This window comes from Aplidium turbinatum, chromosome 1 (assembly GCF_918807975.1).
Source record: "Aplidium turbinatum chromosome 1, kaAplTurb1.1, whole genome shotgun sequence".
Classification (NCBI taxonomy): domain Eukaryota; kingdom Metazoa; phylum Chordata; class Ascidiacea; order Aplousobranchia; family Polyclinidae; genus Aplidium; species Aplidium turbinatum.
Genome location: NC_137472.1, coordinates 24045328 through 24622043, shown reverse-complemented (window position 1 = coordinate 24622043; position 576716 = coordinate 24045328). Strand labels below are relative to the sequence as shown.

The following is a 576716-nucleotide window of genomic DNA, read 5'->3' as shown; positions in this document are numbered from 1 at the left end:
CGATGTTATGGCAGTGAGCACTGCGGCACCATACTGGTGCACAGTACTCTGCTAAAGAGTAGACAAGGGCTAAGGCTGCTATACGCAAAGTGTCAGCCCTCGCCCCCCAGCTAGAGCCTGCCAGGCGCTTCAGTAGTGCAGCGCTGGATGTCAGTTTCTTGCGCAGTGACACCAAATGGTGGCAGTATGTGAGCGATCTGTCCAGTGTCACCCCAAGATACCTTGGTTCGGGGCAGAAGGACAGAGATTTTCCTTTGTTCTGGACGTGTAGCTCACAATCAGCTTCCCGATTGTGGAGGTGGAAAACTGCTGCCACACCTTTAGTTTCGCTAAGTTTCAGTCGCCAGTTCTGGAGATAAGCTGAGAGAGTTTTTATATTCTGGCTTAAGGTGTCTTCTAGGTTTTCCCACGACTTTGTGGAGTGGAGAATTGCCAGGTCGTCCGCATAAGCGCATTTTGCGGAGACTGTAGGCAGGTCGTGGGTGTAGATGTTGAAAAGAAGTGGAGCCAGGACCGATCCCTGTGGGACGCCGTTTTTCAGGTGTCTCAGCTGCTTCGCTGTGAGCTACCGGTGGTGAGGGTAAAGCTTCGATTCCTGACAAGTTCCATAATCATATGAACCATATGTCGGTCAGGAAGCAGGCGAAGCAGCTTGCAAGTAAGGCCGCGATGCCATACGGTGTCATAGGCAGCTGTGAGATCTAGAAAGACAGCGCCGGCCTTCTTTTTTGCCTCAAAGCAATTCTCGATGTCTTGGGTTAAGAGTGTGACCCGATCTGCGGTGCATTTTCCGCGCCGAAACGCAGCTTGCTCTTTTGGAAGGAGCGGGTCAATGATTGGGTTGACACGGGCATAGATCAGTCTTTTGAGGATCTTGAATGGAACGCAGAGGAGGGATATCGGACAATAACTCCTTGGGTACTCTGGTGGCTTGTGAGGCTTAGGGATCGCAACTACTAAAGCTCTTCTCCAGATTTTTGGGATTGTGAGGTGATGCAGCCGCAGGCAGGAAGAGAGAAATTTACGTAACCAGGACTTTAGGGCATGGCCAGCATGGAGCACAAGCTCAGGGCAGATCTTATCCGGCCCTGGAGATTTGTGTGGTTTCCATAGACCAGGGGTTCTTAAACTTTTTTTAAGGCGGACCCCTTAAAACAAAAATTTAGTTGGCTTGGACCCCCTTTGTGGCAATAAAATAAAATTGAATTGGGAACAAAATTTATGTTTTATTAAATTTAAAAAATAGCTAATGCAGATTGTTTTTCAATATCTTCGATTTAATTTCATTAATGTGAAGGAAGCTGCTGTTTGTCTTCAACAAGAACATGAAATTGTGGCTTTGCCTTTGATAGGACAACAGCAACACGCATGTCATCCTTTGCATCCAACCGGTTTCGACTCTTTGTTTTGATAGTTACTAAGGATGAAAATCCTGACACATAAATATGTGGTTGCAAAAAGGATTATAGCAGCCATCCCAGCAAACATTGTACCTCGGCCCAACGTAGTGTGACAGTTGGTAAAATAGTGCTCCTCCGTTGACCCAACGTATCTTGCACCGTTTGTCGCAGTTGGGCCAACTTATTTTAAAATCTTTGGGCCAACGTAAAAAATTGGAGGGGTTACCGTAGTTCTCCCACAAATAATGACGTTGACCCAATGTTCTGTACAACTGCACACCAACATTGGCAAGAACGACTTCCTCATTCTAACTTTTATTGCATTTTCATTGTCCCATTACAATTGTAAAAGGAATACCATGAAGCAAACTTAAACAATTCTTCGAAGGTATCTTCAATTAAAATATTTCAAAAGTTGGCAAAACTACACTACCCTCAGCCAACCCGAACAACCGTCAGCCAACGTTGGGCCAAGGCAAAATGTTCACTGGGATGGCTCTCTTTACCAAAAGAGGATATGCTTGCATCAATGAACTCCAAAATTCGCCAATACTTTTCGAATTGAAAGACAATTTTAATGAATAACGTAATAAACGTACGTAACAAAAAAACAGTAGGCTACAATGCGATAACAATTATCAGGAAACGCCAAACTAGAAATCATCAGCGTTGTTTGAACTTAATCTCTTTTCTGTTAAAAAATGTATTCCATTTTTGAAATTATACATTAAGATTTCCATTGGGTCATCATGGACCCCCTAAAACTAGTCCGCGTACCCCTTGGGGGTCCATGGACCCCAGTTTAAGAACTCCTGCCCTAGACAGAGGGCGGTGGTGAATTCTTCTGGAATGAAGTCTTCAGAGTTTGTTTCTTCTTGAGATGTTCCCACTCGCCACAGGGCAGATTCTTCCTTGGCAACAAGGCGGGATGCCTTGGTCCTTTGTCTTGTAGACCTCGTTCTGCACTAGCTGGAAAGTGATGGCATTAGCAAAAACGGGGCACCGACGAGGGGAGTTTGCTTAGCGCCAACTGAGGTTGTTGATGATGCTCCATGCTTTGCGGCTTGAGTGTGAGAAGTCGATGGTTTGGACAGCTTCGTTCCATCGCTCAATTTTTTTTGTGTCTAGCCACTCAAGTACTCTGGTGGCGGCGGTGTTAGAAGCAGCACCACTTGTGGCGCCTAGGTATGAGCGATAGAGAGCTTCACACTCAGAGTCCCAGTGTAGAATCCACTTGAAGATTTGCCCCTTTTTTGACACTTCGTATTGCTTTCTGCTGCCGCTACTAAAGCATAACAATCTCTGGCGTGCAGATTCTGTTGAATCTCTTTTTGTGTAAGCTACCCTAGCGTGAGGGCGTGCTAAAGTTCACTGCATGGCCTGCTCGACTCCCAGCGTGGCTTCTCTCTTAAAAGGTTTGTGCTAACTATGTTCATTTATTTTGCATCACTTGACCTTAATGTTTAAAATATCAAATATATCAGATAAAACAGATTCATTCATAGCTTGTCACGCCAGTGTGGGAGCCAGGTAAGAGCATTGTTGGTGATGTTTTTGAGGTCGTTGTCATCACATGAAGGGCTAAGGGGGCAGTTGGTGAGGATGTGCTTCATCGTCTGATTGTCTAGGCCGCAGTCACACGTAGGGTCAGGAGTCATCTTCCATAGGAAAAGGTTGCTTTTATTTCTCCCGACTCCGCAGCGGGCTCTATTTAGGCAGCACCACTCTCTTCTCTCAAGGGTGGGAGTTTGTTGAAGACTTTCGGAAGGACTTGGGATAGCAAGATGTTGTGTCCTATCGGGCTCAGAGGTCCACATTTCTAATCTTGCAGCTGCCGCGCTTGTGTGTTCCAATGGGCCGACTTTGATGAAGCTCTTGCGTGACTTGAGTCTTGTTGGAATACGTTTGTGTTCATAGAGAGGGTGGCGTTGGTCGGATATTTGTTTTACTCTTTCCTTTTTTGTAACGACTTCTCTTCGGATATGAGGTAGAGCTATGGTTGCTAAGTTATAGAGGTCGGAGATTGGTGTTGGACTTGAGTATGAGGCGTTCGTATACTTTCATGAGGATGCATAAAAGTGATATTGGTCTATAATTTTTTAGGGAAGAGAGATCTTTTTGGGATTTCAAAAGAGCTACTACTTTTGCTTTTCTCCAGATTTTTGGGATTGTTGCACTGGCCAGACAATTGTTGAAGAATTTTAAGAGCCAGGATTTAACTTTCGTACCAAAATGGAGGATCTGTTCAGTAGTGATTCCATCTAGGCCAGTTGCTTTACCACTTTTCAAGTGTTTGAAGGCTACCTGGAGGTCTGCTGGTGTGAAACGTTGATCGTTGGTTTCCCCTTCTAGTAAACTATCGTTTTTGTGCCTGGTGGGTTTGTGGTATTGGTGCTTGGTTTTGGTCTTTTCATTAAGGAGCAGTTGGTGGGCGACTTGGTTTGGTGTGACTGCTGCGAGGTTATTTTGCAGTTGGTTATCAGAATTTAATTTTTTTATGGTAGCCCATGCTTTCTTGCTATTATGGCGAAGGTCAGTTGACTCTATCATTTCTCTCCAGCGCGCTTTTCTTTCTTCATCGAGTTTGTTGAGGACTGTTTCGCCAAGACGCAGAGCTTCTTGGCTGAAAGGATCCTGGTTGTATTGGTTCAGGTATTCTTCATACACTTCTTTGCTTTCAGTTGTGAGACCAGGTATGTATTCTTTGCGGCTTCCTCTTGGTATTGTCTGTTTTGAGACCTTCCAAACCAGTTTTTAAAAAACAGCCTATGATTGGGATGTGGGTGGTATATTGTCGATTTCTGCGTCTAATAATTGTGTAAAGTTGTCCCAGTCAGCTTTGCGGAAATTGAACCGTGGCAGTGGTTTGGAGATTCGGGACTGAATTACTGGGTTTATGTTGATGCATACGGGGAGGTGTTGGGACTTGGGTACGGGTTCGAGAATTGTTCTTTTAAAAGAGTTGATGTATTTTGAGCTAACAAAAGCAAGGTCGGGATTATAGCCTTTCTTCCAATGGGCACTGTGGAAGGTTGATTTGTCTTTTGGCGAGTAGAACAAGGAGAGATTATTGTTGGAGGCCCACAGTTCGACCAGTTCTCCATCTTTATTGCTGCTGCTGTATCCCCAGGCAATGTTGTGGCTGTTAAAGTCCCCTATTATGAGGCACGGTTTGCTGTTGTCGATCCAGATGTTATTTGGCCAGGAAAAAGATTCTGTTGGGGGTTTATATATCGAGAAGATTTCCAGTGAGTTAGTTTTTATGTGCAAAATTTCTAAAGCACCCGTTGTTAGGTTGGCCGATCCGAGTATCGCTGATTTCTCTCTGCAGAATATGGCACTACCATGGGTTCGGCTGGGAGATTGAATGGCTAAGTACATTCCTGGGATGCTCGGAGGGATTTTTTCTCTGTGTGTTTCTTGCAAGCACAGGATGTCTGGTTGTAAGTTAGCAATAAAAACTGCTTTTGTGGCTGACAAACCTTCCGTATTGAAGCTAATTATTTTCATTGTAGGGCCGAGGGTCTATCCTTTTACCACCCTAAATGTTTGCTCTCTCCGGCAGTAACTGGAGTGTGGTGTTGAGAATAGTCTCCGGTAAAGGATTAACGGGGATCGCCACGTGAAGGCTCTCAACATGATCCCCATAAAACAGATAAACCAGATTAAACAGACTTAAAGCATTTGGACCATTGAATTAAGCTCTGAACATTGACTTGCAATTGCAAGTAATCTGTGGCATATGAAACTCTGGATTGGAGTTGCCATTTTTCCCCTCTTTTTTTCTTCTGAGCTAGCCTGGGTTGTTTTTTTTGTTAGCTCAGCTATTTGTAGTATTTGGGTGGGTTGGGCCTGCTTTATCATAACTTGGGATCATTTATTTTGGCACTCACATGTGCTATTGTCGGCTATCCCACAAAGTACATTTCCTTTTATTATTTGTATAGTGACTGTCTGCATTTTTAGTGTTATTTGTTAGTGCTTTATTCATTAAATAGAATCACGTTGATATTGGTGTCAACATCATTTTTAAACAAGGTAGCCTAATTATTTGGTAAACTAACTCTAGTTCATTGTCTGAACTCTTGTGTGTAGTTAGTGTTACGTCGTATTTGTCCGCATCCCTTTCTATGTGTCACCAGCTAAATTTGGATTCCTTAAATGGCAACCCCTGTTGTCTTACCTCGAGGTATGCTTGTTACGTCATAATTGCATTTGAGTTCGTTGCTACGTTTCGTTGTTCTTTGAGTTTTGTCCAGTGCATAATAAAAGATCAGTTTAGCGCAGGCTTGCCAGATTGGCCCTTTTTAGAGATAGTTGGCCCCAAAAAAAATTGTTTGGCCCTTTGTTTTCAATATTTGGCTGTTTTTGGAAGCAGTTGGCACATACTATCAAACTAGCTATTTAAACAAATGTCTTTCGGAAATTGAGACTGAAAAATGTTATTACGATTTTTTAGACAGTGTTTAGCTGACAATGTTTATGCCAATGCCCAAGATTCGAGTGAAAACACTGTAAAAGATGAAGATTTGGAATTGTTCTAGTGGAATCAGTGGTGCCATGGCTTGTGTTTTAGCACAAGATCTTGTGTTTTTAATTTTGATCTTGTGTTCTAGTGCTTTCCGATCGATTTTTGTCTAAATCTTGTGTTAGAAGAAGCTGACAATGTTTATGCCAATGCCCAAGATTCGAGTGAAAACACTGTAAAAGATGAAGATTTGGAATTGTTCTAGTGGAATCAGTGGTGCCATGGCTTGTGTTTTAGCACAAGATCTTGTGTTTTTAATTTTGATCTTGTGTTCTAGTGCTTTCCGATCGATTTTTGTCTAAATCTTGTGTTTTTTAATCAAAGTTAAATTAACCGTTGCAGTTGCTACCATGGTTTGAGTTTGGTAGAGAATTAAGGGCTGGCACTAAAAGGTTTTGGTAACTAGGTTTCTGGTACCGTAGGCTACTTAGGCATATTGACCAATTTTACACATTGAGTTATCAAGCCTGACAAGATTAGCTAAAAATTTGATCTGAAGGGAGTACGATATGTGCTCGTCGCCAGACTCAGAGGTTGTGTTGCTAGATAACAAGAGCAGCGAAAAGAGTACCGTACATCAGCGTCAAATAATGACAATCGTCAATCATTCACCAAATCCCAAAACAAAAAAAGTGGTATAAACAGCATTTTAATCGTCAATGGTTGAATGATTCTGATTTTAAAAGTTCGATACAAGAAGACAAAACTGATCGATATGTCGCCTTTTGTAAGATTTGTGATATTAAATTAAGAACCACAAATTGAAAGAGAACAGTGATTTAGTAAGCATGTATCTTCTATAAACTGTTGAATTCAGAGTACCATAATGTTATTCTTCAAATTGGCACGAAATGGGTCGCAATGGTTCAATTTTGCAATCTTGTGCTTTTGTATCCAAATCTTGTGCTTTTTTTTCTTAAATGTTGTGCTTTTTCCGAATTTGCTGTGGCAGCATTGAGTGGAATGTAGACTGTGTTGTTATAATGTTGTAACGTTATTGACGTTGTTAACGTTATTATGGTTTATTAGCAACGTTTTAACATTATTGAACAATTTGGCTCTTTTTTACGCAGTTTGGCCCTTTTTTCGACATTGTTTGGCTCTTTTTCTCAAAAGCTGTCTGACAACCCTGGTTAGCGTTTACTTAATTACTTTACAGCAAGCTAGTTGGTTAGAAAACTACTTAACTTTACAGCAACTAGTTAGCGACTGGTAGTTAATTCGAGCTATTAGCGGTGCTGCTGTTTTTTAGTTGAATCAGAATAAGCGTTACTGCGTTAACGTACTGTAAAATGTTGAAGTCTGCAACAAATTCATCTGTCGTTGGCCTATGTGACCTAATTAGTAATCATCACAGTTCACGGTAAGCTTAATATCCTACTGCAACCTTTACTGATAGGCTATGTGATTTTAGAGCCGATGACAGTGGCGTACGCAGGATTTTCTCAAAGGGGGGGGGGGGGGCATTAACAGTAGCAAGAAATTTTGAAAGGGGGGGTTTTGACGACAGGCGGGCGAAGCCCGACCGCGTTTTCGTCCAAGACGACACCCAGCGGCGGGGGGTCTGGAGGGCCTCCCCCAGAAAATTTTGAAAAATTACTTTGAATTTGGTGCATTCTGAGAGCATTTTCAACAAAAATGTGAGTATGAATATTCCTGTAAAATGGTGCTGTCAGGTGGCATAGCAAAAGGATAAGATCATGTTTTCTTCGGCATTTTTCGGAAATAAAGCTAAGTCTCTATGTTTTCTTGTTGCTAATTCTTGGCTGAGATGTTTGAATGTTTGGTATTGGCAAAACTCGATCTTTTAATGCAGTTTTGTTTAAAATTAGGCAAGTTTTTTTTAGACTGAAAGCATCATTCCCAAGCATAAAGAGACTGAAAGCATCATTCTCAATATCGTGACGTCACACGCGTGCCAAAGGGGGGTTTTAACCCCCAACCCCCCCCCCCCTGGCTACGCCACTGGCCATTGATATCCCAGTATGGTTTTAGTTTAGACTTTATCCACTTCTTTCTTTCTGTAATAGGCTTATAGAACACTATGCTATATTGGCATACCTGGGGTGGGGTAGGTGGATTTGGCCATGTATTTCGTATTGGCTTAGTCTATAGAATAACATTGATAATTGCTTTGACAGTGCAATCCAAAACATATTAAATGCCTTAATCTATCCTTAACTATCAAAACATTTTAAGGAGGGGGGCCATGGCCCAATGCCCCCCTGCGTACGCAAGTGGCCGATAACGTAGTGTAGGCCTAATGACAACCTTGGATCAAGTATGAGCTCACCTATGTGAATTTAATAGCCTACTATTTTACTGTTTATATGTTCAGTTTCGATCTACAACGGTAGAATTTCAATTGTTGGGTTTCTGTCTGTGCTGTTCCGTGCGCCACAAAATAGTCGATAGAATCCATTATAATTTGTTATCTGTAATTCCGCATTAGACCTAATTCATAAGTTTTGTGTGTTAATCGTTGTTGTTGCTGTGTTGTCACAGAAACCTTCTTCTTCACTGCACCTTCTGCTTGTTCGTCGCTGTCGTCTCGTCGACCGTTGAATACAATTACTGTCACTCTGTGTGCGTGTTTGTACGTTACATAGAAGCGTTTAGACTATTGTGGACAGTCCTCGGAGTCGCAGCACTCAAGTTCCGAAGGTTTGCCGTAAGCCTAATTGTTCTTACGTTTACTTATGATGAGCGTCTAAGGCAGTAGTCCACTCGAGGATGCGTCAGCAGCCAAGAAAGCTGAGTTCGGTGGGGCCACAAAAATTTTGCAGCCGTCTTAACTGCATGGAGAGCAGCTAATGCTTCATCCTAGTACTAAGTTAGAGGTATTCCGCTCCTACTGTTCCGAAGTGAACCGAAAATATCAGGAAGTTGTCAATCTAATTGGAGATGATAGGGAAACCGAAGGCTCCCTAATGGAAAAAAATAAGGTCGAGTTTGACACTCGTTGCAAGGAGTGGTTGGAAAGGAAAACCAACTTGCCGGCGCCATCTATGTCCTGCAAAAAGTCTAGTTCCTCACATCGTTCTGTGAGCCTACGCTCTGGAAGCACCCGCTCGGGAGCAAGCTCAAGGCAACGTGAAGTACTGATCCAACTGAAGTTGGCTCAGCGGGAAAGGCTTCATATTCAAGAAGAAGCTCGGATAGAAGCAGAGAGAAAGAAAGAAGAAGCAGAGAGGAAGAAAGAAAAAGCAGAGAGGAGGAAAGAAGAAGCTCGGATAGAAGCTGAGAGGAAGAGCAGACAAGCTGACCACAAAATTGAAATGTTACAATTGGAATTGCAATCTCGGGCAGAGGCGATGAGTGACGCGGATTCATCTTACGTTACTGTCGATGAAACTGGATTCACGTCACCTCGTCTACCAAACAGCAAGGCGAATGTTTCCCCCCGTTTGACAAAGAGACCCTCTGTGCAATTTCAAGAGACATCTTCTCCTGTCCTTTCATCTTCTTATGCCGTTCATGATGCTAAAGCTAACAAGCTTAATTCTACGGTCCCTGCAGCACACTGGACTCCTGAAATAAATATTAGTTCGCCAAGTTTGGGTTGGCAACCGAAAACAACTAAACGTGACTCGTATGGATCCGATTTCCAACCTGTGTCCCATGTCGGTGAACAACCAGGGTGCTCCTATCAGCAGCCCCAACTATCAAGTAGACATTTCTCTTATAGTGACGAACGTTTCTTACCACGACCAGAAATACTTTCATTTAAGGGTGACCCCTTAACTTACCAATATTTTGTTCGGATGTTTGACACACAAATCGTCCCGCTGGTACATAACGATCAAAGGAAGTTGGTCTACTTGTTGCAACACTGTCATAGTGACGTAAAGCGTTCGATAGAACATCTTGTGAGGAAACCCGATGGCTATGAGCTGGCAAGGAAGAAGTTGTACCTGGAGTATGGCCAGCCTCATATCATCGCAAATGCAGCAGAGCATAAACTGAAGAGGATGCCAAAGGTTGGGCATAACGATCCTCAAGGCTTAAAGGATCTAGCCAATGCCATGGAAGTGTGTCTCTCAACCCTGGATGACATTAATGAGTTTGCTGGACTAAACTCTCTGAACACAATGATGGTAATGATTGAGAAGTTGCCATTCCGTATGCAAGAGGCATGGGCAGAGAGATCGGTTATGGTTCTGCACAACACAAGCCGTGAAGCAGGATTCAGAGATCTTGCAGAATTTGTTGGCATGCGAGCAGAGATCCAGAAATCCCTGTACGGAAGTAGGATTCATAAGGCAAAGGAAACTCCCCAGACCCTGGCAAAGAAACCCAGTCGGAAGGATCGAGTCTCAGCATTTAACACGGACGATCCTCCGCTCAAAGGTGTATCAAAGTCATCTTTCAGTAATGTTTGTCTATGTGTAAACGCAAGTCGCACAAGCTTGTTGATTGTGGCGAGTTTAAAAATATGATGTACAAACATCGTAGATAACTGGTTTACGATGCACACTTATGTTATAAGTGCCTGACTAGCACAAAGCATCAAACTCGCGACTATAAAGTTGACAGCACATGTACCATTGAAGGGTGCAAGGGACGTTTCCACCATACTTTGCTTCACAATCCTAATTCATCTCAGCCAGGCAGTGATGAAGAACAAAGGGGAGTTCTTTCTTGTTCAGTGACGGAACCGTGGCCGCAAGATAAAGACGTGGGTGTCTGCAAAGCCTTCCTGTGCATTGTGCCAGTAAAGGTTAGATACAATGGCAATGAAGTTTTGACTTACGCGTTCCTCGATCAAGGTTCTACAGCAACCTTTTGCTCTAACAGATTGATAGACGTTTTGAATATCACTGGGGATAAAAGAGAGATCTCACTACAGACTCTTTCTAACACGTCTAAAATATATGATGGAATATCTGTAAGCTTGTCTGTGTCTTCCCTAGATGACAGACGAAAGTTTGAGCTGTCTGGAGTCCTGTCAATTGATGAAATTCCTACTGCTCCAAATGCCATTTCGAGTCAAGAGGAACTGTCTGGATTACCCCACCTAGGTGATCTGGAATTTCCCTGTGTGAAGGGTGGAAGTGTGACTCTGTTGATCGGTGTCGACAACCCAGAAGTGTTTTGCATTCAGCGTTCACGGAAGGGATCACGCGATCAGCCAATCGCTATAAAAACCCCGTTGGGTTGTTCCTTGCTGGGCCTATCTCTGTGACCAACTTCCCCTTCTTCTTATCAAGTTAACTTTGCTCAATCAAGAGACATTACCATCGAGCAACAAATCGAGTGTTTATGGAAAACGGACTTTGGTGATGAAAAATCAATACTTGACATGACCAACTCACGTGAGGATAGAATGCCATATGACATGATGACGAAATCAGTCAAGCAGATTGATGGAAAATATCAACTCCCATTACCTTGGAGACCCTGTTCCTTGACTCTACCAGATAACCGCCAGATGGCGCATCGTCGTTTACTTTGCCTGCGAAGACGCTTGACAAGAGAGGAGCAGCTGTGTAAAAAATATGTTGAGGTAATGGAAACTTATCTTTCGAAGGGATATGCGCGAGAGATTCCAACAGAGGAATTCAAAACAGTAAATACCGCATGGTATCTGCCGCACCACCCGGTTTTACACCCTCGGAAGCCTGACAAGTTACGAGTGGTGTTCGATTGCGCTGCAAAACATCATGGCATTTCACTTAATGACGCCTTAATGCAAAGTCCTGACCTAGTGAACAATCTTATGGGTGTGTTAATGCGTTTTTGGAAGGAAAAAATCGCCTTGGTTGCTGATATCGAGGCCATGTTCCATCAAATTAAGGTGGAGCCTCGAGACAGCGATGCACTACGATTCCTCTGGTGGCCTGGAGGAGATATGGACAAACAACCGGTCCCACACCAAATGTTGGTTTACTTGTTCGGAGCAACATCCTCCCCAAGCTGTGCTGGATTCTGTTTGAGACAGGCGGTGCAGGACTTTGGGAGCCTCCTTTGTCCAGGCATTCCAGAAATTGTCAAAAACAACTTCTATGTTGATGACTGTTTAGTCTCTGTGAGCTCTCGGGAAGAAGGAATACGAGTGATGTCACAATTCACTCAGCTGTTGAGCTAAGGTAGCTTTCACTTAACCAAGTGGCTGTCGAATGACAAAGGTGTTTTGGAATCGATACCCGAAAATGAACTTTCTAAGTGTTTAAGGAACCACACCTTTAATGAGGATAGTATTAACGAACACATATTGGATGTCTATTGGACCGTGTTCACCGATGAGTTTGGGTTTAACGTGTCTCTTTCTGAGAGACCCCTGACCCGCAGAGGTATTTTGTCTGCGACGAGCTCGATATATGACCCCCTGGGGTTTGTTGTTCCAGTGACCTTGAAATTAAAGTTGTTGTTGCAAGATTTGTGCAAGCAAGGTCTCGGTTGGGATGACCCAATTTCAGCGTCTGAAGTGGACACTTGGAATGAATGGATAAATCAGCTGCGCCAGCTTCACGATATACGTCTGCCTCGCTGTTTCAAACCTCCCCACTTTGGCGTGGTAACGGAATATGAACTTCACTATTTTGCTGACGCTTCGTCTGTGGCATATGGAGCTATGTCTTACCTCCGTCTCGTTGATGATGAAGGACGGATTCACTGTGCATTTCTGATGGGAAAGTCCCGCTTAGCCCCTCTCAAAACAGTTTCCATTCCAAGGCTCGAACTCACTGCTGCTGTGATGGCCGTGAGGTTAGATAAAATAGTGAAAAAAGAATTGAACCTTCCCAATTGCACGTCAAGGTTTTGGACAGACTTGAGTGCTGTCTTACAGCGTGTTTTTAATGCAAGGAAAAGATTTCCTAGATTTGTTGCCAATCGATTGTCCACAATTGAACGAAATATAGACCTTTCGAAGTGGAGACATGTGCCTTCAAAGTTAAACCCTGCCGATCGTGCGTCCCGTGGCACGAATGCGAATACGCTTAGCTTCAGCTTCTGGTTGTCTGGCCCAACGTTTTTGTGGGAAGCCGAAGAAAAATGGCCAGAGTCTCCAATAAAGCTACCTTATCTTCCAGCAGAGTTTGCGCCCGTCAAGAAACAACGAGTTTACGTGAGTGCCGCTTCAAAGACTTCCTGTTCTACTGACCGATTGATTCAACGATATTCCAAGCTGATACGCTTGAAGAAAGCAACAGCATGGTTGATGCGCTACAAAGAGTTTCTCATGATGAAAACTCGACCCTCGTTTTGCCAAGCTCCGCTTTGCCGGTCGCAACTTTCCAAAAGGTACCATGAAAAATTCCCCTTCGAAGTTTGTTTGGTAATTGCAGAAGAAAAAAGAGCAATAGCACTGGTGGGAATCAAACCCACATCGATGAAATGACTATCTGCATCACCACCCTAACCCTCTGCGCCATGTCAGCCGATGGAAAACCGATGATTTAATTTAGCTATTATTTGCGTTTTTCTTTTGTTGCTCAAAGGGGATTTTTTAATGGTACCTTTTGGAAAGTTGCTACCCGGTCTCCTATCACCGTCCGCGAGTTGAAGCTTGCTGAAGTGGAACTGATTAAATATGTGCAAAGAAGTCGCTTTGGACAGGTGCTAAGGGTATTATCTGCAGGTGCAATGCTAACTAAAAAGACATTCTCACGATCCATGGTTAAATTAAACCCTATATTGGTTGATGGAGTCATTCGGGTTGGCGGCCGTTTGGAGCGAGCACTAATCGAAGAAGATGCCAAGCACCCGATTGTGTTACCCTTTGACTCTCACCTTACAGATCTTGTAATTATAAGTCACCATGCTCAAGTGGGCCATTCTGGCATGACCCATACATGGGCATCTCTTCGACAAACGTACTGGATTCTGAAGGGAGGCGTTGCTGTTAAAAATTGCTTGCTCTGTAAAAGGAATGCACAAGTTGGCAAACTATTTATGGCTGATTTGCCATCTGGAAGACTCCAACCGGATAAGCCTCCGTTTTCTCATGTCGGTGTCGACTATTTTGGATCCTTTATGGTGAAGCAAGGCCGCAATTCACTCAAACGCTATGGCTGCGTATTTACGTGTATGTCAATAAGAGCTATCCACATTGAAATTACCCAGACCATGTCTACCGACTCGTTTATTGATGCCTTCCGACGATTCATCGGTCGTCGAGGTCTCCCAACCGACATTTATAGCGACCACCGATCTAATTTTGTCGGTGCTGAAAGAATATTGCGTGAGTCCTTGCAACTGTGGAACCAACAGAAGAGTAATGAGTATCCGTGCCAACAAAATGTGACCTGGCATTGGAATCCGCCAACCGGCTCTCACTTCGGTGGAGCATGGGAGCGCATGATCCGTTCCATTCGAAGGATCCTAACTGCTCTGATGAAGGAGCAAACCGTTTCAGATGAAGCTCTCGTTACTTTGATGGTCGAAGTGGAGTCAATCATAAATTCGCGACCCATCATTCCCATCACCTTTGACCCACAAGATGATGTGCCGTTGTCTCCCAATCACCTATTGCTGTTGAGAGAAGCACCAAACCTGCCCCCTGGACTGTTTGATAGAAAAGACTGTTATGTTCGACGCCGCTGGGCCCAGGTGCAATACCTAGCCAATCAATTTGGTTGCGCTGGACCCGTGAGTTCCTCCCATTCATCATTCAGAGACAGAAGTGGTTTCAAAGAGAAAAGAACTTTGAAAAAGACGATGTTGTCCTCCTCGTCGACAAATCCCAACCTCGTTCAAAGTGGCTGTTGGGGCGAGTGGTTGACACATACCCGGACAATAAAGGAACTGTACGTACAGTTTCGGTCAAAACTCGATACAATGTGGTCAAGAGACCAATTTCGAAACTGTGTTTGATTTTGAAAACTGCTAAATGCAGAACAAATGGACTGATTACCTGTCGCCGGGTTAAAAGGTATTGATCAGCGTGTATACATGAACTATTGAACGAACTTCTGTTGGCTAATAAAGCCAACAACAAACATTTCTGGTAGAGAATAGTGAAAACACACTACCTGCTCCAAAAATTTGTCTTTTAATTGTGATAAGTAACTGCATTTTGCAATCTTTTGTTCGTAAGGGTCCTCTTGAAGGCTGATTGAATTGTGAAACATATCGTTCCAAAGACGACTTGGTTTGATCGTATGTTTCAGACAATTGTTCACCAGCAGATCAAACGTCATGTAAAACCGTTCAGGTCTACTGAATCTTAGCGTATTACGTATAGACCGAGAGCCTACGACAGAAGATTTCACCCCATAAGGTACAAAAGGTTTGACCCCTTGAAGTTACTGGGGTCAACCATGTCACTCACAAAAAGTATGGAAGATTGACCGCACCGGGTGGATCTGGACCCTAGAGCCCAGTGGCGGCTCGTGGTATTTATAGCAGGGGGTGCTGCAACCGGAGGTAGCCTATACGTGAAAGAGCGAGCGCCAAAGGCGCGATGCCAAGGGGTCTAGGGACATGACCCCCATAGATTTTACCTTATTTTAGTGGTATTTCATGAATTCTGAGGCTATTTGAGCAATTAATTTCCTGATGTTCATCAAGTTTAAATAGGCTGTTTTAGCATGTGACCTTTGGCCTTAACTTATTATCGTAAGTTAACAATGAACCTAGGTTACATTTAATTTATAAAAAATCAACCAGGTTTGGTGACCACAAAAATTTATTGGTAGAGCTTTTCTTAAATTTAATTTAACAACACTAATGAAAACCTAGTCTAAGCTTTATCTTTTTGTGGAGAAAGCAAAGCACATTAGTCTAACCATGTAACAGCATCAGTCGCAGCCACCTAATATCGTGCTTGAAAACAACAGTATTTGCAACAGTAGCTAGCCTGACCACGTGACCAGCAACTGCAAAATTTGCAGTTCGAAATTGTGGGATTTGAAGCAACCTGAGCCAAAATATGACGTCACAATTTCTCTTTGTTCTTCTTTTATAAGATCGCAACTGCAGGGCTTGCAGTTCAGAGCTGCCAAATACAAAACTTAAAAAATCATCATATTTTTTAAGAACCAGAAATTATGAAACTTCTAGTCGGTAGGATCTATAGAGAACACGAGAAAAAACGTGAAATTAATAAAAAAAATAAAATACTGAAATATGCAGGGGGTGCTGCAGTTTTGCAGTTTCTATGGACGAGCCGCCACTGCTAGAGCCCCCTAAAAAGCCTAAAAAGGGGGTTAATTTCACCCCATAAGGTACATGGACCAAACTTGGTGAAAACGAAGTTCTATGTCAGGACATCACAAAAATATCAAATCTAACAATATTTTCGAGTGGAAAGATGATGTAAGACACCCCCGAAAGTGACCCCCCAGGGGGTTAATTTCACCCCGTAAGGTACATGGACCAAAGTTGGTCAAAACGAAGTCTTATGTCAGGACATCACAAAAATATCAAATCTAACAATATTTTCGGGTGGAAAGGTGATGTAAAATGCCTTCAAAGTGACTTCCCTTAATGTGACCCCCTCGGAAGGTTTATTTTACCCCATAAAGTACATGGACCAAACTTGGTCAAAATGAAGCCTTATGTCAGGACAGCACAAAAATATCAAATCTAACAATATTTTCGGGTGGAAAGGTGATGTAAGATGACTTCAAAGTGACTTCCCTTAATGTGACCCCCTCGGAAGGTGTATTTCACCCCATAAGGTACATGGACCAAACTTGGTCAAAACGAAGTCTTATGTCAAGACATCACAAAAATATCAAATCTAACAATAGTTTTGGGAGGAAAGATGATGTAAGGCTCTCTCAAAGTGACCTCCCAGGGGGTAAATTGCACCCCATAAGGTAGGCTACATGGACTAAAGTAGGTTAAATCGAGGTCTTATTTCACGGCATAACAAAAATATCAAATCTAACAACATTTTCGGGTGGAAAGGTGATGTAAGATGACTTCAAAGTGACTTCCCTTAATGTGACCCCTTCGGAAGGTGTATTTCACCCCATAAAGTACATGGACCAAACTTGGTCAAAACGAAGTATTATGTCAGGACATCACAAAAATATCAAATCTAACAATAGTTTTGGGAGGAAAGATGATGTAAGACTCCCCCAAAGTGACCCCGCCAGGGGATTAATTGCACCCCATAAGGTAGGCTACATGGACTAAAGTAGGTTAAATCGAAGTCTTATTTCACGGCATAACAAATATATCAAATCTAACAATATTTTCGGATGGAAAGGTGATGTAAGATGTCATCAAAGTAACCCTCAGAGGGTTTATTTCACCATAGAGTACATGGACCAAACGTGGTCAAAACGAAGTCTTATAGGACACCACAAAATATCAAATCTAACAATACTCTCAGTTGGGAAGATGATAAAAGACCTACCCAAAAGTGAATCTCCTCCTACAGTTTAATTTACTTTATCCCTTACTCGAACCAACCTTGGTGTAACGGAAGTGCTATGCCAGGACAGTACGAATGGATTAAATTTAAAAATATTTTTATATAGGTTTTGGTGAAATACATTCACAAGCTGTTCCATATGATGCATGAAATGGAACTATAGCCTACTTTACAAAAAGTTTTGTATAAATCATATTAAGTCAATCGAAAAAAGGCAACAGGACATGACAATACATGGCTTTGTAACACCAAAAACAGAAAGTACATAAGAAGCATATAGGCTACAGTAGCCAGAAAATTGATCCAAGATCTTGATACGACCACTAAATGTTGACTTAATCGAACAACTGACTATCCAAATCAAAACGTTTCAAAATGAATCATTTGGAACGTTAATTCAGGCAGTAATGAACATTTTCCAGCTGCTACAATAAATAACCCAATAAACCCAATGTAGTAAATTTTGTTTTATGCCATTTGCTTCATGTCTCCAATCAGTTACTGTAACTGTTCATTCATAAACAGAGATTGTTTGTGTAAATGTAAGCGATCGTTTCTTTATTCTTCATTGTCACTGCTGTCGCTTTCACTTTCTTTGTCTTATTCTTCAGATTCATACAATTCTCCTGTTATATACAGAGAAATAAAGACTGTACGAAACATTTGCTATCATGCACTACAGATATGCATAACATACAATAGTAATTTTATTATCTTTTACAGACGTCTATTTTTCTTCGAATAATGCAACATTGCAACTTACTATTAACTGGAAAAAGTTCAACATTTATTAGTTATTTAGTGCACCCAGGCATTTTTCTCAAGATATCAGAAACTATTGGCCTGATTTGTCACATTTTGCAGATTTTGATTACAGCTACTGCTAGTGCTTGACTGACATTTTTTGAGATGTTTTTACTTTTTGCGGTTTCCTAATGACATAAAACTTTTTTGTTGCCTTGGGGAAGCAGTAGCAAATGAGAAAAACTAAGTTGAAAAACGCTAAATCAGACTGTTATTGATAATTAACAGTCTGACTAAAATCTTCGAAATCAAATTTTCTTTGTTTTTCAACATGTGAAGATGTTAAAACCTATCGTGTCATCTGGGGAAAAGAGTAAAGAAAGCGTAAAAATCTAATTTTTAGAAAAATTTATTTAAACGTTTGCCCAAAGTTAGAAAAACCTGGAAATTTCTGCAAAATGTGACAAATCAGGCCGTATCTTTAGATGGCCATGCAGGTTCCTAAAACGAAACTTTACAGCCAGTTATTGGCTAATGTTTGCAGAAAGAAAGTAAATGACAGATAGAACAGGAGAAAGTTTTATATTTATAAAGGGTAACCCAAGCGACATCCAATGTTGTTTACCTTCTTCTTGACTTTCCTGGATGAGATCAGATTCCACGCAGAGACATCTAAAGATGTAGGTGAAGCTTTATCTTCAAACCACATCACTTTATAACAACCCCCTTCTTCTTTCCAGCCATACTCTAGCAGCGATGTTGCTGCTTCTTCACTTCTAGTTGAAGATAACCACCGTCTTGTGATGAGATGTGTGCGCCTTGTCTTCTGGAGAAGTACTCGTGAACAAAGTGGTAACTACTATCTACAGTAGCTTCTGTATGCATGATATCCTTTCATTTTCTTTTTTGGGTTTGTAGCTGTCTAAAAACATTTGTAAACGGACTTCGTTGACATATTTAATTTTCTTGTTTTTGTACATGTTACACACAAAGTTCTCTATTGCAATGATAGTGTCTTCACAAATTTCTTTGTCTTGTCCGAGTTGGCTGAAAGCTGCCTGCGCTTCGTGGTTTCCTTGGAGTAAGTTCAGCGGCCGCACTTTTCCTTTCCTGCTAAATGACGAGGTGGTATCAGAACATGTAAAGGCATGATAGCCTATGGATTGCTTTGCAAGCCAGCTTCTATCCATATCTTTAATGAAGGATCAAAAGTTTCATAGCAACCTAGGCCAATTACAAGACAGTCAGTGTCAGACGTGCGGATAACCACATTGGTTGGGGCTGGTACATCGCAGACAGCTTGCTTTATTTCTGTATATAACAGGAGAATTGTATGAATCTGAAGAATAAGACGAAGAAAGTGAAAGCGACAGCAGTGACAATGAAGAATAAAGAAACGACCGCTTACATTTACACAAACAATCTCTGTTTATGAATGAACAGTTACAATAACTGATTGGAGACATGAAGCAAATGGCATAAAACAAAAATTTACTACATTGGGTTTATTGGGTTATTTATTGTAGCAGCTGGAAAATGTTCATTACTGCCTGAATTAACGTTCCAAATGATTCATTTTGAAACGTTTTGATTTGGATAGTCAGTTGTTCGATTAAGTCAACATTTAGTGGTCGTATTAAGATCTTGGATCAATTTTCTGGCTACTGTAGCCTATATGCTTCTTATGTACTTTCTGTTTTTGGTGTTACAAAGCCATGTATTGTCATGTCCTGTTGCCTTTTTTCGATTGACTGAATATGATTTATACAAAAATTTTTGTAAAGTAGGCTATAGTTCCATTTCATGCATCATGGGACAGCTTGTGAATGTATTTCACCAAAACCTATATAAAAATATTTTTAAATTTAATCCATTCGTACTGTCCTTGCATAGCACTTTCGTTACACCAAGGTTGGTTCGAGTAAGGGATGAAGTAAATTAAACTATAGGAGGAGATTCACTTTTGGGTAGGTCTTTTATCATCTACCCAACTGAGAGTATTGTTAGATTTGATATTTTGTGGTGTCCTATAAGACTTCGTTTTGACCACGTTTGGTCCATGTACTCTATGGTGAAATAAACCCTCTGAGGATTACTTTGATGACATTTTACATCACCTTTCCACCCGAAAATATTGTTAGATTTGATATTTTTGTTATGCCGTGAAATAAGACTTCGATTTAACCTACTTTAGTCCATGTAGCCTACCTTATGGGGTGCAATTAATCCCCTGGCGGGGTCACTTTGGGGGAGTCTTACATCATCTTTCCTCCCAAAACTATTGTTAGATTTGATATTTTTGTGATGTCCTGACATAAGACTTCATTTTGACCAAGTTTGGTCCATGTACTTTATGGGGTAAAATAAACCTTCCGAGGGGGTCACATTAAGGGAAGTCACTTTGAAGTCATCTTACATCACCTTTCCACCCGAAAATATTGTTAGATTTGATATTTTTGTGATGTCCTGACATAAGACTTCGTTTTGACCAAGTTTGGTCCATGTACCTTATGGGGTGAAATTAACCCCCTGGGAGGTCACTTTCGGGGAGGTCTTACATCACCTTTCCACTCGAAAATATTGTTAGATTTGATATTTTTGTGATGTCCTGACATAGAACTTCGTTTTCACCAAGTTTGGTCCATGTACCTTATGGGGTGAAATTAACCCCCTTTTTGGGCTTTTTAGGGGGCTCTAGGGTCCAGATCCACCCGGTGCGGTCAATCTTCCATACTTTTTGTGAGTGACATGGTTGACCCCAGTAACTTCAAGGGGTCAAACCTTTTGTACCTTATGGGGTGAAATCTTCTGTCGTAGGCTCCCAGACTAGTAATGGAATATTTCTAAAAAATTAGCAGATTGCAAGACCTGTAAAACATTGCAGCTGCAGCTTAACATTACATCATCGTTAAATCTTTAATTACTTGAACAGGTGTGAGCCAAACTTGAACAGGTGTAAGCCAAACTTGAACAGGTGCTTAAATAGCTTAGACTATCATTGCTTATCATTATTACGTCACAGTAGCTGCCTACGTGCGTTTGAGATATTGCAATGTATTCTCGTCATTTTTAAAATTGTTGCCTGAAGAGTGGTCGAATATTTGGCTGTTTGCTTTGTGCTTGCCAGCTGGACGAAATTTCCGTCTTTATCCAAGTAATTTGCTGTAGTGACAAGTTTAGTGGTGTATCGCGTTGCATCCCAATTTCGACAGCCAGTGGGCTATTTTTTACAGAAATACAATTCTCGAATAGACGTTTTCGGAGGAGTGTTTCTTTTCGGTCATTGCATGCAGACGAACGGATCCGGGAACTTTATGTTACAATTTTCCCACGAAGAGATTCTGGTTTAACGCTGTGACCATAAATAATAAAGACAGTACTCTAGCTGGTGTTTGTACGGAAGCACAGGCAAGAAAAATAATAAAGATGATTTGTTGCTGGTCGGTAGTCTACAGAAGCACGATAATAAAGACGAAGTTGTTGGTTGGTAGTCTACAGAAGCACAATAATAAAGACGTTTCTTCTCAGTTGGTACTAAAGAACTTTAAGCTGAAAATTAAAGACGTTTCTTTGTTGGTTATCAAGAAAAACAACATTGACATTCATTGGCAAGATACAAGATTAAAGACAATCGATCTGTGCTTGAAGATTCAAGTGGACAAATCCAAGCAAGTTTTGTGGAACTTTAGAACTTCATATATATACCCCTACAACTACGGTTTTGTGCATTTAAATTCTTTTTGTATTTTTACAATCTTTGCAGTTAAGTTTTTTATAACTTAATATTTTGTGTGTTTGTGTAACTTAATTTTTCAATTGTTAATTTTAGCCCCAACATTTAATATGTCTACACTCGGTGGCGACAGGGACTCGACCTCCATCGACTCGACTGAGATTAAACCTGATGATGTTCTTTGCGGTCGAGGGAGGGGGGGGGGCATTTTGGGGAAGGTCCCAGTAACGATGAGGCTAAGTCAGTCCGAGAGACCCGGCATCTTACAAGGGATATTTTAACTCAAATTGGGGAACTTTCTGTAGCCCTAGGTTCTTTGAGTGATAAGCAGGAACTGTTAATTTTTCTATCTAACTTATCTACTTTAGAAGAGGAATTACGGCATTTCCATGCACTTTTGAGTAAAATTTATAACTCTGCAATTTTGGCAGAACTTCGTGATAGGGTAGATCCTGAATTTAACTCATTAAAAGATAACTTCGAACAAAAAGTAAGTGAGTTCTCAGGTATGTTGGATGCTGACATACATCCTGATGATAGCACCTCAAATGTAAGCACTAGGATGTCTAGGACTTCGTCTCGGATTGTTGCACAAATTAACTTACAGCTAAGACAAGAAGAGCTCCAGATATAAGCCGAAGCGAGAGCTACTGAGGCCGCCGCGAAAGCTGAGGCCATACGAGCTGAGACTGCCGCGAGAGCTGAGGTCGAAGCGAGAGCTGCTGAGGCCGAAGCGAGAGCTGCTGAGTTTGCACTCAAAGACGCTCAGTTGAGGGTTGAACTACGTAAGGAGGTAGCTTTAGCTGAATATCGTTCAGAGTTGGGCTCCCGGCGTAGCTCTAAGAAGGGACCTTCTAGGTACTCCAGAAGTGAACATCAATCGCGGTTAAATTTACATAACCTTTTCCAGACCCCTGTTCAATCTGTAAGTGGACCAGCACAATCCACATGTTTTCAAGCTGTTTCAGGAGGTCTCGGGGCCGCAGCTAAGGATCTTCCGAAGGATCTAAAGCCAAGGCCAGCGAATTTTAGCCGAACTCCTCCCCCAGAGCGTACAGGTCACGGGGCCGCTATTAGAAGTAATGTTTTGCTCCCTTTACAGTTTTCTGCGCCGCTAGTTTTTGATCGCCCAGCTACACGTAATTTGAGTGGTTGCGAGAGGCGTTTCGCGTCTACTGATTTTAACGTTTGTGAGGAGCGTAATCGGGCTGTGCATGTGACTGAGCCCCTTCAGTCCCTTAAGGCAGGGGTCCGCAAATACTTTTTGGTACGACCCAAAAAGCAATCGTTTGAAGTCTTCGCGACCCAAACGTTTCGGAAGCATATAATTTTGCGCAAAACAGTTTGCAAATTAATATCAATTCCAATACGGTCGTCCCCACTTATTAAGGCCACATTGGGACCGGACGATTTTGGCTGCGGGAGACAATTTTCTACCACTCCTATACCTTCAGTAATTCCGGAATGGACCAAATTGGGCTTAATAAGCGGGTGGACCTATTAACCGTGCGCTTCGACGTCGTGCAAGCCTCTGGGGCCGAGGGTCTACTCTATCCTTTTACCAGCCCAGACTCAAGATGTTCCAGGGCTACACTGGAAGGCTATTAGAGAGCAGCCAGTATTTAGTTTCATCATCCATGACACAGACCTTCCACTCCGTTAGGTGGCTTGAAGATGGTACAGTTATTGATGATGTGGTCTGCAGTCTGTTCCTCGGCACCACATTCACAGGAGGAGGAAGAGGCCAATTCCCCAATGGCGCATGGTTGACCGGAAAAGCCCGACGCCCGTACGAAGACGGTTGAGGCGCACCCATGCTTGTCTTTGTAGAATCAGACCGATGGGGCATGTGTCGGCGTTGGGGATGAACGAATGAAGTCCGGTGGTACTTGACTTCCTTTCAGAATTCCATTTATAGTCCGCCCAAGTAGCCGCAGAGATGAAGTTCATCTGCTGCGTTGATCAGAAGTTGAGCGGCTGGCACGAATGGTTGTCTTGACTTCAGTCGACTGGGGTGCTGGTTTGGGGAAGCAGAGATCTTGTGGTGGAGAACATGGTTAGGCTTTAGTGCCCGTCGGCTAAGAAACAGAGTGACTTCTTCGCGACGAAGCTCAGTGGGTTGGATGCCAGCAAGAATGGCAAAATTATCCAATGGTGTGGGACGCAGGCATCCGGTAACTGTGCGCAGGGCGCTGTTTATAGCAGTACCGATGTTATTGCAGTGTGCACTGCAGCACCAAACAGGTGCACAGTACTCTGCTGAAGAATAGACAAGGGCTAAGGCTGCTATACGCAAAGTGTCAGCCCTCGCCCCCCAGCTGTGGCCTGCCAGGCGCTTGAGTAGTGCAGCGTGGGATGTCATTTTCTTGCGCAGTGACACCAAATGGTGGCGGTATGTGTACGATCTGTCTAGTGTCACTCCAAGATATTCTGGTTCGGGGCAGAAGGTCAGAGGTTTTCCATTGTTCTGAACATGTAGCTCACGATCAGCTTCCCGATTGTATAGGTGGAAAGCTGCCGCCAAAGTTTTGTTTTCGCTAAGTTTCAGTCGCCAGTTCTGGAGATAAGCTGAGAGAGTTTTCATGCCCTGGCTCAAGCTGTCTTCCAGGCTATATATAGCCTACAACCGTGGGCTTAACCACTGTACTACAATCGAAAGTATAAATTTTCTTGTAGCCTACCAAATTGTACGAAACTCAGCACTTCAAAGACTATATGATTGTATTTATTTTTGCCATACAAGTTATATTTATGATAATTTTAAACCGTTTTGCGACCCACTGTGAATGGTCTCGCGACCCAAATTTGGGTCGCAACCCAGTATTTGCGGACCCCTGCCTTAAGGGATATAGCTTGTCTTCTCCCGCTAAATCGAGTTCTCAACAACAGGATTGCTTTTTTTAATACCAAAATAGTAGGACGTTTTTCGATAAGGCAACCTTGATTGGTTACGATGGTAATAATATGCCATTTATCTTCTTTAAAAATCGTATTACGGCCTTGGTGGCAGCCTCGCCCTTTAAAGGAACTCGTTTGACTTTGTTACAAGCAGCTTGCGTTAGAACAGCTGTTAAACGATTGCTAATTTGGTTTCCGACACTCCTGGCTTGTCAGAGGAAGACAGGATAGAAATGTCGTTAGATCGCTTGTCCCAACGTTTTGGAGTTCGTGGAGGTCTTTTCGCCGAACCGGAAATTAGAAAGTATCGCTATGGTAGCAAATTGACTTCGATCTTTTCCAGTGATTTGAAAGAGTTTATAGATGAATTTTAGATGAATTTATGATGAATTTATCGGCAGCCGTGGCCGAGTGGTTAGCGAGTTGGGCTCGCAGTCGAGAGCCTGCATGTTCGACTCCAGCCACTCGCACTTGCTGTTGTTTCTCTGGGCAAGAAACTTTACGATAATTGCCTCTACCTAGTGATCGATTTCAAGTAATGGGTAGTACCAAATTTAAGTCATAACTCATAAGTAAAGTAGACAACCGGAAACAGACATTGCTGTCGGCTGCAGCGTGGGTCAGGTGTACGTCGGAAGGCGTACACCGATGCATAGCGCTCAAATCCGCTTTCCCGCAATGCAGGATAAAGATAAACAAACAAAAAAAAAATTGTCGCAGTGTCTGCTTTACGCGCAAGCTTATGGTCAGCGCGATAAATTGGAAGGACGTTTTGTTTTGGATTTGGCTAAGCGACTCCCGTTTGACGCTAAGCAGCGTTATCTTGACTTTTTGGGTGATCAGTATGGTGGCACTAATAAGCCTACTTTTCAGAGTTTGTTTGATTTTGTAGTGCGGAAGGAAACGCGTAAGTCGACTGATTTTAGCATTATGCTAATGGACGATTCTGGTGACTCGCAGCATTTTAAGAAGTTTGGCAAAGGAAAATTGCCTTCATGTCCGGTTAGGCAGACGTCGGTAAAACCCTATGATATTGTGATTTCAGGGAGTTCACAGTACTCGACTGCTGTTGGCGCACCGCGCGGTGGTGTGGCCAGACGTAGACATGCCGGCATGTTTTTATTGTTCGTCACGTGGTCAAGTTGAATATCATTTTTTTGTCTAATTGTAAAGATTTTTTGCGCTTGACACCTAAAGATCGGAGAGATGTTATTGTGAAAGCTGGAAAATGCTTGAATTGTTTGCGCCAGCGTATGGTTAGGGACTGAAATCATGCAAACAACTGTCGTCAATGTGGGCCTAACAACGATAGGAAACACTTTTTTCTCTGCATGATTTTTATGTGACGTCACGTGATTCTCTGGATTCGATCTGCAAAGATGATGCTGGTGCCAGAGGACCTGTGCGTAATGTTAAGATTGGAAATGTTAAAGCAGCCTTTAACCGCGTTACTGCTGCTCGTGTTTTGAATCCAATGACTGGCAAATCGAAGTTGGTGTATTGTCAGCATGATCCTGGTTTGCAGTTGACATTTGTTTCGAGTGATTTGGTGTGTGAACTTGGCGTTAAACCGTATGATAAAGCGTTGTTTAAAATGGATACCCTGGCTGGTCAGAAACCTACTTGTGCTAACCTTGTTAAACTCAACATCCAGTCGTTAGAGACGGATGAACTGTTTTGTGATATAACTTCAGTGGTTAACCCAGCTTGGGCTGACGATGTTAAAACTTTACCGCATAAGCAGGATTTAAGTGGTTTCCGTCATTTTCATGAAGTGAATATGTTTTATTTGATAGATTGTAGCACTGTAGATGTACTGATTGGCAACGACAACGCTTAATTGATGTGGGATAAAGAAAAGCGTGTTGGTGAGAATCGTAGTGAACCACATGCTTTGCTCACTCCTCTCGGTTGGTTGGCTTGTGGTGGTAAGTCACCCTTAGATGAAAGCGTTGCTAATGTGTGCAGAGTGCGGACGTCTTCAGAGTCGGATGTCATCTCTGGCTTTCAGCGTAAAAGCTGTTGACCCAAGATATCGAGGACTGCTTTGAGGCAAAAAAGAAGGCCGGGGCTGTCTTTCATCTCTGGCTTTCAGCGTAAGAGCTGGGGGGGAAGAATAGTCACCTTCACGCTGTCCCCCCTATAAGTAGCACCATAAAAAATGCGAAACGAAGACTGTCAAAACCGAACCTCGACCCGGAACGCTCAGCACAGGACCCCACAAGAACCGCTCTTTTCAGAGCGCGTCAGTTCCACTGTCGACAAGTACCGTCGTCACACCATCTTACAGCTGAACGCTGAGGGCATCACATCCAGCAAGATTGATGTGATCGAGCAGCTCGCTCATAAGGAACGAGCTCTTGTCATCCTCCTCCAGGAGACCCACTGCACTTCTGCAGACAAGCTAGTAATTCCACACTACTCACTAGCTGGGTTTACCCTAGGGACGGTACATTACGGGACGCGCAACTCCGTTGTTCCTTCAACATTAGAAGGGTCAATTGCCAATTTGACATTTTTTTTACGCTTTACTGCTGGCTTGCTTTCAACTAAAAACCTTAAATTACTTTAAAACCAACTTCACTCTTCTTATATAACCCATAAAAAGTAAAATATTTTGTAAATTACAAAAAAACGTAACCCTTCTAGTGTTGCGGATAAGCCAAAAGCGGATGAAGTTTCGCATCCCTATGATCTACAATCCCTAGTTTACCCAAAGCAGGAAGCATGGCCTTGCCACGTTTGTCCATGAGAGCTTAAACTGGACGCTTGCAAACTCCTCCGCCAATGAGGAAATAGAATGGGTTTGTGTGAGCATTGAAAATTACAACATCATCAATGTATACAAGCCACCATCCTCACACCTGTACCCATCATCTATACCCACATTCCCCTCACCCAGTATCTATGCTGGTGACTTTAACTGCCAGCACACCGACTGGGGTTACAAGTACATCAACATCGACGGAGAATGCCTGGCTGCTTGGGCTGCAAATAACAACCTCGCCCTCCTTTACAATCCAAAAAATCCAGCCAGCTTCTGGTCCGGACGCTGGGGAACGGGCACAAACCCTGACCTGGCCTTTGCAAGCATGGATACAGGCAGCTCTCTTCCTGACAGACGTGTGCTAGAGAAGTTCCCACGTTCCCAACACCGACCTTCGCTTATCACTGCCCCTAAGCTTGTCTCTCCCATCCCAAATGCCCCAGTGAAGCGATGGAACTTCAAAAAGGCCAATTGAAATCGCTACAGCCTCATAACCAATCAAACCGCGGCGGAACTACCCTCACCTTCTACCGCCAACGTGGATGAGGCTTACCAAGACTTCTGCCGTGCTATCAAATCCGCAGCTAAACAAGCTATCCCTCGCGGCCGCCGAAAGAACTACACGCCGTGCTGGGATTCAGAGTGCGAAACTTTATACCGCTCTTATATTCGTGCCTCACCAGGTGCTGCCTCTATCTCAGCCGCAACAAGACTGCTTGATCGGCTGGACTCACGGAGGCTAGAGCGATGGAAAAACACCGTCAACACTATCGACTTTACACACTCTAGCCGGATAGCATGGAGTACTGTCAACAACCTTACCGGCCGTTCAGCACGCTCTTCCCGCCAATGCCCCGTTACTGCCAATAACATCGCATCAGAACTAGTGAAAAACGGGACGTACAAAATAGGCGACCGCAAGTTCTCCAAACTTGTAAAGAGGGAAACGTCTGATCTCTGGAAAATCCCAACACCAGACGAGGAAAGCATTTCTGGTGAATTTACGTCCGATGAGTTCACCGCTGCTCTACAATCAACTAAGACCCGTAAGGCCCCTGGTCCCGATAACATCTGCCCCGAACTTGTACTCCATGCTGGCACCGCCATGAAGTCTTGGCTGCGCAAATTCCTGTCTTCCTGCTTATGCCAACTCAAAATCCCCAAAATTTGGAGACGAGCCAAAGTAATCGCGATCCCTAAGCCTCATAAGCCACAAGAGGATCCGAAGAGCTATCGACCTATATCTCTTCTCTGTATCCCTTTTAAAATCTTCGAACGTCTTATCTACACTAGAGTCGAACCAATTATAGACCCACTCTTGCCCCGGGAACAAGCTGGTTTTCGGGGTGGAAGATCTACTGTAGACCAAGTCACTCTCATGACTCAAGACATCGAAGACTGCTTTGAGGCTAAGAAGAAGGCTGGTGCTGTGTTCCTTGACCTCACAGCGCATACGACACCGTATGGCACCAAGGCCTCACCTGCAAACTCCTCCGCTTGCTCCCGGACAGGCACATGGTCCGCATGATCATGGAGCTCGTTTACAACAGAAGCTTTACCCTCACCACCGGAAGTGGTAAACCAAGCAGGTTACGACACCTTAAGAATGGTGTCTCTCAGGGATCTGTCATGGCCCCCCCTTCTGTTTAACATCTACATCCACGACTTGCCAATCACGGTATCCGCAAAGTACGCCTACGCCGATGATTTGGCCATTTTACACTTGTCGAATCAATGGGATACATTAGAAGAGATTCAAAACCAGGACATGTCGACACTTTCGGCATACCTCCAGAGATGGAGACCGAAGCTCAACGAAACCAAAACAGTGACGACAGCCTTCCACTTAAACAACCGGGAAGCAAAACGTGAACTCAAGATCAACACCGATGGAAAAACCGTGCCCTTCTGCCCAAACTCTAAATATCTAGGGGTAGTCCTGGACAGGTCGCTCACTTACCGTCAACATTTGGAGTCACTACGCAAAAAGATCTCAACACGCACAGCTTTGCTAAGGCGTCTGGCCGGCTCAGGCTGGGGAGCCGGAGTCGATACCCTGCGCATTGCCACCATCGCGGTAGTTCACGCTCCAGCAGAATACTGTGCACCTGTCTGGAGCCGCAGTGCCCACTGCCATCAAATCGACACTGCCATAAACGACGCCTTGCGTATGGTGACAGGATGCCTGCAACCTACACCATCGGAAAATCTCTCTGTCCTTGCAGGCATCCAACCAGCTGAGCTTCGTCGCGAAGAAGCCATCCTGTCTCTTTCTCGTCGCGCTACGAACCCCAACCACTTGCTCTACTCAAGTCTCTATGAGTCTGTGAAAGAGAAACCTCAGCGACTGAAATCGAGACACCCATTTGTACGTGCCGCACAACTCCTGATGAAAACCGCTGAAGACCAATCCATCAGTGCGGCTACCTGGGCGGACAACCAATGGAGCTCAGAGTGGAAGAAGAACTCCTCAAGACTCCAAAGTTTCATCTCCGACACCAGCAACCACCCAACCGGAATGCATTGGCCAAGGAAGGCCTGGGTGCGGCTCAACCGCCTGCATACTGGCGTCGGACTATTCCACTCCAACATGCACAAATGGGGGATGGCTCCATCCGCGATTTGTGAGTGTGGCAAGGAGGAACAAACCGTAGACCACACCATTTGTAATTGCGCCATCTACCATGCGCCAAATGGTGTGCGTGGTCTGCGTGAACTGGATGACAAATCAATTGAATGGCTGCTCGACACCTGCCCAAACATCTAGACCGCGTCGCTGCCACTGCCCAAGGATGGAAAAAAGCAGAGCCCCTCGACCCTTGGAGTGGCGAAGAAAGTTCAAACGAAGAAGAAGAAGAAGAAGCGTAAGAGCTGTTGACCCAAGACATCGAGGACTGCTTTGAGACAAAAAGAAGGCCGGCGCTGTCTTTCTAGATCTCACAGCTGCCTACGATACTGTATGGCATCGCGGCCTTACTTACAAGCTGCTTCGCCTGCTTTCTGACCGACATATGGTCCATATGGTTATGGAACTTGTCAGGAATCGAAGCTTCACCCTCACCACCAGCAATCCACGGCGAAGCAGACTGAGACGCCAGAAAAACGGCGTCCCACAGGGATCGGTCCTGGCTCCACTTCTTTTCAACATCTACACCCACGACCTGCCAACCACGGTCTCCGCAAAGTACGCTTATGCGGACGATTTGGCAATTCTCCACTCCACAAAGTCGTGGGAAAATCTAAAAGACACCTTGAGCCAGGACATGCAAACCATTTCAGCTTATCTCCAGAACTGGCGACTGAAACTCAGCGAAACCAAAACTGTGGCAGCTTTCCATCTACACATTCGGGAAGCTGATCGTGAGCTACATGTCCACAACAACGGAAAACCTCTGTTCTTCTGCCCCGAACCAAGGTATCTTGGGGTGATACTAGACAGATCGCTCACATACCGCCACCATTTGGTGTCACTGCGCAAGAAACTGACATCCCGCGCTGCACTACTGAAGCGCCTAGCAGGCTCTAGCTGGGGGGCGAGGGCTGACACTTTGCGAATAGCAGCCTTAGCCCTTGTCTACTCTTCTGCAGAGTACTGTGCACCTGTCTGGTGCCGCAGTGCTCACTGCCACGACATCGACACTGCTATAAACAGCGCCCTGCGCACAGTGACCAGATGCCTGCGTCCCACACCATTGGACAATCTCCCCATTCTCGCTGGCATCCAACCTGCTGAGCTTCGTCGCGAAGAAGCCACTCTGTCCCTCGGTTGACGGGCACTGGAGCCTAACCATCTTCTCCACCGCAAGATCTCTGCCTTCCCAAATGGGCACCCCCGCCGACTGAAATCAAGACACCCATTCGTGCCAGCCGCTCGGCTTTTAATCAACAAAGCTGATGAACAAGACATCTCTGCGGCTACTTGGGCGGACTATAAATGGAATTCTGAATGGAGGTCAAGCACCACCAGACTCCATTCATTCATCCCCGACGCCGACACACACCCCATCGGCCTGACACTACAGAGACAGGCATGGGTGCGCCTCAACCGTCTCCGTACGGGAGTCGGGCTTTTCCGCTCAACCATGCACCAATGGGAAATGGCTTTTTCCTCCTCCTGTGAATGTGGTGCCGAGGAACAGACCGCAGACCACATCATGACTGTACCATCTTCAAGCCATCTAACGGAGTGGAAGGTCTGCGCGTCATGGATGATGAAACTAAAGACTGGCTGCTATCTAGCAGCCTTCCAGTGTAGTCCGGGAACATCGTGAATCTGGGGTGGTAAAATAATAGACCCTCGGCCCCAGAAGCTCAAACGACGACGACGAGCATAAAATTTAGTCTCGTGATATGGAAATAGAAGACCTGAACAAAGTCATTCAGGATTTGACCTTGCAAAATGAAACCTGTGAATTGTCTCGCAATGACAGTTTGGCTAGAGAACTCGTTGAACCGAATATTGAATTGAAAGTTGGTCGATTTGAGATAGCCTACCTGTACCGTTGAAGGAAGATATTGATTTACCTAACAATTTTGTGTTGGCGTCAGATTGAGCTGCTGCTTTAAAGAAGAAGGCTTTAAAACAACCTGAACTTCGTGATTTCCTTACCGACACCATGAAGTATCTTAAATCAAATGGCTATATTGAGCGTGCTGGTGAAGCAGAAAATGTAAATGGATTTGAGTGGTATTTACCATACTTTGTGACGTCACAATTAAAAAGCGTATTGTTTACGATGGCAAGTCTGAATTTCGAGGAACTTGTGTTAATGATGTAATGTTTTCGGGTCATGACTTGTTAAACCCTCTGGTAGATGTCTTGGGCAAGATTTCGGCTTGGTAGATTTGGTTTCGTGGCCGATATGACCAAGTACTTTTTTCACATTTTGCACACTTCAATACGCAAGCCCAATTTTATTGAACTGCTTACGTACACAGGCAGTGCCGTTCGGATCGTGAACGAACGCCCTTTGGTACCTTTGAGTGACCACCCTAGGGATTTTACTGTCATCACCCCTGCCTCACTTTTGACCCCATACTTAGACCCATACTGTGATGTTGGGCAATCACATCACGTGACCAATTAAGAAGGGATTATTGGTTCAATTTGTCACTTTCTCAGCAGTTTTGGAGCAAATGGATCGATTTTTACTTGCCAGGGCTTCAGGGCCGGAAAAAATGGTTAAAAATGGCCGAGAATTTGGAGCCTGGTCAACTTGTAGTGGTGGGTTCTCTCCAAGACATTGGTAAACCTGGGAAGTATCAACTTGGGAGGGTGCATGAGGTAGTTCCACAAATTAGGAAAGGGAAGCCTGTGGTTCGTAGAGCTAAAGTTGCCGTTTGCAACTATGACGAGAGTACGGGGAAAGTGAAAGTAGACTACGTGTTGAGGGATATTTCGTGCCTCGCCCCCATAAAGAACACTTAAGTGTTAGGGTTTGAACCTGGTTCTGTCTGCGGTGGTCGACCCTTGTCTGAGCCCAGAACAGTCGGGTATTATCGCAACCATCGTATATAGCGTCGTTTTAGTGTGTACCTATGGTAGCCTACCAATTTCATGTATCATCACGTATTATTCTTATTGCTGTTCATTCTTTGCATGCCCTTTGTATTTGCGTATTAATTTAAACGTGAGTAATTCAAACAATTTGTGTATTGTGTGTTTTTATTCATTGGCTCACAATTGTCCTTAAATTCTTTTTTAGTTAAGCCATGTTATACTGTCATAACTAGGGGTCGCTATGTTACAGACAATTGTTCACCAGATCAAACGTCATGTAAAACCGTTCAGGTCTACTAAATCTTAGCGTATTACGTAATGGAATATTTCTAAAAAATGAGCAGATTGCAAGACCTGTAAAACATTGCAGCTGCAGCATAACATTACATCATCATTACATCTTTAATTACTTGAACAGGTGTAAGCCAAACTTGAACAGGTGCTTGAACAACTTATCATTGCTTATCATTACTACGTCACAGTAGCTGCCTACGTGCGCTTGAGATATTGCAATGTATTCTCATCATTTTTAAAATTGTAGCTTGAAGAGTGGTTGAATATTTGGCTGTTTGCTTAGTGCTTGCCATCTGGACAAAACTTCTGTCTTTATCCAAGTAATTTGCTGTAGTGACAAGTTTAGTGGTGTATCGCGTTGCATCTCAATTTCGACAGCCAGTGGGCTATTTTTTACAGAAATACAATTCTCGAATAGACGATTTCGGAGGAGTGTTTCTTTTCGGTCATTGCATGCAGACGAACGGATCCGGGAACTTTATGTTACTATTTTCCCACGAAGAGATTGTGGTATACCGCTGTGACCAGGGTGTTACGTCGTATTTGTCCGCATTCCTTTCTGTGTGTCACCAGCTAAATTTGGATTCCTTAAATGGCAACCCATGCTGTCTTACCTCGAGGTGTAATTGTTACGTCATAATTGCATTTGAGTTCGTTGCTACGTTTCGTTGTTCTTTGAGTTTTGTCCAGTGCATGTAAAGATCAGTTTAGCGTTTACTTTACAGCAAACTAGTTTGTTAGCAAACTACTTAACTTTACAGCAACTAGTTAGCGACTGGTAGTTAATTCGAGCTATTAACGGCGCTGCTGTTTTTTAGTTGAATCAGAATAAGCGTTACTGCGTTAACGTACTGTATTGTTGAAGTCTGCAGCAAATTCATCTGTCGTTGGCCTATGTGGCCTAATCAGTAATCATCACAGTTCACGGTAAGCTTAATATCCTACTGCAACCTTTACTGATAGGCTATGTGATTTTAGTGCCGATGACGTAGTGTAGGCCTAATGACAACCTTGGATCAAGTATGAGCTCATCTATGTGAATTTAATAGCCTACTATTTTACTGTTTACATGTTCAGTTTCGATCTACAACGGTAGAATTTCAATTGTTGGGTTTCTGTCTGTGCTGTTCCGTGCGCCACAAAATAGTCGGTAAGAATCCATTATAATTTGTCATCTGTAATTCCGCATTAGGCCTAATTCGTAAGTTTTGTGTGTTAATCGTTGTTGTTGCTGTGTTGTCACAGAAACCTTCTTCTTCTCTGCACCTTCTGCTTGTTCGTCGCTTTCGTCTCGTCGACCGTTGAATACAATTACTGTCACTCTGTGTGCGTGTTCGTACGTTACAGTTAGTTTAATTGGCTAGTCTTTGGAAATTTAGTTTGCTGCCTTCGCTACTGTTGCCTAACTCTGGTTCATTGGCTGAACCATTTTGGTGTAGTTAGTCACAATAGTTGGGTATTTGATTGTTTTTGGTATGTATGTTGACTTGTGATTAAGTCGCCTTGGTAAACACAGTTGGTGTTTATAGACTTATTCTGGTGTATTGGTTGCACTGTTAGTGTAAAACTTAATTGCCTCACCTTTAAGTACATTTGGGTTGTTTTGTTCAAGTACCGGTAGTTGTGATAACTTGGCATCTGTCCTTAAGTAAATTTTCATCAATTTTGTTATTGCAATATATGTAAGTATGCGTACTCGAAAAAGTATAGGGACAAATATTAGACAAAATGTAGCTAGTGAGGGCTACCAGGCAGGTAGACTTTACAGCCCTGAATATATGTAAGTATGCGTACTCGAAAAAGTATAGGGACAAATATTAGACAAAATGTAGCTAGTGAAGAGGGCTACCAGGCAGAAAAGCTGCACAGCTTAAGTAAGACACGGCAGTCTCATTTGGGTCTTCTCACTAGAATAGAAAGAGATGTCTTGGGTGCCTTAGCTGATGGGATCGGTGTGGATCAAATGAAACAATTTCAAAGTGAGTACAATAAAGCGTGCCAGTCATGTATAGGGGCATGTTCGCAATACATGCTTGCAATCCCTGTCAAGCAAGAATACCTTGTTGAATTGGAAGATGTTCGCCAGCGATGGGTTGAAGTACAGAAGCGCAAAGATAAAATGAATGCCCGCTTTTCTGGACAAACTAGTCCTAAAATGCCACGCTCGTCAAGTAATACCCAAACCTTCAGCCAGTTTGTATCTTCTGTAACACCAGCCACTATTGGACAAGTTGTGCTACCTGAAATGGCATCTGTTAAACAAAACATACGTGAAAGGGCAATTCGTGTAGCTAGGGAGGCTGCATACCACTATAATAAGCAAATAGAAGAGGAGAGGTCTGGGTTGTCGCCTTCAGTACAGGTCGGAAATGTACCCCCTCGGCCACCGCCACCTTCTCAGTCCAGCGATCACTTTCGGAATAGTGAACAGGGTGAGACAGGCAGTCATTATGTAACATACGATAAAGTAGGCCCTTCAGAGTCGTCGCTAAATAGGACCAGAGTAGAACAACGTAGACCTGGCCGTTTGTCTCCCTCCGGCTATACTATGGAACGTTCTCCAGTGGACCCTGTTCGCTTCATTCCGCCTGCCTTCAATTCAGTTCCTTCTGTTGGAATCAGATCAACTCAAGGCGAAAATTGGACGTCCATTTTTCAAGACAGAAGACCTCATGAGCCTGACATCAATGGACTTGTTGACGCATTGTATACCATGGCTACTTCCATAAATCGGAACCAAACTAGCATGGAACCATTTGGTGGTGCCCCTGAAGACTGTCGGCGTTTCATCGGCATTTTGAAGCATACATCATTCGGGGAGTTGTCGATGCAGCGACGAAACTAGACAAGTTAATTTCTTTCTGTGTTGGTGAAGCAAGAGAAAGCATTGCAGACTGCATTCTCAGCTCTTCTCCAGATTTGGGCTACCTGGAAGCAAGGCGAATTTTGGAAAGCTCTTATGGTCAAATGCACAGCATTGTAAGTGCCTATACTAGAAAGTTAACTGAAGGAGCTCCTATCAAACCTAATGATGCAGAGAGTATAGTTAGGCTAGCTAGAGACATGCGTAGCTGTGACGTGCCTGCAGCGATTATCTTAATGCAGGTTTAGACACGACACAAGTTATTGACTCCATATTTGGTCGACTGCCTAACTATATGCAAGACAAGTTTGCATCTTCTGTCAGTCATCAATTGGAAAGAGGACAAGCTGTGACCTTTTCTCAACTCTCTCAGTTTGTTCAGAGTGAAAATAAAGTAGGGCCCAGGCCCACGAGGCTCACGTGGTTCCTCCATCCCTGCCAATAGGTAGGAGTTCCTTCCAAATACCCACCGTATTTGGAAGGAACTCCTAGCAGAACAGTTCAAAGATGGAACATGTATTTAAGAAAAATACTAAAATAATACGATTTTTGCATAATTGACACCTCTCCAATATGTTCCTTCCAAATGCCAACCTATTGGTGCACATCCCTGGAAAGGTAATTTAATACTGAATCCGTTGCAAAATTTAAGTGGTAGGCTACGTATTGCAGATTATAATTTTATTCGAAGATTTTTGGAGAAGTGTCAATTATGCAAAAATCGTCTTATTTAATTGTTTTTTATAAATATATCCTCCATCTTTGAACCGTTCTGCTGAGAGTTCCTTCCACATGCCCTCTTATTGGTGCACATCCTTGGAAAGGTAATTTAATACTGAATCCGATGCATGCAACATTTAAGTAGCACGTGTTGCGGATTGTAGTTTTTTTTGAAAATTTTTGGAGAGGTGTCAACAATGCAAAAATTGCATTATTTTTTTGAATATCATAAATATATCCTCCATCTTTGAACCGTTCTGCTAGGAGTTCCTATAATAATAATAATAATAATCAAGCTTTTATTTGCGCCCATTGCAATAACATACAGTACACTGCGATCACAGATGCGATACAACAGACGACAGGAAGCAGCAAAGTGACATATAGTCTTCGAGTCAGCTGCTTCCCTTATTTTGGCTTGCCTTTAAGTGTCTTTCGCCGAGACACAGCCGCGTGCTCTGGAGCGGTGTCGAACCCACGTCCTTTCGAACGTCGCGCAGACGTTCTCACCACTCGGCTACGCAGCTACGGCTACGCTTCCAAATGTCCACCTATTATTGCGCATCCTTGGAAATTTAATTTAACCTTTTGCTCTTTAACCTTTTTTTGGAAGTTAACTGCTCAGGGGGGGGGCCGTTTTTGGATCAAATTCAATCAGCTGTTACGTGTTATTCGCTGGTGCTATTTCAACAGAAATTGCACTGGTGTGAAAACAAATCATTTGTCTATAAGTTTGAAAAGTCATTATTTTAAAATTTCATATGTTAAACTTGATATTTCAATTTTTGCAAAAGTACCCAAAAACGACAATTTTGATTTATCTTGCCGCTATGTAATTACCGTGCTAATCCGACTTCATGCAAAGTTTTGAATAACAAAGAGCTCGATCAACCGCACGAAGTGTGTGTGCCGAATCATTGCATTGATAAAGATTTACGACTTGCGAGCAAATCTTATTGTAGGCTACTCATTGATTCTAAAATAGCTACAATCAGAGTAATATTGTTACACGAATTTGAAAAAAACAAAACTGCGTTTGTTGTTTTACATTTTTTTCCTAAACTAATGCATTCCGAAACTCATGGCTAGCTTCTAGTTCTATGGAACCAAACTTCTCATAAGTAACACCTTAGCCTGCTTAAATAGCTGTTTACATCTTCGTTTATGTATTTTAGGTCTACAATTGAGTTTGTAGTATGAATATTTTTGTAGAAAGAAGACAATTGAACAAGTTGTTGAAATTATCTGAAATATCTAAGTTCAAATTAAAACAATGAAAACTATTAATACTACAAAAAGTGCTCTATTTATTTTTGATTCTATTTGAATAAGACCTTCTGATGATCCGTTAGGTGAAACAATTTGTAAAGGCTTCAAATAGTAATAACTATATTTGATTTAAGTTCAAATTAGGTGCTTTTGAGATTGTGGAATTGTGTCAAGTCGCATCACAAATATCATGCAGGCTACATCATAAGTCATTTCGCTTACGGGTGTTTATAAACATAACTCATAAATTACATCCACAAAACATACAGCATTTACATCAACAAAGCTAAGTTCGAAGCTCACTTTTCATTGAAGATTGTGTCAATCAATTTGAAAATACAGTTTTAGTCCGCCAGCGTCGAAACAATGCAACAGCGAATTGAGGAACATTCGTAAACAAAGGAAATGTGAAATAACCCACAGTTAGCAAATCTACATAAATTTAACGTTTACAAATGTTGAATCAATGTAAAGAGACTGGATTGCTGACTGGATCTTTATTGTTTGAAGCACAAAAAATACGCGTCAAGGCGGCAACATCAGCAAGGCAGCGATTATGTTTCTGGCCAAAAAAAAATTAACTTTTGACTTCAAAGATAAAAATGATTATAACGAAGCCCCGTAACGAAGCTTCAAAGTTTGTCGTAAAAAAATATTGCAGAGATACAATAAACATAGGCTAATAATTTTGTGCTAGATTGTGAGAAGACTTCCTAGATTCTTCCAAACATTTGCATGATTGCAAATTATTTTCTATAACTTTATATTGCCAAAAAATGGCTTCTTTGTTAAAACAACGTGGCTACAATTCTATAAAAAATTCTTAGGCCTACTGCATTGAAGTAATGAAATGTTTTTTTGTGATTTTTTTCATGACGTTTTACAACATCCGAGAAGTAAAAAATAATAATGATGAATTATTTTATAAAACCGTGGTTTGCAAGCGATTCACAAAAAATTGTTGGGGGAAAATTTACTATTAGACGTAAAACGTTTGTAAAAGAAAATTGTCGGTTTACGTATTTACAATGTTTATTGCGCTGTTATCGAATTATAAACTGCCTGTATTGTCTACCCTTGTGGTTGCCGGCCAGCTTAGAACAGCATGCATACTACGCGTTTATAGTATGTGCATCGTGTTATGATTCTCGAAAATTTCTCACAAGGTCTTTATTTTTATCGTGATATTTTTGTGCCTTTTCTGTCCTAAACTTGAAGTCATTGTGCTGCACAATCCACATCAGTTTTTAGACTCAGTCTTCATTGAAAATCTTTTGCGTGGTGCATTATTTCAAGTAGTGTCTTCCCCTAAGCTGTTACACAAACCGCCCAGAGCCAGGTTGATTATTATGTATCTTTCCGTTGAGAGCCCGTTATTGTATGTGGTGGAATTATTAGATGTCTGAATAAATTCTTGCCAAAGTCGTGCAAATTCTGCTTTCGGGATCTTTGCCGTTATTTACGGTATTTTTTGTTGATAAGTTTAGGCAGCATTCTTCCAAGATAAATGAAGACATCGGTATTGTTCGTCACTTAGATTTAGTTTTCTCAGCATTGTTTATTCATTCTTTGATCCACTAGTTTGCCCCACTTTTGGTATAATCGGATCGTTTATAAATGGCAGGTCTTCACAATAGCCGGCCTCTTATACATTGGCGCAACGTATTCAGATGTTGAATCAATGATCAAAAAAGCTGATTTGTTGTTTGTCTTATGTGACACCTAACTTTATGCCTCGTCTACATTACAAAATACTTTGCAATGTAGATGAGGCATTATCATCTTTATTTTACGCTCTTTGGAACAACACACAGTGAAACAAAAATGCAGGACATAACAACAAGTAGGCGACATAAAGCAGTTTTGTTTTTGTTTGTCGTATCCAGGCTTACACCTGGTGGTTGAAGATTTAGATTAAGTGGACGTGAAGGCAAGGAAGCCAATCTTCGTGTCCACCTTCAGGCATGCCTTTAAGTGTCCTGCCACAGACACAGCCGCATGCTCTTGAGCGGTGTCGAACCGGCGCCCTTTCGATTGCCGTTTCAGTGTTCTCACCACTCGGCTATGCAGCCGAGTGGTGAGCAGTGAAGGCAGTGAAGCAGTGAAAGCAGTGAAGGGACGCCATCGAGTTAGCTGCTTCGTGTAAATGGAGCCTATCTCATAATTTTTAGTGTATCTCACAATTACTGTTTGCAAAAACGCTATTTCTCCGACTTCTCCCAAAAGCATTTGCAGTGATACATTTCCTCAATTGCAAGTTTTGTCAATGAGAGCAATTCCATGGAACGTTTATTTCGAAAACAGGTTTTTCGTGCCTTTACCTAAGAGAAGATTTCTTATTGTAACGTTTTTTATTCGTCAATGAATACTATCTGCTTGAAACAACTGTTTTGAATAGTTTGTGGCCTACATAGTACATAGCCTACTATTTTGATCATGGATTGCTATTCTTCCTTGTAGAGCTGATAACGCAAAAAACGTTTGCTATTATTGTTTCTAATTAACAGCTTTGTGATCACTGGCTTTTCTTTTGTAGCATAAGAAATAACGCGCTTTGTATTATTGAATTCAAACCAAACAAAGGAAAACAAGAGGATGTTTCTCTTTGCTCGCGCATATCGATGCACAAAGCAATTATGAGCTTTTGGCTTGCTATCGCAATGTAATCCATTTTACGCTTCGCAGGAAGTTAGCTAGAAATAGCAAAAATTTATCAAAATCTTGAATTTACAAGAAAACTACACAACTTTTAGCATCAAAGTTAATATCATCAGATCCGCCTGGCAATTTTAGGAAAAGTCAAGAAAAACAAAGTGCATGGCGTTACTGTGCTTCAAATAATCAAATGAAATATGAGGGGGGGCAATCTGGCCTCCCCTTGAGGAGCAAAGAGTTAATACTGAATCTGATGCATGTAAATTTAAGTGACACGTGTTGCGGATTATAGTTTTATTCGAAGATTTATTGGAGAGGTGTCAATTATGCAAAAATCGTTTTATTTTCTTAAATATTGTAAATATATCTTCCAATTTTGAACCGTTCTGCTGGGAACTCCTTCCAAATGTCTACTTATAGGTGCACATGCCTGGTAAGTAATTCAATACTGAATCCGATGCATGTAAAATTTAAGTGGCACGTGTTGCGGATTATAGTTTTATTTAAGATTTGTCGAAAGTAGGTTAGGTCGCATTTTATGCCTCGCACTCTTCCACGGATGACTTTTTAGGCGGAGAGAAGGAAAATTATTCTGCCAGAATGACGGGGGTCGTGACGGTGGTGTATAAACATTGGCTCGTGAAAAACACGTGAAATTCTGGGGGAACTCGTGTAATACTGGGGTACGTTTTTTTTACACCTCTTTAACACGTGATTAACACGAGATTTTTTACACATGTCATCAATTGCAATAATGCTTTATATCATATTTGAAGTAAGTTTTTCAACTCTAGAATATCAATTGATACGTTTTATGTTAATATCTTTGAAAAATTTCTGCAGTTGCATATTCACTTGTTTCTGCATACTCACGTGTTTTTAACGTGTTATACACGTGTTTTTTACACGCCAGTACCAAGTTTGTTTCATCTTGTTTTTCTCGTTTAAAATAATTTTTCAACTCTAGTAGGCTATTTGATACGTATTATGTTAATATCTTTAAAAAATTTCTCCAATTGCATACTCATTTTTTTCTGCATACTCACGTGTTTTTAACGTGTTATACACGTGTTTTTTACACGCCAGTACCAAGTTTGTTTCATCTTGTTTTTCTCGTTTAAAATAATTTTTCTACTCTAGTAGGCTATTTGATATGTTTTATGTTAATACTTTTAAAAAATTTCTCCAATTGCGTATCCATTTTTTTCTGCATACTTACGTGTTTTTAACGTGTTATACACGTGTTTTTTACACGCCAGTACCAAGTTTGTTTCATCTTGTTTTTCTCGTTTAAAATAATTTTTCAACTCTAGTAGGCTTTTTGATACGTTTTATGTTAATATGTTTAAAAAAATTCTCCAATTGCGTATTCATTTTTGCTGCATACTCACGTGTTTTTAACGTGTTATACACGTGTTTTTTACACGCCAGTAGCAAGTTCGTTTCATCTTGTTTTTCTCGTTTAAAGTAATTTTTAAACTCTAGTAGGCTATTTCCTATTTGATGCGTTTTATGTTAATATCTTTAAAAAATCTCTGCAGTTGCATATTCACTTTTTTTTGTATACTCACGTGTTTTTAACGTGTTATACACGTGTTTTTACACGCCAGTACCAAGTTTTTTTTATCTTGTTTTTCTTGTTTAAAGTAATATTTCAACTCTAGTAGGCTATTTGATGTGTTTTATGTTAATATCTTTAAAAAAATTTGGCAGTTGCATATTCACTTTTTTTGTATACTCACGTGTTTTTATCGTGTTATACACGTGTTTTTTACACGCCAGAAGCAGGTTTGTTTCATGTTGTTTTTCTCGTTTAAAGTAATTTTTCAACTCTAGTAGGGTATTTGATGCGTTTTATGTTAATATCTTTAAAAAATCTCTGCAGTTGCATATTCACTTTTTTTTGTATACTCACGTGTTTTTAACGTGTTATACACGTGTTTTTACATGCCAGTACCAAGTTTTTTTTATCTTGTTTTTCTCGTTTAAAGTAATATTTCAACTCTAGTAGGCTATTTGATGTGTTTTATGTTAATATCTTAAAAAAAATTCGGCAGTTGCATATTCACTTTTTTTGTATACTCACGTGTTTTTAACGTGTTATACACGTGTTTTTTTCACGCTAGTAGCAAGTTTGTTTCATCTTGTTTCTCTCGTTTAAAATAAATTTTCAACTCTAGTAGGCTATTTGTTGTGTTTTATATTAATATCTTTACAATAGGAATTGTGCAACTCAAGAATACAGTATTATGTAATTTTCATTAAAACCGAATTTCTCCCCTTTATTTTTCGTAAACCTTATATCGCGGTTACCAGCGGTCACCTGATTAAATATCCCTGTGAGTCTGTGACATAAAAAAATGGCACAGAATTTCACTAAGTATTTGCTTATCAGCTTAGGAGAGGACTTTTTAGAGTGACTGTTAAGTAGGCTACTAGGTTTGTGTTAATTAATCTTCCATTTATATTTAGAAATCATTAACTGATTTAAATCTACCGAAAAGCGCCTGAAGATAAAAGGTTCAATCTTTCTTTTTACCAAAAGATTGTGCACGAATCGCGATGAACATACCGAAATGGTGCAGTGCTGTTCAAAAAGGTAGCGAAAAGCTGTGCCTGTTTTTTGTCATCTATCGAAGTATGGTACCTACCTACAGGCTACAGGGCTTGCTGTAGAGTGTAGACAGTGCATTTATTTCTATTGTATGAATAGTTTTACTCGATTGGCCTATCATTTAATGTGCAGTCTTGAGAAACAACACTGATTGAAAATGCTTTACTGTCTGTGTTAAGTAAGTCCAGTCTATTTTGTGCTTCTGTGGATTAAATATATGAAGACTATGACTGAGAGCATTTTCAGTCGTAGACTTTATATCAAGAGGTGAAGTTGATCTTGTCCTAGAGAAATGGATATTTCATGATAATGATGTTTTGGAATGTTATTGGCCTGAGCTTCCGGTTACAAGGTTCGCCAGTTATGCCTACAAAATTCAGATGTCAATCCAAATTGGAAAAAGTATCATGTACGAATTATGTACAAAACAGGTAAACATTAATATTAATTTATACTACCCATTAAGTTATAATACATACGGCACCTAAATAAAAGTTGGAAACAATCAGAGGTAGGGTTTTGCCAGTAGAGTACCCAATGGCCGGCTATATTATACATATATATATAATTATGGTGACTTAAGAGTTAAGAGTTGGAATTCACTGGCCTTATGATTTTCTCTTACTAATTTACATTGCCAAGTGTCAAGGTTGTTTCATTCAACAATCAACATGTACCTATATGTATATAATATGTTTTCCAATATATGGAGTTTTGTGCAACAAAATTTATGTTTGCTCTGTTGTTTCTGTTGCAGCACAGCTGCTTGTCTTAATTAGCTGTCAATTTTTTGATATGTAATTTCCATTTAACCGCTTTAGCAGGTTGTTAGGTATTATTCCATATGCAATACGCATGAGATCTTATTCTTCAGTGTATCGTTTTTACTAAGCTTGATCACTGTTATGGGAAGATGACATGTTAACATTTTGCAACACATAATTTGGCTAAAGCACTGATAAAGTTACAACATGCTGAAAATACTTCGAGACCAGCATGTGCCCCAGTTGGAGCGCGATACATTGGACAGTCCAGAATAACATAGTCGTCAGTTTGTTTTTGTGTGCGACACCTGTAGGTGTAGAGTGAGCCAAGCATATCACTAAATATATTTTGTTTAAGCAAGGGAAGCAATAAGGCTGGCGGGGGGTTAGAGCGTGCCAAAAGCACGCATATTTTAGGGGAGTCCGGGGCAGGGTTGAGAAAAACCCGTTTTTTTTTAAAAAAGCCCAACCCGCCCGGGTTTTTTTAAAAAAACCCGGGTTTTTTTTGGGTTTTATTGGGTTTTTTTTAAAAAAGATGCAAAAAAAGGTAGATTCATGCTTATTTCACCTCAAAACTACTTTTTACGAGTGAAGTGCCTTTCACTCACAGTACATGCTTGCATAACTCAATAAAATAATGCACTAGGGCTGTTGTTGCTTGAATGTTGCATCATCCATTAGTTTCAAGATCAAGTTGGATGTTGCATCATCCACTGATTTCTATACCAAGTTGATGCTACTGTGGTAGAAATCACGTTATTGCATCATTTGTTTAGATTTGAAGGCAAGGAGCATTTATGCCATCATGTTTAAATATTTTTTATCATTTATATATGTATTATATATAGTAATGGATGAGCAATTGAACGATTGCGTGGCCAATTAGGCAAATGCTCTGAAACAGCCATGCGTTAGAATCCAGAATCTGTAATTGGTAAATAGCCTCCTAAATTGCATTTCACATCATATATACAGACTACAGTAGAGTAGTACTTTCACCAATTTAACTATAAGGCCTTCTTGCATAAATGAGTTTTAGTGTAGTATACACAAAGTGACATTACTTGATTTTTGTGTACTGTGCAATATCCACTGCGTTTTCAGTTTATTCTTGGAAATTACTTCACAATCACATCCTTAAGTCCTAATTTAAAGTTTGTTGTAAGTACCTTGTAGTGTTTTTGTAAATTTTTTAAATTTTCCAATAAAAACTGGACAAATATGATGCTCTGGGTTTTTTTATGGGTTTTTTTGGGTTTTTTTAAGTGGGTTTTATTAAAAAAACCCACCCGGGTTTTTTTGGGTCGGGTAAAATACCAACAACCCTGGTCCGGGGGCATGCTCCCCCGTAAAAAATTTGCAAAATTACACTCAAATTATGCATTATAGCGCTTTCTGGAAACACTTTCAGGGTAATAATTGTATGAAATTTGTAGGCAGATAAACAGCTATTAACTTATTAAAGGTAGCTGTTACACACGAATGGGCAAAAACTGCAGCTAAAATTAGAGAACACAAAAAACTCAGCTACACAAAAACCCAACAGAGTAAGCGATTCTGAAATTGCTTCCACAGATTAGTTTAAAGAAGCGTAAATCGCATCAACTTTGCGCGATTTACGATTTGCAAAATTTATTGGTGTCTTTCTGTGTGTCTAAAACAAATCCTGGGGGTGTTAATAGCCAGATGTCTTGGAAAACGATTTAAATTTATACAAATTATATTATATTTTCAACAAAGGGTTCAACTTCGGAATCCAAACTTTGAAAATTTGGGGGGCATGGCCCCTTTTGCCCCCCTGGCTACGCTTATGCAGTAATGATGACAAACGAAAGAAACGTCCCAGTACAGTGCCGGTCTTAGGGTATTTCGGGCCCTGTGCGGAATATGCTTTGCGGGCCCCAATGACAATGATCCAATTCAGTAGCGTAGCTAGGTATTTTGAAAGGGGAGGAGGGGTGGTTTGACGGTCGACGGGCGAAGCCTGGCAGCGTAATTGCCGAAGGCGACACCCAGCGGCGGGGATCTGGGAGTCCTCCCCCAGAAAACTTTGAAAAATTACGTTGAATTTGGGGCATTCTTTGAGCATGTTCAACAACAATTTGGGTATGAATATTACTGTAAAAAGGTGTGTAATTTCCATTTAACCGCTTTAGCAGATTGTTATTATTCCATATGCAATATGCATGAGATCTTATTCTCCAGTGTATTGTTTTTCCTAATCTTGATCACTGTTATCGGAAGATGACCTGTTAATATTTTGCAACAGATGATTTGGCCAAAGCACTGATAAAGTTACAACATGCTGAAAATACTTCTGATTTGGCTTCAACAGCAGCTAGTGAAGAAGAAGTAAATGATAGTAGACAACCTAAATCGAAAAGAAGAAAGCGGTATAACAATGCATTCATTTTTCCCTGATATTTGTTCATTTCATTTTGATTTTAACTGCTCAAAACTAATTTTACCCTTTCTTAACTTAATTATCATACATGGGTGCATGCCAGTACTTCGCATTATAGTAACTTATTGCATTGAAGTCACAGTTACACTAACGTGGCAGTTGTATATAACGTTTTTGTAACATTGTTGTATAAATTGTATCTAATGTAAGTACATTTTGGCTTGTTACATTGTACCTGACAACACCGTGATGCAAATATAAGCTAATCCTTTAAGATACCGTACACCCAGGATGCATTTCTACGTTTATTGCATGATGATTGGTTGTATATATGCAAAATATGTTGATGTTGACGAGATATCAGTAGGTAATGTACCAACAAGCAAGGGCAAGCATGACATCTAGCTGAAGTAACTGTTTTCAAATTATAAATGCAGGAATTGCCGGTTGTCTATGAGGATTGCATATACAGATGAAAGCGACTCCCGGAGTCAGAAAATATCATTACTGTAAGTAAACAAATACTTTAATCACTTATTAATTATGCTAATCCCAAAATTTGACGATTTTTAGGTGTTGTTTTTTAGGGAAATTGAGCGGTTTCTAAAAGTAATATGATTTTAAAAAAATATTGCAATCTCATTTTTAAGGTTAATAGCACGGATTAAGGTGTTCAATCAGAACTTTTCGAACGTTGCCTAAATATGCTGTCGTTATCCAGGATTTTGAGACCAGCATGTGCCCTAGTTAGAACGCGATAGATTGGACAGTCCTGAATAACATAGTTGTCAGTTTGTTTTCGTGTGCGACACTTGAGGGTGTAGAGGGAGCCAAGCATATCACTAAATATATTTTGTTAATGTTCACTCTGACGGTCACTAAATCTTCCATAGGTTTCTACTCCTGTACGAGCAGCTGAGGTTGCTACAAACTTGCAGCAACTGCCACAAGTTCCGGAATTTCCACAATCTTCCTCTGTGAGGGCACCACAGCAATCAAGTCCAGAGCGCGAACAATCAGTCCTTGATTTTCACTTGGATGACAATCAGTTGAATGTTGCAATCGACACTACGCCTGAAGTGACCAAGAACATATCTTGTGACGAATTTGTTGCGCTGCAAAGTGAAGGTTTGCACCTGGTTAAATTAAAATCTTGAAACTTGTTCGATTAACTTCGCTCAACAATTGCTCAGCTGCATCGGTGTGATGATATAGTTTTAGCTATAATTCTTCACTTCGTTTATTTATGTTTACTCTCTTTTTTATCCTTCGTAACTCCCATCTTTACTCACAAGCAGCGGGGAATTTGAAAATTCAGTTTCTCGAATTTTGGAAGATTTGTTGAGTCTCTCACGTGAGCGCCCCTACAAGAGCATTGTTCTTAATTGGCAGTATTATTTACCACTCCCTTTTCTTGTTTGGCAGCTGCTTAAATCACAACTGCCCTAGCCTGGGAGCTATTCTTTTTGTATTGTCAAAGCAAAGCGCCTTTGCTAACACCAAATCATGTTAAAGCAACTATTTATTTTTCACACAGTTCGACGAATTCGAATTGCTCAACTGGAAATTATGGGAATTTTAATTCTGTCAACGAATAATTGGATATAATAATGACAAACGAAAGAAGCGCCCCAGCTCAACAAATAGAGGAACCCCCTTCGGACATTCCATCTTTTCCCATCCAACAGCCTGGAGGATTTTGATCAGCTTGAACACAACCTGGGAAACAGCACTGTTCAAAATAAACTGGTAATTTTTTTTTTACTGTTAACATGGCTGTGCAATCGGTATCACAACTCCGATTCTCCTCATAGAATAGACATTAGGATGTTTCATTTTTTCACGATTTTTGAAATCAAAAATGCTTGGGGTCTAATCAGATCGGATTTTGGCCACAAACAACCGATCCAAAATATTTTTTCAATCGGACGACTTTTAGAGGGTGCGCGGCCCCCCCAAAGTTTGAAAATTTGAAGCATGGGAAAATTTGCAGGAAATATGCGATATCTCGGTAACGGAAAGTGATAGGAAGACGTGTAAGGTGTCAACTTGTGCGGAATGGCCAACTTCCTATCTGCGTTTAATACATTTTGCTACCCTATCTGCAACGAAAAAAAAGTTAATTGCAAAAAACTGTTTTTTTCATATTTTCGATGTTTCGTTCTACAGAAGCAAAACCCTTGGAACCAGTAACTACAGTGATTACAAGTTATAGAGAGCAACAAACATGTGCTATGGCATAGGGTACAAGTGTGCATCGAATGTTACACAACAATGGACTTCCTTTCACGATTGGCTTAGAACAGTGGTCTCCAACCTTTTTAAGAAGCGACCCCAATTTAAGCGAAAACGAAATCAGCATTTCCATGCGACCCCATTTTGTTTTCCAATACGAAGAAAAATGTTTCAAGTAATGCTGAAATTAAATAATACGAGTGAGTATGCACAATTACAGAGAAATGTGGCTACAATGAAGTATTCCAAATGATTGTTAAGAAGTTTTAATTAATACATGAACTCAATTTCACGAACACAAAATTGTCAATTTGTTTCAACATTTAATTTGCACTGTTGATGCGATGGTTTCAATTTGGTCAAGAACGTCGTTGGACATATCTTCAATCCTACGTTTTACTGATGCTGCTGATAGTGAAATTGAATTCAAGAGATTGCAATTTACGTTCAAAAAATTCAGATGGTTTATCCATTCAGGCAGCCTGGATGATTTTGTTTCTAAATGACGTTTAAGTTTATTTTTCTTCATTCTTCACTTTAGTTTGCAATTAGAATCAGTAATACAAAGTTTTAAAAAAGTCTCGTCATATGACCTTTTTCTGGTATTTTTTGCTGCCATTTTTGTACAATATTTATCTGTACTTACTAGTTACAAATAACCATTACTAGCTGCAAAGCAAACCGTAAGCAGCCGGTGAAATGTCTGCACACTACACCTGCATAAATAACCATTCGCTCGCTCTGGAGTCACCATGATAATAAATACTAGTTAATCTAAACTAGCATCGTGAATGCTTTTGCTTGTCCTACTTGTCGCAACTATTCTGTTTTTGATTATTGCATCACAATCGTGTAATTGTGACACGAGGTAGCAAGCTGTAGGCTACTCCAAAACACAAAGGATGTAAACTACTGTAGAACAAAAAACTATCAGTCTTTTTTTTTCGGTAATGAATTAAATATGGTGAGTTTTGGCGACCCCAGGAAAAGTTAAGGCGACCCCACTTGGGGTCGCGACCCACAGGTTGGACACCACTGGCTTAGAATACCGTCATCTCCTATCGCACAGTGTCTCTCACATGTAAACGTTTCAGCATAAGCTACCAACACAGAGTAATTAAACAAAACAGTTGACATTGACGTGGCTGTGCAAATCAAGAGTCATACACCATGTGAACGCGAAGAAAATCATAAATTCAACAGTATGTACAATACTTGCGGACTAGAGGTACTCAAACGCAGGAACAGGGATCCCCCAGTCATGACCAGTGAAAGCAAAACAAATAAGCAACATCATGTAGAACGAAAATTCGGGCATGTTACCCAAGAATAAAAATTACTGCCGGCATGTAACATTTAATGATTATTCTTCAGCATTGCTTAAATGCACCACATGCACCAATAATCGCATTAAAGACAGCTTCACTATTAACAGAAATTTCCTTGAGAAAAGACTTTACTCCGATAACTCTTTCCATAGTTTTTTTCTTTGCTCGATCATGCGTTTGAACCAAAAACACATAACGATCTATACCATTCACATTTCGATCATCATAATGAAGCTGCAGGAAATCGGAAGCAGAGATGTCATCATCACATTTTTCTAAACACAGCTTTCTTGTTTTCTCCCTACATCTATACATGGTAGTCGGTGAGGCAGCAATATCGTCACCAGCACATGCAAGCAACTGGTCAGATTGTTGGCGAGTAGAAGTGTTTCGCCGGTCAGCTAACATACAGCTTAAAGAACTTACGGCAATTTTTCGTTTTTTTTGTGTACATCTTGCCACCTGTTACTGCTGTCTTGGCGAAATCAGGATCAAGAATTAAGCCTCGTGTCTCATCTTCCGAAGACTCACTGCTGGAAACGGTTATATCAGGTGTAATCATATCTGCAGATCTTCGCCTTAGCCTCTCCTGTGCTACCAGGCTGGAAGTTTCTGAGCTGGTTGAATAAGAGCAAGATGGTTCATCTTCACTTGGTAACTTTTGCTGGTAAGAACTCCAATGACTCAATCTATTTTTTTACCCTTAAAGTAAAAGATCTGTCGCGAGATGCAGTAATAAACATCTTTCTAGCAGAACTTTGATCTTGCAAAAACTCAACCTCCTCTTCTGGGATACGGTGCATCCATTGACAGCTACAAGAAAGTCTGCCGTTGTAAAACTTCACCTGTGATGAAATGGCACATTTACACTTGCAGATATCAAACAGCTCATGGAATATACCTTCTGTCGCTCCCGTCTGTGGCTGTTTTCTTTTCTTGATTGCCTTAAATTTGTTTATGAGCAGTTTTAACCTGGTCTCAACTCGAATGATGCTTATCACCGGAAGGCTGGCACTAACCCAAACATGAACTATATCATTTATCAACTGTCCCTTGACATCAGCAAAACATGGAGGCTTCTTAAAGAACTTGGGATTTGTTTCACTGCATTGCTTGCATAAAAAAATGTAGTGGTGAAGAACGCTTGTGTTTGTGGGTAGTACATTCCCTGGCAGCTTTTCAAATTTCTGCAATGTCTCACTGGCGTCAAGTCTTGTTTCTGGCATAATAGCAATTGAACTAACTACTTCTGGGTACAAATAGCCAATACTTAAATCTTAACACCTGCAATGACAATCCATGGTAAATTATACCAGCAGATGGCGAATGACATCGACTCAATCTGCAACGGGAGCTTCTCAAAACAACCCTATACATTATAACTAACAAATCTTCTTACTACAAACTCGAACAAGAATGTAGTTCTGAAAACTTAAAAAGCACAGTATAATATTCTACAAGTCGTCCACCTGCATTGTTAGATCAAAGTGCATTTAACAAAACCTTTTGTTCGTAAAAAATGTCATTTGTCATCACTGCAGTTACTGGAAGGGTTTTGCTTCTGTAGAACTGGGAAGAAAACATCGAAAATATGAAAAAAACAGTTTTTCGCAATTAACTTTTTTTCCGTTGCAGATAGGGTAGTAAAATGTATTAAGCGCAGATAGGAAGTTGGCCATTCCGAACAAGTTGACACCTTGCCCGTCTTCCTATCTCCTTCCGTTACCGAGATATCGCATACTTCCTGCAAATTTTCCCACGCTTCAAATTTTCAAACTTTGGGGGGGTCGCGCACCCTCTAAAAGTCGTCCGATCGAAAAAATATTTTGGATCGGTTGTATGTGACCAAAATCCGATCTGATTAGACCCCAAGCATTTTCAATTTCAAAAATCGTGAAAAAATGAAACATCCTAATAGACATACAAGAAATACTGGTTATTTTCACTCTCTTTAAAACAGTTTTGCAATGTCGTACTGCTGCAAATTTCTTGAAAGTTTCAACCAGCATTGATTGCAGCAAAACAACGATTCATTGATTTGCAGCAAAACAACAAAATATACATTTCCCAAAGTTTTTGACACTCTGACAATGGATAATTTTAAAATTCCTCGCAATGTAGAGCATTCCTCAATGTTATATAGGGGTCGGAGTCAGTGCAATTTTTAAAACTCCGACTCCTTTGGCTAAACAATAAACATTGTTACGGCTCTGACTCCACGGCCCTGACTGTTAACAATGAAATTTAACAGCTTGCAGTATGAGTGCGCTCTACTTTTATTCTATGGAATATAACCGTGAAGTCTAAATTTTATATGATAAATGTTGTTTTGCAGATTTCTTATTTGAGTCGGTATTTTTCGACGGACTACAAAAAGAGCGTAAAGCAGCTTCTTTCTGGAGTATTTACGGATAAGCTTATGACGAAGTTTAATTGGATGGGTCAACGCGGTTCCAAGCGCTCAATTAAAGATTGCAAACTTATTTTTGTAATTTATGGTATGTAGCCTAAACTTTAGATTTTGCACGTATACCCTGCTTAATGAACGTATGTTGCAATCTATTTTTAATATATTTGATCCGTGAAGAATTCTGTATATCTATTGCTAGCCTATTGCTTTTGTGACTAAGCACTAACTCTTTTTTGCTTACAGCATCAGTTCGAACATACAGTTACACAAAAGACACAACCATGGGCGATGTTAAAGCTGTTGTGCAAGAATTCCTCAAATCAGCTGAAAAGAGAATAAGAAGACAGTCAGTTGCAAGGACATCTTCATCCAGCACGGTTCGCCCAACTGATGATGTGTGAAACAGCTGTACTGTCTTCAGTTATATCTGTGTTTTTTGGCATGTGTGATTTTGGTACCAAATAAATTGCCATATTAAACACGGGTTTGATGTGTAAAACACGGGTTTAGAAGTCGTGTAAAACACGGGTTAGAAGTCGTGTAAAAACACGGGTTGCGTTTGTGCAAACACCCGTGTAAAACACGGGTTTAGAAGTCGTGTAAAACACGGGTTAGATGCCGTGTAAAACACGGTTTAGAAGTCGTGTAAAACACGGGTTAGATGCCGTGTAAAACACGAGTTTAGAAGTCGTGTAAAACACGGGTTAGAAGTCGTGTAAAACACGGGTTTAGAAGTCGTGTAAAACACGGGTTAGATGCCGTGTAAAACACGGGTTTAGAAGTCGTGAAAAACACGGGTTGCGTTTGTGCAAACACCCGTGTAATACACGGGTGCACATCACGGGTTTTACACGAGAAACTGGGGTAAAAAAACACGTATCTTTCTCGTGTTTTTCACGAGCCAATGTTTATGGGGTAGGGACTACGGTGGTGGGGCCAGTATCACGAGATTGACACCCCTGGAAAGGAAATTTAATTCTGAACACGATTCAAAAATAAAATTCCGAAAATTATTTCGGGAAAGTATGTTCATAAATGCTTAATTAAAGGTGTGTTAAAACGTCAAAATCTTAATTTATTTTTAAATACATAAGATATTTACCTCATTTTGAAATCATTATGCTTCCGTTTCCTTCATCTGCCGCATCACGAGATTGACACCTCTGGAAAGGAAATTTAATTTTGAACACGATTCAAAAAGAAAATTATTTCGGGAAAGTATTTTTATAGACCTTTTTGTGATGATTACTTTTCTTGCCTATATAGGCCTATAGCAGTCACAATTTACGAATTTATGTTTTACTTTTCGTAATTGCACTTGCTTTATCTTTGACAAGTCGAGTTTCTTAATTAAATTTCTGTGTTCACTGTTCATTTTCCTATGGAAAAAATATAACATTTACTCAGTGTTGTACGCGTCATTGAAATATATTGACGGCGTCAGCGTCAGCGCGAATTGCCTAAAAACTTGACGGCGTAAAGTACTGCGTAAGCTCTTAAAGAAATTGACGGCGTCAGCGCTAATTTCTAGCGCTATTTTTTGCCAGCGTTTTATAAAACGGAAATATCTCAACCAAGTTTAGGCTAACAATAGCTATAAATAAAGAGCAGGTAGGCCTCTTATGTTTTGAGACTGTATTGTAATTAGCTGTTTAGCTTATTAGTAGGGCCATTTATATTTTGACCTAAAAAAAAATTTTTTTGACTTTATTTTTATCAAATTTTGACCTAACGAAATTGCTTATTTATAGAGGGCACAGTTCTTTCTTGAATTGATACCACTTACCAAAACATAATATTTTGTCGATTTCAGAGCCAAACGTAATATTTAGTCGAAAAGTCAAGGTGTTTTATGGATTATAAAAAGTTCGTTGTGTTTTATAGCGTTAGGAAAATCTCCACAAATCTAACTTTTGCTGAAGACAGAAGACGATTTAGCTTGCTTAGGCATTTTTGTATTACAGAATGTCAGTAGGCTATTCCTGAAGAGGGAGTGTTTTATAAAAAGTATTTAAATACATAACAATGAATAAACAATGGACAATTTGCGATAAAAGTTACTGCTGATCCGTGGTCATTGTGACATATTTCCTGCTTTTATGAGTTAATATGGTTTAATTGTGTCGCAGTTTCTGATTTGCAATGCTTCCACAAGGATTTTGACAAAAATTGCTCTCTAGAAACACAGACTTAAATTTGTTAAAAGCCATAATTTGACAAATTTCGACTTTATTATCAATTTTGACTATATTTTGACCTATAAACTTCTTAGAAACAGTCCCTTTAGGTGCTGAAAACAACTTTATTCTTTGATTTGTGGATAAACGAGGTGCTAAAAAAATTTTGACTTTATTGACTTTTGCGGGCCCTGCTTATTAGTTATTTCTTTGCAGAAAAACACAAGCCTTTCAAAACGTTTGTCTGACAATCTGCTGCGTTTGGGACGCATATTGTCCTTTCCAAGTGAAAACATGCGTTCCACAGCAGCGCTGGTTGGTATTGGTGTGTTGTATTTCAAAAACAAGTGGAAAACGTTTTCTTTAGGCTACTCGGAAAGGTATCACTGTTCCAAGCGTGCTGTGATAGTTTAGCATGTAGGCTATAAATCTTTTAACGAGGTCCACTGCACCAATATCGCTCTTTTCAGGGGCATAGAGCTCTTGAAATAAGGTATCTTCAACGTCCGCGATGCCAGTCATGGATTTTTCGCTTTCTGTCTCTGATCCCTCGTTCTCAATACATAGGTGATCACCATTTGGCGAACTTCTTCCGCGTGTATTCCAGGGAGCCATTCCAACCAACGCAAAAGCCGGTAATTCGGATGAGTCGCGTTGGCCAGAATACACTGTGAAACTCTTATTGTGTAACGAGATTTTCCATGAAACAAAAATGACGCATAGCGCTTGACGCTTAAAATCGGCAAAATAGTTGACGGCGCTATCACTTCCGTCAACTGAAAAATAAATTGACGGCGCTAGCCTCAGCGTCAACAAAAAGTTGACGCCGTCAAATGACGCCGTCAAATTGACGGCGTCAACGTACAACACTGCATTTACTTTGATGTGATAACGAGAAGTGATTTTATCAACTTCCGAGTGTTGCTGCTTTCATCGCATTGTAACCGAGCAATTTTTTACGGATCATTTTTTTAGGCAGATCGCGCAAAATTATTCTGCCAGAATGCTGATGGTGTCATTCTGGCAGGATAATTTTGTGCGATCCGCCTAAAAAAATGATCAGTGAAAAATTGCCCGGTTAACAATACGATGAAAGCAGCAACAATCGGAAGCTGATAAAATATTATATTTTTTCCATTGGAAAATGAACAATGAACACAGAAATTGAAATAAAAAAAAACTCGACTTGTCAAAGAGTGCAATTGCGAAAAGTAAGACATAAAATCGTATATTAAGACTGCTATATGTGATTTGGCAAGAAAAGCAAGCATCACAAAAACGTCTATAAAAATACTTTCCGAAATATTTTTCGGAATTTCGGAACCAAAACCAATCTTCTAAAACCTCAACCACGTCAACAAAGGGCTTTCCCTCAAGAGATTATTGATTCTGTGTTGAAGTTCTATGAAGATGATGAATTTAGTAGGCCTAGGTCAAAAGAGGGTCAAAAGGATAAAGTGTGTGTGGGCAAAAAATGCTATCAACAAAAACGATTGGTTTTGGTGACACTAAATGAGTTGTATCAGGAGTTTAAAAAGAGACAACCAGATATGAAGATTAGTCTGTCAAAATTTTGCACATTAAGGCCAAAATGGTGCGTTTTGGCAGGAGCTTTCGGAACCCATTCAGTTTGTGTTTGTCTAATTCATGAGAATCCTAAGTTACTGATAGAGACGGGAAACTTGGCAGAATCTTACAGACTTGCTTTCTTTAATGGTCTGTGATATTACCTAAAGAGAATGCATGTTTTGCAAGTGTGTCCAATGTCCATCTTCAAAAGTTTTGAGAAGCCACCTTAACTCGCTGTTTGAGGATCATGATGAACACATCACTTTTAAACAGTGGACGACAGTTGATAGAGCAGAAATTGTTACCATGATCACGAGTGTTTCAGATTTTATAGAAACCTTGATTGAGAAGCTAGTCTAACTTTTTCCACATAGTTATGTGTCCAAAGCACAATCAAATTCCAGAAAAGAAAATTTGCAAGAAGGTGAAGTTTTGATTGCAATGGACTTTTCAGAAAATTATTCCTCTCATGTGCAAAATGAAATCCTGGGCTTTCACTGGACACACGCCCAAGCAACTGTGCATCCAGTACTTTGCTATTACAAAACACCGACTCCGACATGGTTGAACACTTATCCCTTTGCTTTCTATCAGACATAGCCTACTGGTTCATGACGTGCAAATGGTGTATTACATTCAAATTGCAAAGTTTAAACGTCTTGTCCAATTTATCTGGTCGTGCTATGGCTGGTACTGGTTTTTAGCACCGTGCCAAGTCAATGCACCAACAACCGACTTGCGCTTTATTGAAGTGTTACACCAATACAAAGAAGAAGACAAGCTGGTAGCGCGCAAGTATTTCATGCTACACACATGGTACTTGTCTGGGGAACTTGCTCCCTTTGCCCTTTTCAGCACCAAAACACTGCCAGCTGAGAAAGCAGCAATGGCAAGAGCAATAGCCCAGCTAGAAATTTCACGTGTATTACACGTAGATTCTACGTACCTTGGGTCGTGTATTATACGTTAATTTTCACGTATAATACACGCATATGTGTCGACACTATTTCACGTGTATTACACGTATATTTGGTGGTGGATTTTACGTGTTTTACGCCCGCATTACACCTAATTTCCTCGTATCTGACAACACTAATACACGTGTTTTCCACGTATATTTGGTGGTGGATTTTACGTGTTTTACACCCGCATTACACCTAATTTCCTCGTATCTGACACGTAGATTCGACGTTCCTTGGGTCGTGTATTATACGTTAATTTTCACGTATAATACACGCATATGTGTCGACACTATTTCACGTGTATTACACGTATATTTGGTGGTGGATTTTACGTGTTTTACACCCGCATTACACCTAATTTCCTCGTATCTGACACGTAGATTCTACGTTCCTTGGGTCGTGTATTATACGTTAATTTTCACGTATAATACACGTATAAGTGTCGACACTATTTCACGTGTATTACACGTATATTTGGTGGTGGATACGTGTTTTACACCCGCGTTACACCTAATTTCCTCGTATCTGACACGTAGATTCTACGTTCCTTGGGTCGTGTATTATAGGTTAATTTTCACGTATAATACACGTATATGTGTCGACACTATTTCACGTATATTTGGTGGTGGATTTTACGTGTTTTTACACCCACATTCTACCTGATTTCCGCGTACCGTATCTGAAATCAATAATTTAATACATTTGTACTTATTTAACACATTTGTATAACGCATATTGTTATAAGAGGCTACTGTCCAATTGTGACCCTTCTAGCACTCATTCGGAGAGTTAATGCTTGTTTTGAACTTTATTTGGTAATTACAGAAGAAAAAGAGCAATAGCAGTGGTGGGAATCGAACCCGCGTCAATGAAATGACTACTTTCTAGCCCTAACCTTAACCCCTAAGCCAACCAGCTGACAAAAAATCCATCACTTAATTTGCTTTCTATCATCTTCTTTTCGCCATTTTTACGTCACTTAAACCGGAGCTTATGATTGGTTGGCGGTTTCATTCTAGTCATTTTTAGTGGCAGAATTTCGACGTGTTAAAGTGGCTACCGTACCAAACCTTAGTAAGTAATTGTTTAATATCAGTAAGCGAGACCACTTAAATTTACACTAAGAACTATCGTTAAAAGATCACATTAATTTGCGACTAAAAAATGTCATGAAGTTTCCTTTTTACATAACGTAATAAAACAAAAACACAGCATAATCTAACTTATATCCTAAAAAATGCGGAGGAGCGTGGTTGACACCAATCCACTTGAGTGGAGAATTCTTTCTGTTTATACCGTCCTTGGGAGGTAGTTTTACCTAACACAGATTAAAAATTGCCCAAATGAACGAAAGAACTTCAACACGTTTAATATACGTGGAAAACACGTGTTACTTTTCAACAGATGGAAACGTGCAATACACGTGGAAACAACATATAATCAACATACAAAAAATTCCGGTAAAACATCCTTCTGCTCGGGTAAACATTTTTTTCTCTTTTGTATGCCCTCTTCTGGGTGTGATTTTACCTTATATACCTTAAAAATTAGTCAAATAATCATAGGATTTTGAACACGTGTAATGTACGTGGAAAACACGTGTTATTTTTGCAAGAGTTATATTCACAAAATAATCCCTAATAAAACTTCTAGAATCATATTTACACACTAGTCATACTAAATGATAGCTAAAATAACTTATGTCTCTAAAAAAATGTTTTTTAAACAAGTGAATTTTTGTTGGTGTACACAAACTCCTTAATAACACCTGAATTCTACCTAAGATACCATATTACCTAAAATCAACCAAAAATCAACGTGTAATATACGTAGCTTTCTAGCTGGGAGGCTACTAAAGAAAATGAAAAGTTTCAGACAGCCATTAGAAAGATTTGTAGAAGGTTTTGGAAAACCAAGGTTGATTCTAGTGTTGCCAGCCACCAACTTGGCTGATCTAATCAATGAAGATTCCTGGTTCCTTTTTGCACTAAAGCTTGGCCATTGTACAAGTTTCATGGACGAAGATGTTCTTCAGTGAGACACCTGTCCTTCATATGCAACTTGCTCCACAGTTGTAAGGCAGGATGCAGCTGAACGGGGCGTCATGCTTGGATGCGACTATCTTTCATCGGCAAAGTGTGAACAGAGATTCCAAACTGTTCTGCAGACTGTTGAAGGCATCTATCGGCAGTGTCCGAATTTACGGAAGAAGGAAATGAACAACAATGTTCAATGGATATACTGCATATTTAGTTGAGCAGGAAACTGTGCCTTTTCCAACTGTGTTATTTCCAGTGTTGTACGCGTCAATGAAATAAATTGACGGCGTCAGCGCGAATTGCCTAAAATCTTTACGGCGTAAAGTACTGCGTAAGCTCTTGAAGAATTTGACGGCGTAAGCGTCAGCGCTAATTTCTAGCGCTATTTTAGCCAGGGTCTCACAAAACGGAAATATTGCAACCAAGTTTAGGCGAACAATGGCTATAAATAAAGAGCAGGATTTATGTTTTGAGACTGTATTGTAATTAGCTGCTTAGCTTATTAGTTATTTACTTGTAGAAACACAAGCATTTCAAAACGTTTGTCTGACAATCTGCTGCGTTTGGGACGCATAATGTCCTTTCCAAGTGAAAACATGCGTTTCACAATAGCGCTGAATGGTATTGGTGTGTTGTAATTCAAGAACAGGTCTTGAAAACGTTTACTCGGAAAGGGATCACTGTTCCAAGCGTGCTGTGATGGTTTAGCATATATAAATCTTTTAACGAGGTCCACTGCACCAACATCGCTGTTTTCAAGGGTATAGAATAGAGCTCTTGAAATAATGCATCTTCAACCTCCGCGATGACATTCATTGATTTTCCTCTTTCTCTCTTTGATCCCTCGTTTTCGATACTACTCATGATATGAGTGATCACCATTTGGCAAACTTCTTCCGCTTGTATATTCCAGGTAGCCATTCCAACCAACGTGAAAGCTGGTAATTCGGATGAGTCGCCATGGCCAGAATACATCGTGAAACGCTGATTGTGAAACGAGATTTTCCAAGAAAACAAAAAATGACGCATAGCGCTTGACGCTTAAAATCGGCCAAATAGTTGACGGCGCTATCACTTCCGTCAACTAAAAAATAAATTAACGGCGCTAGCTTCAGCGTCAACAAAAAGTTGACGCCGTCAAATTGACGGCGTCAACGTACAACACTGGTTACTTCAATTCGGAAATTTTGCAAATTTGGCAAAACAATGTGCATTTATTGGTGTTATGTGACCAAAACAGTGAATGTTAAAGTTTAGATAAAGTTCAGCGAATATTTTTTGCAATAAAATGATTAAAAGGTGTTCAGTTTAGAGAGAAAAACCCTAAAATGAATGATGTTAGATGTCCGCCCCAATAGCTCAATTGGTTAGCGCATCACTTTTGGAACGAAGAAGCTTCAAGATCAAGCGGCGCTGGTTTGACTCTCGGGGTGTGCGCTTGAGCAACGCACGTTAAGGACTGGTCACAGCGGTAAACCATAATCTCTTCGTGGGAAAATTTTAACATAAAGTTCCCGGGTCCGTTCGTCTGTATATAATGACCGAAGAAACACACATTTGAACTTCTTTTCAAACAGTGTATTTCTGTAAAAATTAGCCCGCGGCTACCGAAAACGAGGGGGTGCAACGCCGTACACCACTTAAACTTGTCACTACAAACCAGACTAATTGGATAAAAGACGGAGAATTTGTCCAGCTAGCAAGCACCAAATAAACCAGTTAAATGTGCGACCGACTTCCAACAAACAACTTCAAGAATGAATCAGAAAAATTTGTGATAACTCAAAGGCACGTCAGCAGTTAGTGTGACGCAATAATGAAAGACAATTATGAAGTCATTCAAACATTTGTTCCAGAGGCTGATGCAATATTCCATGTTTAAACAGGTTTCAAACTGAAATAGGTTTAAACAGGTTTGACACAAGTCTATGAACGATGGTGCAATTTTGGCACATTTTGTAGCAACTTCCATGACGTAATATTTAGTAGACTTGAACGGTTTTTATATGACGTTTGTTAGGTAAACAATTGTCTGGAACATAGCGGCCCCTAGTTATGACAGTCTGTCATGGCATAACTAAAAAAGAATTGACGACAATTGTGAGCCAATGAATAAAAACACATGATACACAAATTGTTTGAATCACTCACGTTTAAGTTAATACGTAAATACAAAGGGCATGCAAAGAATGAACAGCAATACGAATAATACACGACGATACATGAAATGGGTACCATAGGTACACGCTAAAATGACGCTATGTACAATGGTTGCGATAATAACCGACTGTTCTGGGCTCAGACAAGTATCGGCCACCGCAGACAAAACCAGGCTCAAACCCTAACACTTAGGTGTTCTTTACGGGGGCGAGGCACGAAATATCCCTCAACACGTAGTCTACTTTCACTTTCCCCGTACTCTCATCATAGTTGCAGACGGCAACTTTAGCTCTACGAACTACAGGCTTTCCTTTCCTAATTTGTGGGACCACCTCATGCACCCTCCCAAGTTGATACTTCCCACGTTTACTAATGTCTTGGAGAGAACCCACCACTACAAGTTGACCAGGCTCCAAATTCTCGGCCATTTTTAGCCATTTTTTCCGGCCCTGAAGCTCTGGCAAGTAAAAATCGATCCATTTACTCCAAAACTGCTGAGAAAGTGACAAATTGAACCGATAATCCCTTCTTAGTTGGTCACGATCATGTGGTTTCCCAACATCACAGTATGGGTTTAAGTATGGGGTCAAAAGTGAGGCAGGGGTGATGACAGTAAAATCCCTAGGGTCGTCACTCAAAGGAACCAAAGGGCGTTCGTTCACGATCCGAACGGCACTGCCTGTGTACGTAAGCAAAAGCAGTTCAATAAAATTGGGCTTACGTATTGAAGAGTCTAAAATGTGAAAAAAGTACTTGGTCATATCAGCCACGAAACCAAATCCACTAAGCCGAAATCTGGCCAAGAGATCTGCCAGAGGGTTTAACAAATCAGGACACGAAAACATTACATCATAAACACAAGTTCCTCGAAATTCAGACTTGCCATCGTAAACAATGCGCTTTTTTAATTGTGACGTCACAAAGTATGGTAAATACCACTCAAATCCCTTGACATTTCCTGCTTCACCAGTACGCTCAATATAGCCATTTGATTTAAGATCTTTCATGGTGTCAGTAAGGAAATCACGAAGTTCAGGTTGTTTTAAAGCCTTCTTCCTTAAAGCAGCAGCTCAATCTGACGCCAACACAAAATTGTTAGGTAAATCAATATCTTCCTTCAACGGTACAGGTAGGCTATCTCAAATCGACCATCTTTCAACTCAATATTCGGTTCGACAAGTTCTCTAGCCAAAATGTCATTGCGAGACAATTCACAGGTTTCATTTTGCAAAGTCAAATCCTGAATGACTTTATTCAGGTCTGCTATTTCCATATCGCGAAACTCAATTTTACGCTGAAAGCCAGAGATGACATCCGACTCTGAAGACGTCTGCACTCTGCACACTTTAGCAACGCTTTCATCTAAGGGTGACTTACCACCACAAGCCAACCAACCGAGAGGAGTGAGTAAAGCATGCGGTTCACTACGATTCTCACCAACACGTTCTTCTTTTGCCCACATCAAATAAGCGTTGTCGTTTCCAATCAGTACATCTACAGTACTACAATCATTCAAATGAAACATATTCACGTCATGAAAATGACGGAAACCACTTAAATCCTGCTTATGTGGTAAAGTCTTAACATCGTCAGCCCAAGCTGGGCCACCGAAGTTATATCACAAAACAGTTCATTCGTCTCTAACGACTGAATGTTGAGTTTAACAAGTTCAGCACAAGTAGGTTTCTGACCAGCCAGAGTATCCATTTTAAACGACGCTTTGTCATACGGTCTAACGTTAAGTTCGCACACCAAATCACTCGAAACAAAAGTCAACTGCGAAACAGGATCATGCTGACAATACACCAACTTCGATTTGCCAGTCATTGGATTCAAAACACGAGCAGCAGTAATGCGGTTAAAGGCTGCTTTAACATTTCCAATCTTAACATTACGCACAGGAACTCTGGCACCAGCATCATCTTTGCCAATCGAATCCAGAGAATCATGTGACGTCACATAAAAATCATGCAGAAGAAAATAGTGTTTCCTATCGTTGTTAGGCCCACATTGACGACAGTTGTTTGCATGATTACAGTCCCTAACCATATGCTGGCGCAAACAATTCAAACATTTTCCAGCTTTCACAATAACATCTCTCCGATCTTTAGGTGTCAAACGCAAAAAATCTTTACAATTAGACAAAAAAATGATATTCAACTTGACCACGTGACGAACAATAAAAACATGCCGGTATGTCACTACGTCTGGCCACACCACCGCGCGGTGCGCCAACAGCAGTCGAGTACTGCGAACTCCCTGAAATCACATTATCATGGGGTTTTACCGACGTCTGCCTAACCGAACAAGAAGGCAATTTTCCTTTGCCAAACTTTTTAAAATGCTGCGACTCACCAGAATCGCCCATTAGCATAATGCTAAAATCAGTCGACTTGCGCGTTTTCTCCCGTACTACAAATTCAAACAAACTCTGAAAAGTAGGCTCATCAGTACCACCATACTGATCACCTAAAAAGTCAAGATAACGCTGCTTAGCGTCAAACGGGAGTCGCTTAGCCAAATCCAAAACAAAACGTCCTTCCAATTTGTCACGCTGACCATAAGCTTGCGCGTAAAGCAGACACTGCGACAATTCATCTTTAAACTCTTTCAGATCACTGGAAGAGATCGAAGTCAATTTGCTACCATAGCGATACTTTCTAATTTCCGGTTCGGCGAAAAGACCTCCACGAACCCCAAAACGCTGGGACAAGCGAGCTAACGACATTTCTATCCGGTTTTCCTCTGACAAGCCAGGAGTGTCAGAAACCAAATTAGCAATCTTTTGTGCAGCTGTTCTAACACAAGCTGCTTGTAACAAAGTTAAACGAGTTCCTTTAAAGGGTGAAGCTGCCATTAAGGCCGCAACACGATTTTTAAAGAAAATAAATGGCATATTATTACCATCGTAACCAATCAAGGCCGCCTTATCGAAAAACGTCCTACTATTTTGGTATTCAAAAAAGCAATCCTGTTGTTGAGAACTCGATTTAGCGGGAGAAGACAAGCTATATCCCTTAAGGGGCTGATGGGGCTCAGTCACATGCACAGCCCGATCAAGATCCTCACAAACGTTAAAATCAGGAGACGCGTTACGCCTCTCACAATCACCCAAATTACGTGTAGCTGGGCGATCAAAAACTAACGGCGCAGAAAACTGTGAAGGGGGCAAAACATTACTGCTAATGGCGGCCCCGTGACCTGCATGCTCTGGGGGAGGAGTTCGGCTATAATTCGCAGGCCTTGGCCCTACAGCCTTCGGAAGACCCTTAGCCGCGGCCCCAAGACCTCCTGAAACGGCTGGAACACGTGTGGATTGCACTGGTCCACTTACAGATTGAACAGGCGTCTGGAAAAGGTTATGTAAATTAAACTGTGATTGATGTTCACTTCTGGAATGCCTAGAAGATCCCTTCTTAGAGCTACGCCGGGAGCCCACCTCTGATCGATATTCAGTTAAAGCTACCTCCTTACGTTGTTCAGCCCTCAACTGTGCGTCTTTGAATGCGAACTCAGCAGCTCTCGTTTCGGCTTTCGCGGCAGCCTCAGTTCGTACGGCCTCAGCTCTGGCGGCGGCCTCAGCAGCTCTCGCTTCGGCCTCAGCTCTCGCAGCAGCCTCAGCTCGTATGGCCTCAGCTCTCGCGGCAGCCTCAGCTCGTATGGCCTCCGCTCTCATGGCAGCCTCAGCAGCTCTCGCTTCGGCTTCGGCTTGTATCTGGAGCTCTTCTCGTTTCAGCTGTAGGTTAATTTGTGCAACTATCCGAGACGAACTCGTAGACATCCTAGTGCTTACATTTGAGGCGCTATCCTCAGGATGTATGTCAGCATCCAACATATCTGAGAACTCACTTACTTTTTGTTCAAAGTTATTTTTTAACGAGTTAAATTCGGAGATCTACCCTATCATGAAGTTCTGCCAAGATTGCAGAATTAAAAATTTTAGTCAAAAGAGCATGGAAATGCCGTAAATCCTCTTCCAAAGTAGAGAACTTAGATCTAAAAATTAACAGTTCCTGCTTATCACTCAAAGAACCTAGGGCTACAAAAAGTTCCCAATTTGAGTCAAAATATCCCTTCTAAGATGCCGGGCCTCTCGAACTGACTTAGCCTCATCGTTACTGGGTCCCTCCCCAGAATGGCCTGCCCGACCGCAAAGAACATCATCAAGCTTAAACTCAGTCGAGTCGACGGCGGCCGAGTCCCTGTCGCCACCGAGTGTAGACATATTAAATATTTGGGGCTAAATTTAACAATTAAAAAATTAAGTTACACAAACACACAAAATTAAGTTATAAAAAACTTAACTGCAAAAACCGTAAAATACAAAAAGAATTTAAATGCACGATACCGTAGCTGTACGGGTATATGAAGTCCAAAAGTCCACAAAACTTGCTTGGATTCGTCCACTTGAATCTCCAAGCACAGATCGATTGTCTTTAATCTTTTATCTTGCCAATGAATGTCAAAGTTATTTTTCTTCAGTACCAAACTGAGAAGAAATGTCTTCACTTTTCATTGCTTCTGTAAGAGGGTAGACTACCAACCAGCAAAATCTTCTTTTATTATTTCTTGTACTTCTAAGTAGTTCTTCTGCACTAGCTGACAACAAACACGTCTTTTATTATTTATGTCTTGCCTGTGCTTCCGTACAAACACTAGCCAGAGAATCGTCTTTATTTTTTATGCTTAAAGTGCTTCTTGGCCTACCAGCTAACAATCCACGTCTTTTATTATTTATGGTCACAGCGGTAAACCATAATCTCTTCGTGGGAAAATTTTAACATAAAGTTCCCGGATCCGTTCGTCTGTATATAATGACCGAAGAAACACACACTTGAACTTCTTTTCAAACAGTGTATTTCTGTAAAAATTAGCCCGCGGCTACCGAAAACGAGGGGGTGCAACGCCGTACACCACTTAAACTTGTCACTACAAACCAGACTAATTGAATAAAAGACGGAGAATTTGTCCAGCTAGCAAGCACCAAATAAACCAGTTAAATGTGCGACCGACTTCCAACAAACTACTTCAAGAATGAATCAGAAAAATTTGTGATAACTCAAAGGCACGTCAGCAGTTAGTGTGACGCAATAATGAAAGACAATTATGAAGTCATTCAAACATTTGTTCCAGAGGCTGATGCAATATTTCATGTTTAAACAGGTTTCAAACTGAAACAGGTTTAAACAGGTTTAAACAGGTTTGACACAAGTCTATGAACGATGGTGCAATTTTGGCACATTTTCTAGCAACTTCCATGACGTAATATTTAGTAGACTTGAACGGTTTTTATATGACGTTTGTTAGGTAAACAATTGTCTGGAAGAAGGACTGCTCTCCATTCAGCGGCATCTAATAGATGGAATAGTTCCCCGGCAACAAGACTTCAACAATCGGAAACTTCACTCTGTCAATCTCGGTGACCGGGCCTGCGTCAGTGATTCAAAGCCTCTACAAGTAGGCTATGCGAAACTGCCAGGATTTAGCTCTGCAAGAAGCTTTCTCAGTCCGAGGATAAAAATTCAATCAATCAATCAATCATGTATCGCTTTTGGACTAACGGTACATATGTGTACTACAGACATGCCATCTGAAACTTGGCTTTACGCATTTTTCGCTCGACGTCTATATGTCAAAAATTCATTTTCCTAAAGTTCCTTCCAAATGCCCACCTATTGGTGCATACCCCTGGAAAGGTAATTCAATACTGAATCCGATGCATGTAAAATGTAAGTGGCATGTGCAGGCCCGGATTTAGGGGGGGCAGAGGGGGCAGTTGCCCCGGGCCCCCCGACTTTTGAAGGGCCCCCCTAGGTGGAAAAAATGTGATGTTGTGTTATTTTTTTCCTTTTGGCCTTTAAAGTTTCTGCAAAATGCTGTGCAGTAGCCTACTGGACTGATGCTGCTGTAGACGTAGAGATGGTTTTTCGCGCCGCAGGCGCGAAAAATTTTTTTGCACGGGGCCCCCCGATCTAAAAGTGCCCCGGGCCCCCCATCAGCTAAATCCGGCCCTGGGCATGTGTTGCGGATAGTTTTATTTGAGATTTGTCGAAAGTAGCTCAGGTCGCATTATATATTTCGCACCACCGTCATTCTGGCAGAATAATTTTTCTGTTTTCCGCCTAAAAAAGTTATCCGTGAATAAGTGCGAGGCATGAAATGCGACCAGACATACATTCGAAAAATCTTAAATAAAACTATAATCCACAACACGTGCCACTTAAATTTTACATGCATCGGATTCAGTATTAAATTACCTTTCCAGGGATGTGCACCAATAGGTGCGCGTTTGGAAGGAACTCCTAGCAGAACGCTTCAAAGATGGAGGATGTATTTACAACATACATTAAAATAATACGATTTTTGCATAATTGACACCTTTTCAAACATCTCCGAATAAAACTGTAATCCGCAATACGTGCCTCTTAAATTTTACATGCATCGGATTCAGTATTAAATTACCTTTATAGGGATGTGCACCAATAGGATGGCATTTGGAAGCAACTCCCAGCAGAACGCTTCAAAGATGGAGGATATATTTACGATAAGCATTAAAATAATAAGATTTTTGCAGAATCGACACCTCTTCAAACATCTTCGAATAAAACTATAATCCGCAATATGTGCTATTTAAATTTTACATGCATCGGATTCAGTATTAAATTACCTTTATAGGGATGTGCACCAATAGAATGGCATTACAAGGAACTCCCAGCAGAACGCTTTAAAGATGGAGGATATATTTACGATAAACATTAAAATAATAAGATTTTTGCAAAATTGACACCTCTTCAAACATCTTCGAATAAAATTATAATCCGCAATACGTGCCACTTAAATTTTACATGCATCGGATTCAGTATTAAATTACCTTTATAGGGATGTGCACCAATAGGATGGCATTTGGAAGGAACTCCCAGCAGAACGCTTTAAAGATGGAGGATATATTTACGATAAACATTAAAATAATAAGATTTTTGCAGAATTTACACCTCTTCAAATATCTTCGAATAAAACTATAATCCGCAATACGTGCCACTTAAATTTTACATGCATCGGATTCAGTATTAAATTAGCTTTATAGGGATGTGCATCAATAGAATGGCATTTGGAAGGAACTCCTAGCAGAACGCTTCAAAGATGGAGGATATATTTACGATAAACATTAAAATAATAAGATTTTTGCAGAATCGACACCTCTTCAAACATCTCCGAATAAAACTATAATCCGCAATACGTGCCACTTAAATTTTACATGCATCGGATTCAGTATTAAATTACCTTTCCAGGGATGTGCACCATTAGGTGCGCGTTTGGAAGGAACTCCCAGCAGAACGCTTCAAAGATGGAGGATGTATTTACAATATACATTAAAATAATACGATTTTTGCAGAATCGACACCTCTTCAAACATCTCCGAATAAAATTATAATCCGCAATATGTGCTACTTAAATTTTACATGCATCGGATTCAGTATTAAATTATTTTTCCAGGGATGTGCACCAATAGGATGGCATTTGGAAGGACCTCCCGGCAGAACGCTTCAAAGATGGAGGATATATTTAAGATAAACATTAAAATAATACGATTTTTGCATAATTGACACCTCTTCAAACATCTTCGAATAAAACTATAATCCGCAATATGTGCCACTTAAATTTTACATGCATCGGATTCAGTATTAAATTACCTTTATAGGGATGTGCACCAATAGGATGGCATTTGGAAGGAACTCCCAGCAGAACGCTTTAAAGATGGAGGATATATTTACGATAAACAATAAAATAATAAGATTTTTGCAGTATTATCACCTCTTCAAACATCTTCGAATAAAACTGTAATCCGCAATACGTGCCACTTAAATTTTACATGCATCGGATTCAGTATTAAATTACCTTTATAGGGATGTGCACCAATAGGATGGCATTTGGAAGGAACTCCCAGCAGAACGCTTCAAAGATGGAGGATATATTTACGATGAACATTAAAATAATAAGATTTTTGCAAAATTGACACCTCTTCAAACATCTTCGAATAAAACTATAATCCGCAATACGTGCCACTTAAATTTTACATGCATCGGATTTAGTATTAAATTACCTTTCCAGGGATGTGCACCAATAGGATGGCATTCAGAAGGAACTCCCAGCAGAATGCTTCAAAATGCTGGAGGATATATTTATGATAAACATTAAAATAATAAGATTTTTGCAGAATCGACACCTCTTCAAACATCTTTAAATAAAACTATAATCCGCAATACGTGCCGCTTAAATTTTACATGCATCGGATTCAGTATTAAATTACCTTTCCAGGGATGTGCACCAATAGGATGGCATTTGGAAGGAACTCCCAGCAGAACGCTTTAAAAATGGAGGATATATTTACGATAAACATTAAAATAATAAGATTTTTGCAGAATTGACACCTCTTCAAACATCTTCGAATAGAACTATTATCGGTGTAATGTGCAAGGTTTTCCTACCGCGCCATTGAGGCAACCTCATGCGGTCGCTAGGTTTTTTGTTAAGGCAGGACCTATCGCCAGTAGCCATATTCTACCTGCCTGTAGTGAATCTGACAGAACAATGACGACAACCATAGATATGTGACAATTAATTTTGTCTGGATTTACATTAAACTTGATGTTGGCGAGGTTGTATGTAAGTGTAGTTTCTACTAATGATCAAGTTTCTTAATGATCAAGATCAAGTTTGTTTGTAGGCGAGCATTTATTGATTTTTCTGCTAGCGAATTCAACAACTGCTTTTGCTATTTTGCTGTAATTGAAAAAGACTTAGCTTATTGCTATTTACTTCTTTCTGTGTGAACCCTGATGAGGTTCAAGTTCATTGAGCTTCGCTAGGCACTTCAACATAGACCATTAGGCTACTCTGTGCAATTGAGAAAAAACATCAAGAAATGCTTAGAAAACATGATGTAAATGCAATTGTAAAGCTGAGTAAACGAGACATTTCTCCAGCATTGTAGCCTATGGCAAAATTGTTCCTACTTTAGCATAATTATGTGGAGCGATCATTTTCCTTTTTGAAATCAATGCTATATCCAAACATAAATTTTGCAGACGCAAACATTGCACAGTATATGTATAGGTCCAATAAATGAAATTGCATTTCAGTGCTTGTTAATTAGATGCATTAGAGTTAGACATTTGAATTCTTCTTGAGATTTTGAAGTGAAATAACGTAAATGTTTGGGTTCAATATGTTATTGTTCACAGTAGGCTAGGCCTACATGTGAAAACTTGTAAGTTATGCGAGTTGTTAATTATGAAAATTAGCATAAACTTGATGCTTAACAACTAAAGTCATATATTGTCATATATCTCAAAAAATAAATTCATATCTTTTGATTTTTTAGATCATAAAAAAACTTGCTCTAGTGATGACCTTTTCAAAATTTAGTTATTTTCAAATTTGATGCACCATTAATGCATTTTTTAAGCGCCGATTAAGCTAGCCGTCCAACTAGATCAGTGTATCCCAACCTTTTAAGGCTTACGGTACCTTTCAGAAGAAAAAAATATTTTATGGCACCCCATGGCAGACCCACGAAGTTTCACCTTGAATGCAGCAGGTTGTTGAAACAAACCTTAACCGTATAGCATCTCTGATTGACTTTTAGCTATAATGCAGTGTGGAGAAAAGTCGACAAGTTCGCTTGTTGCGCATGTCCTTGAAAAAGGCAATTTAACAATACAGTAACAACTTCAACAATCAACATATTTATCGTAACTCTTTAGTTTTACTTGGAAATTAAATGCTACTGTACTTTGAAACAATATTTTTATCAAATAATAATAATAAGTAAAGTTTATTTATTTCGAAGTCAGTGTGAAACTTATTATATTGGTTTTCTCTTAGCAGACAAAATAGGCAAAAAGATTTCCATGCACAGCATTCACCTGCTAAACTACAATCGACAATTAGCGCAACTTGTACAAACATTGCATGTGACATCACAAGCCACAACAATACAAGGGAGCCACAGATTTGTGATCACGACAACAATACAAGATTTGTGACCACGAAACATCATACACAGTATGATGAAAAATCGCCCTTGATTAAAAATGTAACAAAAGCAAATGTGCTTTTAAATTCTTATCAGCAACAACGATTCTAGCTAATTAATTATGTGAAAACAGATAAAAATGAACATGAGAAACACACCCCAGAGTAGGCTATTGTAAATGGCACCCAGGTTGAGAACCACTAAATTAGACAATGGAGAATTAGTTGGAGCGAAGTTTTTTTGTAGATTAGTATAGGCTAATGATAATAGCGGGTTAAGTTTGGTGCAAAAATAGTAATTCTCGAAATAAGTTGGTTAATCAGCACAATTGCTAAATTGGTGAATAATAACATACTGCTGTTAGGCTACATGGAACCCTTATTGTTTAAAAGTTGAGTACATAGGCTAGGTCTACCTCTTAAAAGTTTCAATTTGCATAGTCTAACAACCAAAGTATAGGCTACTTAGAACGTGTAAATGTTGATAAACAAGTTAGCCGATCTAAAATGCAGAACTACTGTAAGTCTGTGACGTCGATAAAGACACAAATAATAATTAGACATGTTGACGTAACATGGTGACTACAGAAATTGAGAGCAGAAGACAATGCTTTCAGATTAGTTCACTGAATTATCATTGACATCAGTTTAATGCAAAAAAAGTAAATGTTTTTAACTCATGTGTCACAAATAGTCTCCTCACCACTCTTGTTTGAAATTTCTATAAATGTGTTTGTGTCTATTCACGTTTTGTATCGTTTACGCTTTTAGTTTGTACGTAAAAATGCATGTATCCGCAATCTTGTATTGTTTTTACCATGTCATTGTATGAAATGGATCGAACTAATTTGTCATCAAATTTCCAAACCGCATTGTATTTTTCGATGCAATAGCAGATATAATGGCCATTCTCCTTTTCATCACCTAAATGTGCAATGACACTTACGAGTTTATAGTTATATTCAAGCCCGTGTGCATCTTCAAGAGTTAAATTTTTGTCTGCTTTGACTTGTCTTTTGGATTTCCGCAGGCCAGTATTTCTAGCTAAGCACAAAACTAGAGCTTTGGGTAAATGTAAAAATTTCGTATTTGTGGTATGAATCACCATTTTGCAATTATTACAAAGTGAAAGTTCTTTACTATTGAGAAACGTTTTAATAAAAAATTATTCTCCTGAATAGAATCATACATTGGTAACATCAGTAAGACTTCTTTTCTTCTTTTCTCATCAAGCCTACTTTTTGTGCCACAAGAATTACACTGATGAAATGTGACGTATTTCGATATCGATGTCACGTCACAGTGCTTCAATAACAATGGTAATGATGACTCGGCAAAAAACTCTGCTGGATCATGTTGACGTCCCAACGGAAATTTATTTTTAATATCATTCAAAGCATTTTTAATTTGTTTTTCCTCTACTGTCGCATTACCAACAAGATTACGTAATAACAGAAACATATTTTTGTCCAGTGTTTCAATATGTTTGTCGTTTTCATAATGCAACATTGGAACATCACATGCTGCTATTACACATTTAAGTGCTTGCAATACAGATTAAACCAGCAAGAGTTTCCTACGTTCATCAAGCCCAGTGGTAAATTGGCATTAGATTTGAATGCATTTATTAAATCAGAATGAACATTTATAGCATTTGAAACAATATAATAAATCATCCAATGTCGATAAGATGTGAAAAAATTAAGATCCATTTTTGAATGTTGAGATTTCAGATTACTGTCGCTGCAAAAAATATCAGCAGTTTTACAAACTGCCACCCCACAAGTATTACTGTCCGGTTGCATCACGATATGTTTAGAACTTACACTGTAACTCCCTGTGTATAACCGATTATTTACCAAGAAATCTACTAGGAAATCTGCACCATCATGTACAAACTTTGAAAAAGCTGTACTCATTTCTTTATTCGAAGAATCGTAACAATGTATGAATATATTTTGGGTGGAAAAGTGCAACAAACGAAAGTGGCCATTGCACAAGAAAGGAAGGAGAACGACCGGTAGCAATTTTTCCTCAGCTTTTGTCATCGCTGTTTTGAAAAATTTCACGGACTTTATAGGGGATTTTTGCAAAATCTTCCCTGTGGAGTCGCAATCTAAAACCCCTATGGCGTTTCGGTTTCTTGGTTCACTGGCTTTTAGTAAAAAGTAGGCGTCTACGAGACGTTTGCTTAACCAACCAACTGCAGAAGAATTATCGTAATGCTTGGCAAGTTCGTTCGTAATTTTACTGCAAGGATTGTTACTTGCTGTGAGTAAATCTAGCCAAGATACTTCGTGGTTTTCATCGATTACAACGGCGGTATCCGACAAACAGTTACGATTTATTGCCAAACCGTTCCATACCCAAGTTGAAAATTCAGCCATATATTCAAAATCTTTGGCTGTTGCTGTCCAAAAGTCACGAATCTTTGCATAATTGCACTTCGAGTGGGAAAAAGCAGTCGCATTGCCCATAGAAACGGTGGGTGCGGACTCGCTAATAGCATTGACATATCGAATATGTTTTTTAGATTCATTTGGGAGTTCCTTCCAAATGCCATCCTATTGGTGCACATCCCTGAAAAGATAATTTAATACTGAATCCGATGCATGTAAAATTTAAGTGGCACGTATTGCGGATTATAGTTTTATTCGAAGATGTTTGAAGAGGTGTCAATTCTGCAAAAATCGTATTATTTTAATGTTTATCGTAAATATATCCTCCAGCATCTTTGAAGCGTTCTGCTGGGAGTTCCTTCCAAATGCCATCCTATTGGTGCACATCCCTGGAAAGGTAATTTAATACTGAATCCGATGCATGTGAAATTTAAGAGGCACATATTGCGGATTACAGTTTTATTCGGAGATGTTTGAAAAGGTGTCAATTATGCAAAAATCGTATTTTTTTAATGTTTATCGTAAATACATCCTCCATCTTTGAAGCGTTCTGCTAGGAGTTCCTTCCAAACGCGCACCTATTGGTGCACATCCCTGAAAAGGTAATTTAATACTGAATCCGATGCATGTAAATTTTAAGAGGCACGTATTGCGGATTACAGTTTTATTCGAAGATGTTTGAAGAGGTGTCAATTTTGCAAAAATCTTATTATTTTAATGTTTATCGAAAATATATCCTCCATCTTTGAAGCGTTCTGCTAGGAGTTCCTTCCAAATGCCATCCTATTGGTGCACATCCTTGGAAAGGTAATTTAATACTGAATCCGATGCATGTAAAATTTAAGTGGCACGTATTGCGGATTATGGTTTTATTCGAAGATATTTGAAGAGGTGTCGATTCTGCAAAAATCTTATTATTTTAATGTTTATCGTAAATATATCCTCCGTCTTTGAAGCGTTCTGCTGGGAGTTCCTTCCAAATGCCATCCTATTGGTGCACATCTCTGAAAAGGTAATTTAATACTAAATCCGATGCATGTAAAATTTAAGTGGCACGTATTGCGGATTACAGTTTTAATCGAAGATGTTTGAAGAGGTGTCGATTCTGCAAAAATCTTATTATTTTAATGTTTATCGTAAATATATCCTCCATCTTTGAAGCGTTCTGCTGGGAGTTCTTTCCAAATGCCATCCTATTGGTGCACATCCCTGGAAAGGTAATTTAATACTGAATCCGATGCATGTAAAATTTAAGTGGCACGTATTGCGAATTATAGTTTTATTCGAAGATGTTTGAAGAGGTGTAAATTCTGCAAAAATCTTATTATTTTAATGTTTATCGTAAATATATCCTCCAGCATTTTGAAGCATTCTGCTGGGAGTTCCTTCCAAATGCCATCCTATTGGTGCGCATCCCTGGAAAGGTAATTTAATACTGAATCCGATGCATGTAAAATTTAAGTGGCACGTATTGCGGATTATAGTTTTATTTGAAGATGTTTGAAGAGTTGTCAATTCCGCAAAAATCTTATTATTTTAATGTTTATCGAAAATATATCCTCCGTCTTTGAAGCGTTCTGCTGGGAGTTCCTTCCAAATGCCATCCTATTGGTGCACATCCCTGGAAAGGTAATTTAATACTGAATCCGATGCATGTAAAATTTAAGTGGCACGTATTGCGGATTATAGTTTTATTCGAAGATGTTTGAAGAGGTGTCGATTCTGCAAAAATCGTATTATTTTAATGTTTATCGTAAATATATCCTCCATCTTTGAAGCGTTCTGCTGGGAGTTCCTTCCAAATGCCATCCTATTGGTGCACATCCCTATAAAGGTAATTTAATACTGAATCCGATGCATGTAAAATTTAAGTGGCACGTATTGCGGATTATAGTTTTATTCGAAGATGTTTGAAGAGGTGTCAATTATGCAAAAATCTTATTATTTTAATGTTTATCGTAAATATATCCTCCATCTTTGAAGCGTTCTGCTTGGAGTTCCTTCCAAATGCCATCCTATTGGTGCACATCCCTGGAAATGTAATTTAATACTGAATCCGATGCATGTAAAATTTAAGTGGCACGTATTGCGGATTATAGTTTTATTCGAAGATGTTTGAAGAGGTGTCAATTCTGCAAAAATCTTATTATTTTAATGTTTATCGTAAATATATCCTCCATCTTTGAAGCGTTCTGCTGGGAGTTCCTTCCAAATGCCATCCTATTGGTGCACATCCCTGGAAAGGTAATTTAATACTGAATCTGATGCATGTAAAATTTAAGTGGCACGTATTGCGGATTATAGTTTTATTTGGAGATGTTTGAAGAGGTGTTGATTCTGCAAAAATCTTATTATTTTAATGTTTTTCGTAAATATATCCTCCATCTTTGAAGCGTTCTGCTAGGAGTTCCTTCCAAATGCCATCCTACTGGTGCACATCCCTGGAAAGATAATTTAATACTAAATCCGATGCATGTAAAATTTAAGTGGCACGTATTGCGGATTATAGTTTTATTCGGAGATGTTTGAAGAGGTGTCAACTCTGCAAAAATCTTATTATTTTAATGTTTATCGTAAATATATCCTCCATCTTTGAAGCGTTCTGCTGAGAGTTCCTTTCAAATGCCATCTTATTGGTGCACATCCCTGGAAAGGTAATTTAATACTGAATTTAATGCATGTAAAATTTAAGTGGCACATGTTGTGGATTATAGTTTTATTTAAGATTTTTCGAACTTATGTCATGTCGCATTTTGTGCCTCGCACTTATTCACGGATAACTTTTTTAGGCGGAAAGCGGAAAAATTATTCTGCCAGAATGACGGTGGTATATTTCGCACTTATTCACGGATGACTTTTTAGGCGGAAAGCGGAAAAATTATTCTGCCAGAATGATGTGGTCAGAATGACGGTGGTAGAATGACGGTGGTCAGAACTCAGAAATAGAATGAAGGCGCTGAAAAACTTACTCTTAACTACAATGGTCGATATAGGCCTGTCAGCACATGGCAAAACCTTGAAAGGTTTAAAACGTGCCTGAATAGTAAATCATGTAGTAGGCTATATGTTTGTAGTTAATACGGCCAAAAAACAAAGAGAAGCATACATGTAGTAATAAATGACAGCTTAATGAAAAGTGTTGTGGATTGCATTTGCCTGTTCCAATATTGATGTGGATGAGCAGTCATCTGCTAACTGTGATATAATAATGATAAATCAATCAAGTTTATTTCAGTATATAGCCTAGTTTCACATTCTGGTATGATACATTTGACTAGAACCACCAACCATTGTCGGCTGCAAGGCTGAGTAGTGAGAACCCTTGAACGGCCATCAAAAGGGCGCCAGTTCGATACCGCTCAAGAGCATGTGGCTGTGTCTTTGGCAGGTCACTTAAAGGCATGCCTGAAGGTGGACGCAAAGAGTGGCTTCCTTGCTTTCCCGTCCACTTAATCTACATCTTCAACCACCGGGTGTAAGCCTGGATACGACAAACCACAAACAAAACAGGAACATGACAGTTGGCTACTGATAAATAGTCGCCAACTATGATTTACTGCAATAAAAAGTAAACATAATACTGAAAAGTTTAGGTGTTGATTAGGACCCAACAAGATAAATAGTACGCGCAATTTACGAATGACGTCTTCCTTGTTCTATTTTTTCTCTCGATCTTTTCAGTTTGTTTGTTTGTGGAAACTCCGATCAACCCTAACCCTTTTAAAATGTTTGCAGAAACTGCGATCAGCGACTTCGGCAAACCCTTAGGATCATTACCGGAAATTTTAAAATGTTTGCGGAAACTGCGTAAAAACGGAAACTGCGATCAGCGATGTTCTATTTTTTTCTTTTGATCTTTTCAGCTTGTTTGTTTGCGGATGCCGCTAACGGATACTCCGATACCTTAACCTTTTTAAAATGTTTGCGGAAACTACGATCAGCGACATCGGCTTTTTTACAAATTTTTCTCTTAATCTTTTTAAGGTACAAACTGACGATACTAATTGTTCATGGTACAAATTAGGTTGCACCCAATGTTGTATGTCTTAGCCTCCATTCATGGGGGGGTAGCGAATAGCGGGTGCAACCTAGTTCGTACCCTGAACACTTCGGACCCTCAGTTTGTACCCTGAAAAGATCGAGAGAAAAAATTAAAAAAAGTTGAAGTCGCTGATCGCAGTTTAATAGCACAAAGCCGAAGTCGCTGATCGGAGTTTCCACAAACAAACTCGAGGGTTAGGGTTAACGGAAAACGCGGTTAGCGGAAACTGCGGAAAAAATATTTGCAGAAACTGCGATCAGCGAGAGTTAGAGAGCATAGATTACTCGATGGTTAGAATTATGGTTGGATGCAACCTAGTTCGTACCATGAACAGTTCGTACAGTCAGTTCGTACCCTGAAAAGATCGAGAAAAAAAACTTATGGTTATAGAGTTAGGGTTAGCGGAAACTGCAATCAGCGACTTCCGCTTTTTTAAATTTTTTCTCTCGATCTTTTCAGGGTACGAACTGAGGGTCCGAACTGTTCAGGGTACGAACTACGGTAGGTTGCATCCGCGAATAGCAATTTCAGCCATTTTCAGAGCCCTATAACTTTTATTGTAATTGTGGTGGAAGACTAAAAATTGCTGTGCTAGTTCATTATAAACTACGTAACAAACAACATCTCTTGATGCATAAGTGTTAGGTGGGTCATCAAAATCCTGTTTTTTTGCCCCGTATAAGTGATTTTTTTAATTTTCAAATGCTTCTACCACCCAAATCAATCAAAATATTTCTCTAAAACCTAATTATTTGTAATATTTGGAAACTTTTCTTCTGCCAACTTGAATTTGGGAGTTGTGGTGCCATTAACAGAGATCTTATGGGAGTCTGAAAACCCTATCAGGCAGAAATGGCCCTTTTTTACCCCTATGTTTAGAGTCCCAAATGATCGTGTGGGCATTTTATGTTCATGCTGAAATTTATACCAGGCAAACACATACCAGAGGTCGATCTTAACTTTTTTTTCACTAGCCCACTGGACTAGTTGCTCCCCGTTTTCACTAGCCCGCACGATTTTTCACTAGTCCGACCAGTTTACTGACTTTTCACTTGTCTGAATGACGAATTAAGATAAGTTTTTGGCTTAGACTGAAACTAACTAAAGTAAAGGCTTTCAGATTTCAGTACGCACAAGAGAGCAACAATACGCACAAAAACACATTTTCGTACACAGACGCAAACAATGCAATTTTAAAACATAAAAAATAAATGTGGCATGCGGTGTAGGGTGCGGCTGATGCCCCGTAAAATTTAAAACTGGATTGTAGCAATCCTAACTTTTTTTTGGAAGTGAGGCTTGGTCTACAAAGCTTAAATATGAAGTTTCAGCAAAATTGAATAAGGTCTAGGGGGTCCAGATTGCAATCAAACTTTTATAGGATTATCGATTTTCCCAAATTTCAATTTTTACATTAAATTGGTTGATTCATGTTTTTAAGTGATTTTTATATGTTCATTGTTAATGTGATACCAGCTAATTTTTGTAAATTATTGCATATTATAGTTTTTATGCTGTGAACAACAGCAGCTTAGGTTTCACTTAGAACCAGTATGTCAATTTAGGGGTAATTTTGCATACTTCGTGCAATGAAATTTCTGAAAAGTTTGCAGAATTATGGCAACCTTTCTAAGTTTAGGCAAAATCTGTGAAGCATACTTTGCAAAAAATTTCAAAAATGGTGTCTTCGGATTGCAAATTCTTTGAATGAATACCCTGTTCAGAACAAACCATAACTGACACTAGAAAATCAGTGTTTTATACTTTTAATGCCATTTACCACAGCGCTGTGTAGGCTTTAACCATAATAAATTTAATATAAGCACTCCTTTGTTGCTTTTGAGTTAAAATTTAGATATTACGAAGTGACATTCTAGCATTTGTGTTTCAGTACTCTTTCTATGATACATTATATACTCTTTCTATGATACATAATTGCATATCATTTCACCACAGGTTTTCACCTTAAAAAGAATTACTTCCCCCACATGGTGCCTACACACAGCCTAAAGTAAGGGGCGACCTATATCTTCTTGAAGTTGTATTCAAGCACCAGTTTTAATGCCCTGCATTACAGCTTGCTGTGTCAAAAACAAGAGATGTAACAAAATTTTTGCAATGCCAATCTTCAAGCAACTGCATAATAACTTTGGACACAAGTGCTCCAGTTGTTTCTGTTAAATGGGTTGGAATTATTGGAACACCCAACAATTTAATGCCACTGATGCCAGATATCAAAACTCGGAGCCTTTCATCTTGCTTTTACTTGCTGGTTACAGTCTCCAGAAGTTTTCCATCCCAATGTAAAGCACCAACAGCAGGTGGTGACCACACAGAGAGAATTTTTTTTGAAATATGTTGTGCTGTTTCAAGTCTGTATCTGTGTGACTGAGATGGACGGAGATTTAGCTTCAAAGCATCTCCAGAACAGGCTTGAACCATAGAATGGAGAGTAAGAGATAAGGCAGTTGTGTAATAGGGTGGAGTGAAAAAAATTTTTTTTTGAATTTTAAAAAGTGGTCTTGATATTTGGCCCCAATTATCAAATGAAATACTTCTATCATGATTTTGGGTTCTTGCACCCTCTAGTGGCCGTGCAATTTCACCAAACGAGCTGAAAATAGCTAATTTTGCCATATCTTGATAACCGCTTATACTAGAAAGCTAGTTTTTGGCTTAAATGCTGCAGAAGTAACATGTTTCTATCTTAAGTCCATAGAACTTTGTCTTAAAAATGCACAGAAAAAAAGTTACAAGCAAATTATTGATTTTTTAAAGCAAAATCAAGTATTGATGCAGTGGGTGCGGTGTCAAAAGTCTATAATGATTGATCTTATGACTATAAAACAAACCCCATCAATTAGAACTACTTTTAAAAACTTACTCAAACAAATAAAATCCCCTTCTAGTGTAAATACACTTGATCTTAGCAATCAAAGAATCAATAAAACAGTCTAATTTCAAAATGGACTTCGGGAAACCCACTATTTAATGGCTGATTCACACTGTCGCAGTTCGGCTTCGATATGGAAGAATATAGTTTTGTTTTATAAATTCATAAATAAACTAAATTCATTGTGTGCACAATTGCATATCTAATTTGTATTTCAAGTGTCATATATATCGGAGTCAAAGCACTTAATGTGAATCAGTCCTTCACATTCTTGCCGACATGCTGCTGTAGGGTTTGTATCACACAACTCCATATTGAAAACACAAAAATTTCAAAGGTAGTTTCAGTATCTCACAGTATTAGTCTGCACAAACATTAAAATCGTGTTTGGTATTGAAGAATTTCATCGGCTTTCGGGACTTCAGTTTTTGTCTGATGAGGCCATCTCTACGTTTGAATCCAGATACATGAGCAGATGCTTTAGCTTCTTATTCTTCACCACTTTCACATGTCTTTCCACTGCCTGATTGTGGCAAGGATGATTGAGCCTTAATGGTGATTTTCTCAGATTTTCTAGCTCGAGGTCTGACAAGTTCTTGATTGCTGGCGGCTGTTTGATATCTTTGAGGTTTAAGTTGACAATTTGGTGGAAAGATTTAGCCTTGATGTTGATAACTGGAATTTGGAACAATCTGATGTTGGTGTCAATGTTGCTGTTTTGAGGTTTAGGTTCATTTACATATCCACCTTCAAAGTTTTCAATTGGAATGTGGTATTGTGCGTTTGATTTACGCATAGCTGTGATCTTGTTTACTGCAAGTCTTCGGAGGCCTTCATCCTTATCCCCAAGCATTCCCAGCAAAACATTTTGTGGGTGTGCAAAATACGCATTTCTTTGTAACACAGATAGTGCAATGGTGCGAATTCGTGTATTTGGCAGCTTTGTGACACGGAAAACAATATTGAAGAAATTCTTAGCACCATCAACAATGGAATTGTGCATTTTGATTTCAAACCACGATGGAAAATACACCTCCATACAAAATTGTGCAAGATATTTCAGATTGCTTGATGGCTCACTCTGTCCCACATAGAACCTCAATATTCGACATGCAAGAGTCAACCATCTTGAATGAACAATCGGCCCAACCTCTAAATATTGAAGATCTAGTTCAACTACACCTATCAAAACAGCTGTGCACATTTGGTAGGCATACTTTTGATCTGTGCTCAAGTCTTCAACAACACACTGAGGTAGTTCTGGAAAGTGAGGGTTTGGGATGCTTTTGAATTTAGCAACTGGCCATTCAGAAACACAACCATCTAGTTTTGAACCGATTGGACCACTAAAACTATCTGGGCTTCTTGTAGTGCCATCTAAATCTGTGAAAACATGTCGTAAAGGAAGCTCATTAGCATGAAGCAAGCAGATAGCCCATTGAAGTGGTCTTTGTAGCAGTTCTTCCATTGCACGAATGCAGCCATTGAATCGCCCTATCATTGATGCTGTACCATCTGATCCCACAACAGCTAAGTTTGTGCAGAGTTCGGTGTTGGAAATGAACTCAAATATTTCTTTTGCCAAAACACGACCTTTTCCATTGGGAGGGGACAAGTGAGTGAGGTAATATTCTCCGGGTTCTCCTACTAAAACAAAATGTTCCTCCAGCTCTGTTGTCATATAGCTTTTACCAGTGGGTGCTTTAACCATAATTAAAGTGGCATCTTTTCTTCCATCGAAGTAGAGTCCATTTACAAGCTTCAAGTTTTCTGCTTCTGTTTCTTGTATTTCTTTTCTGCACCGTTCTCTCTCTCTTCGTAACTTGCTACGATCTACCACAAATGAATCATTTTTTTCGTTGATCATTCCAACATCTTGCAAAACACAAGTTGCAACAGCAGCTCCTGCACGGTCCGATAGATTATACCTTTCACAAACTCTTGCCAAGTTGGTCCACTTTACACGATTTTGGTTTGATGATTGAGATTCTTTTGTAAAAATTGAAGTATTACCAGAAGATGTTGATTGCATGGACTCTGAATCGCTTGAACTGCAATTGAATTGCTCAATAAAAGTGCTGGCACCTGTGTTAGAAACATCACGATGTTGGATTGATCTTGACTGCCTCCCAAATCTTTCATCAGCTGACGAAAGTGGCACAACTTCACCCAAACATTTTCCTATGCGTTCTGTTTTTTGATCTTCATAAAATGCATAATCATCTGGTGCCATCCTTAAGCCATATTGACTTTCCAATTGCTTTCTTTGTTTTTCATCGCAGCAAAAGATGTTAAAAAGCTTATCAACATCTTGCAAGAAAGTGGTTTCCAGTTCTTTATAACGATCTGATGTTTTAGATTTTTTAGGATACCGAGTTAAATCACTAAATTTTAACATCAGTTGATTGACTTTTTGTGCAATACTCAACTCATGAATGGAAAATACATTGCACCAAACTAGAGATGTACCGATACCAATATTTTGGCTGATACCGATCCCGATATCACTTTTTTAGGCCGATACCGATACTGATACCGATATTTTGGCCGATACTTTGATGTTACAAAAAGAAGCAATTTTGGTGTTTGCAAGGAATTATATCAAATGCTAAGTTTTACCTTATTTGCATAAAACTATTAAAAAAAGCTTTGAATTGGCATAATTTATTAAAGATTCAAGAATCCAATCTCAACCGCATTGTTGTGTCATAATAGTAGGTTTTAGTAATGAAAGGCCACCGTAATTGATGATTGGAGTATAAGGAAAGAAACATTACTTCATAATTGGGGTTTCTGAAAAATTAATAAAGTGTTTGCGCAAACTCTCTAAATAGGCTATCATAATTAATAATAAGATGTAAAATGTAAACCAAGTGATTTGTGTAGTCGCACAAAAAACTATTCGACAAGTAATGTGCAACCTAAGGGCGCTTGTCGTTTGGTTGAAAAGCTTTTGCCAGGCTAAGACTACCCAGGTAGCAAAAATGCACAATTCTGCATCGCTCCCACCTCGCCAAATGCTCAAAAAACCCGTGCAACTCGGCTGCCCCCAGCAAGCCGGCTCCACCAGTCAGCGATTCAACTTCCACCCTTAGCCGCAATAAACTCACCAAGCCAAAACAATGTCACGGCAGAATAAGTAGGCCCAAAAAGAAAGCAATGGGACCACAAATTCTCACCAAACCAATCAAAATGGTCTTGTTGCGCCCAAGATGACAACCTCATTGCGAAGAAAGGAGCGTCCCCCCCCCCCCCCGGCCACCAGCACAAGGCTGAGCACTCACCAGCACAGTGAGCTGTCGCGACCCGCCAACCACAACGGTGCAGCTTCCACACTAGCCATTTCAATTCTTGCTACAAAACGGCTGCCGAGAAACATATAGTTGATTGGATGGGCTAAATGGCTAGCGTGGAAGCTACACCGTTATGGCCAGAGAATCGCAACAGCCCGCCGCACCAGTGAGCGCCCAGCCCCGTGCCGACAGCAGGGAAGGACACTCCCCCCCCCCACAATGAGGCCGCCATCCCAGGCGCAACAAGACTACTTATTGATTAGTTCAGTGAGGATTTGCAGTCCCACCGCCCCACCCCGAGCCCACCTACTCCGCCACAACATTGTTCAAGCCTGGTGAGTTCACCACAACGAAAGGCGGAAACCAAATCACAAACCGACAGAACCAGCCCACCAAAAAACAACCAAGCCACACGGGTCCCTGAAACGTCCAGCAACGCAAAAACGATGCAAAACTACACATCCGCCACCTGGGTAGTCTTGGCCTGGTTTTATCCTCTGCTGAGAGTAAGAAAAAAAAACACAAATGATAAATATTGGAGAAATTGAGTCTCCTTCACAACTTAAGAATCGAACAACGCAAAACTGCTGAAACAAAACGTTTTGTTTGAGTGAAAGAATCACTGTAAGCAAACAATGCCAAAAGGTGCGCGCATGATGGGACTGCATGATGGGAATCATGGGACTGTGAGGTATCAAAAATTTGAACAGGTTGTTATTTTTCTACTTCAATGTGACGTTAGTTACTACTTTAAAAAGTCTATATCTTTGCTTCCGCAGCAAACGCCTTTTTTTACATGTTTAGTATCGGCCACAGTATCGGCCAAATTTTGCCGATACCGATACTCAAAAAATGGCCGATATCACCGATGCCGATACCGATATATCGGTACATCTCTACACCAAACCCATCTATCATGTAGCTCCTTTGCAACTATTCGAGCCGTTTCCAACTTTCTAAAGTGATCAAAGTTGAGCATACGTTCAATCACTTGTTATTTAGTTGGGAGTAATCCAGAAGGAAAACTATCAACACTTTGAAAACTTTCTCCACCGTGCAACTTTTTGCAAGCAACACCAGACTTGGATCTTTTTCTTGTTAGCATAATGTTTCAGCTAATTAAATTAACCAGCTCAATTACTTGTATATACATATTATGTTAAACTACATATCTGCAATAAGTCAAACACACAGTTATAATATTACTTCTTAGAGTAGGCCACTATTAACTGATTCACTTTTGAACGATCTATCCTTTGTTGTAGAGTTAAACAAGAAGATACCTTCTTATCCACCAAGTTTATGGTGATGCAACATTACCAAAGCTGATATTCATTGGATGATGCAATATAATGAAAGTTTAATCGTTCTCTCTACAAAGCAAAATGTTGCTAGGTTGATATAAAAGTCAATGTATATGTAATAACATATTGTAACATGCATTAATACCTACAAATTAGCGTTGCAAACTTGGTAATACCAATCAACACTTTTAATGACGGTCTAAAAATCAATAATTTGCTTGTAACTTTTTTTCTGTACATTTTTAAGACAAAGTTCTATGGAAATAAGATACAAACATGTTACTTCTGCAGCATTTAAGCCAAAAACTAGCTTTCTAGTATAAGCGGTTATCGAGATATGGCAAAATTAGCTATGTTCAGCTCGTTTGGTGAAATTGCACGGCCACTAGAGGGTGCAAGAACCCAAAATCATGATAAAAGTATTTCATTTGATATTTGGGGCCAAATATCAAGACCACTTTTTGAAATTCAAAAAAAAATTTTTTTCACTCCACCCTATTGTGTAATGCTGTTTCTGATTGCTGCAGAGACTATCCTGGAGATTTCATTATGTCATGAAGAATGAACATGGCTGTTCCTGTTTTTGATCTTCTTTCATTAGAGCGTTTTCCCTCTATCTCACAAATCATTGAAGATGTGCAATTGTGCATGGCTCATTGTCCACGTCATCCTTAGCTTCTAAATCAATAGCATTATTTATGCCATTAACCCGGGTCTCCTCCTTTGCTACTCGTCTATCTTGCTGTTGTCGCCTGGTAGTGATCTTTTTAACTTTTGCTTCTAACACTTCATCTTTTCCAGCCATACTTGCTTCCCAGTTGCCTTGTATACTGATAAGGAATAGCATGTCTTCTTCATTGCTATTTTTTTTCATTACATTGCGTGGCCAGAAAGGAAAGGTTTCGCTAAGCTTTTTCTGAAATACCTGTATATTTTTTAGTTGTTTGCCTTTGTCTCTCTTAATCTTCATTTGAAATTTTTGCTTGTAAAAAGAAATTATATTTTCTGACATTTTTTGCTTTGCAACTGTAGAAATGTTAGCTCACAAGTAAAACGTAAAAACTTTCTCAACTGTACTGTAATTACTTGCCTTCCTGATAAAATTGTTTGAATTAATTTGAAAATCACTTGCTTGTAGGTTGGTAACTTGCTACATTTGATACCTTGATCTACTTTTGTGGTAACCGTAGAGAGTAGAACATAACGAGGGTCATGTTGTGCATGAGAAAACATAGCCTAGCAAACTTTTTTTCGATTAAATAGCCTACCAACTGAGTACAAACTACACGTATTGATTCTGGACTGCATTTTGCAATTGATAAATACGATTCTATGAATGTTTCACCTAGTTTCACCACATAGCATACTAAATGTCTAAGGTAATTCACCATTCCTAAGTTGTCACAATTAAAATGGTTAGGAGCCTTGTCTTGATATTGGAGAAGTGCTCTGTAACGACTCCTTACATTTAACCTTATTCTGAACCTGGGAACAATGCCTTAGAAATGATCTGCACTTACTAGACTGAAACTGGTGGTATTTGACTGAGCTAAACAGTGGTAAATCATTTTGAAGGTATTATGACATCACATAGGCATGTTTTCACTTTTAGCGATTCTCAAGGTAAAGCTGACAAGTAGTGACCAGGAAGATTTCAGTCACTCACATTTAATAAAAGTTGTGTATTGTACTGGTTAGGCTAACACACACACTATGTTGTTCTACTGCTTAATACTTGCATTCTCCAGCAATTACATCAAGCATATTTTGCAATAGGTTGTCACATTACTTCTCAAAATAGTGTTTGGCTGTCTGCTTGCAAAACCTTACTTGTTAAAAAATAGTATTTATATGGAACATAGTAATAGCAGACTGTGTGAAACATTGCAACTGTGGAGCCTAGATGAACTTAAATACAGAATTTAGCATGATAAATGGACTATGTAGCACTTTAAAACTACCCGATTATGGAAATTAAGTACCAAATTTCTCAATTTTCAATTCAAATCTGGACCCCCTAAACATTTATAGATTGGTCTTAAACTTCATAAATATTGTTTTTGTACCAAGTGTCACCTATAAAAAAAAGTTAGGGTGTTTTGCTTCAGGTCGGGGCATCAGCCGCACCCTAATGCGGTGTGTGCTTAATATTTATTTATTTTGTAATATTACATTGTGTGCATCTGTACTACGTGATGACACATCACTCGCCAGGGTGGTACAATATATAATATTCGTTCACTGTCAAAAGAAGTGGACTATTGGATGGATTGCGTTTGGTTAGGCCTCTATCGTCAGACCTGTCTGGCTTGTTAGGTTAGCATAACTCTTTAGGTCACGGAGGCACACTAGCTCTTCAACTACAACAAGGTAGCAATCCAAAGAGAGAAAAAAACGAAAAAAGTAGTCACGTGCTCAGTTGACCGACTTTGCAGCCTTCTTCATGCAATTTCGCCTCTGGCAAGCAAATTTTTGCAGTATTTCAGACTTCAGAGTGACGTCGCCAATCGCCATTTTGTAAACCAAAACTTTTCACCAGCAAATATTTTCACTAGCCAATTGGACTAGTACTGCAACATTTCTACTAGTCCGCGCAAATTTTTACTAGCCATTGGCTAGCGGACTAGCGTTAAGATCGAACCCTGCATACATTTATTCTTTCATTTCATGAAATAAAATCTTTGAGTATCAAACTCATTCACTATAAATTTTATGTTTTTAACATGTAACATTTTGGTCATTTTTGGCAAATAATCTCAAGTCCTTAATGAAGGTAAGAGAAAATTCAATAATGATTTATCATAAAAACAGTGAAAATAAGTAGGTACTATGCTTAGTGATCATAAACATTGGAATGCTGACATTGTTGACCATTAATTTATTGGAATGGCCCGTTTCGGCTAGTCCGATTCGGCTAGTCCGATTTGGCTAGTCCGATTCGGCTAGTCCGATTCGGCTGGTCCGATTCGGCTGGTCTAGATTCGGCTAGTTCCCTATTCGGGTACAGTCTTTCTCGGCTAGTTCCCTATTTGCCAAATTTTTGAAAATCCAACCATAATACTTTTGTGATTACAACAAAATCCTTCCGTAAATCTAACTAACCGAAAAAGACTGCAGCCGAATCGGACTAGCCGAATCGGACCAGCCAAATCGGACCAGCCGAATCGGACTAGCCGAATAGTAGCAGACCCTAATTTATGTTCAAAATGATGCTTTCACCTCTTCTCACCCATGAAAATGTACCCACCTGCAATCAATAAGCTATTATGTAGAGATAAAATTGTAGGAAAATGGTTTATCCGTTTTCAAAAAATGAATTGTTTTCCGTTTGCACTATAATTCTGCATTATGTAAAATGCTTCGGAATGGCCCGTTTTGGTTAGTCCAATTCGGCTAGTTCCCTATTTGCCAATTTTTTTGAAAATCTAACCATAATCCTTCTGTCATCATCATCATAATGCATCGTCGGTTTGTTCCCCACTAGTGGGGGTGGCCGATTGTTTGTGCGCAGCAATTGTTTTAATCTCTTTTCTCCATTTCACCCTGTCCCTTGCATCTTCCTCCTTCAGTCCGACTTTTTAAAATTCATCCTTCACTTGTTGTTTCCACGTTTCTGTAATTTGTTTCTGTTTCTGTAATCCGACAAAATCCTTCTGTAAATCTAACAAACCAGCCATAAAAGACTGCAGCCAAATCGGACTAGCCGAATCGGACCAGCCGAATTGGACTAGCCGAATAGTAGCAGACCCAAAATGCTTAGCTCAAATCAATATTCCAATTGTGCGGTTGTGGGTACACCACTCTCACCAGGCAGTGAACAATGCTTAGGGATCTGTAGATGGGTCCATTTAGGAGTATTTTTTAGGTAGATTTCCAATTTGGCAAAATTTTCTATTCACCTGATTTTGTATTGTTTTTAAGATATTTATGAATTTTAATTTGTCATACTTGATACAATGTTACAGGCTACAGCACAAAATGAAAGGGAATGCATGATCCATCTTTGTGACTCACTCTTGTTACCTCATCTAAAACAGTTTATCCCGAATATGCACAAAGTAATCTATTTTAGCGATGGTGCAGCTTCACAGTATAAAAATTATAAGAACTTCACCAACCTGTGCTATCACAAACATGACTTTGGTATTTCGGCTAAATGGCACTTTTTTGCCACTTTGCATGGGAAAAGCCCATGTGACTGAATTGGAGGCTCTGTCAAGCGTCTTACAGCACGTGCAAGTCTTCAGGCCCCCAATGCAAACTATATTTTGACTCCATTACAGATGTTTGAAGGGCAATAAAAAACATCAAAAACATTCAGTTATTCTTCATTAGTACAGACAATGTTAAAGCAGACTGATAATCAACACGAGAAATCAAATTGACTAATATTCTGACATTTCAAAAATTTTAAAATACTATCACAGATGCTTCCACAATTCCTACAGCTGACAGCGATCACAACCTATTGGTTGCCAAGTTTAGACTCAGACTACAAAAAGTTAAGAAACTTAAAAAGAAACAAAAAATTGATTGGAACTTATGCAAGGATATTAGCCTAAGAAATGAATATCAACAAAAATTCGAAAATGAAATGATCAGCTCAAAAATCAACAACAAAAACGTAACATCAACAGAGGAAGACTTCAACGTGATTAAACATTCTCTAATCAAAGCAGCTGAAATTTTTCCTACGGTTGAAGCCTCAAAGCATAAGAACTGGATGAAACCCGAAATTTTAGATATGATCAAAGAGAGAAGACAATATAAGAACAAGAATGACTTAGAATATAAACGCTTAAACAACAAAATAAAGAAGGCTTGCAATGAATCAAAAGAAGACTTTCTCAATAACGAATGTGCTACTATTGAAAAAATCTACAATTTCACACCAGGTGAAGCACACCAAAAGATTAAAGCAATAACAAGAAAATTCCAATCAGTACACAAATCTGGGTGTTTAAAGTCTAAACCAGGTGAAATACTTTTGGAAGAAGACAAGATCCTTAACAGATAGAAAGAATACATTGAAGAGTTATATGGGGACCCAGAAAGAACAATAAAACCGTTTAAATTCTCTGAGCCACTTTCAGGACCAACCATCTTTAAAAGTGAAATAACATTTGCTTTAAGTAAAACAAAAACAAACAAAGCATTAGGCCCAGACGAAATAAGCACCGAAATGATAAAAGTACTAGATGACATTGGCCTTGACGTACTCCACGCACTCTTCAACAAAATATATGACACCGGTGAAATTCCAACTGATATGACAAAATCTATTTTCATTACAATCCCGAAGAAACCAGGCACAAGAGAATGCGAAGAACATCGCACAATTAGTCTGATGTCCCATATTATTAAACTGCTGCTGAGAGTCATCATGAACAGAGTTAGAAACAAATTACACCCAGAAATAAACGAATGCCAATATGGGTTTATGCCTGATAAAGGAACAAGGAATGCGGTCTTCATTCTGAAAAACCTCGCTCAAAGATCAATCGAAATGCAAAAAGACCTGTACTTGTGCTTTATCAATTATAAAAAAGCTTTTGATAGAGTTCAACACAATGAAATGTTATGCATGCTCGACAGAATTGGAATAGACGACAAAGATCTAAGAATCATTCAAAATTTATATTACGAACAATCAGCTGCTATCAGGACAAATGATGACTGCAGTGACTACAGGCCCATTCAGAAAGGAGTAAGACAAGGTTGTGTGCTATCACTTGACCTTTTCTCATTATACAGCAAAATAATTTTAAGACATATTGAAGATGAAAGAGGTATTAGTATTGGAGGAAACAACATTAACCACATACAATATGCTGACGACACCGTTTTGATAGCCGACTCGGACATAAAACTGCAGAACATATTAGATATTGTGTGTACGAAAAGCAAGATATTTGGCATGGAATTAAATAAAAAGAAAACAGAAACAATGGTCATAACAAAGAAAAAAGCAACCGAAACTCCTATTTGTAATTTATCAGTTAATGGAACAATTCTTAAACAGGTCCAAAAATTCAAATACCTCGGTACTATGGTGAATTGGGATGCAAGAGACGAAACAGAGTTCAACATAAGAACAGCCCAAGCAAAAGCAAGCTTCCGACAAATGAAACCAATTCTTTGCAATAAAAATATCTCTTTCAAAACAAGATATAGAGTTTTAAAATGCTATATGAATATTTATCCTGTTTTTCATTACAACTCTGAAACCTGGAATATTTCAACAAAAATGGCAGAAAAGTTTAATGCTTTTGAAATGTGGTGCTTCCGTAGAATGCAACGCATTTCATGGCTGGCAAAGAAAACAAATAAAAAAATTTTACACCAAGTGAACCAAACCAGAATTCTGTTAAAAAGTATAAAAACCAGACAATATAAATTTCTCGGCCATGTAATAAGAAAGCAAAAACTGGAGCATCTCTCTTTAACTGGTAAAATTTTTGGAAAGCGGGCACCTGGCAGACAAAGACAAACACATCTGGAACAATTTAACGACAAAACAGAAATAATCATCCATGCAACATAATTAGGAACATTTGGTCTAATTATTCATATCAGGCCGTCGATGCCTGGTTCAGGCAAGGCAATTGAAGAAGAAGAAGAATGTAAAAAAAAATAAAGAAGAGTATCGTCGTTGTCGTGTGAGCCTCTGGGGCTGAGGGTCTATCCTTTTACCACCCCAGATTCACGATGTTCCCGGACTACACTGGAAGGCTACTAGAGAGCAGTCAGTCTTTGGTTTCATCATCCATGACGCGCAGAGTTTTCACTCTGTTAGGTGGCTTGAAGATGGAGCAGTCATTGATGATGTGGTCTGCGGTCTGTTCCTCGGCACCACATTCGCAGAAGGAAGAGGCCATTTCCCATTGGTGCATGGTTGAGAAGAGTATGAATTGGAGATGTTATGCCCCGACAAATACTATTAGGGGAACACGTTCACACCATTGCTTTATTCCAATTTCCATCAATATCAGGCCTCGAAATTCGTTTTTGTTGACGGCGGACAAACGTGTCCGGTCTGAACAGCTATCTCGGCGGACAAATTAAGTCCCACGGCAGACACACGAGTTTTAGCGTTGATCGTCATGCTTAATCAGTTTATCTTGATAATTCTTCGCCATTTGAAAAGACCAACGACGTGCGCTTGAAGAGTCAAAGCGCCGTGTGGCTGCTTAATATGCCGCATATCTGATTAACTTCCACCGAACGAGGTCGAGTAGCTTCTTGCGTCACAATGCTCTGGGCTCGAGTCGGAAAAATTCTACACTAACGCTACTATTTTCTGCTGTGCAAAGTTTCCCTAGGATTTTTTCTTTAGGTTTATTTTTGCGTGTTGTGTGAGCGAAAGTGAATAATTTTCCCTGGACCTTCTTTCTTACTGTAATACCAAAACTTAACAAATTTTGCTGCATCTTGCTGTAATAGCCTACTTGTATAATCTAATTTTGTAACCAACCTTGCCTTATCAATATTACTCGGAGATCAAAGCCAGACATTGTGACATAAGACTTGAACTAAGTTGCGCGTGATTGCTGTAGACAAACCGTACTCCCATCGATTCTTAGCGAAGAATTCACCTTTGTTACGCTGATTCAATGTCATCAATCGTTGAAGCAACGTAAAAATCGAAAGTTTTCCTGCTTGCATGAAAGCTAAGGTTATCATACAGTATTTTCATTTTCTAGATGTGTGCTAGAATGTGCGGGAAATTATATTCTCGCAACAATTGTTATGCTATGCAATGACGATTTGTATCGCTAGTTCCTGCGTTATTTCTCGGCGGACAAATATGACCGATCTAGATGGTACTTCCCGCGGACATCACATGCTGTGACGGCGGACATGTCCGCTGTGAATTTCAAGGCCTGAATATAGTACGAATAAAAAGAATGTCACATAATTCAATATTCACTGACATCAGTGCAGAACAAATCTGTGATGCAAAACATTTGGATATGAAGAACGCTTGTTTTCAGATCAATCAAAAATCTCAACTCTGTTCCAACCAGGTATATACATTGCCTGTATCTATGATGATTGGTTCATTGGAACTATTATTGAACGTTCAGATAAACATGGTGATGTTTTCGTAAAATTCATGAAGCGTGTAAACAACATTTTGATGTGGCTGCCAGACCAAAGACAAATGCCTTGTTGGGTGACATTCCAACATATAATTTGTTGTGTTGGTGTACCAGAAACCTACAGACACAGTGCTCGAAAATACAAACTTAACCAAAAAGATTATGAAAATGTTCTGACACTACTTCCACAGTTTCTTAGACAATAGATGATATTCAAACTCAACTGAGCTGATTTGAGCTATGCATTTTACATAATGCAGAATTATAGTGCAACTGCAAACTGAAAACAATTTAATTTTTGAACACAACTTGATCATTTTCCTACAATTTTATCTCCACATAATAGCTTATTGATTGCAGGTGGGTACATTTTCATGGGTGAGAAGAGGTGAAAGCATCATTCCGCTGTGAGACTTAATTTGTCCGCCGAGATACCTGCTTAGACCAGACATGTTTGTCCGCCGTCAACAAAAACGAATTTCGAGGCCTGGTAATATTTATGTCTGCGACTAAGACTATTTAAACATCTTTTTTATCAGTTTTTCTTTAATTATCACGTATTACTAGTAACACCACATATCTTGTTGCCTGACAAAAATGTCATGGTAGTCTTTATCACACATTTTGCTGGATGCAAACTAGTTCGTACTCTGAACTGTTCGTACCCTCACTTCGAACCCTGAAAAGATCAAGAAAAAAATTAACAAAAAGCCGAAGTCGCTGATCGCAGTTTCTGCAAATATTTTAAAATTTTTGCTCTAAAAAGATTGAGAGAAAAAATAGCACAAAGCCGAACTCGCTGATTGCAGTTTCCGCAAATAAACAAAAACTCTCAGGATCATTACCGGAAATTTTAAAATGTTTGCGGAAACTCTGATCTCAACCCTAACCCTTTTAAAATGTTTGCGGAAACTGTGATTAGCGACTTCGGCAAACTCTTAGGATCATTACGGAAATTTTAAAATGTTTGCGGAAACTGCGGGAAAACGGAAACTGCGATCAGCGACTTAGGCTTTGTTCTATTTTTTCTCTCGATCATGGATCTCTATCTTTTCAGTTTGTTTGTGCATGTTTGTGCAAGTGCATAAGTCAGACATAAATACAAACTTGCATAGACGTTGACAACTAAAGCAGGCCTCGAAATTCGTTTTTGTTGACGGCGGACAAACGTGTCCGGTCTGAGCAGCTATCTCGGCGGACAAATTAAGTCTTACGGCGGACACACCAGTTTTAACGTCGATCGTCATACTTAATCACTTTATCTTGATAAGTCTTCGCCATTTGAGAACCATAGTTACGGTTTAGGCTTTTTAAAATTTCAGCGAAGTCACTCTAAAAGGCTTTCATCATACCAACGAGGTGCGCTTGAAAAGTCAAAGCGCCGTGTAGCTGCTAAATATGATGATGATGATAATATGATGATTGTTAAAATTTTGAATTTTATGGACTTTGTGTCTGATGCAAATAAATAATAAAACAATAATACGTCACATAACCGATTAACTTCCACCTCCGAGGTCGTATGGCTTCTTGCGTCACAATGCTCTAGGCACGAGTCGGCAAACTTCTACACTAACGCTATTTTCTACTGTGCGAAGCTTCACTAGGCTTTTTTCTTTAGGTTTATTTTTGCGTGTCATGTGAGCGAAAGTGACGAAAAGAGTAAACAAAACATTAGAAACAGCGCAATTACATTTTGATCTCTCCGTGATGCGGTCGCCTCTCCAAAATAGTATCAGTATTCCACGAGATCACGACAGGCTCGGGGCTATAATCAGCGCAGTCAGGGCCGTCCAGGCATATGCGCATGAGAGCTTCAATAGTATCGATCTTCAAAAACGTGCGCCAATCTCCACGCGATCATTGCTTGTCGTTAAGATACGTAATACCGAGATCTACTCCGTGTCTTCTCTCCAGACTGGCTAATTGAGGGAAAAGCGTAAATGCGGGCTCTTGTTTAACGATAAAATGTGCGATTTCAAACAACCTCTTAATTTTGATTATTTTTGTTGTCACTCATATTGTCGAGGGCCTTGGTGATCGGAAATTGATGGCTTGGAGTATTGTCGGCCAGATATGTTGAAGCTGCAGCCATATGAGGTAACGATGTGTTGTGATCTTTGACAGAGCTAATCCTTACATTCGTTGTTCCTTTAATATATGCGTCTATCACCACTAAATTTCCTAGTAGTAGGTTGATTGCCCTTATTCTCACTTTCAGAATTTTTTCTGGGTCTTTTCTTTCTTACTGTAATACCAAAACTTAAGTTTTGCTGCATCTTGCTGTAGTAACCTACTTGTATTATCTAACTTTGTGACCAACATTGCCTTATCAATATTACTCGGAGATCAAAGCCAAACATTGTGACATAAGACTTGAACTAAGTTGGGCGTGATTAGTGTGGAAGTAGCGGTCGGTACTCCCATCGATTCTTAGCGAAGAATTCACCCTTGTTACGCTGATTCAATGTCATCAATCGTAGAAGCAACGTAAAAATCGAAAGTTTTCCTGCTTGAATGGAAGCTAAGGGATACAGATACAGTATTAACTTTTTCTAGATGCGCGCTGAGAATGCGATAATTTCGCATTCCCAGCGCAAATTATATTCTTGCAACAGTTGCTCGTGCTATAAATGACGATTTACATCGCTAGTTCCTGCGTTATTTCTCGGCGGACAAATATGACCGATCTAGAGGGTACTTCCCGCGGACATCACATGCTGTGACGGCGGACATGTCCGCCGTGAATTTCGAGGCCTGTAAAGGTAGCCTACTTCGGGTATTTTATCTATAATATAAAAGAAACTTGTGAATAGCACGAAACGTGTGTGGCAAAATGTTTGATGCCATACGTTAGAACTACAATCAAAGCATTTTCCCGTAGTGTTCAAAATGTTCTGGAAGAGAACTCCCTTCCATAAAAATAGCGGCTTTTTTCATCTGTATTTCTGAACATCTGGTCGGAAACTAGGCTGTTTTCTAGATGTGAAAAACTTTCGCAACAAGTATCCAACAGAGTCATTTTAACAGAGCAATATTGTTAATTGGCTCAAACGGCAAAATACAAACTGGCATAGACGTTGACAACTAAAAGTAACCTAAGTTATTTCATCTATAAAAGAAACCCGTTGTGTCGAATAGCACAAAACGTGTGTGGCGAAATGTTTGATGCCAGGCGTTAGAACTTCGATCAAAGCATTCTCTCGCAGTGTTCAAAATGGGTCTGCTACTATTCGGTGAGTCCAATTCGGTGAGTTCCTAACCTCTAACCCCTAACCCTAAAACGGCAATAATAATTAGACTACGGTACCTGATTATTTAAAAAAAAAATTGAAAAAATCCCCCGTTAAGGGATCGGACTCACCGAAACGGGCCATTCCGGTACAAAATGGTGGCACAGACGCCTTGAGAATTTCTTGCGTGAAGCGTCGCTTTTAGGCCTTGCCTTGAAGTGGGTCTGCTACTATTCGGTGAGTCCGATTCGGTGAGTCCGATTCGGTGAGTCCGATTCGGTGAGTCTGATTCGGTGAGTTCCTAACCTCTAACCCCTAACCCTAACTCCAAACCCCTAACCCTAAAACGGCAATGATAATTAGGCTACGGTACCCGATATTTAAAAAAAAAAATTGAAAAAATCCCCCGTTAAGGGATCGGACTCACCGAATCAGACTCACCGAATCGGACTCACCGAAACGGGCCATTCCGCCTTGAAGTACCTGGCGGAAGAAATTGACGTAAGTCGGCATTCTTATGATGCTCCCACCCCCCGATTGTTTCTCGACCTGACTTGACGTCCTCTCTCAGTTTTTTTTTTCCGTAAGGCACGGCGTTTCTCGAATAGGGACGGCGCGTGTCGAGCGACGTGATCACTGAAAAAGGCAAAAATCGCAGCCCTGCTTACAATAATCTATGGCAGGGGTGTGCAACCTTTATTACAGGAAGGCCAGGTATAAATAACTGGGTGAAACCGTGGGCCGCATGCTTATTTAACATATGATTTCTAGTAGTTGCACAAAAAGGTAGTTTTTTGTTAGTAAAAAAATTCAATCAGCTTTGTTGTATAAAGGTACAAATGTAAGTACATGTACCATAAAACGCCGTCGTAGCGATGAATTTGGACTGGAACACGTGGGTGAGCGGCTGAGCGCACTACCATCCTCCTCATCAAATGGTCATCGCTTGGCCTGGTAACCCTGGGCATAGGCGCCGACTTTTATTTTTGCACGGGGTGGCGGATAGCACAATATGGTAACCTAAAAACTTTTAAACTGCATGTTTTTGTTTGATTTTTACTAAGCGTGTTTCGTAGATGCAATTGTCTTTTCACACCTGATTTGTAGCTCGATAATTTACAAAGCAACTTTAAAACAAAGCACAGGAGGTATGTTGTGAATTTTATTGTTATGTTGCTGCTCTGATCTGACACTTAACATTTGGACAGAACTGACAGAAGGCTCTATCTTTGCATCTATCGTATTCTAGCCACGGGAGTTCGCTCTCCCACGATTTTTGATAGCTTCTCCCTTCAACAGCGATTACCCTGCTCATGCTCGGTTCATCCACCTCCATGATCGTGCTACCGCCTTTTGGCAGTGGCACACTTTCATTTCGTTCAGGCGTTTGGTCACTTTCATGCTGGCTGAAATCCTGACTAGACGCAACAAAAAATGACTCAATGGAGGGCTGCAATTTTGAACGCTTTTTCGGTGGCATCTTTAAGCTGAATAAAACTGGAATGTCGGCGAAAACTTGTACTGGAAGACTTTTCGTAATTTTTTTTATGATGTAACAAGCCACTCCTATGTCAGACCAATAAATTCCCGCCTCACAGTTTGTCACGCATTGACACGCAATATTACTGCATGAAGTAGATAACAAAGTAGAAAATTAAAGCATGAAGTAGATGACAGTGCACTCCAATTGAAATCGGAAAATAATTCAAAATGCAAAATCTTGAGTAATTGAAAAAGGTTGCTTTTATTATTGGGAATTGACAGGGGGTGTAGCTTTCCTCGAATATAATCATGTAAGAATCGAATAGATTTGCAGAACGTTAAAACTGCTACTTTACTAAGTGCACCTTTTAAATAAAACTGAAAAAGTTTCAAAAATTGCATTTTTTTAATAAAATTTGAAAATAGATATTCATTTAGGGCAGGGGTTCCCAACCTTTCTACGATCTCGTAACACTTGGACGTTCTGTACTGCCAAGCGTACCACCTCTTGCAGAACAACTAATTTGATCGAATCATATTTTATTCAGGAGAATAATATTGGCGTACTAAAATAACACTAAAGCACCACAACTAAATTTAATAAGGTTTTTATTTACTGTCCACCAATTGGTCGATACCCGGTGTAAATTTGCCAACAGCGCAACGAAAGTCATTTCCAGGCGCATCTAGTCGGTTTCGATTTTTTGACTTGATGTTGATCATGACTGAAAATCCCTGCTTGCATTCCACGTGGAAGGGATAATCAGTAGCTGTGGAACAGCATGGGAAGCTAGTGTTGAATATGAAGAGGCCATACTAAGCCAGAAGTTTATTGGAGAACATTCCTTGTAACTGTTACCAGTGGCGCGGGAACTATTTTTCTCTAGGGGGGGCTAAAGCTGCCATTAGTGTTGTGAGCTTCTGGGGGGCTTCGTCCCCCAGACCCCCCTTACGCAGAGGTGGGCAGTAGCGCGCTACTTTTGCAGCGGCGCTACTTTTTTCGTAAAAGTAGCGGTAGCGGCGCTACTTTTTAGTTGGAGTAGCGGCTGCAGTAGCGGCGCTATTTTTATTCCAAAGTAGCGGTAGCGGGAGAGGCGCTACTTTTTTTCAGTCGCACTCCCGCTACCGCTACTTTTTAATTTAAATTGAAAAAAATGCTTGTTTTTTTTTTTGCGATACTGGCGTGGTAAAGCAGCTATATAATCGGCTTGGTTGCAAAGTTTCGGTCTTTTCTAGCTGACGTCAACTTCTTCGGCGAATATCTCCGTGTGATGAAGGCTATCTGCCAGGCTTTAGACATTCTCCAGGGCGAGTCCAAGGCATATTACGGAGTTTTGCTTCCAACCATCACAATTTGCGGGCAAAAGTTGACCGAGATCAGTGATCTTGTGACCTGTGAGGAGTTGAAAGTGAAAGTCCTTGCAGGGGTGAAGAAACGATTCAACAAGTGCTTCAACAACATGAAATGCGTTGTGGCATCATGTCTTTATCTCTCCTTCAAGACGTCGTGGCTACAATTTCTGCACTACGTTTCCACGAATGATGCTGACGCACTGCGAGAAAAAGTCAAGACAGATGTAATTCGACTGTTGCCGGAGACATCAAGCCAGGTTGATACCGAGAAGAGTGACACCAACACCAGTCATGACTCCGAGGATGTATTTTTTGGAGTGTTTGCGCCATCCCGTGAAACGTCAGTGCAGAAGGAAGCAACAATTGTGGACGCTTTTTTTTCGGACAAGAGCAAGTCCTTGAGCTTTTCGAATATCGAGTTAAAACATCTGTTCATTAAATACAACACTCCCATTCCTTTCAGTGCTGCAGTGGAAAGACTTTTCTCTAATGGAAAAGATGTGCTTAAGCGAAAGCGGGCAGGACTTAGTGACTCTCATTTTGAAATGCTCGTGTTTTTGAAAGATACGTAACAATAAATTTCCCTTAGAATGTGTTTTCTATAACAACTTTAAAATGACAGCGTAAACGATTGACACCGGTAACATTTGTTTTCAAGGTCATTTTTGCGTCACTAGGGACTTGAGTGTTTCCTAATGTTATTTTAGACAAAAGTAGCGGAAGAAGTAGCGGTAGCGCGCGCTACTTTGGCCCGAGTAGCGGTAGCGGGTAGCGCGCTACTTTTGTAAATTGGTAGCGGGTAGCGGTAGCGCGCGCTACTTTTGTAAATTGGTAGCGGGTAGCGGTAGCGCGCGCTACTTTGGCCCAAGTAGCAGTAGCGGGTAGCGCGCTACTTTAAAAGTAGCGGGTGCCCACCTCTGCCCTTACGTAGGAGGACGTTTAAAACTGGGAGCAACTTTTCTAGGTCCCTCCTGAGTCCTGTGTGTAAAACGACGCCAAAAACACACACATTGTACGTTGTAAAAAACGAATAACGGCAACAACAAAGCAGCTGTTCAGGAAATTAAAAAGAAAACGAACAAATTAGAAAGTGATGCGAAAACGACAGTTTGTGGAAATGAGTTCTCACACTCTTCCGAAGATTGCTTTTCGCTCAGGTTTTTTTCTATTTGAACTGTGTCATGAGCTTTTTGACATCGACAGTATTCAAAATGTTTTGGTGGACATACATCAACGCAAGATGAGTAAGTCTGTATTGTGTCATTGAGCTTCTCAACCACGTTTTCAGGCGTCTTAGAGCAGAAAAAGAACTTTCTGATGATGCAGCTGAAACCGGGAGGCAAAGGCAGAGCTCTACGAATTTTCACGTTTCTTTGAAAAGATCTAGTGTTCGAGGGTTTAGTTGCGATAGTATCTCAGCAACCTTTTGAACGGAGTTTGCGGTTTTTCCACTTATAGGCTACAGCATCGCTGAGCAAGGTATAAGTTCCGTTTTTAGGCGATCTTTTCTGATGGCATCGGTTAAGCTGATGTCTGCATCAGATCCTTCCTCACCATTTGCACAGCTCAGAAGGGCCTTTTCTCTGTTGGCTGCTGTAAGCAGATCCACCTGGTCGAATCTTCGATCAAGCTCAGCTTGAACCAAATCAAGGGCTTCGATGTATTGCCGTTTCCACGCTCCTTCTCCCGCAGATGACAAAGCATCCGATTCCTCTGTGTTTCAAAATTTTGCTGGAGTTTTGCTAACTCGGAGATCCTTTGGCGTCTTTAGGTTATTGGCAGACGCTGGGACGTTCACTGCTTCCACAAGCTTGGAAACGAATTCATCTTTTCTGAGATTTTTGATCCGTTCGCGGAAAATGGTGATGGATCCAAAGCTGAAGGAGCGGAGATCTTGTTTTGGAGTTGTCTAGCGACGGCTTCTGCAGGCTGAAAAACTTCACCTCTGCAGGTAATCGCAAAATAAAGCCGCATTGTGTGTGCTTATTTTACCAAGCTGAATAGGCTATCTTTGCACGTGCGTCTCCTTCCATTGCACTAGCTTCTGTCATGTCGGTCAGACATTGCAACAGGGTAGGGTAGCACTTAACAACACGAGTGAGGGCAGAAGCACGATCGCACCAACGAGTATGACACAAACCCAGCAAATTGCAGGAAACTTCATCGGAACTAAAAAGTGACATAAACAAAGATTTAGGCTACGTTTAGACGATTCACGAATTACAACTGCAACACCTTGAACAAAGTTTAAGGCCTCCGCAATAAGCTTCACCTCCTTTACAACGTCTTGCAAAATCAAATCGAGAGCATGATTACTGCAGTGAATGTATAACGATCCAGGGCATAATGCTTTAAGTTTGGCCCGCACTCCGTTATAACAACCAGATCTCTTGCTGTTCTATGCTGTAAGCGTAAAGTGAATATTGCAGAATGATGTCCAATAAATGATGGAACGCCGTGTTAGTAGGGAGGGTGGCTAGTACCGCTACTGCGAGGTAGGCTATATAGCTCCTTGTGATTGACGACTCTTTATTGCGAATGATGAGCGCGATCACACGTAGGCCTAATAGGAACTCGATTCATCGTAGCAATTATTGCTCGAATAATTTTCTGAGAATATGTTATGTACCTTAAATTATCAGATTTTTCTAGGGGGGGCTGAAGCAATTATCCAAAATTCCAGGGGGGGCTGAATTAGCTCTAGGGGGGGCTGAAGCCCCTTGAGCACCCCTACTTTCCGCGCCCTTGACTGTTACTGAACATTTTATTCTGATCTATTTTTAGCTTACAACTAGCTTTGTTCAACGCTATTTGTAGCTTAAGCTATAAAACAGTATATGATATCTATCAAGAGCAATCATTTGACATAATTAGCGCCCACTGTCCCACAGAGTTGTAGGCCTACCACTTTTCAAAGCAACTGAGCTCCTTATTGACAATTGACATGACCTGTATTTTGAAGATCGTAATGATACGAAACAACAATAATAGTTACGTAACAATAAGAATAGCTTCGGGAAAATTTTTTTGCAAACAAAATCAGATAAACAAAATATAAAGTTGTTTATCCACGTTTTTGTGAAAAAAAAAACGGAAGCTACCCGCGTACTACCTGAAACTTGGGAGCAAGTCTTTTAGGCGCTGACAGTTAGGCACTGGTCTAATAGGCACGCACACTGTGGCGTCTGGATATTTAGGTGCGGAGCACTGTAGCGCCCGGTCATTTAAGTGCTATTCCTAGTAAAGTCTGTAGATTGTATCAGCTTGGCAGCTTGCCAGAAAATTATATCATGGCTTTCGTGAGTGAAGCTGCTTAAACCGGCCAGGGATATCTAGATATCCCTGAAACCGGCAATGCTTTTCACACAAAATGTTATATTGAACAGAAAAATATATTGTTGTTTTATTGATTTATTATTGTTTTATTTGTTGTTAGTCCAAGTTTGCGTTGGTGAAAGCTTTCATCATCATCGGCCATACCTGAATAAGAGTCGGCTACCGTGAGTCTCCACAACGATCGATTGGTCCATACTTCTAATTAGGTTTTCAAAATTTTGGTTTGTCCATGTTGAAAGATTTTTGAAGATTTCCAAACGTTCCGGTGCCTCTGACCAGGAAATCGCCCCATCATTGCCGAGTGTTCAATTCCGTGTTTGCGGTAGACATGCCCGATAAATGTCATTTGCCTTTTTTTAATAGTTGTGATGAGGACGCCAGGGGTGCACCCAGAGCGTCTCCACACTTCTTCGTTAGTGATTTTATCCATCCAGAAAGCTTTATCAATTATAAATTATTCAAGCTTCCGAACATTATTGAGTTCAGTTTTAGTTAACTCTTTCGCGACCACGGACGTATACACACGCCTTGAGATTTTGCCATGATTACCAAGGAAGTATCCCTACGTCCAAGGTTAAAGGTAGCCTATTTCAAGCAAAAAAAAAATGTAAATGATGGCAGATCCATAGTCTTTGCCTGTCCTTTTTTGGCTAATTCAAAAAAATATTTTGGCGGTGCAGTTATCAGATGAGGACTTCTTAAAGATGGGGACGCAGTGGATTTTTTTTCTTTCACTCATTGGAATTGGCAGTCAAAACTGACTAGGCAACCCCTTACTTTGGAATTTCTCGATCAAAAAGACTGTAGGCTAAATTACGTAAACTTTTCGCTTAAAATTATAATATAACGTTTTGTGTGAAAAAGCATTGCCGGTTTCGGAAAAAGCATTCAAAAAAATAACATTTTGTGTGAAAAACCATTGCCGGTTTAAGCAACTTCACTCACTGAAGCCATGACCAACAACTCACACGCATTAACAAAACAATATATTTTCCTGTTCAATATAATATTTTGTGTGAAAAGCATTGCCCGACGCCCCTCCCTGCCAAGCTGATACAATCTACAGACTTCACTCGGAATAGCACTTAAATGACCGGGCGCCACAGTGCTCCGCACCTAAATATCCAGACGCCACAGTGTGCGCGCCTATTAGACCAGCGCCTAACTGTCAGCGCCTAAAAGACGTGGACCCTGAAACTTCGCGTACCATTAGTGGTACGCGTACTACAGGTTGGGAACCCCTGATTTAGGGGGTGGAGCTATCAATCATCGAGATAATTTTATTTCCAAGTATTTTATAGATGTCATAATTTATAGCGATATTATAAGCAATTTATAATTTTTCAAAAAGATTTTTGAGGAAGGCAATGGAAAGATCGTATTTTATTGATTAATAAATCCCATTGTAAACCTAACAAATGTAACAATGACTTATGACAAGTAACAAATAAAACGATCGCAACAACAACAAAGAAAAAACTCATAGCCACGTGTTGCATAATCTTCACGTAGCTTGCTTGATGTTACATGAGTATCATGCTTGTGACAAAAACAATCATTTTCTTCGCAATACTATATTGGTTCACCTCTTGCTTTAAAGGCATATTCAATGAAATTTTCAAACTGGAATTAAGCATTAAAATGCGTAACCTGAACACTCAAGAATACATTTTTAAAAAAATTACCGAAAAAATATTGTTTTCAAGGGCGCTGGCAAGGCCCAAAGTCCAGAGTTTCATTTATTTTCATTTTTTTCAAAAATGACCAAAACGTGCAAACACTGCTCGAGAATACGTCATAAAGGCCAGCAATAACAAAAGCCACGTTACCAATCTGATGTTTTGAGCAAACTGTCTGCTGTTTTGATGTTAAAATGTGCTGTTTTGATGTAAATACATACATAGCCTACAGTCAAATCGCCCGCAGTAACAATTATTGCGTGATCGGTTGATTGCTAGCCTTTATGACGTAGACTGCACAGTCGCACGCTTCATTGCTCAGGCTCAATTTCATTTTGAAAGCTCTGACAAAAGCACGCCCACAATGGTGGTCAGACCGCAATGGGGCAAAATTTTATTGAAAATCGTTTTATGGTAGCATGTTAAACACAAAGAACGTGGAAAATCGCCAAGTCAGGTTTTTCCTTTAGTACCCCTTTAATGATCAAAAAATGATTTAAACGTCCGTTCAAATTACATTTATTTGCGGTAAGTAATGCAACCTAAACATGGTGGCTGCCACCCCGCCACAGCCGTGGCCACCCCGTAAGTCGGCGCCAGTGACCCTGGGTATACCACACTCTTTCAAGTTTACTAAACTTCCAAATTTTTTAAATTTAACTATTGCCTGATGAACTGCTGTCTTGCTGAACTTTAGTCTTTCGGATATTTTTCTTTCTGAGTTGCACTGCAGAAAATAGTTGCAGCAGTGTAAAAGTTTTCCGACTCCTGCCCAGAGCATTGTGACGCAAGAAGCCACACGATGCATAAAAGCGACCAATGCATAAACTTTCTTGGACTGGTTTGTTGTTTAATAACTTTGTTGGTAACAAGTTTTTCGTAATTGATATATATCGGTATCGGCCTAAAACTTTCATAAATATCGGTATTGGCCTGAAAAAGTGATATCGGTCGAGCTCTATATATAACTCATGCCAGCATAGATTTATTGGAATGGCCCGTTTCGGTGAGTGCGATTCGGTGAGTCCGATCCCTTAACGGGGGATTTTTTCAATTTTTATTTTTAATTATTGGGTACTGTAGCCTAATTATCATTGCCGTTTTAGGGTTCGGGGTTAGGGGTTAGAGGTTAGTAACTCACCGAATCAGACTCACCGAATCAGACTCACCGAATAGTAGCAGACCCTAGATTTATAGCTAGAAGTTTATTAAGCAGAGTATGATTTAGAGGCCTTAAAACTCGTATTTTTTCCCGGCAGCCATCGTGGCCTACCAAGAGCTTCTCGGCGGCCAAATCTGCGTGCTTGGAGGCCAAAATACAAATAACGATAGCACAAGTAAATAGAATTAAACTTGCTACAGTGTTAAAATGATCACTTGGCGTTGTTGAAGTCTAGACGACATCCTGCAATAGAATCGTTGTACCACGCAAAAACTGCTTTATCGGGATTGTCACTGTCGTATGCTATTGCGGGACTAAATTGTTGCAACTTCTCTCAGCTCAGTAGATTGTTTCAACTGCATAGCCTACCGCCTTCATAAAACCTGACTATTTATTCCGTTATGATGCTGTTTTTTTTTCGCTGAGACTTTTCGGTCATTTGTTCAAAATGACTTGAAAAAGTTTGGTCATTTTTTTTGATGAAAACATTTTCTTTCAAGTAGCTGATACCAACCAAAATTTGCACTTCCTGACTAGCTACAACATTAAGTTTCGCTGAGAAACGCTGTCGTGTTTTATCTGAGAAAAGTTAGAACAGACAAACGTTTCTTCAACGTTCATCAGCGAAACTCAACCTTGCAACACCCGGCCGCAGACATCTTTTATTGCACCGATTTGACTATATTTTTTTCCATCATTTTGCTAAAAAAATCGGTCAATGACCGAAAGAAATACCCCGTTATGATGTTACCATTGGGGGTGTGAAGTCACTAACCCACAGCGGGAACATTTCTTAACTATGAAGACACGTGTTTTCCCCTCCCATTTCAACTTTAGAACTTAGTTCTCTTTTTTAACAACGATTCAATGTCTGACAACATTGAATGTCCGACAACATTGAATCGATATAAAAACGACAATATTGCCAGCCAATGTAAACTAGCGCTTCGGATTAACACTTTGTTAAAATAAACAACGGGAATTTCAAACAAGACTTACAGCGCTGGTGATCGCAGCTGGATATATTCCATTTACATAGCAAATGTTCCCGCGCAATACAAGAGTGGTGATTATGACGGCGACGCGCTGACCTAATTCTGCGTCACTCTTTGATACTACATATTTTCGACATTTAATTCACGATCATTCTAATGCGAAATTAAATAATTGGCTAGAAGAAACCGGCGGCCAGACTTGGCCGACTGAGGAGGTAGCACCAGCGGTCATTCAAGCACTACTTAGCGGCCATGGCCGTGATGGTCGCTGGCTGCTTTTAGGCTTGATTTAACTTAATAGTGTTTTGTAAAGCAGCTGCTGTCAGTGTATCGTAAATAACTATTTTCTTACAGCAGAAATGGATTTAAGTTTTATATTTTCAAACTGTCTCTGGTGTATTTGCATGTAGAATAAGCAGTCATTGGGCACATACATAGCAAGCATAAAGTGTTGGTTCCATTAGACCATATGGATGAGGGAAAAGTAAACATGCCAGATCAGATTGCACCAATCATCCCTCAAGTGAGTCCAGCTTCAAATGTGGATGAGCAAACAGAGAAGATGGAAACTGACGATGGGCCTGTTGTCAATGATGCAAATATGCTAAATGGAGATGTTTCTGAAGTTGATGACATCAAATCTGATGAAATGGATGGTGATGATGAGTTCGGATTTTATCGATCTGAGGCAACTTTCAGTTTTACTGTTGAAAACATGCACAAGCTATCAGAATCTACAACTAGTCCACCTACTTTTATTAGAGGATTGCCTTGGAGAATTTTGGTCATGCCAAGGATGGCTCATGATCGAGCTGGTATCAAAAGCCTTGGTTATTTTCTTCAGTGCAATGCTGAAAATGAAACAACTTCATGGTCTTGTCATGGTGCTGCTGAGCTTCGTATTCTACCTGCTAAGGAGGGAGTGGAGTTGTTGGAAAAAAAGATTGATCACACATTTTATTGTAAGGAAAATGATTGGGGTTTCAGCACATTTTTACCTTGGAGTGAAGTAATTAGCCCTGATAAAGGCTATATTACTGCGGACAAAAAAATGACTTTTCAGGTTCATGTTTTTGCTGATGCCCCACATGGCTTGGCATGGGATAGCCGAAAACTCACAGGTTACATTGGATTGAAGAATCAAGGGGCAACTTGTTACATGAACAGTTTGTTACAAACTCTTTTCTTTACCAACAAGTTGCGCAAAGCTGTTTATATGATGCCAACAGAAACTGATGATTCAATGAAAAGTGTATCTCTGGCTTTGCAACGAGTATTTTATGAACTTCAGTATAGTGATAAGCCAGTTGGGACAAAAAAGTTAACAAAGTCCTTTGGTTGGGAAACTCTCGATTCTTTCATGCAGCATGATGTACAAGAGCTTTGTCGCGTACTTCTTGATAATGTTGAGTTCAAAATGAAAGGCACATGTGTTGAAGGAACTATACCTGAGCTTCTGGAGGGAAAATTTAAGTCCTATGTGAAGTGTAAAAATGTTGATTATATTTCAAGTCGAGAAGAGTCGTTTTTTGATATTCAGCTCATTGTAAAGGGCAATAAAAATGTTATGGAGTCATTCAGGAATTATGTGAAACCTGATACCTTGGATGGGGACAATAAATTTGATGCTGGTGACTTTGGCATGCAAGAAGCAGAAAAAGGAATTATCTTTAAACATTTTCCTCCAGTGCTGCATCTTCAATTGCTGCGCTTTCAATACGATCCTGTCACAGATATGTATGTGAAAACAAATGATCGCTATGAGTTTCCTGAGACCTTACACCTTGATGAGTTTTTGGAACAATCTGATGAAAATGATTCTGCAGTCTACGTGCTTCATGCTATTCTTGTCCACAGGTAAAAGTGATTATACACAAACTAAATGGATTAATCATATATATATATATTATAAGCCTACCATATTTTCCAGACATTTTGATACGATAATCCGATTCAAGATAAAAGGATTATCATGAATGGGCATTATTGTTAAGAATGTGTAATTTAGGGTGGTTCAAAAAAAGTGAAATTTTGAAATTTTAAAGCCTCACCCTTTCAAAAATTTCCATTTACTACACAAATACCTTGTATAAAATATTTTTGAAAAATAGTAATGTTTAGGGGTAGCTCAAGGCTTTTGAAATTTGGGGTAGGGTGATTCATAAATTGAAATTTTTTTTAATTCAATGGGGCACTCTCTTGTATCGTGTCAATACCTGAAAAAATAATCCTGTCAAATTTTTAGGGCAATCGAAAGCATTTTTAAGGTTGCTACCGACTTTAAAAGCTGCATATAATGCACAAAAGGGTCATTCCATATCAACTCAACGTCAACGGGGTGTGCAAGCTCGACCCTCTTAGATTTTCTTGAAATTAACACTAAAGTTTCATATTGATGTATTGTATAATGAACACAAAAAAAATTTCAGCTCATTATCTCAAGACGTTTAGACCTTAAAGCCCTTCAAAGTCACCAAGGTCCCTCAAAATGGGTTCGCAGGTACATTTTCCTCCATGTTTGGGTCTTCATAACTTTTAATCTAAAGCATTTACAAAGCTGAAATTTGGTATTCTGATTAGGAAGCAGCCCTAGTTTTCATATCTACCACCAAAATTGCTAATTTCAAATTAGTTTTAGATATAGAACCATTCAAAAATTGAAATTTTTTACATTTGAAATTTTTTATCAATTTTTGATGTCCGCTATCTCCCAAACCATCTTTATACCCTCCAAACTTCAATAATTTCACATTTGTTTAGTTTCAGTCTCATGGGGGTTAATTACCAACTAGTATAGATTAATGATACGCGAAATGGAGTTTTGTGACTATTGGTTTGATGAAGGGCTGTAATTTCTAAACGTCTTGAGATAATGAGCTGAAATTTTTTTTGTGTTCATTATACATCAATATGAAACTTTAGTGTGAATTTCAAGAAAATCTAAGAGGGTCGAGCTTGCACACCCCGTTGACGTTGAGTTGATATGGAATGACCCATTTGTGTATTATGTGCAGCTTTCAAAGTCGGTAGCAACCTTAAAAATGCTTTCAATTAGTCTAAAAATTTAACAGGATTATTTTTTCAGGTATTGACACGATACAAGAGGGTGCCCCATTGAATTAAAAAAAATTTCAATTTATGAATCACCCTATTTGGGGATATATATTTGACGAAATGGGTCAAACTATAAATAGATGTTTTTCGTAAACCCTTAAAGCAAACATATATACATCTAGTGAATAAAAAAATAACAGTTAACCTCTCAAGTACATGTAGCTCCACACAGAGTAAAATTTACATGCCTTTTGACTCTTTTTTATTTCTTTAAAAGTATTATTGACCCAAAAAGAATGTCTAAAAATATACTGTCTTTTTAGACATTCTTTTTGGGTCAATAATACTTTTAAAGAAATAAAAAAGAGTCAAAAGGCATGTAAATTTTACTCTGTGTGGAGCTACATGTACTTGAGAGGTTAACTGTTATTTTTTTATTCACTTGTTGATTCATTTATATCAGTGTGTATCCTCTGGGGATCCTTCTCTTGTATCATGGGCCAATCCTATAGATGTTTGCTGGTACACCCCTTCATTTTCTTTGAATATATACATTAGGGTGGCCAAAAAAAATGGAAATTTTTTATTTTTGTTTGCACACCCTCTCATTTGAGGAGGATTCTTAAAAAAATGACACTGTGAAAATTTGAAGTGAATCCGACAAGAAGAAGTGCTCTCCCACCGACCTCAAAGTTTGCTTTCTTTGGCATAATTCGTCAAAATTCCTTGAATATGTGACGTAATTCTTTTTTGACTTATCTACATTGCAGTTGCAGCATTTTTGTGTAAACCATTGTTTTACTCTGAATTTATGATATAATAAGTGTTTCCACATGCAGAAAAACAGAAATAATACACAAAATAGATCACATTAACAAGCGTTTGGTATGAAATAAAATGCACTAAACTTTAGCTAAAACCGCATAAAAGTACGTTCACCAGCCACGATCGCAACGCTTCAGGTGACAACACATTGCCCAGAAATTGCAAAAGAAATGTTTGTAAAGAGTCAAGCCATTGGTTGACTTTATTGCACTTGTTGGAAGCAGCTTTCTGTGGTGCTTGACCACTTGCTAGAGGAGCTGGCGCTGTTGTTCATTTTTTGTATGGACTTCATTGAAGTCAGTAGCTAATTTGACTGCCCGCTCTGCACAATCATTGACGGCTTTGAGATGACGCCAAACTTTGCATGCTTCTTTATAATCATCACGATCACGCCATGTGTCAACAGAAGCAGTGACTCGAAAAGGTTAAGTGAACGCTGTGTTACAAACTGTGCCAAAGAGAGACGTTAAAACTTGACAATTTTGTTTGGGGCAACACGACGAACATCTTCGGGAAATGGGTCTTTCTTAAGAGCATTAACGATTGCCTTCTTTTCATCATCTGTGTTATTATCACTGAATAAAGGCAGTGCAGCAAGATCCTCACTGATGTACCACAAGCGCAACCTCAACTTTTTTCTGCCACTTGAGAAATTGCATTGTCAACCTCTTTATAATCCTCTGTGAGCTGTAACATTGCTAGGTCATTTGTAGGGGCAGATATTGATGGTGCTGCAAACCAAAAAGTGGCATAGATGGTAGTAGTTAATATTACTTCATCTACAACTGTACTGCATGCAAGTGGCAGTGTAATCTTATTGACCTTCATCTCGTAGTAGACGGCGAAGAACCACACCCCATACAGGCAGCTGGCATGGCCCTCAAGAGAGTCAACAAATGGACACCCACTCTCTAGTGTTGACTCCCTTGAGGGGCTATGTCAGCTGCCTGTATGGGGTGTGGTTCTACGAGATGAAGATCAATAAGGTTACACTGCCACTTGCTTGCAGTACAGTTCTTGTGAGTGAAAGCTAATATCGCTACCACTGCAAAGACTCACGTTGTTACCAAACTAAAACGCATCCATCAAGAGCATATAGGAGAATCAAAGCACAATGGGAGGCGAAATTCAGCTTCCCAGCTGACCTCAGAAGCTGACTTCACCCAGAGCTTAAGTGCATTATTTGATATTGCACATGCTAACTGGGAATGCCGCATAACAATACCAAAAGACTGCCAGTTTCTGATAGACCAAGGTGGTGCATGACAGATACTGATGACAACAGAGGACCCAATGCATCGCAAAGCAGCTGCAAAGTATAGAAAGCGCAAAGATGATGAACAGAGACGCAACAGAAATCGCATTGATCCAGTACCATCAAGTGATGCTGCTTTCTCATCTGAAAATAATTAGCAGATGATGAAGATTCTTCCAGTGACCCACTGTTTGCACCGTAAATCCAAATAACACCAAAACAAAAGAAAACCCAGTAGGAGCAGCCATTACCAAAACGCTGCATTATCGATAATCCACTGTTTAATGCAGCACTGAACAGAACTATAACATCAAGTCGTCAAGCAATGATGATCGTCACTCCTGCTCTTGCTGCAGCTGGAATTGATATATATAAATGAATTGACAATGTCACATTCCTCTGTCATGAATGCTCGAAACACCTCATGTGAAAGCCTGGCAGCTGCAGTGCTGCAAAAATTTAAACTAACAGCTACAGTTCCACTTGTTCATTTTCATGGTAAACATTTGACTAATGCCAATGGCACAAAGTCCGAATCTTTGGCCATTGTAGTTTCTGGTATGCATGTTGAGATACCGCTTGGCATTCCGAAGCTGCCTATTGGAACGGGATCACCAATGGGCCAAAAAGTAGTGGAATTCATACACGAGTTGGAGCAGAGCACTTAGCTGCACTTTGTTTTGACACGACATCAAGCAATACGGGAATCCACACTGGAGCTATCACTGTCATGCAGCAGGCATTTAATCGAAGGCTGCTATTTCTTGCATGCCATGATCTCAAAGTCGTCAATGATTGTGCAGAGCGGGCACTGGGCAGTCAAATTAGCTACTGACTTCAATGAAGTCCTTACGGAAAATGAACAACAGCGCCAGCTCCTCTATCAGGTGATCGAGCACCACAGAAAGCTGCTTCCAACAAGTGCAAGTAAAAGCCAACATGCCAACAGCTCCATTAAATAAAATCAATGGCTTGACTCTTTACAAACATTTCTTTTGCTTTTTCTGGGCAATGTGTTGTCACCTGAAGCGTTGCGATCGTGACTGGTGAACGTACTTTTATACGGTTTTCGCTAAAGTTCAGTGCATTTAATTTCATACCAAACGCTTGTTAATGTGATCTATTTTGTGCATTATTTATGTTTTTCTGCATGTGGAAACACTTATTATATCATAAATTCAGAGTAAAACAATGGTTAACACAAAAATGCTGCAACTGCAATGTAGATAAGTCAAAAAAGAATTACGTCACATATTCAAGGAATTTTGATGAATTATGCCAAAGAAAGCAAATTTAGAGGTCGGTGGGAGAGCACTTCCTCTTGTCGGATTCACTTCAAATTTTCACAGTGTCATTTTTTCATGAATCCTCCTCAAATGAGAGGGTGTGCAAACAAAAATAAAAAATTTCCATTTTTTTTGGCCACCCTAATATACATCTGTTTGGGTTCATTTTCATCAGGTTGGAGAGTAGGCTAGTGTAACTTGGTAAAGTCAAACAATGGTAAATATGTACTTTTGGAATATTGCAATTTTAAATTTTTTACAAAATGAGTACAAAAACACTTATATAATGTGAAATTTTATACATTCTTGTAAACAGTTAGTAGGCTATTAGAGAAATAAAACAAATTAACTTCAGCGGGTTTAACATGATGTATTACATACACAAATATAACATAATTGAAAATAAATTCTAACGTTTTCGACACGTACATGTGTCCTCATCTGGAATTACATATCTGCAATATACATACTGTTAAACCTGCTGAAGTTATTTTGTTTTATTTCTCTATGGTTCAATAAAGCAAACGCTCTACCAAAGCTTATCATTTAGTGGTAGCTGAAACACTTTGAAATTTTAGTAAAATCTGGAATTGTTGCGATTGATGTATGTGATACACAGCACAATGCACATACAAAGTCAAGTGCCAAACAATTGATAGCCATGAACCGTTAAGACTTTCCTAGTGAGTGTCTTTTTTGTTGCTATCAGGCAAAGCTTTTCTGTGTTCGTGCACAACTGCACAACCTGTAACAGATACTGTAAGTTGTTCCTCATCACTTTTTACTATGCCACTGAACTCCTGAATTAGAGCTACTCCTTGTTCTGCAAATCTGCGTGGTTGTTGACAATTTTCATGGTCTGCAGCCCTGCACAATGTCACGCACTGCTTGAAAATCTTCTCTCGCACTTTCCATGTCTCTGGATCTGCTTTGAGAAAAACCATCAGGAAGGTTCATTCTCTCAAAAACCATTTGGAATCTTTGTGTGATAAAGTCGTCCAAATAACTTCCTTGATTTTTTTCTAGATTTAAATGAATTTGCTTCAAAGGATGTATGTCCCTCAATATCCAATGTGACAACCTTTTTTCATTTCACTGCTGCAGGCACGTTCTTGTCAAACAAGGCCAGTCCAATCAACTCTTCTGATAAATACCACAGGTGGCCAACGAGCTTTACTGCTGCTGCTTTAGAAATGGCTGGGTTTATGTGTTTGTATAGTACCAGGGACTGCAAGAGCAGGAGGTCATTGTTGGAGGCACTGGCTGCGAGAGGCGGGGTGGCCCGTTTCGGCTAGTCCGATTCGGCTAGTCCAATTCGGCTAGTCCGATTCGGCTAGTTCCCTATTCGGCTACAGTCCGATTCGGCCAGTCCGATTCGGCCAGTCCGATTCGGCTAGTTCCATATTCGGCTACAGTTTTGAATTGTATTTTGTATTTTATTCCACAATATCGTTTGTTTTGCATTCCGTCAAAGAAAAATAAATTGAAATGAAATTTAGTGCAAAATGTTTGAACTATTAAATTGAAATGTTTGCTCACATAAAATCGACATGTATCCTACGTCACCGTCTGTATGCAAACCAAAACTAAAATCGGAAATTTCAACAGCACAGTTTGAATTTTTACATTAAAAATGATAACAGAGAGATGTATGTCCGATTCTTCTGTTTATAGAGAATTTTGTATTTTATTCCACAATATCGCTTCTTTTGCCTTCTTGCATTTTATCCAGTGTTTACCTTTGAGTACCTTCCCAGACGGCAAAGTCAGTCATTTTTACATTGATTCAACGTCTGCAGATTCAACGTCTGCAGACGTTGAATCAATGTAAAAATGACGAATTTTGTTGTCTGGGTTCGTTCGAAATAAGTGTTTTACATCAAAATAACATTTTTCATGATTAACAATAGAGGTTAATGAGATAAAGTCTCAGCAAAAACGTGTCAACGAAAAAAAGACAGTTGCCAAATAGCGTTTGACATAAAAGATGAAGTTTAAACCTAAGTGGCAGTTTAGAATAAACCTGGGTTTCGGCGTTACATGACCTGGAATTTTAGTTTTGGTCTCAATCACATCATCATGATTCGGAGTAAGATCTTAGTTAGATGATTCACAAGGCTAATTGTTCTGTGGAGTGAGCATTCTGTTGCTACGGTTTTATTTGGTAAAGTTATGAATATGGAACGTACCATATCACTACAGATGTTTTCGGTGTCATAAATATGATTTAAGATTTCAGTGGTTAGGTCTAAACCCCACTCATCTAAAGCTTCGATAATTTCACCTATAAAAGAAACGATATTGTGGAATAAAATACAACATTCTCTAAATCAACAGAAGGTGTCGTTGGATTTGGAATTTTGTAATAGTTGAGGATTCTAATATATTCTAAGTTTGCATACAGATGGTGACGTAGGATACATGTCGATTTTGTGTGAGCAAACATTTCAATGTAATAGTTCAAACATTTTGCACTAAATTTCATTTCAATTTATTTTTCTTTGTCGGAATGCAAAACAAACGATATTGTGGAATAAAATACAATTCAAAACTGTAGCCGAATAGGGAACTAGCCGAATCGGACTGGCCGAATCGGACTGTAGCCGAATAGGGAACTAGCCGAATCGGACTAGCCGAATTGGACTAGCCGAATCGGACTAGCTGAATAGTAGCAGACCCTGCGAGAGGAGCTGTTATCCAGGCTTAGAGTTAAACCCGAATGGTAAAGACGGTAATATCTCATAATCGGTTTTTGTTCTTTGGTTGTCAGTTTAAACTGGCTTCTGAACAGCCACACCTTTAATTATAGATGACTTTTGGCATCCAACTGGCATGGGTCCTGGGGCCATGAAATTAACTTTGTTGGCAGGAACTCCACCAAGAAAGATCAGACAATTTCAACATTTCTGGGTAATCATATCTTGGGTGCTTTTCGGCTAGCTGACTCTCAATAAAACTCAGGATATTATCCTTGACGTCAGAAAGGAATTCACTGACATATTCTATTATTCATCCATGGATGCATCTTCAAAGTTTTCTAGATCTAGAAATTCCCAATGAGCCTGGAATCGTTTGAAAACTATGACCTCTGGTCCAGAAGAGGATCCCATGCAGGGTTGCAGGCCATGAACACTGCTGAAATCACAATTTCCATAATGTGGTGATGACACGTGGAGATGGGCAATTCAGAATAATTCATTATTCCAGAACTATGCCGGAATACTAAATCGAATCCAGAATACCGAATCCTATTAACTTCTAGGCTCCAGCAACGCAAAAAGTAAAACATTTCATGCAATGTTTATTTGCAAATTTAGACACAAAAGCAACACAATCAAAGTAGATGTTTATTGTAGTGCAACACATCAAGGGCTATGGCATTCCAAATGATTGCCAGACAAACGAGAGCCGTGTTGCCAGATGCTGGAAGCTGCTTGACACCAAAAAGTAACTAAAATGTAACCAGCTATTTAAAACACCCTAAATAAATCGATTTCGCCTAAAATACACATGGCTTTTAAGACATAAGACCTTAGTTAAGATATTGCCATCACGCATACGCAAACCTTGCAAAACGTTTTCTATACAAGCAGGGATTATTTACTAAAAAGGTAAAAAAAATTGAAAAAACGTTTTTGAAAAAATTGAGTGGGGAAAATTTCACCAAAAAGTTGTCTAGTTTCAAGGTCAAAAAGCTTGGCACCAAAGACCTCTAAATTTCACCAGAATTTTTTAATTTGGCATCCTGCTTTCCCATCTGGCAACGCTGAACAGGAGCGCAGCTTAGTTGAGCTGTCAAGCCCGCACTGGAAAAGCATCGCTCGGAAGAAACTGATTGACAAGTATGCTGAGATATTTCAGAGCCAACTCCTTTAGCAGGAACATCTGCTCAATGTTGTTAACTTGTTACGCCACCAGTCAAACTATCGCAGAGTCCCATACGCACTTGAATTGAAAAAAAGCATTGCATTATTGTGCATGTGTACAAAGCGTGAAGAAAATTGCACGCTTGGTTTCTTTGATTGCTCATGCGGGCGAGTGACTTAGGATGCATGCGCCGTGCGCGCACAACCATGTGCAAAACGTTTTTGAAACTGCGCATGGTGTCAGTGCAAAGAAAAAGAGAGTAAACCACACTTTTTTCAGTTCACTGTCTCAAGCTGACAGCTTGCACAAGACTTATGCATATTTTTTAAAAACCGAATCTTATTTCCTGGTTTTATTGCCATTTTGGATTCGGATAGTTTAAGATCCGAATCCTTCTTGATTCGGTATTCTGAATTGCCCATCTCTAATGACACGCAAGAAACAGAAGATCTGTACCAAGTTCTTGTTCAATTAGAACACATGCTCTCCCAAGTCTACCTGTGTTAACACTTATGTCAAAACGCAATGCTTGAACACTCTCATCCCCATTCCTTTAAGGCATGGATCATGATATCTGTTTGAGTGTTTGTGCTATTTTGCGAATTTGTTTTAATTTTGATTGCTTGCTATAAAACAGTGAACAGATGTATGTTTGCTTTAAGGGTGTACGAAATACATCTATTTATAGTTTGACCCATTTCATCACATACCCCCAAATTTCGAAGCCTTGAGCTACCCCTAAACATTAATATTTTTCAAAAATATTTTGCACAAGGTGTTTTTGTAGTAAATGGTAACTTTTGAAAGGGTGAGACTTTAAAATTTCAAAATTTTACTTTTTTTGAACCACGCTAAATTGTGTATAATATGCTAATTCGATTGCAATAGGCATTACAACTGTGTGGAGCAATCCCATAACTGTTTACTATTCTAGTTAAACTTAATAGAATTTAATAATGCTGTGTTACACAACTTGGTGAATTGTCAGCAATTGTCTCAGAGCATGTTAAAGTATTTTCTCTCCAGTTGCACAATCAGGCTTCCTTTCACTTTCATTTCTAATGTGCTATTTATCGCTCTAGTTGCTGCGTGGATGTGCCATTGTGCCTCTTGTTGAGTGTGATCATTCTTTTTGTCTATTCTTTCGTCTCAATGAAGTCCACCTTAGCAAAGGTTGGATCTTTGCAGTGCTCACAAAATGCACAGGCCTTGCCAACCTGCAAACTGGAGGCCGATTTAGTTTTGATTTTCAACTGTATGCTAGAGTTAATTTATATCATATCTCTTTAAAATCATACCGTAGTTTTGAGAATCCAAAAGTGTGATAATTGAATTTAAAATCACTGCAAACATTAATATTAACTTAAAAAATGACAAATTATTATCTATTACCTGTACTCCTGTAGTGTCAGACGCTTTTTGGATTTCCATTACAAGTGCCAAAATCTACAATTCTATATAGTCCATTAACTGAACAATACATGCTATTAGGCCTACCACTACAAAAAGTGCTCAATGCTAAGCAGAGCGAATTTCATGAAATTTAGTTACTACTCATTGAAAAACATGCAAAATTAATTAGTAAATCGATAATATATACTTAAAAGGGGTCTGCTACTCCGATTTGACTAGTCCGATTCGGCGAGTTCCCTATTCGGCGAGTGCCCTATTCGGCGAGTTTTTAAAATTTTTGAAAGGAAATTATCGGGTACAGTGGCCTAATTATAATTGCCGTTTTTACATAGTTTTAACGTCGCTAAACGTTGAAATTGTGCAGAAAGGAATAAAAATAAAATGTTTGAACTATTAAATTAAAATTCGTCATGTCAGTTCAGTTGTTTTTATTTCTGACCATCATATGAAAAACAATACACGTCAACATAGCAAAGGTGTAAAAAAGGTAGAAGCGACAAAACGCGAACGTTACAACGTGCTTGTGATCGAAGTAAGTTATTGAGTTGAAAAAAACATACGCGCCGACTTCAGGGGGGGCCGGCGCCCCCCGTAAATTTATGGTTGAGGGGCAACAAAAATGGTGATGACAAGTGGTGTTTCAAATATAAAACACTTCGCGAAGGAGATTTAGATAATTTAAACGGACTTAAAGAATGCCGAAAGCAAGAAAAGGCTACGTTGCTCTTGCCCGCAAAACAGCAGCTGATCGCATGGCTATCTCATACGGTATGGAAATTTCAAAGTAGATGGTAGAGTACTGCTGGAATAGTCACGTAACTATTCACTGCAATATTAAGTAAACCAGCTAAATTAGACGCGCTATTTTCAATGAGGTCTTCCCGCTGTGAGATCAATTATGCTTCAACAGAACGCATTGTTTTTGCAATGTGTGAGAATTAAATTGAAAACCGAAAAAAGAAAATGTGTTTAATGATCTTGGTCGCAGATATTGCCTGCATAAACGACGTCTCTTACCGCTATTGTCACCTAGCTAACCTGACATCATTGTTTTATGCGGCCGCTAAGGTTTGACATCGACTTTAACGATCATGGAATGTTACGTAATAATAAGAACGATTATATCCTACACGCAAAAATAAAAAAATGGACTCCTCTATCTGTTTTGTCTCGTGAGCTTTGCATATTGCTCAACAAGTGCATAAAGTTTAGAATTGACAAGAAATCATTGAATTTGAAAATTAAATTTGAATCACTGCAAATAAACGTATTCAAAACTTTCACTTAAGCCGACGCGATTTCACAATCCGTAATCTACGTCGACAATGATTTTTAGTGCGTTCATTTTGAAAATTGCTGAGCTGGAGACAAAAGCTTGTCCCGTGTTAGTTGAACTTGTCTTTTTGAGGTGAAAATCACTTGCGAACATCTCGACCTTTACTCGAGTATAGCCTACTGTATTCAATAAAAGACTATAAAGACTTTCGATAAAAAACAGAAGAGAAAACACTTCGCCGTTGTCAACGCTTTGAAAGTAAGTAATTAGCGAAACGAGGTTAATAAAACTGATACCGGGTTTTCACTCTGCTTGAGATCTTGATTTTTTGCGTTTTTTTTTCGATAACTTCACTGTCTTGATCGTTGTTGTTCACTCGCACGAAAAGGAAATGAATCGGCTTGTTTTCCAACAGTTCCAATTATGAGCTAACAATATCAAAATTTTTACGACTAGGCGTACTGCATGCGTAAAACTAATCCTTTCAAGCAGCGCTTCTAATAAATTCGGTTTGCGACCTATTTGTTAATATAAACACGACACTAAGCTTAATCAAAGACTATTTTAATTGAGTAAATAGCGCTATGGTTATGACGTTATCACCTTTCTCGCCCCCCAAGGTTTTTTGAAAAGTCGGCGCCTATGGAAAGAAATTTGGCACGGTCGCAACACCTTCAGAAAAATTTAAGATATGAAGGGAAAATAAAACAAAGAAAATGTTACAAAAAAAAATAAAATAAATATAATATGTCTGTAAGTTAGCACTTTTGAATAGTTAAAATGATTAGTTTGGATCAACAAATGTGTGGCCTACAGCTTGGATTTAAAAGAAATTATCGGGTACCGTAGCCCGGTTGGGTCTGCTACTATTCGGCTAGTCCGATTCGGCTGATCCGATTCGGCTAGTCCGATTCGGCTATTACCCTTTTCGGCTACAGCCCGATTCGGCTAGTCCGATTTGGCTGATCCGATTCGGCTAGTTCCCTATTGGGCTACAGTCTTTATCTGTTAGTTCCCTATTCGGCAATTTTTTGAAAATCCAACGATAATCCTTCTGTAATCCAACATCGTTTCTTTTGCATTCCGACAAAGAAAAACAAATTGAAATGAAATTTAGCGAAAAATGTTTGAACTATTAAATTGAACTGTTTGCTCACATAAAATAGACAACGTCTTCTGTTTATTTAGAGAATGTTGTAATATCGCTTCTTTTATAGTTGAAATCATCGAAGCTTTAGATGAGTGGGGTTTAGACCTAACCATTGAGATCTTAAAACTAAAAAGCGAATTAAATTTATTTTTGAACTATCAATGTTTGCTCAGATAAAATTGACATGTATCATGCGTCGCCGTCTGCATGCAAACTTAGAATATATTAGAATCCTCGACTATTACAAAATTCTAAATCCAACGACACTTTCTGTTTATTTACTGTAGAGAATTTTGTATTTTGATCTCGAAGCTTTAGATGAGTGGAGTTTAGACCTAACCACTGAGATCATAAATCATATTTATGACACCGGTTACATCCCTAGTGATATGGTACGTTCCATATTCATAACTTTACCAAAGAAAACCGGAGCAACAGAATGGTCACTCCACAGAACAATTAGCCTTGTGAATTACGTAACAAACAGGTTACTCCAAATCATGTTGATGAGATTGAGACCAAAACTACAATCGGAAATTTCAACAGCACAGTTTTTATTTGTTCCAGACAAAGGGACCACAAAAGGAATTTTTACATTAAAAATGATAACAGAGAAATGTATGTCCGGTTCTTCTGTTTATTTAGAGAATTTTGTATTTTAATTCGACAATATGGTATCTTTTGCATTCTTGCATTTTATCCAGTGTTTACCTTTGAGTGCCTTCCCAGACGGCAAAATCTGTCATTTTTACATTCATTCAACGTCTGCAGACGTTGAATCAATGTAAAAATGACGAGTTTTGATGTCTGGGTTCGTTCAAAATATGTGTTTTACATGAAAACAACAGTTTTCATGATTACCAATAGGGGTTAATGAGATAAAGTCTCAGCGAAAACGTGTCAACGAAAAAAAGACAGTTGCCAAATAACGTTTGCAATAAAAGATGAAGTTAAAACCTAAGTGGCAGTTTAGAGTAAACCTGGGTTTTGGCGTTACATGACCTGAAATTCCTTTGGTTAGTTCCTTCGTTAGACTCTCAGTTGATGTTACTTGATCATGGCAGAGGAATCGATTAGTACGCAGCGCAAAGGTGAGGTTTTTCTACATGATGGCTACATGTTTCAACTAGCTCAATATAGTCCAGACGGGCTTAAGAAATACTGGCGTTGTTCCCGACGTGATGAGAAATGCAAGGCTCGCATCAACACTTGTGTGGCAACAAATCAGGTAATAATGTGTGTTATGATGACTATATTTTGATCATTTGAGAAAATGTGCCAAGAAATGTCAAGTAGTTGAATTGTAATAATTGCAACCGTTGTTCACCTGCATTGACGTTGGACCTGGGAATGCACCACGGACTGCCCTACCCTAATAATAACAACTGCTTTGATAGTGACGTTGTGCTATTACTTATTACTAGGGCCATTTTTTTACCTAAAAAATTGAAAAATATGACTTTATTTTTTGAAATATGATAATATATGACTTTGTTTTAAGCATCAAATTTATGCTAATCTCTAATTAATAACTCGTATGTAAGTTTTTACATGTATTTTGAACAATAACACACTCGAACAACTAACAAAACACTTCTATTTCACTTGAAAATCACTACAAAAATTCAAATGTCTAATGCATCCACTGGCGCCGACTTGCGGGGTGGCCAGCCACGCCACCCCATAACCTCTATGGCATGATGGCAGCCACCCCGTTTAGGTTACATTACTTACTGCAAATAAATGTAATTTGAACGGACGTTTAAATCTTTTTTTGATTATTGGTTTTCGCTTCAAGTCAACGTAAAGCAAGAGGTGAACCAATACAGTATTGCGAAGAAAATGATTGTTTTTGTCACAAGCATGATACTTGCGTAACATCAAGCAAGCTACGTGAAGATTACGCAACACGTGGCTACGATTTGTTTCCTTGTTGTTGGTATCGTTTTATTTGTTACTTTTCATAAGTCATTGTTACATTTGTTAGGTTTACAATGGGATTTATTAATCAATAAAATACGATCTTTCCATTGCCTCTCCCAAAAATCTTTTTTGAAAAATTTTAAACTGCTTAATATCGCTATAAATTATGACAGCTATAAAATACTCGGAAATAAAATTAGCTCCACCCCCTAAATGAATATCTATTTTCAAATTAAAAAAATGCAATTTTCGAATGCTTAGTAAAAATCAAACAAAAACATGCAGTTTGAAAGTTTATAGGTTGCCATATTGTGCTATCTGCCACCCCGTGCAAAAATAAAAGTCGGCGCCTATGTGTAGGCCTACCTACCAAACCAGCTACTTAGTAGTACGAGTCAAAGCTCTGTACTCGAAAAGTACCCTTGACTTCTCAAAACTGCATTTTTGGAGTTACGACGGTTCAGCTTATTAGCGACGTAGTGGCCTACTGCAAGTGTTTATAATGTTCAGAGACTGGATTGTGTGTTGCAAAATAATGTGTCAAGATGATGTCACAATGCAAATTAACATCAAACAGCAAGCGCTATTACTAGGCTACAGAAAGTAATAAAAATGTTGCTTCCAATGCTAAGTGAGACTCAGCGTGAGAACTCTCATTGCCTCCCTTCCACAAATTATTATCAAAGTTCAATGTCTACAGGAGCTGTTTGAACTGCATTTACAAAGTTACTCCGGCTCAATCTTTGTATTTTGAAGTAAAAATGAAGTCATATTTTATGATCTAAAACAGAAAATATAACTTTTTATGACTTTATAACTTCTTAAATAGACACCGTAGAAACGTCGTTGTTTCACTGTTATCGGTTTGACAACTTTCTGCATTACCAAAAAAATATGACTTTAATGACTTTTACTGGCCCTACTTATTTCACAGGTAGTGAACACTGGCAAGAATCAGCATTTTTAGAAATGAAGACGATGTTCGATCAAGCTCAAACTTTCAGGAATGTCGTTTTATGATTATTCGCAAGAAAGAAAGTTTGTAGCAATGAAATCGGAGAAAAAGTCCGTTTCGACCCACCCTACTTGTTATGTACCGTATTGATTGTATTGACTTGTTAAACTAGGGATTGGAATTTTGTAATAGTTGAGGATTCGAATATATTCTAAGTTTGCATACAGACGGTGACGCAGGATACATGTCAAGTTTATGTGAGCAACATTGTAATTTAATAGTCCAAAAATAAATTCAATTCGCTTTTTATGTTTCGCTAAATTTAAATTCAATTTATTTTTCTTTGTCGGAATGCAAAAGAAACGATTGATGATGATTATGTGTCTCATCTGATACAGACGTTGGCGATCATGGTCTTCCAATCTTTTCTGTCATTTGCCATTCGTATAAAATCGTTCGTTTTAACTGTTGTGTTTGTGGCCCATTGATTCAATCTGTTTAAATAAGTTAATCTTTGACGGCCACTGCTTCTTTTTCCCATCCCAAATCTCCCTGTCTGTAAATATGACCTACAAATTGCATCTGGCGCCTTCTAACTGTTCTTATTATCATATCGTTACTTATTGTCTAGCATTCACATCCGTAGGTTAGAATTGATATTACATATGCTTTCAAAAGTTTAATTTTGGTCTTTGTTGTCATGTTGCGATTCCTGAAGACTATGCTCATTTTACTGAAAGTATCCTTTGCTATAGCGATTCTCTTTTTAATTTCAGTGTCACTTTGCCATCGCAAGTTATAGTGTACCCAAGATATTTCAATTTATCAACTTGTTTCACACCATTGAGTGCAACACACCATTGAATGTATGGTTGCAATTTGGATAAGTTTTCATTTTTGATACGGTCATACATTCTGTGTTTGAATTTAACTCTTACCCATTCGTGTACTGTTATTGACAGCACAATTTAATAAGTCCTGTAGATCGTTTGCAGATTCTGCTATCAGGACTGTATCATCATTCATCAGCGTATCTCAAGCTTGTTACATTTTGTACCCCAACCTTTACTCCATTCATATGTTCGATGTCTCTCAAAATCATCTCACTGTAAGCGTTGATAAGATCTGGAGATCGGACACATCTCTCTGTTATCATTTTTAATGTAAAAATTCCTTTTGTGGTCCCTTTGTCTGGAACAAATAAAAATTGTGCTGTTGAAATTTCCGATTGTAGTTTTGGTCTCAATCGCATCAACATGATTTGGAGTAAGCTGTTTGTTACGTAATTCACAAGGCTAATTGTTCTGTGGAGTGAGCATTCTGTTGCTCCGATTTGGTTTGGTAAAGTTATGAATATGGAACGTACCATATCACTAGGGATGTAACCGGTGTCATAAATATGATTTATGATCTCAGTGGTTAGGTCTAAACTCCACTCATCTAAAGCTTCGAGATCAAAATACAAAATTCTCTACAGTAAATAAACAGAAAGCGTCGTTGGATTTAGAATTTTGTAATAGTTGAGGATTCTAATATATTCTAAGTTTGCATGCAGACGGCGACGCATGATACATGTCAATTTCATCTGAGCAAACAGTAATAGTTCAAAAATAAATTTAATTCGCTTTTTAGTTTTAAGATCTCAATGGTTAGGTCAAAACCCCACTCATCTAAAGCTTCGATAATTTCAACTGTAAAAGAAATTTAATTATTCAAACATTTTTCGCTAAATTTGTCGGAATGCAAAAGAAACGATGTTGGATTTTGTTGGATTACAGAAGGATTATCGTTGGATTTTCAAAATATTGCCGAATAGGGAACTAACCGCTAAAGACTGTAGCCCAATAGGGAACTAGCCGAATCGGATCAGCCAAATCGGACTAGCCGAATCGGGCTGTAGCCGAAAAGGGTAATAGCCGAATCGGACTAGCCGAATCGGATCAGCCGAATCGGACTAGCCGAAACGGGCCATTCCGAGCCCAGTTATCCCAACCAGCAAAAATGTCCGTTTTTACATCGTTTTAACGTCGCTAAATGTTGAAATCGTGTAGAAAAGAGAACTTGCTGACTAGGATACGTTGAAGCTGAGAAACATTCACAGACGCCCTTCGAATTGTTCCAAGAACCCATTTAGCATAACATTTCATTTGTACATTGATTCAACGTCTGAATACATTATCTTAAAAATGCAACGTATCGTAGGGCTTCTGTGAATGTTTCTCAGTTTCAACGTATCCTAGTCAGCAAAGTTCTCTTTTCTACAGGATTTCAACGTTTAGCGACGTTAAAACGATAGGCCACACATTTGGTTAGCCTTTTCATTCTGTTACTACAATGGGTTCTCATTTGTTGATCCAAACTAATCATTTTAACTATTCAAAAGTACTAACTTATACACATAAGCATGATTTTTTTTGTAACATTTTCTTTGTTTTATTTTCCCTTCATATCTTAAATTTTTCTGAAGGTGTTGCGACCGTGCCAAATTTCTTTCAACTCAATAACTTACTTCGGTCACAAGCACGTTTTAACGTTCGCGTTTTGTCGCTTCTACCTTTTTCTACACCTTTGCTATGTCGACGTGTATTGTTTTTGATATGATGGTCACAAATAAAAACAACTGAACTGACATGACGAATTTTAATGTAATAGTTCAAACATTTTATTTTTATTCCTTTCTGCACGATTTCAACGTTTAGCGACGTTAAAACTATGTAAAAACGGCAATTATAATTAGGCTACGGTACCCGATAATTTCCTTTTAAAAATTTCAAAAACTCGCCGAATAGGGCACTCGCCGAAAAAGGCTCTCGCCGAATAGGGAACTCGCCGAATCGGACTAGTCGAATCGGACTCGTCGAATCGGACTCGCTGAAACGGGCCATTCCGACTTAAAAGGTATTGTCCCAGCCACTGGCGCCGACTTACGGGTTACGGGGTGGCCGTAACCGCTGTGGCGGGGTGGCAGCCACTCCGTTTAGGTTACATTACTTACTGCAAATAAATGTAATTTGAACGGACGTTTAAATCTTTTTTTGATCATTGGTTTTCGCTTCAAGTCAACGTAAAGCAAGAGGTGAACCAATACAGTATTGCGAAGAAAATGATTGTTTTTGTCACAAGCATGATACTCGCGTAACATCAAGCAAGCTACGTGAAGATTACGCAACACGTGGCTAGGAGTTTTTTCCTTGTTGTTGCGATCGTTTTATTTGTTACTTTTCATAAGTCATTGTTACATTTGTTAGGTTTACAATGGGATTTATTAATCAATAAAATACGATCTTTCCATTGCCTCCCTCAAAAATCTTTTTTGAAAATTTTTAAACTGCTCATAATATCGGAATAAATTATGCCAGCTATAAAATACTTGGAAATAAAATTATCTCGATGATTGATAGCTCCACCACCTAAATGAATATCTATTTTCAAATTTCATTAAAAAAATGCAATTTTCGAAACTTTTTGAGTTTTATTTAAAAAGTGCACTTAGTAAAGTAGCAGTTTTAACTTTCTGCAAATTTACACGTTTACATGATTCTATTCGAGGAAAGCTACACCCCCTGCCAATTCCCAATAATAAAAGCAACCTTTTTCAATTACTCAACATTTTGCATTTTGAATTATTTTCCGATTTCAATTGGAGTGTACTGTCATCGACTTCATGCTTTAAATTTCTACTTTGTGATCTACTTTATGCAGTAATATTGCGTCACCGTGTCAATGCGTGACAAATTGTGAGGCGGGAATTTATTGGTCTGACATAGGAGTTGTTACATCATAGAAAAAATTACGAAAAGTTGTCCAGTAAAAGTTTTCGCCGACATTCCAGTTTTATTCAGCTTTAAGATGCCACCGAAAGAGCGTTCAAAATTGAAGCCCTCCATTGAGTCATTTTTATTGCGTCTAGTCAGGATTTCAGCCAGCATGAAAGTGACCAACCGCCTGAACGAAACAAAAGTGTGCCACTGCCAAAAGGTGTTAGCACAATCAGGGAGGTGGAAGAACCGAGCACGAGCAGGATAATCGCTGTTGAAGGAAGAAGCTATCAAAAATCGTGGGAGAGCGAATTCCCGTGGCTAGAATACAATAGATGCAAAGATAGAGCATTCTGTCCGATTTGCAACTATGTGGCAACTGCTTGATCTATTTGCAAGCAATCAAACAATTTCATTAATGCTTCCAACCGTGGTCTGCATTGTAAGAATATACGTATCGCTGCCTTCCACCACCTGCTGGGCGATCGTTTAGTGCACTCAGGTTTCAGGCGCATAAAAACCTACTTGCGCTCTACCAACACGCAACAGCGATTGAACCACGTCCTAATTTTAAATGTTTGTCAAGCTGAAGCTTCACGGTTACAACTTGACCAGTTGATTAACAGTTGGATTGATAGAGCTGCTGTTCACAAAAATACTTTTGCCAAATGTTAAGTGTCAGAGCAGCAACGTGACAATGAAATTCACGACATACCTCCTGTGCTTTGTTTTAAAGTTGCTTTGTAAATTATCGAGCTACAAATCAGGTGTGAAAAGACAATTGCATCTACGAAACACGCTTAGTAAAAATCAAACAAAAACATGCAGTTTGAAAGTTTTTAGATTGCCATATTGAGCATTTTTAGATTGACATCCGCCACCCCGTGCAAAAATAAAAGTTGGGGCCTATGCAATCCTGCAGTTCAATTGCCCTCTTGATTTGTGGTTGTGCTGATGTTGAATTTGCGTTGTTTCTTTGGTCTTCGTGATGTGGCCTGTCTGCGAGCTTGGGATGGGCAATTCAGAATACCGAATCTAGAAGGATTCGGATCCTGAACTATACGAATCCAAAATGGCAATAAAACCGGGTAATAAGATTCGGTTTTAAAGATATGCATGTCTTGTGCAAGCTGTCAGCTTGAGACAGTGAACTGAAAAAAGTGTGGTTTACTCTCATTTTTCTTTGCACTGACCCCATTTACAGTTTCAAAAACGTTTTGCACGTGGTTGTGCGTGCACGGCGCATGCATCCCTACGTCACTCGTCCGCATGAGCAATCAAAGAAACTAAGCGCGCAATTTTCTTCACGCTTTGTACACATGCACAATTGTGCAATGCTTTTTTTCAATTCACGCGCGTATGCGACTCTGCGATAGTTTGACTGGTGGCCTAACAAGTTAACAACATTGAGCAGATGTCCCTGCTAAAGGAGTTGGTTCTGAAATAACTCAGCATACTTGTCAATCAGCTTCTTTCGAGCGATGCTTTTCCAGTGCGGGCTTGACAGCTCAACTAAGCTGCGCTCCTGTTCAGCGTTGCTAGATGGGAAAGTAGGATGCCAAATTAAAAAATTCTGATGAAATTTAGAGGTCTTTGGTGCCAAGCTTTTTGACCTTGGAACCAGACAACTTTTTGGTGAAATTTTCCCCACTCAATTTTTTCAAAAACGTTTTTTCAATTTTTTAAACTTTTTAGCGAATAATCCCTGCTCATATAGAAAACGTTTTGCAAGAGGTTTGCATATGCGTGATAGCAGTGTCTCATGTCATAAAAACCATGTGTATTTTAGGCGAAATCGATTTATTTAGGGTGTTTTAAATAGCTGGTTACATTTTAGTTACTTTTTGGTGTCAAGCAGCTTCCAGCATCTGGCAACACGGCTCTCGTTTGTCTGGCAGTCATTTGGAATGCCATAGCCCTTGATGTGTTGCACTCGTAGGCCACGGTTGCACTATAATAAACATCTACTTTGATTGTGTTGCTTTTGTGTCTAAATTTGCAAATAAACATTGCATGAAATTTTTTACTTTTTGCGTTGCTGGAGCCTAGAAGTTAATAGGATTCGGTATTCTGGATTCGATTTAGTATTCCGGAATAATTCTGGAATAGTGAATTATTCTGAATTGCCCATCCCTACTGCGAGCCCAGACGTTTCACAATCTCTGTAGATATCCGTACTTAGTAATGGACCAATTATACTTAGTAATGGTGTAACGCTTAAACAGGGCTAACTTCAATTTATCATAGTTCATTGCATCTTCTTGCCGGCTGCATAGCCGAGTGGTGAGAACCCTGGAACGGCAATCGAAAGGGCGCCGGTTCGACACCGCTCAAGAGCATGCGGCTGTGTCTTTGGCAGGACACTTTAAGGCATGCCTGAAGGTGGACACAAAGATTAGCTTCCTTGCCTTCTCGTCCACTTAATCGAAATCTTCAACCACCAGGTGTAAGCCTGGATACGACAAACTTGTGAAAGTCTTGAGTAGGCTATACCTGTAAGGCAGTGTTTCCCAACCTCTTTCAAGTCGTACCCAAATAAATGTAGCTATTATAGCACATCACCCTTAATATTTCACTTCGTAAAGGAACTTAACCATTATGCTAATAGTTATATTGTTCATTACATTTCAATAAGTTTTTAGAAATAATCACTGCAAGAAAAATATCGTTTTTAGTGTGTTCTAGCACATTTCCGCAGGAAAACCATGGAACTGGCAATTCTGGTAACTAACCTAGCGGAGTATAATATGCCACAAAAGTGCAAAATGCATTGCGACGTCACAAACGAAAAACAAAAACCTTTGCAGCCTTTTGTATGAGTTGTCACTGGTGGCAACCATTGTTTGTTACTGCAGCTTGCACTTCAGGTGAAAAAATAGTTGCAGTGATCACTTGTAGCGGAGAACAACATTTATTGCTTTGCGTGATGGTAAATTACTCGCAGGTTGAGAGCCACTGCTCTTTGCTCTAGGGCTGGGTCTGCTACTATTCGGTGAGTCCGATTCGGTGAGTATGATTCGGTGAGAGCCTTTTTGGTGAGAGCCCTACTCGGTGATTTTTTTTTCAATTTTTTTTTTGAAAATTATCAGGTACCGTCTCAAGCCTAATTATCATTGCCATATTTACATCGTTTTAACGTCGCTAAACGTTAAAATAAGACCCTAATCCTTAACCCTTAACCCCAACCCTACCCATTCACCCCTAACCCTAACTCCCTACCCCTTAACTCCTATCCATAATTAGGCTACAGTACCCAATAATTAAACGGGCCATTCCGCCAGGGCTATACCTGTTAATAACATGCTTAACTGAGTTCTGAGTAGGGTAGGGATTTCGGGATCAAATTTGAAATCCCGGGATCCCAGGATTTTACAAACTTGCTACAAGCTACACAAACCACATTTATTTATGGTAATACAGACGCAAAAACATGAGTGCGTCGAGAGTATTATTGTTAAGACGATATTTAATTTTGCCTGCAAAATATCGAAGAGCTGAAAATGCATGTTCAGCCTCAACAGATGTTGGCTTAATACTTTTCAATGCTCATATAATTTTTTTCAGGTTTTCTGGCGTTTTTTGCTTGCTTCATATAGCAGCATTTCTTGTTGCAATACTCGAGCGCCGACATCACTGTTTTGTGCTTCTTTACTTTCATCTTCTGCTACAAAAGCATGCAGCTCTTGGGCTAAAGTCCTTTCAGTTTCATGGCTACTATCTTCTGCAATGGCATCTTCGTGCTGGTCAGTAGGGCCTCGATCCAATTCAACAGTTGGGCTTGGGAACAATCTTTGAACAGCGTTCGTGGTCAGGGCAGCGATTTTATGACATTTTATTTCATGACCAAGCTGATCCTACGGTTGATCAATGTAGGAAGGTTTCTTGAGGTACCGTACCCAAAAAGGTGAACTAGTTCAAAATTGCGACGCTCGTTGATTCGAAACCTATAGCTTTTTTTCAAGTCCTTGCTAATTTTCGAATTTAGTTATTAGTCCCTTTGTACTCGACGCTGAAGCTTTCAAAAGGGTTTGACACAACTTACATTTTGCTTTTTGAGTATATTTACAATGCAAAAAGTTTTGCCGCATCTTGGATTTTCTCTTTAAACTTACATCTTCAAACTTCGCCATTCTGAGCTAAATTTTAATTTTTCCTTTGCAAAAAGCTAGTGCAGAATTAGCAGAAACTGTACTGACATCACAATGGCACAACCGTCTTTGTAACGCTACGATACCCGGGTCTGCTACTATTCGGTGAGTCCGATTCGGTGAGTCCAATTTGGTGAGTTCCTAACCTCTAACCCTAAAACGGCAATGATAATTAGGCTACGGTACCCAATAATTAAAAAACAAATTGAAAAAATCCCCCGTTAAGGGATCGGACTCACCGAAACAGGCCATTCCGACGATACCCAGTAGCACTAATGGTACGACTGAAGCGATTGCGTACTGCGTAGTTCATTGTTTTGCCATAGTTGGTATTATTATCACACTAATGTGGAGTGTTCAAGACAACCAGCTGATATTGTAAAGCTGCTTTAAACCAAAATAATATAAGTGTCAAGTGATATGGTGCTACATCAACATTCGTAGATGTTTTCTGGAAATCCCGAAATTTTAATAAAATTAATCCTGGGATCGGGATCAGAAAAATGGGTTAAAATCCCGGGATTGGGATTTCCCCAGGTCCCAACCCTAGTTTTGAGTAGCCCACATCGGCTTCTCCAATTTAAATAGCTGTCTACCACATATACTCGAGTATAGGTCGGGTATGCCCATACGTTCAAGGTAAAACGGTTAAAAGTATTAATGGTGGCTGAAACATTTTTTGCATGGGAGTTCGTTTTACCTTGAATGTATGGACAGTAGATTGGTCCTTATTTGAGGGTAAGTTTTTTTTTTCAATAGTTTCAGGCCTGACCATGCCAAAATGTTCTCTTCGGCTTAAAAACACTCTGTGTAAAATATGAAAAAAAAATATGTAGATGTACCGTAGCCCAGAGCTGTTGAAATTTGGAATTAATAGCAAAAAATGTGTATGTACTAGATGTCAAAGAAATTGAGAACAAGTGTTTTTTTACATCATTCCATGATTGTATAGCAGTCATCAGTCCATGCTATATGTGCTAATGATGAAAGCATACAGCATGGGACCAAAATTAGTGAGTGAACCATCATTAGTAGTAGTAGTAGTCCAGTTTTATCCGGTGATGTCTCGTTACCGAGGGTGGCCGGGTTCACCTCCAAATGCCGCAATCGCCTTCACATCCTGCTTCCACATCGATCTGTCTAACGCGTCCTTTTTTGTTAAGCCCACCTTGCTGCTTTCTTCCTCAACTTGCCTTTTCCACGTTTTCTTGGGTCTTCCTTGTTTTCTACGACCCTCCACTCGCAACTCCAGCGCTCTTCTCAAAACATTATCTTCATCCCTTTTCAAAACATGCCCATACCACTTTACTCCATTCGCTTTCGCTAACTTATCAACATTTTCATTCAACCCAAGCAAGTTCATAAGTTCTTCAGTATTCCTTTTGTCTATCAGCTTCACACCACACATTGCTCTCACCATAGGCGCCGACTTTTATTTTTGCACGGGGTGGCAGATAGCACAATATAGTAACCTAAAAACTTTCAAACTGGATGTTTTTGTTTGATTTTTACTAAGGCTACATTTACATGACGTTTCACTGCGCCCGAAATGAAAGATGTTCGTTTGGCGGACGCGTAATCTGTTTACACGCGGCGACCGAAACTGGATTCATGGCGGTCTGGATTTCACATCGGCAGTTTCGACAGAAATGAACTTTCTTTTGACTATTTGTAAGAGAATTTTGCTTCAATTGGATCTCGATAATAGTTCATCGTCAAGTGATCTTTTGTTTCCATGAAATTTTCAACATTTGCCTGTATGTCCAGAGCTTGAAGGTAGGCGAAGGCCAGCATCGATCCGTTTCTCCATTTTTTGTGACAATGTCCAAGTTTCAGAATTGTATAAACGAGTTGACCAGATATAGCATTTTAATATCCTTTGACGAATTGATAAATTTGAACTTGATTGATGAAACATTTTTTATTTTTCCAAATATATATAGTTCTTGCAATTTTTATCTGCTCTTGAATTTCATGGTCATCAACCATTTTCAGTTATTAAATGTCCATGATAGAAAAAAGATTTTAGTTTCTGTGTATTTTTATTGTCAATTATAATTTGGAGTGTCTGGTGATTTTGAGATTATCAATGATTTGGTGTTTTTAGCTTAAATTTCCATATAAAATTCTTTACCAATTGAGATAACGTTGTCCAATGTTTCTTGAAGATCTTCTTGCGATTCAGCAAACAGAACAGTATCACCACCAAAGCGGAAATTTGTTATGTTCAAACCACCAACTTTTATCCCTTTCATACTGTCATCAATGTGTGTTTCCATGATCTGCACCAAAAAAATCGTTTTTGGAAACCGGTGTTATCCAAACAGGGATTGCAATAAAATTAAGAACCGAAAGTGGCTGAGAATAGTGCACCAGTAGTCCATTAACTCATGTGTCAATAAGCCTTGAGTGATTTTTAACAGAAAGTTGATAGTTGTCAATTTAAAAAAACTTTGGTGATGCACCAGAGGCAACATTTTGTTCAGAGTTAGAATGTTCTTTCTACACATATAATTGTTAAAGCTAGATCAGCGATTTCCAACGTTTTTTCACTCACGGACCAGTGTTGATATGCAGCTAGCCTCACAGACCGGTAATAGGAAAAACTAAGTTTGACATCAAGGCTTACTTCATCAATGTAATTTTTAATGACGGTTTAACACACTTTTTGCTGCCAGTCGCCTGCTGGTTTAGTCTTTCAGAAGCACCAACTCCATTTTCTTTCTCGTAAAATGTATAAATAACCACTATGTAGCCAACACATCAGATCACTGGGATTGTTTGTTGGCAGTCATATCAGGGTTCGATCGTAGCGGTGGTCCGTTAGCCCATGTCTAGTGAAAATTTGCGCTGACTAGTGGAAATGTTGCAGTACCGGTACTTGTCCGATTGGCTAGTGAAAATATTTGCCGATGAAAAGTTTTGGTTTACAAAATGGCGATTGGCGACGTCACTCTGAAATACTGCAAAAATTTGCTTGCCAGAGCCGAAATTGCACGAAGAAGGCTGTAAAGTCGGTCAACTGAGCACGTGATTACTTTTTTCTCGCATTTTTGCTAGACACGACACATGGTAGTAGTGAGCACGCCAGCACGGAGAAGCCAGCATCCCAGCAAGCAGCAGTTATAAATTACCGTTTTTGTTGTTGATATATCGTGATCAAATGCTGATTCAACGTTACTACAAAGTTACTACTACAAATTGTATGCTGATTCTGATTTTGACATATCTTCTGATTCCGACAGCGAAGAGGAACTTGTTGTCACTGTGTAATATTAATCGGAATGGCCCGTTTCGGTAAGTCCCGATTCGGTGAATCCGATCCCTTAACGGAGGATCTTTTCAATTTTTTAAAAATTATTGGGTATTGTAGCCTAATTATCATTGCCGTTTTAGGGTTAGAAGTTAGGAACTCACCGAATCGGACTCACCGAATAGTAGCAGACCCAATATTAATACGTCCCCAAGCTTGAACATTTTTACAAACAATAATTTATTTGACTTTTAATTTCGTTTTTTTCCCTCTTTGGATTGCTGCCTTGTCGTAGTTGAAGAGCTCATGTGCCTCCGTGACCTAGAAGGTGTTTTTGTACGTATTGTTGCTCTCTTGTGCGTACTGAAATCGTGCGGGCTAGTGAAAACGGGGAGCAACTAGTCCGGTGGGATAGTGAAAAAAAAAGTTAAGATCGACCCCTGCATATCCAGGGTCTGCTACTATTCGGCGAGTCCGATTCGGCGAGTCCGATTCGACTAGTCCGATTCGGCGAGTTCCATATTCGGCGAGAGCCCTTTTCGGCGAGTGCCCTATTCGGCGAGTTTTTGAAATTTTTGAAAGAAAATTATCGGGTACCGTAGCCTAATTATAATTGCCGTTTTTACATCGTTTTAACGTCGCTAAACGTTGAAATCGTGCAGAAAGGAATAAAAAGAAAATGTTTGAACTATTAAATTAAAATTCGTCATGTCAGTTCAGTTGTTTTTATTTCTGACCATCATATGAAAAACAATACACGTCAACATAGCAAAGGTAGAAGCGACAAAACGCGAACGTTAAAACGTGCTTGAATTCGTCATGTCAGTTCAGTTGTTTTTCTTTCTGATCATGATATTTGTGTTTGTTTGTTTTTCATATCTTTACCCTGCATTGTGGGAAAGCGGACTTGAGCGCTATGCATCGGTGTACGCCTTCCGACGTACACCTGACCCACGCTGCAGCCGACGGCAATGACTGTTTCCGGTTGTCTACTCTACTTATGACTTAAATTTGGTACTACCCATTACTCGAAATCGATCACTGGGTAGAGGCAATTATCGTAAAGTTTCTTGCCCAGAGAAACAACAGCAAGTGCGGGTGGCTGGAGTCGAACATGCAGGCTCTCGACTGCGAGCCCAACGCTGCTAACCACTCGGCCACTGCTGCCGACTATATATCAAAAACAATACACGTCAACATAGCAAAGGTGTAGAAAAAGGTAGAAGCGACAAAACGCGAACGTTAAAACGTGCTTGTGACCGAAGTAAGTTATGGAGTTGAAAGAAATTTGGCACGGTCGCAACACTTTCAGAAAAATTTAAGATATGAAGGAAAAATAAAACAAAGAAAATGTTACAAAAAATAAAATAAAATAGATCATGTTTATGTCTATAAGTTAGTACTTTTGAATAGTTAAAATGATTAGTTTGGACCAACAAATGTGTGGCCTACAGCTTGGATTGAAAGGAAATTATCGGGTAGGCTACCGTAGCCTAGTTATCCCGACCAGCAAAAACTTGTTCCAAGAACACAGTTCGTTTTTACATTGTAGTAACAGAATGAAAAGGCTAAACAAATGTGTGGCCTATCGTGTTAACGTCGCTAAACGTTGAAATCGTGTAGAAAAGGGAGCTTTTGCTGACTAGGATACTTTGAAACTGAGAAACATTCACTGAAGCCCTACAATTTGTTCCAAGAAGCCATTTAGCATAACATTTCATTTGTACATTGATTCAACGTCTGAATACATTATCTTAAAAATGCAACGTATCGTAGGGCTTCTGTGAATGTTTCTCAGTTTCAACGTATCCTAGTCAGCAAAAGCACCCTTTTCTACACGATTTCAATGTTTAGCGACGTTAAAACGATAGGCCACACATTTGGTTAGCCTTTTCATTCTATTACTACAATGTAAAAATAAACTGTTAGGCTAACTGGGTTCTTAGAACAAATTATTGCTGATCGGGATAACTAGGCTACGGTAGCCTACCCCTACCCGATAATTTCCTTTCAATCTAAGCTGTAGGAGTGTAGGTCACACATTTGTTAATGCAAACTAATCATTTTAACCATAGGCGCCGAAGCCGTGGGGGCCAGGCACCCACGCATATTTCCGCGTGGGTGCACCTTTTTATGCGGCATTGATACATAAAACAATAGATGAACTAGCGATCGGCAGCAGGAAAACATTTTTAAATGCAAACCGCAACAGCTTCGCAGTAAATAATCACTAGAACGAGTAGCGATGCTACAATCCCACCCCAGACAAAAAAATCTGTCATTTTTACGTTGATTTAACGTCTGCAGACGTTGAATCAATGTAAAAATGACTGATTTTGCTGCCTGTGACATTGCAAAAATCTACCATTTTGCGTCGATTCAATGTCATCAGATGTTGAATGCACCCAAAAACAACATAATTTGCTACGTTGACGCAGCGTGCGTTTAACTTAATGCGCTTGCAAACAGCCTCGCTGTCGCTTTCGAAAGTCGAAACCTCTGCAGAGAATTGTCGCGGCAGTGAATCGGTTGCTGTGAAAATGAACTTGAAGTCTCGGCCCGAGGTTACCACTAACCAACGTAACAAGGGCTGGCAGTGGCGTAGCCAAGGGGGGGTTTTGGGGGTTACAACCCCCCCCCCCCCCCTTTGGCACGCGTGTGACGTCACGATATTGAGAATGATGCTTTCAGTCTAAAAAAATTGCCTAATTTTAAACAAAACTGCATTAAAAGAGCGAGTTTTTCCAATACCAAAAATTCAAACATCTCAGCCAGGAATTAGCAACAAGAAAACGTAGAGACTTAACTTTATTTCCGAAAAATGCCGAAGAAAACATGATCTTATCCTTTTGCTATGCCACCGGGCAGCACCATTTTACAGGAATATTCATACCCACATTTTTGTTGAAAATGTTCTCAGAATGCACCAAATTCAAATTAATTTTTCAAAATTTTCTGGGGGACGCCCCCCCGCTGCTGGGTCGTCAAAACCCCCCCTTTCAAAATTCTTTGCTACGCTACTGAGGGCTGGTACAAACCGCACTGCCCACAGTCGCACAAGCGGCATAATCAACACAACAACGGACTCGCGCAAACTGCATGGCGCTCACACGTACGTTGCCATAGAAACCCGATCAAAGGCGGGGAATATGCGCATCTTTTGTTTCATCTGCAACACGAAAACGGGCGTATTACAGCGAATTGAAACTTGAAAGCTGGTCAGCCATAAGTTGCGATATTGTAGTGAAAAGGGAGCAATGTCAAGTCGAAAACTTAATCAAACGTCTCTCTGTAACTATTTTTCAAGGGCTGTTTACGGATGTCAGCAACTTTTAAATTTATTAAAGGTGATGTGCTGTTGAATTGATGTAAACATGAATGATTTTGCTTTCAACAGGTATATTTTCAAGCATATGATCAAATTAGTATTTTCATTCCATTTACAGTATACCTTTTAGTAAACCTTTTCGTCTCTTGTTTCATGCTAATAAATCTAGTTCGTTGCTAAACTTTATGTTGCGCTTAGCTTAAAGAGTCGCAGTCCATCAACCGCTAGCCAACGCAGAAGCATAGCATGTGTTTTGGTCGAGCTTTGTTTATAATAATTAACGGTAGGTCGAACGTAGCGATAACTCCGAGTGTGGCAATAAAAGCAATCCTAGTGTGACGACATAATTACGTCATCCATCTGCATGATATTTCGCTGAATTTACGTTGCTGCTGATGAAACACGCTTTCGCCCCCACGGCCAAAAAAATAGTTAGGCGCCTATGATTTTAACTATTCAAAAGTACTAACTTATAGACATAAACATTATTTTTTTTTGTAACATTATCTTTGTTTTATTTTTCCTTCATATCTTAAATTTTTCTGAAGGTGATGCAACCTTGCCAAATTTCTTTCAACTTAATAACTTACTTCGGTCACAAGCACTTTTAACGTTCGCGTTTTGTCGCTTCTACCTTTTTCTACACCTTTGCTATGTTGACGTGAATTGTTTTTGATATCATGATCAGAAAGAAAAACAACTGAACTGACATGACGAATTCAAGCACGTTTTAACGTTCGCGTTTTGTCGCTTCTACCTTTGCTATGTTGACGTGTATTGTTTTTCATATGATGGTCAGATATAAAAATAACTGAACTGACATGACGAATTCAAGCACGTTTTAACGTTCGCGTTTTGTCGCCTCTACCTTTGCTATGTTGACGTGTATTGTTTTTGATATGATGGTCAAAAATAAAAATAACTCACAATGACGAATTTTAATTTAACAGTTTAAACATTTTCTTTTTATTCCTTTCTGCACGATTTCAACGTTAAAACGATGTAAAAACGGCAATTGCAATTAGGCTGCGGTACTCGATAATTTCCTTTTAAAAATTTCAAAAACTCGCCGAATAGGGCACTCGCCCAAAAAAGGCTCTCGCCGAATAGGGAATTCGCCGAATCGGACTAGTCGAATCGGACTCGCCGAAACGGGCCATTCCGGCATATCCAGGCTTACCCTTGGTGATTGAAGATTCAGATTACCCTCTGGCAACAAGATGAGCCAATGCCAGTGATGTCAGACACGGAGACACTTAAGATGCTGATTACAGGGTGTGGACAAAGTCCTTGGACTTAAATTATATTTTATTGTACGATGTCCTTAAATAGATTTAGTGAGTGTTTGATGGTGCATATTAATAGTATCAAATGTTATCTTTCAGAATGTGTCATCAGTTTATCATAATTTAGCTTTATTTTCAAGTATGAGTGATAAACGTGCAGCTATCATTGAGCTTCATCGAGCAGGCAAGACCAATTCAGAGATAATAAAGCTTCTTGAAGCACCGAAATCAACAGTTTATCACACTGTTAGCAGGCTAAAGAACTGAACAGTGCCAAAGATTGCCCTCGAAGTGGGAGACCATGAATTTCTCATTCCCCAAAGGTCATTAATGCGGTTCGAGCCAGAATCCGCTGCAATCCCAAGAGATTCAGGAGGAAAATGGCTCGTGAAATGGATGTGAATGAAAAGACGATTAGGAAGATCGTTAAAACCGATCTGAAGTTGTCCCCCCCATCAAAACGCAAACTTGCCAACACCTCACACTCACAGACCTCCATAAAAAAGAGACTCGCTCGAGCTAAAATTCATCTGAACAAAATGAGTTCAGTTACGGACACAGGAGAAATTATTTTCTCAGATGAAAAATTGTTCAATGTTGAAGCAATGTGTAACCGACAAAATGATCGTATCCTTGCTAAGTCTTCTGCTGACATTCCTGACTCCATGAAAAAAGTTTTCATGCGCCAGAAACCGTCTTCTATGATGGTGTGGGCCGCTGTCTCCAAAACCTGGAAGTCTCCTCTCATTTTTGTGCAACAAGGCGCTAAAGTTAACACCAATTCGTACATTGAGATAAGTTTGACTCCTGCTCTGGCAAAGGCTAAGAAACACTTCAAAAGGAAGCCATTCACATTCCAACAAGATGGTGCGCCATCCCACACGTCCAAGAAAACCCAGGAATGGTGCCAGAACCATTTTCCTCATTTCTGGAGCAAGGAAGTTCGGCCGCCCTCATCACCAGACCTGAATCCAATGGACTTCTGTATTTGGTCCATTTTGGAGGCAGGTGCCTGTGCTTCATCCCATGACTCAGTTGAGGCATTGAAGTGCTCTCTCAAAAAAGCATGGGGCAAGATACTCCAAGAAACCCTATGTAAAGCGGTAGGGAGTTTCAGAAGTAGACTTGAGCGTGTTATTCAGGCCAGAGAGGGACATATTGAATAAAACTTTGTACGATTGTTAGTTACTGGCTTGGCAATACACCTTTAAAATATATTGCGATTTTATTCACTATTTACAGAAATATTACACTTTAAAGCAGTCCAAGGACTTTGTCCGCACCCTGTAAGTACAATCTGCTTTTCAACTTTGTTTTAGTTGCTGTCATTGCAGAAAAAACAGCTATAGGCTACATAGATAGAAAGTTGGGAAAGGTGTTGTTGTTTTCTTCATTTAAAATGGGGTTTGTCTTTTTAAGTAAAGTGCTTTGTTTCGAGATGTCACGTTTTTTTTCTATTTTTTTCTTCACATGTTTGAGCTAGGTGGTAGTTTAGTGTTTGGTGTGACTTGAAGCTGGTTGGGCTGTAATATGTTTCTCAACAGTCTCTCCATGACTGCATAAGATCAAAATGATCTGATGTTGTCAAGAAAAAGGGTGCCCAGGGCTAGGCCTCTATGCTCGTTTATTTTTCCAGTGACCAACTATGGCCTACCAGAGCTTCTTCCCAGCGGACAAATTCTCATGCTTGGCAGCCAAAACAAAAAATCAGTCAAAAAATTATGTTTTTAAAAATCGATTAGTTGCAGTAGTTTTAGTGGCTTCATTGACTTGTTAGCGAGTTTAGGCTTATCTCCACAAATCACACACCTTAAGGGGACACCTCTAATGAAATCCCAATATCAGGGTTCCCACGCAGTCGGGAAAGTAGGGAAAAAGTAGGGAATTTGAAAACCCGTTTTCCAGACCGGGAAAAGGTCGGGAATTTTGTGAAACCTCCCTCGTGGTATTGAAAAAGTATGGAAAATCTTGATGACTAAATTGTAGATAAAAACTTCGATATCGGTGATATCGGCCATTGTTTGAGTATCGGTATTGGCAAAATTTGGCCGATACTAAACATGTAAAAAAGGCGCTTGCTGCGGATTTTCTACAGAAGCAAAGATACAATTTTTTTAAAGTAGTAACTAACGTCACATTGATGTAGAAAAATAACAACCTGTTAAATTTTTGATATCTCACACTCCCATGACTTCTTGCGCGCGCATTTTGGCTTTGGTTACTTGCATTGATTCTTTCACTCAAACAAAACGTTTTGTTTCAGCAGTTTTGCGTTGTTTGATTCTTAAGTTGTGAAGGAGACTCAATTTCTCCAATATTTATCATTTGTGTTTCTTTTTTACTCTCAGCAGAGTATAAAACTTGTAAAAGTTTTTCTTCCATACGACGTCATGAATGAAATTATATCTCAAATCGGCGTAATGACGTGACATCACCTAAATCCCATTGCTTTCATTTTGAGTGATCATACTGACTTTCAATTTATTCCTACAAGACATTATGATTACGTAATGAAAAAATATATGATAACTAAGGATGGAAGACATTACGTCAGTCATGTCTTTTCAATTCAAAATGAATTTTAAAAGTTATCTTTCGTTCATACTCGTAATCCTCCTTCAAAGCGGTATTACAAAGAACAATGTTGTGGCGCAACATGCAGCTTTTCAATGAAGTTCGGTAACTGTTTTTTTCTTGTTCATCTGCGCTTTAAATACCGGTCATTTTCCGTTGTTCATCCACTAAGCAGTTTAGGTGAACTGTGGTTAGCCTACTTGCAACAGGAGTTATACTGTACAAACAGTGGCGTAGCGTAACCATGGCATGACTTATTTAATTGTGGGGCACTCCAGAAGCAGAAATATTTAACTTGACATGGAAATTTAGCCTCGGGAGATTTTTGTTCTGTAGCCTAACATTCAAAATTTTACTTATTACCGTATATACTCGAGTGTAGTTCGAGATTTTCGCAAGTTGTTTTCACCTCAAAAAGCCAGGTTTGACTTATACACGGGACAAGCTGTTCCCAGCTCGGCAGCCTTCAAAATTAACGCATTTTTTCTGCGGCAAAATTATTGCGACCTAGATTACTGAGTGTGAAACAGCGTCGGCTGAAGTAAAAGTTTTGAATACGTTTATTTGCCGTGATTCAAACTTTAGTTTCAAATTTAATGATTTTTGTCAATTCTAAACTGCATCGTATACACTTGTTGAGCAATACGCAAAGCTCACGAGACAAAAGAGCTGATTTAAGCAATCAATTTTTTTTTTTTTTTTGCGAGTATAATCGTTCTTATTACGTAACATTCCATGATCGTTGAAGTCGATTAGCGGCCGCATATAACAATGATGTCAGGTTGGCTAGGTGATAATAGCGGTAAGAGACATCGTTAATGCAGGCAATATCTGTGACCAAGACCACAACACCTCAGTCCTCAATCACGGTGGCTTTTCATGTAAAACCTACTAGGCTATTATGACACAACAACAAAGACAATATCATTCATAAATCTTATTTACTGTACAATGTCTTTGTGATTCAGTGTTCAGAATCACAAAGACAGTGTTCTACTGTTCAGTGTTCTTTTCACTTACTTCATTTTGTCAGTAGTGTGATTTTTAATTGCTTTGGTTTGGCTTATGGCAGGTTGCCATGTCCGATGGAATGAGGCTTTGAATTGCAATTTTAGTATAAATGTGACAGTTTATCCAAACTGATTTCAGTTCGGGTCTTTTGAAGAAAAAGAGTTTTTTTTTCAAACAGGAATCTTCTACTGTACATTATTATTATTTTTCATACTGTGCATGATCGTGTGTGGAAATAATACAGCACAGAAATTTTCATTGATTAAGCACTGTTAATGCGCAATTTAGATCAAAATCAAGTCGGAAATTTTTTTAATTTAGTATTGAAAAAGTAGGGAATTTTTAGAACTTAGTATTATAAAAGTAGGGAATTTGTTTATAAAAAATGTGTGGGAACCCTGCAATATTCGCTGATGGCTGAGAAGCTTGCCTCAGATAAGCTAACTATTGCGGGAACCCCCACCTACCATATATTTCTGAAAAGGGCATGAAAAGACGCATCTGAATATACAAGTCTCATGAAATAAAAGTTTAATTTGATGCAATGAGCTTCCTTTAAACACAGACAATATTTCAATAATTATTTTTTGTTATGCTAATGCAAAATGCTGTTTCTCACTACCAGCACCATATAGCAACAAGAAATGTTATGAAGTGCTAGATCTACCTTCTATGCAAATACCTATGAGAGCTTTTTTCTCTAAAATGTCACTTTCCCAAAAAAAATTTTTTTTTGAAAGTTACTTGTGTGCGAAAATATTTATATACATTTTTTTCAATAAAATAGTCAAGAAATAAAATTAAAAAAAACTCTCATAGTCAGATGCAATATCATTGTACCAGGATAAAGTCCAATTTTTAGCCAATTCGAACAAGAAATAAACAAATGAGTTAACATTTACTGCAAAAATTGTCATTAAGAGTAAAACGCATTTAAAGTTATCGTTTGCAAATACAAGGCAATCAAGCCAAAATACAAAAATACTGTTTACTACTGCCTTTGAAATACTACGATACAGGAAATTTGTAACTGCTGAAGCATGACCAAAACAACAGCTACAAATACCACAAATAAATAAAACCAGAAAGGGCTTTTCTGTTGCTACTACAGACGAAATCGGTTAATAGTATATTGCTTAAACGTATCAATCTTTATTTGAATCAAAACCTGAAATCCCAAACCAAACCAAATCCAATCTAATGTTAAGTAAAAACATGGGTTAAGTGTATACCGCTTAAAGGAATAAGTCGGATAAAAGCATCAGGATTTGCTTCTCGTTTGCATACCGTACTTCATTCATTTAATCGTATAAAATTGTACCCGTTAGCGAAAGGAGAATGTCTATTTTTTGATTCGCATAATTGTCTGCAATATTCAAAGGCAAAATGAGGCAAAGGTGAGACAGAAGCATGCGATCAAAACAAAGACAAGTGTCTGCATTCCCAGGCCATAATCTTATGTGCTAGACATCGCTCTACAAAGAACCAATTTTCGCACAGCTGGGCTTCATTAAAACAGAAGAGCACACAAAAGGAATAATCACACTTCCCAATAAAGAAGTTTAAATGCTTTGATGTCACCCGTCGGCGACTGGCCTTCTAAGGAATGGACGCAGACAAATTATTTCGGCTTGAGAGGGAAGTGTTGGAAAGTATGTTCAAAAGTTTATACAAGAAAACTTTAAAGAATTTTTTTTAAATTGCTGAAAAAAAGTAGCCTACTGTTGTGAAATGCGGTGCATAACTTCATTTGTGCAGTTTCGTTCAGTTGAAGAACATTGCAAATTAATTATTTTACCAAACAGCGCAAAAGACTTGAAAAAAAAACCTTTGCGATTCAAGCCGTGTTTTTCTACCATACCACTATTTTCGTAGGCCACGTTCCATACTCATAACTACACAGCTGGTGCAGAGCTAAAAATAGCACGCTTAAATCAAAAAACATTAACGTCAAAGTTCACGTTGTGACGTCACAAAGATCGGTGAGATTAAAAGAAGTCCGATTGCCGCAGTTTGCAGAAAAATGCTTTGATTGTACATGCTCTCCCAGTCAGCAAAGCTGGTATTTTTTACATTGTTTCAATGTCGGCAGACAATGACCATTAACAATGAACCTTTTTTTTAGTAAATTGGTTAAACGAATCAATCGTATAATCGTATCAAAACGTCTGGCAAATAGGTGATTCGATTAACCGATTTCGTCTGTATTAGTATTTTTAGCATATATTTTCAGCATATAATATCATCGTTCTAGCATATTTTAGACTGTTGGGTCGCGTGATAGCTCCACTAGTTCTAAAATTTAACAGGGAAAGAATTGGAATTGTGGAGAAACTTCCATAATATACAGTATTCAGAATCCTGATGAAATTCTCTATCTTTTCAGTCCAAAATATAATTTTCTTCAAAAAATTTTGTTTTTAATTAGCGGTGCTCCCTTAAGATTGGGGCATAGGCCTACTGTGATTGATCACCATTACAGCAACGACACTAAATTTTAGATAAGATTCAACATATTTCCGATAGAAGGTCGGAAAATTCTTTACTTCAACTTCATCAACCTTGTAAGGAATTTCGAATAAGAAACAAACGTGCTGTGAGAAACAACGTGCTGAAAGTTAAAAATACTTAAAACTTGGCACACCCAATATTTTGGTACATGGAGCTTCCAGTCTTTGGTAATATCTTCTTTAAATACAATCTGTGGTTATACCTATAGTTGTTCCTTGTTGGTATACAACTTGTCAAGCAGAGAAGCGGTGACCAGGCACACTTAAGAAGGTGCTTGATGGCAATGCTTTTACCAGAACAGCGCCTAAAACGCCTAGTGTCACAGTATAAAGCATCACCTAAATCATGATAAAGCTCACACGCGGTGTTCACCTTTTCTTGTACATGACTATTGACTATCACTTCAAGAAACATTGTAATTTTCCATTTCAATCATTCTTTTATACAATTTGTAATTACTGTTATTATTTATGACTTGTTGATATATCTTTGAAAATTGCATCTTATATATATTGTAAATTGCATCTTAGTTGAAATAATGTTATAATGAACTGCTATATAACCATATCTTTAATTTTTTCACTCATTTTTGAAACTTTAGCGGAGATAATCATGGAGGACATTACGTGTCATACCTAAATCCAGAAGGTGATGGGAAATGGTTTAAGTTCGATGATGATGTTGTGTCTCGCTGTTCCAAGAAAGAAGCTTTTATGGGGAGTTTTGGTGGTGTAGGCGATGATTCATTTGCTGTTAGAAGTTCAACAAATGCGTAAGATCTTTTTTGTTCTACTGTTAACAAATATCAGGTTTGCAATAAGAAGGACATTTTTTAATCTATTCTAGAATAATTATACCAAATCCAGATTATCAGATTTGTTATATTCACATTTAAGATTTTTAATATAGAGCCTAACCGACCTATACATTTAGTAGAAAGCAACTGTTTTTGAGAGCATTTCAACGGAAAATGTTTTTTCCTTGTATCGAATATGGTTCATAAATTCGCAACGACATGAGCACAACCATCCATTTTTTATTGAACTGCTGTTCGTACTTAGGTCAATTGCTTTTTATGTGGCTTATATGTTTAGAGCTTCGGTAGAGAGTTTGTCTTGTTGAAGCATAGGCATACGAAGCCGGGCAACGTTATCAAGTTTAACATATATTCAAGTTTATTATATTTACAGAAACACAAAACTACGCAACAAATTAAATATCGAACGTTTTCGACATCACAAGATGTCCTCTTCGGGAATAACATATATACAATTTTTTAATTAAATGTTTAGTATTAAATGTGTCTGAAGTACAAGTTGCGTGTGCAATGGGAATGTTAGCATACCTTGTAAGAAATATCTGAATTTTTTGCAATAATTGCATTAAATATTAGGTAGCCTATCCATTAGACAAACCCAACAAAAGATGAAGACAATTGCTACGATTTAATAAAGGGTTCACTCATAATCTTCCAGGAGAACCTCTAACTATGCCACAATGTTAGCCGCTAAAACAAGATCGATCATCTTAAAATCGTTATTGATATAGTGGATAGTTATGCCAAGAAATGAGTGAAAGCACAATAATGTGCATAATATACTGCAGATAAATGCAGAGCTATTTTCTTATGTAACAAGAAATGTTTATTTATTTACGAAACATACCTATGTATGATGTGAATTGTTTTTTTTTTTTTAATTAATTTTGTGACCAAATTGTGCTTAGATTCACGTTTTTGTATGTTTAAGCAAAACATAAACAGAGCATTTTTCTTCCATTAAGTGGTCCACCTGGCAAAACATTGCAACACCCAGTTTGAGAACCACTGCGCTAGGTCACAATTTGTGGTTATTGACAATTATTTAGCTGTTGGTAATAAAGTTTTTATCTTATATCATCAATTTTCCGATCCTTTAAATTTATACATTTTTGTTCTATATTTCTAGCGATTGTGCAACGCCTCAATATTTGTATCAAAACCTGATGCGAATTCGTTTATCAGATTTTTGAAGTTTTGGTTCCACTAAGCTAATTCGTCTTTAGTCATCAACAATGGTGTCAACAATTGGTCAGCAACAAAGGAAAGATTGATGACATAGTTTATTGGGATATCAACATTAAACAGTCAATTAAATGGTGGAATAGTTTTAGTTGTGAGTAGGGATGGGCAAAATAGAATACCGAATATAGAATAACCGGTTGTAGAGTCTAACCGGTTTCAAAATGCATATGAAATCGGATAATTGAAACCGCTTTAACGATCTACTTCGTACTAGTCCGTTTGATCGCAACGAATTTGCTGCAGCGAAAGTAGAATTGTGCGATAGAATTTATCGATTCAGTGCGATGCGGCGTAGGAAAAACGCACGAGTTTCATTGTTTGCATTAAAGAGATCTTTCTTGTCAAGTGCTTTGTAGTCCTCACAGTCTTGCGGAAGTGTGGGCGTGTGGCACGAAACAGCTTAATCCGCTTCAGGATTTTTCTCTATTCCGGTACCACATACCTAAGTTGTTTCTGGTAGAATACAAGGGTCGACTTGCCTTCGCTGAGCCACCCAACATCGTGAGCTCCCACTCTCGTATGCAGGGCAACGTCGACCACAGGGTGTGCGAATTAGCGACCCTCCCCGCAGAAGTACGTACGGGTAGTTCGGCTTTACTGTACTACCGCAGAGCAAGGGGGAGGCAACTTTTTTTTAGGGGGGGCCAAAAAAATTTAAATGGGCAAAATTATTATAATTATAGCTGTTGCTCGAAAATGTTGGGATTTTGCCAGGGGGGCACAATTTTTTTGGGGGGGCGAGGCCCCCGGTTGGCTACAGGCCTGTACTACCGGTATGCCCGTACTGTAACATGGACGACTTGTTGAGCAGTGGGATTGAAGATGCTGCTTGCAGTAGTGAAGATGAATCAGCAAATTTGGCTTCCCCTGCTTCAAAAATAGATAGGCCTACCTATCTCACGTTGTTGAAAGCATCCACTACATCTCTTCAAAACGCCCTTGTTTGATGGAAACAAAACAAAAACCAATTTTATTGTTTCTATCAGTTAGTTTTAAAATATTTTTGTGTACCTGCTACATCTGCTTCTTCAGAGAGATGTTTTTCAAGTGCAGGTTTAACTGCCACCAACTTGAGATCTCGTTTGACTGGTGAAAATTTAGAAAGCCTAAATTTGTTACACTGCGATAAGCAATTTTTGTGATGTTCATTGTTTTTGTAAAGTCATAAAAAGCATTAAAATGTGTCGATGGTAAAAACGGTCAATTATTCTAGAATAGATATCTGTATTCATAGGCGTCGATTTTTTCTTAGAAGAGAGGAATTCTGGGTGGGCGAGAGTTTTCAAACAGATTTCATTGAATGTGTATGTTTGCAAATTCGCAATGGTTCGGTCTTCGAAATGAGCATATTTTTACTTCGGCAAAAACTTTGCCGAGGCCAAACGGCAAAATTTGAAATTGCCTCGGCAATTACTGTGAATATTTAGTAGGAAAAGATTGTACTAAAACATGTAAAACGAGAAGCGAAAAATGTACTAGAGTGGTCTATTACGAATGCATTGTTTGATTTGTTGTGATGTAATAATACCAAAAGTAGTGATAAAGCGAGCAGCGCCATACGCACGCTGTTACGGTAATTCACGTAAAAAAACTCACGGAAAGGGGAAAGTAAGTTAATTTTGGGTTGATTCAACGTTCGAGTCAGCACAAATCGATTTAATTTTTCCGGCGGGTCATATTGCGTAACAACAATGCCCAATAAGAAATTTAGGTTTGTTTTACATTAATTCGACATCTAGCGACGTTGATTTATAAAATAATGTTAATTGCTCAACCAGGTAGGCTACAGGTAACATATTAATAGCTCCCTGCGAGAAGATCGCCTCGATTTATGTAAGCTTATATTTATAAGCCAACATAATTTCGGCACAATTGGGACACTGCGAGCAACACAAAGTCTGTTTGATGAACTAGTCAGAATCGGTATCATCAGATGCCGTATCTGCTGAACGAGATAACGGAAAGCGCGGCGCAACAAGGAGTAGATGCTTACAATAATTTCACGTCTACTGGAGTTAAATCAATGCAAATAGGGTGATATTTTGATAAAAGATTCTCCCAGCTGGGCACGTGCCTAAGCGCCGGCGAAGTAGGAAGTAATCCAAATAAAACATCCAGCAATAGTAAGATTGAATCAACATCCTAGTCTGGTGTAGTCTGAGAAAATTAGTTTTTTTCTTGTAATCTTGTGGTCCTTACAATCACCTCGGCAATTGCCGACGCTAATTTCGAAAAGTGTGGTTAGTCTTTCTCACAAAGACTGCGTTTAGCGTCGCTGCAGCAATTAAGCTTTAATAGGTTGGATGTTTTCGTTCTTGCATCTTGCGATCTTAAGAGCGCTGCTAAACTAAACAAACTTCTTTTATGTTTTCCTTTGCGACCTAAAAAGCGCGTGACTCGACCTGTTATCTTTATAGTGGCGCCTTCGGATTTGCCGCATTTTGATTTGTAAAAGCGATTGTTTTAGTACGTCTTTACTTTAGTTTGTATCGGTTATTTTATTGTCATGTTCATTATGATGTCATATTTACATTCCCTTTCGCTGACCGGGAACTGAAGTTTCATTGTGACGTAACAAAAGTGAGGCCATTCGGAGAAAAGATCAAATTGCGGACGCAAATTCGGAGAAAAAATCAAACGTGGCTTTCTCTCACCAGGAATTGCTAGCTGCGGCAGTTGCCGTAGCAACAACAATGCAGTGAGTACTGCATTTTTTTCCACGCAGCATTGTTGCGGAATTGCTTTGTTCTGTCGGATACCTAGCGAGAGACGTAGCCTAAAACAAGAGGTTGCGCTGCAGTTGGTTGGATAGTCCAGCGTTTAAGAAAAACGGAAATAATTGTAACGAACACTTCATAAGTGTCATGAAAACAGGGTGGGCGAAACATATTTTGCCCACCCTGGTTTCACGGCAGGGTGGGCGTCGCCCACCCTGCCCACCCTATTTCGACGCCTATGTCTGTATTCTATATTCGGTTTCAGTATTCTAGAATATTCTAGATTAGCTAATTATTCTATTTTGCCCATCCCTAGTTGTGAGATTATTAATGAAATCCTTGATGGACTAAACACATGGTTCACCACTTTCAGCATGTAAAGAAATCGAACTCTGAACAGAAAACATCATACGCGCCGATTTCCGGGGGGGCCGGGGCTGCGCCCCTTGTAAAATTGTGGTTGAGGGGCAACAAAAATGGTAATTACAAGTGGTGTTTCAAAGATAAAACACTTTACGAAAAAGATTTAGATCATTTAAACGGACTTAAAGAATGCTGAAAGCGTAAAACAGCCTACGTTGCTCTTGCCCGCAAAACAGCAGCTGATTGCATGGCTTTCTCAATTCTCATACAGTATGGAAATTTCAAAGTAGATGGTAGAGTAACTTACGCTGCTGGAATAGTCACGTAATAGGGTGGAGTGAAAATTTTTTTTTTTTCAAATCAAAAAATCAGATTAACCAAAAGTGGCATATGGACCTAAAACCAACTTCTGAGAAGGTTTTGGGTTTGTGCCACCTACACCCAGGTGGCCCATAATTTTTAAAGGTCATCCGAGGGTCAAATTTCATGAAAATCTCATAACTTGAAAACCGGTTAAGCTAGAAAGTTGGTTTTTGGCTTAAAATTTGCAGAAGGTCCATGTTTATATATGCTCTAAGGCAACTTTTGTCTCTATTTTAACTACATAAGCTGATAATAATAAAAAACGACGTTTTAGTTTGAAAGCTATATAACGTGAAGTAGTGAAAATGCTATATTTGAACTATTTGCACCAATAGTTATGTGTTGAGGCATAATAGGTACAAACTGACTAAGTACTGCTAAAAATACTTTCTAAGTAGTTAGTACAAAGGATATGCAAGCAACAATCATGGATATATGACAAAAAACTCAATCCCAAAAATAAGTAGCAAAGACTCGTATGCAATAATGTTACTATGCTATTTGACATTCAGTTTCAAAATTTACATCTGTACTTTCCATGAAATTTATAAGAAACTACTTACAATCAGGGTCGCATTATAAAAATTATCATGTGGTGAAAAAATATTGAAAACCTTCAACCTGAAAACATCAGGACTATCAAAGTCAGAAAAAATATATTTCGACTCTGATCCATTGCAAATTTGGGCAAAGCTGACTGGGCTTTGGTAAAGACCCTTGCCAACCTTAATCCACCACTGTTTGCAATGAGTGTTACAGAAACCATGACATCAACTCATATATAATTACACGTACCCAATAGCAATACACAGCCAGGGGCTACGAGAGTCGGGCAACTTTCCCCCCTAGCATAACATTGTAAAGGAAAAACGAGTAGTTTTTCGTTTTTTCCACGTTTGAGGGGGGCCCATTTTTGCCACTAAAATGATAGTGTACCAACTTAAAATAAACAAATTTTTGAATGAAATAGGCAGTTCCAAGTATTTTTCGATCATAGTATTATGTAACTTCAAATGTATCGCATCAAGAACGAATCATTCTCCTATTAAGGTAGGCAATGTTAAACTGCTTCAAGACGTAAAATTTGATAATGTTAAGCCTACTCATTTCTGCATCATCAATTTTCTATTGTTTTAACTTGAAAACTGGTGCTGCTGCATTTGGCTAAGCATGTAGCCTACTATTTTTGCTTGACCAACGGAACCTTGACTTCAAAAACTGCGTTGGCCAGGCGTAAGTCCGCCCTGTTAGCTCAGTGGTTACTCGCCCGGCTCAAGATCCCGCAGCGCTGGTTTGACTCTGGGGGTCATATCATTTTTGAAGTAATTGATCTACTGAAGCTTGTAATGTAGAATTGTAATCCACAAAATGCAGGGAAGCATGGATTTGAAACTGCTCAAGTAGGCTTTTTGATTGAGGCAGCTTAATATGAGTCACCACAACAGAATTGAACAATAAAATAGTTCATTTATTCTTGAACAATAAAGTAGCCTGCCGTGGGACTACGCATATTGATTGTGAGAAATGCTATTTATATCATCTGGGTAATGATTTTGGGTTGCATCAGTGTAATTGGAGTGTTTAGAAATAATGTTATGTCAGCCATGTCCAGTTGTTTGGTTAATCAACTGCAAAAACATATGCTTCACCCTAAAATAGTTCATAAAACTATGTTTATATGATGTTTCATTGCACCTGAAATCAAATTGTTCCAGTTTGTCTGCCAGACAGGCAATCTATTTTTATGCAATAATCGATGCGAGATTGGTGGTAGTCTGGATTTCATGTCTGTAATCATAGGCGCCAACTTTTCAAAAAACCTTGAGGAGTGAGAAAGGGGATGACGTCATAACCATAACGCTATTTTACTCAATTAAAGTAGTCTTTGATTAAGCTTAGTGTCTTGTTTATAGGTTACTGGTACATCTAGGTTGCAAACCGAATTTATTAGAACCGCTGCTTGAAACGATTAGTTTTACGCATGCAGTACGCCTAGTCGTAAAATTTTTGATATTGTTAGCTCATAATTGGAACAGTTGGAAAACAAGCCGATTCATTTCCTTTTCGTGCGAGTGAATAAAAACGATCAAGACAGTGAAGTTATCGAAATAAAACGGAAAAGATTATGATTTCAAGCAGATTCGTAACCGCTACCGATATCATTTTTATTAACCTTGTTTCGCTTGTTTTGCTAATTACTTACCTTCAAAGCGCTAACAACGTGAAGTGTTTTCTCTTCTGTTTTTTATCGAAAGTTTTTATAGTCTATTATCGAATACCGTATATACCCGAGTATAGGTCGAGATGCGTGCAAGTGATTTTCACCTCAAACAAACAGGTTCGACTTATACACGGGACAAGCTGTTGTCTCCAGCTCGGCAGTTTTCAAAATGAACGCATTTTTACTGCTGCAAAATCGTTGCAGACGTAGATTACGGAGTTTGAAATGGCGTCGGCCGAAGTAAAAGTTTTGAATATGCTTATTTGCAGTGATTCGAACTTAATTTTCAAATTGAATGATTTCTTGTCAATTCTAAACTTTATGCACTTGTTGAGCAATATGCAAAGCTCACGAGACAAAACAGCGGAAAGAGCTGTTTTAAGAGATCAATTTTTTTATTTTTGCAAGTAGGATAACTCGTTGAAGTCGATGTCAAACCTTAGCGGCCGCATAAAATAATGATGTCAGGTTAACTGAGTGATAAAAGCGGTAAGAGACGTCGTTATTGCAGGCAATATCTGCGACCAAGACCATTAAACATATTTTCTTTTATTGGCTTTTGATTTAATTCTCATACATTGCGAACAAAACAATGCGTTCTGTTGAATCATAATTGATCTCACAGCGGGAAAACCTTGTTGAAAATAGTTTAGCTGGTTTACTTAATATTGCAGTGAATAGTTACGTGACTATTCCAGTGCTCAGCGTAAGTTACTCTACCTTCTACTTTGAAATTTCCATACGCATGAGAAAGCCATGCGATCAGCTGCTATTTTGCGGACAAGAGCAACGTAGGTTATTTTTCGCTTTCGCCTTTCTTCAAGTCCGTTTAAATGATCTAAATCTCATTTGCAAAGTGTTTTATCTTTGAAACACCACTTGCAATAACCATTTTTGTTGCCCCTCAACCATAAGTTTACGTGGGGGGCCACCCCCCCCCCCCCCGAAAGTCGGCGTGCATGTCTGTAATTTCAACAGAAATGAAACTGAAATCAAGGGGTAGCAGGTGATTTAAACACACCACAATGAGTTCCTAGCAATGAGATTAGCCCTAGTAGTTTGCTGTTTGTTAGAATGGCCTGTTTATTTGCAGTGTGGTAGGAAAGAGAATTTGAGCATTACATCAGTGCGATAGCTTTGTATTTGTGAAGTCATGATGATAGGCATTTTCAACTGGGACTAGCCCAGAATGTTGGATGTTTAGACTGAGCGCAATAAGTTGAAAAGACTTGTTGCCAATGTCATCCCTAATCATTTGAGAGCTTGGTGTACTAGTGGAGAGCAAATAATCAGTCAATAAATTAAGCTAGTCCATTCTTGAAGAACACGAGTAAGCTTGCTCTGAACTTGTAATGTTATTGACCGAAAAGATAATTGAAAATACTTGTGCTATTTCAGTAGTGATAACTCTTTGGAATGGCTGGTTTTATTGTAGAGTTTATGTTTTGTTTGTAGAAAACTATAGTATATATTAGAATTCCAAGAGATTGATTTTCAATTAAATACCACCATTTGTTTGTACAGTAGGCTATTAATTTATCGTGCAGCACTCTACATCAGAGAGAAATAAAGGAATATACACTAGGTAAGTGGGTGTTGTACATGTGACCTTGACTGTGTTTACAACAGCCTTGAGTTTATATGTAGGCCTACCTTGTCTTTATTTACAGCAGCTCGTTTGATTTCTTTTTCTCCACAAAAAAATGCACAACTACAGTCCACAACAAACACAAATGGCAAATTATAACTACACTAATCATCAGTAAAAAATATACCGTAGCCTATATTTAAGTGGGTGGTAGGCTTGAGTGAAGAGTAATTTAGTTTTTTCATCAAAACCTCAACTACGTTTTGCCCAAGATGAGCTGATACAAACTCAGGCCTCGAAATTTGTTTTTGTTGACGGCGGACAAACGTGTCCGGTAGGGTGGTCCCGAAAACCGAATTTTAGAAAATGCAATGTGACACTACCCAAAACATCTCCAAATGACCAAAAATGGACCCTGTAAAAATTTCAGAGAAATTGAACTTTGTTTAGAGGTGCCAGATTTACCTTGAAAATTCAGGTTTTTTTCCCTAGGGCCTAGGCGAACATATGGGAAGCAACAGTCTGTAAAACCATACTTGAGTTGACGCACTGAAGTTGTAATTATCCAACTATTAATACAGTTGTAGACAATGTCCTCTTTTAAACTGGGTTAATCCCTTTTATCAGCATGATGTTTGCCGGTTTCTTAAATAAAGGGTGCCGGTTCGACACCGCTCAAGAGCATGCGGCTGTGTCTGTGGCGGGACACTTAAAAGGCATGCCTGAAGGTGGACACGAAGATTGGCTTCCTTGCATTCCCGTCCACTTAATCTAAATCTTCAACCACCGGGTGTAAGCCTGGATACGACAAACAAAACAAGCATGATGTTGTTCCATTTCACTGACCACCATTACTTGGCTGCCATATTGATAGTCTTAACAGTAGATAAAATTATGTCACACCAGCTACTAAAGCTTTGTCTGCAGTTGAGCAGATATTCTAGATTCAGTCACATTTTAGTTTTTAGAATTTAAAAAAGACCGAGGTTCATGTAGATGATTGGTTGTCCTTTATAAATTATTATAGTTAAAGTTAATGGTATAGAGCAGAGGTCACCAACCTTTTTTACATGCGGGCCACTTTGGCACTAAGGAGAGCTGTGGCGGGCCGCACTAATAGAATTTTAGGTAGGTTGACTCTTATGCTAGAAAAGAACGCATTTCGTACCCAGTATCCAGCGTTACATGTTGTTCATATTTATGTTACAATACCGCAGCAACAAAATTAATCGAACAACGCTACTGCTAGGCCAAGCTTCTTTTACAACACGTTTGACTATTTTATAAATGCCTGATAAACGAGGCCACTTGTTTTGCGCATTTATAGCATGTGGAATATTTATAGCATGTAGCATATAGAATGTGGAAAGTGGGTACATGCAAGATGTGCTAATTTCAGAGAGAGCCGCAACAAGATTGGCGAAGTGTTTTGTTTGTGGGAAATGCAGTAAAGGAAGGAATGAAGTGGAAGGCCATGATGATGAGTTCTGCCATGGCATCGAAACAGTGACAGACTTCTGTTATCTGGGTGATCGGATAAATAGAAGTGGTGGATGTGAAGCAGCGGTAACAACAAGGGCAAGATTGGGCTGGGCAAAGTTCAGGGAATGTGGGGAAATGTTGCATGGTAGAAAATTTTCACTAAGGATGAAAGGAAAAGTATATCGGAGCTGTGTGCGGCCTGCAATGCTATATGGTAGCGAGACATGGGTATTGAGAGAGAGTGAACTGGCAATCCTGAGAAGAACGGAAAGGTCAATGGGGAGAGCAATGTGTGGGGTGAAAACGAGAAGGGAAAAAAGGACTGAAGAATTGTTGGATATGCTAGAGATGAGAGAGACCATAGACCAACTGGCAAGGGCAAATGGAGTAAGATGGTATGGACATGTGATAAGAAGGGAGGAAGGAAGTTTTCTTAGAAAGGCACTAGATCTAAAGGTGGATGGGAAGAGGAAACGCGGTCGTCCAAAAAGAACGTGGAAACAACAAGTGAAGGATGAATTTTAAAAAGTCGGACTGAAGGAGGAAGATGCAAGGGACAGGGTGAAATGGAGAAAAGGGGTTAAAACAATTGCTGCGCAGAAACAATCGGCCACCCCCACTATTGGGGAACAAACCGACGATGGACTATGATGATGATGATGATAGCGAGGCCAGCGGTTTCATCAGAATATTCATCGCCCAGCAAGAGTGGTGTTGTCACTTCGCTTCACTAAAGATATTTTGCAATTAACAGCTGCAGTAACCAAGAAAATGCTTGACACATCGCAGTACAGGCAACAATAGTGACCTGCTAATATATCAGCAAAAAATAGGCTCCAATAACAGGAAAAAAAACCAGGCACCATGAAACAAACGCTTGTGGAAATCACCGAAAAATCGTAATTCATGAACAGTCTTTCTTCTAAAAAAGCAATGAGTTGGTTGTTCATCCTTTTTGTGAGAGTCTATAAAACCGTCTTTCTTTCATTATAGACAGCTGTCACTTGCGGTGCTCGTCAGCGTGGCAAGAATTTGTTGATTAACAACATTTTGCAGTACTTGCTTCGGCAGTAAGGTGAAGGTAAAGGTGGTCCCATACTTGATTCAAGTGTCGGGTATGAGAAGATAAGGTTCTCATTGTACTAAGCCTTCGGCACTAAGGAGAGTAGGGTGGCCAGTTCCTTTCTCTCGGCCGCCTTTACTTCAGCAACTACGTCCACCCAATTTATTACACCCTGGGTAGAGGTGAGCGGTGTTTTTCAACAACCAGCATAAGCGGGGAGTCGAACTATATTGCGTGATTGGAAAGCCAACGCCTTATCCGTTGCGCCATCCCACCGCTTCGGCAGTACATATACTAAAATTGGAACGATACAGAGAAGATTAGCATGGTCTCTGCGCAAGGATGACACGTAAAATCGTTCCATATTTCTTTTAAAAAAAAACATTTTGCAGTAGGCTACTAAGCTAGATATTTTCATAGTACAATCAAAAAAAGTCTTTAAATGTATATATAATATTTTGCCAATTTATTATAAATTGAGTTGGCACACCTACCTATTTTGCTAACAAAAACTTGCATAAAGAGAACACTGCTCGTGAATCACAATAACGGTGAAACGCACACTAGTGTTTACTTGACATTTGCAAACTTAAAATAAGCAACCCTATGCTCACAGACATTTTCGAAATTCGAAAACAGACATTTTAATCAACCACTGGGACAGTGCGGCTGGACATCACATTGGAACTGGGTTTTTTTTTTCGGTCATTTATCGGTCATTGACCGATTTTTTAGCAAAATGTCCGAAAAAAATATAGTCAATTCGGTCAAAATGTCCAAAAAATATATAGTCAAGTTGAGTTTCGCTGATGAACGTTGAAGAAAGTTTTCTCAGATAAAACACGACAACGTTTCTCAGCGAAACTTAATGTTGTAGCTCATAGGCGCCTAACTATTTTTTTGGCCGTGGGGGCGAAAGCGTGTTTCATCTGCAGCAATGTAAATTCAGCAAAATGTCACGCAGATGGATGACATAATTATGTCGTCACACTACGATTGCTTTTATTGCCACACTCGGAGTTATCGCTACGTTCGACCTACCGTTAATTATTATAACAAAACTCGACCACTTCGGTTAAGCAAACACATGTCATGCGTCTGCGTAAACTAGCAGTTTAGCAACGAATTAGATTTATTACCATGAAACAAGAGACGAAAAGGTTTACTAAAAAGTAAAAGGTATACTGTAAATAGAATGACAATGTCTTGAAAATGGAATGCAAATACTAACTTGATTATATGCTTGAAAATGTACCTGTTGAAAGTAAAATCATTCACGTTTACATCAATTCAACAGCACGTCACCTTGAATAAATTTAGAAGTTGCTCACATCCGTAAACAGCTCTTGAAAAATAGTTACGGAGACGTTTGATTATAGCTCCCTTTTCACTACAATATCGCAACTTATGACTGACCTGCTTTCAACTTTATGACTGACCTGTTTTCGCGTTGCAGATGAAACAAAAGATGCGCATATTCCCCCCTTTGATCAGGTTTCTATGGCAACGGTCGTGTGTGCGTCATGCAGTTTGCGCGAGTTCGTTGTTGCGTTGATTATTCCGCATGTGCGCAATGCGGTTTGTACCAGCCCTTGTTGCGTTGGTTGGTGTTCAGTGTTCACGTCGTGCCGAGACTGCAAGTTCATTTTCACAGCGAGCGGTTTACTGCCACGACAATTCACTGCAGAGGTTTCGACTTTCAAAAGCGACATCGAGTCTGTTTGCAAGCACATAAAGCTAAACGCACGCTCCGTCTACGTAGCAAATTATGTTGTTTTTGGGTGCATTCAACATCTGATGACATTGAATCGACACAAAATGGTAGATTTTTGCTATGTTGCAGGCAGCAAAATCAGTCATTTTTACATTGATTCAACGTCTGCAGACGTTAAATCAATGTAAAAATGACAGATTTTGTCTGGTGTGGAATTGTAGCATCGCTACTCGTTCTAGTGATCATTTATCGCAAAGCTGTTGCGGTTTGCATTCAAAAAATGTTGTCCTGCTGCCGATCGCTAGTTCATCTATTGTTTTATGTATCAATACCGCATAAAAAGTCGGCGCCTATGTTGTAGCTAGTCAGGAAGTGCAAATTTTGGTTTGTATCAGCTACTTGAAAGGAAATATTTTCCTCAGAAAAAATGACCGAAATAAATAAAAAATGACCGAATTTTTTCAAGTCATTTCGGACAAATGACCGAAAAGTGTCAGCGAAAAAAAAAACCCAGCATTGGAATAACTTTAAGCAACCCCCACCTAGAACTACAATCTGATTGGTCGGTCGGTGGAATCGCATGCAAAGCGAAAATATGCTTGACGGAAAGTATTTTTTGCTTTCGTGCTTTTTAACTCCTCAAGAAAAGTATGTTTGGTTATACTTGTATGCTGATACTTTCCGCGGGTCGCAGCGATACAGCGTGGCGGGCCGCATGCGGCCCGCGGGCCTCCAGTTGGTGACCCCTGGTATAGAGCTTTACTCAAGTTAAACTACAGATATAAACATATTTTTGAAGCGCTCCTTAAAAATAATCCTGACTGCTATTTTCTATTGCAAAGAGAAGATCATACACTGAGTAATAATAATGACAACAAGAGCAAAGACTGACAGTGACATACCTGGCATAGGTCAGCCAATTGTAAATTGTATTGGAAACAAGTTACCATCAAAACAAGAAGCTTTGCAGCTTTTTTTCAATTATCACAATTCAGAAAAGAAAACCGTGAAGGAAAGTATGTCTATCCATTGTGATAAAGTGTGTTATGGACCTCTAGCTGAAGGCAGCTATTCCAACTTCAACAGATTGTTATGCCGAAAAGAAAGTTGAAAAGTTATTTCAGCACTGGAAATCTTTGCAAAAGGGGTTCAACATAGGCGCCGACTTTTCAAAAAACCTTGGGGGGCGAGAAAGGTGATGACGTCATAACCATAACGCTATTTTACTTAATTAAAATAGTCTTTGATTAAGCTTAGTGTCTTGCTTATATTGGCACCTAGGTCGCAAACCGAATTTATTAGAACCGCTGCTTGAAACGATTAGTTTTACGCATGCAGTACGCCTAGTCGTAATAATTTTGATATTGTTAGCTCATAATTGGAACAGTTGGAAAACAAGCCAATTCATTTCCCATTCGTGCGAGTGAATAACAACGATCAAGACAGTGAAGTTATCGAAATAAAACGCAAAAAATCATGATTTCAAGCAGAGTGAAAACCCGCCATCAGTTTTATTAGCTTCATTTCGCTCGTTTTGTTAATTACTTACCTTCAAAGCGTTAACAACGGCGAAGTGTTTTCTCTTCTGTTTTTTATCAAAAGTCTTTATAGTCTTTTATCGAATACTGTATAATACGTTAATTTGTAGTGATTCAAACTTAATTTTCCAATTTAATGATTTCTTGTCAATTCTAAACTTTATGCACTTGTTGAGCAATATGCAAAGCTCACGAGACAAAACAGCGGAAAGAGCTGCTTTAAGAGATCAGTTTTTTTAATTTTTGAGTGTAGGATATAATCGTTCTTATTACGTAACATTCCATGATCGTTGAAGTTGGTGTAAAACCTTAACGGCTGCATAAAACAATGATGTCAGGTTGGCTTGGTGATAATAGCGGTAAGAGACGTCGTTAATGCAAGCAATATCTGCCACCTTTTCATTTATCGGTTTTCGATTTAATTCTCACACATTGCGAACAAAACAATGCGTTCTGTTGAGTCATAATTGATCTCACAGCTGGAAGACCTCGTTGAAAATAGCGCGTCTAATTTAGCTGGTTTACTTAATATTGCCGTGAATAGTTACGTGCCTATTCCAGCAGCATAAGTTACTCTACCATCTATTTTGAAATTTCCACACCGTATGACTCTATGAGAAAGCCATGCGATCAACTGCTGTTGTGCGGGCAAGAGCAACGTAGGCTATTTTTCGCTTTCGGCATTCTTTAAGTCTGTTTAAATGATCAAAATCTCTTTCGCGAAGGGTTTTATCTTTGAAACACCACTTGTAATAACCATTTTTGTTGCCCCTCAACCATGAATTTACGGGGGGCCGGCGCCCCCGTAAGTCGGCGCGTATGGGGTTCAAAGCAAGATCAAAACTGCAAATTGAAAAAGAGAAGCAATATGAAGATGATATTTAAAGACTTTTTGACATTGCTCAAAAAGATGCTCTCACTAAGGGTAAATGAGTATGAGCAGCATGATGCAGGTTTATCGCAAGAAGCCATGAAAACATTTTCGAGGCACTTGTGGTATATAAGTGAAGAACTTGTGGGCCTGGCATTTTTTGATGATGCTGTTTCTGTTACTCTAAAAAAAAGCCATGGTTTCCGCGTTAACTCATCAAAGCAGTACACTTTCAAAGCGTCTTTCCCGAGTACCAGATGATATTTCATCAAAAGATCTGTCGCACTTTGTCACATCAAACATATCGGAGCTGTGTGCGGCCTGCAATGCTATATGGCAGCGAGACATGGGCATTGAGAGAGAGTGAACTGGCAATCCTGAGAAGAACGGAAATGTTAATGGTGAGAGCAATGTGTGGGGTGAAAACGAGAAGGGAAAAAAGGACTGAAGAATTGTTGGATATGCTAGAGATGAGAGAGACCATAGACCAACTGGCAAGGGCAAATGGAGTAAGATGGTATGGACATGTGATAAGAAGGGAGGAAGGAAGTTTTCTTAGAAAGGCACTAGATCTAAAGGTGGATGGGAAGAGGAAACGCGGTCGTCCAAGAAGAACGTGGATACAACAAGTGAAGGATGAATTTAAAAAAGTCGGACTGAAGGAGGAAGATACAACGGACAGGGTGAAATGGAGAAAAGGGATTAAAACAGTTGCTGCGCAGAAACAATCGGCCACCCCCACTATTGGGGAACAAACTGACGATGGATTATGATGATGATGAAACACCATGAGATTTTTCCAGATTTTCAACTTACCATGTGACTTTCTGAAGGTGGAAATCACATCATGGAATGTTGATGACAATTATAAGAAAGCGCAAGCCATTGTTGGTGGGCTCCATGTAATCAATGACTTTGCTGAAAGAGCAAATTCAATACATTCTACAAGTTGCGGAACAGCACCAGCATGCTCTTCCGACTTGCAGCAAAAAAAAAATCTTCAGATAGTGTATCAGTCCCCAGACTGAATTGTATCATGTATTTATCTTTAGAATGCACTAATTAATCTTGTTGTGAGTTAAATTTATAGTTTTCCAGTAATATACTTTGGAGTTATAATGATGCACGAAGCATAGCGCTAGAAAATTATATCAGTGTTTCCTACTGCAGAGTGGGATGAGAGTACAGTATTCTTACATATCATTTTCTCATGTTTATTGTTTGTTCTGCCATGATGTGTTATTGTGTTATGTCTTTTTAAAGTACAATTGCAAATGCTACTTTATCATGGGTGGGTTTCGTAAATCACTCAATTTATTAAGTTTTCACCCGTAATCTGGCACCTCTAAAGATTCTAAACCTTTATCAAATTGTTTCAAACTTTTAGGGAAATGTTTTTATATAAAATGGAACCAAATAGAAGTGTGTGCACTACAATTTTTTAAGTTTGAAATTTTTGCGTACATTTGAGGACCACCCTAGTGTCCGGTCTGAGCAGCTATCTCGGTGGAAAAATTAAATGTCACGGCGGACACACCTTAAACTTTATCTTGATTGTTCTTCGTCATTTGAGAACTATAGTTAAGGTTTAGTCGCCTTTTTAAAGTTTCAGTGAAGTGACTCTGAAAGGCTTTCATCAGACCAACGACGTGCGCTTGAAGAGTCAAAGCGCAGTGTAGCTGCTTAATACGCCGCAGAACTGATTAAATTTCACCGAACAAGTTCGTGTGGTTTCTTGCGTCACAATGTTGTGGGCACGAGTCAGAAAACTTCTACACAAACGCTACTATCTTCTCCTGTGCAAAGTTTCACTAGGCTTTTATCTTTATGTTTTTAAGTGCGAATTTTCCCAGAGCCTTTTCTTTCTTACTGTAATGCCAAGAGTTAACAAATTTTGCCGCATCTTGCTGTTAATGGCCTACTCGTATTAATTTTATAACTAACCTTGCCTTATAAATATTACTCGTAGATCAAAGCCGGCATTGTGACGTAAGACTTGAACTAAGTAGCGTGTGATTAGTGAAGAAGTACTGGTACTCCCATCGATTCTTAGCGAAGAACTCACCTTTGTTACTCTGATTAAATGTCATCAATCGTTGAAGCAACGTGAAAATCGAAAGTTTTCCTGCTTGAATGGAAGCCAAGGGATACAGTATTTAAATCTTCCAGATGCGCACTAGAATGCGGTACACGACAACTGGGCAAGACAAACTGGGCGAGACCAGGTGGGCGACGAGTCAAGTGGGCGACTGACCAAGTGTGCGACGAATCAAGTGGGCGACGAGCCAAGTGGGCGACGAGCCAAGTGGGCAACGATCCAACTGGGCGACGGCAGCGAAAGTTTAGTCGTTCAGAACGGTGGTGACATATATAATTTATGCGTGAGAACTCTCATTGCCTCCCTTCCACAACTCAATCATTGTATTTTAAAGTAAAAATTAAAAGTAATATTTTATAATCTAAGACAGAAAATATGACTTAATAAAAACTGACAAGTTCAATGACTTCAACCACTCTTTACCCATTCGTTTGTCTGTTTTCTGAGGGGTTTCTCTTAAGCTTCACGATAAACCGTGACGTCGCAAAGAAACTAGATAAATTACATATGTCACCATCGTTCCGAACGGCTAAACTTTTGCTACCATCGCCCACTTGGTCTGTCGCCCACTTGGTCCGTCGCCCACTTGGTCCTTCGCCCACTTGACTCGTCGCCCACCTAGTCTCGCCCAAGTGGGTATCGCCCAGTTGTCGTATACCGCTAGAATGAGCACGAAATAATATTCTCGCAACAATTGTTCGTGCTATGCAATGACGATTTGTATCGCTAGTGCACTGTGTCATTTCTCGGCGGACAAATATGACCGATCTAGATGGTATTTCTCGCGGACATCACATGCTGTGACGGCGGACACGTCCGCCGTGAATTTCTGCAGACTTTACTGGGAATAGCACCTAAATAAACGGGCACCACAGTGTGCGCGCCTATTTGATCGGCGCCTAACTGTCTGCGCCTAAAAGACATGGACCCTTTAATTTAGTGTATACACCAGTGGCTGCTTGTGATCAGTTGTAATTGAGTGGCTGTAATCTTGATTCAATGTGTTTATTTGCCAATGATGATGTTGGACTTTTAAAAGATAGCGGCCTACAAGATATCTTGGTGAACTGGTTTATAAGTAGATTATGGTTTTGCTACTTTTGGGAGAATCCGATTCAGAGAAGGAGACAGTTTTTTTTTGGAGAACGCCTTTTTCGGAGAATTGTAAAATAACAGCGGCATATGTATATTGAATGGAATTAGCTTATGTATATACAATAGAGAAATGAATGATCACCCAATTTAAAAGTTAGTTTTAACAATCTTTCCTTCTGTTGCTTAACATTAAGGTGTTTTTATAGCCTACCGGTTCCTGATAATTGCTTGCGATATGGTGATAGCCGGCCATAGTCCAGCACCACAAGAGTTGAAAAATATAGAGATGCTGACGACCGCATCAAGAAACTTGTTGTTTGCTTCGATGGGCATAGCAATGTTCCACCTCAGTCCATGTGGGACTTTCTATGTAGTATCAGCCATAATTTCCAAATGGACGCATGAACTGTTATTTTTTGTTTGTTTTGTTATTTGACATCGATTGAATCATCTCCGGCGTATTTGTATTGACTTGTTAAACTAGGGATTGGAATTTTCTAATAGTTGAGGATTCGAATATATTCTAAGTTTGCATACAGATGGCGACGTAGGATACTTGTCAATTTTATGTGAGCAAACATTTTAATTTAATAGTTCAAAAATAAATTTAATTCGCTTTTTATTATTCGCAAAATTTCAATTTATTTTTCTTTGTCAGAATGCAAATGAATCGATATTGTGGAATAAAATACAAAATTCTCTAACTAAAGAGAAGGCGCTGTTGGATTTTAAAAAATCTCCGAAAAGTGCTTTCTCCGAAAAAGGCTGTCTCCGAATCGGGATTTCTCCGAATTGGTTTCTCCGAAACGAGCCATTCCGGTAGATTATAGCTCAACTAAAAACCTCTCACTTAAGTTTTAGTATCAGTGATGCAGCCAAGTGTCAACTGGCAAGCTATATTCATAATACAACCTTACAAAATAATTATATTTAGGTAAGTTAGGTAGTTTTCATTACTGAGTGACTTAATTACCAACTCAGCCTCCCACTAACTCTCTATTATTCAATCACAAACAATGTGATTGTCTTTCTGATTACCATTCACAGTTGGGTCTGTTATACTTGCTGTCCCATCAACTATAAAATTTTAATGCATTGCCAGGACCAGACCTGAACCTAAAAAGAAAGGCCTACAACGCCATGAAGGAGAATGCCCAACTTACTCGTGCTGCCATTTGGTTAATGTCACAGTCAATGAAAATATAGAGCCTTGTAGCAATAGCTAGTTCTAGAGATGTACTGATACCAATATTTTGGCCGATACCGATATCACTACTTTAGGCCGATACCTATATTTTGGCCGATACTTTAGTGTTACAAAAAGAAGCAATTTTAGTATTTGCAAGTAATTATATCAAATGCTAAGTTTTACCTTATTTGCATAAAACTTAAAGCTCAAGATCAAAAGTAAAACCACAAGATCTTGTGCTAAAACACAAGCCGTGGCACCACCGCGACTGACACAGTGACAAATTAGTTTAAAACCAAAAAATCCCCTAAATTCAAAATTAGTTGTGTTTAAGTTTGGCGCCTACAATAAATAAATTCCAAAATTCACCACAAAGCCAACCAACTTTGGAAATTTATAGAACAGCAAGGGGAACTTCAAATAGGCAACATTAGGTGCCAAAGGGGGCATTATTACGTCATTATAAGTGACAATGAACGGATTTGGAAGTTATTGGCACTTAAAGATTCAAGAATCCAATCCCAACTCAATGTTGTGTCATAATAGTAGCTTTTAGTTATGAAAGGGCACCGTGATTGAGGACTGGGGTATAAGGAAAGAAACATTACATCATAATTGGGGTTTCTGAAAAATTAATGAAGGGTTTGCGCAAACTCTCCAAATTAATAGGCTGTTATAACGGATCATAAGATGTAAAATGTAAACCAAGTCATTTGTGTAGTGGTACAAAAACTATTCGACAAGTAATGTGCAACCTAAGGGTGGTAGGCACTTTAACATGTACTGATATCCCAGTGAACCACGAACCATCAACCAATCAGAAGCTACGCTGTTCATGACGTCATCAAGGTTGCGTTTCTCGGAACAAAGGAAAAATGCAACTTCCCACCACTGCTATTGCTCTTGTTTGTTGTGTAATTACTAGGGGTATGCAGTACTAGGTCATATTTTCAAAACCAGCTTGCCTGTCTTTTTTGGGTGTATTTTAGTCTAATTAAGCTAAATGTGAAAACAATTTTGAACTTTTTTTTATTTTTGGCGGTTTGCACCCTAAAAAACCGAAACGAGCCATAATTTCCCCTAAAAATTCATCGCACCACATGATTTTTCAATAAAATTGACTGCAGACCTTCTAGAAAGTTGCTTAATGTCTCTATTCCTACTAATTACTACCGAAGGATTCCAAATATAGCATTAGTTTTGTCCTATCTCTTATAGATTTTGAAGTATTCGCAAAATGTTCTGATGGTGAGTCGATTTTGGACATTATTTTGAAAAGATATTTTCTCAGATAAGCGCGGATTTTCTCTAAGACTGTTGTTTTTTGTATATGAGGACCGGAAAAACATCATCAGACTATTTGTTGAAACATACAAAAGATTGGCATCTACAATACCTAAGGACGTCTCTCATAAAGATCTGTGGCAGAAAACTGACTCTATCATGACTAATTCTGTGAGTAAAAATCTAACTATTGAACAGGAAGTTACAAAACTTCTGGAATCAACTCTTCTCCACCCAACCATCCACTGTGCAAATCCCATCCTGTTGAAGCATTTGATCGATCTAATCTATCTGTCCTAGCTGCAATAGAGAACAATCTTGAGATAAGCATAAAACTTGAAGGCATCAACCCAGCTGTGAAAACATTTCTTTGTGGTAAAACAACTGTCGTTGAGTGTGCCATCACATCCATTTTGAAACTGGTTAGTCATGAAAAATCAGCACGAAGTTCTAACCAAGCTGATCTCTTACAAAGAGAAAGTCAGGTCAAGCACATCACCATGTACTATGAACGGAGATTCACTTAACTTGGTTACTGTGCTGGATCTATCATTCAAAGCTTGTCTTATTTGAGAATGCTCCTTAATGAATTGCATTTGAGTAATCAGCATGTTGAAATAGCACGATTGCTGCTGAATTCAGAGTTTCTTTTTTGAGTTGGAAGTTCTTGCATACTTTACACACAAAGTAAAACTGCCATTCCTTTATTTTGTTGAAGTAAATTCACAACAAGAACTTCTGAAAACATTCCCCCAACTATATACAGATCTTCTTGCAAAAAAACTGTCATCCATTATCCTCATATCCCACTCGTCAACCCAACATCAGCTTTGTCAAAGAAGATGTTGCAAAAGATGTGCAGTTGCTGCTGAGGTTGATAAACAGGCTGGTAGAGAATATGGCTTTGGAAAGTATCGTCTTGGAAACAATCTCGTGAAACAGAACTCAACTTATTGACCACAGAACACCTTAGAAGTGGGTTACCAACTAATAATCTTGAAGTTGAGCAGCAGTTTCCAAATACAGAAACAAGAATTTCACTGCCAAAGGAATTAGAAATGACTGTAGCCTACTCTTCTCTTATCGAATTCTTTCCGTAAAGATACAGGCAATGGCTTCAATGATGTTGTCAAAGTACTAAATGATATGGAAAACAAATGGTACAATGAACAGAAGCAGCTTTTATCAGGATTGTTGAAAAAATCGGCAAGGGCAAGAAAAAGAGTCAGTACACAAAGGGTCTCCAGCTTGCAAAGGATGGGGTAGCCCCGCAACCAGTGTTGAGGAGCTTCACCAATTAATTCTCCGCTCACATCCTGACATGAAAGAAAAGATTGTACAAAATTATACGAAATTGCTATACTATCGCGATACGCACAAGTGTGATGTTTTGGACAATCCAACTATGTTCAAAGTCAACAAGAGCTTACATGAAGAGAGATTAGTCAACCTTTGTACTCTTTTGGCTGGACAAGAATCTTCTTATTCTAGTGCCCTATTGCCAACACCCAGAGATGCTGAGGTGGCTCTTGAGTCTAATGTTGCAGAAGTTGGAACTGAAGATGATAGCCTATGGAAATTGAAATCGGAAAGTATTATGTTAGCCTACTCTAATCACTGAGAGTGAATTCAACACTTGGTGTATTGCTTCTTGTGAGAACAGGAATGAAGGGCACATTCCAAATGGATCATCTTGTGAGAATGAAAAAGGGAAACAATTTGTCATGGAAACATCCTAGAAAACCAGACACCCTAGATTTGCACTCAGCTTTTATTTTGGACTGTGATGTAAATGGAGAATGGGATGTTTCAAACAACAGATTTATGACATTATCCCTAAGAAATCTGCAAATGCTAGCATTTGATGAATGCAAAATAGCAGTACCATTTTATGGTTGAGAAGGTATCACTTCAAATGGTTGAATAAAGGTTCTTGATGAACCCAAATTTTGCACAAGTATTATGAACATTATTTTGTATATCATATACCGTATTAGATATTATATAGTTATATGTACAACATAGTAACACTGATTCGCATGTTATTTTCACAAGAGCTATGCCTAATGGGTACCCGTAAGTTGGTCGACAGGACGTTAGGTCGACAGAACGATTTATTTTAGGGTTAGTTAATTAACCTAACCCTAACCTAACTCTAACATGAATCGTTCTGTCGACCTAACGTCCTGTCGACCAAATGTCTTGTCGACCAAATGTCTTGTCGACCAAACGTCCTGTCGACCAATCGACCTTACACCGCCTAATGACCAGTAATACTTGCAATTTGTGCTTATATAAAAGCTAAAAAACATGTTTAGAGGTGCAACTAGCTTACATCAGTCATACAAGTAATGAATTTTTATGCTGGAGGATGATTATTTTTGCAAAAAGATAAAAAACTAACCATTAATTAGTGAAAAATGGGTTGCAGTTGAACATTTTCCCAAATATTTCTAAATTAACAAGGGATAGGACAAAACTAATGCTATATTTGGAATCCTTGGGTTGTAATCAGTAGGAATAGAGTCATCAAACAACTTTCTAAGTGGTCTACAGCAGATTTTATTAAGGAATAAAGTGACACGATAAATTTTTAGGGGAAATTATGGCTTGTTTCGGTTTTTTGGGGTGCAAAACGCCCAAAATAAAAAATTTTCAATTTTTTTCACATTTGGCCTAATTGGACTAAAATACAACCAAAAAAAGACAGGCAAGCTGGTTTTGCAAATATGACCCAAAATTCACACAGTACTGCCTACCCCTATAATTACCAAAAAAAATTGTAAAGTAATAATCAACTCTCTGTCTGAATGCTGAAATGGTCACAATTAGCCGGACAACCTAACATCTGATGGTTCGGGTTCGTTCAATTGGATATCAGTTTGTCAAAGGTCCTACCCTTAAGGGCGCTTGTCGTTTGGTTGAGAAGCTTTTGCTAGGCCAAGACTACCCAGATAGCAAAATGTATAATTCTGCATCGTTTTTATTTTGCTAAACGTTTAAAAAACCCATCTAACTTGGTTGTTTTTAGTAAGCTGGTTCTATCAGTTTGTGATTAAATTCCACCTTTTGTTGTAATAAACTCATCAAGCTTAAACAATGTCAGAGTAAGTAAGTAGGCAGCGCAACGAACTCCCACAGCCACAGTTATCACCACTTGCTGCTGACAAGTCAAAGAACATCTATGTCTATTTATGTTGCCTATTTGCGTTACATTTTTGTGTTTTTTTTTATAGTGATACTTGCTCTTCGCTATTTCTGTTACGTTTAGATGATGTCACATTATTATGCCCATTTGAGATATAATTTAATTCATGACGTTGTATGGATGAAAAACTTTTACAAGTTTTATACTCTGCTGATTGCTGAGAGTAAAAAAGAAACACAAATGATAAATATTGCAGAAATCGAGTCTCCTTACATAACTTAAGGATCGAACAACGCAAAACTGCTGAAACAAAACGTTTTGTTTAAGTGAAAGAATCACTGTAAGCAACCAATGTTAAAAGGTGCCCGCAAGAAGTCATGGGAGTGTGAGGGATCAAAAATTTGAACATGTTGTTATTTTTCTACATCAATGTGACGTTAGTTACTACTATAATAAAATTTTATCTTTGCTTCTGTAGAAAATCCGTATCAAACGCCTTTTTTACATGTTAAGTATCAGCCAAATTTTGCCGATGCTAATACTAAAAAAATGGCCGATATCACCAATACCGATGTATTGGTACATCTCTGCCTAGTTCTTTTGTGCAATCCCAGCAAGTGCATGTTTTTGAATGTGGCCAGAGCAACTAAAGATAACCAGGTTTAAGATTATAGTGTGTAATAAACTTACCTTTCTTATTCTGATGAGTAAATCTGCTTTATGTTGTCGAGTTGGATGAGTGAACAGACTGATTGCTTGACACTGTCTGCTTTGTATAGCGCTGAGGAGCAACGCAGTTTGCGATGTATACAGCGCTATGTAAAAAAGGCATTATTATTATTAGCATTACTAGTGCACATTAAAATGATAACCTACTGTACATCAGGGATATCTAAAGAAGGGAATACGAAGGCTTTTATTACGTCTGACAATAGAAGGGCTTTTGTTTATCGTAAATAATCTGTGTTTATCGTAAAATGACAATTGGCACCGATAGTAGTTTAAGAAATCTTGTTACTGATAACTTGCATTGCGCTATTAGCATCAGGCCTGGATATTCACAGCATGCTCATGGTTGCTTGTTAATTCAACAACCCACATACTTGCTTTACATCTAGCCTACTGCAAAGGCTTTGTTAAAAAAAAAAGCTTACTGGTAACTTTTCAACTGTCTTTGTAAACAAGTGTTTTTTAAATATGCTCTACATAATATTTGCTAACTGTCTTCTGTAGGTCATTGTACCCGCTGCACTACAAAACTTTCTACAATTTAAAAAAAAATTTAGTTAGCGTGGAGTATGACCACATACAGCATAGAGACGCATAAACGCTAATCAACATCTTTTTTCACACAGGAATAAAATGTTTGAAAAAAATCTACAACCAAAAACCAACAATGCATGAATGTAAAGTTGGGTTTGTAAACCCTTGCAGCATGCTTCACAACAAAACATGTAAACAAGAAACAGTACACATATAATGTTGATCTGGCAAATCAAGACGAAATAAGTTTTTGAGAAAAAGCTTTATTAACGTAGCAGTTGGTGTAAACCCTTGCATCATGAACACTGTCATGCCTTCAAACCTACATTCATGAAAATTCCTTTTTTATTACATTTCTTCAACCTGAAACAAAAGTAAGAACTGATATAGGCTACAGTGTTAACTGTTAAGGTGCGTCTACACAACGACTGTTTTCTTGGTTAAGCTAGCTAAACTTCTTGTTTGTTTAAGATAATCGCACTTTGTGCTGCTTACTTTTCAGCGAATAAGCGAGTGCCTGAGAAAAAATACGCTCCAGGGCGAAAAACTGAGTGCTTAAGCGAGTTCTCATGCTTAGAAATATTTTCGCCGCAAGACCTTATGTCTACACTCAGTAGTCTGGCTGCTAGTCAAGCAACTGGAAAGTTTGTAGTTGTTTTGCATTTGATGCTCCCAGTGTTCTCTGGCCACACCTGTTTCTAACTTTTTAACTTCACTAAGGTGTCAGAACACTTCTTTCTGAAGTAAATTGTGTGTTTGCAACCTTATCTTTTTACAGCATTTTTTACACAAGTTGAGTTCAGTTGCTTTTATTTCTGACCATGACCATCACAACAAAAATAACACACGTTAGCATTTGAAAGCAATTATTGAATCATTGAATAACTGCAACAACTCAAAGTGCCAACTCAGTCCGACTAGTTATTAAAAAACAGTTGGTTTACTTCTTGCTTTGGCACAAACTTTTTGAAACGTGACGTCATTGCGGTTGAAATACTCACGTGACCGCGGTTCAAGCAAGCAAAATCTTTTTACGAGATTGTGAGTGTAGACGAACCGAGCTTAAAACTAGCTTAAGCAAGAATTTCTAAGCAAGAACACTTTCTCGTGTAGACGTACCTTAACTGTAAAAAGCTTTTTTTGCATTAAGCACACAACCATAACTTTAATAAAACATCCAGACATGTTGTAATGCACTCTTTACATCACACGCAAACAACAGCATAACTTAAACATTGGAGTACATCTTTTACCTGCCAAATAGGTGTGCACACTATGGTATCAGGATACAAAATTACCTCTTGGTTCGTCTGTTGTACTTCCTATGCAATGTGCTGTAATCATTGCCCAATCACAGCAGTTTAGCTTCAAGTTAAGTGGTTGAAGTGGGTAGCCTATCCATGGCAGAGTTGTAGTTGCATCAACACAGCTACTGAATCCACTAATAACGGCAAGATAACAAGCAACTTTTTGATGACCAGTTTTATTTTCGACGTACGGTACTCAACTGCTCGATAGTTACAAACGCGATAATCATTCAAGCGTAGAGGCTATACTCTTTTCACCCAAAACTAAACGCAGATGCAACCAGATTACATGTAAACAAACATTTTTTACGCCGCTTTGAGATTTTTTTCAGTCATTTTCATTTCGTCTATCATGTAAACGTAGCCTAAGACTTTCCTGTGTGATTGCAATAACTCATCAATTTACAATGCTTACATTCTGTTATTGTTGCTAGATCAAAGAAAAATGCTCCCATATGCTCAGATTTTTCAAGCTTTTGACTGCAATACTGTAAAAACTTTTAAACACAATCAACTCCAAAGCATCAATGAGCATTTAACACTTATTAACTAGTGAAGAACTAAAAAAAAGACTCTTGCAAAAAAAGACTCCTAAGTTTTTGCTGGCATTGTCCCTATCCATTACCCATATATAATAATGGGAGGTTTTCTTCCACAGGTGTGTATTTAAAAGATGATTGAATTTTAAATTTATGAACTAGAAAAACTTGATATATTACAGTAGAATTCGCCTATAGTGACTTTGGCTATAGTGACACTTCGCCTATAATGACACCTGTTGCAAAGTCCCGTTTGCATACGCAACAGTTGAGTAGAATTCGGCTATAGTGACACTTTGGTTATGGTGACACTTTTTCCGCGGTCTCTTCTGGTGTCACTATAGGCGAATTCTACTGTAGCATTTTTTTTTAAATTTCAAGTGAAACTACGCAGAAGTAGCAAAAATCCTCTCATAGATTTCTCTAGTATATGTTGATTATGCCTACAAAATTGCTCATGCCATTCTGACAAGAAATAAATGAGTAGTTGAAAAAATCAAACAATGAGTTTTGAAGGATACAGCATTTGATAAACACCCATTAAAACACAAGCTACGTTACTCATATTTATCACTCAAAGACATTGAATAGAGTCAGAATCTTGATGAGATTTACTGATTTTTAGATACCAAAAACAATTTTTGATTAATTTTTTTTTACCAAGATACCTTGATACTACTACATTTTGATTTTTTGATTTCTTTAAAATAATCTTACTCCAGTTGAACTTAATTTAATGAGATTTTCTAGAACACTGACTGCTATTTTTAAATATGTATATCCTTAGTATGGGTTGAGAAAGTTAAATTGAGATGGAGAAAAATGTTTGCTCAACGCAATAAGATCTTCAGTTCAGAAACTGTAACTTTGACCTGACTCCGATGTCAAGGCTAATGGTTGCAGTACTTGAATAATGTTGTTTGTGATACCTAACTAATTGTCTCTTGTTGGCTAGTGAAACGTTGTGCTGGGGTTATGTGAAGCCATAAATTTAATTTTGATGTTACCAATGATCCGACTGTTGTTTGACTATCATTCCAATGCACCAGTAGTTGTCATACAACACAGATATATATATAATCTTAAAGCTTTGGTGTAAAGTTTACAAGGTTGTACATTCACCCCATCAGTGGCGCAACTAAAAAAAATCAAAGGGTGTCGGCAACGAGAGAGAAAACTAACAATTATTTGTAGAAGCGGATATGTCACGGTTGGATTGTTAGAATATTCATCATCATTCATTGTCAGCCATTTTTATTCCACTGCAGGATGAAGGCTTTCCCCATATCTTTATAATTTTGTCTGTCTTTGCATGTGTCTTTGCTGTTAGAATATTAGCCTAGTGTAAATTGACAGCGCAATGATCCAATTCTGTGACGTGCAAAGTGACCTTTTTCGCTCTGTCTGCGCTTGCTACTCACTCTCAAAAATTTTTCCCGCGCTTTCGAAAGTAGGCAGAAAATATTTTGCTCTTCAGGCCCACATTTTAAAAAGTAGTCCACACAAGCTTAGGGCCTGGAAACACGTCAAGTTTGACAAGATTGTAAATAAAATTTAATTGCCGTCTTTTTGAAACCAAAATTATAAAATTGGTTTAAGAATGTGTGAAGTTGCGACCATACGAAGATTATAAATCAGACTAGCCTAAAGCCAGCTGCAGTTTCGTTTTGTGGGTTAATAAGGTTGCATCCTAAGTTAGCCAATTTACCAGGTTTTAGAAACCAAATTCAAAGACAGGAAAAGAAATCCTTTTAGTTTCTCCACCCTCATTCTCGTAATCCCGTAAATTCGTTACGTAATTCGTTCGTAATTTTCGTTATGTTAATCCCAACCTTACAGAGGTACAATGTATCAACAAATGTATATTTAATTGTTTTTATTCGACCATTGACACAAGTTTGCATGAGTAAATGACGGTCTGTTAATATTTTGTATTGCAGTTTATGCGACTTGAGCGTGAAACAAGTTTGGTATGCATAGAATGCTGGTTGTTTGTTTTTTCGGTCATTTATCGATCATTGACCGATTTTTTAGCAAAATGTCCGAAAAAAATATAGTCAATTTGGTCAAAATGTCCAAAAAAATATATAGTCAATTCGGTCAAAATGTCAGAAAAAATATGTACGCACGCAAATCGATTTCAGTGATTGCAAAGAAGCTTCTTGCGCCACTCTACGATTTTTTGTCAATCGGAAATACAAGACTTAGACTTAGTGTTTGAACGTTGATCCAATGTCTTATTGTATGTGATAACGTAAATGCAGAAGTAACATTTCCCAAACGTGACTGACGTGGTGCTTTCAAGTGTGACGCAATGTTGCGTTGCCTTGGAAAGGTCCAACCGCTTGGTAGAGATTGATCGGTCTGTTCTGTCAATCGGGACATTTTCTCAGCATGTTGCATATATTATCCATTTTTGAGCTGGTGGTCAACTCTTTCGAAATGTTATTGACCAGACCTCGATAAACAACGAAGTATCCTTTTGTACGTTGATCCAATGTCTCATTGCTTGTGATAAACGCAAACATGATAACACACTCAAAGACTTCAACTTTCTAGAAATGCCACTGTGTTTTCAAATCTTTCGTTCGAGTTGTGGAAAAAATTGATCTGTCAGTCAGGAAATTATCCCAGCATATTGCATAATGTTGTTAACTTTGGAGCTGGTGATAACCTCTGTGAAATGTTTGACTCCACATCGATAGATATTGATTTTGTGTGATGGTTTTTGCAACGTTGTACTCCATTGAGTAGACACAAAAAGCCTTACAAAAATATAACTGTTTGTAACTTTTTAATGAGCAGTTGGGAAATCATTTCAATTTAGCTGGAATTTTTTCGTTTTCGGTAAGTATTGAGTAGCCTCAGGAGCATATCCTCAGTGGAAGCAAGGGAAGCCTTAAACCCTGTCAAAATTGAAAAAAGAGAAGATGATATTTTTCAGTAAAACGATTTCGTAATTTCTTAACCTGAATACGAATTAAAACAGCTTCCAACTCAGGCCTCGACACTGAAGGCGGCCATCGCAAACATGGCCGCGATTAACCTACAAAAACCGACATTTGTCCGCTAGGTCTCGCACTTCCGTCGGTCGCATTTGTTCGCCATGAAAAATTTTACGCAAGCGGTCTTGTGAATAAAGTACTTTGCCACTTATAATCACAAAGGATTAGAATGCAGTCAAAGCACCCGATAAATCACAATACACACTGTCTATGCTTGAATGGTTAAAATTATTGATTGCGAACCAGGTGACAATTGGCGGAAAGTTTTAACAATAGCTACGAAGCGTGGCATAGATTGGCCAAGTTTGGCAGCCATTGCTAATGCTTTGCTGACTTTTAATGCAGAGAACGCAACTGTACAACGTGAATTCAGTTTGCTTTCTCGGTTGCGAACTCCAACAAGAAATCGCTTGCGTTGTTCAACTGCAGATACCAGTAAACTTATGTGTTTGAGGTTAAATGCTGCATTGCTGCATCATACAAAACATTCAATTATGACGTGGCATACGCGCACTGGCACAGTAACGCGAAGCCAGCACGCTACAACGTGAGCGGTGAAATTGTTGAGGAGTTAATTCACTTTGTAATTGCGAACCATTAGAGCGTAGGCCTAGCGTGTTTTTATTTGGTCATTCTTACTTGTTTTTATTCCTTTCCGTTGTGTTGTATTTTTGTTTTGCATTATTTTTAAACGTGCGTTAGTGTGCAATAAAAGATGTCTGCGGCCGGGTGTTGCAAGGTTGAGTTTCGCTGATGAACGTTGAAGAAACGTTTGTCTGTTCTAACTTTTCTCAGATAAAACTCGACAACGTTTCTCAGCGAAACTTAATGTTGTAGCTAGTCAGGAAGTGCATTTTTTTTGTATCAGCTACTTGATAGGAAATATATTCATCAGAAAAAATGACCGAAATAGATAAAAAATGACCGAATTTTTTCAAGTCATTTCGGACAAATGACCGAAAAGTCTCAACGAAAAACCCCCCAGATAGAACGTAGCTTGAACTGACACACGTTAAGTAGTACGTAAGTTTCAGTTTAGTTAGTCGTCCCTCTTCTTGAAGTTGCAAATCTTAAAGGGGGCTGTCATGCCGACTAAACAGCCCCCCTAGTTGCGCCCCTGCACCCCATGGTGTAACCCATTGTGATGTTTCTAAGAAGTGATGTTCTCAACTGATTTCGTAATCTTTAGCCGTTTTTTTGAAAGCTATTTTAAGATAAAAAGTTTTTTATCAGTGGTTCAGTTGTGGTTCAGTATATGTTTATTCTTAATCACAGGCTTAAATGTACTTTGAATAAAAGATCTACATTTTAGATTTTGGTTTAGTTGTATTAAAGAGTTATGAGTTCATCATGAAGAAGCTGTCGCAATAGTCCTGACAAGTTTTGTTACATCTGTGGGGAATACACATTTAAAAACCAAATGAAAACGATTACTGATTTTGTGAGAAAGGTAGGCCTATCTTGCATATTTTGAAGTGAAACTTGGTCACCAAGATAAGCCATGGGCACCTCATACTGTCTGCAAAGCATGTGTAGACAGCCTGAGAAAGTGGACTAAAGGTACACTTAAAAATCTTAAATTTGGTGTTCCAATGGTTCGGAGAGAACCAAAAAGCTATTTCAATGACTGATACTTCTGTTTGGCAGACCTACAGGGGTTTAATGTAAGAAAAGCACTTGGAATTACCCAGATTTAGAATCTGCTCGGCTACCTGTGCCTCACTGTGAGGAAGTGCATGTGCCTGAATTTAATGTTTTACCTGATACAGGCCTTGAAACAACTTTTTTTCGGCGGCCAATCGTGTCCGACTGAAGTAAGTTGTTCGGCGGCCAATCACAAGCACATGGCGGCCATCGGTACTTCAACACGTATCAACATACAGTCTTCAAAATTAGAACATTTTTACTTCGGCAGAAACGTTGCCGAGGCCAAATGACAAAAGTTAAAATTGTCTCGGCAATTGCTGTAAACGTTTATCACGAAACAATTGTACCAAAGCATGTAAAACGAGAAGCGAAAAATATATTAGAGTAGTTTATCACAACCGCACTGTTTGATTTGTTGTGATGTAATAATACCAAAAGTACCTAGCAGTAAAGCGAGCAACAAGATATGCACGTCGCACGCTGTTAAATAACTCACAGGGAGAAAAGTAAGTTAATTTTGGGTTGATTCAACGTTCGAGTCAGCACAAATCGATTTAATTTTCCAGGCCGGTTATATTGCGTAGCAACAATGTCCAATAAGAAATTTACGTTTGTTTCACATTACTTCGACATCTAATAATGTTGAATTATAAAATAACATTAATTGCTCTGTAACAAATTAATAGCTCCCTGCGAGAAGATTGCCTCGATTTACGTATACACTAACATAATTTCGGCACAACTGGGATACTGCAAACAACACAAAGTCTGTTTGATAAAGAACTAGCTGTCAGAATCGGAATCATAAGATGCTGTATCGGAGCACGAGGTTGTTGTGTCATCATTGGAATCAGACCGAATCAGACACATCAAGAGGCTCATCGCTTGGCTGTAAATCTACACTGTCTTCGCAATGAAGCGTCCACGCTTTGCGGCTTTTGTGCTTTGATACCAATCCACACGCTTTTTTCTTTTTCGTAGAGCACCATCAAGGTGTTGACTAAGGAACAAATCTATGGCTGTGCCATAACGACTGGGAGAAATGTCTAACCTTAACGTTACAAGCGCTCGTGTGGCCTCGTCATTTTTATTGCTGACGCTAATGCGCCATTCATGCATTTGCGTCGGCAATTGCCGACCCTAACTTCGAAGACTGCATCAATAAAGTGTATTGTGATGTCACTTGCATCCTGCTTATGTCAGATATCAGCAGTTTGGTCAATCAATAATGTTAACAATTCAAGCATAGACAGTGTGTATTGTGATTTACTGGGTGCTTTGAATGCTTTCTAATCCTTTGTGATTATAAGTGGCAAAGTACTTTATTCACAAGGCCGCTTGCGTAAAATTTTCTCGGAACTTCATGGCGAAAAAATGTGGCCGACGGAAGGACGAGACCCGGCGGACAAAATGTCGGTTTTTGTAGATTACTTGCGGCCATGGCCGCCTTCAGTTTCGAGGCCTGTGATAAAGCCATGGAATATGATAAGATTCATGAAGAGATAGAAAGCTCTGCAAGTGACAGCGGTGGAAGTGTATTTGAAAGTAGTTCAGCTATTCCAGAGACATTCAAACAGGAGGAGCTGAGTGATCTCATCAAGGATATCAACTTATCCAAAGAGGCATCCCAATTCAAAGACACAAACTGTGATTTCCTTAACCACAAATTTTTTTTCATAAACAGGAAATATTTTTCTTCACCTACTCTTTAATTCTGAGTATATATATTTTTTAGTGGTAATCACTTCTAGCTACTTGCGTCTACTTTATAAAAAGTTCATTTCAACTGAAAACTCCAACAACTTTAAACATACCGACAAAAATCGTGATTGAGAGCAAGGATTTCATGGTTTACGGAAAAATCCATAATGAGTTGGTGAAATTTGTGGATACTACAAATCTTTCAATTACGCATTTATGAATAAGTTTACTTACATATGACATGGTTAGCTCCTGCATAGCTACTGATTGTTTTCAGATAGTTTCATTTGAAAAAAGCCACAAAACCTTGGCGTAATGGATCCCGAAAACGATGTTGGTCTATAGAACAATATAAATTACCATGGGATCCGCAATTTTCCTAATTATTTATTTAGTGAAGAAATATCAATCCAAACATTTTAAAGACTTGAGAACACAATAGTAGTGATGACACTAGTCATCAATGCCATCACACAAAGCAACAGTCAACGTACGAAATTTATTAAACAAATTAAAATCAACAACACAGCAGAACATGAAAACAACACTGACAAAGTCTTCAAATATCTTGATTCGCTCTGCGTGACTAAAACTCTATCAAACTAACTAACTCCATCAGGCTTAAACGACCATAGATGTGAAGCCAGGTGTTCTACGCCAAATCTAAAAAAGCGAACTACTCGCCTACCTCTCTTGGTAACAAATTTACACCAGCTTGCAATATTCAGACATTTGTAAATTTGCTTCCGTCTCTGAACAGGGTCTGCTACTATTCGGCGAGTCCGATTCGGCAAGTGCCCTATTCGGCGAGAGCCCTTTTCGGCGAGTTCCCTATTAGGCGATTTTTTAAAAATTGTTTTTAAAATTATTGGGTACCATAGCCTAATTATCATTGCTGCTTTTACATCGTTTTAACGTCGCTAAACGTTCAAATAACCCCCTAACTCTTAATCCCCTAATCCTTAACCCCTAACCCTCTAACCCTTAACCCCCAAACCCTAAACCCTCAAACCCTTAACCCCCAAACCCTTAACCCTCAAACCCTTAACCCCCAAACCCTTAACCCCCAAACCCTTAAACCCCTTAACCCCCTAACCCTTTACCACCCTAACCCTTAACCCCCTAACCCTTAACCCCCTAACCCTTAACCCCCTAACCCTTAACCCCCTAACCCTTAATCCCCTAACCCTTAATCCCCTAACTCTTAACCCCCTAACTCCAACTCTAAACCCCCTAACTCCAACCCTAACCTCTAACCCCTTACCCTAAAACGGCAATGATAATTAGGCTACGATACCCAATAATTAAAAAAAAAATTAAAAAAATTGCCGAATAGGGAACTGGCCGAATAGGGCACTTGCCGAATCGGACTAGCCAAATTGGACTCGCCGAAACGGGCCATTCCGCTCTGAACACCCCCCACACTAACCTGTATAATACAGGGTACAGACAAAATCCTTGGACTGCTTTAAAGTGTAATCTGTAAATATTGAATAAAATCGCAAAATATTTTAACGGTGTATTGCCAAGACAGTAACTATCAATCGTACAAAGTTTTATTCAATATGTCCCCTCTGGCTTGAATAACACGCTCAAGTCTACTTCTGAAACTCCCTACCGCTTTACGTAGGGTTTCTTGGAGTATTTTGCCCCATGCTTTTTTGATAGAGCACTTCAACGCCTCAACTGAGTCATGGGATGCAGCACAGGCATCCGCCTCCAAAATTGACCAAACACAAAAGTCCATTGGATTCAGGTCTGGTGATGAAGGCGGCCAAACTTCCTTGCTCCAGAAATGAGGAAAATGTTTCTGGCACCATTCCTGGTTTTCTTGGACATGTGTGATGGTGCACCATCTTGTTGGAATGTGAATGGCTTCCTTTTGAAGTGTTTCTTAGCCTCTGCAAGGGCAGGAGTCAAAATTGTCTCCATGTACGAATTGGTGTTAACTTTAGCGCCTTGTGGAACAAAAATGAGAGGAGACTTCCAGGTTTTGGAGACAGCGGCCCACACCATGACAGACAACGGTTTCTGGCGCCTGAAGACTTTTTTCATGGAGGCAGGAATGTCTGCAGAAGACTTAGCAAGGATACGATCATTTTGTCGGTTACACACTGCTTCAACATTGAACAAGTTTTCATCTGAGAAAATGGTTTTTCCCGTGCCGTACCTGACTTCATTTTGTTCAGATGAATTTTAGCTCGAGCGAGTCTCTTTTATGGAAGTCTGTGAGGTGTTGGCAAGTTTGCGTTTTGATGGGGGGGACAACTTCAGATCGTTTGAACAATCTTCCTAATCGTCTTTTCATTCACATCCATTTCACGAGCCATTTTCCTCATGGATCTCTTTGGATTGCAGCAGATTCTAGCTCGAACCGCATTAATGACCTTTGGGGAATGAGAAGTTTGTGGTCTCCCACTTCGAGGGCAATCTTCGGCACTGTTCAGTTCTTTAAACCTGCTAACAGTGTGATAAACTGTTGATTTCGGTGCTTCAAGAACCTTTATTATCTCTGAATTGGCCTTGCCTGCTCGATGAAGCTCAATGATAGCTGCACGTTTATCACTCATACTTGAAAATAAAGCTAAATTATGATAGAAGGTTTGATACAATAAATATGCACTATCAAACACTTACTAAATCTATTTAAGGACATAGTAAATTAAAATTTAATTTAAGTCCAAGGACTTTATTCGCACCCGGTGGGCGGTGTATGGCCATCTTATTTTTCACAAAAATTTCCAAAAAGAATCTTGAAAGGAATTTGAAATTTCACATTTTTTTTTGCAATCTGCAGAAATTATGTGCACATTTTTGAACCTGCTTCTTTTTTAAATAAATGCTTTTAGTGCAAATTGAACTGTCTTCTGTGGGCCTGGGCCGCTGTCTCCAAAACCTAGAGGTCTCCCCTCATTTTTGTTTCAAAAGGCACTAAAATTACCACCAATTTGTACATTGAGATAAGTTTGACTCCTGCCCTTGCAGAGGCTAGTGCAGAGTGCACCATCCCACATGTCCAAGAAAACCAGGAATGGTGCCAGAACCATTTTCCTCATTTCTGGAGCAAGGAAGTTTGGCTGCCTTTATCACCAGACCTGAATCAAATGGACTTTTGTGTTTGGTCAATTTTGGAGGCAGATGCCTGTGCTTCACATCCTATGACTCAGTTGAGGCATTGAAGTGCTCTCTCAAAAAAGCATGGGGCAAAATACTCCAAGAAACCCTACGTAAAGCGGTAGGGAGTTTCAGAAGTAGACTTGAGCGTTTCAGAAGTAGACTATTTACAGATATATTACACTTTAAAGCAGTCCAAGGACTTTGTCCGCATTCTGTGTAAATAAGTTAATGAAAGCTTTTTGAAAAATAATGTTTCTGTAGTGAAATATAATATTTTTGGCAGACACTCTCTGAATATTTAAAGTTTACCTGAGTGTTTAGCCCTTCTAGCCTTCACTACACTCGCTTTTTGGTAGAATAATACTATTAATTGAATGAAGTAGGCAAACAAGAAGCAAATCCTGATACTATTATCCGACTTATTCTGTTAAGTGAGATACACTTAATTGGTGGTTTTACTTAACATCAGATTGGATTTGGTTTGGAATTTCACATTTTGATTCAAACAAACAAGTGATACATTTGAACAGTATGTGCTTAACCGATTTTGTCTGTAGTACCATTATATGTGTTATTTTTTTCGTTTTCTTGACTTAAATATAACAATACAATTATCGTTTTTTTTTTTTTACTTCTAAAACCTTTGTCCTAACTAGATCGGATAATCGAGGAAGCACTGTACCAGTAGTTGTCAACTGTACCAGACAAAAATTAACTGCATCCCTTAATTTTTTGTTTTATTAGATACATGCTCGTGTACATTCGTAAGAGTAAACTTGGTGAAGTATTATGTGAAGTCTTAAATGATGACATTCCAAATCAACTTATTGAACGGTTTACTGAAGAGAAAAAGCTGGAAGCTTATCGACGCAAAGAAAGGTTTGATTTTAAAATTCTTTTTGCGATTTTATGCATAATTTAATCAAGTAAATGCATCCTCTATAACAGGTTTAGACACCGTGCGGCGTGCGCCTCCAGTCAAAAACTGGAGGCGGAAGCGAGGTTTTTAGCTTTCACACAAAGTGCTTTTGATTTTTGCAAGTGCATTGTTATTCAGGAAGCTAAATATGCTTAATAACAATAAATTTAAACTAGGCACTGCAATTTTTTCAGAGAATTGAGGTTTTTATGTGTGAAACTAGATTATCCTAGCAGTAAAGCTGCAGAGGCCACCAGCCAGCAGGCTAGTGTGTTAGATATGTTTAGTACATGAGTTAAAATTGAATCCAAGCTGATTAGTCTAAATTGTGTGCTTTTGAAAGTAACATAATATGTTTCGTAGTTAAGAGACACCGCTAGCCCTAATGTGATAAGTGATAATGGGCAAAAAGTGTTGTGTTACTGGATGCAGATCTGGTTACGATGGAAATAAACAAATTTTGATGTATCACTTACCCAAGGATAGTGAAGACAGAGAGAGCGCTCTTCCTAGAATTGCATCAAAGTTAATAATATGCAAGGTTTTAATTTAGTTAAAAAGTATTTCAGATACATTGTAGAGTCGCCAGAAAAACGTACGGTATTTTTTTTGATAAACAAAATATAGGCATATGTCAAGCCTAGTAAGTCTTACCACGGAAGAAAGATTTTTTGGACAGCTCAATATAATTCTAAACAATTAGCAACCACTGTTCTAGCAGTTATGGTTAAGTATTTTTTGGCGGTCCCAAATTCTTTTCAAAAATGGTACCAGTTCATCATTTAACAGCAGACTTTCAATGTGATCAAATCATCATTATTATCGGTAAACTTGAGCAGTGCTGTTCACATATTGGTGATACAATCTGTGATCGAAACCAAGTCAATAGGTATTTTTTCAAACATTTTGAAACAATTTCAAACAAACCTTGGTTGACAAAACACAAAAATAAGTTCATAAAATGTTTCTTCAGTTTTGGAAGATTGTCAATGTAAAAGGGTTAGGAGCTAATTTGTGCTTTAGGGCAATTCCACGTTAAATGTACTCCAGTGGTAAAAAATAAAAAAATTGAACACTGAAAGGTTTTACTTTGTAGTGGACACCTTGAAATTTCATGAAAAAAAGTTTTTACAAGTTTTAACCTTGGAAAATATGTGTTTTTGATGCATCTACTGAGGTACCTTGAGGGAACAAAAAAAGTTTATATTTTCAGTAAATTTTCAAATAACCCCCAATTGGCATAGACCACAAATGGTTCCTCGTGCCCCATCCTGTGAGTACCATCTGCCTTCCACCAGATGAGAAACGAAATTTGTCAACAAAGAGCCTCCACCCGGACGGCACAGCTGCAAGGGGCAATTGATAAGTTCAGACACCCCACCATTCTGCAGCTCAACATAGAAGGCTACACAACAAGCAAGACCAAAGTTGTGGAGCAGCTAGCCCATACCAACCGGGCACTCGTCATCCTCCTCCAGGAGACCCACTGCACTTCTGCAGATAGGCTAGCTATTCCCAACTACACGCTAGCCGGGTCTACCTTAAGCGGGAAGCACGGCATTGCCACGTTTGTGCATGAGAGCCTGAAGTGGACCTTTGTCGACCAATCTCCAATTGATGCTGAGATTGAGTGGGTGTGCATTTGTATCTCAGACTACAACATCGTCAACATCTACAAGCCCCCACTCTCGCGAATGTTGCCACCATCCCTTCCAACGTTCCCCTCCCCCAGTCTCTACGCTGGCGATTTTAATTGCCAGTACATCAACTGGGGCTACAACAACACAAGCAGCGACGGAGAATTGCTGGCTGACTGGGCCTCTACAAACCATCTTGCCTTCCTATTCAACCCAAAGGAACCAGCCAGTTTCCACTCCGGCTGCTGGGGAACAGGGACATACCCTGACTTGGCCTTTGCGAGTGTCGACAGCTCTCTTCCAGACAGACGTGTGCTTGAGAAGTTCCCGCAATCCCAACACCGGTCGTTCCTCATCATCGCTCCAAAACTTGTGGCTCCTGTCCCGAGTTCACCGGTGAAGCGATGGAACTTCAAAAAAGCCGATTGGAATCAATACAGCCTCCTGACCAATGAGTCTGCTGCAAAGTTACCATCACCTGAAACATGCAACGCAGACGAAGCATACCAGGTTTCTGCAATGCCATAATAACTGCGGCAAAGGCCACAATACCACGTGGCCATCGAACCAGCTATACACCATGCTGGGACTCTGAGTGTGAAGCTCTCTATCGCTCCTACTTCTAACACCCAGCTGCTTCTAACACCGCCGCCACCAGACTACTTGAGCGGCTGGACACAAAGAAGCTTGAGCGATGGAACGAAGCTGTCCAAACCATCGACTTCTTACACTCAAGCCGCAAAGCATGGAACATCGTCAACAACCTCACTGGGCGCTCAGCAAACTCCGCTCGTCAGTGCCCCGTTTTTGCTACTGCCATCGCTTCCCCGCTAGTGCAGAACGGGGTCTATAAGACAAAGGACCGCAAGGCATCCCGTCTTCTTGCCAAGGAAATATCTGCCCTTTGGCGAGTGGAAACACCACAAGAGGAAGCAATCTCTGGATATTTCACCCCAGAGGAATTCGCCACCGCCCTCCACCTAGTGAAACCACACAAGTCTCCAGGGCCCGATAAGATCTGCCCTGAGCTTGTGCTCCATGCTGGCCATGCCCTAAAGTCCTGGTTACGTAGGTTCTTCTCTTCCTGCCTGCACCACCTCACAATCTCAAAAATCTGGAGAAGAGCTTTAGTAGTTGCTATCCCTAAGCCTCACAAGTCACCAGAGGACCCAAGGAGTGATCGTCCAATATCCCTCCTCTGTGTTCCATTCAAGATCCTCAAAAGACTGATTTACGCACGCGTCAACCCAATCATCGACCCGCTCCTTCCAAAAGAGCAAGCTGGGTTTCGGCGTGGAAAATCCACCGTAGATCGGGTCACACTCTTAACCCAAGACATCGAGGATTGCTTTGAGGCAAAAAAGAAGGCTGGCGCTGTTTTTCTAGATCTTACAGCTGCCTATGACACCGTATGGCATCGCGGCCTTACTTGCAAGCTGCTTCGCCTGCTTCCTGACCGACATATGGTTCATATGATTATGGAACTTGTCAGGAATCGAAGCTTTACCCTCACCATCGGTAGCTCACGGCGAAGCAGACTGAGACGCCTGAAAAACGGCGTCCCACAGGGATCGGTCTTGGCTCCACTTCTTTTCAACATCTACACCCACGACCTGCCAACTACGGTCTCCGCAAAATATGCTTATGCGGACGACCTGGCAATTCTCCACTTTGCAAAGTCGTGGGAAAATTTAGAAGACACCTTAAGCCAGAATATAAAAACTCTCTCAGCTTATCTCTAGAACTGGCGACTGAAACTCAGCGAAACTAAAGGTGTGGCAGCAGTTTTCCACCTCCACAATCGGGAAGCTGATTGTGAGCTACACGTCCAGAACAAAGGAAAATCTCTGTCCTTCTGCACCGAACCAAGATATCTTGGGGTGACACTGGACAGATCGCTCACATACCGCCACCATTTGGTGTCACTGTGCAAGAAACTCACATCTTGCGCTGCGCTACTCAAGCGCCTGGGGTAGGGTGCATCATCTGCCCTTTTTCGTTCAAATTTTGTTCTGCAGTTGTCAGAAGTGTTCCTTTTGTCAAAGTAAACAAACCTGTGAAGTTTTATGCGAAATGATTTGGATCTAGGGGTACCACATCGCGAATGAATTTTTGATATATAGACGTCGAGCGAAAAATGCGAAAACCCTAGTTTCAGATGGCATGTCTGTGGTACACATATATGTACCGTTAGTCCAAAAGCGTTAAATCACTCTTAGGGTTTTTCTCTCTAAACTGCACACCTATTGATCATTTTATTGCAAAAAAAATATTCGCTGAACTTTATCTAAACTTTAACATTCACTGTTTTGGTCACAAAACACCAATAAATGCACATTGTTTTGCCGAATTTGCAAAATTCTGTATTTTTTGAATTAAATTAACACAGTTTGAAAAGGCACAGTTTCCTGTTCAACTAAATATGCAGTATCCATTGAACATTGTTGTTTATTTCCTTCTTTCGTAAATTCGGCACTGCTGATAGTTGCCTTCAACAGTCTGCAGAACAGTTTGAAATCTCTGTTCAGACTTTGCCGATGAAAGATAGTCGCATCCAAGCTTGACACCCCGTTCAGCTGCATCATTCATTACTCTTAGCTGCCTTACAACTGTGCAGCAAGCTCCATATGAAGGACATCTGTCTCACTGAAGAACATCTTCGTCCATGAAACTTGTACAATGGCCAAGCTTTAGTGCTGCAAAAAGGAACCAGGAATCTTCATTGATTAGATCAGCCAACTTGGTTGCTGGCAACACTGGAATCAACCCTGGCTTTCCAAAACCTTCTCCAAATTTTTTTAATGGCTGTCTGAAACTTTTCATTTTCTTTAGTATTGCTCTTGCTAGTATTGCTGCTTTCTCAGCTGGTAGTGTCTTGATGCTGAAAAGGGCAAAGGGAGCAAGTTCCCCAGACAAGTACCATGTGTGTAGCATGAAATGCTTGAGCGCTACCTCTGCTACTAGCTTGTCTTCTTCTTTGTATTGGTGTAGGACTTCAATAAAGCGCAAGTCGTTTGTTGGTGCATTGACTTGGCAGTTTGGCACGGTGCTCAAAACCAGTATCAGCCATAGCACGACAAGATAAATTTGACAAGACGTTTAAACTTTGCAATTTGAAGGTAGTACACCATTTGTACGTCATGAACCATTATGTCTGATAGAAAGCAAAGGGATAAGTGTTCAACCATGTCGGAGTCGGTGTTTTTGTAATAGCAAAGCACTAGATGCTTAGTTGCTTGGGCGTGTGTCCAGTGAAAGCCCTGAATTTCATTTTGCACATGAAAGGAATAATTCTATGAAAAGTTTATTGCAATCAAAACTTCACCTTCTTGCAAATTTTCTTTTCTGGATTGTAATATTTTGATTGTGCTTTGGACATATAACTATGTGGAAGAAGTTAGACCAGCTTCTCAATCAAGGTTTCTATGCAATCTGAAACCCTCGTGATCATCGTAACAATTTCTGCTCTATCAACTGTCATCCATGTCATGTCATGATAGCATTTTTGCCCACAGACACTTTATCCTTCTGACCTAGCAGTAACCTACTAAATTCATCATCTTCATGGAACTTCAACACAGAATCAATAATCTCTTGAGGGAAAGCTCTTTGTTGACGTGGTTGAGATTTTGGTGACACTAAATGAGTTGCATCAGGAGTTTAAAAAAAGACAACCAGATATGAAGATTGGTTTGTCAAAATCTTGCACATTAAAGCCAAAATGGTGCGTTTTGGGAGAAGCTTCCTGAACCCATTCAGTTTGTGTTTGTCTAATTCATGAGAATTCCAATTAACATTGTAACCGTTGTATAAGACGTTGTAACCGGTCATGGAATTGGTTTTACCGTCTCCCCTCAGTCAGTTGTTTAAACTATGCTACCTATCCTTCCTTCACTTTAAAAAATACATGGTACACTTACTACAGCAAACTACCTCATTTTTACTTAAATATCCCACTTCATCTTTGGAAGCTAGAAAGCCAAGAAAATTACCTTACAATTAAGCCAAGTTGCAGAAAAATCCAAGCAGAGTGTTATTTGCTATAGGCGATCAAAGTTTCGTCATGCATGACTGATCACAAATAGGCATGTGTGAAACTAGCCACTTGGTGGCCTATAGTGATATAAAACAAACAAACAATATATTATATCTTTTCGGAATCTCCTTACTTTGGATAACTCATATGCATTGGAATTTTCAAGTTACCATTTGAAACACCTTCATAATAGGTCAAACAAAATTTGCAGTTAAATTTTACGCATGAGCGATCACGAAAAGGGCCAATTTTCAATCGCCGATATCTCAAAAAGTAGTGGGCCGATTTTGATAAAATTGGTATTACTTTTCTTAGAATTTTACGGAGATTCTACATATGAAATTTCATGAAAAATCTCCGGCATATGGTTCAACAACTGTACCAGTAGCCATGGAATTACCCCAAAATAACAAAAAATGACATAATTTAATCCAATTGTGGTACCCCTAGATGTTAATGGATTCTTCTGAAAAGTTGCACATCTTCAACAATCATAAAAAGGAACATTTTAATCCACTGCAGAAAACCAAACAAAAAAATGAGGGGCAGATGATGCACCCTAGCCTGGGGGGCAAGGGCTGACACTTTGCGAATAGCAGCCTTAGCCCTTGTCTACTCTTTTGCAGAGTACTGTGCACCTGTTTGGTGCCGCAGTGCTCACTGCCATAACATCGACACTGCCATAAACAGCGCCCTGCGCACAGTGACCGGATGCCTGCGTCCCACACCATTGGACAATCTCCCCATTCTCGCTGGCATCCAACCCGCTGAGCTTCGTTGCGAAGAAGCCACTCGGTCGACGGGCACTGGAGCCTAACCACCTTCTCCACCACAGGATCTCTGCCCTCCCAAACGAGCACCCCGTCGACTGAAATCAAGACACCCATTCATGCCAGCCGCTCAACTTCTTATCAACGAAGCTGATGTACAATTGTACAAGACATCTCTGCAGCTGTTTGGGCGGACCATAAATGGGGTTCTGAATGGAAATCAACCGCCACCAGACTCTATTCGTTCATCCCCGACGCCGACATACGCCCCATCGGTCTAACACTACCAAGACAGGCATGGGTGCGCCTCAACCGTCTCCGTACGGGCGTCGGGCTTTTCCACTCAACCATGCACCAATGGGGAATGGCCTCTTCCTCCTGTGAATGTGGTGCCGAGGAACAGACCACAGACCACATCATCAATGACTGCTCCATCTTCAAGCCACCTAACGGAGTGGAAGGTCTGCGTGTCATGGATGATGAAACCAAAGACTGGCTGCTCTCTAGTAGCCTTCCAGTGTAGTCCGGGAACATCGTGAATCTGGGGTGGTAAAAGGATAGACCCTCGGCCCCAGACGCTCACACGACGACGACGACGACGGCATAGAACACCATATATTTGTAATCTGATTAGTTTTCTGAACAAAATTACTGTTCTTCTAAATATTAACATTATGTGAAGTTATGTAAAAATAGTTTTATGGTTTGTTTTTGACAATTTAAAGCAGACCGGAGGATAATGTCCCGTTAGTCACATATTTTCACAAAACATTTTTTCTTACCAAATTGTCTAATCCCTCAAATGCCATACTCCAGGTTAATTAAAGACTCCAACAGTACTGTACACTTGTACAGACATTTTTCACAATTTAAAGAAAATTAACTGTGTATCTATATTTTAGTAAAAAACGTTTTGTCCCGTTAATCATGCTGTCCCGTTAGTCACAAAATCTCATGCCATAAGAAAGTATCTATTTTAATACAATTTGGGTATATATTTATATGATGTTGAAAGACACTTTTATTTCATGACAATGTTGATGTTTTATCTCTTTTTCTGTATGGTTAATGGTTATGAAGCATAGGGCTTCTAACCTACTGTATATGGACCAGCGGGTGCTGGTCCAATGGTACCAAATTGGTACTACCAATTCTTTTTTTGATTTAAGGAAGATATGTAATATGAAATGCAAGTTATGGTTCATGCTAGTCCTTTAACAAAACAAAAACGAATGTATACATAGCTTGTTTATCAGGCCTCGAAATTCGTTTTTGTTGACGGCGGACAAACGTGTCCGGTCTGAGCAGCTATCTCGGCCGACAAATTAAGTCTCATGGCGGACACACCAGTTTTAGCGTCGATCGTCATACTTAATCACTTTATCTTGATAATTCTTCGCCATTTGAGAACTATAGCTACAGTTTTGAAAGCTTTTAAAAATTTCTGCGAAGTCACTGTGAAGGGCTTTCATCAGACCAACGACATGCGCTTGAAGAGTCAAAGCGCCATGTACCGGTAGCTGCTCAATACGTCGCATAACTGATTAACTTCTACCGAACGAGGTCGTGTGGCTTCTTGCGTCACAATGTTCTGGGCACGAGTCGGAAAGCTTCTACACTAATGCTATTATTTTCTGCTGTACAAAGTTTCACAGGCTCTTTTTTTTAAGTTTATTTTTGCGTGTCATGTGAGCGAAAGTGAATTTTCCCTGGGCCTTTTCTTTCTTAGTGTAATACCAAAACTTAGTAAATTTGCTGCATCTTGCTGTAATAAATTACTCATATAGGCTAATCTAATTTTGTAACCAACCTTGCCTTAACAATATTACTCAAAGATCAAAGCGTAAATTGTGATGTAAATCTTGAACAAAGTTGCGCTGATTTGTGCAGAAGTGCCCTTACTCCCATTGTTTCTTAACGAAGAATTTACCTTTGTTATGCTGATTCAATCGTTGAAGCAACGTAAATATCGAAAGTTTTCCTCCTTGAATGGAGGCTAAGGGATACAGTACTCACATTTTCTAGATGCGCGCTAGAATGCGCTGGAAATTACCGTATATTCTCGGAACAATTGTTCGTGCTATGCAATGACGGTTTGTATCGCCAGTTCTTGTGTTATTTCTCGGCGGACAAATATGATCGATCTAGATGGTACTTCCCGCGGATATCACATGCTGTGACGGCGGACGAATTTCGAGGCCTGTTTATACAGATAATACTAAATTACTTGTATAAGTTATATCATTTTGAATTATAATTGCTCTGGCTGTCCAAGTGGAAAACAGACACACTATTTCATCCTCTAATGCAGTGGTTCTCAACGGGGGCGGTGCCGCCCCCAGGGGGCGTTTTGATTTTGCAGGGGAGCGGTATCACTACCTCGGCTTAAGGGGGGCGTTTTGATTATTAGGGGGCATTCTTTAACCCATCTACCGCCCAGCATAACGATTTCGTCAAAGAGCTCGTATCTTCGTGGTAGCATTTCCTGCCTCATACCTGGTGGAAAAGGGATTCAGCTGTGTTGTTCTGCTACATACCAAACAGCGAAACCCACTTGACATATCCATAAGAAGTGATCTTCGAATGTTTCTCACTGGCTTTACATCGGATGTGAAGAAACTGGCACTTTCTCACCAAGCCCAAGGTTCGCACTGACTACCACTAGGCCAATCCTGTTTTCATGCTCGCAAATATATATTTGCTTTTCATCAAATATAGCAGTCTCTAAAACCCTTACAGCCTGTTTCACCCTAACAGGGGGATCATCACAAGGTCCTTATATTCTAATAGAAATGGAATTCTACTTGAATAAGGACCTTCTGATGATTCACCTTTTAGGGTAAAACAGGCTGTAAGGGCAGAGATTCATTGTCTGGTTAGCCTATATTGGATGTAGTTCGCTCTGCTTGGCTTTTTGCTTGGCATTGAGCACTTTTTGTAGTATTAATAGTATTTATTGTTTTACATTCGTTTTTTGTAATGAATCGTTATTGTTGGGGGGCGGTAAAATTTTGCCAGTTCATGAAGGGGTGTTGGGCCAAAAAAGGTTGAGAAACACTGCTCTAATGCTTGATTTCTCTCAAGTCTACCACATGCTCATAAAGAGAGGCATTGTGGGTAGCATTTTAAATAGATACTACCAACAATACACCTTTTAAGGGCTTGGGGAGTGTGCTAGATAATTAATCATGCACTGGTAGAGCTTGAAAGTAGACAACCACAACAATCTTTTGTATGATTATTATCAATAAACTGCTCAATAAATGCTCGGACTGTCAGAATGGAAAAAGATTTTTAAAACAATTTCCCTTTCCTGAAAATATTTTCGACAGCGATGATAGTGAAGAGGAAAAAGAATATTTGTGTGTGTGGTGGGAATGGAAGAAGTTAAAATCATGTTTGATAATAGAAGGTAAAATCATTGGTGGAACAATCAAGCGACATGTATCTGACCGGGTTAGACAAAGACAAGTTATTGTTAAAGGCCTACTAAATGAAAATTTCAAACCGGAATTAAGCATTAAAATGTGTAAACTGAACGTTCAAGAATACATTTCAAGAAAAGATACCAAAAAAAGTTGTTTTCAATGGCGCTGGCAAGGCCCAAAGTCCAATGTTTCATCTATTTTCATTTTTTTTTAAATAACCAAAAGTGCAAACACTGCTCGAGAATACGTCACAAAAGACAGCAATAACAAAAGCCACATTACCACGTCTGATATTTTGAGCAAATTGTCTGTTGTTTTGATGTTGAAATCTGATGTTTTGATGTACATACATACATAGCCTACAGTCAAATCGCCCGCAGTAACAATTATTGCGAGATCAGCTGATTGCTAGTCTCTAGTGACGTAGACTGTACAGTCGCATGCTTCGCTGCTCAAGCCTAATCTCATTTTGAAAGCTTTGACAAAAGCACGCGCGTAATGGTGGTCAGGCCGCAATGGGGCAAAATTTTGTTGAAAATTATTTTATGGTAGCATGTTAAACAGAAAGAACGTGGAAAATCGCCAAGTCAGATTTTTCCTTTAGTATCTCTTTAAAGATGCTAAGAGTTTTTTTGAGTGTGCTAACCAATTGTCTTCATCAGTTTTTGTTTATTATGTTGATGTGAATGAAATTGCTAGCTTTGCCTCAGAAAACCTTGGTAATATCTTTAAAAATGCTACAGAAATGACCCATTGAAATGTTTCTGTGATTCACCTGGGGTGCAAGACTCATATTGTTAATCAATTCACTGATTAATACAAGAAAACAATAAAAAAATAATGAAAATAACATGGATGTCCCGTTAGTCACAAAGGCTATGTCCCGTTAGTCACAATGACATACTTCATTTATGATGTAACTACTAACATACGCTTTAAGATATTTCCAAACTAAACCATGCTGACATTTTCTTGATATTTACACTACACAATACTGGCATTTCAATAGAATTCGTGACTGTCAATGAGCAGACTTTTGAATTTGCATTCACAAGACCAATTTTTAAGATTTGTCCCTGGTCCGTTACTCACAACAAACTTTTAGATTTTTGAAAAAAGTAAAAAGTTCATGAATTTCTCAAATAGTGCTTTTTCAAAAAGTTTTCTCAAAAAGTTTAGGTCCAAGTCACTGATCACTAATCTCATAGGTTTCATGTTTTTACATCATCTCATATTTCTTAATGACATCCAAAAGCTGTCAAAATGTTCGTTAGTCACATTTGGAATTGCCCTTTAAGGATCCAGTCAGAGATATTGTACGATCTGACAATGACATTCAGCTGAAGATTTTAACACAGTTGGCTAATTCAGTTGAATGTATGGGTAGCGTTCAAAGAAAACGAGTAGCCTACAACAGTTGTCCAGTTTAACAAGCTCAGCTTTTCATCATACCTGCTTAGGTCTAGTTGATCTTACTCGAAGCCTTTTATCAGCAGATCATAAGTTTGTTATGTTCAGTGAGTTTTCAACAGATCCTCTTGAGAAATTATATGGCAAGATTGTGCGGAATATATTTTATAAATGTTCAGCAGGTCTTCGAAAAATTGTCAATAAGCAAGACCAAGCTTGCTTTGCATCAGGGAATTGACATTTCTTGTGTATGTGCACCAGCAGGGCATGTTTGCAATCTATGCTCATACAGAATGGTTTTATCAGAAGTGGAAGTGTTTGAGGGATTGCCAAGTATAGAAAAGAATTTATCATTTGATGAAATGCCAGCCATTGTTTACTTATTTGGATAATGGATATGTTACAATGAAAGAGGAAATTTGTAGTGAAGACACTTTCTTTTACTATGAAAAATTTGGCTCTTAATCCCAGTACTTGAATCGGGGAGGATCAAATGTACCAAACGATGCAACATGTCAGATTGTCAGTAGTGTGGTTTTTGCTTTAATTTTTTTTTGGTTGTAATGTAAAATTAAATACAATTTTGGTAGAGAGGTGACTTTCTTAGCAGAGAGGCATTAATTAACATTAATTTAGAGGCCTCGCGTAATTAGCCGCCATGTGATGTGCCTTTCTCCTCTGCTTTACAGTTTCATTCTTGTGCATTTCGTTTTTCAATTCATTGTGTAGATCAGTTATTTTCAATGTAGATAAAATCAGTTATTTTCGTTACTTGAGAAAGGCTAATTTGAGTATGGCCGAAAATGTTCGTAGTTTATAGTTTTATGTTCACTTTAATTGTATGATGTTAAATGCTGTGTGGTTGCTTGGTTTTATCTGTAAAATTAAATGTTTATCAAAAGTCACTTAGCACAATTTTTCAGTATATTATGTAATTGTCGTTTCACACCTGATTTGTTGCTCGATAATTTACAAAGCACAGGAGGTATGTCGTGAATTTTATTGTTACGTTGCTGCTCTGACACTTAACATTTGGCAAAAGTATTTTTGCGAACAGCAGCTCTGTCAATCCAACTGTTAATCAAGTTGTCATGGTAGATCGCAAGTAGGTTTTTATGCGCCTGAGTGCACTAAACGATCGCTCCGCAGGTGGTGGAAGGCAACGATGAGTATATTTTCACAATGCAGATCACGTTTGGAAGCATTAATGAAATTGTTTCATTGCTTGCAAAGTTGCAAATACAGTAGATCAAGCAGTTGCAAATCGGACAGAATGCTCTACCTTTGCATCTATCGTATTCTAGCCACGGGAATTCGTTCCCCACGATTTTTGATAGCTTCTCCCTTCAACAGCGATTATCCTGCTCGTGCTAACACCTTTTGGCAATAGCACACTTTCGTTTCGTTCAGGCGTTTGATCACTTTCATGCTGGCTGAAATCCTGACTAGACGCAACAAAAAATGACATGTCAGACCAATAAATTCCCGCCTCAGACTTTTACAGGACGACTTTTCGTAATTTTTTCTATGATGTAACAAGCAACTCCTATGTCAGACCAATAAATTCCCGCCTCACAATTTGTCACGCATTGACACGTAATATTACTGCATAAAGTAGAATAGTAGATACAAAGTAGAAATTAAAGCATGAAGTAGATGACAGTACACTCCAATTGAAATCGGAAAATAATTCAAAATGCAAAATTTTGAGCACTTAAAAAAGGTCGCTTTTATTATTGGGAGTTGGCAGGGGGTGTAGCTTTCCTCGAATAGAATCATATAAACGTTAAATTTGCAGAACGTTAAAACTACTACTTTACTTAGTGCACTTTTTTAATAAAGCTCAAAAAGTTTCAAAAATTGCATTTTTTTAATGAAATTTGAAAATATATATTCATTTAGGGGGTGGAGCTATCAATCATTGAGATAATTTTATTTCCAAGTATTTTATAGCTGGCATAATTTATTCAGATATTATGAGCAGTTTAAAATTTTTCAAAAAATATTTTTGAGGGAGGCAATGGAAAGATGTATTTTATTGACTAATAAATCCCATTGTAAACCTAACAAATGTAACAATGACTTATGACAAGTAACAAATAAAGCGATCGCAACAACAACAATGAAAAAACTCCTAGCCACGTGTTGCGTAATCTTCACGTAGCTTGCTTGATGTTGCGCGAGTATCATGCTTGTGACAAAAGCAATCATTTTCTTCGCAACACTGTATTGGTTCACCTCTTGCTTTACGTTGACTTGAAGCGAAAACTTATGATTAAAAAATGATTTCAACGTCCGTTCAAATTACATTTATTTGCAGTAAGTAATATAACCTAAACATGGTGGCTGCCATCCCGTAACCCCGTAAGTCGGCGCCAGTGACCGGTACGCTACTAACAAAATGTTCATTCTGAAAACTTGTGATTCTATGAACACATAACTTCTAATGTTGGCCTCGTATTTGGTAACACGGCAACCCCTAATATGTGTGGACCCAATTGAATGTATATCATAAATCGTTGCCTAATCACACTCAACAAGGCCAACATGTATAATTGTATAAACAATTAAACATTATTATAAACAATATTGTTACAACTTACTGTATTTAAGTGATTCCCTTGACAATTGTATGTCGAATGCACAAGTTTGGCCTAAAAAGGCTGAGGCTGCATTTCAAGTATGTGTTAACAAGCATTAAGCAATTTTATATAATGTTGGGTGTTTGAGGTACAAAGTTTGTTGCATTAATTATCACTGGCCAACAAAAAAAAGCTTTTTTTCGAGTGCCGAAGATATTTTAACGGTTTCTGGGTGATTTTTGGCCACTGAATCCGAAAATATCATTGGTTTCTTTGAATTGACTCTAATTTTTGAGATATTTCATGGTTTTGCTCTAAAAAGTGGGTCATTCCATATCAAAACAGCCAATATGAAGATATCTTGTATAATTATGGTACCTCTCAGATTTTGCTGAAAAGCTGTCATACTATGCCTGAGGCTACCAAACGAAAGAATCCTAAGTTTCAGATCAATATCTTAAACGGCTTTCCCATGGCGGCGATTTGAATTTCCGGCGCTACCCTCGTTTTTGACTTGGGGGTAGGGGTAGCGAATAGCAATTTCAGCCATTTTCAGAGCCCCATAACTTTTATTGTAATTGTGGGAGAAGACTAAAAATTGCTCTGCTAGTTCATTATATAAACTATACTACACAATTCAATAATAAAAAACAACATCTCGTGATGCCTAAGTGTTAGGTGGGTTATCAAAATCCTGTTTGGCCGTAGAAGTGTTTTTTTTTTTCAATTTTCAAATGCTTCTACCACACAAACCAATCAAAATATTTCTCTAAAACCTACGGATTGAGTGTTCGAAAATACAAACTAAACCAAAAAGATTATGAAAATGTTCTGACACTACTTCCACAGTTTCTTAGTCAATAGATCATAGATAAGCTGATTGGAGCTATGCATTTTACATAATGCAGAATTATAGTGGAAACCGAAAACAATTTAATTTTTGAACACGACTTGATCATTTTCCTACAATTTTATCTCCACACCATAGCTCACTGATCGCAGGAATGCAGGTGGGTAGCCACTTTAACAAGTCGAAATTCTGCCACTGCGAATGACTACAATGCAACCGCCAACCAATCAGAACATGTTATAAGAGGTTACCGTCCAATTGTGACCCTTCTAGCACTCATCCAGAGAGTTAATGCTTGTTTTGAACTTTATTTGTTAATTACAGAAGAAAAAGAGCAATAGCAGTGGTGGGAATCGAACCCGCGTCAAAGAAATGACTACTCTAGCCCTAATCCTAACCTCTAAGCCAACCAGCTGACAATAAATCCATCACTTAATTTTCTTTCTATCATCTTCTTTTTGCCAGTTTTTACGTCACTTAAACCGTTGCTTATGATTGGTTGGCGGTTTCATTCTAGTCAAGTTTAGTGGCAGAATTTCGACTTGTTAAAGTGGCTACCATGCAGATGGGTACTTTTTCATGGGTGAGTTCAGTTCAGTTTATTGTTTTGCTTGCGATAAACAAACATAAAGTACATACAAATTGAGTATCTATCAGCACAACAGGATGGCAAGGAAAGATTTGTAAGGTCATCTGAGGTGAAGAGGTGAAAGCATCATTTTAAACATAAATTAATGATCAACAGTGTCAGCATTTCAATGTTTATGATCACTAAGCAATAAGCATAGTACCTACTTATTTTCACTGTTTTTATGATAAATCATTGTTGAATTTTCTCTGACCTACATTACGGACTTGAGATTATTTGCTAAAAATTACCAAAATGTTACATTTTAGAGACATAGAATTTATAGTGAAGGAGTTTGATCAACAAAGATTTTATTTCATGAAATGAAAGAATAAGTGTATGTGTTTGTCTGGTATAAATTTGAGCATGACCATAAAATGCCTACGCGGTCATTTGGGGCTCTAAACATAGGAGCAAAAATGGGTCATTTCTGCCTGATAGGGTTTTCAGACCCCTATAGGATCTCTGTTAATGGCACCACAACTCCCAAATTCAAGTTGCCAGAAGAAAAGTTTCCAAATATTACAAATAATTAGGTTTTAGAGAAATAGTTTGATTGGTTTGGGTAGTAGAAGCATTTGAAAATTGAAAAAAAAAACAATTATACGGGCCAAAAAAACAGGATTTTGATGACCTACCAACACCTATGCATCACGAGATATTGTTTTTTACTATTAAATTGTGTAGTATAGTTTATAATGAACTAGCACAGCAATTTTTAGTCTTCTCCCACAATTACAATAAAAGTTATGAGGCTCTGAAATTGCTATTCGCTACCCCTACCCCCAAGTCAAAAACGAGGGTAGCGCCCGAAATTCAAATGACCGCCATGGGAAAACCACTTAAAATATTGATCTAAAACTTGGGATTCTTTTGTTTAGTAGCCCCAGGCATAGTATGACAACTTTTCAGCAACATTTGAGAGTTACCATATTATATTTTCTGTTTAGATATGGAATGACTCACTTTTTTGGAGCAAAACCATAAAATATCTCAAAAATTAGAGCCAATTCGTAAAAACCAAGGTCATTTTCGGATTCAGCGGCATCAAAATACCCCAAAACCGTTAAAACTTTTTTGGCACCAAAATGTGTGTTGACCAGTGTTATTATTCATTCATATAACACCCGACGCTCAAGCTCCAGTTCGCTTTATACTAAACAGGCAAATACCCAATCATTTCAAAAAAGTTTAAAATGCATGGGAATCAAGGTATGGGATAGTTTACCCTAAAACATTGGCGTCGAAATTGAGTGGGCCGGGTGGGCGGTGCCCACCCTGCCATGAAACGAGGGTGGGCAAAATATGTTTCGCCCACTCTGTTTTCATGACACTTATGAAGTGTTCGTTACAATTATTTTCGATTTTGTTAAACGCTGAATTATCCAACCAACTGCAGCGCAACTTCTTGTTTTAAGCTATGTCTCTCGCTATAGGTATCTGACAGAACAAAGCAATTCCGCAACAACGCTGCGTTGAAAAAAAAGGCGTTTGGGCACGATTTGATATCAAGCCAATACTCTGTAAAACCGCCGAACTCATCTCTCTCTCTTGGGACGTTGCATGTTGAAAACCCGTCTCCAGGACAATTAGAATCCATGTGGCCTAGCTTTTCGTGGTAATCGAAATTGCGCTGACAAGTGTGCCTGTACTTGAAACGCTAAATCAGATGCGCGCATTCACTGCACTCCTCTCTTCTAAAAGAACATGTCGTACGTTTCCTCTATGTGAATATCGTCGCGGTTGGAAACAAAAATCAGCATCTGCAAACCATTTTCGGTACTCACTGCATTGTTGTTGCTATGGCAACTGCCACACGCCGGCAATTCCTAGTGAGAGAAAGCCACGTTTGATCTTTTCTCCAAATGGTCTCACTTTCGTTACGTGACAATCAAACTTCATTACCGGGTCAGCGTAAGGGATATGAACATGACAATAAAATAACCGATACGAACTAAAGATGTAGGCTACTGAAACAATCGCTTTTTACAAATATTTCCTCACAAATTTGTTGCTAGGTATAAATTGGGGCACAGCGCGATGTTGTCATTTCATTATTGAAAAGTTAAACATGAAGCAAAGTCAAGCATCTATTAGCGCATGCTTAAAACCAGCTTCCAAAAGGCGTCGAGATGATAACACTGAAGAAGCCTGGTCCACCACGAATGAACGTAGAGATGGCATTGATAAAAAAAGCAGTGCTTCAAGGATGGACAGTAGTGAAGTCATTTGCGGCAAATCTGAAGGCACCACTTTAAAGATAACAGGTCATGAGTCACGCCCTTTTTAAGTCACAAAGGAAAACATAAAAGAAGTTTGTTTAGTTTAGCAACGCTCATAAGATCGCAAGGCGCAAGAAAGCAAACATCAAACCTATTAAAGTTTAATTGTTGCAGCTACGCTGAACGCAGTCTTTGTGAGAAAGACTAACCATTGCGAATTTGCGAACATACACATTCAATGAAGTCTGTTTGAAAACTCTTGCCCACCCAGAATTCCTCTCTTCTAAGAAAAAATCGACACCTATGCCCCAAAATATGAAGAAAAAAAACATGAAAAAGGCTACAAACTTTTCAGTAAAATGTGCAAAAAACACTTCTTCAACAATCAAGACAAGAGCTATAGAAACGACATCCACTTCCTGACTTTATGTCCATTGTTATTATTTTTTGTATTTCTTGCGTCTGTATCTGTATTCGTTTTTTGTTCTTCCTTCCTACTTTTTTTTGTGTCAATTTACTATAAAAAAACGCAACACTTTCTTTTGTATAACTATTTGAATGAGAGTGCAGACTCGACGACCTCCTACGCTTTCAGGGCTACGATCTTTCGCACTCTCTCATTGGATGGACACTGTACGTTTTGTTCTATGTACGTTTCGCATCCATACAAAAATAAAATGACCATCCATCCATCCTAATAGGTGCTTGTGTACTGAAAAATTTGGTTGTTCCTGTTTTATGTGGTATGCAATAAGCTGAGTCAGTAGTTTCAAGGTTTTGTGTTATTCCCTGTTTTTCTTGTGCTGCCAACAAGCAAGGCACATTCATTTACAAAGTATATATTGTATATGTGCATCAATTAAACAAAATATTATAATTTTCTATGATATCATTATGATGTCATAAACAACCTGCATCACCCCCAAATAGTTGCTATTGACCCATGCTTAGCAGAAAGTATCTTGACTCCAAAAATATGAAGTCTTATTGAGGAAATGTGTATTTATACCATCCGCCTCCAGTTTTTGACTGGAGGGCGCGTGGTGTCCATGCCTGTTATAGAGATTGCCTTGCATTTACACCATCCAATCAACTATATGTTTCTCGGCACTCGGCAGCCGATTGTAGCAAGAATTGACAGCAATAGACATAAGCAGATTTCTATAAATGTAGAGGATTTCCTGGACTGACAGAAAAAGCAACTAAAATGTTTTAAATCAAGTCAAACAAGCAAAGAATTTTAATTTATGTTTCAATTTATGTTGTCGGGATATTGTGATGTTGTTTGAAGAACATTAATGAAAGTTTACGATTTTTATTTAAAGTATATTTGTGTATTTGAAATCTTTACGTTCGTGCAGGCAAGATGCTCATCTTTACATGTCTGTCAACATCATCACGGAAGACATGTTTTGTGGACATCAGGGTGAAGACTTATTTGAGTTTGAGCGATCTCATATGACAAGGTTTGTATTATAGTGGTCTTTATTTGCCGACTTTAATTTTTAAACCTCTAAAATAGTTCCGAATTGGTAAAAATAAAAAAACCTCTATTTTTTAAAAATTAATCAACTCACAAGGTATGTTCAAATACCTTAAATTTTTTTCGCAATATAGTCTAGCGCAAGTCTTGAATAACGTAGAAGCATGACTGCACCATGCTTTGTCTGCTAACTTGTGAACTTTGTCACAGCTTAGTTAATATCTTCAATTAAGAGGTTGGAAGATCTAATCACAAATAGAAAAGAAAAGGAATGAAGAGGTCTTTACTGCAGAATATCCTTTCTCATGGCAATGCTTTTGAAATAATTGACATTTAAGAGGACATAGATTTTTGGTTGCTCAACGAGAACATGATTGGAAATGGTATGTGGCAGGACTGAACAAGCTGCCTGAAGCTGAAGTAGGAACATGAAAGGACAACATGAGTGCAATGACTGAAGAGATGCAGCATTGCTAGTGACGAAGCCAAAAGGGAGCTATTTGAAAAAGTTGAACTGGAGAGCAGCTGTTCCTCAGCTGATGATGATTCACAAGGAAAAGAAGACTTCATGTAATTTCACTCTGTAAGCATCTCCATAAGCTGAAACACGTCAAAATTTTTCAGAATTTGCTTTCAACTGGTCTTCTCTTGGACTATGCCACTGAAAGTATTATGAAGATAGGCTGAGGGACTTAAAAGCAGATGTTCAAAGTTAGGGAAAGCCATTAACTATGCACTGGGATGCAAAGCTGATGGCTGACAGGATATGAGAAAGTTGATAGACTGCCCGTTATTGTTTCTTCTGATAACTTTCTAAACTTCCATTTGGAACAGGACTAGTCATGTGTGATGCCGTTATCCAGGCGGTTAAGTGGAATATCACGTAAGACATTAAGGCCGCCTTCGGCTGCAGCTAACACTGGCCGACTTAAAGAAGCTTGTGCACTTCTCAAAGCAAAGCTTGGCTATGATGCTCTGTATCTGGCATGCCGCTATCTTATTTATCAGATTGTGCTTGAGAGTGTTTTTGTCTTGTCGCTTCATCATCATCAGAAATACAGTTAATTCAAATGGTTTCTGGCCTAAGGGAAGCATCATGACTGCACGTTTAAGATTCAAGACGAAGTTTTAGTGGCTAAATTGGACAATGAAACTGTAGATGGTTCTATTCTTTGCGAAGGAGCAGCTAGACATCAAACAGTTTATAGATGACTACAGAGAACTTCATAAAAGCTTGATTATATTAGAAAGATGATCTTGATTGTTTCTTGGGCTCATGTTAAAGCATGAGTATTATGACATAAAAGGCAAACGATAATGTAATACTAACACACGCTACTACTATAGTATCATAGCCAGTGCGGCCCTTGATGAACTAGATGCTCAGTTCATAAAATTTTCCAATGTTCCCTGTGTCGTGCAGTGTCCCAAAGTGTTCTTGGTTGGCTGATTGATGTATTTTGTTGAAACATAGATACAAATGTTGCTCGTTGTCTGCCACGAGCACGTCTCCCGAGAAGGCAACTGCTTAGACCAGGGATCACCAACTGGCGGACCGCATACGGCTCGCCACACTGTTACGTGCGGCCCGCGGAAGCTATCAGCGTACTTAAGCATAACCAAAAATACTTTTCTTGAGGAATTACAGAGCATGAAGGCAAAAAATACTTTCCGGGAATCATATTTTCGCTTTGCATACGATTCCACCGACCGACCAATCAGATTGTAGTTCTAGGTGGGGGTCGCTTAAAGTTATTCTAATGCGATGTCCAACCACACTGTCCCAGTGGTTGATTAAAGCGTCTGTTTTCGAATTTCGAAATTGTCTGTGAGCATAGGGTTGCTTATTTTAAGTTTGTAAATGTCATGTAAAGACTAGTGTGCATTTCACCGTTATTGTGTTTCACGAGCAGTGTTTCCTTTATGCAAGTTTTTGTTGGCAAAATAAGTAGGTCTGCCAACTCAATTTGCAATAAATTGGCAAAATATTATATATATTAATTTAAAGATTTTTGCTGGAGGCTGGTTGTATTATGAAAGTATTCAGGCTAGCTTAGTACTGCAAAATGTTGTTAATCGACAATTCTTGCCATGCTGATAAGCACCGCAAGTGACAGTTGTCTAATATCATCAAGGAAAGACGGTTTAATAGGCTCTCTCAAAAAAGATGAAAAACCAACTCATTGCTTTTTAGAGGCAACACTGTTCATGAGTTACGATAGAAACGTTTTTTCGGTGATTTTCACAAGCGTTTGTTTTTTGGTGCCTGGTTTCTTTCTCCCTGTTGTTGGAGCCTATTTTTTGCTGATATGTTTGTTTACAGGTCACTATTGTTGCCTGTATTGCGATGTGCCAAACATTTCCTTGTTTACTGAAACTGTTAATTGCAAGGTATCTTTTGTGAAGCGAAGTGACGACACCACTCTTGCTTGGCGATAAATATTCTGATGAAACCGCTCGTTTCGGTTTAAGTGCGCAAAATAAGTGGCCTCACTTATTAGACATTGTTAAAGAAGTCAAAAAAAACTTGGCCTGGCAGTAGAGTTGTTCGACTAATTTCGTTGCTGCGGTATTCTAAGATAAATATTAACAACATGTAACGCTTAATAGGCTACTGGGTACGTAATGCGCTCTTTTCTAGTATAAGAGTCAACCTACCTAAAATTTGATTAGTGCGGCCCGCCACAGCTCTCCTTAGTGCCAAAGTGGCCCGCATGCAAAAAAGGTTGGTGACCCCTGGCTAGGGATGGTAGAAGTAGGGGATTGCTCACTCTAAATTAAGGTGGACAACTAGAGGGTCATAATGTTATGACAAAACTTGATACAACTACAGCTTGAGGTCTACTGCCACATGTCGCATACTCAGGTGCAGTTTATATGACTTGCCCACGTGTGTACAGAGTGTGTATCGCCAAAATAAATGTAGGATATGTGTGATATCATGTTTATTTAATATTATTCAAGTTATGATAATGCAGGGGTAGACTTCACGCAACACCGGTAATGGTAGGTAGCCTTACACTGCTGCAGTAAGGTTTTGCAGATTTTTAGCACCCAAAATTTTAACTAAACATAGTAATTCATTGGATAAGAAGGAATTTACCTAAAAGCAAAGAAAACGTTGTGCAGTTCTGCTAATTTTTGAACTTCTTAGTAACCCTCCAACTGTCCATTTCGCAAGAAAAATCAGTAAAGTGAGTCGTCCCAATATTCCACTGTCCCTACCCCTGGCTTAGACAGAGATTTTCGAATTCTTCTTTTTTGATGATGTGACTGAGAAGTTTGAGTTGCCTTTGAGTCATGTTGTTTAATAGTTCCTTATCATGATGTACCTGGTTTAAAACTTCTGCATTTGTGATGTGATTAGTATATGAAATCCGGAGCATTCTTCTGTCACACCACATTTCAGCTGCTTTGATGTTATGCCTAGTTTCTGTGTTGAAGGTCCATGTTTCACAACCATACTGGACAACAAGACCACACCAACGCTTTTAGAAATCCCACCTTCAGAGGAATAGAAAGCTTGCGATCCAATAGAATAAGTCGCTAATCTTCTTCATATCTCTTTCTTACATCGTGTGTCTGCTGTTAAGAGGGAGAACCAGGATAGTTGAAAGAAGATGCTTGTTCAATTGTACTGCCTCCCTGGTGAAGTGCAAAGTGGGGTTCAGGACTTTGTTTGGAGATAGTCATGCATTTTGTATTTGTGTCATTAATTTGGATTCCATATTTTGCGCTGATGTCTGAAGTTTTGTAAATTAGTTTGTAGACCGTCCGAGGCTGGAGTTATGAGCACAGTGTATTAAAGCATGAGGATTAATAATACACAAATGAATACAATAGGCTATGCAACAAAACAAAAAGTAGACTAGTAACTAGCTAGTCTCGTCCTGTTGCTCAACACAACAAACAGTGTACCAGCCTCATTTTTGTAATCAAATATCGATTTCGCTTTTAAAGCATCTTCAGTTTGATATTGTCAAGAGCGTGACATAAATCAATCACTCTCTTCCAATGTGGTTTGAGCCAGCATGTAAGTAGTACAGTTTGTGAGTACATTGATGCCAGGCAGGTTGGAGGCGTAGCCGGAGGATAGCTACATGCTACAATGGCAACATCATTCAAGAAGGAAAACTTAAGTCAAACCAGGGTTGACTGAACTTGTTAGTTGTTGCGCAGAGGCATCCGGTCATCAAGACCACTCCGGTTTTTAAATGGAGGTTGGGGGTAAGCAAAGGCATGCTTCCTGTAGAAAACATGCACCAAAAATCCTAATGGTAAGTGTTAAATAAGGAACAGCCCCCAGTCCCCGACAACCCTTAAATGGGCAGGAGGTGCGAAGAATCTCCGGGTTGTCTCACATTTCTGTTAAAAATTCAGGTGTACGACTGGAAAGTCTAAATGTAGGAAGCTTGCGTTGTAGAGGTACTGAGATGAGTGAAGAGCTGAGAATGAGGAGGGTAGATGTTTGCTGTTTACAGGAAGTCCGATGGAGGAACAAAGGAGCCAGGTTTTGGGGTACTGCTACTACTACATGGTATCAATATGCCAATGGGGCATGGATACAGACCACCCACGTTGATGCGCAATCTGCTTCAAACGGAGATTGCGATTGAATATATACCGTATATTGGTGTTTTTCCCTTGCGTTTTCAGATTCAGCTTATTCAATGAACCAAACAAATAAGCAAGAAATCTAATCCATCTGTCGTCATTCAGCAATAAAACAAGTTCCAATTTCATTTAAAGATCAAAAAATAATTTAAACTTGTCTCTGAGCTCAAACACTCGGTTGGTTACGTTTCCTCTTGAAAGCCATCGAGTATTTGCATTAAAAAGAAGTATAGGCCTACGTGATGGTTTGCATCCATGTCAGTGCACAGTTGCTTAAATAATCGGGAGTTAAGGGCTCCTCCTTAACGCCTTAAAGGTTTGGTCTAGCTCTAGGCCAACTTACTAGGATTTAATAGCTCTACAATCCTAAAACCAAATTCCCCCCTGATAATTCAAAATTCCCCCCGGTTGGGAACCACTGTGTTAAAGCAAAAAGAAAACGAAACCGGCTTTCATGCGAAAATGACATGAGGATTGCTGTTTTCGAGACAAAGTCTCGAATCTCTCTGTTGGTCTCAGAAAAACAACAACAGAAGTCTCATTGATACAGAATGTATTATTATTAAATGTGTTAGATTTTTGTTTTTGTGACTCAGCGAAAATTTGGGGTTCAACAAAAGCTTACAGATTAGCGTAAGGGTTCGGCAGGTTAGTAAAGATTAAGAACCACTGCATTAGATGAACAAGGAGCAAAACATCCACTCAAGCAAGTTAGCTTGTTTAAATGTCTAACCAAGCCATATAAACGAAGAATTCAGATTTTATAACAACAAACACACAGAAATTTTTCACACTTTCAATATTTCAACTTTATTTCTAGAAGAAGATAAAATTTATGATCCAGTCTGCCATCATTTATTGAAGCCTAGAAAACTATTGGAAAACTTTGTGTCACAAACTTCCCAACAGAGAGGGGTGCAGCCCTCATTTAGGAATAAATATAATGAACAAAACTAGAGGAATAATTACAGTTTATTTTCCAAGTAGCAGCTGAGCATCGAAAGAAACTGCATCATATAAGTAAAGCTGTACTTGTTGAGAATCAGAAGGTCAGAGTATTGTGAACACCATATCTAATTGTTATACATGTATATCATGCCATCATATTGTTATTCTAGAACATTTGATAACCTCTAACATTTTGTGTTATCTTCCTGTTATTGATTCAATTTGACAGCTTTGTAAAATATTACTTCATGTGGAACCAAGGTATAAAGGGCGCCCATAGCCCCATATAGGTATAAAAGACGCCCATACAGAATGGATACTCTTAATGGCTAGCATGAATGCTACACCAACTACACCGTTATGGTTAGCGTCAGCGAAAAGCAATTGTTCGCTGTTCTAGTGAGTCCTCAGCCTTATGCTGACTGCCAGGATGATTGCTCCTTTCTACATAAAGCATTGTAATAGATACTGTATATGCAATACATTTCTTTTTTTGCTCAGCAACATGTTTTAATATCACTTATAAAACTGTTTATTTTACTACATAGGCCTACCGTATATATTCGAGTATAGGTCGATCTCATGTTTAAGTTGAACCCCTACAAGTTTTTGAGCTGAAAATCGGTGATATTTCTTTATGCCGTGTATAAGTCGAATAGCTTATTTCCGACACTACCATTCGATGGTTCATCTAAGCATTGTCATCGACATACGGTGAGGAAATTTCAAAGTAGAGCGTAGAGTAACTTACGCTGCTGGAATAGTCACATAACACTATTCACAGCAATAATAAGTAAACCAGCGAAGTTAGACGCGCTATTTTCAACGAGGTCTTCCCGCTGTGCGATCAATTATGATTCAACAGAACGCATTGTATTGTTATCAGACGCAAGAGAATCGAAATCCACTCATTAACACATGAAAATTAACACTTGGCCTTTTTGTATTTAATGGTCTTGGTCATAGATATTGCCTGTATTAACGACGTCTCTTATCGCCAGGCCTGGAAAAAATGGGGAATCCGGGAATGACATTCCCGGGAAATTTGTCGGTTTGCGGGAAATTTTTACTGTAAGAATCACGTTACTAACGTCTTTCATTTACCGTCATCGTAATTTGCTGACACATTGCAGTTCCGACACTGATTTGTATCACTGCGTAGAGCGTATTTACGAGTTTCAACTTGTAACTCAGAGCTGAACAAGTTCTTAGCAAAATTGCGCAAATAGATTGCAGTAGTCCGCCCGAAAGCGTCGTAAAAAGCACGGGAAGTGTAATTGAAAAAATTCGAAATGTTTGTGGAGGTACAAAAACATCCACAAATAAAAAATAAATAAATAAAGACATTAGCAACGAGCTGCTCATTCACTGGAATGGGCCTCACATAAGCAAGTGTAATAGCATCGTGAAACAGGCTCTTAACCTACATTTCAAAGGAAAACTATGGCATTTTAGTACTAATAACGTTCGCTCGAAAATGTACAAAGTGTCTGCTGTGGTAGATAGACCAAACAACAAGAAATCGTCACCATTTTTAATGTCCTGGTAATGTATTTGTAGCAATTTCGCATGGGCAAAACTTGGTTGCGGTTTCTTTGATTTACAAAAACAGCTGTTTTAGCGTCGTAATTTTGATTTTGTTTTCAAATTAATTAAATGCGTTTCGTTATTCTTCGTGTAACCGACTGGTTATTTTGTAGGTTACAGAAGTAATTTCCCAACGTTTTGTGTTCTCACTCAGCGAAACTTGTTGTGCATTCAGCCGTCTGGCCGTTTTTGTGCTATATGCCTATATCGCTTAATACTTAGTTATGCTATTCATGCACATTGCACATACTATCAACCCGTTCGAGCATGAAGCATACTGTCAACTTGTCAAGTACATAACAAGTGGCTCGTGATGTCGTATTGTTTCATGATATTCACATGGTGGTCGGTGAGTCAGTGGATCTAATTTGTAAGCATGCGGCGTCTAATTTATTAAGCCTATTGTTGTAGGCCAATGTATTCCGATCAAAGCCTTAGCGGGAACATCAGGCACAAACAGTGCGCCATGCCTGCTTACGAATAGGATACCAAGATTCTTTATTGGACTATAAAGCTACAGATGGCCGTCTATATTTTTTGCGTGAGGCTTTTCGCCAAAAAACTGTACACGGTGTAATTATGACGTCATTATCGTGATTGTAAGCCGTGGGAAATTTTTTTGCTAAAAAACAGATTCCCAGTAAGGTAAACATTTTTTTCAGCCCTGCTTATCGTTATTATCACTATTATCACCTAGCCAACCTGACATCATTGTTTTATGTTGCCGTTAAGGTTTGACATCAACTTCAACCAGCGGCGCAACTAGAAAAAACCAGAGGAGGTTGGCAACTAGCGATACAAATCGTCATTGCATAGCACGAACAATTGTTGCAAGAATATAATTTCCCGCGCATTCTAGCGTGCATCTAGAAAATGTGAATACTTTATCCCTTTTAGCTTCCATTTAAGCAGGAAAAGTTTCGATTTTTACGTTCCTTCAACGGCCATGGCCGCTAAGTAGTGCTTGAATGACCGCCGGTGCTACCTTCTCAGTCGACCAAGTTTGGCCACCGGTTTCTTCTAGCCAATTATTTACCATTGCAATAGAATGATCGTTGATTAACTGACTCCTGACCCAACGTGTGATTGCGGCCTAGTCAATCAGACGATGAAGCACATCCTCACCAACTGCCCCCTTAGCCCTTCATGTAATGACAACGACCTCAAAAACATTACAAACAATGCTCTAACCTGGCTCCGACACTGGCGTGACAAGCTATGAATGAATAAACTGTCGAAAATATGTAGTATCTAAGAGTGACGCAGAATTAGGTCAGCACGTTATAATCACCATTGTTATATTGTCCGGGAACATTTGCTATGGAATATATCCAGCTGCAATCACCAGCTGTACCCGCGCATTCGCAAATGCGTGAGCGCATTAGGCCAACACGCGACGCGCATTCATCCATTGTGCGCGAATGCACGAGTTATAGCTTTCATGTCGCAGGTTTGCGATTTTTTGCATGATTATAGAGCAGTATTAGACGAACATAATTGAACAAAAACAAGAAGAATTTTCCGCTTATTAAATGATCTAGAATAAAATTTTACAAAAACATTTGCCTGTTTGACTAAGTCTTGTTTGTAATTCTGAGCATTTATTTTAACAAAGTGTTAATCTGAAATGCTAATTTACATCGGCAATATTTTCGTTTTTATGTCAATGCAATGTTGTCGGACATTGAATCGTTGTCAAAAAGGAGAACTAGGTTAGTTGACATCCAAGGGAAAAACACGTGTCTTCATAGCTGAGAAATGTTCCCGCTATGGGTTAGTGACTTCACACCCTTAATGGTGACATCATAACGGTATAAATGGTCAAAATTTATGAAAGGCGGTATTCGGTAATGCAGTTGAAACAATTTACTGAGCAGCTGAAACAATTTAGTGTCGTTAGATGGTCCCGCAATACCGGATTATAATCCCGATAAAGCAGTTATTGCATGGTACAACGATTGTATTGCAGGGCGTCGCCCAGACTTCAACAATATTCAGTGATCATTTTAGCATTGTTGCAAGTTTAATTCTATTTACTTGTGCTATTGTTTTGTGTATTTTGGCCTCCAAGCGCGCAGATTTGGCTGCCGAGAAGGAGCTCCCGGTAGGCCACGATGGCTGCCGGAAAAAATTATGAGTTTTAAGGCCTGAAGTAGGGTAGTTACTTGGAAATGGACAAGATTACGATACATAGAATAGAATAAACATAATTATTTTGTGCTAAATTAATCGTCTAGAATAGACTTGTGATGAAGTAGAAGCTCTGATTCTGTACAATTTAAATTGTCGTCTTCTGACCATCTTGCTCTGTTGGAGGGAAGATATATTTCCACCAAACTATGTAAAAGATTTGTAAAATGGCCTAAGTCATGCGTTTGAGTTAGGCCATTTGACATTTTTTACCAAAATACCACTTTCTCGTTAACGTAGGTCTTAGAAAATAATGTGGCAGATTCGCTACATTATAGCGACCTACAAAACACTAATATCTCATTTTCGTTAAAAAGTGAGTTACGCCATTATTTTGTTAGTCGGACGATATGATCTTTAATTGCACTGTTTTTATTAAAATTAGCTAAATTCAGATGCTCTCCCACTCTTGTCACCAAATGTCGCGTGGTCATTCCAATGTATGTCGAACTCGTATCATGCGAGCAAGTGAACTTATAATCAACGTTTGAACATAAGCAGAAAGGAGTTTTAGACTTGAACTGAAAATAGAAACCAGCTTTAAATGTTTTATGAAAATCTTAAAGGGCGGGGAAACCCAAATTAACTTAGCGAGTTTTTTGTTTCAGCGTGATGTCATTGTGTACAACATGCGTTTTAGCAAAAAAATAATCCAAATTTTGTTGCCCTCGTCTCGCTAAGGCCGCTTTTGTTTGATACCCGTTTGCGAGGTCTCGTTGCGCATCAAGCTGTGATTCTGTTTGCTGTGACGTCACAAGGTACATATTATAGTTGTGGCCAAAAGTTTAAGACCAGACTTGATTTATGACGATTTTTGCATTACTTCAAAATACTGCATCAGATATAAGATGATGCATAAAGATGATGCAACTGAAACAATATATGATGCAGTATTTTGAAGTAATGCAAAAATCGTCATAAATCAAGTCTGGTCTTAAGCTTTTGGCCACAACTATATGTACCTTGTGACGTCACAGCGAACAGAATCACAGCTTGATGCGCGCGAGACCTTGCAAACGGGTATGAAACAAAAGCGGCCTTAGCGAGACGAGGGCAACAAAATTTGGATTTTTTTTTGCTAAAACGCATGTTGTACGCAATGACATCACGCTGAAACAAAAAACTCGCAAAAAGTGAATTTGGGTTTCCCCGCCCTATAACGTTAAACTTCAAGGCACTAAATCTAGACAAACTTGTTGCAAAACGTTTGGATTCCTTACCAATAAACCGGATTGTTAGAAAGTTCTTGGAATCAGGCTCCTCAACTGGATACGTAGTAGATACCGAATTCAAAAATCCTCTAAGAACCTTATTGAAAAACCAAGTCGGGTAATGATTAGCACCAAAATATAAGCGTAATTTATTGATTTCATTGTTAAAACAGTCATTGTTACAGCAAATGTCTCGAGCTCGCGAAATAAAGCAATTGGTTAAACCAGATTTGTATTTCTACTGTAGAAAAAGCCACTGAGACTACCTTTTTTGGATGTAGAAATTAAGATAAATGGTAATGGATTTGATACTTGAACCTGGCGTAAACCTACAAATACTAATCCTTTTCTAAATTTTAGCGCTGTTTGCCCGTCAAATTACCAATCTGTTCTAGTGAGATGGAGATTTCTTCTTTTTTGTAATGAAAGCGTTGTAGGTAGGGGGATGTGCTTGGAAAGGGGATATAAATTTAATAATGTAGCATTCTTTTCATCTGGTCTTGGCACTTTCACATGTACTTCTTCTAGACCAGTGTTGTTGAGCTTTGGCAGAACTGCGTACCGGAGCTGTTGTCTAATAAGATTAAGCAGGCCCCCTCCTCTTACTTCTTCAGGTATTTGACACACTCCAACCTAGTTTTTCAACCTGGGGAGGGTATCAGACCGGCCGGTATCAGCTTTGTTTCATGCAATATTGATGTTCCATTCATGCAATAAATCTTCAAGAACGTTAACCCATGTACTTCTATACTACCTGTACTGGACACAGGTGACGTATTCATCACGTGACCATACCACAGTGGACCCAAAGGAATTGCGCTTTTTCAAATCAGTTTTTCAAAAACCAGACAGAACGAAGACAGAGAATTCAGTTCGTTTAAGATTTCTTATGAAAAAAATATATAGTTCAGTTTTAAACTTTGAAGGAAATTGTGTGCTTTGCAGAAAGGTAGGCTACCTTTTTTTAATGTTTGGTGTGCCTGAATGTGATGTTAGCACAGCAGTAGATATGGGAAAGCTTATAGTGAGAATAGAACCTATGGTTGGCTACTGCTCAGTACAACAGTAGCCTAAGTACCGTACAACTTTACAAAGCATAAAATACTATCAAGAAATACCACGTTTTTGATTGTTGACAGTGAATATAAGAAGGCTTGCATTGAGGGACATTGATAGCCTAACAGCACAGCAGTAAGGTATGCAAGAAGTCAAGTTTTGGAAATAGCCTAGGCTACATAATAGTAGTAGACTACTGTAAGCAGTTAGCTATGGTATTTTGTAATTTCCGCAAAACTAAAGCATACAGAGTTGAAATCAGTTAGAAAGTGATGTTTCCAATTCATCTCTCTTATCACAGCAGTTACATGTTAGACTAATTTAGTCATTCAATTTACAAATAAAGACACCTGATGAATTGTTGCAGGTTGTGTACCTTGGAAAAAAATTCGAATTATGGGACGTTGCTCTGCTTATGGCTGTAAAAGTGGCTATGATAGGCATAAAACACCAAAAGGTGTGTCAATGCACAGTTTTCCTTTTCAAAATGATGAACTGTTAGAAAAATGGATCTGCAAACTTTCTCGAAAAGATTTTGTTCCAAGCAAAAGTTCTAAGGTACGTGTTCTTTGCATTTTCCTGATGATTGCTTTGTGAGTTTATCGGAAGATTCTAATGCAAGTCGAATTAAGAAGAAAGGAACTTCAGATCTCAAAAGAAAGTGAGCCTCAGATTGTATATACAGAAAAAAGCTAATGGTCTTTTTGTACTTTAAGATGTCCGTATTGAACATGGACGGCTTAAAGTACACAAGACCCAAAGCTTAGTTCAGTTCTGTTTATTGGTTTTGTTGATGAGAGAGAGGAAAAAAAACAAAACATATTATAATTATTCAAAACACAAATAAATTCGAACAAATAAATAAATTCTAGTTAATTGTCTTTTAAGATTTATGTTGCTGTGCTACCTCATATCTTATTTTCTCCATATAGGCCTAGTAGGCTGTTAAAAGTAGTGTTAATCATGTTGGGCCTACCAATTATATGCAGCCCTAGGCTTATTGATTATGAAATTGAGACCTTCCATTGAATGTTTTTGACTCATAGAGTACCGGTATGTGTTGTTTATCATGAATATACGAGTCCTTTTTGAGAAGTAAAAAAAGAAAGAACAATGTTAATATTGCAAATGGCACAATAAGTCGTTTCAGTGAAGTTACAAACCTGCTTGCTGACCTAAAATGTCAATTACCGTCTTGTCACACAACTAGCTTTGATGATGTTCTTGATGATACGAATGAAATTAATCGAGGTGGATTTATTCCACCTAATGAAATATCGTTTTCTTTGTGTCAACATTGCTACTGTATCTTCAATTCAATTCGCTCTGAACCTTTCCTGGAGCAAAAATTCTTAGCAATTGAAGAAAAAAAACATTTTTTTTTTGTGGGACTTGTCACAGTTTCATTGACTGATCTTTGACAAAATTATAAAGATATTTCAAAGTGCACCATGGGCCATGATATCATCAACAATATGATCTGCAAGTTTTTTAATTGTTTTATGTCCAATTATGTTCGTGATCTATCACAAAGCGGTAGATCAACGTTGTGCCGTAAAATTACGAAGTTGCGTGGTGGATACTAACAATTCAACCGGAGATGTGACTTTATATTTTCGCTTAACTGCTTACAAATGTGCTATTGAATTGGTTCAATATTGGTAGTCTATGTCTATTATCTTTCACGTGCTCCTCTGCTATATCTAGGTAAATCTGAAATTGTGTTCACAGACTCTGTAAAATACCTGGGTGTATTTATTGAGAGTTCTCTCTCAGATGAAAATGATATTTCAAGGCAAGTACGCTCTCAGGACTGTGCTGCAAACAATGCAAAATTTCATTTTGCTAAATGCTCATTGCTCACCCACCTAAAAAACAATTTATTTCGCTCTTATTGTATGTCGTTTTACGCATCCCAGTTGTGGAACAAGTTTAGATCTTCTACAATAAAACGATTACGTGTTGCTTACAATGATTCTTTCAGAATATTGCACAATTTGCCTCGTTATGTCAGTGCCCGTGAATATCAAGTAATGAATAATATAACAACGTTTGATGCTTTATTGAGGAAAAACATGTTTTCGTTCATCAACCGTTGCATACACTCCTCAAATCGCTTTATATCAGACCTGATGTCATCTGATTGTTTTTATCGTTCTGAATTTTTTCAACTCTTCCAACGCTCATTGTAGCCTATGTAAATTTGTAATAGTAGATATTTAGTGAACTCTTAAACTGACGACATCCAAAGTGGCTCTCTGTGACCTTTGCAGTGTGTGTATTATCTCGTTATTTTGGATATGGACAGCTTTGTCTGACGCAAATAAATAATAATAATTAATGGACAACCGATATTTTGACGTCGTCGTCAGTGGAATCGTACCTCAAACATTGAGAAATTAATTAAAGCTATACCAGCACAAAGTTTCAGCCAAGAATGCGATGAAAATAATTCAGTGATAACTTTCTTGGACATTGTTCCACGTAGCCTACCTTGTTGTTTGTGTTGCATCAATGTCACACCTCTCCTTAAATTCACGTTGCGTTACAACTTTCTGTGCTGCTTAATGTACTAACATTAATAAACAAACATTTGCAGCTAACTCTTTGCTATATTCCACATAACTCACACCTAAAACAGTACTGCGGTGTTGTTTGTTCGGTAATTACGGTTTTCGTCGCATGGGGCCACTAGCGTATTCAATAAAAACCTGTGTCCAGTACAGGTAGTCTAGAAGTACATGGTTAACCCCTCACAATATACTGATTGCATTCTACTGTGATGTGGTTATTTGGGGTTGAAGGACATATGTTTCCTGGCTACTGTATTGATGTAAGTTATTGAGGTTGTTAATGACTCAGATACTCTATTCACTACCTTTTAATTGCAATGATGGCATTTCTTGTTACTTTTACTGAGATACAGCATTGACGTTTCATATGTTTCTTCCTGACTTGAACTTTTGTTGTTCTTGTTGGCTGAGTTTTGCACATGAGTTTCCAACAAAAGGAACATATGATAAAAGCAAAAGGTTTAAAATATGCATCGATAAAACAGTGTTTGGAAATCACTATCTTAAATTTGCAAAGTCACCAAACCTACAAGAGAAAAAAAAAGAATAACATTTAAAAATCAATCAACTCCTGTAGCAAGGGCGTTTAAGTCTTTGATCATGCAAGCCCATCAGAAAACACAATTGGGATAAAGAATTGACTGCTATTAAACAGAAGAAAAGTTAATTTTGCCTAAACGGTTTTATTGACACAAAAGGTGGAGATCACCTAATGATTTGAGCATTATGAACTATGCTAGATCTAAGTGTTCAACATCAGGTTAGATCAGTGGTTCCCAACCTGGGGGTCGCGACCCCCAAGGGGGTCGCAGAGCATTTTATAGGGGTCGCGAAGCTGTTGCTCATACAATAACAAAAGTGAATGTAAGTAGGACGAGGTACTGGTCCGCTAACCATTTCATTCGGATTGCTTGTAGCACAACATTATTGCATCAGTATGCGTCCACTGTGATGTAGCCTAATAAGCGTGACTGTAGGTCCTGCAGTCACGTTTATTAGGCCTACATCACAGTGGACGCATACTGTGTAGGACTATTCGCTGTAAAAGTGTAAATTGAAACTCTATTAACGAAGTAGCCTTGTATATTAGACAACAGAGATCAGTCAATACTCGAGATTGCTAAAAAATAGTTAAAGGGAGCATTGTTCCATGGAGAAAAAACGAAAATACGTTGAAGTACATTAACCTTGGCTTTACTTCTTTATTGACTAATGGTGTTGAGAAGCCACAGTGTGTTCTCTGCAACGTAGTTCTTAGCGCAGAATCATTGAAACCATTAAAATTGAAACGCCTTTTAGAAACCAAACACCCTCAACATGCTAAAAAGGATGCAGCATTCTTTAAACGCCATGTAGCTGGTCTCAAGCGGCAACAACTTGACGCTACTGGAAACTTTATCAGGCAAATCTGGCTATAATTCAGACATCCCATGAAATCGCACTGGAAAATGCCAAAGGAAAGAAACCTCACACTATTGGGGAAACACTTGTGAAGCCATGCTAGTTGAAAACGATAAAGCTAGTTCCTTTTGTTGTATTATTTGTTAATAGTATACTTGCATTTAGGAAAGAATATAAGTGGGGGTCGCGGTATCTACGAAAAATTTTAAAGGGGGTCACTAAGACAAAAAGGTTGGGAAGTTAGATCGTTTGAAAATACAATTTTGTTTTCGCTGCTATCCAGCCAAACACTCTGCATTCTTCATTTTGAACACAATGCTCCATTTGCAAGATTGGTTGTTTTTTTTGCTTTCAGATAATCTAGACACCTTGCTAAACCAACAATTTATGCTAAAACAAAGTGGTCCGGATTAACAATACTTGACTATACAAATATATGCTGCTGAAATGTGGTTTTTATGTCAAATGTAACAGATAACCTACCATAGTTGCAAAACAAACGAAGATATACTAGCTGAAACTAGAACTCTTTTGAACAACAAGACAATCAAGTTTTTGGTCATATATGGAAAGAGAATTTTGGAACACACTGCTTGTTGTGAAAAAGTCAATGGAAAACGAACATTAAGAAAATAGCACCTCATTTTTCACAATAACCTCAATGATCACTTTCATTCTACTACAATCGAAATAAACTGCTTATGCACGCCTAAGACACTCACACGAAAAAAAAAATAGATAACTTAATGCATTATTGTTGGTAACATGTAAAAGGAATCGTCATGCATTTGAAATGGTTCCTAATTCCTACTTCATGATTTCAGTTATTTTAGCTGGTGAGCATGAGTGTATGTGCATATTCAGTTTTTTTTTCAGTAATTTTGTTAAACTAAAACTGATCAACTTTTAAATATTTATACTAGCTGCAAAACTGAATTTTTGAAATAGAATGTACTGTAACGCAAAGTTGTATTTTTGGGGTGAGTGTAGTAATTTGTTTTTGTATGGATATTGGGGCACCAGGAAAATTGCCCGCCGGAAAATTGCCCATGTGGGAATATTGCCCACCAGAAAATTGCCCGTGTGGGAACATTGCCGTCGAGAAAAGTGCCACCCGGAAAATTGCATGTCTTTGAGTAAGAAAATAACTGCAAAAAAAGTCCAGCTGGAGCCTGTATTGAACCATTGTTCCTCAAATAGTTTAAAATTATCACCCAGCTGTGATAAAAGACGTGATAAAGTTTAATCTGCAAATCCAAAAACTAAGTGAAAAAAATGCTTCTGGGGAATATAAATATCAACTCTCTATCTCACACCGACTAAATTATACAGCTTTACACTCAGTTCTGAGGACAGTATTCTTTAAGAATAAGCTAATGTCTCAAATTTTGTCACCCCAAAATGGTGGCCGTCATTAAAAGTGAGCGCAGAAAAGACATTCTTGTAGATGAATTGATGGATGTATTCTCATTATTTGGCTTCTGTATGATCGCTTTGGGTAACAAATGAGCAACAATAGTAATCATGTAAATTTCTGATTTCAATTAAACATTCCCCATACTTGTCATTCCCGCATGAAAGTTGTTGCTACTTTCAATGTCTAAATGATAAATTTATGATGTGATGTGCCTTTATTACTGCAAATTACCTAATGTACGTTTTCAAGTTTGCTACAGATTAAAGTAGGCTACTTCATGAATTTTGCCTAATACATGACAAAGATCAGTGTCAAAATGTGCTAATTAAATCTCGTCGCACCAATCTGGTTGCAAAGGTGCTAAGCTTAGACCATTTGAGGAACAATGGTTCAATACAGACTCACTCTGGATTTTTTTGCAGCTATTTCTTACTCAAAGACGGGCAATTTTCCAGGTGGCAGTTTTCTCAACGGCAATCTTCCCACACGGGCGTGTTTCCGACGGGCAATCTTCATGTCACAGGATATTGGATACTCTTTTCTTCAGTGTTGAAACAAAAAAAAATATGAATTTTGTAGGTTTATTGTTCATGGCAAGCACAAGTTCCAAAACAATCAATGCTAAACAGCATTGAGCAATGAAGAACTAAAAGTGCACTTGTTATTTTGCAGACACTTGAAAGCCTTACGGCAATCGTCGTATTTGGAATTGCTTCAGAACATATCAGATGCGTTTGGCTATCCAACCAACACCTTCCGATTATGGCTGTTCTCACAGAGACCAAACAGTACTTGGCGCCCAACGTTACTGGATGTGTCAGATGTAAGTTTTCCAAACAAAGTTATATAGGTTTACAATGTATCTTTGAACTTGCTTTAAGTTCACTTTTTATTACTGTATTCAAACCTTGCTTAGTCCGATAGTGAATTTATAAATCGTTTTTAAGCCTTTTTCCATCCTATTGGTTTTAATGCACAACTATAGCACAATCTTTGCCATGGTATGGTTATTAAGATGTTGCTGGCACCCATCAAAGGAAAAATTTGGTCTCGACTACTTTTTTCCTTTGATTGTTTTATAAAAAAACATCATCATTTATATTTATGATCAACTAATGTGAATAATAAGCATGCAAGTTGTTTTACTGCGTTGTTTGGTTTGGAGCGTTCTTGCTTATCTTCTAGGCTCGGATGGAATGCTTCAACCTCTCCTACAAGCTTTTGTGTAACATAAGTTTCTAGCAAATCTTCCCTTTTTCTGTAACATGGGAAAATCACTAATTCCTTAGATTTGAAATAAAGTTTCGTCTTTGAATATTACAAACAAATTTCTTCAATGTTCAAACTCAAGCAAGCAACCACTACCTACACATACAACATACAACCAAATGACCTAGATCAGTAGCAAATTCACTATTACAACACAAGCCTAGGGTCTACTGTAAGCTGCATTTGTTGCTTCAAGAAATTTAGTTTTGATTGTCGCAGTGGACTGTATGAAGATGCGATATAGCATAATTAGTAATCACGAGTTCCAAATGTTTCCATATGGGTACATCATAAAAGAATGTAAAAATACCATGTCTTATAGTTTTTGCACAAAAAGGGCAACAAATAAGACTAGAAATAGAAATCAAACGTATTATTTCCATTTCTGGTCTTTCAAAGAATGGACAAAGTGTGAGACAACCCCCAAAAGTCACATTTTCCCTTGAGCTTCAACCTTTAGATTGGGTTGAATAAACAACTCATGGCAATGTAAATGCAGCTATGTTATAGTTTCAACCTTACTCTACTGACATGTAATCAAAAAAACATTCAAATATATTTTATTTTCTTGCCGAAAATCTTTGTCAAAATCTTGTTCCCTTACAGGAACATTGGGCATTGATGGGTTAATTTATCAATATGGAATGCTAAGCGTATTTATTGTGATGTTATACAAGCCTCAAGGGGAAGTTGTGATCCCCACACCTTCCTTTAGATATGCTTCTATTGTGTGAATGTGCTCCCTTGCCATGGCTTTATAGTCAACTAGCATTCTAATTTGGGATAAAAATTCGAAAATTGGGTTTTGAGTATTTGAGAAACGAAAGCTTGGAAAACCCTGTCTCTCAGTTGATAAACATTGGAGCCCAATCACGTTTACTCCAAGGTCTCTGCTCTAGTGCTCCCTCAAATGAGCACCCCCATTAACCGAAATTAAGATACCCAATTTACCCATTTATGCTCAACTTCTGCTCAATGAAGCTGACAAACAAAACATCTCTGCGGCTAAGTGAGCAGACCATAGATGGAAATCAAATACCACCAGACTTCAATCATGATTGGGTTAGATTCGTAGATAAAAAATTTTGATGAGAGAATTGCCGGCCTCATTCTCGTTGCAGATTCTGTTCACTGCTGTTTTGATTGAAAATACTAAATTTCAAGTTGTCAAACTGCCATTCTTAACTTCTATTTACATTATCTTTTGTCATAATAGCTGGTTAATTTGCCCATGTGATTTCAGTCACAATTTAGTTAAAAACTTAGTGGTACCAGAGATTGCTTTCATTCAGTAGCAATGACGACATAAAGTTTAATTTTCGAAACGTTTGCTGAACTTCATTTTAGTATCTATATTTTGGGATCTTTATTTTATTATTATTATGACCAGGCCGTCTAATTATTTTGCTTCTAAATTATAATTCTAATATACATTTTATTTACATTTTATTATATATACTTTAATAGATATTTTAATTCAATTATGGAAATTTTTCAGACTGCAGGAAAAGCATTGATTGATGTTGCTGAAAACGAAAGTCCATGGCATGTCTGGTTGGAGTGTATTTCTCCAGACTCCCCTCAAAATACTTTGCCTGGATTCGATAAGCAAGGGGACATCCTACTGTTTCTCAAGATGTTTGATCCATACACTCAAAGTATCGCATACTGTGGTCATGTCTCTGTACCGATTGAAGGCACAACGGTAGGTGTATAGAGAGGTTTTACAAAAAAGTTGTAGGCTATACAATGCACTTGCTGGTATTTACTGTAAATTTAAATTAATCATTGTTTAAGAAATTGTTCAATGTAAACATTAAAAGAATGAATTTGAATTCGATTTTCCAGTTAGGTTGTTTCATGTCCTGTGATCTAAAGCTGAATATTTCATGAAATTTGGTTTTTAAGTTTGGCGTGCTCATAGAGTTCATCCAATTGACTGAAAAACAATTTTTGAAAAACTGTTCAAAAATAAACATCTATTGATTTTTTTAATATTAGGCAAGTTCTAGGTAAGCTTAAGTGAATCTATGTGTTAATGAATATTTTAGCTTGAAAACAAAAAAATTCAAGTTTTTCTAATTGTGCTATTTGAACAGTATATCAAAGTTATGTTTAAAACCATTTTTGTGTTTCACTCAAGCGTAATGGTTCTTTTCAGTACCATGTTTCAAACAAGACAAGTGGGAATATAGAGGGATTGTAAATGGAATGAATAGTTTAATACTGCATAAAAACAATTAATGTGACCAGAAAAATTCCCATTAAAGTAAACTGCAGCTGTCATTTTTTGAAATAAATTAAGAAAAGGGGAAATCAGATCGGAATAAGTATTTAAAAATAGGTATTCCTCTTTGTCAGGGTTTTTCTGGGAGGTTTTTCCAAAGTAGAGAAAAAGTAGGGAATTTGAAAACCCGTTTTCCACACCAGGAAAAGGTCGGGAATTACGTAAAACCTCCTCATGGTATTGAAAAAGTATGGAAAACCTTGATGACTATATTGTAGATAAAAAAATCATGCGATATGGACTGGATTAAACCGGATACAATACCGTCCTTGTCAGCTGGATCAGCTGTTAAAATAAATCACTGCTGCACCGAGCGGTTTTTCTGAGTTTGTGTTTGGGTTCTAAGGTCAATCCATCCAGCATGGTTTTACTGATTTAATTGATCACAATTACAGAAGTGCCTGCCGTTGTTCAGATGTGGAGTGCTGGTAAGCTAGGCCTAGGTTAATAGCTGATGTTCATTGACTATGTGGTCAGATGGTAGGAGAACTAACCCAACTACATGTAGGCTAGTTCAGGGCTTCCCAAACTTTTTTGCTCGGGACCCCTTTTAATCTTCTAAAATTTTCCGCGACTCTTTACAGTTAAAAGGATAAACAATGCAAAATAAACGTTTTTGATAGGATTTATTGAAAGGCTTAATTTAAACGAAAACTAACAACAAGCTATCCGTAATCGAGGCCTACTACTTGTAGCCTGCTGGAAACAAAATCAAAAAGTAAACACATTTGTTCAGTGTGATGGACTGATGGGTGCGACTGTTTTCTGCTACAAAGCAAGCCTAGCCTTGGCCTGATGTTTGTCAATGCTGGTTTCAAGGCAGTTTCAATGTTACTTACGCTGGAACGGTATTTTATCAACGTTGAAAACATTGACACACACGTATAGCCTACATGGAGATTAACGGCAGGAGTGCGGTTACTGTTAAGCCATATAATGGTGAATATTCTGCTCTAACGTTCAGCTAAGCCAAAAAGTGTGAAACTTTTTTCCAGAAAATTCAAGCCACAACTTAGAATCAAAAGATAGATCTGCAAATTTTTCCAGGGATTTTAAAAAAGAGGTGTTCGGTAATTTGTTTTTGCATACACGTAGACCTATAGCCTACATATTACATAACCATTTATCTGGACTTGGGAATCCGCTGTTAAAAATAATAATTTTGGCGCAGGGATACTGAAGGAAAAACCTGACTTTGCGATTTTCCACGTTCTTTCTGTTTAACATGCTACCATAAAATGATTTTCAATAAAATTTTGCGTGCTTTTGTCAGAGCTTTCAAAACGAGATTGGGCTTGAGCAACGAAGCGTGCGACTGTACAGTCTGCGTCACTAGAGACTAGCAATCAGCTGATCTCGCAATAATTGTTACTGCGGGCGATTTGACTGTAGGCTATGTATCTATGTACATCAAAACATCAGATTTCAACATCAAAACATCAGACAGTTTGCTCAAAGCATCAGATGTGGTAACGTCGCTTTTGTTATTGCTGTCTTTTGTGACGTATTCTCGAGCAGTGTTTGCACTTTTTGGTTATTTTTAAAAATATGAAAATAAATGAAACATTGGACTTTGGGCCTTGCCAGCGCCATTAAAAACTTTTTTTTTCAGTAATTTTTCTTGAATGTTCAGTTTACACATTTTAATGCTTAATTCCGGTTTGAAATTTTCATTTAGTAGGCCTTTAAATGATTTTGTGATTCAGTGTTCAGTAGCTGTTTACTTATTTCATTTTTGCTAGTAGTGTGAATTTTAATTGTTTTGGTTTGGCTTATGGCAGGTTGCCACGTCCTATTTAATGAAGCTTTGAATTGTAATTTCAGTATAAATGTGACAGTTTATCCCGACTGGTTTCAGTTTGGGTCTTTTGAAAAAAACAAAGCAGTTTTTTGTTCAAACAGGAATCTTCTGACATTATTATTTTTTCATACTGATTCGGATGTAATAGAGTTCGGATATACAATTTTAAACCTATGCTATGCATGGTCGTGTTTAGAAATAATACAGCACAGAAATTTTCATTGATTTAGCACTGTTAATGCGCAATTTAGATCGAAATTAGGTAGGGAATTTTTAAAATTTAGTATTGAAAAAGTAGGGAATTTGTTTATAAAAAATGTGTGGGAACCCTGTAAATGTGTTGTTTGTGGAGTTTCTTACGGAATATGATGACTAGCCAGCTGTTTAGCTGTTATCTCATGACATTTTCCATCTGAATTGCATCAATACTTAGATGAAATGGACAAAGCTCCAGATCATCACAAAGTGATATTTCAGGTTTTTCTTTTGACAGTTTCTCAGTGCGTACTGACTCACTATCTGCTGGCAGTACCAAACTACCAATAGTAATTTCTTATTGAATGCAGATGGTCTACCTCCAGCTCAAAGACCACACCAGTCAGTGTTGTGCTGTTGTGACGAATTGCTTCAGTTTAAATTGCAGCTTGCAAACCAACTGATATCTTCCAGCACTTTGCCAGAAAGCAGTAGAGGTCGTCCACATAGCCTTCCCAGTCCAAGTCCCTCAGTGGTAAGCACTTTCCTAAAACGCTTCCTCCCACAGAAAAAAAAAGAAAAGCCTCAAAAACGATGTCTAGTGTGCTACTCTCATGGAAGGAAAAAAGTGAGAAGCAAAATGAAGGAGACAATGTTGATCAATTTCAAAAATATATGACTTTGTCTGCAGATGAGCAAGAAACTGCACACAAATTTGTTTTTGAAAAAGATGACAATTTGATTCTCGTACTGGCAGGATATGAAACTAAGGATACATCTATTTTTCCAAACATCTCTTTTATCAAATCTATGAAAAAATTGTCACTACTTAAATATTGGCCATACATAAGAAAAGTTGCAAACAATGAGCCAGTAAAGAAGTTCATTGATGATGGCAATATCATCATGCCCACCACCCAGTGCTGAAATAGAACGCTTGTTCAGTAGCATGGCTTTAAACCACACAAAGCAAAGAAATTGACTGGGCAATGAGAAGGTTGCCAAATTAGTGCATGTTTATAGACACTTTGGATGGAAAGAATCTGAAACCCCAGATGAAGTGAGATATGTTCAATGTGGACAATGAAGACTGTTAATCAATGACTGAGATTATACCAGCTCTTAATCTTTTCTTTCTTTGGCTTTTGTTGTTTACTGTTTACAATTTTGTTCGCTGACTGCATGTTAGGCACAGGGGAGCATCTGACTTGATAACATAAAAATCTATTATTAGATATTAGTAAATCACAGTATTTTTCTTTTTTTGTAGGATGAGCACAAGAAATCTTATAGGTTCATTCAAAATAATAAATGATGGGAATAAACATTAATTATGAGGAGTTATCATTATTTCATTCACATTTGCAAATTTTAACAACCCAAGTTTTTCCCAGTTTCCCCCAGGGTTTTACCCGGGTAAAACTAAAGTGGGGGAACTTCCTTGGCCAACCCTGCTCTTTGTTGAATTTAATATATGAACCTTAAAAGTTTTGTTCTACATTGTATAGCAAACAAATAAAATAGGGTTATCTTCAACCTTACTTTTGAATTTTTTTGTTTGCCATGCCCATTGCCCAATTGCCCAAGTATTCTTTTAAACAAAATTTCAAGTCCACACAGTAGGGTGGTCCCGAGTTTTTTTTTAGAAATTTGTTACGACAACCCTACTTTTTTGTTACATTTTCTAAAATATTTTACTGCTTAAAACTAGTGTTTAGAGGCGCCACATGACCATTCAAGTTTTCACTTAAAGCACAATGTAGCTAATTAGCTGTTTCACACAATTTCTTGTATTCAAAGAATGTCATCTTTATTTTTATTCTTTATCCGTTTTCAGAAGATGGATGCACTTCTCAATTACGGCTACTCTTCTCTCAGCTTTGTTGTTAAGTACTCGTAATCATGCCATTTTCTTTTTTCCTGCAGTCTAATTATCATTTGACAGCCATTGTAGTGGTGGCAATGACAAAAATCTGTTGACAAATTGAGAGCTTCAAAGAAGTCTTAGAAAAGTCAAAGAAACTTTACTGATACAAGTCTTCTATCTCACTTGCTTCCACTTTTTCCATCTTTTTGTTGGCTTTCACAGAATGACTACTCTTTCCAGGCTTTTTAAGATTCCTGATTATTTTTGCTTCCTCTCTTCAGCAATGCCATCATTAAAAATTGCAAATGCCACAACTTCTCTCAGCAATGCCACAACTTCTCTCAACACTGTGAGCAGAATAACTTCGGAAGGTTTAAGCCTTTTTCTGCTTTGCTGTCATCTTTACATAGTCACTACGTAGTCAGGAAAAAGCGAGATTGAAAGAATAAACGTACTTGCTCATCTATGATGCTCTGTGGAAAGCTCCGGATTTATGATAGCCAAAGCATCCTGCTCAGGCATTCCACCAAGGAAGTGGATGACCAGTTCTTTCAATTCTCGCTAATCTTCTTTTGGTTGTTGTGTGTGCAAGTACTTTGTAGCGGACGCTGCTTTCAGCATATCCACCCATACACAGCCATCAGTGGGATGGCGACATTCCTGGGCAAAGTCGACAAGGAATGATAGGACACGAGGTTGATTACGTTGCTGTATTGTTTACTAACTCAACTCAGAAGATCAATGCTTGCTCACAACGTAATTGTTTATAGTTTTAATCTTCGATCCAGCACACAGAAAGTAAAGGAAAACACCAGAATCATCAAAACTCCATCACCAACAACTGGATACGAAATGTTGTCGCTGCTACATTATTAACAATAACTTGATCCAAACGTCATCCCGGCAGTGCCAAAAATAGAAAACAGTAGCAACAACGAAACCGATATATTGCTTTAGAATTACCAAGACTGATTTCTTGATACTGGTTTTAAGTTCTGATTTTAGATAGTGCATTCAACTGAAAGAACCGACTTTTCATATTGAACAAAAACTCAACAACTGATTTTACATATTGTAGAACTCTACAAAAGACCAAATTCCACATAGCAAACGACTGATTGATTTTAAATCATGAGCTAAACTTCTTTAAGAAGGTACTAGTGTAGGATTGCGAGTTTTACATACGATCACACAACGCAACACGACTGCAAATCTACATAACGATGAACCAAGGTAGGAATTCGGCATAGTGAAGTTGATTACTGAATTGCATTCCCGAGACGTGCAGTTATGCGCTCAAGGCGGAGCCTTCTGGACAATTCTAGTGACGTCAGAGACGACAGAGCTCTCTAGCGCTACAGACACCCCCGCAAGAAGGAAAACGGGGTGGCCGTTTGACTTCTGATGAGATGTTTGCAGCATGAAATGAAACAGGCGAGGCACAGAATGCGTATTATAACATAGACACACGGTGAACAACAAGACGGGGTCGGATCCCCTCCGCACGGCGCGAGCGCTAACAGTTCCTCTGATTCCGGGGAGCGGCTGGTCGGCTCTCGATTGGTTGAAGCAGAGGTCTCGTGCGGCGGACCTCCGGCTTCGATGATTTCTAATTAACACAAAAAAAGGTGAAGAGTTACAATGACAAACACAATCTAATCACTACGGTTATCACTAATCAATCACAGGTGAACACTGACGATGCAGATAATGTTAATATGCAGTGTACGACGACTAAGTTGTGAAAATTGATGAAGCACGTCAGAGGGCACAGAGCGCACTCTCTCTACGACACGGAGGGACAGTCCGGACAACGGCCGTGCGAAGCAGTCGCACAAACTGCCACACACCGCGACGCGAGAGCAAAGCGTCATGACAGCAGGATGGGTATTCTAACCAAACGGGGAAGGTGAGAAAATGGACAAACGTTTAAATGAAACCAGCCCAGGACTGTAGTGTCAGCAGACAACCAGGAGAAGTGACGAGGCTTGAAGTACCTAGCCTCACGACAACCTGCAAACATGGGAACTGAAAGATAGATGGGATGAATGGATGCAGTTTTACGTCATGCCCAGGACGAACAAATGGTTAAGATAAATCGTAGTCTTTCAAGTATGTGGGTGCAACGATGTTCCTACCGGCACGGGAGACGACGGAACTGCAATGGCGCTCGCCAACGTCCACAAGCGGAGTCCCGGAGCATTGCACATATTCATGTTCTACGGTGGGGCTAGGTCCAGTCTGAGGCGAGAGCGCCTCCGAGTTTTCTATTCCTACTATGGGGTGAAGCAACGCGGCTTTAAGTCTGTCGATCGATACTGTATCAGCCCTGCCCTTGATGCTCAGGGTGAAATACTTATCACTGCGGTTGAGGATGAGATACGGTCCTTGATATGACCGTTGCAGGCTGCTCAACACTCTGTCCATTCGGACGAACGCATGCGTACATGATAGCAGGGCGTCGTCTAGAAAGGTGGCTCGCTTGTTGGGATGCCTAGGGCGAGTGTAGCAAAGTGTTTGCATGAAGTATGACAGGTTCTGAGCATACAGTGAGTGTTGAACGTCCTCCCCATCACGAGCATCGAAGAATTCGCCGGGAAGCCTTAGTGAAGTGCCCATAGTCATTTACGCGGCGGAACAGGATAGGTCTTCCTTCAGCGCAGAACGCAGTCCCAACATAACGAGACCCAGATTACTACACCAGGCAGCGGGGTTGTGCTGAGTTTTTAAAGAGACTTTTAGACTCCGGTTGAAGTGTTCATTGATACCGTTGGACGCAGGGTGGTATGCCGTGGTGTGCACAATTTTACTTCCCAAGAATGTGGCCATCTCGTGCCAAAGGACAGAGGTGAATTGCCTACCGCGATCCGATGATATTACGCAAGGGGCTCCGAACCTGGAGACCCAATGTAGTATGAATGCGTCGGCACAGACCTTCGCGCTGATCTCTGCCAGGGGTATGGCTTCCGGCCAGCAAGCAAATCTATCGATGACGGTTAAGATGTAACAGTATCCACCTGAATTCGGAAGGGGTCCTACCAGATCGACGTGTACATGTGAGAAACGAGCATCAGGAGCATTAAAGTGTTGTAGTGGGGCAACGTTATGGCGTCCTATTTTGGTCTGCTGACAGGGCAAGCACGCCCTACACCAGGGCTTCCCCATTCGTTTATCACCCCACACCGTATGGGATTGACGAAGCCAATCTCGCACCCCCTGTTTGAAGCGGAGTGGTTCTGAGAAAAAATTCAAAATGCGTACGAAAACAATGCAGAAAAGCAGCTCACCGGCCTTTATATGCCTATCGAATAGGAAAATTTTTGTTATCAGCAACTTGTCGGGTGGAATTTTCTTGTTGTTGTGCATTGTGCTGTACTATATAGGCCAACATAGAATGCTCTGAGAGATAATCATCACCTCCCTCGTTAAACAAAATCCATCTCTATATACAGTATAGCTCTTCTTCCTCGGTGGATTCTCGCACCCCCAGCAACAGCTACTCGCACCCCCAGGGGGTGCGAGTACCCCCAATCGGGAAGCCCTGCCCTACACCATTGCCGTAAATCGGACCTCATTTTCGGCCAGACGAACCGTGCGGCTACAAGATTACGGGTTGCTCTAATTCCCGGATGAGCCAAGTTGTGCAACGTTTGAAACACGAGGGACCTATATGGGCACTAGAGGTCGATACCTCCCGGTACTGATGTCACAAATTAAGGAGACCCCGTGGTCGGGTAGAGTTTTCCTTTCTAACTTCAAGGAGTGTTCGGATCTACAGAATTCAGCCACTGAATGGTCGTCCTCCTGCTCGATGGGTAGTTTGAGTAAGTCAATACCCGGAAGGTCCTCGAAGATGGCATTTATCTGTGGGCGACTTAAGCAGTCAGCTACGACGTTATCTTCACCCTTTATGTACTGTAGATCAGACGTGAATTCCGAGATATAAGAGAAATGTCGAGACTGCCTACCTGTAGCATGGGCAAGCGTACCCTTGAAGGCAGTGATGAGAGGTTTGTGATCCGTGAATATGGCGAACTTACGACCTTCCAGGAAGTACCTAAAGTGCCTTAAGGCGAGGTATATTGCCAACAACTCACGGTCGAATGTAGAATAGCGTCTCTGAGTATTATCCAGACATTTGGAAAAGAAAGTAATGGGCTTATGTTTACCATCGATTTCCTGTTGGACCACGGCACCGACAGCAGTGGAAGATGCATCTACGACGAGAGAGGTCGCGGCGCCGGGGGCTGGATACGCTAACAGTGAAATGCTCTTTAAGCCTTCCTTCGACCCGTCGAAGGCTGAGATTGCATCATCGGTCCAAGGTATCGGTTTCTGACCGGATAGCTTAGGAGTTAAGATGCTGTGTAGCGGCTGCAAGAGCCGTGCACAGTCCGGAATGAATTTACGGTAGAAGTTCACCATGCCAAGATACCTCCTGAGCTGCCCTGCCTGTAGTGGGCGCTGAAACTTCTGGATTGCTTCCACCTTGCCAGAAAGGGGTTGAATGCCTTCAGAGTCGACCTCATGACCTAAGAATTTTACCTTCGGAACACCAAACACACATTTTTCCTTATTGAGAATGAGCCGTAATGAGTCAAGCGTCGAAAAACTGCCCTCAGGTGGATCACATGTTCTTCTTTATTTTTGGAGAAGATTAACACATCATCGACATAGCAAAACACGAAGTTTAATCCACGCAAGACCTCGTTCATGAAGCGTTGAAACGTTTGGCTTGCATTACACAGACCCATGCTTAATTTACAAAATTCGAAGCCGCCAATAGGCGTAACGATGGCCGTTTTTGGAATGTCTCGTTCGGCGACACGGATTTGATGGTAAGGCTTGAACAAATCCAGACTAGAGAAGATGGTAGAGCCATGCAACGCGTCGACGAAGTCATGCAAGAAGGGTAGCGGATAAGTGTCGCGCCGGGTCTGACGGTTGAGATTTCTATAGTCCCCCGTGATGCGGTAGCGACCTGTGTCCCCTTTTGGGACCATGTGAACAGGGGAGGCCCAGGGAGAATTGGAAGGGCGAATGACACCCAGATCCAAGAGGTGCTGTATCTCCTCGCGCAGATGTATTAACTTTTCGAGCGATAGCCTGCGCACACGCGACGCTGTGGGAAGACCAGAAGTGAGGATATGATGACACGTTTCATGTTTCGACGGACGATGATAATTTTCCAGAGCAAAAACCTTCGGGAACTCGACGTTTAAGAATGCGTAGGCGCCTAGCTCGGCAACATTGGAGTCCTTGCCTTTCGGTCCGCTAGAGGGTGCGGTGTGTCGCACATGATTAGCATAGTTATCACGATTCGGCATAATCAGGCGCCTATTAGGAATGTCAATGGACAGGCCAAAATGCAACAAAAAGTCTATGCCTATTATGGGTACAGGCAGATCAGCGAGCTTAAAAGTCCATTCAAATTCGACGGGTAGGCCAAGTGAGAGCCGCTTGCGCACGCTGCCGAACACCTGAATGAGCGAGCCGTTCACAGCGGTAAGAACACTAGAGGGTTTAGCACGATTAAAGGAACGACAGGGAAGTATACTTAGGCTGCTGCCAGTGTCAATAAGAAAAGTTAGATTCGTGTGCGGGTCGTAGAGCCGAAACATCGCGGCGGAGTTTAAGTTGATGGTCCCCACTTCGCCCGCTCTGCTGAAGTGGGACCCGATACGTTTTTTGCTCCTTCCCAGTTGCAAGGAGGGGCGCAGCGACGGGCCCTAGGACCAAACCTATCGTGATAGAAACAGAGTGAGGGGCAACCTCGAAGATTGTCACGTGAGGGCGTGGGCCTCCGAGCGGCGAGAAAGGGGGACGCCCGACATTCAGGCGTCCTGAAGCTCCCAGAAATCTCACTACCAGAAGAGTTCATCCTGCGATCGAATGACTGTACAGACTCAGACAATGCGGAGACACGCCTATCCAAAGATTGATTAATGTCTGCCTGCGAGGAAAGACTGCGTGAACCCTGTACAACGGCTTCATCGCCGCTTGAAATTTTAACTATTTCATCCGCTCGGCGCGCCAACGTCTCCAAATCATCACCCGCATGCGCGGCTAGAATGCGCCTAACGTCAGTCGGTAACTTACCCAAAAACAACTCACGCAACAAGGATGTATTTCCTCTAGCAGCACTACCCAAAAGTTGTCTTATTTTAGTTAAATGAGTCGATGGCCTTTCGGCTCCGAGAGAAGTCTTGTGGAACAAGGCACTCACACGGTCTCCCTCCGTGAGACCAAACTCGCGCAGGAGGGCTCGTTTAAGCATGGCATAGGGGTCGTCACAACGGTTGACGACGGCGTCGGCGACCCTATGCAATTGCTGCTCGTTGAGTGCCTGTATAACTAAGTCATATCGTTCGTCGGTATTATCAATGGCCCTATTTCTGAAAAAGCTTTCAACTAACTCAATCCAAAGGGATACGTCCGTCTCAAAGAACCTCGGCAACGACATGCCATAGGGCCTGGGGTGCCTGCAAACACCACAATCCAGTGTCTGAAGGGAGTCGTCCGGACGGATGCGAAACACATCGTCATCGCTGCTGTCAAGACGCCACGAGTAAGGCGACGACCAAGGACGACAACGACGAGGGAAATAAAAAGGCTTACGACTACTACGTTAATGTAAAAAGAGTATTCAAACATCATGAATTAATGTTACTTAAAGTGCCCCTGACAGGTTGGATCCAAGTATAGTAACTTTTTTAAGCATTTCCTAGCGCAGAATTATGCTTAGTGAACTTTTTAATCTTAACCTCGAAGCTCGACTGGTTAGGGCGAAATTTATATCAAACGCCTGTTCCGCAGCGCCACCACAGGCGAAAGTCCATATTTCACTGCTCTGGGACGACTTTGGTGGTATTACGTCATCGTGGGTGGGCGTCGTTAGTTACGGATCACACAAATGCTTTCTAGATGCAATTTGTGGATCAAAGTTTGGTCGGAGTTGGTACAAGCGGTTTCTTTTTTCAAAGATTTATTCTTTTTTCAGTTTAATAAAACTGTACTGGATACGTTCCTACAAAATCTAAAATATACTTGAAGTGAAAAAGGAAGAAATCGTACGAATCATCATTCATATTCACTATTCATAAATAAATAAAAGTTCTTTCTCTCTCATAGTGTGCCTTCAGTTGCACATTGAAATCTGGTGTAACAGCCATCTGGACTTGGAAAATTGTTGAAAAAGTGACCACGATGGTATATAGCCTACCTCCGTGTGGCGATTTTCCATTAACGTAAAGAGCCACAGAAATGGTAGGCTACTTTCGAAAACCTTGCCAAAGTGCTGAAACTGCAAGCATTGAGCTTTGCGCAATGCAAGCTGTCAGTGCCGGTCTTAACAAAATCTTAGTTATAAAGTTACCGTACATAACAGAGTCTATACATGTAAAAGCCTACTTTACCTGTGCAAGAGGGTACGTTTTTGCATACGTTGTTGTTTAGAAGTGCTGGAATTATCATCAGCAATTGGTTGCATCTGTGCTTTTATAGATGCTATTGGTATGGCAGATTTCTTCAAAATGTAAAGTTTACTCAAGCTCATTTTTACTTGAGTAGTGTTAACAAAATCATCTCCAGTGAAGTGAAGAGAACATACGACTAGTTTTGTATGGCCCATCCCACTTTCGAACACTTGAAGAAAACTTTGACCAGTTTCTTTTCAGCACCTTGTTTTGTGGGAAAGCGTGAAAAGATAGCACACGGTCTTTGTCACTAACACTGTCACATAAACAGCAAGTTGCAGGCATAAACTCAACCATAAATTAAGGGTAGCCTACTGTTTGTGAGATACTGTTGTTACACTGCAAACGGCTATAGCCAGATTAGGACAATTAAAAAGTTATCAAAATTGTAGCCCTACAGGAGTTTTAAAAAACTGCAATTTCAACGGAAGTGAGACGCTGTTTGATAAAAATAAACTCAACCTATTTGATCTAAACTTGATAGTAATAATAAGTTGACTTTTTTATTTGGGTAATTCTCATTTTTCACATGCTTTAGATCAGCATAGCCCCACACATTCACGTTTTGCAGTAGTCATACCATACCTTACCAAGTCACCACAGAGAAAAAATGTATCCTTCTCACCCATGGTGACGTCACAGCGGCGTTGCCGTTTTTATTTTCGCAGTTGAATGAGTGCCAGATTCGACGAAATTAACGAAAGTTTGCAAGCGTGTAACTTAGTAGCCTGTTGATATTTTTTACGATTTGCTGGTCAGGGAAGTTTGTTAGTGTCATCTCTTTGGTATCTTAGGTAAATTTAGCGAATTTATTTTCCTGTCAGAGGCACTTTAACTTGAATCCCACGGCGTCGTCGTCAAAGGAACGTCCGATGAAAGGCAAGCTTGTTATAATTCGTGATATAATCCAGAATAATCCAGTGCATCCAGTGATCAGTTCACATTCAGTCAATTCATAGTGAGATCACGTCGTTACAGCTCACAGTTAGCAAAACAAATCACGTCGGGGTCACCAGAAATATGTAGCGGACGCTGCTTTCAGCATATCCACCCATACACAGCCATCAGTGGGATGGCGACATTCCTGGGCAAAGTCGACAAGGAATGATAGGACACGAGGTCGATTACGTTGCTGTATCGTTTACTAACGCAACTCAGAAGATCAATGCTTGCTCACAACGTAATTGTTTATAGTTTTAATCTTCGATCCAGCACACAGAAAGTAAAGGAAAACACCAGAATCATCAAAACTCCATCACCAACAACTGGATACGAAATGTTGTCGCTGCTACATTATTAACAATAACTTGATCCAAACGTCATCCCGGCAGTGCCAAAAATAGAAAACAGTAGCAACAACGAAACCGATATATTGCTTTAGAATTACCAAGACTGATTTCTTGATACTGGTTTTAAGTTCTGATTTTAGATAGTGCATTCAACTGAAAGAACCGACTTTTCATACTGAACAAAAACTCAACAACTGATTTTACATATTGTAGAACTCTACAAAAGACCAAATTCCACATAGCAAACGACTGATTGATTTTAAATCATGAGCTAAACTTCTTTAAGAAGGTACTAGTGTAGGATTGCGAGTTTTACATACGATCACACAACGCAACACGACTGCAAATCTACATAACGATGAACCAAGGTAGGAATTCGGCATAGTGAAGTTGATTACTGAAGTAGAATTCCCGATTACTGAATTGCATTCCCGAGACGTGCAGTTATGCGCTCAAGGCGGAGCCTTCTGGACAATTCTAGTGACGTGTACGTGTGACGTCAGAGACGACAGAGCTCTCTAGCGCTACATACTTCTTTGCAGACATCAACCAAGAATTGCATACTGGTGCGACATAAACCTCCACTGAAGGTACTTGCTGAAAGTTCATAGTTATCTTTCTTTCGATGTGGCTACTGTGCTTAAACTTTTTGAAAATCTCTTCTCAATATTTAGCCCAGAAGATGGCCCAATTGCATTCTTGAATACTGCACCAACCAGTAGTTGAAATATATGGTGCCGATACGCCAACTAAAAAAGTTCCTTTTTTAACTCTACCTCTACGTGACATGCTTCCTTCCTTTGTCCTGTGTTTACTGTTAGAGAAATTTGTGACTGTGTCATTCCCTAAAAACACCTTGAAAAAAAACACTTTGCACACCAATTAATTACAATGGTTTTTACCGATTTTCTGCTTAGCACCTCTAACTGTAGTAGCCAATTTTTTTGAAATTTTGCTGCTACCTTCTTTGAGCCAATGTAAAAAATGATCAGATGGTTGAAATTTTTTAGTAAAAAAAATGAAAAAATGTCGTATTTTTCGAGACCACTGTATTATACAGTTATAAATAGCTAAGCTAACAAAGTTTTGAATTAATGTAGTGGTTTTGACAAAAAATAAATAAAAACACTGTATCACAAATTTTTAATTGTGATCTCACACTTTCTTATTCAACGACAAAGAAATCAGGTTTTTGAAGTTGGCTTGATGAACTCTCCTAAATAAGCTTGCTAAATTTTAAAATGAAGACCTACTGTGTGATCAAATTTCTGCTTCAATAGTGCAGTCAGTTAAGCATTCAACTTTGTAAGCCAAGAAATGGCAAGGTTAAACAATGCTGGTACAACGTTTGAGGTATCTGCTTGAGCAACGTACTTTGAGGAAACTAAGCAAACAACTCACATGCAACAACTCTCCAAAGAAGGTTTAATGTCACTCTGTCAATCTGTGTTCAAAGCTTCATTGTCGGCTATGTGGCCTAGTGGTATGACGCTTAAAAGATGGGTAATTTGACACCGCTCTGGAGATAAAGCACCTGGCTACACCGAGGCAAGGCTTTTAAGGACATGCCAAAATAATTTATGTCCTTGCTACTTCCAGCTATTTTTGTGCTGCATATTTATTTTTCAGTGTCCTGTGTGTTGTTGCAATGAGTGCAAAATAACAAATGAATATTATTATAGGCCTACTATTGTCTACTACAGCAGCTTTCAACCTGGGGTCCACAGAACCCCAAAGGGTTTGCAAAGCGTTTTCGAGGGCCCTTGAAAGTTTCCGAAGTTGCATCATGGGGGATAGATTACAACATTTCAAAATTAGTTGTGTTTTATTTATGTATTAGCCCAAAGTGATTCTCAAACTGTGCGATGCCCTGGTGTGTTGTTTAAAGTTTCAAAGATTGTCACAAAAAGGTTTGGTTTCTTAACAAAACAACTTTTATGTAAAAGAGTTAATTTTTTTATCAGACTAAGTAATAAGTATGTATGTTCAGTTTTATGCTTTTGAAACAGCAGAATAAATGCGTGATTCAGAAAAATAAACGTTAGTCAGCAACCTATTAGCACTTGCAGTTTTGCCATCATAGTGATTCCAACAAAATGTTGATTAGTGTGCAGAAAAAGAGTTGGAAGCAACTTGTGAAGATATGGTTGAATGGTTACGTACACTAATCTTATTGATATACAATCTTATTATTAGGTGCTTGACATGGAAACTGAACTTCGAAAAAGAGGGGGTTTTCCTTCTGGAGTTCAGATCCAGCTCTTTGAAGAAGTAAGCTCATCAGAAGTTCGTCCTCTCACTGATCGGAATAGACAACTGGGTGAAGTCATGGACAAACTGATGGATGGCAATATCATCATCTTTCAACGAGTAGCCCAAAATCTCCCTGATGCATCCCGCTACTTTCTTGACATTTTCTACCGAGTAGACGTTTTGCTTTGCGACAAAAATGACCCTTTAGATCAAGGCTTTGTGGTGGCGTTAAACAGAAATTGGACATATAGTCAAGTGAGTACTACAGTTAAACTCTGTGCATTTTTTATAAATGCAATCTGAGTCTATGCTGTACCTACAGCAGTAATCTGCTGTTGAGTTAGTGTTGTTGCCATGTCAATGTTCATTTCAGGTTAACAGGAAATTAGTGACATTTCTACTTCGCTTTCTCGGTGCACAAATAACCTGAAAATGAAGTGCTTTTAAACACGGTGGCATTTATTAAACAAGCTGTGACATAATATTTGCCATTCGTTATTGTGAAATTGTTGTGATGAACAATTTAATGCATTATTTATTTCTATGCCATTAGTTTCATTGTTTGGTCTTTTAGATTTTGGTATTGTACTGTGTAAAAAAGGTTTAAAAGCTTTGACATTTGTTAGGTTCAATGCATTGCAACTGCTAGCGGTCAAACTTGGGTGGTATTGATTCATATAGCATTAATGTGGAGACGTTGATATAATTACATTATTTCAATTCACTCCACAAAATTCTAACAATAAAGATCATTTTCTAGACCAGAGGTCTTAACCCTTTTTGAAACCTTCAAATCTGTATCAGACACTTGCAGACACTTCAAAAGTGTTGTTATCTGGAATTGTAGTTTTTCACGTCACCTAACTAAAACATACCGGGCACTCGTCACCCCCCTCCAAGAGACCCACTGCACCTATGCAGATAGGCTAGCTATTCCCAACTACACGCTTTCCAGGTCTACCTTAGGAAGGAAGCACGACATTGCCACGTTTGTCCATGAGAGCCTGAAGTGGACCTTTGTCGACCAATCCCCAACTGATGCCGAGATTGAGTAGGTGTGCATTTGCATCTCACACTACAGCATCGTCAAAATCTACAAGCCCCCACCCTCGCGAATGTTGCCACCATCCCTTCCAACGTTCCCCTCCCCCAGTTTCTACGCTGGCGATTTCAACTGCCAACACATCAACTGGGGCTACTATAACACAAGCAGCGACGAAGAATTGCTGGCTGACTGGGCCTCTACAAACCATCTTTCCCTCCTATTCAATCCAAAGGAACCAGCCAGTTTCCACTCCGGCCGCTGGGAAACAGGGACAAAACCCTGACTTGGCCTTCGCAAGTGTCGACAACTCTCTTCCAGACAGACGTGTGCTTGAGAAGTTCCTGCAGTCCCAACACCGGCGTCCCTCATCATCGCCCCAAAACTTGTGGCTCCTGTCCCAAGTTCACCTGTGAAGCGATGAAACTTTAAAAAAGCCGATTGGAATCAATACAGCCTCCTGACCAATGAGTCTGCTGCAAAGTTACCATCGACTGAAACATGCAACGCAGAATCGCAGATGAGACATACCAGGACTTCTGCAATGCCATAATAACAGCGGCAAAGGCCATAATACCATGTGGCCATCTCCAGCTATACACCATCCTGGGTCTCTGAGTGTGAGGTTCTCTATCGCTCCTACCTAGAGCTAGGCGCCACACCTGGTGCTACTTCTAATACCGCCGCCACCAGAGTACTTGAGCGGCTAGACACAAAGAAGCTTGAGCGATGGAACGAAGCTGTCCAAACCATCGACTTCTCACACTCAAGCCACAAAGCATGGAGCACCATCAACAACCTCATTTGGCGCTCAAAAAACTCTCTTTGTCAGTGTTCCGTTTCTGCTAATGCCATCGCTTCCCAGCTAATGCAAAACGGGGTCTACAACACAAAGGACCGCAAGGCATCCTGCCTTGTTGCCAAGGAAATATCTGCCCTGTGGCGAGTGGAAACATCACAAGAAGAAACATTCTCTGGATATTTCATTCCAGAGGAATTCACCACCGCCCTCTGCCTAGTGAAACCACACAAGTCTCCAGGGCCGGATAAGATCTGCCCTGAGCTTGTGCTCCATGCTGGCCCTGCCCTAAAGTCCTGGTTACGTAGATTCTTCTCTTCCAGTCTGCATCACCTCAAAACAGGCCCGTAGCCCTCGCCCCCCTGGCAAAATCCCAACATTCTCGAGCAACAGCTACAAATGATTCATTTTTTCGGCCCCCCCTTGCTCTGCGGTCTGGCTACAGCCCTGCCTCACAATCCCAAAAATCTGAAGAACTTTAGTGGTTGCGTTCCCTAAGCCTCACAAGCCACCAGAGGACCCAAGGAGATCGTCCGATATCCCCCTTTGTGTTCCTTTCAAGATCCTTGAAAGACTGATCTATGCCCGCGTCAACCCAATCATCGACCCGCTCCTTCCAAAAGAGCAAGCTGGGTTTCATCGCAGAAAATCCACCGTAGATCAGATCACACTCTTAACCCAAGACGTCGAGGATTGCTTTAAGGCAAAAAAGAAGGCCGGCGCTGTCTTTCTAGATCTCACAGCTGCCTATGACACCATATGGCATCACGGCCTTACTTGCAAGCTGCTTCATCTGCTTCCTGACCGACATATGGTTCATATGATTATGGAACTTGTCAGGAATCGAAGCTTCACCCTCACCACCGGCAACTCACGGCAAAGCAGACTGAGACGTCTGAAAAAGCGGTACACGACATCTGGGTGAGACCAACTGGGCGAATCCCACTTGGGCGAGGGTAGCGAAAGGTTAGCCGTTCAGAATGGTGGTGACATATATAATTTATGTAGTTGCTTTGCGGCGTCACGGTTTATTGTGAAGCTTAAGAGAAACCTCTTGACCGTTATCAAAACTTGTAAGTCGCAATACCGATGCTGATGATACATTCTGTTGAAACTTTTTTCGGTATAAGCGACAGGCAGCAGAATCATCCGGCAACCACTGCGAAGTTCTGATACCGTGTGACTTCAAGTCTTAAAATGTAATGACTAGGGCCAGTAAAAGTCATTAAAGTCTTTTTTTTTGGTGGTATAGAAAGTTGTCAAACTGATAATCAGTGAAACAACGATGTTGCTACGGGGGTCAATTTAAAAAGTTATAAAGTTATATTTTCTGTTTTAGATCATCAAATATGACTTTTAAAGTCTTAAAATGTAATGACTAGAGATGTACCGATATATTGGTATCGGCGATATCGGCCATTTTTTTAGTATCGGTATCGACAAAATTTGGCCGATACTAAACATGTAAAAAAGGCGTTTGCTGCGGATTTTTTTACAAATGCAAAGATATAATTTTATTATAGTAGTAACTAACGTCACATTGATGTAGAAAAATAACAACCTGTTCAAATTTTTGATTCGTCACACTCTCATGACTTCTTGCGCAGCTGCGCGCACCTTTTAACATTGGTTGCTTGCAGTGATTCTTTCACATAAACAAAACGTTTTGTTTCAGCAGTTTTGCGTTGTTCGATTCTTAAGTTGTGCAGGAGACTCAATTTCTTCAATGTTTATCATTTGTGTTTCTTTTTTACTCTCAGCAGAGTATAGAACTTGTGAACGTTTTTCATCCATACAACGTCATGAATGAAATTATATCTCAAATCGGCGTAATGACATCATTTAAACATTTTATCGAATAATGAATTAACAAATTCGATCGTGGGGCACTCTAAAAGCAAAAATATTTAACTTGACATGAAAATTTAGCCTCCGGCGATTTTTATTCTGTAGCCTAACATTCAAAATCGCAAAACTCATACTGCGCTGAGAGATGGTGGTGGTCCGTGATGACAGGTGCTACACCACATTAAGTAACGTAACAGAAATAGCGAAGAGCAAATATCAGTATAAAAAAACACAAAAATGTGACGCAAATCGGCAACATCAAACGACATAGATGTTCTTTGACTTATCAGCAGCAAGTGGTGATAACTGTGGCCCTGTGGGAGTTCGTTGTGCAATACGCAGCCTACTTACTCTGACATTGTTTAAGCTTGATGAGTTTATTACAATGAAACATGGGAATTAAATCACAAACTGATAGAACCAGCTTACTAAAAACAACCAAGTTTACATGGGTTTTTTAAACGTTTAGCAACGTAAAAACCATGCAAGATTATACATTTTGCTATCTGGGTAGTCTTGGCCCACCAAAAGCTTCTCAACCAAACGACAAGCGCCCTTGGCTTAGGGGTAAGAAATTTCACATACTGATATCCAATTGAACGAACCCGAACCGCAAACCATCAGATGTTAGGTTGTCTATCCAATTGTGACCATTTCAGCATTCAGCCAGTGAGTTGATTATTACTTTAAACTTTTTTTGGTAATTACACAACAAACAAGAGATGGTGGGAAGCTGGTGGTGGAAATGCAACTTCCCAGCAGTGGTGAGAAGTTGCATTTTCTCTTTGTTCCAAGAAACACAACCTTGATGACGTCATGAACAGCGTAGCTTTTGATTGGTTGATGGTTTACATGTTCATGGTTCAATGGGATATCAGTATGTTAAAGTGCTTACCGTCCTTAGGTTGCACATTAAGGTGGATCAAAAAAAATTAATTTTTGGGTTCAGCTTAGTGCATCTGCCAAAAGTTGCAGTTTGGGCTATCTTTTACATCATTTTTGACCCCGTTTGACCCCTATCCAAGAGCTCTCTAGTGGCCGCCGAGCCAAAATTCCTTAAATTGGCTATAATTTTTTTTCTAGTGGGTGCAGGCTTGTGGTTTTGGTGTCTAACCCCACTAAATCAAGTCTTGGGAAGTCATTTCTGCAGTCTAAAATCATCTATGGGCAAGCAAAATGACATCAGAGCCTTTATTCAGCAAAAATGCTTGAAAAAGTTGGAAATTTATTGTTTTTTTAACCTTTTGCAGTCTAAGTAGACCCCTGAGATGCAAAATCACCCCTGGGATGATGTCTACATATTGGTGTCAACAAGGTCCAAGCATCTCCGTGGGGTGCTTTTGAAAATTGGGAAATTTAAAAAAAAAAAATTGGACCTCAAAATGTTAAAAAAAGGGCAAAGAAAAACAAATTCATAATGCTTCTAAAGGTATTGCTGTTAATACACTAAAGCAAACATATAAAAGCAAACAATTACCGTATGAAGTTTTGCAAAAATGCCTTTAATTTGTGCATCCAGTTATCCATAGCGTTACAGTAATGGACAAAAAATGCACAACAACGGGTTCAGGCAAAATCAGTCTGTTAATGTTTTGTTGAGGAGCTTATATCAAATCCTACAGACATATCTTTCTTAAAAGCAATGATGACTGACAGCGACAGGACAGCGCAATAGCCAGATTTGACTATTTCATTCGCACGATTCAGAAGGAAAGAAAATAGGATCCTGAGTGCAAAAAATGACAAAAATACTCTAAAAAAGAAACACAAAAACTGCTTCTACTGTAGCTCTTAAGATAAGGAACTTCTCTGGTCAGCTTGTTTACATCACATCGGTGAAATCGTTGTGTCACGTATCTTTGACGATTTAAATTTGTTGGTCGCTTCAAGCACAATATGTTTACCTGGGGATTGTGTGACTCACCAGCCTGTATTTGTGGTGACTGTCAAACAGCACAGCACATCATAAATCACTGTCCAGTGTTTCGACCTGAAGAACATGTGAATCTCATAGACCCTGATATGAAGACACTGCTCTGGTTGCAACAATTGGGAGATGTTACCTGAATTGCTGCCTCATAAGCAAGAAGAAGAAGAAGAAGACGATTTAAAGCTAGAGGTTTCAAAATAACCAGAAATGAGCATCTTCATGAGACTCCGCAAGAACTGGGATTCTATTCCACAGTGGCCAACTGCTAAGTACACTGGATATCAACAGCTTTCCAGTAACAACACACGATCTCATTGAGAACCTCGAAGATGACGTTCAACTTGCACAAAGCAAATTGTTCATTTGAGGCAACTATAAAGAACTTATGAACTTGTGCAATGTGCAGTGCTTACATCAGTCCTGGTCTACAAAATGTGAAATTCTACCGTCCTGGGGCCACACACAAGGCCAGATAGATGGCCAAATTGACTCATTCCTTTTAATTGGTGCTCCTGGAAAACCAAATAGCTAAGTTACCTAAGGGAACTATCACATCAGTTCCACAAGTGGCTAAACTGAAACATCTCATGAACTTTATTTCACTTGTCTACTGTACAATGTACATATTGGTTTCAGTGTGTAGTGTTATTGTAGATGCTCCTTAGAACTGTTTGACTATGTACAAGAACATTCTCAGATACGGAGCAGTACATAAGTTGATATCAGATTCTGCTGAACGTAGCTTCAAATGTCACTTTTGGTATCTCTCTGCTGAGATGGTACCACTGGCACTGTTCAGCTCTGAAGTTTAGGAAGAAGAAAAACGTCAGATGGCTGATGAATTTATACATGTAAAACCTACAGATCTTGTTTTTACACCAGCAGATCGGATTAACACTGTCTAGCTACAGGAAACCACGTTTTCTATCAGAAATCAATCTGGAATCAAAACTGACAGATTTTATCAAAAAGGACTTCTTTTTTTCTGTTTTAGAGATAAATGATGATTTTCTTCCTTTATCAGTAGAGAAATGGTCTGAATCAAAGTCGTACCAGAAAGCTGTTTACAATGTTGGTTCCATCAATGTCACAAATGATGTGGCTGAACGTGGAGTTAAACTGAGCACCGATTACCTACATAGTGCCAGAAACGAGGAACACTATCAAAACACTTTACAAATAGTTGAAGCCAACAGAAAAGACACACCTAATTTGAGAAAGAGAAAAACCTAATATCCTCTTGCACAGATTAGACTAATCGATCACATTGCCTTAGAAATGTGACAAAGTGTGTTTGTAAAAGTTAGCAGTTATACGGATTCAAGTTTCCTGTAGCAAACTTACTAGCCTATTGTTAACCTTCTAAATGTGTAATAGATCTATTTCTAGTGTGAAAGTAGAATTTTAGACCACTTCCGCTCACTGAAGTTGTATTTTTAGTTATTCCAACAAACCCGCAAAAAATGTTAATTCACAGAGAACTCGCATAGACAAGCATATTCTTTTAATTCTTTGTACAATAGATAGTCAAACAGGCATACTTTTATGAGTTTTATGCATATGATTTTGTTAAAACATACAAATTCTGCAAGAAGCGTGAAAATAATTCCATATTTACTTAATGGCAAACCTGAAAATTTGAATGGGATGGTGGCCCACATAAACGTGCCTCAATTCTACTGATTTTGGTCCAGCAAAGATTCTTGGCTTGTGGAAGAATCTCACAAATCTACAAGTCAATAGTACAAAAAAAGTAAAAAACAAGGGGGCTGTGTGCACGCTACCCAGGATGTGTTCAATGGGATGCTTATTCAGAAGCCAAATGCAAGTTTTGCCTCTAGTAAACATCATATAAACTCAATTGTAAATAAACCATTTAAATAAACAATAAATAAAGCTGTGATAAATGCAATAGTTAAGTTTACACTTAGGCCTCATATCACCACCACCACCTCATTGGACAAGAGGCCAGTTTGCACACAAATGGTCATATACTGGTGTGTTATACCATACCTAGGTTACACTTTTTTAGTATTTCATCCATAAAACTGCCCATTGCCCAAAATATCTAAAAATGTCATTTCTTCCCCATAAAAATGCGTTTTTTAGAGCAAAAATGTCATTATGCAATTTTGGCTGCCCAATGCCCATGCATCATTTTAGATTGCAGAATTGACTTCCCAAGCCTTGATTTAGTGGGGTTAGACACCAAAACCATTAGCCTACACCCACTAGAAAAAAAATTATAGCCAATTTAAGGAATTTTGGCTCGACGGCCACTAGAGAGCATTTGGATAGGGGTCAAACGGGGTCAAAAATGTTTTTTCAAGTACCAACGTAAATAATAGCCAAAACTGCAACTTTTGGCAGATGCACTAAGCCGAACCCAAAGATTCATTTTTTTTATCCACCCTATTGCACATTACTTGTCGAATAATTTTTGTACCACTACACAAATCACTTGGTTTACATTTTACATCTTAAATCAATTCTATAGCCTATTTGGAGAGTTTGTACAAACCCTTTATCAATTTTTCAGAAACCCCAATTATGATGTAATGTTTTTTCTCTTATACCCCAGTCCTCAATCATGGTGGCCTTTCATTACTAAAACCTACTATTATGACACAACAATGCGGTTGAGATTGGATTCTTGAATCTTTAATTAAATTATGCCAATTCAAAGCTTTTTTGAATAGTTTTATGCAAATAAGGTAAAACTTAGCATTTGATATAATTCCTTGCAAATACCAAAATTCCTTCTTTTTGTAACACTACTAAAGTATCGTCCGAAATATTGGTATCAGCCTAAAAAAGTGATAACGGTATTGGCCAAAATATTGGTATCGGTACGTCTCTAATAATGACTAGGGCCAGTAAAAGTCATTAAAGTCTTTTTTTTTGGTAGTGCAGAAAGTTGTCAAACTGATAACAGTGATACAACGACATTCCTACGGGGTCAATTTAAGAAGTTATAAAGTCATACTTTCTGTTTTAGATCATCAAATTTACATTTTTTATTAAAATACAAAGATTGAACCCTAGTAACTTCCTAAATACAGTTCAAACAGCTCCTGTAGACATTGAAATTTGATAATTTGTGGAAGGGAGGCAATGAGAGTTTTCACGCTGAGTTTCATGAAGAATTGGAAGCAACATTTTCATTATTTTTTGTAGCCTAGTGATAGCGCTTGCTGTTTGAGATGTTAATTTGCATTGTGACATCATCTTGACACATTATTTTGCAATACACAATCCAATCTCTGAATATTATAAACACTTGCCGTAGGTCACTAGGTCAGCCAGTGTTGAGATCTTAACTACGAAGTAGCTGGATTGGTAGTTACATGCATTAGACATTTTAATTTTTGTAGTGATTTTCAAGCGAAACAGAAGCTTTTTGTTAGTTGTTCGAGAGTGTTATTGTTCAAAATACATGTAAAAACTTACATACGAATCATTAACTACGGAGATTAGCAAAGCAGATCACCAAATGATTTTTGAAAAGTTGTTTAGATCTATCATTGCAATACTGACTGCGTTTTTTCTATTCAAAATGTTGGTGCCTCAATGTTTGTTTCACACATTATTGGGAAGTGTGATTATTCCTTTTGTCTGCTCTTCTGTTTTAACCCAGACAACAAATCTATCGTTTTTTACATAGATGCAACGTTTGCAGACGTTGAATTAATTTAAAAAGCGACTAATTTGCTGTCTGGGTAATGAAGCCCAGGTGTGCAAAAATTGGTTGTTTGCAGAATTGCAGTACAATGTTTAGCACATAAGATTATGCTCTGGGATTGCAGACACTTGTCTTTGTTTTGATCGCATGCCTCTGTCACACCTTTACCTCATTTCACCCATTGCAGACAATCATTCGATTGGTGACCTATATATCTGTATACCACGACATTCTGGAGAAGCATGCTCACAAGTTAAAATGATCTGAATACTTGGTATAAAACACATATGGCAAGTTGTAGTTGTCATCACAATCGAAAGCGTCTTTCGAGTTTCGAACGATGCTCGGCTTCTTTTACAAACAAGTCAGAAAAAACTTCGGTACGAAATATGGCAGAAAGTTCCGAGCCACTATTGAGTCAGAGAAAACACAAACAAGTTTTAGATGTATTTTGAACAATAACACTCTCGAACAACTAACAAAAAACTTCTGTTTTGCTTGAAAATCACTACAAAAATTAAAATGTCTAGTGCATGTAACTACCAAACCAGCTACTTCGTAGTTAAGATCTTAGCACTGGCTGACCTAGTGACTTACCGCAAGTGTTTATAATATTCAGAGACTGGATTGTGTGTTGCAAAATAATTTGTAAAGATGATGTCACAATGCAAATAAACATCTCAAACAGCAACCGCTATCACTAGGCTACAAAAAATAATAAAAATGTTGCTTTCAATGCTTCATGAAACTCAGCGTGAGAACTCTCATTGCCTCCCTTCTACAAACTATCAAATTTCAATGTCTACAGGAGCTGTTTGAACTGCATTTACAAAGTTACCAGGGTTCAATCTTTATATTTTAAAGTAAACATGAAAAGTCATATTTGATGATCTAAAACAGAAAATATAACTTTATAACTTCTTAAATTGACCCCCGTAGCAACATCGTTGTTTCACTGATTATCAGTTTGACAACTTTCTATACCACCAAAAAAAAAGACTTTAATGACTTTTACTGGCCCTAGTCATTACATTTTAAGACTTGAAGTCACACGGTATCAAAACTTCGCAGTGGTTGCCGGATGATTCTGCTTCCTGTCGCTTATACCGAAAAAAGTTTCAACAGAACGCATCATCAGCATTGGTATTGTGACTTACAAGTTTCGATAACGGTCGAGAGGTTTCTCTTAAGCTTCACGATAAGCCGTGACGCCGCAAAGCAACTAAATAAATTATATGTATATGTCACTATCGTTCCGAACGGCAAAACTTTCGCTACCGTCGCCCAGATGTCGTGTACTGTGAAAAACGGCGTTCCACAGGCTCCACTTCTTTTCAACATCTACAGTACAACCACGACCTGCCAACTACCGTCTCTGTAAAATACGCTTACGCTGACGACCTGGCAACTCTCCACTCCACAAAGTCTTGAGAAAATCTAGAAGACACCTTGAGCCAATACATGAAATCTCTCTCAGCTTTTCTCCAGAACTGGCGACTGAAACTCAGCGAAACCAAAACTGTGGCAACAGCTTTCCACCTCCACAATCGGGAAGCTGATCGTGAGCTACACCTCCAGAACAATGGAGAATCTCTGTCCTTCTGCCCCGAACCAAATTATCTTGATTGATTGAATTTTTATCCTCGGACTAGGAAAGCTTCTTGCAGAGCTTAATCCTGGCAGTTTCGCATACTTGTAGAGGCTTTGAATCACTAATGCAGGCCCGGTCATCGAGATTGACAGAGTGAAGTTTTCGATTTGTGAAGTCTTGTTGCCGGGGAACTATTCCATCCATTACATGCCGCTGAATGGAGAGCAGTCCTTAACGTGCGTTGCTCAAGCACACACCCCGAGAGTCGAACCAGCACCACTTGATCTTGAAGCTTCTTTGTTCCAGAAGTGAGGCGCTAACCAATTGAGCTATCGGATCTTGGGGTGACACTGGACAGATCGCTCACATACTTCCACCATTTGGTGTCACTGCGCAAGAAACTGACAATCCGCGCTGCGCTGCTCAAGCACCTGGGAGGCGAGGGCTGACACTTTGCGTATAGCAGCCTTAGCCCTTGTCTACTCTTCAGCAGAGTACTGTGTACCTGTTTGGTGCCGTAGTGCTCACTGCCATAACATCGGCACTGCCATAAACAGTGCACAGTGACTGGATGCTCACTGCCATAACATCGACACTGCCATAAACAGCACCCTACGCACAGTTACTGGATGCCTGCGTACCACACCACTGGACAATCTCCCCATTCTCACTGGCATCCAACCTGCTGAGTTTCGTTGCGAAGAAGCCATTCTGTCCCTTGGTCGACAGACATTGGAGCCTAACCACCTTCTCCACCACAAGATCTCTGCTCTCCCAAACTAGCACCCCCATCGACTGAAATCAAGACACCCATTCGTGCCAGCCGCTAAACTTCTGATCAAGGAAGCTGATGAACAAGACATCTCTGCGGCTGCTTGGGCGGACCATAAATGGAAGTCAAGCACCACCAGACTCTATTCATTCATCCCCGACGCCGACACTCGCCCCATTGGCCTGACACTACCAAGACAGGCATGGGTGCGCCTGCACCTTAACCGTCTCCATATGGGCGTCGGGCTTTTCCGCTCAAGCATGCACCAATGGGGAATGGCCTCTTGTGAATGTGGTGTCCTCCTGTGAATGTGGTGCCGAGGAACAAACCGCAGACCACATCATGAATTTGTACCATCTTCAAGCCACCTAATGTAGTGGAAGGTCGGCGTGTCATGGATGATGAAACCAAAGACTGGCTGCTCTCTAGTAGCCTTCCAGTGTAGTCCGGGAACATCGTGAATCTGGGGTGATAAAAGGATAGACCCTCGTCCCCAGAGGCTCACACGACGACTAAAACAAATGTTTCATACAGTGGAGAAGAATTTTTAATCTTTTCTGTTTATCATGGTACCCAGCTGCATTGTAAGACAATTCTTTGTTTTACACATTACAATGTGGTAGCTCGATGGTGAGACAGTGAATATTATTTTGGTATTATTGTATATTAGATTCCTTGAATGTCATATTAAATTTTTTTTGGTAGGTATGTTCTGTTATGTCACATCTCAACAGGAAATTAAGCAAATCTTCAAACCAATTACACTAATAAACCACAAACAACTTTTAAGTATCGTAATTTATTAATTATGCTGCAAATTCGAATTTTTTTTTATATGGACTCCTTAAGGCAGTGGTTCTTAACCTTTACTAACCTGCCGAACCCTTACGTTAGTATGCAAGCTTTCATTGAACCCCAAATTTTCGGTGATTCACAAAAACAAAAATGTGCCATATTTAATAATAATAGGCTACATTACTGTGTCAATGAGACTTTTGTTGTTGTTTTTCTGAGAACAATAGTGAGATTCGAGGCTTTCTCTCGAAAACAGAAATTCTTGTGTCATTTTTGCATGGAAGCCGGTTTCGTTTTTGTGCTTTAACATCCATCAGAATACTGTAGAAAGCGCATGCTCATGTCGGTGTTTTTTATATTGTTGAGCTGTCTTACGTGGTTACGGATGGCATGAGAACTTCAAGGACAACTTTTGTGATAAAGAGGATAACTTTCCATTTGTTTGCACCAAAACGTTTGAAGATTTGTTGTGTTGAAGTTTATTTTTTGCACCTCACTTTCTTGAAGCTCGATGATGGCATCCAAGCATGGACTGTTTATATCTGCTGTTGTAGTATATTTTCCAAAAATATTCGCTGATATACCATTCAGTAGACCGTGTGGCGTGTGTTAATGTTTCAGAGGACGTTTGCGCCAAACCCCTGAAACAGCTTCATCGAACCCCAGGGGCTCGATCGAACCCTGGTTAAGAACCACTGCCTAAAGGGTTCGAGAACTCTTTGTAGAATATCGTTGTTCTAGACTACAAAATAAAAGCATACTACAAACTATTTAGATTGGTAGTGACTGAAGGAACGAAGGGTGTATTATTTTATACCGTACCTTCACATGACAGTGAAAACACCAATAAAGTGAGTTGATCAATTGAGCTGTACTTTGTCCCAACTACAAGCACCTACTCAAAGCAATTCGTTTTTGTACATTATCATCAGTCGTCATCACCGCCTGCAGCAGATTGCGCATCAACATGGGTTATTTGCTTCCAAGAGTGGCGATTTTTAGCCAGCTCGCCCAGTGTCGCCAAGTTGAGTCCGGTCCATGATTGAATGTTGTCTTGCCATCGTTTTGGTTGTCTGCCACGTTTTCTTTTTCCTTCTACTTTGCCTTCTGTGCAAACTTTGCTGATTCCGAGTTGTGATCTTTTAGTGTGGCCGAACAGTTTTAAAACTTTTGATTTTATTATTGCTGCAATTGGATGTAGTTTTGTTTCTAGTTAAAAGATCTTCTGTTTTCGTGTGGTCAAGTAGCCTTTTTTTGGTCATGCTTCTCATGATGTAATTTTGGAAGGTAGTGAGTTTTTTCATTGTTGATGATGTTCAATTTACGCATTTTAGACTATACAACACCACTGGTAAAACGTAGGTGTTGAAGATTTTTGATTTTAGTTTGATTGGGAGTCTATTGGATGTTAGAATATTTTTGTTTATTTCAAATGCTGCCCACCCTAAGCCAATTCGGTGTTGTACTGCAGTCTTTCCATCGTTGGTTGCGGATAGTCGGTGGCCAAGATGTATGAATTCTGGTACTTGTTCTATTTGTTTACCGTAGAGAGATTGAGTGTGTTGTTAGTTTTGTCGGTTGTCATACATTTGGTTTTGGACACATTTATTTTGAGAGCGAATTTAGCAGCATTTTTTGACAGAGCATCTAGGCATTCCTGCATTTTCAGTTTAGAATTGTTCTATCATCTGCGTAGCTTAAGTTGGATATTACATGACCGCCGATGGTGAATCCAGTTGTACACTCATTTTCTGTTTCTGAGATTATTGCAGCAGCTACGATGCAAAACAGGATAGCAGACAAGACATATCCTTGCTTAACGCCTTTTATAATATCGAGTCGTCTGGTTGTTCCGATGTTTTTTTTTGATTAGTGCTTTTGAGTCGTCATACGTTGCTTTCAAGAGGTTGATGTATTTTTTGTTGATGGAAGTTTTATCTAGAATTTGCCAAAGGCAGGGTAATTTAACACTGTCAAAACGCTTTTTTGAAGTCAATGAAGGTGATATGGACGGGATTGTTGAATCCAATAGACTTTTCTATAATTTGTTTCAGCGCTAGGATTTGCTCGATTGTTCCTCTTGGTTGGTAGGCTGCTTGTGTAGGGTGGGAGGGATGCATAATTGCATATAGGTATTTTTTTATGCATGCCGCAATTATAGTGATAAAGAGTTTGTATATATATGACTGAGTAAACTTATTGGACGGTAATTACTGCAGTCGAGTCTGTTGCCTTTCTCATAGATTACAATTACTACCCTTCTTTAAAATTGCTGGGTATCTTTTTCGTTGTTAATATAGAATTGAAGAGGTGAAGCTATGTGATTACTGATTAGGCCTAGAGGTTCGCCTCCTGCTTTGATGTATTCCGAGTAAATGCCGTCTATACCGGGACATTTCTCATACATTAAGTTGTTTATAGCATTAGGTATTTCGCTTCTTAAAATAGATGGGATTTCGTCAGAGGCAGAGTCATCGATGAGTATCTGTTGTGGATTGTTGTGATAGAGTTCTTCATAGAATTTTGCCCAACGTTTGAGGATACAGCTTTTGCTCGTGAGGATGTTCCCTTTTGCATCTTTAATTCCCCAACTGATGTTTTTAGGTTTTGTTTTAAGTTTCTTTCAGCATAATAGATTTTGTGTGGAGGAAGGGTGTTGAGTTCATCAATTTTATCTTCTAATTGCTTTATTTGGTCTTTTTTCACAAGCTTCTTCGACTCAGATTTAGCGATTTTGTATTGAGTAGATGAGGATCCATGTTCTTTTCTAATTTTTATGTTTGGATTGGATGGCTTGTTTAGTTTGTTGCGACATCCAGTTCGGTTGGTTTTGTTGCATTGTTCTGGGAAAAACAACTTCTGATGCTTCCCGTAAATCCCGTAGTCCTGCAGTTATAGTTTCTTGTATGGACTCTGGGTCTGTCATTTGCTGTAAAGTGGCATATATATTTGTTTTGTAAATTTGCTTAGAAGTGTTCAGCGATTGGTTTCCGCTTCTGAGGCCATGAGAAGCTTATTCTGAATTTTGTACGTATCATTCTGTGGTCTGATATGTCAGGAGTGTTCAAGGTAGAGCTGTCCAGGACGTTTAGTCTAGAGGGCGAGATGCGTGATAGGATAAAGTCTATTTGGTTTTTTGTTTTCCTGTCAGGAGAGGTCCAAGTAAAAAACTTTTTCTTTTGGAACCATGTGTTAGTGACTTGGAGGTTGTTTTTTATGCAGAACTGGCCCAGTAGTTCTCCTCTTGTATTTTCGGTCACCAGAGTGTGTTTTCCAATTGATGACGGGAATGTTTTATGTAGTTGACCTAGTTTGCAGTTGAAGTCTCCCATAATGAAGAGGTGATCTTTTTTTGGTACGTTGTCAATGATAACCTGGATTTTGTCATATAGTTCTTGGACTTCCTCATCACGGTGGGATGAGGTAGGGAAATAGCACTGTATGAGAACTAGTTTTGAGAATTTTCCTTGAAGATGTAACACAGCAAGTCTGTCAGATATAGGTTGGTATCCTTCCACAAAGGGAGCATAGGATTTGTGTACCAGGAAGCCGACTCCGTTAGGTCAAGAGGTTTCATTACTTGATATGAACAGTTTGTGATTAGAGGTGTTATGAATTGTAATTTGGCTTTTCATGACTTTGGTTTCAGCTAGATCGACCTCATCCCAATACATATTTTCGAGTTCATGGATCATTGCTTCAAGTGCGTGAGTGTTTAAGTCGTTGATTGTCCTTGGATTGTATGTGCATAGCTTGAATATTTGTTATTTTTCTTCTTGTAACCTTGTCTTGTTCACTTGTCTTACATCAGTCCGGGGCTGCTGATGTGCCCTCCTCGTCGACATGTGAGGATCCGGAGGTAGCCTCCTCTTAGATGCGAAGCTATTGGTTGACATATTATTCCATGTGATTTCACAAGCCGTACTGCTTCCATGCTGGCTCATGGCAGGTTGGAAGAGAGTGATTTGATTTTGTGTCACCATCACTAGGAGATTGTCTTACTGGACTAGAGGGCTCTCCTGCCCTGGTCAATTTTCGTACATAAGTGTAGACAATACTATTAATACTACAAAAAGTGCTCAATGCCAAGAAAAAAAGCCAAGCAGAGCAAATTACGTCAAATATAGTTATTACTTTCTAAAACCTCTACAACTTGTTTTAAAAAGGGGATCATCAAAAAGTACTAAAAAATATGCAAAAACAATAAATCGGTAATACCTGAAAAGAAAATTAAGAACATTATAGAACATTTAGAACAAACTTTCTGCTATTCTTGACAGAAAGATGCTTTAGTTGTATTATGAATCGTGATGATGGTCTGGCTATTTTGCGGAATTTATCTGGCCCAAAAGTTGATTGTTTGCGAAAAAATGTTATTCAATCATTCAAACAACATGGCTTAAGTAATACTTAATAAGTATTACTGTGGAAATTTGCCTAACTGAAACTGATTTTCTTGATCTGACTTTGAATTTACAACCTGGTAAATTCTGACCTTACTGGAAACCCGACAGTGATCCTATTTATATCCATGCCTACTGCCCAGTCCAACCACCTAACATTAAAAAACAAATCTCGATAATGATTGTTTGCCACATCATTTGGCCAAAATGAATTTGATAAGACTGCATCTGTTTGTAATGATACCCTTTTAAAAGGTTAGGGAGAAGGTTCACTACAATCCTGCTAATAACTATTTCAGACTCATTTCCATCCACTTTCCACACCATCATAGATTGCATAAGATATTCAGCCATAATACTATTAAGCTATAAGGTATAGTTGCAGGCCTCGAAATATCCGGGGGTCATGGCGGACATCACCTCCGGAATGACCTCGAATGTCTGCCGAAGCCGACTCATTGGTCGGTCATAAATGACCGCCGCAAAATTCTTGACAAAAATAGAGCTAATGCAGCAAAATATATTTTAAATTTGAATTGTTACAATTGTTTGTTTAATGCGAACAAATACGGCGCTGAAACAATAATAGTACAGGCAATTGCTTTAAACATCACATTAGAGTGGCGTGGTTAATGAGCTGATGGCAAAAGTAGCCATTTTTACATCATTTCAACGCCTTGCAATGTTGCCTTGAAATTAAGTTGTCTGAACTTTTCGGCAGAATATGTATTCTAATTTTAGCAATGAAGATTATTGCGTTACATTGATCGTTTGTTAAAAAGAAACGTCACAGAGAAGCAAGTCTCAGCTGGGTTCCGCACGAGCTTAGGCGAATGTGGCGCCCTTATTCACGCTAATACTGATAGAAATAGAATTTCTGCACTGCGCCAGCAGTAATCGCTTGGCACAACGATTCTATAACGCGAAAACCACGGAATAAGTGATCGTAGTTGCTTTTGTAATAAGGAAATTTGGATTGTTGTTTTCAATTGTGTTTATTGCATCATTACACGACTGTCATTAACGCACTGATTTATTTGCAAGCAATCTGCTCCAGTACACTTCAGGGTCGGTTAATTAAGCCATCAACCGTTACAGAGTTATTCTGTTGTAAAAAATCTTCTACAAACACGACTACACAATACTGATAGTGTGATTTTGTGCAAAATCGACATGCAAAAAATATGTCCGGTTGAGATATTAAATGTCCGCTGAAAGGGCCAGTCCGGAAGGACATGCTTGACCGCCGGAAAAAAGTACAAATTTCGAGGCCTGAGTTGTACTCCGAATGTTGCAAGCATCATATCCACCTGCAATAAATCAATATTGAATAATTAATGAACCATCTCAGCTTGGTTGCAATTGTATTGTAGGATGAAATCAGATTGCTCTTTGAATGGGCAATGCTTGCAGAAGGCGTCAACCGGGGCTACTTTGATTTTGGGAGTTTCTATGATAATGCTATCATATGCTGTCTTTGGGCCAGGTAAACAAACGTGGCGTCGAATTTTAGCAGAATGGAGGAAAGAGAGTCGTTCCAAAAACTCCATTCCGAAGAATATTTTTCCTATGTTGCTCAAAAGACTCTGTGATGGGTTGAACGAAAAGCAGCAAAATTTGGTCTCATGGTTTAAAGCCTGTGGAATTTTCTCAAAAGACCTAGGAGCAAGTGCTGAAGTGACTGCCACCTGCCAATTCTCAGCCAGTTGAAAAAGTGCTTGGTAATGCAGTCGCCACAATGCTTGAGGAATATATTTCACCAAGACAAACAGCATCAAGAAAACGTGGTCCCAAGATAACTCCAGGAGCAGCAATTTCATCATGTGATAATGCTGATTTAAATTCATCTTGATCTGATGCAAGAAAACGCAAACGTGCTGCTGCGGAACCCAATGATTCCAGTGAAGATGAAGGGCAAGTTTGCGCCATCTGCAACCTCTTGGACCCTCCACGAGGTAGAAGCAGAGATGTGGATTGGGAGGGATGTGACAATTGTGATTTGTGGTATCACAAAATCTGCCTCAAGAGACAATGGTGGATTGAGTGCCTCCGATTATTGCAGCTGTGCTTAACAATGTTTTTTTGACACTTTCCGTATGTTTTTTATTGCTGTGGTGTTTTGTTTAATGCAAAAAACTATCAGAAAAGCCCCAAGGGAGGGCTACAATGAACATTTTAGGTATTTACAATGTATTATCATAGTAGCTCCAACCCAGGGGCTACTACGATAATTTTTAAAGTTGAATAAAAAAGTGTGAAAACATAAAAATGATTTTTTTCTATTTTATTGAGAAGCTTAGGACCAAAGTGTTACTCATTCAAAAAACAGACCCTTTTTGAGCAACATGTGAGAGAGGAGGCAAAGAAATGTCCTGAATCTTATCATAGTAACCCCGGTTGACGGTAGTTATTTACAAAGCCACCATTGATAACAGTCCTAAGGTTCTTTATATCATTGGTTGTTACAAAGCGACTTCTAAAAAACGTTTCTCCAACCACAAATGTTCCTTCATGGATCGGTCTACTAACTGAAATAGTACAAAACTATCTATAAAGTGGTTTGGAATCTTAAGGATAAGGGTGTTGACTGTTGATCCTAAAACATCATAGTCCATTCACAGCTATGCTCGGCTTCATGGTGGAGGTAGTCACAATAATTGTAGGCTTTATCTTGCTGAAAAGCTGGCCGTTCTAAAGGCCAATTGTAGCCACCTTCTGAACAACCGTTCTGAACTGATGGGTAAATGTTGTCATCATAAGAAATTTAAACTCAAATACTTCAAATAACATAAATTTAATTTGCTTTCTGCAAGTTACCACGGTTATCGCATTTTGCTTCTCTATGACTTCACAAATGTTTTAATTTAATTTGGTTGGTCACCATTTGAAAGTCTTAATTGAGGCTTTTGTGACATCGGATGGAGGTAGTTCTTTGTAATTCTAAGGGTTTTTTTGCGAATTAAATTAAGGGTTTTTAATATCGTTTCAGGTATTACCGATTTATTGTTTTTGCACATTTTTTATGACCTTCTGACGATCCCCTTTTTAGGGTGAAACAAGCTGTAAAGGTTTCAGAAAGTAATAACTATATTTGATGTTATTGTACTGTATATTTGTATAACTTTTATTTTTTAAATATAGCGTGATTGCTTCCAGTGACATACTTTTTTTTGACAGTTTGCGGATAAAGTAGCCGACCGCTTGGATACAGATCCGATGATGCTTCAATTCTTTCGTGTACAAAGTGCTCGTGATATGGCAGGTAGTGTCATCCGATCAAACTTTGATGGTCAGCTCAAAGATCTTCTACAGGTATCTAATGACCAGCTAAATATGGATAACTAAGTTAATTGTTTTAATTTGATGGTGGTTTCCCTTTATTTGAAGAAATATTCTTCATCACCAAAAGGAATTTCAATTTTTTAAGGACATCAATGAAATGGTTTATGTTGGCTTTCTTTACCCGAAATCCAGAGTTACACACATGTGAACAAAAAAAATTAAATTAAAGATTGTTTCAGACCTAAAGTAACCGGAAAAGATTAAAAGGGTTTCATTTCTTAATTTAAATGATCAAGAAAAGGGAAGAAATGACTCGAACTCGAACTGACTCGCGTGATAATAAATTTGTTTGTTTTTAATATTTTCAATCTTTCCTTTCAATTTATGCTGTTTAATTACTGTTTCAGATTTATGGAACTCGCAAGCCATCAAAGCGGCTCTATTACCAACAACTCACGATGAAAGTTGATGAATTTGAAAATAAAAAACAATTTCGGTGTGTCTTTGTGTATCCTAATTTAAAGGAAGAAGAAGTAGTTTTGTACCCCAACAAGAGCGGTTGCGTTGCTAGCATACTAGAAGAGTGCCGAAAGAAGGTATGCTTTCCTTTCAATCATATTTTTTTAAGCTGGCATGACTATCCGATACAATCAGTTTTAATTTTACTACTCACTGTTGATTAAAATTTACTACTCACTACTCACTGTGTGCCTCTTTTTAATGGCACACCCCTAAATGGAGTGTGCATTTCTGCATGCAGCAACACTGTGTTGTAATCCATCACCACAGTGGTTCTTAATGTATTACACACATAGTTTACAAAAGCATACATTAATCACAGTGTGACTGCCATTGTTTGTAGACAATAAGTAGATTCGACATCAAACCGGTTTCATGCTGTATGCATTTGATAGAAAGTGACATAGAAAAGCTGCACTAGCACAGCTAAGTTAAAAGAAACAAAACAAGAATATTTATAGCATGATGCCAAGTTGCAAATTGCATTTTAACCTAGTGCGCTTTAAGTTCTTGTGTTAAACAAAGTTCAGTTTGGCCAACTTTCGCCAAACAAGGGCTGTAGGCTAGGTATTTCTCTCTGGAGCAGCGTACTGCTCATAGTCAAAGAGGTGCAATTGACATGCACAGTTGTGTCACTTTGTGAAATTTTGGATTTCCCCCTGTTCAGTTAATGCAAATATGAATAATAATTCAAATATGTCAGCAAATATGCTTTGGCTACGTTACAAATTCGTCTCTACCGAAGGCTAATAAAAAATCAATTTTCTGGTCAACCAAAAGCAAGTTGACTTTTTGTGACTATACTCATTACCGTAACTTATGAAAACTGTAGCATATTTTTCTTGGAAAGCCAACAAACTTACTGTTGATAGATTAGGAATACAACTGTTCAGTTTTTGTCAAAGTTAAAAGATATTTTGGCAAAAACAAGCATGTTCATTTATTGATATATTACTTGTATGTGCACTGTGCAGCCTCTGTCAACTGAACTAAAAAATGAAACTTTATTTATTCCATCTAGTATGAGCATTTGCTTTTACTGAGCACCAGATGACTCGCTTTAGCAGTCTCATTGCAACTTTTCAGTTTATGAATTTTCTAGTCCAGTCACGAAGCCACTTGCTATGCTCTTCGTACAAATATTTTGCTTTGTTTGTAAAAAGTCGTTTTGTTGGGGCAAAGATTGTTTAGTTTATTATGATCTTCCCTAAAATTCTTCATTTGATATCTCTTCTTTACGCTTCTTTTAAAACCCTTATAAAGTTGGTCTAGCCCATGTTAACCTGATCCTTTGAGAAGCAGGTTGGTTTTTGTTGCAGAAGATCCACCGTGGATTTAGGCTACTCTTTTAATCATGTGCTTGAGCAACGCACATTAAGGACTGCTGTCCATTCAGCGGCATCTAATGGATGGAATAATTAATCTTGGTGACCGGGCCTGTGTCAGTGATTCAAAGCCTCTACAAGTATGCGAAACTGCCAGGATTAAGCTCTGCAAGAAGCTTTCCCAGTCCGAGGATAAAGATTCAATCAATCAATCCAAGACATCGAGCATTGTTTTGAGGCAAAAAAAGAAGGCCCTCCCTGTCTTCCTAAACCTTACAGATAACTACGACACTGTATGGCATTGGAGCCCAACCACCTTCTTCACTTCAAGGTCTCTGCTCTTTCAAATGAGCAGTGAGCACCCCTGTTGACAAAAATCAAGACACCTCTTCATGCCAGCCGCTCAACAAAGCTGACAAACAAAATATCTCTGCAGCTAATTGGGCGGAGCATAGATGAAAATCTGAATAGAAGTCAAATCCTACCAGACTGCATTCGTTCACCCTCAATGCCCACACCTGTTCTGTCGGCCTGTTCCTTTCCCCTTTTTTCCCTACAAAGACAGGCATGGGTGTGCCTCAACTGTCTTCGTACAGGTGTTGGGTTTTGCACTTAACCATGCATCAGTTGAGAAATGGCCTCTTCCTCTTGTCAAGGAATCAACGATTGTACCATTTTCAAACCACCTTGCAGAGTGGAAGGTCTGTGTGTCTTGGATGATGAAACTACAGACTGGCTGCTCTCTAGTGGTCTTCCTGTGCACACAGTGACCCAAAGAAGGTTGGCCCAACTCCAGCTCTTTTTGGGCCACTGTGTGAGCTTCTTTATATTTCTGTGTTTTCGTTACGTTAATCCCAACCTTACAGAGGTACGATGTATTTATATTTGTTTTTATTTGAACATTGACACAAGTTCATGTGAATAAATGACGGTCTGTTATTATTTTGTATTGCGGTTTATGCGACTTGAGCGTGAAACAAGTTTGGTATGCATAGAACGTAGCTTGAACTGACACACGTTAAGTAGTACGTAAGTCTCAGTCTAGTTAGTCGTCCCTCTTCTTGAAGTTGCAAATTTTAAAGGGGGCTGTCATGCCAGCTAAAACCCCCTCCCCCCCCCCAGTTGCGCCCCTGTATGATGAGACTTTTTTCAAACTTGGTTTCACTGACTTTAATAGAAAACTAAAGTGTGTAATCTGTTGTAAAGTTTCATCAGAAAAATCGATAAAGAAAAATTAAATTTATTTAATAAAAAATCATCCACTCTACGAGTCTACGTAGATAAACCGGCTGAGTTTTTTAACATACCGTAAATGGCAATCTTTTACATCACAGGCAAATGTGATGAAAGCATTTACTGCAGTAAATTAATGTGCTGTTTACAGTTTGTTTATTGTCGTTTATCAAATAGTAAAGCCAAAGAAAGCCAATACAATCGGAGAAAATAAATTGCTGATGCCTGTAATGAAGTAAGTTGTGAAAAGCATGCTAGGAGAAGCACAGAGCAAAAAATTGAATGTGCAGACTAAATGCTGAAACAAAGTGACAATTTTGTGTCCCTGAAATTAAGATAATTATGTGTTGATGAAAACATGTTAAAAACAATCATTTTGGAATACATGTGTGCCCACAGCTTTTTGTAATTTTGTATTATCTACCCAAAGCATACTTACTACTTAGTTACTCACTCAATTGCTCATGTTATATATTTTCAACATCACTTGAAATCTTTTTTTCCATACTGGAAAACAAAAGGGAATTACATGTAAATCCTGATTTCATTTTTTTTTAAATTCGGTTGCTTTTTAAAAAGGTTTGAAACCACTGCTGTAGGCTACAAAGCAATGCAGTATAATGAAAGCTTTGTAACGTTTGAAAGCTTAACCCTTTGAAGGTTGGGGGGGCTGTCAATTCAACTTTTTTGTATCAACATTTGTATCTCTAAAACCACTGAGGCTGCGACTATGAGACTTCTTGACTTTTCCTAACTTTTATTCACCTCTATTGAGCTGAAATTTTGAGCGAATAAAGGTTATAAATTGAGAGATATAAGGCATTTCTCAGCACATCCTCTGAAATATTTCATATTCTATTGATCAAAATTTTCCCACCAGCTGGATGAAAGTAATTAATTTGGCCTCGTTAATCAAATGATTCGTTAATCAAATGATTCAAATTGAGATTATGTAAAAAAAATTTAATCACAACATTGCAATGCATGTTCTTCATTACTCTACCAAAAAATACCAAATAACCCAAACGTCATAAGTCACCTCAATATTTCAACGTATATGAACAGTTCTAAAACTCATATAGTTTTAATTTTCGGATATGCTCAGCGTGAATAATTTTACAAAGTGAATCCCAAGTTTTGAAACCGTGCTTTAAAAAATAACAGAGATATCACTCCTAAAGCATAAGAAGAATCGACAGCCCCCCCCCCAAACTGAGCAAGACTCCAGAGAGCCCAACCTTCTAAGGGTTAAACAATAGCACAATCCCATGTCGAGGAATGGTCAATTGCATGAAAACACAGATCTTATTCTTTTTTTATTAAAAATAATTATAAAAGATACACTGGAATTTCAAGCTTCTCGCAACCTCCAAAAAAACGGCTCACCACTCCCAGGTTGAAAACCACTCTTCCAGACCATCAGTAACTTTAATGAAGATTTTTGGTCTTTAACTTAACTAGATCTTATTGTACAGTTTAAGGGCTTATTGAAGCTTAAAGGCATTAAAACAGTTAAAATGATGGTTTATAGCGTGTTTTCTCTGATGAAAGATGTTACTACCTGACTCAGTGCTTTCCCAAACTGTTTAATCTTGGGAAGTTAGGAAAAATGCCTTGATTTTAGGAAAAATACTCAAATCTACACTTAGATTTGTTCATTTGGAACTAGTTCTAAGAAATTAATACTCGGGGTCATTCTTAGAAATTTAAGTATCTACAAACTTGATAATTCTACAAAAAGGGACCGTGGTTATAAAAACGTTTGGAACCACTGATGTATTGAGTTACAAGTATTTGAGAATATTTTAGACCTCCATACTGATAAAGTATTGAAGCAACGTGGAATGAAAAAATGCCAATATTGTATAAAGTAAAGGATTTCATTAAAAAAAATGCATTGTGGATTAAACACTTTTGGATGAAGCATTTCTTTCTATGAAAACACTTGCATCAGAAAATAATGAAAACTTTATCAAAGATTTATGCACATCAGTCCAGCAACCATGATATGTATCACACTGGGTTTTCTCTTAAACCAATGCATCTAGCGTTGAATTTCATTGTTATGATTTTTTCAGTCATTGAGTCGTGGCATCTTTCAGTCAGTTCACCACGCTTTGTTTGCAGTTGTGGTGTCAGTTTAATTTATGTTAGGAGTCATGTTTTGATTCGGTTCACCACGTTCTGTTAGTTAGGCATTTTTCAGTTGCAACCTTTTGAGTTAATATGTCCTAATGGTTTGAAGATTTGTTTTCTGCATTAAACTCATACATGTGGATTGTAGCCTACACATCCAGACATAATTCTCGGATGATCCCCACCACCGATGTGCTCGGGATGTTGCTGCAATAATTTACAGTTACGTATGAGTCAATGCTTTGGACTACTCGACGTCCACTACATAAGTAAGGCAACTATACCCTATTGCTATATTGAGAAACGAACAAAACTTACAAAGATAACCAAGATTTCTTTCGAAAACTTTTTTTTGTTCATGCAAATTACTATCAACAAGTCTTTGCATTTCAAAAACAGCTTCGGAATGACAAATATTCATAGAGCAGGAGCCAGGTCGATTATTTGACTGTCTGGATCAGTAAGGTTTGACAAGTGTTTCTCAACTGAAATTTGGTGTAGATTTCAAAAATAAACTTCTTACTTTCACTAGTGTGACCGTTTCTCTTTAAGGGTCTGCTACTATTCGGTGAGTCCGATTCGGTGAGTTCCTAACCCCTACCCCTAACCCTAAAACGGCAATGATAATTAGGCTACGGTACCCAATAATTTAAAAAAAAAAATGAAAAAATCCCCTGTTAAGAGATCGGACTCACCGAAACGGGCCATTCCGCTCTTTAAAGACCTGTTGTCATAGCCTACTCTTATCAAGAAAAACGCTTATTTCATTGTGACATGATTAACATGCAGAGAAACTTCACTGATCTTCGAAATTAAATTCTTACTTGAATTAGTCTTTGTGTTACTCTATCTGGGGACATGGCCACTGCCACTCGACATAGTGCATAGCTCATGGTCGTTGGTTGCAACCTGATAGACTACGCGCAGCTCCACTGATGAGACCTGAAAGGTCGAAACGGTTGTCATGAAAATTAGTATGAAGTTTATGATATGAATATTGAATATTCATTCCCGTGTGGTCCGAACGTAACCTCGACTTTCTTTTCACTGAATTCACAGTCTCGTGAACTTTCACATTCACGAGACTGTGGTGCCATCTTGTCTTAAGCAGTTTGAAAGAAGAGACAATGCGTGGATGATATCTCGTAGCTTTGTTGACAATACTCCAATGTGGTATGAGTGGAATTTTCTAGTTACTAAAGATGACTTGCCAAGTCAAACACTGACATACATGGGGTCAGTTGTAAAGCCACCAACAAGGCTTGATATTGTGCAGCACACAATGAATACTGCAATTCAAGTTGCTGATGCATGCCATGATTCATACATACTTGAGACCTATGACTTAGCAATTGTAAAGCCTGCATTACAGATTCAGTCCTATAAATCACCAATGTTTGACAGACTATTTGTATGTTTGCAGCCTTCCGCATCAAGTTAGCATATTTCAAGTGCTTAAGATACATCTTTTCTAGTTTGGGTGGTGACCACATTCTAGTGGAAAGCGGAGTACTTGCATGAGGCTCATTAAATGGTCTTTTGAAAGAAACATTTTACAATCGAGCAGAGTCTTCATTCCTCCTTGCTTGCAGTCGCATTCAGAATAAAGCATCTGGAAATGTTCCTCCTTCAAATTGACATATCCATTCTTCCAGTGATGAAACTTCTTCAGCTACTTAAACTACTAAAAACTGATTCCATTTGGCTTTGTGAGACTGGATTTAGTGCCATGTGTGCATTGAAAACGAAGCAGCAAAACCGGCTGGAAGTTGAAGCCGACATGCGGCTATGACTAAGCAAAATAACGTCTCGATTTCAAAAACTCACTGACAGCAAGTGTGCACAACTATCTCATTAGTACACATATTATTTTCTGAAATAGTTACTGCTTTTGTTGTGCTGTTTGTTTGCAAGCAACCTTGCATAGCTTTTAAAATATTACGGCAGTTTGTTTGGGTATCAAAATTTTACCACACTGAATTTTTTTTAAATGGTTTACCTTAAAAACGTGTTGGGAACCACTTGCCAACTCTACTTCGTAAATACAGAATATCTGTATTTTAGGTTCGCTTTTACACATGCGCGATTGCGCGTAGTCATGCGCTTAAATTAAAATGACCACTTTATCGTGTTTTACAATGAAACCAAGACCAAAAAAAAACTGTTTAAAAAGAGTCTTGCAACATTTTTATCATGTGTTAGTACAGTAGCAAACAATATTTGAACTTAAAATGCCATAAACAAGAAATGACGTCCATGCAATACAAGGCAATTTTATGCAAAAAGTGATTTTTAGGGTAGGAGGAGGTTTTGGACAAAAATTCCAAAAAAGTATACTACTACTAGAGGTCTTAAAATATACTCTTGCATTCGAAAATCAGGGCTAAAGTTGTAATTAAAATTATCCTCCCCCCCCCCCTGCTTCAAAATGTATTTCATTGAAACTCTTATCTACATTTACAATACAAGAGCTTGATGTGCGTTACATAAAAACGTGAAGGTTATCTGCTGCCACTACTATGAAGAAACTCGTTTACACTGTTATAAGCTGGCTCGAAACCAGTACAAAATTATCTATTTTCCTCAAAGCAAAAAGCTGCAATATTGTAGCTATTACAACTTACATTGCAATGGCACCATATTGCTCCCGCAATTAATGAAGTGCTTGATTGCTCCAAAGGCTGGAGTTCTTGCCTTCCTATCCATCGTTGCAGTGTTGCTAATTCACACCTTTTGATTCTAAATATGCCAATTTTGCAGTTGAATATCGACGGAAGTAAGGAGCTTCGTTTGCTGGAAGTAATTGGAAATAAGATTTGTGATATTTTGAAAAGGGAAAAGTCTTTGGAAGATCTCATGACTTATGGGCAAGCGGCCAGATTGTACAGGATTGAGGAGATTCCCGAAGACCAAAAAGAGGCACACGCTTTATTTGGTTATTTTGTTGTTGCAGTGTGTGTGGTCCAAATCAAGAAAATAGTAGATGTCTATGTTGTACGAAATGATTTCGCAAATTTAATGGGTTTTGTTGTTTTAGATCGGTGACGACGAGGTGTTGATTTGTGCGGTTCACTTCCAAAAGGAAATTTACAATACTTTTGGAGTACCGCTTCTGGTTAAGGTGAAGACCGGTGAGAGATTTCATGACATTAGAGAACGTATACGAAAGTCTATGGACATTCCAGACAACATCTTTGAGAAATATAAGATTGCTGTTGTAGTTAATGGGCAGGTACGTAGCTTGATCATGATTGATATGTTTCTGTAAAACTACAGCTAACGTTTAGTTTGTAATTGTTTTGTGTTCTGTCAGGTGAAATACATGTCAGAAGGAGTAGACGTCACTATTAATTTGAAAGATGTCATGCCTCCTGCCGCTATCACGAGTCCGGTGAGTTCAACTATTGAATTTAGTATGGAGTTTGTAAAAGTTTGTAAAAATACTTTTCTTTTTCTTGCGTATGGGATGGTAGCAGTCACATTATTTCATCCAGGCATTGCAGCCATTGGACTGTGTTGCTATCAAGCATTGTAAAGTTGGCATTTTCATCTTGAGGTCCGTAAATCGGGCAGTGATGAATGATGTGTTGTGCAGTTTGGGAGGCTGATCTACATACACAGGATGACGATTCGACAAGACCCTGCTGGAACATATTATAATTGAATTGTCCCACTCCAGTACGAAGACGATTGAGCTTAAATACCCAATCTTTGCGGAGTAACTCTGATCTTGGTGGGAGTGAGGTGCCTGGAGGTACTGTTAACTGCTCTGGTCTTACAGTCTCATCCCAACGTTTACTCCACACTCTTTGAAGGTTAAAATTAGAATCAGTGATCTGTAGCATGGCAAGAGAAATGTTTGCGAGGTTTAAGACGTGGAGACTCTAAATTAAGTTGTTCCTTGTAAACCAATTGATTCAAGGGATGACCCCCACCCAATAAAGCTCGCTGTGTAAGCTGGTGCACAAATTTGTCTCTCTGCAGGTTGACTGGGGAAATCCTTGAAAGTACAGGTAGGAAAGTCAGTGGGTGTTATGCTATTGAATTAGCGGTAATAGGACAAGTCTATGGTTTGGAGCTACGGCCTGTAGTGTAAGGCGGTTGAAAGTTTTCCATGCTGCTCTGCTGGAGTGTGTGAAATGTATTCTCTGGATTGTGTCTTTCCAACGTTGTCTGCGTTTTACATTAAACTTAAAGCATTCTGTAAGTTGGGTGGACTTGACTGACATTTCTTCGCTGCTTGTTGCATTCAAGAACGCGTCATAACGTTCATCGCATTCATCATCCCAAGTGGAGATATCGTGACGATGAAATCGTGAGGGATGCTTTTCTTCGCTACACTGAAAAGAATGTTACAAGCTGATTTATAACATACGTCCAAATCATCTAAGGCAGGGTTCGGTACTTGGCTGATCTTAGTGTCGAGTAGATTTGTAAGCTTGCTCCATTCAGCTTCACGGAAATTCCATCTCTTCACAAGTTTGGTTGGTATCAATCTGATTGGATTAGCTGGAGTTATGAGAGATGGTCTGTGTTGTGATTCGGGAAAACGATCAAGGATGGATCTCTCTGGTAAAGGATCAGTCAGGTTGATGAATGCCAGGTCTGGGTTGTTTGTGGTTTTCCATTCTGCTAGATTGAAAACTGTCTGGTTTTTGGGTTAAATATTAATTGGACCTCGGAAACTGAAGCCCAAGTTTCAAGGGTGATACCATCTGAGTTGGTTGATCGGTAACCCTAAGTGGTGCTGTGGGAATTAAAATCTCCAGCTTACATGCACAGAGGGGGTTAGCAAGGAATGGAATATCTTGCAGCCGTCGCCGTCATCGTGTGAGCCTCTAGGGCCGAGGGTCTATCCTTTTACCACCCCAGATTGCAGCCGTGTGGTTGATGATTTATAGACGTTCACAACCACAGTTCCTTCGATTTCTATGACTACCCATGGAGATTTTCAATCGGGTTAGGATAAACCTATTGGTTTCCAGTTGGTAGAGTTTTCACAAATGAAGTTGTCCCGTGTATGCTGTTGTTGGTACAAGCAGCCATGGTATATTCACAGATCTTCAATTTGGACACATTCAGGGAATGCGTTGCTTGCAAGATGACTGCAGTTGCTTCATGCTCCAGTGCTATTTGTGTCAAAATGGTGCATTTTTCTTACACCACCAGTCTTACACCAGCCCGAGAAGTGGTAGATAATGCTGCCGCATCTGAAGAAGGACCATGCTCGCGATGGCATTGCCGAGTTTGTTTTTTCATACTCCAGGGCCGAAAGTTCATCCTTTCACCACCATTGGGAGCGCTTAAAATTGCTGTCTCTGATTGTTGTCATTCGCCTTGCAAATTGCAGGTTTCGGGACTCAACACGACGAGGTTGTCAACATGAGTCCCAAAATACATGCAAGCTTTTATGCCCGGTGGTAAATATGTTATGCTGGCGCTTTTTGTCCAATGATATTGGGTAAGTATGGTCACGAATTCTACCAGTGTGCTTTCACCATACTGCCATCTACGACGCACTTGCAAATCACATAGTTTGAAGAATAAACTACTGCGCAGGTAAATCACGTGAACTTTTGTATGATTTGCAGAGCACCAAGTTATGTAACAAAGCGTGGATCGGTTTGGATCACGTCAACAAGAATTCAAAACGTCATCAGAGCAGATTTGGATACCCGGAGAAAGCGATTAAGATCCACAACTGATTTTCCTGAACGTGCTATAACTTGTTCACCTTTTGCTTTGTCGCTGTGACAAATCGAATATCGTATATTATGACTGCTATGTGTAGCACAATATCAGCGGTCACGTTGTTGTTCGTTTGTTCGATGTTTTTATTGTTTCACATTTCGGTCTTTACCAGCCGCAGATTAACTTGGAGGGAAATCAACCTTCTGGGTGAACTCTTTGTTTGATTAGTTGAAAAAAAATCTTTGTAGACATATGTTAAGGCAGCCCTGAACTCTTATAAATGTTATCAAATGTTGAATTTATCATAACTTAAAGAAAAGTTTCGAAGCTGTTTGATGGAAAACACCAAGCGGTAGTTTTTTTAACAAAAAGCTATTTGTTTGCTTCCATTATATTCTGTGAAATAGGAACGACTTTCCCAGCAATTGCAAGGTGTTACACTAGGTGGCTGTTAAGTTTGTTTCTCTACTACCTGGATGCAAACGATATCATTCGTAACTTCAATAACCCGTTTGATAAAGTGATGTGTAAATAAGGGAACTTTGTGATTGAACTGTACTGTAACTTTGTTAAACACAACCAATATGTGGGATATTTTCCCGCCTGCATATGTTGACTGAATGTATGAGACTTCATTTTCTTTGTGAAACTGTATTCTTTCAAAAGACGACAACCAAAGCACGTTCAATAACTAGCCTACAAACTGCGCTGCGTTGAACGAATTTCATTTGGTTATTTATTTTTTTTATTACATACCAAATTTAACATTAAAAGTGTTTTTTAAACTTTTGATTTCTTTTCAGAGTTGAATTTAACGAAAGGAAAGCTTTTGTTATTGTAGCCTATGTGTGCATCAAAAGTCATTGTTGTGCTGTAGATAGTCCGTTATGTTTTAATCTAAATGGAAAGTATACTGCATCATTGGGCTAAACGCCACTTAGAATGTTCGGTTCTTTAAGCCCAGATTTGCATGATGGCATAAAACTTATCGACATTGTCGCACGCACGACACGCATTTTTTTAACATGAGCTGCTAAAGTTGAAAATAATTGAAAGTCGTTAACCAAACCATGATTATCTTATGTGTTATTGAGTGAACAGATGAGTTGCTGTCGACTGACTGCATTGGTGGCTCGAAAAGACGTTTTTATTTTACATTTAAATTATTTAGCTGATGAAACTAATTTTGTGTATAATCGAGTTTTACTGGGAAGTTGGTATTGAATATTTTCCTAAAAAAGTCGCCACCTTACTATTAATTTGATCAAAGCAACGGTTTCGTGAAATGCCTTGTATACGTCTGTTGCGCTGTAGCAAAAATGACACATATGGCAGTCTTGGTATTTATCTGACAATACATAGCGTTTAATTGATCTGACATCATGTGTTAATTAGTGGCAGCTATCTGCACAAAAAGAAGAGGCTAAAAAATATTGAACTGCAACACTAAAGATCAAAATAGTATCGTTTTTCAATCGGTTGTTGACCAATGGGTTTTATTTGCACTTTTTAACCGTTATTTCGATACAGATGAACAAAGCGTTCCGAATATTGTGCTCCAGGGCAGCTATTTTTTCCGGTTAGATCATGTGTAGAGTGGAGATTTTAGATCCTCCTGAACACGATGCTTAAATTTTGTTTAAGGGTCTGGGACGGAGGATTTATGGCTCCCCAAGTTGACGATGTTTACGGAAATACACCGAACGGCCACAAGGGAACAGTTTGTCTCTTGATTGCACCATTCAAGGAACTTCTACTCCGTTTGGAAAAAGGGTTGTCCATAAAAGACATCCGCAGTCAAGGGGGGTGGGGTTGCAAGTATGAAGTTTGTGGACAAGAAAGAAGGGGAGGTTCATAGGATCGACATAGGATGCTGATAGCTGACCTTTTTGTTGTACAAACAACGAAATCATTTCACCAATCATCTGACCCCGCGTTCCCCTGCCGATTTCACAACCAGGTTTAGCGTCTGATTGCGAAACGAGCGGTTTAGACACGCACAAAAATCAACAATATAGCCTAGTTGAGATTGCTATTTCAGTAACGAATTTATTAGAACCGGTAGGCTATCAACTGTGAACTTCTTGCACTCACAGCGGCCATTTTAGATCAAGCGTGAAAAGAGCATGCTGGTTTGCAACAGGAACGACTGTGCATGCTGATCCGCCAAGTTTAGGCATTCTTTATAAAGGCTGTCCATAAAAATACTTCCTCATAAAATTGAAAAACAAACATTAGCCTAACCCCTCCCCCCATGTCCGCACTGTGTCTTCCCCTTGTAACGGTAGAGGAAGTCCACAGTTGCGACAATGGGCAGGTTGGTTGAAGAGATGAGGCTTCTACTAAAACGACAACTTGGTTGATGAAGCTGCTGCTGGTGAGTGGAATCTCTTCCGACGTTAACAAGCCATTAATGCTGGCTAAATTCCTGACTGATGAAGATATAATAGCAGAGGGGGCAAGCGGGGCAGTTGCCCCCAATGTTTTGGGCATCATCTTTTTAATTTTTTTATATTAATACATATTGTTTTGTTAGCTTTATTCTATTCATGTACTTCGCCTGCTGCCTGTCACGTAACAATTGTTACCGGCTGTTCAGCAGATTGGTTCTTCAGTGATGGCAGTGGCTCATTCAATGTTTCAAGGATATAATGTAAGTTAGATTTAACTCAACGAAGTCTACTAAAGTAATACCAGTGGTTTGATGACTATCTCTGGCTGGAGTATTCAGAAGCTAAGGATGCCACATTTTGTTTTCCCTGTCGAGTTTTCAACAGCTTGGTATGTTATAGTCCGAGAAACACATGTTTTTGGAAAAGTCTTGATGGCTAGTGTGGAGGCTACACCGGTATGGTTAGCGAAACACAATGCTCGCTGTTCTATAGTGAGTGGTCAGGTAGTGCTGACGCCAGGAAGATCGCTCCTTTTCAACAATGTTATAGTCCTGTTAATATTAGTTAAAGTTTATTCTATTAAACTGCAATTATGCTCCACCGGTTTTAAATGATTTTTTTATTCTTAATGTTTCTTTATCCCATCCATGAAGATTTCATGCGCAATATCAGGACGATAAAGTTTAAAACACAAAATAAGCGAACAATTATATTATAGACGTATTAATATGCAAAAAATGCAGTATGACGAAATAATGCAACTAAAGTCAACATGTTCCTACGTTTATTGGACGTTAAAATACGTTTCACTAGTAACTTAGTAAAATTCTTTTATTTCTGATGAAATTGCCTTTAAATTGGAAGACTTGCGTCCCCTCGAGCAAGATTGTGCATTTTTTACATCGATTCAACGCCCTACAACAGGGGTCACCAAACTACGTTGACTGATTTCATCCGACCCGCCACGTGCTACGGATATAACAGCTGCACTACAACTGTTAATGAAAAAAGTTACCAAACTTTTTGTAAAGGACTGATGTTGCTGTTTATCATTAGGCCACCACAAATGGAGACAGCCTAGGCCAAATTTGGAAAGATGTAGGCCTAATGTTTTTTCAAGAGTACGATGCCCTGTAGTGTATCACAGCAAGGGATAACTTTTCCAGCAACCTTTCGATTTTCATCACAACTTTGTTATTCCACCGCTGACTTTGTTATTTATTGTGCTCAATTAAAGTCAATGGAGATTCTAAATACGGTAGTTGTATATCTTTTTGCATCCGGCCCTCAGACAAAAAAGTTTGGTGACTCCTGCCCTACAACGTTGAATCGATGTAAAATCAGCAGATTTAGCTGGCTGAGGTTGGCGTTTTAGTTGATTAACTTTTATTAGCCTCAATTCTCACAATGTCAGGCTACGCAATAGGCATGTGACCGCCTCTGCGTTTGATATAGCCTATCTACTATGTTTGACATCTGTATTTTCCAAGCATGGAAAAACGTTTTCACAGCTTTTCAGTACAGTATTTGATTATTTCTCTGTTAACTAACAGACTAGTCAAAATCATGAGGCATATTTAACTAACATCACAGCTTCACCCTCACCACCGGCAATCCACGGCGAAGCAGACTGAGACGCCTGAAAAACGGCGTCCCACAGGGATCGGTCCTGGCTCCACTTCTTTTCAACATCTACACCCACGACCTGCCAACCACGGTCTCCGCAATATACGCTTATGCAGACGATCTGGCAATTCTCCACTCCACAAAGTCGTGGAAAAATCTAGAAGACACCTTGAGCCAGGACATGCAAACCATCTCAGCTTATCTCCAGAACTGGCGACTGAAACTCAGCGAAACCAAAACTGTGGCGGCAGCTTTCCTCCTACACAATCGGGAAGCTGATTGTGAGCTACATGCCCACAGCAACGGAAAACCTCTGTCCTTCTGCCCCGAGCCAAGGTATCTTGGGGTGACACTAGACAGATCGCTCACATACCGCCACCATTTGGTGTTACTGCGCAAGAAACTGACAACCCGCGCTGCACTACTGAAGCGCCTGGCAGGCTCTAGCTGGGGGGCGAGGGCTGACACTTTGCGAATAGCAGCCTTAGCCCTTGTCTACTCTTCTGCAGAGTACTGTGCACCTGTCTGGTGCCGCAGTGCTCACTGCCATAAACAGCGCCCTGCGCACAATGACCGGATGCCTGCTTCCCACACCATTGGACAATCTCCCCATTCTCGCTGGCATCCAACCTGCTGAGCTTCGTCGCGAAGAAGCCACTCTGTCCCTCGGTCGACGGGCACTGGAGCCTAACCATCTTCTCCACCACAAGATCTCTGCTTTCCCGAACGGGCACCCCCGCCGACTGAAATCAAGTCACCCATTCGTGCCAGCCGCTCGGCTTCTGATCAACGAAGCTGATGAACAAGACATCTCTGCGGCTACTTGGGCGGACCATAAATGGAATTCTGAATGGAAGTCAAGCACCACCAGACTCCATTCATTCATCCCCGACGCCGACACACGCCCTATCGGCCTGACACTACAGAGACAGGCATGGGTGCACCTCAACCGTCTCCGTGCGGGCGTCGGGCTTTTCCGCTCAACCATGCACCAATGGGGAATGGCTTCTTCCTCCTCCTGTGAATGTGGTGCCGAGGAACAGACCGCAGACCACATCATCAATGACTGTACCATCTTCAAGCCACCTAACGGAGTGGAAGGTCTGCGCGTCATGGATGATGAAACTAAAGACTGGCTGCCTTCCAGTGTAGTCCGGGAACATCGTGAATCTGGGGTGGTAAAAGGATAGACCCTCGGCCCCAGAAGCTCAGACGACGACGAACTGTTGGATAAAAAGCAGACAGTGCATTTGTAAAAAATGGTTTTTCAATCTGGAAAAAAGCTACGCAGAATTTCGCTGGCCATGGCAGTTGCAAGTCCCATACGGAATCAAACTGTGATTTATTTTGAATTTTATTTTTTTCAACAGATCAGACCTGTCAAAAATGTGGGAGTTTTGGTAGGCTATATAGCAGTAGAAAACAAGAGAAATTAAATAGTATAGCATGTCTTGCACCAGTGGCGTATCCAAGGGAGGGGGGTTTGGGGGTTTCAACCTTTCAAATTAAATTTACGGACGTTATTACATTGTTTGAAAGAAAAGCTTTAGCATATGATGTAGGCTAATTTCACGTCAAACTGTACAAGGAGATCGCTTGTTCGATCTAGATCAGTGGTTCCCAACCTGGGGTTCGCGGACCCCTTGGGGGTCCGTGAATACCTTGATGAATTTTGGAAAAAAAAAATTTTGTTCTATATGCACGGATAGAGCACCAGCTATGCTCGGGAACAAATCCGGATTTGCTGCTTTAGTAAAAAAACAAAGCTCCTCGCGTGGTTGTTACCCATTGCTTCCTGCACAGGTACGCCTTAGCAGCAAAAACTTTGCAAATAGCCAAGTTTCTTCAACCACAAACATAGCTTGTGATTATGAGTGAATCAACAGGCTAATTCTAATAGATAAACTTATCGGGTCTAGTGCAGAGACGTCCGTAAGCAATAATTTCTATTCCCTGATCCTTTTCCTGCCCAATCCAAAAGCCTAAAATGTAGGGAAAAGTTTTCCCCCAGAGGCAGTTCACTTATCCCTTGCGTTTTAGGCTGTTGAGTTGGGAAAGAAAGGGATTAGAAATTATTTCTTACGGACGTCTCTGCACTACTAGACCAAACTTATCAATGCAACTTTGCGAAAAGTTGATTAAACAAGCTGGGCTACTTTACTGCTGGCAATATTTCCATTGCTTCAACTGCTCAGTGTTGACTGTTGTTACTTCAAAGTTAACCTACTTACAGCTGCATTCCGGTCTATGCTTGTTGCATTAAAATCCCATGATATCAAGCGCTGAAAAGCAAGCTTTTTCACGGTTAACTGTCTTCAAACCAAACAACTGAGTCTTACAGTTACTTGTTCTCAGAGATGGGCGTGATCTTGATCTTAAAGATCACAAGTGATCTTGAAGATCAAGATCACTTTTTTTTTGGTGATCTTGATCTAAGATCACTTTTTTTTGTGTGATCTTGATCTTGAAGAACAATAAGATCAAGATCACTTTAAAATTGAATTTTACTTCCTACATAGAGGCATTTTTTTAGAACTCGTACTGTACAAAGTAGGTAGTGGCAACTACTAACATTAAGCCACTGTTAATATGATATGTGCCCAACAAAAGACGATTTAAACATTAAAGTCTCTATCTAATCTGGTCAGTGTTGCCATTTCAAAATTGAAAAAGTTTTCTGTATTAGTCATAATAAAGAAGTCAACTTCCGTGTACTTTATGTTGACGTATAATAAAAAATGATTTAATGTGAATTTTAAAGAAATGTTTGCTTTTATTGACCCAATTTTAGATGTTTCAAAAGTCTAGAATGGCGGTGATAAAAAATCTGGATTCTAGCCGATTTTGGTCATGTAAAGTGGTTTATTGCAGCAAATCAACCAGACCAAGACTTGTTTAGGGTCTAAGTATGGAGCGGTTTGTCGGACCGCAAACCTCTGAACTTTTATAATAGCAGACAACAGTATCAAAGTTGCCAGGTGGGTGAATGGTGCAATAAACATTTACATAATGCAGTGAAAGTTAAAACTACTTAGTAACACGAATAAAAACTCCCACATGAACCAGACAAAAATTTGGTAAAAATGATGCGGTTCAAAGATTATTTTTATTTATTTATTATAAATAAAAAGTATAAAACTAATTGCAAATTTTACGACTTTTCAGAACTACTGTAATTAACCTCGGCCTTGGGGGTGACGTTGCGATTCTAAGCAAACTACGTCAACAATTGATAGGCCTATAATAGCAACAGTCACTAACTTATTACAGTTCTTAGGCCAGCGATCGAGTAGTTAAAAGTTAGCAATACCAACTATATACCTGTAGCGCCCTGCGTTTCACCTTAGGTCATTTTAACGTTTGTTACCGTCGTGAAATTTACAATTGTGCTTCGGGATTTTCACCTTAGGTCTTTTCAACTTTCCTTAGGTTTGTTACCGTCATGAAATTGTCGTTCTTTTGCATATATGTAACGTTACCCAGTAATTCAAGTAATTTTGTAGTTGTGCCTCAGGATTCTGAAGCGTGATTAGGGATTTGCGTTCCTCAAGAACTTGCATGTTAATAAGCTAAAAGCATTCTTGCAACCGGCAGTTTCAATCACATATGCGTAGTTTTTCGTCTTTTCAAGGTTTTAGCCTACAGATGCTTGATTCCTCAGCGACTATGTACAGTATATCGCGTTTTGGCCTACAATTCGACAGACAGAGAATTTTACTTTTTGTGTAGGGCGTATGTCAGAGTATGGTATAATTTTGGTGCAGCTCACTATAATATGATTTTGGTACAGTAGTGATATTACTTCTGGCTCCGTCAGTCAACGTTCAGTGTGCAGTTTTCTTGGACTTATGATTTGAATTATGTTCTGTTGTGGAAAGACGATTGCAATCTTTTAAGTTAAGTGGTGATAATAAAAATCATACATGTAGTAAAGAAGTACAGACATCGTTCTTGGATCATTTCTGCCACATTTTTGTGCCCGAAATGTCGCTGTAGACTAGTTCTGCAGCTAGGTATAAGCGGATAAGTTAAGTTACCTGCTGTCCGCTACATACCTTTACCCAGATTGCTTATAGTTATTATTTTTTGCAACATTATTGATCAAAACTTCATTTTTTTTCAAGTACACAAAAAGTGATCTTGAAAGTGATCTTGATCTTCAAGATCACATAGTTTGGTGATCTTGATCTTCAAGATCACCTATTCTTGGTGATCTTGATCTTCAAGATCACCAATACTGGTGATCTTTCCCATCTCTGCTTGTTCTGTCATTGTAATTTTGTAACTAATCTGGTTGGGTAGCCACTTTAACAAGTCGAAATTCTGCCACTGAAATTGACTAGAATGAAACCGCCAACCAATCATAAGCTATGGTTTAAGTGACGTAAAAAATGGCGAAAAGAAGATGATAGAAAGCAAATTAAGTGATGGCTTTTTGTCAGCTGGTTGGCTTAGGGGTTAGGGTTAGGGCTAGAAAGTAGTCATTTCATTGACGCGGGTTCGATTCCCACCACTGCTATTGTTCTTTTTCTTCTGTAATTACCAAATAAAGTTCAAAACAAGCATTAACTCTCTGGATGAGTGCCAGAAGGGTCACAATTGGACGGTAGCCTCTTATAACGTGTTCTGATTGGTTGGCGGTTACATTGTAGTCATTCGCAGTGGCAGAATTTCGACTTGTTAAAGTGGCTACCATCTGGTTGTTTTAATTCTAACTGTACAACAGGGTTGCCAACCTGTCTTCACCAAAAAAGCCAGACCAAGTCACAAAAAAGGCCTAAAAAAGCCAGAAGAAAATACCTAAAAAAGCCAAGAAAAAGCCAATTAGTATTCATTAAACATACACACATACAAAGTGAACAACCAAATAGTGTCCCACCGAACTTTGACTTCAGCGACAACGGAGAAACATAGTTAATGAAAAGACAAGCAAGTAGAAAATTTTCTAAGCCAAAAAGGCCAAAATTATGTTGGCTTCTTATTCATTTGACAAAAAAATTGATGAAACATGAAAAAAAGCCTAATTTTTTTAGCTTTTTTTATTTAAAAAAAAAATAAGCCTAGGGAGTTGAAAAACAGCCAGATTCTCAAAATCTGGCTTCAAAAAAGCCAAATTGGCAACCTTTCTGTACAAAACTCTGTCTCGAGTTGACTTTCGCACGCGTTGCGAACACGCGCAATTAATTGTTTATTTTTGCAACGCGTTATTGCCGTATTTGATTGCACACACATCTGCACGAGGTTTTTCGCCACTCGCTTTTTTCTCTTTTGTTTATAGAAGGTGACGAAAACGCCATTTAGCAATGCAGGCCTCATTTTGTACAGCGTTGCTTGCAATTACAGCTTCGTGTCCTGTCCAGATTCTAGGATTTAGAAGTCCATGGTAAAGGCCACCCTGTCTAACGTCAAGCGACTCCTCTTTGCCACGAAGATACAGGCTATGGACAGGTACTGAAGTGACATTTTCTACAGATGGGATTTCTTCACACTGGTAGAGAAGACTAGAACCATTTAACCACAACTCTCGAGATTCTTTCTTTGCAATAAGATTTGGCCGTGTGCCAACATCAGCTGGGTTCATATCGGTAGGGCAAAAACGCCAGTCCTGGGCTCCAGGCAACAATAAAATATGCTCAACTCGACGCGTGATAAATTTATTCAAACGTAAATCAGGGTTTTTAACCCACTGCAACACAGTCCGAGAATCACACCAAAAATACTGAATGCAGTCAGGCATCATCAATGCCTCGTATGCCTGCTTCACAAGTCTTGCGATATTCAAAGCGGCAACAAGCTCTTTCCTAGCTATCGGCCAAGAAAACTTATTCTTTACAACAATGGTAGATTTATCCAGAACGAAAAACACACTAGGAACTCCGTTAACCAGTCTACGTAAGTAAACAACAGAAGAGAAAGCTTGGTTCGAAGCATCACTAAACCCATGCAATTGATATGAAATAACATCATCCGGACTATCTTTAATTTTAATTTAATTTAATTAAAATTAAATTTAATTAATAACTTTAATTATCAAATGCCTGGTGAACCATTTCACTCTGTTTTTAACGATGTTATAGGCCTAAAGTGAATTCAATTTTATTTTTTGCTGCTGGCGCAAACAAGTACAGAATGACAAAGTAAACATACGAGTTTGACACCAAGCAATTTTGTGAAGTTGGTTTTTGTCGCCGAAAAGTGCTTCAAACTGTGGTTTAGATTTTTGATTAAAAAATGTTTTTAATTCATCATGAAGATCAAAAACACGTTTCCAAACTTTGCCTCTGGACAACCATCTCACACTAGTGTGAAATAATAGAACATTACTGGATGTATCCAATTCACTGCAAACTTTCGAAAATAGGCGGCTGTTTAAAGCACTAGCTTTTACAAAATTCACGACACTTACAACGCTTTTCATTGTATCTTGGAATTCTTGTGGCAAAGTTTCTGAACTAATGAAATTCTAAACTTTTCAGAAGGCCTCAGGTGACCCCAGGAAAATTGTCAGGCGACCCCAGTTGGGGTCGCGACCCACATGTTGGGAACCCCTGCACTAGGTTAATGGCCTTGTTGTAAATTAGTTTCTGGTGGAGAAGGAAAGATTTAAGATGGACATGCACCGGGTGTCAAGTCAAGTCTTTTGGCACATCCCATTTAGAAAATTTTTGAAGTCTGCTTCTTGAAAATGCAGACTACAAATTCTGTGGTGTGGTTTTGGTCCACTCCAATGACAAGTTGTGGTGTTGACAAATTTATTCCATTTTCTTTTTTTGTGTAGGCTACTGTCTTTGGGAAACCCAAACATACTAACTTTATGCAATGCTGTCGTGTCACAGCCAAGCACAACACAAAAGTCAGGCATAGTATTTGCTATGATGCAATATTGTTTCTACAATAGTCAAACAATGATGCAATATTGATTTTATGGACATTTAATTTTTAGCAATGCTACTAGAATTATACTACCGTACCTCACCTTTCTCGTAACATTGCTACTATTACTCAACGAAATATCCTAGAAACTTAAAAAACGTGTAAAACTATCCTGCAAAACTCCTTTGAACGCAACACGTCCGAACTTTGCAACCCAGCGCGCGAAAAGACTTTTGATATTGCTGGAGCTCTTGGCATTTATGACGTATACTCTAGCGTTTCCACTTTTTGGTCATTTTGAAAAAAATAAAAAATAAATGAAACATTGGACTTTGGGCCTTGCCAGCGCCCTTGAAAACAATTTTTTTTGGGTAATTTTTTTTTAAAATGTATTCTTGAGTGTTCAGTTTACGCATTTTAATGCTTAATTCCAGTTTGAAAATTTCATTGAATATGCCTTTAAATCGCGCATGTGGCGATATTTCACCCACCACAGAAGTCACAGATACGTCGTCGTGCTTTCGGACTTGACTGAAGCATACAACCACTCATACCATCGGAGTATTGACATGTCACCGGTGTCAGTATCTCAGCAAAACGAGGGTGCTGTCTGGGATACGCTGTACGAAGACAAGATTCGGATACCGTACAATCCCAAACTTGCAACAGGTACAGTCGTACGTATCACGAAAGTCAAAGGAAAATTCCGTAAAGGTTACCTTCCTAACTGGAGCGAAGAGCTGTTCATCGTACACAAAGCCGTAAAGAGGAATCTCTCTTACTACGTGTTGAAAGACCTCGATCAAGAGCTTCTCGAAGGTTCCTTTTACGAAAAGGAAGTGCAACGGGTTATAAAAGAAGACAACGTCTATCGCGTTGATACAATTGTTGCACATCGTGGCAAAGGCAAGAAGAAGCAAGTACTTGTCAAGTGGCTGGGATATCCTGAAAAGTTCAACACGTGGATAGCATCATATTCCAATTCTTATCAAATCCTTCACCACAAATACGACATTGATATAGCTTGCTGTACTTAGAAAAGTCACTTATGAAAGTGAAATGTTTGCTGTTCAAGTTCAAGCATAATGATGGTTCGGTCTTATGCGTCTTCTCTCGCACGCTTTGCTTTATGAGCTCGGCGTAGACCTCACCCTCTTCATTTGTTTGCAATGTACTGTATATATTTTAATGTTAGTGTTGAATAATTTCTCCAAATCATCAACGTCCTCCAGTTTGACCCCGGGAAATGTCTCACTGGGTACCTCCATGAATTGTCGTTGCAGCAGCTTCGTTTCCCTTTCCACGTCTTTGCGTCTTCCTGTCCTGTGGACGGCCATACAACGAAAGAAGCATAAGCTGTCTTGACCTCCGCTGGGTGGTGACAAAGACAACAATCCTTTGTTGTTTCTGATATGGGTAGAAATTTGTGTTGGGCATCCTATTGGGAAATTGCCCACACGGTACACGTAAAATGTCACGTTGACAATTTCTTGCACAAACCAACCTGATGTCGGTTTTTGTCTATGACACCATTCCAAATAATCCACGTCTTCGATTCCACCTAGGAATTCCTCAAAGTCTCTAATGTTTCTAATTAGGTAAGGAGTGTTGTTCACTGTCGTGTTTTGTGATGGATGAAAATATCTCTCTTGTCCTGTTCGAATGTCCCGTAGACGAAATCCGAAGCTGAATGTCACTTTGAACTGGGTTTTCTCGTTTGAATATATTTCTCGCAGTTCCTCTCGTACAACATCGTAACTGTTGTAAAATTTTGTGGTAGAGGGAAGTTGTATACACTCATTACTTTTTTGGAAATTTTTCTTCTCTTCCTTATACCATACTGGACCAATGTCTTTTCATGAATTTTGATCGCTCACCATCATTTCTTTTGCTTGGGGTGTCTGCTTCTTCAACCCTGTATTCGGTTGCGACATCAGAGTGTGCTTGTTCCTGGTGGAACTTCAACTGGAATGGGTTTGCATACACCACTCCACACCCATCGCATTGCGTCTGTTCACTGTCCCTTTCTTCTGTCCTGTTGCTTGCTTCACTAACCTGACGGAATGGGGTACCACGCTTGGAATGTGCTTGTCTGAAGTGCCGGTACAAATTAAACTCTTTCTTGAACATTTTTTCGCATTCTTCACACTGAAACATGTTGCGAGTTTTTGTCATACTGTTACAAGCATCTGCTTTTAACTACCTCTCTTTGACCCCACGGTCTTTCTTTTCATCTCTACAAATGCTCTGTCATTGCATCAAATAATGCTTGGAATGTGTTTTGCCCCTGAGCTATTTGTGCATGCAAGAACTCTGTTCTTGGGTTGTGCTATTCATTAAATTCTTGTACCATTGGTGCCAATTTCATCGCTTCCGGCGGGTTTGTCAAAATAGCTTTTGTGTTTGTTCTTTCGGCTTTGCAGCCTATGCTTATCTTGCTTCTGATCTAGTCACGTCAGCACGATGTTACTACCTTTCTCTCAGCCTAGTGTTTCCTTGTTGGATGACATCAACTCTGTTCTTGGGCTGTACTATTCATCAATTTCTAGTACCAGTTGTGCCAACTTCACCCCTAGGGCTTGCTCTAATCTTGATCTTTTTGGATATTTATACCAGCATTGCATCAGTCACTAGCATCTTCTGTTTAATCAGCAATTGCATTGCAATGTCATTGTCCGAATCATTGTACGATTCTGATGTCACTGAGTGGGATTGCTCTGATCACATTGCGGTTGAGGGTTGGACTCCCCCTTTGAGTCCGGTGGATTCTCATGATCAAGTAGTAGACGCTGCTGCTGCTGAGAGTAATCCAGGCGCGGTTGAGGACACACCTCCTCTTCAGGCTGATGTTTTAGAAGAAGCTCAGCCCTTCCTTGATCTAGACCCCGACATACCCCCTTTTCAGGCTGAGATTTTAGAAGAAGCTCAGCCCTTCCTTGATCTAGACCAGTGGTTCTCAACTGGGGGTCCGCGGACCCCTTGGGGTCCGTGAAAGCTTGCGAGTTTGCAGCATGATTGATAAATTACGAAATGTAAAAATTGGTTGGTTGTGCTTTATTTGTGTATTAGGCTACCGTGATTTTCAAACTGTACTTCCCAACGAACCGGTGCGATGTCCTTTGAAAGTTCAAAGGTTTGGTTTCTAACTAAAAAAATATCATATAAATGAATTAATTTTTTAAGAAGGCTATGTTCAACTTAATTTTTTTGAGACAGTAGTCTATTGGTCAATGCTTAACTTAGAAATACAAACGTTGGTCAGCAGTCTATCACCACTCACAGTTTTGCGATGACAAAGATTATAACGAATTAATATTGATTAGAAACGAAAAAAGGAAGAAATTGTTTGTAACGGTCGCAAAATTCTATTGGTTTTTGATAAAATTTATAGAAAAACATCAAATCAACATAATTATAGATTATATAGCCTACTGATTTTTGATGTGCCAACATAAAGCTCATAACATAATTTCTCTAATGTCATCAATAGTCATAAGTGTGTCGCGAGTTCACCAAATTCTTTTAAGTCGTTTCGAAACTCATCAAACATTTGATTCCATTATAATTACAGGAAAAGCGATATATCAAAATTTCAGATAAAATTTTTTTGGGGGTCCGCGACCGCTTCGAAGGTAGGCTACCAAAAGGGGTCCGCCAAAACAAAAAGGTTGAGAACCACTGATCTAGACCCTCTCGATTACTATGGTCAGGTCTCTCCTGATGAATTGGATTGGTTATCAGCGTTTGATCCGGATTACGACCTGGACATTGGATATTTTGAAATGCGAGTGTGTGGGAATTTTCGATATCTGTTTCACCCTTCATTGGGGTGGCTTTTACTACCACGTCTAACCGTTGATGCATTACCACCCGGCTCAGAATCACTGCTCTATCAATAGGCTACAGCAGTTTACATGGGACTGTCTATTCACCTTAATCCATTTCTTTTATTTTGTGTCGCATTGCATCGTTTTCACGTTGTCTGCTTCCACATCAGCTTTCGTCGGCTTAATTGAGTTGTATGAAATACGTTTTGCATGCATTTCATTTTTTTTTTAAACTTTGGTTTTCAATACCTGTTACGTCACGATAACTGTCCATTGGTATGTCTTGTTTATGAGCCCTCGGGCGTTTGTCACTGCTGTTTTGTGTAATATCAATTTATTTTTGCATTATTGGGTTGTATCAAATATGTTCTGTGATAGCTTTCGTATGTCACGTGTTATTTCATTGCTTTATTAAAATCATGTTTTGATGTGATGTCGCATATCGTCTTGACGCAACATGATCTTGGTTGGTTGTGATGTCACACTTCCGCGCGACGAAACATGTGGGTTTCTAATATCTTGTTACGACTTACGTCTTGTTACTTTGCTGTCCAATGTGCTTCAGGGTGGTTGTGATGTCACGTATTGTCTTGACGTCACCTGTTGGTTTTCTATAAACTGTCATTCAATGATGGCGTCATCCAAACATCGTCGTCTCACATTTTAATGTACGTCATTGAACGATGTCGTCAATCCAATAACGTCATATGCGACGCCATCGCCTCAATGTACGTCATCTCATGATGTCGTCATTTCAGTGTCGTGATGTCACTGTGACGTCAACCACCAATCCGATTCGGATTGGTGTTTGCTTTACACTATGAAGTCCGTGGGTTAGGGTTACAAGACAGCATACGTCATCGCATGATGTCGTTATTCCAGCTTCGTCATCGCGTCAATGCACGCCATCGAATGATGTCATCAATCCCGTAACGTCATGCGTGATGTCACACACCAATCCAGAGGATAAAGCTCACATTATACTACTTTTGGTAAAAATTTTGAAGTCGGGGTAATCTGCCTTAGAGAATCTCTTTAGATCCGCCAAGCGTACAGGATGAAAATATAATAAAGCAATACAATAAGCTCAATCAGCAAAGTCTGTTACGAAACTTTGAGTTGTAGTCGAGATCTAGGACAAGAAAAGCTCACCAAGCCTCCTAAATCCCCTACACTAGTACCATTAGCGTTGCATGCGTGAAAAAAGCAATTCCTCATTATCCGTAGTTCACGCCATGCTGAGTAGTTTCTAGCATTGCTATAGCACTTTTACCGTCTAGCCTACATGTGTCTAGCAGACCTCTACTTTGTAGCATTTGTTTTCAGACGTGCCCTTCCCTATCTGGTTGTTGCCAGCATGTTGCCAGACATGATGCGTGAGGCTTCAACACAGCAGTACGACGGATAACACGACAGAATCTTCAACATCATCGTTTCCACACTGTGGCCTTCCTCATAATCATATCTCTACACGACATGCCTTTATTTAAACATACCTCCAAGTCCAAGGATACGACCTCAACATGAGTAACCTCACAGCAGCTACCACACCATGCCCGGCATGTACTGTTACTCCTCCAACATGGTCAACCCCATGTCTGCCGTTAGTACTTGCGACACTAGCCTACGTCGAAATGCACCGAAGTTGCATTGTCATTCATCTACAGTTCTAAACCTTCTCCACGTAGGTGCATTCTACAACTTCAACCACATCGACGCCGCTACTTGCGACACACTGACGTACACCATCATTCTTCTGCACCAGATGTCCGCTTTACAGGTTGCAACCATACAAGTTGGCCACTCGTCCATCACCAGACCTAAACTGAACTACTCATCAGCACTGCTGTCACCATCTAAAACTTCACATGCTAGAACGCCATCCATGTCTCACACAACAATCGCACGCGCCGTCCTTCGCTATCCTCACTTCGTCTGGTTTGCTTCCACGAAAGTTAAGTCGTTTCTCTACCAAGGTGAGGCATGGAACAGCCATGGACACTCTGTCACGTATCAGTACTGTATTTTGTATTATATTATCTTCAATTGTTTGGAACTTTTACTCGAGAGTCTCAAGCCACCCAGGGTCGATGTCGACGGAGCAGGGTCTAATGACAACTAACAAGCACGCCAAGTTATGTCTGTCCTGTTAGTGTTAGCTTGTAATGAGAAATACGAAATTGTATTTTTGTTTTTTGTTTTATTATCTTTATCCTGCATTGCGGGAAAGCGGACTTGAGCGCTATGCATCGGTGTACGCCTTCCGACGTACACCTGACTCACGCTGCAGCCGACGGCAATGTCTATTTTCGGTTGTCTACTCTACTTATGACTTAAATTTGGTACTACCCATTACTCGAAATCGATCACTGGGTAGAGGCAATTATCGTAAAGTTTTTTGCCCATAGAAACAACAGCAAGTGCGGATGGCTGGAGTCGAACATGCAGGCTCTCGACTGCGAGCCCAACGCGCTAACCACTCGGCCACTGCTGCCGATATGAAATTACACATGAAATTACACATGAATATACAATTAGATGGAGTGGAAGCTTATTTTTAATAGTTTATAAAGAATTTAGAAAAAGGATTAAATGAACACCATTTTTTCGACGACTATTAAAGGCTATCCAGTTTGATTGTTGCTCTTGCACTGATTGGGCTATCATGTCATTTCCGCTTTAACACGCTTGTAATTGTCCAGCTGTTTCAAACCTATGGATGGAACAACAGTTTGCGCGGCTTCCATGAAGTCGCATTGTTCAATTACACACGCTCCGTTCTTCGTAAGATCTCTTTCAAGCTGATAAATTTTACGCCTAACTGCGTTCATTGCCGCTTTGTTGGTTAATCCATGAAAATCAGCACCAGTCATGTTCGTCGGGCAAGCGTCGACAACTTTCTCGAAATCCACCTAAATTTCAACAAATGAATTAACAACCATGAGCCGATGGTGATAGGAAAAGGTACGAGTTTCTTAGAAGTAAAATTTCGGAAATTCTTCGGGAAAAAAATTCAGATTACGTTCCTATTCATTAGATCAATAGAACAATTTGGCTCAATATAAACAAAGTCAAATGAACGATCAACAGTATACGGTATCTGATAACGTAGGTCAACAAAAAACACTTTTGTTCTGTTATAACTTTTTCACAGATTTGGAAAAGTCCTTTCATAAACGTTGCATTTACCAACTATATTGTTTGTATATGCAATGCCGTACCGAATAGTTTGTGTCAGGGGGAAAAAATGCTTAACTGCTACTGGCTGAAGTTTTACCTCATTTTCATGAAGAAGATTTTAGGACAGTGACCATCATTTCTTTTCAGCGTTATACTTAGCTTGCTACTTTTCCTTGGTTAATAATTTGTGTCAATAATATGACAGGAAAACTGCAGCCAGTGAGCTCATTTCAAGTATTTTCAGTTTTTCACCCTCTTGGAACAAATTGTAATGCAATAAATACATCATAAATTACATCAAAATTAGTTACTAGTTTACCAAAAACCTTAACAGCCCGTTTCACCTTAACAGGATCATCAGAAGCAACTTAATTAAATCGAAAAATTTAATTAAATTCGTGTTGACGAGTGATATTCTATGCTTCCGAAAAATACGACCAGTATCAACTCACATTTGGAGACAGATTAAGTTTTCGTGTTTGAGATTGCAGCACTTTGACTCTGTCTGTTCTGCGTTCACTAAGGCCAACATACAGAAGCTTGTCCAACCTAAAAATATAACAATATGACGCACAGTGTGGCAGCAAGAACGTATTGGAGGATAGACATTGTACCGGGTCATTCTGAAACATTCGTTTTAAAATAAATTTCAAAAATAAGAACCTTCAACTATTGCGAGTAAAAGGTTGCACATAGATCGAGCCTGCAAATTACCTTAAACTTAATCCAAAAAGAATTTGTTTATGCCTTAAAACTCCTTCGTTAATTTGAATTCTTCTAATTAGCCACATTTACATTTTGTTCTACTTTAAATACTTCACGGCATTTAGGCTTATTTTATTGTGACGTTAGCTTCTGAAGAGTCAGGTGAAAACCTGCAGCTTCGAGCTACACTATGTGCAAAACCTTCTACTCGCAATTTTCAAGTTTTGTACCATCAATCAAATCTTAACCTTTAACTATATTAGGAATAGCCTACAATAAAGCTTTTTGTTGACAGCAAAACGCAACAAAACAGTCTCACCGTTTAAATTGCTAAAACAACTACAATAGTTAGAAATGCGAGGAAAGACCTATTTGACGACGACTTGAGCTCTGTGATTGGGCCACCAAAAGACGAACGTTAACTACGACAAAGTTGAAACTTTGGCAATCATTCCAGAAATTAAGCATGCAGCTAACCAGATGAAACATAACTTACAAGCTTCTAAACAACATTTTTCAGAGTTGCATATCTATAATTTGAATGTATAAAGATTCCGCACCAACTCTAATAAAGAAGTGCGTCAAGGCGACACAAAAACTCAAAATTATTTACAGCAGCTCTAAACTTTTAAACAGCTTATTGAGGACGAAAAAAAAATCAACAAAATTTATGTTCAACAGAATATCAGAAACAAGCAGCAAAGCTACACTGAATGCAATAGCCATAATAAAATCGATTAGTACAGAATATTGCAATAACCATCCATGATAATCTAACGACTGATACAAGGTATGTACGCCAATGCCAGAATCTGTGTCTGTGGACCGCCAAAGCAAAGAGTTTGATGTGAAAATAGGAGTAGGCTACACCAAAGTTCAGTATAAGCCCTCTGCTCTTCACCATCGTTCTAGAGCAGTGCTACTATTGTCATTAGCTGTAGGTACTGGTTACACACTTCAAACGAAAAAAAAACGACACTCCAAGGCCAATCTTGGTTTTACACGTCTACAATGAACAAATTCACAGTTTTTTCACTAACGTTTCACTGACGGCGTGTTTTTTTTAAATCCTTTGCGCTACTTCGCAGGATGTACGTAAAGATTTGATATTTATATAAAAGTGTCAAACAATACATACTATTAATACTACAAAAAGTGCTCAATGCCAAGCAGAGCGAATTACATCAAATATAGTTATTAATCTCTAAAACCTCTACAGCCTGTTTCACCCTAAAAGGGGATCATCAGAATTCTGTTTGAATAAGGACCTTCTGATGACTCCCATTTTAGGGTGAAACAGGCTGTAGAGGTTTTAGAGATTAATAACTATATAACTGTATATCTGTTTTTGCAAAGCTTTAATTAATATCGTTTCATTCAAAAAAACTTTTTTATCTTCAAGTCTAATTACTTTATGTTTTGAAATTAAACGCTTCTTTAGATCTGATTTCACTGAGTCATTGTTAAGCACTTCACAAACGACACGTTCACGTTTCAGCACACCAGCATCTGTTGCTATTAAGCCAAATTCTAACCACAATGTATTGCATTGTCGAAACAAAGTTGTCAAAATTTTTACCGCCAACACGTTGGCATTTCCAAAATAACTTATTTCAGAATCGGAATCAATTGGGTCCCAAAGGAATTGTTTCTTATTTATGCACATTTTTATACGACCAAGCTTTGTCATTTAAAAAATTAAGTTATGGGCCAGGGAGAGTGAACCTGTTTCATTGCATGGGTCACAAAAGTAACCTTAATCGACCTTTGATAAACCTTAAGTTAGGCTACCTGTTAATATCAATGCGATACTTCTTGCTGCATCTCCCCTGCAAGTCTTGACTGGTAGGCTAATGCATAGTTTTTAGGTTCACACATGTTATGTTGTATCTGCACATACTGTTAAAATTTGAAATCGTGTAAACGATAATAGGCAAAGTTACAAGATTGTACAATGATGTCAAATTTTTTGAAATACCGTATTGGCGGGTTCCGGCTGAGGATCTGGTGCCAAAACTCTTCGTACAGCTACCCTAGCCCTTGTTCATTCCACCGCTGAGTACTGCGCTCCAGTCTGGTGTCGTAGTTCTCACACCCACCACATTGATGCACTGCGTACTGTGACTGGATGCCTGCTTCTCACTCCGACGGACTACCTACACCAGGGGTCCGCAAATTTGGGTCGCGAGACCATTCACAGTGGGTCGCAAAACGGTTTAAAATTACCATAAATATAACTTGTATGGCAAAAATAAATACAATCATAGTATTTGATGTGCTGAGTTTCGTACAATTTGGTAGGCTAAAAGAAAATTTATACTTTCGATTGTAGTACAGTAGTTAAGCCCACGGTTATATATATAGCCTGGAAGACAGCTTGAGCCAGGGCATGAAAACTCTCTCAGCTTAGGCTATCTCCAGAACTGGCGACTGAAACTTAGCCAAAACAAAACTTTGGCGGCAGCTTTCCACCTATAGCCTACAATCGGGAAGTTGATCGTGAGCTACATGTTCAGTACAATGGAAAACCTCTGACCTTCTGCCCCGAACCAGAATATCTTGGGGTGACACTAGACAGATCGTACACATACCGCCACCATTTGGTGTCACTGTGCAAGAAAATGACATCCCACGCTGCACTACTCAAGCGCCTGGCAGGCCACAGCTGGAGGGCGGGGGCTGACACTTTGCGTATAGCAGCCTTAGCCCTTGTCTACTCTTCAGCAGAGTACTGTGCACCTGTTTGGTGCTGCAGTGCACACTGCCATAACATCGGCACTGCCATAAACAGCGCCCTGCGCACAGTTACCGGATGCATGCGTCCAACATCATTGGATAATTTTGCCATTCTCACTGGCATCCAACTTTCTGAGCTTCGTCACGAAGAAGCCACTCTGTTTCTTAGCCGACGGGCACTAAAGCCTAATCATCTTCTCCACCACAAGACCTCTGCTTCCCCAAACCAGCACCTCAGTCGACTGAAGTCAAGACAACAATTCGTGCCAGCTGCTCAACTTCTGATCAGCGCAGCAGATGAACTTCATCTCTGCGGCTACTTGGGCGGACTATAAATGAAATTCTGAAAGGAAGTCAAGTACCACCGGACTTCATTCATTCATCCCCAACGCCGACACATGCCCTATCGGCCTGACACTACAAAGACAAGCATGGGTGCGCCTCAACCGTCTTCGTACGGGCGTCGGGCTTTTCCGGTCAACCATGCGCCATTGGGGAATTGGCCTCTTCCTCCTCCTGTGAATGTGGTGCCGAGGAACAGACTGCAGACCACATCATCAATAAGTGTACTATCTTCAAGCCACCTAACGGAGTGGAAGGTCTGCGTGTCATGGATGATGAAACTAAATACTGGCTGCTCTCTAATAGCCTTCCAGTGTAGTCCGGGAACATCTTGAGTCTGGGCTGGTAAAAGGATAGAGTAGACCCTCGGCCCCAGAGGCTTGCACGACAAGCGCACGGTTAATAGGTCCACTCGCTTATTAAGCCCAATTTGGTCCATTCCGGAATTACTGAACGTATAGGAGTGGTAGAAAATTGTCTCCCGCAGCCAAAATCGTCCGGTCCCGATGTGGCCTTAATAAGTGGGGACGACCGTATTGGAATTGATATTAATTTCCAAAGTGTTTTGCGCAAAATTATATGCTTCTGAAACGTTTGGGTCGCGAAGACTTCGAACGATTGCTTTTTGGGTCGCGGGTCAAATCAATATAATTCAACAAGGGGTGTAACCCAATGTTTCAAAAACTCATGAATTTTTGATATAAGGTGCGCTTGAATGAGCTAACTCTGACAAAAGAAATTTCGGTGAAATCCATCGAAAAATGGCGGAGCTACACTAATTTGATTGTACCACTAGAGGCGCTGTGCGCGATAAGGTAAAAATACAAATATTGATAAAATTTGCAGTTCTGATGCTAGGAATGTGGCGAAAACTGGTGATGTACCATTTTTGTGGGTGTAGAATTCAAAAATGAGGTCAAATTAAGCAAAAAAGACTTGCAAATGGGTCATAACTGGGATTTTATTTTCAAAAGTGGCCCATTTCAAGCGCGTGCCCTCCGAAAAGGGGATGATGTTTCGAAAAAATAAAAATAGGAAAATGACCTTCGGGAATCAAGGAATCATGTCCAATATTCAAAATAGGTGCCCCAATGCGTTGAAAAAAACTTCAAAACTGTTTGAAAAATTGTAAAAACTTTTCATGTTTGAATTTGATCACTAAATTACAGTATTTTGTGCTATATCAGAGTTCTTTTTCATTGCAATTTTAAAATTTGAAATTTGTCCATAAAACGCATTGGGGTACCTATTATGAATATTGGACATGATACCTTGATTCCCGAAGGTCATTTTCCTATTTTTATTTTTTCGAAACATCGTCCCCTTTTCGGAGGGTACGCGCTTGAAATGGGTCACTTTTGAAAATAAAATCCCAGTTTTGACCCATTTGCAAGTCTTTTTTTCTTAATTTGACCTCATTTTTGAATTCTACACCCACAAAAATGGTACATTACCAGTTTTTGCCACATTCCTAGCATTAGAACTGCAAATTTTATCAATATTTGTATTTTTACCTTATCGCGCACAGCGCCTCTAGTGGTACAATCAAATCAGTGTAGCTCCGCCATTTCTGGATGGATTTCACTAAAATTTCTTTTATCGGATTTAACTCATTCAAGTGCACCTTATATCAAAAATTCATGAGTTTTTGAGACATTGGGTTACAAATTGCAATTTTCTTGTTGAAATATAATGATTTGACCCTCGCACCAAAAAGTATTTGCGGACCCCTGACCTACACATCCTAGCAGGCATTCAACCTGGCACTATTTCGCTCGCTCACCGCGCTCTGGACCCCGACCATCCCCTCCATGCAACATTCAAGCGACCACCACCTATATAGCAGTGGCAGAAGTCAAGACGCCCCTTTGTGCCTGCCACACAAAGTATTTAAGAACGCAGAAGAACTTGGCTTAAGTGCGAAACACTGGACAAACATATGTGGACAAACAACGTCCGCTACAGTTACTGTCCTGTAGTAACCTCGGATTGCGAAATCTTTATTATGTAACGTATTTCTAGAACATTTTGTGGACGTGCGAGCCTGGAATATTCTTTTGTTTTTCACAATTGCCAGATGTTGTTTGTTATGATGTAGCATTACGCAACCTTCTCGAAGTTACTAGACCAAACAACCTGCTATAAATAGTGGTGTAATTTGCGTAATTATTATGAGTTGTAGATTGTTGTTGTTGTAGTAGTTGGTAATAGGTGCAGAGATTATTGTTGATTGAAAGTTGAAGTCATTGAATACGAGTTAACCAAAGTTGATGCTTATATAATTTCTGATTGAAATCAGAATCGTATGAGAAGCTGTGAGTGGATTACATTAAACTCGATTAATAGTTGTAAGCGTTGGAATCTATTGCTGTTCACTGTTAGTATTACTTTGATTAGTTGCTGGAAGTGCTGAACCATTCGTTAAAGTCCTTCAATAATTTTCTTTATCATTTCACTAGTAGAACTATCCGACCATTTAATTGACTGCTTTTCGGTGATATCCCATTAAACTACGTCATTAATCCTTTCCAAGTCTCTTTCCTGGTAAGAGATAGAAAGAAATCGTGACATTCTGGGGGCTCGTCCGGGAAACCGAAAGAACAATATATCAACAACAAACTGTCAAAATGACGGATACCGTCGAAAATGAGATGATCAAAAACTTGCGGAGCATGGCTGAACGAATGGGGGTGAGTGGCAATGAGAGGTCTCAGTTTGTGATGGACCAAAAAGCTCAGCGAGAAGCTGACGAAAGAGATGAAAGAAGAGCTGCTCGTGAAATAAGGAAAGCAGAACTTGAAGCTGAAGAGAAGAGAGCAGAACGTGAAGCTGAAGAGAAACGGGCAGAGCGTGAAGCTGAAGAGAAACGAGCACAACTTGAAGCTGAAGAGAAACGGGCACAACTTGAAGCTAAAGAGAAACGAGCACAACGAGAAGCTGAAGAGAAACGGGCACAACATGAAGCAGAAGCTGAAGAAAGAAGAGCGCAATATGAATTGGAAAAGTTAAGACTAGATTTAGTAAGACAAAAACTGGACATTGGTGAGCGATCTAATTCTACTAACGATAATGTTCGAGATGTTATTGTGGCGCAAGTTAGACGTCCAGATTTGCCATCATTTGTTGAGGAAAAAGATGAGTTAGATAGTTATTTGTTAAGATATGCTGCAATATTTTGTTATATTTTATTTTGTTATGCTGCAATAGCCAAATTGGAGAAGTCGACGTGGGCTACCCAATTAAGCATGTTGTTATCGGGACAAGCTCTTGATGTATATTCAAGACTTTCACGAGAAGAAGCCATGGACTACGACAGATTAAAGTTAGCTCTGTTAAAGCGATACAATTTTACTGAGCATGGATACCGTCAAAGATTCCGTAAGGCAAAGCCTGAGCGACATGAAAGCCCAGGTCAATTTATTGAACGTTTAAGAAACCTTTTGTTAAAATTGTTTGAACTTTCGGGGGCTGAACAATCATTGGACGAGTTGGCAAACCTTATGGTTAAGGAACAATTTACAGAATCATGTTCAAAGGATCTTTCTGTTTATTTAATGGAGAAAAGTCCAAAGAGCCTGTAACATGTACCATGTTTTTAACTAACAAATTTATATTTTAACACTTGACCGAAATTTATCATTATTGCAAAATGCATTTCAACGCTGCAAATTCAAAACCTATATTCTGTTCTCACAGAATCTAGGTCACGCTTTCCCAGAAATGCCACTCTCACAGAATTTAGCTCACCACAATCGTGTTTCTGAAGCGATATAATTGTGTAACTGGTTTCGCATAATAATTCTCACGATAGGCTATTACTGATAAAAAGGCACTACATTATGAGAGAAGCGGGGAATTGGAAAATGCAGATAAAACATAACTTATAAAACAGAGATTTGTATATAGCGACGGGGCAGAACTAGAAATGTCAAATTCGCTCTTCTGACACCGGTCGCAATAAATTATATTGATTAGAGATATTTTTCAATTTCCCGAATTTGTAACTCTGATTTAATAAAAAATGATTAGTTTTATTTAATTCGTTTTGCTTCATGTAGAAAGTCATACCCCTAGACTAGACAGCCAGAAGCCTAAATCATCCTTTTTTAATTAGAGACTTAGAGTCTCTCAATATTCTTTTAAATTATCCTTTTTATTTTTATTTTCATAAACAAATTACGACAGTTAGAATAAGCAGAACCCTACACTGGGGGCTTTAGAATAAGCAGATCCCTACAAGCCTTTCTACCAGCAAAATACGTTGCTTTAAAAGTAATGGGATAGGTCATAAAGCTATTGATCGTCGAATTAAACCCAGGGATGGACGAAAGTGGTGCAACTTCTGCAGTAGATATGGGCATGAAACGAAGGAATGCAGAGATAAGTCGCGTTCACAAACTACACATTAGCCGTTGAGGAATGTGACCAGTACTGTAGCTCACCGAGTGGGATGTGCTAAGCAAATTCGAACTCTATTCTCAGAAGAGGAGATGCCAGACGAGAGTGGTGGTTGGTCAGAAAAGAAGAAAATGGAGGATATATGTGAAGAAAAACAAATTGACACTAATTTGCCCATAGTGGTTGGCAAAGTGGGAAATAAGGAGGTAAAGGTTTTACGGGATACTGGATGTACTGGTATAATTAGTAAAAGAAACTTAGTCAGTGAAGATCAGTTGACTGGTAAAACGGGTCGAACCAGGGCAATTGATCACACTTTAATTCAAGAAAATGAAGTATCTTCTGACAGGTGTCAAACCCACAACAATGCTTGATATGAACGACTCGGTTACATGTCTTGTAATGCAAAGAAATTTATTCTCACACGAGTCAGTTCAATCATATATAGCTAAATATCGATTTCGATCAGCTAGAAGCTAGATCATTTTCAGTTAAGCTGGAAGCAAACAGCACAAAAATCAAATGATGAAAGTGGGAAGGAAGGAAAAAACGTTTTACTCTAGCTACATCAAAGAATTGATGTAAAAACTAATAATCAAAAACGAAATAAAAGGAAAATATCACGAAAGAGTATGGTATACAATTGTAGGGCCTACCATCATAAGCCTAACCAGAAACACATCAACAATAAGAAAAATATTGATTAAAATGACAAATGTATACAGTCTGTGCTTAAACCGATAATGACGAAAAGAATTAACTACATCAAATTACCTAGAATTGCATCTACAGAATTAACTACATCAAACAATATCCAAGTGGTAACTTGACAACTTCCTGCACAAAAAATTTTTTTTACTGGCTAAATTTACTGATTGACTAAATAGACTATTGAAAATTGAATTATTGAAAAAATTGACTAAATTTACTTACTGACTAAAAATACTGACCAAATTTACTAATTTTTTAACTAAGATAAATTCAAATGCAGAACTGTAAAAAACAATTATTGTTACGTCATAAGTAAATTAATAGACTACAACTAAGCAGTCTCCAAAAAGTTGAAAAAGGAGGGGGTGACAGGGTTTATTTAACAAAAGGTGTGATTATTTTTTAATTATTAATTTTTGCTTTGGTAATTGTTTGCCATTTGTTTTCATGTAGGTCGAGTAAATCGGTGGATGGTTGTTCTTCAAAAGGTTTTTCCCCAAAAGGTTTCATCACCACTAATTATGTCAAACTCACTGCTTTGGATCGAAATTTTATCAATGGAACTTCACACCAGCCCCCATCCATTTACAAAGGCATTGTGTTTGGAGAAGCAACAAGATTACGTAGGTTAAATGAAAATCAACTTTTGTATGAAACGGAGTTGGAAAAATTAAAAGGAAAATGCATCAATTCAGGATTCCACAAAGGTATGACTACCAAAATAAATCAATTGGCCAAAACATGGACAGAGCGATTTGGACCTACTCAACCACAGAAAAACATGGACAAAAAATTCAATGATAAAATTGTATGGGCTACGTCATTCCCTGATAAACTGAAACTTACTGGTAAAGAACGCAAACTAAACCACACTAATAGGGTTGTATACAAAAAACCTACCACATTGACTCAGATACTCACAAATTTTAAAAGCCTTTCATTGAACACAATCTCTAAGATTGGATCATCTCAACCCTGCGGAAAATGCTCCCTTTGCGGCAATCGTGGCAAATACGGCAGTATGGTCACTACTACAAATCATCTCATCACCAAATTAGGAAAAACTGTACCACTCAAACAAAATTTAAACTGCGAAAACTTTGGCATATGTGTTGCCACATGCAAACTATGTAAAGAGCAATATGTTGGCAAAACTATTAATTCATTTTCAAAAAGATGGACACTTGAACAGGTCATCGAACAATGTGGAAAAAACTACTCTAAAAACTTGAATAACACAAAGGCATCCCTACTACAACACTACTTCAAATTCCACAACGACGTTTTGCAAACCAGACCCAAGCTAGAACATTGCTTCGATGTCACCTTCACAGAACAACCATCCACCGATTTACTCGACCTACATGAAAAAAAATGGCAAACAATTACCAAAGCAAAAATTAATATTCAAAAAATGATCACACCTTTTGTTAAATAAACCCTGTCACCAGTGTCACCCCCTCCTTGTTTAACTTTTTGGAGACTGCTTAGTTGTAGTCTATTAATTTACTTATGACGTAACAATTATTGTTTTTTACAGTTCTGCATTTGAATTTATATTAGTTAAAAAATTAGTAAATTTGGTCAGTATTTTTAGTCAGTAAGTAAATTTAGTCAATTTTTTCAATAATTCAATTTTCAATAGTCTATTTAGTCAATCAGTAAATTTAGCCAGTAAAAAAAATTTTTTGTGCAGGAAGTTGTCAAGTTATCACTTGGATATTGTTTGATGTAGTTAATTCTGTAGATGCAATTCTAGGTAATTTGATGTAGTTAATTCTTTTCATCATTATCGGTTTAAGCACAAACTTTATACGGTACATTTGTCATTTTAATCAATAATTTTCGTATTGTTGATGTGTTTCTGGTTAGGCTTATGATGGTAGGCCCTACAATTGTATATCATACTCTTTCGTGATATTTTCCTTTTATTTTGTCTTTGATTATTAGTTTTTACATCAATTCTTTGATGCAGCTAGAGTAAAACCTTTTTTCATTCCTTCCCACTTTCATTATTTGATTTTTGTGCTGTTTGCTTCCAGCTTAACTGAAGATGATCTAGCTTCTAGCTGATCGAAATCGATATTTAGCTATATAATATATAATTGAACTGACTTGTGTGAAAACAAATTTCTTTGCATCACTTTAATTCAAGGACCTTTAGCGGGAGTGCATATCGATACTCCTTACCTTACCGGAATTGTGGAAGCCTTGTGTTTGGAAAGGCCTTTGTTTGATCTAGTGATTGGTAATGTGGATGAAGCGAGGGCACCTGGTGAATCTGATCAGGAGTGGGGTACATCTGCCGCCGCTGTTACGAGGGCACAGGCAAGTAAGGGAAGATAATGTAAAGCCTCTAAAGGTAGCTGAGGTACAGTCCAAATTAACCGTTACGAGGAATAAATTGGCTGAGATTCAAGAAAACGACCTGACTCTGAAGAAATTTATATGAAAGACCCAATTAAACGAGGAAATTTCAAAGTTCACTATGAAAAGTGTAGAAAAATCCTTTGTTGAAAACGTAAAACATTAGATACTGGAGAAGTATAGAGACAAGTTGTAGTGCCAAAGGAATTGAGAAAACAAGTGATGGAGATTGCTCATGACTCCATCTTTTGGTGGACATATGGGTGTAAAGAAAACGGAAGATCGAATCAACACTAATTTCTTTTGGCCAGGGATGCATAGTGATGTTGTTAGCTTCTGTAGATCTTGTGATAAATGCCAGAAAATAGTTTTGAAAGGGAGTGTTGGAAAAGCTTCTTTAGGGAAGATGCCGATATTTGACCTACCTTTCGATTTGATAGGACTGATTGCTCCCGTTAGTGATGACGGTCATCGTTACATTCTGACCCTAGTCGACTACGCCACAAGGTATCCAGTAGCTGTACCATTGAAAAGGAAAGATACTAAAGCTGTAGATGAGGCTTTGATTGATATTTACAGTAGGCTGGGTATACCTGAGGAGGTCTTGAGCGACTTAGGGACACAATTTGTTTCTGATTGCATGAAAGAGGTATCCCGTTTACTTTTCATTAAGTCGCTCAGGACTACTCCATACCATCCCATGTGTAATGGATTGGTGGAACGTTTTAATGGAACACTAAAGAAGATGTTAAAAGGAGGCTTTGCAGCGATCAGCCTTGAGAGCGGCACCGATTCGTTAATCCCTTGTTGTTTGCATACAGAGTTGTACCCCAAGAATCAACTGGATTCTCCCCTTTTGAACTATTGTATGGGAGAGATATTGTTTATTTGCCTTTCTAATACGACTCGATATAAAGAAACACAATTACATACAAATCAAAATATGGCAATAGAAAGGTCTGGCAGCACCGAACAACCTTGCGGTTAACCAGTCAAGGTGCTGCCTGTCATCAGTCATCTTACATTGCAGCATCAAACATTATAACTGTATCATTAGTATCAATAAAATATAATGATGGATGGAACAGTAGCTTCGAAATCGAATTGAATATATAAGGTTTTGTAGAATATTGAATCAAGACCAGCTGGGAAAACATGAGCATATAATGAATCATATCGTTTAAGAACACAAATACGAGGTTACATGAGATAAAATAATTTAACTGAACGATTTTAACGATTTAATAAGAACTTAACAAGGTAATTTTATAAAGTTTTTTAAACAAAGCAAGGTGTTTGCTTTTAATACATTCATCCAATTCACTCCACAATTTAGTACCCCGATGTGTCAGAAGATTGTGTGCCACGGATTTGTTTATTTGTGGAAGAAAATACTTCATTTTATTTAGTTGTCGAGTGTTGTGCGAGTGAATATTATCAAGTTTTATAAAACGATCTTGCAATACAGGCGGTAGATTATTATTGGAAACTTTATGCATAAATTTTGCAATTTCGAGTTTGTAAATATCTTCACGTTGTAAAATATTCAAAGATTTGTATAAGCTAGTGACGTGACTGAATTTTGTACTTCTAGTGATTGCGCGAATAATATTATTGTGTCTTACGTCAACTTCCTTGATTAGTGTTTTACCTGCAGTACCCCATATAGTAATACCGTATTGAACACGACTATATACTAGACTATAATATAACATAAGCAATGTTTCCTCTAACACATAGTTACGAAGGCGATAAAAAATTCCGGAATATCGAGCCAACTGCAGCGACAAATGTTTAATGTGTGAGGACCAGGTTAGATTTTCATCGACATGGATTCCCAGGTACTTAACTGTTTTCATTCTTTCAATCACTGTTTGGTTTATACACAACCTGAAATTAGTTTCAACAGTACGCTTAGGTACTTTGTTTATTAAAATGTAGCTTGTTTTAGAGTAGTTTAAAGAGAGTTTGTTTCTTCGTAGCCAAGCATCAATTTTTTGTAGTTCAGTATTGGTTTCTGTTTGTAAAGATTCCAAGTCTTCACCACGTAAAGCTAGATATGTGTCATCCGCAAAAAGCACGGTAGAAAATTTAGACATTAAAGGAAGATCGTTAATATACATTAGGAAGAGAAGGGGTCCCAATGTTGAACCCTGAGGGACTCCACAAAGGATTTTTTGCAAGCTTGAAGCAGAATTAGACACTTTGGTATATTGGTATCGATTAGTAAGATAACTTTTCATCAGCTCAAGATGTATATGGGAGGACCATTAGAGGGCCAATGAAGATTCTAAGGGAATTCTGGATCAATGAATCTGATTCTTCGGAAGTAAAAACTAGCTATCAATATGTTTTAAAATTTAAGGAACGCCTAGAAGAAACTATGAAGATTGCCAAAGAGGAGCTACAGAAAAGCCCAAAAAAAAAATTAAACAGAAAACGAAAAAGAAAAACTTGAAGGAAGGAGATAAGGTGCTGATTTTGCTGCCAAGTGACAATAACAAATTGTTGATGCAGTGGAAAGGCCCTTACCAGATTAAAAAGAAGGTCGGAGAAAATGACTTTCTCGTCTCTGTTCGTAACAAGCTAAAAACGTATCATGCTAATCTTCTGAAGTTGTACTTTGATCGAGATGAAGATGTTAGAAGCAAATGTTCCGGGATTCTTTACAAGTGTCAGAGCCCATTGTGGCATTAACAGGATTAATGGAACATCAAGATAACAGAGATTATAGTGTCGATGATGATGAGTTACTAAAGTTAGGAAATTGCTATAGAAGAGAGATTGTCAACGATGTGGTTATTTACTCCAAACTGCCAGACGTAAAAAGGGAAGAAGTTAATGAGTTACTGAGGAAACATAAGGAACTATTTTCAGATCTACCTGGAAAAACAAAAGTCACTAGCCATCAAATTAACGTGACCAATGACATCCCAATTCGTTCTAAACCTTATCCTTTGCCATATGCTGTTCGAGAAAACTTGAAGAAAGAAATGAAAGAAATGGAACAGCAAGGAATCATTTGTAAGTCGACATCTCCACATGCTTTACCGATTGTTATCGTGAAAAAGAAAGATGGGTCCAATCGAATCTGCATCAACTATCGAAAGCTTAATAAGATTACATTCGGAGATCCAAAACCGATGACCACGGCCGAATGTTTATTTCAACGCTTGGGTAAGAGTAAATATTTTACGAATATTGATTTAAGTAAGGGTTATTGGCAGATCCCAGTGGAAGAAAAGGATATTCCCAAGACTGCTTTTGTTGCACCAGATGCAACATATGAGTTTATTCGAATGCCGTTTGGTATGAAAAACTCTGGGGTGACTTTAGTGCGCGTAATCAGAAGGATTCTATCCGGAATGGATAATGTGGAAAGTTACATTGACGATTTGATTATACACACTAAAGATTGGGACACACATGTACAAACACTCGACGAACTGTTTGGGCGCCTTCGTGCCGCTAATTTAACAGCTCGCCCGTCAAAATGCATTGTTGCGACCAAGGATGTGGAATTTTTGGGTCATAGAGTAGGATATGATTGGATTACGCCAAATGAAGATAACCTAAAAAAAATTCGTGATGCAAAACGTCCCAAGACTAAAAAGGAGGTCCATTCTTTCTTTGGCTTGTTAAATTATTGCAGGGATCATATTCCATCTTTTGCTATGATTGCTGCACCTCTAAGTGATCTAACCAAGAAGGGGATGCCAAACAACGTAATGTGGGAAGAAGAACAAGAGAGAGCTTTTCGTACACTACAGGAAAGTCTTCTGCAAAGACCAAATCTGGGCAAGGACAACATTGTAGCCGATTGTATGAGTCCAACAAACGTTGATTAACTTGAAAGTTGCTCAGTTGTATACCGCTGCGTTGAATAATGTTTTTTTTTTTTTTTGATTGATTGTGTTGTTATATTGTTTGCAACAATATTCTAATGATGTCACAATGCAAATTAACATCAAACAGCAAGCGCATTTACTAGACAGCAAAAAATAATGAAAATGTTGCTTCCAATGCTTCGTGAAACTCAGCGTGAGAACTCTCATTGCCTCCCTTCCACAAATCAACCCAAGCTTTCACAAAGTAGATTAGAATTTAAACTAGATTAGAATTAGTTGGACGCAGTTGTCACATATCTTTTCTTTGTTGGATAAAAAGGCCAATGTGGCAACTCGGAATCAAAGTGTTATTCCACCATCACAGCGCCAAAACCACTTGTTAACGTCATAATATACATTGTAACGTCAGTGAATTGATGAATTAATCGATTTTTTCATGACTTTGCTGCTCAAGGGGTGGAATGACACTTTGATCTTGATCGTTTTATTGCATTTTCTTTGTACAGTATAACGTTGTTAAGAGCGCAGTATCCTTCCATTTGCCAAAAATACTGTTGGACAAACTAAATTTTTTTAGCAAATCTGGAGATTGGATAAGAACTACAATTAGAGCAAATAATTTTTTACCAAATTAGATTAGAATTACCGACATTTCGCTCTAATTTATCGAATTAGACAACTAGAATTATCTAGTTGTCCAAGTCTGGTACAAACAAATTGGTGTCAGTAATGTTACCTTCCTGGGCGCAGAAGAGCCTCATCAATGAGGTCGGGTCTGTTGGAGGCAGCGATGATAAACACCTGTTTGTCTTTGTGGTGAGATTCATTGACACCGTCCAACTCGGCGAGAAGTTGAGATACCACTCTAACACAAAATAAAATTATGAGGAAAAAGAAACTGACGACAATAGTTCTATATTCTTAGATAAATTTTGCATAAAAAATCTTTGCCAAATGTAAGACGTAGGCATAAGGTTCGATATTTGAAGCGCCCGAGCACTCTCTCTGACGTCACGCACGGTGGAATCCACTTGATTTGTACAAATACCGCAGGCTTTTAGCGCAATCCTGAGTCTTGCTTAAAAGTCTAGGGAATTGAACTTAGGGAATTGAAAGCAATGAATTTTTGGAAGAATGCTTCATGGACACGTAGATTTGCTGTCATGTTACATTGTATGGTTGTGTACAGCGTTTGCAATGCTCACAGTAGTGATTTCCCAATCAAGACTAGGATCTTTCTATCATTTTTTTTACAATACTGGTTCCCAAAGTGGGTGCCAGCGCTCCCCTGGGTGCATTTAAAACTATAAAGGTGTAACACCCTCGGAGCACTCTCTCTGACATCACGCGCACTGGAATCCACTTGAGTTGTACAAATACCGCAGGCTTTTAGCGCAATCCTGCATCTCGCTTAGAAACTCTAGGGAATTGCAAGCAATGAATTTTTGGAAGAATGCCTAATCGTATTCTGACTAGTGCTTAATGAACACTTAGATTTGCCGTTATGTTACATTGTATGGCTGTGTACAGTGTTTGCATTGCTCACAGTAGCGCTTTCCCAATCAAGACTAGGATCCTTCTTAAGCAAGTATAACCATGATTCCTGACTCACTTTTACTAGGAAGAATTCTTAATTTCTGAAGTCAAGCTAACCGTGTAGGATGATAGCGCATTATACTGAGTTCTTGTGGTGGAATCGTTAGTTGTTCTGGTGTTTTCGTTTGGTGTTCATGTTGGATTGTGTCATTCAGCGCTACTCAGTTAAAATAAGTCATTAAAGAATCAATAGTGAAGACCTCGTGTCCCAGTCACTCCTCGCCATTCAATCATGCTCAGGAGTGTTCTATCATTTAGGTATCCTTTATTTAGGGGTATCATTTAGAGGTATCTAGGTATGGTAAATTTCTATCGCAAATTTATTTCCAATTGTGCAAAGCTCATACAGCCGCTGCATGGCATCTTAACCCCTAAGTTATCCGTTCAGAAACCGATACCTTGGACTGACGATGTAATTTCAGCCTTTGACAGATTTAAGGAGGGCTTGAAGAACATTTCACTGTTAGTATATCCTGCCCCGATGCATCTTCTGCCGCCATTGTCCAACATAAAATCGACGGCGAACAAAAGCCCATCGCCTTCTTTTCTAAATGTCTGAATGATACTGTGCGCAAACGGGTTTGTTCTCTATCCTTTCTTTTGTCTAAGTTTTTAACGCCTTGCAAAATATAAGAAACATTGTGCACTTTTTGTTTTATTTCTTCATTTTCTCAAATCTAGTGATAAACAAAATAAATGACCGTTGTGTAACTCAACTAAAAAAAAACTGGTGAATTTTTCTCCACGTAGTCAAAAAATGAATCGTGTAACTTACAAAAAATGTGAGATCATCTGAAGGCAAGCGCGAGACCAATTTAGTTTCTCGCGCGAGCTTGTGGTGATCGAAGCCAAACGTCACAATACCAGCGCCATTATTCTACATTCGACCGCGAGCTGCTAGCTATATACCTCGCCTTAAGGCACTTTAAATACTTCCTGAAAGGCCGTAAGTTCGCCACCTTCACGAATCATAGACCCTTATTACCGCTTTTAAAGGCACACTAACTCACACCACGGGCAGGCAGTCTCGACATTTCTGATTTCATGTCCGACCTACAATATATAAATGGAGAGGATAATGTCGTAGCCGATTGCTTAATTCGCCCCCAAATAAACGCTATCTTCGAACTACTTTTGTGTATCAACTTACTGAAGGTAGCTATCGAGCAAGAGAAGGATAAATCAGTGGCTGAATTCTGCAGTTCCGAGGACACCTTGAAATTTGAAAGAAAAACTTTACCCAATCATGGAATCTCTTTAATTTGTGACAGCAGAACGGGGCGATATCACCCCCTAGTGCTCAAGCTGTATAGACCCGTCGTGTTTTAAACATTACACAACTTAGCTCATCAGGGGATTAGAGCAGCCCATTACCTTGTAGCCGAAGGGTTCGTCTGGTCGAAAATGAGGTCCGATTTATGACAATGGTGTAGGGAATGCCGCCCTGTCAGCAAACTAAAATAGGTCGCCAAAACGTTGCCCCATTACAGCACTTCGACACTCCTGATGCTCGTTTTTCACACGTGCACGTCGAGCTAGTAGGACCCCTTCCAAGTTCAAATGGGTACTGCTCGATTATAACCGTCATCGATAGATTGACTGGCTGGCCAGAGGCCATTCCCCCGCTAGATGTCAATGCGAAGAGGTGCGCCGACGCATTCATACTGCATTGAGTGCATTGGGTCTCTAGATTCGGAGCCCCCAGCGTAATATCATCGGAACATGGCAGGTACAGTAACTCACCTCTGTCCTATGGCGCGAGATGGCCACATTCCTGGGCCCTGGCGGTACACGGCCTCTGGGCGGGCCCATCTGGATGACTTTTGAGCCATTCCTCTTGGGAGGTCTTCATTTGTCTCTTTTCTGGGAGGTTTCTCTTAAGCTTCACGATAAACCATGACGCCGCAAAGCAACTAGATAAATTATATAGGTCCCCACCGTTCCAAACGGCTAAACTTTTGCTACCGTCACCCACTTGGGTCATTGCCCACATAGTCTCACCCAAGAAGGTTTTGCCCAGATCTCGTGTACCGATTCCTGGGTTGTAGAATCGCTCACACCTCCGCATACCACCCTGCATCCAACGGTATCAATGAACGCTTCAATCGTAGTCTAAAAGTTTCTTTAAAAGCTCAGAACAACTCTGTCGTCTGGTGTAACAATCTGGGTCTTATGTTAGGACTGCGCTCTGCGCTAAAAGAAGATTTAACCTGATTGGCTGCGCAAATGAGGGCACTTTACTGAGACTTCCTGGTTAATTCATCGACGCTCACGACGTGGAAAACATTCAACATTCGCTTTAAGCTCAAACCTTATCACACTTCATACAAACACCACGCTACACTCACCTTAGACACCTCAATAATTGAGCCACTTTCTGGACGATGCCCTATTCTCATGCACGCATGTGTTCGTCCGAAGGGACAGAGTGTTATCCAGCCTACAGAGGCCGTATCAAGAACCATACCTCATTCTCAACCGCAACAATAAATATTTCACCCTGAGCTTTAAATGCAAAACTGATTCGGTCTTGGTCGATAGACTTAAAGCCGCAGTGTTCCACCCTATACTAGAAGTAGAGAACCTGGAGGTTTCAAGCTAGATGTAGTTCTACTATAGAACTGGTCATTACCAGGCCTACGCAGCGCTCCCGTGGCCCCTCGCCGATGTCGGTGAGTGTCATTGTAGCTCCATCATCTCCCCTGCTGGCAGGAACATCGTTATGATATATTTTAATTACGCGGTCTCGTCCTGGGCAAGATGTGAAACTGCATCCATCCACTTATACTAATTAGGTAGGTCATTCATCCCATCTTGCATTATAATCAAAACATCATCGGGGAAAGACATGAAACGGAATTAATTCTTTCAAGTATTTAGACCTTCACTTAAGCCGTTCACCTTACACTTTGTTACCGGCATAGCCAGTCCTGGTCCTGGGCAAGACGTGAAACTGCATCCATCTATGCATTTAATCATAGCAGTTTTTCGTCAGTTACTTCTTTGCTTAGAAGTTGCCGTTTTGGGGCTGTGGGGGTTGCTTTCCCTTCACACAGTATTTTGTTATATTTTAGTCTGACCACTGTAGTCATCCTTAGGCGTCGTTCGTTTCGGCATGTTCTGTTGCTTATTTAATTCATCATCATCAGCCGGTCATGCCACTGCTGGCAGATGGCCTCCACATATGTTTCCACACCATTCTGTCTTTTGCTGTTCTCATCCAGGTGATGCCAATCTTTTCTTCTATGTCATCTCGCCATCTTCTTTTTGGTCTCCCTCTAGTTCTTCTTGCATATCTTGGTGTCCATTCTGTGGTTATCCTGGCCCATCTGTTGTCTTTCATTCTTGCTACATGTCCCGCCCATTGCCACTTAAGGTTTGTTGCTGTTTCTATGACATCTTTGATACAAGTTTTGTTTCTGATAACTTCATTTCTAATCTTGTCTTTTCTATTTATGTTCAATATTGTTCTTTCCATGTTCCTTTGTGCTGCTGCCAGTTTTCTTGTTTGTTGTTTTGTGAGTGACCATGTTTCTGCTCCGTATGTTAATGTTAGCAATATTACTGTGTCCATGATTTTTCGTTTTAAGCTAATTGAAATATACTTGCTCTTTAAAAAAGTGTTATATTGACCAAATCTTCTCCAGCCTGATGTTATCTTTTGGGTGATCTCAGTTTCCATGTCGTTTCCTGGTGTTATCATTTTCCCTAGATATTTGTATTGATCAACCTCCTTTATCTTTTCTCCATCTATCAAAATACCCGTCCTTGGTTGTTTCCCTGCTATCTCGTTACACATTATTTTTGTCTTTTTCTTGTTCATCTTCATTCCATCTCGTTTCCCTTCTCGATTCAGTTCCTCAAGCAATTGTTGCAGAGTACATTCTGACTGTGCAAAAAGAATGATGTCATCTGCAAATCTGAGATTGGTCAACAGTTGTCCATTAATGACAAGCCAGTCTCAGATTTCAGCCTCTTGAATATCTCTTCAACTGCAGCTGTAAATATAACAGGTGAAAGAGTGTCACCTTGGCGCACCCCTTTCTGAATCTTTATTTTATCACTGAATTTCTCGGTTCTGATTTGTGCAGTGCCATCTGTGTATGTATTTTTGATAATGTTTACTATTTTATCTGATATACCATGAATTTGAATTGCATTAAAAACAGAGGAGTGCTTGATGGAATCAAATGCCTTCTCATAACCAACAAATGCCATAAATATGGGTAGTTGGTATTCATTCATCTTCTCTAAGATCTGCCCAACTGCATGCAGGTGATCAATGCAAGAGAATCCTTGTCTGTAAGCTGCTTGTTCAGGGGGTTGGTTTTCATTTATTTAATTCAACGCCATTATTATTAGGGGCTTGTTCATTCTTAAGGTAGGGCTTAGCCTTACAGGCTGAATCATCCTTGCTGGTATCTCGTCTTATCAGCGTGTCACACTTAATGCTAATTTCCTATGTATTTATTGCCTGTTTTATTAACGTTATCGAGAAGCTATGGTCTTCACTGACATGTTATAGATATAAGCCAACATGTTATTTGCATTCACTTGTCTGGCATTTGCTGTCCTGTTGGACCCGTTCCCCATATGGTCACTTTGTCTAGTTTCCATTCTACTTCAGTCCTTGCATTTGCAGGAACTTGTCTTGAGACTGGGTACTTTCAGTCCCGTCGCTTTCCCCTGGCACTATAGTCCTAGTTCGTTTCATTTAAAACGTTTGTGCATTTTTTTTACCTTCCCTTAAATAGTTAGTACTCCCATCCAGCTGTCATGACGCTTTGCTTTCACGTCGCTATGGGCGGCGTTTCGTACAGTTGCTTCATCCGGCCGCTGTGCGATTTGTTCCCCCGCTTCGCAGAGAGAGGACTCTCTGTGCCCCCTGACATGTTTCGTCATTTTCGTCGTGCGTTTGTCAGTAGTCTGCTTTTGCAAGTTTCAGTATAACCGTACTGCTTAGGTTTATCATCGCCTTTATTAGAAACCTTGTAATTTTTGTTGCACAGAATAGCCTTCTTGCTAGCCGGATGTCCACTGCACAAGACCTCTGCTTTGCCCGATCATCAGAGCCGACCAGCCGCTCCTTGGGAACAGAATCACTGTTAGTTCCCATGCCGTGCGGAGGGGATCCGACCCCGCCTTTCTGTTCACCATGTTTACATTTCTATTTTAGGCATTGCCGTGTCATATAATATTGCGTCTTGTATACCTTTTTTTGCATCATGTTTTGCTAAGACATCTTCATCAGAAGCTGAACGTTTGCTTTCTTGTGGGGTGTCTGTAGCACCCAAGCACTCTCTCTGACATCACGCGCACTGGAATCCACTTGATGTGTTTTAGCAAAATCCTGCGTCTTACTTAGAAATCTAGGCAGTTGAATTTAGGGAATTGCAAGCAATGAATTTTTGGAAGAATGCCTAATCGCATTCTGACTAGTGCTTCATGGACACGTAGATTTGCAGTTATGTTACATAGTATGACTGTGTACAGCGTTTGCAATGCTCACAGTAGCGCTTTCCCAATCAAGACTAGGATCCTTCTTAAGCAAGTATAACCATGATTCCTGACTCACTTTTACTAAGAAGAATTCTTAATTTCTGAAGTCAAGCTAACCATGTAGGATGACAGCGTATTGTACTGAGTTCTGGTGGTGGAATCGTTAGTTGTTCTGGTGTTTTCAATTGGTGTTCTTGTAGGATTCTGTCATTTAGTGCTACTCAGTTAAATTGAATCAATAAACAAATCAATAGTGAAGACCTCGTGTCCTGGTCACTCCTTGCTATTCAAACATGCCCAGGATCCTACTGACGACTGTGTAGTGCAGGGGTTCTCAACCGGGGGTACTCATACCCCTTGGGGGTACGAGATTAAACATCAGGGGGTACGAAGATCCTTGAGCCTTCAGCTTTTCAAACAGATTTCACAGTACAGTTATATTTTGGAATTGTAAATGATATTATGGCATTACGGTGTTTGCTTTGAAAAAAACAATTATCTACAAATAATTTTGTTATTTAGTTGGCAAAGTAGCCTCATTGTCTCATAACAATGTGTTTTTTACTTGCTGCTGCTCAAAATGAAAATGGAAACCTTGCTGATTTTCCTTGTCTTGATCAAATTGCTCATAAACTCTTTACTTTACTTAAACTCTTTACTGCAAAATGTCAAAAATGAAATTATTTCCCATTTAAAGATGCTAGTTGATTCTTTCGATGGTTACTTTTTTACTGGTGAAATGAATTATTTCCAGCATTAAAATATAAATTAATTTCTCTTTGATTTAAAAAAATGTCGGATGAGGGCAGGAGAACATCATCGAAATAAAAAGCTGCCAAAAATTGAAATTGCAATTTGACAAATCAAAGTTAGAAGATTTTTGGTGTGTTGCTACAAATTCTTCCCAAGTCTTGCTATGGAAGCCATGACAGTGTTAATTCTCTTCTTTACAACTTATTACTGTGAAAGTGGCTTTTCGACCATGATGTATATGAAAAATAAGTACAGAAATCGTCTGCAACTGCAAGATGATCTACGTGTTGCCTTGAGTAAAATCGAACCATCGCTTGAGCGAATTTTGTCATTAAAGCACTCAAAGCAGCAACAAATATCTCACAAAGAAGTGATAAACGAAATAAATGACATTTAATTTCTTTTGGTAATTTTTGCATGTTTGTGTGAAATATCGGTTTAACGTTTAATTGAGCTATAAAAGCAATTTAATTTAGCAATATATACCTGAAAAACTCAATCAGAATTTTTTTGGGGGTACAAAGAATGCTCTGATCTGACAAAGGGGTACGAACAGCAAAAAAGGTTGGGAACCACTGGTGTAGTGTGTATGGGCAGTGGATTAAAATGTTCCTTTTTATGATTGTTGAAGATGTGCAACTTTTCAGAAGAATCCATTAACATCTGGCTAGGAGTACCACAAATGGATTAAATTATGTCATTTTTTGTGATTCAATACAATCAGGTAGTCTTATTTTTCAAAAAGGGAGGCATACCAATGAAAGTTTCAGAAATTGGTGCAAAGTAGGCTACCTGAAATCCATGTACAATGATGCAAAAAATGATGGAAAAATTCCCCAGAAGCGAAGAGCCACAAGAGAAAAATTTCAAAAACACAATGATATGTTAATGAAAACTTGCAGCTTGTGGCATTACAATGTAGAAATACAAATCAACAGTGAGGAAGACCAGTTGTTTTTCATTCAATGAAAACAGACAGAACTGCTTCATGGGATGGTGTGGATATTTCCGTGACGAGACAATTTATCGAAAGACAATTTATCGAACGACAGTTAATCAAACGACAGTTTATCAAAAGACAGTTTATCTAACGACAATTCATCGAAACGACAGTTCATCAAACTGACTGTTTATCGAAACGACAGTTCATCGACCGACTGTTTATCAAAACGACAGTTTCGAACGACGAATCTCCCGAAACAAATTTTATCTAAAATTTTAATGCACATATGCAATGGAATAGTCAAGGGTTAGGGTTGGGTTAGGTTTTCGATTAACTGTCGTTCGATGAACAGTCATTTCGATAAACAGTTGTTTTGATTAACCATCGTTCGATTAATTGTCGTTTGATAAACTGTCATTTCGATTAACTGTCGTTCAATCTATAGTCGTTCGATAAACTGTCGTAGTACCGGATATTTCATCGAAGTTGAAAGCTGTAAGAAAGCTACAGAGAAAAGCCAAAAGAAAATGCCTTGAAAAAGAAGAGCTACGAAAAGCTGGCACTCATCAAACAGTGACTTCTGCAAGAGCTGAAGACGACACAGACAGTTCTTCTCTAGCTAATGATTTTGCCTCGGAATCCTATCATGCTTTTGCGAAAAGCAATGCATCACAGATACGTTCACATCGTCGTTCAAAGAACACTGGAGATACCCTTACATTGCCACACAACTAGTCATCTAGATTTTGTTTCGTTGTTGAAACGTGGAAAAGTTTCCTCATTAGTTGTATTGCAACTTGTGACAAAAGTCATAAAAATTGGTAAAGTAATTTTGTGTAATTGGTAAGGTGATGGAATTGCATGTTCGATGAATATGCAGTATTATTATGATTATACTCCTATGTCAATACCTCCTAATATATAAGGTAAATATATCCCTCAAAGGGATTATAAAAAGTTGCTGCAACTGCTTCTCTCTCTTTTAAAAGGTTTGAAAAGAGAATTAATTTGATTGCTCCCCTGCAAACACCTGGTGCAACCAACAAAGCCCATTTGATGAATAAGTTGTTATATTGCTTAAAAAAATCGTGTTCCTTGAAGAAGAGGTTATGAAACAGAAGATCTGCAGCAAGGCCACCATTGCAAAGTTTAAACGTCTTGACTTGATCTTGTCGTGCTATGGCTGGTATTGGTTTTTAGCATTGTGCCAAGTCAATGCAACAGCAAACGACTTACTCTTTATTGAAGCCTTACAACAATACAAAGAAAAAGACAAGCTGGTAGCAGAGGTAGCGCTCAAGTCTAGGGAACTTGCTACCTTTGCCCATTTCAGCACCAAGACACCGCCAGCTGAGAAAGCAGCAATGGCAAAAGCAATGCTATCAAAGAAGACCAGTTCCAGACAGCCATCAAAAAGATTTGGGGAGGGATTTAGAAAATCAAGATTGATTCCAGTGTTGCCAGCCACCAAGTTAGCTGATCTAATCAATGAAGATTCCTGGTTCCTTTTTGCAGCACTAAAGCTTGGCCATTGTACAAGTTTCATGGCTGAAGATGTTCTTCAGTGGAACAGCTGTCCTTCATATGCAGCTTGCTGCAGAGTTGTAAGGCAGCTGAGAGTAGTGAATGATGTAGCTGAATGGGACGTCATGCTTGGATGCGACTATCTTTCATCGGCAAAGTCTGAACAGAGATTCCAAACTGTTCTGCAGATTGTTGAATGCAGCTATGGGCAGTGTTTGAATTTACGGAAGAAAGAAATGAACAACAGTGTTCAATTGATACTGAATATTTAGTTGAGCAGGAAAGTATGTTTTTTTCTAACTGTGTTATTTCAATTTGCAAAACACAGAATTTTGAAAATTTGGCAAAACATTTATTGCATTTATTGGTGTTTTCTGACCAAAACAGTGAATGTTAAAGTTTAGATAAAGTTTAGCAAAGAATTTTTTGCAATGAAAGGATCAAAAGGTGTGCAGTTTAGAGAGAAAAACTCTAAAATGAATGATTTAACCCTTTTTAGACTAACGGTACATATGTGTACCACAGACATGCCATCTGAAATTAGGTTTTTTGCATTTTTCGCTCAACGTCTATACGTCAAAAATTCATTTGCGATGTGGTACCCCTAGATCCAAATCATTTCGCATAAAACTTCACAGGTGTGTTTACTATGACAAAAGGAACACTTCTGACAACTGCAGAACAAAATTTATACGAAAAAGGGAAGATGATGCACCCTAGCGGGAATGCTTGTCAGCAGCGTCCGCTACAATATTAAAATTGATAATTATTCATCAAATTTGTATTTAGGGAAAAATTTTGATTTGTGCCAAAACTTGTTCGGTAATCTGCTGTCAATCACAAGTGCATTCTGTCGACACCTAAGCAATGCGTTCATAAAGTGACATACAAAATTTACCTGCTTAAGTGTGATGGTAACATTACTGACCTGTCCATGACTCCTCCAGAGTCTCCACTCTTTCCACGATTTGGAGCAAGGGCATCTAATTCATCAAAGAACACAACACAGGGAGCAGCATTTCTCGCACGTTCAAAAACGCTGCGCACATTTGCTTCACTTTGTCCGACGTACATATTGATCAGCTCAGGCCCTGGAAACAAACAAGGGTCCATGTCTTTTAGGCGCCGGTCAAATAGGTGCGCACACTGTGGCGTCTGGATATTTAGGTGCGGAGTACTGTGGCGCCCGTTCATTTAGGTGCTATTCCTAGTAAAGTGTACAGATTGTAAAGTGTACAGATTGTAAAGTCCTAGTAAAGTAAAGTGTACAGATTGTATCAGCTCAGCTTTGGCAAAACCTAGTCGAGGTTTTGACTGAAAACTAAGTTACTCTTCACTCAAGACCTACCACCCACTTGAATATAGGCTACGATATATTTTTTCTGATGTTTAGTGTAGTAATAAGTAATAACTAAAAGTGAACTCAGTCATGTTCGGAAACTTGAGTGATGATGATGATGATGTTCGCCCTTCGTTTCCGAAGATGGCCAATGAGACTGAGATCAAGTTTCTTTTTTCTTTTTTTAGTGTTGACTTTGGTCAGTGTAGGCTACATGAGTGCGGAGATGGCTGATGAGGCCTATCTGTGCGGTGAAACTTCTGCTGCAGGATGGACATTGGAAGGATGGTTGGCTAGGGCCAGGGTTGTTTGAGGCTCGGGCCTTGCGATGTTCTCGTTTTCTGACAGCAGATAGCGTACGGTGTTTCTCAGCTGATTCTGCGCCTTTATAAATAAGACTGCGCCATGTTGGTCGTTCTGCGGCTAAATCTTCCCACGAATCTACGTCGATGGCGAATTCTTTCATGGAAGCTTTTAAAGTGTCCTTAAAGCGTTTTCTTTGACCACCTACATGACGTTTGCCGTTAGTCAGTTCTCCGTAGAGCAGTTGTTTAGGAATGCGGTGGTTCGGCATCCGGTGGACATGGCCAGCCCATCTTATTTGTGCCTTTTTTACGAGGGTAAGAGTGCTTTATTGATTAATTTGGAAACTTGAGTAATTTATTGATAAAGTTTCGCCGACGCAAACCTGGACTAACAACAAATAAATGCCAAACACGCGCAATCGCGCATTAAAAAAACAATATATTTTTTTCTGTTCAATATAACATTTTGTGTGAAAAGCATTGCCGGATAAAGCAGTTTCACTCACTGAAGCCATGACTAACAACAAATAAATGCAAGCGCATTAATAAAACAACATATTTTTTTGTTCAATATAACATTTTGTGTGAAAAGCATTGCCGGTTTAAGAAGTTTCACTCATGGAAGCAATTGCATATTTTTCTGTTCAATGTAACATTTTGTGTGAAAAGCATTGCCCTACCTGCCAAGCTGATACAATCTGCAGACTTTACTAGGAATACCACCTAAATGAACGGACGCCACAGTGTTCCGCACCTAAATATCCTGACGCCACAGTGTGCGCGCCTATTTCACCGGCGCCTAACTGTCTGCGCCTAAAAGACTTGCTCCCACAAACAAACAGTAGAATAAAAAGTGACACATGTGTTGCAGTATGATATATACTAGGGTGTCCCAAAAAAACGACTTTCTCTAAATGAGCTAATAGACCAGGGGTTCCCAACCTGTGGTACGCGTACCACTAGTGGTACGCGAAGGTTTTTCAGGTGGTACACGGGTAGCTTCCGTTTTTTTCACTATTTTATATTTTGTTTATCTGGCTTTGTTTACAAAAAAAATTTCCCGGAGCCTATTCTTGTTTACAACACTGCGGGACAGTGAGCGTTAATTAGGCTATGTCAAATGATTGCTCTTGATAGATATCATCTACTGTATTATAGCTTAAGCTACAAATAGCGTTGAATAATGTTAGTTGTAAGCTAAAAATAGATCGGAATAAAATGTTCAATAACGGTTACAAGGAATTTTCTCCAATAAACTTCTGGCTTAGTATGGCCTCTTCATATTCAACGCTAGCTTCTCATGCTGTTCCACACGGTACACGACAACTGGGCGAGACAAAGTGGGCGATACCCACTTGGGCGACGAGACAAGTGGGCGACGGACCAGGTGGGCGACGAGCCAAGTGAGCGACAGACCAAGTGGGCAACGAGCCAAGTGGGCGACGGCCAAAATGGGCAACGGAAGCGAAAGTTTAGCCGTTCGGAAAAAATGTGACTTTTAATTTTTACTTTAAAATACAATGGTTGATTTGTAGAAGGGAGGCAATGACAGTTCTCACGCTGAGTTTCACGAAGCATTAGAAGCAACATTTTCATTATTTTTTGTGTAATAGCGCTTTGCATTGTGACATCATCTTGTCACATTATTTTGCAATTTGCGGCGTCAGGGTTTATCGTGAAGCTTAAGAGAAACCTCTCAGAAAAGAGACAAACGAATGGCCAAAGAGTGGTTGAAGTCAGTTATGAACGTTCCCTAACCGTTATCAAAGCTTGTCAGTATAAAATATGACTTTTAATTTTTACTTTAAAATACAATGGTTGATTTGTGGAAGGGAGGCAATGAGAGTTCTCACGCTGAGTTTCACGAAGCATTGGAAGCAATATTTTCATTATTTTTTGTAGTCTAGTAATAGCGCTTGCTGTTTGATGTTAATTTGCATTGTGACATCATCTTGACACATTATTTTGCAATTTGCGACGTCAGGGTTAATCGTGATTCGTGAAGCTTAAGAGAAACCTCTCAGAAAAGAGACAAACGAATCAATGGCCAAAGAGTGGTTGAAGTCAGTTATGAACGTTTCCTAACCGTTATCAAAGCTTGTCAGTATAAAATATGACTTTTAATTTTTACTTTAAAATGCAATGGTTGATTTGTGGAAGGGAGGCAATGAGAGTTCTCACGCTGAGTTTCACGAAGCATTGGAAGCAACATTTTCATTATTTTTTGTAGTCTAGTAATAGCGCTTGCTGTTTGATGTTAATTTGCATTGTGACATCATCTTGACACATTATTTTGCAACACACAATCCAGTCTCTGAATATTATAAACACTTGCAGTAGGTCACTAGGTCAGCCAGTGATGAGATCGTAACTACTAAGTAGCTAGTTTGGTAGGTACATGCATTGGACATTTGAATGTTTGTAGTGATTTTCAAGTGAAACAGAAGTTTTTGTTAGTTGTTCGAGTGTGTTATTGTTTAAAATACATGTAAAAACTTACATACGAATCATTAACTACGGAAATTAGCATAAATTTGATGCTCTAAAAATAATCCATTAAAATAAATTTTTTGACAGAATATCTAAAACTAAAGTCATATCTTTCAATTTTTAGGTCATAAACAAAATGGCCCTAGTAATGACTGTCAGTCACAATGTGTTCTGTAAACTGCTGATGCGGCTACGCAGCGTCTAGACTAGAGCATTCGGATTAAAGTTTTATTGGTACTTTCACATACAACATTATAAATGTAAGTTAATGGCAAGTCTCTATGAGACATTGGATTTTCCGCGCACATACGATTTATAGCGTCAAGAACACTAATTGTGCGCTGTTTTTTTTTCGGTCATTGACCGATTTTTTAAAAAAATGTCCTAAAAAAAATATAGCCAAATCGGTCAAAATGTACAAACAAATATATAGTCAATTCGGCCAAGTGTTGCAAGGTTGAGTTTCGCTGATGAACGTTGAAAAAACGTTTGTCTGTACCAACTTTTCTCAGGTAAAACACGACAACGTTTCTCAGCGAAACTTAATGTTGTAGCGAGTCAGGAAGTGCAAATTTTGATTTGTAGCAGCTACTTGAAAGGAAATATTTTCATCAGAAAAAATGACCAAAATAAATAAAAAATGACCGAATTTTTACAAGTCATTTCAGAAAAATGACCGAAAAGTCTCAGCAAAAAAAAAAAGATTGCGCGTGCTATGTTGGTGGCTGCAGCGTTTTTATTAGCATCGATGGTGACCGGAAGTTTTTGCAACATACTCTATCGATAATGATGTTTGAAATTCTTGATGATACCTTGGTGTGAAAGATGGACAGAAAAGTTGTGTTTGCTGGAAATAAAACACAACTTCTACTTGCTTAAGGTGAGTTTTGTCGATGTTGTTACGATGGTTGTTCAAGAGCTTTTCCCATGCCTTCCATATCCGTGAAATTTGCGCCTGTGCCACATCAAATTTTGCTGCAACAACTCTCTGCGGCGTTTTCCTCTCTAACTCTTTGATTACAATTAGGCTACTCTTACTACCACTCTTTGACCTTTCGTTTGTTTCTTTTCTGAGAGGTTTCTCCTAAGCTTCACGATAAACCGTGACGCCGCAAATTGCAAAATAATGTGTCAAGATGATGTCACAATGCAAATTAACATCAAACAGCAAGCGCTATTACTAGACTACAAAAAATAATGAAAATATTGCTTCCAATGCTTCGTGAAACTCAGCGTGAGAACTCTCATTGCCTCCCTTCCACAAATCAACCATTGTATTTTAAAGTAAATATTAAAAATCATATTTTATACTGACAAGCTTTGATTAACGGTTAGGGAACGTTCATTACTGACTTCAACCACTCTTTGGTCATTTGTTTGTCTCTTTTCTGAGGGGTTTCTCTTAAGCTTCACGATAAACCCTGACGCCGCAAATTGCAAAATAATGTGTCAAGATGATGTCACAATGTAAATTAACATCAAACAGCAAGCGCTATTAGTATTACTAGGCTACAAAAAATAATGAAAATGTTGCTTCCAATGCTTCGTGAAACTCAGCGTGAGAAATCTCATTGCCTCCCTTCCACAAATCAATCATTGTATTTTAAAGTAAAAATTAAAAGTCATATTTTTTCCGAACGGCTAAACTCTCGCTTCCGTCGCCCACTTTGGCCGTCGCCCACTTGGCTCGTCGCCCACTTGGCTCGTCGCCCACTTGACTCGTCGCCCACTTGACTCGTCGCCCACCTGGTCCGTCGCCCACTTGTCTGGTCGCCCACCTGGTCTCGCCCAAGTGGGTAACGCCCACTTTGTCTCGCCCAGTTGTCGTGTACTGTGTTCCACAGCTACTGATTTTCCCTTCCTCGTGGGAATGCAAGCAGGGATTTTCAGTCATGATGAACATCAAGTCAAAAAATCTAAACCAAATAGTGCGCCCGGAAATGACTTTCGATGCGCTGTTGGAAGATTTATGCCGCGCGTCGACCAATTGGTGGAAAGTAAAAAAAATGTCATTAATTTAGTTGTGGTGCTTTAGTGTTATTTTAGTATTTTTCTAATTAGTATTTTTCCAATATTATTTTTCTGAATAAAATATGATTCGATCAAATTAGTTGTTCTGCAAGAAGTGGTACGCTTGGCAGTACAGAGCATCCAAGTGGTACGAGTTGGTAAAAAGGTTGGGAACCCTGCCCTAGACTATCCTTAATGGAAATCAATATATGTAAAATAAACTCTTGAATTTGAATGTAAACTTGCAGAACCCCTAGACTTACTGGAGGAGAACTCAGATATTTTTCCTATAAGAATTGTTATGGTCATTTTTAAAAAGCCATTTTCTTTCAAAGCACCCGGAGCTGTTCATCATGCAAAGTGGATGGCCAAGGTGCTGTACACATTTAAGATAGCTCTTTTTAACCAGCAACTTCTGGAAACTGGGTTAGCAAGTGAAAATTTTTTGACGGAAATGTTATCCTTGGCATCATTTCTTGCACTATTTTATGTGAAACACTGGTGCACAGCATGTCAAATCACAAATGCCCCAGTTAATGACCTTCAACTCTGGAAGGACTTGGGCATGATCAATAGCTCTGTCCAACGCACTTTAAAATCATACCCTACCCTGAATTATGATTTTGCTGTATCAGCACAGAAAAAATTACAAAACCACATAGTAGAGTCATTTTTAAAGGATCCGTGACCGTGTTTAGCATACCAAAGTTTCTCAGTGGATTTAACAAGGGCAACTGATGCTAAACAGGCCTCGAAATTCACGGCGGACACGGCGGACATGTCCGCCGTCACAGCATGTGATGTCCGCGGGAAGTACCCTCTAGATCGGTCATATTTGTCCGCCGAGAAATATCGCAGAAACTGGCGATACAAATCGTCATTGCATAGCACGAACGTCGAACAACTGTTGCAAGAATATAATTTGCGCTGGGAATGCAAAATTGTCGCATTCCAAGCCCGCATCTAGAAAAAGTTAATACTGTATCTCTTACCTCCATTCAAGCAAAAAAACTTTCGAATTTTACGTTGCCTCAACGATTGATGACATTGAATCATCGTAACAGAGGTGAATTCTTAGCTAAGAATTGATGGGAGTACCGGTACTTCTACACTAATCACGCACAACTTAGTTCAAGTCTTATGTCACAATGTCTGGCTTTGATCTCCGAGTAATATTGATAATGCAAGGTTGGTTACAAAGTTAGATTATAAGAGTATAGGCTACTACAGCAAGATGCCGCAAAACTTAAGTTTTGGTATTACAGTAAGAAAAAAGAGGCCCAGGGAAATTTCTGAAAGTGAGAATGAGGGCGATGAACCTACTACTAGGAATTTTAGTGGTGATAGACGCATATATTAAAGGAACAACGAATGTAAGGATTAGCTCTGTCAAAGATCACAACACATCGTTTACCCCAAGCCATCAATTTCCGGTCATCAAGGCCATCTACAGTATGAGTGACAAAAAAAAAATCAAAATTAAGAGGTTGTTTGAAATCGCATATTTTATCGCTCAAGAAGAGCTCACATTTACGCTTTTCCCTCAACTAGCCGGTCTGGAGAAAAGACACGGAATAGATCTCGGTATCACGTATCTTAACAACAAGCAGTGATCTCGTGGAGATTGGCGCACGTCTTTGAAGATCGATGTTATTGAAGCTCTAATCATGCGCATATGTTTGAATGGCCTTGACTGCGCTGATTATAACTCCGAGCCTGCCATGGTCTCGTGAATACTGATACTATTTTGGAGAGGCGACCGCATCACGGAGAGGGGAAAAAATAATTGTGCTGTTTGTAATGTTTTGTTTATTCTTTTCGTCACTTTCGCTCACATGACACGCAAAAATAAACCTAAAGAAAAAAGCCTAGTGAAACTTTGCACATCAGAAAATAGTAGCGCTACGCGTTAGTGTAGAAGTTTTCCGACTCGTGCCCAGAGCATTGTGATGCAAGAAGCCACACGACCTCGTTCAGTGGAAGTTAATCAGTTATGCGGCGGATTATTTTTTTATTATTTATTTGCATCAGACACAAAAAGTCCATAGAATTTAAATTTTTAACAATCATCATATTATCATCATCATCATATTTAGTAGCTACACGGCGTCAAGCGCACGTCGTTGATCTGATGAAAGCCTTTCAGAGTGACTTCGCTGAAATTTTAAAAAGCCTAAACCGTAGCTATGGTTCTCAAATGGCGAAGACTTATCAAGATAAAGGGATTAAGTATGACGATCGACGTTAAAACTGGTGTGTCCGCCGTAAGACTTAATTTGTCCGCCGAGATAGCTGCTCATACCGGACATGTTTGTCCGCCATCAACAAAAACGAATTTCGAGGCCTGCTAAACAAAATAAGCTCCCATATACCTCACTAAAATGGCGGGAAAGTTGTTATTTTAGACGTTTTTCAAAATGGCCTCCACCGCCATCTTAGAAAACTGATAAAGTTCTATTTCTTGATGTGGATGGCCAAAAATGACAATTTAGGTGTCAATTCCCACTAATTTAGGTGTCAGAAACACAATGGGATGGCAGAATTCATGATTCAGAGTCTCCTTGACTTCAAAGCCCAAGTTGGCAGACGTATGCGGTCCCCTACTGTATTAAGATTCACTATCGCTGCAGGACAAATATGATGCTGTTAAATTCACTGAGAAACTTTGGTATCCTAAACACGATCACGAATCTTCTAAAAATGACTCTACTAAAATGTAAATCAAGATTTCTGTTTTTTTTGCAGGTCTATTGCTTAAGATTCAAAGCATGGACAGTAGAGGAGATAGTGATGTGCCTAACCCAGGGCCTGGATTAAAATGCATATTATGTCTACAACCCTGTATAACATGTGGTATCTCTCTGAAAGAAATGTCGTGTTTTCAATTTTCACCAACCAGGTATCTATATCAAAAAAGATTGCGATATGGAGAAAGCTAAAAGATCACAAAGTTAAGCAAAATGAAGGCACTGTTGTCAAAGGGTTGATCAAAATGCCAGAAATTAGGCACCCAACACATATTAAAGATTTAATTGGTCAAGATTCGTATCCAATAGAAGAATTAATTCCAAGTGCATCATGTTTCCTTCAAAATCATCCCAAAGAATGGGCTAAAATCCTGATTACATAACCACGAAAAAGCTAATTGAAAAGATACCTTGTATCAATGATGCTGCTGAAAGGGCCTTGTCACTTGTGACAAACATACATTTATCACCATCAGTCCCAAAACTAAAACTCCAACAAGAAGTATTGGTTACTGTCAAGCATGCATATTGCCTTCAACCAGAAGCTGAAAAAGCATGCTCAAAATGCCATTTAAAACCGTGATATTGCTTCTAGTAGTAAAACTTTTCTGCGTTAACAGTAACACGGTTGATCTCACTGTGGTCAGGTCTCGACAGTGGACATCACGTATATGTCAAATCATAGTTCTATCAATGCGCTGTAGACGATAAGTATTTTGTCTATTAAAAGCCCAGGCCTTATTGGTGGAGAGCAGTGGTTCCCAACCTTTTTCAAAGCGACCCAACTTTTCTAAAAAATGAAATTTAGAAAATTTTGTTACCCAAGCATAACCTGATATGTTACTGTGAGTGTGAAGACATCCAAATAAAAACATGATAATGAGCAACAAAATATGTTGACAGCGTTTTAGATCAGCCAAAACCAACATAATGCAAGAATGAAAGGAGGCAGCTGCTTGTAAATAAAAACAATCGATAAACACAGCTTCACGCAGCAGACCGCTAAGCTTCTGACGGCCATCGCCCTCGAGAAGTCGTTAAATGGCCTCCGAAACGACCGCACCAGTAGGCTATGTCTGGTCGGCAGCTTTCACAAGCCAACATTTCTGCACTCTGTTGGTATATGAACAAGGCAAAAAACAAGGTACGCCGACAAAACATATTGCTGATAAAAATATTTTGTAAAAGGCTGAGCGTCGACATACAATGCAAAATTTGAACACTAAAGTAGTTCTAGCTAGACCTACTTGAAAAGCTGTGAATTTGAATAGGCTGCAATCGCAAATATGATTCAGGGCTTTGTTCTTTCTAAACAAGCGCAAAAACACGACATTAACCAACATTCCAATGGATTTTTAAAAACACAAATTTTTAATGGATTTTCCATTTTGACTGCCGTGCGTAAGAATTTGGCAGGTGGGAAGAATCTCTGGTAGTCTATGCTTGGTTGCTGGAAAAATAAAGAAACTTAGAGGTTTAGAAAATTTCAAACGGCAAAAGACAAAACAAAAGACAAAAGGGATTAAAACAATTGCCGACAAAAGAGATTAAAACAATTGCTGCGCGGAAACAATTGGCCACCCCCACTAGTGGGGAACAAACCGACGATGAATTATGATGATGAGAGGTCTGTTGTAGGATTTTGCTTTTTTACAACATATTATACAAACAGCTGCTTTATACAAAACATTTTTCTTGTTTTTCCAAAAAAAAACAAGCAACTCAGAAAATTTTTCTGGTGACCCAACTTTGGGTCATGACCCATAGGTCGGGAACCACTGGTGTAGAGCATGGTACTCCGCACACAAGTGTTATACACTCTCCCACGTCTTGTAAGACATATGGGGTGATCTTATGACCGGAAACAGTTCTCTGAATTTTTGCCAAGCTGTTTCTACAAGCGACGTTATGGTATTATAATCCCATTCTCCTACTGCGAAAAGTAATATTCCAAGATAACGAAACGATCTTAAAACTTGCAGTTTTTCCTTATAGATTTGAACATCTTTCTTCCAGTTTTTTACTGTAGATCAAAACCTTTGTTTTATAAGTGTAATTAAATTGGTTTAATAATGTAATTAAAAGTTTTGATGATGTAATTACAATGTAAATAAATGTGGTCTAGTAACTAGTAACTGCTGTGGTCTAGTAACTGAAACTATGTAATTTATCCAACTCTGCTGCATGCGAAGTATTGAAGTTGTATCGGAACAAGACCACAAATAGCTTATGGGTCTTCTACAGTAGGCCCAGTTCTCACATCAAACGGTGCATATGCATAATCCTTAGAAAACTACTGCTGTTAAATTTCTAGCTTAAATTTAGCCACAAAATTTGCTGATGGAAGATGAAATGGAAGACCTTTTTGAGACAGAATCGAAAATTTCTATGATGGAATGGAAGAAAATCTCAAGATGGAAAAAAACGTCTTCCTTCCATCCCCTACTCTGTACACAGAATAACGACTCGGCAAGACCCCATTGAAACATATTGCAATTAAAACATACCACTCCAGTATGAAGACGATAGAGGTTTACACAATCTTTGCAGGGTAACTATGATTCTGGTGGGAGTTAGGTTGTTGAAGGTGATGTCAACTGCTGTGGTCTAGTAGCCTCATCCCAACATTTACTCCAGACTTTTTTGGAGGTTAACATTAGAATCACAGAAATCTCTTACATGGCAAGTGAAGGACTGCGAGAAACGAGGCGCTAAGAGCTCTAAACTAGGTTGTTCATGAGAACCAACTGATCTAAGAGATGATCCTCACCCAGTACAGTTTGCTGTGTTAGCTAGTGCACCAGTTTGTCTTTCCGCAGATTGGCTGGGGTAATCTCTGACAGTACAGGTAGAAAGTTAGTGGGAGTGAGGATAAGACAACCGGTGATCATCCTCATAGAGTCGTTGAAGGTAATATCAACCTTAATAACATGTGCACTGCGCACCAGGCTGGTGCGGCATATTCGCCTTTGCTATAGATGAGGGCAAGAAAAGTTGTCCAAAGTGTGGCAGTGCATACAACCCATGACGACCCAGCCAAGCATCTCAGCAGAGCTTCAATATGTTTTTGGCATGTGAGTGATCGATCTAGCTTAACTCCTAGGTGGTTTTGTCCAGATTCAATTTGAGTCTCCATAGCCTCAGATCTTCCGAAAATTCGGCTATATCCGTTGTAAGTTATTTCTCAATGCCATTGCCTGTCAGAATAGAGTAATGCGAGATCGTCAGCATAACCATACTGGCATGACTTAGCTTGTGGGATTTCATTGTTGTAAACGTTGAAAAGCATAGGTGACATACAATCATACATTGACAATCGCTAGCATTCAAAACAAAAGTTTTGTTTACCAAGAAATTAGTGAGGAGGAACACCACATGTATACCAGGAATTTTTTGGAGCAACATAAGCATTAAGCTTTGATGCTACACTATATCGTAGGCAGCAGTAAGATTTAAAACCAAAACCACTCCTGCTTTCGGGGAGCAAGTCTTTTAGGCGCAGACAGTTAGGCGCCGGTCTAATAGGCGCGCACACTGTGGCGTCTGGATATTTAGGTGCGGAGCACTGTGGCGCCCGGTCATTTAGGTGCTATGCCTAGTAAATTCTGCAGATTGTGTCAGCTTGGCAGGTATGGCAATGCTTTTCACACAAAATGTTGTATTGCACAGAAAAATATGTCATGGCTTCCGTGAGTGAAGCTGCTTAAACCGGCAATGCTTTTCACACAAAATGTTTATATTGAACAAAAAAATATGTCATGGCTTCCGTGAGTGAAGCTGCTTGAAGCGGCAATGCTTTTCACACAAAATGTTATGTTGAACAGAAAAATATATTGTGTTTTAATGCGCGTGTTTGGCATTTATTTGTTGTTAGTCGAGGTTTGCGTCGGCGAAAGCTTTATCAATAAATTATTCAAGTTTCTGAACATGACTGAGTTCACTTTTAGTTAAGTAATAACTACACTAAACATCAGTAAAAAATATACGTAGCCTATACTCAAGCGGGTGGTAGGCTTGAGTGAAGAGTGACTTAGTTTCCGTCAAAACCCGGACTAGGTTTAATAATGAATAAAGTCGCACCATTATGCTTGTAACTTGTAGCCAGGGTTCATATGCCCTATAGAAATTAAGTAAAGTTCCATCTGACTGCAACCTGTGTTCAGGATGCACAGCAAATGTCCTGTGGAGATGTGCTAATATCAAGAGTAGTAGAGCGTTGTCTCGCACCTCATCTCCACACGCGCATTAACAAAACAATGAATTTCTGTTCAATAATAACATTTCGTGTGAAAAGCATTGCCCTACATGATGATGATGATACAATCTGCAGACTTTACTAGGAATAGCACCTAAATGAACGGGTGCCACAGTGCTCCGCACCTAAATATCCAGACGCCACAGTGTGCGCGCCTATTAGACCGGCGCCTAACTGTCTGCGCCTAAAAGACGTGGACCCTGCTTTAGTACCCTTCTTAAACTGTCGTCGATGTCATTGGTTAGCTTGACTACTTGTAAGTGGTAAACGCCCGTGCCGGAATCCAGCTTGTTCTTCAGGCAGCTGTGAATCAATCACAGGGTTGAGTCTAGCCAACAGAAGTCGTTCAATGATCTTGGAAGGCAGCGATATTGGGCGATAACTTCTGGAGTCATGAGAGGGCTTGTTTGCTTAAAGCAAGGCAACTACAGTGACTTTCCGCTATGTCTTTGGTATGGAGTTTCGGCTCAACATTACCTGCATTTTATATCAAGGCATTCTGAAAGTTCAATGGTCTTCACTGAAATTTCTTTGCTGCTTGTTGCATTCAAGAACGTGCCGTAACCTTCATCACATTCCTCAACCCGAGTAGGACATAGTGGCGACGGAAACCGCAAGGAATGGTTTTCTTGGCTGCACTGAAAACGTTACAGATCGAATTGTAACACGCATCCATTCAAGTCATCCGAGGCAAGATTTGGTAGTTGGCTGATCTTAGTGTTGACTAGATTTGTAAACCTGCTCAACTCAGCTTTATGGAAATTCCACATCATCACAAGTTTGCTTGGTATAATCCTGGGTTGACTGGGGCGATGAGAGATGGTCTGTGTTGTGATTTGAGAAAAGGATCAAGGGCAATACCATTGTGTTGGTAGATCGGTAAAATCTCTAGCGTTGATGCACGGAAGGGAATAGCAAGGGATGGAATTATCCTGCAGCCTTGTGGTTTATACACGTTCACTATCATAGTGCCCTCAATTTCTATGGCTATCCATACGACTTTGCAGTCAAGGTGAGATGAACCTACTGGTTTCCTGTTGGTGGAGTGTTTCACAAATGAAGCAATCTCGTGTATTAGGGTGCATCATCTTCCCTTTATTTTGGAAATTGAACTTGTTCCATTGATAAATGGTGTCCATTTAAGGTCAAATGACACCAAAAAAATTTTGGGGGTCAGGGGACCCCCCTACCACCACCTCCTGACCCCCCAAAATCGGCTTTTCAAAAATCGCTATAACTCAAAAACCAAACAAGATAGACATATGTTGTTTGGTATTAAATTTGTTGTAACTACTTGATTTAATGCAAATCTGCAGAAAAAAAACTACATTAAAAAGTCTCACTTACTAGTTTCTCAGGAGGCTACCAGCACAAATGTGTAAATAATTGTAGTGTAAAAGAAAACTCACATGCAACAAGCAGTTGATGACTTGTGCTAATTACTTTGAGGTTTGTGCTAATTTACAGCAGACACTTCTTCTTTTTCAACAGATTGATCATGTTTGATCAACTGTGATCTCCCTTATGAAGTGCCTACAGTTTGTTCTGTCTTTTGTTTTTATCAGTGCTTCCGGCATTTATTCCTGTAATTTGCTTGATATTGTCAAAATATTTCATTTTTTGTCGTCCTTTTGTTCGTTTGCCTTGCACTATCCCAGTCAACATTGAATTTTCCATCGTGTCACAGTTACAAAAGACAAAAGAATTATAGCATGTCGGAAATCATCAAAAAAAACTGGACACCACCGTTGTTGTATAACATACATTTGGATTCCAAACTGGTTCCACAATTTCAAGACAAGTATAAGAAGGTTGAAATAATGCCAGTTTTGGTATCAACAGATCTTAAGACCAAACTGCTTGGTGTGCCAACGTTTAGCCCCGACGATGAGCGGTCAGTTGGGAGTATTGTTGGGGACTTCACTTCTGACTTATTAAGTGACTAGAACTGCTCTTTAGGTGGGGCTGTAAGTATGGTTTTCGATATCACATCTACAAACACTGGCCTGTGGTCAGGAAGCTGTGTGGAGCTGCAAAACAGATTAGACAAGCCACTGCTATGGAGTGCCTGCAGAAAGCACACTGGAGAGCTAATTGTTGGCAGTGTGTTTGACGCATTGCGAATCGAAACCTACAGGTCTCCAAAAATTACAATGTTTAAAAACTTTCGAACTTACTTTAGTCATGTGTCTCAAGACAGTTTGTGCCTTCTTCCTTACTTAAATGAACCTGACTGTATTTCACCTGACCGAATAAATTTTCTAAATGTATTAAAAGAAGATGCCACAGATCTTGCTACTCAGCTGCTTACAAAAAAAGACAACAATAACATACTTAGAGAAGACTATAAAGAGCTCTTGAAATTCTTTTAATTAGCTTTAGAACACCTCTCCCACATGCGTCATTTAAATTCAAGAAGCCCAGTGCAATCCACAAAGCTTGCTGGATGGTGAAGGTAATATACGCAATTAAACTCACCTTGTTATCCACAAAGGCAGAAAAAGTTGCAAATCCGAAAAATGCAAGAAAACACTTGATTTTGCAACAAAAGGACACAAAAAAAACTTAAAAAGATTTTCTAAAACAACGAAAACTATTAATACTACAAAAAGTGCTCAATGCTAAGCAAAAAAGCAAAGCAGAGCAAATTAAATCAAGTATAGTTATTACTATCTGAAGCCTTTACAAATTGTTTCACCTAACGGATTATCAGAAGGTCTTATTCAACTAGAATCAGACCTTCTGATGATCCGTTAGGTGAAACAATTAGTAAAGGCTTCAGATAGTAATAACTATATTTGATTTAAAAGATTTTCTATGTTTCTTTTATATGCATACGTTCCTTGGTGGTTCCGCTGCAGTTCAGGAATATCTGCACCAAATGCTGATTTAACACTGATTAAAACCTTGCATAGGTAACAGATTGATGAAACAGTTGCATCAAGTGCTTTACAAAAGCTACAGCTCCTTTAATGGTACTTGACAGAAGAAATGGTGCCACTTGCACTGTTCGATTACCATGTTAACGACAAAAAAAAACAGAAATTGCTAAAGCTTTGTTAGCTGTAAAAGAATCTGCTTCCACAATCCATAAAAAGAGAATGGGAAATGGAAAGCCAATTTTTCCAGTCCAGGTAAATGAAAAATCTTCCTTGGCCGACTTAAAAGGAGAAGATTCGTGGTACTTCTTTCAGCTGCTCAACATAGAAACAGACTTTTTGAAAAAAGATGTTACAGATTGGCCAAAAGATAAGCAGTATATCACTGGAAGAAAGAAATCGAAAATTATAACAATTGTAAACGACTGCTCCGAACGAGGAGTCAAATTGGCTTCAGATTTTCAAACATCCTCTAAAGTACAAAAAAACTTTGAGAGTACACTTTAAGTGGTGGAGAAAAGTAGATCTAGCAGGCCAAACTTGAGGAAAAGGCCACATACAATCATACATAAAATCCAAAAGATTCTTTAATGCCTGTAGTGTGTTGACAAATTTCATGTTGATTATGTTTGTTTGTGTTAAGAAAATCAAGATCATGTATCGTATTCGCTTTTTTTTGGTAAGACCCAGTTAACAGTTTGGCGACACACTTATGCTTTAAATTTAAATGACATGGGCCTAAATACATAGTAGGCCTACTGCACATTAAAAACAAAACAAATCGTGGCTAAGTTCTATTGAAAAATTTGATGATTTTGCAACTGTGTTAAATATTAAACATACAAACTGGAAGCTCGGTTACAAAATAAAAAATGCAAAATCATAAGAAAATATGCATTTTCTGTGCAGAATTGAATTGAATGATGTAGTTACAATAAATTTAATACCAAACAACATATGTCTATCTTGTTTGGCTTTTGAGTTATGGCGATTTTCGAAAAGCCGATTTTGGGGGGTCAGGAGGTAGTGGTAGGGAGGTCCCCTGAACCACAAAATTTTTTTGGTGTCATTTGACCTTAAATGGACACCATTTATCAATAGAACAAATTCAATTTCCAAAATAAGGGGGAGATGATGCACCCTACCGTGTATGCTGCTGTTTACACAAGCTGTCATGATATATCCACATATCCAGGGAATATGTCTTCTGCAAGAGTATTACAGTTGCTTCATGCTCCTGACTTATTCGTGTCAAAACAGTGCATTTTGCTTTAATGTGCTTTACCACATTTAACTGAAGAGTTACACCAGCTCAAGAAGTGGTAGGTAAGACTGAAGAAGGACTACGCTCACCATGGCATAGCTGAGTTTGTTTCTCCATGTTCCAGGGACAAGGGTTTATCCTTTTACCACGCTGGGAACACATAAGATTTCTGTCTTCAATTGTTGTCATTAACCCTTGCAAATTGCAGGTTTCCGGGACTTACCATCACTTTGACAACACGAGGTAAAGTAATTTAGTACAAAATGAAATAACTATTTGTGATATTGTGTTCATAAATAAGCACATAGAGTGCTATCAAAACGATGTACTGCACATGTGTTAAGAATGGTTTACCTTTAACGCTAAAAAAACTAAGTGAACACTGTGAAGCAACAGCTTTGGCAAGCAAGGTCTTTCCTGTGCCAGGAGGTCCATATAAAAGAACACCAGATCGACGCAAACCCGTTGAAAGTAGTTCTGGATGATCCAGTGGTAGTTGAATAGTGTCAAGAATATGTTCTTTCACATTTTCAAGGCCACCAATATCTCTCCACTCCACATCCGGGATCTGTATTTGTAAAAAACTGATTGTGTTATCATCATACGGCTAATATCAACAAAATCTGTTGTTTCTTCATACAGTATAAAAATTACAAGTTGAATTTATCATTGTTTGCGAAACAAACCGCCCAGCAAGAATACAGTACATTCAGGTGATGAAAATAAGTTGGAAATTAATAAGATACCGTACTAACTACTAATGTATGGCGATTACAGAAATAACACAGAATACGTAGATTACAGAAATAAAGCAAAATGAGTGATTTCAAATGCAATGCATGAAAAGACAAGAGAAGAGGCACAAAAGATTGAGAAAATGAGTATGAAAAAATATATATCGCATGGCGAGAACAAAGGCAAAAGGGATGTTGCTGACAGCCCTTGCATGAGATATAAAAATGGGCAGTTGAAAATTGAGTTGGTAGACAAATCGAAATTGTGGAAGGAATACTACAAAGAGATATGGAAAAAGAGAATCAGCGAGATAATAATCTTAAATTAAAGCAAAAAATAGGACCCATGAAACAAATTACTGTAAATAGAGAGCTAAATACAAAATGGTCAAGAAGCGTACCATTACCAATTGAAACATTTCGTTTGTGCAATATTGAGCATATCCTAGCAAAGATTGGTAATGACATGATGAATGGGGATTGGGGAAGGCCAACCAGCTGGAGAAAAAGCGTGCTTATATCATTACACAAAGATATAGGTGGCACAAAGGAATGTACTAGCTAAGGGTGTTCATTAGGGTGTAACATTTTTCCAAAAGTATGGCAATAATATGTTCTATAGGTGGGAAGTGGTGATACTAAAATGCTCTAAAAAGATTTTTGACAATAAATCAATTTTTGAGGTTCCACACTTAACTTGAAAATATTCATATTTTTAGCTATAAAATGTCACACGACCTATTAATACTGTTGTTTTTGGCAAGGCCTTTGTTGTTGTAGAACAGTTGTATATGTGTAAGAGAGTTTTAAGTTTGTCTGGTCATGAAAAATAACTAAACTAACTTCTTCCTAGCTTTATTGGCCTAAATTTAAAGGCATAAAATAATTTTAAAACTCTTAATTGAACACCATTTTACCGTAAAATGCAAACGGTGATATCTAAAGTAGAACAAATGTTACGGCAGCAGATATCTTTAATTTACATAAAACAACATGTCCAAGAAAAGTAACCAACAAAAAATCAAATTGGAATCAAAAGACACATCACATCTTATTTAATTTCCTTCAACAAAGCTGTCATGCTTGTCACAAATCCTCTAACAGCATTGTCTATTTTCCGTATCTTTTCATTATCCATGGAATCTTCACTATTAACCAGCACCTTCTTTTCCTCTAGGCAATTTTTACACACCCAATTAGCTTTCATTTGCCATTTCATTGTTTTTGAATGATTTCCAATCACCAGGTGAACCAATTGAAATAGCTGGAGAACATTTACTAGTAATATAAAAAAAAAAGATTTCAAAGGCCTATTTGTCCAAACAAGTTTCTGAGTGTCAATTGATGGAACAGAAATTTTCTTAACATTTTCAACACTAACAGGTGGTTGGTCAAAGTTTGGTGGTGTTTAGTCGAAACCTTGCTCTCCAGGAGTCCAGGTAAGACCAGATGCCAAAGTTTAGGGGGTTCAGGTGTGGGAATGAAGGAGGCCATTCTTCCTTGGAAATGAAAAACGGCACATTGGCTGAAAGTCAGTTTTGTGTTCTCTTAGCTCCATGTGAAGGTGCAGAATCTTGTTTCTTTGCCCAAGGCAACAATGAACCTTCATGAATATCATTTTTAGGTTCAATTTTACTCCTTGGTCCACAAAAATTAATGGACTCCTTCCTGATTCGTTGACTGTGGACCACAGTCCTCACACCATCACTGATGCCGCCTCTTGTCTCCGAGTGACTACCCAGAGTTCCACGTCACCCTCTCTTGACCAAACACGATCATTTTGACTGTTAAAATGATCAAATTTCAATTTTCAAATTTCTTCTCATTGCTTAACACAAGGCTTGGTAGCGTGCCTCCTCCTTCAATGCGTGAGAGCAGAGTTCTGGCTCTGGAGAGATGTTTCACAATGGTATTGGCATTTAGCAAAGTCTGTTTCTTCATTGTGTTTGAATGAACTCATCATCAAATCCTTCATGAGAACTGTGAACATGGTTCCATAGACCACGTTCGCTTCCTTTGCCAGTTTTTGAATTGGATCTCTAGTATCGTTAATTATTGATGACCCTGTATAGTGTATAGTAGGGGTCTGCTACTATTCGGTGAGTTCCTAACCTCTAACCCTTAACCCTATCCCCTAACCCCAAACCCTAAAACGGCAATGATAATTAGGCTACGGTAACCAATAATTTAAAAAAAAATTTAAAAAATCCCCCGTTAAGGGATCGGACTCACCGAATCGGACTCACCGAATTGGACTCACCGAATCGGACTCACCAAAACGGGCCATTCCGGTATAGTAGTGTATATCATAGCCATATATTCTAATAGGTATTATAATAAGGTAAAACCTCAATTGCTAAGGTAACAGGGATCAGTTGTCAGTAGATGCAACAGAAAATATATTTCGCACTTGCTAGTGCATCCTTGCATCAGTTTAGTTGCATCACTTGCTTTCTAGATATGGAACAGGGATCGTTTCAGAATAAGACTAGGTCAGAAAGCGAGGCAGACTCCGACTCAGCTAAGCAGCAGCCTAGAGCAGTTAGCTACATGTATTATATCATACATATACTTATCCCAACCAAGCCAAGGAACCATCAATGACAAACAGTTGCTTACAAATTATAAGCATATATTATAATATAAAACAATGAAAACTATTAATACTACAAAAAGTGCTCAATGCTAAGCAAAAAGGCAAAGCAGAGCAAATTAAATCAAATATAGTTATTACTATCTGAAGCCTTTACAATATGAAGAAAAGCTTCAGATAGTAATAACTATATTTGATTTTATTATAATATAATGTATGTTTGTAGAAATTTTACAGTTGATGGCAATTGTACAAAAAGATAGTGCAAAAATGTAAGAAAAAATACTACAAATGTTGTAAGCACATTGGGTTATTTACAGTACACAGAAAACAAATGTTGCAAAACATGATTTGATAGGTAATATAAAATAGGTATGACATTCTGATAATATAATATGTAATGTATCCTTTTCCTAACATTTGCAAACAAAAAAATTAAGTGTAAAACATAAATAAGCCCCTATTTTACCTAATTTGCATATTCGAAAGTGCTATATTTCAACCTGAGTGTGGAACTTGAAAAAATCGTTTTTATTCCCTAAAAATTGGTTTCTGCTATCAGTGAGGCATTTCCCACCTGTTAGAAACATTATTGGAACAAAGTGAAAATATTATTCAAAAAGTGTTACACCCTAGTGTTCATTAAGGTTCAGCAGTCAACCCATTGCATTTTGTCATAGTTATGGATGCTTTAACAGATGAACGGGATAAGACAATGAAAGAACTTTTGTGCGCTGACGATTTAGTGCTTGAGGTGGAAGAAAAGTACGTCAGATGGAAAAAAGCATTAGAAAACAAGGGTTTAAAAGTGAATGTAAATAAAACGAAAACAACAAGAACACGGATAAAATGTACAAATGATGTATTGGTAGTCAATGTTATAGATCCATGTGCAACATATGGCAAGAGAGTAATGAGCAATTCTATACAATCTATTAAATGCAAGAATTGGGTGCACAAAAGATCTTCAGGCATTCATGGAAAATTGATGAGTGGGATGCACTTTGAATGTAGAAGATGTGAAGGTATTGTCGCTGATGAAACGTACGCAAAGCATGTGAAATTGGGATGCGATAAGATAGAAGTTGTTACAGAGTTCCGCTATCTACGAAATATGTTAAAAATAGATAATTGCACCAGCAGAGCAGTGATGGCAAGGATACCTGCGAGTTGGAAAATATTTAAAGAATTGTCAGGCACACTTTGTGGCAGAATGCTTTCTCGTAGATTGACAAGAAGGTTGTACAAGGCGTGTGTGAGAAGCATAATAGCGGAAGTGAATGCTGGGCGATGAAGAGGGAAGATATTAGGCAAATGCAGACAACAGAAATGAGGATGGTTAGTGTGATGTGTGGCAAGGCACTTCTTGATAAAATTAACAGTGATGTATTGAAAGAATGAACAGATGTTGAGGATATTGAGGAATACTTGCGTGGTCATCGATGGGTCGAACATCTTAAACAAATGAGAACAATTTCACAAAGTAAGTTTGAAATAAGGTAGTGATAAAAAAAATGAGAAAAGAAAGACAAAGAAAACATGGGATGAAACCATGAAAGATGACATGACAAAACGAAACCTAAAAATTGAAGATGCTAACAATAGATAGAGATGGGGATCGCTGCAAACAACTGGGCGACACTGATGTTTCGAGATAGGATAGAGTAATGAGCAATTCTATTCAATCTATTAAATGCAAGTATTGGGTGCACAAAAGATCTTCAGACATTCATGGAAAATTGATGAGTGGGATGCATTTTGAATGTAGAGGATGTGAAGGTATTGAAGCTGATGAAATGTACAAGAAGCTTGTGAAATTGGGATTAGGGTGTTGCAGGCACCCTCGAAAAGATTAAACTTGGTCAGACAATTCGGATTCCACTTTAGTCCTACCATTAATTACAACTTCTTCTTTAACAGATTAATCATTTTTGATCAGCTATGGCTTCCCATATGAACTCCCTCCATTTTGCTCTGTTTTTAGTTTTTGCTAGTACTTGTGGCATATTTTTTATTCTGGTAATTTGCTTGATATTGTCAAAGTATTTCATTTTTTGTCGTCCATTTGTCCGTTCGTACAACATGTGGCAAGAGAGTAATGAGCAAATCTATTCAATTTCGTCCCTTTATTTGTTTGCCTTATACCATCCGAGTCAACATTAAATTTTCCAACAAGTTGCTTCTTGCTATATGTCCAAAATATCATGATTTTCTGAGGTTAATATTGTTAAGCAGACTCCAGTCATCGTCTATTTGTTGGGTAACAAATTTATTTGCTTTTCTTTCCATCCAGCTGATATGTAACAGCCTTCTGTTGTACCACATTTCAAAACTTTTTAAAGTCATGTTTTTTGCACGTTCAAATTTCACATCCATACGTGGCAATTGGGAAAACGAGAGTTTGCAGTAATCTTAACTTTGTGTTCTTACCAATTGACCTCTGTTTCCACACAGTTGCAAGTGATATCAAAGCTGTTTTTGCCATTGCAATTCACCTTGTAATTTCTGTGGTATCATTGTAACGTCTTTTATGACAATGCGCAAATAGCGGAAACTACTTACATTTTCAACAGCATTTCCACCAATGTATAAGCTTGGACAAATTTTATTTGTTTTACTGATGGCCATCACTTTTGTTTTTGTGGGATGTAATTGCAAACCGTATTATTCACTTCTTGACTTGATTCTATTCAAAAGTTCTTGCAGTTCCGTTGCACTTCCACCGACCAACACTATGTCTTCAGTATATCGAAAGTTGGTTACGATTTTTCCTCCAATTTTCACAGAGCCATCAAAATTACAACTGATGATAGCAATAAGAATGCAAAATACTTTCTAAGAAATCTATTAGTCCATTTGTTGTCTAAATTTATCTAAATTTTTGTTGTCTAAAGCTATCACATAAAGAAACATACAGCATATAAAATGTGATAAAATATGAAATAAAACTAAACTTCATTACAATCCAAGAAACTAGCAGTTGGATATGACTTTTCGTTTTTTTCTGATTGGGTCATGTATATTATCATTTGCAACAACCTGAAAAATGCAATAGATTGAGTTTCGCTTTTAGAAGCATGATCAATTGATCATTGCTTACTTTACAATGTAGTTATTAACAACCTGTTTTAGCCTGATGCTGTGAGTTCACTGTGGTAATAGCGAATTGCACTAGATTTCGAAACACAGTTCCTTAGTCATGTGTAATGACGAATCTTTTGTTTGGGTTGCTGTCTGATAATGGATTAGGTGACGTAGTTCTTCCCTTTCGGCACAGTTGTTGGGTATGTTTTGAGAAGAGATGAAGTTTTGAAAAAAGCGCTACGGTTGCGAGTGGAGGATTGCAAGAAACAAGAATTATGTGGAAAAGGCAAGTTGGGAAGAAAAGCAGCAAAGTGGTCTTGCCAAGAAAGGACGAGTTAGACATATCGATTTGGAGGCAGGGTGTGAAGGCAATTGTGACACATGGAGGTGAATCCGACCACACTCGGTAACATCATAGGATTAAAACTGGACTACTATTGTATAGTCTATTTTTCTCTTTAATTGTTCAAATACTATGAAGTGTCTATAGCAAGTACATGTCTGTGTTACCTTTCACTGTTATTGAGTGGTATGAAATAAGCATAGAACTAGGTCAGTAAATCTGACACCACAAAGCAATGTAATGTGGTCATGAATTTCACAAGGTTAAGAAAATGAAACTCATCAACCGATCATGAATCATTCACCCTAAAATTGAACAAAACAAATATACCTTGGGTAAGCCAATGTTATCAGCTTGGTCCAACTGCATAAGATGTAAGGCTTCTAATACGTCATCATTGGATAACCTCACACCAGCCATGGCTAGATAATCTTCTTCAATCCATGTTAGCTTTGTTCCGACAGCACTAAATTTTATAAAAATATGACTAGTAAATTGCTACAGGATTTTAATACAAACCTTTTATTGGGGGCCTTTCAACATATTTCGATGGACGACAAGTGAATCTCCGTGCTGCATCCTGTGAGTACCATCTGCATTCAACCAAATGAAAAACGAAACTTGTCAACCAACAGCCTCTACCCGGATGGCACAGCTACAAGGGGGCAATGAGCAAGTTCAATCGCCCCCTGCAGCTCAACATCGAAGGCTACACAACAAGCAAGATCAAAGTTGTGGAGCAGCTTGCCCATACCAACCGGGCACTTGTCATTCTTTTCCAAGAGACTCACTGCACCTCTGCAGATCGACTAGCTAATCCCAACTACATGCTAGCCGGGTCTACCCTAAACAGAATGCATGATGTTGCCACGTTTGTGCATGACAGCCTGAAGTGAACCAGCACACAGCAGCACACCTTTGTCGATCAACTTCCAACTGATGCCGAGATGGAGTGGGAGTGCAATGTGCATACGTATCTCAGATTACAACATCGTCAATATCAACAGTACAAGCCCCCACCCTCGCGAATGTTGCCATCATCCCTTCCAACGTACTCCTCTCCTAGTCTCTACACTGGCGATTTTAACTGCCAGCACACCGACTGCGGCTATAACAACACAAGCAGCGACGGAGAATTGCTGGTTAACTGAGTTTCTACAAATAATCTTACCCTCTTATTCAACCCAAATGAACCAGCCAGTTTCCACTCTGGTCACTAGAGAACAGGGACAAACCCTGAATTGGCCTACGCGAGTGTTGACAGCTCTCTTTCAGACAGATGTGTGCTGAGAAGTTCCTGCGTCCCAACACTGGCCGTCCCTCATCATCGTCCCTAAACTCGTGGCTCCTGTCCGGAGTTCACGGGTTAAGCAATAGAACTCCAAAAAAAACAATTGGAATCAAAACATTGTAACTGCCGAGCCAGTTATATACCATGCTGGGGCTCTGAGTGTGCGACTCTCTATCGCTCCTACCTAAATGCTACACATGGTATTGCTTCTAACACCGCCGCCACCAGATTACTTGAGCGACTGGATGCAAAGAAGCTTGAGTGATGGAACGAAGCCATCCAAACTATTACTTTTCACACTCAAGCCGCAAAGCATGGATCATCATCAACAACCTCACTTGACACTCAGCAAATTCCCCTCACCAGGGCATCGTTTCTGCAAATGCCATTGCTTCCCAGCTGCTCTCCAGCTGGTGCAAAACAGGGTCTACAAGACAAAGGACTGCAAGGCATCTCACCTTGTCGCAAAGGAAGTGCCTGCCCCATGGCATGTGGAGATTTGACCCCAGAAGAATTCAACACCGCTTTTGGCCTAGTGAAATTACACAAGTCTCCAGATTCAGATAAGATCTACCCTGAGCTCGTGCTCCATGCGGGTCATGCCATCAAGTCCTGGCTACGTAGATTCCTTTCTTCCTGCTTGCCCCACCTACAATCCCAAAAACTGAAGAGCTTTAGTAGTTACTACAGACGAGAAAACATTCTCACTCTCTAGACACAGTAAGGTATACAGTATATCAACTGGAAATCATACAGGGAGTCATATTTACAAAAGGGCCTTATTTTCTGCCTATATGGAAAACTGACCAATCAGAAGCCGTTTTGCATTCTTACGTCATTTCATCTGCAACGCTGCTTTTGCGTGATCGCAAGTGCGCTGGTTTGCTCTTGAGTTGCCAGTTCCCTTGTCTAGTGGAAAAGTTTAGCTTTTTTTGGTCCATTTTCACCAAATTTCTTTCGATATTGACCATATTTTGCGCGAATTTGTCATATTTCGGCTTACTTTTGAGCTTGTTTTATCATTTTTGACGAATGGGCCACCTTTTCAGTAGCAACTGGACTGAAAATTTAAAAACAAGTCGGTTCAGTTTTGCTTTTATTTCTGATTATCACAAAGAAAAACAAATGTGCCAAACATAGCAGAGGTCTAGAAAAGTGATAGAGTAGCTAGCCTATAGCAAATACGCTATAAGTTTATAGTTATCCTTGTATAACAAAGCACGCATAGAGAAATGTATTCTGAAAGAGTAGTATGTACTATTGAATAGTTTGCCTGTCTTAACCTCAACTTTTCACTTGCTAGGAAAATGCTACTAATTAGCAAAATATATGGCGATATACAGTGCTGTATGTGAGTTTTTTTTAACATCTTATGATGGAGTACCGGTACCTTTATTTAAGTTTCCTCGAAGATAAACACCTTAGAAAAGTAAGTCAATACAATAATTTTTTGCTGCAATTTATTTACCGTATTTTTATTAATGTATAGCCTAGTTGGTGGAATTATCAAGTGTTATAATATAAAAAATGTACTGAAAATACACTGGCAAAGTATAAAGTATAGTAAAGGCTGTTGCATCTTCAAAAATGTTTTGTTTTTACCTGTAGCCTACAAATATTACTTTTCCAAAAAGGTATGCAGTTAACCACTCTAAAGTAAGAATGCAAAATATTACAACAAATAGGCGGTGTGTTGAGCCATTGCGGTTTAAAAAAGCACACTTTCATGTATCTCATAATATTTGTGCACATTATCAAAGTTACTGAATGCAGATTCGTTAATAAAAATAACGGAATCTTTATAATTAGGCTATCTGATTCTTACACTGCATTTTATCTTTTAGCTTTGGACCATTGGACAAAAAAAGCATCTTACCCCTGGCCTACATCTCATTCCTATGTAGCCTATGCTGCAAACATTTCACTGAAGCAGGCATATGGTAATTAATTAGTCATCGGGCAAAAGGCGATTTTGACTGAGGAAGAAACGTATGAATTACGCTTCAAGGGTGGAAACGTTCTTCCCTTCTTAAAAAAACAATGACTCAAGATGATGTTCTCACTACTCATACAATAGGTGTCCGGTAATTTCATCGCAGTAATTTCATCGTGGTAATATCATCATGGTAATATCATCGTGGTAATTTCATCGCATGGTAATTACATCGCAGTATATCACATCGTCAGGCAATTACATCGCAGTATGAGAGCTACGTAGGCTACCAGCTGCGTTCTGGCGTTATCTCACCAACTGCGTTCTTGCCTAGCTGCGTTCTGCGGCTACCACCTACAAGCTGCGTTCTTGCCCAGCTGCGTTTTGCGGCTACCACCTACGTCCTACAAGCTGCGTTCTTGCCCAGCTGCGTTCTGCGGCTACCACCTACATTCCTACAAGATGCGTTCTTGCCCTAACGAACTTTGATTGTAGTGTTGTTGCTGAGTTATGTCTGTTTATGGTTTAAAAGAGTTACCTCTCTACCCAAATTGAACTTTGATTGCTATCTCACAGGCCACATTTTGTGTCATTTGTTGAAGTCAGAATTGCGTGAAGGTTGGAAGATAGATTGTGTTTGGAATTTTGCTAAGTAGACTGGTAGATCCTTCAAGATGCCTCTGCAGTACGTCGTAAGCATAAGAAATAAGATAAAGCTTATTGATCATAGTCATCTATTTGTGAAAGAGCGAACAAGTGGAGTAAAAACTTTTTGGAAATGTGATCAGTTTTATGCAAGAAAGTGCCATGCAAAAGTTCATACAGATGAAGATTCTGTTACGCAACGTGTTGGAGAACACAATCATGCAGGCGATATTGCTCGTGTTGAAGCTTCTAAAGTGATTAACTCAACTAAAGAAAAAGCAGTCACAACTCAAGAAGGAACACATTGCATTGCAACAAATGCGTACGTCGGAGTATCCCAAGCAGTTGCAGGCAAGCTACCAACACCTTAGTGCTTAAAAAGGAATATACGAAATGCTAGAAATGTAGCAGCCCAAGTTCCCGCAACTCCAGTATGCTTACTCCAGTTAAGCATTCCTCCTACATATAGGATAAGCCATTCAAATCAACCATTTCTTCTGTTCGACAGTGATGATGGATCAGACAGGATTATTTTATTTTCTACTCGGAGAAATTTGCATGTCTTATCCAGTGCACATAACTGGTACGCAGATGGGACTTTCAAAACAGTAACCCCTTTATTTAGTCAATTATACACAATACATGGTATCATGAATGGTGACGTTTTGCCGCTTGTTTACGTTTTAATGGCCAACAAAACCGAAGAAAGTTACAATAAACTTTTGTCACAATTAAAAGTTTTAGAGCCTACCTTAGCACCAAGAACAATTATGACTGATTTTGAACGTGCAGCAATTAATGCTTTTAGAGCAGTTTTTCCGAACTCAGATCAACAAGGTTGTTTTTTTCATTTCTCACAATGTATATTTCGATCCCTTCAGTCAAATGGTCTGCAACAAGTGTATGAAAGTGATGCTGATTTCGCATTGAAAATACGTATGATTGCAGCCATTGCATTTGTTCCTGTCTCAGATGTGGTAAGCTCTTTTGAATTTCTAATGGACAACAATGATTTTCCCGAAGAAGCCCAGCCTGTCTTAGATTATGTTGAGGATACGTGGATTGGACGGCCAAACCGTCGCTAAGTACGTCGTCCCCCCTCGCTGTGATCATGTTCTATGGAATTGTTTTAATGCAGCCAAATTATGTGGTTCTAAGACAAACAATGCCTGTGAAGGGTGGCATCGCTCATTCAACGAATTAATTGGGGCATCTCATCCTACCATCTGGAATTTTTACAAATCTTGAAGGATGAACAAGCAAGAAATGAAGCAATAATGGAACAATATACAGCAGGTGCAGAAATTCCCGGTAAGAAAAAGAAATATAAGGATACTGCATTGAGAATTCAAAGAATAGTCAACAATTTTGAAAATCGCAAAATTCTGGAGTTCTTAAGAGAAATTGCACATAACTTGTCGTTTTGATTAAAAAGCAACTGTCTCAGATATTTTTAAAATGGTTACTTCATTTTAATTTGCTTATTACAACAACTTTGAATTTTAATGGGTTTCATTTACTTTATCATCCGCCTTTTCACTTTAAAAAAATGGGTGGACGTTGACGAAGACAATTAAATTACTGACGATGTGGTGTCTTGTGATGTAATTACAATGCGATGACAATGTATGCGATGTAATTACCATGTGATGAAATTACCACGATGAGATTACAGTGAATCCATACAATATTGCTCGTCATTGCATCCAAGTTGAATGGGCAATAAAGAAACACAAATAATATCACATTTCCTATTATTAAAATAGTTCTGTTTGTATTATTACAAGAGTACATGGATATTTACTGGAATACTGTTACAAAAAAGTACGTTGCATGCACTAATTACAAACCTGACTAGAGGATTAGCGGAATGGCCCGTTTCGGCTAGTCCGATTGGGCTGATCCGATTCGGCTAGTTCCCTATTGGGCTACAGTCTTTAGCGGTTAGTTCCCTATTCGGCATTTTTTTGAAAATCCAACGATAATCCTTCTGTAATCCAACAAAATCCAACATCGTTTCTTTTGCATTCCGACAAATTTAGCGAAAAATGTTTGAATTATTAAATTTCTTTTATAGTTGAAATTATCGAAGCTTTAGATGAGTGGGGTTTTGACCTAACCATTGAGATCTTAAAACTAAAAAGCAAATTAAATTTATTTTTGAACTATTAATGTTTGCTCAGATAAAATTGACATGTATCATGCGTCGCCGTCTGCATGCAAACTTAGAATATATTAGAATCCTCAACTATTACAAAATTCTAAATCCAACGACGCCTTCTGTTTATTTACAGTAGAGAATTTTGTATTTTGATCTCGAAGCTTTAGATGAGTGGGGTTTAGACCTAACCACTGAGATCATAAATCATATTTATGACACCGACATAGGCGCCGACTTTTAATTTTGCACGGGGTGGCGGATAGCACAATATGGCAACCTAAAAACTTTCAAACTGCATGTTTTTGTTTTTTACTAAGCGTGTTTCGTAGATGCAATTGTCTTTTCACACCTGATTTGTAGCTCGATTATTTACAAAACAACTTTACAACAAACCACAGGAAGTATGTCGTGAATTTTATTGTTACGTTGTCGCTCCGACATTTAACATTTGGCAAAAGTATTTTTGCGAACGGCAGCTCTGTCAATCCAACTGTTAATCAACTGGTCAAGTTTTAAGCTTCAGCTTGATAAACATTTAAAATTAGGATGTGGTTCTATCGCTGTTGCGTCATGGTAGATCACAAGTAGGTTTTTATGCGCCTGAGTGCACTACTAAACGATCGCTCCGCCTCGCAGGTGGTGGAAGGCAACGATAAGTATATTTTCACAATGCAGACCACGTTTGGAAGCATTAATGATCTTGTTTCATTGCTTGCAAATAGATCAAACAGTTGCGACAGTTGAACGCTTTTTCGGTGGCATCTTTAAGCTGAATAAAACTGGAATGTCGGGGAAAACTTTTACTGGACGACTTTTTGTAATTTTTTCTATGATGTAACAAGCAACTCCTAACTTATGTCAGACCAATAAATTCCCTCCTCAAACTTTTACAGGACAACTTTTCGTAATTTTTTCTATGATGTAACAAGCAACTCCTATGTAAGACCAATAAATTCCCGCCTCACAATTTGTCACGCATTGACACGCAATATTACATTATTACTGCATGAAGTAGATAACAAAGCAGAAATTAAAGCAAGAAGTAGATGACAGTACACTCCAATTGAAATCGGAAAATAATTCAAAATGCAAAATCTTGACTAATTGAAAAAGGTTGCTTTCATTATTGGAAATTGGCAGGGGGTGTAGCTTTCCTCGAATAGAATCATGTAAACGTGTAAATTTGCAGAACGTTAAAACTGCTACATTACTAGGTGCACTTTTTAAATAAAAACTCAAAAAGTTTCGAAAATTGCATTTTTTTTAAATGAAATTTGAAAATAGATATTCATTTAGGGGGTGGAGCTATAAATCATCGAGATAATTTTATTTCCAAGTATTTTATAGCTGGCATAATTTATAGCGATATTATGAGCAGTTTAAAATTTTTCAAAAAAGATTTTTGAGGGAGGCAATGGAAAGATCGTATTTTATTGATTAATAAATCCCATTGTAAACCTAACAAATGTAACAATGACTTATGACAAGTAACAAATAAAACGATCGCAACAACAACAAGGAAAAAACTCGTAGCCATGTGTTGCGTAATCTTCACGTAGCTTGCTTGATGTTACGCGAGTATCATGCTTGTGACAAAAACAATCATTTTCTTCGCAATACTGTATTGGTTCACCTCTTGCTTTACGTTGACTTGAAGCGAAAACCAATGATCAAAAAAAGATTTAAACGTCCGTTCAAATTACATTTATTTGCAGTAAGTAATGTAACTTAAACGGGGTGGCTGCCATCATGCCATAGAGGTTATGGGGTGGTGTGGCTGGCCACCCCGTAAGTCGGCGCCAGTGGATGCATTAGACATTTGCATTTTTGTAATGATTTTCAAGCGAAACAGAAGTGTTTTGTTAGTTGTTCGAGTGTGTTATTGTTCAAAATACATGTAAAAACTTACATACGAGTTATTAATTAGAGATTAGCATAAATTTGATGCTTTAAAACAAAGTCATATATTATCATATATTTCAAAAAATAAAGTCATATTTTTCAATTTTTTAGGTAAAAAAAATGGCCCTAGTAATAAGTATTAGCACAACATCACTATCAAAGCAGTTGTAATTATTAGGGTAGGCCAGTCCGTGGTGCATTCCCAGGTCCAACGTCAATGCAGGTGAACAATGGTTGCGATTATTACAATTCAAGTACTTGACATTTCTTGGCACATTTTCTCAAATGATCAAAATATAGTCATCATAACACACATTATTACCTGATTTGTTGCCACACAAGTGTGGATGCGAGCCTTGCATTTCTCATCACGTCGGGAACAACGCCAGTATTTCTTAAGCCCGTCTGGACTATATTGAGCTAGTTGAAACATGTAGCCATCATGTAGAAAAACCTCACCTTTGCGCTGCGTACTAATCGATTCCTCTGCCATGATCAAGTAACATCAACTGAGAGTCTAACGAAGGAACTAACCAAAGGAATTTCAGGTCATGTAACGCCGAAACCCAGGTTTACTCTAAACTGCCACTTAGGTTTTAACTTCATCTTTTATGGCAAACGCTATTTGGCAACTGTCTTTTTTTCGTTGACACGTTTTGGCTGAGACTTCATCTCATTAACCCCTATTGGTAATCATGAAAACTGTTATTTTCATGTAAAACACATATTTTGAACGAACCCAGACATCAAAACTCGTCATTTTTACATTGATTCAACGTCTGCAGACGTTTAATGAATGTAAAAATGACGGATTTTGCCGTCTGGGAAAGCACTCAAAGGTAAACACTGGATAAAATGCAAGAATGCAAAAGATACCATATTGTCGAATTAAAATACAAAATCCTCTAAATAAACAGAAGAACCGGACATACATTTCTCTGTTATCATTTTTAATGTAAAAATTCCTTTTGTGGTCCCTTTGTCTGAAACAAATAAAAACTGTGCTGTTGAAATTTCCGATTGTAGTTTTGGTCTCAATCTCATCAACATGATTCGGAGTGAGCTGTTTGTTACGTAATTCACAAGGCTAATTGTTCTGTGGAGTGACCATTCTGTTGCTCCGGTTTTTTTTGGTAAAGTTATGAATATGGAACGTACCATATCACTGGGGATGTAACCGGTGTCATGAATATGATTTATGATCTCAGTGGTTAGGTCTTGACTCCACTCATCTAAAGCTTCGAGATCAACTATTGTGGAATAAAATACAAAATTCTCTACTGCAAATAAACAGAAGGCGTCGTTGGATTTAGAATTTTGTAATAGTTGAGGATTCTAATATATTCTAAGTTTGCATGCAGACGGCGATGCATGATACACGTCAATTTTATCTGAGCAAACATTGATAGTTCAAAAATAAATTTAATTCGTTTTTTAGTTTTAAGATCTCAATGGTTAGGTCTAAACCCCACTCATCTAAAGCTTCGATGATTTCAACTATAAAAGAAGCGATATTACAACATTCTCTAAATAAACAGAAGACGTCGTTGTCCATTTTATGTGAGCAAACAGTTAAATTTAATAGTTCAAACATTTTTCGCTAAATTTCATTTCAATTTGTTTTTCTTTGTCGGAATGCAAAAGAAACGATGTTGGATTACAGAAGGATTATCGTTGGATTTTCAAAAAAATTGCCGAATAGGGAACTAACCGCTAAAGACTGTAGCCCAATAGGGAACTAGCCGAATCGGATCAGCCAAATCGGACTAGCCGAATCGGGCTGTAGCCGAAAAGGGTAATAGCCGAATCGAACTAGCCGAATCGGATCAGCCCAATCGGACTAGCCGAATAGTAGCAGACCCAGGATTAGTGTTCATAACTTTACACTTAAGTTATATTGATCTATGGTCAAAAATGCTACAAGGCAAAACACGAATAAATTAAAGATTAAATGCATAAACATTCAGTGAAGATTGTAGCTTACAAAAACCTAACAAAGATACCTAACTAACAGCCTAACAAGAGCCTAACTAAGATAGATTTGGTAGTGTAATTTCTTGGTTGCTGCCAGCGCTTCCACTGGGGATAGGAGAACAAGTTCAACGTTAATTGTTTCTGGTGCAGATGCGATGCCTTTCTCGGAAATCTTTCACTCAGTTGTGAAAGTCATACCATAATGCCATTAAATAATATTCCAAGTGGGATAACGTCCAAAGAAAAAAATAGAAGCGGCAACTGCCAGTTTGGGATCAACTTTCATTGTGGGGGATCACAAAAGGTGTTGATATAAGTTACACAAATTGACAATTTCATAGATGTCGATATAGGAAACACACTCGCATGTACGTTAAACAATAGAATTTCGGCAGAACCAAACAAAACGTGTCTATATTTCCCAACGATTCTCAGTTTGGACCCGTCAAAGTTGCGCTCAGTTAAAACAGATGTGTCCTTCCATGTCAGGAAATAATCGAGGTCTTCATGGACTCGTTAACAGATGGCGTGAAGAGGATAATGTTACCCCTGTAATGTTACCCCTGTCACTGAAGATGTCTAATGTGACAGAAATCGTGATGAACAGTTTCCTGCAAATGCCCTTAATCGTCGCACATTTAAACAATTTCTGGCAAATATTCATACTGATGATGGAGACGTGCTCATGTTCACTGCCGTTCGGTTTTAAGACAACACTTGAAACTAATCCGACTTCTTTGTAACAGTTTAAAATATTTACTAGATTTGCAATAGCTTTTTAAGACTTGTAGCCAACTGGCCATCAATGCACAAAGACGATTACAAAACATTATTCAACCTCGAAAATGTAACAAAGCCATTTGTAAATCCTTTACTTTGTGCTGTGGGATGAGAAAGCTACATTTAACTAAATACACAAAATCAAGTGCTTTACAGAGCAACACAATCATTACAAACACGACATGATCTATCATCGAAACAGTCCATAATAGGGAGTAATGATTGGAAGCACTTAAACATCACGAGTAACATTTTAAAATATAATGCAGAACATGCTAACTTAATCGGAAGCAAATCGATTTGAACATGATGTACTAGAATCATAGGCGCCTAACTATTTTTTTGGCCGTGGGCCGTGGGGGCGAAAGCGTGTTTCATCAGCAGCAACGTAAATTCAGCGAAATGTCACGCAGATGGATGACGTAATTATGTCGTCACACTAGGATTGCTTTCATTGGCACACTCGGAGTTATCGCTACGTTCGACCTACCGTTAATTATTATAAACAAAACATGACCAAAACACATGCTATGCGTCTGCGCTGGCTAGCGGTTGATGGACTGCGACTCTTTAAGCTAAGCACAACATAAAGTTTAGCAACGAACTAGATTTATTAGCATGAAACAAAAGACGAAAAGGTTTAGTAAAAGGTATACTGTAAATGGAATGCAAATACTAACTTGATCATTCGCTTGAAAATATACCTGGTGAAAGTAAAATCATTCATGTATACATCAATTCAACAGCACGCCACCATGAATAAATTTAAAAGTTGCTGACATCCGTAAACAGCGCTTGAAAAGTAGTTACGGAGAGACGTTTGATTGAGTTTTCGACTTGACATTGCTCCCTTTACACTACCCTGCTTTCAAGTTTCAATTCCCTGTAATACGCTCGTTAACAAAAGATGCGCATATTCCCTGCCTTTGATCGGGTTTCTATGGCAACGGTCATGTGTGCGCCATACAGTTTGCGCGAGTCCGTTGCTGCGTTGATCATGCCGCGTGTGCGCACTGCGGTTTGTACCAGCCCTTGTTGCGTTGGTTAGTGGTTACCTAGGGCCGAGACTTCAAGTTCATTTTCACAGCAAGCGATTCACTGCCGCGACAACTCTCTGCAGAGGTTTCGACTTTCGAAAGTGACATCGAGTCTGTTTGCAAGCGCATTAAGCTAAACGCACGCTGCGTCAACGTAGCAAATTATGTTGTTTTTGGGTACATTCAACATCTGATGACATTGAATCGACGCAAAATGGTAGATTTTTGCTATGTCCCAGGCAGCAAAATCAGTCATTTTTACATTGATTCAACGTCTGCAGACATTAAGTCAATGTAAAAATGACAGATTTTGTTGTCTGATGTTGGATTGTAGCATCGCAACTCGTTCTAGTGATTATTTATCGCGAAGCTGTTGCAGTTTGCATTCAAAAAGTGTTTTCCTGCTGCCGATCGCTAGTTCATGTATTGTTTTATGTATCTATACAGCATAAAAAGTTGCCTCCACACAGAAATATGCGTGGGGGCCTGGCCCGGAACGGGGGGCGCCTCGCCCCCCTGAAAAAAATTTCTCCCCCCCTTGACAAAATCTCAACATTCTCAAGCAACAGCTACAATTATAATGATTTTGCCCATTTAAATTTTTTAACCCCCCAAAATGGCTACGGCCCTGCCCCCACGGCTTAGGCGCCTACGGATTCGGTAAAAAATGGATAAAACTGCGACAAAGCTCAGCCTACACTTTCTGCTATTGCACAACCTAGCTATCTTCATTCTTGAGAGAAATTTGTGAAATTTGGCATTAAAAATGCCAACCTGGCATCCCTGGTGCAAGACTGGCCGTTGGACCCGCGAGAGCGTGTGATAGTCACGTGATCGACAATGCGCATGCGTCGAAGTCTTTTTCCGCTTGTAAAATGCGACAAGACAGATTATGCGCCACTTGTGTTGGCGTTGCTTTCAACCGCGTTCAGCCGAAAGGGCGACTATAATTTCGAATATGTCCGATACGAAAAACGAATTTCGAATATCACCTTAATCGAAATCGAATATCGAAATTGAACACCCCTAGTAGCGCGGCTACAAAAGTAGCACGCTACTGCCCACCTCTGCGTGTGGTGTCGGCAGCACATCATGCTGCATTCTAAGGGTCTTTCATGCAATGTGGTGCGCTGTTGGCATGATGACTAATGTAAATGGTTACATCCGTCGAAGGGCAGCTGGTATTAAGGGTTGCCTTGACTTCAATTGCTGGAAGATTGTTTTGCATGGAGCAGGTGGCTAGTCCGATTCGGCTAGTTCCCTATTCGGCTACAGTTTTGAATCATATTTCGTATTTTATTCCACAATATCGTTTCTTTTGCATTCTGACAAAGAAAAATAAATTGAAGTGAAATTTAGCGCAAAATGTTGGAACTATTAAATTGAAATGTTTGCGCACATGAAATCGACATGTATCCTACGCCACCGTCTGTATGCAAACTTAGAATATATTAGAATCCTCAATAATTACAAAATTCCAAATCTAACGACGCCTTCTGTTTATTTAGAGAATGTTGTATATTATTCCACAATATCGTTTCTTTTATGGTTGAAATTATCGAAGCTTTAGATGAGTGGGGTATAGACCTTACAACTGAGATCTTAAATCATATTTATGACACCGGAAACATCCCTAGTGACATGGTACGTTCCATATGCATAACTTTACCAAAGAAAACCAGAGCGACAGAATGCTCACTCCACAGAACAATTAGTCTTGTGAATCATCTAACAAAGATCTTACTTTGAATCATGATGATGACATTGAGACCAAAACTAAAATCGGAAATTTCAACAGCACAGCTTGGATTTGTTCCAGACAAAGGGACCACAAAAGGAATTTTTACATTAAAAATGATAACAGAGAGATGTATTTCCGATTCTTCTGTTTATTTAGAGAATTTTGTATTTTAGTCCACAATATCGTTTCTTTTGCATTCTTGCATTTTATCCAGTGTTTACTTTTGAGTGCCTTCCCAGACGTTGAATCAATGTAAAAATGACGAATTTTGTTGTCTGGGTTCATTCAAAATAAGTGTTTTCCATCAAAACAACATTTTTCATGATTAACAAAAGAGGTTAATGAGATAAAGTCTCAGCAAAAACGTGTCAACGAAAAAAAGACAGTTGCCAAATAGCGTTTGACATAAAAGATGAAGTTAAACCTAAGTGGTAGTTTAGAATAAACCTGGGTTTCGGCGTTACATGACCTGAAATTCCTTTGGTTACTTCCTTCGTTACACTCCCAGTTGATGTTACTTTATCATGGCAGAGGAATCGCGGAATGGCCCGTTTTGGTAAGTCCGATTCGGTGAGTCTGATTCGGTGAGTCCGATCCTTATTCGGTGATTTTTTATTTTATTTTTTAAATTATCGAATACCGTAGCCTAATTATCATCGCCGTTTTAGGGTTAGAGGTTAGGAACTCACCGAATCAGACTCACCGAATAGTAGCAGACCCGAGGAATCCATTACTACACAACGCAAAGGTGAGGTTTTTCTACATGATGGCTATATGTTTTAACTAGCTCAATATAGTGCACACAGGCTTAAGAAATACTGGCGTTGTTCTCGACGTGATGAGTAATGCAAGGCTCGCATCCACACTTGAGCGCAACAAATCAGGTAATAATGTGTGTTATGATGAGTTGATGACTATATTTTGATCATTTCAGAAAATGTTGTGCCAAGAAATGTCAAGCACTTGAATTGTAATAATCGGAACCATTGTTTACCTGCATTGACGCTGGACTTGGGAATGCACCACGGACTGGCCTACCTTAGTAATTACAAGTGCTTTGATAGTGACGTTGTACTATTACTTATTAGTAGGGACATTTTTTTACCTAAAAAATTGAAAAATATGACTTTATTTTTTGAAATATATGACAATATATGACTTTGTTTTAGAGCATCAAATTTACTCAAACACACTCAAACAACTAACAAAACACTTTTGTTTCGCTTGAAAATCACTACAAAAATTTAAATGTCTAATGCATGTAGGCCTACCTAATAAATAATAAATTATAGGCCTACCTAAAATTGCCGTATAGGGAACTAGCCGAAAAAGACTGTAGCCAAATAGGGGACTAGCCGAATAGTAGCAGACCCCATCATGCTGCATTCCAAGTGTATTTCATGCAATGTGGTGTGCTGTTGGTATGATGACTAATGTAAATGGTTACATCCGTCGAAGGGCAGCTGGTACTAAGGGTTGCCTTGACTTCAATTGCTGGAAGATTGTTTTGCATGGAGCAGGTGGTCAGAAACTTTTTCCCAGATCACGTTGAGAACTACAATCAAAAATAAAATGTTTCCTTCATGTTTTCAGAGAAAAAATGTCCGCTTTTCATATTAAAAAATAACCAAATAAAGGACAAAAATACTGTTCATATGTAACAGCCAAGGTCTTAATTGAATGTACTCTGTCCCTCAAATACACCAACATGAAAGATTCATTCCTAAAGATAGATTCTTCATTGTGAAACACTCAGATTAACCTTTCCTTCACACTAAAGCATTACTTTTAAAGATTTGATAACAAGTCATGATATAAAGAATATTGATATACAGTATCACATTTTAAATGTATATATTGTAAACTTACTGGAGTCATAGAACTCGGAGTTGCTTGTTGCGTTGCTTGCAAAAAGCTGTCAGAAATGTACAGGTTCCTGAACCCAACTCAAGACATATGGCAACATTTCTCCAGTTGAAAAATTACGCTTCATCACTTAGATGCAATTAAGTAAAATTTATGCATGATAAAATGAAATGTTGAAATTTTATGCAAGTAAGCACAGTATTAACAGTTGATTGGAAATGACTTTATATACAATTGCAGAGGAAAAGCAGATAATTGTGCTTTATTTGAGAACACAAGTGTGTCACTACTTAAATTGTAAAACACCATGAATCACTCAGTAAGAAGTAAAAAAGATATTTTACGGTGAGCTGACAAACTCTGCCATCTTGCATTTACACAAATGGTAGTATTAAATTATTATGTTTGTTTTTTGAATTGTACAATGTTATTGTAACTCGTTATCCCACACTGTAATTGTTTGGTTACTACATTATAGTCAATAACTTCAAATAACGTTACTATTACTTTCAACAAATAATAGCTAACTATCAACAAATTGTATCATCAAATGAGTGTAAGATTTGAAGCATAACCTTAGCATTGTTACGTATAGTCTGAAAACCCTGAAAACCTTCTTTCTATCTGCAACAATAGGAGCCTTTTGCGCTAATTCATAGCCTATCAACCAGTCTATCTTTTCTAAGGCCAGCACAGCCTAGTTTATCTTTTCCATGCATTTACTAATTGCACAGGCTTTTGCAAAGTTTACAATATTCAAATTGTTAACATTAAAAATTAACAACTTCGATTAGCCAGGCCTACCTATTTTGGTGTAAAGTTGCACTAACCTGCTGACCACTAACTGTTATATTGACCATTGAGTGCTAAGAAAATTACACTAAACTTATTTTCAATTCATAATTATTTTATTCTCACTTTGATTCATTTCAGTTGTACATGTATCAGTAAGCTTCAGTTAGCTGACTTCTTAAATCGACCAGCATGCTGGACAACCAACAAACGATGCAAAGTGACGTAAGAAAGTGATACGGCTTCTGATTGGTCAGTTGTCGAGATAAACATCAAATAGAGAATCTTTTGTGAATGTGGTACCAGGAAAGGTCCAGAATTAACTCATATTTATTGCAATACAACACAAATATTTTGGGATGGTCAAATTATCACACTTTTACATTTTTAATAACTTGCTAGGAAACGTTGATAGGTGTCATATTGACGGCAGCAGTGTTAAAGTATCTTGCACTAATGAGCTTCGCACTATCGATCAAACATGTCCAACATTGTTAAAACAGTGCCTTGATGATGAGATTTTAGGGAAGAAATCACTAGACACGGTGAATACAGAATGAAATGGTTCTACATGATCTGATGTATTACAAACACACAAACTTAAATGAAAGCACACAGAAGTGTGCCAACATTATAAGATTGTAGGCTGGAAACAAATGATTTACCAATTCGCAATGATCCGCATGCGTGATGCTTGCAATGCTTTTCTCATCAATTCCCAAATATCGCTGAAGACAAACCCCTGAAATACATATCTATGTCTATTGGAATCGAGCTTCAAGTTCCAACGCAAAACTCATATAATGGGGTACGAACCGCTGTATGCTTGGCAAGCCATGTATGATCAAGTTCACGTGAAACATGAAGGCAGTGCGACACATGAAGAAGCATCAACAGCCGCTCATCTTCTTTAGGACAATCAATGTTGATCTAAGTTGTAATGAAGTTGTTATAGGCGTAAGTCACAGATTTTAGAAGAATGCTCAGTACAAATAAGCTCATTTTTATTAATAAAAGAAAATACTGTAATGCAGTGGTTCGTCAGCTTTTGGTGTCTGTCCCCTTTGAAGTGTTTTACATTTTTTCGTACAATGAACAAAAATAAAACTGCACTTGATACAAGAGAATATATTTAACTGTAATAAAAATAATAACCAAATGTAAATACAAAAATATGTTTTTTTCAAAACTAGCCAGTGGTAGGTAGCAGACAACCAAGTGAAGGATTTCAAAAAAGCTTTAGCTTACGAAGCTCTTTTTGAGACAGATACTCCTAAACGGCAAACGTTACCAATGTTCTGTAGTTTTGGGAAAACAGTTTAAATAAAATGAACTGATTTTAGGAAAATTTGGCACAGAAAAAAGAGTACTGAAATAGTGGCACAAGAAAAAATGGCACAAATGAGAAAGAGGAAAAAATGGTACAGTGGCATTTCCTTGCTCAATTTGGAGTTTAAGGAGACATTACAGACAGCACTGTGGCGAGACAAAATCTTTGGCCCTAATTGCGCTAGTGGCACCTATCGTCTTGGCCGTTGAGGTCATCTAGATCAGAGCTTCCCAAACTGGGCGTAGTGACCCTGGAAGGGGTCACGTAAAGAAGTTTAGGAGTGACGGAGAGTAGAAAGTACAGCATATTGTGTGCGAGACGCTGTGAAAGTTATTAACTTTGTTGAGTTGCACACCCAATACATGTATTTTTGTAAGTTTATGTGTTGACATGGAATCGGAGTTTAAAACCTTTTAAAGTCGTGATTTTTTCTAACAAATTAAAATTCAGACTTGGTCTGCCATTTTCACAATGACTTAAATTGAAATTACGCCAAATGTCAGTTTTGTTTGAAAAACTGAACAAATATAATTTGTCTGTCTTCCCTCCAGAAGATAACATCAATGTTTTACATTAAAATCTAAAACTGATGCGTTCATCAAAAAATTAAACATTGGGAGAAAAAAGGATCAAAATGATTCACTTGAAATGTTTTCATTTACTGAAGTGTTTTTGGCTAACAACTTTGATGTGGAATCAAATGTTATTAAACCTCTGGTTATCGACAACTTGTCAAATCTGTTGAAACAGTTTCACAAGTATTTTTCTCTACAATTAGACGTTACCACATTAGATTTGATTCACAACCTATTAACAATGCATAAACAAAGTAAGCCTACCAAGCACCTCCCTCTTAAAGCTCAGGAAGAACTTGCTGATTTGTTTTTCTAATCTGATTTATTGCGAATTGAATTTTATGGAAAAAAGTTGCACACTTTGGGCTGAACATTAGAGTGTAATATCCATCATTATGTGACTTAGCGGTTGGCCTAACCGTCCTCCTGCCATTTGTATCATCATAATATGTGCGAGTCAGCGTTTTTAACGTTGGCAGCAATCAAAACAAAATGGGTCTAACCAACATTAAAACCACATTGAGACCAGCATTAATATACATTAAGCTGAACTTTCTTTGTGGGAGAAAGCAGTCGAGCACATCACACAGAATAGATGTGTTTGCTTTTTTGTTTTGTTTCCAGTAATTCCAGTAGGCTACCGGTGGTTTTTAGTATTCATTCGTTTTTCAGTATTCGAGTTTTTCAATAAATATCACAAATGTACATTTCAAACAGTGATTTTAATCGTAAAGGGTAGCAAAATTTTTTAGGAGATTAAAAAGGGTTGCGAGCAAAAAAGTTTGGGAAGCCCTGATCTAGATCATGCTAGGATCAACTTGAGCAGTATACCTCCTCGTAATCCTGGTACTCGGACATTTTGCCGAAAGACATTTTTCCGAAACCCACTTTGCCGAAACTCATTTTGCCAATTTAAGGACCAAATGTCGATTGGACAAATTGCCAAAATTATACAAATGTATTATCATATAAGTAATAACACACAAATATCATTCACAAACAGATTTCACTGACAAAGTATGTGCGACAGCGCGTAAGTATCCGGCAGAAGTGTTATATGTATCGATATTCTCCACAATGTGTTTTATTCTATCGTTCACAACCTTATATTTTTTATTTGGAGGCGCCAACTGAACGCCAGCTGATAACTGCTCCAGGATTAGTTCGTTGTGAGATTGTTCCTTTATCAACTTTACTGTCAGTCGACATATCATGGGGTGTGTGATGGAGACTCGTTGATCGAAAGCATGGTGCCATCCTTTGATGGAATTGTTAGATATTAAAGCCTAAACATTCACATTTTTGAAAATGGGCATCTTTATACCAAATTGGTAACCCTGCCTGACTGAGGACTCCTGAAACGCTGCTCCTCAACGAAATAACTACGAATCAGGTGAAAATCCTAAACATTACAATGAAATCAAAAGTAGCCCAATTGGGCATGAAAGCGCCCAATCTGGCAACCCTAAGACTTGGTGTCACTTCAAAATAATTACAAGTTCCAAGGCACTGCTTGCATAGTAACGAGACTTTGCGTCACTTCAAAGTAATTTTATTCCAAATTGTTTCGACAATTTGTCCATTCGGCAATAAGTCCTTTCGGCAATTAGTCCATTCGGCAAAATGTCCTTCGGCATAATGTCCTTTCAGCAAAATGTCTTTCGGCAAGATGTCCGAGCACGGTAATCCTCCTGAGTGCTATCAGGCAAGTGTCAACAACTGCCCTAGAACCAATAACCAGTGTGAGGAATGGAACTACTGTTTCTTCCCTCTCCTCGGCCACATTCTTCCATCTGGAAGTGTATTAAGGCACTTAGGTAGAAAGAAGCTATAGTCTCTAGCATGCTGGCACAAGATACTGTAGGCCAACAGCAAGCTTGACGAACCTCTGTGAAGACCGTGCAGGGCACAAGACAATGGCGCAGTTCATGTGCTGGTAACAGTATTCACTTTGGATACTCCTACAGTAAATTATGTGAAAAGTATTTGCTTGAACTCAGCAAAAACTGTCGTTGCGACATTTTTTCATCTTGGGCATTTCTTTCATTTTTTTCTGCGCCATTATTTCCGTACAATATTTACTGTTCACTAATTAATCTGTATGTAACCACGGCTACCTAGAGATACAGCCTGATTCTCCATATTCTACAGAATTTTCCAGACTTTGACAACTTTTGTTGACTGTTGGAATGATTTTTTTCTAAAAATTATATTTTAATGGTGCACTGCAACGCAAATACATGGCTTTTGTATTTGTACAACTTTCTGAACTAAAACGTTTTTCAACAATTTTTTTATGTTGTGATTAATTAAAATACCTAAAAATAACTTTTTTGATTTGAATGATTCTGATTGGTCAAAATTTTTAATGACGTCATCAGACCGTATGCAAGGTCTACTGTTTTGCGTGCAAACACAAGGAACAAGCTGAAGAAATAGATTTCGGCGATGAAACTCAAAGACTCACCTGTAAACAAGCACTGCCGTGTGTGCAGCGACCATTTTCTAGCCAGCAATTACCAACGTGATCTACAGGGCACCAAGCCCAGACACGTGCTCATCCCTGAAGCTGTTCCTTCTGTCTTTGATTTTTCAAGATATGTGAAAGCCACTGTCAATACAGTGCCCACAAAACTCGATCGACCTAGGTACAGATCTGTGAGTACGATCGGCGTTTGGATCGAATAGCAAAGCGAGAAGACAACAAGACTTTGAAACAGGTCAGTAGGACAGGTAGGCATTCTAGGCAACTCTGAAAAGATAGGCTAATTTTGGTTCATATAAACCACGTGGTTCAAGCAAATTATTTTCCTGCATTTTTTTCCAGATTCACCAGCAGTGAATGAACAATTCAAATCTAAACCAGACCCTCAAACACCCATTCATGGAGAACTTGAACTATCCACCCTTGCGGAAGTTTCAGAAACTGCACAAGAATCCCCCAAGTTGTCGTCCATAGGCACACAAACAGATCCTCTTCCCTCTTCACCTTGCTCTGCCCCATGTTGCCAGGCAACGAAGACCGGCATACCCATAAAACATCTAGAAATGGGTCCCATCACAGCGAGGAAGTCCCAGACCATGTTTAACATGAATTGCTCATTTTTGGTGATATATCACTTAATGCAGATCGACTCGATGAGACGTATGAGTCATCCGAGTGCACTCTGCAGCAATTATAGTGAACACGAGAAAGATGAGGAAGAGATCGCCTTTTCAACAAACACTGCCAAACTGTTGGTTTTTAAAATAAATTAGACCTATTGTTCAAAAAGTGCCAGGTCATCCCCTCATGCTGCTCACCTGTAGATAACATTGTCAGATCATACATAGGATCCATGATCACAGTGACGGCTACATGCAATGAACACCATGCATACACATGGCGATCCCAGCCATTAGTGAATCGAACCCCAGTGGGAAATGTTTTACTAGCAGCTTGAGTTATGCATTAGCGGGTTGTGAGCTGGTTTTGGCTACCACAGAATATCTTCTGGCAACATTCGCTTTCGATTATTGTCAGCATGATGGCACAATTACCACACATAGGCCTACACCAATGCAAATTTTCCATCCGACTGCTGTCCGAGCACGAATCAGAATCAGAAATCAGAACATCAGAATGCTGTCAAGTTGCCGTCTTTTTGGTTCAGAGAAATCCTTGTCTGGTTTCAGACAGCTTGTTTCTGTTGATCTTCAATTATATTATACTCAATGTACAATGACCTATGCGACGTTTCCAAGGCAAATGCGTGAAGCTGTTAACTTGGCAGCCACCTGATGACGTCACAAGAGACATAGCGCCATCCGGTGGCCTATTTTCTTTTCGTTATATTTACCAAAAGAAAAAAAATTTATCAAAAAAAATTTCGAAAAAGGTAATTCCTAAACACCAAAGAATCACCAAAAAGATTTCATTTTTCACTCCAGGTCCCTTTAACGCCTTTTTAGTTTTACTATCTTCCTCAAGTGACACAATGAGTTTTCACATTATAAGACGTAGAAAAACAAAGAAAATCTGAATTTGACAATTTTAGTCAGACTGTTAATCAATGTTTAACAACTAGTGGTGCGATTGAGCTTTTTTCAACTTACTTTTTATCATTTTCTATTGCTTTTCCAAAGCAACAAAAAGCTTTTTATTTCCAAAGCAACAAAAAGCTTTTTATATCATTTTATGAGTAAGCAAAAAGTTAAAAAAAACTTAGAAAATTTCATCCAGACACTAGCAGTAGTGGTGATCAAAATCTACAAAAGGTGACAAATCAGGCTGCAACTCCAGGTGGCCATGATGCAACTAATGGTTGCAGCATTGTTCTTTTTCAAACATCTACTTACACTTTCACAGCTACTCTAACCTTCAACTAAACTTGGTTAAACATCGACCTACGTCCTACGTTGATGGGCAAAATGTGATGACTTGAAACGTACCAATATATAATTGGAAATAAAGTTTAGTTATGTGACACAAACCTGGTGCAAAAATAACGTCTTCAGGTCAGCTGGCACATTTTCTCTATCGATTGTGGTTGCTATAATAACAGCAGGAAGGCTTCCTTCTCCACAAGTAGGGAGGCCATTGATGGATTTACTTAATGCAGCAGTCACACGGACACCGATGGAGGATGCCTCCATGTTAACACCGATGTCATTCAACCCATGTAAAATGATGGCGCATGGTAAGAACAACAGAGCTGTAATTACCGGCATTAGACAACGCAATAAGTCTGTCTTACTAATTGGCCATATGAAGTTGAACCGCTTTAAAAAACTATCATGTTTTGGAATTGTTGCGACACAAAAATGTCACAAATAATGAAAAAGGCAATATAACGCAAGAGAACAACTGCACGCCCAGCGAGCTGGTGCAAGAGAGAGGCCCAATTACGGATCCATAGGATACACTGCCAAATAATTATAAATTCAAGACAAATGTACAACCAATCCAATATTGTTGATTTCTTTCTAAACAAAAATGTCAGTTTGAAAGCTGATTTAAAACAGTTAATAATGCTTGCGTATGTCACAATTGAAACTTACTGCATTCAAGTCAATACAACAAAATATTGAAAGTGGCTCTCAGACCCTCAAGGTTTGGTAGATAGGCTGTCACTGTATAAATTTGTAATGTGCAGTTATGCACAAAAGCCTTGGTAGAAAAAAGTTGATAAAAAAAATAACTGACCTCTTTGAAAGGCTTCACAAATCTTCTTTTCGCTGGTGCCTGGCGTATCACTTGCTAAACTGTGGCATTCAATTTCCACAAGATGAATGGCACATCGTCTGCACGCCTCATTGATGATGCTGCGCTTGCCACAGCCTGGTTGTCCTGACAACAAGACACTGCATACATGGCCAAGCTGTCTGCAGAAATACGAGATGTGTCAATTGAAGCTAGTAGTAGCAGGGAAAAATCATTTTAGCTTTCTTTGAATACGAAATCATTTTTTAGTTCATCGAAATTCGATTTCTGAATGTCATACGTCACTAAAGCCGAAGCAACTGTCGGTTATCACTTTCTTGCCACTGCAGACTTAAAGTAAACATAGAACCAGCAGGCTATTCCTTGAGTAATTTAGTATTACAGGGTCATCAATATAATTAACGTTACAACTTCAAACAACTGTATTTAACAAATGGTAGACAATTTTTGAGGAATAAACATATATAGGCTAATAATTGTCAAATCAATAAATATTTAGGAAAAACAAGTTTTACTCAATGTGTCCGCCATTTGCGTCAATAACAAGTCGGGGACGCTTCGAAAAGGACCTGCAAGAGTCATGAATAACTCTTTGAGGTATTTTGGCTTATTCTTTTTTCAGATCAGCCTTCAGCGCATCCAAACTTTGGTGGTGTTTAGTCGAAACCCTGCTCTCCAGGTAAGACCAGATGCCAAAGTCTAGGAGGGTTCAGGTTTGTGGATGAAGGAGGCCATTCTTCCTTGGAAAGGAAAAATGGCAAATTGGCTGAGCCATTTTTGCGTTCTCTCACAATACACACAATTTTCTCTCACAATACACTCTCACAATACACACACACAATTGTTTTCAATACTGCAGCGGCAAAGCACGAGTTTGATTACGGCTGGAGGCAGATTGTGTTTGACATATATTTGGGTGGCTGGAGACTCGAAGAGTGGTAAACTCATATCCCAGTCGCCCCCAAACTTAACGTTTTTTTCATAATTTTGTTGATTTGTAATTCCTCAGTTGAAATATTTCAAGTGTGAGCTTTGCTAATCCTAAAAGGCTCTGTTTTTAAAGTGACAATTCAGGCCTTCTGATGGCACGGTAATCACAAAAAAAAATTGAATAGGTAGCTTATGTCAATTGAATTAAAACGACTTATTTAAAGTGACTTTTGGGTCAAATTTTTTCATCAGTTTACGGGACTTAACTTTTTGGCGAATGAGTCCATTTCGTCTTTCAAATCCTGAAACTTGTGCTGATGCTTCTGTTACGAGCTTCACATGTCATTCCACTGTTTGATTGTGGCATGGATAAAACAAAATCAGAGGCTTCTCTCGGCATTCTTCCAACTCTGCATCGGTTAAGTGCTCAGTTGCTGGAGAAAGTTGTTGATAAGGTTCAATATCAACTAACTCGTGGTATGCCTTTGCTTCCAAGTTCAACTTTGGAACACAGAACAAACGAATTGGACTGCAGTTCAATGGGTTGGAACTGCTATGACTTTCAATGTCCATAAGTGAATTTGTTTAAGCGGCATGTTTGCGAATTGCAAGCACCTTGGTCACACCCTTATTTCGTATGTCTTTATTATCATCCCCCAGCATTGCAATCAGAATATTTTCGGGGTGTGTGAAATAACCGTTTCTTGTCACCACATTCAAAGTAATTTCCCGAACGTTTTGGTCAGAAAAATTCAAAACTCGTTGAATCAAGTTGAAAAAGTTTATGGATCCATGAGTTATATGGTTGTTTAGCTTGATTTCAAACCAAGTCGGAAAATATACTTCAAGGCAAAAACGAACCAGAATCTCCAGGTTCAAAGGCGGTTCATCCACTGTCAAATAATAACGTAAAATTCTGCATCCCAAAGTTAGCCATCTTGAATGCACAACTGGTCCAACTTCCAAATAAGCCAGATCATCATCAACGTTTCCTTCAATAATTGCCCAGCACATTTTATAAGCATAGAACTGGTCCGTACTTCTTTACAACTGTACTGTTCACAACTTTAGATGGGAGCTTTGGAAAGGCTAAAAGTGGTGGCGAGAGCTCTTTGAATTGAGTAACTGGCCAACAGGTGACAGTTCCATGTAGTTTTTTCCAATTGGACCTGCATATGTGTCTGAGCCACTTGTAGCATCATCAAGACCTGCAAACACATGTCCCAAAGGCAATTCATTAGTAGCCTATGTAGCAGACATACTATCCATTGAAGTGGCTTATTCAGCAACTCTTCCAGGCCTCGAATGCATCCGTTGTGTTTTCCTGTCATTGATACAGTGCCATCAGTACCAACAACTGCCAGTTTATTTTGCAATTCTGTACCTTGTAATGAATTGAATACATGTTGAGCTATGGTTCTGCCCTTGCCATCTTCAGGAGAAAAGTGGGTGAGGTAATAACTCCCCGGCTCGCCAACTGCAGTATAGTGTTCTTCCAATTGAACAGATCTGTAGTGCTTTTCGTTTGGACCTTGCACAACCGTTTGTGTTGTATCTTTACGTCCATCAAAGTATAGACCATTCACTATACTGAAATTTTGTTGTTCTTTTTGCCGTAGTTCCTCCCTGCATCTTTCACAATCGGTATTATCAGTGTGTTACTATATCTTGTGCAACATATCAGATTTTTTTTTCAAAAAACTTATGACAGATCACAATTTGTCAGAAAAAATGCTGAATTTTAACAAAAATGTGTGTATATTTTGGTTTTTTGGCTATAACTCGTTTTGTATTATAAATAGAGCAAACTTTCTTCTTAGGACAGATAAAAACATGATGTTTTGGCAGCTTTTGAGCTATATATCATGACTCTACGACCAGTGGTTACCGAGATAGGCAATTTTACCCCCTCGCGCGTATAAATTGGGGGGTTGCCAGCTGGAAAATGGGGGCAACCCCCTAAAGTCAATTTTTAATAAAGTTTTAGGTCATTTGTCGGGACTTAAGAGCCCCGTTTTTTTCGATTTAAACAAAAAACTTTTTTCACTCCACCCTACTGTGCAGTGTGCACATCTCCAATGCATATTTGAAACCTTTTGGTTTTGCCATCTTTTCCTTTTGTTGGTGCTACAGTTGTGTGTTTTTAATGTCATTCGCTATATGTTTGCGCCAGCAAAGAAGAATAAAATTGAAGAAAATTCATATGCACATTTGGGAAACACTACCCTGGGACAAATTTCGCTTGCATGATTTTCGTGAATGTTCTGAGTGGATTTAGGATTTCCATTGATCTATCGCCTTAGGTTTCCACACAAGCTTTACCAGTTTACATGCAGTATGTGGAGCGATGATTTATCCTAATCACCCAGGCGAATTTTAAAGTATGCAAGATATGCTTGTTTCACAAAACTTGTTATGGTTTTCCTTTGGTTAGGAACAGTACAACTGCCACATATGTAACAAAAAAATCAGGGTCATTTTCACACTTTCTCCATGAAGATGCCATCCTGCACCTGCTACTTATTCACACCAAAAAACAGAATTAACACCTTGCTAATATGAAAAAATCTCAATATATGAAAATTCAAATAAGAACGAGTTATAGTCAAGTTTCACATAAGCTTAAATCTCCACGTTCAGCATTAACTATGGTGAACACTTCACAAAACGAAAAAGATAAATTAGTTTCGGGATAGAGTTTGCTTTTTTATACCAAAGACAGGCAAGACACAACAATAGCACAGGGTTGAGCATTACAACAGTATACAGACGAAATCGGTTAATCGAATCACCTATTCGCCAGACGTTTTGATACGATTATACGATTGATTCGTTTAACCAATTTACTAAAAAAAGGTTTATTGTGAATGGGCGTAATTGTTGAGAAGATGTCTGTGCTGACTAGGCTGCAGCGCATATTACAACTTATATTATACTTCCTACAACTGTTTACAATTCTGGTTAAACTTTAAAGAGTTTCCTAGTTCTGTGTTACATTCCACTACGCTGTATGTCCCAGCCAGCAAAACTGGTCCTTTTTACATTGATTTATCGTCTGCAGACGTTGAAACAATGTAAAAAAGATCAGCTTTGCTGACTTGGCTGAGCAGGTATGATCAAAGCATTTTTCTGCAAACTGCAGCAATCGGACTGCAAATCGGCAATCTTTCATATCACCGATCTCTGTGACACAACGCGAACTTTGACCGTTTAAGTTTTTGATTCAAGCGGGCTATTTTTAGCTCCCTACCAGCTGTGTAGTTTTGAGTATGGAACGTGGCCTACGAAAATAGTGGTATGGTAGAAAAAAACGGCTAACACTCATTGTTTGTTTTGGAATCGCAAAGGTTTTTTTGTCAAGTCTTTTGCGCTGTCTGGTAAAATAATTAATTTGCAATGTTCTTCAACTGAACGAAACTGCACAAATGAAATTACGCACTGCATTTCACAGTTCAGTAGGCTACTTTGTTTCAGCAATTTTAAAAAAAATTCTCAAAAGTTTTCTGGTTTAAACTTTTAGACATGCTTTCGAACACTTCTCTCTCAAGTCGAAATAATTTGTCCATGTCCTTTCCTTGGAAGGCCATTCGCCGGCGGATGACATCAAAAGCATTTAAACTTCTTTATTGGGAAGTGTGATTATTCCTTTTGTGTGCTCTTCTGTTTTAATGAAGCCCAGCTGTGCGAAAATTGATTCTTTGTAGTGCGATGTCTAGCACATAAGATTATGGCCTGGGATTACAGACACTTGTCTTTGTTTTGATCGCATGCGTCTGTCTCGCCTTTGCTTCATTTCGCCTTTGAACATTGCAGACAATTATGCGAAGCAAAAAAGAGACATTCTCTTTTCGCTAACGGGTACAATTATACGATTAAATGAATGAAATAGGCAAACTAGAAGCAAATCCTGATGCTTTTATCCGACTTATTCTTTTAAGCGGTATACGCTTAACCGATGTTTTTACTTAACATTAGATTGAATTTGGTTTGGGATTTCAGGTTTTGATTCAAATAAACGATTGATACGTTTAAGCAGTATACTATTAACCGATTTCGTCTGTATTACATATTTACAAATAGTTCAACATTCAAACGTTTTCGGCTTCACTTAAGCCATCAGGAATCTGCAAATATTTATAAACTAAGTTACAATAAATTTCACTTCTTGACAGTAACTACCGTAACTAACTAACTACGGTAGTTACCGTCAAGAAGTGAAATTTATTGTAACTTAGTTTATGAATATTTGCAGATTCCTGATGAGGGCTTAAGTGAAGCCGAAAACGTTTGAATGTTGAACTATTTGTAAATATGTAATATATTGTTGTAATGCTCAACCCTGTGCTATTGTTGTGTCTTGCCTGTCTTTGGTATGAAAAAGATAAAGCCGATGTTATATATCAAAAAGTGGAGTGGTACTAAACATTCAGGCGAAATTGAATGTAACCCTGCCTGTAAGGGGTGGTTTATGGACAGTTCTAGGAAGCAGTTCTCGGAAGATACATAAGTTGGATGGTCTACAATAGACAGATGGTCAAGTTGACCTTTTTGACCAGTGGACCATCTAGCTAGGGGGCCTTCTGACTAGTGTATCTTCTGAACATAGGTCAGTCATTCCAATGGTCATGGTGTTATTATACATATCCAAATGTTACAAAATAAAATCATGTCCATGATTATGACAAATTTTCAAACACTATTGGCTCATAAGGTCTTTATAAAACGGTAACAGTAAGAGAAAATTCGGCCAAAAAGCCAATATTATGAGAAAAAATATCATGCAAAAATCTCAAAAACCTGATGTGATGGGTGAAATCTGATGTGATTTTTGAAATCAGCAGCCTCAATAAGTCAATATACCCCAAACCACATCTTATATTGCAGACACAAATTTTTTTATCTTTTTTAATAGCTTGTGATTAATTATTGATGACCCTGTAGGTTGATAAACTTGGGTATGTCGATACTGAACATCATCAAAACCCCAAAATTGTAATTTCCAACTCATTGTACTCACCCGCTGTGGTTTTCATATGTAGATATGATGTCGCTCAAATCACCTATGTACTTCGAAAGTCCAATAAATGAATGAGATAAAGTAGATGTGAAAAGGGAAAGTTGGTGGGAATGCAAAGTCGTAGGAACATAAGAGTTTATGCGACCATCCTGCGTTGAAAACAAATGAATTTCAGTAGTATTCACCAATAAATTTGCTACAAAACTAAATTGTTTACATATGACACTGGTTAATCAATAGTCAGTTAGAAAAAGCATTCAACAGATGCCTGCAAAAGCTCAAATCAGCAATTTACCGATGTTCAGGTGCAATTGTTTTTTCTAAACTAATCTCACTCTACAAAATAAACCAATATGTACAGGTTAGTAGAATAAATTATTTCTGCAACTATGTGGGTATATATTTCAAGTGAGATTAAAAACTTAGTAGTGTGATACTTAGTAGTGTAGGGCTCAAAGGCTCTGGAGTGGTAGAACCTTTTACTGACTGATGTGCAATACAAAGCCTCTCGTCTGTTACTGGTCATCACAACCCAGGCGAACGGACATGTTGAAGGGAACATCAGCCTCTGTCTTTGTATCAAGACCGTCCCAGCTAAAACCTGCACGAGGAGAGCCTGCTATGCTGATCTGGGCGGATCTAGAGAAGCCAACTCGAAAAAATTGTCGAAATTGCTGGCAGCAGGGTGATGGATTTCTTGTCTCACCGGAAGTGCTCCAAGATGAGTTCAACGATGAGGTCAGAATAAGATGTTTGGCGTAAGATCCCTACATGTGGACAACGACAAAGATCAAAAATCTCAGTTAGCGAGATACTGTGATGGTGGAAAGAACTTTGGAGGCTCTACCACCATAATTTTTCATACCTCTAAACTATCTCCTATTATGAACAAAATAAATAAGAAAACAAACTTTAGTTGGTCAGATAGTAGGCCCCCCAGGCTGTCGGCCAGCTCTGTAAAAGCGACTGGGGAAGAGATCCACACTGGTGAAATTGGTTTACATGGTGATGCAAAGCATGCCATTTATGATGTGGCTAGATTAAATCCTTCAGGAAGTCTAGTCACGGAAAATGTAACTGATGAACGTGTGAGACTAAGAAAAGATTTAATGTTTGGAACATGGAACGTAAGAAGCTTAATACAACCTGGAAAATTAAATGTAGTTAGTGAAGAAACGAAACAACAAAAAATAAAAATACTTGGGCTCAGTGAAACAAGATTGAAAGGGAAAGGTACTTTCAGAACAGCTGATAATAATTTGCTTATTTACTCGGGGAAGGAGGATGGAGATGGATACTGCCATGATGTTGGTGTTTTGTTGGAAAGGAATACTTCGAACAGTCTTATGGGATATCTCCCAGTAAACGACAGAGTTTTAATGATAAGAATCAAAGCAAAGCCTTGCAACATCACAATTATACAAATACATGCACCAACTACATCAGCAGAAAATTCTGTTATCAAAGAATTTTATGATTCATTACAAGATACAATGGACAAAATTCCAAAAAGAGATATTTTAGTAGTTATGGGAGACACAAATTCAAAAATAGGAAAAGTTAATTGTGCATCAAGTACGCATGGAATCCATGGACTTCGTCAACAGAATGCACAAGGAGAACAACTAATAGAGTTTTGTGAAAACAACAAGCTTGTAGTAACAAACACAACATTTGCACAGCATCCTCGTCGACTGTATACCTGGACATCACCCGATGGAAAAAACATGAAATCAAATTGACTATATCATGATCTCACAAAAATAGAGAAGCAGTATTAAAAAAGTAAAAACTTATCCTGGAGCTGACTGTGGTACCGATCACCAACTGCTAAAAGTAGGAGTGGACTATACATGGGTCAAAAATATTTTTTTTGTTATTTTTCACTGGGGACAGTTTTTTTCTATTCCATTTAACCTATCTCAAGATAAAATGACAAAATTTTTGATCTAGTATCCAAGAAAAAAGTGTGCAGAGCAAAAATCCAAAATGGCCGCAATTTTCCATGAAAAATCACATTTTTAGCCATAACTTCACTATTTTGGGGTTGTTTTCACTGATTCTGGTGTCCAACCCTATGTTTATGGGATCAGGCAATCTGTTAGTGCATATCGGAAAAGTCACTGACAATTGGAGGTTGACTTAATACTAATTTATCGTTTTTTTACTTTTATTAGGTTATTTCTTTTAAAAACAAAGTTTCAATTTCAGGGGCATTGTTTAAAATGTAACATGGTTTTCTCTGAGAAAAGACTGAAGTTCCTGAAACTGTCACATGGACAATCTGTTGCTCCATAGTGTCCTGAATGTTATCAGTACCAGGTGGTCACTGCCAAATTTCATCTCTTGTGCCAGCACACGTCAGCAGTTCTACCCCCATTATCGTCGAGGTAAAACCCAACATACCATCTTTTGTTTTTTCTCCCACATCCTATATGACGGCAAGTGATTGGTTTGGCGGGAACACCAGACCGTCTATATTATGACCCTCGACCTCTTTAGCTCCTGTAAGTGTTTGCACTATTTCCTCTTCACAAGGGAGGACCACTGCTAGGGTGCATCAAACGCCCCATGATTTCAAAAAGATGTTTGGATTTTAATGCCTATCCTCTCAAATGTTACACTTGTTGGTAGAAGCGTGTATGCCAAAAATGGGTGAAATTGGAGGTGGTCCTGGGTGGCCACCGGCCACTTTTATATATTTAGGGCCGTTTCTGGGAGCCGCACTATGCAAAAATTTTGGTTTTGTTATTTTACACCCCAACCTAGTCATGCTTGGTATAAAACTGAAGGTCTTGATGAGTGGAATACAAATATAACAAAGTTATGTAACAATTTTATTCAGAAACGATGGTTCTATGGATTTTTTCATTCAAAAAAATAGCTAAAACATACATTTTCAGGAACTGTCTGATCTGAGGCATAAAAATTTGTCATACAAAGTAAATGTGCATTTTTGTCACAATTATGTAATCGCGCTTTGTCATACAATGTATGGTAAATGACGTTTTTTCACATTTCCATCAAAAATTTATCACAACACCAATTGTCACTACTCCAACTTTGCTCGTTTCCGCAAATTTGGCCTCCCTTTGCGGTCGCATTCAACTACTTGAAGAAGATTTTGGAAGTGGTCTTCTCTTCTTGCAGCTGAGACAAAATCAGTTGTGAGCTTTACTGCTCTCTCTGCATGGTCATTCACAACATTTAGCCCATCCACAATGGACTTGGCTGCCTGGAATTGTTCACTGTTCTGCCAAGTGTCAACATCCTCTGCCAGGAAGGCCATATCCAGGTGAAGAAGTTTGACTGCAAACCAAGAGTCCTCATTCACAAGATCAGCCAGGGTTGTCACTTCTGTAACTTTTGGAAACAACGGTTTGCCATATTTAGAACCATGGCAATATTTTGGCATGCTTGGCAATTCATCTGGCTGTATGCCCAGCAACGCATCTGCAAGGGCACGGCGCTCCTTTTGAGGTACTACATTGCTGAATAGCGCCAAAACAACCAGGTCCGGAGTTAGATACCACAAATGTCTATCAAAGGCAGTCACAGCGTTGACAGAAATAGTTGAGTTGACAACTTTATAGTTGAGCAGAGTCTTGTATAAGCACAGATCAAGCCATGGGGCATTTGAAGCAGACTGACATAAGAGCCACCAATCACAATAAATATAGACAATGAAAACAACAAACTCTTTCAGTTTTTCCTGTTGACGTGGTGTTGTTACAGTTCCTCGAGGTAGTACAGAAATTTGCTCTTCAAGTAGGCATATTTTGATGGAATAAAGAATCTTTGACATCCACCTTGCTTTATGCATGGCCCCTGGTCTGTGGAGTGTTCCTTGTTTTGTGGCATCATCACCGAGGACTACCTGGCAAAGTTGCGCCATTTCCTTGTAGTCTTCCCTACAGTATGAAGCGCTTCTACGAATTGTGCTTAAAACCTTGTTTTTACACGATAAAAGCAGTTGTTGCGCATCGTCGTTGTACATTGAAATGTCAATTTTGGTTAAATTTTCATCATTTCCATGAGATATGTGTTCCCAATTCTTTTGGAATCTTTGGAACAAAGATACTTCTGGAGACTTTGAGGTCTCAATTTTGAGAGCGTTAAACACGTGATGCAGGATTACCTCTCCAACATGATGGTGACATGCACTCCACAGAAGAGCACGATCCAGTTTTGATTGAATGGTAATACAGGCAGCTGAAACGTGACCAGTGTTCACTGCTGTTGTGTCAGAACATAAGTTGACAATGGACTGTTTGCACTTCCATGAATGCAGAAACTTGTAAGTGTGCGAAGCAATGATATCACCTGATGATTTATCACTTCCAAGAGTATATCTTGCCACTCCCAATAGCTTTACATCAGTGGCATTTCCAACCAACACAGGCAATCGTTCTTCCTTAACATTTTTGTTTGTGAGCGTTGGTACCTGCTTGCCATCCCAATGAAGTGTTGCAGCTGTTGGGGCAATCCAATTTTCTCGAACATCTTTTGCGATAGCACTTGTTGTTGATCGTCGAGCCTTATCAGCTGTGGAGTATGACTTGGCCACACGACGTGGATCACCTCCTGCCTCTTGCATTACAGCTTTGGTAAGAGCAGCCTGTTGCATAGGAGTAATGTTTAATCGAGTAGCAACAGACACAACTGAAGGCCGTTTCAGAATGTCATGAGGAATAAAGGCAGATGTTCCTGCAAATGTTGATCTGTGGTGATTACGCTTCCTTTGAACCTCTGGGATCACCTCTTCTTCAGTTTCTTCGGAGCTATCTGCAGAGGCACTATCATCAGAGGATACAGAACTTTTCACCGCTTGTATGCTGGATGATTCATGATGTTGCCGTCTTGAAGCTTCTGCTAAGAGGCGTTTTTTTTTTTCTTCGATCTTTAGCAGCTTTCTTGTTGTCAACACCACCAAATGAGGCTGCTCTGTCAGATTTCATAGATTCTAAAAATTCTCTATCTTCCTCATTCTTAATGCTTGTCATTGCATCTTTTGTCCATACACCAAAGGTCTTATCAAGATGTTCATTCATGGAATGCAACTTAGCCAAAGTGTTTGGAGATTCTCGGCGAGAAACTGGTATTTGATGCAATTTATTATTGTCATTAAGAAGGTCAAGTATTAGTTTGCAGTATTGCTGGTCAGAAAGCATAGGAATATTTGCTTTACCATAGCATTTTTTCAGCTGGCTAAGGACTATGCTGGCAGCTTTCCATTTGAGCGGCGGTGTTTGTTTGCCTTCACCTATTTCTTTCTGGATATGCCACATCACACATCGAAGAACCTGCCGGCAAGTTGGGACGCGGACTCCTGTCATTGTGCCATCTTCTTCTGTAACAGCATTGCCAAGACCAAACATGGCCCTTGAGAGTCTTGTCTTCTTAGCTTCCATTGTTACAGCTTGTTAGCACGTTCACGTTTTAGCTAAATACTCTTTGATAATAATAATAATCTGTAAAAATAAAGGCTAAACTGTTTTTAACCTCGTTTTTTATTTATACTGACAATATACAGCTGGCGCAAAATGACTTAGGACCTAGCAGTACAGCTGTACTGTACTTTATTCTGTTTTCCAACTCACATCATTACTGAACACTACTGTAGTGTTCAGCTGTATATAAAAAGGTTTATTAAATAAGTTTTCGCCTGAAAGTGTCTACCTGAAAGTATCTACCGTCCTTCTATCAACTAATCTAACTAATCAATGCCACATGTGGACTTGTTCAGGTATTTGAAACGACCCTTTTAGGCTTCTGGAAGTTTCTTACAGACAATCATTTGACATTATTTCATACATTTAAGAACTAGGTTAAAGTGTCACAGGTTATATAGGTCGCTACTAGGCAAATAACACAGTGGTTCACAAATAAGAACTATGCCAGGTAGTGACTATGTCTCTAGATTAATTAGGTTCACTGTTACAAAGGAATTTCAGAGTGGCTGTTGGGGTGAAAACTACGTTGGGTGGACTAATTTAGTTTTCAATGCTTAGTGAAATAGAATCTTAGACAGTTTCTTTGTATTCCTCTCATCAAGACCTTCAATTTGATACCAAACATGACTAGGTTTGGATGTAAGACAACAAAATCAAAATTTTTACATAGCGCGGATCCAATAAGGGGCCCTAAATATATAAAAATGGCCGGTGGCCCCCCAGGACCACCTCTGATTTCACTCATTTTTGGCATACGCACTTCTACCAATCATTGTAACATTTGAGAGAATAGGCATTAAAATCCAAGAACCTAAGGGCGTTTGATGCACCCTAACCACTGCTTCCTCAACTTGGAAATCATCTCCAAGGTGTACAGTGAGATTCTCAATCACCTCCTCTTGGGATACCTTGTTGACCTGGTAAATAGCTCTGCGGACATCTGCATTATGTTGGTAGGTGACTCTCTGCTATTGGATTTCTTGCCTGAAAATGTCTTTAGCTCAGGTGACTTTTTTAGAAACAAGAGTGTTTACTTCACGGACAGATGTAAAAGGCCCCCTATGTTTTTACATTTCACAAGGAGTTGGTCAATAAAATCACTGGCTGTCACTTTCTTTTGTAAATTCTCTTTCAATCTTTGCTTTTTCTTTTCTTTCTGCTTGTTGCTTCAGGTCACCTCCATTAAATCTAGTTGTTTGAGAATAGTAGTGGTTGATCGCTCAAATTCAGTGATTTGTCTGATAGCATAAGGTCATCTTTGATCCTCTTTGTCTTGAACATTCTGTTTGAGTGTTTGGCCGATTGTGAAGCAAGATAACCAAACTTGGCCAAGTACCTCTCTGCATTCAAGTTGTTTGTCGGCAGGTTTTTTGTTGGTCTGATACCAGTGTATGGAGAGGAGTTGCTCGAGCAGCATTAAGAACAACATCTCAGTACTCAATGTGTGGGATGAAAACGAGAAGGAAAAAAAGGACTGAAGAATTGTTGGATATGCTAGAGATGAGAGAGACCATAGACCAACTGGCAAGGGCAAATGGAGTAAGATAGTATGGACATGTGATAAGGAGGGAGGAAGAAAGTTTTCTTAGAAAGGCACTAGATCTAAAGGTGGATGGGAAGAGGAAACGCGGTCGCCCAAGAAGAACGTGGAAACAACAAGTGAAGGATGAATTTAAAAAAGTCGGACTGAAGGAGGAAGATGCAAGGGACAGGGTGAAATGGAGAAAAGGGATTAAAACAATTGCTGCGCGGAAACAATCGGCCACCCCCACTAGTGGGGAACAAACCGACGATGGATTATGATGATGATGAATACTCAAGCTTGCACTGCAGTTCCAGCCTGGACGCACATCTCTCCAAGAAGAAGATGATCAAGATCGCTTTGTGGAGCATTGTCTTCCATTTTCACATGTGTCCATTCTACATGGTAGTCCCGAAGGGTGTGTGTCTTTTTTCAGCAAGGTCACTGCAGAGCTGAGGAAGGATGTCAATTACCAAATCCTGGTTTTCTTGTTCTACACGGTTAAGGAAGGGCATTGTCACTCGGCATGTAAAATTTTCAAGTGCTTCGAATCCAGCTATCATTCTCAAGGTAAATTTTAAAAGGTCCAACAAGATTATTTAGCGGTGTCTTGGCAAGTAACTGCTTCATGTATGGAAAACAATCATAGACTGCATCTACCTGATATCCAAGTCGGGTAAAACGTCGCTCTTTGTAGAGGCTAAATGACTTATATACTCCAGCTTCCTCTAAAATCACATCAAACTTTTCTGCTGAAGATGCTGTCTTGGGCTTGCCATCACTCTCATGGGCTATGAGCTTTAAAAGAACTGCCAGAGCAGTTTCAACCACAGATTTGTTTTGCCAGAGGTAGTCCTGCAATGCTGGCTCTCTCTTTACAATGAGTTTACAAAGACTAATTTTGTTTTCGAGAGCAGCCATAGCTGTAAGATTGTCTGTATCAATCCGTTCATATGTATGGGACTTACAAAGAAAATCATATGGCACATGCTTTAATGCAAGTTGTTCTGCAACCCCTATCTCAATCTTGAGATTTTTGCTTGTGGCATCTGTCATGAGGGCATCAATCTGCTCCCATAGACGTACTGCAGTCCAGCGAGGGTCATTGGCAGCTACCTATAGTCTCTTCATCGTCTCAACATAAAAGGGCAACTATTTGGTTTCTATCTTCAAATGCAAAGAAGAGAAGATGTAGAGAGATCATCTTACATTAAGTGTAATCATCATCACGAAACTTTAAGATCAAAGTAATCATCATCACGAAAATTTAGGATGAGACAGGGCCAATCACTGTCTATCCTACGTCTCTGTGTAGTGTCCATTGTCAAATCAAAGTGTAAAGTTAGTTTTGTTGTGGGCTTCTTATTTACAAAGGCATTTGCACAGTCTGCTACTTCATGACAGAGTGCCTTTTTATGTTTGAATTTGTTTATAGATTTACCTGAAAGCAAGACAATTTCATACAGTTTAAAGTCTGTTGATGATCGAAATAAAAACAACAAAACAAGTTTTAAAAAGTGGGTAATTTTGTCAAACTATATCATAACTCTACACATAAAAGATATAGCATACTTATTATTGCTTAAACAGATTGCCTGACCCCACAAACATAGGGTAAGACACCACAACCAGGTAAAAATACCCCAAAATGACCAAGTTATAGCTAAAAACATAATTTTTCGGGAAAATGGCGGCCATTTTGAATTTTCGCCCTGCACACTTTTTCTTGGAACTCAGATCAAAACTTTTGTCATTTTATCTTGAGATAGGTTAAATGGAATAGAAAAAAACTGTCCATAAAGCAAAACAAAAAAATTGCCCATTTATAGCCCACTGCTACTAAAAGCAACATTAAACCTTCGACTACAAAAGATGACACACTCTTTGCCCCCACTTCAATTCGATTATGACAATATGACAGAAGATTATTCCATTGAAACAAGTAACAAATTACAAATTTGAGGTTTTATTGGGTATAGACGGGGAATCATCACCTCAGGAGCTTTGGAATAACACAAAGGAAACATTTTTAAAATCAGCCAAGAGCACATTACCAATGAAAAACAGGAAACGAAACAACTGGATTAGAGAAGAGACATTAATGAAAATAAAACAACGGAAAAAATTGAAAGCAAAAATTTCCCATTCAGAAAAGGCCAGACAAGAGTACGCTCAGCTCAATAGGGAGGTACAAAAAGCCATGAGAAAAGACAAACGAGACAATATAGAACAACGATGTTGTAAAATCGAAAAACACGCATCAAATAACTCATGTCGCGGTTTATACCAAGCAGTAAAAAGCATAACCAATAAGTTCAAACCAAAGCTACACAACATAAAAAGTAAAGATGGTGAAGTTTTGTGGCAGAAAGAGGAGGTAAAAAAGAGATGGAAAGAAGATTGCGAAGAATTATACAAAGAAAAAGACCCTATCGATAATGTACAAACAAATCCAATTACACAATTCAAAGATGAAAATGATACAGAGCCACGACCACTGCTGAGTGAGTAGAAAATGCTTTAACCACTATTAAAAACAAAAAAAGTCCCGCATCTGATGATATACCCATCGAATTATTGAAATATATTGGAGAAAATGCAGTGAGAACAATTCATAAACTTTGTATCAGAATATGGGAAACCAACATTTGGCCAGATGATTGGGTAAAGTCAATATTTGTCCCATTACCAAAAAAGGCATAATGGAATGCAGCAACCACCGAACAATTGCTTTAATTAGTCATGCCAGCAAGGTAATGTTAACAATACTTAAAAAAAGACTAGAAAACAAAATTGAACACGAATTAGCTCCTGAACAGGCTGGTTATAGACCCCGCAAAGGAACAAAAGACGTAATATTCAATCTTAAAATGCTGATAGAGAAACGAAGAGAATGCAACTTTTCAACTCATTTATGTTTTCTAGACTATCAAAAGGCTTTTGATTCAGTGAAGCACGAACAATTGTCGACAATTCTGAAAGGTTATGGCTTTCCTACACATCTGATCAATTTAATGCGAAGCCTGTATACTGCTCAAAAAGCAGCAGTAAGAACTGGAAATGACCTAACCAAGTGGTTTTCCATTGGAAAAAGTGTCAGACAGGGATGCATATTGTCACCTTATCTTTTCAATCTATATACTGAACATTGAACAAATAATGAGAAAAGTTTTGGAGAATTTTGATGGCTCTGTGAAAATTGGAGGAAAAATCGTAACCAACTTTCGATATGCTGACGACATAGTGTTGGTCGGTGGAAGTGTAACGGAACAGCAAGAACATTTGAATAGGGTCAAGTCAAAAAGTGAAGAATATGGTTTGCAATTACATCCCACAAAAACAAAAGTGATGGCCATAAGTAAAAAGGATGAAATTTGTCCAAACTTATACATTGGTGGTAATGTTGTTGAAAGTGTAAGTAATTTCTGCTATCTTGGCAGTGTCATAACTGACACTTATGATGATAGCAGGGAAATTAGAAGGCGAATTGCTATGGCAAAAACAGCTGTGACATCACTTACAACGGTGTGGAAACAGAGGTCAACTGGTAAAAACACAAAATTAAGATTGCTGCAAACTCTCGATTTCCCAATTGACACATATGGATGTGAAATTTGGACATGCAAAAAATGTGACATTAAAAAGTTTTGAAACGTGGTGTCACAGAAGACTATTACGCATCAGCTGGATGGAAAGAAAAACAAATGAATTTGTTTCCCAACAAATAAACGATAAATGGAGTCTGATTAACAACATTAACCTCAGAAAATGTAGATATTTCGGACACATAGCAAGCAGCAACTCGTTGGAAAATTCAATGTTGACTGAGATGGTTCAAGGCAAACGAACAAAAGGACGACAAAAAATGAAATATTTTGACAATATCAAGCAACTTACAGGAATAAAAAGCATGCCGGAAACACTAATAAAAACAAAAGACAGAACAAAATGGAGGCAGTTCATAAGGGAGATCACAGCTGATCAAACATGATCAATCTGTTGAAGAAGAAGTGTGATAATGTGACAACAATATCGCTCACCTAGAACCGAACTATGTTATGTCCACTTTTAGCAAAAATCACTTTTTCAACTTTTCTTGGGTTTTGGACATAGCTCTATCTGATGGCATGCTCAGATTTCTCTTATGTCCATTATTTTAGCTTTTACCCTATGTTAAGTCCTGCAGAAATTTCAAAATTTTTAAACTAAACTGTGCTATGTCCTTATCTGGACTTAACATAATGTCAACCTATTAACTGTGTATGGACATAGCATAGTATGTTGGACTTAAACTAGTTGCTACTTTTGACTGATTGAAAATGCTGGTCATAATACATGTTGTGAAAAGATGATCTTCGGGTTTATTTATTGATGGTAAATTCTCAGCACCTTTTTACCATTGTGTCACAAAAAGATGACACAGGCTGTGTAAGGCTGGTTACTATGGGTCAGAGAAATTGATCCCACAGCTTGTTTTCTGTGTGACAGGCTGCTAATTTGACAAATTGTTCAGGCGTTAATGACCAACCTTTCAGTTTTTCTCCAGTCCAGTCCAGATTTTTCTCCAGTCATTCAAAACCAATCCTACCATAGTGACAATCACTGATTTTAGCCAAGTTGTTGACTTGAAAAATTTGTGAATGATTCACCACAATACTCACATATCATGTGAGGCTAAACTTTTGAATCTGACGGTGAAAAAATACTGTGGACCAAGATTATGCAATTAAAGTTTTGCAAGGTAAATCCAGTCAAGCTATACTTCAAGTACAAATATTCAGGGATGTCTTTCAGTGAGATAGACTTTATAAAATCAAGTCGACAGAGCAGCAGATGACTTGCAACTGAATTTTCATTGCCGTTAGTTATGAAACTACCCAATCGTTACAAATCACAGCTGGCAGTAAAAAAGGACAAAAAAGCCGATTTGATGAAGTTATGCAAAAAAACCTGATTCCTCCATACCACCACCACTTTTATGTAGACATTCCAGAAGTAGCTGAACAGTGAACACCAATGCTAGTTTTGCTTTTGTTTCAGCTGGACTCATCTTGGCTTCCAAAAAAACTGTTGAAAATTCTGAGATCCTAAGTATCAATTTTGCTTATATATTTAGGTTGCGAAGTTATTATCTTTCCTTGTAATTTCATTATGTTGTTTGTTCGTTCTGTAGATAGCCTACTGTTGGAAATTAGCATAAAGATTTTATTTAACCATTCCTTGAATTCTAGTTTTATGAACGCATCACTGGTTTGTGACAATGATTAAGGTTGTCAGATCAACTAATTTAGTAAATACAGTATTGTTTAATAACTTACAGTGTTATGATTGGGATGTTTTGTTTAATGTCCAGATGTTAATTTAGTTGAGCTGTTGGAGATTATTTCAAAGTCTGATGAAAGTTGGTGATTAGGCAGCTAAATTAGAAATTAAGAAATCTTAGTTATGGTTCTATCTAACAAATGTGATTGCAGCATAAAGCAATAAAGCTTTCAGCTATTTACTAACTAGGTCTCTTTTGAGGAGGCCATGTACCAAAAATCCAAAGAAGACCTGGCAGATTTTATAGCACTATTGCAGAAGATGTGTAAGAGTATGGCAAAGAAATAATTGAACATAATATCACATAAGTGAAAAGATTGTGTAGTACCAAAACAGGAAATCATGGTTCTACACTGTCAAAAAAGTTTACAAATGCTACCTGGAGGCTACTATCTCAATTTATAGCTCCATCTCAAATTGTTTCAATGTAAAAACAGTGGTTGCAATACTTCAATCGATTTTATAAGTATGCTAAGTCAGTTACCCTATTTTATGAAATTACCAATCATAATTTTCAAAATCAAACAATGTTAAGTCCGTCCGATATTTAAAAAAACACTATATTGCTCACCCTAGTGGTTAAAAAGTATCATAAATGATGCCTAACCACCAGCAAGATATGACTAGTCACACCGGTACAAAATATTGCATATATTATATACCAGGAGATAATTTACAAAAACCTAATTCAAAATCTATTTTCCTGTTTTTCTCAAAACTTGAAAAATGGACATAACATTGTTCGATTCTAGGTGAGCGATATAGTAGTTTATTTTCAACCAAACAACGAGATTGCCGCAGTGCTCACTGCCACAATATCAACACTGTTATAAACAGCGTCCTGCACACAGTAGGGTGGAGTAAAAAAGTTTTTTTTTTGAAATTCAAAAATCAGTAGTTTTCAAGTCCTCCCAAATATACCAAAATCCCCAGAAAAATAAATTTGGGGGGTTGTTACCATTTTCAGGCCGGCAACCGGCCACTAGTTGTCTCAGGCAACCCCAAAACATGAAAATTTTCTTAACTTTTGAACCGTACATGCTTGGAAGATGGTTTCGGGCAAGAAGCGGAATTGCCATGTTCCTATCTAACTTCTCAGAACTTTTAGTTGTATTTTAACTAAAAATGAAGTTATTGAACAAAAACCGAATATTTACCTTATGCAAAACAGTAGCCTATGAAATTAAGGAATATTTTGCCATTGTAGAGTAGAGTAGTAGCAATGCAAGGTTAAAGGGAAAAATGGCAGTTGGCTCCCAGACTTTCAGCAATCACATAATTACAGACGATGACATCGAGAGTGACAGCGATGAGCTTTAGTAATACTTGATCCATGTGCTTTCTTTCTTCCAGGTGCTTTTACGCTGATTATGTCAAGAGTCTACATGACCACATCGTATGAACTCTTTATGCCTTATTTTTAATTGTTTTGGAAGCCATCTTAGATTGCCACATTGAATTTATAAGCTATCAGATAATTCAACAATTCTTAGAATGGTCTCATTGACTTCACAGGGGATAAAAACCTAGATATAGACACCAAAACTACATGTTTTGGTCATGATGAGATGATGACCGAGTTATGGCTAATTTACTGTTATTTTAATGGTTGGCGGCCATCTTGGAAGCCGTCTTGAAAATAACCACTTTCTGGAAATTGGATTCCTTAAGATTTTGAATATGTTAATACTGACACCCAATACTAATCAAATCAGTTGAAAAACCTTTTGTTGCAATTTTTTGGGGTCAAACCATATATACCCCTACCTACATAGCATAGTCATTCGAATTAGAAGATATCACAGCTTTGCATCACTCGAGCGTGATGGCACTCAGAGCGCATTGTTCGAATTGAAATCATTTGAACCAAGTTATAGAGTTGTGGATGCAAACAGTAAATTCATTGCTTTCCCTTGCATTAAAAGTTACCTCTTTCATGTGCTAACCTGATAGATTGCAGTGTGCTTTAAGTCAACCAGGTGGAATTGTGTATCATTAGATCCCTTCTCAAAGCCCATGACTTGGTAGTGGATAGCAGTACATCTGTCATACAATGTGTGTTAATCAATCAATTGTTTATTTCTCAAAAACTAAACACAAAAGTAACAGAAAACAATAATACATATAATGTTCAAGTTTTGTTATGGATAAGGAGACAATGAAATGACCATACAATCTGAGAGTCAGTTGCCACCCAGAATAATTTAAGTAATGAAAATATTCAACAATTGGTTATTACCAAAAAAGAAAACAGAAACAAGATTAATACTTTGATAAGTAACTTACAATTGATTATAATGTAGGCTAAGCTTCATAGAATTTTATACAACATTTCTCAATTAAACATTAATGATGCAGATCACAGATGAACACCATAAACAGATAACTCGGCACCACATTCACAGGAGGAGGAAGAGGCCATTCTCCATTGGTGCATGGTTGAGCGGAAAAGCCCGATGCCCGTACGGAGACGGTTGAGGCGCACCCATGTCTGTCTTGGTAGTGTCAGGCTGATAGGGCGTGTGTCGACGTCGGGGATGAACGAATGGAGTCTGGTGGCGCTTGACTTCCATTCAGAATTCCATTTATGGTCCGCCCAAGTAGCCGCAGAGATGTTTTGTTCATCAGCTTGGTTGATCAGAAGTTGAGCAGCTGGCATGAATGTGTGTCTTGATTTCAGGCGGCGGGGGTGCTCGTTTAGGAGAGCAGATATCTTGTGGTGAAGAAGGTGGTTAGGCTCCAGTGCCCAGCGACTGAGGGACAGAGTGGCTTCTTTGCGACGAAGCTCAGCAGGTTGGATATGCTAGCGAGAATGGGGAGATTGTCCAATGGTGTGGGACGCAGGCATCCGGTCACTGTGCACTGTTAATAGCAGTGTTGATGTTATGGCAGTGAGCACTGCGGCACCAAACAGGTGCACAGTACTCTGCTGAATAGTAGACAAGGGCTAAGGCTGCTATAAACAAAGTGTAAGCTCTCGCCCCAAGCTAGAGCCTGCCTCGCCCCCAGCTAGAGTAGACTTGAGTAGCGCAGCGCAGATTGTCAGTTTCTTACACAGTGAGACCAAATGGTGGTGGTATGTGAGCGATGTGTCTAGTGTCACCCCAAGATACCTTGGTTCGAGGCAGGACAGAGATTTTCCATTGTTCTGGACGTGTAGCTCACGATCAGCTTCCCGATTGTAGAGGTGGAAAGCTGCTGCTACAGTTTTGGTTTCACTGAGTTTCAGTCGCCTTTGGACTTTTTATTGACAGCTGTAATGAAGTCTGAAATGCGTTTTACTGCATAATGGTAATGTTTATGGATCTGTACCACTTGGACATTTAACAACTCTCAAAGAAAAGCATAACGAAGACCAATTTGTTTTGGAAAAATTTCGTACTATGAACACAATTGGATCATTTGCATTGATTTGAAAATGGTTGGATTTCTGCTTGGAATGCAAGGTGGATACACAAAGTTTCCTTGTTTTCTCTGTTTGTGGGACAGCAGGGCAAGAGATCAGCATTGGAAAAGGAAACATTGGCCTATGAGAAGTGAAATGATTCCTGGCGATAAATATGTTCAAGCTCATTCTCTGGTGGAACGATCAAAAATTGTGTTACCTCCTCTTCATATTAAGTTGGGTATCATGAAGCAATTTGTAAAAGCACTCGATAAAGATGGAAATTGTTTCAGATATATTTGCACAAAAATTTCTAGGATTAACAATTGAACAGTTAAAAGCGGGCATATTTGATGGGCCTCAAATCAGCAAATTAATCAATGATCCAAATTTCCTATCTTCCATGAATGAAAAAGAACTGACTGCCTGGGATGCTTTTGTGAAAGTTGTTAAGAATTTTTTGGGAAATAAAAAGGCATCCAATTACAAAGAGCTCGTTTCTAACTTACTCAGAAGACTCCAGAATATTGGTGTTAACATGAGCATCAAACTTCATTTTCTGTACAGTCATCTAGACCAGGGCTTCCCAAACTTCTTTGCTTGCGGCCCCTTTTCATCTCTTAAAATGTTTCGAGGCTCCTTAAGATTACAACGACGAACAGTGCAATATATACATTTGAGATATTTATTGAAAAGCTTAAAATTAAATCTAATGAAAACCAAAAACAATTTAACATTCTCAGCTCAGTTTGCTTTTATTTATTTCTGACCATAACAACGAAGCCTATGGGCATTGAGCAGTCTACTGGAAACACAACAACAAAAAAGCAAACACATTTATTCAGTGTGAACAAAGCAAGTCCAGCCGTGGCGCAGTGTTTGTTTATGCAGGTCTCAAGGCGGTTTCAATGTTGTTTAGGCTGGAACGGTAGGCGAAGTAAGAACATTTCAGATAAATCATTTTGAAATTTTTGTTTCAAGATGTTCAATTTTTGATGAACGCATCAATTTTAGATTTCAATGCAAAATATTGATGTTTTCTCCTAGGAGGCACAAATTAAATTCGTTCAGTTTTTCAAGCAAATCTGACATTTGGCATAATCGGGGACATAGTGAGTATCGGGACGCGAAGGCGATTTCAGGCGTTGTTAGGAGAAGGGCAATGGTAGCAAACAACTATTTTTGCACAAATAGGTTGCTCGTAACCGTTCCACTGTATTTTAATGCGCAAAAAGCATACATGACTAATTGACTATTGTAGTTAAAAATATAAATTTATTGCAGGTTTGTAAACATATATTTTACGGTATTCATTATTACGTATACGGTGTTAATATATACGGACACTAGTCCAGCACAACATTGAATGCACTAAAGCACGTACATAGACTACTGTAATTGACACATTATAGTTACGCATGTTATCTAACACTATTAACAGCTACACAGTAATGAAAACGAGAACATCTATTTTCGTACGTTTAACGTTTCGTCAATCAATACAATTGAGTTCTTCAAGAAGATACATCAGATGGTGTAACATGACAGAGCACAATACCATGCAATAGTGACAATCAAGGAAGCAAGTAAATGATAAGATTGATGATACAAGCAATTTGAACAACGTAATTAATGCTTCCAACACCTTGAACAAATTTACCCAAGTCAAGTATTCTATAGTGTAAATGTCTACTTTATATCGCCATTTAGATTACACTATGTTTCGTAATATAGACAAGTAGACGTAAATATACAAGAGCAACTTCACCAATACTCACACTTCATACGATTGGTTGTAAATAAATGTGAAGTACCGTAAGCATATAATAAACAATACAGTACAATACCAAGCAAGCTTGAAAAAACTGTTCAGGTGTTTATGAGAGTAGCAACTCCATTGGCTGTGAGGTATAACAAATAAGAATATAGCAATAAAAACGTGTAAACAAAACATAACTAACTTTTGAATAAGAATATTTGAATAAGATTCTATTTGAATAAGACCTTCTGATGATCCGTTAGGTGAAACAATTTGTAAAGGCTTCAGATAGTAATAACTATATTTGATTTAACTAACTTTTGTGTGTGCCTTTTTAAAGTAAGTTTTCGAACCTTTTGATTAGTCACCATTGTGGAAGGTGCAATCTCAGGGGCATTAAATCGTTTCAGTTCATTTTTAGCGAAACAGTTAAATGCAGTGCACACAATTAAGTTAAAGTCGGAATGTCCATTACCACACTTTTGCTGAACTAAATCGCCAATACCACGAGACTCTTCGACATTCAAGATTGAAGAAGTAAAAATAAAACGCTAATTCAACAAACTAAACAGTTTCGACTTAGCCAAGTCATCATACAATATAGCAGTGTAATATTGAACAGCCAGCGCTGTCACTGCAAGCAGTATTCTGTGGGAGCCGATAAACCACCACGGTCAGCTATTTCAAAAAGATGTGCACAATAATGTGGTACTGACTCAAGGAGACTCGGCCCATCAACATTTTTTACTAATAACATCTTACAAGCACTCGAGAGATACTGTGGCCAATGTATCCGCTCACAAAATATGTCACATTAGCATCAGCATCGGAGAGGTCATTCACATTAACCGCAGAAAAAAATTAGTAAACCATCAAAAATCTGTTTAAACGGAACAGTTGACATCGAAACGTCAAAGCCGAGTGGAAAAGCATCAAGGGTTGTGAGGTTACCTGCTGCAAGAAGATCATGTTGCTGCAACAAACTAAGAGTGCGAATTTTTTTCAGCTTCCAGAACTTGTTTTACAAACATGAAAAAATTACCACCATTGGCTTGCTGATACCACCCAAACCATCCTTCTATTGAATTGGACAAAAATTTTCCAGTGAGAACATAGGTGAAATGATGGTTGGTTATCAATGTTGCGCCAACTCTGAAACCGCACCCATGGTCTAAATCAGGGGCGGGCAACTTCTTCAGTCGGCGGGCCTGATACAGAAAATAAAATACTTGGCGGGCCGGATTCATGAATTGCGACATTAATCGCGTATTTATCTACCTAGACAAGGAATAAATCGTGTGTAATGTAAACTTTAAGTTTAAAGCATAGTGACCAAAAACAGTATTTAATGAATTTATTAACAATTAACGTAATGTACTTCAATAGCTGCTGAAGTCAAATGAGACATCTGTGGTCGATCAAGGTTGTCAAGTTCTTTGAACTCTGGCTGCATGTCGGACGTAGAAACCCTAAGTAAAGACTGCACATAAACATCAGTGAGATTGGATCGCAGCTTTGTCTTGTTAATTATGTTCATGGTCGAAAACGTTTGCTAGCAAATTTATGTAGACCCGAACGGAACAAATAGTTTCATGGCCATCTTCCTCAGGTTGGCAAACTTGGACTCATTCGGTGACTCAGAAAATTTGTCAATGCTTTTAGATTGGAATATCTCTTTCAGGGTAGAGTCACACTGCAAATCAATCAATTCCAGCTGTAGAGCAAAAAACTAAAGAATAACTGACAGTCACTATTATTTTACGTAGTAAGCAAGTAGTGGGAATTTGCGGCAGAGTGTGGCTGCGGGCCACATTATCATGTAAAGACCGGAAACTGTCTGCGGGCCGCTCATAATCCTGTCGCAGGCCGGATCCGGCCCGCGGGCCGTATGTTGCCCGCCCATGGTCTAAATGCATGCAGTAAATGTCTGTGAAGTGAGCCCAGAAAGGTTTCTTTTTTCCAAAGTATAAATAGATCTCTAGCTTTTCCCAAGGTCAAACTCGGTTGTTGTTTGATTTCATCAGCTTCAATTGGAGAACACATCTCATCTCTTTCGAAAAGCTGAAAAAATGCAGTGCACATTAGTAATTTCTGAGTAGTGTACTACTGTACAGTGTACACCCATTGGTACACAACATACAATTTAGACCTACTATCCTCGCCAGAACGAACCTTTTTTGCCTCGAATCAAAGTCAGAAGACGGTAAATAAATGAGAAAAAAACTTATTTGCTGGGCCGTAATAAGTACTGTTGTCACTCTACACAATTTCAACCTAATTAAATAAATTTAACAACCAAACTAAAGCCATTCTTTTCATCTTATTCTTACCTTTCGTAGGTGTTGTAACAGACATGATTTTCCACACATTGCAATTAAATTTATGAAACAAGCAGCATCTTTTTTTCATTTCTTCATCTTTCGGAAATCAAAACATTGGTACTTTCACTACAGTCTTGCAAGACTTGTACCCACTTTTACAGCTTGTTACACAACACACAAACCCCATTTCACAAATATAGATTATTAAAGCACTGAATTTATTACAATAAAACCTAAATGAAAGATCAGATTAAAACCTTGGATTGCTACTAAAATTTAACATATGTATACTTTTGTTTATAAATAACTTTCTGGACTACTAACAAGCTAGCCCTTTAGTTAGCCTATACTGATGTACAGTACTTCATATTATAGCATAGGCCTACAGCTATATCCGTACAGAGCCACTTTAGGGGTAAAAATGTGTGTAATTTTAATGAAAGTGCCCAAATACCAAAACAGCCATCGACTGAGTTTAAGAATATATAGGCCTAGCGTATATTACAACTACGGCTACTGTGAAAATGGCCAACTCTGCACTTTACGTAACTCACTCTGTCTGTCATGCAATAGACTACTAAGACCTTCGTCCTTTAGAATAAAAAAATAACTATGGTCAGTATGATATTAACAAAGTATCATATTGCATTATTAACTAGTATTAAGCTAACAAAGTATATATTCAAAACTGATGAGCAGAGCTGCATGTCAATTTTCTCTAAAACAAGGTCTTTCCATAATAATATATAGGCCTACATATTTCTTATTCCTAAACTGAAGAAATGTTTCTGTTTCATAAAGGAGTGATTGAAATTTTTTAACATTTTTAATCAAGTAAACAATTCTTCAGGTGGACATGAAGTAGCAAAAAGTGTAGGCCTATTCAGTATGTTTACAGGTTTTTGCAATTTCTATTTTGGGCAGATGCACAAAGGTTTACAAATGATTTCATGTCTGTGGGTACAAATATTGCTATCCTGTTATGGAGTTGTAGCCTACAAATTAACATAGCCTACTTTATCAGATTGTGCTAGTTTTGTAGTTTCCCAAACATTGCTTAATTACATACATTTTTGCCAAAATTAGTGACTTTGTTGATGATAGAGCCCTGGGCAACTGCTTCACCTGCCTATGGCCTAGCACAATTTATTATGCACAAAACTACATTGGATTAGTCAATGATACTAGTCAGTATATGGATGGTGTGATGTATTGAAATTAACCCATACTCTTACTTACTACTAGCTCTTGTTCTGACAAATTAACTCTTGAAAGCTCTCACTACAATGGGATTCATGTCGTCTACCTCCGCGTAGTGAATCCTGGTAACTGGAAACTTTTTCAGGCTAATGACTACAATCAGAAGCAGAAATTGCAAAAATTGCAGGTCACAGACCAAGAAGTCTGATAAACGTGACGCCTCCCCTAAGCATGTGCCCTTGTTAGGGCAGGTATATTCTAACACCGTAAGGGAAGGCATCACACTGCTACAGCTAAATGTAAAAGGTCTAACATCAGCCAAAATTTCGGTCATTGAACATCTGATCAACACAACTGCCAACGCCACTGTCATCCTACTACAAGAAACACACGCAGTGGATTCTTCCAGACTTAAAATCACTGGTTATGAACTGGCCGCCTATACCCAGAACACTATTCACGAAATTGCTACTTTTGTGCATAGCTCTGCAACATGGCTTCCCCTTGCCTCCAGCAAGGAATCTGATGAAATAGAGTGGGCTGCTACAAAAGTTGACAATATCACAGTGGTTAACGTTTATAAACCACCGTCGACCAAACCATTGGAAGATTCTATTCCCTGTTATGACTCACCAAGTATATATGCTGGTGACTTTAACTCGCACAGCACGGAATGGAGTTATGCTACTACCAATAGTGACGGCTCTACACTAGAGAACTGGGCTTCCATAATTAATGCTAAATTGCTCTACGACCCAAAACAACCCGACAGTTTTTATTCTAATACAGTAGTTCTCAAACTGTGCGTCGCGACGCCCTGGTGCGTCGTTTCACTTTTCTAAGGGCGTCGCAGAATAGTTCTATTTCTTGGCTGAACTCAGTTTAAGATTATAAAAATGAGGTTAACTTTTTGAGGACCGCTGGGACACATGTGTCCCATGCACTTAGCTGATTACACCGCAATTAACTAAAAATTTGCCACTGCTGATACCCTAACGCAGTATTGGATGTATATATTGTCTATCCTTCAAAAAAAATTGGAAACTCTGAATTATTTTTCTTGGTGTTATTTCAGTTTGAAACAGTGAAGAGTTGTGGTTACAAGTGCGTTTTTTCCCCTTCAAATTTGCGAAGCATATTTATCTACATTTGTCCAAGCTCGAGTCAAAATTTGCAAAATACTTCCCGGAAAATTTTTTAAACTACGAATGGATTCGTGATCCTTTTGTGGTAGAAAATCCAGGAAATTTTTGGATTCAATGAATGACGATTATCCAGGTTTGGTGAAAGAAAGCACTGCGAATTATTATCCCATTCGCCACGTCGTATTTATGTGAAGCAGGATTTTCTGCCTTGGCGGTGATAAAACCAAATATCGATCACGAATAAATGCAGTAAAAGAGTTTTTAACTCCAATTCCATTTCAAAAATGCGGGCAGCCTGTTGAGTGCGTGCTTGTCACAGCATCTCGCACAGAAGTGCTAATATGCAGTACCTTGTGCAAATTGGTATATTTTCTGCGACCCTTCAAGTTCATTACGCAACCCCCAGTTTGGGAAGCCCTGATCTAGACTACTTTCCTGATAATCTTGGCAATTTGAGTGACGAGCAAGGGGAGCAATTTCATCAAGACATTAGTGAGATGGAAGTCAGATATCAAGGGAGATGGGATGTTACCATGCTAGCTCACTATTGCTGGTCTATTAAACGCGATGATGCTTTTGCAGTTCTCTTGTACATCTCTTAAGCGCAAGTTTATGGCAGACACTTAAGCAAGCTGAAGATTACGAAGCTACCATACCAATTAATCATATGTTCGTGTGTACGTTTTTAATTTCTTTGTTCTTGTTGGCTTGCCGAAATTGATTTATGTCTTTTGACAATATATTTGATTGGTGAATAGATTTCACATGACATGAGCAATTGTGCATAAGTGCACTCATGCAGTGGCATCACCGTAACTTGAAAACTAGACCTGTTATAAAAAAACTGACTGCATTTTCGAAACCAGCGACCACAAATTAGCTAAAAACTGTGGAAATATCTTCGGCACTACAACTATTTTTTTGTTGGCTAGTGTTATGTTTTCCTTCATTCGCTATTCGAAAATGCGTTGTTTCAATAAAAACGTGAATCGTGGGCCGTATTGCATGGCAGCCCCTATGAATGATTTTTGCTCATTGTGACGTAGCCTACAGTAACAGAAAAGAAGCAAGACAGTGAGGCGCAATTGCATTGGAATTTTCTAGCTGTAGTAGCTTTGGTGACACAACGTAGATTAATGACATTGACAGTGTTTTATAGCTAAGCTATAGGCTACTTATCAGTTTACCGATTATGATCACAAGCTGCCGCACTGCAACGATCTATTCACTTCCAACTAACATTTCCAGACAAAATTACAAAGAAAAAATCTCACTTATTTTGTGGTGGCCCATACAAATTCAATGATTTATTCAAGAGGAAATTTTTTAAATGTTTGCAGATACTCCGATCAGCGACTGCGGCTTTGTTCTATTTTTTCTCTCGATCTTTTCAAGGGGAATTTTTTTAAATGTTTGCGGAAACTCCAATCAGCGACTTCAGCTTTATTTTTATTTTTTTCTCGATCTTTTCAGGGTACGAAATTGAGGGACTAAATAGGTTGCATCCACCTAGACCAAGGGTCACCAAACTTTTTTCTCTGAGGGCCGGATTGCTGCGAGATTAACAGATGCAGGCCGGATGCAAATTGCGAAAAGATATACAGACGAAATCGGTTAATCAAATCACCTATTTGTCAGACGTTTTGATACCATTATACGATTGATTCGTTTAGCCGGTTTACTAAAGAGAAGGTCTATCGTGAATGGGCGTAATTGTTCAGAAGATGTCTGTACTGACTAGGCTGCAACGCACATTACAACTGATACTTCCTACAACTGTTTACAAATCTGGTTAAACTTTAAAGAGTTTACTAGTTTTGTGTTACACAACACTATGCTGTATGTTCCAGTCAGCAAAACTGGTCCTTTTTACATTGATTTATCATCTGCAGACATTGAATCAATGTAAATAAGACCAGCTTTGCTGACTGGGAGAGCATGTACGATGAAAGCATTTTTCTGCAAACTGCGGCAATCGGACTTCTTTTAATCTCACCGATATCTGTGATGTCACAACGCGAACTTTGACCGTTTAAGTTTTTGATTCAAGCGTGCTATTTTTAGCTCAGCACCAGCTGTGTAGTTTTGAGTATAGAACGTGGCTATAGAACCGTGGAAATGGAGGTATGGTAGAAAAACACGGCTCACACTCATTGTTTGTTTTGAAATCGCAAAGGTTTTTTTTTCAAGTCTTTTGCGCTGTCTGGTAAAATAATTAATTTGCAATGTTCTTCAACTGAACAAAACTGCACAAATGAAATTACGCACTGCATTTCACAACAGTAGGCTACTTTTTTTCAGCAATTTTAAAATAATTCTCCAAAGTTTTCTGGTTTAAACTTTTGGACATGCTTTCCAACACTTCACTCTTAAGCTGAAATAATTTGTCCGTGTCCATTCCTTGGAAGGCCAGTCGCCGACGGATGACATCAAAAGCATGTAAACTTCTTTATTGAGAAGTGTGATTATGCCTTTTGCCTGCTTTTCTGTTTTAATGAAGCCCAGCAGTGCAAAAATTGGTTGTTTGTAGTGTGATGTCTAGCACATAAGATTATGGCCTGGGATTAGACACTTGTCTTTGTTTTGATCACATGCGTCTGTCTCACCTTTGCTTCATTTCGCCTTTGAACATTGCAGACAATAATGCGAAGCAAAAAAGAGACAGTCTATTTTCGCTTACGGGTACAATTATACGATTAAAGGAATGAAGTATGCAAACGAGAAGCAAATCCTGATACTTTTATCCGACTTATTTTTTTAAGCGGTATACGCTTAACCAATGTTTTTACTTAACATTAGATTGGATTTGGCTTGGGATTTCAGGTTTTGATTCAAATAAACGATTGATACGTTTAAGTGGTATACTGTACTATTAAACGATTTCGTCTGTACAACTATTTAGAATCTCCATTGACTTGAATTGAGCACAATAAATAACAAAGTCGGCGGTGGAATAGCAAAGTTGTGATGAAAATCGAAAGGTTACTGGAAAAATTATCCCCTGGTGTGATACACTACAGGGCATCGTGCTCTTGAAAAAACATTACATCTTTCCAAATTTAGCCTAGACTGTCTCCATTTGTGGTGGCCTAATAAAAAACAGCAACGTCAGTCTTTTTCAAAAAGTTTGGTAACTTTTTTCCTTAACAGTAAGTAGTGCAGCTGTTATCTCCGCAGCACATGGCGGGTCGGATGAAATCAGTTTGCGGGCCACTACCGGCCCGTAGTTTGATGACCCCAGACCTAGGCTATACTATCAATTGTACAGTAATAAACCAAAAAAATTCTATAAAGCTTATTTTTACAACTAAAGTCACCAGTCAAAAAATCATTCAAAATTATCCCTTTGATGGGTTGTTTTGTAAAGAACAATAAACATATTTCAAACATAAGCTAACATGCTCTAAGTTACAGAAATATCTAAAAGTAGGTTAATAAAAAAATTCAAAATGCACAGGACATCGTAAGATAACTGGTAGCCAGTCAATGGAATTGAAAAGTTGATTATATCAAATTCATAAAGCTAAACAAATAGATAATCCTACTGTAGTCTACATACTAAAAGCAGAGCTTCTATTGGAAGCACCTTAAGAAAATTCTTAATTTGACTTTTTTTAGTATGTCTTCTAGAGCTTTTCTCTTTTTTCGCTTAGTCGATCTACACTTTCCCTTTTATTGAAACAGGCTACACTAAGTTCTCTGTGGCTTAACAAAAACATGTAGGCCTACTCGGTACTCAACTACTCATCTAGGTAATCGTTTAACTAGGTGATATTTACATATTAAAATATTCTGCTACTTCACACTAAAGCTTCCTCTGCAGTAAACTTTTCTATTGAGTTTTGAGTGAACACAAGCAGGTTATCCTATTGTAAAATTTCCACATAACTTGAAAAGATTTGGGATATAGTTTGTTAAGCGGACATTTTGAAACAGAATAAAATTTTAAAGACACCTATTTCTCAACTAAACCTTGAGCAGTGAAAGAGTACTTGATTCATTTGAACTACGTTTATTATTAAGTTGGTAAATTTTTATTTTAGAAGTAAAAATGAGCCCCGTTCAAAATTGAAAAAACTATTCGGTTTTCTTTTACAATGTTATGATAGTGATAGCACTTGAGCACTTTTTCAGTAAAGGGTGACAGAAAAAAGAAACTTGTAACACTTCGAAATTCAGTGAAGACCCAGTACTTAGTTAAGAACGGAATCTTTGATGCCATTCAAGGACCAATTTCAGTGAAATAATCATTAAAGCAATTGCTCACCAGTGTTGGTTTATATAAGATTTCACTATCAAGACTAAATATTTCTTTTGGCATTCTTTTTTTTGTTTAACAATATCATTTATGGTTCCCACTGTCTTTCCTACTGCTCACACTGTAACAACATAAGATATGCAGACGACACGGTACTAATCGCCACATCAAACTCCAGTTTACAAAACCTACTTGACATAGTCATTAAGCAAAGCGAAAACCTTGGACTTAATTTGAATGCAACGAAAACCTTCTGCATGACTATCTCATTAAAGGAAATAACTCCAGTATGCACAATCAAAATACAGAATACAACACTACAACAGTCTCACAAGTAAATAGTTTCAACTATCTGGGTTCTATAGTCACATCGAATGGTCGATGCTGGAGCAATGTAAAATCACGAATTGCACAATCCAAACAAGCGTTCATCAAAATGGCCAAAATACTGAAATCTAACTCAATCTCTCTAAACACTAGAATAAGAATTTTACATGTGTACATTTGGTCAGTTCTGCTATATGGCTGTGAATCCTGGACTGCATGCCCACAGATAGAAAAGAAGATCAACAGTGCTGAAATTTGGTTGTTTTTTTTTTATTCGTTTTTTTTACCTATTTTGACATTAAATGTTACAATATGTAGCAATTAGGGTAAACTCATTGCAATAACACAACAGATTATTCATCTGAGGACTCTGATCTTGCATAACTACTTCGTAGCAGACAAATAGAATCTTACTACATCAGATTTTTGTTAGTTTCATTAAATTTGTTCTTGTTCCCAAATAAAATAAGTTTTCATGTTTGATGTTTGTTTTGTATCTTCCTCCTGCATTGCGGGAATATGGGTAAAACTTTATACTTGTCAGGAAAAGTATTATGAAGCATTTATTCACTATGTAAACACCGAGCAGTGCTAAAAAACTCCACGCTAAAGGGCAAATTTCTTCATTCAGGGTTGGTAGTTACTAGCAATAGTTAACATGGGTGGTGGGCATTTGAAAGGAACATTAACCTAAACCTTTTCTGACAAATGCACTTACACTGACAGCTAAAAATATCAGTGATAAGATCTCTTGCATTATGTCACAAATGATCTGCAAGAAGCATCAATATCAAAGTGTCTAAGACCTTACAACACACGAAAGGAATACTTCTGTTTCAACATTTATAAAGCATATACATCGTTGCTAAGCTATCAGTTAACAACATGTTTAAACAAGCTATTGGTAATAGCTTGCATTAGTAAATTACCACAAACAAGGTAATGTGTGTTCTGAATACTGCCATCCAGTGGCATAGCCAAGGGGGGAGGTTGGGGGTTTCAACCATACTTTGGCACGCGTGCGACGTCATGATATTGAGAATGATGATTCCAGTCTCTTTATGTCTCTAAAACAAAGTTTGCCTAATTTTAAACGAAACTGCATTAAAAAAGCGAGTGAGTTTTGCCAATACCAAACATTCAAATATCTCAGCCAGGAATTAGCAGAAAGAAAACATAGACCTTAGGTTTATTTCCGAAAAATGCCGAAGAAAACATAATCTTATCCTTTTGCTATGCCACCAGACAGCACTATTTTACAGGAATATTTATACCCACATTTTTGTTGAAAATGCTCTCAGAATGCACCAAATTCAACGTAATTTTTCAAAAATTTCTGGGGGAGGACCCCCAGACCACCACCGCTGGGTGTCGTCTTAGGTGAACACGCCATCGGGCTTCGCTTGCCGGCCGTTTTGTTTTTGCCAAAATTCCGTCAAACCATTGAGTGTGCACAAGAATAACCATGTTTAACCATGGAGCTCGTTTACAACAGAAGCTTTACTCTCACCACCGGAAGTGGTAAACCAAGCAGATTACGACGCCTTAAGAATGGGATCTGTCCTGGCCCCTCTTCTGTTTAACATCTACACCCACGACTTGACAATCACGGTATCCGCAAAGTATGCCTATGCCGATGATTTGGCCATTTGTCTAATCAATGGGAAACATTAGAAGGGACTCTAAACCAGAACATGTCGACACTTTCGGCATTCCAGGGATGGAGACTGAAGCTCAGCGAAACCAAAACAGTGACGACAGCCTTCCACTTAAACAGCCGGGAAGCGAAGCGTGAGCAAGGGTGGACTACTATTTAGAAAAAAAATTATACCGAAGTTCGCATAAGTGTTAATAACTTGAAAGAGATACAAGCAAACCCCTGCAAACTATACATTGCTGGAAAGCACAATAAATTCTCTTTCCAATTACGATATCTATTTCAAGATCAAGATATAAGAACTAAAGTTACACAAGCTTACAAAAATACAAAAAATTTTGCAGCGCATTAACAAAATATCTAAAAACTCAAATGGCCTAGAAGATATTTATTCCATTGTTGGTGAAACAATATTATTAACCTATGTCAACAACCCTATGGGGGCATTTTTAGAAAAAAGCTTCCCAACAAAAAATAGTAAGAGCACTTCAATTTTTCAAATTTGAGCTTACTATTAGCCATAAAAACTTACACAAGCAAATTTTAAGAAAATGCCCCATAGCTTTACTGTAGACACCCTAAATAACATTTGTACAAAATTTTAGCAAAATCGGATAAACACCTGAGGAGGAGTTAGAAATTGAAGACCAAAAATATCAATTTTGAGAAAAACAGCAAAAACGCCCAGCACACCAAAAGCAGAATCATAGCCAAGAGTTAAGTTGACTGATGGCTATTGACTAAATGAATATGAGCAAATACTAGCAGTGGTATCACAGAAGAATGAAGAGAGAAGAAACTTCACTTCATCAAGCATTTATGAGTTTATTATCATTCTTAATATCAATATTATCAGAGTATCTATTTTCCTGCAAACAGCGCCATAGTTTTGTACCAGCAGCGGTGTACTGTTCTTCTGCGATGCCTTCAATGGCATGTGATAACTTTTTGTTCTGCATCTCCCAACTGCTTTGTAGGAATGGAGGAGGCATTCCAAACATACATGTAATGATTGTAAATGCTTCTCGTCCAAGACCCAACTCTGCCATGGCTAAAGAGGCACGTATGTTCATTTCATGTGAAAGTTTGTTTCTTTTTGAAGTGGAGATTATTGTTTCTCGACCACACTTAGTGCACTGGAATGGCAATTGACAAGATAGTCCATTGTATTTCTTTCATCTATGACTGCAATGGAGCCTAAATAAGAATAACATATGTCACAAAAGAATAATTAAAACTGCACAAAATGTAAGGGGACTATATGTACCAGCATATCGATTGCTAGATCTAAATAACATATCTATTGTTATAGTTGTCTATGTATAATAATGATCATAAACAAAGATAGAAACTACTACATACTGCTGGATTTATAAAAGAATGTATTCTATTTATAAAAAAAATGTATCTATGCCACTTACCACTTTTACACATATGTAACTGAGACATTGCTTCCGAAAGGCACCGAAGGTCAATCAAATGAAATCCAGTGCTCCGACAACTTGCATTATCAATCTCATTTACACAGTCTTCTTCAGAAATGAAACTAGCTTGCAGCTTTCTTTCAGATACAGTTGGAGTTGACACATATTCCAATCCATTTCACTATCATCTTTGTCTATCACAGATCACAGTATTTTCAGAGGTGTCAGCTGGGACTGCTTGCAGCTGAATAGGCCTCATCAGCTGGCGCGAAGCTGTTTTGCGGTACCTTTACTTTAGACTTATTGGTTTTATTCTTTTTAGGCATTGTTAGAGCTAGCTGAAAATTGATAGAATGAAGATGTGAAGACCATATATAATACTCTAAGTTATTTCAAACATCATGCAAGAAAGAACAGGCACTGTATAGACTTGTCAAAAACTAACCTACTGCACACCAGCTACAACTCCCAAAAACTCTCTCAGCTTTCACTCATGCTTTGTCCTAAGTCAAAACATGCTTTGTTTTTATTACAATATCAGCAATTTCTTATCACCAATTTCCACTTATTTCAAGCTGTTTTCGTGATTACAATAGCTATATACAGCTTGGTGAAAGGAAGCATATTTCTTGCTGGATTTGAAATATTCTTTGAAAAATTAGCTCTGTTTTTTAAAAGTGCTTCCAGTAAATGGCAATTTTGGACAAGAGTAAGAATTTCAATAAACTAATCACATGTTTGGAATCAGCATCAAATTTTTGTCCTAAATCGATCAAAACACAAAAATTAATAAAAAATCGATTTTTAAATAGTAGTGCACCCAGCTTAAGATCAACAGCAACGGAATAACCCTGCCCTTCTGCCCAAACCCTAAATATCTACAGGTAGTCCTGGACAGGTCGCTCACTTACCGTCAACATTTGGAGTCACTACGCAAAAAGATCTCAGCACGCACAGCTTTGCTAAGGCGTCTGGCCGGCTCAGGCTGGGGATCCGGAGTTGATACCCTGCACATTGCCACCATCGCGCTAGTTCACGCTCCAGAAGAGTACTGTGCACCTGTCTGGGGCCGCAGTGTCCACTGTCATCAAATCGACACTGCCATAAATGACGCCTTGCGTATCATGACAGGATGCCTGCGACCTACACCATCGGAAAATCTCCCTGTCCTTGCAGGCATCCAACCAGCTAAGCTGCGTCGCGAAGAAGCCATCCTGTCTCTTTCTCGTCGCGCTACGAACCCCAACCACTTGCTCTACTCAAGTCTCTACGAGTCTGTGAACGAGAAACCTCGGCGACTGAAATCGAGACACCCATTTGTACGTGCCGCACAACTCCTGATGAAAACTGCTGAAGACCAATCCATCAGTGCGGCTACCTGGGCGGACCACCAATGGTGCTCGGAGTGGAAGAAGAACTCCTCAAGACTCCAAAGTTTCATCTCCGAAACCAACCACCACCCAACCGGAATGCATTTGCCAAGGAAGGCCTGGGTGCGGCTCAACCGCCTGTGTACTGACGTCGGACTATTCCGCTTCAACATGCACAAATGGGGGATGGCTCCATCAGCAATCTGTGAGTGTGGCGTGGAGGAACAAACCGTAGACCACACCATCAGTAACTGCGCCATCTACCATGCGCCAAATGGTGTGCATGGTCTGCGTGAATTGGATGAAGAATCAATTCAATGGCTGCTCTACACCTGCCCAAACATCTAGACCGCGTCGCCGCCACTGCCCAAGGGTGGTAAAAGGCAGAGCCCCTCGACCCCTGGAGTGGCGAAGAAGGTTCAAACGAAGAACACTAACCAGTACCGGTAACAGGTATAACCTACTAACATCGTAGGCTAACTTCCACAAAGGGCACTTCCATAAAAGGAAAATGAAATTAACTCATCTACATTATGTCATGTACCAAATTGCATTAACTCAATGTTTGTCAGGTCTACTGCCACAAACATGCCTGAGAATGAAGAAAGAAAGTGAAACAACGTAGGACTATCCAAAAAACATATGCCGCTAACCCGCAGGACACTTAAATGCATGCCTAAAGGTGGACACGAAGATTGGCTTCCTTGCCTTCCCGTCCACTTAATCTAAATCTTCAACCACCGGGTGTAAGCCTGGATACGACAAACCACAGGCGCCGAGTCCGGGCGGATGTGCCGTGCCCGCCGGACAGCAAGCAAAAAGCATGTCAAAATTTCAGCGCGCTATTAAACTTTGGCCTGCATTATTGAAAGGAAAGCAATGTTAAAAGGGTATCGAGAGTTCACTTTCTGCAGTTGGATGCTTCAACTGGTGTTGCCATAGTCTAGCAGATTTCAAATTTGAGTTGCAAGAGACGAAATGGCAGGTCATACACTGTGCCCGGTCTGGTCCTCCATGATTTTCCAGGAATATAGTAAAGCCATACTTGACATATTCGTCACTCCATTTGCGAATCTGCTGATACTGGCAGAAAGACGAAAAAATGCAAAAGAGTAAGATGGCATTTTTTTGATATTATACTGCATGCATTTAGCACCCCCTACAGTCTATTCCAGCACCCCCATGGGGTGCTAGCATCCCCGGTTAAGAAAAGCTGTCCTAGATGATTGGACAAGAGCGATAGATTCTGGTTCAGGTGTGCACTGTGTATTGTGTATTTGCTGATATTATGAAAGCATTTGATAGCATACGGTGTAGAAGCATCACTCCTGCATTGGATTGAAAACTTCCTGCAAGAGAGACAACAAAGAGTCGCAATTAAAGGTGCATTTTCCACTTGGACTCCAGTAAAGAGTGGTGTTCCCCAAGGGAGTGTTCTCGGACCCATTTTATTTCTGTGCTACATTAATGACCTGCCAAATGACATGAAAACCACTGTGAAGATGTTTGCAGATGACACAAAAATCTATAAAAATGTTAAGTCCATAAGTGACTGCCTGTCCTTGCAATGCGATTTAGATAAACTTGTTGCATGGGGAGAAAATGGAAATTGAAATTTCACCCAGAAAAGTGCACCATGATGTCTATTGGGAAACACACACCCAACTTTGATTATAAATTTAAAAATACCAGTGGAACATCTACAATTACAATCCTTAAATGCATTGAGAATGAAAAAGACCTTGGAGTAATTTTTGACAACAATTTAACCTTCAACACCCACATTCAATCAGTAGTATCTGGTGCAAACAGGCTTGTTGGACTAATCAACAGGTCATTTGCATTTCTCAATATAAAAATGTTCCTTATCCTGTTCAAAACATTGATACGACCCAAACTTGAATACAACACCATTTGGCACCCATAACTCAAATACAACATTGTATCTTTAGAAAGTGTGCAGCGCTGAGCAACAAAACTTGTCCCATGTCTCCATGACCTACCTTACGATGAAAGACTGAAAAGACTAGACCTACCATGGCTACCAACACTAACATTTAGAAGACTCCAAAATGACATGATTCAAACTTTCAAGTATCTTCAAAATCTTTATGATGTGAAAAAGAACTTTTTTCCTTACATGAAGGTGTCTACAACACTCGAGGTCACAAATTTAAATTAAAAATCAGTACATTCAAAACAATAAAGCGAAGAATTTTTTTTCCGAATTGGATCGTTAATAAATGGAATAAGTTACCCGAGAAAATTGTCACAGCACCTAGTTTGAACAGCTTCAAAGCAAGACTGGATCACCACAGGAGAAATAGAGAAGTTAAATTTGACCCACTTGGATAGTCATATTTTGCAAGTAGCCTACTGGCCGCCTCCACTAACGTTGATATTCACTACATCTTGTAACTTGTACAGTATAATAATACCGTATGTAGTGGTTGTAGCCCACTATGTATGATGTATTGTATACCTATCTCTATTGACAGTTATATTCTATCTTATATGGTGTTTCCAGCCCCATGTGTTTTTCGTTTGATTTTTAGTGTTATGCTGTGCCTTTATATTGATGTGTATGCTCTAGGTAGTATTGACTTGTTTTTCTTGGTGTTTTTTCTCTTGTTTATGACTTCCTTGTTGGTATTCTATTTCGTTTTTTTTTTTAAATATTGCTATGTAAGTTATCATGAAGGTGAAAATGCACTACTGTGCTTGCAACACCACTATTATTATAAAATATGTCACATTTTATGTAATGTTGAAAGAACAGATTTATTTATTTTTTAAATACAAGGTTGAACCTTTTATAAACCAATTAACCATACCTGTGGCTATAAAGATCTGCAGCATCATAGAAGTCCCAGTTACCTGCAGTAATATAACATCGTGTAATGGGACGGACACTTTTTTACATCAACTTAAATGATAATCTTACTTTGCGGAAAAGTTTGGGATAATTTTTCAAAAACTGATTTCTAAAAATTACATCTGATGCTATGTTACTAATTCTGAAACACTACTATTGAAGGGTTAATTTAAAATTGTTCTTCAAATCCAAGATTAGCCCTAGTACAACAGTATACGTATTCCAAGACCTCTGGTAAATATCTTTTAAAACTTCCATCCAAACACCCCCTATCCCAAAAATTACTTTTTAGAAGTAGGAAAGGCACAGTAAGTTGAAACGTTTTTCCTTTCAATATATTTAAACACAACAGTCTGAGATATAAAACAACATAGAAAATCTTCAAAACTTAACTTGCTTGAATGGAATGAGAATGTAAATAAGTGGGTAAAAGAGAATAGAGTGAGGTGGGCATGATTTGAGGAAAGATGAAGAGCACTCCGGACAAGGCAATGTGAAGGCAAAGTGTGAAGGCGATTGCAGCACGTCGAGATGGTCTGGCCACCCTTGGTAACAAGGACGGCACCAGATTTGAAGCTGAACTACGGTACTACACATTACAGTAGTTTGCTTAGTAAGTTGCTTGTAATATTTAATGCTTTGTGGTTTGGCACTACAGTTTTTAGTTAACTCAATATCGATACAGATATAAGGATGCATGCACATGACTTGTTCTATAATTACAAGTAGGTGATTGTCATGGGAGCACGTCTTTTAGGTACAGTTAGACGCCGGTCAAATAGGCGCGCACACTGTGACGTCAGGATATTTAGGTGCGGAGCACTGTGGCGCCGAATGAAATCAGTTTGCGGGCCGGACCCGGCCCGCGAACTGATTCATCCAACCCGCCACGTGCTGCGGAAATAACAGCTGCACTACAACTGCTAAGGAAAAAAGTTACCAAACTTTTTATAAAAGACTGACGTTGCTGTTTACCATTAGGCCACCACAAATGGGGACAGCCTAGGCCAAATTTGGAAAGATGTAATGTTTTTCCAAGAGCACGATGCCCTGTAGTGTATCACTGCAGGGGATAACTTTTCCAGCAACCTTTCGATTTTCATCACAACTTTGCTATTCTACCGCTGACTTTGTTATTTATTGTGCTCAATTCAAGTCAATGGAGATTCTAAATAGTTGTATATCTTTTCGCAATTTGCATCCGGCCCGTAGCTGTTAATCTCGCAACAATTCGGCCCTCAGAGAAAAAAGTTTGGTGACTTTTGCTCTAAATAAAGGATTCTTGTGCCACTGATCATTCTCAACAACACGGTTGGGAGCTATCAGCGTCTATTTTAGTACTTTTTATCCACTGATTGTCTTGATCATTTAAAAAAAACATTATTTCTAATAAAAAATAATGAGCACAAAATGTAGAAAGGCTACCCAACTAATGTTTAGTAAATGTTTCAAAAACTATACTGTCTACATCTTTAGCAAAGGTGGGCATCCACTACACATGTTAAAGTAGCGTGCACTGCCGCTACTTTTGCCTTACTGACACAAGAAGCACTTTGTGTTGTCAAAATGACCTTACGAATGATAGTCAAGTGGGGTAAAAAAAAATTTTTTTCAGAAAGGTTGTCCTAGATTTTTTAGCTTATCAAGTATGACCACTAAAGTTGGTCACAATATACAGACCATGTATGTCTATCATCCCCCAAAGAAATTATTTAAATCCATTAACTGGTTTGAAAATTATGCACACAAAACCTGAATTTTTTTTACCCACGCTTTGGGGTAAAAAAAAATTTTCACGGAGTAAAAAAAAACACCTGTTAGTATAGCAGCTTCTTCTTCTTTATTATTATAATATTGGTTTCATATGTTTTGCTATTGATTTCATATGTAGTGTAAATGATTCTCCACCAGAGGAAAGAAGCTTTGTGTAACTCATATATCAAGGACTGTGAGAGATGCTGAATTGCTGAACCCATAGTCGAAACCGACCGGATGGGTCATGATGATGATGTAAACGATTTTGCCCACAATTTTTGTATACAATTTTTATTAAAATACACATTGTGAAATTGCAAAGTCTCATTTCTGTAATAAAAACAGCAGCAAGACAAAAAATTGTGTCTAGTATACTTATGCACGCCATCCTGAATTTTATCTAAAGCTCTAGTTTGAACATGCAAGTGAGCGATTAAATTTTGCGGCTCGTGAATCCTAAAAAATCAACCAGAAGTTTGTAAATAAACATACAACTAAAAAACACCAGACAGGAAATAAAACAACAGTTTGTGTATGTATGATTGTATGTGTTGTGCACTATTGATCAATAAATCACTCTGTACTTTCAATTTGCGATATTGATCGACTAACCCGCAACACTAACCTTAACCTCGGACCCCCAATTCCAACAAACATCAATTGATTGTGCATAACACATGCATACATTGGCACTGATGCATCCAGAAGTTTGTATTTGTATTTTTTGGTGATTTACTGCTTGGCAGTTGACATAACACCAATACGAAGCCAAAACATTCCATGGAATGCACTGGTTTTTTTTTACCACAAATCAACGAATTTTATTGGGGTAAAAAAAACACCTCAATAATAATTTACACAAACATTTAGAGGCCCCAGTCTTTGTTGCATCTAGTAGCCTAACAACATAGTACTCACAATATATTATAACATTAAAACATTCATACTACCTATCACTAAAATTTAGCAAAAACGTTTAATAAACTCCTCCGAACCTTTTTTTGCACCCTTCACTGGCCATATTTACTCTATTTAACATATCTCTTCTTGTCAAATCCGATCTTTTTCCTCTACCCCTCAAAGTAATCACCAGATACCATTTAAACAAACACCAAAAAATTTGAGTGAATATCTACTCATCTTAGATGTGAGATGGTAAGTGTTTTTTTTTACCCCAATAACCCCACTATCTTTTTTACCCCACTTGACTAGACATCATTCTTTTACACCACCATTTCAGCGTCATTATAGAAAAGATGTTCTAGGTAAAATTTATTGTTATGCATCTTTCAATATCACCAGATTTCAAAATGCAAGTTGCTGGGTCCTGTCTGATTTGGCTTCGGCACATCTTTTCAAACCGAAAAAAATCTCTTCACCACAGCATTGGGAGGAATGGAAATGTTGCATTTAACAAAGAGATATTATAAATCGGCACTACGAAAGCTCAAGGACTTGCTTCGGTCTGAAAAAAGGTCTCCACAATTGACTTTTCTTTCTGTATCAATATTTCATACGATGGCACAAATACATCAACAAATTTCGGAGTCATGACTAATATTGGTGTATTGGTGCCATCGTATGAAATCTTGTCAGTATCAACAACCAACGTGGCTTGGTGTTTCTGCAATATGGTAATTGAATGATTTCTCCTTTGACTTTTTCACACATTGTTTTCATGAAAAATCTCGAAAAACTGAGCCCTTTTTATCACTTTCAATTGAAAATTAGCGAGAGTGCAACTAAAGAAATGTAGCGCCTCACTGCTACCGCTATATTGGAAAAAAAGTACACCGCTACTGCAAGCGCCACCACTACCATGCACTACAAAAGAAGCGTGCAACTGCCCACTGTGATTTTCAGTACTATACCAGATAAATGTAAGTCATCTGATCAAAAAAATCATCATCATTAAGTTCCTTCCTTTCGTGGAGGGTTGGAGGCAATGAGTATCTCTGTTGTGAGATTTTTCTACTGCAGGTTTGTAATTAAGTCCTGACCCGTCTTCAGTATCATTAGTCCAAATTCTTGGTGGTGTGCCCCTATTTTGTTTGCCCTTCATTTATCCTTCTAGTAGTTGTCTTTGAATAGAATTATTGCAAATCATGTGGCTAAAATATTTCAACTTTCTTGATTTAATTGTTTGTAGAATTTCCATGTTGGTTTGTATTCTAGATAGTACATCTTTGTTTGTGATTTTATCCTTCCATGAAATTTTAAGTATTCTTCTATCAATCTACATTTCAAATGTATCAAGTCGTTTAATCATTTGTGATAGTGTCCACTGTCCATGTTTCTGTAAAATAACTGTAAAATAACATTGTAAAATAACGTAGTCCATATACTGTATGTCATTTCATAATTCGTTTTCAAGTGCTGATGTTAATGTCTTTTTAACTTTTACGAAGTTGTTTCTTGCTATTTGTATCCGTCTCAATATTTCTGTATCGCATCTGCTATTATCACCTTGTGTTCTAGATAGGTAAAGCTTTTGACTTGCTCGACCAGCACTCTGTTCAAATTTGGCATATTTTCTTTTCTTTTAATAATCATCGTTTTCATCTTGTTTGTGTTGATTTTCATGTTATATTCCTTTCCAGTATTGTTCACTTTTTCTATTATTGTTTAAAGAGCTTCTAATGATTCCGCCAACAAAACAGTAGCGTCTGCATACCGTAGGTTGGATATATTCATACCTCCTATGCTGATACCCACCGGCGCCGAGTCACAGGCGGGCGGGCCGCGCCCGGCAGACATTTCAGGAATTAAAAAAAAAAAGTTAATGCAATTTAAGTCCCAAAATTTCTGTAACCATCTGCCACCTTCTGATACTAGCCTACTTACCTTATTCGCAGGGTTTTGTCGCCATATGATAGGCCCTACTAGACCTACTAATTAAGCGATTAGTTTTCGTCAATTATTGCCATTGTTGCATTCATGCAACGTTAAACAACGTTGATTTGCTGTTAAACGAGCAACAGTGTCCAGCCGCGCCGTTTGTCTCCACTCTGCCACTCGTAGCCCAGTGCTATAAATGATAAATCAAGTAAATTGCGCAAACCTGTGAGGAACTTCATTCGCGGCAAAAGTCTGACCGCAATTTCCACTGCTTTTACATTGTTTTAACATCACCAGATGTTAAATCGGTGTAAAAACTGTAGCATTGTTCTTTAAAGGAGTAATTTTCTCTCAAACGACGTTATCAATTAACTCCGCCAAAAGGCTCTATTTTATCGTCTCAATCATCACAGTTGCGTCTGTTATGTCACTGATATTAAACTGTGCACACATGTTGGTTTGGCCGGATGAAACCGTTGGTTGTCATCAGTTGCAATTCAGCTCCTTAGTTATATAACTGTTCTAATTGTAGATTCAATGTAAGCTCGGTTCAATAGTGCAGTCTATCGCTAGATGGCTTCTCGGGAGCTGAATTGCTGTAAAATCGCTTCTGCGTTGCATTACAGCATCTTGTATCTTATCTGTGCGCCCGCTAAGAGCGACTTATCGTATGAACCCACCAAGGCACCGATGTATTGTGTGTGTGTTATCGTGTTGTATCAACAATAGTAATGTAATTATGGAACTAATACAGTATTGCAGTTTTCGTCCCGCAACCCGCGCATACCAATCACAAAACATATGCAGAACTGAATTACCAGGACCAGACGTTGTTGCGTACCAATTATATTTATTACTTGTTTCCAAATCGTGTTGGAGGAGACATAGACTTAAATGTAAAACTAGGCTAGCCCAACAACTGAGCAAAATCGCCCGTTTGAAAAACGCACAAAATAACCTTTATGACGTGACAGTATGTGTTCGCCCGCCCAGCTATTTTGAAAACTCGGCGCCTATGCTGATACCCTTCATTCCATCAATCTGTCTGAAGATCATTCCCGTATACACTACAGGTTGAATAGACATGGAGACAGTATACACTATACATCCCTGGCGAACTCCACGTTTTATGTCCATTGCACCAGACAAACCATCTTCCATCTGAATATTATATGCCTTTTGCGTCCAATATAGATTAGCTATCAGTTGCAGATATTTTCTATTTAAACCAATATCAGCCAAACATTGCATCAATTTTTGGTGTTTAACTCGATCAAAGGCCTTTTCATAGTCTATAAAGCAGGTAGGCCTATTGATTTGGTTGTAGCGTTCACATATAGTTCTCATATTGAAAATTCCTTCCGTGTTCCCTTTCCAGGCATAAAACCACTTTGAGTTTCATTAATTTCATTTTTGATAATTTTTTTATTTCTTCTAAGAACAACTCTCAGCAAAATTTTTAGTACATGACTCATCAGACTAAGGGTTCTAAATTCTGTACACTGTGTGGCTTTTGGCTTCTTCACCAGTTTGACAAGAATGAATTCATTCATTTCTAGTGGTATGTGGCCATCAGAGGTGGGCACCCGCTACTTTCAAAGTAGCGCGCTACCCGCTACCGCTACTTGGGCCAAAGTAGCGCGCGCTACCGCTACCAATTTACAAAAGTAGCGCGCTACCCGCTACCGCTACTCGGGCCAAAGTAGCGCGCGCTACCGCTACTTCTTCCGCTACTTTTGTCTAAAATGACACTAGGAAACACTCAAGTCCCTAGTGACGCAAAAAAGACCTTGAAAACGAATGTTATCATTCGTTTACACTGTCATTTTAACGTCGTTATAGAAAACACATTCTAAGGGAAATTTATTGTTACGCATCTATCTTTCAAAAACACGAGCATTTTAAAACGAGAGTCACGAAGTCCGGCCCGCTTTCGTTTAAGCACATCTTTTCCAACAGAGAAAAGTCTCTCCACCGCAGCACTGGAAGGAATGGGGGTGTTGTATTTAATGAACAGATGTTTTAACTCGGTATTCGAAAAGCTCAAGGACTTGCTCTTGTCCGAAAAAAGGCGTCCACAATTGTTGCTTCCTTCTGCACCGACGTTTCACGGGATGGCGCAAACACTCCAAAAAATACATCCCTGGAGTCATGACTGGTGTTGGTGTCACTCTTTTCGGTATCAACCTGGCTTGATGTCTCCCGCAAGCGCAACAGTCGAATTACATCTGTCTTGACTTTTTCTCGTAGTGCGTCAGCATTATCCGTGAAAACGTAGTGCAGAAATTGTAGCCACGACGTCTTGAAGGAGAGATGAAGACATGATGCCATAACGCATTTCATGTTGTTGAAGCACTTGTTGAATCGTTTCTTCACCCCTTCAAGGACTTTCACTTTCAATTCCTCACAGGTCACAAGATCACTGATCTCGGAAAACTTCTTCGCGCAAATTGTGATGGTTGGAAGCAAGACTCCGTAATATGCCTTGAACTCGCCCTGGAGAATGCCTAAAGCCTGGCAGATAGGCTTCATCACACGGAGATATTCGCAGAAGAAGTTGACGTCAGCTAGATAACACCGAAACTTTGCAACCAAGCCGATTAGATAGCTGCTTGACCACGCCAGTATTGTAAAAAAAACAAGCATTTTTTTCAATTTAAATTAAAAAGTAGCGGTAGCGGGAGTGCGACTGAAAAAAAGTAGCGCTTCTCCCGCTACCGCTACTTTGGAATAAAAATAGCGCCGCTACTGCAGCCGCTACTCCAACTAAAAAGTAGCGCCGCTACCGCTACTTTTACCAAAAAAGTAGCGCCGCTACAAAAATAGCGCGCTACTGCCCACCTCTGGTGGCCATTCATGTAGAAGATGTTATTACATAAGTTATAAATATGTTTCAGTCCTTCAAAATCCAGAGCTCTTATCATTTCCATTGTTATTTGATCTTCACCAGGAGCTTTATGGGTTTTCAATTCATTGATGGCTTCATCAAATTCAGACTTTAGTATTGGTTCACCTTCTTCATTATTAATAACAGGAATATTTCCTCTCTCATCTCCATACAGGTCGCTAATATACTCTTCCCATCTTCGTGTCGCCAGATTTCTATCAAAAATCATTTTTCCGTCTTTATTCTTGATGCAATTGTTTTGTCTTGCTTTTGAATTACTATTACCAGTCACTTCTTTAACTTTTTGATGCATATCTCGTGACTGGTGCGTTAGTGTTCTATAGTTTCACACTGTTCATCCCACCACTTTTGTTTTGCTGTTTGACACTTATGATTTATTTCTTTATGCAGCTTAACATATTGGATGTTATCGTCTTTGTTTCTTTTTCTTTCTATCATCAAGTCTTGAATCTCTTGATTCATCCATGGTTGATTAGAGGCTTTTTTCTTTTGTTTTAAAACTTTTTTGCTTTCATCATTCAAGTTCTTCTGTATTTCATGCAATTGGTTTTCAATCATGTTCTCAGTGTTGCCTTCTGATGGTTCAGATTCGTTGTTCAGTAGGGAAAATTTGTTATTCACCAAAAGATTGCACTGTCGTTTCATTACTTCAATTGTAAGTTGATTAATATTTAGCTGTTCCAAAATGGAGTTTTGTTTCGTTTTTTTTTTTTCAGTTTTATTTTCACTGTTATAACAAATGAATTGTGATGAGAGTTTATGTCAGCTCCTGGATACGTTTAGCTTGTTTCATTGAGTTTTTGAATCTTTGATTTATCATAATGAAGTCAATTTGGTTACGACATTGATCTCCAGGGCTACGCCATGTGTATAGTCGTCTAGGTGGTTGTTGAAACAACGTGTTTGCTATTACCAACTGATTGAGTTTGCAAAATTCCAATAGTCGTCTTCCTTGTTGGTTCATTTCTCCCAAACTGTGGTGTCCTATTACTGGAAATTCATATTAGTTTCCAACTTTCGCATTCCAGTCTCCCATTATGAACGTAACTTCATTCCTTTTGGTATATGATAAAACATTGTTTATATTGCCATAGAATTTTGTTATTTCTTCATCTGTACGGTATGATCTTGTGTTGGTGCATATGCCTGTATGACATTTATGTTGAAAGGGGTTCCTTGCAGTTTCATCATTATAATTCTGTTGGACATAGGCCAATATCCAATCATTGCAGATGCCACGCATTTCTTCATTAAATTCCCACTCTATGCATGTGTTTACACCTACCTGAATAAACCATCACAAAATCATCATCATCTGTTAACCATCTGTAAACCATCATCTGTTATATTACCATCATCTTTCTAGCGTGTTTCACTAATTCCCATAAGTCAATATCCATTGCTTTCATCTCCTGTTTTAAATTGTCATAACGCCCTACAACATGCAATGTTCGTACATTCCATGTTGCTAGCTTGAGCATCTTTCCTCTAGTTTTCAGACATCTTCCGTCAGGCTTATGCCGCCCATAAGGCTTTGGGCATGTGTCGTCATCATAGTTGTCCAATGTCCATACTGGTAGATGGAAATGCTCCTTCCCTGTAGCAATTGAAGGATGTCTCTGCAGGGGTCACGGATCAATCCTTATATCTCACTTCATTGTTAGTGACGTTCATTGTAGACTACCGTACAGAGAAAAATACTCGATGAGGTTCCAATCTCTTTCGATGTGACTGGCCATTACTCAATTTGTCAAGATCATGCCCTAGCGAGTTACTTCGCTTTGCTGTTACGCCCTTACAGCCATTGACCTGATTAATGAGTTCATTTGCCTCTCCAGCCAATCCAGTCTTTATGCACTTCATGGGATTGACTTCACAATAAAACATGCCAAATGCAAACCATTTAGACATGCACCTCACTTAGTTTAAGTTTAGTCCGGCAGCCGAGCTGTTACCAGGGTGTGGCCGTTGGTGTGCATTACCAACTATGTGGAGCCATAAGTGAGACTTAGGATTTCAGTGGACCAAAAATTTCTACCCACATCAGGGATGTGCGACTGGTAGGAACAAAGGTGCTACCTCTCATGAAAACCCCTATCTACACCCCTATCTACACCTTCAGTCCTACAAAACCAGATCAAAAAATAAACAGCCCAAAATGCAAATAGGCAACTTATGTTAAGCAATTGTATCAAATTCTAAAGTGTCTTCATGTAACCATTTAACCTTAACCAGGTGTTCCAATCAAAAAAAATCTCTCCTATACAAAACATAAGTTGTTTTTCAGTTTTGCGCTGAACAGTAGCCTACAGCCATAAGTTAAAAAATGCTTAAAAAGGGCAAAGCCAGTGAATAAAGTCCTCCTAAAAAAGAACTATAATTGGCATGAAATGGGGGAAGACTTACGCTCTGCAGTGGGCTCTCACAGGCTGAAAATGATGATGATGAAAAAGGAACAAATGAAGGCATTGTTGGTGAACGCTAGCTCAAAAAAGAACAAAGAAAAGAAATATCAACTAGTACCACTGTTCAAACTAAGAAAATGATGAAGGTATGGAGGCCAAGAGAAGTGGAAAATGTGGGTAAAAAGGCAAAACTTCACCCAGATTTGACAGAAAGATGGTAAAGATATCTCACGATGACAAGAAGAGTTTTTGTTACAACATCTCATCAGCTTAGCCAGTCAGGGATTCTTAGTTCACAGTCAGAATTATAATTATAAGATGGCTTGTATATCTCAAACTTTTGTGCTTAAATACGTTTCGAATTTCACTCACTGATATCAAGTGTCAAGATGTCATTGGAATATGGGAAAATAACAAATAGATGCTTCCAATCTTCACCATATTTTTTGGAGAGAACATTAAATTAATGGAAGAACTAATGCTCTTCAAAATTTGGAACTCTTTTATTTCTGCCAAAAATAGTGTCATTTGTCATGTACGTACAATATTTAGTCAGAACATGGATGGAAACTTAAAAAAAATTATACCTAAGGTCTTAAAGTATTATGTTGTATCCTAAAATGAAATTAAAATTACATCTCCCCATACTATCATCGCTTGATAAATAAACATATTTATACACCTAATGGGTCCTACATAATACACAATTACACATGGAAACATGTTGTTATTAATAATGCAAATCTTCCTTTCAAAAGAATTGACTAACCTTCAATGTCAATGGATATTATGTCACCAGTACAAACCAGTTGAGTTTCAACAAAAATACGGTGAAGTAAGTGGTCATAACAGCCGGTGATTGAATATTCAGGTGAGAGCACTAAGGACAAGTGAAGCTCATGGGCATGTACTGGATCGCTCATCAGGTCATCACTGATCTGAAACATATCATATCAACCACGAAAACGAAATTGTTGTTTCAGATATAACGAAATACGCACCCACAACATTGTGCTGCATAGCAGTTAAAATGAAAGAAGTTCCAAACAAAACTTAGTGAACTGAATCAGGCAAATTTCCATCAGGCTTCAACAGACTGTTCAAATCCATGCCTCACCTCTGCCAAACAATCGGATGGATCAATCATTCTAAAACGTTTATTTCCAATAAAGTTGAACCAACTCAAGGAAGACAAAACAATAGTTTGTTGACATGGCAAACATATTTCAGATAAACGGTTGATTTCGTTTTTGGACGTCATGTGATTACAAAATATTTCATCTTTGAGAAACTGCAGTTGGAACAACCTCCAATTAGCATCCTGAAAAAACATATTTTCCAAAGCTGCATTTTTAGAAAATTGAATTAACAGATACAAAAGATTGCAAGTGCTAAAAACAAAACATTGGTCATTTATGCTAGTTTTTACTTGTTGCCTGTAACTGTTGGGATAGATCTGACATCTTTTTTTTAATTTGAAAACTTTAAAAAAATTAACCGACAAAGTTTGACCAAGTTGAAACTCAGTTGTACAGTACTTTGCAAAGCTTTCGTTAACGATGCATGGTACTTGTCAAGTAAACCTAAAAGGACTTGTAACAATAAGTGAAACAGTGCTTACTGGAAGATCTATTGAACTGGTGATGTTTATTCACCCTTCGTTTCCGAAGATGGCCAATGAGACAGAGATGAAGCTTTTTTTTAGTGTGGGCTTTGGTCAGTGTAGGCTACTTGAGTGCGAAGATGGCTGATGAGGCCCATCTGTGCAGTGAAACTTCTAATGCTGGATGGACATTGGAAGGACGGCCAGGGCCAGGGTTGTTTGAGGCTCGGGCCCCGCAAAAGCCCCGCTCCCCAACAGCACACGATGCCTCTAAGCTGACCCCACGCCTTCACAAATAAGACTGCGCCACATCGGTTGCCATGCGCCAAGCCCTCCCACAAATCCACGTCGACAGTGAACCACTTTATGGAAGCCTTCAAAGTGTCTCTAAAATATTTTTCCAGACTACCCACATGGCGCCCACCACCAGTCGGCCCTCCTCAGAGCAGCTGCCCAGGAGTGCGACAGCCCAGCACACGGCCTGCCCATCCTACCTGTGACCTCTTCATGATGGCAAGAGTGCGGGGCACGTTCGGACCACTGAGAACCTCGGTGTCTGGGACCCCATCCCGTCATCGAATCCTAAGAAGCTTTCAGAGGCAGGAAAGGTGGAAGTGGCGGGTGGAAGGTGAAATATTCTTAGAGCAACAAGAAGTGCTGTTGTTGGAAGCTTGATGATGTAAGCTGAACTTGAAGAACCTGCTCAAGAGCTGAAACCATCAGGAGTCAAGAGAGATAAATCATATTTGAAAAAATCCTCAGTGTTGTAGACACAACTATGAATCCACTTGCAGATTCTGTTGAGATTGATGTTTTGTATTCCATTGGAAAATCTGCATTTGAAGAAATCACAACTGAGCTTTTGCTAGTGCAGAGGATTGGTGAGAAGATGTACTCTGAGTTCAAGACAGATTGCTTGATATCCAGTTATCCACCGCCAGGTTTGAGTCACCAATCCACAGGAAAGTAGTCAGAAACTTCTCTTATGATGCTGTAAAAGCAAATGTGGTGAACAAGGAAAGTAAGAAAATAATAGAAGTGAAAGGGACAAGAGGCCTGTTTGGGCGACTACTATTTCTTGCTGTGACAAATTATATTGAGTTACCAATTGTCTTCAAGTATCCCTTAACTCCTATCCCTTTGTGCCTTGGAAATGTTGATGGGTCAATGAGTTTTACTGCATCGTCTACACTTCTGCAAAAATTGCAAGAAAAGGTTGAAAGTACAGCACATAAATCTGTGGATGTCTTAATTATTATTGACGCCATGTTAGTTATCACATATTTGAACAACCTACCTATCATGTTCGAAGGAGTAGCAACATGTATATTAACAAATGTGACACATACACAGGAACAAGTATTAAGGGGATAGAGCAAGACATGCGTGCCAGAGGCTTCAGTAATTGTGGTTCAATGGCTGGTTTTAACATCACCAATGGTGAGCAGACTAGGCCAATGAACTTCTCTGCAGCCTTGTCGTCCTTTTCATTTAAAACATCCCTTCTTCGCTTCCTTGCTCAACAGTGATGGTGTGATAATCAGTATTGTGCTGTACTGGGCAATAAGAAACTATTCTATGCTGTTGATGACAAATGCTTCGTGTATTCTGTTGAGGATGGACACATGACAAGGACAGAGTACAAGCCACTTGTGAGTTCCCACATCGAAGCTGATACAAGGATGATGCCGCATGTGAATTGTGAAGCATATTCAACTCCTCAACCTTAACCACATCATCACTGTAAGAGCAAATGACACTGATGTGCTGGTGATTCTGTTGTATCATGCCAGTTGTAACAATTCCCTCACAATATACATGGACGTAGGAAATTCAAACAACAACAGTCGCAGGTACATTGACGCGACGTTGCTGGCAGACACTTTGGGAAAAGAACTTTGTGAAGCATTGCCAGGTTTAAAAAAAGCGTTTGAAGAACTTGGCTCTTCAACAATGGCTGAAGACCTACCTTGTGCTGGAAGAGTTTGTGTGTGTTTTGTATGGACAAAACAAGGCTAAAGAATATGTCAACATTGCTCGCTTCAGCCTCTTCAATGTGAAGTATCAATCCCAAGACATTAACACTTCTTTGAAAAATATCAAAGAAATGGAGCCATCTATGCTTCCTCCATGCAAGGCAACCATCAAGTAACATTTCCTTCGTGCAAACTTCATTGCCAACATGTTGAAGTCAGCAGATGAAAGCGACATTCATCAGCTTGATCCACATAGTCAGTAGTCACAGATGGAACAGGAAAAAGGGAATGTACATGCTGAATTGATTCACAGGTGTTATGGTTCCTGATTGTCTCAGCGATCAAATTGAAGAAGTTCCTGATGAAGAAGGTAATAGTGAAAGAGAAGCAGAGGAAACTGGTGACTCAGATGAAGATTAGTTGTTTATTTGAGATGTAGGTCCGAATTCCAATGTATGTCCCTAATTTAGCTTCTGTTCAGCTTTGGCATAAGTTGCAGTTCTAAGTAGCCTACAGCACCAACAAAATACCTTCTGTATGAATACTGTGTTATTCCTTCAAAGTTTTAAAATATATCGCTTGTAAACTTAAATCGGTTTTTGTTTAAAGCTGTCTTGTGTAAGTAACTGTTGTATAACAGGCTACGGTGCCTGCAAGGGTCTGTGATAAATTTGCTTCAGCTCTTGGAACTTTGCTAACATTAACATGTTATGTTAATATGTTTTATCTAAGACATACAATCTAAACTTTCTATTTACCTTTTGTAGTTACTGAATGTAGGGGAGATGTACCACCTATGGGACAAAAATGACATTATTACTGATAAAATGCTTTTTTAATTCAAATTATGAAATAAACGAATTGTGTTGTGAAGTTTATTCATTGTTTCAAAACATGAAGTCATAACAGTAACAAATTTAATATTAGTTTATTGCTTTTTATCTCATTAAAAAATGTCACTCAAGTGTCCCATAGGTTGATTGCATAACTGACCAATGGGACAAGAGGGTACGTCCTTTGGAACACTTAGTTAGATAAAGCAACGCGGTGTCTGGCGTATCGCAACTGAGAAACAATGTTGTTAAACTTAGTGCTTACGGAACAGTACTTCACAGCACTACATAAAGGAAGTCACATCACATGTTTATTAGACATTCAAATGCACAAATATTTGGCAAAACAAAAAAAATATTAAATTTGCGGGACAAATTCTGAAAAATTTGTCGCCCGGCTAGCCTACATCAACTGATCATTGAAGGTATGGTGGAAAGAGATGCTTGAGAACTTCTTGGGGAAATAGTGTAAACTGACTTGTCGAGAATCGGATGGGACATGTCCCAAAGGCAATCGATTGTATTGTCCCATTGCTCAACCAACCACCATTTTGTGTTCAACTTGCCTGAAAACCTGTCACAGTTCGATGTGTAGTTTTCTGATGCTATAGTTTTAAAGCTAATCATATGACTCCAAACTTTATTGCCAGGCTCCAGTTGTTATAATCCTGTTTTAGTATAGAAACGATTAGCAACAGTCAACCATTCAAATTCACTCTAACAGCTAAAAAAATTAACTGATCTCACCACTTAAGGACACAGTACACCAGTCAGTAAACAATGCTTTGGTGATGTAATGTTAATCTCGATTCCATGACAAAAATCTCAGTTCTTATGTTCACACATATTCAGAAACAATGAGCTGTCCCATAGATAGTACATCCCCCCTACTAGATAGGCTACCGGTATGTAAAATGACAAAGTATTTTGTCTGGTGATTGAAACTTTTTGCATGTTACCATGTTGCGTATAATCAAACAAAAAGTGTTCATTTAAGATGGCGACACTCCTGGGCATGATTGAATGGCGAGGAGTGACCGGGACACGAAGTCTTCACTATTGATTCATTTATTGACTTCTTTTTTTGTGAGTAGTGCTGAACAACAGAATCTAACAACAGCACCAAATGAAAACACCACAACAACTCATGATTCCACCACCAGAACTCAGTACAATACGATGTCATCCTATAGTACATGATTAGCTTGAATTCAGAAATTAAGAATTCTTCTGAGTAAAAAGGAATAGGTCACTAAGTCAGACTAAGTGGAAAAAGTGAGTCAGGAATCATGGTTTGCTTAATAAGGTTCCTAGGCTTGATTGGGAAAGCACTACTCTGAGCATTGCAAATGCTGTACATAGTCATACAACCATAGGCGCCGAGTTTTCAAAATAGCTGGGCGGGCGAAAAACTGTCAAGTCATTAAGGTTATTTTGTGCGTTTTTCAAACGGGCGATTTTGCTAGGTTGTTGGGCTAACCTAGTTTTACATTTAAGTCTATGTCTCCTCTAACACGATTTGGAAACAAGTAATAAATAAAATTAGTACGCAACATAGTCTGGTCCTGGTAATTCAGTTCTGCATATTTTTTGTGATTGGTATGTGCGGGTTGCGGGACGAAAACTGCAATACTGTACCATAATTACATTACTATTGTTGATACAACAGGATAACACACACACAATACATTGGTGGGTTCATACGATAGTCGCTCCTAGCAGGCGCACAGATAAGAAACAAGATGCTGTAATGCAAGGCTGAAGCGATTTTACGGCAATTCAGCTCCGAGAAGCCCATAGTGGGGAAAAGAACAAAAAGTATAAAACACTTTTTACAAACGGCGCTCCATAGCATAGTTAAACAAAAAATGTGTTTTTCCGAACAGTGCTTTCGGGGATAAACTGCGCAATCATTTTGTCTTTGTCAAGTACATCAACTTCTTCTTTGTGAGCAGTCATCATGCAGGCATGGTTAAGACGTTTCTGCGTCATGGTTGTTCGCAAGTAGGTTTTCACTCTTCGCCGTGTGCTAAAAGATCGCTCCGCCTCGCATGAAAAACACAAGTTGTGAGAGCTCAATTTTTGGAGATTTTATAAGTACTCTATCTTCTGATTTCAGAAATCAATTCTGCTAAATTAATATCCGGAAAATGGCGTGTTATATCTTGTAGCACACGGTTGATTTGTTGTCCTGCGCAGTGGAAATACGGAGCATGTGGATTCACTTCTCTAAACTTAGCTTTTAGTTTCACCAATTTAACATCTGGCGATGTTAAAACAATGTAAAAGCAGTAGAATTTGCGGTCAGACTTTTGCCGCGAATGAAGTTTCTCACAGGTTTGCGCAATTTACTTGATTTATAGCACTGGGCTACGAGTGGCAGAGTGGAGACAAACAGCGCGGCTGGACACTGTTGCTCGTTTAACAACAAATCAATGTTGTTTCACGTTGCATGAATGTAACAATGGCAATAATTGACGAAAACTAATCGCTTAATTAGTAGGTCTAGTAGGGCCTATCATATGGCGACAAAACCCTGCGAATATGGAAAGTAGGCTAGTATCAGAAGGTGGCAGATGGTTACAGACATTTTGGGACTTAAATTGCACTAATTTTTTTTTTTAATTCCTGAAATGTCCGGCGGGCGCTGCCCGCCCGGGACTCGGCGCCGGTGCATACAATGTAACATAACGGCAATGCGATTAGGCATTCTTCAAAAATTCATTGCTTACAATTCCCTAAATTTCTAAACGAGATGCAAGATTGTGCTAAAACTATTTGTACAAATCAAGTGGATTCCAGCGTGCGTGACATCAGAGAGAGTGCTCGGTAGGGTGTTTTTAATTTTCTCATATCGTAAGTTTGATTTGTACAGGGCACCTGGTTGTTACAATTGGTAAGAAAACAATGTCTTTCAAATTTCAAGAAATTATTTCAACATTTACAACTTGCGCAAGGAGGTTGAAAAATTCACAAAATCAATGAAACAAGCAACTTTACAACACGCAACCAAATAACCAGCTTTATTCAGTACTTTTAATATGCACACATTTCAGGCACGTTTATAGGATAAGCAAATATAGCAACAAAGCAACTATTGCTCTAACACCCTTTACACCGTGTTTCACCCATAACCGAGATGATCAGAAGCAGTGGCGTATTTAGAAAGCTTATTAGGGGGGGGGGGGGGGCAATACATTGTGTCAGTCAGCCGTGTAGCGGTCCAGAATCGCCAAAAATACCGTCATATGATATTTGAACGGTTGTAACTGATCAGAAACAGCAGGATCGTCAAGAGATGTGCTGAAGTTTGTTTGATCTATATTTGGCCAGAAGTCGCGGAACTGAGCAAATAAGTCGATGACTGGGGACTTAGAAACAGCATCTACCAGAGAGAAAACTTTTTCAAGGACAATCTCCGACATGTGATGTTGACAGGCTAAATTCAAGAGTTGTTTCTTGAGAGAAGCTTCGATCAAAACACAGACTCCGTTCTGCCAGCCAGTGTTGACACTGGTTGTGTCGAAACACATTGCACGTACAAGATCTGCTATGCCCCAACTATATATTTCGGAGATCACTGCTTCAGCTTCGACGATTGGTTTTCCCGATTCTAGTTTCGGTACAGCCAGAAGTTTGGTAACGTCTTTGCCAGACACTAAAATTAGCAAACGGTCTACTTTGATGTGATTGTATTGCTCATAATCACCCATGATCTTCCCATCCCAATGACCTTCCCTTCACCCATGATCTTCCCATAGACCTTATGCTTTGTTTCAATCCAAGATCCAATACTCGATTATAAATTGGGGAAGAGCAAACTCTACATTGCTTGCTCCACTACAAGTGTTACAAAACAAGTTCATTCGATCCTGCTTATTTTTGCCGAGGTCAACAAATACAACTGTTCTTTATCACCAATTTAATGTGCTCAAAATTGACGATATTATTAAATTAGAAACTGCAAAATTTATGTACAAATATGTGCACAAAATGCTGCCCCGGGCCTTTGCTGGCTGCTTTATTTTTGTAAATGAAATTCACCATCATAAAACCCGTCAGAACCAAAAAAATGATTTATATTTGCCTTTTACAACCTCAAACTCTGGTAAGAAGATGCTATGTTTTAATGGAGTGAAACTATGGAATCAAGTACCAAAAGAAATAAAAGAAAAGTCTTACAATGTTTTTAAATTTAAATATAAATGTTTATTAAAGAATTTGTACAATGATCACTCCTGAAACGTATCATCCGCTTATTTCTCTACACAATGTTTTTTTATGTTGCCCTGTGTTATTAGATTGTTAATGTATTGTAAATTCCATTGTTAATTTTTACAAATTTAAGTGCTGGTATTGTGCTATATATTATATACCGTATGTGTTAATGTTCTTAATTTTGGGTCTTTTGTTTAAATGTTTGGGTGGCAGCTGACTTTGGTGACCTTTTGGTCTTTCGCTGCCATCCTTGTTGTGCGAATTATTTGTGTTTATTGTGTTTTTGCTTTTTGTGTCTTTTTTTTTCGCCAACAAAACAAAAAATAAACTGAACTGAACCCAATGTATGGTTAGTAGGGTGGAGTGAAAATTTTTTTTTTGAAATTCAAAAATCAGTAGTATTCAAGTGCTGACAAATATGCTAAAAACAACAGAAAAAATGAATTTGGGGGGTTGCCACCATTTTCCTGCGGCAACCAGCCACTAGGTGTCTCAGGTAACCTCAAAACATGAAAATCTTCATAACTGTTGAACCGTACATGCTAGAAAGATGGTTTTGGGTTTAAAAGAAGCGGAATTGCCATGTTCCTATCTAACTTTTAAGAACTTTTTGTTGTATTTTCACAAATAATGAAGTTATTGAACAAAAACCGAAAATTTACCATATGCGAAACAATAGCCTATGATAGTACAGATGGTAGTTTATTTATTTAAATACAGATGGTACAGCGTCAATGACAGGCCGACACAATGGCTGTATATGTATACAAGCTTTAGAAGAGCTTGCTTGCTATTGCAATGGGTGGTTTGCATGTTGCATGCACATAAACTACCACTACGTCATGTTTTTTTTAGAGTTAGATGGTTCGTCTCAAAGCCCAGATAATTCTCCGGGCCAATAGGCAAAATTCTGGATGAAACAGTGTGACTGTCTGATTGGCCTGTGGCAGATTTCTGTAATATTTCAAGCACTAGCTTTCCTGAATTGACTCAAGACATCATTGATGACCTAAGCACTGACCAATATTATGCTTATAATATCTGTTTGGCAGTAATTCTAGGGAAGGTAGATGCAGACTTACAATTTTAGGAGATAGGACCAATTGTGCATGCAAAGTGGTTGACCCTTGGATGTCATATACTAAGATTACTACACATCACTTCCTAAACCATCCAAAGATTTAGATACACTAGCCCAATTTTGCATCTATATATATATACTTTGGTTCCAAATTAAAGCCTGCAGCACAATAACAGATGGATCGAAAAATTTTTCAGTTTAATGCAACGCATCATCAGGTTTCCTGTTAAAAGATTTAAAGAAACTGCACTAAGAGTTATTTAGAGCAGGGCTTCCCAAACTGGGGGTCGCGACCCCTTGAGGGGTCACGTAACGAACTTCGGGGGTCGCAAAAAGTATACAAATTTTACACAAAGCACTGCATATTAACACGTATGTGCAAGATGCTGTGAAAGTTATTAACTTTATTAAGAGTCGTGCACTCAATAGGCTACCCGTATTTTGTAAATTTATTTAAGTTAGTGAAATATGGAATAGGAGTTTAAAACCCTCTTTGCTGCATTGTAAACGTGGATTTCAAAACTAAAGTCAATGCTTTAAAAAGTTAATAAAATTAATTTGCGTTCTTCTGGTGACTATTTACTAGGTTACCTCGTGATGTTAAAGATGATAACTAGCTTTTTTTTCCGACGTTTCGTCAGTCAGCACGACTGACTTTATCAAGGTGGCTAAAACAGGTTAATACAACCTGTTCAGCAACGATGGCACAACACAAAAACATACTGATAAAATGAGTAAAGTAAAGCAGCAAGAATCAGAATTAAAACACGCAACAAGATACCTAGAAGTTAAACTAAATGCAGTGAATGCCTAAAACCAATAGGCTACTTCCCGCAGCGTAAATTTATCTATCTATTGGGCCACTGTCAAGAAACGTTGAAAAGACATCAGACAAGACAGAAAGCAATGGGATTAGCAATAACAATGGTAGAGAAGACGCACTGAGAATGGAAAAGGTGAAGCTAAAGTTAAAGTAATTTGTTGTACACAGAGGGGAAATTCTGACCATCTTTTTGGTTAAGAGCATGTTGTGCCTTCTGGTTTATGTACCATTTTTCTGTGAACAATCTTTTTGTATAATCCTTTTTAGTTTTAAGAATGGTGGCGTTGGTCCAAGTAATAGTCACCAGAAGAACGCAAATTAATTTTATTACCAAATGCCTGGTGAACAGTCTCTCTCTGTTTTTGCTTTAAAAAGTTATTAGTGTTAAAAAATTAAGTCGTAATTTTTCCAACGGAAAAAGTTTAGAAAAAGGCTTTTCAAATTATACTATTTGTCCGGTTTGTTTGAAAAAGTTTTCATTGCCAGTTTTCAATTTAAAAACGAAAGCATACCACAAGATGGTTAACTTAACTGCTGAAGAAGTTCACGAACCACCGGCTATAAGGAACTTGTCCTACGATGAAATTGAAGCTATCCGAGCTCATCCACTAAACCTTTGTCATCCATGTCACAGCCAGTGTGTAGAACGCCATGTGAAGTTTGTCACAGAAGTATCTTCTCAAGTTGCAAGATTCCACAGAAGAGATGACGTTATACGCCAGAAAATTAAGTCCAGAAAACTACAGAATAAATTTGACACAACGAAGAAATTTTGAATGAAAACTAGTGGAACATTTCTGTGTGTGATGTCTATTTTCTGTGTATTAATGTTTCTTGCATTTGGCCAATTGCGCTGTCGTTGGGAAAGCTGACAGGGGTCGTAATTGGTTGCCAATTTACTGTATTGTATTTTCTGTGCAGATCTTACTAATGATCTTATTGCGTTGTAGATATGTACCGTGTGTAAACTGGCATTCTATAGTTTTGCATACCATAAATTTTCAGTTGTTGTAAGTAAAATCGCAAGAGTCTGCATTACACTGTTTTATGTAAAAACTGAAATCGATTTCGACCTAAACGATCATCTTGAGTCAGGTTATTCAAATAGAATCTATTTGAATCAATATTTTTCCAAGAAAATGAAACATTATCTTTGCATGCTAAACAAACTACTCTACAATGGCAGAGTATTCCTTAATATCATAGGCTATTGTTTCGCATATAATAAAATTTCGGTTTTTGTTCAATAACTTTATTATTTGTGTAAATACAACAAAAGTTCTTAAAAGCTAGATAGGAACATGGCAATTCAGCTTCTTTTAAACCCAAAACCATCTCCCTAGCATGTACGATTCAAAAGTTATGAAGATTTTCATGTTTTGAGGTTACCTGAGACACCTAGTGGCTGGTTGCCGCAGGAAAATGGTGGCAACCCCCCAAATTCATGTTTTCTGGTGTTTTTGGCATATTTGTCAGGACTTGAAAACTACTCATTTTTAAATTTCAAAAAAAAAAAATTTTCACTCCACCCTAATGGTCAGTGGGGTGCAAGGGTCAAAAGCCTCCCTAATTTCGTCCGACAGCTATTGGCGATAGACCTGGTGAGCTTTGTGAATTGAACTTGGGCTAATCATCAGATCACCGGTTGGATGGAGCAATTGCTTGGACACCGCCAGTGCATTAAAAATATGAACGGCCTTCCTCGAGGTAGTATTGGTCCTGTCCAATGCTGCTGCTATCTTGGGGGTTACTACAGCAATTTTACCTCGTCGGAATTTCGACAGACAGCTTGCAGCACTGGACCCAGGCTGTTCGGAGCACGTCAATCCACCAGCTGATGGATGACGCCCATCTCCAGACTTGTCGAGATTATCTTCTTGCTGAGTATCCATTTCTGAATCACTGGATTCCAGTATGGTTAAATTAGTAGATTCGGCAACACGAACTGCTTCCGCCTCAACTCGCTCTCTCTCCTTTAACTCTTTACAGGCAGAGAAGACTATCTCTCGTTATTTGTTCGTGATTTTTTTGTATATTGCAGTTTTTAGTCTAACTAAGAATATTTTATGAACAAAATTTAAAATTTATATTTCTTTGTTTTTTTATTATGTTCCCAAAATGGGAACGTTGGCATGTAAAAGTACCAAAAAATATCGTATTGTGTTTGTATTTGAATACGACGTAAACTTGGGTAGGCTACTATATTCGATAAATAGCATTGAAAAAAACAATAAACAAAAGTACATACGTTTAAGAGATCCAAACAACAAATGTACTTTCCACCACTGTACTTTCTACCATGTAACTGTACTTTCTACAACTTCCCTGTCACTAACTTTATGTTTGGTGGTATGCGTCACTGCATAACTTATGCATCCGTTTTTCGCATTTTGTGCATTGCAACCTTGTATTTTTCATGCACACTACACATCTTCCTTTTAACGACGATACAAGAAAATGATTCAAGGAGTCTAATCGCACGGTTGCAGATGGAGGTGCAGTAGGTCCCCCAAGTCGACGCCTAGGTTTCTCCACTATCACCAATGACCGAGAAATTTTGCGCCTGAACTGAAGGTGGTTTTCAGAACATTGATTTATGTGATTATAAAAACGGAAGGCAGCTACAATTGAGAGGTCGATAATATGGGCAAAAAGATTCCATCCCCTTTTTTTCGATCGAAGTCGTGGCTGGTAAGAAGATAGCAACCTGTCACATACATCTACACTCTACAGTCACCCCCATTCCCTGATTGTACATATCTATCAGAAATGGCTGTGTCACTGATTTTTTCTTTTCATGTTTCACTCTTCGTTGAACTGTTTGAGTTGGTGCTACACCGGCGTAATTACTTGCAACAGTGACAGCACAATTATCGTTCCATCTGGCACAAATTACAGTGCCGTCTGATCGCTAATCAAATTCTCCTCTAGGCTTTTTCTGGAAGGTTTTCTTACTGGAGAGAGGACAGGAACCGGTCCTGTTCTCTCTAATTGTACCACATGGCTTGTAACAAAAATGTCAAACAGAATAATATGTTGGTCTTTGACGCAACACATGACAGCATTGTCTCAACTACGTAAGCTTCCAAAGGTTTAGTTCTTCTTTTATCTTTACCGCAGCAGATTTTGAAGTTGTAGGGATAACCATCGGAGCTACGCAACATCTATAACTTGTAATCAAACTTTACTGGCTTTCCTTTTATATATTGTTTTGCACTGTGTAGTCCTCGATAAGGAACCATTGATTAGTCAATGCTTAGTAACTGGTGAAATGTACCAAATTGTTGACAATTTGACCTTAGCAGATCTAACAGCAGCAATATCTTGGCCGTTTTAGATTGAGGTAGATTATGATTGTCAGCCAGGTGCAAGTATGTTTTATATTGCGAAAACGGTCTCTGCTCGTGGTCTTAGAAAATATTGGTGCCTCCATGTCATCTGCTGTGCACATAGTCATTTTCTGATAGAAGACTGTAGTAACCACTGATAGTAAGCAGTGTTGTACGTTGACGGCGTCAACTTTTTGTTAACGCTGAAGCTAGCACCGTCAGTTTATTTTTTAGTTTGCGGAACTGATAGCGCCGTCAACTATTTTGCTGATATTTAGCATCACGCGCTATACGCCATTTTTTGTTTTCATGAAAAATCTGGTTTCACAATGAGAGTTAAATTTTGATGGATGTTTTGACTTTCAAACTGAAAAAAATGAGCAATCTTTTTCTGTGGCAGCTATTCGTTTATCCAACCATACAGTTCCAAGTTTGTTTATCGTATCCTGGGTTAATTTGAGTCGAGAAAAGACGAAATCGTCTTTCGCAGCTCGAAACAGTCTCAAAAACCAATCTTGTTAGAAGTCGAATACACAAGAATGGCGCACTATAACGATAAAGAACCTTTGTCTATGCCAGTAGTTGATGATCTACCCCAGAGGTCGAGAACTTATGGCTCGTTTTATAATGACATCAATAGCTCTACGATATAATCTAAGATGGCACTTCTTGACCTGCCAATTGGCTAAAATAGCGCTTGAAATTAGCGCTGACGTTGATGCCTTCAACTTCTTTGAGAGCTTACGCAGTTGCCTACTTCACGCCGTGAAGTTTTTAGGCAATTTGCGCTAACGCTGACGCCGTCAATTTATTTCACTGACGCGTACAACACTGATAGTAAGCCAATAAGTTTTCTAATATCAGCCTCATCAACTTTGAAGTTTATTCTATTCTTGTCTCTCTTTTGTATATAAGCTTGTTTTCTCTACGAGTAAAGAGGAACATGTCATCAGTAATGAACAAAGAAAATATCTCAAACATGCTTTCCCTCCATAAGCTTGAACCTTATCGGATGGCCGCAGTTCTTTCGGGTCGCTCAGTGATGCTTTGTCTTTTTTCGCCCTCTGCAAGCTCTTTTCGTTCCTTCGATGGAGGTCGTAGAAGTGTTTTCTGCTTAAGATCAAGCTATGATAACATCTAGCTGTGACAGCATCAAGCTGTGAAAATGTTCTCTCAGTAAATGTAGTGAGAAATTTTTTGAGATAAACTCCGTTATTTGTGTATCACATGTTGCCAACGTTCCCATTTTGGGAACAACGTATAAATTTAATTATGCGAAGAAAAATGTTAAATATAACGAAACAAATGGTAGGGGAAACAAGTTATTAGTGATAATCTCACATAAAAAACGCAAATATTTTGAAAAAAAGTTTGATTTGTGTTTTCGTGAAGCACTTTTTTACAAAAGATGAAAAATATGATTTTTGACTAAATCCATCGCTTTCTTAAAGGAACGATTTTGCAATACTATTTTTTCAACAAATGCATCTGCAACAATAATCATTCAACAACAATATCCAAAACAATTTTTTTTTTAAATGAGGTCTGTGTAAAGCTGTGCGCGACTTCAACCCCATGTTCCCATTTTGGGAACGTTGGCGTGTAAAGGGTTAATGCTCTATTCCTCACTCGCTCATCTATCCTGCATAGAACCATATCAACGCCAACCATGGAACCTAGGCGCCCCTCTTCTCTCTGGGCAAGACGAAACTGGCGATCTTCTTCTATGGTGATCATTTCCAAAGCATTACTGTGTGCTATATCGAATAGGTGATCCAATGATTTCTTAAAATCTGTCCGTTTGACTAACTCAAGCGCACTCTTACGATTGATAGATTTTTTCAAGCTTTGCCATTCCTGGTGTAATTTTTTCACCTGATTAATCACATGGTTTTGATGGCGTGTTGGAAATCGTGCTCGACTCCAAATAGGCAAAAGCAAAGATACTGTGTTCTTGACACTACTTTTCAAATCAAAACCTTTTTTTACAATGAAAATGAAACAAAACTTGAAGCACTTCTCCCCTCGATGGTAATTTTACAGCGCTGAAATGACCTGAACTGCTACCTACCAGCCAGATTTTATCTTTAGACCTTGTCACAACCATTGTACAACCGCAAACTGTTAGTAAACCGAAATAAATGCAACAGCACAAAAGACTTGACAGTGTAATTTTCGTAGTTTTACGAGGTGTTGCAATTGTGACGTAACAATGCATTATTTGTTCTGTGAAGTGACGTAGCCTACAAGTACCAGTAATTGCTTATATTCCGCTGCTAGATTATAGGCTAAACAACCTAAACTTTAGCTTCCTTGCGCAAGTAGTAAATGTCGACGGATTTCAACAAAAATTTGCCAAAAGGATTTTTTTACTGAAAGGAAATGAACACCACCCTGTACATTAATATTAACAATGGTTAGAATTTTGCGTTTTACGCTAAAAACATCCTAGTGCTCGGGCAATACATAGTACAGCATTTAGAACTTTTGGGGAGTTGTTTTTTTTTGCCCCAACTACCTCTTTGTTTTTTTGCCCCATCTTACACATTTCTTAAATTAATAACAATTGCTCAGAATGGCAGAGAATAAACAATTTAAATTAATTCATCTGGATGACTCATCTACTCTCTAGAGCAGGGGTCGGCAACCTACGGCCCGCGGGCCGGATCCGGCCCGCCAAGCAAAATTATCCGGCCCGCAACATTTTTGCAAATTGTAGTTGGCGGGCCAAAACGAACATCCCATTATTTTATGCTGCCATTTGGTTTTACATAACAGAATTTAGATTACTAAATGTTATGTAAAACTTTCGCAATTTTTACTTTTCCATATTTATCCGCAACGCTCACTTGTAATCACGTAGCCTGTGTATTGTGTACTTATGCCGCAACAATGCTTAGTTAGGGCATTGTCGCCATTTTGAATTTCCTTGATATTCTTTCTCTGCGAACTGCATTTTAGAGAGAGCGACGTTGCAGGCCTGACAGATAGTTTGATAGATTTGAAGTTTTAAGAATTAGTTTGTTTGAAGGTTGATAATTTAGAAATATGTGTAGCTTAGGAAGCAGGAATTGGCCTTTTTAGTGACAGCCGGTCCAGACTTTTAAATTACTTTATTTTTTAGAGTTATAATTTACTCCCAGTTCCATTTTTCCGTTTTTTTCAACAAGTGATTCTTGTCTTTGAAGAATTTGCTGCTTGTTAGAATCCACCAAGCATAGGAAATTATCACAAAGCGCCTTTGTACCCGCGACCTATCGATCACGGGTCGCTTTGTTATAGTAAACTAGGTTTGGGGCAAAATTTAGCTTAAGCTTGCAGAAGGTAGCATCAAGGTACTTGGCAGTTTCACCTTGAAGTCCGGTTATATTAGCCTATTTACTGCATGCTAGTTGCAGGCTACATGAGTTGCGTTAGTAATAGTCAATTAACCGTATATTTAACGGCAAGTTGAGAACACAACTTACTGATGACCACTTGCAAGATGTTATGATTCTTGCCTCATCCAACCTATCACCTGACCTTCAGAAACTTTCTAGCAGGAAACGACATCAAATATCACATTAATGTTGTGCTGTCAATAAATAAAGTACTTGGTGTTTTTCGTTACCAATTGTTACTAATTTTCTTTATATTAATCTATATAAGCCTATAGTAGCTAAATATGGAGATACTCTGATAAGAACGCCAATTTTAACAATATTATGAAAAGTAAAGAAAACGGAAGTGCAAATGGAAAACTTGTACGGCCCGTTGACATCTGCGCAGTTTTGTTTTGGCCCGCGACTGAAGAAAGGTTGCCGACCCCTGCTCTAGAGTCTAGATGCAGGGCACATAGCCACAAACCCACAAAATTGATTTTCCACAACAAAATTTGTTGCAACAAACATGAATGCAGCAAATTACTGTTAACTTTCATTTACCTTTGAATGATCGGGGTCCGCTTTGTTCGAAGTGACATTTTTCAAACAAACAGTTATGAAATTACCTTTAATCATGTTCAACTTCTTGAATGCAGTTTCACTGCAACAAAAAAATATTAAAAATCAAACGAAGAATATAAATTGCACTTTATGTCCAATATTACAAATTGCTGTAATCAATGCAGTAACCACAGTAATAAGCACATACACATCAAAATATTGTATATATTTTAGGGTGCAGTACTGCACGCCTATTTTTAAAAAATACATAATTTTTTTTGCTATTTATGTCAGAAATTTTTTGTAGATTCAAAATTTGTGCTTAGTTTTTGCCTATTTCGGCTACTTTAACTTTAGATTTGAGGTTATTTTTGAAGACCGCTTGACTTTTAGGTAAAGATGTGTCCCATACTTTAATCAACCAATGGTTTATTTGTCAGAAACAAGAACATAGTACACATTTGAAATATAAAAGTAATATACACAAAGCAAAATGCAGCAGCCCCGGACTGATATTATGACAGAGTGATCAGGGATTCATCCGGGCAGCCTCGAACTGGGATGAGTTGAGTAATCAGAGGAAAAACAGTGGATAGGAAGACAACCAAACTCTCTGTCTTACCACTATCAATGTTGGCACTTTGAGGGGAAGAGCTGGTGAGGTTGTGGAAATGTTAACACATAGGGACATTGACATATGCTGCACACAAGAAATCCAACGGAAAGGTAAATCTGCAAGAATGGTAACGAAGAAGAACAGCAAGTATAAGTGCTTTTATAATTGCTATCAGTCTCATGAGATAGTAGTCGTATAATTTGGCTCACAGCCTTTAATGTGAAGAAGCAATTAATGCTTTCAGTGTTTATGCTCCTCAAGTTGGTTGCTTGCAAGAAGAAAAATATTTTTTTATCAATATCAGGCACTTTTAAGTAACCTAGCTCTTAATCTCTACACTGTGCCTGACGGTAAAGTGCTCTTGGTTTGTGAACATTTCAATGGGCATGTAGGTGGGTTTTCTGATGGCTTCGACAGTGTTCATGGTAACCTACATGGTTCAAGAAATAGTTGAAGAAACGCCGAGGGAACAAGTTTATTGGACCTTTGTGTTGCTCTCAATCTCGCTGTTGTTAACACCTTCTTCGTGAAATTGGCTCTCCGGTTGATCAAAAAGTGTTGGAGCTAGAATACTCTTTTTCTGAGGTCTAGCAATGATGTTCATGTCACTGATAAGCAGTATTTGTTGTGAGATCCATTCTTCACTACCGATGACTTTTGCATTGCACACAAACCTTAAGTCCAATTTTAGTAGGGTTTTTGATATGTGGTTGAAAATTGTGCAAAAATGTGAATCTTTGAGCTCCTCTTGACCGTTTTCCTAGTATTTTTCCACTTAAAGATAAATCTTCAAGTTTGCTTTTCCTTATGATGTGACCCAAGAACTTCAGCTGCCGCTTTGTAAAGATCTCAACTTAATTTTAAAATTTAATGATTTCTTGTCAATCTAAAGTCTAAACTTTATACACTTGTTACACTTTATACACCTGTTAACCGATTATTTTTTTATTTTTCCGTGTTTCGGCTTTGCGTGTTAGGATATAATCGTTATTATTACGTAACATTCCATGATCATTGAAGTCGATGACAAACCTTAGCGGCCGCATAAAACAATGATGTCAGGTAGGTTAGGTGATAATGGCGGTAAGAGATGTCGTTAATGCAGGCAACATCTGCGACTAAGACCATTGAACACCTTTTCTTTTATCGGTTTTCGATTTAATTTTCACACATTGCGAGCTATCTTTGCTTCAAGAACATCGTGGGGAGTCATAATAGCACATTTTCCTGGCCTAGTTTTGTTTGAGTTCAACCACTCAGGTCAGAAGTTACAGTTTTTCTTTTGCACTACTGAATAAGCTTTTCGCCCGAGATAAACAATTGCTGGTGGACATTAACACATTTTTTACATCGATTCAATGTCTGCCAGTGTTGAATGTTCATGTGTTAATGAGCGGATTTCGATTCTTGTGTGTCTGATAACAAAACAATGCATTCTGTTGAATCATAATTGATCTCACAAAGGGAAGACCTTGTAAAAAATAGCGAGTCTAATTTAGCTGGTTTACTTATTATAACCGTGAATATTGTAACGTGACTATTCCAGCAGCGTAAGTTACTCTACGGTCTACTTTGAAATTTCCTCACCATATGTCAATACCGATAAGAGCAGGGGTGCGCCGCACCCCTGCACCCCCTTACTCTATGCTATTTCTGTAATTATCAGGTCTTCTGGAATAAGAACTGCTTATTCAGGTCAAGTTGCTGTCTGTGGTTCTGAAATTTCTGCATTTTTGATATGTAGCTTTGAGAATGACACTAATTAATAAAGGTCATAGTATTACGGAAGGCTCAGATAACTAAGTTTTCAGCACTTAAATTCTTAGTTCTGTGTACTGTATGTAGGCTATGTACCGTAGATATCTTTTTTTCAAAAAATTACAGTAATCTCTTCACATATTATCTTTAGTTCATAAAGCTGACCTTGTTGTGGGTAGCATTGTTAACTGTTTAATCATGCCTAAAACTTCAAAAAAAGAGTAAGAAGCACAGAAAGTTCTTCTGTCATTGGACCCTCCAAGGAGCTTCCCACTGCTGATTTACCAACACTACGACATGTTCTTGCACTCTGTGCCTTGTTGAAGGTGACTACTGTAACTTTTTCTCTGACAGGTTTTGATTAAGCTTGGTAGTGGCATAAAACATAGACCAACTCGTATATTTTCATATGGATATTTTTCTTAAGGGTAGTTGTTAAAAATACTACCGTAATATATAGTTTGCATTAATGAACAGTACACCGTACAATAACCAACTAGCGGACACTTTTCAAAACCTTAATGTGTTATGATGTGTTTTCAAAACCTTAACGTACAGTCTATCCTTAATGAAGATCGCATTCCTAAAACAGAGTTGAAGTTTCTCCTCTCCCAACGTTATTGTGGAGTAGAAGCACCGTTATCCCAAATTAGGCCCCCTTGACAAAAGGACAACAAAAACGCTTCAAAAGAGAGTTTGCAAAAACGTGAGTTCTTACATATCTTTTCAAATTTTTTTGTGTAGTAATTTTCTATTAAATGTACCAAACTTTTGTTCGATCACAGGCTTGTGTAAGTATATTCTTTGATAACAGGGTCATGCAGAGACAGGTCCCATGTTGTGTACTAGGGTTGGTCAATGGTCAGTTGTCATCATCGATGTGGCTCTTCAAACAACATTTGTTGATTGGAACCATATGAGAAAAACAATGGGATTACTGCCAATTCTACAACCCACTTCACCATTGCAGATGTAGTGCAACCAACTCTAGATAGTAGGTGGTTTAAGGATTTTTCCTTTTCCTAAAGCATTTCCTCACGGAAAAGTGATTCAGATGTTCTGATTTCTATGTCTGTAAAGGCCGGAATGGCCCGTTTCGGTGAGTCCGATTCGGTGAGTCCAATTCGGTGAGTCCGATTCGGTGAGTCTGATCCCTTAACGAGGGATTTTTTCAAATTTTTTTTTTAATTATTGGGTACCGTAGCCTAATTATCATTGCCGTTTTAGGGTTCGGGGTTAGGGGTTAGGATTAGGGGTTAGAGGTTAGGAACTCACCGAATCAGACTCACCGAATCGGACTCACCGAATAGTAGCAGACCCGTAAAGGCAGGCTCGTGCTTCCACTAAAGCTAGTCGTGCTATGTCGAGAAGATTTTTCTTGACTATCACTGATTTATGCTGCCATTTGTCCGAAAGAGTATTATTTGTTATGTTTGGCATATATTGTTTTTCGTTGTGACAGTCAGAAATAAAAACAAACTGAACTAATTTACATGGATTATTTTGTGTTATTTACATTTATCATTCACACAAAAAACTTGTTTTTCAAGAGCCTTAAACAACAGCGAGTAGATGATTTCGCTGTAGCAAAGAAATCACAAGTGATAGAGGAGCTCAAAAATTCACATTTTTGCACAATTTTCAACCACATATCAAAAACCCTACTAAAATTTGGCAAGACGCACGAGATCGATCAAACTGGAACATCATTGTACATCGAGGGCTGTATCAGCTATGATACCTACAGAGAGAGAGAATCTACATCGGCAATGATTTTGCCACAGCAAAAAAGCGTTAATTTTGAAGGCTGCCGAGCTGGAGACAACAGCTTGTCCTGTGTAAAAGTCGAACATGTTTTTTTAAGGTGAAAGTCACTTGATAAAATCTCGACCTATACAAGTAGATACGGTATATACTATATAGTGATTCCCCTAAACACAAATTTTTGGTAAAATAACCCAAAACACGAATTTCAAATAAAACAGGCTAATGTTTGTTTAAACTCAAAAACTGAAATGGCACAGGTAAGAAGATTGCTATCCCTATTTCTGCCCTAAAAAAGAGACCAAAATCGATGTTCAGATTTCAGCAATCAGCAAATATTTCACCTGGGCCCAAAACCCTGTCCCTAATAAAATTGAAAACTTTCTGACCGTCTGCACTAACTTTGCTGTTAAATCTCTTCCGGTAAACCTAAAATTGCCATTGAAACATCAATAAAATGGGAAATAATGCTTGAGCGCAGTGGTTCTCAACGGGGACGGTACCGCCCTACGGGGGGGGGGGGGGGGGGGTGTTTTGATTTTGCAGGGGGGGGGGGCGGTATGATTACCTTGGCTTAAGGGGGGCATTTTGATTATTAGAGAGCATTTTGGTTCAGCCCATCTACCGATCAGCGTAACGATTTTGTCACTTCACTGTAAATGGATAATCTACTCTACATGCTCGCACGATAGCCAAACAATTTCTCTTACACCATCGTCGTATTTGATTGACTAACCGTTTTGTTTACAAATGCTATCTATTTAAAATTTAAATTCAGTAATTTTTCAGTATAATTATCACAAAATCTGGTGAGTTCCATTATGACGTAACCCAGTGCTTCTCAACCCCTGGGTCGCGACCCAAAACTGGGTCGTCGTTGATGTGGTGATAAAAGATAATGTCTCTTGAGTCTTGAGCAAACTTAAAACTGCCTACCACTAATTTAGTTTTCGTAATTTCCACTACCGTATTCAAACTACGCCGCAGGTTTCACCCAACGATTTTACCACACGCATTTTGCGCAGAAGTAGTACACATTAGACTAATTGAGAAGAAAAATTTTTGTTCTGCAAAACTTCAGAAACAACAACACGAGGTCGAGGCGACGATATCTTTGCTTTGGTCGCCTCATTTATGAATGAAGAGAGTTAGAGTGGATAAAATCTCCAGTATTTGCAGTGATGGAGCTCCAGCTATGCTTGGATCCCGCAAAGGTTTTACTGCTCGTGTGAAAGAAATTAATCCTAATGTAGCCTACTCGTCAGTCACTGTTTCATCAAACTAAAGGAGAGAAATTGTCTTCAACCTGGAAATGACATGAGATTGGCACTAAGTAAAATAGCTCCAAATTTTGACAAGTTGTTGAAACAATACAAAGTCAAGGCTCATATTAATTAAATTCGACATTTTGTTGTTATGTTTAATTGTGTATATGAGTGTGGCTCATTTTCTCACGCTTACAAAACGTTGTGCAAAACGTAGTTTTGGAAATAGGGCTGCCAAAACTTCGCTATTAATTTGACCTTAATTTTTGGGTCGCCACAAATAAAGATTGAGAAGCACTGACCTAACCACTACTACCAGTATACTGTTTTCATGCTCGCAAATATAATATATTTGCTTTTCATAATCAATCATTTTTGTTGGAGGGGCGGTAAAATTTCGTCAGTTTATAAAGGCGGCGTTGGGCCAAAAATAGTTGAGAAACACTGCTCTAGCGCCATGTGGCAAATAAGTTCAAAACAGCAACCGCTAGATGGCGATAGTAAATTTTGGGTTTCGAGCAATTTTACCATTGTGCAAGAGCAGCCATGCTTTTATTATATCCGTTTTGATGTGGTAAGCATTAAGAAAATGGCGGATCCGCGGTAATTTATACATATTTTCCTACAGACCAACAGGGAGATTCCAAATGTGACTAACGGACATTTTGACTGCTTTTGGATGTAATTAAGAAATATGAGATTATGTAAAAACATGAAACCTATGAGATTAGTTATCAGTGACTTGGACCTAAACTTTGCTCTATTTGAGAAATTCATGAACTTTTTACTTTTTTCAAAAACCTAAAAGTTTGTTGTGAGTAACGGACCAGGGACAAATATTAAAAATTGGTACTGTGAAAGCAAATTCAACAGTCTGCTCATTGACAGCACGAATTCTATTGAAATGCCAGTATTGTAAAGTGTAAATATCAAGGAAATGTCAGCATGGTTTAGTTTGGAAATATCTTAAAGTGTATGTTAGTAGTTGCATCATAAATGAAGTGTGTCATTGTGACTAACGGGACATAGCCTTTGTGACTGACGGGACATCCATGTTATTTTCATTATTTTTTGTTGTTTTCTTGTATTAATCATTGAACTGAGTAACAATTTTGTAAAACTAAAATGAGTCTTGCACCTCACGTGAATCACAGAAACATTTCAATGGGTGCCAGTACTTTGGGGCACCACTGCTAAGCTACTTCAATGAAATAATGTACAATATAAATGATTTCTTTTTTTTTTCTCTTAAATACTTTTTCTCCATTAATTACAACATTGATGCAGTCTTTCACTTCTGGTGATTGTCTTGAGATGTCATCACGCTGATAGAAATTACTTATATCCATTTTGTCTATTTCTGTTAGTTTTCTCTTCTTTGGGTTGGTTATTTTGACTGCAAAGGTTTTTTTGGTCATTTCTTCCCAGGCAAGTTTTCGAACAACTGCACGCCTTTAGCTTGGGCTATATGGTAGATTTCTTTTCGCATGTGTTACAGCTTTATTGTAGCTTGATCTGCTCCTGAAGGCAGAGTCTGAGGGAGACACTGTAACAGTTTGGGAGGAAGAAGGAGCAGCTGAGTCAGAAATCTTCTTTTGTGCTTCTTGGTATAGAGATTTTCTCCGTCGCTCATACATTCTTTTTGCTTCAACAACCTTATTTTTTTCAATGTTTGACATTTTTTATATAACTTCATGTTGTTTTGCCCTAAACTTTTTCATTTTTTCTTTCTGTTGCTTCAAGTAATTTTCATAGGTTCCCATATCTTTCATTTTTTGAATCTGTTTCCTTTTTCTTTCAGCAGCAGATTTGGCCATCTTTATTACTGCTCCTGTCTTTTCCATGTTTTTAGATGCCGTAAACCGGGGTGGCTTTGGCCCAATTTTACTATTATTTTTTATGTTTTCTGTGATATTCTGATTTCCTAATGACCTAGGGTTTATTTTATACTAGTATATTGTAGACAGAGCTCTTTTGTTATCATAACACAAAAATAATTTTTAAATTATGACAATTTGACATGTTTGTTTATTTAACAAAACATGGGCCAAAGTCACCCCGTGGTTGGGGTGACTTTGGCCCATGTCTGCTTTTGCCTTCCCATCCTACCCAAATTTAATTTTGAACCATGTAACAAAGTCAGGAGGGTGTCTTTGGCCCAAAAACGTGTTAAAAAATGGCAATATACAGCATGTCACAATATAACACATTGACAATTAGGCATACAGATACATTTATTTTCTTCATGGATTTTCAGGTAGGGTGAGTACGTTTTTTTAAAGTTATGAAATTATGAATGAATTACTATTTAGCCTAATCTGATTGTGATTTAATAAGCATGTATATACAATATTTCTGACTCACATTCATTACATTTTCTTCAACATAGTCAGAGATGAAGTTTGAAACAAACTGCCGTTGGGCTAAAGCCACCCTAAAAACACCATTTTTATACACTGTTATACAATTTAGCATTTATCTGAGATATAAGGATTTGTGGAAACAAAAAAGTATATACACCCCATCAAAACATCCCAATCACCCACTTTAAATGAAAAAAAAATAATTGGAAAATTATATTTGACATACTTTGGCAGAGAAGTTTGAGAATGTTTTTTGTCAAAAGTTTGACATTCTTTAACCTACCCAACATCAACATAATATCATAAAAAGTTTCCTATATTTGTTGTATTCATAACACTGATTCCTGAAATTGAAAATATGCATACAGATTGTTATCTTTCATTTGACACCAAAACTGAGTATAAAAATGAACATATCAGAAAATTACACCATTTCATATAATTTTATAAATTTTGGGCCAAAGTCACCCTCAAGGGCCAAAGTCACTCCAGTTTACGGGTGCCTCTAAAGCTTTTGATAAAATTAATCATCACACTTTGTTTAAAAAAATGATTGAAAAAAGAGTGCCTATGCTATTTGTCCGTTTGTTACAGTATTGGTACAGTCATCAAACTATGTGTGTAAAATGGGTGGCCACCTCTCTCAGCCTTTTCATGTTTCCAATGGGGTGAGGCAGGGTGGGGTTTTGAGTCCATACCTTTTTGCCTTTTATGTTGATGATCTATCTAAAAAGCTTAACATGTCTAAAGTGGGTTGCTATGTTGGGAATGCATTGGTAAATCACATTATGTTTGCTGATGACCTTTGCTGCTTTTGTCCCATCCTTGTTGGTTTACGTAAATTGATTGAAATCTGCCAAGACTTTGCTAAGCAACATGACATTACGTTTAACTGTAGAAAATCCTTTGGGGTGTTATTTAAGCCCAAACATTTCGATCTGTCTGCTTCCCCAAAGATTATTGTTGACCAAGAACCGATCAAGTTTGTTGAAAATATTAAGTATTTAGGTGTGTATATCACGTCCTCATTATCAGATGACAAGGACATACTGCGACAAATTAAATCTCTTTATTGTACTGTAAACAAATTAAAAAATAAATATAGCAAATGTTCACACAGAGTAAAAATGTGTTGTTTCGCTCTTACTGTACAAACAGCTCTTTATGCTTGTCAACTTTGGCACACTTATCGCTGTTCTACGATCAATCGGATTAGAATTGCCTATAATGACTCATTTGGTATTCTTCACAATATGCCTCGCTTTACTAGTGCACGTGAATGTCAAGTTAATGCAAATGTTATAACTTTTGATGCTCTATTGCGGAAAACAGTTTATGCCTTTGTGCAACGTTGTTACAAATCTCTCAATTCTCCTATCATAGCATTAATGTTCTCAGACGCTTTCTATAAAACGACATTTTTTAAGCACTACAATGATTTGTTGCACATGTCATCCAAGTGACTCCTTACGTCTTGTCTTTTTGTGTTTTTTGTGTTTTGGTTTTAATATGGACAACCTTGTCTGATACAAATAAATAATAATCACAAATTATTTATCATTAACAATAGATCAGGCTTTTTTGAATAGTTATTAGTGTCACTGAAAAGACAATATCTAAAAAACAATTTTTCACCACAACATACCAAACTTTTAGTTTATTGATAATAATCATACAAAAGATTGTTGTGGTTGTCTACTTTCAAGCTCTACCAGTGCATGATTAATTATCTAGCACACTCCCCAAGCCCTTAAAAGGTGTATTGTTGGTAGTATCTATTTAAAATGCTACCCACAATGCCTCTCTTTATGAGCATGTGGTAGACTTCAAGAAGCATTAGAGCAGTGGTTCCTAACCTTTTTTTGGCTGTTACCCTAATCTTCACCCTGAAGTGAGCCAATTACCCCCAAGATTAATTTTCAAAAACAAAGGTGTTTATTGCTATGTATTTCAAGGGTCTGCTACTATTCGGCTAGTCCGATTGGGCTAGTCCGATTCGGCTAGTCTGATTCGGCTATTTCCCTTTTCGGCTACAGCCCGATTTGGCTAGTCCGATTGGGCTAGTTCCCTATTTGGCTATAGTCTTTATCAGTTATTCGCTATTCGGCAATTTTTTGAAAATCAAACGATAATCCTTCTGTAATCCAACAAAATCCTTCTGTAAATCCAATGATGCCTTCTGTTTATTTAGAGAATTTTGTATTTTATTCCACAATATGGTTTCTTTTGCATTCCGACAAAGAAAAACAAATTGAAATGAAATTTAGCGAAAAATGTTTGAACTATTAAATTGAACTGTTTGCTCACATAAAATCGACAACGATGCCTTCTGTTTATTTAGAGAAGTTGTATTTTATTCCACAATATATTTTCTTTTATATTTGAAATAATCGAAGCTTTAGATGAGCGGGGTTTACACCTAACCACTGAGATCTTAAATCATATTTATGACACCGGAAACATCTCTAGTGATATGGTACGTTCCATATTCATAACTTTACCAAAGAAAACCGGAGCAACAGAATGCTCACTCCACAGAACAATTAGCCTTGTAAATCATTTAACAAACATCTTACTCCAAATCATGATGATGAGATTGAGACCAAAACTAAAATCGGAAATTTCAACAGCACAGTTTGGAATTGTTCAAAACAAAGGGACCACAAAAGGAATTTTTACATTAAAAATGATAACAGAGTATGTCCGATTCTTCTGTGTATTTAGAGAATTTTGTATTTTATTCTACAATATCGTTTCTTATGCATTCATGCATTTTATCCAGTGTTTGCCTTTGAGTGCCTTCCCAGACGACAAAATCCGTCATTTTTAAAAATTAAAAATGACGAATTTTGTTGTCTGGGTTAGTTCAAAATATGTTTTTTACATCAAAACAACATTCTTCATTAATAACAATAGAGGTTAATGAGATATATAAATAGAAGTGTTTTGTTAGTTGTTCGAGTGTGTTATTGTTCAAAATACATGTAAAATTTTACACACATAGTTATTAATTACAGAGATAGCATAAATTTGATGCTCTAAAACAAAGTCATATATTATCATAATAGTATAGTCAAACTGGCAAAATGCGGACGACAGTTTTTTATGATGATACGCGGTCCATCAATTTAGAGTAGGCAACCGGCGGTAAGTATTAACCGGCGATTCAAATTCAATAAGATCAAACCTCCATCTTTACACTCTGACTACAAAAAAAAATTAGGCCTATATCACGTGAAAGTTACGAGTAATTAAGCATTGATTTCAACGACCTAATTTTTGGGAAAAAATCAACTTTACGACCGGTGTTGCGAACTTTGATCTTCCACTTTGCAAGGCAACTTAATAGTTACTTTGCGCTTTAGTCCAACGTAGAGTGGTTTCACTTTAACCTGAATAAAAAAATGTCTACTTTCTGGCTTTCTTTCCCAATTAAAATCACTAATCAACGCATTCGAAAAGGTTTTCCAGAATTTCGTTATTGTGCGGTGACATGCATTTCTGTGGTAAACAACTTTCCACTTTTTTCTCGCTATTCTCTTTTAAATACTGGCGCGCGTAATTAGGAGTGGTAATTACGCAATTCATTATGACGCAACCAAAGGCTTTAATTTATCGCACGGCTCACCCAGACAGTAAGATCTGCCATTTTTACATTGATTTAACGTCTGCAGACGTTAAATCGTTGTAAAAATGACGGATTTTGCCGTCTGGGAAGACACTCAAAGGCAAAAGAAATGATAAATTGTGGAATAAAATACAAAGTTTACATGCAGACGGCGACGCAGGATGCATGTCAATTTTATCTGAGCAAACATTAACAGTTCAAAAATAAATTAAGCAAACAGTTCAATTTAATAGTTCAACCATTTTTTGCTAAATTTCATTTCAATTTGTTTTTCTTGTAAATACAAAATTCTCTAAATAAACAGAAGACGTCATTGGATTTACAGAAGGATTTTGTTGGATTACAGAAGGATTATCGTTTGATTTTCAAAAAATTGCTGAATACGAACTAACCGATATAGACTGCAGCCAAATAGGAAACTAGCCCAATCGGACTAGCCAAATCGGACTAGCCGAATCGGGCTGTAGCCGAAAAGGGTAATAGCCGAATCGGACTAGCCGAATCGGATTAGCCCAATCGGACTAGCCGAAACGGGCCATTCCGTATTTCAATGTACAATACAATAGCCTACTGAATATAATACAAAATAACAATGCGTGGTAAACATTTAAAGCGAAGGTTGGGCCTGGACTTCAGCCGCCAGCTTTGTGATCCTGGGCTTTGTGGTGCTGAGGGCGATTCTTGCGTCACTTTTGACATCCTGGCGATTGCGCATTTTTGTCTTCATTCCCAAGACAGTTGAAAATCCTTGTTCACAGCGATACGTTGTTGAAAAAGATGTCAGGATATTTAATGCCCTCGTCGCTAACGTTGGCGCGTTCTGGAGTCTGCCAATCCAGAAGGGTTTCAAGCCTTTCCCTTGAAATCAAGTTTCAGCGCTTCGTTCATTCGGAGAGTGATAAATTCTTCTTTGGCCGGAAAGTCATCATCATCCACCTGGCTGTCATCACGTAAAGGGCTCAGTGCACCATTGGAGACTAGCCGCGTCCAAATTCGGAATATATAGTTGTCTATCTTCTTGGCTAGCTGGCCTAAGTGGTCAGCTATGTCCTCTTTCAATGCCGCTGTCAAGTCAAGTCCATTACCTTCGAAGTACACGACGACTTGTCGAGTGTCTGAAACTGCGCCACTGTGCCTTTTCCAACTTGCTTGCAACTTAACCTTTGCGATAAATGCTGCTATACGGCTACTTTGGTGTCGATCACAGTTAAATTCTTGTCTTGAATTAAAAGATTGCCTTTGTTCAATTCACCAAAGATATCAGGCAGGTTGCACAGCTGGGAAATCCACTGCTGGTTAGAGAAGTATTCAGCTAAGTCGGACTTCTTTTCTACCAGAAAAACATGGACAGCCTCACGAAATTCGACCAGGCGGGTTATCACTTTGACACGAGACAGCCACCGTGCTTTTGCGCGGTACAGTAATGCTTCGTAAGTTTTTCCAATCTTCTTGCACAGTTCCTTGAAAAGACGGCTGTTCAATTCATTCGCTTTTATATTGTAATATTCACAACCTTCACTGTTTCCAAATAGGGTTTCGTTACCCCCCAAAAATAAGCAAATTACCCCCCGGGTGTAATTTACCCCCAGGTTGGGAACCACTGCATTAGAGGATGAAATAGTAAATCTGTTTGCCACTTGGACAGCCAGAGCAATTATAATTCAATATGTATATACATTTTATACAAGTAATTTAGTATTATCTGTATAAACAAGCTATGTATACATTTGTTTTTGATTTGTTAAAGGACTAGCATGAACCATAACTTGCATTTCATATTACATATCTTCCTTAAATAGTACCAATTACCAATTTGGTACCATTGGACCAGCACCCGCTAAATTTCGTATATAGTCAAAGCGGCAAATGCACCCGCCGGTCTACTGAGTGGTTAATGCGCACTTGCCCTTACAGAAATATTTTTCACTCTTTTCTCAGCAAATAAAAACCACAACTATTTAATATATACTTCCTTGAATTCCCAAACGGAATTTCAATACAAATGAACTTACGCTTTCGTCACTATCTGCTTTTTATTTTACGCTACTCAAAACCGCAACGCTAACGCGCGCCACAAACTTTCTAACTGACTTCAGCAATTTTGCTCGAATTTGTTTTAGGAAGACCGCACGAGACTAAATCTTTTTTTTTATTTTAAGGGGAGTTCTTCAGCTACGATTTGAGAGAAAGAGAGCAAAAAAATCCATTCCAGCAAAGAGCAAGCCGAGAGTGTGCGCATTGAAGGTGTGATTAGAGGAGAAAGTTCAATTGGAGCAAAATTATAAAGAATGTGATGTCAATTATTTATACAATAAATCATTATACATGCGACTAATACAGAAAGGAGTGGTAAATCTAGGTTGCTAAAAATCACAGGAGATAGCTGGGTCGTATAAGACCGTGAAGTCACGTGATCAGCCACGAGGAAGATGATCAATCAATCAAATGATTAGTTATCTCAGGCAAGTAAAAGTAAAACGCAGTTCCATTCAGAATGATAGCAGGATAAGTCTTTGTCAACTTGACCAAGCTATGTAACCCATGGTCTCAGATTTTGATGAAATTTAGACACTTTGTAGAGCAAGTCATTCTAAGAAAAATTACACCAATCTCAGCAAAATCGGTTCAGCGGTTTTCGAGATATGGCCATTTGAAAATGAGGTGTTTTTGCGTTCGCTCAAGCATGAAGTTTGTGAAAGGTTGGTAAGACAAATTTTAAATGTAAATAAAACATACACCATTAATGTTACAAACCTCAAATTTTGTGAGAACTTAAGTTTGGTTAAAGTCAACACATTTACAAACTTTCAACAATTTTGGTCATGGTTGAATGATTTTGAAGACAAGTTAATATTGTTGTGGAAGTGAAATCAATCAACCGTGATGTGACTTCCAAGCACCATACTGAAAAAGGCCCCTCTTCAATTTTTTCGAGTAATACATCATATGAAAGGTCTTGACTTCCCCGAAACAGTGAAACAAAGATATCTTTGTGTAACAAAACTTAACTTTGCTAAACACTCAAAGCTAAACAAAACTTTGAAGGTATATATAAAAATCTGATAAGTCGCTCCCAGCTAGGCGAGTTTTATTATAATTTTTTTCAACAAACCCAGGGATTCATAGTACGGTGAACAAACCCAACTTAACTTACAATTAGAATGAATTCAATTATTTTTTTATTTGCAGCTTGATATTGTATCATTAATCAAAATTATCATTTTTAATTGCGACTGGCATCAAACAAGATGAGTAGAAACGTAGATTGGAGAATAGAAGACATGGAGAAAGCATTAAATGAGATAAAAAATGGAAGTATTTCGATTAGAGGTGCTGGAAAAAAATTTGGAATTCCCGAAAGCTCAATCCGAAAACGTATGAAGAAAGAGGATGGATTTCCAGACATGAAAGTGGGGAGACAGCAAGAACTGAACAATGAAATAGAGAGTGCGCTGGCCGAATGCATCAGAATTTTATGCCAGCATGGATTTAGTCCAACGATTGCTGATGTGTTGGACTTGGTACAGGAGTATGTTGCTCGACACAATATGACGACACGATTTAAGGAAGGGCGTCCTGGTAAATGCTGGCTCGAAAATTTTATGATGCGCCACCACCTGTCCCTAAAAAAAGCAAACATAATCAGCCGAGCAAGGAAGTCGGTAACCGCAAATCCGTTTGTAATTTTTCCGTTTTACGAGCTACTTGAGGAATTGATTTTGTCGAACAATTTATCTGCAAATCAAATTTGGAATTGCGATGAGACCGGATTTCCCCACGATCCGAACTCCTGTAGGGTAATCGGAGCAAAAGGAAAAGTGGCATATAAAGTCACCCCGGGCCCTGCACGCCAGAATACCACAGTCCTGGCAAGCTGTAGTGCAGCAGGAGAAGTTATGGCGCCAATGATTGTGTTTGAAGGAAAAAATTTTCAAACATCATGGAAAGGAAGCCGAAGTCATCCTGGCTTTCTTTATGGAGTAAGCGAAAAGGGGTGGATGACCAGCAGCATTTTTCATGCCTGGTTTCTTGAATTTATTCGCAAAGTTCCCCACCGTCCATTGCTTCTCATAGTTGATGGTCACTTAAGTCACGTCTCAGTGGAAGTGATAAGAGCAGCAATGGACAACAACGTCATTCTTCTCAAGCTGCCCCCTCATGTCACTGACGTTCTGCAACCCTTAGACGTCACATGCTTTGGCCCTCTGAAGAAGAAATGGTCAGCCGTCTTGGAAGCTCGTGCTAGTGTGACTGGAAGCCGAAATGCCATGACAAAAGCTGATTTTGTCGACGAATTAGCCGAAGTCTGGTTTGAGAGTCTCAGCCAAAGCAACGCCATCAGCGGCTTCAAGTCAACAGGAATTTTTCCTGTTGACAAAACAAAATATCCGCAATCTCGGTTTCACCCTCGCTTGCTGAAAAGATACGAAAAGTGGGAAGCTGAAGGAAAAGAAGAAAGTATGGAATTAATGGAAACTAGTATCCATACTCCAAAAAAGACCCAGCCTCCACCTGATGCGCAAACATCTGCACAAGACTCACAGTGCTCTGGATACTGTCAATTACTCGGCCCAATGCCAACAGTAGACCCCGGTGAAGGCAAAATGTGGAGCCCCGTTTGGGCTCCTATCCCTAACTTATCATCAGGGCTGCGATTTTTTCTTTCTTGTCGAACGACCAAAAATTCTACGCTTGTTTGTCGAATAGTAATATGACGTCACAAGAGTCAGATTATAAGCGTTTGGCCGCGAGTTACCGCACAAGTTGTGTGGTATCAAAGTCACTTACTTTAAGTTTTTAATCGCACGCTGGTTGAGTGATTCCATCTACGACGATGAGTGATTCCATTTAATGTTTGATCAAACGAAATTTTATGCGCTTCTTCATCGCGTGTCACACGGCGGTAGCCCAGAGCATCACGCAAGCTATTTTATGCGCTGACAATGCTCTTGTGAACTGTAAAAAGTTTGCTACCTTATAAATACTGGCTTAACTGTTACGCAAATGTTATTCTTTCATCGAATGCTTATTGTTTACCGGTGTCGTTGCGAATATAAATCATCGAGAAAGAAGATACAGTTAAAAAGTGGAATTTACCTGCTATAGATTATCAAACATAAGAAAAAGTTAGTGTGGTATTTTGCAAAATTAGTAAAGAATTTTATAACGGAAACAAATCGGAATTAGAAAAGCTACGGAGTCAAGTTAAAAAAGTATAATATAATACAAAATTAGATAAACGGTTCTCCGGCGAAAAAGAAAAATAATGCTTCTGATCATATGGCATTGCGCGTTCATGAACAGGCAGTTTTGCGTCTTCAAGTATTCCAGTGACGATGCGACAGCTTCATCCTCCCATACAGTGTCTTATGATTCCGATTCTGTCAGCTAGTTCTTTATCAAACAGACTCGTGTTTGCTCGCAGTATCTCAATTGTGCCGAAATTATGTTAGTGTAAACGTAAATCGAGGCAATCATCTCGCAGTGAGATATTAATTTGTTGCCGGTACCTGGTTGAACAATTAACGTTATTTTATGATAATTCAAAGTCGCTAGATGTCGAATTAATGTAAAACAAACGTAAATTTCTTCTTGGGCATTGTTACGCAGGCAGCAAAATTCGGTATTTTTGCATAGACTTCACGTCTGTAGACGTTGAATCAATGTAAAAATGATGATTTTTGCTGTCTGGGTACGTAATGTAACCCGCCAGGAAAATTGAATAGATTTGTGCTACCTCGAACGTTGAATCAACCCAAAATTAACTTACTTTTCTCCCTTAGTTATTTAATGTGATTTAACGTAACAGCGTGCGGTATCGCTACTTTTGGTATTATTACATCACTACAAATCAAACAGTGCGGTCGTGACTCGTGATAGACTACTCTAGTATATTTTTCGCTTTTCGTTTTTTCGATTCAACGTCTGCAGACGTTGAATCAATGTAAAAACGACTTGTTTTGCCAGCTGGGTTGTGTGCTTTTGTGAATGCAAATGCAAAATCGCCCATTACGTAATCACAAAAACCCTTTTAGTGGATGGAAGTCAAGTTGCAACCGTGTTTATCTGTCTACTATTCCTTATTCACATTGCAAAACATTTTTGCAAGCTTTGAACAACAAGTACATAAGTCAGACATAAATACAAACTTGCAAACACGTTGACAATTGAAGTAGCCTACTTCGGTTATTTTATCTATAAAAAGAAACCCGTTGTGTCGAATAGCACAAAAGGTGTGTGGCGAAATGTTTGATGCCAGGCGTTGGAACTTCGATCAAAGCATTCTCCCGCAGTGTTCAAAATGGCGGCGCTGACGCCTCGGGAGTTTCTCGTGTGAAGCGTCACTTTTAGACCTTGCTTTGAAGTACCTGGCGCAAGAAAGTTTACGTAAGTCAGCACTCTTATGATTGCATCACGTGATCCCCCCCTCCCGATTGTTTCTTGACCTGACGACGTTTAGTCCTCTCTCAGTTTTTTTTCCTTTTTATTTCTTTTGCATTCCGACAAATTTAGCGAAAAATGTTTGAATTATTAAATTTCTTTTATAGTTGAAATTATCGAAGCTTTAGATGAGTGGGGTTTTGACCTAACCATTGAGATCTTAAAACTAAAAAGCAAATTAAATTTATTTTTGAACTATTAATGTTTGCTCAGATGAAATTGACATGTATCATGCGTCGCCGTCTGCATGCAAACTTAGAATATATTAGAATCCTCAACTATTACAAAATTCTAAATCCAACGACGCCTTCTGTTTATTTACAGTAGAGAATTTTGTATTTTGATCTCGAAGCTTTAGATGAGTGGGGTTTAGACCTAACCACTGAGATTATAAATCATATTTATGACACCGACATAGGCGCCGACTTTTAATTTTGCACGGGGTGGCGGATAGCACAATATGGCAACCTAAAAACTTTCAAACTGCATGTTTTTGTTTTTTACTAAGCGTGTTTCGTAGATGCAATTGTCTTTTCACACCTGATTTGTAGCTCGATTATTTACAAAACAACTTTACAACAAACCACAGGAAGTATGTCGTGAATTTTATTGTTATGTTGTCGCTTCGACATTTAACATTTGGCAAAAGTATTTTTGCGAACGGCAGCTCTGTCAATCCAACTGTTAATCAACTGGTCAAGTTGTAACCGTTAAGCTTCAGCTTGATAAACATTTAAAATTAGGATGTGGTTCTATCGCTGTTGCGTCATGGTAGATCATAAGTAGGTTTTTATGCGCCTGAGTGCACTACTAAACGATCGCTCCGCCTCGCAGGTGGTGGAAGGCAACGATAAGTATATTTTCACAATGCAGACCACGTTTGGAAGCATTAATGATCTTGTTTCATTGCTTGCAAATAGATCAAACAGTTGCAACAGTTGAACGCTTTTTCGGTGGCATCTTTAAGCTGAATAAAACTGGAATGTCGGGGAAAACTTTTACTGGACGACTTTTTGTAATTTTTTCTATGATGTAACAAGCAACTCCTAACTTATGTCAGACCAATAAATTCCCTCCTCAAACTTTTACAGGACAACTTTTCGTAATTTTTTCTATGATGTAACAAGCAACTCCTATGTAAGACCAATAAATTCCCGCCTCACAATTTGTCACGCATTGACACGCAATATTACATTATTACTGCATGAAGTAGATAACAAAGTAGAAATTAAAGCAAGAAGTAGATGACAGTACACTCCAATTGAAATCGGAAAATAATTCAAAATGCAAAATCTTGACTAATTGAAAAAGGTTGCTTTCATTATTGGAAATTGGCAGGGGGTGTAGCTTTCCTCGAATAGAATCATGTAAACGTGTAAATTTGCAGAACGGTAAAACTGCTACTTTACTAAGTGCACTTTTTAAATAAAAACTCAAAAAGTTTCGAAAATTGCACTTTTTTAATAAAATTTGAAAATAGATATTCATTTAGAAGGTGGAGCTATAAATCATCGAGATAATTTTATTTCCAAGTATTTTATAGCTGGCATAATTTATAGCGATATTATCAGCAGTTTAAAATTTTTCAAAAAAGATTTTTGAGGGAGGCAATGGAAAGATCGTATTTTATTGATTAATAAATCCCATTGTAAACCTAACAAATGTAACAATGACTTATGAAAAGTAACAAATAAAACGATCGCAACAACAACAAGGAAAAAACTCGTAGCCAGGTGTTGCGTAATCTTCACGTAGCTTGCTTGATGTTACGCGAGTATCATGCTTGTGACAAAAACAATCATTTTCTTCGCAATACTGTATTGGTTCACCTCTTGCTTTACGTTGACTTGAAGCGAAAACCAATGATCAAAAAAAGATTTAAACGTCCGTTCAAATTACATTTATTTGCAGTAAGTAATGTAACCTAAACGGGGTGGCTGCCATCATGCCATAGAGGTTATGGGGTGGCGTGGCTGGCCACCCCGTAAGTCGGCGCCAGTGGATGCATTAGACATTTGCATTTTTGTAATGATTTTCAAGCGAAACAGAAGTGTTTTGTTAGTTGTTCGAGTGTGTTATTGTTCAAAATACATGTAAAAACTTACATACGAGTTATTAATTAGAGATTAGCATAAATTTGATGCTTTAAAACAAAGTCATATATTATCATATATTCCAAAAAATAAAGTCATATTTTTCAATTTTTTAGGTAAAAAAAATGGCCCTAGTAATAAGTAATAGCACAACGTCACTATCAAAGCAGTTGTAATTATTAGGGTAGGCCAGTCCGTGGTGCATTCCCAGGTCCAACGTCAATGCAGGTGAACAAAGGTTGCGATTATTACAATTCAAGTACTTGACATTTCTTGGCACATTTTCTCAAATGATCAAAATATAGTCATCATAACACACATTATTACCTGATTTGTTGCCACACAAGTGTGGATACGAGCCTTGCATTTCTCATCACGTCGGGAACAACGCCAGTATTTCTTAAGCCCGTCTGGACTATATTGAGCTAGCTGAAACATGTAGCCATCATAGAAAAACCTCACCTTTGCGCTGCGTACTAATCGATTCCTCTGCCATGATCAAGTAACATCAACTGAGAGTCTAACGAAGGAACTAACCAAAGGAATTTCAGGTCATGTAACGCCGAAACCCAGGTTTACTCTAAACTGCCACTTAGGTTTTAACTTCATCTTTTATGGCAAACGCTATTTGGCAATCTGTCTTTTTTTCGTTGACACGTTTTGGCTGAGACTTCATCTCATTAACCCCTATTGGTAATCATGAAAACTGTTATTTTCATGTAAAACACATATTTTGAACAAACCCAGCCATCAAAACTCGTCATTTTTACATTGATTCAACGTCTGCAGACGTTGAATGAATGTAAAAATGACGGATTTTGCCGTCTGGGAAAGCACTCAAAGGTAAACACTGGATAAAATGCAAGAATGCAAAAGATACCATATTGTCGAATTAAAATACAAAATCCTCTAAATAAACAGAAGAACCGGACATACATTTCTCTGTTATCATTTTTAATGTAAAAATTCCTTTTGTGGTCCCTTTGTCTGAAACAAATAAAAACTGTGCTGTTGAAATTTCCGATTGTAGTTTTGGTCTCAATCTCATCAACATGATTCGGAGTAAGCTGTTTGTTACGTAATTCACAAGGCTAATTGTTCTGTGGAGTGAGCATTCTGTTGCTCCGTTTTTTTTTGGTAAAGTTATGAATATGGAACGTACCATATCACTAGGGATGTAACCGGTGTCATAAATATGATTTATGATCTCAGTGGTTAGGTCTTGACTCCACTCATCTAAAGCTTCGAGATCAACTATTGTGGAATAAAATACAAAATTCTCTACTGCAAATAAACAGAAGGCGTCGTTGGATTTAGAATTTTGTAATAGTTGAGGATTCTAATATATTCTAAGTTTGCATGCAGACGGCGATGCATGATACACGTCAATTTTATCTGAGCAAACATTGATAGTTCAAAAATAAATTTAATTCGTTTTTTAGTTTTAAGATCTCAATGGTTAGGTCTAAACCCCACTCATCTAAAGCTTCGATGATTTCAACTATAAAAGAAGCGATATTACAACATTCTCTAAATAAACAGAAGACGTCGTTGTCCATTTTATGTGAGCAAACAGTTAAATTCAATAGTTCAAACATTTTTCGCTAAATTTCATTTCAATTTGTTTTTCTTTGTCGGAATGCAAAAGAAACGATGTTGGATTACAGAAGGATTATCGTTGGATTTTCAAAAAAATTGCCGAATAGGGAACTAACCGCTAAAGACTGTAGCCCAATAGGGAACTAGCCGAATCGGATCAGCCAAATCGGACTAGCCGAATCGGGCTGTAGACGAAAAGGGTAATAGCCGAATCGGACTAGCCGAATCGGATCAGCCCAATCGGACTAGCCGAATAGTAGCAGACCCTGTTTTGGCAGCAGTTGTAAGTGCGCATTTGCTGGTTTGGCTATACAGTAGGTAAGCAGCCCTATGCTTCATAACCATACAGAAAATGAGATAAAACATCAACATTGTCATGAAATAAAAGTGTCTTTCAACATCATATAAATATATACCCAAATTGTATTAAAATAGATACTTTCTTATGGCATGAGATTTTGTGACTAACGGGACATATTGTAACTAACGGGACAGCGTGATTAACGGGACAAAATGTTTTTTACTAAAATATAGATACACAGTTAATTTTCTTTAAATTGTGAAAGACGTCTGTACAGTGTACAGTACTGTTGGAGTCTTTAATTAACCTGGAGTATGGCATTTGAGGGATTAGACAATTTGGTAAGAAAAAAGGTTTTGTGAAAATATGTGACTAACGGGACATTGTCCTCCGGTCTGCTGTAAATTGTCAAAAACAAACCATAAAACTATTTTTACATAACTTCACATAATGTTAATCTTAAAAAGAACAGTAATTTTGTTCAGAAAACTAATCAGATCACAAATATAATTATGTTGTTCTATTTGAATAAGACCTTCTTATGATCCGTTAGGTGAAACAATTTGTAAAGGCTTCAGATAGTAATAGCTACATTTGATTTAATTATGTTGTTCTATGCCAATTGGGGGTTATTTGAAAATTTACTTAAAATATAAACTTTTTTTGTTTCTTCAAGGTACCTCAGTAGATGCACCAAAAACACATATTTTCCAAGGTTAAAATTTGTAAAAACTTTTTTTCATGAAAGTTCAAGGTGTCCACTACCAGTTAAACCTTTCAGTGTTCTATTTTTTTATTTTTTTACCACTAGAATACATTTAACGTGGAATTGCCCAACATCGTTTTCGGGATCCATTATGCCAAGGTTTTTTTTTGGTTTTTTTCGGATGAAACTATGTGAAAATAATCAGTAGGTATGCAGGAGCTAACCATGTCAAATGGAAGCAAATTTATTCCAAAATAAATGTGCAATTGAAAGATTTGTTGTATCTACGAATTCCCCAGTTGCGCATTTACGCATTAGGGATTTTTTCCCTTCCGCAAAAATCCTGCTCCGAATTCACAATTTTCTTCCGTATTTCTCCGGAATCTCGCCGGAAATAAATTGTTTTGTAAGGTAGACGCAAGTAGCTAGAAGTGGATTACCACCAAAAAAATATATCTTCAGAATTAAAGAGTGGGTGATGAAAAATGTTTTGTGTTTCAGAAAAAAAATTCGTGCTTAGGGGCACTGGCACCGACTTACAGGGTTATGGGGTGGCCATGCCACCCCCGTTTAAGTTACATTACTTACTGCAAATAAAAGTAATTTGAACAAATGTTTAAACTTTTTTTTGATCATTGGTTTTCGCTTCAAGTCAATGTAAAGCAAGAGGTGAACCAATACAGTATTGCGAAGAAAATGATTGTTTTTGTCACAAGCATGATACCCGCATAACATCAGGGTCTGCTACTATTCGGCGAGTCCGATTCGGCGAGTCCGATTCGACTAGTCCGATTCGGCGAGTTCCCTATTCGGCGAGAGCCCTTTTCGGCGAGTGCCCTATTCGGCGAGGTTTTGAAATTGTTGAAAGGAAATTATCGGGTACCGTAGCCTAATTATAATTGCCGTTTTTACATCGTTTTAACGTCGCTAAACGTTGAAATCGTGCAGAAAGGAATAAAAATAAAATGTTTGAACTATTAAATTAAAATTCGTCATGTCAGTTCAGTTGTTTTTATTTCTGACCATCATATGAAAAACAATACACGTCAACATAGCAAAGGTAGAAGCGACAAAACGCGAACGTTAAAACGTGCTTGAATTCGTCATGTCAGTTCAGTTGTTTTTCTTTCTGATCATGATATCAAAAACAATACGTCAACATAGCGAAGGTGTAGAAAAAAGTAGAAGCGACAAAACGCGAACGTTAAAACGTGCTTGTGACCGAAGTAAGTTATTGAGTTGAAAGAAATTTGGCACGGTCGCAACACTTTCAGAAAAATTTAAGATATGAAGGAAAAATAAAACAAAGAAAATGTTACAAAAAAAAAAAAAATAGATCATGTTTATGTCTATAAGTTAGTACTTTTGAATAGTTAAAATGATTAGTTTGGACCAACAAATGTGTGGCCTACAGCTTGGATTGAAAGAAAATTATCGGGTACCGTAGCCTAGTTATCCCGACCAGCAAAAAATTGTTCCAAGAACACAGTTCATTTTTACATTGTAGTAACAGAATGAAAAGGCTAAACTAATGTGTGGCCTATCGTGTTAACGTCGCTAAACGTTGAAATCGTGTAGAAAAGGGAGCTTTTGCTGACTAGGATACTTTGAAACTGAGAAACATTCACAGAAGCCCTACGATTTGTTCCAAGAACCCATTTAGCATAACATTTCATTTGTACATTGATTCAACGTCTGAATACATTATCTTAAAAATGCAACGTATCGTAGGGCTTCTGTGAATGTTTCTCAGTTTCAACGTATCCTAGTCAGCAAAAGCACCCTTTTCTACACGATTTCAACGTTTAGCGACGTTAAAACGATAGGCCACACATTTGGTTAGCCTTTTCATTCTGTTACTACAATGTAAAAATGAACTGTTAGACTAACTGGGTTCTTGGAACAAATTTTTGCTGGTCGGTATAACTAGGCTACGGTAGCCTACCCGATAATTTCCTTTCAATCTAAGCTGTAGGAGTGTAGGTCACACATTTGTTGATCCAAACTAATTATTTTAACCATAGGCGCCTAAGCCGTGGGGGGCAGGCCCCCACGCATATTTCCGCGTGGGAGCAACTTTTTATGCGGCATTGATACATAAAACAATAGATGAACTAGCGATCGGCAGCAGGAAAACATTTTTAAATACAAACCGCAACAGCTTCGCAGTAAATAATCACTAGAACGAGTAGCGATGCTACAATCCCACCCCAGACAAAAAAATCTGTCATTTTTACGTTGATTTAACGTCTGCAGACGTTGAATCAATGTAAAAATGACTGATTTTGCTGCCTGTGACATAGCAAAAATCTACCATTTTGCGTCGATTCAATGTCATCAGATGTTGAATGCACCCAAAAACAACATAATACGCAGCGTGCGTTTAGCTTAATGCGCTTGCAAACAGCCTCCTGTCGCTTTCGAAAGTCGAAACCTCTGCAGAGAATTGTCGCGGCAGTGAATCGGTTGCTGTGAAAATGAACTTGAAGTCTCGGCCCGAGGTTACCACTAACCAACGTAACAAGGGCTGGTACAAACCGCATTGCGCACAGTCGCACAAGCGGCATAATCAACACAACAACGGACTCGCGCAAACTGCATGGCGCACACACGTCCGTTGCCATAGAAACCCGATCAAAGGCGGGGAATATGCGCATCTTTTGTTTCATCTGCAACACGAAAACGGGCGTATTACAGCGAATTGAAACTTGAAAGCTGGTCAGCCATAAGTTGCGATATTGTAGTGAAAAGGGAGCAATGTCAAGTCGAAAACTTAATCCAACGTCTCCCTGTAACTATTTTTCAAGGGCTGTTTATCGGATGTCAGCAACTTTTAAATTTATTAAAGGTGACGTGCTGTTGAATTGATGTAAACATGAATGATTTTGCTTTCAACAGGTATATTTTCAAGCATATGATCAAGTTAGTATTTTCATTCCATTTACAGTATACCTTTTACTAAACCTTTTCGTCTCTTGTTTCATGCTAATAAATCTAGTTCATTGCTAAACTTTATGTTGCGCTTAGCTTAAAGAGTCGCAGTCCATCAACCGCTAGCCAACGCAGACGCATAGCATGTGTTTTGGTCGAGCTTTGTTTATAATAATTAACGGTAGGTCGAACGTAGCGATAACTCCGAGCCTGGCAATAAAAGCAATCCTAGTGTGACGACATAATTACGTCATCCATCTGCGTGACATTTCGCTGAATTTACGTTGCTGCTGATGAAACACGCTTTCGCCCCCACGGCCAAAAAAATAGTTAGGCGCCTATAATTTTAACTATTCAAAAGTACTAACTTATAGACATAAACATTATTTTTTTTGTAACATTTTCTTTGTTTTATTTTTCCTTCATATCTTAAATTTTTTTTGAAGGTGATGCAACCTTGCCAAATTTCTTTCAACTCAATAACTTACTTCAGTCACAAGCACGTTTTAACGTTCGCGTTTTGTCGCTTCTACCTTTTTCTACACCTTTGCTATGTTGACGTGAATTGTCGCTTCTACCTTTGCTATGTTGACGTGTATTGTTTTTCATATGATGGTCAGAAATAAAAACAACTGAACTGACATGACGAATTTTAATTTAATTAATAGTTCAAACATTTTATTTTTATTCCTTTCTGCACGATTTCAACGTTTAGCGACGTTAAAACGATGTAAAAACGGCAATTGCAATTAGGCTACGGTACCCGATAATTTCCTTATAAAAATTTAAAAAACTCGCCGAATAGGGCACTCGCCGAAAAGGGCTCTCGCCGAATAGGGAACTCGCCGAATCGGACTAGTCGAATCGGACTCGCCGAATCGGACTCGCCGAAACGGGCCATTCCGATAACATCAAGCAAGCTACGTGAAGATTACGCAACACGTGGCGTCGTGGCTAAGAGTTTTTTTCCTTGTTGTTGTTGCGATTGTTTTATTTGTCACTTGGCATAAGTCATTGTTACATTTGTTAGGTTTAGAATGGGATTTATTAATCAATAAAATACGATCTTTTCATTGCCTCCCTCAAAAATCTTTTTGAAAATTTTTAAACTGCTCATAATATCGCTATAAATTATGACAGCTATAAAATACTTGAAAATAAAATTATCTCGATGATTGACAGCTCCACCCCCTAAATGAATAAATAAATATCTATTTTCAAATTTCATTAAAAAAATGCAATTTTCGAAACTTTTTGAGTTTTATTTAAAAAGTGCACTTAGTAAAGTAGCAGTTTTAACGTTCTGCGAATTTACACGTTTACATGATTCTATTCGAGGAAAGCTACACCCCCTGCCAATTCCCAATAATAAAAGCAACCTTTTTCAATTACTCAAGATTTTGCATTTTGACTTATTTTCCGATTTCAATTGGAGTGTACTGTTATCTATATACTTCATGCAGTAATATTGCGTGTCAATGCGTGACAAACTGTGAGGCAGGAATTTATTGGTCTGACATAGGAGTTGCTTGTTACATCATAGAAAAAATTACAAAAGATCATCCAGTAAAAGTTTTCGCCGACATTCCAGTTTTATTCAGCTTAAAGATGCCACCAAAAAGCGTTCAAAATTGCAGCCATCCATTGAGTCACTTTTTGTTGCGTCTAGTCAGGATTTCAGCCAGCATGAAAGTGACCAAACGCCTGAACGAAACGAAAGTGTGCCACTGCCAAAAGGCGTTAGCGCGATCAGGGAGGTGGAAGATTATCGTTGCCTTCCACCACCTGCGAGGCAGAGCGATCGTTTAGTGCACTCAGGCGCATAAAAACCTACTTGCGATCTACCATGACGCAACAGCGATTGAACCACGTCCTAATTCTAAATGCTTATCAAGCTGAAGCTTCAAGGTTACAACTTGACCAGTTGATTAACAGTTGGATTGACAGAGCTGCTGTTTGCAAAAATACTTTTGCCAAATGTTAAGTGTCAGAACAGCAACGCAACAATAAAATCCACGACATACCTCCTGTGCTTTGTTTTAAAGTTGCTTTGTAAATTATCGAGCTACAAATCAGGTGTGAAAAGACAATTGCATCTACGAAACACGCTTAGTAAAAATCAAACAAAAACATGCAGGTGGAAAGTTTTTAGGTTGCCATATTGTGCTATCCACCACCCCGTGCAAAAATAAAAGTTGGCGCTTATGCTTAGGGGAATCACAATATATGGTACCGTACGGTATTTGATGTTTATGTGTGTGATATTCTGATATAACTGCACCCCCGGTAATTGGTAAAACTCTACGCCTATGATTACAGACATTGCCTCCTACTTATACACAATTTGGAAAACCTAGCCTAACCTAACTTTGAACCGAAGCCTGAATGATTAGGTTATTTAACAACCAAGCATAAAATTATAGCAAACAGTTCGGCTGAACACAACTTCTGATCTGAATTTTGCAGCCTTCTCTTCAGTAATCAGCATCAGAACTTCACAAGCTAAAAATCTCTGTCTCAGCAGCAGACAGCAATCACTCGCGCGCGTGTGTGCGGCACACAATACGTTTTCCCTAACTAGCCATTCAGAGTGCGCTATCTGGATCACGTGGATTGATGCGTTGTGATAGTATTTTTTATCATATACTTTTTTCATTATTCATTATAGTATTTTTTATTACAATATTTTGTTGAAAAGTTCCATTCGAAATCAAACACCATGGAAGCTACGCATTTCATGAAAATAAAGCAAAACTTCACTTTGGCAATTTCTGGCTGATACAGTTAAAATGGAGACAGACGTTGCATTAGAGCAGTGCTTTTTAACTCGTGGGATGGTACGCAATTGTGAAAAAAATGAAACACAAATGACAAACGTGTTGCGGATGAGGCAGCTGAAAATTGCCCATGATTTTCACTTTAATTAATTGCCCACAATATATGTAAATAGTGTATGCGTATTGTTATTGGCAATAAGTCTTGTGTTTTTGATTTCCTCATGTCAATTCATTCTTTTCATGTGGTTTACTTTGTTGCAGGGTTGCAAGTATTGTGACATTGAGCTAGTTTTGATACAGGAAAATTTCAGTAGACGTAAGTTAATATCTTTTGGGCTAGTTTTGCTTTTTGGTTGCATTTTTATTGTTTATGATTTAGACCCATTCTACTGGTTCAAGTTTAGACTAGAAAAGAGCGTGTGGCAATTTTGAACCACTTTTCTAATTTGGTCCAAGTGATTAATGATGTTTTTAATCGTGGACAACACTGAATAATGAATATTGAGGTGAGAGCTCTTGATAAATATTAAATAGACCTAGCAATTCATGCACTCAAAGTTTTTATGCAACATTTCACTACCTCGTTGGTTGAAAATGGGATCTATTGCACTAGTTGCCATTCAAATGATGAAACTGAATTGTCTGAATTAAACACTAGATGACCTAATTTTCAGAATATCGCCGCTTGAATTCAAAACTGACTTAAGTCCATTTTTAGCGTTTTGAGATAATTGCAAATAACTGCATTTGCCTGTACAACTGAACAAATTTCTTTGACATGGATGTGCACACAGAGACTTACTATTTACCAGTGATAGGCAATATGTTGGTCCACAAAAATCACCGAAGAATTTGCCACTAGGTGGTGCCATCATTTTTTTTTTGTATGTTGTTGGACTTAAGTCTTTCTTGCTCCGAAATATTTTTGATTAATTTTTATGTAAATGGACATAAGTCTTATTTATCCTTAAGGTTAAGATACCTACATGCTGAAAAACACGAATGAATTGTTTAATACCAGTGCAGCATCATTCATTTTCATTTGATGAATCACTTTTAGAGGTAAAGTATCATAGCATACAGCAAAATAACATAATTTTTACTCAAACTTTCATGTTCAAAATTTCTTTATCACAAATTTAATTATTCAATCACACTGACACAAACTCTTCCAAAAAACTCTTCTTCTTCTTAGCAAACTCTCACACTAACTGTGAATTTGCAACATTTTCCCAAAAGAGAGTAAAACTGCTGTGTAGTTGACTAGTTGTGCTGAATTATCTTTCTCTGTTCAATTAACATGTTGCCATTTCATACAGACTACAGTTAGTGCAATTCAACCTGTAGTCACTGTAATTGAATTTAATGTACCGTACTTAAACAACTACCACTGTTAACTCAACTATTGCACATAGTAACTACTGCACTTAATTTCTTTATTAAATCCACTGCACTTCATTAATTACCACTATTGCCAACTCATTACAATTCACCAGCACAATCTCCTTATTAAATTTCCTCAATTTTTTTCATATTTGCTAAATTCAATGCGCTTTCATTCACTTCACTTATTAACTGGCACAACTTATATATACCACCATACTGCATAATGACATTGACAAGTTCACTGGACATAACAGAATGATGCGTTATCAATATGCATAACTTTATGCATAACTTCTTTAATCATCAATATGCATAAAGTCTTTAAATCAAAAGTGTCTGCAAAGAAGCGCTATCACTTATTTCTGAGCCTAGTTTATGAAATTATACTTCAATACTGGCTTTGTTGGGAGTGACCGGAAGATTTCGAAAGAAGTCGTGATGTTGAATTGGAATTAAGCCTTTGAGGCAGAGTTTTTTCAAATCATTCTTCTTATCCATTGAAGTGCCAGGAAAAGATTTATATAACCTTGGCATAGTGGTAGTGCTCAGCTTCGTCTTTCTGGATTTTCGAACAATTAAGTCTAGTTTTCTGAATGTGCTTTCACTGTAGCTGTATTTTATAAAAAATGTTGTTGGCTCTGCTTTGGTGATTTTTAGTTGCATAATTTTGGACCAGTAGATTCTTTCTCCATTGCCATCATTGACATTGGCTTTCATCATTTTCAAAAACTGAGTGAAATCCTTGCTTTTGAAATCAATCACATCACTATGTTGCAGACATTCAACAATTGGTTGATGCTTTTTGAAGGCAGTCATAATCAAAGTTTCCCATTGTGCAGTAGTGTAAATGGTCATTTTGCTTGCAGCACGTTCTATGATTGAATGGGCTGTATCATTTTCGTTTTGGCTATGCCCAGATACCAAAAAGTTCAAGGTGATTTCATCAAAGCCATAAATCTCGAGAGCAATAGCCAGCATGATATAAACCATACGGTTACTGATCTGGCCACAGCATCGATCACAAAACAAGTGAATTTTCTTTGCACCATTGGTGTGTGCTTTTGATAAAAAACTTAGAAGACATGATGCTACTTCACAAGAACCTTTTCTTGCATGACATTCGTTCCACAAAAAGCAAGTAGTTTGCATAGAGTTCAAATTAGTCACAGTAAAGTTGTAATTTTTCAACCTTAAACTGTAATAAAATGAAGATGCTTTTCCATGAGGTGAAAGCAATGTTTTCTGGAAATCGAATCCTGCAGTAAGAACAGATGCATCGTTAGAAGCTTCCTTCTTCATTTTTTCTTTATGCTCTCTTGCAAGTTGCTTTTCAGCAAGGTGTTTTTGTTGATCAGCCTTCATTTGATCGGTAACAAGATGTTCTGGAGTATTATCAAAAGTAACACAGCTATCACATTGATCCTTCTTCGGTTTGTGAAATTTCAGATTGAATTGTTGGGTTAATACTTGGTAATACGTGGAATAGTTTTCTGGTTGAAACTTACGTTCACTGCACCATTCAACATACATTCTATGCATCTCTGCAATATTTAAGTGTTCTGGCAAGTATTCACAATTTGATTCTTTTCTGATGTAATGGGATTCAACAGTTTTGAACATCAGAATATGCTGCTTTATAGTGTTGATTCTGCTTTCTTCTATCTTGTTGTGATCTGATGTTTGACCACGCAAGTCTCCTTCAATAGCTCCACTCTTTGATGTTTTCTGGATAACTGTTCTCACCATCTTTTCTGAAATATCAAGTGTATTAAGAAAGAAACTTTGACATACTGGTACTGATGTACTTGTGCCTGAGCTGTTGGGTTTAATCAAGGAGTAGGTTCTTGTGAACTGTCGGTTACGTCTCTTTCCTTTCGGGTTCTTACGCTTCCTTTCTCTCTTCTTTTTTGACACATTAATTAATTTACTTAAAAATGTGCGTTTTATGCCTATATTAGATAATTCCCAAAATTCGTCATGGATTAGCTTTCTTTCTTCTTCTGTAATGTTTTCTGCACATTTCTTTTTACAGATTCCAGAGCATGGTTGCTTTACTGCTCTAGCAGATTTCACGAAATCTTGACCACATTTTGATTTATAAGTGTATTGCTCTCCTGCTTGTCTCTTCTTTTTTAAAACGTTCTTCTCACACTCTGCTTCATTCCGTTTGCGCTTTCTTTTCTCCAATGGAGTCGGAGGTCTTCCTTCAACTCCATACTTCAAATCACCCTTTGAAACAGCACTTTCATTCCAAAGTATTGCACTTCCCTTGCAGTGTACATCTTCATCAAAACATTCCCACAAATATGCATCACTTAGCACTTCTGTAATAAAATATCGCCTTTTAAAAGACTGAACTTGTACGCCGTGAACTGTACCACAATCTCTTTCATCTATCATAGCTTTAAATAAATGTTGTCCACTTTCACAAAGAAACACTTCCTCTTCTTCTGTGTTGACATTGGCAGTAACTTCCACATCAGTAACAGCATGATTATGGGGCTTTGAAGGTGGCACAAAAGCAGGATCCATATCTGAATCATCATCAATATCGCTTGTTTTTGGAAGAATAAATTTTTGTTGTTGATCACCAAGTCTTTGTTCTGTTATAGCATTTTCTTTGTTGATGGATGTAACATCATTATCTATCAGAAATTTTACCCTCAGTGTGTTACTATATACACTCAACACAATTCCTTTGAGGAGAGACTTTTCTTTGTACAATAAGCCATCTGTATACTTTGGTCCTACATCACTTTTGTTGAATAAATCAGCTTGAACAAATATGCAATCATTCGCTTTTATTTTATCTGTGCTTGACATCCAACTTCTCGTACCTGCACCTTTTGAGCTTTCTGCTATTTCCATTTTCACTGCCCTAAGTTATTATCTTACCATACTCTAAAATACTACAACCTATTTAAAAACAACACATTATTATATTTGCAATCATCAACATAATTCAGGTATAGGCTGCTGTAAATACCATGACCATAGGTAGGGTTAGGTTATAAGTAGAAATGATTGTCAAAAAATGTTAAAGATGTTACAAACAAATGACTGATTCATTCATGTATCATACTGAACTGTCATGAAAGAACGTTTTCCCTGCTAGGAGGTATAGCCAACAACCTTTTCTGATGCTGTATTGGTATAAAATATCTATTACCTAAGAGATCATGGCAAGACTGTGTGGTTTCTGTTCGTATGTTATGTACAGGTGTACAATCTGAAAGTTACTTAAATCCCCGAACGCATAGATACAATGTGCATACGACTGTTCAATTAAACCGTACTTGCCATGCTGCCAGTTGAAGTGCAGGCCAACTGCTGTAGTTTTGTTGCAAGGAAAAGTGATTGTTATTATGATGTTGATACAATGCAAGCTTAACTAGTTGCCAGTAATTGGTAATGGACTTACAACCAAAATTACACTGATAGTTTTTGGACATAAGTCCACAAAAATATCTTAAGTCCAAATGTTTTATAAAAAAATTTATCTTATGTCCATGCATGGACATAAGTCTATAAATTATTAAAACTTGGAAAAATGTGTGGACATAAGCCTACAGTATCTCTGGTTTTAAGGCAGGTACAGCTTAGCAAATTGCTCATAACATGGGCTTATATCCAATTAGCAAAAAAATGCAAAAAAGTCAAAATCATGAAAAGTGGACTTAAGTCAGTCTTGAATTAAAGCGGCGATATTCAGTATGATATAAAATGAGTCTGCAATACACTTGGATGGTTAAAACCAAGCAACCACACGGCATTTAACATCATACATTAGAGTGAACATAAAACTATAAACTACGAACGTGTTCAGCCATACTCAAGTTACAAAAATAGCTGATTTTACAATTACATCTACATTGAAAATAACTGATCTACACAATGAATTAAAAAACGAAATGAAACACAAGAATGAAACTGCAAAGCAGAGGAGAAAGGCACATCACATGACGGTTAATAATTACGCAACGCAAAAAAGTCCATCATACAACAAATCACGATTTGGATGGTTAAATAAAAATACTTATTTCTGTACAAGAATCTTTCTCACTGTGCTTTCTTACTGCACAAGAATCTTCGTTGCTGCTGTTAATAGAACAAAATTTCTTTCACGTGTCTACTGTCTATAGTGCCTCAGAACAGTAGGATGGCAAAAGAAGTAAGCTAAATCAGACTTGAATTCAGATCAATCCATTGCAACTTAAGCTATCAATAAAAAAAATTTAAAGTCAAACCATTTCCACACATCAGTCAAAATATACCTGCAATATATCGTTGATAAACTTGCCCTTCTTGATTTGAAGAGTTGGTGCGGTTGGATGTGTAGATAATCAAATATCTTTACATAAAATTCGTCATTTGCTAAAGCAATCAGGCCATTTTGATCCAGTTTTGTTGTTCCATTGTTCTGAATATAGAAATAGGATCAGTAGTTTGATATATAATAAAGCTTTGGTAGAGAGTTTGCATTTTTGAACCATAGACAAGCAAAACAAAGTAACCTTAGCAAGTTTAACATAATGTATTACATACAAAACAAAATATATAACATAATGACTCAAACGTTTTCGACACGTTTGTCCTCATCAGGAATTAAATCTGCAATAAACATAAAATAAAATTCGTAAGATAAATTTGACTGCACTATAGCTGTAATGACACTCTCGACTGAAAAGCACAAACTGAACAAATGATACAAGAATGATTACAAGTAAATTATACGGTGGGAAACAGATCGCATGTGTAAACTACAGGCATTGGACAAACAATTAGAACACACACAAAAGGAATGATGAGCCTAGGGATGGGCAATTCAGAATACCGAATCCAGAAGGATTCCGATCCTAAACTATCCGAATCCAAAATGGCAATAAAACCGGGTAATAAGATTCGGTTTTAAAGATAATGCATGTCTTGTGCAAGCTGTCAGCTTGAGACAGTGAACTGAAAAAAGTGTGGTTTACTCTCTTTTTTCTTTGCACTTTCAAAAACGTTTTGCACGTGGTTGTGTGTGCACAGCGCATGCATCCTTACGTCACTCGCCGCATAAAGAAACTAAGCGCGCAATTTTCTTCACGCTTTGTACACATGCACAATTGTGCAATGCTTTTTTTCAATTCACGTGCATATAAGGGTGTCTTTAGCGTAATACGCAAAATTCTAACCATTGTTAATATTAATGTACAGGGTGGTGTTCATTTCCTTTTAGTAAAAAATCCTTTTGGCAAATTATTGTTGAAATCCGTCGACATTTACTACTTGCGCAAGGAAGCTAAAGTTTAGGTTGTTTAGCCTATAATCTAGCAGCGGAATATAAGCAATTACCTGTACTTGTAGGCTACGTCACTTCACAGAACAAGTAAAGCATTGTTACGTCACAATTGCAACACCTCGTAAAACTACAAAAATTACACTGTCAAGTCTTTTGTGCTGTTGCATTTATTTCAGTTTACTAACAGTTTACGGTTGTACAGTGGCTGTGACAAGGTCTAAAGATAAAATTTGGCTGGTAGGTAGCAGTTCAGGTCATTTCAGCGCTGTAAAATTACCATCGAGGGGAGAAGTGCTTCAAGTTTTGTTTCATTTTCATTGTAAAAAAAGGTTTTGATTTGAAAAGTAGTGTCAAGAACACAGTATCTTTGCTTTTGCCTATTTGGAGTCAAGCACGAATTCCAACACGCCATCAAAACCATGGGATTAATCAGGTGAAAAAATTACACCAGGAATGGCAAAACTTGAAAAAATCTATCAATCGTAAGAGTGCGCTTGATTTAGTCAAACAGACAGACTTTAAGAAATCATTGGATCACCTATTCGATATAGCACACAGTAATGCTTTGGAAATAATCAACATAGAAGAAGATCGCCAGTTCCTTCTTGCCCAGAGAGAAGAGGGGCGCCTAGGTTCCTTGGTTGGCGTTGATATGGTTCTATGCAGGAGAGACGAGCGAGTGAGGAATAGAGCATTAAAGGAGAAACAGCGAGTTGAGGCGGAAGCAGTTCGTGTTGCCGAATCTACTAATTTAACCATACTGGAATCCAGTGATTCAGAAATGGATACTCAGCAAGAAGATAATCTCGACAAGTCTGGAGATGGGCGTCATCCCTCAGCTGGTGGATTGACGTGCTCCGAACAGCCTGGGTCCAGTGCTGCAAGCTGTCTGCCGAAATTCCGACGAGATAAAATTGCTGTAGTAACCCCCGAGATAGCAGCAGCATTGGACAGGACCAATGCTACCTTGAGGAAGGCCGTTCATATTTTAAATGCACTGGCGGTGTCCAAGCAATTGCTCCATCCAACCGGTGATCTGATGATTAGCCCAAGTTCAATTCACAAAGCTCACCAGGTCTATTGCCAAAAGCTGTCGGACGAAATTAGGGAGGCTTTTGACCCTTGCACCCCACTGACCATACATTGGGATGGGAAGATCATGGGTGGTTATGATCAATACAATCACATCAAAGTAGACTGTTTGCTAATTTTAGTGTCTGGCAAAGACGTTACCAAACTTCTGGCTGTACCAAAACTAGAATCAGGAAAATCAATCGTCGAAGCTGAAGCAGTGGTCTCCGAAATATATAGTTGGGGCATAGCGGATCTTGTACGTGCAATGTGTTTCGACACAACCAGTGTCAACACTGGCTGGCAGAACGGAGTCTGTGTTTTGATCAAAGCTTCTCTCAAGAAACAACTCTTGAATTTAGCCTGTCGACATCACATGTCGGAGATTGTCCTTGAAAAAGTTTTCTCTCTGGTAGATGCTGTTTCTAAGTCCCCAGTCATCTACTTATTCGCTCAGTTCGGCGACTTCTGGCCAAATATAGATCAAGCAAACTTCAGCACATCTCTTGACGATCCTGCTGTTTTTGATCAGTTACAACCGTTCAAATATCATATGACGGTATTTTTGGCGATTCTGGATCGCTACACGACTGACTGACACAATATATTGCCCCCCCGCCCCCCCAATAAGCTTTCTAAATACACCACTGCTTCTGATCATCTCGGTTATGGGTGATACACGGTGTAAAGGATGTTAAAGCAATTAGTTACTTTGTTGCTATATTTGCTTTGTTATCCTATAAACGTGTCTGACGTGCGTGCATATTAAAAGTACTGAATAAAGCTGGTTATTTGGTTGCGTGTTGTAAAGTTGCTTGTATTGATTTTGTGAATTTTTCAACCTCCTTGCGCTAGTTGTAAATGTTGAAATAATTTCTTGAAATTTGAAAGACATTGTTTTCTTACCAATTGTAACAACCTGGTGCCCTGTACAAATCAAACTTACGATATGAGAAAATTAAAAACACCCTAGTGCATATGCGACTCTGCGATAGTTTGACTGGTGGCGTAACAAGTTAACAACATTGAGCACATGTCCCTGCTAAAGGAGTTGGCTCTGAAATATCTCAGCATACTTGCCAATCAGTCATACTTGCCAATCAGTTTCTTCTGAGCGATGCTTTGCCAGTGCGGGCTTGACGGCAATTAAGCTGTGCTTCCGTTCAGCGTTGCCAGATGGGAAAGTAGGATGCCAAATTAAAAAATTCCGATGAAATTTAGAGGTCTTTGGTGCCAAGCTTTTTGACCTTGGAACCAAACAACTTTTTGGTGACATTTTCCCCACTCAATTTTTTCAAAAAAGTTTTTTCAATTTTTTAAACTTTTTAGTGAATAATCTCTGCTCGTATAGAAAACGTTTTGCAAGAGGTTTGCGTATGCGTGATGGCAGTGTCTCATGTCTTAAAAACCATGTGTATTTTAGGCGAAATCGATTTATTTAGGGTGTTTTAAATAGCTGGTGAAATTTTAGTTACTTTTTGGTGTCAAGCAGCTTCCAGCATCTGGCAACACGGCTCTCGTTTGTCTGGCAGTCATTTGGAATGCCATAGCCCTTGATGTGTTGCACTACAATAAACATCTACTTTGATTGTGTTGCTTTTGTGTCTAAATTTGCAAATAAACATTGCATGAAATTTTTTACTTTTTTTGTTGCTGGAGCATAGAAGTTAATAGGATTCGGTATTCTGGATTCGATTCTGGATTCGATTTAGTATTCCGGAATAATTCTGGAATAGTGAATTATTCTGAATTGCCCATCCCTAGATGAGCCACAGGAGAATAACTGCCGGTTGAGAGATGGATTGATACGTTTGATTGTTAAGGCTTCCATGATCTTAGTCTGAAAATCAGATCTGCCTCGAGAGATGATTTCAAATTGGTCGATTGAGACATTGTCAGTGCACGTTTCACAATTCAGTGGTACATGTCGAAAACGCTTGATTGATTATGTTATAAATTTTGTTTTGTATGTAATACAATATGTTAAACCCACTAAGGTTACTTTGCTTGTCTATAGTTTGATATATTTGTCACAAAGCATGTTGCGTCACTAACATATCCTTGTTTTTTAAGAAATAAGTCTTGATTGATTGAGTCTTGATAAAAATCACAGCTTTTCAAAGAAAAAGTTCACTTGGCAGTTTGAATTTCATTTTTACAGCACAGACGAAATTGGTTAATAATAGGACCACTTACTTGAAAATCAATGGGCGGTATAGTTGGGTATGTGTGTGTGTGCTAACTTGGATGCAATGGGCATTATAATTGTGTAATATAAACCAATAACAGTTTATAATTCTGGTTAAAGTTAGTAGAGTTTATAAGTGCTGTATCAATGTATCATAAACTGTTACACAACACAGTGCATTGTGAGCTTCTCAGAGCAGGTTGTATAATCAAAGCATTTTCCAGTAAACTGTGGCAATCCTACAATCTTTGAATACGGTACATCACACAAACTTTGACCGTCGGTGCCTTTGTTTCAAGCGTGCTGTTTTTAGCTTTGTAACTGCTACATGGCATGTTGGTAAATGTCATCATTTCTTTCGTCTGTTCGTCGTCGTGTGAGCCTCTGGGGCCGAGGGTCTATCTTTTTACCACCCCAGATTCACGATGTTCCCGGACTACACTGGAAGGCTACTACAGAGCACTGTGCAGCTAGTCTTTGGTTTCATCATCCATGACACGGAGACCTGCCACTCCGTTAGGTGGCTTGAAGATGGAACAGTCATTGATGATGTGGTCTGCAGTCTGTTCCTCGGCACCACATTCACAAGAGGAGGAAGAAGCCATTCCCCATTGGTGCATGGTTGAGTGGAAAAGCCCGATGGCCGTACGGAGAAGGTTGAGGCGCACCCATGCCTGTCTTGGTAGTGTCAGGCTGATGGGGCGTGTGTCGGCGTCTGGGATGAACGAACAGAGTCTGGTGGGGGCTTGACTTCCATTCAGAACTCCATTTATGGTCCGCCAAGTAGCCGCAGAGATTCTCCGCAGATAACTCCTTGGGTCCTCTGGTGGCTTGTGAGGCTTAGGGATCGCAACTACTAAAGCTCTTCTCCAGATGTTTGGGATTGTGAGGTGGTGCAGGCAGGAAGAGAGGAATCTACGTAACCAGGACTTTAGGGCATGGCCAGCATGGAGCACAAGCTCAGGGCAGATCTTATTGGCCCTGGAGACTTTTGTGGTTTCACTAGGCAGAGGGCGGTGGCGAATTCCTCTGGAGTGATATCTCCAGAGATTGTTTCTTCTTGTGATGTTTCCACTTGCCACAGGGCAGATACTTCCTTGGCAACAAGGCGGGATGCCTTGCAGTCCTTTGTGTTGTAGACCCGATTCTGCACTAGCTGGGAAGCGATGGCATTAGCAGGGGCACTGACTAGGGGAGTTTGCTGAGCGCCCAGTGAGGTTGTTGATGATGCTCTATGCTTTGCGGCTTCTGTCTGTTCTTTCACCGTAACGAAAGGCTGCTGTGCAAAATTCTGATATTTGGGTCTGCGATGTCTTGTGAATGAGATTACTGTATTTTTTTAGACCTGATGCAGTTCAATTTACTTGTTTTTGTTAGCAAGAGAAAATAATTGAACAATTCAACAAACATCAAATGGAAATAGTTGCACAAGGATACGAACGAAAAACCAAAAGGTCATGAAAGTCGGCTGCCCACCAACCCACCAAACAATTAAACAAACATCAAAAATTAGCTACAATTAAACACAGATAATGACTACCATAATACAGGATATAAATAGACAAAAAAGGCAGCAAAAAATAAAAGACTATGTTCAAAGAGCAAATAATAAGTTTCAAGAGTACTAAAGTAGTAGTACTAGCCTAGTTTTAATCTGGTGATGTCCCCGTTACCGAGGGTGGCCAAATGCACCTTAAAGTGTCGCAATCACCTTCACACACTGCCTCCACATTGATCTTTCTAACAGTCTAACGCATCCTTTCTTATCAAGCCTACCTTGCTGCTTTCCTCATCAACTTGCCTTTTCCATATTTTCTTGGGTCTTGTTTGTTTCCTTCATCCCTCCACTTGCAACCCCAGCGCTTCTCAAAACATCATCCTCATCCCTTTTCAAACATGCCCACACCACCTCACTCCATTCACTTTCACCAATTTATCAACTTTCTCATTCAACCCAAGCAAGTGCATAAGTTCTTCGATATTCCTTTTGTCCATCAGCTTCACATTACACATTGCCCTCACCGTCGCTCTCTCAGTTCTTCTTAAAATCGCCAACCTGTTTTCCAGTAAGCAATATGTTTCACTTTCGTAAAACATTGCAGATCTCACACAACTACTATAAATTCTTCCTCTCATTCTCAACGGAAATCTTCTACCACATAACAACTTTCATCACTCTCTGAATTTCACCGAACCAAACCTTATTCTTGCAGTCACTGCCACTTCACAGAACCACCACTGGCATTCACCCTTTCTCTTAGATAGCAAAAGGCATTCACTGATTCAACTTCATCATTCAGCTTTTCAACAGGACCAATCATTCTTTCTTCAATCTTCTTGCATCTTTAACATTCAAACCTAACTATCTGCATGTCACCCTCTTCATCTTTGCACTTTTCTATGTAGCCACTTGCTGCATTTCGTATACAACAGAGAATTTTCCGTACTCTTCTTCCAGATATGACACAAGAGTCGATTTTGCTCATTGTGTTTTCCCCTTCCGTTCCACTTATTATAACCTTTGTCTTTTTGATGTTCACTCATAAATACCTTTTACATTGAAGGGACTCTTTCCACTTCTCAAATTTCTTTCTCAGATCTTCCATTGTGTCACTCAACAAAACCAAATCATCGACGTACACTCGTACAGTATCTCCATCAATGAATCTTCTCTTACACATTCGGTAATCACAGCAATCACAATAGCAACTAATAGAGAGAGTACAGAACCCTGGTGTACACCAGCATTCACCAAAAACTCGTCTGAGAAGGAAGATCTTGTGCGAACTCTCGTCCTTGCACTGTCATAAAAACTCATTACTGCCTGTACGAGTGCCTCTGGTAGCACCTCTGGTAGTCGCGCTCAAAAGTTTAAGACCACTTGTCAAAATTTTGGATTCTTACCATAATCTATGGAAATCATTTTAAATGTTATGTCATATTGGGTTTTATGCCATTACTGACGTGTTATGTAACAGAGCCTTCTATTTGAGCCATTATGAATGAGCTATTTCTTTAAGAAATAAAAAATTTAAACTTTTTTTCAAGATTTTTTGCTGAAAAAAATGAGCAAAAAAAGGAGCTTTTCAGCTGTGAAGTCAAAAATTGTCATATTAACGAAAGAAGGGTACTCAGAAAGAAAAATATCCGAAAGACTAAAGTTCAGCAAGACAGCAGTCCATCAAGCAATAGATAGCTTTGAGGCCAAATTCATCGCTAAGACGGCGTTTTAAGGTAGATGTACTTACATTTGTACCTATACACAACAAAGTCAATCACATTTTTTTTACTGGAACACATGGGTGAGCGCACTACCATTCTCTTCATCACATGGTCATCTCTTGGACTAGTAACCCTGGGTTTACCGCCTTTTTTCAAGTCCACTAAACTTCCAAATTTATTAAATTTAACTATTGCCTGATGGACTGCTGTCTTGCTGAACTTTAGTCTTTTGGATGTTTTTCTTTCTGAGTACCCTTCTTCTTTTAATATAACAATTTTTGACCTCTCCACAGCTGAAAAGTTCCTTTCTTTGCCCATTTTGCTAAAACAAGAATGCTTCTTTTGCATTCAAAGAAAAGAAACACAGTTGTTGTAAAGATTTATTAAGGCTGTTTTGAATTTAAGACGTTGTTGAAATGAAAGAAAACCACGTATTTGTTGGTACAGTAGCAGACAGTGCAGTAGACTCCGCTTAACTGGCTCACGGATAACTGGATTATTCAGTTAGCTGGATCATTTTTCTAAATCCCGAATCACATGTGCATTTTCAATGTAAATGTATGCCGCTTTTCTAGATCACTGGAACACTTATTTCGTATGATTCGATCACTTTTGCACCGAAACTGACAGTAAAATCCCATAATTTGCATGTCATTGCTCACGCGCTGAAACAAGATTATGCCACGCAGTCATCACGCGCTGAAACAATGGGCTGATGAAGATAAGGAACCTATTCCAACTGTTACAGAGACCAGCAATGCTTTGAATGCTCTCAAGCGGGGTCTGCTGGGACAAGGTTTCGTAGACCATGACAATCTGTTGGCAAAGTTGGAAAAAACATCAAGCCAAGTACTTACAGCTGACTTGAAACAGGTAACTACATATTGCGTTTTATTCAGCAGAAAGAACACTGTATTTTAATACAGTATAAATAAATATTACTGTAGTGATGATTAATTCTTATTTCTTTTACAACTTGGCTTGCTTTGATGACTAAATAAAACTTGATTGTTTTTTAAACTCAGTACTGTATCTTTTCAGCTAACTGAATCATTCGGCTAACTGGAACAAAAGCCCTCTGCTCGAAGTGATCCAGTTAAGCGAAGTCTACTATATAAGCATTTAAATTTAACCTGCACATTGCGAAAAAATATTTTGGACAGAAAGATGCAAAAACTTAATAATTGATTGTGTGCCTGCCTCTGAATCGGTAAGCATGGGTTAGATACAGTGTCAGGTTTTACCAAACCCTATTTTAAAATAGTACTGAGTGTTATTCCTGCTTGGCACTCAGCAATAGAATCAATTCGGATAATAATGTACTCAGTTGCACCTCTAGCCCTCTACGTATATGGCTGTACTGACAATGTCTGATTTGTAAAGAGCTATGGAGCAATGCATTCTGCGATGGATACGCTGCATTGCAACGCTATAAAAACGAGCATTATTATGATTAAGAACATCCAGTTGGAACTTGAGTCAATTTTTTTGCAGAAAGATTTGCAACAATAGAACTTTTCAAGATTTTCAACCATTTGGTCATTACTATCAACGTGTTAGCCTCACCTTCTCAACTTGCATTCATGAATCATGATGGCCAGTTTTCTCTGTTTTTCCCTAGACCAGTGGTTCTCAACCTGGGGTTTGCGGACCCCTTGGGGGTCCGTGAGAAAGCATTTGGGGGTCCGTGATTACCTTGATGAATTTTGGGAAAAATCATTGTTCTATAATATGCACGGATGGAGCACCAGCTATGCTCGGGAACAAATCCGGATTTGCTGCTTTAGTAAAAAACGAAGCTCCTCGCGTGGTTGTTACCCATTGCATCTTGCACAGGTACGCCTTAAGCCTGGTCTACACTACAAGCCCGAAAAGCACAAACGCCTGCCTTGTCAAGCCTCGACTGACTAAAAACTGTCTACACTGGCAAATTTGATCTTGCGACCGTGTGCATTCAAGCGCCAACAACGTCACTTTCTGCTTGGTTAAGTCATTTGGCTGGAAATTCGCCTTCAATTGATTTATACTTATCAATCAAACGCATCCATCGCTGTACTGACACAGTGTAATAGGTCAACTGAAAATAATCTAGAATAGTATTGTAGACCTAGAGCTATCCTTTAACTTGTACAGTTGAACACTGCAATCAATGCAAGGCTAGCAGTACTAACAAAATTACGAAGTTTCATTCTCTCCTTCGTAAAAGTATATATCAATTTACTGATCGCTGCTTTAACACATCGAATACGTGGATTCAACATTTGATGAATTCCGAGTGTTATTATCAATCTGCTTTCTTCCAGCATCGTGATCGTACTCTCCAGCCTGAAACTTGTGGTTAATATTTGTGTAGTACCGATAGTCTACATGTTACACTGCTACTCGTTCTCTGTGTGGTGTTGTATTTCGTTTTCTTTGTGTGTTTGTATCCTATGGACCAATTCTACTTGTGGCTGAAACAAAATCCAAATAAATAATAATAAATAAATAAATAAAGCTAACCTTTTAATTTTTATCTACACACACCAACTAACCTATTAACTGAAACAGAGTACCATTTTTACAGAAAACTGAAACTGCCTTTCCACCAAAGTCCCACAAAATGCCAAGACCTGAGCTCAAACTAAATTCTGAGCCAGAACCTTGGTCAAGCGAATCTCTCCAGAGCGTAAAAAAAGCTCGCGATGACCAGACATTTTCAGGCCAACCACGGCGCTGTTGCCGAGAGAAGCTTTGTGTTAAATAAACAAAGAATGCGCCACACTCAGCTCAAAATATTTTGTAGTGTAGACCAGGCTTTAGCAGCAAAAACTTTACTAGCAAGTCCCAAAGAAATTTTGACGAATTGCGTAAAAGTCGTTAATTTCATCAAAAGCATAGCTGTTAACCACCGTACTTTTAAAGCGCTCTATCAAGAAGTAGGGCCAGATTACGAAGTACTTTTGTATCATTCTGAGGTATACGTTGGTTATCTAGAGAAGTTTTAAAACGACTGCAGCAGCTAAAAAATGAGGTATCAACTCTTTTGAAAGCAAAAGGAAGTCCCCTCTCAAAATTGTTTGAGAGTAAAAGTTTTCTATATGGCATGGCCTACTCAGCCGATATTTTCGGTCATATTAACAATGTTAATCGTGGCATTCAAGGACCAGGTGTGACAATAATTGATGCAGCTGAAAAACTGTAAGCGCTTTTAGCCAAGTTGCCGGTTTGGAAACGCAGATTGGAAGCAGGTAATTACGCTAACTTTCCAATGTTAGAAGACCTTATCTTGATGGATGAAACTCAAAGAGAATGTACTCTTTTGATCTCTATGAGAGAAAAAATTTGCGCACACATGGAAATACTGCAAATCTCATTTCAACGCTATTTTAATTTAGAACACCTGCCGAATGAAGTTGAAACATGGATTCGAAATACATTTCTTTTTGACTTGAATAACATTAGCGATGACGATCTCAGTAAAGATGGCCTAATTGATTTGAGATCAAAAGAGTTATTACGCATTGAATTTCATTCAAAACCTGCGAAAGAAGTTTGGTGCTCAAAACTGCAAACTTACCCATTCTTGGCAAAGGAAGCGATTATTGTTTTGCTACCATTCATAACCACTTACCTTTGCGAGGCAGGATTCTCAGCTCTTGTTACAATAAAAACTAAACATCGAAATCGCCTGGACGTTGAAGATGACATGCATATTGCATTGTCAAAAACGCAACCACAGTTCAGTCGTTTAGTTCAGGAAAGACAACAACAGCCCTCTCATTAAATTTGCTTACGTTGGAAAAGTTTCGGCATGGGACTTTTGGGTCACCTTAATATTCAAATACTGCTGACATTCCTTGAACAATTTATTCATTTTTTTATTTGAGCAACTGTTTAATTTTCCGCAGGAGTCACAGCGGCAATGCATTATGACACACAGTAGTTGAGTAGCATAATTATTACAATAGTCAATAGTATGTTAATTGAGTTTCAGGCAAAATTTAGGTAGGGGTACGCAGAATTAATAATTTGTCTAAAGGGGTCCGTGACAACAAAAAGGTTGGGAACCACTGCCCTAGACTTTTTGCATTTAAATGAACTAAAGACAATCATCTTTGTTATTTGTAGCAGTTTCATGCAATTTTTCATAGTTAAAACATTGTGTATTTGGTTCAGGTTTTTAATTGTTTATTATTTTTCTTGAGCATGTTGGTTGAGTATGATATAGATGATAGGCAATGCAGAAAAAAATAAATAGAATGCGATGCAGAAAATCGCTGCAAGGAAAAATCGACCACTTGCACTAGTGAGGACAAAATCGAACTTGCATTATGATATTCTCTAACATTGTTCGTCTTATCCAGGGATGCCCAATAAGGTATGACTATGTACGGTTATGATTTTGGTCCTAGCCAATAGCCATATAAACAAAGACCTGTAAAATACAAATTTTGTTGTTCAGTCTGCCAGTTCTTGTGAAATTAACTAAATGGCCAAAAACTTAAATTTTTGGAACCTGAGGAAGTGATCAAATGGAAGTCAATAATGCAGTATCTTACCGTTGACTTGGCCACAACAACCTCAGTGTTTATGTTTATTGTTCCCTGCTGCAGCGGAGAGCTTTCAACAACCACCATATCATTAAGTTTTTGCATAGTATCTTCATAATCACAACCATATCCAGATATCGGATATGACAAAAAAGCGTCATCACAACGAACTAAAAGTGATCGGATGAACGTACTTGCTACCAGCAAACCTAAATAGTACAAAATATTTTGAAGTACAATTAACCAAATGAAACCACTTTTCTTAACAGAGCTGTAAGGTGAGAGCAATGACATTTGCAAGCTAACTTACAGCTTACATAGTGCAACTAATCATTAATTTGAAAATCAGCCAACGCCATAGTATATGGTATAAGAACTTGTGTTTCACTATGACATGTGCATTTCTTAATCTGTAAAGTGTAGAGTTCTGTGAAAGTGTAACACTAGTGTTCCGGCGGGTCAATTGCCCTCTTGATTATAATTGTGATGAATTTTGTAAACGTTGAATTTGCGTTGTTCCTGTGTTCTACGTGATGTGGCTTGCCTGACTATCAAGACATTTCACCTCTGATTGTCGCTTTTTGCCGCATACCGGGAGCCGTTGTTTCTGGAGACTATTTTCCTTTGTGTTGGGTTTCAGTATCGGTAAACCAAGCTAGAGATATGCCAGGCCAACTCTGCGCTATGTTTAATAACATTGAAGTGATGAGATGGCGCAACGGATAAGGCGTTGGCTTTCCAATTAAGCAAACCTGGTTCAACTCCAGGTCTCAGCTGGTTGTTGATAAACACCGCTCACCTCTACCCAGGGTGTAATAAATTGGGTGGGCGTAGTTGCTGAAGTAAAGGCGATCGAGAGAAAGGAACTGGCCGCCCTACTCTCCTTAGTGCCAAAGGCTTAGTATAATGAGAACCTTATCTTCTCATTTCCCAAAGCTCAGTATCTGAGTATGGGACCTTTACTTTAATAATCCTGCAGTTTTGCTATAAAAAAAAATTGAAAAACGTTTCTTAACTCAAATATGTAAGATCAACCGATCTTACATATTTGAGTTAATTCAGTTTGAAATATTTCTGACCATCAAAACAAAAACAATATAATTGCCACAACAAAATTAACAAACTACAAACCTTGAAATTTCTATTCCATTATCCACAAACTAAAATTAGTTTTACCAAATTACAAACTTTATGTGCTTGTTCCATTAGGTCACTTGGTTAAGCGTAATTGTGGAACAACCTCCAGCTCTGGACATTTTTTTCAACTCCGGCTCAAAGCAGGAAGTGATAATGGCTTCGATCAGGAGCCAGAGGTGTGGCTGCAAGGTCAAGCTCGTGACCTTGGGTAAATCTAATCTTTGGTATCATTGTGGTATTGCAGTAATGCAAGAATGCACAAGTTGCCTGTAACATTGGTGCTAAATAGTCTTGTTGATGAATAAGCTTCTTCGGCCTTTATTGACGAGTAAAAATAAGTTGCAAACTAGTCAAGATAGAATGTTTTAAGACTTTCAGATCTTTTATTTGTAGCTAAAAAAGCACATTGCTTTTTGACTATTCTTTGCTGCGGATTAATGATCACGCAGCAGTGAGTTTCACTTTTTAGAAATGAAACAAACTCCTCAGAAACAAACTTGATTTGACTTTGGACGAGTTAAACTTCAGCACTTTCTCAGTCCTCTTCTACATGACCGTAAGCCTAAAGGGCTCTGCTAATAAAGTCTTTCTAAAGGAGACTTTTCTGAGGATGCAATTTTGGCTTCCAAGTGTTGTGTCTAAATTAGTTTTTGTGGAAAGCAACCGCTCACACATCATTGGCCAATTTTTTAAATAGTGCGTGTTTTATTTTTTCTTGCCTGCAATCGCATTGCAGTATATAACCTTGTGAAATTTTACTTTGTATGTTATTTGCTCTGAGGATGCGCATTGTCATGGTGCGCGAAACGTCAGTGAAGAAATAAACCATCTTCTTTGTTGTTACTTTTACTTTCAATTTCATCAGATAAACGTTGCAACTAGTGCTAGAAAAGATAATTGTCCTGATGAACACCCAAACTTTTCAGTATTTAGTTTTTGTACTCGTCCAGGCAGCAGGAAGACTTTGAACATTCAAAAATTGAATCATTTCTACTTTTCCCATTTCTTGCACATGTTTGTCCAATTATTTTGCAGATTCCTAGGCTACGGATCCTTTTGTGCCCAAGTCTTTCAGCTTCTTTAGGGTGAACATGACTACTTTTACAACAAAACAAAGATCAACATTTTCTTTGCAAAAAAATCAGACTGGCATTGCAATAGCACTAAGAGCTGTTTAGATGTTTCACATTCATTTTCGAAAAACTCAAAACTTTGTCCAATCTTCATCAAAGCCACCACTATTTATTTATGTAGCTCGTACAAACGACAAAGCATATTGAAAAGCTTTTCTCTGAGTCTTGCAATTGGAAAAGAAAGCCTCATTTTTTTCCGAAAGTTGCAAGCTTCTGAAGATGTTACAACCATAGCACACCGCGGGATGTTCTAAACAGCTTCACTACCATGCAAACTATTGCAATAATTGTCTTAATCTCACGATAAAATATGTGTACAATGTAATCCTTACAACTGTGCGTCCTACTGCATCGCGTCGTTCTGTTCATCATGATTCTGCATTGTGGAGGCAGCAGGATACAATATTAATATAAGGTATCAATATCGACCTCTCTTATTAGTCTAAGCGTAAAACGTTTTGACCTGGAATAAATTGCGACCTTAACAAACTAGGTATCGTTGGAAAGCTTAACTCCTCTAGATTAAGATTTTCACTCTCCTCCAATCAGAGACCCTTGGCAAAAAAAGTTATGGCCGTTTTTGAAGCAACACTTTGCGCCGCTAGTGGCGAAACTGTATTTTTCCTTTTGCACAAGTTTTTAGGCTCATTTTTAACTTTTTTCCCTATGTGTATAAGAAAGAGACAACTCACATATGATAAAATATTATTTATATTTAAATGACGTCACTCTGACGTCATCAAATTAAAATTGCTTACCTATTACTCTCAGCCCATTGATAATTGCAGATCCAATACATTTGTTCTAAAAAATCGTTTTTAGACATAACGGAGCTTCATATAATGATTCAAGGGGGCATTTTGACCCCAGGTCCGGTTTAATGACGAAACTAAACGCTACAAGTGGCTAGAGTATATTACGGGCATTATTCAAAAAATGCGAAAATTTTTAAAACTTTACTTCAATAATTATGTCGTGGAGTGTTTTTGTTTTATTATCTTTATCCTGCATTGCGGGAAAGCGGACTTGAGCGCTATGCATCGGTGTACGCCTTTCGACGTACACCTGACCCACGCTGCAGCCGACTGCAAGGTCTGTTTCCGGTTGTCTACTCTACTTATGACTTAAATTTGGTACTGCCCATTAGGGAACGTTCAAATATTACGTAACGCCTTCGAGGGGGAGGGGGGGGGGTTATGCAAAGCGTTACGTTAGCGTCACATCGGGGGGGAGGGGGTTCAAGCAAAACGTTACGTAACGCTTTCGAGTACGGAATGGTAGTTTTTTGTGCTGAATTCGTAGTGAAAAAGCGTTACATGGGGGAGGGGGGGGATTGAAAAAAGCGTTACGTTGACGTTACATGGGGGAGGGGGGGGGGTCAAAAATTCGGAAAAAAAGCGTTACGTAATATTTGAACGTTCCCTTACTCGAAATCGATCACTGGGTAGAGGCAATTATGGTAAAGTTTCTTGCCCAGAGAAACAACAGCAAGTGCGGGTGGCTGGAGTCGAACATGCAGGCTCTCGACTGCGAGCCCAACGCGCTAACCACTCGGTCACTGCTGCCAGTGCCCAAGGCGTGTAACTATTGTTCTTGTCGACGGTGAAAATTCGACTCACACTGCTAGTGGATATGCCATGTCTGAGGAGTACAGCTCAACTATCCAGTGGAATCTTTCCGGTAGCTCAAATTTGGGCAATAGGCTACACAAAAAATATTATTTATTTGCATCAGACAAAGCTGTCAATATACAAAACAAAGAAATAATACACAAACTGCAAATGCACAAATAACGAACAACAACAACGAAATAATACACAAACTGCAAATGCACAAAATCTCACTAAATAGGCTATCTAATGTTACAAGTTTACAGACAATGGTACGGTAGTGTTGCAAGTTAGAAGAACTGAAAGTATTCAGAACGATAAAAACAATCAGATGACATGGCAGCCATCAAAACTAGATATCAGCATACATAGAATTATTATAATGAAGACGATAATTTGATATACGATGGCAATCGGACCTCATCAGGGAGGCAACAGTAGAGTTTGTTTGTTTATCTTTATCCTGCATTGCGGGAAAGCGGACTTGAGCGCTATGCATCGGTGTACGCCTTCCGACATACACCTGACCCACGCTGCAGCCGACGGCAATGTTTGTTTCCGGTTGTCTACTCTACTTATGACTTAAATTTGGTACTACCCATTACTCGAAATCGATCACTGGGTAGAGGCAATGATCGTAAAGTTTCTTGCCCAGAGAAACAATGGCAAGTGCGGGTGGCTGGAGTCGAACATGCAGGCTCTCGAATGCGAGCCCAACGCGCTAACCACTCGGATACTTCGCATCTTCCAACAAAAGAAAAAACTTATTTCCGAAGTAATGCATGAAATGTTATAATGTTGCACAAGACTTGATGTTCACGTACGCTATAATGTTTAGGCAAATTGTGTATAATTCTAAATGCATTATTGAAGGCAACACGCAGGCGATTAATGTTACGTTGATGATAATTTTCCCACAGATGACATGCATACATTGGAGTACAATATGAACGGAATAGAACGTTTTTAATATCACTGGAGCACTTGTAAAATTTTGATTTTAATTTGTTGGCAGAACAGATAATTTATTGAAACATGATCAAACCGTCGCAATCCTCAGGGCAGTCTTCTTGTACACATCTGAGATTGCAACAAGTTTCCCCACGACACTCTCCACATGCTGTACGCACTTTAAGCCATGTTTTCTGCAGCTGCAAGACATTGTACCACATTGATTTTTTGTTCCTTTTTTGCATTTGCATCGTACAACGTTCAATAGCCATTCTGGTGCCGGATCTAAATTGGCCTTTATTGGCATAACTGCACCTGCTGCGTCAGCTTTCCATCCCCATTGTGTGAGATCTAAGATTTCAGTGTCAAGATGCTTTCACTGACATACCTGAAGCAACAGTTTTATATCAACTTAGATAAATCAAGTCTTGCTGCCATAAAATTTTTGATTTGTAGTAGCCTACACCACATGTTTATGCTAGTCATATTATAACGCAACTTGTTTTGCTATAACTTGCATCTTTTCCTTACCGCAGTTTAATAGCGCAATTTGCTGTAATATTTTGAAGTTACCGACAATAAACAATTTTTGAAAAATATCTTCAAGGGGTATAATCTATAGAGCAAAGACGCTTTTATACTAAATGATTACGGGTATTGTGTTACAATACCATTAGGCTACGCACTATTATTTCACCTGCAAATGTACTCTGAAGGAATGAAAACGAATTGCAGCTTCGGTGGGTGGCAATGTTTCAGGATGAACAGTGGAAGCTGTTGCAACCATCTGCATGTACTTGACGTACCGTAGTTGGCCAAGTGAATCGGCAGGTTTTGCACTAAAGCTTGATGGATCAACAAAATATAGCATTACTATCGGTGAATCTCATTCAGACTGGTAGGCTACTCAGCAACATTTTCATTTCTTCTTTTTTAATTAACTGTGCACCAATACAGTCCCAGTAACTAACCTTTTCAATAACAAATCTCTTCCAGCATCAGCTATTTGCTCACGTGTAGAATCTAATCTCCCAAATACATCAGCAGATTGTTGAAATTCTTCCTTCTTCAGGTAATTGAACATCTTTAGCTTTCCTAAGCAACAAGACAGATGACATAATTAATCATTGTCACCAAATAATGTGTGCATACACTCCATGCATTGGCATTCCAAATAAAAGTATTACAATATTAGAATAATATTGAGTGGATTTGGTAATGACTGCCATCTGAATTCTTGCATATCTTTTAAAAGCTGATCAGAAAATGGTAAAAATGTATATACTTTCAGACAAGCATGGTTTAAGCAGTTCAGAAATATATAAAACACTGTAACAAACACTATAGATAAAACACTGAAAGCAAGATTAAAATGTACTGCTACCAAAGCTGATTAATTATATTGGTACCTTGTTGATATATTGCAAAAGTTGTATCACATCCACTCCAAGCATGAGCAAACAGCAAGTAATTTTTGACACACCTCATGCACCTTACAACTACTTTCGCTCTCTTCTTTTTCTTTTAGATATTGATAAAGATGACTGTCACCAATGTTTTGTGCATAGCTGATTAATGTCTTCAGTCCACCTCGTTTCACTTCTTGTAGCTTTGATACATTATGAGATTGGCATTTGATGCATAAACTTTCATTACAAAAAGCTTGATTCTGATTTTCTATTATTCAATTATCTCCATAACATCTGAAAACTAGTCTATCAATTCTAACTGTTTAATAAACTAAGCTATACAACTTAGAAATCATTACCGGTATTTCATAAAAATCTTTAAAGCTGTAAAGAGGGAAAACTAACATCAGACCTGGGAAAAAAATGGCCACACAGAACATTTGCTCTTTCAAACTTAATCTATGTCTGAATATGTTATAGCCTTTACAGGTGGTCTCAGAAGTAACAAGAACCATAGCTCCTACTGGTAGGCTGGCCTCCTTATTTAACTGATAGTGTGTGCAATTACCAGAAAACGTATTGTTGCATGGATATCACTAGAAGCTACCAGGTCTCAATAAACACCCTTCCTTTGTCAGTTTGTGCACCAGTGCACTGGTAACAGTGGCCTACTACTACTACCATACTGCATTCATTGGTACAAATACTTCACACCTGCATGCACTGCCATTTAAAATCCAAGATGTTAAATGAAAGAGAACTCAACTAAAAGAACAACAGTAAATTCAAAAATTTAACATAAGCTAGAGATGATAAGACATGCTGCATGTAAAAAACATTTAGACCTGTTTCCTTTAACTTTCATCATAGCCCAGCATACCGTACTGTAGCTTACACTGTTATAGGCCTAGTGCACCTGTGTAATGTGTATCGCCTGCTGCCCGGAACCCTATCTAACGTTTTGACTTCTGTTGCAAACCAAATTAAATGAATAACCTGACATAACTTACGGTACCGATAATGATGTTCTTGCAAACAGTTCCCAAAACAAATTAAACTACGTTAGGCTTGCCTGGTACGGTACTCAGTTCTGTGATATTTAGGCTAGTACTGCAGCCAGTGCAGAGTGGTAGATCAAGAATCTTTGCTGTCCCAAACCTACTCAGTACTGCCTAGTTACTTACAAACCTCATGGCTATTTGTTTTTTCTTTTTGTGCAACGCTCAGAGTTCAAGATGGATACCACTACATGGCTAATAAGCTGGTCAGTGGTCACCGGAGCAACTTCGACTGCCAGAATTTTACACGGCTTGCTGTTTCTTCTGAAAACATAGCTAGATTAGCTGCGCCACTAGCGGCGCAAGGTGTTGCTTAAAAAACGGCCACAACGTTTTTTGCCAAGGGTCCCTGGTTGGAGGAGAGTGATAATCCTAAACTAGAGGAATTAAGCTTTCCAACGATACCAAATTTGTTAAGGTCGCAATTTATTCCAGGCGGCCCTATATTTTCGCATTTTACGCTCAGACTATATCCTATATATATAGGTATCAATGATACCCTGTACACAGTGAGCACTAAACTTTACAAGTTCAGTAAATCAGTACTCTGAACTTTAGATCCATCTGTGTGGTATGTAAATACAAAATCGCTGCTTTCCATAATTACTTCCACAAGGCATAGCAATGACAAGGTGTCGATAGCTCCTTCGGCTCGTATAATACTTTTTGTCTGTGGCAGTATCCAACTCAATTAGATCAGGATTTTATTATGATGCTTCCAATTTTTATGCCCAAACATAATATGTCACTCAGTTTCAATGACATCTACAACAGCTTGTGACTTTGAGCAATGATACTTACTTATTGTTAGACTTAATGTAGCATGTCAAACATAATGTAGAAAAAACGTTTAAAAAAAAGGAAATTTTATGCTAAAATGACTTTTTTTGTTAATTAAAACTATATTATGAAGAAGTTTAGTTAAGTCCGAAGTTTAATTAAAATGTACAATCAAACTTTGGCTTCATTTGGTACCAATGTGAAGTGTTTGTGATAAGTAGTTCAAGAAATATCTTTAAAAATCTAGATTTTTTTAGGCGCTTGCCCCACATTTTTTACTTTGCACTTGGGGGCCAGGGGGGTAATTTTAATAATTTCACATAAAACTATTTTAGTGTGTTATCTGATGACCTGTAGCCATAGACTCCTTAAGTAAAGGACTGGAACTTCCCATGCTCGGGGTTGTAACTTGAGTCTGAATGATTAACTTGAGTCCTGGCTAAAATGAATTCTAGAGAAGCTAGAAACACAATCTTGGATTCCATATTAGGGTTTTTGAGGATGGCGAGTTCAATAGTGTTACTTTCAACACCATCTGAGGTCATTTTCAAGGTCAAAATATTATATTTTAAGGTCAAATTACAGAATTTTGGTCATTTTTGCCCATTTTTGCGTCTAAATCGTAAAGCAAAACTGTTTGAAAGAAGTCTGTGATGAAATATGATATTGTGCACCTACTGCATCTATTGTGTAAGATATTTTCTCTACACTGTGTAAGTTCTTTGAAGTTCTTCTTATTTATTTTGGGAAATATTTTGGTGATTTCATATGCCCTTGCAAAACATTGCGGTTCCAAGCTTTTGTGACGTAACAATTTACTGAAATCATAGCTGTAATTTGCATGACAAGACTGAAATGCGTTGCCGGTTTCATTTTGCTGAGTTGTTATCATTTGTAGATGCACCTTTAGCTAGCAATAATGCTGCTTGTACCACTTTAGCTAACATTTTATTGAAAGCTTATGTCCTCACTGTAAGTGACAAAGAAAAGTCTTTGGGATGCCTCAGGAGGCAAGAAAAGCTTTCCAACTAGTGATAGACAATTAGACATTGTCTATTATGGTGTCATCTTGTTATGTATTGTCAATTTGTGTATTATATTGTAATCATGTAGACTCCTTTAGATAATAGCCATAGTGTTGGGAAATACATATGATGTTTATGTAATAGCATATTTCGCCACAGACTTCTTTCAAACAGTTTTGCTTTACAAATTAGAGGCAAAAATGGGCAAAAATGACCAAAATTCTGTAATTTGACCTTAAAATATAATATTTTGACCTTGAAAATGACCACAGATGGTTTTGAAAGTAACACTATTGAACTCGCCATCCTCAAAAACCCTAATAGGGAATCCAAGATTGTGTTTCTAGCTTCTCTAGAAGTCATTTCAACCCAGAACTCAAGTTAATCCTTCAGACTCAAGTTACAAACCCCGAGATCGCAACATTCCAGTCCTTTACTTAAGGAGTCCATGCCTGTAGCAGGCCTACTTTTCAGATGTATTCACACAATAACAATTTTTAAGCACCCTCCTACCTAAACCGAAATTATTGTGTTTCGCCTGCTTGAATTGAAACCCACAAATAAGTGCAGAAAACAAGACACCGTCCAGTACAAAAGGTGTTGGTGAGTCTTCTGCTATTGCAGAGTGTCCCTGATCCTGCAGCGAAAAACTCAGTAAATTTTTCTAGTTCTCAGTGAGATAATCAAAGTCCAAGGTATGCACCAACCCTTTATCAATTTTTCAGAAACCTCAATTATGATGGTTGTTTCTTCCCTTATGCCCCAGTCGGTCTTTTATTACTAAACACTACTGTCATGACACAACAATGCAGATAAATTTGATTGATTGAATAGTTACAACTAAATTGTGCCAATTTAAGCTTTTTTTAAAAGTTTTAAGCAAGTAAGGTCAAACTTAGCATTTGATCTAACTCTTTGCAAACTTTTTGGTTCTAACTTTTTCGTTTTGCAACACTAAAAGATCAGTAAAATATCAGTATTGGTCTAACAAAGTGATATTGAAATTGGTGAAAATATTGGTATTGGTACATCTCTACATTCTGTAGTTGTAGATTAGGTTTTCAATCTTTATCATCAGACTGACAAAGCCTTGATAGGTTATTCCTGGTAGTTTTGTATATTTCTAGAGGCTTTTGACACATGGCTGGTTACCGAGATTGACAGGGTGAAGTTTTCAATTGTTGAAGTGTTGTTGCCGAGGAATTACTCCATCCATCAGGTGCTGTTGAATGGAGAGCAGTCCTTAGAATGTGTTGCTCAAGCGTACACCCTGAGAGTCGAACAAGCGCCGCTTGATGTTAAAGCTTCTACTTTCACAAAGTCACGCACTGTCGGTCTGTCGCACTAACTAACTGAGCTATCGGGCGGATGATGAAGCTAATTGCTAAATGCAACAAGAGTACAAAACAGAGGGTAAACAGTAGGCTAGGAATAACATACAGCTTGATTAAATCATTTAAACTTTTTAAGATAAAAATATTTTTATCATTCTATCCTAAACCCGATTTCCTGATTTTAAAACCTGACTTCCTGATTATGAAACCCCGTTTCGGGTAGCAAAAAATAACCAAACAATCTGGGGGTTTTGGGTTTGCGTAAACCAAAGTTGAAAACACCTGTTGAAAGTTTTCTCTGTTGTCAGAGTTTTTTTACTATACAAAAGATATTACCACTCTGTACAGTGTACATCAATATCCAGTCCACAACTGGTCAAAATCGTGCTCAGTACACTATGACACCCTACTGTGTCTGTATGAGTTACATTCTCACTGAAAATCTTTTTTTTCAATGATCTGCAAAACATTAACAATTAAACACACCAAATTTAACAAAAATAACCTGATTCAAAATGTAGGTCTTTAGCCCATTTAAAGGTTTCATCAGATTTTGCAAAGACAACAATGCGATCAAGAGCAAAAGTAGCAACACATGCAAACATCAAGTTGTCTAACAAACGTTCCAGTTGATAATGTCCAATAAACCGATCACTGCACCTGAAACCTGCAATATAATATTGAACTTTAGACAGTTTTAATTTTCGGTACAACAAAACTGTGTTATTACAAGCTTCATTCAATTTTCAGCTTAGAAATTTCGTAAGAGCTGAGGCAGTTGTTGTGATGCTTCAGCAGCTATCCGAGTGCGATTGGACCGAAAGGTTTAATTTGTTTGGTTCAAATGCCATCTAATTCAGCAGATTAACCATGCTTTAAAAATTCAATAGCCGACCCTTTTTTAGTTCTTCAATTGAAAAAGGAGATGTTAGACGAGGGTTGCAATCATTTTGAAGTCTCTTTTGCAAGGATTTAGACTGCTTTTTCATGCTACTGTGGCTTTTGCCATTTAGAAAAATTTGATGGGCAATTTGATAGGCAGACACAGTGTAGTGGTGGTCTGATTTACTGTAGTTGGCCAACAACAATTTGATTGAATACGGAAAAGTTTAGGTGTTCATCAGGACAATTACCGTTTCTAGCACTAATTGCTACGTTCATCTGATGAAATTGAAAGTAAAATTAACAACAAACAAGGGTCCACGTCTTTTAGGCGCAGACAGTGTGCAGAGCACTGCGGCGCCCGTTCATTTAGGTGCTATTACTAGTAAAGTCTGCGGATTATATCAGCATGGCAGGTAAGGCAATGCATTTCACACAAAATGTTATATTGAACAGAAAAATATGTTGTTTTGTTAATGCGCGTGTGGAGATGAGGTGCGAGACAACGTTCTACTACTCTTGATATTAGCACATCTCCACAGGACATTTGCTATGCATCCTGAACACAGGTTCTACTCGGGATGGATTAGTTGTGTGGCAAGTTCGTATGAGACAATGCTCTACTATATGAATACATTTCTATAGGGCATATGAACCCTAGCTACAAGTTGCGAGCATAATCGTGTAAATTTGCTCGTTATTAAACCTAGACGAAGTTTTGACGGAAAACTAAGTTACTCTTCACTCAAGCCTACCACCCGCTTGAATATAGGCTACGTATATTTTTTACTGATGTTTAGTGTAGTTATTATTTGACTCTCTAAACGTGAACTCAGTCATGTTCGAAAACTTGAATAATTTATTGATAAAGCTTTCGCCGACGCAAACCTGGACTAACAACAAATAAATGCCGAACACACCCATAAAAATGCAATATACTTTTCTGTTCAATATAACATTTTGTGTGAAGAAGCATTGCCGGTTTAAGCAGCTTCACTCACGGAAGCCATGACATATTTTTCTGGTTAATATAACGTTTTGTGTCAAAAGCGTTGCCCTACCTGCCAAGCTGATACAATCTGCAGACTTTACTAGGAATAGCACCTAAATGAACAAGCGCCACAGTGCTCCGCACCTAAATATCTAGACGCCACAGTGTGCGCACCTATTTGACTGGCGCCTAACTGTCTGCGCCTAAAAGACTTGCTCTCACAAACAAGATGGTTTATTGCTTCACTGACGTTTCGCGCACCATAACAATGTGCATCCTCAGAGCGAATAACATACAAAATAAAATTTCACCAGGTTATATTTAATGCAGTGCGATTGAAGGCAAGAAAAAATAAAACACGCAATATTTTAAAAATTGGCCAATGATGTGTGAGCGGTTACTTTCCACGTTAAATTACGTAAAAACTTTTAACCATAAACATAAAAATTCGAAGCAGTGACATTGCACAGATAAAGCAAAAAATGAACTGCAGATAAAAGAAAACGGAACAATACTACGATAATATGAAACAACGGCATAATGCTACAGCGTTTAAGGTGTGCCGAGATGGCAAACAAGCCTCTTCGTACAACATTGCAACAAACTAAATGCAATCACGTAAAGTAACACAAGAACGGATTAATTAATAACAGTGAAAAGGAACGAACATTAGTAACAACAGTACAACACAAACATTAATGCCAGGGCATGCTTGAGCACTGCTAGTAGGGGAGACGGGGGTATATTAAAATACGAATTTTGTTTACAAACACTGAGTACCCCTAAAATTATGCCACTGGGAGTAAAAAAACATATTATGAAAAAAACTTTGGATTGCCCCTCCGGGAACTCCCGCTACCGGGGGGTTTTACAAGCGATTGTCAAAATACATGGGATTTGATACCTAAAATTTGAACCGGTTGTCATAGAAGGATGGGACCAGCCTCAAAAGTTTCGTTTTGAAAAGTTAAGATAGGAATGTAACAGTTTCAGAAGTGTCAGGTGCATGGACAATTGGACATGCTCATTTTGGTCCGAAACGGCCTATCGTGATTGTATGAAATTCAAAAATTTTACCTAAGTTTAAAATCGGGATAATTTTTTGTTTAAAATGTTAAGATTCGAATTAGTACTTTCAAATGAATCATATGCATATCTAGTTGTAGAAAATTGATTGATTATATGACGTCATTACGCTTAAAACCGGGGACATTTCGAGAAATTTAGTAAAAATTGAAATATAGGCATACAGCCAGCCATTTAAAGCATTTTCAATTTTCTTGCTCATGTTTGCTCTTTTGAAATATAAATATATGTACCGGCAATCCGGCATGTGTCAGTTACATTATTCAATATAATTTATACTGATAAAACAGTAAGAACATGATGCTATGTAATATTAAATGATAGTTTGTTAATAGTTATGTTTCAAAGGTCCAATGTTATGGAAGTATTGTGTAGTTCCAGATATCAAATTAGTCACTGCTTTTTTATCTTTTCAAAGCTTAAATCTATAGTTGAACTGTTTTATTTGAAACACAGCATTTGATCCGGGCAGATCTGACATACGACACATCCAAGCTATTATAAATGATCTGATAAGTATCAGTAACAAGAAGTTCAGGATTTTCAGGGGAAATCCATATTTCTCCATCTGTATCAATGCCAACCTTCTTGAAGTATGTCAGTAGCAAGGCATCATCATTCACAACTTCAACAATGTTAGTAAGGTACCAGTGATATTCATAAACACTTCAATCCAGATGGCAGCTGCAAACTCACCAAGTTGATAGGCTGGTGCCGCAGAATCAGATCCCTGGTCGTTTGATGTGGAGCTTGAACTTGCCTCAAAGCAAATGCATAGCAGAAAGCACACTTTGGAGGTCTGACATTGTTATAGTTGCACATGAACGTGAATTATCTAAGTAGCTAAGGTTGTTGGCATATTCTTCAGATCTAAGGTTTTTATAGTCTCGTTTCAGTCGAAATATTGAAGCACTTGGTTTTAGGGAGAGGCATGTCTTCTTTGCATAGCAAACTTCAGTGCAAAGTCTTTTGTTCCCTATGTGATCTGTTACAGCATCACTTTGAAGGTAAGCAGTCACTTCCTCAGAGGTGGTAAAAAGCCCTGGTGGATTTTGCGCTTTTAAGAAAGCTAAATCAGCAAGTTTACTTTGCTCTGCTCTGATATTAAAAGCTTCTTTTTCAGAGTAACCTATTTCTTTATAAGCTTTCATCTTTTCATTCCATTGCAGTCTAATTTCTTTGATGTCTTGTACTGGTTTTTCCCATTTCTTTTTGTCAATCTTCTGAATATTTTCAAGTAAATCCGAGCTTTATTGAGAACCACACTTCTGCAGACTGTATCAAGATTTCTTTTACCATAAATATATCTTGGAGCCACTGGCGCCGACTTACGGGGTGGCCACGCCACCCCGCAAGTCGGTACATGGATTTCTCGGTACATGAATTTCTCGGTACAACCAAGAAACTCTACTTTGCTTTTATCGATCTGGAGAAAGCTTTCGACCGGGTCCCAAGGGAGGTTCTCTGGTGGTCCATGAGGAAACTTGGAGTGAATGAGTGGATTGTCAGACTCGTTTAGAGTATGTACAAGCGAACTGTTGTGTTCTTAACTCAATAACTCATTCAACCAGAGTCATACTTGAGTTCTGTTTTATTATAAAATTGCACAACCAAGATATAGTGTGAAACCTGCAAAGTAAGCCCAAAACGAGAAGCGCTATTTAATAAAAGCATGCGGATGAATACAAAGCAAAAGAGAAGACCTGAGGGAAACAAAAACAAACTACATTGTTTCAATGCAAATAAACTAAAATACATAACACGGACTAAATGCAAAGTACGTGTAGGAGACAGTCACAGTGACGACTTCGAAGTCAAAGTCGGTTTGCATCAGGGTCTGTCCTCAGCCCTGTACTATTCATTATAGTACCCGAGGCTCTGTCTCTGTCATGTGACTTCCGCACGAGTTGTCCTTGGGAACTCCTCTATGCTGACGACCTGATCATCATCTCTGAATGCCTAGGCGAGCTCGTGGAAAGGTTGAAGATATGGAAGGACGGCTTGGCTGCCAAAGGCCTATAGGTCAACATGGCCAAAACCAAGATCATGATCACCGGAAAGGAGTTGCATCGACTTAAAGACTCAGGACGCTACCCTTGTGCTGTGTGTAGGGCCGGTGTGGGCACAAACTCCATCCAATGCAACACTTGCTTCCTCTGGTTCACAACTATCACTGACATCCAAATAGATGATGGAAAGTTAGAAGTAGTAGACGCTTTCTGTTATTTAGGTGACATGCTCAGTGCAGGTGGAGGCGCCGTCCTCAGCTCCACTACCAGAGTGAAGACAGCCTGGGCTAAATTCAAACAACTACTGCCCATACTCACCGACAAAGATATCCCCCTCTTTCCAGTAAAGGCAGGGTCTACAACAGCTGTCAGGAGTGTGATGTTGTTTTCGAGTGAATGCTGGGCAGTTAACAAAAGAGGTACTGGGAAGAATCAAACGAAATGATAACGCAATGATATGGTGGATCTGCAACATCAGACCGCAAGAGAACCAGTACTCCAGCTCAGACACTCTACTCACCAGGCTGGGCTTGCGAAAGATTGAAGATGACCTCCGATTCAACCGTCTCCGCTAGTTTGGACATGTTGAAAGGAGCAGCGGATGGATAAATCAATGCCAAGATGTGCCAGTAGCTAGTACAAAGAAGCCTGGACGTCCCAGGAAGACATGAAGTGACACCTTAAACGATGACAGGAAGCGGTGGCAGATGACCAACACTAGCCCCCTAGATCGTGATGAATGGAGACTGATGATGTGCCTTGCCAGACCCCGTCCTACCCTGATTCTAGGAAATAAGACGTAAAACAGGAAGAAGAAGATCTCAGTTGTTTGCCAACGGCAATCAATAAAGCCTGCACAATATCCAACTTAAAGGAATTGATTCTGCTTCCTGTGAAATTCGAATTTCAGTTTCAGTCATCTTCACTCCCCACAATTGACCAACAATGTCACATTGTTTCTTGTCAGCTATTATGTCAAATAGACAGTTCATATTCTTAAGGAATGCATTGTACCGTTCCCAATAAGTCTTGCCACGTTTGGAAAAGCCAACCTTTTTCATGCTGACAGGCTAAACCAGCTAAACTAAGGGCATATATGACTCATGCAAAAATATTGCAACCCTATCATAGCTTATTAATCTAAAATTTTAGGCCCATTTCCAACTCATTAAAGCTAATTATTGCCAAATTTTCGATTTTGTACCATGGCGGTAAGCTAAATGGGTCATTTTGGGCCAAAATGGGCTTGTCCGAGCCAAACTATACACCTGACACTTCTAAAACTGTTACATTCCTATCTTTTCTGCAGATGTCCAAACTTCCTAGTCAGCAAACTTGTTTATACATGTCATGCATTGTGATTCAACATCTGCACCGTTGAATCAATGTAAAAACGACAGGCTTTGCTGGCTGGGTTGTGTGCTTTTGTGAATGCAAGTGCAAAATCACCCATTACGTAATCACGGAAACCCTTTTAGTGGAAGGAAGTCGAGTTGCAACCGTGTTTATCTGTCTACTATTCTTTACTCACATTACAAAACATTTCTCCAATCTTGGATCAACAAGTGCATAAGTCAGACATAAATACAAACTTGCATATTATTTAGGGCAATATATGACATTTTGTACTCTTACCCCAAAAAAATTGCAACAAAAGGTTTTTCAACTGATTTGATTAGTATTGGGTGTCAGTATTGACATATTCAAAATCTTAAGGAATCCAACTTCCGGAAAGTGGTTATTTTCAAGATGGCCGCCAAACCATCAAAATAACAGTAAATTGACCATAACTCCGTCATAATATGACCAAAACATGTAGTTTTGGTGTCTATATCTAGGTTTTCATACCTTGTGAAGTCAATCAGACCATTCTCAGAATTGTTGAATTATCTGATAGCCTGTAAATTCAATATGGCAATCCAAGATGGCGGCCAAACCAATAAAATAACAGTAAATTGACCATAACTCGGTCATCATATGACTAACACATGTAGTTTTGGTGTCTATATCTAGGTTTTTATACCCTGTGAAGTCAATCAGACCATTCTCAGAATTGTTGAATTATCTGATAGCCTTTAAATTCAATATGGCAATCCAAGATGGCCGCCAAACCAATAAAATAACAGTAAATTGACCATAACTCGGTCATCATATGACCAAAACATGTAGTTTTGGTGTCTATATCTAGGTTTTTATACCTTGTGAAGTCAATGAGACCATTATCAGAATTGTTGAATTATCTGATAGCCTTTACATTCAATATGGCAATCCAAGATGGCCGCCAAACCAATAAAATAACAGTAAATTGACTATAACTCGGTCATCATATGACCAAAACATGTAGTTTTGGTGTCTATATCTAGGTTTTTGTACCCTGTGAAGTCAATGAGACCATTTTCAGAATTGTTGAATTATCTGATAGCCTATAAATTCAATTTGGCAATCCAAGATGGCTGCCTAAACAATGAATACTGAACAATAACAATGTATTGGTTATTAAAAAACCCGATGAATTTCTATATATATTTGAGTAAACTAAGCAAGCATAAAGAGTTCATACGATGTGGTCATGTACAGTAGACTCTTGACATAATCAGCGTAAAGAAAGCACATGGACCAAGTATTTCGCCCCCCTTCCACATGTGAGAGTATTTCTCTTTGATTTGGTTCTTCAGCCAGAACGTACTGCCAATCCCTAGTTTAACAAGTCAATACGAAAACGCCGGAGATGATTCAATCGATGTCAAATAACAAAACAAACAAAAAATAACAGTTCATGCAGCCATTTGGAAATTATGTCTGATACCACATAGGAAGCCCCACATGGACTGAGGTGGAACATTGCTATGCCCATCGAAGCGAATGACAAGTTTCTTGATGCGGTTGTCAGCATTTCCATATTTTTTCAACTTTCATGGCGGATTATGGCCGCTATCACTGTAGCGTATGCTATTATCAGGTAGACTATAAAAACACCTTAATCTTAAGCAACATAAAGCAAGATTGTTAAAAACTTAAAACTACCTTTTAAATTTGGTGATCATTCATTTCATTCATCAATTATCATTCATTTCTCTATTGGGTCATTTCATTATAATACAGACAAAATTTTCAAATTTTGGCACCACCTAATTTTGTTTATTGACTTAAAAACATGCTTCTCACTTTTCTGAGAAGAATGGTGCAAATTTGATGAAAATCAGACATGCGGTTCTTTAGTTACAAGTGAAATAACCTTAGCCACTAGGTGGCTTCATAGATAAGGAGCAATAGAAAAATGGCAATATCTCAAGAACCGCTCAACATCTTTGGATAATTTTTAGCTTTACCCCAATGTTTTATGGGGTGGGTATATCTGTCTATGAACACTAAAACAAGTTTTGGCTCCTACTTTTTGAGATAAAATAAAATTTACCTCTTGTCGTTACGCACCAATAAAACCATGATGCGTAACTTTTCAAAAAAATAAAAAAATTTAATTAGGCAGAGGAAAGATTGATGAAAAGCTTGGCAAAAACAGTGTAGTGCTAAAGTCCCAACTTTTAGCCTAAATCACATTTAAATGTAGTGCATTCTAACGCCCATCGAAAAAATGTGAATACCGGTACTGTATCTCGTTTAGAAGCAGGAAAACTTTCGATTTTTACGTTGCTTGAACGATTGATGACATTGAATCAGCGTAACAAAGGTGAATTCTTCGCCAAGAATCGATAGGAGTACCGGTACTTCTACAGTCTACAATCACGCGCAACTTAAGTCTTACATCGCAATGCCTGGCTTTGATCTGGAGCCGAGTAATATTGATAAGGCAAGGTTGGTTACAAAATTAGATTATACGAGTAGGCTATTACAGCAAGATGCAGCAAAATTTGTTAAGTTTTGGTATTACAGTAAGAAAAGGCCCAGGGAAAATTCACCTTCGCTAACATGACACGCAAAACTAAACCTAGAAAAAGCCTAGTGAAACTTTGCACAGCAGAAAATAGTAGCGTTAGTGTAGAAGTTTTCCGACTCGTGCCCAGAGCATTGTGACGCAAGAAGCCACACGATCTCGATCGGTGGAAGTTAATCAGTTATGCGGCGTATTAAGCAGCTACACGGCGCTTTGACTTCAAGCGCAGGCCGTTGGTCTGATAAAAGCCTTCTAAACCGTAGCTATAGTTCTCAAATGGCAAAGAATTATCAAGATAAAGTGTGTCCGCCGTGAGACTTAATTTGTCCGCCGAGATAGCTGCTCAGACCGGACGGCGGACAGTCTAGGGTGGTCCTTAAAAATCATTTTTTTGAAATTTATTGCTCTTAACCCTTAAAAAGCTTCGTCCTTACAAAAAATGAGGTCTTGCAAAAATTTTTTAAATTTGAACATAATTTAGAGGGTGCACAAGACCCCTCAAGTTCTGCATCCCCCTAAAAATGCAAAATTTGGATATCTCGAAAACCGTTTGAGCTAGAAATGTGCTTTTGGTGTCTAAAGATGCAGAAGACAAGGTTTTCTATATGCTTTCTGAACATTGAATATGCCTATCTTGAGTAGAAAAGCAGTTATTTTGAAAAAACTACTTTTTATGGGTTTTGCGTGTAAGATTCTTAGTTAAACAATAGTGTAGTGTAGACGAAAAATCACAATTGTACAATTTTACCTTTCTAACCTGTTAAATTGTAATGTTACTAGTCGTCGTCGTCGTCGTCTGAGCTTCTGGGGCCGAGGGTCTATCCTTTTACCACCCCAGATTCACGATGTTCCCGGACTACACTGGAAGGCTGCTAGAGAGCAGCCAGTCTTTAGTTTCATCATCCATGACGCGCAGACCTTCCACTCCGTTAGGTGGTTTGAAGATGGTACAGTCATTGATGATGTGGTCTGCGGTCTGTTCCTCGGCACCACATTCACAGGAGGAGGAAGAAGCCATTCCCCATTGGTGCATGGTTGAGCGGAAAAGCCCGACGCCCTGATTGATGTTACTAGTAAACAAATAACACTGTTTAAAGTGACTAGAGATCCAGCAACCTGGGCAGCAGATACACAATGTTCATAATCTTTAACAAGCTGTAAGTACTGTTTTCCTGTCCCTAAGTCTAGCTAAGTTCCGAGTTAATGTAAAACTTCATGAAATTCATGTAAAACTTAGCTGAGTTCCGAGCTAATGTTCCTCTAGTTGTCAACTGGGATGAAAAGCTTCTCAGAGACTTGCAACCAAACAGCATGTCGACCGCTTGCCGATTATTGTAACTGGTAATCGGGTTTCTCAGCTGCTGCAAGTAGCAAAATTGCCTGACGGAACGGGATCAAAACAAGCAAAAGCTGCTGTAGAAGCTCTCAATGAATGGGACCTAAAAGAACAAATGATTGCATTATCATTTGACACTACTGCTTCCAACACAGGGCGAAAGCCTGGCTCGTGTGTCCTTATTGAACAAGAGCTGCAAAAAGACCTATTGTATCTAGCATGCCGCCATCATATTCATGAGTCGCTAATACAAACAGCTTTTACCACAATCATGGGAAGCACTGCTTCACCAGATGTTCTAGTATTAAAAGATTTCAAACATGCTGGGAGTTTATAGATAAGACAAGGTTCACCACAATTGCTGAAAACAAACAAATAGCTGATACAGTCATCGATGTGGATCTAATAGCTTGGGCTGAAAAATCTTTGAAGGAAAGAAAAGATTTACGTGATGATAACAGAGAATTTATGGAGCTCTCATTAACTTTTATGGGAGCTATTCCTCCGAGGGGTGTTCATTTTATGACTCCTGGCCCATTGAAGATTTTGTACTCATTAAAAGTTTGGATGTTTTATGACCAGTTTAAACTTATAGAAAGAGAAAGGAGTGGGCTCTTGCAGATGTGTATTTTTGCTCCAAAACTGTACTTTAAGGCACGAATAGAATCTCCTGCTGCAGCCCCGAATAACGATCTAAATCTTTTGAAGTCTTTTAAAGCATATTCCAGCATCAACACTGCAGTGTCGAATGCTGTATTTCCACGTTTTCTTCCCACCTGTGGTATCTGTCTGAAAAACTAGCTGCGCTTGCCTTTTTGATCGTTCTGTATCGGCCCAAACCAAAAGACTCATGGTGGTTAAAGCAATACAAGAGCGGTAAGAAACTGAGGATGCCCCTTAACCACTGACAATCAATTCTGCAATGACTGATCGACTGGAGTTGTCTGATCAGGTCACTAAGGGGTCATTGTCACTGTTCAAAAAACTGGACATATCAACTGAGTTTATGGAACAGGATCCAGAAACCTGGGCAATCTGTGATGCTGACACATGTAGACACTCTAACTGTCACAGATGACCACGCTGAGCGCGATGTAGCTCTCATAGAGGAATATAACCGCATCCTTACTCACAATGAAGAACAGGTTCAGTATCTGATGCAGGTGGTTGAAGGCCTTAGGAAACGATTTCCAAACTGCAATAAAGCCACTTTAGCTGACAAGCATGTGTGGCAAATAATTAACAATGCGGACAAAAAAACTATGTGATTTTTATGCCAAAGCAATGCAAAAAGCTAGTTAACTTTGCGGTCAGTGATATTCTGATAATGCCCAATAATTTGTCATAATGTTAAGCTTATGCTTTGTATACATAGTTTATTGCGCATTGTTTTCCAATTTTTGATTACAAGAAGTGCTTTTATAGCCTTTTTCAAAAACAAATTACCGCATCTCAGAATTTAAGTGCATTTTCTCGTAAGGACCACCTTACCCGACCCTGCTATTTGTGTAAGGACCACCCTACAACACATGTTTGCAATGTTCTATTTGTTTACTTGTAACATCACAATTTAACAGGTTAGAAAGGTAAATTGTAGAATTGTGTTTTTTGGTCTACACTTTTGTATAACTAAGAATGTTACACGCAAAACTCATAAAAAGTAGTTTTTTCAAAATAACTGCTTTTCTACTCAAGATAGGCATATTCAATGTTTAGAAAGCATATAGAAAACCTTGTCTTCTGCATCTTTAGACACCAAAAGCACATTTCTAGCTCAAGCGGTTTTCGAGATATCTAAATTTTGCATTTTTAGGGGGATGCAGAACTTGAGGGGTCTTGTGCACCCTCTAAATTATGTTCAAATTTAAAAATTTTTTGCAAGACCTCATTTTTTGTAAGGACGAAACTTTTTAAGGGTTAGGAGCAATAAATTTCAAAAAAATGATTTTTAAGGACCACCCCAGCGGACACGTTTGTCCGCCGTCAACAAAAACGAATTTTGAGGCCTGCTTTGTGATGTGATAGTCATGTTTGTTTTCCCTTAATCACACCATTGGGCTGTCATAGACATGTTTAATAGAAATATGGTTACACTTAATCCATCCAATTTGAACTAGTTTGCAGGACTTTGAGACTTTAGCACTTTTCTGTTTTTGCCAAACTTTTAGTCAATCTTTCCTCTACCGAATTAAAATAAAATATTTTTTTTAAAGTTACGCATCATGGTTTTATTGGTGAGTAACAACAAGAGGTCAATTTCTTTTTATCTCAAAACGTAGTAGCCAAAACTTGTTTTAGTGTTCATAAACAGATAGCCCACCCCATAAAACATTGGGGTAGAGCTAAAAATTATCCAAATATGTTGAGCGGATCTTGAGATATTGCCGTTTTTTTTATAGCTCCTGATCTATGAAGCCACCTAGCGGCCAAGGTTTATTTCACTTATAACTCGAGAACCGCTTATCTGATTTTCATCAAATCTGCACCATTCTTCTCAGAAAAGTGAGAAGCATGTTTTAAGCCAATAAAAAAATTGGGTGGTGCCAACCAATGCTCCTATTATAATGAAAGGACACTATTGTAAGCTAATTCCTTTCAATATACATATGCCGCTGTGATTTTACAATTATCCAAAAAAGGTTTTCTCCAAAAAAGGCTGTCTCCAAATAGGGATTTCTCCGAATCGGATTCTCTAATAGTAGCAGACCCATAGTTTACATAGACATACTGTCCAATGCTCACCAATTGGTATTTCTTTGAAATTATCTTTCACGCTGATACTGTTCATTTCAACTTGGTCTGCAACAATGGGGCAATCATGAAGATGAAGCACAACAAATAAATTGGCACTTTCTTTATATTGTCTGCTTCCAGACAGTGCTATAATTGTGGGAGAATCACAGCTGCAATAAAAAAGTGTCATGAAACACACTAGAGTAAGACAATTGCATGAAATTTGAACCACTCACCTGAATATTAAGATTTTTCAAATAAAAAATTCAACACCATCTAAGTCTAATTTCTAACAAGTGCAGGGTCCAGGCAAAAAAAACTACCACAGTTGACATTGTTGCTGTAGCAAACTTGTGACAGTCAGACTGGCTGGTCTTTCACTAATGTACACTGTACAAGTGTACAGGTTAACCAAATGCCATAAAGCCAGAGCTTTCCATATCTGACTTGTGGATTGAAAAACAATAGGGGGAATACGGTAAGTATCGAGAAAAACAGTTCATTCACAAACGTTGCCTGGAAAGCATTGTGAAGGGATTTAAGACCTTATGAAAGTTCACTTCACAGTATTAGAGCAGTGTCTAACTGTACTTGTAGTGTCCTATTAATAGAGCTTTTTCTACAATCACCTCTCGTCGACCACCATCCATTAGGCCTACAACAACTTTACACTCAATATTGTCATTGAAGCATCTTAAGCAGCAGTTGTCAGCCTAATGTTTTCAACTGGTTGTTACAGCAGAAGTCAAGCCAACTAGTAAGCATTACTAAGCAAGGATAAGTTGATCTCCGTGATTAAACTGAAACTAGCAGATAAAATAGACAGCGAGATGAAAAGGGGTTGAGCCAAGAATCACAGAAAGAGGGCTTAAATCGAAAATGCAAAGTAAATTTTTGCAGATAGAAACTAAAGACGTTTTATCAGTTAAATCAGTCATCCTTACAAAACCAGCTAAATGTGACATTATTTTTTGAAAATTAGTTTTTGGAGATAGGTTTTGGTCAATTTGCGACAGCTTAAATATAACCAGTTTCACACAAATTGTTTGCATTTAATGTCATGCTTTTGCGCATGCGTGTAGTTATGCACACAAAGCGAAATGACCATTTTACCATGTTTTACAATGAAGCCAAGATCAGAAAAACTGTTGACAGCTGTCTTGCGACATTTCAAAGTATTTTAGTACAGCAGCAAACAATATTTGAACTTTGAATGACATAAAGAAAAATTGACATCCATACAATACAAGGCAGTTTTAAGTAAAAAGTAATTTTCAGGGTGTTTTTTATCAAAGTTAGAATATTCCGCTGTATCTTAAAAGCAGGGCTAAAGTTGAAATTTGAAAAAAAAATTGACTAACTCCCCCCCCCTCTCACTAATGACTTGTCTTTTGTGTTTTCTATTTTTCACTTTAAATTGGAAAATAACAAGTAATGGAGTGCGATTGAAAGAAATGTAGCTTCTTTTCGCTACCGTTACCTTGAAAAAAAGTAGCGCACCTACTGCAGCCGCTACTCCAACAAAAATTTAGCAGCAGTCAGCACTACTACTACTTCTACTAAAAAAGTAGCATTTTTATAACTTTACAAACGAAGTTCAACTTCTGCACAACTGCCAGTCTTCAGGTGTGATCAGACATTTTGTTTGGTGCCAATCAATAACGTTAGCCAAACGCAAGTGCAGGCCTCGAAACAACTTTTTTTTTTCGGCAGCCAAACGTGTCCGACTGAAGCAAGCTGTTCGGCGGCCAATAACAAGCGCATGGCGGCAATCGGAACTTCAACACGCATCAACATCAAGCCTTAAAGCAGCCGGCGGCCAAGTAGTGCTTGAATGACCGCCTGTACTACCTCCTCAGTCGGCCAAGTTTGGCCGCCGGTTTCTTCAAGCCAATTATTTAATTTTGCAATAGAATGATTGTGGATTAACCGTCGAAAATATGTAGTATCAAAGAGTGACGCAGAATTAGGTCAGCGCGTCATAATCACCACTGTTGTATGGTGCGGGAACATTTGCTATTGTATGGAATATATCCAGCTGCAATCACCAGCGCTGTAAGTCTTGTTTGCAATTCCCGACGTTTATTTTAACAAAGTGTTAATCCGAAGTGCTAATTTACAGCGGCTGGCAATATTGTCGTTTTTTATGTCGATTCAATGTTGTCGGACATTGAGTCGTTGTTAAAAAGGAGAACTAAGTTAGTTGACATCCAAAGGGAAAACACGTGTCTTCATAGCTGAGAAATGTTCCCGCTGTGGGTTAGTGACTTCACACCCTCAATGGTGACATCATAACGGTATAAATGGTCAGGTTTTATGAAAGGCGGTATGCAGTTGAAACAACTTACTGAGCAGCGAGCAGTTGAAACAATTTAGTGTCGTTAGATGGTCCCTCAATACCGGATTACAATCCCGATAAAGCAGTTATTGCATGGTACAACGATTCTATTGCATGACGTCGCCTAGACTTCAACAACGCTAAGTGATCATTTTAGCATTGTTGCAAGTTTAATTCTATTTACTTGTGCTATCCAGGGCTGCGATTTTTTCTTTCTTGTCGAACGACCAAAAATTCTACGCTTGTTTGTCGAATAGTAATATGACGTCACAAGAGTCAGATTATAAGCGTTTGGCCGCGAGTTACCGCACAAGTTGTGTGGTATCAGAGTCACTTACTTTAAGTTTTTAATCGCACGCTGGTTGAGTGATTCCATCTACGACGATGAGTGATTCCATTTAATGTTTGAGCAAACGAAATTTTATGCGCTTCTTCATCGCGTGTCACACGGCGGTAGCCCAGAGCATCACGCAAGCTATTTTATGCGCTGACAATGCTCTTGTGAACTGTAAAAATTTTGCTACCTTATAAATACTGGCTTAACTGTTACGCAAATGTTATTCTTTCATCGAATGCTTATTGTTTACCGGTGTCGTTGCGAATATAAATCATCGAGAAAGAAGATACAGTTAAAAAGTGGAATTTACCTGCTATAGATTATCAAACATAAGAAAAAGTTAGTGTGGTATTTTGCAAAATTAGTAAAGAATTTTATGACGGAAACAAATCGAAATTAGAAAAGCTACGGAGTCAAGTTAAAAAAGTATAATATAATACAAAATTAGATAAACGGTTCTTCGGCGGAAGAGAAAAATAATGCTTCTGATCATATGGCATTGCGCGTTCATGAACGGGCAGTTTTGCGTCTTCAAGTATTCCAGTGACGATGCGACAGCTTCATCCTCCCATACAGCATCTTATGATTCCGATTCTGTCAGCTAGTTCTTTATCAAACAGACTCGTGTTTGCTCGCAGTATCTCAATTGTGCCGAAATTATGTTAGTGTAAACGTAAATCGAGGCAATCATCTCGCAGTGAGATATTAATTTGTTGCCGGTACCTGGTTGAACAATTAACGTTATTTTATGATAATTCAAAGTCGCTAGATGTCGAATTAATGTAAAACAAACGTAAATTTCTTCTTGGGCATTGTTACGCAGGCAGCAAAATTTGGTATTTTTGCATTGACTTCACGTCTGTAGACGTTGAATCAATGTAAAAATGATGATTTTTGCTGTCTGGGTACGCAATGTAACCCGCCAGGAAAATTGAATAGATTTGTGCTACCTCGAACGTTGAATCAACCCAAAATTAACTTACTTTTCTCCCTTAGTTATTTAATGTGATTTAACGTAACAGCGTGCGTATCGCTACTTTTGGTATTATTACATCACTACAAATCAAACACTGCGGTCGTGACTCGTGATAGACTACTCTAGTATATTTTTCGCTTTTCGTTTTTTCGATTCAACGTCTGCAGACGTTGAATCAATGTAAAAACGACTTGTTTTGCCAGCTGGGTTGTGTGCTTTTGTGAATGCAAATGCAAAATCGCCCATTACGTAATCACAAAAACCCTTTTAGTGGATGGAAGTCAAGTTGCAACCGTGTTTATCTGTCTACTATTCCATATTCACATTGCAAAACATTTCTGCAAGCTTTGAACAACATCTACATAAGTCAGACATAAATACAAACTTGCAAACACGTTGACAATTGAAGTAGCCTACTTCGGTTATTTTATCTATAAAAAGAAACCCGTTGTGTCGAATAGCACAAAACGTGTGTGGCGAAATGTTTGATGCCAGGCGTTGGAACTTCGATCAAAGCATTCTCCCGCAGTGTTCAAAATGGCGGCGCTGACGCCTCGGGAGTTTCTCGTGTGAAGCGTCACTTTTAGACCTTGCTTTGAAGTACCTGGTGCAAGAAAGTTTACGTAAGTCAGCACTCTTATAATTGCATCACGTGATCCCCCCCTCCCGATTGTTCCTCGACCTGACGACGTTTAGTCCTCTCTCAGTTTTTTTTCCTTTTTATTTTTCTTTTTTTCGTTTTTTTTTGTAAGGCACGGCGTTTGTCGAATAGTGATGGCGCGTGTCGAGTGACCTCGTCACCGAAAAAGGCACAAATCGCAGCCCTGGTGCTATCGTTAGTTGTATTTTGGCCTCCATGCACTCAGATTTGGCCACCGAGAAGGAGCTCTCGGTAGGCCACGATGGCTGCAGGAAAAAAAACACGAGTTTTAAGGCCTGAACATACAGTCTTCAAAATTAGGACATTTTTACTTTGACAGAAACGTTGCCGAGGCCAAACGACAAAAGTTGAAATTGTCTCGGCAATTGCTGTGAACGTTTATTACGAAACAATTGTACCAAAACATGTAAAACAAGAAGCAAAAAATATACTAGAGTAGTCTATCACGACCGCACTGTTTTGATTTGTTGTGATGTAATCACTGGCGCCGACTTACGGTGGCCATGCCACCCCATAACCGCTGTGGCGGGGTGGCAGCCACCCCATTTAGGTTAAATTACTTACTGCAAATAAATGTAATTTGAACGGACGTTTAAATCTTTTTTTGATCATTGGTTTTCGCTTCAAGTCAACGTAAAGCATGGGTTCCCAACCTGTGGTACGCGAAGGTTTTTCAGGTGGTATGCGGGTAGCTTCCGTTTTTTCACAACTTTATATTTTGTTTATCTGGTTTTGTTCACAAAAAAAAATTCCCGAAACCTATTCTTATTCTTACATGACTATTCCTGTTGTTTCGTATCATTACGATCTTCAAAATACAGTTCATGCCAATTGTCAACAAGGAGCACAGTTGCTTTGAAAAGTCGTACAACGCTGCGGGACAGTGGGCGTTAATTATGTCAAATGATTGCTCTTGATAGACATCCTCTACTGTTTATAGCTAAAGCTACAAATAGCGTTGAATAATGCTACTGTAGTTGTAAGCTAAAAATAGATCGGAATGAAATGTTCTATAATTAACGGTTACAAGGAATGTTCTCCAATAAACTTCAGGCTCTGTAGGGCCTCTTCATATTCAACGCTAGCTTTCCATGCTCGTCGTCGTCTTCGTGTGAGCCTTTGGGGCCGAGGGTCCAGGGGCGGCGCCAGCCAAAAATGAGTGGGGTGGACAAACATATTTCGAGGTAATATACTACCGTAAAGTATGGTCACTAAGATTACCGATTGCGATGTGAATCACTGCAGCTCGGTTGCGAAATTTATTGAAAAATAAGCAAAGGAAATTTAAAGAGGGCAAAAACTGGTTTTCTATTGAGCGCACTCTAAATTATGAACAAAATAATACAATGGAGCCAAACGCTCCCAAACATTTCCTCTGCGGTCCATCTAGGATTGCCGACTACGATCTTGATGTTAGCAAGCTTGTCGTTATTTTATGTCATGGAGCTGCTGCTGCAATGATTGGCGGCCTCATAAAAATTTATTGGGTGGCCCCTTAAACAGAATTTTTAAAAACCTGGCTGTTACCCAATATTACCCATAGTCACCCATAGGTTAAGAATCCCTGCACTAAAGTTTTATTTTGCGCTCGCAGGTCAGTTTAAAAGCTTTCACCAATTTTTGAGGACCAGTGTTATCGGCAATGTCTCGCTCACTGCTGATCTGCAGCAGATGCTCAAGTCTTTGTGATGACATGGCAGGTCGCAGATAATAGTTTATTGTCTTAACTTTGCTGTGGATACGTTCACAAGATGCCACAGTCATGGGCAAAGTAGCAACAAGAGCAATAATTTGAAACAAATCGCTGTAGCCTACAAATGATTTAAGATCGTTTTGTCCACACAAATTCAAAAGTGAAGGCGAACACAACCACGCGGTCTTGGTCAATCTACTTTGGTGCTTTTCAAATTCTAGTTTCCACTTGTGACAATTAGCTGACCTCAAAAAAAGAAGATATTGCTGCCCAACCGATTTTCATCGAAATTATAGAATTTGACTAAATATTCAACTTTAGGCAAATTTGATGGAGACATGTGCATGAAATAAAATGTAGCTGCATTTGACATTAATTCATAGGCTTGATCCGAGTAACGCTTTTTAAGTTCATTTAGCATTCTGTCAAAGGATGGAGAAAAATCTCTTCTTAACTTTTCTGTAATGGATTCAGATTCACTCCAAAAAAGACTGTCGCAACCTATCAATATAATATCTTACCATCTCGGAAATGGCTTGGTGGGTAGCGGCATCGCTTAGCCGGCGTGGTGGTTTCACTGGTAATTTGATTTCTATCCGCAAACAGCGATGAGTTGAAAACCAATTTGTTAATATCTTCCTCTGAACGCAGTGAGTCAAATGCTTTTGTCAAGTCGTTGATAGCAACAACCCCAGTGGTGAGATCCATTTCTTCACTGTTTAGATAATCTGAAGCCTGTTTACTTAACGAAAAGCATTTATGAGGAATAAGACTAGCAGTAACAAATTCAGTTTGCTTGATGCGGAACAACAAACAAGTAGCTACATCATTACCTTCGTTTGACATCTGTTGGAACATTGACAGCAGTGCTGGATAGAGGCTACATTAATAACCCCATCCAGATCATCTAAACGTGCAGACCACCTAGTAGCCTATCAGATAACGAGTGCAATGCAATTTTTCCAGACGTGATTCCCTCCTTTTTCAAATGCTCTTCATACAAAAAAATGTCTCTTGGGAGAACAGTCCATAAAGTGGTAGATGTTACCAATTGTTTCAAAAATTGTTTTGACTGTCGCTACGTTTTCAACACTGCGCCCAAGCACAAGATTTAATCGGTGTGCAAAACTATGAAAATATACCGACAGTTTTTGGCACTCGCTGCAACTAGGTGTTGCTGTACACCTTCATCCTTGCCTGACATGTTGGTGGCCCCATCAAAACCTTTGCCTATTAGGTCTTATAAAGCTTGTGTCTCAGCTGTGATAAAAGCCATCACCTCAAAATGGTAAAATTAGACTACAATCAATCAATACAACAGAGCGATAACAATTGAAGATTCTTCATTTCTTCATATGTCAATGCTGCAAAAGTAATTCATACGTAAGTAGTTGAAATTAACTTATGACGCAGTTACTAGGCCCCCCTAACCCCCTGCATACACCCCCAAGTTTTCTCATCGGATCTCGACAAATTACAAAATTGACCCTAAATAGAAGTGGGGTGGACATGTCCACCCCAGTCCACCCCGTGGCGCCGCTACTGCGAGGGTCTATCCTTTTACCACCCCAGATTCACGATGTTCCCGGACTACACTGGAAGGCTACTAGAAAGCAGCCAGTCTTTGGTTTCATTATCCATGACACGCAGATCTTCCACTCCGTTAGGTGGCTTGAAGATGGTACAGTCATTGATGATGTGGTCTGCGGTCTGTTCCTCGGCACCACATTCACAGGAGGAGGAAGAGGCCATTCTCCATCGGGGCATGGTTGAGCGAAAAAGCCCGACGCACATACGTAGACGGTTGAGGCGCACCCATGCCTGTCTTGGTAGTGTCAGGCTGATGAGGCGTATGTCGGCTTCGAGGATAAACGAATAGAGTCTGGTGGCGCTTGATTTCCATTCAGAACTCCATTTATGGTCCTCCCAAGCAGCCGCAGAGATGTCTTCATTCCCATGCTGTTCCACAGCTACTGATTTTCCCTTCCTCGTGGGAATACGAGCAGGGATTTTCAGTTATGACAAACATCAAGTCAAAAAATCGAAACCGACTAGGTGCGCCCGGAAATGACTTTCGATGCGCTGTTGGCAAATTTACACCGCGCATCTATCAATTGGTGGACAGTAAACGAAAATCTTATTAAATTTAGTTGTGGTGCTTTAGTGTTATTTTAGTAGGCCAATATTATTCTTCTGAATAAAATATGATTCGATCAAATTAGTTGTTCTGCAAGAAGTGGTACGCTTGGCAGTACAACTACAGAGCATCTAAGTGGTACGAGATGGTACTTAAAGGTTGGGAACCCCTGACGTAAAGCAAGAGGTGAACCAATACAGTATTGCAAAGAAAATGATTGTTTTTGTCACAAGCATGATACTCGCGTAACATCAAGCAAGCTACGTGAAGATTACGCAACACGTGGAGCTACGAGTTTTTTCCTTGTTGTTGCGATCGTTTTATTTGTTACTTGTCATAAGTCATGTTACATTTGTTAGGTTTAAAATAGGAATTATTAATCAATAAAATATGATCTTTTCATTGCCTCCCTCAAAAATATTTTTTGAAAATTTTTAAACTGCTCATAATATCGCTATAAATTATGACAGCTATAAAATACTTGGAAATAAAATTATCTCGATGATTGATAGCTCCACCCCCTAAATGAATATCTATTTTAAAATTTCATCAAAAAAACGCAATTTTCGAAATTTTTTGTGTTTCATTTAAAAAGTGCACTTAGTAAAGTAGCAGTATTAACGTTCTGCAAATTTACACGTTTACATGATTCTATTCGAGGAAAGCTACACCCCCTGCCAATTCCCAATAATAAAGCAACTTTTTACAATTGCTCAAGATTTTGCATTTTGAAGTATTTTCCGATTTCAATTGGAGTGTACTGTCATCTACTTCATGGTTTAATTTCTACTTGTTATCTACTTCATGCAGTAACAGGCTATTGCATGACAATGCGTGGCATCAGTGAGGCGGGAATTTATTGGTCTGACATAGGAGTTGCTTGTTACACCATAAAAAAAAATCACGAAAAGTCGTCCTGTAAAAGTCTGAGGCGGGAATTTATTGGTCTGACATAGGAGTTGCTTGTTACATCATAGAAAAAATTACGAAAAGTCGTCCAGTAAAAGTTTTCGCCGACATTCCAGTTTTATTCAGCCTAAAAATGCCACTAAAAAAGCGTTCAAAATTGCAGCACTCCATTGAGTCATTTTTTGTTGCGTCTAGTCAGGATTTCAGCCAGCATGAAAGTGACCAAACGCCTGAACGAAACAAAAGTGTGCCACTGCCAAAAGGTGTTAGCACGATCAGGGAGGTGGAAGAACCGAGCACGAGCAAGATAATCGCTGTTGAAGGGATATGCTATCAAAAATTGTGAGAGAGCGAGTTTCATGGCTAAATAGAGCAATAAAGATAGAGCATTCTGTCCGATTTGCAACTATGTCGCAACTGCTTGATCTATTTGCAAGCAATGAAACAATTTCATTAATGCTTCCAAACGTGGTCTGCATTGTGAAAATATACTTATCGTTGCCTTCCACCACCTGCGAGGCAGAGCGATTGTTTAGTGCACTCAGGCGCATAAAAACCTACTTGCGATCTACCATGAAGCAACAGCGATTGAACCACGTCCTAATTCTAAATGCTTATCAAGCTGAAGCTTCAAGGTTACAACTTGACCAGTTGATTAACAGTTGGATTGACAGAGCTGCTGTTTGCAAAAATACTTTTGCCAAATGTTAAGTGTCAGAACAGCAACGCAACAATAAAATTCACGACATACCTCCTGTGCTTTGTTTTAAAGTTGCTTTGTAAATTATCGAGCTACAAATCAGGTGTGAAAGACAATTGCATGTACGAAACACGCTTAGTAAAAGTCAAACAAAACATGCAGTTTGAAAGTTTTTAGGTTGCCATATAGTGCTATCCGCCACCCCGTGCAAAAATAAAAGTCGGCGCCTATGGATGTAATAATACCAAAAGTAGCGATAAAGCGAGCAACAAGATACGCACGTAGCACGCTGTTACAGTAAAAGGTAAAGGTGAGTCCCATACTTGATCCAAGCATTGGGGGATGAGAAGATAAGGTTCTCATTATACTAAGCCTTCGGCACTAACAAGAGTAGGGTGGCCAGTTCTTTTCTCTCGGCCGCCTTTACTTCAGCAACTACGTCCACCCAATTTATTACACCCTGGGTAGAGGTGAGCGGTGTTTTTTAACAACCAGCTTAGCCGGGAGTCGAACCAGGATTGCATGATTGGAAAGCGAGCTGTTACAGTACTTCATGTTAAATAACTCACGGGGGGAAACGAAGTTAATTTTGGGTTTATTCAACGTTCGAGTCAGCACAAATCGATTTAATTTTACATTGCGATTTACGTTTGTTTTACATTAATTCGACATCTAGCAACGTTGAATTATCATAAAATAACGTTAATTGCTCAATCAGGTACCGGTAACAAATTAATAGCTCCCTGAGAGAAGACTGCCTCGATTTACGTACACACCAACTTAATTTCGGCACAATTATTGGGATACTGAGAACAACACAAAGTCTGTTTGATAAAGAAAGTTCTAGCTGTAAGAATCGGAATCATTAGATGCTGTATTGGAGCACGAGGTTGTCGCGTCATGACTGGAATCACACACATCAAGAGGCTAATTGCTTGGCTGTAGTAGGGTGTATCAAAAAAAAAAGTTATGTTTGGTTAATAGCAATTTTCTAATGCCAAATGGTCTAACCAAAAGAATGGCAAAAATTTTTTGAAAAATTTTGTCGTTTTAGCAAGCCCCACGGCCCGTTTCCATGGCGATCGGGCCCGATTTCACAAATTCGGTCTAACTCTGGCTACAAATGTTGTGAAAAGCTAAAATTAGTGTCAAAACACTCGGAATAGCCAAGTTTATATATCACTTCAAGAGGAACTATGGGTCTAAACTTTTTATTTTTTGAGATAATAGCCAAAATGTGATATTTCCATGGTTTATCACTATTTCATTGCAATTTCTGCCTTGTATAACCAGACAAATAGCAACATATTTTCAATTAACATTTATTTTACTTAACAAAAACATTTTTGCACCAACACTTCAAAAAATAGCATAACCAAACGAATGTCAAACAAGGTAATAAGCATGATTGATATATAATATCCTTGCAATTTGTGATCTATGTCTTGATCATCATGCAGCATTTTCTCAACCAAGACGTCTTTCATACGCCCAATTAATCTTTCACAACAAGTATTGTTGTTGCGGAAAGCCAACCAATCGGCTTTAATTCCTCTGGTTAGACAAGGTGAAGTTGCAGACGAAGCATTCAGGAATGCAGCAAGTAGTCGGTTTAACCACAGTAAAGTCGTGGTGTCAGGGTTACGAGCAACCAAACGAGTTATATCCATGTCTGCTTCTAAAACTCCAAGTGCAGCTGTTTTTGGATTTAGCCAAGTAGCAGCATGGTCTATGAAAAAGTTCTTTGCAGGTGACTGATGATGTTGTTGATACTTTCATAAAATCCCTGATGTTCAACACCACTTTTGGTCCTTGAATGGCGCTTGGATTGAAATATATTTCAAAAAATGATGGTGCATAGACAATAGACATCCACTATAAACTAGACAATGTTGTTCAATGAGATTTGTTGCTCAGCATTTAAGTCTTGAATGCCAAACAGCTTGATTCTTAAATAGCCATTTGCAGATGTTAGCCATCTAGCATGGCCAATAGTTTCCTGAGCATAGAAAAGATATTTCTTCATGTTGCATTTGCCTGTTGCTTTTTCTGGAACACTTCGAAATGTAGCACATGCAAGAACCAATAGACATGCCTGATCATCTCGAATCAAGTTGTCTCTTGTAGTCTGATTAAGAGTGTAGTCAAGAATATGTGACAAATAATCCCTTGCCTTTGTTGTTGGAGTGACATCACATCTATAAAGCATAATATTAGCTAAAATGTTATTCAAATAATGAACCATTTAACAATAATAATTATAATATTGAACAAAAAATGATAACCAGAAAAGTGTCAAGTCAGCAATTTTAACCCCACTGCACTTCATGAGATATATAACCATCAATGCAATACATATTAGAACATTACTGTTTTTTGCAATAACAATCATCACAAACTATCAAGGAGATATAAATTCATAATTACTCAGTGGCTGGAAGAAGCTTCTCTTCAATCAAGCCAATCTTCTTGATGCCCTTGATCATATTGTATACAGCGCCATCTTTTAGGGTGTATGGAGATGAAGTATCTCCATCATGAAGTTTGATGACTTTATCTATGCCAAAAAACATAATTAAGAGTTAGTGTAACATATATTATATATTAAATAAATAAATAAATTAAAAACTTAACGTGAAATAATTACCTAGAAAAAGTTCATTTACATGCATTAAGCAGATAAGCACTCCACTGGTAGAATGTCATGGCCACTTCTTTTGCTAGACAGCACTAATCTTCGAAATATATATGCCATTTTTGACACCAGTGTTTGAACTAGTAGTGTCTGCAATGATTGACAGTACCGTTGCGGTGGAGGTTTCCGGAATACACCTACAAGAAAAATTGTTTAGCAAAATTAAATCAAGATTTAAATACCGGTTCTAGATTTTTGGGTAGCAACGTTAATCAATGCTTTTGCAGTTTTGATTGGAATGATTGATCCTCTAAACTGTAATTCAAAATTAATCATAAAAAAAACATTTATCAGCCACACTATAACAATAAAACAATCAGTATCGTATTTAATTCTGTTAATTCAAGCATTTGACTTGTACAGAAGTTGAAATTCGGGCTTCATGCCTTAATATCAATGAATATGAAACTAGGCTGTTATAAAAATATAGTACGCACCTGAGTATGAAATCGGTACAGGCAGAAGCGTTGCAGGATTCGTTTTCCCCAAAGGTTTTCAGGCCAAGAAAATACTCCCCTTCTTTGAACACTGCTAGAACAGCAAATCTTTCTTTACCGAGCACCTTTTTGCCGTCAATTGCAATTTGAAAAGGTGCATTTTTCAGCTTGTCCGCTTCTTTTTCAGTAGCTTTACGACGCAACTTCTTCTTTTTTCGATAGAGTGTCATGTGGCTTCGTTTACTACCAACACTTGACAGATTTTCAGCGGCATCATTCAAAATATCACTGGTTGATCGCAGACTGATATTGCGTTTGTCGCTTATCTTGCATGCACCAGAGCTAACGATCGATTTTTGAGTGGCTTTTTCTTCATACTCCAATTCCATGCTGGACTTGCTTGTGTCACCACCTCCTAATCCATTTGATGATTCTTCCGACAGAGACAGTTGGACATCATCAGATGAAAAAGATGCCTCTAGACTTTGCCCTGCAGTATGACGATTGCGAAGAATTTGGGTGTTTCTTGATGAAACCTGCATATCAACTTCCCCTATTCTCATCTTTCGAATGGTTCGCTGATCCAAGAGAAATTTTAGTTCTCTTGGATTTATTCTGCTTTCCATCGGGCAAGAACAAAGAAACAGGCTATTAAGGATTCAGATAGTAATAAGTATATTTGATTACATTATAAGTTATATATATTCCAGAAAGGGCATTGTTACATAACAATGGAATTGTGACATGCAAGCTTATCACAATATGTTGTTTTTCAAAAGATATTTTGAATTTTCAAGTGTTGTGAAACATTAATAATGCCAAAAGCATATTTTGATGTTATAACTGCTGTATTATGTTGCTGGGTAACTAAAAATGGAAAAAATTTGACATTTTGGCTATTATCTCAAAAACTAAAAGGATTAGACCTATAGTTCCTCTTGAAGTGATATATAAACTTGGCTATTCTGAGTATTTTGATACCAATTTTACCTCTTTGAGACATTCGTAGCCAGAGTTAGACCAAATTCGTGAAATCGGGCCCGATTGCCATGGAAACGGGCCATGGGGCTTGCTAAAACAACAAAATTTTTTTTGCTACTTTTTTAGTTAGACCATTTGGCATTAGAAAATTACTAACCAAAACAAATTTAAGAAAAAAAGTCAAAAAGTTAAAGCTACACCATCTTCGACTCGCAATGAAGCGTCCACGTTTTGCGGCTTTTGCGCTTTGATACCAATCCACACGCCTCTTTCTTTTTCGTAGAGCTCCATCAGGGTGTTGACTAAGGAACAAATCTATGGCTGTGCCATAACGACTGGGAAGAATGTCTAACCCTAGCCTTACAAGCGGTCGTGTGGCCTCGGCATTTTTATTGCCGACGCTAATGCGCTATTCATGCATCTGGTTCGGCAATTGCCGACGCTAATTTCGAAGACAGAATATATCGCATCGATAAAGTGTATTGTGGTGTCACTTGCATCCTGCTTATGTCAGACATCAGCTGCTTGGTCAATCAATAATGTTAACAATTCAAGCATAGACAGTGTGTATTGTGATTTATCGGGTGCTTTGACTGCTTTCTAATCCTTTGTGATTATAAGTGGCAAAGTACTTTATTCACTAGGCTGCTTGCTTAAAATTTTTAGTGTATACGTAAATACAAATTTCTCGGAATTTTATGGCAGACAAATGCGGCTGACGGAAGGGCAAAACCCGGCGGACAAAATGTCGGTTTTTGTAGGTTAATCGCGGCCATGGCCGCATTTAGTTTCGAGGCCTGATGTGTATGTTTCTCTCTTCGTTTCACTCCTCTTCATTTTTTCAACGTTATCTTGCAAACTTTTTATATTACTTTACCTTTTCCTATTTTCCAGATGGTATATCTAAATTATCTCTATCAACAATTTTATTAGCCTACATTTGTTTGGGGGATAACATATTCAGTAATGGGTGCTGCCTTCATTTTTAACTGCTCGAGTGCTCATGTGTGAATTAATTTGTTTTGGAAAGTTATGATTTCATTAATTGATGTGTTTTTTGCTTACATTTTGGTCAGAAATTTTTTGACATTTGTTACTGCATACCATTAGAAATACTATAACATTTACATATGCTATTCTCCTTTGAATTCTGACTTCTGAGTAAAAAAAAAATATAATTTGAAAATAGTTCAGCGGTTCAAAAGATAATGCAATTTAAAATTTACTTGTCACTTGGTGGCGCCACATGTAAAAATCTTTAAAAATGAATATTTTGGGCTTCGGTGATGATAGAAAACCAATGAAAGGGTCTAATTCACCATTTTTGGGGCCAAGGATTTCAAAAAAGTAAACTGTTTTGCTCTAAACCCAATGGAAAAAAGTTATGGATCAAGAAAATATTTTAGAGCGGCGGACTTGATTATCAAAAAAAGCCATGTGGCATTCCGTTTTCCAAATAAGATTTTTTGTAAAATGTACTTTAAAGGACTAAAGGTGTCTGGTTGATATAAAAACGGATTTTCAAATCATAATTTAATGCCTCATAAATACGCCAAATTTAAACAAAAATCCTAAAAAAATTGACTTTGTAACTAACAAAAATTTGACTGAGTGAACCATTGTTTCTTGTACTGTATATTTAAAAGAACGCTGCATAAACAAAAAAGAAATTTAAAGCAATGGAAAAACATTGAAATCCTCAACAAAACATCAGTTTTACTAATTTTTGTTTTTCTTTCTTTTCTTTTTTCATGAGTCATGACTCATGAGCAGTATATAATCTCTATTTGTAATTTGGTTATTTGTGACAGAGCTTCACAACCAGGAGACATGCCTTTTCAAAGGAGCCAGAGCTTGGATCTTGCAAGGAAATTAAACATGAAATATGAAGCAATAATACCAGGTTTCAAAGTATGCCCGGCCTTAAAACTCGTGTTTTTTTTCCTGCAGCCATCGTGGCCTACCGAAAGCTCCTTCTCGGCGGCAAAATCTGCGTGCTTGGAGGCCAAATACAAATAACGATAGCACTTAAGTAAATAGAATTAAGCTAGCAACAATGCTTCTTCTTCGTCGTATGAGCTGTTCTTCTGGACTATATGTTTGGGCATGATGTCATCAGCCACTCGACAGTCTCATCATCCAGGACCTTCAGTCCAGGCGCTCCATGTGGTGGTTGATGGATTGGGCAGTCATGGACGACATGATCTACTGTCTGGTCTGTGGCGCCACACTCGCATCCCGGTGAGGGAGCCAGGCCCCATTTGCACATGTCTGAACGAAAGCGACCGACGCCGGTTCGTAGGCGGTTAAGCCGGACCCACGCAAGTCTTGCGAGGGACATTCCCGGAGGATGGGGATTGACGTCGGGTAGGAAATCACGGAGTCGGGAAGTGTTGTTTTGCCACTCCATGTTCCATGTGTAGTTCGTCCAGTGTGCCGCACTTATTCCAAGATCTTCAACGTTGTTCAAAAGCTGTCGTGCGGCGGGCACAAATGGGCGTCTTGATTTAAGTCGCTGCTGTCCTCCAGGTAGGCGCTGGAATGTACTGTGGAGGAGGTGGTCGGGGTCCAGTGCGCGACGAGCAAGGGAAATCATGGCTCCTTTACGGCGAAGCTCAGCAGGTTGGATGCCTGCAAGGATGGGAAGGCAATCCGTTGGAGTGGGACGCAGGCATCCAGTCACAGTGCGTAGTGCGTCATTGATGGCGGTGTCAATGTGGCGGGTGTGAGAGCTGCGGCACCACACTGGTGCGCAGTACTCAGCGGTAGAATGGACAAGGGCCAAGGTAGCTGTGCGAAGGGTTTTCGCATCAGCTCCCCAGCCGGAACCCGCCAGCCGCCTCAGAAGTGCAACGCGCGCAGATAGTTTTTTGCGCAGTGACTCCAGGTGTCGTCGGTACGTGAGTGACCTGTCCAGGGTTACGCCGAGGTAGGTGGGTTCGGCGCAGTAGGGCAGGTGTTCGTCATCAGTGGTAATGTTGATCTCACGTTTTGCTTCCTTGTTGTTTAGGTGGAAGGCCGCCGACACTGTCTTTGCCTTGCTGAGCTGTAGCTTCCATTTCTGGAGATATGTTGATATAGTTGACATGTCCTGGCTTAGGTTCCTCTCCATTGACTGCCAATCTCCGGCTGGATGCAGGAGAGCCAGACCGTCCGCATAAGCATACTTCATGGAGATGGCGCCAGGCAGGTCACAGATGTAAGCGTCAAAGAGGAGGGGAGCCAGGACAGAGCCCTGTGGGACGCCGTTCCTGAGTCGACGTAGTCTACTTCGTCGGCCGCTACCGGTGGAAAGGGTAAAGCTGCGGTTTTGCACAAGTTCCATAATCATATGGACCATGTGCCTGTCAGGAAGGAGACGGAGTAGTTTGCAGGTAAGGCCGCTGTGCCATACAGTGTCGCAGGCAGCCGCAAGATCGACAAACACGGCGCCAGCCCTCCCTTCCGCCGAGAAGCTGTCCCCGATGCCCCGGGCCACCAGAGCGACCCGGTCCACAGCCGATCCCCCGTGGCGAAAGCCGGCCCGCTCCCGAGGGAGCCGAGGGTCCACCATCGGCTCGACACGGGCGCAGATAAGTCCTTCGAGTATCTTGAAGGGGACACAGAGCAGAGAGACGGGGCGACAGCTCCCCGGATCCCCCGGGGCCCCTTCGGCTTTGGGACTGCAACCACTAGGGCTCTTCTCCAGATTCTTGGGATGCGCAGGTGACGCAAGCAGCAGGAAAGGAATTCTTTTAACCAGGACCTCATAGAGGGGGCAGCTTGGAGTATTAGTTCCGGGCATACGTGGTCAAGGCCCGGGGATTTGCCTGGCTTTAGGTGCTGGAGGGTGGAGGCAAATTCTTCTGGGGTAAACTCACCAGAGATGTTGCCCTCGACAGGTGTTGGGACCTTCCAGAGGTTCGTCATTTCCTTGAGGACGGACTTGTCTGATTCACGGTCTCTCGTTCTGTGCACTCCATTTTTCACAAGTTGTGAGGCGATGGCATTTGCTGAAATGGGGCATTGGCGACGAGAGGCACGTGATCTGCCAGTGAGGTTGTTGAGTGTACTCCAAGCTGTGCGGCTGGAGTGCGTGAAGTCGATTGAGTCTATGGCTTCTGTCCAGCGCTTCTTCCTCTTTGAATCCAATCTTGCCAGCAGGGCTGTTGCTGAGTTGGTGGTGGCGGTACCCTGGGGGGAACGGAGGAAGTCGCGGTAAAGCCTGTCGCACTCCACATCCCAGCAAGGTATGTAGTTTTTCCGTCGACCTTGCGGGAGGTACTGCGTAGCTTCGTTTGTGGGGAAGCTGTAGTATTCCCAATCGGCCTTTCTGAAGTTCCATCGCTTGACAGGCTTGCTCGGAATAGGTGTGGCAAGCAAGGGGGCCGTGATTAGCGAGGGTCGGTGTTGAGACCTTGGGAACTTCTCTAACACACGTCTGTCCGGCTGGCGATCATCGGGGTCATCACTTGCGAAAGCCAGGTCTGGGTTCGTGCCAGTGTTCCAGCGACGGGAGTGGAAGCTCGGTGCGTCCTTAGGATCGTATAAGAGGGCGAGGTTGTTGTTGGTTGCCCAAGAGGCCAGACTATCTCCGTCGTTGTTGATGGAGTTGTACCCCCAGTCAGTGTGGTGGCAGTTAAAAACACCGGTGGCAACAATGCTAAAATGATCACTTAGCGTTGTTGAAGTCTGGGCAATGTCCTGCAATAGAATTGTTGTACCATGCAATAACTGCTTTTATCGGGATTGTAGGCTAATCCGGTATTGAGGGACCATCTAATGACACTAAATTGTTTCAACTATTTGCTGCTTAGTAAATTGTTTCAACTGCATACCGCCTTTCATAAAACCTGACCATTTATACCGTTATGATGTCACCATTGAGGGTGTGAAGTCACTAGCCCATAGTGGGAACATTTCTCAACTATGAAGACACATGTTTTCCCCTCGGATGTCAACTAAACTAGTTCTCCTTTTTAACAACGATTCAATGTCCGACAACATTAAATCGACATAGAAACGACAATATTGCCAGCCTTCTTCTTCTTGCTTATGACTATGAGGCACTTTGTTAAAATAAACGTCGAGAATTACAAACAAGACTTACAGCGCTGGACGCTGGTAATCGCAGCTGGATATATTCCATACAATAGCAAATGTTCCCGCACAATACAACAGTGGTGATTATGATGCGCTGACCTAATTCTGCGTCAATCTTTGATACTACATATTTTCGACAGTTAATCCACGATCATTCTATTGCAAAATATAATATAATTGGCTAGAAGAAACCGGCGGCCAAACTTGGCCGACTGAGAAGGTAGCACCGGCGGTCATTCAAGCACTACTTAGGTGGCCGGCTGCTTTAAGGCTTGTATGCCATGCATGTCTAAAGCAGATGAAATCTGAGATGAACAAAACAAGTGAAGTTGAAAAAAGAGAATCCGAGGAGGGGCACATGACTACATCTACGTCAGGGAGTGACAACGATGAGGACCTTACAAAATGGAAGAATAAAGAGAAAAGAGAAAGTAAAAAAGAAAAATTTAACAACTTATTACAAGCAATTGGATATTCTGCTTTGAAATTGCACAGCATGCCGAAGAGACACACACCCAACCATCATAAAACGAAAACTGAAGCAAATTACAAATGAATTAGCAAAGTCATTTTCTAGTGCCTTGGACATTCCAAAAGGTTTTATAGAAGAATGTTCATTGTTCAACCAACATGTTCCAACAAAGAGTGGAAGACATCATAATATGATGATCTTAACAAGTTGATGTGTGATTTGAAGTAGAAATTCTGGAAAACAACAATTGGAGATAACTATGGAGATAAGGTGCATATCTTCACACTAAAACTGTCATCATGAAACAGCAAATTTTTTGACTGTCATATAAGCACAGTACATCAGGCCTTGAAGCTGAAATCTGATCACGGCCTACTAACAACACCTGTGCATCTTGTGCGATCTGCTAGACAAGGTATTAGTGATACAGTCAAAGATCAGGTCCTAGCATTTTATGAAGATGACGAGTTTTCTCGGTTGATGCCAGGGTCCGGTGACTATGTCAGCTTGGGAAATAAAACCTACCAGCAAAAGCGACTTCTTCTCTGCAATTTGAAGGAACTATGATATACTTTGCCTTTAAACTACAATTTCCTGAAAGCAAAATTGGTTTGTCGAAGTTTTCTGAATTCCGTCCAAAATGGTGTGTTAAGATGGGGTCTTCTGGAAGTCATTCGGTGTGTGTTTGTGCTATTCATCAGAAAGCGAAACTGGTTGCTTCTGCTTTTGGTTTAGAATACAAGAAAATGATGGCCTAAATTGGGTGCAATTTAAAAGATAGGATGTGTTGTGTATTAGGGTGGCTCTTATTTGGCAAAAATGAATTCTTTTTTAATTGTACTGAGGACACCCTTTCAAATGGTGAGGTTGTCAGAAAAAATAACTCTTGCAAAATTTGTTTGAATTTGAAATTGATTTAGGGGTGACCCTCGTCACCTGAAGTTCTGCACCCTCCTCAAAATACCAAATCTGCATATCTCAAAAACTGTTTAAGCTAGAGATACGGTTTTTATGTCAAAAGATGCAGAAAACATGGTTTCCTATCTGCTTTCTGAACATTGAATGCATCTATCTTGAGTAGAAAAGCAGTTATTGCAAAACTTGTTTTGGGTATTCTAGCACAAACAGCGCTGAATTTTCATAAACTAACCTGTAAAATTGGTAAAGCAATAAACGAAATAAATTTTCTAAAACTTTTTTGCTTTCATACAAAGCTAAAATGCCCCTGTTTTTTGTCATATTCCTTGGAGAAACTCCTGAGTGTGGAATCCGCTTTCAAGCTCCAGGTGCCATGCATCAAGCTCGTTGGATGGCGAAGGCGATTCATGCCATTAAAATTTGGATGTTTCGTCATCAGTTTAATATGATAAAGAAAGAAGCACAAGGCATTCGAGAATTAGCCACCTTTTCTGTTGCGATTCATGTGAAAGCATGGATAACATCATCCATTTATCCAATGTTATAGAACAGTGGTTCCCAAACTTTTTTGAGCGCGACCCAAATATGAGTTTGGTGAACATCTCGCGACCCAAGACGCAGAAAATCTGTATAAACAATTTCAGCAGTCTATACTGTTTTTGCAATGTTTGCCTGCTTCTTCTTCTTCTCTCGTTTGACTTGTAGTAGCTTAGATTGGCAATACCTCATCGTGTAGCCATGATACGGTAGTTGGGTCCGGTTGTCAAATACGGTACCGATGTTTCCACTTGGAGGCCGTAAGATGGGACATTCGTGAAATATGTGTAGCATTGTTTGTTCTACCGCTCCGCAGACACATATCGGCGTATTGTGCAACCCCCACCTAAACAGATTAGCTCCAGAGCAGCCAACGTCACATCTGATCCTGTTCAATGTGACCCATGCCTTTCTTGAGAGGTCTGCTCCAGGAGGGATGGAGAGTGCTGGTATAACTGAAAACTGGGGAGGGATATGTGGCAGCTCGTTCCATTCCTGGGCCCATGTCTCCATGCAGCTGAAGTTCTTATCCACAAGCGGTGTAGCATATCGATGAAATGGTTGATGACAGGCGTTGAAGTCTGACTGGTCCATATCTTTGGGAGTGACTGTGGAGAAGGTGTTGAGGATCGAGTCTTGCATGCAAAGCCAGTTTGTGAGAGGCTTCTTCCCTACGGAGATGAGCAGGAGCAATGCCAGCCAAAGTTGGTAGATAAGCAGTAGGTGTGGGGCGGAGACAGCCAGTGATGATGCGCAAGGTGTCGTTAATGCATACATCCATCTTTTTTGTGTTTTTGCTACGGTTCCACACAGCTGTGGCATATTTGGCTGAGCTGTAGACCAAGGCTAGTGCACTTGTACGCAAGGTTGATGCTCGGGCTCCCCATCCTGTTCCTGCAAGGCTTCTCAAGAAGTTATTTCTCGAGGTAACCTTGGCACGGAGTGACTCGATGTGGGGTCTGTAGGTCAACTGCCGGTCAAGTTTTACTCCAAGGTAAGTTGGGTTTGCAGTATAATATGGTAAAGGATTTCCGTTTAGCGAGACAGACATTTGACGCTGGGATTCCCGATTATTTAAATGCCTGCTATAAACAAGACACAGACAACCAGTTGTAGAGTGGTGTAGCCTACTGTAGCTCGTCTTGCTCAGAGAGTAAGTAAAAGTGCTGGATTCGTTGTAAAGTCAAACCGGTTTGGCTTCAGTGCCTCTTCTTGGTGCTTAAAAATAGTCTACGCACATTTTTTTGCACATGTCGGATGTCTCTTCTTGTTCTTCTTTGTATTCGTTTGACAATATTTTATAACACAGCCTACGTAGCGGCTTCCCTGCAACCAGGGTCGCAGATAAAAATTAACTTCAAATTAAAAAAATAGTTCAGAAATCTTAAATTGTCAACTCAGAGAGTAATCTACGTTTAACGTGATTTGTTGAAGGAAGTGACTTGAATGCCGGTAAAACTGTTGGCCATAATTGATTGATAGAAGAGAAGCCAAATAAAAGTGTAGGATGCAATGATACTGTCGATGTTGGGATTAAAACAACTCAATAGAAGAAAAAAAAGTTTCTTTATAAATTAATTTACAACAGTCCTATTTTGGCAGATTTAGATCGTCTCTGCACGACCCATTTTCTGACCCTTCGCGACCCATGTTTGGGTCGCGACCCATACTTTGGGAACCACTGTTATAGAAGAACCACTAAATGATTTCGGATTCATGGATCAACTTCTTAGTTGTCCGCATACAACTATTTCTGCTGCAACTAGCAAAAAGCTTGGTCTGCATTTAAGGTATCTGTCCGAAAAAATGGTTGGACTAGCCTTGTTTGACTCTCGATTGTCTGTAGAAAGTAAAAAAAACTAACAGTGGCAACCATGTTAGATGAAACAGAAAAACGTCCGCCAAGGAGACCAAGCGTCAAAGTAGATGCGTTTCTTGGCAATAAGGATCTAGAACAGTTTTGCACCTCTAATTCAAAATGGCTTCATTAGTTGTTGGGTGTAGATGAAGCAATACTTTCAAAGGATCCTGCTTATTGGACTGAAGATAGTGCATTTATTCAATACACATAGTGAAGGGACTTTCAGAAGTCAATGACAGAGCAGAGAGGAGTTGCTGTAATCCAGGATTTTAACAAACTCTTGATATGGGCGATATATCGAATTTTCGATACAATACGATATCTTTTTAATATCAATATCTATTTCAATATTGTTCGATGTTTTAACTATTACAGCCCTAACTCGTAACTGCAAATCCCTACAAAAACGTTGCCGAGGCCAAACGGCAAAAGTTGAAATTGCCTCGGCAATTACTGTGAACGTTTATTACGAAAAAAATTGTACCAAAACATGTAAAACGAGAAGTGAAAAATATATCATACTAGAATAGTCTACCCAGACCGCACTGTTTGATTTGTTGTGATGTAATAATACCAAAAGTAGCAATAAAGCGAGCAACGCGATACGCACGATGTTACGGTAATTCACGTTGAATAACTCACGGGAGGAAAAGTAAGTTAATTTTGGGTTGATTCAACGTTCGAGTCAGTACAAATCAATTTAATTTTGCTGGCGGGTTATATTGCGTAACAACAATGCTCAATAAGAAATTTACGCTTGTTTTACATTAATTCGACATCTAGCGACGTAGAATCGGCCAGCGACGCAAAGCTACTGTTTGAGGGATTACGACTGAATGCCTCTAAGTCGGAATCCTACCTGACAAGCGACGATTTGTTCGCGCCCGGAGCAGGAGAAGAGGACGGTTGTCTTTCTTTCGGCGACCGCTCGGCGGAGAGGCTGTTCAGGTCCGGAATGGCCCGTTTCGGTGAGTCCGATTTGGTGAGTCCGATCCCTTAACAGGGGATTTTTTTTTAATTATCGGGTACCGTAGTCTAATTATCATTGCCGTTTTAGGGTTAGGAGTTTGGGGTTAGAAGTTAGGAACTCACCGAATCGGACTCACCGAATAGTAGCAGACCCGTTCAGGTCGGTCGCGGCCGAATCATCCCCAGACGACCTAGTTGAATACCGGGGTGTCGTGATCACTAGAGCAGTATTTCGACTACGATTTGTTGAGAGTTTCAAGCCTTCTGGTCTGTGATTCGTCTTGTCCCCCATGACAAGGGCACTGCTGTCGTCGCGCTGTTGCGGCGTGCGGTCGCTCGGTTTAGGGTTAGCTACAGTCTATAATGCAGCTACATGCCGACTTCGAATAAAACTTCTGTTCGGTTGCGATGTTTTGCCACTCGCAATCTCGCACACTTGACAGATGTTTTGTCCCTGAGATCTTTCGGCGGTGTTTTGCCACTCTCAATCTCGCACTTTCCACCAAAGTAGCCGATGTTTTGTAAAGCCGAAAGGCACCATTTTTCAATAGATGTAGTAGATGCTTTCAACAACATTAGATAGGTATCTATTTCTGAATGTGGGGAAGCCAAATTTGTTGATTCATCTTCACTGCTGCATGTAGCATCTTCAGTCCCACAGCTCAACAAGTCGTCCATGTCACTGTACTGGCATAGTAAAAGCTAAGACAAAGCCAACTACCCGTACGTACTTCCGCAAGACTGTGACGACTGCAAAGCGCTTGACAAGAAAAATCTCTTTAATTCAAACAACGAAACTCGTACGTTTTTCCTACGCCGGATTGCACTAAATCAATAAACAATTCTACTTTCGCTGCAGCGAATTCGTTGCGACCAGACGGAGTGGTACGAAGTCGATCGTTAAAGTGGTTTCAATTATCCGATTTCATATGCATTTTGAAACCGGTTAGGCTTCACAACCGGTTATTCTATATTCGGTATTCTATTTTGCCCATCCCTACCGGCGGGCGTATCTTGCTCCTCGTTCAATGAGTTGGAATTACATAATTCATTATGACGCAACAGAAGGCTTTAATTTATCACATGGCTCAGTAGCCCAGACAGCAAAATCCGTCATTTTTGCATTGATTCAACGTCTGCAGACACTAAATTTATAAAAAAAAGAGGTTGTGATTTTCTTTTTAAAAAACTCAGAACGAGCTTAGGAAAATAATTTTGATGAGTAATTTTGATTTACTTTTTTGTTATTTTCTATTTTTGTTTATATTTCTGCAGCAGTTTAGCAACTAACACTCTGACTCCATTTCGTTTTTGAAACATTCATCATGTTATTTCTTGATTTCAATGTATTTGTCCTTAGTGACTGGTAAAGTTTATCGCTCATTTGTACCGTACTTTTCGGTTAATTAACTGCTATCGCATATAAAGATTTTTATTAAAAATAAGGGTATCTGCTTGACTCGAAGACTCATGGTCTCTTCGCAGATCCCCGTTGCTGGGAATTCTTACTATTATTGCAGTATTTTTGTTTACTGTTTGTACCTATAACAAAATAATCCAATCACAACAATGAGGTAACAGTGATAAAACTTCTATGTTTAAGAAACGTTTTTTTTTTTTGCGAAACTAGTAAATGAATTGTCAGATCTAGAGTTAAAACAACCCAGCCAGGAAAAGTCGATGTTTTAACGTTGATTTAATGTCTAACGACGTTGAATCAACATTAAAACATTTACTTGTGCAAACTGGAGAGTGTGGCAATAAGTGGCAGATTTATTTGCTGTTGTTTAAAGATGTAATTCACTAGTTTTATCATGGACCGCGCATTTGCAAATGCGCGAGCGCGTTAGGCCAACGCGCGACGAGCATTAATAAAAAGTGTGGGACTACGTGAGTGATTGCGATACGGTAATTACCGTGACGCAAAACCACAAGTCGCAAGTTGGCAATTTTTTGCATGATTATAGAGCAGTACTAGACCAACATAATTGAACAAAAACAAGACGGATTTTTCGCTTATTAAATGATGTAAAATAAAGTTTTTAAAAAACCTCCGCGCATTTGCCTGTTTGACTAAAAAGCAATATAAATAAAGCAATTTCGCCAAAAATACAATTAGTTTTTAAGACATCACGTTATACGTAAACCTCTTGTAAAACGTTTTCTATACGAGCATGGATTATTTGCTAAAAAGTTTTAAAACAATGAAAAAACTTTCTTTTAAAAAAATTGAGTCTCAGGGAAAATTTCACCAGATTTTACCAAAAAGTTGTGTGGTTCCAAGGTCAAAATGCTTGGCACCAAAGACGTCTAAATTTCACCAGAAGTTTTTAATTTGGTAGGCTATTCTATTTCCCCATCTGGCAACGCTGAACGGGAGCACAGCTTAGTTGCTGTCAAGCCCGCACTGGAAAAGCATCGCTCGGAAGATGCTGATGTGGCAAGTATGCTTAGAATTTTCAGAGCCAACTCCTTTAGCAAGGGCATCTGCTCAATGTTGTTACGCCACTAGTCAAACTATAGCGGAGTCGCATATGCAGTTATGCTTGTGGATTGAAAAAAAAGCATTGCACGCTTGTGCATGTGTACGAAAGCGTGAAGAAAATTGCGCGCTTGGTTTCTTTGACTGCTCATGTGAACAAGTGACGTAGGCCGTAGAGTTGCATGTGCCATGCGCGCACAACTCGTGCAAAATGTTTTTGAAAGTGCAAAGAAAAAAGTGAGCAATCACACTGTTTTTCAGTTCACTGTCTCAAGCTGACAGCTTGCACAAGATTTATGCAAATTATGCATATCTTTGAAACCGAATCTTATTACCCGGTTTTATTGCCATTTTGGATTTGGATAGTTTAGGATCGGAATCCGGTGCAAGTATAGAATCCGCCACCCTGGTCAATATGACGTCACAAAACGGACGCAACTACTACATAAGGGGTGAAAAAAGGATGCTGAAAAACGGCGGAATAAAGGTGATAAAGCGGAATGGATATGGATTTTTTGACAATTTTACTGTGTTTTTACAATAAAAACATTAAACCAACGTCGAGTGTTGAATATAACTACCTAGAATGACATAAAATTTACCAAATTGCATCAATTCAGCTAAAAATTTACCCAATTAAAGTTTAAAAATAAAAATATAAAATGTTTGCAACTAAATGTGTTGTAGCTATGTAATTTCTGCTCGGATTTTATTTTTACAATAAAAGTACCAATCTAACGCAACTACGAAGAGTATGTCTTGCTTTATGCACGTGAAAAGTTTCAGATTTATATCTTATCTACAAAACGGGCAATCGTCGTTCAAACGTAGCCGCTGGGCGACACTTTTTTCCAATGCGTTGTAAAGGCGAATCGATCTTTATTCAGTAGGCTATACGCCACACCCTGTTTGCTGTGATCGGTAAATAGTGCTTCTACTAAACTTGCTGTAGTTTTCTCGTTTCTGCTCGGATTTTAACAATTTTGCCATCGTTGGAAAGCACGATCATACATCTACACTACACGTATCAATTAAACAGTAGCACAAAATAAGTATTAGCTTTATCTTGTGATAACTTAAACTTCACCAACTTGTAACGATTCTCAGCAACCTAATTTTTACAAGAAAATCATTAATCCTTTATAATTCGAAAGAATATGTCTTGCTTTATTCACCTGAAAAGTTTCAGATTTATATCTCATCTACCAAACAAGCAATCGTCGTTCAAACGTAGCCGCTCGGCGACACTTTTTTCCAATACATTGTAAAGGCGAATCGATCCTTATTCAGTATAAGCCACCCCGTGTTTGCAGTAATCGGTAAATAGTGCTTCTACTAAACTTGCTGTAGTTTTCTCGTTTCTGCTCGGATTTTAACAATTTTGCCATCGTTGGAAAGCACGATCATACATCTACATGAATCAATTAAACAGTAGCACAAAATAGGTACTAACTTTATCTTGTGATAACTTAAACTTCACCAACTTGTAACGATTCTCAGCAATTTAATTTTTACAATAAAATCATTAAATTTTTGCAAACTAAAAGAATAAGTCTTGCTTTATGCACCTGGAAAGTTTCAGGTTTATATCCCATCTACCAAACGAGCAATCGTCGTTCAAACTTAACTGCCCAGCGAAGATTTTTTCCAATGCATTGTAAAGGCGAATCGATCCTTATTTAGTATAAGCTACCCCCTGTTTGCAGTGATCGGTAAATAGTGCTTCTACTAAACTTGCTGTAGTTTTCTCGTTTTTGCTCGGATTTTAACAATTTTGCCATCTTTGGAAAGCAAGATCACACATCTACAAGAATCAATTGACTAAAAATATAAAACAAATACCATTTTTTTCTTGTGATAACTTAAACTTCACCAACTTGTACCAATTCTCAGCAATTTACTTTATACAATAAAATTATTAAACTTTTGCAAATTGAAAAAGCTTGCTTTATGCACATGACAAGTTTCAAGTTTATATCTTATCTACAAAACGGGCAATCGTCGTTCAAACGTAGCCGCTCGGCGACACTTTTTTCCAATGCATTCTAAAGGCGAATCGATCCTTATTCAGTATACGCCACCCCCCCTGTTTGCAGTGATCAATAAATAGTGCTTCTACTTAACTTGGTATAGTTTTCTCGTTTCTGCTCGGATTTTAACAATTTTGCCATTGTTGGAAAGTACGATTATATATCTACACGAATCAATTAAATGCAAGCACAAAGTAAGCATTAGATTTATCTTGTGATAACTTAAACTTCACCAATTTGTACCGATTCTCAGCAATTTAATTTTTGCAATAAAGTCATTAAATTTTTGCAAACTAAAAGAATATGTCTTGCTTTATGCACCTGGAAAGTTTCAGGTTTATATCTTATCTATAAAATGGGCAATCGTCGTTTAAACGTAGCCGCTCGGCGACACTTTTTTTCAATGCATTCTAAAGGCGAATCGATCCTTATTCAGTATACGCCACCCCCCCTGTTTGCAGTGATCGGTAAATAGTGCTTCTACTTAACTTGCTGTTGTTTTCTCGTTTCTGCTCGGATTATAACAATTTTGCCATTGTTGGAAAGTACGATTATATATCTACACGAATCAATTAAATGCAAGCACAAAGTAAGCATTAGATTTATCTTGTGATAACTTAAACTTCACCAATTTGTACCAATTCTCAGCAATTTAATTTTTGCAATAAAATCATTAAATTTTTGCAAACTAAAAGAATATTTATAATTATTTGGCAGTGCATCCTATGGATCCGTAATTGGGCCTCTCTCTTGCATCAGCTTGCTGGGCGTGCAGTTGTTCTCTTGCGTTATATTGCCTTTTTCATTATTTTTGCATTTAATTGATAGTGACTGTATCAATTTGATCCGTTATAGGGCAATTTTGTGTCACTTTTGTGCGAGGATGGCTTGCCTCCCCAGAATCCCTCCCTGGCGTTGTCACTCCGTTTTACTAATGTATGACTTAATTCCCTTCATAACTTACATAATATTGTCACTACTGCTCGCAGACTAAATTTATTTGTTTCTTAGCAACCGAAAAACACTATTGTTGATTTCTTTCTAAACTTAACTGCTGCATTCTTAAACTGACCTACTGAAGATTTTACTATGCCTGTTATAAAGTTGTGCTGAAGAGAATTTATTATTCGAAATCGCGATACACAACAAGATAACTTGACATCAATTGGACTAGTCGTACATTTGTCTTGAATTTAAAAGAATATGTCTTGCTTTATGCACCTGGAAAGTTTCAGGTTTATATCTTATCTATAAAATGGGCAATCGTCGTTCAAACGTAGCCGCTGGGCGACACTTTTTTCCAATGCATTGTAAAGGCGAATCGATCCTTATTCAGTATACGCCACCCCTTGTTTGCAGTGATCGGTAAATAGTGCTTCCACTAAACTTGCTGTAGTTTTCTCGTTTTTGCTCGGATTTTAACAACTTTGCCCTCGTTGGAAAGTACTATTATATATCTACTCAAATCAATGAAATGCAAGCACATAAGTAAGCACTAGAGTTATCTTGTGGTAACTTAAACTTCACCAACTTGTAACGATTCTCAGCAATTAAATTTTTATAATAAAATTATTAAACCATTGCAAATTGAAAGAGTATGTCCTGCTTTATGCACATGAACAGTTTCAAGTTTATATCTTTTATATTTACATCTATAAGCACTATTTACCGAACACAGCAAACAGGGGGTGGCGTATACTGAATAAGGATCGATTCGCCTTTACAATGCATTGGAAAAAAGTGTCGCCCAGTGGCTACGTTTGAACGACGATTGCCCGTTTTGTAGATAAGATATAAACTTGAAACTTTTCAGGTGCATAAAGCAAGACAAATTCTTTCCATTTGCAAAAGTGCAATAATTTTATTGCATAAAGTAAATTGCTGAAAATCGGTACAAATTGGTGAAGTTTAAATTATCACAAGAAAAAAATGGTACTTGTTTTGGATTTGTAGCCAATTGATTCGTGTAGATGTATGATCTTGCTTTCCAACGATGGCAAAATTGTTAAAATCCGAGCAAAAACGAGAAAACTACAGCAAGTTTAGTGGAAGCACTATTTACCGATCACAGCAAACAAGGGGTGGCGTATACTGAATAAGGATCGATTCGCCTTTACAATGCATTGAAAAAAAGCTTCGTTGGGCGGTTAAGTTTGAACTACGATTGCCCGTTTGGTGGATAAGCTTGAAATTATTCAGGTGCATAAAGCAAGAAATACTCTTTTAATTTTTATAAAATTGATGATTTTATTGTAAAAATTAAATTGCTGAGAATCGGTACAAATTGGTGAAGTTTAAGTTATCACAAGATAACTCTAGTACTTACTTTGTGCTTGCATTTAAATGATTCGGGTAGATACATAATCGTACTTTCCAACGATGGCAAAAATGTTAAAATCCGAGCAGAAACGAGAAAACTACAGCAAGTTTAGTGGAAGCACTATTTACCAATCACTGCAAACAGGGGGTGGCGTATACTGAATAAGGATCGATTCGCCTTTACAATGCAATGGAAAAAGTGTCGCCCAGCGGCTACGTTTGAACGACGATTGCCCGTTTTGTAGATAAGGTATAAACTTCAAACTTTACATGTGCATAAAGCAAGACATATTCTTTTAGTTTGCAAAAATTTAATGATTTTATTTTAAAAATTAGGTTGCTGAGAATCGGTACAAGTTGGTGAAGTTTAAGTTTTTACAAGGGAAAGTTAGTACTTACTTTGTGCTTGTATTTAATTGATTCGGGTAGATATATAATTGTACTTTCCAACGGTGGCAAAATTGTTAAAATCCGAGCAGAACTGATAAAGCTACCGCACTTTCAGTGGAAGGACTATTTACCGATCACTGCAAACAGGGGGTGGCGTATACTGAATAAGGATCGATTCGCCTTTACAATGCATTGGAAAAAAGTGTCGCCCAGCGGCTACGTTTGAACGACGATTGCCCGTTTTGTAGATAAGATATAAACTTGAAACATTCCAGGTGCATAAAGCAAGACATAATCTTTCAATTTGCAAAAGTTTAATAATTTTATTGTATAAAGTAAATTGCTGAGAATCGGTACAAATTGGTGAAGTTTAAGTTATCACAAGAAAAAGATGGTACTTGTTTTACATTTATAGTCAATTGATTCATGTAGATGTATGATCTTGCTTTTTAACAATGGCAAAATTGTTAAAATCCGAGCAGAAACGAGAAAACTACAGCAAGTTTAGTAGAAGCACTATTTACCGATCACTGCAAACAGGGGGTGGCGTATACTGAATAAGGATCGATTAGCCTTTACAATGCATTGAAAAAAAGTGTCGCCGAGCGACTACGTTTGAACAACGATTGCTCGTTTTGTAGATGAGATATAAACTTAAACTTTCCAGGTGCATAAAGCAAGACATATATACTCTTTCAATTTGCGAAAGTTAATAACTTTATTGTATAAAGTAAATTGATGAGAATCGGTACAAATTGGTGAAGTTTAAGTTATCACAAGAAAAAGATGGTACTTGTTTTATATTTGTAGTCAATTGATTCGTGTAGATGTATGATCTTGCTTTCCAACGATGGCAAAATTGTTAAAATCCGAGCAGAAATGAGAAAACTACAGCATGTTTAGTAGAAGCACTATTTACAGATCACTGCAAACAGGGGGGTGGGGTATAGGCTACCGAATAAGGATCGATTCGCCTTTACAATGCATTGGAAAAAAGCTTCGCTGGGCAGTTAAGTTTGAACAACGATTGCTCGTTTGGTAGATGGGATATAAATCTGAAACTTTCCAGGTGAATAAAGCATAACATACTCTTTCTATTTGTAAGAAATTAATGATTTTCTTGTAAAAATAAATTGCTGAAAATTGGTACAAACTGGTGAAGTTTAAGTTATCACAAGATAAAGCTTGTACTTATTTTTGTGCTACTGTTTAATTGATTCGGGTAGATGTATGATCGTGCTTTCCAAAGATGGCAAAATTGTTAAAATCCGAGCAAAAACGAGAAAACTGCAGCAAGTTTAGTAGAAGCACTATTTACCGATCACAGCAAACAGGGGGTGGCGTATACTGAATAAGGATCGATTCGCCTTTACAATGCATTGGAAAAAAGTGTCGCCGAGCGGCTACGTTTGAACGACGATTGCCCGTTTTGTAGATAAGGTATAAACTTCAAACTTTACATGTGCATAAAGCAAGACATATTCTTTTAGTTTGCAAAAATTTAATGATTTTATTTTAAAAATTAGGTTGCTGAGAATCGTTACAAGTTGGTGAAGTTTAAGTTTTTACAAGGGAAAGTTAGTACTTACTTTGTGCTTGTATTTAATTGATTCGGGTAGATATATAATTGTACTTTCCAACGGTGGCAAAATTGTTAAAATCCGAGCAGAACTGATAAAGCTACCGCACTTTCAGTGGAAGGACTATTTACCGATCACTGCAAACAGGGGGTGGCGTATACTGAATAAGGATCGATTCGCCTTTACAATGCATTGGAAAAAAGTGTCGCCCAGCGGCTACATTTGAACGACGATTGCCCGTTTTGTAGATAAGATATAAACTTGAAACATTCCAGGTGCATAAAGCAAGACATAATCTTTCAATTTGCAAAAGTTTAATAATTTTATTGTATAAAGTAAATTGCTGAGAATCGGTACAAATTGGTGAAGTTTAAGTTATCACAAGAAAAAGATGGTACTTGTTTTACATTTATAGTCAATTGATTCATGTAGATGTATGATCTTGCTTTTTAACAATGGCAAAATTGTTAAAATCCGAGCAGAAACGAGAAAACTACAGCAAGTTTAGTAGAAGCACTATTTACCGATCACTGCAAACAGGGGGTGGCGTATACTGAATAAGGATCGATTCGCCTTTACAATGCATTGGAAAAAAGTGTCGCCGAGCGGCTACGTTTGAACGACGATTGCCCGTTTTATAGATAAGATATAAACGTGAAACTTTCCAGGTGCATAAAGCAAGACATATTCTTTTAGTTTGCAAAAATTTAATGATTTTATTGCAAAAATTAAGTTGCTGAGAATCGTTACAAGTTGGTGAAGTTTAAGTTATCGCAAGATTAAGTTAGTAGGCTAGCCTACTTATTTTGTGCTACTGTTTAATTGATTCGTGTAGATGTATGATTGTGCTTTCCAACGATGGCAAAATTGTTAAAATCCGAGCAGAAACGAGAAAACTACAGCAAGTTTAGTAGAAGCACTATTTACCGATCACAGCAAACACGGAGTGGCTTATACTGAATAAGGATCGATTTGCCTTTACAATGCATTGGAAAAAAGTGTCGCCGAGCGGCTACGTTTGAACGACGATTGCTCGTTTGGTAGATGAGATATAAATCTGAAACTTTTCAGGTGAATAAAGCAAGACATACTCTTTCGAATTATAAAGGATTAATGATTTTCTTGTAAAAATTAGATTGCTGAGAATCGTTACAAGTTGGTGAAGTTTAAGTTATCACAAGATAAAGCTAGTACTTATTTTGTGCTACTGTTTAATTGATTCGTGTAGTGTAGATGTATGATCGTGCTTTCCAACAATGGCAAAATTGTTAAAATCTGAGCAGAAACGAGAAAACTACAGCAAGTTTAGTAGAAGCACTATTTATATACCGATCACTGCAAACAGGGGGTGGCGTATAGCCTACTGAATAAGGATCGATTCGCCTTTACAACGCATTGGAAAAAAGTGTCGCCCAGCGGCTACGTTTGAACGACGATTGCCCGTTTTGTAGATAACATATAAATCTGAAACTTTCTACGTGCATAAAGCAAGACATACTCTTCGTAGTTGCGTTAGATTGGTACTTTTATTGTAAAAATTAAAATGCGAGCAGATATTACGTAGCTACAACATATTTAGTTGCAAACGTTTCATATTTTTATTTTTAAAGTTTTATTGGGTAAATTTTTAGTTGAATTGATGCAATTTGGTAAATTTTATGTCATTCTAGGTAGTTATATTCAACACTCGACGTTGGTTTAATGTTTTTATTGTAAAAACACAGTAAAATTGTCAAACAATCTATATCCATTCCGCTTTATCACCTTCATTCCGCCGTTTCCCATCCTTTTTTTCACCCCTTATGTAGTAGTTGCGTCCGTTTTGTGACGTCATGTTGATCAGGGTGGCGGATTCTATACTTGCACCCGGAATCCTTCTGGATTCGGTATTCTGAATTGCCCATCCCTATGTAGGTAGCCTATATCGACGATGGATACAGCGCAATATAAAATCATGATTAAGTTCAAATGTGTACCGGTACCTTAAAGGTAGCATAAACTAAATGCATCATTGAACAACCTTAGAAAACAAGATTTAGGTACTCACTTTCCAAATTTGCTCATCCATTTAACTTTATCTGTGACTAAATGAAGTGGATGGTGTAAATGTGACCATCTATCTTGTACAATCAGTCGACAAGAAATAAAATCCATAGAATATTAACTTCAATCTCTTTGCACACAAAGCCTGAATAAGCTGTTAGAATGATGAAATATGAAACATACGGTAAGATACATCGTACCGTATCCTAGAAAATGAATACAGTAAATAGGATAAATACTAGGTCTTTCCTCGGATAGCCTGCATAATAGCTGACCATTGCGACCTATATACACACACAGAGTAGGTGTAGACGTCAATTTATTGTGTTCTTGTGCGATTATTTTCTCCTGTATCAATCACCTCCTCTAAGTTACCGTATGTAACGGAAAGGAAATCTTAATTTGTTTTCGTCATCCTGCACTGGCTACATAAATCCATCATTGTTAAATCTTTCAAAGGATGGCATCTCGCCTGGTGCGAGGCAAATTTCCTGCAGACGTCCAGACTTGTGTGCTTTGAAAATGCAAGTACAAAATCGGGTGCAAGTACAGAATCCGCCACCCTGGTCAACATGACGTCACAAAACGGACGCAACTACTACATAATGGGTGAAAAAAAGGATGCTGAAAAGCGGCGGAAAGGATATGGATTTTTTGACAATTTTACTGTGTTTTTACAATAAAAACATTAAACCAACGTCGAGTGTTGAATATAACTACCTAGAATGACATAAAATTTACCAAATTGCATCAATTCAGCTAAAAATTTACCCAATTAAACTTTAAAAATAAAAATATGAAACGTTTGCAACTAAATGTGTTGTAGCTATCTAATTTCAGCTCGCATTTTAATTTTTACAATAAAAGTACCAATCTAACGCAACTGCAAAAAGTATGTCTTGCTTTATGCACCTGGAAAGTTTCAGGTTTATATCTTATCTACAAAACGGGCAATCGTCGTTCAAACTTAACCGCCCAGCGAAGCTTTTTTCCAATGCATTGTAAAGGCGAATCGATCCTTATTCAGTATACGCCACCCCCCTGTTTGCAGTGATCGGTAAATAGTACTTCCACTAAACTTGCTGTAGTTTTCTCGTTTCTGCTCGGATTTTAACAATTTTGCCATCGTTGGAAAGCACAATCATACATCTACACGAATCAATTGGCTACAAATCCAGAGCAAGTACTGTCTTTACCTTGTAATAACTTAAACTTCACCAACTTGCACCAATTCTCAGCAATTTAATTTTTACAATAAAATCATTAATATTCTGCAAATGGAAAGAGTATGTCTTGCTTTATTTACCTGAAAAGTTTCAGGTTTATATCTCATCTACCAAACGAGCAATCGTCGTTCAAACTTAACCGCCCAGCGAAGCTTTTTTTCAATGCATTGTAAAGGCGAATCGATCCTTATTCAGTATACGCCACCCCCTGTTTGCTGTGATCGGTAAATAGTACTTCCACTAAACTTGCTGTAGTTTTCTTGTTTCTGCTCGGATTTTAACAATTTTGCCATCGTTGGAAAGCACGATTATACATCTACACGAATCAATTGGCTACAAATCCAGAACAAGTACTATCTTTACTTTGTAATAACTTAAAGTTCACCAACTTGCACCAATTCTCAGCAATTTAATTTTTACAATAAAATCATTAATCTTATGCAAATGGAAACAGTATGTCTTGCTTTATGCACCTGGAAAGTTTCAGGTTCATATCTTATCTACCAAACGAGCAATCGTCGTTCAAACTTAACCGCCCAGCAAAGCTTTTTTCCAATGCATTGTAAAGGCGAATCGATCCTTATTCAGTATACGCCACCCCCTGTTTGCAGTGATCGGTAAATAGTCCTTCCACTGAAAGTGCTGTAGTTTTCTTATTTCTGCTCGGATTTGAACAATTTTGCCATCGTTGGAAAGTACAATTATATATCTACCCGAATCAATCAAACACTAGCACAAAGTAAGCACTAACTTTATCTTGTGATAACTTAAACCTCACCAACTTGTACCAATTCTCAGCAATTTAATTTTTACAATAAAATCATTAATATTTTGCAAATTGAAAGAGTATGTCTTGTTTTATTCACCTGTAAAGTTTCAGGTTTATATCTCATCTACCAAACGAGCAATCGTCGTTCAAACGTAGACGCTCGGCGAAGCTTTTTTCAATGCATTGTAAAGGCGAATCGATCCTTATTCAGTAGGCCTATACGCCACACCCTGCTTGCAGTGATCGGTAAATAGTGCTTCTACTAAACTTGCGGTAGTTTTCTTGTTTCTGCTCGGATTTTAACAACTTTACCATCGTTGGAAAGCACAATCATACATCTACACAAAGAAATTAAACAGCAGCAGAAAGTAAGTATTAGCTTCATCTTGTGATAACTTAAACTTCACCAAATTGTACCAATTCTCAGCAATTTACTTTATACAATAAAATTATTAAGCCTTTGCAAATTGAAAGGGCATGTCTTGCTTTATGCACCTAGAAAGTTTCAAGTTTATATCTTATCTACAAAACTGGCAATCGTCGTTCAAACGTAGCCGCTCGGCGACACTTTTTTCCAATGCATTGTAAAGGCGAATCGATCCTTATTCATTATACGCCACCCCCTGTTTGCTGTGATCGGTAAACAATGCTTCAACTAAACTTGCTATAGTTTTCTTGTTTCTGCTTGGATTTGAACAATTTTGCCATCGTTGGAAAGCACAATCATACATCTACCCGAATCAAATGGTTACAAATCCAAAACAAGTACTATCTTTATCTTGTAATAACTTAAACTTCACCAACTTGTACCGATTCTCAACAATTTAATTTTCGCAAGAAAATCATTAATCCTTTACAAATTGAAAGAGCATGTCTTGCTTTATGCACCTGAAAAGTTTCAGGTTTATATCTCATCTACCAAACGAGCAATCGTCGTTCAAACTTAACCGCCCAGCAAAGCTTTTTTTCAATGCATTGTAAAGGCGAATCGATCCTTATTCAGTATAAGCCACCCCCCTGTTTGCAGTGATCGGTAAATAGTACTTCCACTAAACTTGCTGTAGTTTTCTCGTTTCTGCTCGGATTTTAACAATTTTACCATCGTTGGAAAGTACAATTATATATCTACCCGAATCAATTAAACACAAGCACAAAATAAATACTAACTCTATCTTGTGATAACTTAAACTTCACCAACTTGTACCAATTCTCAGCAATTTAATTTTTACAACAAAATCATTAATACTTTGCAAATTGAAAGAGTATGTCTTGCTTTATGCACATGAAAAGTTTCCGATTTATATCTCATCTACCAAACGAGCAATCGTCGTTCAAACTTAACCGCCCAGCGAAGCTTTTTTTCAATGCATTGTAAAGGCGAATCAATCCTTATTCAGTATACGCCAACCCCTGTTTGCTGTGATCGGTAAATAGTGCTTCCACTAAACTTGCGGTAGTTTTCTCGTTTCTACTCGGATTTTAACAATTTTGCCATCGTTGGAAAGGAAGATCATACATCTAAACGAATCAATTGGCTACGAATCCAGAACAAGTACTAACTTTATTTTGTAATAACTTAAACTTCACCAATTTGTACCGATTCTCAACAATTTAATTTTTACAATAAAATCATTAAACCTTAGCAAATTGAAAGGGTATGTCTTGCTTCATGCAACTGAAAAGTTCAGGTTTATGTCTTATCTATAAAGCGAGCAATCGTCCTTCGTATTTGGACAACACTGATACATCTCACATCTCGGAAAAGAGCAAGATGCTAGCCGTTTTTGTCATTCGTCCAGTTCAAAGAACACGCAACACAATTTAAACCCTTTGAATTGGGATTGTTTGGAGGGTAGCTCATAGCCTTCCTACCAGTTCTGTAGCCAAGTGGGGGGGGGTTGAGGGTTACAACCCCCCTTTAGCACGCGTGTGACGTCACGATATTGAAAATGATGCTTTCAGTTTTTACGTCCCTAAAACAAAGTTTGCCTAATTTTAAACGAAACTGCATTAAAAGAGCGAGTTTTGCCAATACCAAACATTCAAATATCTCAACCAGGAATACGCAACAAGAAAACATAGCGACTTAGCTCTGTTACCAAAAAATTTTACATTTGAACGACGATTGCCAGTTTTGTAGATAAGATATAAACTTGAAACTTTTCATGTGAATAAAGTAAGACATACTCTTTCAATTTGCAAAAGTTTAATAATTTTATTGTATAAAGTAAATTGCTGAGAATCGGTACAAGTTGGTGAAGTTTAAGTTATCACAAGAAAAAGATGGTACTTGTTTTGGATTTGTAGCCAATTGATTCGTGTAGATCAGGGGTGCACAACCTTTTTGCTATTGCCGGCCGCATTCCGATTAATTCTATAAAGCACGGCCGCCAGTGAGTTTTAAATGATTTTTTTTTTCAATTTGCGTTATCTAAGAGAAGAATTTATTCGTTAATATTTACTAAACTTATCATACTTAGGCTATACCTAATAGTACCATGAAATATCAAACATTTTGAAATGAATTTATTCAATAAAAGTCTGCGACATTGCAACCCTTGATTTTGCATACGAGCACCGGTTAAGACACCAGTCTCAGTTAGCCTGATTTGTTCGGTACTCGTTTTTGTAGGTACTTTATTCGTGAAAAGGCAGACTCACACTTTTCTTCAAATTTTCGACACAGATTTTCCTCGACTTGCCTTCCAATTTTGCTTAATGGTGTGACATATGACGACAAAAATGCTGTTTTGCATTATTTCCTTTAACAGTTTTAACCACTTGACTGCATATTAGACACATCATAGTATGCGCTGCCGTCTCCATCATGAAATAACCCAACTCCCATTTGGAATTGAATACCCTTTTCTCCTCTGCTAGTGTTCTTTTTCTTTTTAAGGACATAATGCTATGTAGGCAGTGCCGGTCTTAGGGTATTTCGGGCCCTGTGCGGAATATGCTTTGCGGACCCTAATGACAATGATCCAATTCAGTAGCGTAGCTAGGTATTTGAAAGGAGAGGGAGTTTTGACGGCGTGTTCGCCGAAGGCGACACCCAGCGTCTGGACTGGAATACCTCAAAATTTTTTGAAAAATTACTTTGAATTTGGTGCATTCTGAGAGCATGTTGAACAAAAATTTGGGTATGAATATTACTGTAAAATGGTGCTTGCCTCACCCTCAGCACTTGCCTCACCCTAAAGCCGCAACTATGACTTCAAGGAATGGGCTACCAGTACTTGCTTGTGAATCGAATTGAATTTTTTTCCATTGGAAATGACAAAAATTACTGCATTTTTTGAGTAGCCTAAATTGCGGGGCCCCCTAATTTTCGGGCACTGTGCGATCGCACGATTTGCACACCCCAAAGACCGGCACTGAATGTAGGCTACCGTTACAATGAAATTAGGTTGAGGAAAAAGTTTTGTCTCAAAACGATTTTAACAATATAGCCTAGCCTACAAAAACTTATGATGACAATGTTTTTCAAGTTTTAAAATTTGAAATATTATATATAATTACAGGCTACAAGGGTATCCAGTGGTTCTAGATATCCCTGTATAATATTTAAAATACATTTCATTTTTATTAATGAAATAATTTTTTTATTTCAAAAACAGAGCACGGCCGCCAACACATGCTTATTAAATTACGTGTTAACGGCGCATAATTATTTATCGACGGCCGCAGGTTGAACACCGTTGGTGTAGATGTATGCTCTTGCTTTCCAACGATGGCAAAATTGTTAAAATCCGAGCAGAAACGAGAAAACTACCGCACGTTCAGTGGAAGCACTATTTACCGATCACTGCAAACAGGGGGTGGCGTATAATGAATAAAGATCGATTCGCTTTTAAAATGCATTAAAAAAGCTTCGCTGGGCAGTTAAGTTTGAACGACGATTGCTTGTTTGGTAGATGAGATATAAACCTGAAACTTTTCATGTAAATAAAGTAAGACATACTCTTTCCATTTGTAAAGGTTTAATAATTTTATTGTATAAAGTAAATTGCTGAGAATCGGTACAATTTGGTGAAGTTTAAGTTATTACAAGAAAAAGATGGTACTTGTTTTGGATTTGTAACCAATTGATTCGTGTAGATGTATGATCTTGCTTTCCAACAATCGCAAAATTGTTAAAATCCGAGCAGAAATGAGAAAACTACAGCAAGTTTAGTGGAAGTACTATTTACCGATCACAGCAAACACGGAGTGGCTTATACTGAATAAGGATCGATTTGCCTTTACAATGCATTGGAAAAAAGTGTCGCCGAGCGGCTACGTTTGAACGACGATTGCCAGTTTTGTGGATAAGATATAAACCTGAAAGTTTTCATGTGCATAAAGCAAGACATATTTTTTTAGTTTGCAAAGATTTAATAATTTTATTGCAAAAATTAAATTGCTGAGAATCGTTACAAGTTGGTAAAGTTTAAGTTATCACAAGATAAAGCTAGTACCTATTTTGTGCTACTGTTTAATTGATTCGTGTAGATGTATGATCGTGCTTTCCAACGATGGCAAAATTGTTAAAATCCGAGCAGAAACGAGAAAACTACAGCAAGTTTAGTGGAAGCACTATTTATATACCGATCACTGCAAACAGGGGGGTGGCTTATACTGAATAAGGATCGATTCGCCTTTACAATGCATTGGAAAAAAGTGTCGCCGAGCGGCTACGTTTGAACGACGATTGCCCGTTTTGTAGATAAGATATAAACCTGAAACTTTCCAGGTGCATAAAGCAAGACATACTCTTTGCAGTTGCGTTAGATTGGTACTTTTATTGTAAAAATTAAAATGCGAGCTGAAATTAGATAGCTACAACACATTTAGTTGCAAACGTTTCATATTTTTTTTTTTAAGTTTAATTGGGTAAATTTTTAGCTGAATTGATGCAATTTGGTAAATTTTATGTCATTCTAGGTAGTTATATTCAACACTCGACGTTGGTTTAATGTTTTTATTGTAAAAACACAGTAAAATTGTCAAAAAATCCATATCCATTCCGCTTTATCACCTTCATTCCGCCGCTTTTCAGCATCCTTTTTTTCACCCCTTATGTAGTAGTTGCGTCCGTTTTGTGACGTCATATTGACCAGGGTGGCGGATTCTATACTTGCACCCAAAATCGCCCATTACATAATCACGAAACCCTTTCACTGGAAGGAAGTCGATTTGCAACCATGTTTACTGTGTAGGCTATCCTTCGTTCCTATTGTAAACTATTTCTCCTATCTTGGAACAAATGCATACCTAAGTCAGACTACTGACGTCACAATTTCTTGTTGCGGTGAACTTCTTCCCTTGGGAATAGACTTCAAACACAATGTATGAATTCTCTTTGTAACTGCAACGATATATATACTTGTCGCTTCGCCTTAAAAATCAGAAAGTGGTGATCAAAATAGATGCATGAAGTTATTGCAATTACTAATGTTTGAAGGTAGGCTAACATAATTCATGGTACTAAGTTTATATTTCACAGTTTTACGAAGTTAAGTTCTGAGTAAAGCAGGTGAAAGTTGTGAGTTATGATTGCATTACTTCTTGTTTAATGTTTACAAAATTAACCTTATTGTGTTTCTATTTCTTCTTCTTCGTCGTATGAGCTGTTCTTCCGGACTATATGTTTGGGCATGATGTCATCAGCCACTCGACAGTCTCGTCATCCAGGGCCTTCAGTCCAAGCGTTCCATGTGGTGGTTGATGGATTGGGCAGTCATGGACGACATGATCTACTGTTTGGTCTGTGGCGCCACACTCGCATCCCGGTGAGGGAGCCAGACCCCATCTGCACATGTCCGAACGAAAGCGACCGACGCCGGTTCGTAGGCGGTTAAGCCGGACCCACGCAAGTCTTGCGAGGGACATTCCCGGAGAATCATATTTCTATTTGAATAAGGGTATCGCAATCAATGTTTTCAAATCTCTCTCTTTTCCTATCTATATCTCACTCTTTGAAACTGATGCTTCTGCGCTTATGACAACAACAATATACTGCTTGCGGAATGTTACGTCACCGAAAAGGCAGCAATCGTTAGTTCATTGTGGAGAAGGGTCGAAGAGAGCATTTGAAGTGAGCGTAGGTACCTTCTCATAAAATCACGTAGGACTGACGCCTGTCACAGAGTAGGATTAATTACACATTTTATATAGTGTAAAAATAGCCTCAATAGCGTTGCCAGATAAGGAGTTCAGCCTTAATTTGAGAAAAGTTTAAAGCTGTTGAAAACAAAAACTTGTATTTTTGAAATTTTTTTAGTCCTGGAAAAAGATCAAAACCCTAACCTTATTGACCACCCTCATTCTGGCGGAATAATTTTTCCGCTTTCCGCCTAAAAAAGCTATCCGTGAATAAGTGCGAGGCACAAAATGCGACATGACATAAGTTTGAAAAATCTTAATAAAACTCTAATCCACAATACGTGTGCCACTTAAATTTTACATGCATTAGATTCAGTATTAAATTACCTTTCCACGGATATGCACCAATAGGATGGCATTTGGAAGGAACTCCCAGCAGAACGCTTCAAAGATGGAGGATATATTTTCGATAAACATTAAAATAATAGGATTTTTGCAGAATTGATACTTCTTCAAACATGTTCAAATAAAACTATAATCCGCAACACGTGCCGCTTAAATTTTACATGCATCGGATTCAGTATTAAATTACCTTTCCAAGGATGTGCACCAATAGGATGGCATTTGGAAGGAACTCCCAGCAGAACGCTTCAAAGATGCTGGAGGATATATTTACGATAAACATTAAAATAATAAGATTTTTGCAGAATTGACACCTCTTCAAACATCTTTGAATAAAACTATAATCCGTATCACATGCCGCTTAAATTTTACATGCATCGGATTCAGTATTACGTTACCTTTCCAGGGATGTGCACCAATAGGATGGCATTTGGAAGGAACTCCCAGCAGAACGCTTCAAAGATGCTGGAGGATATATTTACGATAAACATTAAAATAATAAGATTTTTGCAGAATTGACACCTCTTCAAACATCTTCGAATAGAACTATAATCCGCAATACATGCCACTTAAATTTTACATGCAACGGATTCAGTATTAAATTACCTTTCCAGGGATGTGCACTGTAGCGGACAGCAGGTAACTTAACTTATCCGCTCATACCTAGCTGTAGTACTAGTCTACAGCGACATTTGGGGCACAACAATGTGGCAGAAATGATCCAAGAACGATGTCTTTATTTCTTTACTACAGTCTACATGTATGATTTTTATTGTCACCACATAACTTAAAAGATTGCAATCGTCTTTCCACAACAGAACATAATTCAAATCATAAGTCCAACCCAGGAAACTGCACAATGAACGTTGACTGACGGAGCCAGAAGTAATATCACTACTGTACCAAAATCATATTATAGTGAGCTGCACCAAAATTATACCATACTCTGACATACGCCCTACACCAAAAGTAAAATTCTCTGTCTGTCTGTCGAATTGTAGGCCAAAACGCGATATACATAGTCGCTGAGGAATCAAGCATCTGTAGACTAAAACGTTGAAGAGACGAAAAACTACGAATATGTGATTGAAACTGCCGGTTGCAAGAATGCTTTTAGCTTATTAACATGCAAGTTCTTGAGGAACGCAAATCCCTAATCACGCTTCAGAATCCTGAGGCACAACTGTACCGACTGCTGTCTTATATTCGTCACTAGCCAATATTCGGCAGTCCAACATTCTCAAACTTCCATAATTCTACTGTTTAGCCAATTTTCATGTTTTATTAATTAATTTCCAATGCGCCTGGCAGCACCGACATATTTTCTTGCATAAAAGAAACTAGCTTGGCAATATTCGTTCTTTTCAAATTGACACAACTTGGCGTGACCTGTTCTTGTCTCGGCTATCTGATGACATCGACTTGTATGCTTGGTAATCAATAAAGAAACCTTTTTGATAAAACATGAAAATTGGCTAAACAGTAGAATTATGGAAGTATGAGAATGTTGGACTGCCGAATATTGGCTAGTGACGAATATAAGACAGCAGTCGGTATACAACTACAAAATTACTTGAATTACTGGGTAACGTTACATATATGCAAAAGAATGACAATTTCATGACGGTAACGAACCTAAGGAAAGTTGAAAAGACCTAAGGTGAAAATCCCGAAGCACAATTGTGAATTTCACGACGGTAACAAACGTTAAAAAGACGTAAGGTGAAACGCAGAGCGCTACAGACACCCCCGCAAGAAGGTAAACGGGGGGAGCCGTTTGACTTCTGATGAGGATGTGAGGCGGAAGAAACGTACAAGTACAAGACACAGTAGGCTATATATATATAACAGGGTGATGCCTAAATTAAATTGATAACACGGTATGCACTGAAAACAAGAACGGGGTCGGATCCCCTCCGCACAGCGCGAGCGCTAACAGTCCCTCTGTCCTAGAAGAGCGGCTGGTCGGCTCTGACGGTCGGTCGAAACAGAGGTCTCGTGCAGCGGACATCCGGCCAGTGACAAGACTATTCTGTGCAACAAAAATGCGGTTAGTGAGGGCGATAACAATCATGAATTACAATTACATACAGGTTACAATTACGACGAGGTTACAACTACAACGAGGTAACAACTACAACAAGGTTAGTATTACAACTACAACAAGGTTACAATTACAACAAGGTTACAACTACAACAAGGTTACAATTACAACAAGATTACTACGGGGATATAGTGAGCTTCAGGATACGAAATCACGTGACCTCGCGAGAGCACTTCTGCGCACAGTAGTGTCACTGTTTGGCAAGTATTCAAAGTTTAAACAGGGCTGTTGGTGGTTGGCTCCACGTTGATGATGGCGTATGAGCGATCTTTCCAGGCTAGATTGGAAGGCAGGAAATCTTCAGCCACTCAGCAGTCTCATCGTCCAGGATTCTCAGACCATGCGCACCGTGTGGAGGCCGGTGGGTTAGGCAGTGGTGGATGACATGGTCTGCGGTCTGTTCCGTGGCTCCACACTCGCATTCTGATGAAGGAGCCAGGCCCCACTTGTGCATGTCCGAACGAAAGCGGCCGACGCCAGTTCGCAGGCGGTTAAGCCTGACCCACGCAAGCCTTGCGAGGGACATCCCTGGTGAACGGGGATCGGCGTCGGGTATAAAGTCACGGAGCGTGGAGGTGTGATTTTGCCACTCCGTGTTCCACATGTGGTTCGTCCAGTGTGCCGCACTTAAACCAAGTTCTTCTGCGTTCTTAAGGAGTTGTTGTGCGGCAGGCACAAAGGGGCGTCTTGATTTCAACCGCTGCTTTATAGGTGGTGGTCTCTTGAGTGTTGCATGGGGGAGATGGTCGGGGTCCAAAGCGCGGCGAGCGAGAGAAATCGTGGCTCCTTTACGGCGTATAGCTCAGCGGGTTGGATGCCTGCTAGGATGGGTAGGCAGTCTGTTGGAGTGGGACGCAGGCATCCAGTCACAGTACGCAGTGCGTCGTTGATGACGGTATCAATCTGGTGGGTGTAAGAATTACGACACCAGACCGGCGCGCAGTACTCAGCGGTGGAATGAACAAGGGCTAGGGTAGCTGTACGAAGAGTTTTAGCACCAGCTCCCCAGCCGGAACCCGCCAATCGCCTCAAAAGTGCGACGCGTGTAGATAGCTTTTTGCGCAGTGACTTCAAGTGCCGGCGGTACGTGAGTGACCTGTCCAGGGTTATGCCGAGGTATGTAGGTTCGGCACAGTAGGGCAGGCGTTCCCCACCAATCTTGATGTTTATCTCACGCTGTGCCTCCCGGTTGTTAAGGTGGAAGGCCGCCGACACTATCTTTGACTTGCTGAGCTGTTGGCTCCACGTTGAAGACTAGTTAGTAATGAAGTTAAGTTGTGCAATAAGGACAGAAAGACTAATGAACGTCTTTTGCATGCTGGTTTTCTGTAGGCTATCTGCAAATACACATTTAAATACTTTACAAGTGGATTTAGACTAGGTTTATAAGACATTACGGTATTTTGTATTGTCCATTGAAGCAAATTTGTGTGATCAGTGTTGTTTTCTGTGCAAAGTGGAAGTGCAAAGTGTGCTCTCTCGATAATAAGAAACAAAACAGGCAGTTCTGAGATTATTAAGGTTTATTTTTTGTATTAAAAACATGACTGAGGTCTGAGGATACTTTTTATACAAATGATTAGTTTGTGGGCCTACGGTACATTGGATATGTAGCCTTGTCATTGTAGTGAGAGCTTTCAAGAGTTAATTTGTCAGAACAAGAGCTGTTGAGGACGATTCCTATCATTTCATGTTTGCCCTTTTTTGTTTACAATTTATTCTTACTTGAACCTGTGTGACAATGTAGCACAACGAAGTTGCTGATTTCTTGTGCTTTCTTTTCATGTGGTGTTCGGTCGCAAGGTGGACGGTAAGAAAACTTTAGTTTAAATTGCTTCCTATTGGTTAGTTACTGTTAAAATTATGCTGTTTATCACTTGTTAATTACTTTCTGGTCAAATTACAATTTTCATGCTGACTGTAGTTTTTACTTGTGGTGAGAGTCAGGCTAGACTGGTAGGTTAGCGATAAAAACCAGCCATCCACCGAGCGGGATGCTACATTGGATTTAAACTAAAGACCTCTTAATTTGTGTTGTGTTAAATTGGATTATTCCTAGTAAATGATTTGTGGTGTCTTGTGTAACCACTAGTGTTTATGCATTGTAAATTTCAATGCTAATTGTGTCGTCATAGTGCTGTTTGCACTTGGTCTTTAGTGAATTTGTTTCTTTGTGTAATCAGTTGAAAGGCTAGTCATTTTAACTTGCTTAGTGTTGATTAACTCTTGTGCTGTGTTGAGAAATTGTGTTGTGCTGTTAAACTTGTGTAGAAGTTGTGAGACATTGTTTAATGTTAAGGATAAAGTAAGTGTTGAACTTGTGTTTGCTGGTGGTGTAGCCTCATTAAGTGAATTTGGTTGAATGCACCAAAGTCAGCATAATTATTATCTTAGATCTCGTGTTACCAGTTGTAAGAAAATGTCTGAGCAGTCTGATACAAGTAACAGTGTAGCTGTTGAAAGTGACAATGGGGCCGTACTCGGTGTGAGTTCTGTGGCCAGCCATTCAGGTATCAGTGAGCCAAGTGGTTCTAAAGTGACAACTGTGGTGAATAAACAAGTGTCTTCATCCAAGGAATTGTCCTTGCTGATGAAAGGATTTCTAAGCGTTGAGAGAAAATTATGCGAGTTCAAACATGAGATGTGGACTGCCATTGGTCAACCAGATGCCGATGAGTTGGTCAATGAGCTAATCGAAAGATGTGAGTTGGCAATGACAGATGCCAAGTTCTTGTATGAGAAAATCAATGCTGGTACTAGTTTTTCTGATTCGGCCAAATCTAGAGCCCAGAGATACTGGATTAGCTTGAATGTGACTTTAAGTCAAGTGAAGGAGTTAAGTGATTCTAGAATTTCAAATAACATGAGAGATGAGAATCAGTCCCATGTTCAAGTTGTCACTAGTCCTCAACCGGTCGTAAATAATCATGAGGAGCCTAGGGCAACAGTGCATTTGCCAGATCCTAGTGCTAGTACTTCATACAGTATTCCACCAGTGCAATCCCCAGTGAGAGTTGAGAGTGAGCAAATCCCCATATTTCCAGGTGTCGCCGCCCCATACATGCGGCCTCCACATCTTGGTGTTGCTCCTCCAGTGACATTAGATAAGTTTAGTGGTAATGTGATGGACTACTTAGAGTTTAAACGTAAATTTACAAAATTTGTAGAGAATGTTTACCAGGATGATGATGTACGCATGTCATACCTGCAATCTCTGTGTGTTGGAGAGGCAGGTAGGGCAATTCGTGGCCTTGGTGGTCATGTGAATAGAAGTATGGCTTACCAGACAGCGTGGAATCGCTTAGACCAAAGGTTTGGCAGTCATGACCTTTTGATGGCACAGGTGCGTAATGAGATGCTTAACGGACCTGTCATCAAGGCATATGATTCGTCAGCACTGAATAGTCTAAGAGACAAAATGTTTGAGTGCGAACAGAGTTATCTCAGTCTTGGTTGTTTAGATAGTTTAGACAGTCATGAGGTAATCCATAAATTGTTCAGTCGCTTGCCTGAACAACTTCAAAGGGATTTTGTTCCCTTGTACAGAAAGGGACAAGGTAGTTTTCGTCAGTTAAGAGAGTTGGTAGATAGTGCTGCTGCGGACGCTGAGTGTGCTCTTGGAAAGAAGCTGTATCAGCTGGACCTCAAACCAGCTGGAAGAGCAAAAACTTCCAGAGACCAGCATTCCAGTAGTCATTTTAATAAACGTGTAACAGTAAGTGCTGTGAAAGAAGTCCACTCAGGTTTACCGAGGGCAGAAGGAAAATGCTACATATGTGATGGTGGACATAAACTGTTAAGCTGTGCTGTTTTTAAACAGAAGTCGGTAAATGAAAGGAATGATATTGTCAAAAGTCTCAAGTTGTGTTTCAACTGTTTGTTACCAGGTCATCGTGTGGGTGATTGTTATTCCAAACAGAGATGTCAAGAGTGTGGCAAGCGACACCATAGCTTACTGCACTTTCAGAGACATCAAAGAGAGGTGAGGAGTGTTGGTGACAGTAGCCCTGAAACTAATGACAATGTGTTAGTGGCGTGTAACTCTTGTCCAAGTTCTGTTGATGGACTGGGCAGGAAATTGCATAAGGTGGTTCCTGTAAGAGTGTGGCTGCATGATCCAGCAAAGGCTGTGCATACTTGGGCCTATATGGATGAGGGGTCGGAAGCAACTTTGTGCACCCGTGCACTTGCTGAGAAGCTTTGCGCTCCTTTGTCCAAGGCCAAGGTGAAAATATGCACGGCTAATGCTGTGTCAGAAGCTTCGTGGCAGATGAATAACCTGCATATAAGAGGAGTTGACGAGTCAGAGGTGTTTCAAGCGAACAGAGTGTTGGTGCAGGATTCCATCGTGAATGTAAGGTCTAGTATCCCCACCAATGAAGTTGCGAAAATGTTTCCACACTTAGAAGATTTGTCATTCCCTAAGATGGAGGTAAATGAAGTTGAATTGTTGCTTGGTCAGGATGTGCAAAACGCATTTCGTGTCACTGAACTGCGTTATGGTGATACTGACCAGCCATTCGGCTTTCATACGGCCCTAGGTTGGGCTTTGTGGGGAGTTGACAAAGTGACGCCCGGTTGTTACTCTGACCAAGTATGTGTTAGTTTTATCAGTGAGTTAAGCCTGCCAGATGAGTCTTGCCAGCAAGTCTTGCAGATAATGGACCAAGATTTCAAGGACCTTGACCTTCCCCAGAATGCTTGTCTTTCACGAGAAGACAAACGTGCGGTCAAGATTATGGAAGAGTCTGTGAAGAAAGTGGGAGATCACTACCAGGTAGCGTTACCATGGAGAAAGGACAGGGTAGATCTCAAAAATAACAGAAAGTTGGCAGAGAAACGTTTAGCTGGTTTAAAAAGAAAGTTAGAGGCTGATCCAGAAGTGTGTCAAAAATATTGTGAAAAAATGAACGAAATGATAGAAAATGAGTATTGTGAACTTGTTCCATTGACTGATTCGCCTCCAGAAGGAAAAATCTCGTATGTCCCACACCACTGCACATCATTGTTAACAAAGTTTCGTGTAGTTTTTGATTGCAGTGCGAAGTGGAATGGTTCTTCTCTTAATGATGGGCTTCTTCAAGGCCCAGATTTAACTAATAGTCTTGTAGGTGTTTTGATGCGTTTCAGGCAGGAACCCATTGCTGTTGTGGCAGATGTCAAAGGCATGTTCTTCCAGGTTTTGGTAGATGAAAAGGACCGTGATGCCTTGAGGTTTCTTTGGTTCCCAGGCCATGATCTGACTCAACCTCCAGCTGAATACCGGATGAGGGTGCATCTGTTCGGAGCAACTTCATCGCCATCAGTTGCTGCATTCGCCCTACGAAGGACAGCTGAGGAGAACTTCACAAACTCTGGTCAAGACACAGTTAAGACTGTTTTTAACAATTTTTATGTAGACGATATGTGTAAATCTTGTACAACTGTGCAAGAGGCAGTGAGACTAGTGAAAGAACTGCAAGAGCTTTTGAGTAGTGGTGGTTTTAAATTAACAAAATTTCTTTCCAATAACAAGCAGGTTTTAAGCTCAATTCCATCCAAGGACCATGCTTCAGGCGTTTTCGATTTGGAGCAACGTGAACTTCCAACCCAGAAGGCTTTGGGCGTCTACTGGGATGCTGAAAGCGATAGTTTAAAGGTGAAGGTAAATATAAAAGAAAAACCGTGTACTCGACGAGGGCTCCTATCAATGATTTCGCAGACATACGATCCTCTAGGGTTTCTCCAACCATTCATGTTGCCTGCTAGGAAATTGTTGCAAGAGGCCTGCCGCTTGAAATTGGCGTGGGATGAACCTTTACCGGTCGTGGGGGGTGGGAAAGATAGTTGGGAAGAATGGGTGCAGGCACTCCCTAGTTTAGAGGCGGTGTCTCTTGCAAGGAGCTTCAAGCTCCAAGATCGTGTGGTTGACTACATTGAGTTGCACATTTTCACTGATGCTTCCACCACTGGGTATGGTGCATGTGCTTATTTACGTATAGTATATGTGGATAATTTCATTGATTGTGTTTTTGTGATGGGGAAGTCCAGGATAGCTCCCTTAAAACCCGTTAGTGTTCCCCGATTGGAGCTTACTGCTGCTGTTCTTGGTGCTAAACTTGGTAAAATGATTTGTAGTGAATTAGAGTATTCTTTGAGTAGTGTTGTGTTTTGGACTGACGCCACCGTAGTTTTAAGGTATTTGCATAATTCTACCAGTCGCTTTCAAACGTTTGTAGCTAACAGACTGGAATTATTACATACTCTTACGTCAGTGCAGCAATGGCGTTACGTGCCCACCGACCAAAATCCCGCTGATATAGCTTCGCGCGGTATGGCGCCCTCTAAGGTGTCCAATGCAGACATGTGGTTTTGTGGTCCCGAATTTCTACGCGCGCGCGAAAACGAATGGCCAGGACAGCCAGATTTTGTGAACAATATCGAACAATGTGATGCTGAAGTGAAGGTTTGTTCCACTCAACTGTCTGATCCATCAAGTGACTCGATCCATCGATTGCTGCGGTACTATTCAGACTTCAGTCGTCTTCGACGCACGTGTGCCTGGTTATTACGTTTTAAGAAGTTTCTGATGTGGAAAGCTAAATCAGCTCGTGATGCTCCCAAGTGTGGTCTGTTGAGCATGGAAGAATTAACAAAAGCTACGTCCGTGATCATCAAAGCTGTTCAAGTTGAAGCCTTTTCCGACGTGATGCAGACGCTTTACAATCACCCAAGTTTTGATGCCCCGTTTGTCCCAGTAGAAGAAGCTCAAATAAAGAAATGTGCCAATTTGAGAACTGTTCAGTCGCTCAATCCGTATCTTGTCGATGGGGTGCTTCGCGTTGGCGGCCGTTTACAAAGATCTCCGCTGACAGATGAAGAAAAACATCCCATTTTGCTCCCAAGTGATCACCCAGTTACCGCTCTCCTAATTTTGACGTGTCATCAACGAGAAGGACACATGGGAACCCCTCATGTGTTGTCTTCGCTAAACAAAACCTATTGGATTCTGAAAGGAAGATCCACTGTGAAGAGAGTGCTACGTTCGTGTCTAAATTGCAAGTTTTGGGCGGCGAAAGCAGGTCAGCAACAAATGGGTCATCTGCCTGCTCACAGAGTGACGCCGAGCCCCCCCTTCAGCGCTTGTGGGACCGATTTAATGGGTCCATTGCATGTGAAAATCGGAAGAAGCTATGTGAATCGATATGTTTGCCTTTTTAACTGTTTAGCCAGCAGAGCTGTTCACCTCGAAATAGTTCAATCATTGGACATGACTGCGTTCATACAAGCCTTTCGAAGATTTTGCAACAGAAGAACAACCAAGGTTCGTGATGTTTACAGTGATAATGGTGGCAATTTCGTTGCAGCGAATCGCGAATTGAACCAATGTATCAAGCTTTGGAAAAGCAAGAATTTTCAAGATGCCATGTTGCAAGAAGGCATCCACTGGCATTTCGGGCCTCCTCTGGCCTCACATCAAAACGGTTTTACTGAAGCCTTTTTCCGTATTGTCAGGAAAATCTTTCGTTCGGTTGTCGGAGAAGCTACACTGGAAGAATTCGACTTACTAACCTTGGCAACAGAGGTTGAAAGAATTTTAAACAACAGACCAATTACCAAGCTTGCCGCGACCCCAGATGATTTAGCAGCCTTGACCCCCAGTATGATCCTTACTGGATCGTTATGCGAAGGAGTTGCCCCAGGTGTGTTCATAAAGGCTGATGCGTACCGCAGATCGTGGAAAAAGACACAATACTTAGCAGATGTATTTTGGGATCGATGGTTACAGGACTATTTACCGCTGCTGCAGCCACGCCAGAAATGGTTTGGCACGTCTCGTAATTTGCGCCCTGGTGATCTTGTTTTAGTTGTGAACGAATCGGTCAAGCGTGGTTGTTGGCCGAAGGGTGTGGTCGAGGCCGTAATGCCTGACAGTAATAATTTGGTTCGAAGAGTGAGAGTTCGAATGGCTCACTCAACCCTCGTAAGAGATATTCGTAAACTTTGTTTGTTAGAGGGTTTCGCTGACGAACAGTAAGTTTCTCATTTTCGTGTGCATGTTTTTGTTTAGTTTACTGGTGTATTTTGAATTGTTTTTTTTGTTGTTTAGAAGCAACAACGACGTTTAAGCATAATGTAGAGGCGTACTTGAGTTTAAGCCTTTCATTGATACGTTTAGCTACATCAAGTTTTATGTAGTTTCAAAGTTAGTCGTTGGATAGTCTGTATTCGTACTCGATGTCTGATCGCATTTGATTTCGACTTTCGTACTCATGCACGGTCTGCTATTTGTGTTGTCTTCGCTTGCCTGTCGCCTACGGTACTGTTTCAGTTGCTCGTGTGCCAGTGTCAATTTATCTCTTGTGTGGCATCGTCCTTAGTTAAAAAACGTTCGTTAGCAACTTACGTTTTTGTGGGGAGAATGTTGAGGACGATTCCTATCATTTCATGTTTGCCCTTTTTTGTTTACAATTTATTCTTACTTGAACCTGTGTGACAATGTAGCACAACGAAGTTGCTGATTTCTTGTGCTTTCTTTTCATGTGGTGTTCGGTCGCAAGGTGGACGGTAAGAAAACTTTAGTTTAAATTGCTTCCTATTGGTTAGTTACTGTTAAAATTATGCTGTTTATCACTTGTTAATTACTTTCTGGTCAAATTACAATTTTCATGCTGACTGTAGTTTTTACTTGTGGTGAGAGTCAGGCTAGACTGGTAGGTTAGCGATAAAAACCAGCCATCCACCGAGCGGGATGCTACAAGAGCTAGTAGTAAGAGTATGGGTTAATTTCAATACATTACACCATCCATACACTGACTAGTAGTGGTCACAGCGGTAAACCATAATCTCTTCGTGGGAAAATTGTAAAATAAGATTCCCGAATCCGTTCGTCTGTATGTAATGACCGAAAAAGAAACACTCCTTCGAAACGTCTATTCAAAATTGTATTTCTTTAAAATTAGCCACCTGGCTGTCGAAACTGGAATGCAACGCCGTACACCACTAAAACTTGTCACTACAGAACAGATTACTTAGATAAAAGACGGAAATTTTATCCAGCTGGCAAGCACTAAGCAAACAGTTAAATATTTGACCAACTTTCAAGCAACCATTTTACGAATGACTAGAATAATTTGCGATATCTCAAATGCACGTAGACAGTAACTGTGACGCAATAATGAAAGACATTGTCACGCAATTCAAACCGGTGTTCAAAGGTAGTGATGCAATATTTCATCAGGTCTTCGACCGATGGTGCAATATTTGGACATTTTCTAGCAATTTCCATGACGTAAGATGCCAGCTAGGTTAAGTAGACCATAACGGTTTTTATATGACGTTTGATTTGGTGAACAATTGGCTGGAACAAGTATCATTGACTAATCCAATGTAGCTTTGTGTATATTAAATTGTGCTGGGCCATAGGCAGGTGAAGCAGTTGCCCAGGGCTCTATCATCAACAAAGTCACTAATTTTGGCAAAAATGTATGTAATTAAGCAATGTTTGGGAAACTACAAAACTAGTACAATCTGATAAAGTAGGGCTCGCAGTTGAGAGCCTGCGTGTTCGACTCCAGCCACTGCCACCCGCACTTTCTGTTGTTTCTCTGGGCAAGAAACTTTACGATAATTGCCTCTACCCAGTGATCGATTTCGAGTAATGGGTAGTACCAAATTTAAGTCATAAATAGAGTAGACAACCGGAAACAGACATTGCAGTCGGCTGCAGCGTGGGTCAGGTGTACGTCGGAAGGCGTACACCGATGCATAGCGCTCAAGCCCGCTTTCCCGCAATGCAGGATAAAGATAATAAAACAACAACAACAAACAAACAACAACAATATTTGCACCCACAGACATGAAATCATTTGTAAACCTTTGTGCATCTGCCCAAAATAGAAATTGCAAAAACCTGTAAACATACTGAATAGGCCTACACTTTTTGCTACTTCATGTCCACCTGAAGAATTGTTTACTTGATTAAAAATGTTAAAAAATTTCAATCACTCCTTTATGAAACAGAAACATTTCTTCAGTTTAGGCATAAGAAATATATATTATGGAAAGACCATGTTTTAGAGAAAACTGACATGCAGCTCTGCTCATCAGTTTTGAATACCGTATATACTTTGTTTGCTTAATACTAGCTAATACATAATGATACTTTGTTAATATCATACTGACCATAGTTATTTTTTTATTCTAAATGACGAAGGTCTTAGTAGTCTACTGCATAACAGACAGAGTGAGTTACGTAAAGTGCAGAGTTGGCCAGTTTCATAGTAGCCGTAGTTGTAATATACGCTAGCATATTCTTAAACTCAGTCGATGGCTGTTTTGATATTTGGGCACTTTCATTAAAATTGCACACATTTTTACCTCCTAAAGTGGCTTTGTACGGATATAGCTGTAGGCTTAGGCTATAATATGAAGTACCGTACATCAGGTGCAACCTAGTTCGTACCCTTAACAGTTTGTACCCTCAGTTCGTACCCTGAAAAGATCGAGAGAAAAATTAAAAAAGCCGAAGTCGCTGATCGTAGTTTCCGCAAACAACTCGAAGGTTAGGGTTAGCGGAAACTGCGGTTAGCGGAAACTGCGGAAAAATGTTTGCGGAATCTGCGATCAGCGAGGGTTAGGGTTAGAGAGCATAAATTACTCGATGGTTAGATTTAGGGTAAGCGGAAACTGCGGTTAGCGGAAACTGCGGAAAAATGTTTGCGGAAACTGTGATCAGCGAGGGTTAGGGTTAGAGCATAGATTACTCAATGGTTAGAGTTAGGATAAAGGTTAGTGGAAACTGCGGGAAAATGTTTGCGGAAACTGCGATCAGCGAGGATTAGGGTTAGCGAAATCTCCGATCAGCGACTTCGGCTTTGTGCTATCTTTCTCTCGATCTTTTCAGGGGGGAAATTTTTAAATGTTTGCGGAAATTGCGATCAGCGACTTAATTTTACTCTCTCGATCTTTTCAGGGTACGAACTGAGGGTACGAACTGTTCAGGGCACGGACTAGGTTGCATCCCCGTACATCAGTATAGGCTAACTAAAGGGCTAGCTTGTTAGTAGTCCAGAAAGTTATTTATAAACAAAAGTAGCCTATACATATGTTAAATTTTAGTAGCAATCCAAGGTTTTAATCTGATCTTTCATTTAGGTTTTATTGTGATAAATTCAGTGCTTTAATAATCTATATTTGTGAAATGGGGTTTGTGTGTTGTGTAACAAGCTGTAAAAGTGGGTACAAGTCTTGCAAGACTGTAGTGAAAGTACCAATGTTTTGATTTCCGAAAGATGAAGAAATGAAAAAAAGATGCTGCTTGTTTTATAAATTTAATTGCAATGTGTGGAAAATCATGTCTGTTACAACACCTACAAAAGGTAAGAATAAGATGAAAAGAATGGCTTTAGTTTGGTTGTTAAATTTATTTAATTAGGTTGAAATTGTGTAGAGTGACAACCAGAGATGTACGTATGCGCCGCAAATTCTACGCCGCATACTTGCGGCGTATACTTTTTGTTTGCGCTAACGCTTGCGGCCACATTTTTTTGGATAGTTTGCGCTTGAGGATGCGCCGTAAAGTTTTTGCGGTTTTTTAGCGCATAGCGTCAACGCATACTTTTTAATGTCTTAGTTGTTGTTTGCAAATTTTTTGCCAAACTGCGAAATGTTGACGTCTTGCAATTGCCCATTGTTCTAGTGTTGTGTCACAGTGTCATCTATTGTTCGGTCAGCTGGAGTTTGTTTGTATATCACACTACTGCCTTTGACGCTAGAGTCCCACGTGGAGACTGAAGTCTTGCAGAAAAAAAGAAAGAATTAGTTAAAACAACTTGGGCCTACTGAGAAATTACTTAGTAAATTACGGGTCAGAACAGGAATGTAATGTAAGCAAGCAAGTAGGTAGGTTGGTAATGTCGCTCCATGCAGGGCCGGATTTAGCTGATGGGGGGCCCGGGGCACTTTTAGATCGGGGGGCCCCCCTGCAAAAATTTTTTTCAAGCCTACGGCGAAAAAAAAACACCTCTGCGTCTACAGTAGCATCAATCCAGCACTGCACAGCATTTTGCAGAAACTTCAAAGGCTGAAAGGAAGAAAAAATAACAAAAGATCACATTTTTTCTACGTAGAGGGGCCCTTCAAAAGTCGGGGGGCCCGGGGCACCTGCCCCCTCTGCCCCCCCCAAAATCCGGGCCTGGCTCCATGTAAAAAATGTAAACAATGACTTGGCTTCGTAGTGTGAAGTTGTTTTAGTCAAGCAGTGTTGAAGGCGTTTGTAAGCAATTGTGAGCACTTTAGTTTATATTAGTTAAGTCTTGCATTTTGGGGCAAATTAGAAACTTCTCAGGCAATGAGCACTCATTGAGCAGTGCAGCCTATGTATCTAAACAAACTCAAATATTTGGTCTCTGACCGTGATTGCTTGCATGATGTTGTACTCTGTATGTTATATGTAGTAGCCTACATTACTTTGCCTTTGCCGGTTATTCTTGTTGTAGGCTATGTAGCGTAGTAATGTGTAGGCCTACATACAGTAGGCTATCAAGCTAAGGTATTTTTTACTTGACAATTTATACAGTCTGTTGCGTAAGTATGTAATTATATATGTTTTGTAACTTGATGAGCAGTTTAGCAAAACATGCATCCAGGGGCCAATTGTGAGAGGCTTTTGAGTAGCCTACTGCTAATAACACTAGTAATGCTAACTATCCCTGAATGCTAATAACAAAGAGTTGTGCAGTTCAGAATCTAAACTTGCTTGTGTCTGGCAGTTTTGTCTTCCAATAACCCACTTTTTAAAAATCTTATCAGAAAAAAGAATAGAGCTTACTTAGAGAATTATGGCATTAAAAGCAACATTAGTCTCATTCAAACGGAATCATTTTAAAAATAGTGTTTTTTATAATGGACTTTTAGGGAGCGACAGTTAGTAGGCTATATTACTAGGATCAGCGACAGTTTGTATAATACTAGAATTTTCTTGATGGGCATATGCTACAGTTTCTTACACTACACTATTGTATTCAGGGAATAACTTACGGTAATACTCATCTCCAAGTGAAATGGAGCATGATAATACAAATCCATGGCCCTACATGGAAAAGTATTTTAAGCTCTCTTCTTCGAAAGGCAAAAACTTATATTTTCAATGCCAGATGTGCCTTCAGGCCAAAAAGATAATTTCTTGTAACGAGAAATCGCGAAGTGGCTTGAAAAGTGTGTTGTTTCGAGTGGTTTATACCATGTGAATATTTGGCACCTAGCAAACAAAATGAGTTTGTGCTAGAGTATGCGCTAACGCTGACGCCGCCAACTTTTTTTACAAGTTGCGTTGACGCATGCGGCGTATACTTTTTTGAACGTTTGCGTTTGCGCTGACGGCGTCAATATTTTTTGTATGCGCGTACATCACTGGTGACAACAGTACTTATTACGGCCCAGCAAATAAGTTTTTTTCTCATTTATTTACCGTCTTCTGACTTTGATTCGAGGCAAAAAAGGTTCGTTCTGGCGAGGATAGTAGGTCTAAATTGTATGTTGTGTACCAATGGGTGTACACTGTACAGTAGTACACTACTCAGAAATTACTAATGTGCACTGCATTTTTTCAGCTTTTCGAAAGAGATGAGATGTGTTCTCCAATTGAAGCTGATGGAATCAAACAACAACCGAGTTTGACCTTCTTGGGAAAAGCTAGAGATCTATTTATACTTTGGAAAAAAATAAACCTTTCTGGGCTCACTTCACAGACATTTACTGCATGCATTTAGACCATGGGTGAGGTTCCGGAGTTGGCGCAACATTGATAACCAACCATCATTTCACCTATGTTCTCACTGGAAAATTTTTGTCCAATTCAATAGAAGGACGGTTTGGGTGGTATCAGCAAGCCAATGGTGGTAATTTTTTCATGTTTGTAAAACAAGTTCTAAAAGCTGAAAAAAAAATTCGCACTCTTAGTTTGTTGCAGCAACATGATCTTCTTGCAGCAGGTAACCTCACAACCCTTGATGCTTTTCCACTCGGCTTTGACGTTTCGATGTCAACTGTTCCGTTTACAGATGTTTGATGGTTTACTAATTTTTTTCTGCGGTTAATGTGAATGACCTCTCCGATGCTGATGCTAATGTGACGTATTTTGTGAGCGGATACATTGGCCACAGTATCTCTCGAGTGCTTGAAAGATGTTATTGGTAAAAATGTTGATGCGCCGAGCCTCCTTGAGTCGGTACCACATTATCGTGCACATCTTTTTGAAATAGCTGACCGTGGTGGTTTATCCGCTCCCACAGAATACTGCTTTGCAGTGACAGCGCTGGCTGTTCAATATTACACTGCTATATTGAGTGATGACTTGGCTAAGTCGAAACTGTTTAGTTTGTTGAATTAGCGTTTATTTTTACTTCTTCAATCTTGAATGTCAAAGAGTCTCGTGGTATTGGCGATTTATTTCAGCAAAAGTGTGATAATGGACATTCCGACGTTAACTTAATTGTGTGCACTACATTTAACTGTTTCGCTAAAAATGAACTGAAACGATTTAATGCCCCGGAGATTGCACCTTCCACAATGGTGACTAATCGAAAGGTTCGAAAACTTACTTTAAAAAGCACACACAAAAGTTAGTTATGTTTTGTTTACACGTTTTTATTGCTACTTTATTCTTATTTGTTATACCTCACAGCCAATAGAGTTGCTACTCTCATAAACACCTGAACAGTTTTTTCAAGCTTGCTTGGTATTGTACTGTAATGTTTATTACAGTATATGCTTACTTCACATTTATTTACAACCAATCGTATGAAGTGAGTACCTATTGGTGAAGTTGCTGTTGTATATTTACGTCTGCTTGTCTATATTACGAAACATAGTGTAATCTAAATGGCGATATAAAGTAGACATTTACACTGTAGAATATTTGACTTGGGTAAATTTGATCAAGGTGTTGGAAGCATTAATTACGTTGTTCAAATTGCTTGTATCATCAATCTTATCATTTACTTGCTTCCTTGATTGTTACTATTGCATGGTATTGTGCTCTGTCATGTTACACCATCTGATGTATCATCTTGAAGAAGTCAATTATATTGATTGACGAAACGTACGAAAATAGATGTTATCGTTTTCATTACTGTGTAGCTGTTAATAGTGTTAGGTAACATGCGTATTGCGTAACTATAATGTGTCAATGACAATAGTCTATGTACGACTTGTACGTGCTTCAGTGCATTCAATGTTGTGCTGGACTAGTGCGCGTAGACTGCTATAATTAATACGATAACTGTATGCAAGAACGGCACCTAGCTGATGAAAGATGGGATGAATGGATGCAGTTTTACGTCATGCCCAGGACGAAGATCTAACCAGTGAATGTGCAGAGAAGCCTAGGGTGTCTACGGGCCTCACAGTCCGGTGTCTGAAGGGAGTCGTCCGGACGGGGGCGAAACACGTTGTCATCGCTGCTGTCAAGACGTCCCGATCGCGAGCCACGAGTGAGGCGACGACCAAGGACGGCAGCGGCGAAGGAGTTTAAAATGCTTATAGCCGACACAATAGCATACAAGTAGTATATAGACATTGTAAATTAACACTTAACTTGAGTCCAGAGGTCCAACTCGAACTTGAACAGGACACAACAGTGATGATAGTTGTCGCAGTCGTTGTTGAAGCGTCCGGTGAAGAGAATCGTATAATACTCCGCAGGAAAGTAATCCAATATAATCCAATATAAGTTTCACGCTAATCCAAAATCACGTCGGGGTCACCATAAATATGTAAACACGACGGGATGTCTTCGGAGGTTGAAGGTTGCAGAAGGTTGAATCACGTCGGGGTCACCATAAATATGTAGCGGACAGCAGGTAACTTAACTTATCCGCTCATACCTAGCTGTAGTACTAGTCTACAGCGACATTTCGGGCACAACAATGTGGCAGAAATGATCCAAGAACGATGTCTGTATTTTTTTACTACATGTATGATTTTTATTGTCACCACATAACTTAAAAGATTGCAATCGTCTTTCCACAACAGAACATAATTCAAATCATAAGTCCAACCCAGGAAACTGCACAATGAACGTTGACTGACGGAGCCAGAAGTAATATCACTACTGTACCAAAATCATATTATAGTGAGCTGCACCAAAATTATACCATACTCTGACATACACCCTACACAAAAAGTAAAATTCTCTGTCTGTCTGTCGAATTGTAGGCCAAAACGCGATATACATATCGCTGAGGAATCAAGCATCTGTAGACTAAAACGTTGAAGAGACGAAAAACTACGCATATGTGATTGAAACTGCCGGTTGCAAGAATGCTTTTAGCTTATTAACATGCAAGTTCTTGAGGAACGCAAATCCCTAATCACGCTTCAGAATCCTGAGGCACAACTACAAAATTACTTAAATTACGGTCTAACGTTACATATATGCAAAAGAACGACAATTTCATGACGGTAACAAACCTAAGGAAAGTTGAAAAGACCTAAGGTGAAAATCCCGAAGCACTATTGTAAATTTCAAAGGTGAAGGTAAAAAGACCTAAGGTGAAACGCAGGGCGCTACATGCACCAATGGGATGGCATTTGGAAGGAACTCCCAGCAGAACGCTTCAAAGATGCTGGAGGATATATTTACGATAAACATTAAAATAATAAGATTTTTGCAGAATTGACACCTCTTCAAACATCTTCAAATAAAACTATAATCCGCAATACGTGCCACTTAAACTTTACATGCATCGGATTCAGTATTAAATTACCTTTCCAATGATGTGCACCAATAGGATGGCATTTGAAAGGAACTCCCAGCAGAACGCTTCAAAGATGCTGGAGGATATATTTTCGATAAACATTAAAATAATAAGATTTTTGCAGAATTGACACCTCTTCAAACACCTTCGAATAAAACTGTAATCCGCAATACGTGCCACTTAAATTTTACATGCATCGGATTCAGTATTAAATTACCTTTCCAGGGATGTGCACCAATAGGATGGCATTTGGAAGGAACTCTCAGCAGAACGCCTCAAAAATGCTGGAGGATATATTTACGATAAACATTAAAATAATAAGATTTTTGCAAAATTGACACCTCTTCAAACATCTTCGAATAGAACTATTATCGGTGTGATGTGCAAGGTTTTCCTACCGCGTCATTAAGGCAACCTCATGCGGTCGCTAGGTGTTTTGTTAAGGCAGGACCAATCGTCAGTAGCCATATTCTACATGCCTGTAGTGAATCTGACAGAACAATGACGACAACCATAGATATGTGACAATTAATTTTGTCTGGATTTACATTAAACTTGATGTTGGCGAGGTTGTATGTAAGTGTAGTTTCTACTAATGATCAAGTTTCTTAATGATCAAGATCAAGTTTGTTTGTAGGCGAGCATTTATTGATTTTTCAGCTAGCGAATTCAACAACTGCTTTTGCAATTTTGTTGTAATTGAAAAAGACTTAGCTTATTGCTATTTCCTTCTTTCTGTGTGAACCCTGATGAGGTTCAAGTTCATTGAGCTTCGCTAGGCACTTCAACATAGACCATTAGGCTACTCTGTGCAATGGAGAAAAAACATCAAGAAATGCTTAGAAAACATGATGTAAATGCAATTGTAAAGCTGAGTAAACGAGACATTTCTCCAGCATTGTAGTCTATGGCAAAATTGTTCCTACTTTAGCATAATTATGTGGAGCGATCATTTTCTTTTTTGAAATCAATGCTATATCCAAACATAAATTTTGCAGACGCAAACATTGCACAGTATATGCATAGGTCCAATCATGGCCACCTAAAGATATGGCCTGATTTGTCACATTTTGCAGAAATTTCCAGTTTTTCTAACTTTGGGCAAACGTTTAAATAAATTTTTCTAAAAATTAGATTTTTACACTTTCTTTATTCTTTTCCCCAGATGATACAATAAGTTTTAACATCCTTACATGTTGAAAAACAAAGAAAATTTGATTTCGAAGATTTTAGTCAGACTGTGAATTTTCAATAACAGTCTGATTTTGCGTTTTTCAACTTACTTTTTCTCATTTGCTACTGGTTCCCCAAGGCAACAAAAAGTTTTATGTAATTAGGAAACCGCAAAAAGTAAAAACATCTCAGAAAATGTCAGTCAAGCACTAGCAGTAGCTGTAATCAAAATATGCAAAATGTGACAAATCAGGCCGCATCTCCAGGTGGCCATGGTCCAATAAATGAAACTGTACTTCAGTGCTTATTAATTAGATGCATTAGAGTTAGACATTTGAATTCTTTTTGAGATTTTGAAGTTAAATAACGTAAATGTTTGGGTTCGTTGTTTCAATATGTTATTGTTCAAAGTAGGCTAGGCCTACATGTGAAAACTTGTAACTTATGCGAGTTGTTAATTATGAAAATTAGCATACACTTGATGCTTCATATCTAAAGTCATATATTGTCATATATCTCAAAAAATAAAGTCATATCTTTTGATTTTTTAGATTATAAAAAATTTGCTCTAGTGATGACCTTTTCAAAATTTAGTTATTTTCAAATTTGATGCACCATTAATGCATTTTTTAAGCGCCGATTAAGCTAGCCGTCCAACTAGATCAGTGGATCCCAACCTTTTAAGGCTTACGGTACCTTTCAGCAGAGAAAAATATTTTATGGTACCCCATGGCAGACCCACGATGTTTCATCTTGAATGCAGCAGGTTGTTGAAACAAATCGTAACACTATAGCATCTCAGATTGACATTTAGCTATAATGCAGTGTGGAGAAAAGTCGACAAGTTCGCTTGTTGCGCATGTCCTTGAAAAAGGCAATTTAACAATACAGTAACAACTTCAACAATCAACATATTTATCGCAACTCTTTAGTTTTACTTGGAAATTAAATGCTACTGTACTTTGAAACAATATTTTTGTCAAATAATAATAATAAGTAAAATTTATTTATTTCGAAGTCAGTGTGAAACTTATTATATTGGTTTTCTCTTAGCAGACAAAATAGGCAAAAAGATTTCCATGCACAGTGTCACGATTTCTTTCTATCTCTTACCAGGAAAAAGACTTGGAAAGATTCAATGACGTAGTTTAATGGGTCAACCGAAAAGAAGTCAATTAAATGTCGAATAGTTCTACTAGTGAAATGATAATCTGACTTCTTGAAGAACTTTAACGAACGGCTTCTCAAATAACTCTAATTTAATCAACTACCAATCCACAACTCATAGCACAACTCTCATAATCAACTCGTAACAATCACCATAATAATAATCTCAGAATAAACATTACACAAACTACACCACTATTTATAGTTGGCTGTTCAGTAGGGTGGGGTGAAAAAGTACTAATTTTGGATTTGAGCATTCTCTCGCAGATATTTCTTGTGGAGGTTTGAGAAAACATCACACAAAAAATTTCAGCGATTTTTGACAACAGGAACCTACCCACTTTTTGAGTTGAAATTTCATAATATTTAAAAAAATCCCTAAAATTTCAAAGTTTTTTCGCATTATTTAAAGTTGATATAATATTGTAATATTTCTTTTATACCTAAAACTATTAGTTTACTTTTGTGTTTTTCCCAATATGGGGCCAATAGATGCAAATTAAAGTAGGGAAATGAATCACAAAAAGTGTAAAAATCTTGGATTTTTTCTAAAAATTTACCAAAGTCAAAAGTTACAGTATCTAGTTTTGTATAGGCCAATAATTCCCGCAGTCAATAGTTTCTGCGTCGAATAGTCGTTTACCCTTTCGTGATTGTCTGACAATTTGATAAGAGACGGTCTTCTTCTTTCGTTTGAGACTAGATCAAATTTCAGGGCATGTGGTGGAGAGCCAGGTGAGTGTAGCTTCGTCCAGCGTTGCTATGCCATGCGTTCCATTTGGTGCCTTGTAGATGGGACATTCGAGAACGACATGGTCAGCAGTTTGTTCCTTCGCGCGCATTTGCAGGCCGATGAGGGAGCCAGACCTCACTCGTGCATGTTGGAATGGAAGCGACCGACTCCGGTTCGGATTCTGTTGAGCTTGACCCAAGTCGGCCGAAGCAGGTCCATACCAGGGGGGCGCGCCACCGGGTGGGGTATAAAACCATGTAGTTTGGTGTCGGTGGCGCACCACGCTGCTTTCCAAGTATCTTCCATGAAGTGTGCTGCGCTGATGGCATGATCGCTGAATGGATGTATAGTAATTCAACAGCAGCTGGCACAAAGGGGTGTCTTGACTTTAGTTGCCAGGGAGATTCCTGAGGTGAGATGTTGAGTTTTGCATGGAGCAAGTGGTTAGGATCCCCAGCCAGGCGAGCCAGGTGTATGATGGCTCCCTTTCGGCGGAGCTCAGCAGGTTGGATGCCTGCAAGGATTGGAGTTGGGCGCAGGCATTCTGTTGGAGTTGGGCGCAGGCATTCAGTCTTCAGTCACAGTTCGTAATGCGTCGTTGATTGGGCTGTCAATGAAGCGGGTGTGGGTACTGCGGCACCAGGCAGGGGCGCAGTATTCAGCAGTGGAGTGAACCAGAGCCAGGGTTGCAGTGCGCAAGGTGTCAGCACCTGCACCCCAAGTTTTGCCTACCAGACATCTCAGCAGGGCGACGCGAGATGTCAGCTTTTTGCACAGTGATTGTAAATGGTATGTGAGTGACCTGTCAAGTGTAACCCCAATGTATGTTGGTTCTGGGCAGGGCGGCAGAATTTTGCCGTTAACGGTCACTTTCAGGTCACGTTTTGCCTACCTGTTGTTGAGATGGAAGGCTGCCGTCACAGCTTTACTTTTGCTGAGTTTCAGTTTCTATTGATGAAAGTATCCAGATGTGGTCGTCATGTCTTGGCTCAACGTCGTTTGTAATGATTGCCAGTCTTTCGCAGAGTACAAGATGGCCAAGTCATCAGCATATGCATATTTGTCAGATGTTGTTGATGGTAGGTCGTGCGTATAGACGTTGAAAAGGAGGGGAGCCAGGACTGATCCCTGTGGGACACCGTTTTTGAGTCGCCACAGTCTACTTGGTTTTCCGCTTCCGGTGGTAAGGGTAAAACTCCTGTTGTGGATGAGTTCCATGATCATTTTGACCATGTGCCTGTCAGGGAGTAGGCGGAGTAGCTTGTAGACTAGGCTACGGTGCCAAACAGTGTCATAGGCTGCTGTTAGGTCGATGAAAACAGCCCCCGCTTTCTTTTATGCCGAGAAATTCTCCTCAATATCCTGAGTTAGTAGTGTGACTTGGTCTACAGTTGACCTTCCATGTCGGAAACCAGCTTGTTCTTTGGGAAGCAGTGGGTCGATTATTGGTTCGACACGGGCGTAGATCAGTCTCTCAAGGATCTTGAAAGGGATGCAGAGCTAGGAGATGGGGCGATAGCTCTTTGCATCGTCTAGTGGTTTGTTTGGCTTAGAGATTGCGACGACCAGAGATCTTCTCCATACTTTAGGAATCTTGAGACGGCGCAGGCAGGACGACAGGAAATCGCATAACCAGGACTTTAGAACATAACCAGCTTGCATGATAAGCTCTGGACATATCCTACCTGGACCAGGGGCCTTACCAGGTTTTAGGTGCTTGAGGGCAGCATTGAATTCGCTCCGTGAGAAGGAGCTAGAAATGCTCTCCTGGTTGGGTGTGTTGATCTTCCAAAGCTTTGTCACTTCTTTGGTAACAAACCGATTGGAGGTACGGTCACACGGCTTATATCTCGCATTTTTTATTACCTGCGATGCGATCTTATCAGCAGGAATGGGACATTGTCGGGGTGATTGTCTTGATCGTCCCGTAAGGTTAGGCTATTGAGTGTGCTCCACGCTGTACGGCTTGAGTGCGAGAGATTGGATGGTCTCTGTCCAGCGTTCTTTTCTTTTTGCATCGAGTCTCTCCAGAAGAGCCTTGGCGGCTGAGGGTGTTGTTTGACCATCTGAAGAGCTAACAAAAGATTGGTAGAGGCGCTCGCACTCTGCATCCCAGCACGGAGTGTAGTTACTTCTACGACCGCAGCACACTCTGAAAATGTGATAATGGCAATGCTTGCTGATGACTCCAGAGAAGTTCGAGAAAATGCAGTCATGGCTATATTGAAAATTCGCAATGAGGCAAATATTGGTGATAGATCCGTTCGGAAGTTTGTTGTTCCAACGATAAATTATGAGGCCAACCATTATTCCGACATCACCGTATATTTATGTTATGAACCTATCTTCACAACCACAATTACATCTGATGACATCATCTCATGTCGTGAAAGCAAGATAGAAGTGAAAAGCTATCCAAACCACTCGCAATCAGTAGAAAGAATTGTGAAATTGGTGACTGATGCATCGTACAAAGTGTGTGGGTTTGATAGAAGACATAGATTCATCCGTGCTGGTATAGCTTCCAGGAATCTGATTCCTGTTGCAGACACAAAAGCGCACTACAGCCAAGCACATTTGTAGATACTGTTAACACTAAAATCAAGTGCTAGTATATTTGTGTTACAATTGAATTAGTGACTGTTGAATCCAGTTGATTTTGCATGTCTATCATTTTATATTCCCAAAACTGATTTTAAAATGCAATGGTAGGCAATTCGATTTTTGGAAAAAATTGCATGTTTTTGCAAAAAAATTAAAGCAATCGAATCTCAAAACCTAAAAAAAACTTGTATTAGAAGCTAGTCCAAGTCAGTATTAGTGCAATTCAAAATAGTATATTGAAGATCTAGCCAAAAAAAGTGTCTTTAAAGTTCTATTTTCATAAGCATGTTTCGCATATTTTTCGAAAAAGGCAGAATTTTCAACCCAAAAAGTGGGTAGGTTCCCAAGGTCAAAATTTCCTCAAATTTGGTTTCTGGTCGTTTTATGTTGTTCCACAAGAAATATCAACGAGACAAAGCAAAATTTTTGGTTCACCCCACCCTACTGTTCAGTCCAGTAACTTCGAGAAGGTTACATCATAAAGAACCATCGTTCGGTCACGTAGCATTTAAATGTAAACAACAGAAGTCTCTAGAAGGTCACGTAGGGAAAATGATTCCAGAAAACACGTTACATAATACAGATTTCGTCATCAGAGGTTACTTCAGGTCATAACCGATAATAACACATCGCACCAGAACTCTACAATCAAAACAACACGCTCGTTGAAGATACAAAGCAAGCCATCGCGAGGCATTGCACCTTGATTGTGACACACAGCATTCACCTGCTAAACTACAATCGACAAGTAGCGCAACTTGTACAAACATTGCATGTGACATGACATCACAAGCCACAACAATACAAGAGAGCCACAGATTTGTGATCACGACAACAATACAAGATTTGTGACCACGAACCTTCATACACAGTATGTAAAAATCGCCCTGGATTAAAAATGTAACAATTGGATAGTTTCGCAAAAAAAATTATTTTTCACTGTATGAAATGTCTTAGAAAAATTTTTTTTAATTTTTTTTAAAAAAAATTTTTTTTTTAATAGTGTTTACTTTTAGTACGTAAAAAACTTTCTTAGACAATTTTTAATGACGTTTGTTTCAAACAAAAAGAATTGGATAATTTCGCAAGAAAAAATTATTTTTCACTGTATGAAGTGTCTTAGAAAAATTTTTTTGAAAAGACAATTTTTTTTCAATAATTTTCACTTTTAGTACGTAAAAAAACTTTCTTAGGCAATTTTTAATGACGTTAGTTTCAAACAAAAAGAATTGGATAGTTTCGCAAAAAAAAATTATTTTTCACTGTATGAAATGTCTTTGAAAAATTTTTGAAAAGTTTTTTTTAAAAGACAATTTTTTTTTAATAATTTTCACTTTTAGTACGTAAAAAAACTTTCTTAGACAATTTTTAATGACGTTTGTTTCAAACAAAAAGAATTAGATAGTTTCGCTAAAAAAAGTAATTTTTTACTGTATGAAAGGTCTTAGAAAAATTTTTTTGAAAAGACAATTTTTTTTCAATAATTTTCACTTTTAGTACGTAGAAAAACTTTCTTAGACAATTTTTAATGATGTTAGTTTCAAACAAAAAGAATTGGATAGTTTCGCTAAAAAAAGTTATATTTTACTGTATGAAATGTCTTAGAAAAATTTTTTTGAAAAGAATTTTTTTCAATAATTTTCATTTTTAGTACGTAAAAAAACTTTCTTAGACAATTTTTAATGAAGTTTATTTCAAACAAAAAGAATTGGATAGTTTCGCTGAAAAAAGTAATTTTTTACTGTATGAAATGTCTTAGAAAAATTTTTTGAAAAGACAATTTTTTTTCAATAATTTTCACTTTTAGTACGTAAAAAAACTTTCTTAGACAATTTTTAATGACGTTAGTTTCAAACAAAAAGAATTGGATAGTTTCGCAAAAAAAAGTTTATTTTTTACTGTATGAAATGTCTTAGAAAATATTTAAAAGAAAAACATTTTTTTTTCAATAATTTTCACTTTTAGTACGTAAAAAAACTTTCTTAGACAATTTTTAATGACGTTAGTTTCAAACAAAAAGAATTGGATAGTTTCGCAAAAAAAAAAAGTTTTCACTGTATGAAATGTTTTAGAAAGTTTTTTTTGAAAAGACAATTTTTTTTCAATGATTTTCACTTTTAGTACGTAAAAAAACTTTCTTAGACACTTTTTAATGACGTTAGTTTCAAACAAAAAGAATTAGACAGTTTCGCCAAAAAAAATTATTTTTCACTGTATGAAATGTCTTAGAAAAATTTTTTTGAAAAGACAATTTTTTTTCAATAATTTTCACTTTTAGTACGTAAAAAAACTTTCTTAGACAATTTTTAATGACGTAAGTTTCTAACTAAAGGAATTGGATAGTTTCGCAAAAAAAAATTTATTTTTCACTGTATGAAATGTCTTAGAAAAATTTTTTTTAAAAGACAATTTTTTTTCAATAATTTTCACTTTTAGTACGTAAAAAAACTTTCTTAGACAAGTTTTAATGACGTTAGTTTCAAACAAAAAGAATTAGACAGTTTCGCAAAAAAAAATTATTTTTCACTGTATGAAATGTCTTAGAAAACTTTTTTTTAAAAAGACAATTTTTTTTCAATAATTTTCACTTTTAGTACGTAAAAAAACTTTCTTAGACAATTTTTAATGACGTTAGTTTCAAACAAAAAGAATTAGACAGTTTCGCAAAAAAAAATTATTTTTCATTGTATGAAATGTCTTAGAAAAATTTTTTTGAAAAGACAATTTTTTTTCAATAATATTTACTTTTAGTACGTAAAAAAACTTTCTTAGACAATTTTTAATGACGTTAGTTTCAAACAAAAAGAATTAGACAGTTTCGCAAAAAAAAATTATTTTTCACTGTATGAAATGTCTTAGAAAAATTTTTGAAAATTTTTTTTGAAAAGACAATTTTTTTCAATAATTTTCACTTTTAATACGTAAAAAACTTTCTTAGACAATTTTTAATGACGTTAGTTTCAAACAAAAAAAATTGGATAGTTTCGCAAAAAAAAATTATTTTTTACTGTATGAAATGTCTTAGAAAAATTTTTTTGAAAAGACAATTATTTTTCAATAATTTTCACTTTTAGTACGTAAAAAAACTTTCTTAGACAAATTTTAATGATGTTAGTTTGAAACAAAAAGAATTAGACAGTTTCGCAAAAAAAAATTATTTTTTACTGTATAAAATGTCTTAGAAAAACTTTTTTAAAAAGACAATTTTTTTTCAATAATTTTCACTTTTAGTACGTAAAAAAACTTTCTTAGACAATTTTTAATGACGTTAGTTTGAAACAAAAAGAATTGGATAGTTTCGCAAAAAAAAAATTATTTTTCACTGTATGAAATGTCTTAGAAAGTTTTTTTTGAAAAGACAATTTTTTTTCAATAATTTTCACTTTCAGTTCGTAAAAAAACTTTCTTAGACAATTTTTAATGACGTAAATTTCAAACTAAAGGAATTGGATAGTTTCGCAAAAAAAAATTTATTTTTCACTTTATGAAATGTCTTAGAAAAATTTTTTTGAAAAGACAATTTTTTTTCAATAATTTTCATTTTTAGTACGTAAAAAAACTTTCTTAGACAAGTTTTAATGACGTTAGTTTCAAACAAAAAGAATTAGACAGTTTCGCAAAAAAAAATTATTTTTCACTGTATGAAATGTCTTAGAAAATTTTTTTTTAAAAAGACAATTATTTTTCAATAATTTTCACTTTTAGTACGTAAAAAAACTTTCTTAGACAATTTTTAATGACGTTAGTTTCAAACAAAAGGAATTGGATAGTTTCGCAAAAAAAAATTATTTTTCGCTGTATGAAATGTCTTAGAAAAACTTTTTTGAAAAGACAATTTTTTTTCAATAATTTTCACTTTTAGTACGTAAAAAAACTTTCTTAGACAATTTTTAATGACGTTAGTTTCAAACAAAAAGAATTAGACAGTTTCGCAAAAAAAATTACTTTTCACTTTATGAAATGTCTTAGAAAAATTTTTGAAAATTTGTTTTGAAAAGAAAATTTTTTTCAATAATTTTCACTTTTAATACGTAAAAAAACTTTCTTAGACAATTTTTAATGACGTTAGTTTCAAACAAAAAGAATTGGATAGTTTCGCAAAAAAAAATTATTTTTCACTGTATGAAATGTCTTAGAAAAACTTTTTGAAAAGACAATTTTTTTTCAATAATTTTCACTTTTAGTACGTAAAAAAACTTTCTTAGACAATTTTTAATGACGTTAGTTTCAAACAAAAAGAATTAGACAGTTTCGCAAAAAAAAATTATTTTTCACTGTATGAAATGTCTTAGAAAAATTTTTGAAAATTTTTTTTGAAAAGAAAATTTTTTTCAATAATTTTCACTTTCAGTTCGTAAAAAAACTTTCTTAGACAATTTTTAATGACGTAAGTTTCAAACTAAAGGAATTGGATAGTTTCGCAAAAAAAAATTTATTTTTCACTGTATGAAATGTCTTAGAAAAATTTTTTGGAAAAGACAATTTTTTTTCAATAATTTTCACTTTTAGTACGTAAAAAAACTTTCTTAGACAATTTTTAATGACGTTAGTTTCAAACAAAAAGAATTAGACAGTTTCGCAAAAAAAAATTATTTTTCACTTTATGAAAAGAAAATTTTTTTCAATAATTTTCACTTTTAATACGTAAAAAAGCTTTCTTAGACAATTTTTAATGACGTTAGTTTCAAACAAAAAGAATTGGATAGTTTCGCAAAAAAAAATTATTTTTCACTGTATGAAATGTCTTAGAAAAACTTTTTGAAAAGACAATTTTTTTCAATAATTTTCACTTTTAAAGCGTAAAAAAACTTTCTTAAACAATTTTTAATGACGTTAGTTTCAAACAAAAAGAATTAGACAGTTTCGCAAAAAAAAATTATTTTTTACTGTATAAAATGTCTTAGAAAAATTTTTTTAAAAAGACAATTTTTTTTCAATAATTTTCACTTTTAGTACGTAAAAAAACTTTCTTAGACAATTTTTAATGACGTTAGTTTCCAACAAAAAGAATTGCATAGTTTCGCAAAAAAAAAAAATTTTTCACTGTATGAAATGTCTTAGAAAGTTTTTTTTGAAAAGACAATTTTTTTTCAATAATTTTCACTTTTAGTACGTAAAAAAACTTTCTTAGACACTTTTTAATGACGTTAGTTTCAAACAAAAAGAATTGGATAGTTTCGCAAAAAAAAATTATTTTTCACTGTATGAAATGTCTTAGAAAAATTTTTTTGAAAAGACAATTTTTTTTCAATAATTTTCACTTTTAGTACGTAAAAAAACTTTCTTAGACAATTTTTAATGACGTTAGTTTCAAACAAAAAGAATTAGACAGTTTCGCAAAAAAAATTACTTTTCACTTTATGAAATGTCTTAGAAAAATTTTTGAAAATTTGTTTTGAAAAGAAAATTTTTTTCAATAATTTTCACTTTTAATACGTAAAAAAACTTTCTTAGACAATTTTTAATGACGTTAGTTTCAAACAAAAAGAATTGGATAGTTTCGCAAAAAAAAATTATTTTTCACTGTATGAAATGTCTTAGAAAATTTTTTTGAAAAGACAATTTTTTTTCAATAATTTTCACTTTTAGTACGTAAAAAAACTTTCTTAGACAATTTTTAATGACGTTAGTTTCAAACAAAAAGAATTAGACAGTTTCGGAAAAAAAAATTATTTTTCACTTTAAGAAATGTCTTAGAAAAATTTTTGAAAATTTGTTTTGAAAAGAAAATTTTTTTCAATAATTTTCACTTTTAATACGTAAAAAAACTTTCTTAGACAATTTTTAATGACGTTAGTTTCAAACAAAAAGAATTGGATAGTTTCGCAAAAAAAATTATTTTTCACTGTATGAAATGTCTTAGAAAAACTTTTTGAAAAGACAATTTTTTTTCAATAATTTTCACTTTTAGTACGTAAAAAAACTTTCTTAGACAATTTTTAATGACGTTAGTTTCAAACAAAAAGAATTAGACAGTTTCGCAAAAAAAAATTATTTTTCACTGTATGAAATGTCTTAGAAAAATTTTTGAAAATTTTTTTTGAAAAGAAAATTTTTTTCAATAATTTTCACTTTTAATACGTAAAAACACTTTCTTAGACAATTTTTAATGACGTTAGTTTCAAACAAAAAGAATTGGATAGTTTCGCAAAAAAAAAAAATTTTTCACTGTATGAAATGTCTTAGAAAGTTTTTTTTGAAAAGACAATTTTTTTTCAATAATTTTGACTTTTAGTACGTAAAAAAACTTTCTTAGACACTTTTTAATGACGTTAGTTTCAAACAAAAAGAATTAGACAGTTTCGCAAAAAAAAATTATTTTTCACTGTATGAAATGTCTTAGAAAGATTTTTTTGAAAAGACAATTTTTTTTCAATAATTTTCACTTTCAGTTCGTAAAAAAACTTTCTTAGACAATTTTTAATGACGTAAGTTTCAAACTAAAGGAATTGGATAGTTTCGCAAAAAAAAATTTATTTTTCACTGTATGAAATGTCTTAGAAAAGTTTTTTGGAAAAGACAATTTTTTTTCAATAATTTTCACTTTTAGTACGTAAAAAAACTTTCTTAGACAAGTTTTAATGACGTTAGTTTCAAACAAAAAGAATTAGACAGTTTCGCAAAAAAAAATTATTTTTCACTGTATGAAATGTCTTACAAAATTTTTTTTTAAAAAGACAATTATTTTTCAATAATTTTCACTTTTAGTACGTAAAAAAACTTTCTTAGACAATTTTTAATGACGTTAGTTTCAAACAAAAAGAATTGGATAGTTTCGCAAAAAAAAATTATTTTTCACTGTATGAAATGTCTTAGAAAAATTTTTTTGAAAAGACAATTTTTTTTCAATAATTTTCACTTTTAGTACGTAAAAAAACTTTCTTAGACAATTTTTAATGACGTTAGTTTCAAACAAAAAGAATTAGACAGTTTCGCAAAAAAAAATTATTTTTCACTTTATGAAAAGAAAATTTTTTTCAATAATTTTCACTTTTAATACGTAAAAAAGCTTTCTTAGACAATTTTTAATGACGTTAGTTTCAAACAAAAAGAATTGGATAGTTTCGCAAAAAAAAATTATTTTTCACTGTATGAAATGTCTTAGAAAAACTTTTTGAAAAGACAATTTTTTTCAATAATTTTCACTTTTAATGCGTAAAAAAACTTTCTTAGACAATTTTTAATGACGTTAGTTTCAAACAAAAAGAATTAGACAGTTTCGCAAAAAAAAATTATTTTTTACTGTATAAAATGTCTTAGAAAAATTTTTTTAAAAAGACAATTTTTTTTCAATAATTTTCACTTTTAGTACGTAAAAAAACTTTCTTAGACAATTTTTAATGACGTTAGTTTCAAACAAAAAGAATTGGATAGTTTCGCAAAAAAAAAAATTTTTTCACTGAATGAAATGTCTTAGAAAGTTTTTTTTGAAAAGACAATTTTTTTTCAATAATTTTCACTTTTAGTACGTAAAAAAACTTTCTTAGACACTTTTTAATGACGTTAGTTTCAAACTAAAGGAATTGGATAGTTTCGCAAAAAAAAATTTATTTTTCACTGTATGAAATGTCTTAGAAAAATTTTTTTGAAAAGACAATTTTTTTTCAATAATTTTCACTTTTAGTACGTAAAAAAACTTTCTTAGACAGTTTTTAATGACGTTAGTTTCAAACAAAAAGAATTAGACAGTTTCGCAAAAAAAAATTATTTTTCACTGTATGAAATGTCTTAGAAAAATTTTTTTAAATTTTTTTTGAAAAGAAAATTTTTTTCAATAATTTTCACTTTTAATACGTAAGAAAACTTTCTTAGACAATTTTTAATGACGTTAGTTTCAAACAAAAAGAATTAGACAGTTTCGCAAAAAAAAATTATTTTTCATTGTATGAATGGTCTTAGAAAAATTTTTTGAAAAGACAATTTTTTTTCAATAATATTTACTTTTAGTACGTAAAAAAACTTTCTTAGACAATTTTTAATGACGTTAGTTTCAAACAAAAAGAATTAGACAGTTTCGCAAAAAAAAATTATTTTTCACTGTATGAAATGTCTTAGAAAAGTTATTGGAAATTTTTTTTGAAAAGAAAATTTTTTTCAATAATTTTCACTTTTAATACGTAAAAAAACTTTCTTAGACAATTTTTAATGACGTTTGTTTCAAACAAAAAGAATTGGATAGTTTCGCAAAAAAAAATTATTTTTTACTGTATGAAATGTCTTAGAAAGTTTTTTTTGAAAAGACAATTTTTTTTCAATAATTTTCACTTTTAGTACGTAAAAAAACTTTCTTAGACAGTTTTTAATGACGTTAGTTTCAAACAAAAAGAATTAGACAGTTTCGCAAAAAAAAATTATTTTTTACTGTATAAAATGTCTTAGAAAAATTTTTTTAAAAAGACAATTTTTTTTCAATAATTTTCACTTTTAGTACGTAAAAAAACTTTCTTAGACAATTTTTAATGACGTTAGTTTCAAACAAAAAGAATTGGATAGTTTCGCAAAAAAAAAAATTTTTCACTGTATGAAATGTCTTAGAAAGTTTTTTTTGAAAAGACAATTTTTTTTCAATAATTTTCACTTTTAGTACGTAAAAAAACTTTCTTAGACACTTTTTAATGACGTTAGTTTCAAACAAAAAGAATTAGACAGTTTCGCAAAAAAAAATTATTTTTCACTGTATGAAATGTCTTAGAAAGATTTTTTTGAAAAGACAATTTTTTTTCAATAATTTTCACTTTCAGTTCGTAAAAAAACTTTCTTAGACAATTTTTAATGACGTAAGTTTCAAACTAAAGGAATTGGATAGTTTCGCAAAAAAAAATTTATTTTTCACTGTATGAAATGTCTTAGAAAAATTTTTTTGAAAAGACAATTTTTTTTCAATAATTTTCACTTTTAGTACGTAAAAAAACTTTCTTAGACAAGTTTTAATGACGTTAGTTTCAAACAAAAAGAATTAGACAGTTTCGCAAAAAAAAATTATTTTTCACTGTATGAAATGTCTTAGAAAAATTTTTTTTATAAAGACAATTATTTTTCAATAATTTTCACTTTTAGTACGTAAAAAAACTTTCTTAGACAATTTTTAATGACGTTAGTTTCAAACAAAAAGAATTGGATAGTTTCGCAAAAAAAAATTATTTTTCACTGTATGAAATGTTTTAGAAAAATTTTTTTGAAAAGACAAATTTTTTTCAATAATTTTCACTTTTAGTACGTAAAAAAACTTTCTTAGACAATTTTTAATGACGTTAGTTTCAAACAAAAAGAATTAGACAGTTTCGGAAAAAAAAATTATTTTTCACTTTATGAAAAGAAAATTTTTTTCAATAATTTTCACTTTTAATACGTAAAAAAGCTTTCTTAGACAATTTTTAATGACGTTAGTTTCAAACAAAAAGAATTGGATAGTTTCGCAAAAAAAAATTATTTTTCACTGTATGAAATGTCTTAGAAAAACTTTTTGAAAAGACAATTTTTTTCAATAATTTTCACTTTTATTGCGTAAAAAAACTTTCTTAGACAATTTTTAATGACGTTAGTTTCAAACAAAAAGAATTAGACAGTTTCGCAAAAAAAAATTATTTTTTACTGTATAAAATGTCTTAGAAAAATTTTTTTAAAAAGACAATTTTTTTTCAATAACTTTCACTTTTAGTACGTAAAAAAACTTTCTTAGACAATTTTTAATGACGTTAGTTTCCAACAAAAAGAATTGGATAGTTTCGCAAAAAAAAAATTTTTTTCACTGTATGAAATGTCTTAGAAAGTTTTTTTTGAAAAGACAATTTTTTTTCAATAATTTTCACTTTTAGTACGTAAAAAAACTTTCTTAGACACTTTTTAATGACGTTAGTTTCAAACAAAAAGAATTAGACAGTTTCGCCAAAAAAAATTATTTTCCACTGTATGAAATGTCTTAGAAAAATTTTTTTGAAAAGACAATTTTTTTTCAATAATTTTCACTTTCAGTTCGTAAAAAAACTTTCTTAGACAATTTTTAATGACGTAAGTTTCAAACTAAAGGAATTGGATAGTTTCGCAAAAAAAAATTTATTTTTCACTGTATGAAATGTCTTAGAAAAATTTTTTTGAAAAGACAATTTTTTTTCAATAATTTTCACTTTTAGTACGTAAAAAAACTTTCTTAGACAGTTTTTAATGACGTTAGTTTCAAACAAAAAGAATTAGACAGTTTCGCAAAAAAAAATTATTTTTCACTGTATGAAATGTCTTAGAAAAATTTTTTTAAATTTTTTTTGAAAAGAAAATTTTTTTCAATAATTTTCACTTTTAATACGTAAAAAAACTTTCTTAGACAATTTTTAATGACGTTAGTTTTAAACAAAAAAAATTGGAAAGTTTTGCAAAAAAAAATTATTTTTCACTGTATGAAATGTCTTAGAAAAATTTTTTGAAAAGACAATTTTTTTTCAATAATTTTCACTTTTAGTACGTAAAAAAACTTTCTTAGACAATTTTTAATGACGTTAGTTTCAAACAAAAAGAATTAGACAGTTTCGCAAAAAAAAATTATTTTTCATTGTATGAAATGTCTTAGAAAAATTTTTTGAAAAGACAATTTTTTTTCAATAATATTTACTTTTAGTACGTAAAAAAACTTTTTTAGACAATTTTTAATGACGTTAGTTTCAAACAAAAAGAATTAGACAGTTTCGCAAAAAAAAATTATTTTTCACTGTATGAAATGTCTTAGAAAAGTTATTGGAAATTTTTTTTGAAAAGAAAATTTTTTTCAATAATTTTCACTTTTAATACGTAAAAAAACTTTCTTAGACAATTTTTAATGACGTTAGTTTCAAACAAAAAGAATTGAATAGTTTCGTAAAAAAAAATTATTTTTTACTGTATGAAATGTCTTAGAAAATATTTTTGAAAAAACAATTTTTTTTCAATAATTTTCACTTTTAGTACGTAAAAAAACTTTCTTAGGCAATTTTTAATGACGTTAGTTTCAAACAAAAAGAATTGGATAGTTTCGCAAAAAAAAATTATTTTTCACTGTATGAAATGTCTTAGAAAAATTTTTTTGAAAAGACAATTTTTTTTCAATAATTTTCACTTTTAGTACGTAAAAAAACTTTCTTAGACAGTTTTTAATGACGTTAGTTTCAAACAAAAAGAATTAGACAGTTTCGCAAAAAAAAATTATTTTTCACTGTATGAAATGTCTTAGAAAAATTTTTTTAAATTTCGCAAATTGGATAGTTTCGCAAAAAAAAATTATTTTTCATTGTATGAAATGTCTTAAAAAATTTTTTTGAAAAGACAATTTTTTTTCAATAATTTTCACTTTTAGTACGTAAAAAAACTTTCTTAGACAATTTTTAATGACGTTAGTTTCAAACAAAAAGAATTGGATAGTTTCGCAAAAAAAAGTTTATTTTTTACTGTATGAAATGTCTTAGAAAATATTTAAAAGAAAAACATTTTTTTTTCAATAATTTTCACTTTTAGTACGTAAAAAAACTTTCTTAGACAATTTTTAATGACGTTAGTTTCAAACAAAAAGAATTGGATAGTTTCGCAAAAAAAAAAAAGTTTTCACTGTATGAAATGTTTTAGAAAGTTTTTTTTGAAAAGACAATTTTTTTTCAATGATTTTCACTTTTAGTACGTAAAAAAACTTTCTTAGACACTTTTTAATGACGTTAGTTTCAAACAAAAAGAATTAGACAGTTTCGCCAAAAAAAATTATTTTTCACTGTATGAAATGTCTTAGAAAAATTTTTTTTAAAAGACAATTTTTTTTCAATAATTTTCATTTTTAGTACGTAAAAAAACTTTCTTAGACAATTTTTAATGACGTAAGTTTCTAACTAAAGGAATTGGATAGTTTCGCAAAAAAAAATTTATTTTTCACTGTATGAAATGTCTTAGAAAAATTTTTTTGAAAAGACAATTTTTTTTCAATAATTTTCACTTTTAGTACGTAAAAAAACTTTCTTAGACAAGTTTTAATGACGTTAGTTTCAAACAAAAAGAATTAGACAGTTTCGCAAAAAAAAATTATTTTTCACTGTATGAAATGTCTTAGAAAACTTTTTTTTAAAAAGACAATTTTTTTTCAATAATTTTCACTTTTAGTACGTAAAAAAACTTTCTTAGACAATTTTTAATGACGTTAGTTTCAAACAAAAAGAATTGGATAGTTTCGCAAAAAAAAATTATTTTTCACTGTATGAAATGTCTTAGAAAAATTTTTTTGAAAAGACAATTTTTTTTCAATAATTTTCAC

The 576716-nt window shown here is 38.5% G+C and overlaps 7 protein-coding genes, 2 long non-coding RNA genes and 4 pseudogenes across 10 annotated transcripts; 9 read left to right on the top strand and 4 right to left on the bottom strand.

Annotated features, from left to right (window-relative positions):
* Positions 1 to 3407: 3407 nt before the first annotated feature.
* LOC145788407 (uncharacterized) lies at positions 3408 to 4910 on the bottom strand. Its single transcript, XM_082600178.1, has 2 exons — positions 4290 to 4910; positions 3408 to 4127 (listed from the first exon to the last, which is right to left on the bottom strand). The coding sequence occupies exons 1-2, from the start codon at positions 4908 to 4910 to the stop codon at positions 3408 to 3410; spliced, it is 1341 nt and encodes a 446-aa protein (XP_082456304.1).
* Positions 4911 to 11230: 6320 nt separating this feature from the next.
* Positions 11231 to 34557, top strand: LOC145788397 (uncharacterized). The gene is made up of 7 exons (XM_082600169.1): positions 11231 to 11956; positions 12038 to 13202; positions 13400 to 14481; positions 14547 to 14678; positions 27341 to 27768; positions 27886 to 28445; positions 34439 to 34557. The coding sequence occupies exons 1-7, from the start codon at positions 11231 to 11233 to the stop codon at positions 34555 to 34557; spliced, it is 4212 nt and encodes a 1403-aa protein (XP_082456295.1).
* An 8587-nt stretch (positions 34558 to 43144) lies between these two features.
* LOC145776615 (uncharacterized) lies at positions 43145 to 53062 on the top strand. Of its 2 annotated transcripts, XR_014290285.1 has the most exons (8): positions 43145 to 43299; positions 43605 to 43745; positions 46348 to 46471; positions 46920 to 46991; positions 47376 to 47610; positions 48020 to 48231; positions 52381 to 52543; positions 52699 to 53062. It is a non-coding gene; the product is annotated as an uncharacterized LOC145776615 (long non-coding RNA). The 2 variants fall into 2 exon arrangements; XR_014290283.1 differs by having other exon boundaries at positions 43145 to 43745.
* A 53968-nt stretch (positions 53063 to 107030) lies between these two features.
* Positions 107031 to 270742, top strand: LOC145770977 (ubiquitin carboxyl-terminal hydrolase 7-like). The gene is made up of 13 exons (XM_082582719.1): positions 107031 to 108527; positions 146145 to 146315; positions 183663 to 183797; positions 202762 to 202866; positions 220553 to 220703; positions 222648 to 222854; positions 238260 to 238571; positions 258356 to 258490; positions 258868 to 259056; positions 266434 to 266592; positions 266711 to 266905; positions 266987 to 267064; positions 269265 to 270742. The coding sequence occupies exons 1-13, from the start codon at positions 107140 to 107142 to the stop codon at positions 269376 to 269378; spliced, it is 3339 nt and encodes a 1112-aa protein (XP_082438845.1). The 5' UTR covers positions 107031 to 107139; the 3' UTR covers positions 269379 to 270742.
* On the top strand, positions 157675 to 157772 carry LOC145784817 (U6 spliceosomal RNA; annotated as a pseudogene).
* Positions 256637 to 257250, top strand: LOC145775605 (uncharacterized; annotated as a pseudogene).
* A 10083-nt stretch (positions 270743 to 280825) lies between the features above and the next one.
* LOC145788387 (uncharacterized) lies at positions 280826 to 281293 on the top strand. Its single transcript, XM_082600160.1, has one exon. The coding sequence runs from the start codon at positions 280826 to 280828 to the stop codon at positions 281291 to 281293; it is 468 nt and encodes a 155-aa protein (XP_082456286.1).
* Positions 281294 to 286700: 5407 nt separating this feature from the next.
* LOC145770413 (peroxisomal ATPase PEX6-like) lies at positions 286701 to 473750 on the bottom strand. Its single transcript, XM_082582057.1, has 18 exons — positions 473550 to 473750; positions 461518 to 461663; positions 427616 to 427715; positions 410947 to 411150; positions 410599 to 410767; positions 399883 to 399925; positions 380149 to 380245; positions 365906 to 366054; positions 359941 to 360119; positions 359229 to 359449; positions 353667 to 353780; positions 353516 to 353592; positions 337059 to 337194; positions 330329 to 330542; positions 313614 to 313776; positions 303107 to 303235; positions 287716 to 287812; positions 286701 to 286995 (listed from the first exon to the last, which is right to left on the bottom strand). The coding sequence occupies exons 1-18, from the start codon at positions 473643 to 473645 to the stop codon at positions 286747 to 286749; spliced, it is 2583 nt and encodes an 860-aa protein (XP_082438183.1). The 5' UTR covers positions 473646 to 473750; the 3' UTR covers positions 286701 to 286746.
* LOC145775544 (uncharacterized) lies at positions 333984 to 334804 on the top strand (annotated as a pseudogene).
* LOC145775525 (uncharacterized) lies at positions 341536 to 342024 on the top strand (annotated as a pseudogene).
* Positions 473751 to 477557: 3807 nt separating the features above from the next.
* On the bottom strand, positions 477558 to 479501 carry LOC145770421 (uncharacterized). Its single transcript, XR_014289152.1, has 3 exons — positions 479343 to 479501; positions 479069 to 479216; positions 477558 to 478759 (listed from the first exon to the last, which is right to left on the bottom strand). It is a non-coding gene; the product is annotated as an uncharacterized LOC145770421 (long non-coding RNA).
* A 29038-nt stretch (positions 479502 to 508539) lies between these two features.
* LOC145788379 (uncharacterized) lies at positions 508540 to 509230 on the bottom strand. The gene is made up of 2 exons (XM_082600151.1): positions 509085 to 509230; positions 508540 to 508855 (listed from the first exon to the last, which is right to left on the bottom strand). The coding sequence occupies exons 1-2, from the start codon at positions 509228 to 509230 to the stop codon at positions 508540 to 508542; spliced, it is 462 nt and encodes a 153-aa protein (XP_082456277.1).
* A 35454-nt stretch (positions 509231 to 544684) lies between these two features.
* On the top strand, positions 544685 to 550692 carry LOC145771867 (uncharacterized). The gene is made up of 2 exons (XM_082583617.1): positions 544685 to 544743; positions 545209 to 550692. Exon 2 carries the CDS (start codon positions 545238 to 545240, stop codon positions 550056 to 550058), a length of 4821 nt encoding a protein of 1606 aa, XP_082439743.1. The 5' UTR covers positions 544685 to 544743; positions 545209 to 545237; the 3' UTR covers positions 550059 to 550692.
* The last annotated feature ends 26024 nt before the right edge of the window (positions 550693 to 576716 follow it).

Bases quoted from the DNA above. Each gene is read 5' to 3' on its own strand.
- LOC145788379 (XM_082600151.1), bottom strand. From the start codon at position 509,230: ATGTTTTTTGGCATAGATAAAGTCATCAAACTTCATGATGGAGATACT. The intron at 508,856-509,084 runs GTAATTATGAAT...TATGCTTTATAG, and splicing joins AAGCTTCTTCCAGCCACTGA to ATGTGATGTCACTCCAACAA.
- LOC145788397 (XM_082600169.1), top strand. From the start codon at position 11,231: ATGACCAACTCACGTGAGGATAGAATGCCATATGACATGATGACGAAA. The intron at 14,482-14,546 runs GTGCAATACCTA...TTCATCATTCAG, and splicing joins TTCGACGCCGCTGGGCCCAG to AGACAGAAGTGGTTTCAAAG. The intron at 14,679-27,340 runs GTACGTACAGTT...TACAATCCCTAG, and splicing joins ACCCGGACAATAAAGGAACT to TTTACCCAAAGCAGGAAGCA.
- LOC145788387 (XM_082600160.1), top strand. From the start codon at position 280,826: ATGTCACCGGTGTCAGTATCTCAGCAAAACGAGGGTGCTGTCTGGGAT.
- LOC145770977 (XM_082582719.1), top strand. From the start codon at position 107,140: ATGGATGAGGGAAAAGTAAACATGCCAGATCAGATTGCACCAATCATC. The intron at 259,057-266,433 runs GTATGCTTTCCT...CCAATTTTGCAG, and splicing joins TAGAAGAGTGCCGAAAGAAG to TTGAATATCGACGGAAGTAA. The intron at 267,065-269,264 runs GTGAGTTCAACT...TATGATTTGCAG, and splicing joins CTGCCGCTATCACGAGTCCG to AGCACCAAGTTATGTAACAA.
- LOC145770413 (XM_082582057.1), bottom strand. From the start codon at position 473,645: ATGCAAAAACTTAATGATATGGTGGTTGTTGAAAGCTCTCCGCTGCAG. The intron at 353,781-359,228 runs GTTTGTGTCACA...ATTACAACTTAG, and splicing joins AGACGTTATTTTTGCACCAG to ATCAACATTGATTGTCCTAA. The intron at 313,777-330,328 runs GTAAACCATTCT...GTTTGTTTCCAG, and splicing joins TAGTTTTTTTAGCGTTAAAG to GGCCTGAGCTGATCAATATG.
- LOC145788407 (XM_082600178.1), bottom strand. From the start codon at position 4,910: ATGAAAATAATTAGCTTCAATACGGAAGGTTTGTCAGCCACAAAAGCA. The intron at 4,128-4,289 runs GTAATTCAGTCC...GTCTCAAAACAG, and splicing joins TATGCATCAACATAAACCCA to ACAATACCAAGAGGAAGCCG.
- LOC145771867 (XM_082583617.1), top strand. From the start codon at position 545,238: ATGTCATACCTGCAATCTCTGTGTGTTGGAGAGGCAGGTAGGGCAATT.